This window comes from Pleurodeles waltl, chromosome 12, assembly GCF_031143425.1.
Source record: "Pleurodeles waltl isolate 20211129_DDA chromosome 12, aPleWal1.hap1.20221129, whole genome shotgun sequence".
NCBI lineage: Eukaryota > Metazoa > Chordata > Amphibia > Caudata > Salamandridae > Pleurodeles > Pleurodeles waltl.
The window spans coordinates 565,309,249-565,885,964 of NC_090451.1; positions in this window are offsets into that span (position 1 = coordinate 565,309,249).

Genomic DNA, 576,716 nt, shown 5'->3' on the forward strand with positions numbered 1-576,716 from the left:
ACTTTATCCCTCATGACAATGCTGTGATATCCTTCACCCTGAGAACTGGTCAATATCTACAATAAACTAATATTTCTGATGCAGCCCGTGAGGTCTGGTCTACCTTCCCAAATGCCGCTCTGAGTTCCAATACATTTGGGCCTCTGTTAGAACTCGTGGGGGGATGCAGCTTGGTTTCACACCTCTATTGAGTACTATGTAGGGACCTACCTGATGAGCCCCTCCAAATCCCCTATAAGTGGGCAGAAAAACTACAAGAGCCGTTGTCACACAAAGAGTGAATGCAGGTATATGAGGGGGTTCGCCCTGCAAGCTCCAACGCCAGATTTAAGTTAATTCAATATAATTGTATCCATCAGATGAACAACTCCCCAAAAATAGTGCACAAGATCTACCCTGATGGGTCAGAGGCCTGCCCATGATGCAGACACCCGATATCGGACTTTCTGCATGTAATCTGGACCTGTACAGTCCTGACTTCTTACTGGAGCTCAGTTTTGGTTAGTTTGAACACCTCCCCTGGGTGGCAAGTACAATTAGATGTACAACAGGGAATGATGGGGTTGATCCCATCCCCTTCCAACAAAAAGATAAGCAGGGAGCTGGTTGTGTTGGGTCTGATCTTGGCAAAATGTCACATTGTCATAAAATGGAGTGCAGAAGCCCCTTGGTATGCAGATTTGCTCAGAGATATATCTGAAAGGGTGACTGCGGAAGAAATACACATGAAACACGTCCGAAAGGACGATAAATTGGAGAATGACTTGAGTGCATGGGCTGCTATGGTAGCTGAGTTGTGTGGGTCTCCTGTAAGAAGTCCCACCATAGCTCCTACTGGGAGAATATGTGCCTGACTGATAAAGCATGGTGATTTACTGCTGACAATTTAACTATCTTACAAACGTTGGGCCAGATGTAGGTATATTCCAATTTGCGACTTGCAAATTGCGAGTCAGAGCGACTCGCAATTTGCGAGTCGTAAATTGGAATGTAGGATGGTGTCCCTGACACCATCTGCGACTCGCAAGGGGGTCGCAAAGGCCCACCTCATTAATATTAATGAGGTGGGTCGCAATTTCGACCCCCCTTGAGACTTGCGGCACTCACAGGGATGGTGGCCTGCTGGAGACAGCAGACCACTATGTCTGTGACTGCTTTTAAATAAAGCAGTTTTTTTTTGTAATGCAGCCCGTTTTCCTTAAAGGAAAACGAGGTGCATTACAAAACTAAAAAATGAAACGTTTTCGTTTCTCAGAGCAGGCAGTGGTCCATAGGGCCACTGCCTGCTCTGAAAAAATGTTTGCAGTTCCATTCACAAAGGGGAAGGGGTCCCATGGGGACCCCTTCCCTTTTGCGAATGGGTTACCACCCTTTTCAGACTCCGATTGCTTTTCGACCGCGTTCGCGGTCACAAATCAATCTGGCACTGCACTGCGACTCGCAATTAGGAAGGGGACTCCTCTTCCTAATTGCGACTCACAAACATGTTTTGTGATTCGGTAACCAGGTTATCGAATCGCAAAAGGGGTTTTGTGCATTGCAAAGTGCAGTTTGCACGTCGCAAACAGCAAAATTTGCTGTTTGCGACGTGCAAACTGTTTGCTACATCTGGCCCTTAATGATTCAATTATTTCTGAGGTGTCCTACACAAGAGCAGGTTAGTGGGGTTTTGGGTATGTTGTTAAGATCTTTTTGATGAAGCATTTTCAGTGTTCTTTACTATTTTGATGCCCAGTTCCTGTGTACTTTCTATGTCTGTATACTGTAACTCTGAGACATACTATGACAATACAGTACATGTGTTACATTTCTGATATAAGCGCTAAAATGTGCAATGTACCTTGTATTTGATAAATGCAATCACAAAATGTTTGAAAAAATGTAGCTCATTTGGATTGAATCCATCTCCTTTGGTGAAAGCAGAGACAAGGAAGAAAAGACTACTTGTCTCTGACAAAAGGGTAGTGTTTAAGCATGGAAGTGGCATTTCTTACCTTTACATAGGAGCTTTATATTTTTCAGTCAGTGTAGATGCTGCACCTTGGATCCTTACATAGGCTTAAGAAATGTTATTTCAAAGTTTGACCATAGAAGTCTGTTTTCTTTGTTTGTACTTTGGGCCAGACCATACCTAATTGGTAAACTGTAACTGCTGGCGCCCAAAGTTCTACTCACCCTGACCAGCTACTATCTAGTGTAATGCCAGGGCTGCGCAGTCCTGGATCTGCCTCATGCCTTTTTGAGCCAGGGCCTGGTACTCCCCGTCCCTTTCTCCTGCTCTTGCCTGTATTTTTCCCCTTGTGCTGGTTATTCTGGTTAATCTGTCTTTCTATTTCATCTATTGTTCCTGGAAGTTGTCTGATGAGAGCATGTAGGACCCGGTCCTCAGGTGCGAGTGGCAACAGCCCTCTCTGACAGCCACCAGCTCAGGTTTAGCTCTGGGGAAGTGTCCTTCACCTCAAGGTTCTTGTCTGCTGTCAGTCAGATCTTACAAAGGTATTGTAGTCTTGTCTTTATCCTCCTTTTTCTACTGCCATTCTCCTGTAAGGTAATGCACAACAATATAGCATATGAGACCTGATTCAGGTTGTTTTTTACCTCTCTTCCTATTTCTATGGCCTATGTAGGACCATCAACCTGGTAGATGGGCACCCTTCTTGCAAATTTATTGGACAGAACCCCTCTCCTTCCTCAGATTTTGTGTCTTTCAGTGTCTATAGTTAAAAGGTTGAGGACGCTTGAAAGGAGTGATTGCAGGGCTTAGCCAGCCTTGCTTTAAGGGAAGGTGTCTGTAGAGTATATGCCTCTCTATACCTAGTTAGGGACTTTCTGTCCCTCACCACCTGCTTCGAAGGGGGTATAAAAGCAGTGCCACAGACAGGCTCAGTCACTGTCAGATATTATTCACTGTTTCATCTATCCTATTCTTTGGGGGAAAGAGGTCTAGGTTGCTTCCACAAAGCTTTTTTGGTTTACAAGATCTTCAGGGACTATGAAATATTCTTAGATGTGAAAATCCTGAAGTTGGATATTTCTTCTTCCCATTTCAATATAAACACTTGGGCAGGTGTTGCCTTTGGACTGCAGATCTCTGTCAGAGTTTTTTTTTCTCCAAAATGCTTGGCTCTGGTCTTAGGCCTTTTCCATGCTGAGAGGGTAGTGGTCCACTCTTAACTGGACACTATTATATTTCATTTTCCTGAGGACTCTGCAGCACGAAAACCAGCAGGACTCACTTCCAATCCCATTTCAGCATATGGTGTATCTTTCAGAATCATGTGAATCAGTTTTAAACTACTGCTGCAGTGTCTGAGGATCACATAAACAGATTTTAACAGTTGTAGCTTAGAGTCCAGGGGGTTATGACTGCAACTCTGAGTGCTGTTCTGTGGACATGGCTCCATTTAGGTCTGGTGTTACCTTTCATTCTCAGCCATTGGGCAAATCTTCAGGATACTTACGAGGACTTAATTACAGGATCTTCCTAAATATGAGGATCTTGACTTCTGCTTTTAATAGAGATCCTCTTGATGGGAAGAGTTCAAAGGCTGTTTGGAATGCAGGTCAGTTCTTTGGTCATTTATTAAGGGAGAGGTTCTGGTAGGATGTACAGAGAATACAATAGGAATGTGGGTGCCCCAGTCAGATCAGCATAGGTTTTCCCTCTCTGATTTTAGAAATACAACATATTAGTTCCTGGGCCGAACACATTCAACTGAATCCTAAGACCATACCATTTACAAGGGGTAGGGCTTCTCTTCTCACACAGGTGGACTCTGAGCAAAATCTCTCTGAGCGATTAATACTTGTCCTTACCCCTTTGGTCTATCATGAAGCTTGCCGGAAATGGGGTGTGCCTGTCATAACCTATTCACAACCCAGCAAATTTCTAAACTTATGACTTTGCAGTTGCTATTTTGAGATAAGCAAGCTGTTGGAATAGATGTCCTGATCAACCCTTGGCTGGAGGATCTTCTTTATGGATTGCCCCCACCCCATTCATCCAGAAGGTCTTAGAAAAATCCTTACAGTAGTCAGAGGTACTAATCTGGTTATAACAGTTTTAGATAAGGAGACTATGATTATACTCCTGAGGAGATTTGCATTATAATATGAATAGGTTCTTCCCTTGCTCCCTTGTCTCCTTTTGTAGCGTCTCCTACCTCTGAGGTCAATTTAGCTGTTGCACTGGGGTCTGAGAGGGGGAGATTCTTCAATAGCGATACTTATCTTTCTGTTTTCTAGTTTGGTGTTTTTTTCCAAAAGAAAATACATTAGGACACACAGCCATTACTGGGACACTTTTGATCCTTTGTGCAGAGAAGTGTCTTTCTCTCCAATCCAGACTTCAGTTATTTTAGGAGAACTTGAATAATTTAAGATTTATGTGGCCTCCATCAGATTGCACAGCTTCACTAAAGAAACATTCAAATCTCCTTGGAATGAGCTGTCTTCTGCCGATCCTTCAGCACTACACTGTTTAGATGCTTTGCACTTGTAGGCCCCAGCAGGTGAAATCCCCTTTATATAGAATCCTTCCTGAATCTTGTTGTCTCTTCCAAGGAGACCTTTTGAAGTCTTGGAGTCATTTTCAGGAATATTTTTCTTCTCTCTGGATTTTCTTCCTAGTTGCCATCTCATCTGCTGGGCCATTAGGTGAATTTGGTGGTATAGTTTGTCAGCATCCTTACCTTAGAGTGTTTTGAACAGCCTGTGATCTAGTCGCTTGATCTCAGTAGTATTCTTCAAGTTGATTGGATTTTCCATAGGTGTTGAGAGATTATTCTCCCCTTCTTACTTTCCCATTTATCTAATGTCTTCTCATTGACTAGTCTCTTGATTATAGAATGGATTATTTATATCTATCTTCAGAGAGTGGCAGTGTATAATGTCTCATATACTCTCTTCTCAGGGTTTTCTTGTTCCTGGTCAAAAAAGAGAATAGAGAGGAGAGAAAAGAACTATCCCCTTCTTCTTCTCTGGCAAGATGGTCTTGATAAGTTATTGCCTCAGTTCACCAGGCTTGTGCTTAGAGGATCCTGAACACAATTAAAGCTCATTCCTCCTGAGCAATGGTGGGACTTCCTGGCCTAAAGAGAGAGGGGTTTCCGTTAGAGAGATTTGCAAGGTAGTAATATGGACCTTACATTTTTATATTTATCTTACGCAGTAGGTTGCAGGATTCTGAACTGACATTTGAGGTCAGAAGTTTTTTTGGATATGTCAGTTTGATTGGTTGTTCTCTTTGAGGTGTATATGACTGATAAATCAGGAACAGGGCCTGAGTAAATAACAATAAAACCATCCCTTGAGTCATTCATCAAGTAAGTACTGAGGAAGGAAGAATTGGAGTAATGAAGATTGCTGGCTAATAATCTGAGCAGAAACTAACAGAGGATGTTGGGTCTATGCTAGTTAGCTGCCACACGAATGAAGGGTTAAATCACAAACTGAAAAAGTAGCAAACATAACTGGGGGCAAGAAAAAATTTCTGCAGAAGCTGCCATCCCAACCAGCTGTCTAGTTGCTGAGTGACTGGGACAATGCTGGAAATGAAACCACTAAACCAATTCAAGTCTGTTTTCCTATGACATCAAATGTCACCTGCAAGAATAGATATTAACCCCTTTAGCTTGAGGGGTGTGATTGGCCTGAACCAAAGGGGAGGAGTATGGGTGGTGACAAAATAAAGGTGCTGCATCCCGAGGTGTTAACCCACCATTTAAAATTGGTACATCCTGGTGAGGTTTAGATTTAAAAAATGGTAATTACTTTAATTGGTTTAGTTCACAACCATGTATTAAAGGCACCCTCGCAAACTGAGATTCTACCAGCTCAAAACATTGAAACATGATCTGAAGGAAAAAGGGTTTATCTTAATCCTAGTTCTCTTCCAGAGGAATCCTCGTCAAAGCCTTAGGCACTGAAAAGTCCAGCCCAGGTCGCCAGTAGGTAGTTATAATTAGAATCTAGTTTCCTCAGAAAACATCGTTTTTTGACTTGCCTATAACTGTAGCATCGTTTGACGCTTCACAAAGTGTGCCCAAGGGTCTTGTTGTGCATGGAAAGTTTTGGGGTGGTCTGTCAAGCAGGGCCCAAGAACAAGGGGTGGGTCAATAAAAGTGTGTTTCCCATGTTAATTCCCATTGATTCTGTAGATATGCCTGCAGCATGAACCACTCAGCGGAATTACACCAAATTTGGCAGAAAGGTAGCTTTTGGACTGCAGATGAGTCTTGTTCTTATTTGGTGTAACTCAATTCAGTAGTTTAGGAGAAATTAAAGGAAACCCAAATTTGGATCTATAAGTTCACCACGACTTTGTAAATACTGACGATCTCATGCAGATGTCTGATTGGCTGCCAAAACTTCAACCAGAAAGTGTTGGCAGCCATTTTGAGACTCAGCTTCAGCTGAGTCTAAAAAAAAAAAAGAAACAAAAGGACAGGGGACAGGGTACCATTACCCTACTCCTTAGTCTTGGTGCAGGGGTCTTCCAGGAACCCCGCCACCACAGGCTAAAAAATCTGTTTGTAAAAAAATAATTGCAACAATATTTTTTACTATTTGTGAATTTTGCCACAACTTTAAAAAAAAAAAAAAAAGCAAGCGCCGTCTCCATGTTCTTTCTTTTATTTTTGCCCCCGTGTGGGCCAGGTCATGGGGGCATAGCCAAAATATAGGCGGGTGGTTGGGGGCCCCCCTCCTAGGGTGTCAGGAATAGAACCATGTGCGGTCCAGGTCCCGCCCGAAACTCCGCTGCGCGGCTCTGCAGCGCTTTCTGTGCACCACTTGCCATCTCCTCTTGCTCCAAAGGTGGCCATCAACGTCGTCTGCCCTCTGGCAAAGCGCATAGAGCTGCAGGTTCAGGTCTTTGGTGGACAAGATTCACTTATCAGTGCTATTCCATGAAGGGACTACAATTCCCATGTTTTTAGAGGCAGCAGCCATCTTGGGGTGTGGCAGGCCTTTAAAGCCCAGCCACACCCAAGCACATTGCTCACTATTTTGAAGACTTCGATGCAGCCAGACCTCGTGGGGGTTTCTCTGAAGAAGAGCAGAGTTCCTGAATGGCAGAGTGTCATCCAACCGAAGTATCCTTGTTCCATGGTGCATTCAAAAACAAGTAGGTCGTACCCATAGCGGTGAGGCCTTGCTGAATCCAAGTTTGAAGGAAGTCGTTACTTCCAAAACGTAAAGCGCCCCTTAGCATAATGAGCAAAGCGCTTCAGGCCACACTGGTAAAGCACCCCGGGCACAACATTTAAAGCGCTTCAGTTCACAGGAAGTAAAGCGGCCTTCGCACAGCAATCAAAGCAGTTCACATGAGTAAAGCGCACTTGGCATGGTATTCAAAGCGCTTCAGTTCACAGGAGTAAAGCGCACTTGGCATGGTATTTAAAGCGCTTCAGTTCACAGGATTAAAGCGCTCTTGGCATGTTATTCAAAGCGCTTCAGTTCACAGGAGTAAAGAACACTTGGCACGGCATTCAAAGCGCTTCAGTTCACATGAGTAAAGCACCCTTGGCACAGCAATCAAAGCGCTTCAGTTCACAGGAGTAAAGCGCCCTTGGCACAGCATTCAAAGCGCTTCAGTTCATAGGAGTAAAGCGCCCTTGGCACAGCATTCAAAGCGCTTCAGTTCACAGGAGTAAAGCGCGCTTGGCACAGCAATCAAATTGCTTCAGTTCACATGAGTAAAGCACCCTTGGTCCAATAATCAAGGCGCTTCAGTTTACATGAGTAAAACTTTCAGGCCTAGGAGGCAAATGTGAAAACATTTCAAAGATAAGCAAATCATAGTTTCATTGTTTTTGGAAGCATAATATATGAGATACATATTAAAGCCTTTGTCTATTCCATAAGGGTCTTAACTCTTGCAGCCATGGAGACGCCTTTGTTTATTCCATAAGAGTCTCAACACTTGCATTCACGGAGACACCTTTGTGTAAGTGTACAATTGAATGTTGATGCTGTTATGAACAAGTATATACATGCATGCTTAACCATTTTTCCTTTTCAGATCTCATTCCCTGCTGTTCCCTACCCTAATTCCCTTCCCCCCGATTGACTTCACCATAACTCCGTGCTTTAATAACTTTCTGAGTTGGTGAAGCCGGAAGGTGGGCCTTTTGTTCGGCGCCATGCAGATCCAGAGGAAAGGACACTGTGACATAGGGCTTATTAAAGCCCCGAGGACTGGACCTCCCAGGGTCAAAAGATCTTAAATGAATGCAGAGCTGGCATGGCCCACGCAGCCCCAGGGGCCACCATCTACCTTGGGCAAAAGATATTAAATAAATGCAGGGGGCCGCGCAGCTTGCCCCCTGCCGGCAGTACTGGGGACCACCGCTTCTGTAGGGATCAAATAAAACAATGTAGGGGATCCGTCGCAGCCCCCAGCCCCTGGGACCACAACCACCCTGTGCAATAGACTAGTAACTATGCAGGGCCTGTGCCCCCCCAGCCCCAGGAAACTCCACCTCCCAGGTGCAATTGGTAAATATATGTGAGGCCACTACCTCCCCGGAGCAATTTATACAATTTATGTGGGAGGCCCCAGTGCCCCCCAGTGCCCCTCAGTGCCCCAGAGACCGCCACCTCCCAGAGGCACAAATACAATAATAAAAGAGGTCTGTTGAGGACCCCGGTGACCACCACCTTCCCAGGCCTAAAATAAATATGGCTATCCCTCTCGTGGAGCCATAGATGACCTTGGGGACCGCCAGGGCCCACTCCTGCTACCTCCCAAGGTGCCCAGCCTCGGAGGTAGCTGTTTGCTTTTGCTTGGCGGGAGCTGACAGCTCCTACCAAGCAAAAGCAGACATAAATCCACTTTCAGGAAGCAGGAGTGTCATAAGGACTTTCGTACTCCGAAAAGACTCCTGGACTAGGGGCAGCAGCACCTCTGCAGTGTAGGCAAATGAGTCACTTCCACACCAGTTAGAAGCTGTCAGCCCAACCCTCCTGGCTCACTAGCAGCACCTCACCAAAACGCAACCAGTAAAAGTGATTTGTGTCAGTCTTCAATGGAACTCTGAAAACCCTTCATGGAAAATTGTGGTGAAACATGCCTTACTCTTTCCTCTCCACATATGAGCTTTGTACTCACAAATAGGCAAGAAAAGAGATGCAGGACAGTTTTCAATACCTTTATTGAAAAGACTGAAATCTATGATAAAATGCATGAGCTGCAATGATTAAGATAATGATTAATAACAAAATCAGGATTGTGAAAATGAGAGATGTAAGTATGAACAACCCCAACATATTGTCATATTGTGAATATACAGTTCCTACATAAAACCTAATCTCTAGCCCTTAAATGAAAGCATGGTGATGTAAGCTAAGCCAAATCTGTCCGTAGAGTGTCCATGAGCAACACACCCGCCCCTGTTACCTTGGTACAAGGTCAGGCAGCCAGTCTCTAGATCAGGATCCGTGGAGACACAAAGGCTGAGCTCAACCAAATACCAGCATGCAGAACAGAAGGAAATTCTGTCTGGAACCCCCTCTAATGCCACTTGTCCTACAAGTGGTTTTTATATGATACATGTTTATGTTCATGAACAGAAGCCTGACGCTGGTATGTACCTAAGCGCTGGACTGTTTACACAGTCTTGGGGATGGAAATACAAAATATTCTTCTGTGTGCCCCGCGTTCTGTTCTTGTGATTCTGAAGAAAGAACATGATGCAAAGTATGTCATCCATAGCACTGATAATGACACTTCCACAGAATAACAGCTGATATTTAAATTAAAGCAATACCGCTAAAGGTTTCAGAAAAATAAAATGAATAAAAACAACATAACATGATAACTGGGTAAAAGGGCACAGGCTGCAAGCCTAAGCTAAGCTATCACTGTGCCCAAGTGACTAACCAAAATGGACCCACAACACTCTCCCCTATTGCTGAAACAAGCGTGTGAAGTTCAAGCCCTAATGTTAAAAATGCTTTAATAAAAGTGTAAAAACTCTAAAAGCGTAGCTAAAAACATACATAAGAGACAATGTCCAAATTGATAAGCCAAGTAGGCCAACAGACATGTCAAATTAAAAGGCAATTTGGGGGCATATTTTTAATCCCCTAGTGCCACCTTGCACCACATTAACGTCATTATTTTTTACATTAATGTGGCCCAAAGAGGCTGAATCCCTGCGCCGTATTAACAGAGTGGCGCAATGCATGCAGTGCGCCATTTTGTAACCCTTCGCGATACATTATGCCTGTGCCAGGCATAATGTATGCAAAGGGGGCATTCCCCTGTTAGGGGGGCCGAAAAATTGCACCATTTTTTATGGCACTTTTAACGCCTGCTCAGAGCAGGCTTTAAAAGGGGGCTTCCATTCTTTAGAATGGGCCCCTATGTACTCTGCAGGAGTAGCGCCAACCGTTTGATGCTACTCCTGCAGAGTACATCAACAGCGTCACATTGAATGACGCTATAGCCCCCAACCCTGCGCCATGGTGCGCCGGATTTTAATGGGGCACACATGGTGCCAGTAGGGTGCCGCTAAGAGGCGCAGGGAAAGTGGAACTGCACTCAGTGCAGCGCCACTTTCCATAAATCTGCCCCATTGGTGTCATGTTTTACTTTTGAGAAAAAGCCAATGGTTGAATTTTAACAATATTCATGTTCTTGCAAAAAATCTTCGATGTCATCAAGGGAGATTGAGACCAGGAAGGACTCTACTTTGGTAGGTGGCAAGTTGATCAAGGTTTTGGCAGAAGAATCCATGAAACAGAAGTGTGCAGAAGCCTCTGGCACACATTAAACTGCGTAGGTAGCACTGTCCATTGTGCCAGATGTCGTTGGAGCCAGCAAATCCACAAGTGGTGGCTCATAGGATGCCTCGCGAATCAACCGCAGTCTCAAGGGGCATGTCTGTGAATTAACCCTCATCGAGAAAATTAACAGATCCGTGTCCACAGGAGGTGCAGACTGCACGGCAAGACACACAATTGGTGCACATTCGAAGAGGCACCACATGCAATGGAAGATTGGCTAGACACATGTCAAGACCGGTCTGAATGTCAAAGACCAGTCAAGCTCCAGCTCTTCAAGCAAGGAAGCTACGAAATACTGCATCATGCCTTCACAACACAGCTGGGCTGGTGGTACCTCCATCAGTCCATTTTGCTGAGATAGAACAGCCACTGTGTATCAAAAATAGCAGCAGCAGAATTCTTCCAATGAATGCCAAAGTTATAAGGAATCCACCATAGACATATAAAAAGATTGAGTGTATGGCTGCAGGTATTACTTCAAACACAGTCTGGAAGGTGCTAACAAATCCAGAACCGACAGACCTAAAAAAGTATGCAATCTCGCAGTATTCGATGGGTTGAATAGTCTGCTGGCTAATTCTCCAAAATACTTTGGGAAGTTGGTATTTATTAGAGATTGTATCTCTGCCGATGACCTTGATATCTGGAGATTGTACGTCTCCCTGGCTGATGTCAGGGCTACATGTTTTTGAAATAATAACGCCTTTAGTCTTCTGAACTTGTCAAGTTTGCATTAGAATTATCAATGTGGGACCACATAACTTCTATTAGAAAGTATCTGAAATACTGGATGAATCAAAGAGACAGGAGAACCCTTTAGATAGCATGCCAAATTCGCGAACTCTGCATTGCAAAGGCCGTGTAAGGACACCTGCTTACAAATCATAGAATGACTAACAGTAGTCTCACATTAGCTTCCGCTAAGAAAGACCTCTTTTTCGCCCTTCATGCATTTGTAATCGAAAGGCAGCATCCACGCCTAGTGTATGTAGCTGTCTCCTATCCACTCAAACCTGCCTATCGCAAAATGCTTTAAACATTTTGTGAAACGAAAGGTGGAAATGGGCAGATTTATTACTCCATGTATTAGCCATACTGGTGAAGGGATTTCTGCTACAGTGAAAAGTAACATTTCTAATTTCTCAGTGTTAAGCATCATGTAACTCACTTCTTTTTTAGCCATTATCTAGGCATGCAGCCACTTTTGAGAACCTGCAGTGTCCAACTTAACTGCATGACAGAACGCAGCTGACTTTGTCCATGTTGTAAAAAGGACCCGTCATTCTGAATGGTATCAATTGCAAGTGACAATATTATTTAAGGAATATATTCTGTTGGACAGAGTGTTCATGCCATTATCGACAACAGCTAAAGCCTTTTCCATGTTTTCCTTATCAACTTGCTTTAAATGTGCTTCGGCATCCATCTGGGAGATTTTCCAGATCACGTTATAAAAGGCATACAGGAAACGCTTTGAGCATGGCTTCTTGGATCCTACCAGGAAATATTGTAGATTGGCTTCCTCAGACAGGAGACTAAGGTGTTCTTTTACAGATTTTAAGGTGGAGGAATGCAGCTATTGTTGACACAGTTTACCCACAGTCTATGTAGTAATGGTACCTGAATGTTTAACAGAGACAAAGCGAGGATCTGTCCGGCTTGCTCTGAAACCACCAGAGGAATTAACTAAATGTGCCTGGCACTCATTTGTGTCCATTAGCCACAATAACCAACCGCAGGGACTCGAAAGTAAGGATTTAAAGGTACCATTCTGAACCCAATCAGCTAGTTGTTCTTCAGTGAGATTTAAAAATGTTTTCCAATTATGAAATTTAGCAGGTGAGGGGATACTGGGCACATTCAATTCTTTTATTTTTGCTAACCTCAAACAGGATGTTTGCTGGACGGTGTCATTCAAAACTATAATTTGTAAAGGAATAAGGCATGCTCTAAACAAAGCTTCCCTACCCCTTATTTGCACATTTGTTGTTCCCAGTACACTTTTTAATTCAATCGTGTTTTTTCAGTACTCTGAGAAGATTAATTTTGTGTCAGTTAGCAATAACTTCCTCATTCTGGATCGACAGTAATTTGAAATAGTAAGACAAAGCATTGCTGGTGTCATGCCCAATAAAATATGCAAACTTATCTGTATATGTTTTGGGACTCCCCACAGGTGGTGTTGAACAATGTTCCCACTGTGTGTAACTATAAATTAATCCTTGGAGCACTGATTCGCTGCAGAAAGGAATGTCAGTAACGGTGATAATAAAACATTTCCCCATAATGTGCTGCATTCATATACATGCCTTCACTTTTAAATACAGTGTAATATTCAAGCTCCGAAAGCATAGAATCAAGTATTTCAATAACCCAGTTATCAGAAACAATAATATCATCACAAATTTTAAATACATATGGAATTTGAATGACCTCAGTAGGACAGAATATGTGAAATGGTATTTTGTCCCACACAATCCGTAATTGGAACTGCTGAAATGTTCCCAAACGACAATTCTTTTCAGACTTTACGGAAAGATAGGTAAGGTATCAAAACCTCATCCACCGACTCAACAGCAGAACGTTCAGGGAGATAATGGCCATTTATCAGAAGGAAAAAGACGATAACAAAACCAATCCAAAGTAGAAAGGCAAGCAATGTCAACAGCATCTACACAGTGCAATGGATAAATGAAGTATTTGTTCTTAAGCCAAATGTACAGCTTACATGTCCTTGGTACAGTATCAGTTGCAGAAGCAGTTGAGTCAGAAGAAAAGTCATCCATGTTGATGAAATAACCAGAAGCAGTCTGTGCAAAAACATTAGACAGTGCAGAGTTGGTAGATGGAACCCTTTCTGGTGGTTCATAATAGGCCATGTCATCTGTTTGGGTCGAATTGGAATAATAGCGTTCCACATCTTGAACATTGTTTGCTAATGAAATGTTGACAGGAATCAGCACAAGCTCATTCTATGCCCTTCCCTCCCCATGCTCAAGGAGGTAATTGTAGCATTGGTGCTGGGATTAATGTTGTTTACTGCTTGCAGAGGTATATCCTGTCAGGTAGAGAGAAGGGAACGGGTACTACCCGAAGGACCTCAAGGTGCAGGATCGGCCACATGGTGCAATGTGACGCTGTCAATGGAAACAAATCTGTTCTTCCTGGAACCAGGCAGTAGTGGTATGATGACAGTTCTGGTACTGTGTATTCCCAGGACTGGAACTGGTACTTTGTAGGAAGGGCCAAATTCCTTCTTCACAGCAATCTTTTCACATTATAGATTCCTTCTGTAGGAATCCACCATGTAAGTGTTGTTGGGAAATCTCTTATTCTCAAGGAGGTGGCACAGGCAGATGAATTCTCATCACAAGGTTGCTGTAGCTCCTGTAAAACAGCAACACCTTCATTTATGTCTAACGGTGTGTCTGCCGCCACTGCGCCAGACTATTGAGATCAGGGACATATGTGGGTATCCCAAATAGGATCTCCTATGGGGTGTGACCTCCCAAGGACCTTCTAGGTAGATTATTTAATGCTGTCTGGACCTCATATAGGTGATGAAGCCAAACTATGGCGTGAACCTATAACTTTTACTGTTGAGGACTGCTTTAATTCTTGGTTCTTCCTCTCCACAGCACTGTTTCCCTGGGGATTATAGGTGGAGGAGTAATGGGGTTGAACACCCATTGCTCCCATGGTATCTCTAAATGCCCTAGAGGCAAAGGCAGGGCCCTGGTCCGAGTGGAATGCTGCAACCGCATATGTACCAATAAAGACTAGCAAAACTTTCATAACAGTCTGAGCGTCAGCCAACCATTGTGGCCATAGCCACAGGAATCTAGAAGAAGAATCAACAGAGACTAAGATGCATTTATATGCACCATCAGGTTGTTAAGGACCATAATGGTCCAGGTACATATATTGTATTGGTTTGTTAGAAATTAGGAGGGATGTCTGCGGTGGGCGTTTAATGGTGGACTTTTATTTTGTTGGCAAATGTCACAGCAAAGAACATATTGCTTGGTCCGCTTGTAAAGGCATGGCCACCAAAAGCATTTTTGTAGTTGTGATATTGTAACCGCCACACCTGCATGATGAGAAGCGGCACCCTCATGCACTGCTTTGATGAGATCTATTCTCAGGTCTTGGTTGAGGATCACACAATCTCCTACCCCTGGAATGGTTGCAAAGGAAATGTTCTGAACACTGAGATGATAGGAATATTTTGCAAGGTATGCTTTTGGTAAAGGCTCGTCGTTAGCTGAACCTTAAACAGCTGCCTGTGTCTCATTATCTAACCTCGTCTGTGAGCAAGATATTGCAGCAACAGAAGCATTAGCTCCTGCAGATTTGGCATCTTCATCAGCCATAGTGTTTACAAAAATTGTACCCCTAGACCTTGATGGTCCAATGTATGTACTACATGAGCTTTAGGTAGTCTGTCCCGTATGTCAGCCACCCTTTCCATAAGTTTCTGTGTTTGATGGTGTTCCCTTTGGAATCTCTGAAGCCATTCCGGTGCCAGTGATTTAGATAGCCATTATTGAACTCAACACAATAATGTGAATCACACCCAAAAAGTGTTGGTTGGTCAGGATCTGTTTGTTCCAGTGCCAGGACAAGAGCCTTAAGCTCTGCCAACTGAGCAGTGCAGTCCTGTAGGGTCTGTGTGTAGGTATTTTGAGTAAGGAACGTGCCATCCCTCATCACTTAGCTTACGACTGCGCAGGCGACTACGTATTGATGTTTAGTACCTACAGCTGGTTGTGCTGAACCATCAGTATAAATGACAGTTCAATATTAGTCTAATGGTAATGTGTTGGTAGGTGCAGGGTACGCCTGTTCATATTGGAGGAATTCCTGGGTCTGAAACTTGGGTCAAAGATGCAATCAACATCAGTGTCAGTCAGTGTCAGGAATCATGCTTGAACATTTTCTCAAAAGCTAATGGTGAGCAGTAGTAACTAGAATTCAGACTCGCATGACACCCCTGTTTGAACACTGTTTGACACTTGAAGCTTGTTTTCCAGGACAGAATTATGCCTGTACATGTTCTTTTCCTAGTTTCCTGATTAAAGCGCACCTGCTAGATCAGTTTCACAGCATGACTCATGAAAGAAACATGTGCAGAACCTATCAAGCCAGCACAATAAGTTCCCCCACGAGCATTCCAAAATGGGTCATCATAATAAAGTAAACACAAACCATCTGTCACCACATCCTGAATGACTCATCAGAAGGTGATAAAAACATGTGGTTCTAAATGACTCATCGCCAGATGGTAAACATATTCAGTAATCACAAAAATTCTAAATGACTCATCACAGACCAAAGACATAAGCTTAAATTTAAACCTGCTCCACCCTTCAACCAACACTTCACGTTGAGAATCCAGAGTGTTGTCAAGCCTTGTCGGACCCTCAAAAAGCCTAAGTTCATAGCATCTACTTACTGCAAGTAGTTTCTTCCGAAGACCAGAACCTTCTTCCTCTACTCCTGCAAATCAACACCTGTAGGAAACAAGAAAAGACAAGATTAAAAGGTACACATTAACCGCAGTGCTGCGCAGCAAGCATTGATAAGAAACAGAAATCAGCACAAGCACACACACCCGTTGGATTGCATTAGTATTAGAGAGGCATCGCTGCACTGAGCCTTCCAGAAAGGAACCAATTTGAAAAAGTCAACTATTTCACCAACAAAATAGCACAACCAGATGGACTCAGCGACAATTTACATATATATGTTTAATCAGGAAGCACTTCAAGCCAAATGTGAGATTCTTTTCATAGCGTACCAGTAAGTTAGTAGTGGGATAATGTCCTTGCATGCATAGTCGGTTTATTGAGACGCAATTTGAATAATACGTTTTTGTACTAAAACAGAATTCTGTATCTGTCCCTAGAAACAACTCATCCTCATGACCACCAGCACAACTCTCCATCTCATTCCCACAATACCCAGCAAGTTTCTATGAAGCCCCCTTACAAGAAAATCTTCAGCTGGATACAGGCCCAACGAAAGAACAAGGAGAGTCCCTATTGTCCCTACAACCCAAAAGGAATGCCTCCACTTCTCAGGTAAAAGCGTTCCATTGGTCCTGACAGTCAGGGAGGTTGCCCATTGAATCATTGATGTAATGATTGTGCGCTTGGAACGCTAGCTTTGGTGACCGCCTCGATGGCAGGCACGATGGTAACAACAATAATGCGTTTCCCTTCGGCTAGTGGCCTCTCCTTGATGACGGCCATCTGAACAGCAGTCCGTATTTTTTCTGTTGGTGCAAAACAACTTTTTACATTGGCATACAAATGTAATTTGTATGCTATGAGTACAGTGTCACCTTCATAGAATGTGACATAGGTGAAGCCGATGGCACCAGCATTTTTTCTGATGACCAAGGCCCTCATTATGACATGGGCGGTAAGTGCTGCTTATCGCCATGCTGACTGCCGCCAACATACTGCGACCGCAGCGGTATACCGATACACGTATTATGACCCACACATAGAAATCCCCCACTATACAGACACACACACAAGTCCGCCAGCCCAAAGGTCAGTGATAAACTGGAGATATCCAAACCCACACCGTTACGCCAACAGAACTATGCCAACAACATCATGACCCACAAATCACCACAGCAGACATTCAACCGCAGTAAATCATTGGCGGTACAGATCACCGCACTCAAAATACACACACTCTAACAAAACACCACCATATTGGACAATTCAAACTACACACACCTGACACACATACACACACCACACCCACACACCCAATCCAATATAAAACACACACCCACAATCCCTTACAACGAAAAAAAATATTGCCATCTGACAGAGAGACAAGCCAGGAGCACCCACTCAATCTGAGCCACATAACACCATCACCCATACACCATCCAGGCACCTCACAGCACACACCCTAACACATCAGCCCACACACCCTCACACACACCACTCACACTATACCCATGGCACCTCAAAAATACCCCAGGTTCTCACAGGAGGAGCTAAGGGTCATGGTGGAGGAAATCATCCGGGTAGAGCCACAGCTATTCGGATCACAGGTGCAGCAGACATCCTTTGCTAGGAAGATGGAGCTATGGCGGAGAGTTGTGGACAGGGTCAATGCCGTGGGACAGCACCCCAGAACAAGGGATGACATCAGAAAGATGTGGAACGACCTACAGGGAATGTGCATTCCGTGGTAGCAAGACACCAGATAGCTGTACAGAGGACTGGCGGTGGACTCCCACCTCCTCCCCCACAACTAACAATATGGGAGGAGCAAGTCTTGGCAATCATGCATCCTGAGGGCCTGGCAGGAGTAGCAGGAGGACTGGACTCTGGTAAGTCAAACCTTTACTACTTTATCCCCCCTACCTGCATGCCATCACAAACTCCTATCCCTACCCTCACCCCATCACTCCACCACCTCACATATACCCCACCATCACAACCCACCCATCCCAATACCAAGCCCTGCATGCTACACCAATGCATTGACCCCCATCACAGACCTGCATGGACACCCATCACCACAGCATGCACACTAGTCACAATCACTTAGCCAACCAAATCACAACTCACACAAGCCAAAGCTGCCTTTGTAATAATAACCATAGAGGGGAACATACCCATGAACAAGATGGCAACCCCACCAACACGGGATGATCAGGGACCTGGGGTCAGTGGCAGTGGGCACACAGTTCAGGGGACAGAGGCACAGGACGACAGGGAAGTTGGGAGGGCTGCTGTGCAACAGGGGGAAGACAGGCCCAGGGAACCGACTCTCCATGAGGCACTCACCAACATCCTGGGAGCATACCACCATTCCCAGGAATCTATGGGCCAGATACTGGCCAAGCTGCAGGAGACCAAGCGGCTGCAGGAGAGACCTGAGAGATATCAACACCACCCTAGTCACCATTGCAGGGATGCTGGCAGACATGGCCAACACCATGAGGGAGGCAGCGGCACACCAACGGGCCCCTGACTCTAGCCACACCAATAAACAGCCCTCCACCTCCGCTGGCGCTAGTGGACAGGAGGCCCCGCCACTGGAACAACAGGGCACCAGCACCCCACCCCCTGCAGAAGGAGAACCACCACGCAAAAGGTCTCTGTGATCCAGGCAGAAGCCAGAGAACATTGCCAAGACCCCCACCAGGAACTAAGACTCCCCTGAATGTCACCCTTGTGTCCCACTCTGTCACCCTGTCCACCTTGAACTGCCATTGCTTCACTTCCTATGCCCCCTTGGACAATGCACCTGTGATACAAACAGACTGGAACTTTACCCTGGACATTCCTCCACCATCAACCCAGCCCATTGCAATACCCCCTACACTTATTATCACAGAAATAAACACCCTTGGAACTAGTACAAGTATGAAGTCTGTCAATTGATTGAAATATGTATTAGTTTAATAAGCTGTAAACATTGCAATTCAAATGTACAGTTACATATACATAGGTATGACCTGTAGTGGGCAGCAGTAAACACACCAGGAGCCAGAGTGGGGCACTGATATCTGAAAATAGAGATGCCAAAGGGTACAGTAAGTGGCCATAGAAATCGGAAATTCAGGCTGCCATGTGCAATGTCCAACACATAACTGCGAAGTTACAGTGTCTTACCTGTGTCACTGGAAGTACTGGTGAATTATAGTAGTTCTGTTGTCCACATCCTCTTCCTCTGCCTCCTCTTCGTCACTGTCCACTGGCTCCACAGGCTCCACCGCTGCCACATGGCCATCTCCAGCCTCATCCCCCTGCAGAAAAGGCGCCTGGCGTCTCAAGGCCTGGTTGTGCAACATGCGACATGCAACAGTGATCTGGCACACCTTCTTGGGTGAGTAGTACAGGGATCCACCTGTCAGATGGAGGCTCTGGAATCTGGCCTTCAGGAGGCCAAAGGAGCGCTCAATGATCCTCCTTGTTCGCCCATGTGCCTCATTGTAATGTTCTTCTGCCCTTGTCCTGGAATTCCTCACTGGGGTCAGTAGCCATGAAACCAGAGTCACCTGCAAATCTTGAGGGATACCTGTTAGCCAGACACTCACCCTTAGGGCCAACCCCACACCCATATACCTACATCAACTGTGTGGGGAGCATGGGCTCACCTATTAGCCACATCCTGTGCCTCTGGAGTTGAGACATCACATATGGGATTCTGCTATTCCTCAAGATAAAGGCATCATGCACAGAGCCAGGATACTTTGCACTGACATGGGAGATGTACTGATCCGCCAAACACACCATCTGCACATTCAGAGAGTGAAAGTGCTTTTGATTTCTGAACACCTGTTCATTTCTCCGGGTGGGGGGGTGGGGAAGGCAATATGTGTACCATCAATAGCACCAATGATGTTGGGGATATGTCCAATTGCATAGAAGTCAGCCTTTACTGTGGCCAAATCATCCACCTGGGGGAATACGATGTAGCTGCACATGTGTTTCATCAGGGCAGACAACTTTCTGGTCAGCACATTTGAGAACATAGGCTGTGACTCCCTGATGCTATGGCCGCTGTAGCTTGGAAGGTACCACTTGCCAAGAAATGGAGCACTGACAGGACCTACACTAGAGGGGGGATACCTGTGGGGTGGCGGATAGCTGAAAGCAGGTCTGGCTCCAATTGGGCACACAGCTCTTGGATTGTGGCCCTATCAAGTCTGTAGGTTAGGATAATGTGCCTGTCCTCCATTGTCGCGAGGTCCACCAGGTGTCTGTACAGAAGGGTATGTCTCCATCTCCTATTCATCCGTAGGGGGTGGACTCTAGGGTGAAAAACGGTGACCAGATGGTCATATTCAACCGTTTTCTTTTTTTTACAGAATCAGCATGTGAACATATAGGTCTGTTGATGTGCCTATGTCTGCTGTGACGCAGTTAGGTGCCATGGCCTGTGCCCCCCTGAAATGGCGGTGCCCTGACCTGTGAGGAGGGACAAGTGAAAATGCGGTATTTCCGCTGGCGCTGTGCGCCTTTGCAGAAGGCGGTCGATGACCGCCGTGCAACACCGCATTGGTTATCATTGGGGCCTACAGGTTCCAGGAGCCAATAGTGATGTACACCGGCGGTGACTTTACGCACAGCCGCGGACGTGACCGCCATTTTGTATCTGTTCACTCACTTGCTACCTGACCTTCAACAGGAGAGGACCTTCACTGCAAGTGCTGCTGTGACCTGTGCCTGGAAGCAACCATGGCTTGAGTGTCTGGGGAAAGGGCCCCTGCCTTCACTTCAGAGGAGTTGGAGAGACTGGTGGATGGGGTCCTACCCCAGTACCGTTTACTTTATGGTCCTCCAGACCAACAGGTGAGTACACTGTGAGCACGATGCGTGGGGCATGAATGTATGAAGTGCTGTGTGTGTGTAAGCCTCGTGAAGGGAGGGGTCCTGGGCAGAGTGTTGCATGCATGGTGGTCAATGTATGTGCATAAGGGGATGGGAGGGATATGTTGGGCCATGAGTATAACAGTCTGTACGGTATGAATAATAAATTTTCTGCTGTATCTTTTTCTGCATGTCAGCGCCCATCAGAAAAAGGGTATTTGGCGTGCCATCGCCAAGGAGGTGTGGACCCTGGGGGTCTTTGACAGGCGGAGCACCCACTGCCGTAAACGGTGGGAGGACCTGCACTACTGGGCAAGGAAGACAGCGGAGGCCCAGCTGGGGCTGGCCTCCCAACAAGGAAGGGGTGCCCTTCGTACCCTGACCCCACTGATGTTCTGCATCCTGGCAGTGGCCTATCCAGGGTTGGATGGCACTTGAAGGCATCACAGCAGCCACGAGGGGGTGAGTACAGATTCCGAATCATGACTTTGCGCGCGTTAAGGTGTTACCTGGGTGGGGGATGTGGGCTGTGGGTGCACCCAGGCCAGGGCGAACATGGGAGGGTAGGTTCCATGATGGGCAAGCTCAGATGCACTCCAACCCCAATTATGTTAGTGGGCATCTACTACTGGGCAGGGTCCTGTGGGTTTCAGGTGTGCAGCTAATGGCATTAGGCATTGTACCCCATTGCCTGGTGACTGGCATTTTAACTGGTAGTGCATGGCCTAGTGCATAGGGCTGTTCCCTGTGAGTTGTGTACGCCAACGGTAGTGTTGTTGCTGGCATTGACCAAGTGTAACCTCTGTCTCTTCCCCACCCTTTTTGTTTTGTCACCCTGTCCTTGTGTGTATCAGCATCATCTGGGGGAGGAGCACAGGCACCGGCAACGGAGGGAGCTGCATCCCACATGGGCCTGGAGGCCAAATCCACCAACGGTGAGGGCACCAGTGGGACTGAGGGCGAGGGGAGCACCGCGACAGAGACAGGAGGGGTCAGTACCGACAGCGACTCCTCCTCCGCTGGAAGCTCCCTGACGGTGGCGGACACCTCTGTGCCCACCCCAACTACAGGTACAGCCGCCACCCCCCATACCAGCACCACCCTCCCAGCAGCCCCTCAGCGTGTTTCCCGTGCCCCCTCACCCAGGAGGGTGGGCATCTCCTTCGCCCCAGGCACCTCAGGCCCTGCCCCAGTCAGCCTTTCTGCCCTCAGTGAGGAGGCTATTAACCTCCTGAGGGCCCTCTTTGTTGGGTAGTCAACCATACTGAATGCCATCCAGGGTCTAGTAGGGCATTTGCAACAAACAGATGCATACCTGGAGGGCATTCACTCTGGCATGGCAGCCCAACAGAGAGCATTCCAGGCTCTGGTCAACTCACTGATGGCAGCCATTGTCCCTGTCTCCAGATTCCTCCCTCCAACTACCTCTACCCATTCCCAATCCCCTCAACTCCAGCCTATCTCAAGCACACCTTCAGACCTGCATGCACCCAAATCAACGCACAGAAGTGGCTCAGGCAAACACAAGCAACACACTTCATCCCACACGCACTCATACAAGCTCCATCCAGATGCAAACACACCAACATCCAGTGCCTCCACTGTGTTCCCCTCCTCCCCCTCGTCCACCTCCCTCCCAGTAGCGTCTCCACTCACACCTGCATGCACTACATCGTCATCCACTACCTCCTTCACCAGCACACCTATAACAACATGCCCCTCACTGGCAGTCACCACCCCCACATCCATGCACACGTCCCATGTGTCCTCTCCCACTGTGTCTGTGACCCCTCCTCCCAAAGTACACAAACGACAGCACTCAGACACCCAACAGCCCTCCACCTCACAACATCATCCAGCCCATGCATCTGCACCCAAACACAGTAGACAGACACCTCCTACAACCACCCCCTCTTCCTCCACTCCCAAACCTTCACCCTCTTGCCGCCCCGTGTCCCTAAGAAGCTTTTCCTCGCCACCATTGACCTATTCCCTGCCCCTCCCCCCGTCCTTCACTTTGGGCCAGGGTGGCCACAACCCAGCCCAGCACCTCAACCACCCAGTCCATGGCCACTGTAGTTTCTGCAGCTACTGCAGGTGTGAGAGGCTCCAAGGAGGCACCCATCAGTACAGCCAGTGTGATTGCACCACCTGCCAAGGGCAAGAAGGGGCCACCACCTAGCAAGGGCAAGAAGGGGACATCAGCCAGCAAGGGGATGGAGGCACCACCAGCCAACAAGGGGAAGGAGGCACCACCAGCCAGCAAGGGGAAGGAGGCACCACCAGCCAGCAAGGGGAAGGAGGCACCGCCAGCCAGCAAGGGGAAGGAGGCACCACCAGCCAGCAAGGGCAGGAAGGGAACACCAGCTGGCAGAAGCAAGGAGGCACCACCATCTGCCAGGGGCAGGAAGGGGCACACAACACCAGCCACGGCACTTCAGCCATCTGAGGCTGCAGGGGAAGGGCTGGAGCCTCCCCCCACCATTGACAGCATCGCAGCTTGCATCGCAGCAAGCACTGCCACCTGCACTGCCACCAGCACCACTGGCAGCAGCAGCAGCCCCAGTGGGCTGCCGTCAAAGGATGCAGGGGAAGGGCTGGAGTCTCCACCCAACACTGACAGCACCACCACCTGAACCGCGGCCAGCACCGCCACCTGCACTGCGGGGAGACCGCCACCTGCACCGCCACCAGCACCACTGGCAGCAGCAGCAGCCCCAGTAGGCAGACATCTGAGGCTGCAGGGGAAGGACTGGAGCCTCCCCCCAACACTGACAGCACCACCACCTGCACCGCGGTCAGCACCACCACCTGCACCGCCACCAGCACTACTGGCAGCAGCCCTAGTGGGCAGTCGTCCGAGGCTGCAGGGGAAGGGCTGGAGCTTCCCCCCACCACTGACAGCACCGCCACCTGCACTGCAACTGCCATCCACTGATCAGCCGTCACCGCCGGCAAGCAGTGTGTAGTCGTGGCTACATGGGCTGCAGTGCATCCTAGCCCCTGCAACACCTGTAAGTGTGACACCCAGGTGAGACACTGTGACCTTGCACCATCCAGGATGAACCGCACTGGGCACAAAGCCACCTCCAGAACCAGTGGAAGAAGGCATCCACTCACCCCTTACTTGACAGGATGAAGCACACTGGGCACAAGGTCCCCTCCAGAACCAGTGGAAGAAGGCATTGTCTCACCCCCTCCTTGCCAGGATGAAGCACACTGGGCACAAAGCCCCCTCCAGAACCAGTGGAAGAAGGAATACAGCCACCCCCTCTGCGCCAGGACGAAGCACACTGGGCACAAAGCCCCCTCCAGAACCAGTGGGCAACCCACCCACTAGAGAGACTGTGCCCTTGCACTCCCCAGAACCAAGCAGTGGGCAAACCACCCACTTGAGAGACTGTGGCTTTGCACTCCCCAGGACCAAGCAGTGGGAAAACCACACACTTGAGAGACTGTGGCTTTGCACTCCCCAGGACCAAGCAGTGGGCATGGAGCCCCCTCCAGGAGCAGTGGCTTTGTACCATCTTCCGGCTGAGGTGCCTCCCCATTCCCCATCCCCCTGAGGTGCCTGTGTGTTTTTGACCTTATGCCCCTGCAGTGTTCTCTCTGTATTGAGGCAGGAGTCAAGTGTGGCCTTGCCCTATGTGTTATGGGCCTGTGGGCCAAGGACATTTTGGAGTGGGCATTGTCCCTCCATGTATTGTACATACTGTTTATTGCTTTAAGGACATATTTATAAAATTGTACTATTACACTCATTTTAATCAATTTCTTTGGTCCTTGCGTTATTCCTGAGGGTTACGGGGTGTATATGTAATGTTGTTGTATCTGTTTGTGTGTATGGTGTTGGGGGTGGGGGTGCATGTTGCGTGTGTGTCACTCTCTTTTTCCTACCCCCCTCCCTTGTGTGCTCGGTAAGGTACTCACCGTGGTCGTCTTCGCCGCCGTTCGTGTTCCTGGTGTATGAAGAGGTAGACCAACATTGGAAAAATGTGCAGCTCGGGCTCCATGGCGTCATGGTTCTTCCTTGAGTGTCAAGAGGTGAGTCGTTTCCCTTCTGTTAACTGTTTCCGCAGTGCTTTTGATGGCTTTGGTAATGCCCTGGAAAAGCTGGTGGATTGGTGTGTCACAATAGAGTGGGTGGTACATTGTCTTCTGCCTGGCTGTTGGCGGTTACCGCCGAGGTGCTTTCTGCTACCGCCGTGGCGGTTGGAGTGTTAAAGTGGCTGTCTGTGTTGGCGGTTTTCACCATGGTCATAATTCCATTTTTTTTACTGCTCACCTGTTGGCGGTATTACCGCTGCTTTATCACCAACCGCTAGGGTTGTAATGAGGACCCAAGTTTGTTTTGTTGTCACGAGTGTGTAAATATTTTGCTTCTAGCATTTGTCCTGCTGCAGCTCTCTGAGAACGTGTGTGTGTTCTATTTCCAGTGTTTGCGTGAAAAATATGGACAAATTAAATTATAGAGTGGTTTTATATGTTGTGCATAATCAGGTATGTATGCTCTGCCAAAGTTAAAGAAAGCCAGCAATGACTGTAGTTTTTTAATGTATTTTGAGGTTGAAGTTGAGCGCATTTTTCTAGAAAGTGCGGGGCCAGGCCGTTGCCTTCATCTGATAGTTCGTATCCCAGAAATAGGACACTTAAGAAAACAATTTTAGTTTTCTTGAAATTAAATTTGTAGCCCTGGGTGGCAAATCCTAACAATCCGATCCATCCTGGCCAGATGTATGTTGAGGTCGTCATCTGTGTGATAAATATCATGAACGTAAGAGAACGCCTTAGGATCAATCTCATGTAGTATTGATGTTCCTACGGCTGAAACCAACCCAGGGCTGTTCTTATACCCCTGAGGTACTTGCCAAAAGTGATGCAACAAGCCTAATGAGCTAAAACCCTTAGATCCCGATTTCAGGCACTACATTTTGGCAGAAAAAAGTTGGAAATATCCAAGAATATTTTGTATTTTTTCCGCACTATTTTGTTAATTAGTGCTGTGCTGTGTGCGTTTTGTATTGCATAGGTGCATGTGTGACCATTTACGTGTCTGTAATCTAAGACTATTCTACTTTAATGATCTGGTTTGGCAACAGGAAATAACAGGTTATTCATTACAGAGACACAGGCTTCAACTACTCCATGGTACTCAAGTTGTGTGAGAATCTCTCTCCTTGGTGCTTTGGCCTTAAGTTCAACAGGATATTGAGGTTGAGGCTGTGGTGAAGATCTAATTGGTATTACATGGTAGGAGGATTCTTCATTCCACCCCACATGGTTGCGGTACAGTGCAAGAGCCTGCTCCGGAGCCCAATCAGAGGCATAGCCTTCCTTTACTGCATTTGGAACCAGGACTGGGAAAGAAGGCATAATGACATCTTCCCCATGTGGGAGCTTGCAGACACATTTAGGTGGCCAATCTTTTTCTGCTAGTAGAATATAACAGTTTACATTTTCTCAGAATATTACTTCAATAGTGCACTCTATGTCTTGCCCTATCTGGATATTTAATTCATAAACCCTGTCGGGTGAGAGGATGCAGCTCTCCGCTGTCTTGATGATGAGAAAGTTTTTAATTGCTGTCACATCCAGACGATCTATAAGATTCTGGTGACAAATAGCGTCCTCTATTGAGCTGTCTAGCAGAGTCACTGCACATGTCCTGTTCTTCAACAGTGTTCTCAGCATGAGTCGCATTTTTGATTAAATTGCAGCCGCCTTTTTCTTTTTTAACTTAAGCATCTGAGGAACATTGTAAGTCCTTCTTCGGCTTCGCGTATTCACTTTGCATTTCAGACCATCCCACTCTCTCACTCCAATTGTCTGGTGTGTCCTGAAAGGAATGAGAGGGGCGCATGTCAGTATATTGGTATCTATCAGAAGTTTTTAAAGTTTCTCTATTTTGAGATTATGGGGGTCATTACAACATTGGGGGTAAAAGCCGCTTACCGGCATGCATAAGACCGCCAACACACCACCGCGGCTGCGGAATTCCGCCACAGCTATTATGACCCACAGCTCGGAATCCGCCAAAATCTGGACACCCACACAAGTCCGCCACACCAAAGGTCAGTGACAAACTGGTGATTACAAAACCTCCACCGTCACGCCAACAGGAGTACGCCCACACTGTCACGACCCACGAATCCATGCGGCGGTCTTTCAACTGCGGTATTCCATTGGTGGTACACACCGCTGCGCTCAAAATACACACACATTTACAAAACACTACCACATTGGACAATTCCAAATACACACACCAGATACACATACACCCACCACTCCCAAACACCCAATACAATATAAAACACACACCCACATCACCCACAAACCCCTACGACAACAATTGCGACAGAAGGCCAGGGAGAGACACCACCAGAAACAGCACTAGCATCCACAGGCACTCAACACCATCACTCACACAACATCCACGCACCTCACACAACACACCTCTAAATATCACCCCACACATCACAACACACGCCACCCCACACATCACCCACACCACCCCATGGCACCGCAAAGACACCTCAGGTTTTCGGAGGAGGAGCTCAGGGTCATGGTGGAGGAAATCATCCGGGCTGAGCCACAGCTATTCGGATCACAGGTGCAGCACACCTCCATAGCTAGGAAGATGGAGCTATGGCGCAGAATCGTGGACAGGGTCAACGCATTGGGACAGCATCCAAGAACACAGGATGACATCAGGAAGAGGTGGAACGACCTACGGGGGAAGGTGCGTTCCGTGGTCTCAAGACACCAGATTGCACTTCAGAGGAATGGCGGCGGACCCCCACCTCCTCCCTCACAACGAACAACATGGGAGGATCAGGTCTTGGCTATACTGCATGCTGAGGGCCTCGCAGGAGTAGTTGGAGGAATGGACTCTGGTAAGTCAAACCTTTAACTACCATATCCCCCACCGTACCTGCATGCTATCACAAACCCCCACCCTCGCCCTCACCCCCATCACTCCAACTCCTCACACATGTACCACTATCACAAACCACACATCCCAAACCCAAGCCCTGCATGCAACACCAAAGCATGGACACCTATCACCAAAGCATGTCTACTGCACATACCGATACACCCCCTAAACCAGTATCACAGAAGGTCCCACACAAGAATGGAAGCACTGGGGTACAGGGTGAACCTCCCATTGCACACCATGGCACACACAGATGCAATAATCATGCATTTACACCCCTGCAGGACCCCTGCCCAACAACACCGGACAGGAGGGTCCATACATGTCCACTCCACCCACAGAAGAGGCCCACAGTGATGACAGCAGCTCTGTCCAACTCAATCTAGATGACCAGCCTGGCCCATCTGGGACCTTGGGACAGTCGGTTCCCCTGACACTGGCACAGGCCACTACAGAGCTTCCCCCCTCTGGAAACACCAGCACAGCACCCACCCAGCGGGCCCATCCCTCTATCCCCAGGACACGTCAAGCAGCAGTGTGTCCACCACTACAGGGAACCCTGGCTAACCCACCACCCCAACAACACCAGGGACCTGGGGGTAGTGGTAGTGGGCACAGGGTTCAGGGGACAGAGGCCCAGGAACACAGGGGAACTGGGAGGGCTGCTGTGCGACAGGGGGAGGACAGGCCCAGGGAACCCACTCTCCACGAGGCCCTCTCCAACATCATGGGAGCCTACCACCATTCCCAGGAGACAATGGCAACGGTACTGGCCAAGTTTCAGGAGACCCAGCGGCTGCAGGAGGAACAGTATTTGGTGTTCAGGGAGGAACTCAAATCCATCAATTCCACCCTGGGCACCATTGTAGGGGTGCTGAAGGAACTCGTCAACACCAGGAGGGACACTGTGGCACAACAAGGGGCCCCTGACACTAGCCTGGACGATGAACTGCCCACCACCTCCGCCGGTGCTAGTGGACAGGAGGTACCGCCACAGGACCACGACACCAGCACCCCACCCCCTTCAGATGGAGAACCACTCCGCAAGCAGTCCCTGAGATCCAGGACAAAGACAGAGAACAATGCCAAGACCCCTGCCAAGAAATGAGACCACCCTGATTGTCATCCTTCTGTCCCACTTTCTCACCCTGTCCATACTTAAACTGCCCTAGCTTCACTTCCTATGCCCCTTTGGACAATGCACCTGTGAGACTAATAGACTGGACTCTGCCATGGACATTCCTCCACCATCACCCCTGACCATTTTACAACCCCCTCCACTATTTAGCACTTAAATAAACACCCTTAAATCGCAAAACAATCTGGAGTCAGTCTGTGCTTTCGAAAATGTGTATTTGCAATAACTGTGGAAAAATGCTATATCCAATGTAATGTCAACATACCTACGTCACACGGCTCTAGACCATGCGGAAACAAAGCAGAGGTCACACAGTGGGACCCACATCTGTGAAATCGAAAGGGAAAGTGACAACTCAGTGTCCATACACTGGGTGAAAATGACAGACAGATGAGAGGTAGAAGAATTAAATCAGATGTAGCAGGCAGTGCTGTCTTCTTATCTGTGTCTCACTGGAAGTATTGCTGGATCACCGTGTTCCTGTTGTCTATGTCCTCTTCTTCTGCTTCCTCGTCTTCACTGTCCACAGGCTCCACAGCTGCCACAGCACCTCCATCTGGACCATCCTCCTGCAGAAAAGGCACCTGTCGTTGCAAAGCCAAGTTGTGAAGCATACAGCAGGCCACGATGATCTGGCACACCTTCTTCGGTGAGTAGAATAGGGAACCATCTGTCAAATGGAGGCACCGGAACCTGGCCTTCATAAGGCCAACGGTCCTCTCTATAATCCTCCTAGTTCGCCCATGGGCCTCATTGAAGCATTCCTCTGCCCTTATCCTGGGATTCCTCACTGGGGTCAGTAGCCATGACAGGTTGGGGTAACCAGAGTCACCTGCAAATGGCGAGGGACAACTGTTAGACACACACTGACTCTTAGGGACATCCCCAGACGCAGACACCTAGTCACACTGTATTGGGTCCATGTCCTCACCTAATAGCCACACACAGTGCCTCTGGAGTTGCCCCATCACATAAGGGTTGCTGCTATTCCGCAGAATGTAAGCGTCATGCACTGAGCCAGGAAACTTGGGATTTACATGGGAGATGTACTGGTCGGCCAAACACACCATCTGCACATTCATAGAATGGTAACTCTTCCGGTTTCTGTACACCTGTTCACTCCTGCGGGGGGGGACCAATGCCACATGTGTCCCATCAATGGCACCTATGATGTTGGGGATATGTCCCAGGGCATAGAAGTCACCTTTCACTGTAGGCAAATCCTCCACCTGAGGGAAAACGATGTAGCTGCACATGTGTTTCAGCAGGGCAGACAACACTCTGGACAACACGTTGGAGAACATAGGCTGAGACATCCCTGATGCAATGGCCACTGTTGTTTGAAAAGACCCACTTGCTAGGAAATGGAGTACTGACAGGACCTGCACTAGAGCGGGGATTCCTGTGGGATGGCGGATAGCTGACATCAGGTCTGTCTCCAACTGGGCACACATTTCCAGGACTGTGGTACGATCAAGTCTGTATGTGACAATTACATGCCGCTCCTCCATTGTCAACAGGTCCACCAGCGGTCTGTACACCGGAGGAGGCTGCCATCTCCTCACCTGCCCCAGCGGATGTGCTCTATGGAGGAGAACAGCAAGCAGAGAGTCAACCAACACTGAGGTACGTAAACACAACTTTATAGCAAAATGTTTGAAAATTGATATATGGCTGTATTAGTGTTTAAACAAGGCCTAGATATGTGTGACGCAGTCAAAATTAATGCCATGTGGCCCCCTGAAATGGCGGCTTCCTGACCTGTAATGTGGGACAAGGGGATATGAGGTAACTGCGCTGGCGTTGTACACCGTCGCGGTAGGCGGTCCAAGACGGCGGCGCAATCCTGCAAAGGTTAACATTGGACCCTATGGGTCCCCGGAGCCAAAGACAATGTACGCCGGCAGTGACGGTATGCACCGCCGCGGACGTCACCACCATTTTCTCTATGTTCAATCACTTGATACCTGATCTTCGACAGGAGAGGACCTACACTGCAAGTGCTGCTGTGACATCAGTCTGGAAGAGACAATGGCTCATGTGTCTGGGGAAAGGGCCCCTGCCGTCAGCACGGAGGAGTTGGAGAAACTAGCGGATGGGGTCCTCCGCCAGTACACGCTACTCTACGGTCCTCCAGACAAACAGGTAAGTACACTGTGAGCATGCCGAATGGGCAATGCCTGTGTGGAGTGGTGTTGATGAAAGATAGGAGGGGGGGGAATGAGGCGTGCATGATACGACGGTGAGTGCATCTGTGTCATGGCAAGGGTAGGGATGCGGGCCTATGACTGTGACAGTGCGGACGGTTATATTTTCTCCTTTTCCCCTGTACTTTTCCTGTAGGTCAGCGCCCACCAGAAGAAGGGTATTTGGCTTGCCATCGCCAAGGAAGTCCAGACCCTGGGGGTCCACCACAGACGGAGCACCCACTGCCGTAAAAGATGGGAGGGCATTCACCGCTGGAGCAAGAAGATAGCGGAGGCCCAGCTGGGGATGGCCTCCCAACGTGGGAGGGGTGCCCGTCGCACCAAGACCCCCCTGATGTTCCAGATCCTGGCAGTGGCCTATCCGGAGTTGGATGGGCACTTGAGGGCATCACAGCAGCCACAAGGGGATGAGTACACTCTCATTCTGGTGATTCAGCCCGCATTGTAGGTGTCTGGGTGGGGGAGGTGGGCTGTGGGTTCCCCTAGGCCAGGGCGAGTTTAGTAGTCAAGGTCCCTTCTGAAGGCAGGCCCTGTGGCACCCCACCCCACCTGTGTTCAGAGCAAACTACACCTAGTCAGGCTCCTGTGACTTCCATGTGTGCAGCAATCCGGCATAAGCCTTGTAACCCATGTCCCTGTGATTAATTAGGGACGGCGTAGTGCAAGGGGCTTCTGTGTCTGTAGTGTCCGCCAACGGTAGCGGTATTGCATGCACTCAACATGTCTTTCTTCTGTCTCCCCCCCCTTTTGTTGTGGTCTCCCTGTTCTTGCGTGCATTAGGATCATCAGGCGGAGGAGCAGTGCCACCAGAGCAGGAGGGAGCTGCATCCCACATGGCCCTGGAGGGCGAAACAACGGAGTCTGAATTTACCAGTGGGACGGAGGGCGAGGGGAGCTCCACGGCGGGGACAGGAGCTGAGACCAGCAACACAGACTCTGCCTCTGATGGGAGCTCCCTTGCGGTGGCGGGCCCCTCTGTGCCCACAACATCTACAGGTACAGCCCCCACTCCCCCTACTAGCACCGCCCTCCCAGCAGCCCCTCAGCGTGTCCCCCGTGGCCGCTCACCCAGGAGGGTGGCAATCTCCTTCGCCCCAGGCACCTTAGGCCCTGCCCCAGTCAGCCCTGCTGCCCTCAGTGAGGAGGCCATTGACCTCCTCAGGTCCCTCACTGTTGGGCAGTCTACCATTTTGAATGCCATCCAGGGTGTAGAGAGGCAGTTGCAACAGACCAATGCATACCTGGAGGGCATTCGTTCTGGTCAGGCAGCCCAACAGCGAGCTTTTCATACTCTGGCCTCAGCACTGATGGCAGCCATTGTCCCTGTCTCTAGCCTCCCCCCTCCAACTTCCTCCACCCAGACCCAAACCCCCGTACCTCAGCCTATCCCAAGCACACCATCAGACCAGCATGAACACACGTTAACACACAAGGGAAGCTCAGGTAAACATAAGCACCACACATCCCACAGGCACCCACGCAAGCATCATACACATGCAGACATACCAACATCCACTGCCTCCGCTGTGTCCCCCTCCTCCTCGTCTCCCTCCTCCCTCCCAGTCTCGTCTCCGCTTACGCCTGCATGCACTACATCTTCAGCCACTATCTCCATCACCAGCACACCCACCACCACACCCCGCTGACGTGCAGTCACCACCCCCACTACCATTCACACATCCCCTGTGTCCTCTCCCAGTGTGTCTGTGAGCCAACCTCCCAAGGAACACAAACGCAGCCACACACCCACCCAACAGCCATCCACCTCACGACAGCCTCCAGCCCATGCGCCTTCACCCAAAGTCAGCAAACGTACACCTCCTACAACCACTACCTCTTCTTCCACTCCCAAACCCCCTCCATCTACCCATCCCAGTGTGTCCCAAAAACTTTTCCTGTCCAACCTTGACCTCTTCCCCTCACCCCCCCCCCACCCCTTCAGGCTCCTAGGGCCCACCTTTCCAGGTCCCAACCCAGCACCTTAGCCACAACATCTGCGGGAACAGTGGTGCCAGTAGTAACCGGCTTCTGGAGTGCGCCAAACAGCAGGGCAGCCAGTGTGCCAAGGAACCAGACCACGGACAGTCCCCCACCTCAAAAGCACAAGAAGTTGGCCAGTGCCCGGTGGGAGAGAGGCAAAACATCTACCACCAAAGCCTCTCCCAGGGGTACAGTTGGGAGTGGGAAGAGCCGCCAAAAGCACCGCTGCCAAGGACACCGCCACCACAAGCACCGCTGCCAAGGACACCGCCGCCACCAGCACCGCTGCCAGGGACACCGCCGCCATAAGCACCACTGAACAGGACACTGCCGCCACCAGCACCTCTGCCAAGGACACCGCCGCCACCAGCACCGCTGAACAGGACACCGCCGCCACCAGCACCACAGGCCAATGAGCGCCAAAGCTTCCGATGCCACTGAGGCTGCCACAAGCAGGATGAATCACTCTGGGCACAAGGCCCCCTCCAGAACCAGTGGAGATTTACATCCACTACCTCTGTCTTTGGCAGGATGAATCACTCTGGGCCCAAAGCCCCCTCCAGAACCAGTGGAGTATCACATCCACTACCTCTGTCCTTGGCAGGATGAAGCACTCTGGGCACAAAGCCCCCTCCAGAACCAGTGGAGTATCACATCTACTACCTCTGTCCTTGGCAGGATGAAGCACTCTGGGCACAAAGCCCCCTCCAGAACCAGTGGAGTATCACATCCACTAGCTCTGTCCTTGGCAGGATGAAGCACTCTGGGCACAAGGCCCCCTCCAGAACCAGTGGAGTAAGGCATCCACTTGAGAGACTGTGGCTTTGCACTCCCCACGATGCAGCAGTGGGAAACTCACCCACTGGAAAGACTTGTGAGACTGTGGCTTTGCACTCCCCAAGATGCAGCAGTGGGCAACCCACCCACTGGAAAGACTTGTGAGACTGTGGCTTTGCACTCCCCAGGATGCACAGCAGTGAGCAACCCACCCACTGTAAAGACTTGTGAGACTGTGGCTTTGCACTCCCCAGGATGCAGCAGTGGGCAACCCACCCACTGGAAAGACTTGTGAGACTGTGGCTTTGCACTCCCCAGGATAAAGCAGTGAGCAACCTACCCACTGTAAAGACTTGTGAGACTGTGGCTTTGCACTCCCCAGGATACAGCAGTGGGCATGGAGCCCCCTCGTGGATCTGGCGTCGTGCACTCATCCGGCTGATGTGTCCCCCCTTCCCTTCCCCTTGAAGTGCCTGTTGTATTTCTATCTGATGCCCCAGCAGTGTTCTCTCCGTTTTGATCCGTTATTGAGTGTGGGCCTCGCCCATGCCTTTTGGGCCCAGTGGTCCACGGACTATGATGGTGGAATACCTTGGACTTTTCTTGGTGTATATATTTGTTTATAGTGTAAATATATATATATATATATATATATATATATTTATTTTTTTAATTACTGTATTTTAATAGATTACAAACATTTGACTCATTTCCTTTTGTCCTTGCATTCTCCCAGGGGGGGTTGGGGGTTGTAAATGTAATGTATCTATATGTACTTGTGTGTGTGTTGTAGTGGGTGAGGGTGGGGGTGGGAGTGTTGCGTGTTGCGTGTCAATCTTTTTTCCCTCCCCCTCCCCTGTGTCGTAGGTGCAGTACTCACCGTGGTCTTCGCCGCCGTCTTTCTTGTTCCTGGTAGAGGAGCAGGAAGATAAAGGCTGGGAGTATCTGGAGCTCGGGTTCCATGGCGTCCTGGTTCCACGTGGGGTGTGTAGAGGTGAGCGTTTTCCCTTCCAAGTCCTGTTTCCGCCGTGTTTTTGTTCGCGGTGAATCCGCCCCAGAAAAGGTGGCGGATTGGTGTTTTGTAATACAGTGGGCGGAACCTTGTCTTCCGCCTGTCTGTTGGCGGTTACCGCCGCAGCGTTTGTTTGTACCACCGTGGCGGTCGGAGTGTTAAAGTGGCTGTCTATGTTGGCGGTTTCCGCCACGGTCGTGATTCAATTTTTTTACCGCCAGACTGTTGGCGGTTTTACCACCGCTTTGACATCAACCGCCAGGGTTGTAATGACCCCCATAATCTTCTTTCAGAGGTCACCGTTTCAGAAATTCTCCTCTTTCATTTCTTCTGTCTATATTTTTTTTTTGTTTATCGCAACGCGTTTAGAACCCTCCTGTGCTTGTTTAGTACTTTCACCGGGGTGGTACTCTATATTAGTGGTTTAGTTGGTCTGGCACCCAGACTATCCCTTCCTATACTATACTAGTATAGGCGTCGAAATCATCTTTGGAAGCTCACGCTCCGGTTCTTGTTGAGGAACCTCTTGGAGCTGTTGACGAATAGCCAATACTGCTGTTTCTCCTTTAGTGTTACTTATAATAATTGAGGACACTGTGTCAAAAGTGCACATCAGTTTCATCCTCAAATCCAGGGACAGGGCACCCTATGTCTGTTTTGAATCTGGTTTAACCTTTCCGTTAAATTGCCAAGTGTTGGGGTACCATGCGTGGTAGTTTAGATTGTGGCAAAGGGTGATTCTCAAGTGTTACAGTCCTCTATTGAGGGAACCATGCCAAACTGCAAGCACATGGTGAGAATTCTATGTTTGTCTTGGTGTCCGTGTGCTTCCAGCTGGTTTGTTTTTTGTGCAATACAGAACAGAATCTTCTCCCGCTCTGTGGGCGCTTTTCCAATTATCAAGTGGACTGTTTGTAGATTAATTCCCGGGACAACCAATTGATGATCAACTGGAGCAACCCTCTTTGGGGCGGTGTTCAAAGTCTGCATCACCGATTGTATTACTCATCTATGCATTGCTCCTAACTCATTGGAAAGTGTGCGTACTTCAGCTAATGGCATAGCCTGAACATTCGGATATGGTGTGTACATTCCAAGTGTTGGCCATATTGGTCCATCATTGCTTAAAGGACCTAATCTCACAGGGTGTATTACATGTGGAAGGGCACCATTGAATAGGTTTTGATGTTACGAGAGAGGTATCGCTAAGTATTGGTAAGCTTGGTACTGTTGTGATACGTTTGCTATTCTGTATACATGAAATGTATGTGTATCTGCGTCAACTTCGGGAAAGTTGACCCAGGAATAGAATATTTCTGTCCTATATATGTTCTGGGCTTCCACCACTAATGTGACATCCCCACCATCTTCAGTTAAGCCATGGGCTAATAGAAACTACATGAGCGGATGTCTGCAGTTATCCCTGATGTTTACAGGATTAGCCATATTTGAGAAAAGGTGTTAGGGAACACCAACAGGGGAAAAAGTCCTGTTATGATTCAAGCTTGAACAACCTACTGGCTAGATAGGTACTCCCATTTAGCTGAGGAGGAACATCCCTAAGATCATGTACGTCCCCGTGTGATGGTACTTACAGTACCTTCAGTGTGTGTGTGACAGAGATACTTAGGAGACCCATAAATTTAGTGCCTACATGATTGTTAGTGGTGCCATGTCATAAGGACTCTAGTACTCCGACGAGACTGCTTGATTTGGGGTGGCAGCACCTCTGCATTATAGGTGACTGAGTCACATCCACACCACTTGGCAGCTGTTAGCCCGGCCCTCCCAGCTCACTAGCAGGACCTCACCAAAACCTAGGTGGTTTATGGCAGCCTTGCATGGAACTCTGAAAACCTCTCAGGGAAAATCATGGTGAAGTGTTTTCAATACCTTTTTGAAAAGACTGCAATCTATGATCAAATCCATGAGCTGCAATGATTAGGATAATGAGGAACAACAAAATCAGGATTGTGAAAATTAGAGCTGTAAATGTGAACAACCCTAACATATTGTCATAATATGAATATTAAATTCCTAACTAAAAGCCTAGTCTCTAGTTCCTAAGCGAGAGCATGGCAGTGTAAGACAAATCTGTCCGTAGAGTGCACATGAGAAGCACAACCCACCCCCATTACCTTGGCACAAGTTCAGGCTGCCAGTCTCCAGATCAGGATCTGTGAAGACACAAAGGCTGTGGTACACTGGAAACCGGCATGTAGCATGATGGAAATTCTGTCTGGAACCCCCTCTAATGCCCTTTGTCCTACAAGATGACAAGAATGTAAGTAGTGAAATGCTTTGGTTAATGTGAAAATCTGAAACTACCTTAGGAAGAAAACTGGGATGCTTTCTCATCACCACTCTACTGGAGTGAAAAACGGTTTATGGCTCTTCAGAACATAGGGCTGGAATTTCACTTAACCTAGAAGCTGTTGTGATAGCCGCAAGAAAAGCTGCTTGCCAGGTGCGATGCTGTAAAGAGACTTTATGTGTCACTTCAAATGGGGGACCCTTCAGAAATTACATCATTAAGGGGGTCATTATGACCCTGGTGGTCGGTGGTAATATGGCAGTGAGTACCAGGCTGGCGGTACATACCGCCATATTATAACATTGAAGCCAACCCGCCAATGTACCACTCCGACCATCATGGCAGTGACTGCCGCCGGGCTGGAGATATCTATCTCCAGCCCGGCAATAGTTATTGTTGCGCCCGTGGAATTATAACTCAGCCTACCGCCATAGATTTTGTAGCTTCCTTACAGCCACGAAAACCATGGTGGTAGGCAGTATCAGTGACAGGGAATTCCTTCAAGGGTCTCCCCCCTCCCCCTCTCTCTCCAGTTACCCCCCACCCTCCCTACATTCACACCCCCCATTCACACACACACACACACACAAACACACAAACTTTCCCACAAACATCCACGCATGCATACATTCACTCACACACGCCCGCACACACTTTCAAACATACACGCAGACACAAAACACAACATTCACGCACCCATACATTCATGGACACACACTCGCATCCACGAACACACAAACATACACATACACCCCCACACACACCAACATAACACCCCCACCCCTTTTTCCCTGTCGGAGACCCGGATTACCTGTAGTCAGGGGATCCTCTGGCGGGAGACAGGATGGGGCGCTGTCCGCCAGCAGAACACCACCAGGCCGTATTATGGGTCATAATACGGCCAGCAGCAGCGCCACCTTACCGCCATCCGCCAGCACAGCCACAGCTGGATTTCCACCATTGTTCTGACGGAAATCCGGCTGCGGTCATAATACGGTGGACAGATGGTAGCCCCGGCAATGGTCTTTTGGTGGCCGTCGCCATGGCGGTAGATGGTTTTTACCGCCAATGTCATAATGAGGGCCTAAGTTCCCACTGAGGAGAGGGTGACCCAGTTGGAAGGAATACTTTCTAAATCCTTCCAAAAAGTCTTTACTAATAGGAATTTTATAGAAAGATATCTGTGAAAGAGATTTCCTATAGGCCATAATGTTTGTTTTTCCTGTCTCTCCGCCTTTAAAGAAGCAAAATGAACTCCGGTGCTATGGCTCGTTTTTTCTCTCTTCTCTTGAAAAGTGGGAGAATCATTTGTGAAATACATTGGTGGTAAAGAGGGAGCGTCAAGTTCAGAATTAAATAAATCGTGATTAGAAGAGCTCCGAGAAGAGTCCTGAAGCCCTGTACTGGGCAAAATGTGGACCAAGGGCTTGAGGGGAATTTTCTGAGTAAGTTTATGAGTAGCCCCAATCTTTTCTTCAACCTGGACAATTTCGGTTTCATTGGCCCCAATCACAGACGATAAATAACTAGTTATAGTTCGTTGGGAATGCGGAGCATGTACACCATCTCCCCATTGAGTAATGTTTTTCCTTTTGCCCATTGTATAGTGGGGATATGTAAAACGAATCCACAAAAAGTAAAGCTCTAAAGGTATATTTGGAGCGGGGGTTACACAGAAACCAAGCTCTATATTGGTCCGGCACTACATAACCTTAAAAGAAGATTATACTAAACATAAATGTGGGGCTTAGATTTTCTCACAAGCTGCTTACCACGTTGCTCCCCACAGGGCAATTGTCAGGGGGGTGGCCCAGCCCAGCCTCTTCCAGGCGATTACGGGCGCAGGACGGGCCCGTCTTGGCCCGGGCTTTGCCTGGGCGTCGCCCGCGCGCATCCCGCATTGCGGGAGTCTAAAGCACTTTTTAAAGCGCGACACGATATGTCAGGGTGTGGCCCAACGCCCTGGAGCCGGTCAGCTGAGCCCCGGGTCGTGGGAGTCCAAAGCGATTTTTAAAGTGTGACGCAATGTGTCAGGGTGTGGCCCCGCCCCCTGAGCCGGTCAGCTGAGTCCTGCATCGCGGGAGTCCAAAGTGCTTTTTAAAGCGCGACGCAATATGTCAGGGTGTGGCCCCACCCCCAGGAGCTGGCCAGCTGAGTCCGCCATACGAGACCTAGTCTGTTGGCTGGGTGTCTCTGTGTCACAATTTGAATATATATATATATATATGTATATACATATATATATATATATATATATATATATATAAACACTTTGGATCGGTGTTTCCTTTCCCGCACCAAACCATCAAAGGTGCCTGTCTCGATACGCGCGCCAACGCGTATTATGTCAGCACTTTTCTCCCGCACTTAGGAAGAAAGACAGCACTCCACGAACTCAGTTCATTATTTTAATCGTCTACAGGGACGCGTTTCGGCGTTGCCGCCTTCTTCAACCTGTCAAACGCCATGTTGGCTCTCTTTAAATAATCACATGGTGGCATTTCTGACCAATCACCATACATCTCAAATAAAAGTCACTTATTATCAATCTGAAATGTTTCTCTAATATGGTCATACAAACTCAAGACATAATTCTTGTCTTAACAGAGAAAAAGAAATAAACAGAAACAAATATTTATATATATACATTGCTTATGTTAAATATAAATCCAATAGTACAAATCTAATAATGTTACTGAAAAGTGCCATACATTCCTATATTCAAAAAATTATTGTTAGTTCTAAAAATTAATTCAGAAAATTAGATCAATTCCAAATAACTGATTATTTAATTGTTGCCTACTCTGTACTTGTTATATCTGACCTTATGTTAACTATCTTTGCCATAAATGGCACTTCACTTATATGTTAATACAAATGAATATGCTTCTCTTCACTAATGTTTAACCCCTTCGGTTCTTTAGTATCAAGCGATAATATATTTTTGGATTCTAATTTTCACAGCTTTCTTTCTCTGTTTCCTCCTCGTATATCTTTCTTAATACCATCTATGACACTGTATGTGATTTCCTCCATCCTACCTCCATGAACATCATGTATGTGTCTGGCTACTGGGTACGAGTCATCTTTGTTTTGTATTGCCCTAAAGTGTTGTAAAATTCTTCTATGTACTTGCAATTTCGTGCTGCCCACATAAAATTTAGGACAACTACATTTAAGAATATAGACTACAAAGTCACTTTTACAACTATATCTGCCTTTAATACGATGAACAATTTTCTCATCTATTGTGACATGTTTTAAATTTTCTCCATTCCTACAGGCTTTGCATTTAAAACATTTGTAAAAACCATCTGGTGTGTGAATCCAATTTTTATTCACCTCTTTTTGTCTTATATCACTCTTAACCAGGATATTCCTCATCGAGGTTCCTTTCCTATATGTAACAAGAGGTTTATTAGATATTTGATCACCTATCACGGGATCACTTCTTAGCATGTGACAATTTGCGGATATAATGACAAAAGGATTGAAAATTTTGAGACACAAATTCACAACTCTGACCTCTAAGAATAGAAGTGATTATTTTAACATGGCGTTTGACAGGTTGAAGAAGGCGGCAACGCCGAAACGCGTCCCTGTAGACGATTAAAATAATGAACTGAGTTCGTGGAGTGCTGTCTTTCTTCCTAAGTGCGGGAGAAAAGTGCTGATATATATATATATATATATATATATATATATATATATATAAATAAATGTAAATCGCTGCGTCTTAGCCTGCGCACGGCAGACGGAGACGGGGTGACGACCCCCAATACTTCAACAGACGAACATCCAACACTCGGGAACTAAGAAATCTACGTCCTGAGCATATAAAGACGAGTCTCTGTCACTTAAGAGAGATGAATAGGGATTTTATTAAGGCGAGGTACCCAATGCGTTTTGGAAAATCGGATTTCCTTGGTCACGTGTAAAAGACTTGTTTCTTCTAAACTTTTTAAATACACCCAGTGCACAGTGTGATATACAAATCAATCAATCAATCACATTTATAAAGCGCGCTACTCACCCATAAGGGTCTCAAGGCGCTGGGGGGGAGGGGGTCAGTGCTCGAAGAGCCAGGTCTTGAGCTGCCTTCTGAAGGGGAGGTGTTCGGGTATGGCGCGAAGGTGACTGGGCAGGGAGTTCCAGGTCTTCGCTGCCAGAAAAGAGAAGGATTTTCCTCCGGCGGTGGTTTTGCGGATGCGGGGAACGGCTGCCAAGGCCTGACCGGTGGAGCGCAGTGTGCGCGGAGGGGTGTAGAAGGAGACGCGGGAGTTGATGAGTTTGGGTCCGAGGTTGTAGAGGGCTTTGTGTGCGTGGGTGAGGAGTCTGAAGGTGATCCTCTTGTTGACCGGGAGCCAGTGGAGTTTTCTCAGGTGTCCGGAGATGTGGTGGTGGCGAGGTATGTCCAGGATGAGTCGTGCTGCGGCGTTCTGGATCCGTTGAAGTTTCCTCTGCAGCTTGGTGGTGATGCCGGCGTACAGAGTGTTCCCGTAGTCCAGGCGGCTGGTGACGAGGGCGTGGGTGACGGTCTTCCTGGTGTCGATGGGGATCCAGCGGAAGATCTTGCGGAGCATGCGGAGGGTGTTGAAGCACGCTGAGGTCACCGAGTTGACCTGTCTGGTCATCGAGAGGGAGGAGTCCAGGATGAAGCCGAGGTTGCGTGCGTGGTTGGTCGGTTGGGGAGTGCTGCCTAGGGCGGGGGGCCACCAGGAGTCGTCCCATGCGGAGGGGGTAGGGCCGAGGATGAGGACCTCCGTTTTATCTGTGTTCAGTTTCAGTCGGCTGTCTGTCATCCAGGTCGCTACTTCCTTCATGCCGTCGTGCAGTCTGGTCCTTGCTGATGTGGGGTTGTTGGTGAGGGATAAGATGAGCTGGGTGTCGTCGGCATAGGATATGATGTCGAGTCCGTGTTTGCGTGCGATGTTTGCCAGGGGGGTCATGTAGACGTTGAATAGGGTGGGGCTGAGGGAGGATCCTTGGGGTACGCCGCAGATGATCTCCGTGGCTGCGGATCTGAAGGGGGGGAGGCGGACTCTCTGGGTCCTTCCGGAGAGGAAGGAGATGATCCATTCCAGGGCCTTGCCTCTGATGCCGGCGCTGCAGAGGCGGTCTATCAGGGTGCGGTGGCAGACCGTGTCGAAGGCTGCAGAGAGATCCAGGAGAATGAGGGCCACGGTTTCACCCTTGTCGGTCAGGGCTCGGATGTCGTCCGTGGCTGCGATGAGGGCGGTTTCGGTGCTGTGGTTGGCCCTGAATCCGAACTGAGTGGAGTCGAGGGAGTCGGAGGTTTCCAGGGCGGCGGTGAGTTGAGCGTTGACGATTTTCTCAATCACTTTGGCGGGGAACGGTAGGAGGGAGATAGGCCGGAAGTTTTTGAGTTCGGTGGGGTCTGCTGTAGGTTTCTTTAAGAGGGCGTTGAGTTCTGCCTGTTTCCAGCTTTCAGGGAAGGTAGCAGTGGTGAGGGAGGCGTTGATGACGTCTCGGAGGTGGGGTGCGATGATGTTGTCGGCCTTGTTGTAAATGTGGTGAGGACAGGGGTCGGAGGGTGATCCCGAGTGGATCGAGTTCATGACGCGGGTGGTTTCCTCGGTGGTGGTAGGGTTCCAGGCGAGGATGGTGGAGATGTCGTTTGCGGCTTCCGGGGGCGGGTTCATGTTGGTGGTCGTGAAGCTGTTGTAGATGTCGGCAATCTTATGGTGGAAGAAGGTCGCGAGGGAGTCGCAGAGGTCCTGTGAGGGAGGGATGGGGTTGGTTTCTGCGTCCGGGTTGGAGAGCTCTTTGACGATGCCAAATAGTTCCTTGCTGTTGTCAAGTCTGTTCTGGTAGGCTGTTTTTCGTGAGGTGCCGAGGCGTTGGTGGTGTTGGCGGATGGTGTCCTTAAGAGCTGTCAGGTTTTCCTCTGTCGGGTTGAGGCGCCATGTCTTCTCGCGGAGGCGGCATTCTTTCTTGGAGTTTTTGAGTTCGGTGGTGAACCAGGAGTTTTTCTTGTGGTTGTTGGTGTTGGTTTGGGTCTTTAGAGGGGCCAGGAGGTTGGCGCAGTCGGAGATCCAGTTGGTGAGGTTGTTGGCGGCCTCGTTGGGGTTGCTGGTGCTGGTGGGTTGGTTCAGGGAGAGCGTTGCTGCGAGTTGTTCTGTGGTGATTCGGTTCCAGTATCTTTTTGGTGGTTGCCGGGTGTGGTGATGCACGGTGGTTTTCTTGAAGCTGAAGTGGACGCAGCTGTGGTCCGACCATGTGAGTTCGGTGGTGTGGCTGAAGGTGATGTGTTTGCTTGAGGAGAAGATGGGGTCGAGCGTGTGTCCGGCGTAGTGGGTGGGGGTGTTGACCAGTTGTTTCAGTCCCAGGTTGGCGAGGTTGTCTAGAACGGCGGTGGTGTTGTTGTCGGTGTGGTTCTCCAGGTGAAAGTTGAGGTCTCCTAGGAGGATGTAGTCGGTGGATGAGAGTGCGTGGGGGTTGACGAAGTCTGCGATGTCTTCGCTGAACTTGGTGCGGGGTCCTGGTGGTCTGTACATGAGGGTGCCTCTTAGGGTTGTCTTGGGGTCGATGTGGATCGCGAAGTGGAGGTGTTCGGCGTCGGGAAGTGAGTTGTCGGTGTGGGTCGAGATGCTGATGGAGCTTTTGTGTGCGATGGCGATGCCTCCTCCGGTGCGGTTGAAGCGGTCTCTCCGGATGATTTTGTAGCCGTCGGGGATGGCTATGGCGATGTCGGGTGCCGAGGAGGGGTTCATCCAGGTCTCGGTGAGGAAGGCGATGTCTGGGTTTGTTGAGTTGATGAGGTTCCACAGTTCGATGGCGTGCCTGTGGACGGAGCGGGTGTTGACCAGGATGCATTCGAGGTTGCTTCCGGGGGCGTCGTTCTTGGTGGTGGCGGTGTGGGTCCGTAGGCAGGTGAAGCGGCAGTTCCTGCAGGTGAAGGGTCCGTGGGTACGTTTGGGGGTGGCGCGGTAGCAGCCCGGCGCGCGGCCGGGGTTGAGGTTGGCGGAGTCATAGGTCAAGCGGGGGGCGCGGGGGCCAGGGGTTCGGGCACTAGGCGCGGTCCAGGCGCGGACGGGCGCAGACGGGCTTGCCTTAGACGGGCTTGCCTTAGGCGCGCCTTCGGCACGCCAGCGGCGCGGCCGCCATTTAAGGGGTAGGTGGGGAGGCGGGGTCAGCTGGGAGGCGGGAGGTGGGCGGGCAGGGGAGCTGGAAGCGGCAAAAAAGAGCGGCAAAAAAGAGCGGCAAAAAACGGCGGGAAAAGCACGGTAGGAGCGGCGGGAAAAGCGGCAAGACGGCGAAAAGGGAACAAGAGCCTACTAAAATCTACTAAAAAGGAGGGGAGGACGGCGCACGGCACTCGGGGGCACACGCACGGGATACAAGGAGAGAAAAGGGGAATTTCAGTCACTCGGGGGCACACGCATGGGATACAAGGAGAGAAAAGGGATTTCAGTCAGCACCAGCACAAGCTCAAGCACTCGGGGTACACTGGCAAGAAGGGGGGAGCACACTCACAGGAGAGGAAGGCAGTCAGGGACTGGAGGCGCTGCGTGAGCAGGGGAGCGACCTACCCGAGGGTCAGTGGTCGCTACCTCTGCCTCGCAGCGGCCGCCATTTAAGGGGTAGGTGGGGAGGCGGGGTCAGCTGGAAGGCGGGAGGTGGGCGGGCAGGGGAGCTGGAAGCGGCAAAAAAGAGCGGCAAAAAAGAGCGGCAAAAAACGGTGGGAAAAGCGCGGTAGGAGCGGCGGGAAAAGCGGCAAGACGGCGAAAAGGGAACAAGAGCCTACTAAAATCTACTAAAAAGGAGGGGCTGAGAGGGGAGGACGGCGCACGGCACTCGGGGGCACACGCACGGGATACAAGGAGAGAAAAGGGGAATTTCAGTCACTCGGGGGCACACGCATGGGATACAAGGAGAGAAAAGGGATTTCAGTCAGCACCAGCACAAGCTCAAGCACTCGGGGTACACGGGCAAGAAGGGGGGAGCACACTCACAGGAGAGGAAGGCAGTCAGGGACTGGAGGCGCTGCGTGAGCAGGGGAGCGACCTACCCGAGGGTCAGTGGTCGCTACCTCTGCCTCGCAGCGGCCGCCATTTAAGGGGTAGGTGGGGAGGCGGGGTCAGCTGGGAGGCGGGAGGCGGGAGGTGGGCGGGCAGGGGAGCTGGAAGCGGCAAAAAAGAGCGGCAAAAAAGAGCGGCAAAAAACGGCGGGAAAAGCGCGGTAGGAGCGGCGGGAAAAGCGGCAAGACGGCGAAAAGGGAACAAGAGCCTACTAAAATCTACTAAAAAGGAGGGGCTGAGAGGGGAGGAAGGCGCACGGCACTCGGGGGCACACGCACGGGATACAAGGAGAGAAAAGGGGAATTTCATTCACTCGGGGGCACACGCATGGGATACAAGGAGAGAAAAGGGATTTCAGTCAGCACCAGCACAAGCTCAAGCACTCGGGGTACACGGGCAAGAAGGGGGGAGCACACTCACAGGAGAGGAAGGCAGTCAGGGACTGGAGGCGCTGCGTGAGCAGGGGAGCGACCTACCCGAGGGTCAGTGGTCGCTACCTCTGCCTCGCAGCGGCTGCCATTTAAGGGGTAGGTGGGGAGGCGGGGTCAGCTGGGAGGCGGGAGGTGGGCGGGCAGGGGAGCTGGAAGCGGCAAAAAAGAGCGGCAAAAAAGAGCGGCAAAAAACGGCGGGAAAAGCGCGGTAGGAGCGGCGGGAAAAGCGGCAAGACGGCGAAAAGGGAACAAGAGCCTACTAAAATCTACTAAAAAGGAGGGGCTGAGAGGGGAGGACGGCGCACGGCACTCGGGGGCACACGCACGGGATACAAGGAGAGAAAAGGGGAATTTCAGTCACTCGGGGGCACACGCATGGGATACAAGGAGAGAAAAGGGATTTCAGTCAGCACCAGCACAAGCTCAAGCACTCGGGGTACACGGGCAAGAAGGGGGGAGCACACTCACAGGAGAGGAAGGCAGTCAGGGACTGGAGGCGCTGCGTGAGCAGGGGAGCGACCTACCCGAGGGTCAGTGGTCGCTACCTCTGCCTCGCAGCGGCTGCCATTTAAGGGGTAGGTGGGGAGGCGGGGTCAGCTGGGAGGCGGGAGGTGGGCGGGCAGGGGAGCTGGAAGCGGCAAAAAAGAGCGGCAAAAAAGAGCGGCAAAAAACGGCGGGAAAAGCGCGGTAGGAGCGGCGGGAAAAGCGGCAAGACGGCGAAAAGGGAACAAGAGCCTACTAAAATCTACTAAAAAGGAGGGGCTGAGAGGGGAGGACGGCGCACGGCACTCGGGGGCACACGCACGGGATACAAGGAGAGAAAAGGGGAATTTCAGTCACTCGGGGGCACACGCATGGGATACAAGGAGAGAAAAGGGATTTCAGTCAGCACCAGCACAAGCTCAAGCACTCGGGGTACACGGGCAAGAAGGGGGGAGCACACTCACAGGAGAGGAAGGCAGTCAGGGACTGGAGGCGCTGCGTGAGCAGGGGAGCGACCTACCCGAGGGTCAGTGGTCGCTACCTCTGCCTCGCAGCGGCCGCCATTTAAGGGGTAGGTGGGGAGGCGGGGTCAGCTGGGAGGCGGGAGGCGGGAGGTGGGCGGGCAGGGGAGCTGGAAGCGGCAAAAAAGAGCGGCAAAAAAGAGCGGCAAAAAACGGCGGGAAAAGCGCGGTAGGAGCGGCGGGAAAAGCGGCAAGACGGCGAAAAGGGAACAAGAGCCTACTAAAATCTACTAAAAAGGAGGGGCTGAGAGGGGAGGAAGGCGCACGGCACTCGGGGGCACACGCACGGGATACAAGGAGAGAAAAGGGGAATTTCATTCACTCGGGGGCACACGCATGGGATACAAGGAGAGAAAAGGGATTTCAGTCAGCACCAGCACAAGCTCAAGCACTCGGGGTACACGGGCAAGAAGGGGGGAGCACACTCACAGGAGAGGAAGGCAGTCAGGGACTGGAGGCGCTGCGTGAGCAGGGGAGCGACCTACCCGAGGGACAGTGGTCGCTACCTCTGCCTCGCAGCGGCTGCCATTTAAGGGGTAGGTGGGGAGGCGGGGTCAGCTGGGAGGCGGGAGGTGGGCGGGCAGGGGAGCTGGAAGCGGCAAAAAAGAGCGGCAAAAAAGAGCGGCAAAAAACGGCGGGAAAAGCGCGGTAGGAGCGGCGGGAAAAGCGGCAAGACGGCGAAAAGGGAACAAGAGCCTACTAAAATCTACTGAAAAGGAGGGGCTGAGAGGGGAGGACGGCGCACGGCACTCGGGGGCACACGCACGGGATACAAGGAGAGAAAAGGGGAATTTCAGTCACTCGGGGGCACACGCATGGGATACAAGGAGAGAAAAGGGATTTCAGTCAGCACCAGCACAAGCTCAAGCACTCGGGGTACACGGGCAAGAAGGGGGGAGCACACTCACAGGAGAGGAAGGCAGTCAGGGACTGGAGGCGCTGCGTGAGCAGGGGAGCGACCTACCCGAGGGTCAGTGGTCGCTACCTCTGCCTCGCAGCGGCCGCCATTTAAGGGGTAGGTGGGGAGGCGGGGTCAGCTGGGAGGCGGGAGGTGGGCGGGCAGGGGAGCTGGAAGCGGCAAAAAAGAGCGGCAAAAAACGGCGGGAAAAGCGCGGTAGGAGCGGCGGGAAAAGCGGCAAGACGGCGAAAAGGGAACAAGAGCCTACTAAAATCTACTAAAAAGGAGGGGCTGAGAGGGGAGGACGGCGCACGGCACTCATATCAAAACAATATAAAAAAAGGACTAAGACACAACATCTCCTCAATTCAACCCGGAACATGTCGGCCATTTTAAAGTGGCTAAAATACTATGTAAATATATGAAGATCAAGCCTTGTACTATACATACTGTTCCGCTGATTTAAAGTTTAAAAAAATGCAGATATCTAGGGGCCCTGATCCTCCATGGAATCGACTGTCCCCATGCTGATATCTGATTGGCTGGCAAACACTTCAATGAGGAAGTTTTGGCAGCCATTTTGGGACTTGGCTTCAGCTGAGTCCCTCAAAAAAAGATTACAAAAAAGAAAAGGGGCCAGGGTAGGGTCACCAAAAGCTCCTAGTCTTGGTCTTGGGGTCCTCCAGGGCTAAAAAGATTTTGTTTTAAATCTCAGAAAAATATGTGGATTGATCCATGGATAATTCAGAGAGTAAAAAAAAGCACAGGCTCCTGCACTTTTCCTCTCCTTAACCCCCTGGTGCGCCAGGTCTCTGGGGCATTGCCAGGAAAAAGGAGGGGGGCGCATGAGGCCCCCTTCTCAGGGCTTTTCAAAGCCCTCAGGACCACCAACTTCCCGGGACAAAACATTTATTTTTAATGGGGGGCAGTATGGCATCCCCTGCAGCCCTAGGTACTGCCCCCTTCCCGAGGCTAAATATGAAATTAATGTGGGGGGAGCCTGTGCACCCCTCCATATTCCCGGAATGGCCAACTCACTGGGGCAATTCTTTCAAATTAAGTCTGGGGGTGCAGCTTGGTCATTCTATAGCCCTGGGGACCGCCACCTCCCTTAGGCTGGAATAAACTAATGAAGGGGGTCTGTTGCAGACCGCTAGCCCTGGGAATTACCACCTCTCCAGCGCTAAATCAAATGTTGGAGAGGGGGCTTGTGTCCCCCCTTGTGGAGCCCTATATGGCTCTGCGGACTGCAACCCCACAGGTCCGGCTCCTGCTATGTATTGGGGACATAGCTGTTTCTTTTTGCTTAGTGGAATCTTTGACAGCTCCCACCAAGCAAAAACAAACACTCCAGTTCCAGCAGGCAGGAGCTGTCAAAGTGCTCCCGCCCCCTGGAAGCGGAGGTATCATCTCTTTACCTGCCCACAGAGATGCGATTAAGGAAAGAGATGAAACAGTTTCTCTTGAACACAGGGTGCTGCATGTTTATCTGCTCCCCATTTGCAATAGCAATGCCGGGTCCCGCAGGAGGCAAGGAGGCTATGGAGGCCTTGATACTCCTCCAGTGGTCCTATTGCACACTATAGTCCAAATTTAAAAAGGGTTTAGCACCAACTATCGCCACATTAGTGTCATAGTTTGATGCTAATGTGGCAATAGTGTATCAAAAATGCTGCGTCATATTTACAAAGTGGTGCAATGCACATATTGCAACACTTTGTAAACCCTTGCACCAGGCATAATGTATGAAAAGGGGGTATTCCCCCCATTACGGGGCCTGCAAAAATGGTGCAGTGGAATCTATGAGATTCCACTGCACCATTGTTAGTGGCATTTTTAACACCTGAGCAGAGCAAGCGTTAAAAGGAGGCACACCATTAATTTTAATGGGCCTCTGTGTACTTTGCAGGATTAGCACCAAAGATTTGGGGCTAATCCTGCAAAGTACAACAATAGCATCAAAAAGGATCACGCTATTGTCCCTGACCTGCGCCATGGTGCGCTGTATGTTAAATATGGTGCACACATGGTGGTGTTAGGGTGGCACAATGGGCCGCAAGAAAAGTGGCACTTCATGACATGAAATGCCATTTTTCTTAAATCAGGGCCTAGGTTCCCTGGGGGCACCCAGGAGACATGGCCAGGCCCTGTGGGTTTGGGTCTCCAGGGCCAAATCGTCCCAGTGGTCGGGGGTGCCAGGGCAGAGATCAGTTGGGGAGGGGGGCCCCGGCAACTCCCCTCTTCTATCAAGTGTGCTTACTTGGTGATTCCATATTGAAAAATGATCTGAAATAATTTATGGAGGTGAATACATCACACAAGTAGGTTCTTTCTTGTCTTCTTGTCCTCTCCTGGTGAGAGCAAGGTCCATGGTTCTACCTTTAAAATGCTCTGAGTATGCAAATGTGCACATCACCTGGAAGCTCCACCCGCTTGGCCCCACACCGTCTACTTTAGTAGTATACAAATATCTTCCCGCTGTTTACCTGTATGATGGACAGCTTACAAAAAAGGCCCCCTCAGTGCGTTCGCCACCAGTTTTATTGGCGCGTTCTTGATGCAGAAGGATGTGAGGACATCTCCACAAAACAAAGAAGTACTTGTGTCATTGAGCTAAAAAGAAGGACCCTGGTTTGGTGGAAATTTATGTCTATGTAGTCTTGTTGGCCTCTCTTTAGGACGATTCATGTTATCACATATTTCTAGATAAAGATGCACCAGGAACAATCATATTGCCAAAAAGCAGACAAGGTCACTGGTGACATTTCCTTGTGCTCCATTACGCAGCTGTAGTGTAGAATACGTACTGGATGAATACCCAAGGAGGCAGAAAGAACAACCCTTGGTCAGATATTTTGTTCAAAACTGTGGACTCTTGTTGGATAAAAGGGCAGGTGAGATTCCTTTGTGGCTGAATCACTCACACAGCTGCTGATACAACCACTCAAAGACTCATCCACCCACTCACAGGTCCACTCAGACACTCATTCACTCACTCACAGACCCACTTAGTCACTCATGCACTCGCTCACATATCCTCTCAGACATTCATGCACCTACTCACAGACCCACTTAGGCTCGATCACCCATTCACAGACTCACCCAGGGAGTTATGCATTCACTCACAGACCCACTCAGAAATTCATGCACTCACTCACAAATGCACTCATAGACTCATGTACCCACTCACAGACCTACTCAGACACCCACGTACCTACTGAAATACCCACTTAGAGACTCATGCACACACTCACAAATTCACTCAGGCATTCCTACACACACTTACAGGCCCACTCAGACTATCATTCACAACTCACAGACACTCCCACTCCCACACACAGACACTCCCACTCTCACACACAGACACCCTCTCACACCTACTCTTGCACCCAGATAGACACTCTCACACCTACTTTTACACCCACATAGACCCTCTCACATCCACTCTTACACCAGGACAGACACTCTCGCACCCACTCTCAGATACAGAGACATCCTTTTACACCCACAGAAGGAAACGGTCCCTGTGGCTAATCCCTGCCATGCATGGCTGGGTGGTTATGGGGGTCTGCTGCATGGCCAGGCCCTGTATCCAACCCCGGCAACACCCAGTCAAAGGCCATGAGGGGCGGTGGTTAGATTAACTTACTTTTTTTTTAATTACTTTAAATTTAAAAAAAACATAGAAATTCACAGAAAAAAACAAAAATGACAGGAACATTATAGTTAGGAAAAAGAATTTAAAAAAACATAGAGGTTCAATTAAAAAACAAAGGTTACAGGGACGTTAGTTAGGTTCTTAATTTACTCGCACAAAACCATAGAAATTCGGCAGTTATAGTTAGATTATTTCAAGTAACTATAACTCACACCCTAAGAGAACTATAACTCGCACCCTCGCCATGCACTGCTAAATACTCCAGATGACAACTTTGGTAAGTCAATAAAAATATCAATGAAACATTACCAGTCAAATTATCGGAAAAGAAAAAACTGTGAATGGCAGGTGCTAATTGCGGTTGGCAAGGGGTAATGAACATTGTAAAATGATGGCACGTTGGGATTTTATTGGCAGTCCATTCAGGGTTTAACTATGGAGCAGGACCACAAAAATAAGTAACTTGCGTGTTGAAGGACATATAGTGACAGCTTTCGTCCATCTGTGGATCTATGGTACATCAGCCATTTGAGGCAGTATGAAATATATCTCCATAAATGCTGTCACTGCCATATAGATAAAAAATATGAATAGTAACGCAAGTATGGAAGCCGTAATTATCAGTATTTGGAATATGATGGCAAGAGTCCTCTTTCAATTGCCATGTTCGTATTCTCCAGTAAGAAGGATTTGAGTGTTTTTTAACCCCTCGGGAGCCCTGGAAGTAACGATTATCTCCTGGGCAGCACCACTCGGGTGACCACGATGTAACCGTTACATACAGCTAGGGGCCTGGCACCCCCCTCCCGTGGGCCGGGATGGAAGGGGAATCACTTCCCCTTCCAACCCGCTCCCCCCGATCACCCCCATGGCGTTTGATGACGTCAGCCCGCGATCGAACGCTGACCTCATCAGAGGCTGCCCCCACCGCACTGGAAGGAGAAATGCAAAAGCATTTCTCCTCCGTTCATGAGGAAGGGGCGACAGAGGCATGAAACGAGAGGAAAGGCCTTTCCTCTCCTTTCATGTCTCTCTCTGCTTGCGACCAGATACCAGGGAATTTTTTTGTTGTTTATATTATAAGGGGAGTGGGCCCTTGGGCAAATGACACTCCCCAGGGGGGCAATTTACTTTTAGGTCATTTATGCCTCCTCTGGGGAGGCAGAAACAGCTAGACACCAGGGATTATTTTTGTTTTTGTTTTATGTATGTGGGGAGTGACCCCTTAGGCAAGGGTCGCTGCCCTGGCGGGCAAATTGTTTTTAAGCCATTTCTGCCCCCAAAAGGCCTATATTTATTAGGGCAGAAATCACTAGACACAAGGATTTTTCTTTTGGTCAGTTTTACGTGAGGGGAGCGACCCCTTAGGCAAGGGTCGCTTCCCTGGGGGGCAAATTGTCTTTAGGTCATTTCTGGCCCCGTGGGGGCAGATCGGCCTATTTTTGTTAGGCCAATCTGCCCCCAAGGGGGGCACAACCACTACACACCAGGGATTTGTATTTTTTTGCGTCAATTTCATGCAAGGGGGGCGACCCCTTAGGCAAGGGTCGTTCCCCTGGGGGAAAATATATTTTATGCCATTTCTGCTCCCCTTAGGGGCAGATCGTCCTATTTCTATAAGGCCGATCTGCGCCCGGGGGGAAGAAGCCACTTAGGCACCAGGGATTGGTGTGTGTGTATGTATATGTTTTGTTTGGGGGGGCAGCCCCTTGGGCAAGGGTCACTCCCCATTGGGGGCACATTACTGTTGGCTATATCTGCCCCCCCCCAGGGGCAGATCGGCCTATTTTTAAAAGGCCCAAAGGGGGGCAGAAAGCCCACCAGAGACAAGGGAAGATTTTTTTTCCAAAATAGGAGGGTGGGGGTATGGTATGGCCATACCCCCCCCAAATAAATGGGACCAAAGTTGTTTTGCCCACCAGTGGGCAGATGGGTCTATTACCCCGGATCCACTCCCCAGGGAGGCAGAAAGCATACTAGATGCCAGGGAATTAAAATAATATATAAAATAGTGGGCTGTGGCTACTAACCAGTATGGGCCTGGTTATGCCTCCTCCCCAACTGAAGGGGGTAACAGTCTTTCAGCTCACCCTCCTCACACTAAAACATCTTATCCCACGACAAGCAAGAGGACATTTGATTATTTTAGGTTTTGATTTACATTTGGGCCAAGAGAGCTTGGCTAACTCTCAAAATCGTCCCACTTGGAATGGTGAGGGCTGCACTTTCTGGGCTTTGGGACGCTGCCATGTAGAAAAATCCACAAGACCTAGACACATCTGAAAAATAAGCATCTGGGTGATTCCAGGGTGGTGTGCTTCACATGCACCCGCACCATTTTCTTATGCCTCCTCCCCAACTGAAGGGGGTAACAGTCTTTCAGCTCACCCTCCTCACACTAAAACATCTTATCCCACGACAAGCAAGAGGACATTTGATTATTTTAGGTTTTGATTTACATTTGGGCCAAGAGAGCTTGGCTAACTCTCAAAATCGTCCCACTTGGAATGGTGAGGGCTGCACTTTCTGGGCTTTGGGACGCTGCCATGTAGAAAAATCCACAAGACCTAGACACATCTGAAAAATAAGCATCTGGGTGATTCCAGGGTGGTATGCTTCACATGCACCCGCACCATTTTCTTACCCACAATGTCCTGCAAACATCAACTTTGCTAGAAATCACAATTTTCCCACACATTTTTGTGATGGAACTTTCCGGATTCTGCAGGAATTCACAAAATTCCTATCACTCAGCATTGTCTCATCCATACCGATAAAAATTCTGCTGCATTTGTCAGCCTAAAAATGTTTTTTTTTCAAACTGCCCTTTAGGACCCTCTTTGGTTCCCCCTCAATTTCGACATGTTTTTGGCTCTTCCCTGTCGGGTGTCCCACCTACACAAGTGAGGTATAACTTTTACTGGGAGACTGAGGGGAAAGTTGGATGGTAGGAAATGTGTCCCAGTGCGGTGATCCCATACAGAAATGTGGGAAAAAATTGATTTTTTAGCTAAATTTGAGATTTGCTGAGGATTCCAGGTAAGAAAACTTTAGGGGAGCCATGTAAGTCTCACCTCCCTGGACTCCCTCGGGTGTCTAGTTTTCAGAAATGTCTGGGTTTGGTAGGTTTTCCTAGATGGCTGCTGAGCCCAGGACCATGAACCCAGGTGCCTCCCCACTGCAAAAACAGATAGTTTTGTATTTGATAATTTTGATGTGTCCAGATAGTGTTTTGGGGCATTTCCTTCTGCGGGCACTAGGCCTACCCACACAAGTGAGGTAACATTTTTATCGGGAGACTTGGGGGAACGCTGGGTGGAAGGAAATTTGTGGCTGCTCTCAGATTCCAGAACTTTGTGTCACCAAAATGTGAGGAAAAAGTGTTTTTTAGCCAAATTTTGAGGTTTGCAAAGGATTCTGGGTAACAGAACCTAGTCAGATCCCCAGAAGTCACCCCATCTTGGATTCCCTTAGGTGTCTAGTTTTCAAAAATGTGCAGGTTTGGTAGGGTTCCTTAGGTGCCGGTTGAGCTAGAGGTCAAAATCCATAGCTAGGCACTTTCCAAAAAACAGCTCTGTTTTGTTTGGGAAAATGTGATATGTTCATGTTGTGTTTTGGGGCATTTCCTGTTGCGGGCGCTAGGCCTACCCACACAAGTGAGGTACAATTTTTATCAGGAGACATGGGGGACCGCTGGGTGGAAGGAAATTTGTGGCTCCTCAGATTCCAGAACTTTGTGTCACCGAAATGTGAGTGAAAAGTGTTTTTTTAGCCACATTTTGAGGTTTGCATAAGATTCTGGGTGATAGAACCAGGTGAGAGCTCCACAAGTCACCCTATCTTGGATTCCCCTAGGTGTCTAGTTTCCAAACATGCACAGGTTTGGTATGTTACCCTAGGCTGAGCTAGAGGCCAAAATCTACAAGCACTTTGCATAAAACACGTCAGATTCAATATAAAAATGTGATGTGTCCATGTTGTCTTTCCTGTCGCAAGCATTAGGCCTACCCACGCAAGTGAGGTACCATTTTTATCAAGAGACTTGGGGAAACACAAAATAGAAAACAAGTGTTATTGCCCCTTGTTTTTATCCACATTTTGTCCTTGCAAATGTAAGACATTGTGTAAAAAAGAAGTCTATTTGAGAAATGCCCTGTAATTCACATGCTAATATGAGCACCCCAGAATTCAGAGATGTGCAAATAACCACTGCTTCTTAACACCTTATCTTGTGCCCATTTTGGAAATACAAAGGTTTTCTTGATACCTATTTTTCATTCTTTATATTTCAGCAAATAAATTGCTGTATACCCGGTATAGAATGAAAACCCATTGCAGGGTGCTGCTCATTTATTGGCTCTGGGTACCTAGGGTTCTTGATGAACCTCTAAGCCCTATATATCACCACAACCAGAAGAGTCCAGCTGATGTAACGGTATATTGCTTTAAGAAATCTGACATTGCAGGAAAAAGTTACAGAATAAAACGTTGAGAAAAACGGCTGTTCATTTCACCTCAATTTCAATATTGTTTTATTTCCGCTAATATTTTCTGTAGGAAAACCTTGTAGGATATACACAAATTACCCCTTGCTGAATTCAAAATGTTGTCTACTTTCAGAAATGTTTAGCTTTCTGGGATCCAGCATTGGTTTTGATAGAGCGAACCGTGGTAACAATTTACCTGTGTTCGGACGCTCTTTAGGCCGATGAATCTTTTGACTAAGTGGGAACTCTCTGTACTCTTAATCGATCAGTCGCATCAAATCAATAATCAATAACGTACATAAGCAATACCTTGATCAACATAACACTTAATGATTAATCCAGAATACATTTCGGCGAACCCTGACCTTTCAGTCAGGAATAACCACACCAGTTTATTGGAAAGTTAGTGAATTTATTTCCCTATATTAACAAAGCTAGCACGATATAGATGTGTCTCAACACCAAATGATAGACATAAATGAACATTAATAGCTGTCCATAACGTCGAAACAAGTGTAATCTATGTAGCATTTGAATCACAAGGCATTCGATAATAGCAATGCAAAGCACTAATACGGTAATCTGTAATGAACTAATTGCATACATTTAGTCAGCATAACAAGATCTCAAATTGCATCGTGCGATATATGGAATCCTCATCTACCCTCAAATTAGCATCGGCATGTGGGACTTCATGCAAAAACAATTTAGCAACATAAATTTAGAAAAACTCCTAGCTAGGGCTCTTATCAAAATCAGCAGTTGGTTACCTAAAAGAAACACAATGCAATTTTACAATTTCCTTTCATATTTACCAATTACGATCAGCATACAAGGAAGTCTTCGTCTCACAGGTACCGTTTCTCGATCAGCATGGGACGGGACAAAGGGGCAGGGGTGAACGGGGCAATCGCCTCACGGCGGCAAGTTAAGACTACTACTTCATGCAAAGGGACAAATCAAAGTTAAAGTCTCTAGGGCAAGAATCATTAAAGTCTCTTCCTCTCGACTAGAGAAAGCATCAAAGTCTCTCAAAATGGCGTCGCAGCAAAGTGGGCCATAATAGCTACGAAGTCTGCAAAATGGCGGGTATCGAGCTGGTAATGGCTCATGATAGCGCAATGGCTCAATGGCTACTTTCTTCTCGTGCACCTGGTTTTTATAGCCAACAGTTCGAATCCAGTAGGGTCTCCATTGGAGGGTTCATAGGTTAGCTTCAAATTGTCCAATCAAAAACGACAGTTCTCAAGCTTTTACTTAAGCATACATTATCCTTGGAGATGGGTACGCAAATCGCAACATTGTCTACCAATTAGCTCACTTTCAGAGCCTCCATTGTCCGCACCTGCAAGTCGACCTTGAATTAAAGAGAAAATATGCCAGGCTGGCACGAAACTTTAAGATAAGCATGTGAACAGTTTCTGTGGAAAAGTACAGCTTCAAGCAGAAATACACGTTTAATAGCACATTGGAAAAATACAAACATCTAAACCGTGAGACCAGGCCACTAGGCCAAAGCCTCCTCTAAAGTAATGCTAAGCTAACGTAGTTCAAACAAGCAAATCGAAGCACACGTTTATGATTATGTCAGATTAGTGCAATTCTAATACACCACGTTATATATAAAGCACGCGTATAATGTTGGCAAACTACTCTGAGGGCACATTTTGTCCCCGTACAATCTTTATTAGTTCGGTTAATGTCACACATGATTATTTCACACTACGTTTATGCGTTAATAAATCAAAACCTTCATTTTCTGCTTCATCAGTTTCACACCCATTTCTGTCACTAACTGGAAGGAGGCTGAAAGCACAAAAAATAGTAAAAATGGGGTATGTCCCAGTAAAATGCCAAAATTGTGTCGAAAAATTGGGTTTTCTGATTCAAGCCTGCCTCTTGCTGAATGCTGGGAAGCTGGTGATTTTAGCACGGCAAACCCTTTTTGGTGCCATTTTCAGGGAAAAAAACACAAGCCTTCTTCTGCAGCCCTTTTTCCCATTTAAAAAAAAAAACGAAATGTTCATTCTATTTTGGCTAATTTCTTGGTCTCCTTCAGGGGAACCCACAAAGTCTGGGTATCTCTAGAATCCCGAGTGCTCCGTGTCCCTTTTGTGAACATTTCCACGTGAGTCCACCCTCACAGTAATGGAAGCACCTGTCACCATGAGTTCAGCAGTTTGGGTTGGAAGGGCTATGGATATGTTGCCATGTTAGTATTCTCCAATGAGAAGGGTTTGAGTGGTTTTTGAACTCTTGAGAGAATCATCCTGTTGTCGTTTTTGAGAAGCATTGAGAAAGGCATTATAACGCATATGCTCTTAGTAAAAATATGGATTCAATACAACATGATTGTTAGGTGCCCTTTTTGTGAACATTTACACATGATTCACCCTCACAGTAATGGAAGCACCTGTCACCATGAGTTCGGCAGTTGGGGTGGAAGGGCGGTGGATACAAATATGTATATTTATTTCACTAAAAACAAAGGTTACAGGAATGCTATAGTTACATTCAGATTTCACACACACAAAACCATAGAAATTCAGCCTGTTGCCCTTGCCTCTTTCCCTATGCTCTCTGCTGTCCATGTGCATGGTCCTGTCCCATTTCTATTGCTTTCCATGCTCTGTTGAGCTGTACTGCTATCCTGCTTGCCCTGTGTGATGTAGAATGCTGCTGCAATCCCTGATGATTGCCCTGTAAGGTCAATATGGTGTTCCTGTCTATCTCTATCCTGCCCCCTGTTACCTGACTCCATGTCTCTACCCCATTTCTCCTGCCTTCCATGAGCCAATGTACCATACTTGCCAGCACTTTTGAAATAGGTAAGAGGAGATTTTGAAAAAAATAAAACCTGGGGAATTGATTTTCCACACTGTCATACATTGAAAAAGAGGATATTGTAGGCAGGCAGCAGACACAATAAAGCCCTTTGAAGCTTACAAATATCAGGAGTCTCCTGCCTGAATTAGGTCTGTTGGCATGTAGGAGTGTACTGCCACTGTATCTTCCTTCTGCCCTCAGTGGTCTATTATATTCCCACAGCCTCTCTTGCCTGTCCTGCACGGTTGGTTTGTTGCCCCTGCTCCCTTTTCCCTACCCTTCATGGTCCATTGTGCTGCCACTGCTCCTCCTGCCTGCCCAGTGCAGTCAACTTGTTGCTTATGCACCCTACTCCCTGCCCTCAAATAGCCAAGTCTGTGCCCCTGACCTCTGCCCCCCACAGTATTCTAATGAACAACTAGATTGTTAACATTCTATAATGATTCCAAAAGTGTCACATGCCTAACGTCATCCTTATGTAACCATAACTGTAGTACCCAAAGCATTTCCTTTAGAAATTATAAAATGAGAAGATCTTATTCCCATAGAAATTATGGTTGGTGCTGTAAAATACTCAAATGAGAACATAGTTTCTGAGTTCTCAAAGAGCATCAAAGCAGTTTTGAATTATTAGCTTTTTTGATCCAGTTGATCACTTGATTATTTGTTACACTTGGGGGAGAGGATGTGGGGTTACGACCAGAGCTGCAGACTTTGCAATGAGGGAACCAGGTTCAGGTTTCGAAGACAGCTCAACATACTGTGATTTTGGGCAGATCACTTAGGCCCTCATCACAACCCTGGCGGTCAGTGGTAAAGCGGTGGTAATAACGCCAACAGGCCGGCGGTAAAAAAAATGAGATCACGTCCATGGCAGAAACCGCCAGCATAGACAGCCACTTTAACACTCCAACCGCCACAGCGGTAGAAACAAACACCATGGCGGTAACCGCCAGCAGACAGGTGGAAAACGAGGTTCCGCCCACTGTATTACAACAGGCCTATCCGCCACCTTTTCCGGGGCGGTACCAACGACATCAAAAGCATGGCAGAAACAGTCTGTGGAACGGAAACCACTCACCTTTCAACACCAATGAGGACCCAGGAAGCCATGGAGCCCGAGGTACAGGTCCTGCCCATGTTGCTTTACCTCCTCTTGTATCAGGAGAAGCAAAGACGCCGGCGATGACCACGGTGAGTACTGCACCTAGCACACAGGGGGGGAGGGAAAAGAGAGTGACATAAACACACGCAACACGCAACACCTGCACCCCCACCCTCACCCACAACACCATACACACAAATACATGCAGCAACATTACATATACACCCCGTCACCCCCTGGAAGAACACAAGGACAAAAGGAAATTATTGTAACGAGTGTAATCATTGAAAAAGTCAGATAGGCCAAATTCAAATATCAGTATATACAAATATGTACACCAACTACACAAGTCCGGATATGAATGACATCATTGTCCGTGGATCAGTGTCCCAAAATGCATGGGCGAAGCCCACACAAGATACCTGACTCGAAACGGAGAGAACACTGCAGGGGCATCAGATGAAAAATAAACAGGCACCTCAGGGGGAAGGAGAGGGGGGGAACCTCAGCCGGATGAACGGACGACACCACTGCTCCATGAGGGGGCTCTATGCCCACAGTTTGGTCCTGGGGAGTGCAAAGCCACAGTCTCTCAAGTCTCTCCAGTGGGTGGTTTGCCCACTGCTTTATCTTGGGGAGTGCAAAGCCACAGTCTCTCAAGTCTCTCCAGTGGGTGGTTTGCCCACTGCTTTATCTTGGGGAGTGCAAAGCCACAGTCTCTCAAGTGGATGTGATTCTCCACTGGTTCTGGAGGGGGTATTGTGCCCGGAGTGCTTCATCCTGCCAAGGACAGAGGTAGTGGATGGGGAAACAACCTTAACAACTACGTTTGAATTACTACTTGCTTTAACAACGAATCTTGAAGAACTACTGGATTTTAACAACGAAGTTTTGAACAACTACAGGTTTAACAACGATTTTACCTTAACAACTAATGCCAGAACAACTAATTTTAAGGTAAGTGAATTATTTTTTGATGAATTTTAAGGTGAGTTTTGTGTTTTGTTTTTTATTTGTTTAGGGTTTAATTATTATATGTTTAGTTTTTTAAAGTATATTGTGTGGATTAAGTAATGGATTCTATGGGTTGTGGGTGTTATGGGTGGGGTATTGTATTAATACTCAGGTATTATTTTAAGTACTTTTGTATTTTTTATGTGTTGTAATTTATGTTGTGGGTTTAGGGGCGGGATATATGGGATGTAGGGGTTATGGGTGGGGAAGTGTATTAATACTCAGGTATTAATTTCAGTACTTGTGTTTTTTTATATTTTGTAATTTATGTTGTTGGTTTAGGGGCGGGATATATGGGATGTAGGGGTTATGGGTGGGGAAGTGTTTTAATACTCAGGTATTAATTTAAGTACTTGTGTTTTTTTTATATGTTGTAATTTAAGTTGTTGGTTTAGGGGTGGGATATATGGGATGTAGGGGTTATGGGTGGGGAAGTGTATTAATACTCGGGTATTAATTTCAGTACTTGTGTTTTTTTATATGTTGTAATTTATGTTGTTGGTTTAGGGGCGGGATATATGGGATGTAGGAGTTATGGGTGGGGAAGTGTTTTAATACTCAGGTATTAATTTAAGTACTTGTGTTTTTTTATATGTTGTAATTTAAGTTGTTGGTTTAGGGGCGGGATATATGGGATGTAGGGGTTATGGGTGGGGAAGTGTATTAATACTCAGGTATTATTTTAAGTAATTGTGTTTTTTTATATGTTGTAATTTATGTTATTGGTTTAGGGGCGGGATATATGGGATGTAGGGGTTATGGGTGGAGAAGTGTATTAATACTCAGGTATTATTTTAAGTAATTGTGTTTTTTTATATGGTGTAATTTATGTTGTAGGTTTAGGGGCGGGATATATGGGATGTAGGACTTATGGGTGGGGAAGTGTATTAATACTCAGGTATTAATTTAAGTACTTGTGTTTTTTTATATGTTGTGATTTATGTTGTGGGTTTAGGGGAGGGATATGTGGGATGTAGGGGTTATGGGTGGGGAAGTGTATTCATACACAGGTATTAATTTATGTACTTGTGTTTTTTTATATGTAGTAATTTATGTTGTGGGTTTAGGGGCGGGATATGTGGGATGTAGGGGTTATAGGTGGGGAAGTGTATTAATACTCAGGTATTAATTTCAGTACTTGTGTTTTTTTATATGTTGTAATTTATGTTGTGGGTTTAGGGGCGGGATATGTGGGATGTAGGGGTTATGGGTGGGGAAGTGTATTAATACTGAGGTATTAATTTCAGTACTTGTGTTTTTTTATATGTTGTAATTTATGTTGTGGGTTTAGGGGTGGGATATGTGGGATGTAGGGGTTATGGGTGGGCAAGTGTATTAATATTCAGGTATTAATTTAAGTACTTGTGTTTTTTTATATGTTGTAATTTATGTTGTGGGTTTAGGGGTGGGATATATGAGATGTTGGGGTTATGGGTGGGGAAGTGTATTAATACTCAGGTATTAATTTAAGTACTTGTATTTTTTTAATATTGTAGTTTATGTTGTGGTTTTAGGTGCGGGATATATGGGATGTAGGGCTTATGGGTGGTGAAGTGTATTAGTAATTCGGTGTTCATTTACATAGTTGGGTATTTTTATTTTGTTTTGTGAAATTGGTGTGGGGTAGTATATTCATATTTGAGTATTTTATTAGGACTTTAAGTATTTTTTTATCTTTTATTAAGGGTATATTGTGGATTAATTTTTGGAATGTATGGGTTGTGGTTGTTATGGGTTGGGGAAGTGTGTTAATACTTGGGTATTAATTTAAGTAATTGTATTTTATTAAATTTTGCAATTTATGTTGTGGGTTTAGGTGTGGGATATATGGGATGTAGGGGTTATGGGTGGGGAAGTGTATTAATACTTGGGTATTAATTTAAGTTATTGTATTTTATTAAAATTTGGAATTTATGTTGTGGATTTAGGGGTGGGACATATGGGATCTAGGAGTTATGGGTGGGAAGTATATTAGTAGTCTGGTATTATTTATTGTATTTGATTATTTTTTATTTATTTTTATTGAAAGTATATTTAGAATTAGGGGTGGGATATAGGGGATGTAGGGTTTATGGTTGGGGTATTGTTCTTATGATTAGGTTTTTTTTTCTATGTTTGAGTTTTTTTTTAATGTTATTTATTTTTTGGGGGATGCAGTTTGGTTTATTGGTGGATCATGATTTGGATATGTATTGATAGTTTAAATTTTTTTATTATGGGTGAATTATTTTTTTGTGTTATATTTTTAGGTTTTGTATTTTTTTGTTGTTGTTATTGAAGGTGTAAAAATAATAGTGTTTAAAAATAGTTATGTTTAAAAATGTATATTTGATTTTTTAATAGTATAGTAGTTGGTATAGTAGATTTTGGAATATAATAATGTTACATTTTTTTATTTTAAATATTTATTAGATTAAAAAAAAAAAAATTGAATTTAAAAATTTGTTAAAATGTTTTTTATTTTTTTTATTTTTTTTTGTTGATCTGATGTAATTAATATTATTCATATTTTAAAATTATTTTTATGGATGTATAATTTTATACATATATTAATTTGTCTTAATATTATTTCTAATTAAATAATTATTTGTAGATTATATATAGAATTTTTTTTTTTTGGTGTTAGAAATGTTTGCATTTGCAATAATGTTTTTTTAATGTACATTTAATTTTTTTTAAATAAAAATACCATTCATTTTATTTTAATATATTTTTTATTTTGAACATAATCAAGTTTAAAAAATGCAAAAAAATGTTTCAAATTATTGTTTGATATTTACAGATTTATAGAATTTTGTTATTTATTTTTTCGTATTTCTTTATCTATTTTCTGTGGTATTTTCTTATTTTCCCTATTATAGTCTATGAGTGAAATAGTCCGTTTTCTATTTTTAGTGCTCTTCCATGTTTACGTTGTTTGACGTCTTCTGTATTCAGTCGGTGGAGCGTCGCGGTCAAGATAGGACGGAAGCGGAGACCTCGTTCAGGTAAGTGGGATTATAATTTTTTTTACAGTATGCAGTAGGGTATTTTTAGTACAGAAATAGTTGTCGGAGGTAGTTATAAGGTAGGTAGTAGATTTTCGGTGTTTGTTATGTTTCTTATGTTTAATTATTTGTTATCATATATTTTTGAATACGATAGTGGTTTCGTAAAATTAAACAAATTTGTTTAGCAGTGTTTTATCTTAGAAATGAATATACTGCTTTTGTAGTAGTTGGAAAGAATTGTATATTTTTTTGATAAATTTAGTTTTGGGATTTTTGAGGGAGTTAGTTGTTCGGTTTATGATTTTTTTTTTTACTTCATTGTAAGAGGTTTTGTGATTAATTTTTTATTTTGTGTTAGTAGTATCCTTTATATTGTTTTCATGTCTTTTTCTTGATAGTTAATGTTTTAATTAATGATGTGGCTTTGGTTAGTAGGTGATTAATTTTTTTACTTTTTTTTGGTAAAAAAAAGTATATTTGGTATTTTACGTTTTTGAGATATTTCTCGAATTTCTGGTTTGGTAAAGTATTATATTTTATTTCTTTCATTGTTTTTATAGTATATAGAGTTGTTTTTTTTATCATCCATGCAATATGAATATTTTTTATTTGTTTTTGGATGACTAATGTTTTTTTTTTCTTTTCTAAGTATGAGATGCTTCTTTCTATATTAATGAAGAAGATTTATTCAGCATCACATGTTTGGATAAAGACATGAAAACTTGAAAGGTAAGAACAATTTTTGTTGTGTAAATTTAGTGTAAAAAAAATGTGAAAAATGCCAATTTAATTGATGGTGTTTGGTGTTTTTTAGAACTGCCAAGTAATTTTTCAGTAGGTTAGTGGTTGTTAGTAATGTAGAATATATGCTAGACTGTTGAGGTACTCTGATGGTGTTATTGTATCAAATTGTTGTATTTTTGCCAAAGTTCTTTCGGTCATTTCTTTGCTTTTTTTACTTGTGCATGGGTTCAGGCTACCTGACAGTGATTGAGCAAGTTTCATTTCTTGGAAACTTTGGGCCATATTTATACTTTTTGACGCAAAACTGCGCTAACGCAGTTTGGCGTCAAAAAAATTAGCGCCGGCTAACGCCATTCTGAAGCGCCATGCGGGCGCCGTATTTATTCAATGACGTTAGCCGGCGTTAGCCGCCGGTGCTGCCTGGTGTGCGTGAAAAAAAATGACATACACCAGGCAGCGCCGGCGTAGGGAAATATGGAGCTTGGGCGCCAAAAAACGGGGCAAGTCAGGCTGAGGAAAAATTTTCGCCTCAACCCGATTTGCGCCATTTTTTTCGACTCCCAACCCCCATTGAAATGAGTCCTGTCTTAGCAAAGACAGGAGTCATGCCCCCTTGACCAATGGCCATGCCCAGGGGACTTCTGTCCCCTGGGCATGGTCATTGGGCATAGTGGCATGTAGGGGGGCACAAATCAGGCCCCCCTATGCCACAAAAAAAATATATATACTTACCTGAACTTACCTTAATGTCCCTGGGATGGGTCCCTCCATCCTTGGGTGTCCTCCTGGGGTGGGCAAGGGTGGCAGGGGGTGTCCCTGGAGGCATGGGAGGGCACCTCTGGGCTCCTTCCGAGCCCACAGGTCCCTTAACGCCTGCCTTGTCCAGGCGCTAAAAAACGGCACAAAAGCGACTGGACGTCATTTTTTTTGACCCGCCCACTCCCGGGCATGAGTTTTGCCCGGGAGTGTAAATACGGCGCACATGCCTCGGAGTCAATTTTTTAGACAGGAACGCCTACCTTGCATCTCATTAACGCAAAGTAGGTGTCCACGCTAAAAAATGAAGCAAACTCCATGGACTTTGGCGCTAGACGCGTCTAACGCCAAAGTATAAATATGGAGTTAGTTTTGCATCGGAATTGCGTCAAAAAAAACTACGCAATTCCAGCGCAAACAGAGTATAAATATGCCCCTTTGTTCCTTTTTCAAAATTTCCATAAAATGATACAGGTTTGGGTGGGGTTTACCTATTACTTTATTGAAGGCGTTTTGCCATCCTTCAATGGCATTATTAGTCTTTGCACCACTTTCTAAACAGGTTTGGTAGCAGTTCCACCATTCTATTGGAAATCTTGGCTTTCGTCTGCGACCAGACCTGTTTAGGTGTCCAATCCAGGTTTCTTCGAAGTAATTTAGTAAGGGTTCTAATTTGTCTTCATTTTGTGTATAATAGTTAGACTCTGTTATTGCGGTGTAATACTCATCTACTTTTGTAGGTGGTACAAAGCATAATGCTGTGAGTTTTTTTAATTCAAATTGTAGTATGCAATCCGAGAAATATTCTCTACTTAGGGATGATTTTTGTATTCTACGCCAATATGCTTGTGAAAAGTGGAAAAAGCATCCTTGAATTTGGGTTTGTGGATATATTTTTAGTATTGTATTTATCATTGAAAATTCGAAATCTAGTATTACTTTTCTAGGTGTTTTATTTAATGTTTTGTTTTTGATTGTTGATAAAAATTCATTGTATGTAGAGGAATGTTTATCAGGTAGTAATGCATACACTAGGGGGATTGTAGTGTTATTTTTTGTGGCATGTATGGTGTAAATTTGAGTGAATGGATGGGGTGTAGATTTAAAAGTTCCATCCATCATCCAAATTTCACTATTTTGTAGGATTAGTAAGTTGGATGTTGTGCTGAATATTAAAATTATTTTTTGAGGGTTTTCGTTGTCATGAATGAGGAAAGTTTCTTTGGAGAAGGTAATTGTTAGTTCTGGGGGTATGTTAATGTCTTCATAGGTTTGTGGTGTTATATGTTGGGGATTACTTGCCAGTCTTTCTCGTTGAAAAATTCTCCTAAGGTTTGGTACAGAAGGCATGCTACCAGAAATCTGTACTGGAATATTTTGTACTACCTCCCTTATAACTTGTCCGCAGGAGTCATTGGAGGTGTGTGCAATGTTTTTTATTTTGTGTATGTTTTCTCTTATCTCAATTTCTATTGCAGAGGCAGAGTGGTTGTGATCTGGGCCCGTATTTATACTTTTTTTAGCGCCGCATTTGCGCCGCTTTTTGACGCAAAACGGCGCAAACCTACAAAATACAATGGCATTTAGCAAGTTTGCGCTGTTTTTGCGTCAAAAAACGACGCAAATGCGGCGCAAAAAAAGTATAAATACGGGCCCTGATGTCTTAACAACTGTGTTTTCTAGAGTTACAGCTCTGCCTCTACAATGTGAAGAGTAGAATTGTACACACCTCCAATGGCTCCTGAGGTTGACAACCTTGTCTCTGCAATAAAGATAACCTTCATACTTTAGTAGCTGGTTTCCGGTTCTTGAGGTTATGTAACTTGCTTCTCCTTGCGATGCCGTTTGTGAAATATCTGTAAATAATATAAAAGAAATAGGTTAAAAGAAGTTTGCAGTTTTTATTATTAAATTTGTGGAGGATTTAGTTTACTACTTAGTAAGTTAATTAATATATAATGTGTTCTATTTGTAAGTGTTTGGTGTAGGTGGTTTGTTATCTTTTATATTTGGTGATTGTGTGTTATTTATTGAGGTAATTAGGTTAGTGGGGGGTTTTAGGTTTTGGGGAGGGGGTGGGGGGTTAGGGGGTTTTAGGTTTTGGGGTGGGGTTGGGGGGGTGGGGCGTTTTTGGTTTTGGGGAGGGGGTTGGGGTGAGGGGGTTTTAGATTTTGGGGTGGGGTTGGGGGGGTGGGGCATTTTTGGTTTTGGGGAGGGGGTTGGGGTGAGGGGGGTTTTAGGTTTTGCGGTGGGTTTGGGGGGTGGGATGTTTTTGGTTTTGGGGAGGGGGTGGAGGGTCAGGGGGTTTTAGGTTTTGGGATGGGGTGGGGGGTGGGGCGTTTTTGGTTTTGGGGAAGTGGTGGAGGGTGAGGGGGTTTTAGGTTTTGGGGTGGGGTTGGTGGGTGGGGCATTTTTGGTTTTGGGGAAGTGGTGGAGGGTGAGGGGGTTTTAGGTTTTGGGGTGGGGTTGGGGGGTGGGGCGTTTTTGGTTTTGGGGAGTGGGTGTGGGGTCAGGGGGTTTTAGGATTTGGCGTGGGGTTGGGGGGTGGGGCGTTTTTGGTTTTGGGGAGGGGTGGGGGGCAGGGGGTTTTCAGTTTTGGGGTGGGGTTGGGGGGTAGGGCGTTTTTGGTTTTGGGGAAGTGGTGGAGGGTGAGGGGGTTTTAGGTTTTGGGGTGGGGTTTGGGGGGTGGTGTGTTTTTGGTTTTCTGGAGTGGGTGTGGGGTCAGGGGTTTTTTGGTTTTGGGGTGGGGTTGGGGGGGTGGGGTGTTTTTGGTTTTGGGGAGGGGGTGGGGGGGTTAAGGGGTTTTAGGTTTTTGGGTGGGTTGGGGGTGGGGTGTTTTTGCTTTTGGGGAGGAGGTGGGGGTTAGGGGGTTTTAGGTTTTGGGGTGGGGTTGGGGGGTGGGGCGTTTTTGGTTTTGGGGAGGGGGTGGGGGGTCAGGGGGTTTTAGGTTTTGGGGTGTGGTTGGGGGGGTGGGGTGAGGGATGTAGGGTGAATGGTGATTATTAGTAATGCTTTTATTAAGAATGCTTTTACAATGAAATATTGTTGTTAAGGCATTTGTGGTAAAATTATTAGTAGTAAGAACAAGGTTGGTGTTCTGTCCTTGTTGTTGAGGTACTAGTTGTTTTGGAAGTTGGTGTTTTGTTGTAAAATTTATTTATGTTTATAGTCCAGCAGCTGTTTAGAGGTAAGTGTTTGGTGGAGTTATAATAGTTATTTTTTTTATATAATATATGTACTGTGTTTGTGAAGTGTTTTTAATTTTATTGAATTTATGTGTTTGGTGTTAAGTTAAGGGGTATTTGAATAAGAATGTTTGTTTAGTTTTATTTAACTAGAAAATCTGGTTGTATGTTATAATGAAAATATTATACTTACTTTGAGTTTATTTTCTTATTTCAGATGTTATTTTTTTTTTAATTGATTTATTTCACTTTTTTATGTCTTCTGGTGTTTTTTTGGGTTCTTGGAGTCTGTAAGAAATAAGAAAGAGTGTATTATTTAGTTTATTCTTTTGTTTTATTAATTATTTAGTTTTTTTGATTTAGAAGTAATTTATTTAGTAGGTTTGAAATTTGGGGAATAATATTTGGTTTTTGGTTAAATTTATTAGGTGAATTAATTTTTCTTTAAACTAATTTGTAGATTTAATATTTTATATATATATTTTAATTATATTATGGTATTCGTTATTTAACAATTTTTTTAATGCAATTGTTTATGGTTTAGTGAAATTGTTTTTGAATAATGGTAATGGTTTACCTTTGATGGTGAAGGTGTGGTGTTTATCTTTTTGGTCAGATTCTTGATATTTATGCCTGTAAGAAAATAGTACGAAAGGTACATTAATTATATATTTTTTAGCTGTGGTATAGGTTAGTAAATTTATTTATATTTATTTATGGATATTTTACCTTGTTATCTCAGTAGATGGCGGTGTTGGATAAATTATATTTTAATCCTTTTCCGTAGTGAGATGTTCGTCTTCTCTGTAAGTTGTTCGGTGCAGTAATGAGTAGAAAATGGAGGTTGTTGGTATTTATATGTGTTTTTGTAAGTATTGTTTTATTTGTAAATTGAATGTGTTTTCGATGTGTTTTTTTATTATGAATTCGTTTGTGATGTTAGATATATATAATTGTGGAGTGTATTTGTTTTGTAGTTTGTATTTTTTTTAATGTTCGTTCTCGTTTGTTTAGTAGAGGAAGTACTTCATGGGTCATGTAGAAAGTGTTGTAGGACTATCGTTTTATGTAGGTTTTTTTTTAGTGTTGTGTTTGTTTTATAATTATTTAAGTATTATTTATTTTGATTTAAAACGGTGTTTATATGTTTTGGATTTTTGTGATGTTTTGTTTTTTGTATGTAGGAAATATATTGTTATTTTCGATTTCGTTTATTTTTTACGTAGTACTGTAGTGGTTTTAATATTTTATTTATTAATCGTTATTGTTTAGTTGTGATATTAATTATTAATATTTTTCGTTGTTTGGAGTTCGTTTTAAATATATTAGGTGTTTAGGCGTTTTCCGTGTTGGGTAGTATTTGTTTGGGTATTCGTTGTTTGGCTAGTCGTTTGTTTGGGTAGTAGTTATTTTAGGATTTGTTGTTTAAGTATTCGTTGTTTGGGTAGTAGTTTGTTTGGGTATTCGTTATTTGGGGAGTCGTTATTTAGGTAATATTTTTTTGGGGTAGTCGTTGTTTAGGTAGTAGTTATTTGGGGAGTCGTTGTTTAGGTAGTCGTTGTTTACATAGTAGTGGTTTAGTGGAATATTCGTGATTTAGTGGTTTTCATAGTCGTTAAATAGGTGTTCGTTGTTCAGGAATAATTTAGTTAATGTTTTTTTTCGTTGTTTAGACTTCGTTGTAAAATAATTCGTTTTATAGGTTTTTTCGGTGTTGGGAAGTCGTTGTTTAAGTAGTAGTTGTTTAGGTAATAGTGGTTTAGTGTCATATTCTAGTGGATGTGATTCTTCACTGCTTCTGGAGGGGGCATTGTGGCCATAGTGCTTCATCCTGCCAAGGACAGAGGTAGTGGATGTGATTCTCTACTGGTTCTGGAGGGGGCATTGTGCCCAGAGTGCCTGGGAACAGGTAGCATGATACACCATGGAGGCAGAGACACACTACACCCTGCTGCGACTTCGCCTGCCACATGCAGGTACAAACAGTGCTGCGTGTCGTGCCTCATGTACGCTGTGCAGGGTCCAGGACGTCTCCTGCCGCCTCGGACGGCTGCCCACTGGCAGCTGTGGTGGCACTGTCTGAGCACGTCACAGTATTGGTGGCGGTGGTAGCGGCGGTGTCTGTGGCGGAGTTGCTGGCGGTGGTGCATGTGTCAGCACCTGTGGAGGGACACAGCAGGACATCTCCTGCAGCATCGGGCGGCTGCCCACTGGGGATGATGCTGGGGACTGTTGCTGAGGCAGCAGACATGCAGGTGGCGGTGTCCACCGCTGTACAGGTTGATGTTCTGGTTGACAGAAGGGATGACTCTGGTCCCTCAGCCGGAGCCTCCGTGCCCTGTCCTGACTTGCTCTTCGCCTTATGTCCCTTCCCCACCTTTGATGTCACTGCTGGTCCCTTGGCACTGTCCCCTTTTGGCTTGGAGGAGCCCTTGCTTGGTGGATGATGCGGCTTCTCCCTCCGGCATGTGGGCACCTTCTACACCTTGGCAGGTGGTGAGATGGCCTGCTCCTTGGCCTCGCTAGGTGGCACACTGGTGGCCCTGATGAGTGCCGCCCGCAATGTGACCAGACTTGCTGAGACCACTGTGCTGGATGGTTTGGTGGCTGAGGTGCTGGGCTGGGATCTAACCAGCCTGGCCCTAGGGGAAGGACGTGGGGGGGGCGTAGGGAAGAGGTCAATGTTAGCCAGGAAGAGTTTCTTAGACACACTGGGACGGGAAGATGGAAGGGGGTTTGGGAGTGGAGTAAGAGGTAGTGGTTGTAGGAGGTATACGTCCGCTGAATTTGGGTGACGGTGCATGAGCCGGAGGCTGTTGTGAGGTGGATGGTTGTTGGGTGGGTGTGTGCCTGCGTTTGTGTACTTTGGGAGGAGGGCTCACAGACACGCTGGGAGAGGACACAGGGGATGTGTGCATGGTAGTGGGGGTGGTGATTGCATGTGAGTGGTGTGTGGTGATGGGCGTGCTGGTGATGGAGGTAGTGGTTGAAGATGTTGTGCATGCAGGTGTGAGTGGAGACGAGAAAGGGAGGGAGGAGGAGGACGTGTAGTAGGGGGACACAGTGGAGGCAGGGGATGTTGGTGTGTCTGCATGGGGATGGTACTTGTGTGAGTGTCTGTGGGATGTGTGGTGCTTATGTCTGCCATGGCCACTCTTGTGTGTTTATGAGTGTGCATGCTGGTCTGATGGTGTGCTTGGGATAGGCTGAGGTACAGGGGGTTGGGTCTGGGTGGAGGAAGTTGGGGGGGCAGGCTGGACACAGGGACAATGGCTGCCATCAGTGCTGAGGCCAGAGCCTGAAATGCTCTCCATTGGGCCACAACGCCAGAATGAATGCCCTCCAGGTATGCATTTGTTTGCTGCAAATGCCTCTCAACACCCTGGATGGCATTGAAAATGGTTGATTGCCCAACAGTGAAGGAACTCTGAGGGGCTGCTGGGAGGGCGGTGCTGGTAGGGGGGTGTGGCGGCTGTACCTGTTGATGCGGTGGGCACAGAGGTGCCCACCACCGCAAGGGAGCTCCCATCAGAGGATGAGTCGCTGTCGCTGGTGTCTCCTCCTGTCCCCGTCGTGGAGCTCCCCTCGCCCTCCGTCCCACTGGTGCCTTCGGACTCTGTTACTTCACCCTCCAGGGCCATGTGGGATGCAGCTCCCTCCTGCCCCGGTGCCACTGCTCCTCCGCCAGATGATGCTAATGCCCACAAGGACAGGGTGACAAAACAAAAAGGGGGGTAAAGACAGAGAAGACACACGGTCAATGACTGAAACACCAGTACCGTAGGCGGACACAACACACAGGGAGCAGCCCTATGCACTAAGCCATGCACTAACAGGGCAGGGGACAAGCACATGCCCATGGGGGAATCTGTCTAGTCCCATTTCATGCACAGCTGGAACCCATAGGAGCCTGACTAGGTGTAGAGGGCAAATACCACCTTTGGGGTTGGAGTGGGACAGAGCCTGCAAATCAATGGATCTACCTTTGCACATCTGCCCTGGCCTACGGGAACCCACAGACCACCTCCCCACCCAGACACCTCGTCAAGCATGCAGAGTCAGCTGAATGAGAGTGTACTCACCCCCTTGTGGCTGCTGTGATGCCCTCAAGCGCCCATCCAACTCAGGATATGCCACCACCAGGATCCGGTACATCAGGGGGGTCATGGTGCGACGGGCACCCCTTCCACGTTGGGAGGCAATCCCCAGCTGGGCCTCCGCCATCTTCTTGCTCCAGCGGCGCAGGTCCTACTATCTTTTCCCATCTTTTCCCGCAGTGGGTGCTCCGTCTATGGTAGACTCCCAGGGTCTGCACTTCCTTGGCGATGGCACGCCAAATACCGTTCTGGTGGGCGCTGATCTAGAGGAATAGTGAAGTAAAAATGGATGTTACTCCCGCGTACAGTTCTTCTCACATATTGGCCCCAAACCTCCCACCCTGGCCCAGAAAAACATACACACACCATTCTGACATGCTGGCCTGTCCTCCCCGTCTCTTCCATCCACGACACTCCATACAATCATGTGCCATCCACCATGCACACAGTTTACTCACCTGTTTGCCTGGAGGACCGTAGAGTTGCGTGTACTGGGGGAGGACCCCATCCACCAGTTTCTCCAACTCCTCTGCAGTGAAGGCAGGGGCCCTTTCCCCAGACACTGTAGCCATTGAAGCTTCCAGACGCAGGTCACAGCAGCACTTGCAGTGTAGGTCCTCTCCTGTTGAAGGTCAGGTATCAAGTGAGGGAACAGATAGAAAATGGCGGTCACGTCCGTGGCGGTGCGTACCGTCACCGCCGGCATACATCATCATTGGCTCCTGGAACCCATAGGGCCCAATGATAACCAATGCTGAATTGCGCAGCGGTCTTCGACCGCCTACCGCGACGCTGCACAACGCCAGCGCAGTTACCTCATTTCCCCTTGTCCTACCTTACAGGTCAGGCAGCCGCCATTTCAGGGGGCCACATGGCAGGCCAACTAACTGCGTCACACCTATTTAGGCCAGGAATATGGACAGACAAAGGCACATATAGAAAAATTAACTATTGTGCTAAACAGCCTTATGAAACCTATGTGGTGTCTGAACCTCTGCTCACCGTTCTCCTCCATAGGGCACGTCCGCTGGGGCAGGCGATGAGATGGCGGCACCCTCCGATGTACAGACCCCTGGTGGACCTGTCGACAATGGAAGACAGACACATCATTATCACTTACCAACTTGATCGTGCAACAATCCAGGAACTGTGTGCCCAGTTGGAGCCAGACCTGATGTCAGCTATCCGCCATCCCACAGGAATCCCCCCTCTAGTGCAGGTCCTGTCAGTGCTCCATTTCCTGGCAAGTGGGTCTTTTCAAACAACAGTAGCCATGACATCAGGGATGTCACAGCCAATGTTCTCTAACTTGTTGTCCAGAGTGTTATCTGCCCTGCTGAAACACATGCGCAGCTACATCGTTTTCCCTCAGGTGGAGGATCTGCCCACAGTGAAAGGTGACTTTTATGCCCTGGGACATATCCCCAACATAATTGGTGCCATTGATGGTACACATGTGGCATTTGTCCCCCCCGCAGGAATGAACAGGTGTACAGAAACCAGAAAAGCTACCATTCAATGAATGTGCAGATGGTGTGTTTGTCAGACCAGTGCATCTTCCATGTAAATGCCAAGTATCCAGGCTCTGTGCATGACGCTTACATTTTGAGGAATAGCAGCATCCCTTATGTGATGGGGCAACTCCAGAGGTACCGTGTGTGGCTAATAGGTGAGCCCAAGGACCCCACACAGTTTAATTTGGTGTCTGTGTATGGGAGATTTCCTAATGTTTGGAGGATGTCTAACAGTTGTCCCTCGATATTTGCAGGTGACTCTGGTTACCCCAACCTGTCATGGCTACTGACCCCAGCGAGGAATCCCAGGACAAAGGCTGAGGAAAGCTACAATGAGGCACATGGGCGAACTAGGAGGATAATAGAGCGCACCTTTGGCCTCCTGAAGGCCTGATTCCGGTGCCTACATCTGACAGGTGGACCCCTATACTACTCACCGAAGAAGGTTTGCCAGATCATCGTGGCCTGCTGTATGTTGCACAACCTGGCTTTGCGATGCCAGGTGCCTTTTCTGCAGGAGGATGGGCCTGATGGTGGTCTTGTGGCAGCTGTGGAGCCTGTGGACAGTGAAGAAGAGGAGGCAGAAGAAGAAGATGTAGACAATCGTAACAACTTCATCATGCAATATTTCCAGTGAGACACAGGTAAGAGGATGGCACTGCTTCCCACATCTCATACTATTGTAGGACCTAGCATAAATCTGCCTTTTTACCTCTGTGTATGGACCCTGACTTGTCACTTTGGCTTTCCATTTCACAGGTCTGGGTCCCACTTTGTTCCCTCTGCTATGTTTACTGCTGGTCAACAACTGTGTAACATTGATATGTGAACAAGTACATTGACATTGCTATATTTCAGAGAGGTTGCAATTACACATTTGTGAAAGCACAGACTGACTCCAGATTGATTTGTGATTCAAGGGTGTTTATTTCTGTGCTAATAAGTGGAGGGGGGTGTGCAATGGGCTAGGGTGATGGTGGAGGAATGTCCATGGTTGAGTCCAGTATCTTGGTCTCACAGTGCATTGTCCAATGGGGCATAGGAATTGGAGCAATGGCAGTTTAAGGTGGACAGGGTGACAAAGTGGGACAGAAGGGTGACATTCAGGAGGGTCTTATTTCCTGGCGGGGGACTTGGCAATGTTCTCTGTCTTTTTCCTGCATCTCAGGGACCGTTTGCAGGGTGGTTCTCCTTCTACAGGGGGTGGGGTGCTGGTGGCCTGTTGTTTATGTGGCAGTGCCTCCTGGCCACTAGCCCTGGCGGAAGTGGAAGGCTGTTCATCGTCCAGGCTAGTGTCAGGGGCCCGTTTGTGTGCCACTGTGTCCCTCATGGTGTAGACAAGGTCTGCCAGCACCCTTGCACTGGTGACCAGGGTGGTGTTAATGGACTTCAAGTCCTCCCTGATCCCAAGGTAGTGTTCCTCCTGCAGCCGCTGAGTCTCCTGAAACTTGGCCAGTACCGTGCCCATGGGCTCCTGGGAATGGTGGTATGCTCCCATGATGTTGGAGAGTCCCTCGTGGAGGGTCGGTTCCCTGGGCCTGTCCTCCCTCTGTTGCACAGCAGTCCTCCCAGCCTCCCTGTTATCCTGTGCCTCTGTCCCCTGAACCGTGTGCCCACTGCCACTGACCCCAGGTCCCTGATTGTCTTGGGTTGGTGGGTTTGCCTGGGGTCCCAGTAGTGGTGGACACACTGCTTATTGACGTTCCCTGGGGACAGAGGGATGGGCCCGCTGGGTGGGTGATGTGGTGGTGTTTCCTGAGGGGGGAGGGTCTGTGGTGGCTTGTGACAGTGGCAGGGTACCGACTGTCCAGAGGTCCCTGATGGGCAGGGCTGGTCATCTTGATCCAGGCGTGCTGAGCTGCTGCCATCACTGTGGGCCTCTTCTGTGGGGGGACTGGATATGTCTGGCATCTCCTGTCCGGTGACGTTGGGTATGGGTCCTGTTGGGGTGTAAATGCATAGTTTTAGTATCTGTGTATGCCATCTTGTGAATTTAGTGAGGTACCCTCTACTCCTGTGCTTGCATTATTGTGTTTGCCCTTTTGTGATAGTTGGTTTGGGGTCTGTGTGGGTATCTATACTGGGCATGCTTTGGTGATGGGGGTCCATGCATAGGTGTTGCATGCAGGGCCTTGGCATTGGGATGTGTGGGTTGTGATAGTGGGGCATATGTGAGGTGTTGGAGTGATGGAGATGAGGGTGAGAGTGAGGGTGAGGGTGGGGGCATGTGATGGCATGCAAGTGGGGTGGGGGGATATGGTAAATAAGATATGACTTACCAGAGTCCAGTCCTCCTGCTACTCCTGCGAGGTCCTCAGGATGCAGTATTGCCAAGACTTGCTCCTCCCATGTTGTTAGTTGTGGGGGAGGAGGTGGGGGTCCACTCTGTACAGCAATCTGGTATCTGGATACCACTGAACGCACATTCCCCCGTAGGTCGTTCCACCTCTTCCTGATGTCATCCAGTGTTCTTGGATGCTGTCCCACTGCGTTGACCCTGTCAACGATTCTCTGCCATAGTGCCATCTTCCTAGCAATGGACGTGTGCTGCACCTGTGATCCGAAAAGCTGTGGCTCTACCAGGATGATTTCCTCCACCATGACCCTGAGCTCCTCCTCTGAAAACCTGGAGTGTCTTTGAGGTGCCATGATGTTGTGTGGATGATGTGTGAGGTGCTGTTTATTGTGCTGTGTGAAGTGTTGTGTTGGTGTGTGTTCTTTGAGGTGCGTGGATGTTGTATGAGTGATGGTGTTGTGTGCCTGTGGATGCTGGTGTTGTGTTTGCTATTCTCTCTCTCTCAGCTTTTTCAAAAACATTTCGTTGTAAGAGTTTGTGGGTAATGTGGGTGTGTGTTTTATAGTGGTGTGAGTGTGTGGGTGTGGTGTGTGTATGTGTATCAGGTGGGGGTATTTAGAATTGTCCAATGTGGTTGTGTTTTGTAAATGTGAGTGTATTTTGAGCGCGGCGGTGTGTACCGCCAATGGATTACCGCGGTTGTAAGACTGCCGTGTTGATTCGTAGGTCGTGATAGTGTAGGCGTATTCTTGCTGGCGTGATGGTGTAGGTTTTGGTATTGCCAGTTTATCACTGACCTTTGGTGTGGCGGACTTGTGTGGGTGTCTGTATTGTGGCGGATTCCGAGATGTGGGTCGTAATACCTGTAGCGGAATTCTACCGCCGCCACGGTATGTTGGTGGCCTTCAGCACAGCGGAAAGCGGGATTTACCACCAGGGTTGCAATGAAGGCCTTAATCTCCCCATGTCCATAAACAAAATGAATGTGTCCTTCTATAATGTACCTGATGCTCCTGTAAAGTACTCCAATATTTTCAGGTCACGTCTGTGCTATATAAATCTACAAAAAAACAAAAAATGCATGGGGTGAATATAGGAAAAGTGGCACTGCATCCAATGCAGTGCCACTTTTCTTGCAACCCGTAACGCTCCCCTGATTCCATCATGTGTGCGCTATATTTAACATACGGTTCACCATGGCGGTAGTTAGGGAACTATCGTCAAAAGTTTTTACGCTACTTTGACGCTTTGCAATATTAGCGCCAAAAAACGTTGATGCTAATCCTGCAGTGCACATTGAGGACCATTGAAAATAATGGTGTGTCTCCTTTTAACTCCTGCACAGAGCAGGTGCTAAAAATGACATATTTTAGATTTCATTGCACCATTTTTTCAGCCCTCCCCAACTGGGGTACGCCCCCATTCCATGCATTATGCCTGGTGCAGGCATAATGGGGTGCAAGGTGACACAAAGTGGCGCAATGCATGCATTGTGCCACTTTGTAAATCTGGTGCAGCATTTTTGACATAACATCGACACATTAGCTTAAAAAAAATGATGCTAATGTTGTGATATATGGAGCTAGGCCCCCTTAAATGGGCAAATGCGTTTGCACACATCTGTCATTGGGTTATACTTTTACGCAAAGCGCTGGGAAGCCTGAGGGCAGCTATGCGCTATATAAATCCTATATAACATAACATAACTTGGCCCACGTTTGGGTAATATTTGTGCTACATTTGGGCTCTTTTTGCTTTGGTGGCCATTTTGGGAGACTTTTTTGTTATGAAGGTCCCTAACTTCCCCATTTACTGCTTTCAGTTTTCCACTTCAATTCCACCAACATGGTGTTCAGACGTGCCACACTTTTGGCACAAATTCATAATGTTAGCACTCTAGTTGCACATTAGAACTCTGTAGAGAAGCGGCTGATCACTAGTGAGCTAACTGACAGTCTGCTGCTGGTGTTGAAAGTGCATGTTAAAGTCTGCATGTCAGAATGTTTTAATAAAATAGAATAGGAAGATATTTGTGAACTCACTTAAACCATGTTCTTATTTGTCTGTCTACAGCACTAACCATAATTTCCATGACAAAATGAACCCCTTCATTTTGTTCCTTCCTAATTAAATGTTTTAAGTTTGACCAGTTTGATTCGATGAAGATGGCTTCAGGTGTGCCACACCTTTGTCATAAGTAAGACTGTTAGTGCTCTAGTTGTTCTTTAGAACACTCTGGGAGGCTGCAGTAGAACATAAGGGAATCAACTGGCAGGCTGCTCCAGTTGAACATACATGTTTTACTGAGAATGTCAAACTCCAAAGTGTGAATGTACATAAAATATGCTCTTGTTTTAGCTTCTGGAGCACCTTCCCTAACCTATATGGAACAATCATGAGAAAATAGTTTTATATCAAACATGATCCATTAAATCCGAGCAGAAGAGACTTTTTCATAGGGTAAAATCCCTATAAAACACACCACCGTTTCTAAAATTAGCAATGGTACCATCAACAAATGATTTATACTGTAATTAAAATCTGTTATCACCCTCTATCCATTCTCCTTTTTGTGACCCTCAAAGCCTGCCATTCACTACAATGCATTTCATTGGAATGCTATCATATATATTGGTCTCAAGATGGCTGCCAGCGCTTCCTGTCTTGAACTGCTGATAGCCAATCAGATCTCACCGTGGGATCTGGGCTTAGGCTCTGCCCACTTATCTATATTTTATTTTCCTTTATTAACCACTTCTGTGCCCAGGACGTAATGGTTACGTCCTGAGGCACAGTGCTCGTGTGCCCAGGACATAACCATTACGTCCTGGGCACAGAGCCCCGAGGGAGCGCTAGCGCTCCCTCTGTGGGGTTCTCCCCCACCCCCCCAAGGCAGGGATGGAAGGGGAAGCCCTTCCCCTTCTACCCCCGACCTCCCCACCCTGTGACGTCAGCACGCAATCGCGCGCTAATTGTCACAAGGCCTCCTCCCATCGGAAGAGAAATGCAAAGCATTTCTCTTCCGATCACGTGGAGGAGGCAGGAGAGGCTTCAAAGGGAAGGAAATAAATTTTCTTCCCTTTGAAGTCTCTCTCAGCGTTTTAGCAACCGGATTGTAAAGCAATCAGGCTGCTAAAACGCCCACTAGACCCAGAGATTTAAATGTTTTAAGTAATTGGCATAAGGGATCGACCCCTTGGGCAAGGGTCGCTCCCAGGAGGGGCATTTTTTTTATGGCCTTTTCTTCTGGGGGAAGATAGGCCTATTATTAGGCCAATCTGCCCCCAGGGTGGGCAAAATCCTCTAGGCACCAGGGATCTTTTTTTGTGTTTTTGTTTTTTTCTTTTTTTTTTAGGTAGGGAGCGACCCCTTAGGCAAGGGTTGCTCCCCTAGGGGGAAAACTATATTTAGGCCATTTCTGTCCCCCTTGGAGGCAGATTGGCCTATTTTTATGATGCCAATCTGCCCCCAAGGGGGACAGAAACCAGTAGACACCAGGGAGTTTTTTTTCTTCTCGTGAATTTCACACAAGGGGAGCGACCCCTTAGGCAAGGGTCGCTCCCCTGGAGGGGCAAATCGTATTTAGGCCATTTCTGCCCCCTTTGGGGGCAGATCGGCTGATTTTAGGTCAATCTGCCTCCAAGGGGGGCAGAAACCACTAGGCACCAGGGATCTTTTTTTTTTGCGCCAACGTCACGCAAGGGGAGAGACCCCGTAGGCAAGGATCGCTCCCCGGGGGGTGGGAGGTGCGAGGGCAAATTTATTTTAGGCCATTTCTGCCCCCCCTGGGGGCATATCGGCCTATTGTTATTAGGCAGAAACCTCGAGGCGCCAGGGCAAAAAAACTTTTTTTTTTGTTTTGTTTTTTAGAGATGGGGAGCGACCCATTAGGCAAGGGTCTCTCCCCTGGGGAGCAAATTGTATTTAGGCCATTTCGGCCGATTTTAGGTCAATCTGCGCCCAAGGGGGGCAGAAACAACTAGGCACCGGGGATCTTTTTTTTTGCGCCAATGTCACGCAGGGGGGTCGCTCCCCCCGGGGGGTCGGGGAAGCAAATTTATTTTAGGCCACTTCCGTCCCGTCCCCCCCCCCGGGACAGCTGAGCTAGAGGCCAAAATCCACAGTTAGGCACTTTGCAAAAAACACCTCTGTTTTCTGTGAAAAAATGTGATGTGTCCACGTTGTGTTTTGGGCCATTTCCTTTTGTGGGCGCTAGGCCTACCCACACCAGTGAGGTACCATTTTTATCGGGAGACTTGGGGGAACGCTGGGTGGAAGGAAATTTGTGGCTCCTCTTAGATTCCAGAACTTTCTGTCACCGAAATGAGAGGAAAAATTGTTTTTTTGGTCACATTTTGAGGTTTGCAAAGGATTCTGGGTAACAGAACCTGGTCAGAGCCCCACAATTCACCCCATATTGGATTCCCCTAGGTGTCTAGTTTTCAAAAATGTGCTGGTTTGCTAGGTTTCCCCAGGTGCCGGCTGAGGTAGAGGCCAAAATCCACAGGTAGGCACTTTGCAAAAAACACCTCTGTTTTCTGTGAAAAGATTTGATGTGTCCACGTTGTGGTTTGAGACATTTCCTTTCGTGGGTGCTAGGCCTACCCACACAAGTGAGGTACCGTTTTTATCAGGAGACTTGGGGGAATACAGAATAGCAAAACAACTGTTATTGCCCCTTGTCTTTCTCTACATTTTTCCTTCCAAATGTAAGGCAGTGTGTACAAAAGAAGTCTATTTGAGAAATGCCCTGTAATTCACATGCTAGTATGGGCACCCCGGAATTCAGAGATGTGCAAATAACCACTGCTTCTCAACACCTTATCTTGTGGCCATTTTGGAAATACAAAGGTTTTCTTGATACCTATTTCTCACTTTTTTTATTTCAGCAAATGAATTGCTGTGTACCCGGTAAAGAATAAAAACCCATTGCAAGGTGCAGCTCATTTATTGGCTCTGGGTACCTAGACTTCTAGATTAACCTACAAGCCCTATATATCCCCGCAACCAGAAGAGTCCAGCTGAAGCAGCGGTATATTGCTTTCAAAAATCTGACATCGCAGGAAAAAGTTACAGAGTAAAACGTGGAGAAGAATTGCTGTTTTTTTACCTCAATTTCAATATTTTTTTATTTCAGCTGTTATTTTCTGTAGGAAACACTTGTAGGATGTACACAAATGACCCCTTGCTGAATTCAGAATTTTGTCTACTTTCCAGAATTGTCTGGGATCCAGCATTGGTTTCTTACCCATTTTGGTCACTAACTGGAAGGAGGCTGAAAGCACAAAAAATAGTAAAAATGGGGTATGTCCCAGTAAAATGTAAAAATTGAATTGAACAATTGGGTTTTCCAATTCAAGTCTGCCTGTTCCTGAAAGCTGGAAAGATGGTGATCTTGCCACCGCAAACTCTTTGTTGATGCAATTTTCAGGGAAAAAAACACAAGCTGCCGTCTACAGCCCTTTTTCAATTTTTTTTAAAAAAAACACAATTTTCACTGTATTTTGGCTAATTTCTTGGTCTCCTTCAGGGGAACCCACAAAGTCCGGGTACCTCTAGAATCCCTAGGATGTTGGAAAAAAAGGACGCAGATTTGGCGTGGGTAGCTTATGTGAACAAAAAGTTATGAGGGCCTAAGCGCGAACTGCCCCAAATAGCCAAAAAAAGGCTCGGCACAGGAGGGAGAAAAGGCCTGGCAGCGAAGTGGTTAACTCCAAAACTACTGAACGGATTTATACCAAATAACAAAAAGCACAATCGGCGCATCAACATCTAGCTTCCTGCTAAATTTGGTGTAATTCCGTTCAGTGGTTGGGGGTGAAGTCATGTCTAAGAACCTTAAGGGAATATGCAAGGGGAAAATGTGTTTTGGAACCTCTCCTTTTTCTCAGCCCCTGCTTGACAATTCACCCTGAAACTGTTGACACTGCAACTGAACTGACTGTCATAGTAGTTTTCTTTTCGTGAAGATACGTCAAACTGTGTCAAAGTTATTGACGAAACAGAAAACGCTTTTCCTTTGGAAACTAGATCCTAACTATAACTACCTACTGGCGACTGCACTTTATTTGGAACGGACCCATGGATGGTACTATGCACTTTATATGATATGCTCCTTCATTATAATATTACCACCTTAGGAAATAGGGATGGCATTTTGTTTATTAAAGGATTAACTTGCATGAGTATCTCTGTTTACAAAGCACTTGGCACTATTTCCAATTAGGTATATGAGAACGCTTCATATATGTTATATTTTATAGTGCTGTGGGAGAATGGCAGAAGATACGCTTGATGTACCTTTTCGCAATGAAGTATATTTTGCACAAAGCACAGCACTTTGGAGTATGTACTAGACATGTATGTAAAGAATATATTAGACTGACTAGAGCAGGAACTTTTACTTTTTGTTTCTAAGGCATATGTCATGTTATAGACCAACAGGAAGAACAGGAACTTTTTGTTTGCGAAGCACATGTCACTTTATATACCATCAGGAAGAAAGGGTTATAATTGACTGTACCTTAGAGGAATGATCAAGGATTTGCATGAAGTGCAGTGCTTTAACTTAGTATGAATGATAAAAGCATAAACTAATTTGTGCGGAAATCTTTGTTTTAAGGCACATGTCACTTTATATCTTTCCCAGAGGGAGTTGGGAAGAATTTATAACCACCAGACCCAATTTATGATACCCTTGAGGAATGACCAAGGAATTGTTTGATGTATTTTTTAATATGACAAAGTCTATCTTCATGAAGAAAGGTGCTTTAACTTAGTATGAATGATAAGCATAAATTAATGAGTGCAGGATTTTTTATTTTAAGGCATATGTCACTTTATATCTGTCCCCAGATGGAGATGGGAAGAATCTAAATGTATTAGATCTCATTAAGCCTCAGAAAAATGAAGAGGAAAATTTTTTATGCAATTTTCTATAATGAGAAATATCGAAAGGAAACATGCATATTATATTTTTTATGGCATCCTCATGTAAATGCAACCTGGTATGTAGATATGTGCTTTTGAAGTAAACATTGCTGTTGGGAATGTTGGAGCTGTTGGGGGGTGCAGTAACTTGCTTTGAATACCTAAGTCATATGAATTATTGCAGATTTAATGAATTGATATTTGAATGCTGCAAACCTTAAAATGGATTGTTAGAGCAAAATATTTGCCTAAAATTACAATTTTGGAATGTTTGGAGGTAATTATGCAACAAACAGGACTTATTGAAGGAGGTAACTAAGGAGAAAATGGGAGATTAAATGGGTTAATCTGAGCAAAGGGATTTAATTTCAAGCAGTCTAGTTGTTGGGCTACTGAAATTAAGAAGGGCTTATGTAATAAAAAGATGTCCATCAATAACGTTTGTAAGGCCCAGTTTAAGGTGTTCTGCCGAAATGCTTTGTCTGTTATATGTGTTTTCATCTGCGAGCATGTGAATAAAAAGAAGCAATAATCTTCACCTGTTAGATTTCTGACATTGTGTGCCGAAAGAGGATCACTGTGTGCCGCCATGTCACGGGCTAATGAGAAGCCGGTGTGGAGGTGCATATATCTATATATATAGGACCTAGTTCCTACCTAAAAAGCCTTTTTTTCTTGCCTATATCTTAAGCGTCGCTTGACAAATCTTCATTACATTTCCCCAAAAAAATGATCAGTTCCGTCAGCTGCTGCTTGGAAAATTTCTGGGTAATCCATCCTGGCGGGCAGAGAAAGAAGGGGGGTCCCAATAGATGTTTTCTCCATTCATTCTTCCATAGGGATTTTGAACATCAATAGCGCAAAAACTACTGAACGGAATTATACTAAATTTAGCATAAAGGTAGGTCCTCGTACAGAAGGAGTGCTTTTTTGTTTTGGTTTAATTCCGTTCAGTAGTTTTTGAGAAATTAAGGGGAAAACAAATTTGTATATCTAGGGATGCAATAGATTTTCGACCCTCTGGATCTCATTCAAAACTTCACGCACCCTCACACAGACCCACTGACACCCTCATGCACCCACTCATAGACCCTCGCATTTACTGACGCACCCAGTAAAACACTGATGTACGCACTCTCACACCCAGACACTCTGACAGCCAATCTCACCTCCAGATACACCCTCTCACACCTATTATCACACCCAGCGAAGCTGCAGCCAACTCCCACCACACACGGCCAAAGTGATGTGCACATCATGGTTGGGGGTGGTTAGGGGGTTGGCCGCTGGGTCTCGCTGAAGGCCAGGTCTTGCGGGCAACTTCCCCTGCGAACGTGTGAAGACTGTACACAATGCAAGGTTGGGTGCTTTTAGGGGGTTGGCCTCAGGGCCCGGCCGAAGGCTGTGCGTGGCAGTAGTTGGATTAATGTATAGTAATTAAAACTATAGAAATTCACTAAAATAACCAACGGTTACAGGGACATTATAGTTAGGAAATAGAATTTAAAAAACATAGAAATTCACTTAAAAACCAAAGGTTACAGGGACGTTATAGTCAGGCTCACATTTTCCCCCTACCAAACCATAGAAAGTCACCAGTTATAGTTAGAGTTACCTCAAGTTACTATAGTTCGTGCCTTAAGGTAACTATAACTTGCGCCCTCGTCATGCACTGCCAATTACCCCACAAATTATGGCAATCATGCCATCTTTCAAAACATCATTGATAATATCAATGTAATATTAGCAGTAAATGTCTTGATGAAAAAACTGAGTGTGTGTGTTTTTTTTTTAAATTACCTATTTCCCTAGATTTCTCAGTGAATATATATATATATATATATATATATATATATATATATATATATATATATATTTTTTTTTTTCTTTTTTTTCACTGAAACAAACAAAGGTAACAGGGACATTTATAGTTAGGAAATACAAAATATAGAAATAGAAATTCACTTAAAAAACAATGTTTTTTAAATTCTATTTCGTAGAATTAAATAAAAAACATAGAAATTCAATAAAAAAACCAATGTTTTTTTAATTCTATTTCCTAACTATAACTTCCCTGTTACCTTTGTTTATTTCGGTGAATATGTATATATTCACTGATTTTTTAAATAAAAAATATATTTCCTAACTATAACTTCCCTGTTACCTTTGTTTATTTCAGTGAATATGTATATATATATATATGTTATCATGCTGGGCAGCAACTGTAAAAGCAAGTGGACTATCAAGTAATGGATACCTAATGCACATAAGAACATTTGTATGGTGAACTGAAGTGCTTGTGACGCTATTGCAGCTATATGAAAATTAAGCGCTCCAGTTCAGGAAGTTATTTTATGGAACTGTGCATTATGGGAGTTGGAGTTTGGTTATTGAAATAACATGACTATGTATTTAAAAAGCACTGGCTCACTCACACCTGCTCTTACTTACCTGTGAACAAGGCATACTGTTGCCGAAACGCGTCAGGATTTTTTGTCTTGCTGCTCAGAATTGCTATTAAATGCTTGGATTTTAACATGGACTGGTGCCTGGGCTTTTCGTGTTTGGGAGATATTTTCTGTGGGATGCTTCGCCCCAGTAACCCAGGCCACCCTGCAGGGTCTGTGGCCCCTTACGGAGCAGGAGGTGACAATGATATATATATATATATATATATATATATATATATATATATATATATATATATATATATATATATATATATATATATGTGTGTGTATATATATATATATATATATATATATATATTCATTGAAAAAACAAAGGTAACAAGGATGTTATAGTTAGGAAATAGGTATTTAAAAAATCAGAGACCTTCGCTTAAAAAACCAAAGGCTACAGGGACATTATAGTTAGGCTCACATTTTAAACATTTCAAGTCATAGAAATTCACCTGCTGGAGTTATCTCAAGTAACTATGAGTATAACTACAAGTATAACTTGTGCCCTAAGGTAACTATGACTTGTGCCCTCGCCAGGCACCTGCTAATTACCCCACAAATTACAGCACTCATGACATCTTTGACTACATCATTGATAATATCAATGTAATATTTGCAGTAAAATTGATGATGAGCAAACTGTGCATGGCGGGGCCGCGAGTTATAGTTACCTTAGGGCAAGAGTTAAACTTACTTGAGATAACTCTAACTATAACTGGTGAATTAACTGGTGAATTTCTATGAATTTGTCTGTTCAAAATGGGAGCCTAACTATAACATCCGTGTAACCTTTGTTTTTTTAACCGCTTCAGTGCCATGGACGTGATGGTTATGTCCAGTGGCAGAGCACTGCTGTTCCACGGACTTAACCAATACGTTGTGGCACTGGACCACTAGCCCTCCCCCCATAGGTCATCCATCCACACCTCCCCGGGCAGGGATGGCAGCGGAAGTGCTTCCGCTGCTACCCCAGCCCTCCCCTGGGACATCTGATGACGTCAGCATGCGATCACGAGCTGACCTCATCGGAGGTTGCCACCATTGAGCTGGATGCTATGCTTCTAGCATGTCTGAGGAGAAACTGATTTGTTTTTCCTCAGGAAGGGAGAAAGGGAAGGTCAGAGAAGTATCGGAGGAATGGAAAAGCTTTTCCTTTCCTTCAATGTCTCTTTGAGCATTGCTGCAGCAGGATCTCTTAGCGATTGTGCTGCAGAAATGGCCACTAGACACCAGGGACTTGGGCAAAGGGGCGCTCACCAAGGGGGGCATATTATATCAGACCATTTTATTAGGCGATTAAAAAAATATACATAAGTGGAGCGGCCCCTTGGGCAAGGGCCGTTCCCCAAGGGGGCATAGTATTTTAGGTAATTTCTGTCCCCCTTGGGGGCAGGTTGGCCTTGTTCTATTAGGCCCACCTGCCCCCAAGAGGGGCAGAAGCCACTGAGGTACCAGGGATTGTTGTGTGTGTGTGTCAGTGTGTTTTGTTTGGGGGGGGGCCTTGTGGGCATGGGTCGCTCCCCATGGGGGCACATTACTGATGGCCATTTCCTCGCCCCTTGGAGGCAAATAAGCCTATTTTTATTAGGCCTATCTGCTCCCAAGGGGGGAGAAACCACTTAGGCACCAGGGATCGGTGTGTGTGTGTGTTTTGTTTGGGGGGGACTGACTCTTGGGCAAGAGTCACTCCCCATGGGGGCACATTACTGATGGCCATTTCTGCCCCCCTGTTGTCAGCGCAGGCTATTTTTGTAAGGCGGATCTGACCCAAGATAGCCCACTAGACACCAGGGAATATATATATATTTTTTTAAAAGAGTGTGGGGGTATGGCCACTTCCCCACCCCAAATAGATAGGAACAAAATTGTTCTGCCCACTGTTGGGCAGATATGCAGTAATTACCCCTGCTCCACTCCCCCGGTGGGGAGGCAGAAAGCCTACTAGATGCCAGGGTATTAAAAAACAAATAGAGGGGCGGGGACTGTCAACCACTATGAGCATGTTATGCCCCTCATGCCAAATGAAGGGGGTAACAGTCTTTCAGCCCCCCTGCAAACTAAAGCATCTCACCCCAATGGCAAGCAAGAGGACATTTGATTCTTTTGGGTTTTGATTTTACATTTGGGCCAAGAGACCTCATCTTACTCCCAATATTGTCCCACTTGGAATGGTGAGGGCTGCACTTTTTGGACTTTGTGATAATGCCACCTAGAAAAATCTACCAGACCTAGACACATCTGAAAACTAAACATCTGGGTGAGTCCAGGGTGGTGTGCTTCACATGCACCCCACAGAATTTTCTGACCTACAATGCCCTGCAAACCTGCAACTTTGCTTGAAATCATGCATTTTCCGTACATTTTTGTGATGGAACCTTCTGGAATCCACAAAATTCCTACCACCCAGCATTGTCGCATTTATACAGATAAAAGTTCTGTCCCACTTGTGAGCCTAAAAACAATTTTTTTTCAAACTGCTCTTTTGGACCCGTTTTTGTTCCCCCTTAATTTTGACATGTTTTGACCCTTCCCTGTCACAGGCACTTGGCCCACCTACACAAGTGAGGTATCATTTTTATTGGAAGACCGAGGGGAACGTTAGGTGTTAGGAAATTTGTGCCGGTGCGGTGATCACACAGAAATGTGATTTTCTTTTTTAGCAAACACTGCTGGGGGATCCACGCAAGTCACACCTCTCTGGGCTCCCTCAGCTGTTTAGTTTTCAGAAATGTCTGGGTTTGATAGGTTTCCCTAGATGGCTGTCAAGCCCAGGACCAAAAACAGAGATGCCCCCTTGCAAAAACAGGTACTTTTGTAATAGAAACTTTGTTCATGTTGTGTTTTGGATCCTTCCATGTCATGGGCACTAGGCCTACCCACACAAGTAAGGTACCAGTGTTTTTAGCCAAATTTTGAGATTTGCAATGCATTCTGGGTAATAGAACCTGGTAAGAGCCCTACAAGGTGTCTAGTTAAAAAAAATGCACAGGTGTGGTAGGTTTCCCTATGTGCCGGCTGAGCTACAGCCCAAAATCCACAGCTAGGCACTTTCCAAAACACACAGGAGTTTTCAATGTAAAAATGTGATGTGTCCATGTTATGCTTTGGGGCATTTCTTGTTGCGGGCACTAGGCCTACCCACACAAGTGAGGTACCATTTTTATCTGGAGACGTGGGGCGAACACAGAATAGAAGAACAAGTGTAATTGCCCATTGTCTTTCTCTACATTTTTTCCTTCCAAATGTTAGACAGTGTGTAAGAAAGAAGTCTATTTGAGAAGTGCCCTGTAATTTACATGCTAGTATGGGGACCCAAGAGTTCACAGATGTGCAAATAACCACTGCTTCTAAACTCCTTATCTTGTGCCCATTTTGGAACTACAAAGGTTTCCCTCATTCCTATTTTTCACTCTTTATATTTTACCAAATGAATTGCTGTAAATCCGGTATACAATGAAAAACCATTGCAAGGTGCAGCTCATTTATTTTCTCTGGGTACCTTAGGTTCTTGATGAACCTACAAGCCTTATATATCCCCACAATCAGAAGAGTCAGCAGATGTAAGGGTATATTGCTTTTAAAAATCTGTCTTAGCTGGAAAACGTTACAGAAGAAAACATAGACAGAAATTGCAGTTTTTTTCAACTCAATTTCTGTATTTTTTATTTCAGCTGTTACTAAGTGGTGGAAAACCTCGAAGGATCTACACAAATGACCCCATGATTAATTCAGAATTTTGTTTACTTTTCAGAAATGTTTAGCTGTCCGAGATCCACGATTGGTTTCACACCCTTTGCTGTCACTAACTGAAAGGAGGCTGAAAGCACAAAAAATAGTAAAAATGGGGGATGCCCCAGTAAAATGCAAAAAATGTGCTGAAAAATTTGGGGGCATATTTATACTCTGTTTGCGCCGGAATTGCGTCGTTTTTTTTACGCAAATCCGACGCAAAGCTAACTCCATATTTATACTTTGGCGTTAGACCCGTCTAGCGCCAAAGATCTTGGAGTTTGCGTCATTTTTTAGCGTGGACACCTACCTTCAATCAATCAATCAATCACAATATTTATAAAGCGCGCTATGTACCGTCAGGGTTTCGAGGCGCTGAGGGGAGGGGGGGGGGGTGCGCTGCTGTTTAGCGGTCGAAGAGCCAGGTCTTGAGGAGCCTTCTGAATGCGAGGAGGTCCTGGGTCTGGCGTAGAGATGTGGGGAGAGAGTTCCAGGTCTTGGCGGCGAGGAAGGAGAAGGATCTGCCGCCGGAGGTCTTGCGCTGGATTCGGGGTACGGTGGCGAGGGCGAGGTTGGCAGATCGGAGTTGACGTGTTGGAGTGTAGAAGTTAAGTCTGGTGTTGAGGTAGGAGGGTCCGGTGTTGTGAAGCGCCTTGTGAGCGTGGGTGAGGAGTTTAAAGGTGATCCTCTTGTCTACCGGGAGCCAGTGGAGTTCCTTCAGGTGAGGGGAGATGTGACATCGGCGGGGTATGTCGAGGATCAGTCGGGCGGAGCCATTTTGGATACGTTGGAGTCGTTTGATGTCTCTGGTTGGGATGCCTGTGTAGAGTGCGTTGCCGTAGTCAAGTCTGCTGCTGACGAGGGCCTGGGTCACCGTCTTTCTGGTTTCTGTTGGAATCCACTTGAAGATTCTGCGGAGCATTCGAAGGGTGTTGAAACAGGAGGAGGAGACGGCGTTGACCTGTTTGGACATGGTGAGGGCGGAGTCCAGGATGAAGCCGAGGTTTCTTGCGTGGCTGGCAGGGGTGGGCGGGGGTCCGAGGTCGGATGTCCACCATGAGTCGTTCCAGGCCGAGGGAGTGCGCCCGAGTATGAGGACTTCCGTCTTGTCGGAGTTGAGTTTCAGGCGACTGTTGTTCATCCAATCGGCGATGGCTTTTAGTCCCTCGTGGAGGTTTGATTTGGCGGTGAGCGGGTCTTTGGTCAGGGAGAGGATGAGCTGGGTGTCGTCGGCGTAGGAGATGATGCTGAGATGATGTTGGCGGGCCAGTTTAGCGAGGGGGGCCATGTAGACGTTAATGATATGCAAGGTAGGCATTCCCGTCTAAAAAATGACTCCAAGGCATGTGCGCCTTATTTAAACTCCCGTGCAAAAATGACGAACGGGAGTGGGCGGGTCAAAAAAAATGACGTCCAGCCGCTTTTGCGTCATTTTTTAACGCCTGGTCAGGGCAGGCGTTAAGGGACCTGTGGGCTCGGAAGGAGCCCAGAGGTGCCCTCCCATGCCCCCAGGGACACCCCCTGCCACCCTTGCCCACCCCAGGAGGATGCCCAAGGATGGAGGGACCCATCCCAGGGAACTTAAGGTAAGTTCAGGTAAGTATTTTTATTTTTATTTTTTGTGGCATAGGGGGGCCTGATTTGTGCCCCCCTACATGCCACTATGCCCAATGACCATGCCCAGGGGACATAAGTCCCCTGGGCATGGCCATTGGGCAAGGGGGCATGACTCCTGTCTGTGCTAAGACAGGAGTCATTTCAATGGGGGTTGGGAGTCAAACAAAATGGCGCAAATCGGGTTGAGGCCAATATTTTGCCTCAGACCTGACTTGCCCCATTTTTTGACACCCAAGCTCCATTTTCCCCTACGCCGGCGCTGCCTGGTGTGGGTCATTTTTTTTACGCACACCAGTCAGCTGCGCCGGCTAATGTCATTCCATAAATAAGGCGCCCGCATGGTGCTTTGGAATGGCGTTAGCCGGCGTTAAAATTTTTGACGCACAACTGCGTTGGCGCAGTTGTGCGTCAAAAAGTATAAATATGCCCCTTGGTTTTCTGATTCAAGTCTCCCTGTTCCTGAAAGCTGAGAAGAAGCTGATTTTAGCACTGCAAACCCTTTGTTAATGCCATTAGCAGGGACACACCACATGCTTTCTTCTGCAGCACTTTTTCCCCATTTGTCCTGAAATTTCTGCTGTAATTTGCCTAATTTCTTGGTCTCCTCCAGGGGAACCCACAAACTCTGGGTTTAGAATCCCTAGGATGTTGGTAAAACAGGCTGCAAAACTAGCTGCTCTGTTTAAACAATGTAAAACAAAACATTTTGGACACTCCATACCCACATCCCTGAGTTTCAATGATGCAAACAAAATGCCAGCTCAAATGAACTAAGAGCAATACAGTGGAACACTTAGACAATGTACCCAAAGGAACTGGTCATAGAAGATGATAATGCTGATGAATATATCCAAATCATTTCAATAACTCAGGCACTACCACTGAATCCAAGGCCTCAACAATACACCAGTGCCTGTCAAATAACGTTACAAAAGCGTTACAAAATCTTGGAAACAATATAGGATGCTGAGTACCAGCACTACAGGAAAGCCCTCAGAGTCAGGCATGGCTGCGCAAGCAAAATAAATAGCTATGTTGCTGTGTTTTAACCATGGAGGGTACTGGTACCTACAATCACTGCAACATGGGGGGAACAAGTTTCCACTGTCCAGAGATCTTGGATGGTGCTGGTCTCTACAACGTCGAAAGTGCCCATGTTCTTAACTTTGACAGGACATCCTGTGGCACGAAAGGGCATCCCTGCATCTCAGACATTCTTTGGCTTGCATGCCCCATGACAGAAAGGCGATGGCAGCATTTGAGACTTTTGTATGAGACCAATAAAATGCCAGTTAAAGTCCCTTTGATATCACTTCCTGTATGACAGTATTATATATATTGCCATTAGGTAGTCATAGTTATGGCCATTTTTTCCATAGATGGAGCAGTTTTTATTTTGTCCATGACTTTGGCACCGCTTGACAAATCTTCACAAAATTTTCAAAACATATACTTTGGTCAGTTCAGCTGCTGCCTTCAAAGGTTCGGGGTGATCTGTGAACAGAGGGGGGGTGAAATAATCGGGGGACCCCAAAACACTTTTTCTCTATTCTGTGCCTATGGGAATTTTTAACTCTTTAGACACGCCTACAGCCCGAATCGCTGAACAGAATTACACAACATTTAGTATGAAGCTAGATTATGTTCTGCAGATCATGCTTTTTTTGGTTTGGTGTAAATCCGTTCAGTAGTTTTGGAGTAATTTAAAACCAAAAAATATAGATATTTAGCTCTGCGGGCTCTTCCCAAATTTCACAAGCTACAGGGAGGATTTAATTGGCTGGCTGCAACCTCACATGAAATCGTGGCTAAATGTAGACAATGGGGTAAGGGTAGAGGTTCCCTGATCCCATTGGTGTTATGTGCTTGTGATAAATAAGTAAAAATGGTCTTCAAGTGCCTTTACATTTTCTGAAATCAGCAGATCCATTCATGTGGCTCAGCACAGCCCCCAATGTAAACCTGCGGGTAGATCCTCAGAGTTTGCGGAACGTCAAAAAAATGAGATATAAATTGATACACCTATTCAAACACCCAGACAAACAAACTAACAACTACTTTCACACCCAGATAAACACTGTCACATCCACTTTCACACCCACCCAGACACTGCGACACCCATTCTCACACCCATGCTGACTCTTTTCCACTCAGACTCAGAGAGGGATACTCTTGCACCCAATCTCAGATTGAGACACACATTGTCACACTCCCTTTCACACCAAGACTGACTCTCACACTTATTCTCACACTGGGTCAGACATTGTCATACGCAGTCTCACACTCTGAGACACACTCTGACACTCACTCTTTTACCCACACAGACAGTCTCATGGTCACTCTCACAATCAGTAAGACACTCTTACACCTATTTTGATAACTAGGCACACACTGTCACACTCTCTCTCTCACCAAGACAGAGACTCTCACACTCAGTGTCACACCCAGTGAGACACTGTAACATGTATTCTCACACACTCTGACGCTCTGACACTCACTCTCACTCTCACACCCACACAGACACTCTCACACCCAGAGAGAGGTTCTTATGTTTTTTCCTCACACCTACAAACACACTCTAACATTCAGTCTGATACCCATACAAAGACTTTCAGATACACTCTCACAGCAAGATGGCCATTGTCACATCCACTCTCACACTTACAGTGGCAGTCTTACACTGCATACTCAGATAGACACTACCACACCCACTCTCACACCCATGCAGACACTCTCACACTCACTCTCACACTCAGAAAGAGATACTCTTACACCCACTCTCTCATTGAGGTAGACACTATCACACTCCCTCTCCCACCAAGACGGAGACTCTCACACCTGCTCTCATACCCATGCAGACACTCCCACACTCACTCTTACACTCGAAGAGACACTGTCACACCCATGCTAAAATCCAGACTCAGACTGTTACACTTACTCTCACAACCAGGCTCTCTCACACTCACACTCACTCTCACACCCATAGTGATGGTCCTACACTTTGTCTCACATCCACGGACACACTCTGTCATTCAGTCTGACACGTATACAGAGACTCTCAGATGCAATCTCACAACATGATAGCCACTGTCAGATTCACTCTCACACCCATGCAAACACTGTCATGCTTACTGTCACACTCAGAGATAGATACTCTTACACCCACTCTCACATTGAGGTAGAGACTGTCACACTCACTCTCACTCCAAGACCAAGACTGTCACACTTACTCTCATACCTAGACACTCTCACACGTAGTCTGACACCCAGAGACACACTCTAAGACTCACTGTTACACCCACACAGACACTCTCATGCTCACTCTCACACTTAGAGAGTCACTCTTGAACCTACTCTCACATCCAAGGAGACACTCTCACACTCCCTTTCACACCAAGACTCTCATATTCAGCCTCATGCAAATATAGAGATTGTGACACATAGTCTCACACCCAGAGACACACTCTGACACCCTCACATGGAGAAATACACCATCACATTCACTCTCACAGCAGGAAAGACACTGTCACAACCATCTCACAGCTCGAGAGATACTGTACAATCCAGTGTCCAGACAGACAGTCAGTCCACAAGGTCCTGGGACCAATATGTGGGCACCAATGCATTTGAATCTGTTAGGGTACAAGTTCTATTACTAAATACTTTAAATTAATATGGCACATTGAAAAAAATGTGTACAGGATGTTAGAAATATTTTTCTTTACTTTTGGGATTCGTGGGTGGACCAGCAGATCCGTATGACATTAAAAAAAAAAGTATTTAAAACATATATTTATTTGTGTATGGTTAATGTATTGGCTCTGAGAAAAGCCTTTGTGTTTATGATGTGTAGGTGAATTCTACTGATGATAGACAATGCAGTCTCTCATGTTATGCAAGAACTCCATCATTTCTGTGTATAACCTCCATGTCAAATCATAAGTTGTTGTGATATATAGAGCCCATGTATGGTCCCTGAGGAAAGCAGATACAGTTTTATTAAAACTGTTTCCTGGATGTGTCTATTTGTTGGCAAAACTGAGTTGACCAGTTCCACTTCTGTCTTTGGCAAGTGTTTGAAAATACAAAGTCCATGTATGGGAAAAGTGTCATTAATTCTCCAAAGGTATCCTTCATTAGGATTTCCAAACCAACCCCTCTAGCTGTGCCTAGGTCATTGCACCATGTTGCACAATCGTAAGGTCTGGATGTTGGCAATTCTTAATGGTTTCAACCAAAGAGAGTAATTTATGCCACTTTAACCCTCTCTGGCCAACCCAAGTAATAGCCTCATAAGGTAAGCCCGTGTCCATGTCTGTAGCATCTTGGAGGTAATCTGGAGAATCACACAGGAGATGGCTGCAGCTGAATGAGGCTGGTATAAAATAAAATTCAGTTAAAATGGAGGGTACAAGGTAGGATCTAAAGGAACAGATTTAATTGGCTCTTGAAGATATGTTTGTTGGTGGATTTGGTAGTGAGAATATGTGGATTGTAAGTAAATGTTGGATTGGCTTTACTAAAATTGGAAAACAATATTACTGCCTGTGATATGTTTGCTGTGAAAGCTTCAACCACACCTCCTAAAAACAGCTTAAAAGTAAGTTTGCTCCAATCAGAAACTGTTATGAACTTGTGCCCTGCCGCAATAGACTGTTGAGACTGTGTAACCCTGGTAACACAGCTACAGGAGCATTAGGGGGAAGGGTATACAAAAAAAGACTAGACTGTGACGTCATTGTATCAAATGTAGAAACAATAATGACTTACAGTAATTATTCGGTGTTCACATCTGCTGTGTGTAAAATAAAAAACTTTGATATGGGTGTGTGTATTAAAAAAAAAACATTTTTAGATTTCCCTCCCAGATCCACTGATACATCTATGGATTTACAGAGGGAGCCGTGCTGAGCTCTGTGGTGGCTCTGTTGAAAACTCCTACTCCCTTGGGATATCTTTTGAGGAGTGTTGGAAAGGGTTACTTAAAGAAGCCAGTCATAAGTGGTATAACATAAGTTTCAGATAGAAGGGAGATTGTGATTGGTTTTCTGATTGAGTAAGCTTGAAAGCAAAGGTGACATTTCATGCTTGCCTGCTGTGAGAGTGAGTTTCTATTCTTGTGGTTGATTTTCTGTGCATTTTTCAGGGAGAAGTGTGGAAAAAAGGTTGTACTGTGTATTAAAAAGTGAAATGTCTATGCCTTTACTGATGTAGATACTTATTGATTATATCTATTTTTTAAGAACAAGTTATTAGCACTTGTTACAGTGGATCACCATCCCCTTGAGCTCATTGCAAACTGGTGAAATAGATATATTTTGCAGAGCTGGAGTACCCAAAGAAAAAGATGGACGTGGCGCAGAAGGATCTGCAACTTTCTTTCTCATATAACAGAGATATGTTCGCTTATGGTATGTTTTAATATGTTTCACGTAGTGCAAGTACCATAACTGTACTTCTTCTCTGTGCCTCTACAAAGGTATTTTCCACATAAAGTGCACTCCACATATCTGGCTTAGGCTTTGTTTTCAAAAGTAGGGATAGTGGACATATATATATCATACATAGTAATGTTAATTTAAAATAGCATGCTATGTACTTATGTTTTTTTAAGTCAATGCGACTGTTACCTCCCCCCCACCACCACTGTTCAAGGATAAGTATCAATATGCAGTGGAGAAGGGAATATGATATGCTTAAGTAAAGTTTGTAATTTTTATACAGAAACATAAAAATCTTCTGTCTTGCAATTAATTATATTATTTATATTACAGTTTGACAATTTTTAATACATAAGTTATCAATATGAAACTTTAACTTTTATTTATGTTTTCTCTTTCTATACAGATTAAACAAGCTATTTACTATGCTAATGTAAGTAACTAGTTATTTATCACACACTGATGCATACAGTAACACATCCAGGCACACACCTATGGATATGCAAAGACATTAAAGTAGACACTGATGCATACAGTGAAACAGCCAAGTGCACACTGATGCATACACTGCTACACCCATGTACACACTGATGCATATGCTATCACACCCAGGCACACAATGATACATACACTGACATTCAGGAACACACTAATTCGTACACAAACTCTTGTGTGCATACACAAATGCATAGAGTAACATATGCAACAACACACTGATGTATACACTGACATATCCAGGCATATACTGACACATACACTGACAGACCCAGCACAAACTGATACATATCTTACACAGCCAGGCATACACTGCTGTTCAATGGCACACCAAGTAACACACTTATGGATAGAATACCACACCCAAACATATACTGATGGATACAGTGACACACCCATGCATATACTGATGCATACACAGACACACCCAGGGACACACTGATGCATACACTGACACACCCAGGGACTCACTGATGCATACACTAATGGACCTAGGGAGACACTGATGCATTCACTGACACGCCTAGGGATGTACTGATGCATTCACTGACACATCCAGGTACACACTCATCCATAAACTACAAAAATAGGAACACAAACACAGCTCTTTGTAGTAAATATGGCGGGTCTGAAAATAACCTTTTTTGAAGTTTTAACAAAGAAAACCTTTTTTTTAAAATGTTGCATACTCACGAAACTTGTTTTGCCAACTAAAAAAAAAAAGGAAAACAAAAATAATAGCGGTGGCTCTTCAGTTTTTTGAGCATGCTGATTATGTCTGCATTCTTTTTAACAACAAGGTCCTGGCACTTGCCACAATGGATTACCATCTCTTTGAGCTCAGTGCACACTGGTGGAAAATATATATTTTGCACAGCTGGAGCTACAGAAGAAGTAGGTGGTCCTGGTGCAGAAGGATCAGTACCTCTCTCCCTGATGTAACGTAGATATACACGCTCATGGTAAGTTTTTAAATGTTTCCACACAATGGAAGTACCATATCTATACTTTTTCTCAATGCCTCTGGAATGGTTTCTTTCCAAAGAGTCCACACCACATATCTTGCACAAGCTTTTGTCTCAGTAGTGGGGATAGTGAACCATCTCTGGACATCACTTTCCTTTCTATGCCCTTCATGCACATCTTCATTCTGTTCCTCCATGCTTGCAGACCTCCCAGGATCTCCACCTTCTGCCATTTCAAATCCCAAACACCAAAATGCACCTTTCATCACCAAGAGATAACAACAAAATGACTGTTGGGTGTGGTTTCTTTGAAATGCTGGGTGTGATTCTCATGAACCAATGGAAAGTAGGATTTTTTTTTTCTTCTCCAACTCCGTGGATTTAGCAAGAAATGAGTGGATTTGTCGTATTTTCAAAGTGCATTAATTCTAGATAAAGGAATAGTACAAGCTTTTCTGAGGTGTGGAATATATATATATAATGTTATATTATATTTTAATTTCTGTAGTGCAAATTTACAACATAAATCTGTGAATCTGCTGATCAGAATCCAAAGTAACATGTGGTCAGAGGAAAAACCATAGAGTCCACAGCAAATTCACGGCTCCAAATTTTTTCACAAATGAAAACGTACTTAGCTATGCAATAAATCTCTATCACATTATAAAATTTAGTAAAAATAAACTTTATTGCTTTTACATAATGTTTGCAAAATCTTTACCTACCTACTGTTTTTAAAAAGGCAAATGATACAGAAAACATTATATCAGTACATGATGATAATTTAGGGCCAAATGTAGGTACAAAAAAATTAGCGACTTGCAATTTGCGAGCATGTGCGACTCGCAAATTGCGTGTCGCTAATAGGTATGTAGGTACAATGTCTGTGTAAAAATTGCGACTCGCACCCGGAGTCGCAACGCAGATAGCGAGTCCGCTGTCTGCGAGGTCGCTGTTTGCGACCGCGCAAAAAACGGACTCGCAATTTGCGAGTGGGTGTCGCAAATTGCGAGTAGCATGTAAATTGATTGCAGGTGCTGCAGAACGCTCCAGAAACCACTCCAGAACACTCTGGAAACACTTCCCGGCACATGATGATGACATCACAGCCAGGAAGTGTACTAATACACCTGGGAGGAGGGAGGACCACACCCATTTTAAACTGCTGAACAGCCAACAGGAGGAACAGCAGCTACAATGGCAGAAACACCCAGAAAGAGAAAACTTACATTTTCTGAGAAGGAGCTGGAGGTGCTGACAGAAGAATGCTGTCAGCACTATGATGATCTTTTTGGAAAGGCAGCCCTCAATGTGCCAGACTCAACAAAAAAACAACTCTGGCTGGAAATTCAAGAAAAAGTGAACTCCCTGGGGGTCAGCCACAGTAGTGTGGATGAGATCAAGAAGAGGTGGTATGACCTATGCTCCCGGACCAAGGTGAGGGTGGCAGAAAGGCTCCGGGAGATGAGAGGCACAGGAGGGGGACCATCATTCGTACCACCAGCCACACCCCTGGAGGAAAGGATGGAGGAGACCCTGGAGCAGGAGGCAGTGACAGGATTTGGAGACCTGGACACCTCTGAGCCCACAACATCAACCGGTGAGTACCATGTGATATGCCTGTACCCCCATCAATGCCATACCCCCACCCACCATGTACACAGGGGCATGCACAACCAAGATAGCTCCATTTCAGGGTAGCAAACACCAGAATGATGCATTATGGGCAATGTAGTCAAGTAGGCAGTCAATAGGCAAATGTTTATTTGGAAGTGTGCAACAGATAGTAGACACTGACAGTCTGTTCCCCATGTCCCACAGGTCTCCCACAAGACACCACCACAAGCCACAGCAGCCAGGTGCCAACAGTCAGCCAGCCCCATGATGAAAGCACAGGAGCTGCCACCACTCCCACCTGCACCACCAACACCATCCCCTTGATGTCTACACCTGCTGCAACAGTGGTTCCGGAGGCTGCGCCAGCAACAGCCAGGAGTGCCACAGTACAGCTCACAGGGCATCCACCACTGCGCAGCCGACGCAGGTTGAGGAGAGCAGGGCTGCAGGCTGAGTCCGGGGGTCCATCCACCACCATGACAGAGGCACAACTGCTCCGTGGTCAGCGCCTGCAGAACAGAATGTCAGGGAGAATTAGTGGGGTTCTGCACCGCTTTGTGAGGAGCAATGAGACCAGAATGCAGCAGCTCCAAGCCCAATTGGACGTCATTGGCACAAACACTGGGGACCTAGCCCTGTCCATGCGGGAACTGGTGGCTGGACTACTGTCAAAGAGCGAGGGTGGGCGGCGCAGGGACCGCCAGCTGCTCCAGAGGCTGGACAGGATGGCCTCATCAATTGGCAGACTGGCAGTCAACACCACTGGCCTGTCATGAAGGACAGTCGGCCTCCAAGTGGAAATGGGCCACTTTGCAGGGGATGTGGCAAGAGGCCTGGGCCGGATCACACATGTGATCGATTTAATGGAGGAACGGCATGTGTCCAGGGGTACAGCGGACATCCCCCACGACAGCGAAGAGGACTCCACTGTGAGCAGTGTCTCTGCCAGTGACACTAGGGTGCTCCGGAGTGGGAGTACCAGGCAGAGCACTGCAGAACAACCTGAGACCAGCCAGGCTGGCAGAGGCCGCCGTAGGTCATAGACTAAACCCTGTCCCTGATGTTGGGGCACATGACGGCAATGTGCCCCATGCATGGTTGGCTTTTTGAAGTACATGGACAGTTTGTCATTGTAAATAGTTACATTTCTGCACATATTAAATAGTTTTTTTGTTCCACTTAACAAATTGAGTTTTTGGTCAATAGGTGGATATGTTTTAAGTTGACACGTACCTTCCAAAGTATTGTGTTGCGATGTGTTCCCGTCTCAGTCTGCCTTGATTTGTGATGCTCCGATCCCCATGATGGCAATGTGGTTGCTCCTGCTCTTCATCCTCAGAATCTGGGTCTGCAGGGGTGAGAGGTAGCCCACGTCGGGTGGCAATATTGTGCAGGATGGCGCATGCGACAACAATTTTGAATGCTGTAATGGGGGTATACTGGAGGGCACTTCCACTGCGGTGGAGGCATCTGAACCTTGCTTTCAGCAATCCGAAGGTGCGTTCAATCAGGTTCCTGGTCCTCTTATGTGCACTGTTGTATCGCCTCTCGGAATCATTGCTGGGTGTTAAGAACGGAGTCATTATCCATGGTCGTAGTGCATATGCACTGTCACACTGTTAGAAAGTCCTGGTTGGTGTGCACATTGATCTGTGTGTATGTCTACGAGGTGTATGCAGCTCTACCTAGGAGGTATCCGTCTCCAAACTCCCCACGTTCCAGGCGTTGGTGTATCCCACTGTGCCTAAAAATGTATGAGTCATGGGTACTGCCTGGAAATTTTGCGACAATGTCAGTGATGACATAATGAGCTTCACAAACAACCTGAATATTCAGTGAGTGGGTACACTTTCTGTTGCGGAACAGATACTCCAGGTTAGCAGGGGGGCATATTTGAATATGTGTCCCATCTACACACCCTATGACATGGGGAAAGTTGGCAATCTGGTAAAATTCCAATTTGGTGCTGTTAATTTCTGCCTCATTCCTGGGTAGGTATATGAAGTGGGACATGTGTGTGAGTATGGCATCTAGGAATGCCCTGAGGAACCTTGATAGTGCACTTTGAGATACCCCACCTGCCACAGCAATGACCCCCTGATAGCTCCCCGAGGCCAAGAGGTGCAGTGAGCATAGCACTTGCACATGCGTAGGGATGGCGCAGCCGCGCAGAGTCTGGTGTTCTAGCTGTGGTTTTAGTAATTCAATTAATTCTAGTATGGCTGCGCTGCTAAGTCGGTATTTGTCATATATCTCTTCCTCAGTTTACTGAAAAAGAGTCTGCCTTGTTCTGTAAATCTTCTCCTGTCTCTGGCTCCTCCTCCTCCTCTGCTGGGCTGCGTGGGCTCTCCTCCTCACTGCTATCAGGTATATCTCTGCCATCTTGGGTAACCCAGATGCCTTCTGGGTCTCCTTTTATACTTTGGTAATGATTACCACCTGCTTTGAGTTGGTGGTAAATGAGACATGCAAACTGGGCTTTTTGTGACTAGTCGCAATTTGCGAGTTGCACTTGCATATGGTTTGCGACTCGCAAATTGCGACTTCCTATTTGCGGGTCGCAAAATGGGGTTGCAATTTTTGCGAGTCGGTAACGGCTCGCATCGCTTTTTGCGAGTCGGAAATGGGATTTTTTTATCACATTTCCGATTTTGCGGGGTCGCAAATAGTGATTCGGGCCATTTGCAACTTGCAAAACTTTGCTGCATCTGGCCCTTAATTTCTAAAAAATAAATAGAAAAGCAGTCACCATATTTTTCATGCCCACAGCAAATACATTTAGAAAAAGAAATCAAAAGTTACAGAGTTTATAGTTAGGAATTTCCTCTGTTAAAAGCATAGAAATTCACTGAAAAACTCAAAGGTTACAGGGACATTACAGTCAGGAAATACAATTAAGACAACTATAGAAATTTACTGGAAAAAACAGAAGTTCAAGTTAAGAAATACTTGGAAAAAACAGACATTATAGTTAAGAAATACTAGTGCCTCAATCCCCCCTCTGGTGCACTTTCTAGCCCCAAGGAGGTGAGAGGTGCCCTGACTGGATCCATGCTGGTGGGTTCACCCTCAGTGACAGTTCGGCCGTCTGAATCCCTTATCAGATTCATACTGGTACCAGTGCTTAGCCCTTTGGGGTTTCCACCTTCGGAGTCGGGTCAGCCAATGACTTCAGCGCCACTGATCGATGCTGAGCCCATTACTCTTTCTAATATTGACACGACGCCGCAACTGCGCCAGACGGCGGCGAATGCAGCGCTGATGGAGCCGCCTGCTTTAGACAGCTCTCCATATGTCCCTATGCAACCTATTACTGTTTTTCCTCTGGGAACACACATTTTTGTAGGGGAAGGAGAGAATATGGGGTATCAAAACCTTTTGGACAACACTGTCCAGCCTCTTTTGGAAGACAATTGGCTTACAGTAACTAGGAGAGACTAGTGGACTTGAGACATGCTCAGTTTCAGACTTACTTTCTTCTCCTGATATAGCAACAGAGGTGAGTTCCTCTTATGCTGAAGTATTGAGGAGAGCAGTTGCAGTCTTCAACAGGGTGAAATTCGGTTGGAGCCTTTACTTCCTTATAATGAGTCTCTTTATGACCTCTTGTTAGGAGCTTGGGTTAAGCCAGTAACCTGAGTACTGGTGGACTGGGCTATAGCCCATAGGCATCGACCCACCCCTGGGGAACCAGTCTGAAAACATCTCACTATAAAAGGTGTGGTGGTGCAGGCTGCGGCGGCTTCGGCAGACCCTAGTTCCCTTCCTTTGGTTCTACCAAATAAAGAGTCCAGATGGCAGAAATATTGCGAGAGAAATATTTTCTTTTCCATTAGTTCAGCACTGAGGTCATTAAACACAGCATTTGTTCTGGGCAAAAAAATGCCGTTTGCGAGGCGCTAATGCCCGCACGCGATGCAGAAACACATTTTGCAAGTCGGAACCGACTCGCAAAATGTGTTTCCGACTCGCAAATAGGAAGGGGTGTTCCCTTCATATTTGTGACTCGCACCGCGATGTAAGTTGATTTGCGACCGCAAAAGCGGTCGCAAATCAACTCGCAGTTACCATTCACTTGAAGTGGATGGTAACTCATTCGCAAACGGGAAGGGGTCCGACCCCTTCCCCTTTGTGAATGATCACAAAATTATTTTTTCAGAGCAGGCAGTGGTCCTATGGACCACTGCCTACTCTGAAAAAACCGAAACAAAAGGTTTCGGTATTTTTTTCTATTTGCAGCTCGTTTTCCTTTAAGGAAAACGGGCTGCAGATGGAAAAAAAAAACTGCTTTATTTAAAAGCAGTCACTGACATGGTGGTCTGCTGTCTCCAGCAGGCCACCATCCCCGTGAGTGCCTAGACTCGCTACCCCATTGCGATTCGCAGAAGGTGTCTGAGACACCTTTCTGCATAGCAAATTGCGAGTTGGAAGGACTCGCAATTTGCAACTCGCAATTTGCTTTCTTCCTACATCTGGCCCTTAGTTCCAGCCTGTTACGATAAAAAAGGATATTATAGGTGCGTCTATTCTGCAGGGCTATTTTTAAGTGAAGACCTATTGTTAAAGTAAACTGTACTATCCCACATTAGGTGGCTTTCATTATTATTATTTACTACTTGGTACACAAGTGGTGGCTTTCACCTTCATGTCTGTTGATGCAGCTGTTCAGTTGTCTATTTCATTTGTGATTCTCAATTGTACCTGATATACAGGTCAGACAGTTTTCTTTACTCTGAAGAGGTTTGAGCTCAAGAGTTGATACTTTCACAGCATGTACCTTACTCTAGGTGGAGTATATTTTGTATGCCAGTTGACCATTTATATACATGTGCTGAACCAGGATTGCTCAGTTTGTGAACTCTTAGACCCTCATTTTTTTAAGGTACAGAATTCCCCCCTCTGTAAAGTGTTCTTTTCGCTGATTTATGTTATACATTTGTGAGATTTAGGGCCTTGTTTACAAGAATCTGATGCATCAGCTCCGATGCGTCACATTTCTTGCGATACCCTACGACCCCCTAATGTAGTGAGTCCTAGTTTCTTTTAATGGGAAACAGGAGTTAACTTAGCCTTTGGCTTGCAGACTCGTGCCCCTGTCACCAAGTGACTTTTACCCTACTTAGCTTGCTCTGTTTTAGCGCATTTATTTAATTAAATCTTTTAAGATTGTTGCCTTGTTTTTAGTTACGTCCATGTTTTAGTTTGCATTATCAGTGCCACCGCGCTAAGGCATCAATATCAAGCGACAAAGATAAACAAACTGTAGGTGTTCACATTAGGTACTTTCCCTCTTCACTCTTTCGACAGAATTGTTTATATAAATTACCGTCCCAAGCATTTCTTGTTACCTATTGTTTGGGAATAGACCTACATCAGGGGTCCAAACAGATCTGTATAAATAATCCTCACTTAAACAGATAGTCAGAGGGATTCCGACCAGATGCTATCGATGTTGCACGTCGCCTTGACGCTGACCCAGTCTTCGTGTCCCTACGGAGTCTGAGCTAGAGACCTCATTCCAAGGTAACAAGGGTTTGGGGCTCTTCTCATGTACATGGCATTGGCAGATTAGGTTTAACATGCCTAGCTCTCTTTTAAGTTAGAGTTTAGGCTCATTATGCTAGGGTATTAGGACATATCTCATACTTTATGTCACTTCATGTTATTGCAAAATGGTGGGGGTCTTTGTACTAATGACTCTTGTCGTTACCATTCTGCTTCTTGCACTGTTCATTATCCTAATCATTGCAGCCCATGCAACCTATCGCAGATTACAGTTTTGCTAAATAAAACCTATTGAAACTTTACTGCATCTTCTTCATTGCCTGTGTTTGATTAAAACATGCTGTTCATCTGAGAAAGGGGTAATCTCGCTTTAACCACGACACTCCCTGAGATGTTACACGCTTGAGTCCATGCGTAAAGGCTGCCACAAATCACCTCTTACTGTTTGGGTTTTTGGTGAGGTGCTGCTTCTGAGCCGGGAGGGTTGGGACGACAGTTGTGATTTGTTGTAGGATTGTCATAGTTGCCTACAAACATAAGTACTGTCATCCTTAAACTAGCAGTCTTGCCTAAAGCAAGAGTCAAACAACGACACTAACAATGCCATGGATGCGCTGTATTTACAATACAGAGCTCCGTGACACACGTTTTCACAGACACATCAGAAATTCTGATGCATCTGTGGCGCTAAACTCATGCATTGCTGGACTAGCTTACAAAACAATGCTGGGAGGCCCCCATTGAGAAAAGCCCTGCATCAGTTTTACGCATGCTCTGAGCAGACTGTAAAATATTGGCGCAGTGAAGTTGCAGAATGAGGCTTTGAAATGGTGTAAATTTCACTCCACCCGTTCTGTGTGGCTTTCCCTGTGGGAACGCCTACCTTGCATACATTATATGGTATAATGTGATGCAAGACTTTACAAACTGATGCATTGGGCCCAATGCGTCAGTTTGTAAATGTGGAGCTGTGTAGTGCACTGCTTGTGCAACCGTTGCATCTAAAACAATGAGGCAACGGTGGTGCAAAGGACTTGTAATGAGTACCTTGGTATATAATTTAAAATAATCCTCTTATTAATCATAGTTATTATGTAGAAGTGTCTCATACTTTTATATGGCATTTGTGTGACCTCATGCTTCATTTATGGTCGTTCATCAATAGAATGATGTTCCATTGATTATGTAGCACTTATGGTGTCTGCCTAATAAATCATTCTTGTATTTGAAACAAGGTAGCTTTTTGCCTACATTATTAGTTTATGTGCGTTCTACTTTTACCCCTGATACTTGCATTAGGTTTAGGTGATAGAAAACATTACTTATGATTGATAGTAAAAGTTCTCTCCTTTTGCTAGATTTAGTGCAATATGAAACAGACAGTTGTCCTCTTCTGAGCCTTAAGACACTATGGGCCTGATTCACAAAGGTAAACTTAGACTTTTGGTGTAAGTTTAGACCAATAGTCTAAGTTTACGACTTTTCGGTATTCACAAAGGTAAGTTATGAGTAGTATCTTTACGTCTACACTCAGGTGTAATCTCCGCACTTGGGGTGTAATCTCCGCAATCGGGAATGCAGAGATTCCGATCCGCACTCAGGAATTTAGAGATTCCACTCCGCAACCGAAGTGTACTCTCCGCACCCAGAGTGGAATCACCGCACTCTGGGTAGAACTCTGCCCCGAATGCGGAGATTTCTCCCAGCCCTTCCGGCCTCAACGCTCAGCAAAATGAGTCCTCTTTTGTCTCAAAGATTTTGTTGTGGAAATGCACATCCTGATTATTTGGCACAAGGGTGTTTTATATTTTAGCACACTGTTTTGATAGGTAGTTTCTATATGTAGCTCCACGTTTTGAGCGTGGAAAATAGTCATGAAAGAAACTGACGTTGCTGCGTCCAAGAGGAGGTGATATAGACTCCATCAAGGTCACATCCAGTGGACGATGTCAATATGGAGTCACGCAACACGTGCTGTAGGAAACAATTTCCGGACCTAGTCTCACACCTAGGGAGGATTCTAAAGTACGGAATCTGTGACTAAATCCTGTCTCTACCATATAATGCATTATTGAAGGTAAGTAACTTCACCGTTTCACAGATGTTACTATGGTGATGACTCTAGGCCCCCATCTCTTATAGAAAACAATATGCTCCATTGTCCTCTACTTCCTTGTTGACATCCAGAGAGAGGGTGTGCAACTAAAAAGAGAATCATTTATATAATTCTCCAGAAAACATATTTGATACATGCCCTCAAAGGATACTGCTCTGCACATTTTTCTAAAGGCTGATAACCCTATGAACATAGCTAATTCCAATGGGATCTGTCATAATATGTTTTATAACACTGGCCCGATAGTTATTAGCCCATTAGATCAGCCAGGAGTAATCCTGGATTCAAGTTCCGAACATGTAACTTTTCCAGGACCTCAATGGAATTTTTGTATTCAGCACGCTGACACTCCTATTTACTCTACCTTAATATTAGCACTGGTGGGAAGCACCCCTATGGCTTCAGTTAGTTTTCAGGCTGTTAAACTTAGGGCTGTATCTATGGTAAGCTGGAATACATTAAGCTTAAAGTTGAAAGTGGAAGATAGCAACTGGGGCCTTTTTATAGATGCTTTCAATGTTTGCCTTGTACTTGTACTGGAACTATTGGCTACTAAAAAAGTATTATAGCCTTGATACGTAAATTTCCAAATCTTAGCTGAAAAATCGGAGTGGGCAGTCGCACGTGTGGACTGTGTGTATGGGTGAAAACATCCCTTTCTTGTGATATCATACACATTTCAATCAGATGACTAGATTGGTTGGTTCACCAAATTATTTTGAAAAATCAAAAGCCAATTCCTTTAATGAATATGTAGAACAGAGGCGCCTGTTGGACAGGTCAATCAGCAACATTACATCTGCTTGCTAGCCTTTTAACTAAGTACAGCAACGATTTTCTATACCTAATTGGTGGAGATTTTAATTCAACATTTGAGCCCTCTGCGTTGTTGAGAATGTCGGGAAAAGACAAGGATGACTATTGGGGTGTCCCTGGACTAGTTGTTTCCTCTAGACCCTGCTTTACCAGGTCTGCTCAGCAATTAGTTGACATCTCACTCTCTCGCAGCCTTCTTGCATGTAATGGCCGTTTCTCCTCAGATGTAAATGCAGCACCATCTTTGAAGAGAGGCGCTATATGAGTAACAACAACTGCATATTAATAGATGTACAACTTTGGGGGGAAATGATTGATATGTAGGTTATATCAAGGCAAGAGAGTAACCAGGACCCTTTATAGATCAAGCTTTATGGTCTCCAATCTGGGCGACACTTCTAGCCTTGAGGCTAATGCAATAACAGTCACCAATACCAGGTGGACTGTTAAAGGGGCACACATTGTTAATGATATTATGACTGTGCAAAGCATATATGTTACTGTGACCCTGCATTAGATTCTTTCTGTAATAATTTAGATGGTCCTTATTTTACTGGAAACACACAAAAAGTTATTTAGTGATTTAAACAATCTTTTTACGAAAAACCACAAGGCATGCGTGAAGTTCATCAGTGTGAATGAGTGGTTCAACTCTGACTGTAGAAATAAGAAACTCGGGGGCCTATTTATACTCCGTTTGCACCGATTGTGCGTCAAAATATTTGGCTCACATTCAGCGCAAACCGGGCACCATATTTAAACTTTGACACACGAGCCAGCGAATGCCAAAATCCCGCCGTGTGCGTCATTTTCTGGATGCGGGAAACCGCCTTGCGTTTATGACATGCAAGGTAGGCGTTCCCATCCAAAAAATGATGAAAACCCCCGTGTGCCTTATTTATGCTACCGTGCAAAAATGACACACGGCCGGGAGGCTGAGGCGGAAAATGACGCACAGTCCGATTTGCGTAAAAATTAACACCTGGAGCAGGGCAGGCATTGAAATGGGGCAAACACACCTGTATTTAATGAAAACACATAGAAGCAACAGCAGAGCTCTGAAAGGAAGACATGGAGGTGCTTCTCATCCAGCGTGCACGCAGACGCAGAGCACAGGACCAGCAACAGCAGCTTCCACAACACCAGCAGGGACCCCAAAGGCAACGCAGAAGGCAGGAGAGGATATTCCGCACCAGGAAAACCCTTCATGGCCTCAGGGAACATGACATCATCCAGAGGTACAGGCTGAACTGGCAAGCCATTCAGCAGCTGCTGCGCAACATTGAGCCACACTTGGCACCCAGCTTGCAGACACCCCACACCATTCTACCAGAAACCAAGCTGCTAGCTGTACTACACATGTTGACAAAAGGCTCCTTTCAAACCACTGGCACCCTGGTTGCTGGGAACTCACAGCCATCGTTCTCCGCCTTCCTCCCCAAGGTACTGGATGCCATCATCTCACTCACACCCCCCCACATCTGCTTCCCCATCACACAGCAGAAGCAGCAGGAGACAAACCAGGGTTTTTACCTAATTAATGGCTTCCCAAACGTCCTTGGTGCCATTGACTGCACACATGTCCGCATTGTGCCACCTGCTGTAACTGAACATCTATACTGCAACAGGAAGCACACACACTCCATCAATGTGCAGGCGATTGTCGATCACCAGGAATTGATCACCAACATTGTGGCAAAGTATCCTGGGAGTGTCCATGATTCATTCATCTTCCATCACTGCACCATCAATCAACACTTCCAGGATGGACGATATGGAAATGGACTACTTGTTGGTAAGTACAGAAACCTACTTATGTACACACTGCACAGCAACGCTCTAGGACACAGAACACATACACCACGACATCGACATGTGGACAGGAACACACTGAGGTTGTGACACAGCTAGGCATGTTTGATATCTTCACCCAATGTGAGACACACCTAGGAACAAATGACTGTTCCAAATAACAGCTGATGCCACTTCACAGACACATTGCGAAAATGTAAAACAACACAATAACAAACACATGGCCCCAACTGGTAGTATATCTGCGAAGATTAAACTTCAATATCACATCAAAAACTCAATCAAACAACCTACAAATCAATACGTACTGTGTAAGGGGTGAGGAATGTTTATTGCTGCAGGTCAAACACCATGACACACATAGCATGATGATGACTACAGTAAAGGTCACATGCAATCATTGAGGCCGTTCCAATATCTCACATTACTCCTGCTCTCCCATTGCCCACTACCAAGAGGCAAGTGGACTGTACGAAGAACACATCTTGATGGGACAATAGGGAAAGTGCACATTCCTACACATACGCATTGTGACAAATTAACACACACACAACAGATGTACTGCCATACGGGCCTTCTGAAACTCAAAATGACAACCTCACAACCAAGTTAGCCAACTGAACTAGAACATGTGCAGTAGTCTAGGTACACGTTACAACCTGAGTCAACTTGGCAAGGGCAGAGAAATAGGTCTGCAGTGAACTTGTCACACATGTGAAATTAGTGTACAGTCAAATGTTAACACGTCAGTGATCACAACGTACGGAGAAGTTTGGCAAAGTGTCACCTTGCAAAATCTAAGGGTCTCACTGATGGTTAAATTAATCTATTGCATATGTCAAAATGTATGGGATGTCCAGGGTACACAGATGCAAATGTGTTACCACCAATGTCGATTTGATTCTGTGTATGGAACTATCATCTCACCCCCAGTTAAGACACAGGGACACCTGTATCACAAGTCACAGTGCAAGGGAGTACACTGTACTGCAACTCTCCAAAAATACTGCTGACATCCAGTCAGCAGCCAAACACTCGTTCAGCTAAGGAAACAACCCAATGCAGATGGTACATACTAGAAGCCTAGGAATCCACACAATAACACAAACACCAATGAGTCACAGACAACACAAGAGAACTACTGCCATGCAAGGTGATATTTATGGGGCAAGCTACATCAACATGTTCTCAATCATTTTCTCTTTCACCTGATCAGGGGTATGGGATCCAGCCATGGATTATGACCCCATTTGCCAACCCAAGCACTGCAGCAGAGCGTGCCTATAATGAGGCACAGAGGAGGAGACGCACCATAGTCGAGAGGACCTTTGGCATCCTGAAGTCAAGATTCAGGTGCCTCGACATCACTGGAGGCAGCCTCCTATACTCACCAGAAATGGTCTGCAAGAACATTTTGGCCTGTGCCGTCCTGCACAACATATGTGTATGAAGGAACATTCCCCTATTTGAACCAGAGCCACAAATGCCTGAAGAGGAGGAAGAGGAGGATGCTGGCCATCAACATGAGGGGGACATCCAAACACAGCTGTAGGATTGCGTAGTCACCAACATATTGTCCACAATTTCTTTTGACTCAACTCACCATCACCACTGTTTTAACATATGTAAATAAACACCTATAATAATCACCACATCATTTTCTGGGTGATCATTTTTGCATAACATTATCTCTAACTATCAGAATAAGAGTGTAGCCTCATGGAGCATTGCTGATATACTGATCAGGACACAGAAAATTCCAAACCTATTGTGATGCTTATGAATCTACATTCACATTCACACACACTGTAAATGACATATATCCTGTACATTTCACATATGAAGGGCAATAGCAGAGGACCACACCTATTTCACACATACATGTTGGCAACATGGTTCATTGCAGCATATGGCACACAACTAAGACACCATCAGTCAATAATGGAACAAAAAGCATCATACATGAGGCAGTGGATGTGCTATTGCATTAGTAACAGGAATGTATGACCAGACCCTTGACAGCAGTAACTGTTACATCACCTAGGGCTATGTGTGACTAGAATTCCATATAAGCAGCAAATAGATAGCACAAGTGCCACAGGTATGACAAGCATTGCGCACATGATATCCCATGTACATGTCAGCCATTGTCCTAAGTCCTGACACACCCATGTTCCCGGTCTCACCCCACCGGTCTTCAGAGGTCCCTGGAATGGTAATATGTGTACCCAGATAATCCCTCCTGTACACACTCCCAGACTCACAATGTTAATCCAGTGTGCTTCCCCCTTTAGTATGGTATGCCATAGTCATTGTACTTCTGTCTGCATGGACGTCACGTTTAATAATGCACTGGTTTGTAGTTTCTAATACCTGTTATCACCTGTACAGTGATTCCCATGTGAACAGTACTGTTGGCCCTTTGAACTTGAATCTCACATACAGGACTTGGGAGAGATGGATGCTGCACACACCTGTGAGCACCTCCATGGAGACCAGCCATTTGAACACGCACTGCCCTTGCAGATGCTTGGAACAGCATAGAAGCTGCCATTTTATCGATAACACTTTTATGCATTGCCGTGTAACTCAGCTGTGTAACACAGCCCTTGGGTTAATGTGTCACCTTCCAAAACACAGGACAAACACAGTTTTCCATTTCAACTGTCTAGTTCCTCCTCTGACCAGTCTCTGTCTGACCACTGTGTATTTACCTTGTGAAATGTCTAGATCCTGATTGACCCTGCATCCTGTTAGCCTGACTGGCTCCTGTCTGTGCGTTACCCTAAAGGTTCCTTGTGGCTACATTTGTATCATAGTTGCTTTCCCAACCCTCACATTCCTCCTGGGGTATTTTGTCAGGTGGGTCTACAATGCATACTCAAATACATTGTACAGCATAATCTGTTTATTTATCGTACCATTGTTGGGAACTTGTCTCCAAATACCCAAATCATGGCCTATCCCTTGTCTGGGTCTCATGTATGCATGAGTGACAAATTGTGACAGTGTACCATGGGCATATGCAGGGATTGGGTATGGTGCCTCCAGCAGAACCAGCAACGTCAGATAATGTGCATGAAATGTCTACACATGTTAGGACCCTGACAGTCAACACACTGATTCACATTGCTCACAACATATTGATGGGGCGTGCATGGTGAATAGCTGCGAGAATAATCAGCACAGAGGCTATGATGTTCCCAGATGCAGTGGGAATTTTGGAGGCCAACCTGTGTACAAATGTTGTGATGACACCTGCCGGTACAAGAATCCTGAGATATTAACTTACTCAGCACAAAAAGGCTGCCCTGTTGACAGTCTCATAACACGTCTGCAGTGACAGGGTTGGACCATCCCCATGTGTGTTCTCAAATCTTAATTGGCTTTACTTCTATTGATCTCCGAAGGATACTTGGTAGATACAGGAATAGCCGCCACAGACTCATGACTAGACCTGAACGTAACTGTGACAACATAGACCCTTAAAAATATACAGGCTAAACATTGGTCCACACACATGAACTAGACACCTCTGTGCATTTGACCACTGGAAATATGTGGCCACGTGCTGCTTGGTCTGCTGGTCCTCCACTGCTACAGGAGAGTCGTGGCTCAGTTATATGACCTCAACTGTGGCGTAACATTACAAATGTGGTTTATCTTTGGGTCTCCGTGTCACAAACACGGTACCCACTTAGTATGTACCTGTGCCTGACTCATGGTGGGTTCACCAACAAGTGCCTAGGAAGTATTATCCAAAATTCCAGGACATGTGATGGCCAGGTTTTGGACCATTGACATGAACAACCGTCTGCTATCTATCCAGTGCATGCTTTGTCATTTGTGGTGTTTATGTTACCCAAAAACTAGAAAGTGCTCACAGCAGTTGTTGCTACATGTATGACTAACACATGTCCTCTCTCATTTCCACACTGACTTGCATCTGAGGGTTCAACACATTGACTCCACATGCATACAAGCATATTTGCTATACTGCATCTTGTGATGGTCACACAGTGGGTCAACAACAATAGTAGTAGCTAAATCACACACATTGACCCATAGGCATTGAGTAATTGTACTTATGTGCGTCACCTTGCTATCCTCTCCTGACGCCAAACATGCCCAATTTGGGTAATACATATATGTAGGCCACACGTTTGGCCATCTATTGCGTCAGTCAAGAGTGAAAATCCTGTACATCAAGTAGCAGATCATGGTCCGCAGTAGTATGATGTGTCACATGTGCCCATACACCGTCATGCCCAAAGTGGGTGCAATCAGCCTATCTCAGTATTGTCACAACTGTCATGTACCATTAAAATGGTAAAATGACCCAAACCCGGTTAATGCCAGACATTTTGCTGCATACGTGTAAAGAAATTATGCACATGCGTCTAAAAATGGCGCTTATGCTCGAAATATGATGCACAATGCCCTAAAACATCCATTGGCCCTGAGCGGTATTTCCCACACTGTACCCCCGGAAATTGGTTAAGTTTGAAACAATTTTGAACCATATGGATGCGGGGTTAATTCTACTCCTGTGTGTAAAAAACAAATGACGCGCAGACTGTAAGTGTCATAATATTTTGACGCATGACAATAAAAACGCACCGCATTTTAGGCAGGAAGTGATGTAATAGGATATCCTGTTTACAGAATTGGTACAGTGGGTGTACTTTCATTTTCCCTTTGCAGTCTGTGATATTTCCTGACTGTGTGGCTGTGTCTAGAATTGTCTCTCTGTTCATTTAGTGATTTTGTCTTTTTGTGTATAATAACTGTCTGTGGTATCCTGTCTGAGTGTTTGAGTGGTCATTTGTGTTGTCAACATTTATCTTTGTTGTGTTGGGAGTCTGTTGTGGGTAGTGGTAGTTTGGGTATAGTTGGGCTGTGTTAGTTGTTTTTTTGCATTTTTCCTGTCCTACTTTCCCCCCTATTCTCCTTTGTTCCCTTTATCCCCTCTTTCTTTTTTGTTCCATTATGTTGGGTAGGCCTCGTCTTGGCAGGATGGGAGAGGAGGAGCTGGGTGGGTTAATTTGGCTGGTGTGCCATTTCCTACCCCTGATGATTGAGGCAGGTGGTTGTGTGATCCAAGGGTATCACACAGAGGCACGGAGGCTCCAGTGGGCAGATGTGTTGCATCATCTACAGAGGATTTACAGCACACCACAAAATGACCACCAGCTGAAGCACCGCTGGGCTGACCTTGTATCCAGGGAGCAAGATCTGCTGGACCACCTGGGGATTGTGATTGGTGGCCCTGTTGGTAAGTAGAAAATCAGGTTAATGTGCACGTTTAAATGCTCTGTAGTGACAGTAGCTGATTTTTACAATATCTGCCAGCAATGTTGTTGAACCTTTGGAATGCTAGTGAAACATACAGGGCAAAATTTCTACTTTGTTAGCACCGCAAGTGCGACCTGTTTGGAAGCAAGAGCGCAGCAAACTCACACTTAGTAAGTTTGCGCCGCCTTTGTATCAAACAGCAACACAAATCTGGTGCAAAATATGTATAGATATAGGCCACAGTTGCCTGTGAGGTATAGAATTTTCCAACACATTACCGTCATTTGTTGACGCAACAGCTAGACTAACTTTATAAACACAACAGGTGCCTAAAAATTTGTGCAGGCTTCACGTCAATTGATGATGGCAATGTGGCGCAAACATATGTTTCATGTGTGTTCGGTGAGTGTGTCAGGAAACCGATCATAGAAATCCCAAAAATAATTGGAATTATTGTGTCCCTCCATTCTTTTCGGATACATGTCTGATATGGATTTGGACACATACGTAACAAGTTCTAGCTGCACTCAGCTAACATCTTAGACTGATATTTGGAGTTTGTAGTGCCACATTTAAATTAGGGACGGCAGGCAAAATGTATGCACATGGGTTCATATCTCTATGGTTGGTGCAACTCATCATAGCTGTGCTACATCAAATGAAAAAACTGATACAAATTGAGGGCTAACAACTGTCCTTAGCCCTCCGTACATTGTACCTGTGTGTCTGAAATTGGTCATTGTCACAATGGCTGGTTGACTGGTAATGCAGTTCTCACGGAAAGTGGCTTAGGATGTCTCTTGTGGATACACATGATGAGAGAAATACACTCCATGATTTTGTCTGCTCACTAATGAAGGAGCATGTTTGCCACCACATGATAGTTAGGGCCACTGCATGTGTGCAGATATGTGTGTATCACTCACTGGAGTCCGTGGGTCTGTACATGTTTGCAGTGGTATGTAGGATGCAGTATCATCATGTTTGAGAGGCTTTGCTTTCTGATTTAATCTTACACATAGTATTTGCCTTTGGAACTGTTGTACAGTGCACAGACATTGAGCACATTTTTCCCTTCCATGCCTCACAGGTGGACCAGCACCCTACACTATTGGCGAGGTGGCTCGATTTGAGGACCCAGACATCTCCAGTAAGTGTTGATATTTCTGTTATGTGTTGTGTTTGCTGGTGATGTGTGATGGACTTCTGTGTGTTGGACACATAGCAAGGTGTGATGCACTGGGCAATCATTTGTTTTGTTCCATGAGTGGAATATCATTTTATCACCATCTTTGAGTTGGTCAATCCTTATCGTATTGTCATATTTTGGTATTCTAGGTCAGTCCTGTAGGCTCGGCAATGTGAATAGGGATGAGTCATGTGGATAAAACTTGATTCAGAAAAAGTAGCAGTGGACCATATTAGTGAATTAGTCAGCCAGTCAGACCCGGATTCTCCCAGAATAGGGATGCCAAAGTCTTACCCACAGACTTCTGCTTCCCTATTCACTAATGAACATGTTGGACTGTATGTTAATCTTCCTAGCAGCATGTAGCTCCACATGTAGTGCTACGAGTATGTGGCACTTGAGTACAATGGCCTAGGTGTGCATGCAGCTCATTGCCAGTGGTGTTCTTGCATCTATCTGTTTGTTGTAGTTCATGGCTTACTGGTAGTAAATGGTGTGGACAAAGGTCTGCATTTCCAAAGATAAGTGTTGATGGGATTGTCCAAGGGTTGTCTGTCTCCTATTTGGAGTTCCTCCTTACGTGTGGTGTGTGTGCTGGGCCACACCCATGCCCAGCTTTCCAAAGCTTTCTGGGTGTCCTTGTTGTTAGAAATTATTAGTTGATTATCCACCCCCCCCCCCCAGACATAGGCGTAGGGTTGTGAATAGTGTACCTAGGACTGATGATACAAGTTTGGTACACTGACATGTAAATCAGTAAATCACTTGTCTAAATCTAGTATACCCACTCATGATTACCACATGCTTTCCATACTGGCAAGTCCATTTACAACTCGCAGATCTCGTGGGCCTAGATTGCCATCCAGTACAAAAACATTTGTTGCCCTGGCAGTGGTGGAGGATATGCAGCATGATTTTTAGCTGACAACTGGCAAAACTATGATGCCAAAATCATGCCAGTTGTTACCCATCTTGTAGGGTTTGGTTGTGCTATGTGTGATAGGACATTTGTAGGTTGGCTTGCCATGTACTTCCTCAGGGACAATCAGTGATCTGTATCATGATATGGGCTGTTACAAGTACATTAGATGTATTGTCTGATTTACTTCTTGTGCCATTTCACACAATGCAGAACCTAATGTTTGATTTTCTATTTTCTCTTAACAGCTGCAAATATGACTCCCATCCAGGTTTGGGAGTTTTAACGCCAGGCAATACCACCACATAATTGATGTAGAGTCTGGGTACCGCAACATGGCCAGAAGATATCGCCATGAACGAGCCTCCGGAGCTTGGAGGGCATTTGCACAAGGGGGCCCTTCTGTGTCTTCCACAGCCACCACCAGCAGCGCCACCACTACCACCCAGGTGGCACCAACAGCAGCTAGGACCTTTGCGGAACCATCAACTGCAACAGCTCCAGGACCAGTCACAGCACCACCCGCACGGCAGTCTACAGCCATTGCAACAACACGGGCCCATACTTCCTCGGCTGACACCCAGACCACCCCTGCTGCAGCCATTGACCCTGCTGCTTTTGCTGAGATTCAAAGGAACTTGGACCATGTCCTACGTAAGATGACCGGACTGCAGAAGGAGGTGGCACAGGTCAACCAAAGCTACTTAGCTAAGATTCGGCCATTCATTGCAACCACCAATCATGGTTACTATGGATCCCAAAGTGTGGTTATTTCATGATGTATGTTTTCAATGTCACATACTGTGCTTCCAGATTTAGTATTGGGGCCACTGTGTTAAGTCTGACTGCAGTCTGATGTCCAAGGAAATCCTTATAAGGTGAGTGGTAGTATGCTCTCTCATAGTATAGTGTACATAACTCACATAGATCATTTGTTACACTGTTCAGCATGGTTATTTATTTGGATGTAAACTCATACACATCCATTCATGCAGTTTGGTGTGTGTTAGCTTAAATTTGTGGCAAATGTCACATACGTTAGTTTTGCCTTGAAGCAAAAATTTGAAGGCACTATTTTCTGGCTTAGACATCCCTTGAGGAAGCGTTATTCTGTCCAACGCAGCATTATGGTGTATAGTTTCTATTTTCCTCAGAAATAACCCTGAGGAAGGGCAGATGATGGTACAATCCAGGCCACGTTGCATAGTTATCAGCCCACATTATTTCAGGGCAGTTGTATTGACAATCTATAATAATTGACAGGAGGCAAACTTCACTGATCTACCGCAAAGGTTGATGTGTGACATTACACAGAGACAAAGTGTTTGTGTAAGTGCTATTTATTTTAACAGTGCTGTAGTGCTATATTTACATTGTCCATGATTGTGAGTCCATCATTGTGACATCTTCCATTGTGATCCTACATAAGTGCAAAAGGACATGTCATTGGACATGCTGGGGTGAAGTGTCAGACAGTGCAGAGGGACAGGATTTGCCAATGAGTTAGTGAGAGACAATCACAGGGCAGGCTGACAAGATAAACAGTGGGTTGCAGAACAGTGCTTGAGTACAGTTGTTGCAAGACTGGCATGTTACAAAGCACAGGACCTTGGCAATAGGTGGCCATGTGGCAGGGACTAGTGCTACCGGGTACTCTTACGTATGAAGGTGATCTGTTCCAGGTCTTCATCTTCTGATGTGTGTGTAGTCTCCTCTGCCCTTGGTGGTGGTAGTTGTGAAGGGGCAACACACACCTCAGTGTGTGAAGACGTGGAGTCACACATCCCGGTAGCTGCTAACTGTGGGGGTCTTAAGGGCAGTACTTCAGCAAGGAGGATCTGCTGGTTCTTAAGAATAGCAGCCACATCACGGTGGTAGGCAGCCAGGTCGACCCTGAGGGGTTCAATGTTGCATTCGTGCACGCGTTGACAGGATTGCTGTTGTAGGTGTTGGGTCAACTGTATTACGGCTGTGCTGATTTCCTTCAACCTTTTTTCTACTTCCTGCAAGATAGTTGTTCGCCCTTGCATAGCTGCTGCCTGTTCTTCAGTTGACATCATGCACGAACGCACCCCTTCTAGGCTGGCTGCCATAGTTTGCATCCCCACCCGTACCTCCTTGGCCAGCTCCCGCTGTACTCCAACTACAGTTCGCTCAAAGCTGGTGCCAGTGTTGTCAGAGTCCTCAACTGTGTTGGAGATGGCAGGTCGTACAATTGGTGTTGTGGGTGGGTCCTCTGTGATGGCTGCTAGTTCTGTGCTCCTCCTTGTGACTGAAGGTGGGGTCTGGAGGGTTTCAAGGACGTCTTGGAGGGTCAGCTTGCTGATGTTTGTCAGCTAGTCATCCATGTCATCAGGGTAGTCCTGAACAGGCATATCCGCAGGAGATCCATCATCCTCTGCAATGAAATACGGTACAATTACTGTGTCTGTGTTGTGGCCTTTGTAATGTGACATGCCTGCCTTCCAATTATTTTCACATTGGGATCTTGGTTCCTGTTCATTGTTCCTGTCTTTCAGATTGGCATTCTCCCAGGCCTATGCCCCACCTGCATGTCACATGTATTGTGGTCAGTTTGTGGACTTGTCAGCATCATATCCTCTAGGTGTTGGTTCTGGCCAAATTGTGAATTGCCACCTTCTTGTCCTACACAACCCTCCGTCTTCTTCCATTCTCATGGTGAGGCCTTTCACTGGCTGTGGGTGCTCTGATGACACTAGCACCACACTTAACAATCTGGACCTGCCCCAGTCTCTGATCTTTCACATCCACCTATATGTAGTTGAGATGTAGCATATACTATGTATAGCATTGTTATTGCACGATATGGACGTCATCATTGGTAATGTGTACTGCTGATGTTGGGGAATGTCTGGTACATTGGATTGCCCTGATAGTCGTAGCAGTGTCCTATTTCCTCCTCTGACAGTGAAGGTGTATTTCAGTGACCAGTTACATGTGTCCTACCCTTCAATGCTGTTGTCTGGGCAGTATGACATTTGGCATGTTGCAGTGTGACCCAGGCACAGGATGGACCTTGACATATGCAGCATGGGTATGACATTAGTGCTGTGTACCTCCTAATGTTGATGACATTGGCTGATGTTTGCGGCAACTATGGACATTCACATTTGACCGGACTGGAACATTTGTCTTGATTTCAGGGGATTGTTAACGTTGTCATCCTGAACCCTCTAATTTGGGTGTTTTAGATCCATGGGGACATTACTGCCATTAGCTACTTGACCTGCACCCACAGCGGAGGTGGTAGTGGCAACTGTTGTCAATGTTACATTCCACTTGTAGGTATGGCCAGAGGTTGTTAATTGGGCCCTAGTTAATGTAGGGAATATAGTGACTGACGTGTGACGGGCAGCCAGCTTTACGTTGTGCCCTGCCCTCCTGGCCTGGCTTTACCTTTGCAACATCCTTGGCATGGCAGCATACCCCCATGCAAAGGTTGTTGGTGTTATGCATTGTGTAGTGGGTATGTCCACCCTCCCTGTTGCAGATGACATTAGTGCATTTTAATTCCCCAAGCGTCTTCCACGGCATGTGTGTTGTCTCCTGGTCGTCTTCGCTGTCCTGCCCTTGAATCCCTGTGACAATCTCCTCAGGGATGACGGCTGCCACCATCTCCTCCATGTGGTCCAGGGTCTCCTGGTGTGCTGGACTCCCACCTCCAGCCTGCAGTGCTGCCTTCCCGTTCCTGGCCATCTTTTCCTTGGTCTTGCGCTTGCAGTCATGCCAGCGTTTCTTGCACTCGATGACTGTTCTGCTTACTTCTGCCACACTGTTGATCTTGTCAAAAATGTGTTGCCATATTGCCTCTCTCCTACTGATTGGCAACTTTGAGGTGACAAACAGTTGGTGCTGGTGTTCCGTCACCTCTTTCACCAGAATTTCCTGCTCCTCTGCACTGAAGCGACACTTTCTTTTCTTCTTCTCCCTGTCCTGGGTCTTGTGTGGGTCCTCCTAGCTGGTTCCTGGTCTGTTGTCATCTTCCTGGGGCCTGTGCAAGCATCTGGGATCCACATTGGCTCTTCTCTGCACAAATTGCTGTGTTTGCGGCGTGTTTTGACGCAATTGCGTCAAAAAACGATGCATATCCGGTTTGCAGTGTCGTAAACCGGCTCACAGTCATTTCCGCCGCGTTAACGTCGTTTTCCTTTACGACTTGACGCTGTGGTGTGTGTAAAAAAAAAAGACTCACACCTGGGGTTTGCGCCGCCGTGCATCAAAGTATAAATTTGACGTTAGCCGACGGTAATATTTTTGACGCAAAATTGCGTCGGCGCAGTTTTGCGAGAAAAAATGTAAATATGGGCCTCGATCTCATAAATGCAATTTAACTGAGTAGTAGAAACAGAATAACATTGGCAAGGGCACTTTATTGGGAAACTATTATAACAACAGGATTTTTTTGTGCAGGAAGGTACACCTTTTTTCAAAAAACATGCACCTCTCAAGTTGAAATGTAATGTAATGAAGTGCAAGCAACTGCTTTGTGTTACATTTCTTTTCAAAGCCATGCGAGGTGGTGCAAAACTCACCTTGTGTGGTTTCTTTGTAAATATTACTGAAGCCTTTGCATTGTTCTTGCATTTCCTTGCTCAACACAAGGACAATGGAACCGATATATAAAGTTGGGCCTTAAGTTCTCAAAACGTGGAATAACACACACTGAATCACTGGTCCTTGAGGTATTCGAAGCTCAGGCAGTAACCACAGCTCTTTACAGCTAAGAGCCCTGGGGTTATTGTGATACAGATAAACAGAGGCCAGCTAAAATGGTTGTATAATTTCTTTGGTGATGCTCCCCCAGATCACCACCAATATTACCTGCAATATTTGATTTGACTTTAAAACCTATAGGTGAGGGTGCAAAAGTAAGGCCAGTCTTGTACTGGGTTGGGATTTGGACAACCAGGGAATGTGAAGTGTAAAGGGAGAGTTTACAGGATATTATAGGAAGAGGCCAGGGACCTGATTCACAAAGGTAAACTTAGGTCAAAAGTCTAAGTTTAGATCAGAAGTCTAGCTTTAGACAAACAGTTCAACTTTACTCATAGTAAAGTTATAATTTTGGTCTAGGTTTAGACATTTGGTCTAAGTTTAGACCATAAATCTATCTTAGACCAAAGTCTAACTTTACTTTGAGTAAAGTCAGACTTTTGGTCTACTTTTAGACTTTTGGTCAAAGGTTCAGCCAAAAGTCTAAGCTTGGACGAGACGTCTAACTCAACTATAAGTAAAATTAGACATTAGGTCTAAACGAAGACTTTTAGTCTAAACTTAGACTTTTGGTCTGTTTACCTTTGTGAATTGGGCCCCAGATGTGTAAAATTCCCTGGTTGAGATGTGTAAATTATTCACTGATAGATTTGAGACTAATTGGATTTTGGACTAGGATTCAAACCCTTTCCGCAAGTGCTCACGAAATTGTGAAAAAGTGTTTCTGGAACTCTACTCTTGAAAAATCATCCACTACGGGCCATCCACTATGGCTAGATTGACCCGTGGATTCATAACTATGAATTGGGATTATGAATTTCAAGACGTATGATACCATATCCATGCACGTCATTTAGGGGTCGCCGGGGGTCGCATCTGTGGCCTCTGCCTTGCGACCCCTGCCACTGATTTTGCGATGCTGGCCTCAGAGGTGACAAAATCAGTGCCAGGAAGACATAGGCAGCTTGCCTTAGACTTGCAGCTGTCAGCTGGGGCTTCACTCTGTTTGCTTTTATTTTTCTATTAAACTAATAGTGAATAATATTTCACTCTTCGCCATTATTGTAATAAAAATAATGTACAATTAGCTGGGATATGACCCTCCCTGGCAGCAGTGGTAAATAAAAAATGCTTTTAAATGTATGTTGTGTGCATGCTTGCGGGTTATGTGTGTTTACATTGGAGAGAGAGTGAGTGTATGTGTGAATGGGTGTGTAAGTGTATATGTGAGTGTTTGTGTATGAGTGAAACTGAAGTTCAAAGGGTGCGTGATGTCACTTCTACTACCCCTGGCATTTTGTTGAATTGACGTTCATGACTATATCTGCCCTCCCGCAGCCAGAACAATTTTTTTAAATTTCAGGTTCTGTATTCTCCCGATCTTTTGAAACAATGGACGGCTGCTAAATCATTTAGTAAACTATGCCCAGCAACTTGATGACATTGAGGCACATTATTTGTGACATATATAAGATACCTAGATTGGAATGGCTTAACCACTGTGCTTCGTGCTGGGTGTGAGACAGAATCAGAACACTTCAAGAATCTGTATATACGACATCAGACCGCGCATCGTGTTCAGAATCTCGAAATATTTGATAGCTGCCTGGTATTTGATTGCTAAAGTATGGAAATAAAAATGTAGATTGCATTGTGAATAATTAATAATCGCGTTGTGATTAGCCAACAGATTAATTAGTTAATGCTTTAATGATTGTATTACACAACTAATTGCATTTTACTCTTTTATGGCTATTAAAATTGTTTTTTATTTACTGTATTGTTGATAGATTGCTGTGTGTTCGGTCTGACTCATTGATTCACCATGGTGTATGCCAGAGAATAGAATGTACTGATGGGCGTAAAAGATGAGATGGCAAAGTGGTTAAGCCTTTACCTTGAGGACGGACTGCACAAATGGAGACAAACTGTTGTATTGTGCGAGTGTCCTCGCGCTTATAGCGAGAGCGGCTACGCGCTTAGGAATGAAAGAATGTGTGTATTTACGAATGTTGGAACGGTTGTTTGGATGAGATGCAGGCAGAGAAGGATGGTCAGAGATGTTGGGGCTGTATTTTCCTGTAATTACCAATAAACATCGTAAGAAACTATTGAGGCTGGAGGATCATTACTACAATTTTGGCGACGAGCGGGAAACTATTCCAATCAGCCCCAATGTCATTTACGACCTTTAGCAGCAGTATTTCAACCTGCGATTCACATTTCAGGAGAAGGGATTTACCTTTAACGTGCGACCTTCTTCATTTCCAGCTGCCTGCAGGAAGCTACTGAGCATTATTTTTTATTGTTTTCTTTCCTCTACGAGGTTAAAACTTCTGTTTTTTTTTTTTATCCTGTTTCCATGGTCGACGATGCCATTTTGGAGCGCGTTACTTGGTTACCAGAGCGTTGGAGTTGTTTGGGAGCACGTACAATGGCAGCTGCTATTGTTTAATTACTAGTGTACACTGTTTAGCGCTACGGGCGTGTTTTCCACCGCACTGCTAGAGCGTTAACCTTGGTCCTATTTGGCTAATTTGGTGGCCATATTGAGAAGTCAATTCCATATTCAACGGCTCTATAAAGTGATACTGTGTGCTTTTGTGGATTATTCTGCACTCCTAATTTTTTGTTTTCCTAACATGGCTTTAAATGGTTCATTAAACCTACCTCCACCTCAGCCATTTCAACCCCTTTTAGGTGACAATACAAGCAAGTGGCAAGAATGGAAAGAATATTTCTTAAATTACCTGGCTACTTGTGATGAAGAGAATGAGTTCACACCTTCTAAGAAAAAGAAAATTCTCTTACATTGCCTGGGTCCACAAGGTTTAAAAATGTATAATCGGATTGAGAAAAAACCCCGTCCAGATGGCCAAGGTGATGAGTTTTCTAACGCTATGGAAGATTTGGACAGATATTATACGCCCACAGTATGTGTTGGTATTGACAGATATAAATTCTATCATAGAAAACAACTGAAAGAAGAATCCATCGAGGAATATGTTTCAGCTTTAAAAAATTTAGATTTGACCTGTAGATTCGGTACACTGCATGAAGAAATGATCAGAGATCAAATTGTCATGCACGCAGCCAATTCTTCTATACAGGACTGTTTATGGGCGAAGGGAGAAGCACCATTATCTGAAGTGGTGGAAATTGTAAGGAAAGCAGAACTTACTGGGAGGTGTGCTAAAGCAGTGCTTTCTGAAAAGGAAGGAGAGAAGGAAGCTATTGAACAAATTAATAAAATTCAAAGTGGAAGGAAAACATCAAATTTTGAGCGGGAAACTCCCAAGTCAAGAGATAACATGGTCAAGGGACAATTAAAGAAAACTGAGGCTAAAAGTGGCAAGTCCATGATTAAATGCTATAGATGTGGTTTTATAGGTCACTATGCTAATGACAAGAAATGTCCAGCGCGGAACCAGAAATGTGCAGAATGTGGCTTACTTGGAAATTTCGGAAGAGTATGTAGGAAGAAGAAAAATAAATTCATTAAGTTGTTGGAGAATGACTCAAATTCAGATTCATCTACGTCTGGTGATGAAAATTTAAATATGTGTGTATTTAATGTGAGAGATCAATGCGATGAGAAACAAAATCCATTGTCAAGGAAAAAAACAAAATGTAATTTACCCATAAAGGGAATTATTGTTAGTGTGGTTGCTGATTCCGGTTCTCCATACACTATCATCAACTTAGCAGTGTGGAGAGATAAATTAGAACCGAGGTTAGGGAATAAGCTAGTACCTTCGGATATTTCTCCAAGAAGTTTTACTGGAGAACGTATAGACATAGTAGGGTATAGAACTGTGTGTTGTATGTTTACAAACAGAGAGGCTGAATGTAAATTGTATGTGTCAAAGTCTGGGCCATCGGTATTAGGATGGTGGGACCTAGGCAAACTTGGTATTATTCTTAATCTGTCTAGTTCTGAACCAGTGTCTGTTGTGCAAGAGGAATGTTTGGATGCAAATACTATCAAAAATAAATATCCCTTGGTGTTTGCTGGAGGTGTCGGTAAACTCACGGATTTCCAACACAAGATTGTTTTGAAACATGATGCCTTACCAGTTACACACAAGGCTAGGAACATACCTTTGAGTATCAGAGATGAAGTGTACAAAGAGTTGGATAAATTAATGCAGACAGGTGTTATTGAACAAGTGGAATCTTCGGATTGGATTTCGCCTTTGGTTGTAGTAAGGAAAGCCAATGGTAAGTTGAGGTTATGTGTTGATCTGAGAGATTTAAATAAGAACATTATCGTAGATCAATTTCCGCTACCAAGAATTAATGAAATGATTGCACGTACGAAAGGGATGAATTGGTTCACGACGATTGATCTAACCTCAGCTTACCATCAGGTTGTGCTACATCCAGAAAGCCGGAGACTTACTGCATTTGTCACACCGTTTGGTTTCTACCAGTTTACTAGGGTACCGTTTGGATTGGCGTCTGCAGCGGCCATGTTCCAGAGACTTATGTTCAAATTATTTCAAGAATTACAAGACGTTATGTTTTTCCAGGATGACATTTTGGTCATGGGGAAAACGAGAAAGGAACATGATTCTACATTGGAGAAAGTGTTAGATATAATTGCGATTAAGGGGCTTACGGACGATATGACTAAGTGTAATGTTGCAAAAAATAAGGTTACATATTTAGGACATGAAATAAGTGTGAAGGGGGTAGAACCAAAATCTGAATTGGTAGAAGCAATAAAAAAAGCACCAATTCCTACCAACAAAGATGAGGTGAGAGCATTTTTAGGTTTGGCAGAATTTTACGCAAAGTATGTAAAAAACTTTTCCAGTAAGACGTACCCCATTAGACAATTGTTAAAAAACCAGGTGACGTTTGAATGGTCCAATGAGTGCCAAGCTGCGTTTGATATGATCAAGCAGAATATTATAAAGGCACCAGCGTTACAAGGTTTTGATCATAACTTACAGACTATTGTTACGACAGATGCAAGCAATAAGGGGCTTGGAGCTGTACTTACGCAAGTGGATGCATGTGGAAATGAAAATGTGATTGCATTTGCATCACGCTCATTAACAGAAACTGAAATGAGATATTCAGTTATTGAGCGGGAAACCTTAGCGTGCGTCTGGGGTTTGGAACACTTCAGGCAGTTTATCTGGGGTATGAAAGTCATTTTGCGTAGTAATCACAAACCGCTTATTAAGGTACTTACAACAAGTGGATTGTTTAAAGCATCCCCACGGATAGCAAGATTGTCTATAAAACTTTTAGATTATAAATATGATGTGCGATATGTTCCAGGGATAAAGAATGTAACTGCAGATTTTTTATGCCATTTTCCTTTGCAAAACCTAGAAACACTGTGCAATGCAGAAGATGTTGAGTTGATGGAGGATTGTGTCGCAGAAATTTTAGAAGGAATTCAGGGTATTTTAAATGAAGAATGGATAACTGCAACAAAGGAGGATAGTGTTTTGTCTAGAGTACTTTCAATGATTGTAGAAGGTTGGCCTAATAAAAACATTTTGGATGGTAGTTTACGTATATTTTGGGAATTAAGACAGGAATTGTCTGTGGAGGACAATGTGGTATTACGCAATGGTAGACTGGTGCCACCGGAATGTCTTAGAGACAAATTGTTAGACATTTGTCATGAAGGACATTTAGGTATTTCTAAAATGAAGAGCAGAGTAAAACAGTTATACTGGTGGCCCGGTATAGATGTGTTGCTGTTGAGAGGAAAGTGAGAGTGTGTGCTTTATGTAATGAATCGGAGAAGAATTTGTTAACCTTTAATCCTCCTTTATGTCCATTATCTTGTCCGGATATGCCATGGGACAGGATTGGTTTAGATGTTACTGGACCAATTTATGATGATGGTGAAGCAAAATTCATTTTAGTGTTGATGGATAATTTCTCAAAATGGCCAGAGATAATGATTTCAACAAAAATGGATGCTTCAGGCATTGTGGAATTTTTGGATAAGGTGTTTGGCAGAGAAGGATTGCCAAAGGTTATTTTAACTGATAATGGTCCTCAATTCCTGTCTGGCAAATTTAAGGACTATTTGAAAAGGAATGGCATTGTGCACAAAACTACTTCAGTATATCACCCTGCAGGAAATGGTGGAGTGGAACGTTTTAACAGGGTGTTAAAGAATGCTATACAATTAGCCAACAATGCAAAGTTATCATGGGAAAGAGAGGTATGGAAGACAATGTGGTCTTATAGAATAACGCCTAGTAACATCACAGGTAGTAGTCCATTTGAAATTATGAGGGGAAGGATTCCTTTAGGTAAGGATAATGTTGGCTGGATGGCAAAATCAAGAAGAAGTGATTGGTCTTTGGAAGTGGTTAAAAGAAATATAAGTGCAAAACAGGAAAATGCTAAAGCTGTGTATGACAGGAAACACAAATGCAAAACTGTAGAAATACACGTAGGTGACTGGGTTAGAGTCAAAATACCTGGGTTTAAGAGAAAGGGAGCAGGGAAATTGTATCCACCATTACGTGTAGAAAAGGTTTTGTGCAATTCAGTTCTACTTAGTGATGGAAAGGTTTGGCATATTAGCAGAATTGCGCCTTATAAGGGTGGTATTGACATGGAAAAGAGGGAAAATTTTAATATGGAAAAAAAGCAGAAGTTTTGGTTAAACGATCTAATGGAAAACCAGAGTGCACAAGATACTCAAGGGTTGAGTGAAAGGGGGATACCGCAAGAGAACAAAAATTTACAAGTGGCCACTGGCCGAGTTCAGGGCGAGGAACCAGATAGAAATGCAAAGTCTGGTAATGATGTTAGTAAATATGGTAGAGTGAGAGTAAGGTCTAAAATATTGAATGATTATCAATGTGACGTTTAGATATTTTCAGGATTATCTAAAATGTTGAATGATTATCAAATGTAACATTTAAAAAATAAATTACTGGATTATTTTGGGTTATGTCTGCATAATTAGTATGTTATATTTTAGTATGTAATATTTTTATCCCTTTTCTTCTCTTCTTTGTTTTTTGTTGAAATGGTTAAGGTATAATACAATTGCTTGTTATTGTTTCGTTTTCATTATTATAAGGGGGGAGATGTGTCCTTATAGCGAGAGCGGCCTCGCGCTTAGGAATGAAAGAATGTGTGTATTTATGAATGTTGGAACGGTTGTTTGGATGAGATGCGGGCAGAGAAGGATGGTCAGAGATGTTGGGGCTGTATTTTCCTGTAATTACCAATAAACATCGTAAGAAACTATTGCGGCTGGAGGATCATTACTACAATAACCTCATAGCAAACACTTATAAATGTCTTTCCATTAATTGGGTGAATTTTGTTCTTTCCTAAATGACCTGTCAATGGACTAAAATTACACCGATTAAATGCTTGTCTTTGTAATTTACTTGTGAGCAAGTAGAGTTTGGCCTTTTTATAAAACAATCCACCTTTGGCACCACCTTCTGGCCCTCTCCATTCATTAGATTTTAATTGAGATTGCCCATCTTTTATTTGTGCAAATAGGCCTTTGTCCATAATAGCTACAAACATACCAGAAGGAAGAATATTAGGCACTTCTTGTATTAGCTTGCTATCATGTTCTGGAAACCCAAAGCAACATAAGGCATCTGCTTTACCTTTATTTCTTGCTTGATGATGCAGGATAACAAAGTCATAATAAAAACGAGCATTTTCAATGCAACGGGTCTCGCGTTTGTTCGAGTTAGAGCTATTAGTGTTGTCAAGCAAAGAAAAACGCAGCGTGATCACGCTATGTAAAATGCAGCGCGATCGCGCTACGTGGAAAATAAACAGATAAAGTAGTCCGGACTCCAGGCTGAAAACATCGAGCCTTGTATATTTTTGGTACTTTACCAGTGCTGTGTAGGTGGGCTCAACACCGGAAAAGGCATGACGTATGCATGCCTTTCACAAATGAAAGCAAGCGGATTTTAAAAGGCAAGCCCACGAACCAATGTAAGTGACTGATGTGGCATGGGCGTGGTTTCAAGCCCAAAGAGAGATTGCAGAATGGAGGGAGCACTTCGTGCTCGCCCATAAACACTGAGTCCATCACAATTGCCTGGCAGACACAGTTCTAGCTGATTTCAAAAGCTGGAGATTTCTATGATCAGTTAGGACCACAACCACAGATCTGGCTCTCAATAAATTGGACTGTCACACCTCAAGAACTGACTGCCAATGATTCTCTTCCAGTTATAGCATACTTTATTTCCCACAGGTGAAAGTGTCCTAGACAAATATACAACCAAATGTAATTCTCTGTAAGAATATATCTAAATTGCACAAATGGCTACGTGGAATGTGTCAGTTTTCACCACAAATGTAGGGAAACATCAGGATGTTGTAAAATGGGTGCATCATCACTAGTGACAATAGGCAAGATATACTGGATGGAGCAGTGGCAGGTGTCAGTGGGATGAAGAAGAAATTCTGCCTAACAGGGAGTCAGGTAAGAAAGAGGGCCTGGTGCAAAGATTGAAGCAATGCTAAAACTGTCAGAAAGAAGTGGACAAATGCGGAAGGCCTCGATAAATCATAAAAATGTTACTAGACCTGCAGGGCGAGTAACTTGAATAATCTACTCGACCTAACTGTAATACACTTGACCTGTACAAAGGTCTCAAATTGTGTGATCCTAGGCAAATATTTAATTTTACAGTCGCCTTTTTCTTCATTCTCACATATGTGCACCTTCAAATAGGTGAGTTCAGCATTTCTGTTGAACAAAAAACCCTTTTATATTTGATTAAACAGACTAAACATTTACTCCATGTATAAGAATCTAGCCCCTATATTGCATACATGTGATCCATGACTTGACTCTGAGGACCTTATTTACGACACGCTGCGCAACCAGAGCATCATATATTGAGCCTCCAATGGCGCAGTGTTCAAGCCCATATTTACAAGGACATGCAAAGCCACCTTGCATTGCTTTTCATTCCCTTGTAAATATGGACCCCTTTCACGCAAAACACTGCGTGAAAGGGGTGTTCCATGGGTGTTGCTTGGGTTGTTCCCACACAACACCCATGGAACCTGAAGGAATCTCACGCATTCCCAGATTTATAAGTCTGAGACTCCGTCAGATTCCTACACCACCTCAGGGGTGATGTATGAGTGGTGCAACAGGAAGAAATATCTTTATATCCCAAATTTTCCTCTTTCAATGTGTGCAGCATTCTGGTGTTGTAGATTGGATTGGATTTGTGTGGGGTGGATTGGATTGGAGTGGGGAGGGCTGAATGGACTGGATTGAGTGGGGTGGACTGACCTGGGATGAGTGGGTGTATTGGGTTGGGATAGAGTAGGGTGGATTGGATTGGGGTGTGGTGGGCTGTAGTAGGGATGGATTGGATTTGAGTGTGGTGTATTGGACCGGAGTGGGGTGTGTTGGATTGGATTGCGGTGGATTGGGGTGGACTGGAGTGGGGCAGATTACATTGAGGGGTGGATTGGAGTGGGGTGGGATGGTTGGGTTGGATTCAAGTGGGTTGGACTGAAACTGGCGTGGGGTGGACTGGATTTGATTTGGGTGAACTGGATTGGAGTGAGATAGGCTGGATGAATTGGAATGCTGTGGATTGAAGTGGGATTGGGTTGATTGGATTGGGGTGGATTGAAGTGGAGTGGAGTAGATTCAAAATGTGGTGGGGTGGACTGGAGGGGGTGAATTGGATTGGAGTGGGGCGATTGGATTGGGGTGGGGTTGGATGGATTGGAGTTGGGTGGATTGGATTGGCATGGGGCAACCTGGATTGGAGTGGAGTGGGGTGGATTGGAGCAGAGTGGACTGGACTGCGGTGGATTAGATTGGATTGAGTGGGGTGGAGTAGATTGAATGGGTGGATTTGGTTGAGTGGATGGACTGGATTGAGTAGGGTGGATTGGATTGAGTGGGGTTTATTAGGGTGGGGTGTGGTGCATTAGGGCACAGTGGGGTTTATTAGGGTGAGGCGTGGTGGATTAGGGTGGAGTGGGGTTTATTAGCGTGGGGTGGGGTGGATTGGATTGAGTGTGGTGGATTGGATTGGAGTGGATTGGATAGTGGTGGGTGGCTAGCAATGGGGTGGATTGGAGTGGGGTGGAGTGGAGTGGATTGTGATGAATTGGCCGGGAGTGGGATGGATTGGGTTGGAGTGGGGTGGATTGGATTGATGTGGAGTGGGATGGATTAATTTGAGAGGGGTGCAATGGATTGGAATGGGGTAGATTAGGGTATTTGGAGTGAGGGAATTGGACTTTAGTGGGGTGAATAAAGTGGATTGTATTGGAATTAGATTAATTGGGGTGGTGTGACTGGATTGAGTGAGGTGGGTTGGATAGCAGTGGATTTATGGATTGTTCTGGAGTGTATGGATTGAGCAGGACTGGACTAGGTTGGGGTGTATTGGATTGGGGTGAGGTCTATTGGATTGGAGTGGTGTACTTTGGACTGGGCTGAATTAGAATGGAATGTATTGATGGGTGGATTGAGTTGGTGTTGGGTGGAGTGAACTGTAATGGGTGAATTGTAATGGATTGGAATGGGGTGAATTGGGATGGAGTGTGGTGGATTAGAGTGGGGCAGATTGTTTTGGGTTGAACTGGGTTGTTTGGGCTTGGAGTGGGGCAGGTTGGAGGGGGTAGACTAGAGTGGGGCAGATTGAAATGGATTGGAGTGGGGCGGTTTGGAGTGGGACAGATTGTTTTGGATTGGAGTGGGGCAGACTAGAGTTGGCCAGATTGTTTTGGATTGGATTGGGGCAGATTGGATTGGGTCAGATAGTATTGGAGATTGTGTGGTGTGGATTGAGTCACAGTGAAGTGGATTGGATGGGAGTGGGGTGAATTGGGATGGAGTGGGGCAGACTGGAGTGGGGCAGATTGTTTTGGATTGGATTGGAGTGAGGCAGATTGTTTTGAATAGAAGTGCAGTAGATTGCAATAGGGCAGATTGTTTTGGATTGAGGCAGATTGGATTGGGGCAGAGTGTTTCAGATTAGAGTCAGGCAGATTGTTTTGGATTGGAACGGGGCAGATTGGAGTGGGGTAGATGGGAGTGGGGCGTTTTGGTTCAGAGTGGAGCATATTGGTTTTCTCAGCTAAATAAATGAACTTGGGCTATGTACACACCCTTGCAAATTATGTCACCACTTTGAGAAAGCAAGAAGAAATGCAAAAGAGCTCATATATTTATTGAAGAGTTCACATGGTTGAAAAAGCAGAGGATGCAATCTTCCATTTTGAAGACAGGTTCAAGGCCCAGGGGAATGACCCTACAAAAATGGTCACAAAAACGTGAGCCCATTGCCTCATTCCTAAAAAACTAGAGCTGGGAAACTTACTAAGAAACCTTAATAAGTAAATCACATTGCACCTCACAAATTAACAATACTTAAATAATCCATAGTATTACATTATTATAACAATAAACAAAATTAAAGACTGGATAAAGCACACATATACTTAACAGGCAAGGATCAGGAATCAAAAGAGGAAGATGGCTGCTGGGTTCAAACATATAGACTGTGGTATAGTTCTAATTTTAGAATTTTAAGTACGGTTAAAGTTTGCTCTGAAGTGCTGCAATAGAGTAGCAATAAAAGATTAATCCATAAGGCTATCCTCCGGTCTTGCCATGAAACTGAAAGACAAATCTAAAATAAATGGAGTATATTGACCCATGAGGCTCCACCCAGATGAGTATAATATAAGACAAGAGAAAAGCAGACCATATGTGAAGGGAACAAAATATAATACATTCAAGGTGTGGCACCTGGAAGCTAAATGTTAGGAGGTGCATCGTGGAGGCTGAAAAGTAACTGCAGAAAAGATTACCCTGGGGCCTCCTCTCTGTTTCTACTGGGTTCCATCTCTCTAAGGTTGCCATGTTAGATTGGTTACAATAAGCAGCATTGTAAGTGTGGGAAATAAAACACAGAACACATGCGTAGGGGCCACTCAAAAGGCACGTTAAACAAAGTTAAGACACAAACGGTCTGTTTCGACTTGTGCTTGCCCAAGTGTGCATGCATTAGCAAATTCAATCTGATCTATCGTATTTAACAATACTTGTGCGTACTTACTAGTGCGATGAATGAGTCAACACACGTTATGGGCACGAAGATGCTAAGAATATTGTCAAATAAAAACAAGATTATGTGTAGGGAAGGAGGTTTCTGTTTAGACTTGCAATGGCAATAGTAGCTTGATGTATGTCACTAACAAAGGCGTGATATGAGAAACACATATACGTGAGGTGTTTGTACTAAATAACCCTTTACTACCAAACGTCTAATTTTCAATTTGACGAATTTGGGCCCATATTTATACTTTTTGACGCTAAACTGCGCTAACGCAGTTTAGCGTCAAAAAGTTTTGCGCCGGCTAACGCCATTCTGAAGCACCATGCGGGCGCCGTATTTATTGAATGGCGTTAGCCGGCGCAAGCAGACCGGCGCTGCCTGGTGTGCGCGAGAAAAACCACGTACACCAGGCAGCGCCGGCGTAGGGGGAAAATGGCGCATGGGCGTCTTAAAATGGGGCAAGTCAGGTTACGTCGAAAAAATCGTCGTAACTCGACTTGCGCCATTTTTTTTCGACGCCCATCCCCCATCAACATGACTCCTATCATTGTAAAGATAGGAGTCATGCCCCCTTGCCCAATGGCCATGCCCAGGGGACTTATGTCCCCTGGGCATGGTCATTGGGCATAGTGGCATGTAGGGGGGCACAAATAAGGCCCCCCTATGCCACAAAAAAAAATTGAAAAATAACAAAAATTATACTTACCTGAACTTACCTGTACTTCACTGGGATGGGTCCCTCCATCCTTGGGTGTCCTCCTGGGGTGGGCAGGGGTGGCAGGGGGGGTCCCTGGGGGCAGGGGAGGGCACTGTGGGCTCATTTTGAGCCCACTTGTCCCTTAACGCCATCCCAGACCCAGGCGTTAAAAAGCGGCGCAAATGCGCTGTTTTTGGCCACGCCCACTCCCGGGCGTCATTTTTGCCCGGGAGTATAAATACCACGTAAAGGCCTGGGAGTCATTTTTTTAGACGGGAACGCCTCCCTTGCATCTCATTAACGCAAGGAAGGGGTTCACGCTAAAAAATGACGCTCACTCCGGGCACTTTGGCGCCCGAAGCATCTAACGCCATAGTATAAATATGGCGTTAGTTGGCGTTAGTTTAGCGTCGAATTTGCGTCGAAAAAAACGACGCAAATTCGGCGCAACCAGAGTATAAATACGGCCCTTGGTTTTTAATGTTACAGATTGTTTTGCAGAAATGTATTTGCATAAAGGCAATATTTCCACTGTGTACAATATGACTAGGCCCTGGCTTACCTTCATTGAGTGTTGGTAACTTGTTGGAATAGCAGTTCCTGTATTTTAAATCATTACTTGTGCTTATGCTGATCTGAATGCAGTTAGATTAATATTACAATGATTTATCTTTTTACTTTGCAGTTCACATTACCATTGGCCTGGAAATACAGTGACTGCGTTGAGGCGCTGGTAAAGAAAGGATACTACAAGTCCATATCTTTTACTATTTTGGAAAAATAACTACAGTAGCAGATTTAACTATTTTGCACTATACTTTATCAATCTGCAATACATTTTAATTATTGTTGCGTTTCAGACGCTGTAAGCTTGATTTAAATATTGTCATTGTTCATCAATTTAAAAAAACAATAAAAACTAAAATGAAAGACATTTTTAAATATATATATATTTTTAACAATGTACCTCAAGAACATAAAAATGTGTTCACATTTAAGGTACGAAAAAATAAAATGCTCTTTTCCAGCAAAAAGGGAAATGTTGGAATGTGTTGTGCCAAGCTTCAAAGTTGATGTTAAATAGAAACATGTACAGTGACATCATTCTGAACAGTCGTGAGCAGAAAAGCTAAACCTTGTCAGAGAAGTTCACAAAAAATTATTTAGTCTTACAATTCTTTTCCAAGGCGCAGTAACACACACAGTCTTCAACTTTAAGAGTTTTTGGAATAGATAATCAACTTTAAAAGTTTTTGGGACAGACAATCACGGGACCTGATTTAGATCTTGCTGGTATTACCACCAAGCTGCGTCGACTCGAAAAGACCGTCACGTTAGTTGTCTCCCACCCGTCATATTTAGATGTATTGTGGCTAAGTCAAAGACGGCCATGACACCAGCTGTATCACGCAGCCGAGGCAGCGGACTCCAATGCCGACGAGTAGCCCCTCCATCGCTGTTTTGACGGCGGTATGCCTCTCAGCCTATTTAGATCACACAGGTGTGCTGGCACTGTGTCAGAGGTGGGCCCATGCCAGCGGGAGTCCGTCCCGGAACACGTTCAGCATAGTACTATGGATGTGGCCATTGGTTGGATCCTAGCAGCACACACCTGTTGCATATTGGACAACTGGGAACACCTGCAAAACACACTATAAAATACACTCCATTTTAGACCATGTTAGTTTGCCGTTCCACTGCAGCAGAGCATTCTGAAGCTGAGTCTCACAGCAAGGAAACAGGTTTTTTCCCATTCTGTGTTGCTTTCCACTTGTTTTTTTGTACCCATATTTTTAGGGTTTTCCACCCCTATCTGCTCAGTCTTCCAATTCTCACTATTTTCACAATGACAGGGAGGAGAAATCCCTATTTTTCAGAGAGAGAATTGTCTGTCATGGTGGATGAAATTATTAGAGTAGAGCCATATGTGTTTGGAGCACAAGTCCAAAATTCTACCATATCCCAGAAGAGGCAAATGTGGTCCAGAATAGAGGCAATGCTGTAGCTAATAATCTTTGCACACAGGAGAAGATTAGGAAGAGGTGGAACGACCTACAGGATAAAGTTTGTTCACTGGCCTCCAAGCATCATCTGAAGGCCCAGAGGACTTGTGGTAGTTCTCCCCTTCCCCCAGTACAACTCGTACCCTGGAAGGAGAAGGTCTTTGAAATCCTTCATCCTGAAGGCTTGACAAGAATCGCTGGTGGAGTGGAGACTGATAAGTTGCACCTGCCCTTAGTCAGACATTTAAAATGCTGCACCACCCATAGCAAAACAGATATCAGAACACCCTTAGCAGAGCAGACAGAGGGCTACTCTTACAAAATGAAAATAACACTTTTCAATTTTCTTTTTGTAATGCATCCTGTTTTTCTCTAAGGAAAATGGTCTACATTACAAACAAATAAAGTTTTCTTTGTTTAAAAGCAATCACAGACAATGTGTTTTGCTGTCTCCAGCTGGCCACCATTCCTGTGATTGTAGCCATACACAGTGGGTCGCAAATTGTGACCTGCCTCATGAATATTGATGAGGCAGGTCCCGTTGCAACCCCCTGCAAATTGCTAATAGTGTTGCAGACACTTGTACATTTGGTTGTGCGACTTGCAATTTCCAAAAATTCACAAATTTCAAGTCGCAATACCAAATGGTCATACCTCTGGTCCTAAATAACTTTGCGTTTCAAAATTTTTGTGATTCATAAAATAACAAGCTTTGACCCACAAAACTGCAAGTTGCGAAGTAGCTGTCAGCTTGTTACTCATTTCAGCCTGTTACTAATGCTGGATTGGAGGCCCACATTGGACCACAGACATCCAGGCCAGCATTCAAATTTCCTAAATGCTGTTTTTATTTTTGAATTCTGCACCTATACTCAGAATAAGGAATGCAATTAACAACAAGCATTTATAAAGCGATTAGATCTCACCATTGAGACCTATTGGCAATGGCCAGTTTGAACATAACAAATGAAAACAACAAAAAAAGTTTAAAAATAATTCCAAAATTAGGAATTCATGGTGGGGGCAACAGAGGACCAGTTGGGGGCATTAAAACAATGGGCAGTGGGTGAGGGAGGAAGAAGCAACACATGAGGGAGAGGGCAAAGGAGAGTAACACAGGGAATGCATAGAAACTGATAAGTTAGCGACTGCAGCACTAGGTGTGGGAGAAGCACACATGGATGCAAACAACACAAAGCACAGGGTGGAGAAGCAGCCAAGGGAGCCAACTAAAAAAAATGAACTCTCATAGAGTGCTCAAGCAAAAAGAAGCCCTTCCCTAAAAGTGAGCAGTGGAAGGACATATGTAAAGAGGCTATGCTCCATCGGGGACAAGCACAAGAAGAGGATTGCACACCCACAAAAGCAAGTTAATGAATATGACAATAAAGGCAATAATCTAAGCCTACCGTAAGCTACAATAGGACTTTTACAACGTCGACCTAAGAACACACTGTATAGCCAAATGGAATGCATTTTTGGCACGTTTTTAAGAGGCCTAGGTCCCAGGAGTGGAGTAAGAATTGTCGTTTTGCAAATGTGAATGTTGGGATGGAGGTCTGCTGCCCCATGCAGGCCCTCATCTCAGCATTCACAAGAGGTTGCAAGGAGTTATAACAAGCTTCTACCAAACACATGCAGGGAAGGTGCAGCTGCCATTTTGTTTCTTGCATCGGCCTGGGGATTTTAAAATAAACCATAAAAACATAAAAGGGGTCAGGATTCAGGTATCCTTACCTCATAGGACAGATGGAGAGGTCGGGCAGAAATTGCTCCAATATTTTCTTTTTGGGGGGCAATCCACTGATCCCTCACAGTGGCCATTGCGGCCCCCCATGTAAACTTGCAAAGAATCCCCAGATTCAACAACCAATGAAAAATAAACATCTACTAATACACCAAAAACCACTGCTCATTGCAAAACACCGTGCAGTGTGTGAGTTTTGGTGCATCCGGAAGTTGTACAGGTCCTCTGTCCGACTCCCTGCAGGAGGTCAATCCCATGCTTTGCCCAGCCTTTGGTTGTGTGCAGCGGTAGGATTGGCCACACAGCTTAGCCTGCCACCAGAATCTGTGGCCAAACACCCAGTGTACCGCCAACCCCATGCCATGCACAGTGCCTGGTGTGTGTGCAGCATAGGGTTGATCTTTGAGCACCAGATACCCCATACCCTGGGCCAAAGCATATATATTAATGGGAGGTGGGCATGCTGCCCCCCTCTATGAGCCTTAAAGATACTAGGGAGCCCATCCTGAGGATCAACTACAATTAAGCAAGGGCGGGGTGTGCTGCCCCCCTCCCTGAGCCTCCTTAGGTGCATGAGACCCCATCCCCGGGGCCAAAATCAAACAGGATGAAGATACAGCGCCCCTTCTTAAGCCTTAACGGGCCCCAGGAACTGCATTCTACAAGGCCAAAGAAAAAAGTAAAGCGAGGGGATCATGTGGCCCGATCACCGAATCCTAATAGGCCTTGGGGACCCATTCCCTGGGATAAAGTATAATAAAAAAGGGAAGTGGGCTGCACTGCCCTCCTTCCCAAGCCTTATTAGGCCACAGGGACTATCCCCCCTGGGTGGTAATTTTTTAAAATGGGAGGAGCGGTCCTCACTGCCTCCCACCTCAAGTCTTTTTAGGTCCTGGGACCACATCCCTGGGGCCCAGCTGTTTTTGAAAAGGGGGACCACGCTTAGTATTGCAGATATTCCTAAAGCTGAAAGGAGAAGACCAAGATATTAGAGTGGAGAAAGAGGATAGTGGGTTCCCTTTACAAATTTAATAAGGTAATTTTGCTGCAAGGAGCTTGTCATTAATATTCCTCAGCACTGCTATTAGGTTGAAGGTGGGGGCAAAGGGTGGGAGATCAGTCTCTGTTGTTTAGTGAGAAGGGTGCACAGGACAGGCCATTGGAAGAAATGATCCACACAATATTCCACAGGGAAAATGATGGTGAAGCAAGCTGCAAGAGCAAGGGCTTGTCTTGTGGGAGACATTCTTCAGAATAAAGCACGATCCATGACCCAATCCATCTTGGAACATGAGTCGCCTGTAAGGGGTCATATGTTAATAGAGTGTCTCTACAGAAGGAACAGGTTGGTGCCCCAGATCTCACACCAGTATCTGCTGACTCCCTGGCTTAATAGATCTCTTACTAGTTGAGAATACCACAGGTTACATTGTTGTTATGCTGATTCCTTCTAAAGGGGGAGGGTCATCTGACCTTTAGTTTGATAATTAAGGGGGGGTTGGCTCTGGGTACCAAGGATGGAGGTTACAGTTCATTCTCCTGCCTTTTCTCCAACAGTAGTTATGTATTCTAGATGTTGTAACTGCCTTTCCATCTACATGCACACAACGTCTGCACTTGAGAGGAGAGATGTGCAGTTTTTTTCTGATTTTAGGCCTGAATTAGATCTTGGCGGAGGGGAATACTATGTCACAAATGTGACAGAGACCCCGTCTGCCATATTATGATCTCATTATATCCTGTGGCGAACATAATACGGCAGATGTGACATCCATCACGTTTGTGACGGAGTATTCTATCTGCCACTATCTAACTCAGGTCCTTTGTTTGGGTTGGCAGGAATTGTATGTGGCTAGTAACCACTGTACAATAGCAGGGGAGCGGACATTGGGTGTGTACTTTGTACTCTTCACTAACATTTAGGTTAGACAGTCTATGTATCGCGTATTTAATATCTTTAAATATAATGTCATGGAGCTAGGCACACCATTTAAGCTCCAAAGAGTATTATTTTTCACTTCGCAGCAAGTTTCAGGTTCATTTTTGCAGGAAAGGCAGCTCTCCTGTGCAGAATTAGTCAAACTGTGCAGGAAATGGCAGGGCTAGCTGCATGACACCTCTTATTTGGTATTAACCAGGAACAATCGGATATGGATCTCACCACAAACTGAAAGGAATGTTGTTGTAACCTGGGAATTGAAGGGCAAAGCATGTGCGATTATGAGCCTGTATGCATCCAATATTAGCCAGCAATAGTGTGCAGAGGAGCAAGCCACGTTGCTGTGATGCGTCACCGGGAAAGGGCAAGGATGTGCTGTATTTAAGGCAATACGGTGTATTCCTGTCCTTTACCCTGCACTGGCACACAATGGGCTGCCTAGTGCCAATGCAGGCACCCTTCCACCGTGGTACAAGGGTGGCCATGTTGCATATGCAGGATTGATCTTGTGCAGGATGGGGTACCTTCCTGCAAAAAACAATCCTGAGAGGCTTTTTCCTCTTTCTGTGTGTGCTGCAGGGTGCAGCACACCGACAAAGAGGGAAAAATTAGACCAAATAAAGATATTTTTTGTTGTTACGCCTCACCTGGGGTGGCATTGGTTTTTGGCTCATTCCCAGGTCTACCACTTCTGGTAAATCGGGAAATGCTTAAAAATACATGGATGTTGCATGGGAGCAGACATGCAACACCCATGGAAAGACCTCTCTAGCGCAGAGTAATGCAGTGCAGTGATTTGTGCTGCATTGGATTAATGAAGTAATGCAAGGTGGCCTTGAATGCCTTCATAAATCTCACTTAAGGTTTGCACAATGCAACCTGGTATGCATGCAACGCAAACGTGGCACAAACCAGGTCATAAATATTGCCCTTGGTCCTCACATGTTTTGTCACAAAACACATGTTGCCTGCTGGGAGGGGATTACTGTATGGTCATGAACTATATAAAAAGACAGATCTACACTGATGCTGCAAGGCTCACACATTAGGTCTCTGGCATTGCACTTTGGTGAATGGACAAAACAGTGCAACATAACTCAATCCTGGAGGGCCATACATCTGGAAAACATGGAATTCTCCTATTACTCGCCAGTGCATAATATTTATATCACGCTAGACATGTTTCTTTATAGGCTGCATGGTAATTGGGAGCTGTATGGAGTATTTGGGTCACATGAATTTGGATCATAGGCCATTATTGTTACACCTTAACCCAAAAGTAGTCAGACCCAGCATCCCTATGTGACATTTAAACCTGGAGCCAGATATGATTTTCAGGAGAATGAAGATGTGATTAACAATATCTCCATGATTTTAACATGACACTCTGTGACAAAATGGACTGATGGCCCCATTGACAGACAACCTCCCTGCTGCTCACACTTATGGACTTCTTGTCAGCTCTGGGTCTGGTTGATGTATTGTGCACACTCAATCCCACATCTCAACATTTCACTTTGCTCTCAGGGGTCCATGGCAGTCTATTGCATATGGATTACATCCTAACTCTAGCTAACCAACTACCAAGATTTTGCGAAGTCTGACAATTGGCAACTAGTATCACAACCCCATCTTTGCTATGGGCCGTGTATGAGTACTATATTAGACATGAATGCTGCGGCATCACACTTAACCCATGGTATTTTAAAATCCCTAGGATTAGGATTGGCCTTTTTGAGACCTCTGATCAATATTTTACGGAGAATGAATCCGTATAAGCTGCACTGATGTTACAAGAAGCCTAAAAGGCAGTCATTGAAGGACTGGGCCTTTCATTAATAGCGGGACACAAGAAGGATACCAGGGCTAAAATTGAAGTGAATGAGTGTGAAATCCTAGACCTGGAAAATACTCTTCTAGATCAGGACTTTGGGGAAGTAAGACACATTCTGGACCCAAAGAGAGCAAGAATATAGGGATATAGCCTCCGAGGCTGCCAGGGAGAAGCACATTGGAACACAGCAAGGAGGTTGGGGATAAGGCAGGGAGACTGATTACATGGCTAGACAGGAAGGAACGGGCGCGTTGCTGGGTGGTAGAAATTCCAACAGAAGATGGTGTGAAAGAGGCAGACAGGGAATGGTGGACACATTTGCTTCCTATTACACCCATATGTACTCAGCCTCTGGGTCTACTAGGGCAGAAGACACTTAAGAACCTCTGGCCGATATACAGCTCCCAGTACTCACAAGTAACGATAAGCAACTCCTCGACACAGACGTCACTGAAGATCAGTTTATTATCGCAATACAAGACTTAAATAAGGTGAAAGCTTTGAGCCCCGATGGGGTTCCCCTAGAACTTTTCAAACTAGCAGCATCCCAGCTTGCTCCTCACTTCCTGCGGATGTACAAAAAAGGCTGAGACAGGGGCCTTCTTGCAGAAGACCGAAAGCTGGCCTCTATCATAATCATTAATTAAGAGGGCAAACCACCTGAGAACTGTGCATCATACAGGCTCATTTCTCTCCTCAATGCTGAAATTAAAATACTAGCCAATTAAAATTCTAGCTGGCCAATCATCTTATACCCATTGTTTCTACACTGGTCTGCCCAAATCAATTGGGTTTTATGCCGGGAAGCAATACTGCATGTAATCTTATGCACCTGCATGGAGTGCAGGGCCAAGCTGGCAAGTTGAGGGAGAACGCTCTGGTGCTCTCTCTTGACGCGCAAATGTCATTGAACATGATAGAATGGTGATACCTTTTCAAAGCATTATCCAGAATGCATTTTGGCCTGTGCTACATTGGGTAGATATGCCTTCTCTATGCTGAACCCTTGGCACGAGTTACAGTTAATGGGTGGGGGTCTCCCAGGAGTTTAAACACAAATGAGGTACTCGGCAGGGGTGCCCACTCTCACCTCTAATTTTAGCTCTCACTCTGGAGCCTCTTGCAGCTTGGATCAGGTGAGACCCTCTCATTAGAGGTCTCCGGTGGACTGACTGCTGGGAGGACAAAATATCACTTTATACAGATGATATCCTGCTGTATGTGGTGGATCCAGACTCCCAACCTTGATATGCTATATTGAAAATTGGGCTAAATCTCTAATCTTTATCCTGAGTGGACAGACTCCCAGATTACCACAGGGGTGTGAGGTTAGCATTGTTAGCAACAGATTTTGTTACCTCGGTGTCCACATTACCTCTAACCCTGACTTATTTTAGAACTGCCACCACTTATGCATCTAAAACAAGATGTCCAACACTGGTCGTCCCTACCTCTATCTCTGTTGGGGAGGGCAGTTATTTTTAAGATGATGGCCCTGCCTCATTTTCTCTATGCCTTATATATTACATCTTACCCGGTCCTGGCAAACTACTTCAACTCTAATGAGAGTGACATTGGGACGATTCTCTGGGATTGGGGTCTCGTGCACATAGCTCCTAACAAGTTGATAAGAAGTTGGTGTGATGGAGGGATCGCTCTCCCGGACATCCAAAAATATTATTGGGCAGCACAACTCACCACCATATGTCAGTGGGCGTTCAACAGAACTGATGTCCTGGCATTTCATTAGACAGGAACTGCATACAGCCAGGGGGTTACCTCAGAGCCTTATATACACACACTTGGCGGGGCTGTCGAGTGACCCAATGGCCCTTACGTTTCACATTTGGCATACAGCGCTACATGTCCTTGGCTAGAATGATAGGGACACTAAAGTCGCTCCTTTGTGGGACTCTGCGCTGCTGTGCTCTCTGAGAGCACAGCCTGGATTTGCAAAATGGGACCTGATATGACTGTCCAGGGTGGGGGATCTGCTAGAGCACAGATGGATTATTTTCTTTGCAGATTTGCAACGAAAATACCAATTAGCCCCCACTGAGACTTTTCGCTACCTGTAAGTAAAGACATGCACTCCAGGCTGTGCTACCCAAGAGAGAGGACATTCCTGAATCCTCCTCCCCTCTAGGGGACCATCTTTTAGACAGCCCTATGCCTTGCCAAGCCATCTCCCTCACATATGAAAAACTGAATAATAACCTGCCAGACATACTCCAGAGGTTGCGAAAACATTGGGCTGAAGTCCTGAAGGAGCTGGAAGATGATAAAAGGCTTGAGGCCTTGGTTTCCATGAGGAAGATAGCCATAAAGTCAGGCTTCCGCCTTGAAAACTAAAGATTCTCCACAGGTCTTATTTTGCATGTACCACAATAATACAAATGGGGAGAGCATGTGATGCGTGCTGCTGTCGACAGGGCGGCAACAAGGCTCATTCATTCACAACATTTAGCATTGCCCTGGACATGGTTTGGTGCATGTTGGCCGAAAAAGTGACATTTGAAAGCTGGGGATGTCCACAGAAATGGACAAAGATATGGAGGAAGTGGAAAGATCACAGAGCGGGTATTACTGGTTCTTGTAAGGAAACAGAGCAGATGGTCTCTACAGCTCATTGACCTTCTTCAGTGGTTGTGTTTTGCACAATGAAGTAACAGAAAGATGGGGGGCAGGAAAGCCTTAACATCATGTATTTGTATTACTTTAAACCATGTCTAAGTATGATTTAATGTGACCTATTTGTCTGCTTACTGCTTGCAATGTTTCTAATAAAAAGATTTGAAAAAAAACAAAAAACAATATCTCCATGGACTGGGATTCATTTAAGGTGATCACTAGACATTTTTGCCTTAAAACAGCATATGCGGTTGGGGGGCGTGGCCAAGCGCCGGAACATGGCGCACACCTAGCGATCCAGCTCCGGAGGAGCCAGCCGGAGAACTCTGATCTGGCGCGCCAGCCCGGGCCGACCGCACACCAAAACTGAGTGCTGTGCGGCTGACCGGCGGGCGGTGCGGCTGGGCCTCCGCGACGGACCCGGGGGACGCTGTGTGCTGTGTGGGGCCGCCCGGACCGAGCGGAGGCCTGCGGCCCCTCCCCCCATTTGAAGCAACGGCCTCGCGGGAAAAAGCGGGCCGCGGCAGAGGTGGAGATAGCGGCCCACGGGAAACGGCGGCGGCCGAGCCCCGCGATTGGACAGCGAGACCTGGTGAGCGCGGGGGGCACCCGTGGACCCATCAGGACCCCCACTGAAGGAGCGCCTCACCTGGAACGAGAGGAGCGGGTGCGGCCCTATCCCCATTGGAGCTGCCCCGAGCGCGCAGATTCATGCCCTAGATGGGCATCGGTGGGCCTTGATAGTGGGCGGCCGGCGGACCCCCGGTGGTGGTCAGCCAGGAGATCGCCGTGATGGGGTGCGACACCCTCTACTTCACCCCCCAGAAGAGGTGCAGGCAGCTTAGAACCACTATTTGGGGGTGAGCATGAAAGAATCATGGAGTCCCCGGGCGCCCTGGGGCGCCCCCGGCCCATGAGCGTGGGCGACGTGTGAGCGCAGGAGAACGGCCACGAGCACAGCGGAGCCACCGGAGAAGAGGTGGGTGTCTTGTGCGGGAGACCGGCTGGGCCCTAGCGGCGGAGCGCGCCTGACCCCGACTGGTGTGGCGGGCCCTGCCGGCGGGAGCGGGCAGAAGAGCCAGAACGGCCGCAGGTGACGATCAACACCGACTGACAACAGCGTTCGGCGGAGAGCCTGGGGCCCGCCCTGCGGTGCCCACGAACTGAATCAAAGCTGCGAAGACCGAAACGAGGGACCAAACTCAGTGGCGACTCCCGCGGCGGCGCACGGGTCGGCTACCGGGCCTCTCCGGGGTGCGCCCCCTGTTTGGACTGATGCCCCCCAAGGGCCGACACAAGAACAGAGCCATGGATCCCCTGACACCACCGGGGGACGACGAAGCGGACTCATTGAACCAGCCCCACACCAAAGTCCAGGACACCCTAGACAAGATATTGGGGGCAATAGAGGACACAAAGTCAACACTGCAACGAGACATCAACCAAGTCGCGATTGAGGTGGGACTCTTGAGAGCTGAACATCATAAACTGGCTGACAGAGTCAAAGAAACAGAAACCACGCTGGCGGACATCGCCCGAGGCAAAATGACTTGGCAGCGGAAGTAACCTCACTGGCTAACAGAGTAGCAAGACTTGAACAACGTGCTGAAGACGTGGAAGGGAGAAATAGGAGGAACAACTTACGCGTGTTGGGCCTCCCCGAAGGGTCCGAAGGGTCCGAAGGGTCCGAAGGGGCGAACATGGTGGAATTCCTGGAGAAATGGATGAGCACGGTGGTTGCACCGGGATGCCTGACTCCCTACTACACGCTGGAACGCGCCCACCGCGTGCCGTCGAGGCCTCTTGCTCCTGGCAGACCCCCGTGCTGTAATCGCTAAACTCTTGCACTTCAAGGACAGGGACGTTCTCCTACAGAAAGCCAGAGAGACGGGCCCGTTCAAAGTAGCAAATGGGGAAGTGACGCTATTCCCTGATTTTACTCTGGAGGTCCAGAACAGGCGAGCCTCATTCTTAGCGGTTAAAAGAGCACTACGAACCGAGGGGATCCAGTACTCACTCCTATACCCAGCGAGACTGAGAGTGATCATAGAGGGAAAGACCACATTCTTCCAATCCCCGGAGGAGGCATGGGACTGGCTAGAAAGGCGAAGATCCCAAACGGTACAACCAGGGCGGGTGGACGCTGGAGCGAGCCGGACCCGCTGTGCACCTAGGGGGAAGGAGATCAGAGTTCGTCCACGTTTGGCGCCGACGCAAACGCAGAGAGAAACAGGCAGAAGGGCGGCCCTGGAGGCAGCGGCCCGAGTGAATGACGAGGTATCCCCCCTCGGGGGCAGAGTCCGACGACACGATGGTGTCCTCCGCCGGGGACTCGGGGAGCCCATCTCGGGCACCAAAGGTGACCCCGCAGACAGCCGACGAACTCGGATAGCCTGGCTGCGTGGCTGCGCCTGAAGACATGATGAACTGCATGAACGTGTGGCCCCTCCGGACCTGGCCGCTTCCCCCCTGACCTTACCTCTCGCCTGTCTTGCTTGGCTGGCGAGTACTGCAGTTATGGGTTTGGAAAAGTTGCATTCTTGCACAGTTTTTTGGGCTACCTATAGTTCCGGAGGTGCCCTGGGGCGGGGGAGTTGGGGTTTGCAGTTTCGTGTTAAATCAACAGCATGGGCAATAGAATCTGACTACAAAACAGGAGCAGGCACAGGAGTGGGTAGATTAGAATACCGGGCACACCGGTCCCCCAATTGTCAGACTCCAAGAACAAGATGGCAGATTACAACATCATAACCTGGAATGTCAGGGGGATGGGCACCCCAGCCAAAAGACACAGAATACTATCATTCCTAAAGAGGAAGGGTGTGCAGATAGCAATGTTACAGGAGACCCACCTGGCCCCGGGAGAGGGAGAGAAACTTAGGCGGAGATGGAGGGGGCAGGTGTTTGCCACGGAGTACTCAGCCTACGCAAGAGGCGCAATGATATGGATTAGAGCGGGTGTTCCCCTGACAATTGAAGCCTCAAACATAGACAAGGTGGGCAGGTTTGTGATACTAGAAGGGAAACTACACGGGACTCCATTAGTCATGAGTAGCATCTACGCCCCTAATCAAGACCAGGTTCCATTCATGACGAGCCTATCACGACACCTCACCCGCCAACACGTAGGGGAGGTACTAATAGGAGGGGACTTTAACGCAGTGCTAGATATAAACATGGATAATTCCACCCGCCCCTACAAGGTGCAGCATCAGTTAAGATAGCACAAAGCCTGGTCAAGTGGCTCGAGGCATGGGGTTTGGTGGATGTCTGGCGGGTGCATCACCCGACCGACAGGGATTATTCATACTACTCGGGCCTCCACTGGGTACACACTAGAATTGACAGGGTGGCCTGCACCCCGGGCCTAGCTCGTGGGGTGACACATTCCGAATACTTCGCCCGCACAATTTCGGATCATAACCCATTACTGTTAACATTGAGATTATCACAGGATAGACCCCCCATTCCATCATGGTGGCTGTCCCCCACGGCGCTGGAAGATCAGGCGTACAGAGAGGCGCTGCGTAACTGCCTGTCAGAGCACATCGAAATTAATAAGGGATCCACCTCCTCCAGGGCAGTGGAGTGGGAGACACTTAAAGTGGCGGCGAGGGGTTTCTGCCTCGGGCAGTCGGCAGGGGTGAGGAAAACACTAGAAAAGGAGCTTACTGCCCTGGAGAAGGTCATACATGAGGGGGAATTAAGACAGGGCCTTACAGCACAGGGGGAAGAGGAATATATCCGTGCCCGTAGGGAACACTCCCAGGCCGAAGAAAAGCTCAGATGTCATAACATGCAGAAGTACCTGGCATCCCTACAATCAGAGGAGGGGAGATTGGGCAAGCTTCTGGCGTGGCTGGTGCGCCCGGGCGGGGACAGCGAACCCATCACAGGTGTATCAGACATAGAGGGAAACCGCAGACTTAGCCCAGGCCTCATCAATGACGCATTCAGAGATTATTACACGCACCTGTATAGGAGACCTAGCAACCTTGAACCAATGACATTTGACAATTATCTGCGGCAGACCCCGCTCCGGGTGCTGAGTCCAGAGGTCAGAGATAGCCTGGGGGGGCCGTGACCGTAGAAGAGATTAATGATGCCATAGCACAACTAGCCCCTGGGAAGACCCCCGGTACAGACGGCCTTCCTATGGACTTTTACAAAAAATATAAATCCTTGTTGGCTCCTAGCTTGGCGGAGATGTACACGGAAGCAGTACAGAGCGGCGAGTTACCAGGCACGCTACGCGAAGCACTGGTGGTGCCACTCCCTAAGACCACCAACAGGGAAGCCTCAGTGTCCGACTTCCGCCCATTATCAATGCTGAACAGTGACTTTAAGATCCTCAGTAGGATATTGGCTGACCGTCTGCTTCCCAATATGCCCATACTGATACATGCAGACCAAAACGGCTTCATTCCTGGCAGCAGCACCTCCCTAAACCTTAGGCGTATCTTCTCTATCATGCATATGCCCAGAGAATTGATTCCGCCGGCCGGGCTCCTGCTGGCGGTGGATTTCGAGAAAGCTTTTGATTCAATTAGATGGGACTACCTGAGGTCGGTGATGGTGGGAATGGGCCTGGGAGAGAACTGGGTGAGATGGGTGGACCTACTGTACTCGTCCCTGCTGGCAAGAGTGAAGACAGGTAGAACAATATCCAGAACATACCCGGTGTTTCGCGGAACCAGACAGGGGTGCCCCCTTTCCCCGCTGCTGTTTGCCCTGGCGATTGAACCTCTCGCGGCTCGTCTGCGGGAGGAGGGAATGGGGAGGGGGGTAGTATGGGGGCCAACCGAACATATTGTCTCCCTGTATGCTGACGACATACTAATATACCTCAGGGACGGTGCTAGTGGTCTCCCCTGGGCCCTTAGGGGCATATTTATACTCTGTTTGCGCCGGAATTGCGTCGTTTTTTTTTTACGCAAATCCGATGCAAAGCTAACTCCATATTTATACTTTGGCGTTAGACCCGTCTAGCGCCAAAGATCTTGGAGTTTGCGTAATTTTTTAGCGTGGACACCTACCTTGCGTTAATGATATGCAAGGTAGGCGTTCCCGTCAAAAAAATGACTCCAAGGCATGTGCGCCTTATTTAAACTCCCGTGCAAAAATGACGCACGGGAGTGGGCGGGTCAAAAAAAAGACGTCCAGCCGCTTTTGCGTCATTTTTTAACGCCTGGTCAGGGCAGGCGTTAAGCGACCTGTGGGCTCGGAAGGAGCCCAGAGGTGCCCTCCCATGCCCCCAGGGACACCCCCTGCCACCCTTGCCCACCCCAGGAGGATGCCCAAGGATGGAGGGACCCATCCCAGGGAACTTAAGGTAAGTTCAGGTAAGTATTTTTTTATTAATTTTTTTGTGGCATATGGGGGCCTGATTTGTGCCCCCCTACATGCCACTATGCCCAATGACCATGCCCAGGGGACATAAGTCCCCTGGGCATGGCCATTGGGCAAGGGGGCATGACTCCTGTCTGTGCTAAGACAGGAGTCATTTCAATGGGGGTTGGGAGTAAAAAAAAATGGCGCAAATCGGGTTGAGGCCAATATTTTGCATCAGACCTGACTTGCCCCATTTTTTGACGCCCAAGCTCCATTTTCCCCTACGCCGGCGCTGCCTGTGTGGGTAATTTTTTTGTACGCACACCAGTCAGCTGCGCCGGCTAACGTCATTCGATAAATAAGGCGCCCACATGGCGCTTTGGAATGGCGTTAGCCGGCGTTAAAATTTTTGACGCACAACTGCGTTGGCGCAGTTGTGCGTCAAAAAGTATAAATATGGCCCTTAGTGTCTTAGAAGACTTCGGTGAAGTCTCAGGGCTACACCTAAACCGCAGCAAAACGTATGTGTTCCCCCTGACCCCTGGAAGTGCGCGCCCAGCAACATGCCCGACGGACGTGAACTGGGCCCCATGGACCTTCAAGTACCTGGGTATTCAGATATTCCACGAATTGGGAGATCTCAGGGAGGGCAATTTGGGAAGGGCGCTACGATCCCTGAGGTCCTCGGTTGGGTTCTGGCGTTCCCTGAAGCTATCAGTAATGGCCAGGGTGGCATTGTCCAAAATGATTATGCTCCCCCGACTCCTCTATTACTTTGTTAACTTACCACTGCTGATCCCACCATCATGGTTCTGTGACCTGAACATACTGCTAAGAGAACTAATTTGGGACGATGGTTGCAGACGCACTGCACTTACGACCCTCTGCAGGCCGACTCTTATGGGAGGACTGAGCGCCCCCGATTTTGAGGCCTATTACCTGGCATCCCAACTGCAGTGGGTGGCTGGTTGGCTGACGGGCAGTGGACTCCTGGACCTATGCACACCCCAGGGGACAATGGAAGCAGCATGGCACGTATGATAGGTAGGAAAATAGCCCTACCTGATAACAACATAATGACGAGTGTCGCTTTGGCATGCTGGAAGAGATGTATGAAAAGAGTTGAAGTGGGTCCCCCGTATTCTCCGGCCTTACCGCTCTCGACGCTGGCTCTGGAATCTGGGGGGAAAGGCCCGGGGAACCTCGGGCTTGGCCCATGGACGGGAGCGGGGGTTGAGACGGTGGGTGGGGTGTTTGACGGGGAGTGCTGAGGGAATTCCCTGCCCTATCGGGAGTGGGTGTCCCCTGGGGCCAATTCCTACTTTTCGGGAGACTGATTCACACCCTGAAAGACCACTGGTGCACGATAAAGGCAGAGCCCGCAGTCCATGGGGTACTGCACCTCCTGCTGACGTCAGGGGGAGCCCCATCTGTTAGCCAAAATATACCGGGCTCAGGCCCGAGCTGTATTAGACCCCCTGCAATCCTTGAGGGAGCTTTGGGCAGGCACTATTGGGCGGGAACTGACTGACTCAGAATGGAACAAAGCACTTGCATACCCTCGGGTGATTTCTCGTAACACACGATTAAGATACATCCAATATAATTACCTACACAGAACGTACCTCACGCCACACAGACTATTTCGAATATACCGGGGGGGCCCCCAGAACATGCCCAAGATGCTGCGGGGACGAAGCGGACTTTGACCACATGGTGTGGGAGTGCCCGGTACTTCAAATTGGTTGGAAGGAGGCACTGGCTGTTCTCTAGCAGTTAATCGGAGCGGAGCTACGGCCCACCCCGGATCTGTGCTTGCTGGGTCTCAGGCCTACTGATTTAAAGGGGAAAGTAAGCAGACGTTTCCTGGACCTAACGCTGACCCTCAACAAAAGGTTGATCTCAAAGGGCTGGAAGTCCTCGGTCCACCCCTCGTTAGCTGACTGGAAAAGGGATGTTATGAAATGGTCCACGGCCGAACTGCAGGTCCTGAAGGCCGAGGAGGCCAAGGGCATCCGACACGTTCCTATTGCCCCGACCTGGGAAGACCTGGTGACGACCTGGGATGGGCTGTCCAAGGGAACATCAAACACCAAAGTGGCAGAGGGAGAAGAGTAGCACACCATGGGAGTTGGTCCCGAGGAGGAAGTCACTCAAGCAGTGCCTTGAGATCCCTGTACTGATACCTAGGCCCATATTTATACTTTTTGACGCAAAACTGCGCCAACGCAATTTTGCGTCAAAAAAATTAGCGCCTGCTAACGCCATTCTGAAGCGCCATGTGGGCGCTGTATTTATTGATTGACGTTAGCCGGCGTTAGCCGCCGGCGCCGTCTGGTGTGCGTTAAAAAAAACGATGTACACCAGGCAGCGCCGGCATAGGGGGATATGGGGCTTGGGCGTCAAGAAATGGGGCAAGTCAGGTTGAGGCAATTTTTTCACCTCAACCCGATTTGCGCCATTTGTTTTCACTCCCAACCCCCATAGAAATGACTCCTGTCTTAGCAAAGACAGGAGTCATGCCCCCTTGCCCAATGGCCATGCCCAGGGGACTTCTGTCCCCTGGGCATGGTCATTGGGCATAGTGGCATGTAGGGGGGCACAAATCAGGCCCCCCATGCCACAATTTCTTTTAAAAAAAAATACTTACCTGAACTTACCTTAATGTCCCTGGGATGGGTCCCTCCAGCCTTGGGTGTCCTCCTGGGATGGGCATGGGTGACAGGGGGTGTCCCTGGGGGCATGGGGGGGCACCTCTGGGCTCCTTCAGAGCCCACAGGTCCCTTAACGCTTGCCTTTTGCAGGCGCTAAAAAACGGCGCAAAAGCGGCCGTACGTAATTTTTTTTGACCCGCCCACTCCCGGGCGTGATTTTTGCCCGGGAGTATAAATCCCACGCACATGCCTCGGAGTCGATTTTTTAGACGGGAACGCCTACCTTGCATATAATTAACGCAAAGTAGGTGTCCACGCTAAAAAATTACGCTAACTCCATGGACTTTGGCGCTAGACGCGTCTAACGCCAAAGTATAAATATGGAGTTAGTTTTGCGTCTAAACGCAATTCCGGCACAAACGGAGTATAAATATGCCCCCCAGTCCCCATGGGGAATTGCGAAAAAGAGACGAACGAGTCACCACCGGCCACAACGCCTCGGGGGTCGGAGGGTGGAGTGGGTGAACTGCTGCCCCATTTACTCACTGGTGCGCCCTGGGCAAGGCCTTCTCACTTATGTCACTGTGCCTAGTTCCTTGAAGATTATCAACTATAAATCTCACCCACACAATGCTGTAAAGTTGACCCTCTGTTTAGTTACATACCCTTCCTACCCCCCCTAGTTTCCCTCCTCTTCCCTTTCTCTTCCATTTCCTCCCCTTATTCTCGTTCCTTCTCTCCTCGTGGTTTCTCCTCCAAGTTGTAGATTGGAACGGGTCTTTTCCTCTTTAACTTGTTAATCATAGGCATGGCACAGAACAATGCTGCAAATCAACGGTCTACACTGCACAGACTGTCAATTGGACTGGAGTTTTAGAGTTAGAATCTGACAAGCACATAAATGCTAATGGGGGCACCACAGGAATATACAAAGAAGCAAGAATAATGTACACCACAAGTGTGGATTGTTTTAATGATCATGTATAACGAGTGCTAATTATTACTTTGAATAGACATACAAATGTATAATAACAAAATGTTAATAAAAATGTATTTAAAAACAAAAAAAAGCATATGCGGTTGAGCTGACTATTATGCACCAGATTTTGGACAAAAAAAGGTTACTCAGGGTGCTGAAAAAAAACCATGGTGCAAAATTCTGACCTTACTTCACACAAGGCTAGGACGCCTAAAGAATATATGAGCCTAGTTGGATAAATTGAGTGGTGTTCATTAAAAGGACCTGTCAACATGTGGGTTGGTGACAAAGAGGGTCCTCATTCGTATGTTCTGCATTCATACTGGTCTCCCCTCTGTTCAATAAAAATGGTTGGCAGCCATATAATGAGCACACAGATTTTAGTACACTTAAAATAATCACTTTTTTAAGCTAAAAACGAGTGATGCATACACTTTCCAAGCACAGTTTACACCACAGAGCAGATAAGTGAGTCTCTACACATACTCTGGTTAACCTCTGAGGTGTATTTAGTTTTTTTTTTTTTAAATCTTGTTGTGGTGGGGTTGATGAGCCTTAATACAGTCTGTAAAAAATTAGGAGGGAAATTGATACAGTCAGGGTAAAACAAAAACAGCAGTTTAAAGGTACCATGATTGCAGACAGACAAAAGGTAAATTCAGACAGTCACAGGAAGAACAAAACAACAGTGTAAAAGGACCAAGTTTGCAGAAAAACCAAGCTACAAATTCATAGAAACCTGTGTAGAACAATGCAGCAGTTTATCAATACTAAGGATGCAGAAAACCAAAGGCAAAGAATTAAGAAAAGTTAGCGCTGCCTTTGCTCCATTTTTTTTTTCTGCAAAAGCGGCACTAACTCAATGGCATATTTATATTTTTAGGCTAGAGCAGTCTAGCTTCAAAACTTTTGACTAAGTGACATTTTTTGGTAGCGCATCCTCACCTTGCCTTGTTTAACAACAACGATACGCAAGGTAGGCGTTCCCTCCTAAAAAATGATGCCAGGCCGCTAGCACCAAATTTAGATCCTGATGGAAAAACAACGCCCTCAAGGGACCAGATCCAAAAAATGACTCTAAGTCTGATTAGCGTCACAAGTTTAAAGCCTTGTCAGACAGGCATTAAAATGAGGCCCACACACTACTACATAAGGGAAACACACAGAAGGGGCAGGGGAAAGTAACTGAACACCATGAACCTGTTACGCCTACAGCTTGGCACCTGGAGAAGACAACAGCGACAACGGCAAATGCCACCAGCACCACTGCAGCATCCGCAAACACCACCACAGCTGCCACAAACGCAGTGTAGAAGGTGGGAGAGGATTTTTTTTGCCAGTTTGCAACCATTCTGGCCCTCAAAGAAGAAGAGTTCATCCATTGTACGCCTGCTCCACCACATTGCACCAGACATCGCAGCAAGAGTGCAGAGTCACACAGCAATTTCACCCATGATCAAACTTCTGGCTGCCCTCCACTTGCTTGCATCAGGTTTATTCCAGACGACTGCGGCACAAGTGGGTGGGATCTCCCAACCATCCCTCTCTGCCTTCCTTATGAAGGTCTTGGACGCCATCATCAGACTTACACTCCACCACATCCGGTTACCCAACACCCAGGAACTGCAGCAGGAGACCAAGCAAGGTTTCTACCAAATTGCTGGCTTCCGGCATGTGCTGGGCAAAATGGACTGCACCCATGTCCAACTTGTCCCTCCTGCAGTAACCAAACACCTCTACAGGAACCGCAAACATACCCACTCCATCAATGTGCAGGCCATCGTGACCACTGTGGAATTATCTCAATCATCCTTGCAAAGTATCCCCGAAGCGTCCATGATGCTTACATCTTCAGGCAAACCAACAATTTTAGGATGGACAATATGGCAATGGCCTACTGGTAGGTAAGATTCCATACAAATCATAACACACACAACCCACCAAATATGTAGTACAAACAATACAAATAACACACCAAACACACATGGACAGGGAAAAACAGATGAATAGACCACAACATATATGCCACATACCACACTACACCGCGTGCAACATACATAACCCTCACATACACCCATATCTATAGGTCCCTGGCACCACCAGGCTGACACATCACTGGATGGACAGGTGAAGCAATGTCCCCCTATGAATACAAAAGCTAGACTCAAACAACTACATGTGCCCACAGGTTTACAACAAAACACAATTCCTTCACACATAATACTTACCAAGGATTCACTCTGCTACGTGAATTGCATTGGCCATTCAAACATCAAACAACTCACATATTGGCACGCCCCACATTTACCATGCTGTAGAAATCTCAGCACTGATATCTATTGCCACCGAGTGGTCCCATCTACATAACAGCAAAATATAATAGAAGTAAAAATTGTGTAAAATTTTCCCTTGTGTGGTGCTTTGTGCTGCACACATTGAAATACAACATCACCATCAATCAAAGATCATGTTCAGGAATGGACACTTCACAGCAAACCAACAAACATACCTGCAAATCCCACATCTTTATACCATGATACAAGGGTACCAACAAAGGACTGCGGCAAATTAACTACTGACAATGTACAGGGGAAGATCAGAAATGTACACGAGTGAGGATACATGGAGCTTAGCAGGGCTGGACTCCTGATACAGGGCAGTACTAAAAAACACAACATGCCCTGTCCTATTTCACAGCTGTCTGAAAAATGTTGCATACATCACATTACATCCCATATAACTGTCCCACACTGGGCATATAAACCTCATGGACATACATATGCCAGTCAGCAATTGCCAACAACAAAACTTTATGCAAGGGAGGTATTTCAAGGGCAAAGGGGTGGGATGCACACGCAACACATAGGGCCCTACACCAGTTACATGGCACAGAACACACCACAAAAAATAGGTACATATGTCCACTATATCACTCTTCTGCAAGTCTAAAGTGAAGACACTAAGGGCCACATGTCAGAAAATTTGGGCAGCATCTAATGCAGTGCTACTTTACACCTTAGCACTCCCAGACCACCAAAATGGTGTGCAGTATTCAACATATGGCTCACCATGGCGCAGAGTAGGTACTTTAGTGTCAACATGATGGATATCATAGATGGACTGTGTAGGAATATTGCCAAATGTATGGTGCAAATCCTGCACAGTACATAGGGGCACATTCAAAGCAATGGTGTACCCTATACTTACCCCTGCTCTGTGCAGGCGTCACAAATCCCAGATAAAATAACACACTGGAACCTCTTATATTCCTCTGCACCATTTGTGCTTTTGCCTTATGGGGAACACACCCCATGCATGCATGATGCTTTGCACGGGCATAATGTGTCGCAAAGGGTCACTAAGTGTTGCATTGCATGGGTAGTGGCACTTTGTAAACATAGCACTGTGATTTTTTGCCTAGTTGGCCCACCAAAGTGTCTACAAAAAATAGGTTAATGTGGTACAAGGAGGTGCTAGGGCCCTGAAAATTTGGGCCCCTGCTTCAAATATAGAGACCACCACACATATTTGGCACAGGTGAACTGTCAGACAAAAATTCCAATTCAAATCACCATGTACCTAAGGCACAACCCATGATGGGAAAGTGCACCACCACAGACCAATGCAACCATCCATCCAAACAGCAATACACAAAATACCAGATGTAAGTCGCATTCACCATTCCACTCAAAACAAATGCGGGCCAGGGCCATGGTACCTAGCAATTAACTAATGTGCATGACTGACACATGTTCTCACATTCCTTTGAAGCTGACCAAGGTTACGTCATCCAGCCACTGGTCATGACACGTTTTGGAAATCCTACAACAGATGCAGAGCAGGCCTACAATGAAGGCCACATAAGGACCAGAAATGTAGTGGAGCTGACATTTGGCTTCCTTAAATCAAGGTTCAGGTGCATACATCTTACAGGAGGAGGACAGTTATATGTACCACCCCTTAATGCAAAATTATCCTTGTGTGTGTCAATTTGCCTATGCACACATGTCCCCTAAGATGAACAAGCAGACGACCCCAAAGAGGACAATGACAACAATGGTGTACAACTGGAGGAGGGGGAACAACAAAACACTGCTTCTAGAGTACGCAGACGACAACTAACTGTGCAAAACATTTTCACATAGAACTGTTCTCCAAGAATCACCATGAAAATAATTCAATAAAATCATGTCAACTCAGAATGTTCGTGGCGTACTCAGTTGCACCATCACATACTGATTGTAATTTGCCCATATCTCAGAGAGCATAACTACACCACAACAGCTGTAAACAACTTTGGAACAAAGGCCCTAATTTAAAAGGACCTAGTGCATCCTTGTTCAACATTAGCGTCAAGCATCTTATGCAAATGTGGCCCAACAATGCCAATATCTGAGCAGAAGAAACTCAAAGTGGCGCAATTCATGCATTGTGCCACTTTATAACACCTTGTGCCACAAAAAGCCTGCAACAGGCATCAAGTGTGCAAGAGGGGTGTACGGCCAGTGAGGTGGGTGCCAAATTGGTGCAGTGAAATCTAACAGAAACAACTGTGCCATATATTGCTGCTACTTTGAAAACCTGCTCAGAGCATCTATTTAAAAGGTGCACACCATTGGTACCAATGGGACACTAAGTACTGTTCAGGGTTAGGGCCAAAATGTAGCTCTAACCCTAAACTGTACATCAATTGCATCACATACATTCATGTTATTGCTGCCTACCCTGTGCCATGGTGCGCAGTCTTTAAAATACAGCGTACACATGGTGACGGTAGGGGGATGCTAAGGGGGAAAGAAAAGTGGCCTTGCACTGGTTGCTGCTCCACTGAAATTAAAACTGAAATCTGCCTCATAGTCGGAAACAAAAAACATTTTCAAATAATGAACTACTACATAAATGTCTTTGTGGAATGTAGGCATTGTCTGAAGCTAATACATTTTACATTGTCAGACACATATCACACAAGTGTGTTGGCTTGACATATGCCTGTAGCAAATCCTGGAAATATACGATAAGACTGATAGACAAATGTATGGACTAGGTAGGAAAAGTCTAGCAAATACCTACAATGCTAGGTTTGTGCCTGCTAGGTAACCTAGCAAAGTTTGAATGACAACATCACATGTGAGTATTGGGAACATACTTCTCAGTGCCACACACATGTATTAGCAAGAGAGTTACATACAGGGATCAATAAACATAAATGTCTAGATGTATCACACTCAGGGGGTCATTCTGAGTCTGGCGGGCGGCGGAGGCCGCCCGCCAGACTTCCCCCCTCCAAAATACCGCTCCGCGGTCGAAAGACCGCTGAGGGTATTTTGGCTTTTGCACTGGGCTGGCGGGCGACCGCCAAAAGGCCGCCCGCCAGCCCAGTGCAAAAGACCCTTCCCACGAGGACGCCGGCTCAGAATTGAGCCGGCGGAGTGGGAAGGTGCGACGGGTGCAGTGGCACCCGTCGCGTATTTCAGTGTCTGCAAAGCAGACACTGAAATACAAAGTGGGGCCCTCTTACGGGGGCCCCTGCAGTGCCCATACAATTGCAGAGGCCCCCAGGGGCCCCACAACAACCCATACCGCCATCCTGTTCCTGGCGGGAGAACCGCCAGGAACAGGATGGCGGTATGGGCTGTCAGAATCCCCATGGCGGCGCAGCGAGCTGCGCCGCCATGGAGGATTCTAATGGGCAGAGGAAAACCGGCGGGAGACCGCCGGTTTTCCGCATCTGACCGCGGCCAAACCGCCGCGGTCAGAATGCCCTGCGGGGCACTGCCAGCCTGTTGGCGGTGCTCCCGCCGACCCTGGCCCCGGCGTCAGAATCACCCCCACAATCTTCTAGGAATGTAAGTCAAGCAATGTACTAACAAGTCACAGCCCCCTCGCAAATTGTATGTGTGAAGAGTGACATAGAAAGGTTGATTGTGTTATTCCCTCTACTCATAGCTGACATGAGTAATCACAGTCCCAAAATACACTCACTGGAAATGTGACATAGGTTGTGGAATGCAAATGTGAGCATGTGGCCATGTATAACAAATGATGTGAATCTACAGTAGAACAGTTGTGAGAGAATTTGGAAGACTTGGAGGACTGGTCCTTCTGAAATAATGTATGGATACTAGTGGTACCTCTAAATACTAAGGGTCCAGCCATGTACCTGGTTTTGGACGATCTCATCCTGAAACAACTGAAACGTGGACTTTTCAAAATCTTTTTGGTGGAGGGAGCTCCCACATCTCAGGTGCACCATGAAAGCCTGGAGCACAACCTTGACCCATCATAGCAAAACTGATAAATGTCCAATACCGAGATGTAATTCTCCAAGCAGCTCGCAGTGTCCCTCCATGGCATATAGGTAACTTTCAGGTTACCTTCTCCCCCCAATTTCAGTCTTTGGGTCCAGAGGCTGCGCCACAGTTTCTTCTTGTTGAAGAAGGCTCTGAGGGAACAGGACCACAAGTATTCAATGTCTTAACCGGCGCAGATTTGATTAGTTGCAGCATGAAAAACTCACTTTTTATCATTCCCAGAAGCTGGTTGTGATTATCTGGATTGAATGTCAGTTGGCAGGAGGGTCAAGACACTGCGACCGCCCTAAGAGGGACCGGGGTGGCGGCATAGCAAAGGAGAATTGTGATACACTTGAAGTGGATGTGTGGGTCAAAACAATTACGCATAGCCTGGGGCATCATCCTGATCGCCCGAACAAATTTTGGGGCCCATGGGGAGACAAGAGGTGCTTGTAGGATTGTAAATTCGGCACTGGCGATGCATCTGAAGCATCTAGTGGGTGTGCTGGGAGCAGCCCGAAATGGTCCTAAATCAGTAAATGGGGGCAAGATTGAGGATATAAGACACCAACGTGGTACTGACATTCCAGTAATGGGCTGGGTGAGGGCCGGAAAGCGATAGTGATGCCTCCTAGTTAAAGGTGTGTTCGGTTGGGGCAACAGGCGCTATGCACAGTTGGGGAGGAGGGCAGTTTGGAAACTGCAGCACAGTGTAGCAGGGAGGGGGGATTGATGATTGAAGAGGGGTTATTGGATAATCGTTGTAGTTAATGTTCAGGCAACATACATACAGCCAGTCAACATAGCTGAGATGCACAGGATATTTAGTCTCACAGTCTGAACCCCAACCAGATTTGGTCTGGCTCCCACAGGGAGTGTTCCATTGGCCATACAGTGGGATGTCCAAAGTTATTATGTCAACCCTATGGATACTTTCCTGGAATGTCAATGGCTAAGGAGAAAAAATCAAAAGGGGAGTGGTGCTCCAGTACTTCAAACCAGACTCCCCTGATATAGTTTTCCTGTGAGAGACTCACCACCTAGGTAATATGTATCATGTCCTTGACCATTGGGGAAATAAAAAGGCTGCTAATGTGGGCCATACCATCTCATCCAGAGGAGTAGTAATCCTGGTGAAGAGAACGCTTCCCCTGGTCATTTGGCAAATATGGCCTGATCCTCTGGGTCCCTATGTGGTGCTCTCTGGAACCTGGGAGGGGGACATCTTAAATAAACTTTCAGTAGATATCACTATATGAATTCACAACTCTGTACTACCAGCTCTGACAACTCCGCTACACAGTCTTCCAGATGAGGAATTGATCATGTGAGGGGACCTTAACGCAACTCTGAGTGATAGCATTCACCGACATCTCCCCAGGCCCCTGGACTCAGTTAGACGACCATTAGCAGACTTCCTCACTGCCCAGAGACTGGCAAATATATGGTGTACCCATAATCCAGCAACCCAGCACTTTATCCTTCTACTTGTGGGTGCATGATAGTCTCTCCTGAATTGATCATTTTCTCAAGCCGACTCCCCAGCTGCTAAAAGTCAGGGAGACCCCTAACTTAACCAGGAGTATTTCTGTTTATGCTCTACTGTGGCTGGTGTATGGTCGCGCGAGAGGCCAAACACTAGCTGCATCATGCTGAGCCCTTGGTACCTTCAAGAGCCAAAAATTAGAGAAGAATGTTAGCCGCAAAAGACCCTTATTTAGAAGGAAACGGCACTTCAGTCGAGTCCCCACTCAGGTTGTGGGTGGCCTATGAGACAGTCGTCAAAGGGGTCTCACCATGATGGCGCAAGGGAAAAAATGAAAAAGGGCCAACTTGAAGGCTCTTGAATGTGCGTTTTTGTCCCTTGAGGCCGGCTTACCAGATGAGGAGGGATCAGAGGGAGTCCACATCCTAGCCCTTAAGCAAAAAGAATGCTGAGAATCTTCCCAGGAAGCTGCAAATATGCACCATAGGGCAACACAGCACCACATCAATGTAATGGAGGACAAGACAGTAAAAATATTGGCATTGCTGGACAGGTAAGAGGCAGCGGATAGATGGGTTCCTGGTATCCAGATGGAGTCAGGGGAACTTGCTAGTAGTCGACAAACCATAGCCCAAACGATGGCCCACTACTATGGGAAATTCGATTTTGCAAGATTTTTCACCACAAAAATAAAGGCAGGCGCTCTACTGGTGACATCCCCCTAGCAAGCCTCACAACAAAGGATAGGGAAGCCTTAGAAGGCGTACTTTCCCTGGAGGAAATTGTACAAGCCATCAGGGATGTGAATCCCTGGAAAGCATCAGGGCCCAACAGGGTACCTATAGAACCCTATAAGTTAACAGCCACTACTGTCTCACATCTGAAGCAGATGTATGAGAAGAACCAGAAGGGGTGAGTACTCCAGTTAGGACAGCGCCAAGCTTTCATAGTGGTCATCCTCAAAGAAGGGGAGGACAGTATCTGTACCCTGGTTCTACAGACAAGACCCAGATCCACAATCTATCAATGACCTAACCAACCATCCTTGGAATACCCACACCTATTTATGGCAAATCATGTAAAACCATGGGAATTGATGAGACATGTCCTACACAAACAAACTGCCAGTCTCCAGTATATGATAGGGCAAGCCTTACATCAATAACCTCAAAGGTAACAACACATCCTTGGCCATGGGATAACAAATGTGCAAGTGTATGTCTGCAGACGACTGTGCATCTCAATAATGATGATCCATCATGAGGATGGCAGATCACCACCCAACGTCCCCTCCAAACCCATGAGGAGGCTGCAGTGACCCTTGACACAGTCAGGGGCTTGGTGATTGTGCACAGTGAACTGAGCTGAGGTGACCACAGTCAACCGGTTTTCATACATGCAACAATGGCCCTGTGTGGCCATTTAAAGTGCCACAGGAGCACTGATGACTAGGGTGCCATCACTGTATGAAATCACCCCTGCCATATAGATTGTATTCGATTTCATCAATCTGCCAATTACATTAAAGTTTGAGTCACTGAACATTGAAAATGTATGTTGTTAACACATAGGCCCTCATTTTAAGAACGGCAGTAAAAACCGCCTACTGCTGCGGCGACGGCTGCCAAAATACTGTTGCTGCGGCGTCCAGCTGTCCGCCATATTATGACCACAGCCGGATTTCTGCCACAAGAATGGCGGAAATCCAGCCGTGGCCATGCCGGTGGCAACGGTATGGTGGCGCTGCTACCACCAGCAGTGCCACGCCAGTAGACCACCGCCAGCCGTATTATGAGAAATAATACGGCCTGGCGGTGTTCTGCTGGCGAGTGCTGCTGGCGGTAGCAGCGCCCCGTCCCTTCTCCTGCAAGGACCCCCTGGATCCAGGTAAGCCGGGTCTCCGATAGGGGAGGGGAGTAGTGTGTGTTGTGTGTGTGTAGAGGTGTGTGAATGTATGTTTGTGCGTGAATGCGGGGGTGTTTGTTGAGTGTTGAATCCGTGTGTGTATGTATAGAAGTGTGAGTGCGTGTATGTTGTGAAATGTGAATGCATGTCTGCGTGTATGTTTGAAATTGTGTGCGGATGTGTGTGTGATTGGATGTATGCATGCATGTATGTATGTGTGAATGAGTGTGTGCATGCGTGTGTTTGTGTGAAGGGGGCGTGAATGGAAGGAGGGATGGGGGTTTGGAGAGGTAGGGGTTGCAGAGTAACTGGAGAGGGAGGGGGGGAGACCCCTATCAGTGACAGGGAAGGAATTCCCTGTGACTGATATGGCCTACCGCCATGGTTTTTTTTCGTGGTGTTGCGAATGCCACGAAAACCATGGCGGTAGGCGGGGTCATAATCCCTCAGGCGGAACAATGGTGCCGCCAGACTGGAGATGGATATCTCCAGCCCGGTGGCTGTTACCGCCGTGGCGGTGGGAGTGGTACATTGGCGGGTTGGCTTCGCCCAACCCTGCCAATGTCATAAAATGGCGGTAAGTACCGCCAGCCTGTTGGCGGTACTTACTGCCACATTATCGCTAACCACCGGGGTCGTAATGACCCCCATAATATCTAAATGTTTCCACACATGTCCCAGATAGGTGGATCAGGCTTGGTGCTGTCAATTTGTGGATGGACAAATAAGAACAATTTACGTGATAAAATGTGTATGACAACTAACAGCTTAACATGACCAGTACAAACGTCCCCATTGAGAAACATATTTACACAGATACACTACAGAGCTTTACACATATTTTACACAGCTTTGGAACAATGGCCTACACATGAGATAGCTGGAATAGAGATTTGGTATGTGTCCAGTCCCTAAACACACCACTGTATCATGCAGCACTTATCAGACATGATACATATATTTGCACAAAAAACATGTCACATATATACCTACGACATGTCACCACACCATCTCCAACATTTTGCATGCAACGGCAATCATACACTACATGTGTTTCTTTGTGTCATTAAGTCTGCTCCTTACAACAAACCAAAGTATGCACATACGTTCACTCACATTAGCCGTAGTCAACAGCATCCTTTGCTAACCATTTGTTAAGAGTATATTATGCCTGAACATGTATTGCACATGGCCCTTCCTATCTTATGTTGTGTATTGTAATGTACATTCAGAATCCTGACATGACAATGTGGTAGACCCACAACATGAGTAGCATCACATATGTACACTAAGTACAAAATTGTAAACATCCCTGTGGCAATGAGTTTTCATAAACGGGCACATTTGCAAACAGTATCAGTCCTTGCATGCATCACGCATACATACAAACATACGGTGACACAGTCCTATGTTACCAGTACACAGTTACCTGCACATGCACACACATGTAGCCATACCATACAAACTAAAAACTTTCATAGCCCCTGTAACAAGGAGTGTGAATGTGGGTGCACTATCAGCCTTTCCACTAAAATCCAAGCATGGTCGTTATGCGTCTAAAATAATGTACGCATATGGTACTCCTACATACATTGCAAATAAGTAAAATGGCGCCTGGCACCATGCGAGTATGAACTGTCTTGCCGTCTCAGCCTTCTCTCCAAAATCCACGCATAGACAGAATTTGTCAGAAATCTTGACACATACCATTGTCCTACAAACATTGCACATGCCTAAAATGATGGCTGGCCCCTGCGGGTCAATTGCAAGTTGACAGGCCTTGTCAGTCTTCATAGAAAAAATCCACGCATGTCCGTCATGCGTAAAAAATAAATTTGCGCATATCACAAAATAGTGACGCACACGCCCAGGAAGAGATGTAACAGGACTTCCTTGCTGTACACATGGTAAAGTGAATTTACTTTAACTTTTACTTTACAATCTTTAGTCTGTGGTTGTGAGAGGTAGTGTGGACAAGAGCTGGGTGAGGAGTGGTGTTTTTTGAGAGTTTTGTGCTTTGTCCTGTTGCTGTTAAGTCCAATGTGTTATATCTGTAAGTTTTGTGTAGTGTTTATGTTCTATTATTTTATTTGTATTGTCAAGTGTTTGTCTTGGGGTAGTGTAGTTTTTTGGGGTATTTGGTGTTAGGTGGGGTAGTGTCTTATCATTTTTGGGGTAATAATTTGCAAAATGTTGGGGAAGGGGAGAGACCAACGAAGAGGGGAGATGAACTGGGAGGGTTCATCTGGTTGGTGTGCCACCACCTCCCCAACATGGTGGCTATGGGTGGCCGGGTAATCCAGGGCTAACCAACGGAGGAAAGGAAGCTGCAGTGGTGCAAGGTGCTGTACCAGCTACGACGGATCTTTGTTGTGAAGCGGCCAGGCCACCAGCTCGAACAACAATGGGCAGACCTCAATGCCCAGAAAGGAGATCTCCTGGATCACCTGGTGATTCGCATTGGTGGACCTGTTGATAAGTAGCCCTTTGCATTGCAACATTCTCATTTGCATGTGCATGACAGTAGGACGTAAGGATGACTGCAGCATGTAATGACAAGGGTCAGGACAGGAAGTTGTGTGTCTAAACCAACGGGCCTTTATGAGTGCTCAGCAATGCATCATTTGCAGACAAATTACGCATACCTAACAATGGACCTTGTGTATTACATATACACGATAAAGTGCCAAATATCAGACAAATATCTCTGACACACATGTGCAAAGGTGTAAGAGTACATGTTTCCCAGGCACAAATGTACATGTCAATCATGGTCATTACAGCTGTGTAAATGTAAATGTACTAAGTAATGTTTAAGTTATGAGAAACATGACACAGGAGTATTGTTAGGCATGGGTGTGTGAATGTTTTTGAAGGTAATGTTGCCAGTGGTGGCAACTACAGCCTAACCACATGTTAAAGTTTGGACAGTGCAAGCATTGTGACAGTGTGAAAGCCTGATGCCATATGATGGCAGCGCTAGGCCTGAAAAATGCAAGGTGGGTATTCCTGCCGTAGGTGGCACACAAAAAAAGCCTTTAAATCAACTTGGTTCCACTGCTCCTTTTTTGGAGTCAACTTGTATTTGTGCCTAAAGGAGGTTGGTTACATGACTATTCCATTGTCATCAAAATGCCAATTTTCACTTTGCACATATGACATCTGCAATTACGGTGCTAAACATGCTAAGAGCAACCATAATGACATAGTTTCCAATGTCAGTGTCCTGCCATCTGCCATGGTGTATCATATGTTACATATGGCACACGCATGATGGAGGTATGTGGTCATGCTATGGGTTTGAAATTCGTCAAGCATCTGAATGGTTGATGCTTTTTCACATAGATTAACTACAAGATTAACAGCTTCTACCAATGGACAGTATCCTGTCCTCCAAAAATGTCAAACATATGTGCCTGAAACCTGTACATATGTCTGCCACCCAAATCTGTACATGTTATTGTGGGCTAACTGTGGGCCAGATATTAAAGAAACAGCCGCAGCGCTGTGCTGTGCCAACATCAGCAGCGCCACAGCAGTTTTCAAACACAGGGCTGCTCCATATTTTCAAGAGTACGGTGCAGCCCTGCATCTGCGCCTGCACCAGCACATAATTCAGCTGACTGCGCCAATGCAGGCATACTTGGACCATAGTGCAAGTGTGGCTGTGTTGCGGGGAGTGTTTGTTTATGTGCAGGAAGGTATCCCTTCCTGTACATAAACAATCTACAATGGCAATTTGCTAATTCTATGTGCGCTGCAGAATGCAGCACACATAGTAGTACCAAGGCATCATTTATTATAGATTGTAAATGTGCAGAAAGGGACGCCTTCCTGCACATAAGCAATCATCCATGACACTTTTTCTTCTGCGCGTGCCACCAAAGGGTGTACACATAGAAAAAGTAAGAAACAAGGAGGTATAAAAGCAATCCTCATCATTTTGCCATGCTAACGCCACCTCTGGAGTGGTGTTACTATTTTGGCTCTGCCATTAACTTACAATATCTGATAGAGACTTCTAGTTGCAGATTCCTTACCTTTGAATTCCCCCAGGCGTCATTCTGGATCTGGAGATTTTTCTTTGAGCAGTACCTCTGCGCGCCTTCTGGTGGCATTGGTCGACTCCCCGGGCATCATAGTCGTCGTGTTCACGGTGATGATGTCATGGTCATATATAGGCACCACCCCGGCGCGCTGATGACAGTTCTTTTCTTTCCACGCCAGCCTGCAAGCAGATCTGGAGAGAGCTGCCCCAGTAATTTTATGACTACGACAACACTTTTGGTGAATCCTTTTTGACGTGGTCGTGGTTTCGTTGAGGGATGTCCCGCAAAAACAGTTTTAAGCCCTGCGACTCCTGTCACTGAACAATGTCGGTGACGGATCTGCACCTCGTGTGTCTTTGGTGCCTGGAGCACAATCACGGGCTGAAGTCGTGCTCTGAGTGTTGGGCCATGAACCCGAAAGCTTTGAGGGATCGGTTCCTAAATCTCATGGCGGCCCGACACTCGACTCCACTGTTCGTCCTCAAAGTCATCGGGACATTCGGGTCATAAGAAGAAGAAGTTGAAGAAGGACAAGCGTTCTTCGACTTCACCCCGTCGCTCGGATGATGAGGCGCAGGAAGAGCATCAACGCTTTAGGCCTCTGTCCTTGGAGCCTTCATCTGGGTCGGCCCGCGCTTTCCTGACTTCCCATGAGCCGGAGCCACCCCTGCCGAGCTCAAAGAGTTTTGAGGCAATAAGCCTCATCTTTGGGCAGACCGACCTACCTTCAGTGCCCTCGGGCACAGGTGAGATGGTGGGGGCCCCCTTGGGTTCGAAGTCGTCGGCTTTGGCCACGGCTCCGGAGGGCTCCTCCGGATCCAATTATGGATCTGTCCAGATGCCGGTCGTGCCACAGCGACCCTCCCTGGTGTTGGGTCAGACGTCAACGCTTCCGACGTCGGTTGGGCCCACAATCGATGTCGATTACATTCTCATTCCTGATGTCCCAGAGCTGGAACGACGCCGCTCAACGTCGATTCCGTTCTCTATGGGTTCTCCTGGGCCAAGGGTTGATCCAGACTCTTATGGGTATGGATACGGGGAGAGTTTGGAGGGGACGCTGGACCCAAATGGACTGGGTGCAGGATTTGGGTGATGCCAGTGGTCTAGACACCTTCCCTGACACTGGTATGCTGTCTCCTCCTACCATGGCTACGGAGGAGGGTGCCTCATACTCCATGGTGGTGAGAAGGGCGGCTGAGGTCTTGGACCTAGAGCTACCTTCTGTGGAGGTTAGGCCTAACATCGGAACAGTGTACCCTTTTTTCTTAGAATTAGCATTGGGAGACTTTACACTGGACCTGTAACCTCCTGGTCCCTCCTTTTTGTATTTTTGTTTTATGTACAGCAGCCTTGCTGTGGGACCCATTAGAAGTTTCTAATTAGAAACTACCTGCTCTAATCATCAGATCCAGCTGAAACCCCTACAATGGATGATTTCCAGGGTCTCAGCTATGATGATGATATGGTGTCAGCCATTCTGCAGACACCCTCAATCCTTGGTAATGATGGACCTGCTCCATCGGGTAGTCTTTAGGAAGATTGGAATAAATTGTCAACTTTGAAACCTGAATTAATAAAAACAGTCATGCATGGGACCATCATGACAGAGTATTTACGTGCTAACATAGCGCCTAACGGCCTGTTAGTATCTAATATACCGAGAATTTTCTTACAAGACTTATCTTTTAGAAAAGATTGGGCACAGATCGCGTGGAAGTGTACCAGAGATTGGCTGGTGCTGATCATCAATACCTCCAAACGCATTGCTGACTATCACCATTCAAATCAGTACCATTGAGAACACCCTGAAGACTACTTTCACACTGACAGCCTTTAAAAGCCGCCTTGCAGAAATCACCTCTGAACTAAATGAGACAAAAGAGTTTTTAACTCAGCAAAAGATCACTAAGCTTCAGAAGGATATAGTTAAATTCAGCAGGGAGAAGGTTTACCCTTACATTAAGGATGACTATGACTTAGATACCCAGTCCCGCTCTTCTGATGAATCAACCTCCTCGTATAAAAAGCCACGAAACATTAGCAGTGGCTCATCATCAGATGGCTGGAGCACTGATGAAAATACACCACAACCTTACTATAACTACCCCACTTATCCCGTCAGTCATTCTATGCCTTGGCAACCACCTTACCCATTTTTTCAACCTCGCCCTTTGATGCCATTTGTGCCTTTTTGAGCCGGGGCAGAGGCAGAGGCAGAAGAAGAGGGAGAGGCAGACATGTTCAATGGTCGACGGAAGAACCCCAAATGTTAACCAGAAGTCAAACAAAGAACCCCATGCCGAGAACTTAGTTGTTAATTTGTCCAAGAGAGAACTCTCAGTGGACGAGTCCAATGTCCTCAATAGAGGTCTTGGCTTTGTCCCAACTCCCAATGAGGATTTCTTTCGCTTACAGATTGAATTAGCTCAGTTCTTTCGAAAGATCCGTCTCCATTTTTTCTTTAAAGATATACCAGTTGAAATACAAGCACGAGACTCAGGCTTAAAGAAACCTTCAACCTTTGTTCCGCCATCAACTATGATGCCTAGCGAAGTGTTGACTTTTGAAAAGGCTGTATTAGCCGACGGGACACGTTTATGCCCAAAACACACCTTACATCAATATTCCCAAGGGAGAGAAGCAGGCTTTACAACATCTAGCGACTGATCACAATATAGTTATTAAACAGGCTGATAAAGGTGGTGCAATTGTGATCATGGATACAGTTGATTATAGACGTGAATGTCTACGTCTTCTGAGTGACACCACCTACTATCCTAAGATTACTAATGATCCAACTAGGAGACTACAGACTCAGATTAGATGCCTCTTGGAGGAAGCTAGAAACAACTCTTGGATTTCCTCGAAGGAGGCTGAGTTTCTTGATACGGTTCATCCTAGAACCCCATATTTTTATTGCCTGCCCAAAATTCACAAGGGCGTAAGACCCCCTCCGGGACGACCGATTGTATCGGGTATAGGTTCTGTCCTCGAACCATTGTCAATTTTTTGTGATCACTTTTTGCAGCCCTTAGTGAGAAACTCTTCCACTTATCTGCAGGTTACTAAGGATGTCCTCAATTTGATCGAATCCATCAATCACACTGGGGAGATACAAGGTATTATTACCTTAGATGTAGAAGCACTATACACAAACATCCCCCAAGAAGCCACCTTACAGGTTGTGGAATCAGCACTTCAGAATGATTCTACTTCCCTTTCTTCACCTATAACCTTCATTATGCAATGTGCCGCTTTGGCCCTGACAGAGAATTATTTTGAATTTGAAGAGCAATTCTTTCACCAGATTAGGGGGACATCGATGGGCAGCACATTTGCGCCGAGCCTAGCCTGCTTATATATGTATGACTTTGAGAAAAAATATATTTTGTCACAAACCAACCCTTTTCAAAATGACATTAAATTATGGAGGCGCTATATAGACGACATTTCGGTCATATGGCAAGGACCCCTATCAATAGCAGATGAGTTTACCACCTGGATAAATACTCTTGATCCTTACCTTAGATTCACGGCCACAGTATCATCTACTCACTTACCCTTTCTAGATTTGAGGATCACTATGGCGAACTGTCAACCAGTACATACCACAAATCAACAGATCGTAATAGCCTTCTGCTGTACGAGAGTCATCATCCTAAGGCTCTAAGAGACAATTTACCTGTCGGTCAGTTCCTACGGCTCAGATGGAACTGTAGTTCCCCACGTGAATTTGATCGACAAGCAAGCACTCTCCAAGCTAAACTCTATGAAGGACATTATCCAACCAAAATCGTAAATCTAGCCCGCAAGAGAGCTAAAAACAACCATAGGGAATGTTTATTGGCAATTAAAGAATAGGCTCCACAGACACGAATAACTTGTGTTTCCACGTTCAATCCATTGTTCAATCCATTGTCCAATAACATTAAAAAATTGGTTAACAAACGTTGGTCTATATTGGAGAGTGGGGGTATTACATTGCCAAAACCATTATTTGCCTTTAAACGTACTGCTAATATTAAAGACATGGTGGTTCACACTCGTCCACGAGCCTCTTTTGACACTCCAACACAAAAACACTGTGGGACCTTCCCCCAGTTGTAGGCCATCATCCTTGTGGCAATTGAATTGTTTGCACATTAACTAGACGAACTACGTCACTTGATCTTGACCCTATTGGTAGGTGGAATCTGAGAAAGCATACTAATTGTAACTCTAAGAACTGCATCTACATGATCACATGCCCTTGTGGATTACGCTATATTGGGATGACAACACGACCAGCTAAGATACGCATTAATGAACACAGGAGCAATATTAGATGTCGCCAGGTGACCACAAAACTCTGTGCGCACTTTATAGACACCTCCCACACTCCAGATGATCTGTGGTGGGTGATCTTGGAAGCCCCTAGAGTCCGACCAAATGACCCTGATTTTCTCTTTAGAACCGAACAGCGTTGGATTTTTAAATTAGGAACCGCTACACGGGGGCTGAATGACGAAATTCCTTGGACTACACTCTCATCGTAGATCCCCTAGATCAAGTATGCTTTTTGAGGCCACTGTTATCTTGGAATGAGCCTCTTGAATACTCTCTAATAATCTTCATTTTTCATTTTTAAATATTAATCAGTTAGAGATCATAACACTTCTACTATTGGAAATAGCTTTTATTGTTCACAATTTTTCCACCTAAGTATCCCTTCTGATGAGATTTTTGTTTAAAAGCACTCATAGTTTTGAATTACGAGTCTGCTTCTCGCAATCTCGCAGTTCTGTCATTTCAAGACACTGGACCTTTAAGAAAGACCGAGTCCGTCTTCTATTTTTAGTAATTGTTGATACGCGCGCAAGCTGGTATCTGTTTCCGGGTTCTCGCAGCACGTATTTAGAACGCTGTCGAGCGTCCAGCCACTTTCAATCGTGGACGCTGTCAGGAGGGTAGGTGCATTGACCTATGGACGCGACTTAAATGTGAGTGTTCTTTCTCTTTTCCCCTTTTTACTTGTCAGGGATTAATGGGCAAATGTGACTTTACACTTTAAGATAGTTTCTTATTCCAACACTTGATACTTGCGGCTCTTTTACTGACATTACCCTTGCCCTAATGATTTAATGACACGTTTTTGTGCCAGAAATCTTGACTCGACTGGCACTTTTGCTTTGGTTCGTTAACAACTAGGCTCATTTGAGAGCATTCTCCCACTACATAACAGATTTTGACATTACAACGAGGGGCCCTCAATTATGGACAATAGAGATTCTGCTATACAGCGTTGATTTATCTTGACAGATAACCCACTGCATAGTGATAGAATTGTCACTACATGAGTATTCTACTTCTCATAAATATATGTACTGGCTAGACAGTCTGTCATTTTACTATTATTGTAACACATGATTGATCATTTTTGTTCCTCTCATGACTACCTAATAACATAGAATGTCAGTTCCAGTTCCTGACATGTGATTCTTAGGAGCTCTATCCGGAGACCGGGGATGGTAAGCCCAATTTACTCATACTGTTATGTGAAGTTTTCACATAACCACTATAATCACAAGTGCACTGTATTTGGGCAGTATTTCTATTTGTGTTTCCTTCTTTCTTTTTTTAGGGCGACCTTATTTGACACAACAAGTAGACTAAAGTAAGTGACTGTTTTGTTTTTGGTTTTGGTTTTTGAATCACTCTCCCTATTTAGGGTTCACATTAATTTATAGTTTGGAGAAGTTGTTGATTTTCTTGGTCCTGATGAAGCGTCAATGGATCCAGTTGGACCACCAGATGCGAAACATGTAGACCTTACGATTAGAGGCACCAGAATTGGTTGAATCCTCTTGTGTTTTGGTTGAGAGTATGTGAGCATTATTACTCACCCATTTACTCCCACCTTGTTTTTAATCTTGGTCTCCATCTTATGTATACTGATTAAAGTTATGACGAACACTTGTTAGATGGATAACCAATTTTACCATTTCTTTCTCTCCATTTTTTGCTCAGGTACTTAAATCTAGGTACCTCATCTAGATGATTTGATCCCATCCGCTACTCTTAGAGCAATACGGTTAAGAGCCCCCCTCGGGGAGCCCGTTAGGCATTGCAGTACCGGCCTAACGAGGAGCCTTCCCAATGATGATGCTAGTCATCCAGTGTGATGCATGAGGGTTCTCGCTCCTGTAGTACCAGGTCCCCCTATCTTGTGTTCTTTCTCATCGGAACAGTGTACCCTTTTTTCTTAGAACTAATATCCTAACCGACATGCTTCAGCTGGGGTCTTCCTCATCAGAAACCCTTCTTCCCTTTAATGAGGCACTGACGGACGATGGCTGAGAACATCTGGCTTCCCAGGAGATATCCAGCAATCCTTGATGGACATGCCATTTGATGGCACACGTCTCTTTGGAGACAAGGCAGACTCAGCGCTCTAACGCTTCAAGGATTCTCGAGCCACGGCCTGGTCCCTTGGCCTCGCGCCTGCTCCTACACCCCAGCAGTCCACCTTTCGCCCCTTACATGGCTATGGAAGGGACACCCAACCGTGTCCTACCCCCCTGGCCATCAACCTGTGCATGCAGTCCAGCCCCTGTGCAGCAGCGGGATCCCATGCCCCGGGGATCAGGGAGCCAGCGGGTCGCCCAGTCCGCCCCAACCCCCGCTTCAACCTTCAAACCTTCCTAGTGCGCCAGGAACCAGTTGGCAGCAGGATTTGCCATCACCTGCCCTAATGGCAATCCATTACCTCAGACAGGTGGGTTCTCGAGATTGTCCGAAGGGGCTCCTCTCTCCCCTTCAAGACACCTCCTCCAGCCATGCCACCTTCATACAATCGCTTATCAGAGGATCATATGGCGCTTCTCCACGAGGAAGTCCAAGCCCTTTTGGCCAAAGGAGCTATAGAGAGGGTTCTGTTGCCAAAAGTAGGTAATGGTTGCTATTACCGCTACTTTCTCGTGCCGAAAAAGGACAAGGGTCTTTGTCCTATATTAGATCTTCTTTCCCTCAACCTCTTCCTCAAGAAGGAGAAGTTCAAAATGTTGACATTGGCTCAGGTCCTATCTGCCTTAGATCTTGGGGACTGGATGGTAACGTTGGACTTACAAGACCTATACTTCCACATTTCCGTCTTGCCAGCCCACAGAGGTTACCTACGATTTGTGTTAGGTTACAAGCATTTTCAGTTTACTGTGATCCCTTTTGGCCTTATCAGTGCCCCTTGGGTGTTCACAAAAGTGATGGAAGTGGTGGGAGCTCATCTGCGCAGGTTAGAGGTCCCAGTCTTCCCCCTTCCCTCCCACCTCCAGACTATGGCGAACCTTTTGTATTCACTAGGGTTCATTATCAACGTGCCAAAGTCACACCTGACTCCTTCTCAGATGCTCACTTTCATCAGAGCTGTTCTGGATACAGTGCAGTTTCAGGTATATCCTCCCGAAAAGCGAGTCCAGGATTATCGGGCTATGATACCGATGTTTCGGCCTCTATCCTGAATTTCGGTGAGAATGACACTGAGGCTGCTGGGCCTCATTGCCTCCTGCATCGTGCTGATTCAAAAGGCCAGATGGCATATGCAGGCTCTGAAGTTCCAGTGGGCGCAGCATCAGGGGAATCTCTCCGACAAGGTCCAGATCTGGGAAGGAACTGCAAGAGACCTGCAGTGGTGGTTAACGAATCAGGATTGGGTCAAAGGCAGATCCCTCTCCTTTTCCCAACCAGATCTAACAATCATGACAGATGCATCACTCCTGGGATGGGGCGGCCACATGGGAGAGGCGGAGATCAGAGGCCTCTCGTCTCCGGCGGAAACCGGGCTCCTTATCAATCATCTGGCACTCCGAGTGATTCGACTAGCATTAAAAGCATTCCTTCCCTCCCTCAAAGGGAAAGCAGTGCAAGTGTTCACAGACAACACCACCGCCATGTGGTACTGCAACAAACAAGGCAGAGTGGGTTCGTGGGCCCTTTGTCAAGAGGCTCTTCGCCTCTGGACTTGGCTGGAACATCAGGGCATTTCCCTGGTGGTTCAACACCTGGCGGGCTCCTTGAATGCCAGAGCAGACAAACTCAGCCGACGATGCGTGGTCGATAATGAATGGCTTCTCCATCCGGAGGTGGTGCAAGGGCCTTTCCTTCAATGGGTAGAACCTTGGTTAGACTTGTTCACCTCCGTAGAGAACGCGCAATTTCAGCTATTTTGCACATTGGAGTTTCCAAGGCGGCACTCGCTCGGTGACGCTTTTCGTTGCGAGTGGAATTCAGGCCTCCTGTATGCCTTTCCACCCATACCACTTCTGTCCAGAGTTCTGAAGAAGATCAGGCAAGACCAGGCCCAAGTTATACTGGTGGCTCCAGACTGGGCATGAAGAGTCTGGTATCCGAGCTGTTGAGCATGGCCATAGCTCCTCCAATCAGATTGCCTCTTCGGGAGGATCTTCTGTCGCAGCAGCAGCAGAGGGTCCTCCATCCAAACCTGTCCACCCTCCACCTCCTTGCGTGGAGATTGAGTAGCGACAGTTGACGTCTTTTGACATGCCACCTGAAGTCTGTAACGTTATCTTGGCAGTCAGGTGTCCCTCAACCAAAACCGTATATGCCTGTCTTTGGAAGATATTTGTGGCATGGTGCATCAATAAATCTGTCGATCCTCTATCTGCTCCTCTTTCTCAAGTCCTCCTCTTTATTCTTTCCCTTGCCTACCCTGGGCACTCTTAAATGATCTCTTTCAGCTATCTCTGCTTTCTTGAGGTTACAGATCAGCCTTCTTTATTTGAATCTCCTTTTGTTGGGAGGTTTCTTAAAGGCATCACACATCTCTTTCCTCCTATCCCATTCATCGTGCCCCAATGGGATCTAAACCTGCCCCGTTCGACTCGCTTCACAACAGGCCTTTATGGCTCCTAGCCATTGAGACTGTCTTTTTAGTTGCCATTATCTCTGCCTGCAGAGTAAATGAGTTTCAGACTCTTTCATCTCAGCCACCTTTCCTAGCAATACATCCTGACAAAGTGGTACTTCGCACAAGGGCTTCTTTCCCACCTAAAGTAATGACATCCTTCCATGTTGGACAGTCCATCACCTTGCCTACCTTTTATGCTCCCCCACTTCCCTCACATGAAGAGGAGAGACTCCACCATGTGGACCCAAAGAGAGCTTTGGCGTTCTACCTTGATCGTACCAAAGACATCCGGGTGGATGATCAACTCTTTGTGGGATATGTGGGTGCAAAGAAGGGGAAGGAGGTGCAGAAGAGGGCCATTTCTTGATGGGTACTCTTTTGCATCAAAATGAGGTATGCTCTGGCTAAGAAGCAACCTCCTGAAGGTATGCGTGCTCACTCCACCAGAGCTACTGCTGCTACCACAGCGCTAGCACAGGGCGTTCCAGTCCTGGACATCTGTCAGGCAGCGTCGTTGGGCATCTCTGCATACCTTTTCCAAACACTACTGCCTGGACACTCAGGTCCTAAGGGATGGCTACTTTGGCCGCTCGGTCCTGCAGGACATCTTGGTATGATCTTGGTATGAACTATTCGCAGCCCACCACCGGGGATGGTATTGCTCGGGTATCTATTCAAAGGTTAGGAATATGCAACTAGAAGTCTCTATCAGATGTACAAGTTACTTATCTTTGGTAACGATATATCTGGGAGAGACATATTCTAGTTGCAGACTCCTTACCGACCCGCCCATCCTGCCCGCACTTCAAACTGATTTCTAGGGAAAGTAACTTCCCCTTAAGGGCCCTATTTTCGGCGCACCACTCTCAGTGTTCTTCATGGCTCCACGCTACTGGCGTGGAAAGTCATGAAAAGAAACTGACGTCAGCACACCGGGGTAACGCCTACATACGACTACAACGTCATAACGGAGAACACAATGCCAACAACGCCCTCAGAGTCGAACGACGCCCCACCTGATGGCACGCGGAGGTAATACTAGAAGAAAAATCCCTGGATCCAGACTGACACCTGGGGGAATTCAAAGGTAAGGAATCTGCTGCTAGAATATGTCTCTACCACATATATGGTTACCGAAGGTAAGTAACTTGTACATCTCATAAATCTGGGGCAGCGTCAAAAACTATGGGTGTTGCAATGGGACGCCCACTGCAACACCCATTGCAAGCCCCTCTGGCGCAGAAAAAACTGCATCATACTGGCCCGTATGTAAATGGAGGTGTTGTACATATGGTGCAGTGAAAAGTACCACCGGAGTGTCACTGAAAGGGCCTTTTAAATCTGGCCTGTTGTCTTACTGACAGACATGTAATAACTGTCCGTTGTTCATTCCTAACACTAAGCTGACTAGCTTATTCAGCTAAACAAGTGGAATGTGTAACAGTTGTCCATGCTTTTATTTGTTCAACAATCACAAAGCTATGTTTTCCTGTCAAGTCTTGCAGATGGACCTCCACCCTACACTGTTGGAGAGATTTCCCGGTTTGAAGACCCCGATGCAGCCAGTAAGTGTCACCTTGTGTGTCACATGTGTAGATCCAGAGTTGTGTGTGAGAGGGTATAATGTGTTTAATGCCATGTTAAAATGGCATGTGTGACAATTAAAATACCATCATCTAAACTTGGGTATTGACTTCATGCCTGATTCATGTTGAGGATGTGGAATAAGTTGATTGATGCACAGATTGCCAGTTTGTGCTGCAATGGTATTGTGGGTCTTAGGAATACGTAAATATGCCCACACACAGTCAAGATATGTTTCAGAGGTGCTGGCATTTAGATTTGCAAGCCTGTTGCCAACATATTTGTTGCAGCACATGTTGCTGCACTGTGTGCCACGTGTTACATTAATTCACTCTGGACATTGTACAAATTATGTACATGTGTTTAGGTCTCTAGGGGCTTATTAATGAGATACTTTCACTACTCTTCTAATATGAAATGAGGCAGGGCCGTGCACTGACCTTTTTGTGATTGGCAACAGTCAGTTGAGTAGACAATGAGATTTCAGCTCTGCTCCAAATGGATGTGGGACATGTCTACTGTTTCTAGCAGACAAGATGTGTGCAGATTAACCTACATGATCTAACCATCATGATAATTGCGTGTGAGCATGGTCATCTCACGTGTGTATGAGATGTGCATGGTGAGTGATTACCTAGTCCTTAGGAGATGTTAAAAGGCATGTGCACAGGGAGAATGATATTATTGAAAACTGACGCGGCCCTTAGCGCACCACTACCTCCACCATGTGTGCGCCGCATTGGAAATTCGGCACACCATGCCACAGGGTAGGGGGCAGTAAGGTAAACTTTGTTGACTATAGTGATGTACTGTTCAGGGTTAGCGCAAAATAAATTGGCACTAACCCTGAACTGTACATAAAGGGCACATTGTTAGCAATGGTATGCCCCTTGTAACGCCTGCTCTGATAAAGGTGTTAGTAGAATAAAAAATAAATGACGCTGTGGAATCTCTTAGAATCCCCAGCGCCATTTTTCCTGCCCCCCCCTACCAAGTGAACCCCACCTTGCATCCATGATGCCTGGCCAAGGCATAATGTAGCGCAAGTTGTGACAAAGTGGTGCAATGCCTGCATTGCGCCACTTTGTGATTATGCCACATGGATTTTGGCCTTGTTGGGCCACATCAGCCTCACAATATTGATGATGCAAGGAGGCACTAGTCCAAATTAAATATGGGCTCTAATGTGCCACATTAGATAGCAGTTATCACTGTGACATGAACATGATACCGTAGATTCCTGGTAGGCAGTTTAGCCTTGATTTGGATTTTGACATTGCTGTACTATGTCTGGTAGACAGCATGTGTCATCTGATGATGCTGTATACATTGCATGGCTGTTCTACCTCTACCCAATGCAGTTTCAGTTGTTAATGTCATGTTCTCCTCGTGTTTTAGCTGCCACAATAAACCCAGCACAAACGTGTGCTTTTGAGAAGAGGTCGGAGCGTTTCCCCCACGTTCTGGAAGTGAAATCAGTTTAGTGGAAGATGGCCAAGAGATATCGGAGGCAAAAGTCATAGGGGTCCTGGCAGGCATTCCTACATGGGGGACTACCTAAACAGGCCAAAACCACCAAAACAACATCTAGCTCCACGGCAAGATTCAGGGGTGCCTCAGCTGGTCCCACCCCCTCCACGTCCACAGCACAAACTCCAACACCAGCCCAGCAACAGCCACCACCAGCTGCCACAGTCACCAGCTTTGAGGCAGACATGAGGAGGGACATGGCTGGGATAAAGTCCAGGTTGGCCAGACTGGAGCAGGACAATGCTAGGGATTACAAACTTTTAAAGTACTGTAAGAGAAAGCTCAAGAAGCAATGAGCAACAGTTTGCACAGCCTGTCAGTTCCTTCCCTTCCCCTATTTTGTATTGTAAATAGTTTTAATGGGTTTTAGATGGGTAGTAATAGGTTAAGTAGAATAGATTAGGTTAGTTGTGGGACATAGTTAGCATAGTTGGGGGTGGGTATTATTTTTGTTTTTTGTTTTGGGAGGGTTTTGAGTGGGGGTTATGTATGGCGCTCTATGTAAAAAATATATATTTGTTTAAACTTTAGGTTAAGTTAGTCTACGTGTGGCGTTGTCCTACTCTTATATTGTCTCAGAAGTGGGGGTGCGGGGACAAAGTTTATTCTGTGGCGTTATATGTATAAGATACGTTTGGATTACGATAGATAACTGTAGGGGCAAGATAAGATAACTTATTATATGTTTACTTAGTGTATTTTAGTGTTCAGTTTAGATTTTTAATAGGTTGTTCTTAAGTACCAATAAATCTTGTTAGTTTTAGCCAATTAGGTGTCCATGATGATTAACTGTCCGGGTGTTCTCATGTCTGCATTGACCAAGTTAGTGAAATGTCTTAGGGTATGCATTCAGTAATGATTTACATGTATGACTATGTGTTTCCCCTATGACCAAGGAGCTGTGATTGGCTGCGGTATGGCATCAGCTACTCAATACTGTTTTCAGCGCAGTCCTGAACACTCCGATTGTGTATGGATAAAAATTATTTGACAGGTAATAATGCAACATCAATTGTCATGGCTAAGGTCTGTCACAATCATTCTTGAAATGTTTTGCACATTAAACTCTACCTTATTCGGGGTATGGATACTTTCAAACTAACAGCTGCCCGTCACAGTCTTCAATATGCCTCTTCTGTTCCTCACGTATTTGTTGTACTGGTACAATCATCATGGAAATTTCCAGACACCTAAGTTTTTAACCATACATGCCATATGTCAACTTGCATGGGTATCTGTTCAATACATGCTTTGAAGGCTCAGAAAGTTGGTTGTAGTCCACAATACTATTGGTCACCTTTATTATGATTGAATCATAGTGTGTGCCTTTGTGTCTGACAGTAAGCCATACTTGTCATTTGGTTCTGTTCTCATTGACATAGTTTCAAACAATGCAAACATTTCTATGAGTTGATTGAACACTGAAAAAAGAGCACGAGACATGTGAATATAATGATTTATTTACATGTGCACGTTTTTTTCCAGTGCTGTTCAATGTACTGTTCACTGACCCCATGAGACAGCCTGAGCTATTTAGTGGGTCATTCTGACCCCGGGCGGCGGCGGAAGCCGCCGGCCTGGCTGGGACCGCCAGAATACCGATGCACGGTCAAAAGACCACCGCGGGTATTCTGGGTTTCCCGCTGGGCTGGCGGGCGACCGCCAGAAGGCTGCCCGCCAGCCCAGCGGGAAACACCCTTCCATGAGGATGCCGGCTCCGAATGGAGCCGGCGGAGTGGAAGGGGTGCGACGGGTGCAGTTGCACCCGTCGCGATTTTCAGTGTCTGCATGGCAGACACTGAAAATCTTTGTGGGGCCCTGTTATGGGGGCCCCTGCAGTGCCCATGCCATTGGCATGGGCACTGCAGGGGCCCCCAGGGGCCCCATGACACCCCATACCGCCATTCTCTTCCTGGCGGCCAAAACCGCCAGGAACAGGATGGCGGTATGGGGGTCGGGATCCCCATGGCGGTGCAGCTTGGATTCCCCAGGGCAGCGGGAAACCGGCGGTACACCGCCGGTTTTCCGTTTCTGACCGCGGCTGTACCGCCGCGGTCAGAATGCCCATGGGAGCACCGCCAGCCTGTTGGCGGTGCTCCCGCGGTCGTTGGCCCTGGCGGATTTTACCGCCAGGGTCAGAATGACCCCCTTAATGTTCATTCAGAGTCCAAGAGTGAGGGACATGTCATGAGAAGTGTAGAAGTGCGCATTACAAAGGAGATGTCCAAATTGACAATAGGTAGAAATTGAGACAATGACAGTACATTATAGATAATTCAGCAGTGGTAGAGTGAAAAGGGCACATTGCCAGCTGACACAAAACTGGCATGATCATTAGCACAGAACTAAAGAGATACTGTCCATTCAGAACAGACTGGAGCTACTGGGTGATTTTTTATGGGATTGTTGTTCCGTACACATCTTCATCCTATGATGTGTGTGGTGCCTCCGGTGCCATAGGTGGTGCTGTTGTTGAAGTTGAGGGGGGCACACACACATCAGGGGATAGGGATGTGGAATCAAAGCCGCTGCTACATCATGGTGGTAGGCAGCCATGTTTTCCCTGAGAGAGGCCACTTCCCGCTGTATTGACTCCAGGGCATTTTATATAGCCACCAGCATACCATCAAGCATGCTGCTGCCACTTTGGGAAGGCAGTTAGTTAAGCCTCTGCCTCATGACAGCAGCTATGGCAGCCAGGGACTGCTGGAGTCCACATAACGGGGAGTGGGTGCCTCTTACGGCAGCTGAGTTGTCCTTATTAAGACTGAGGCACCTCTGCACTCTCTCTGGGCTGCCTGCCATGGTCTCCATCCCCACCCCCACATGTTGTGCCTGATCCCACTGGACTCCTACTTTTGTCCTCTAAAAGGTCATGTCTGGGTCCTCAGAGTCCAGGGATGTGGCAGGACTGGTTTGTGCTGTGTGTTGGGTGGTTCATGTGGACACGCCACAACACTGTGGCGGTCATTCCAACCTTGGCGGTAAAAGCCGCTTACCGCTGTCAGAAGACCGCCAACATACCGCCGCGGCCGCGGTAAACCGCCACGGTCATTCTGACCCACAACAGGCAATCCGCCAAAATACAGACATCCACAAAAGTCCGCCACACCAAAGGGCAGCGAGAAACTGGCGATGACCAAACCTACACTGTCACACCAACAGAAATACGCCCACACTATCACGACACACGAATCCACGCGGCGGTCTTTCAACCGCGGTATTCCATTGGCGGTACACACCGCCGCGCTCAATATACACACACACTTACAAAACACAGCCATATTGGACAATTACAAATACACACACCTGATACACATACACACACCACTCCCACACACCCAACACAATATAAAACACACACCCACATCACCCACAAACCCACAATGCTACAGAATCGGGACCACGCACTGATAAAAAGAGAACCGAAGTGCATTTTACTTTCACCCAGCAATATTTCCACGCACTTCACACAACACACCAATACACATCACCACACAATCCACCCCACACATCACCCACACCACCCCATGGCACCGCAAAGACACCCCAGGTTCTCCGAGGATGAACTCAGGGTCATGGTGGAGGAAATTGTACGGGTAGAGCCACAGCTCTTCGGGACACAGGTGCAGCACACCACCATTGCCAGGAAGATGGAGCTATGGAGCAGAATAGTTGATCGGGTCAACGCTGTGGGACAGCACCCAAGAAATAGGGACGACATCAGGAAGCGGTGGAACAACCTACGGGGGAAGGTGCGTTCAATGGTATCCAGGCACAACATCGCGGTGCAGCGGACTGGCGGCGGACCCCCACCTCCTCCCCCAGAATTTACAACATGGGAGGAGCAAGTCTTGGCGATCCTGCATCCTGAGGTCCTCGCAGGAGTATCTGGAGGAATGGACTCTGGTAAGGCAAATCATCACTACTTCATCCCCCCCACCCCACCAGCATACCAACTCATACCCCCACCCTCACCCCCATCACATCCTGCTCCTTGCAAATTTCTCACCATCACAGCCCACCCATCCCATCACCAATCCCTGCATGCGACCACAAAGCATGGACACCCATCACCAAAGCATGCCCACTGCACATACCCATCCCCCACCAAATCACCGTCACAAAAGCCCCCACACGGGAGTGCCAGCACTGGGGTACAAGGGCACCCGCCCATTACACGCTATGGCACACACAAATGCAATAACCATTCTTTTATACCCCTGCAGGACCCGAACGCCACGTCACCGCGCAGGAGGGTCCACAAATGTCCACTCCACCCCCAGAAGAGGCCCACAGTGAGGACAGCACCTCTGTCGACCTGGATCTAGATGACCAGCCCGGCCCATCGGGGACCTGAGGACAGTCGGTTCCCCTCAGACAGCCACAGCCCATAGCAGACCTTCCCCCCTCTGGGAACACCAGCACAGCACCCACCCAGCGGGCCCATCCCTCTGTCCCCAGGACACGTCAATCAGCGGTGTGTCCACCACTACAGGGCACCCAGGTTAACCCATCACCCCAACAACAACAGGGACCTGGGGGCAGTGGTAGTGGGCACACGGTCCAGGGGACAGAGGCCCAGGAAAACAGGGGAACTGGGAGGGCTGCTGTGCGACAGGGGGGGGACAGGCCCAGGGAACCCACTCTCCACGAGGCCCTCTCCTCCATCATGGGAGCCTACCACCACTCCCAGGAGACGATGGCAACGGTCCTGGCCAGGTTTCAGGAGATCCAGCTTCTGCAGGAGAAACAGTATTTGGGGTTCAGGGAGGAACTACGAAACATCAGTTCCGCTCTCGCCACCACTGTAGGGGCACTGAATCAGGTAGTCACCACATTGCGGGACACTGTGGCAGGACAAAGGGCCCCTGACACTAGCATGGACCAAGAACTGCCTACCACCTCTGCCGGCGCTAGTGGACAGGAGGCCCCGCCACAGGACCAACAGGCCACCAGCACCCCACCCCCTGCAGAAGGAGAACCACCCCGCAAGCGGGCCCTGAGATCCAGGGAGAAGACAGAGTAAGATGCCAAGACCCCCGCCAGGAAAGGATACCTCCCTGATTGTCATCCCACTGTCCCACATTGACACCCTGTCCATTCTTATACTGCCCATGCTCCACTTTCCACAGGCATTTGGACAATGCACCTGTGATACTAATAGTCTGGACTCTGCCATGGACAATCCTCCACCATCACCCCTCACCGATTTGCAATCACCCACCAATATAAAGCACTGAAATAAACACAGTTATTGCACAAAACAATCAGGAGTCTGGCTGTGATTTTGGACTAATGTATTAGACATTACCGTCCCAAAATGCATATTTACATTGTGATGCCAACATACCACTGTCACACAGCTGTAGTCCATGGGGAAACAAAGCAGATGTCATGCAGCGTGGCCCACATCTCTGAAATTGGAAGGGAAAGTCACAACTCAGTTACCATACACTGGGGGAAAAGGTCAGACAGTAGAGAGGTACTAGGGGTTAAGTATATGTAATATGCCTGGTTGGAATCTTACCTGTGTGTCATTGAAAATACTGCTGTATTACTGTGTTCCTGTTGTCTATGTCGTCCTCTTCGGCTTCCTCGTCTTCACTCTCCACAGGCTCCACAGCTGCTGCAACACCACCATCTGGACCATCCTCCTGCAGAAAAGGCACCTGGCGTCGCAAAGCCAGGTTGTGAAGCATACAGCAGGCCACGATGATCTGGCACACCTTCTTTGGTGAGTACAATAGGGATCCACCTGTCATATGGAGGCACCTGAACCTGGCCTTCAGGAGGCCGAAGGTCCGCTCAATAACCCTCCTAGTTCGCCCATGGGCCTCATTGTACCGTTCCTCTGCCCTTGTCCGGGGATTCCTCACTGGGGTCAGTAGCCATGACAGGTTGGGGTAACCAGAGTCACCTAATAGCCACACACGGTGCCTCTGGAATTGACCCATCACGTAAGGGATGCTGGTATTCCGCATGATGTACGCGTCATGCACTGAGCCAGGGAACTTGGCATTAACATTGGAGATGTACTGGTCTGCCAAACACACCATCTGTACATTCATCGAATGATAACTCTTTCTGTTTCTGTACACTTGTTCACTCCTGCTGGGGGGTACTAAAGCCACATGGGTCCCATCAATGGCACCTATGATGTTGGGGATATGTCCAAGGGCATAGAAATCACCTTTCACTGTAGGCAAATCCCCCATCTCAGGGAAAACAATGTAGCTCCGCATGTGTTTCAGAAGGGCAGACAACACTCTGGACAACACCTTGGAAAACATAGGCTGGGACATCCCTGATGATATGGCCACTGTTGTTTGAAATGACCCACTTGCAAAGAAATGGAGTACTGACAGCACCTGCACTAGAGGTGGGATCCCTGTGGGTTGGCGGATGGGTGACATCAGGTTTGGCTCCAGCTGGGCACACAGTTCATGAATAGTGGCTCGGTCAAGCCTGTATGTCAGTATGACATGTCTTTCCTCCATTGTCGACAGGTCTACCAGCGGTCTGTACACGGGAAGATTCCTCCATCTCCTCGCATGTCCCAGCGGACGGTGCCTATGAAGGACAACAGCGAGCACAGAGTCAATCAACCCACAGGTACGTAACCACAGTTTTCACAAAACACGATTCCCAATGCATTGAATGGTTTGTATGAGTGTTGATGCAAGGCCTAGGTATTTGTGACGCAGTTAAAAGTAAGCCATGTGGGCCCTTGAAATGGCAGCTGCCTGACCTGTGAATTGTGACAATGGGATGTGAGGTAAATGCGCTGGCGTGGCACACCGTGGCGGTAGGCGGTCGAAGACCGCGGCGCACAACAGCATTGGTTAACATTGAACCCTATGGGTCTCAGGAGACAATGACGATGTGCGCCGGCGGTCATGGTATGCACGCCGCGGTACGCACCGCTGCGGGCGTGACCGCCATTTTCTATCTGCTTAATCACTCGATACCTGATCTTCGACAGGAGAGGACCTACACTGCAAGTGCTGCTGTGACCTCAGTCTGGAAGAGACAATGGGTCATGCGACTGGGGAAAGGGCCCCTGCCTTCACTGCTCATGAATTGGAGAAACTCGTGGATGGGGTCCTCCCCCAGTATGCGCTACTCTACGGTCCTCCAGACCAGCAGGTAAGTACACTGGGACCATGCTTTGGGGGCAATGCCTGTGTTGAGTCGGGTGGATGAAAGATGGTGGGGAGGGGAGCGAATGAGGCATGCATCAAACGACGGATGACAGGATGTGCCACATGGCAAGGGTAGGGATGGGGGGCCACTCACATTGAGGGTGCAGAAGGTGATGACTCTTTTTCTCCCCCTGTACATTTCACATAGGTCAGCACCCACCAGAAGATAGACATTTGGCGTGCCATCGCCAAGGACGTCCGGGCCCTGGGGGTCCACCACAGACGGGGCACCCACTGCCGGAAGAGATGGGAGGACATCCGACGCTGGAGCAGGAAGACGGTGGAGGCTCAGCTGGGGATGGCCTCCCAACGTGGGAGGGGTGCCAGTCGGTCTTTGACCCCCCTGATGTCCCGGATCCTGGCGGTGGCCTACCCCGATTTGGATGGGCGCGTGAGGACATCACAGCAGACACAAGGGGGTGAGTACACTCTCATTCTGGTGACTTTGCGTGCAGTGGAGGTGTCTGGGTGGGGGAGGAGGGCTGTGGGTATCCCTAGACCAGGGTGATTTCTGTAGACTAGGCCCCTCCGTAAGGCATGGCCCTGTGCCCCCGCCCCCCACCTCTGTAGGGTGCCAAGTACAGCTATTCATGGCCCTGTGTCATCTATGTGTGCAGATGTCGTCCATAGGCTTGTAGGCCATGTCACACGGATTGAGTAGTGGACCCCAATTGCGCGGCGTAGTGCAGGGGGCTTCTGTGTCTGTCCTCTCCGCCAACGGTGTTGCCAATGCATGCACTCAACATGTCTTTATTTTCTCCCCCCCCCTTTTTTGTGGTCTTCCTGTTCATGTGTGCATTAGCATCATCAGGCGGAGGAGAAGTGGCATCGGAGCATGAGGGAGCTGCATCCCACATGGCCCTGGAGGGCCATGCAACGGATTCCGAACACACCAGTGGGACGGAGGACGAGGGGAGCTCCACAGCGGGGACTCAGGCAGACATAAGTGACACGGACTCGTCCTCTGAAGGGAGCTCCCTTGTGGTGGTGGCAACATCCGTGCCCCCCGCAACAACAGGTACAGCCGCCACCCAGCGTACCAGCACCGCCGTCCCAGCAGCCCCTCAGCGTTTGCCCCGTGCCCGCTCACCCAGGAAGGTGGGCATCTCCTTCGCCCCAGGCACCTCAGGCCCTGCCCCAGTTACCCCTGCTGCCCTCAGTGAGGAGATCATTGACCTCCTGAGGATGCTCACTGTTGGGCAGTCTACCATTTTGAATGCCATCCAGGGTGTCAAAAGAGAGGTGCACCAGAGTAATGCATACCTGGAGGGCATTCATTCTGGTCAGGCTGCCCTTCAGGGATTGTTCAACACTCTGGCCTCACCACTGATGGAAGCAATTGTCCCTGTCTCTAGCCTCCCCCCTCCAACTTCCTCCACCCATACCCTATCACCTGTACCTCTGCCTATCCCAGACACACCATCAGACCAGCCTGCACACACCTCAACACCCAAGGGAAGCTCATCCAGACATAAGCACCACACATCACACAAGCATTCACACAAGCAACATCCACATACAGACATACCAACACCCACTGCCTCCACTGTGTCCCCCTCCTCCTCGTCTCCCTCCTCCCTCCCTGTCACGTCTCTACTTACACCTGCATGCACAACATCTTCAGCCACTACGTCCATCACCAGCACACACACCAGAACCCCCTGCACACGTGCAGTCACCACCCCCACTACCATTTACACGTCCCCTGTGTCCTCTCCCAGTGTGTCTGTCACCCCCTCTTCCAAGATACACAAACGCAGGCAGCCACCCACCCAGCAGCCATCCACCTCACGACAGCCTCCAGCCCAAGCACCTGCACCCAAAGACACCAGACTTAAGACTCCTACAACCACAACCTCTTCTTCCACTCCCATACCCACTACACCTACCCGTCCCACTGGTCCTAAATTGCTATTCCTGTCCAAACTTAACCTCTTTCCTACAACACCCCCACCCCGTCCATCTCATAGGACTCCAGTCAGCACCTCAGCCACCACAAAACCGGGCCCTGTGATGACAGTCTGCCATGGACTGTGGAGTCCCCCACCCTCAAGGGCAGCCAGTTCAGTACGGAGCCAAGGCACGGGCAGCCCACCCCCGGAGAAACACCCGAAGATAGTCAGCGGCCGGCACAAGAGGGTGAAAACATCAGGCACTAAAATCCCTACCATGGCTCCGGCACGAAGTGTGGAGACAGGTGGCACACCGCCCAAGGTGGGGAAGGGCCACAGGTGAACAGGGAAGGCTGGGAAGGTCAGCACGCCCGAGGAGAGCGCCATCAGCCTAGCAGGCCAGGAGGGCCCCGCCAGCCCCATCCCAGGTGGGCAGGAGGACACCAACAGGCCCGGTACTGCAGACCAGGAAGGCCCCACCAGCCACCCGACAGATGGGCAGGAAGGCCCCCGCCAGCCACAGGACAGGTGGCAAATGACCTGCACGCCATGGCCTGATCCGGTGTTGCAGGGGCCATTCTACCACAACTTCCACAACTTATCATGCTGCCCCAAATTTACAAGAAATCCTAAATTTGTGGCAGCGGCAATTACTAATGCCAACCTAGGGTTGGCTTTAACATGGCAAAATTAGGAAGTATACTTTCATTTCTCCTTGTTGTTTGCTTTTTTCATGTGTGCAGCATTCTGCAGCACACATAGGAGAAACACAATGCCATGGATGCGTGTTCATGTACAGGAAGGTGTCCCGTCATGCACATAAACAATCAGACTCATCAAAGAAGACACCCTTGCACTATGGCAGCTTACTTCAGTGCCAGCACATGAGGGAACCGCAGGGGTGAGGCGTATTCCTGTAAATACGGTGCATCCTTGCATTTCAAAAGTGGCACCGCTCAGCACTGCTATTTTACGTGCAGCAGTGCGCTGCACCACTTTGTCATGACTCTGGGCCTAAGTGGCTAGGAGGATGTATATAGAAAGCCCACCCACTTCCATCACTCTGTGAACACACGTGTGGTGGGAGGCAGACTTGAAACATTTTGCGGCTTGTTAATGTGTGGCTACATCATGTTTGAATACTACATCAAGGGTAGCATTGTAGTTGTGGTACTGAGAACAAACCTTGTGATAATCCTATTGTGGACTACTTTCAATGTGTGCTGCAATCATCGTCAAGCATTGTAAATGGCAGCCAGCATTCCTGTTAGTAGATTTATCAGAATATGTTCCTTCCTGCAGATGTTCATTAGAGCAGGCAAGAGGGACACCCCTACACCATGCAGGTTGTATTGCAATGTTGGCAAGGTCCCTCATATATTTGGGCATTACCAAGGTTAGTAGAGTGATGCATTGACTATTGGTGACAAGGATACATCCCTGTACATTTAAATGTATGCTGCACAGCGGAGCTAGTTGTTGCACTGTATGTTTCTTTATTAATGGGTAAATATGTGCCCATATATCAAGATACAAACATCATAGTGCTGTACCCAACCATCTAAAATGTGTGCCTTGTACTTGAGTGGTATATAGTTATAAGTAATACATAACATCCCAAGTTGAAGCACCTTGCATACAATATCCTGGTGTATTTTCCATGTGCCCCACTTATACCTGCCATTGGATGTAACAGGCATTTCATGTGTATCTTTGTGATCTTCCAATGCAACACATGTGTGACCCACCCACCTACTGATGCCTTTGAAAAGGTCTGCACATCTGGATTAGGTTTAGTGTAGTCTAAGAACTCAGAGTGGTGTGGGAGTGACAAGTGGGTGTGTGAGAAGTTTGTAATTCTATAGATTGTTGTTGTTTATTATGTGTTGCATTCTGCTTCACACATAGCGTAATCTTTCAAGGTATTTGGTGCATTGATCCCACACCACCATTTTCCTTGCAAGCCCCTTTCCCCAGCCACTGACACTATGGAAGCATGTAATTTACATTACTGTTCACCATGGTGGACATTCCCACAGTAGTCTAATAAGTTTTGTGACTATTTTGGTGCTTTTCTGCATTGGCACTGTAGGAGGCTGACTTGGTTTGTAGTGGGTACCTAAAGTACTTACACCTTTTACCAGGTCCAGTTATCCCTTATTAGTGAATTGTAGTCTGTGTCTAGAAGCCAGGCTGTCTAGTGGTAGCTGTAGGCAGAGCTGGTTTTCGTCATTGGATTCCCCCAACAAGTCTTAGCTCACGCAAAAGACATGTTTGGTGGGAAAAGGCGTTAGCTGGACCCAGGAGGGATCTGGGGGTCTCAACTTGGATTGAGGAGACAGAGGGGGCTCCCACCACTTTAGAGAGCCCTAATCAGACCTGGCAGCACCCACGGGAGTCCCAGAACACTGGGACGAAGGAGTTGCAGATTGCGCTCATTGCAGCACTACACAAAGGGCTCCCACACTGCAGGGGAACATCTCAGTGAGCTGAGCGTTGCAGGATAGAGTGCTGGGGACCTGGGCTATGCTGTCCACAAAGGATTCCTTGGAGAAGCGCAGAGAAGCCCTAGGAACTGCAAAACATGTGGCGCACAGGGGTACTGTCTGGCTCGGGAAGTCAAACTCTTACCTCCACCAAATTTGGACAGTTGGACCTTTGGACAGTCAGGATCACTTCAGTCTACCACCTGTGAGCCAGGATCCATGCTTGTCATCAGGAGAGGGGACCTAGAGTACCGGTCTTCGCTGCAGAGAGGTGCCTGCTGAAGCAGGGAAGTGACTCCATCACTCTACGGGAGATTCCTTCGGTCCTTCTGGTGCAGGATGAAGACAGGCAGTCCTCGGAGCATGCACAACCTGAAAACTGTTGCACTTGGTTGGAAGAAGGTGAAGCAGAGGTTGCAGAGGATTCCTGCTGGAGTCTTGCAAAACCGAATCTGAGGAAACATCCAGAGGAGAGACCCTGAATAGCCCTGAGAGGGCGATTGGTCAAACAAGGTAAGCACCTATCAGGAGGGGTCTCTGACGTCACCTGCTGGCACTGGCCCCTCAGATGGTCCCAGAGTTCCCTGACCATCCTGAAAACAAGTTAGCAGAACCCAAGGACCCTCTGGATGAGCTCTGGGCACCACCCCTGGGTTGGTGATGGACATGGGAGTGGTCACTCCCCTTTCCTTTGTCCAGTTTAGCGCCAGAGCAGAGACTGGGGGTCCCTGAATGGATGTAGACTCGATTATGCAAGAAGGGCACCATTTGTGCCCTTCAGAGCATTTCCAGAGGCTCTGGGAGGATACCCCTCCCATACCTGTATCACCTATTTCCAAAGGGAGAGGGTGTAACACCCCTCTCGTATAGGAAATTAATTGTTCTGCCTTCCTTGGATTGAGCTGCTCAAGCCCCAGGGGGGCAGAGGCCTGTGAATTGGCAGCAGCTGGGGCTGCAGTGGAATCCTGAGAGCTGGTTTGGCAGTACTGGGAGTCCATGGTGGAGCCCCCAGGGTGCATGGAATTGGCTCCCCAATAACAGAATTGGATTGAGGCTACAATTTCCAGTTCCTAGACACCTCACATGGCCATATTCGGGGTTACCATTGTGAAGCTACATATACATATTGACCTATATGTAGTGCACACTTATAATGGCGTCCCCGCACTTATGAAGTATGGAGAAATGGGCCCGGACGATGTGGGGGCACCTCTGCTAGTGCTTGGGTGCCCTCACACACAGGTACTATGCACCTAGCCTTCAGGGCCTGAAGGTTAGATATATAGGTGACTTATAAGTGACCTGGTGCAGTGAAAATGGCTGTAAAATAGTGCTTACACTATTTCACTCAGGCTACAATGACAATCCTGAGGAAGTGTTTGTATTAGCTCCTTATGGGTGGCAAAATAAATGCTGCAGCTCATAAGGATCTCCTAGAAACCACTGCCCTGGGTATCTAGGTACAATATACTAGGGACTTATAAGGAGGGGTCCAGTATGCCAATCTGGAGTGAAATAAGTAGTCACTAGACTAAAGTGGCAAATTTGGGAACAGAGGGAGCATAAGCACAGGAGTTCTGATTCGCAGGACTCCAGTGACACAGTCAAGCATACTGACAAAACAGTAAAACATACCGACATGTAAGCCACAAACCATAAGCACTGGGGCCCTGACTAGCAGGATCCCAGTGACACTGTCAAAACACACTGACAATCAGGCAGAAATTGGGGGTAACACGCCAAGAAAGATGATACTACAGGCACCATGAATTAAGGCACTACTGCAGCAAAGCACAGGGGGGTCCATTGCTTACAATGCGTGCGTCACTTTGACATCTGCCTTTGACAGGCCTCACAATTAGATGGCACAGTGCAATCGTTACAGATTGTCAGCCCCATTAGTTCTTTCCTCCCTGCGTAAGGGATGTTTCCTTGCATACAGCATATCTGTCACAGGCATATGGTGGTGCAAGGCTGTACAAAGTGGATCAATGCAGCATTGTGTGACTTTGATAATGTGGCACAGGGGGAAAGGGCAGCTTGTATCCACATTGCCAACAATTTGTATAATGCTAATGTTGCATTACAGGCTTGCAAAATTGGGCCCCTAGTGCAACATTGATGCCACTTGTGGCTGTTCTTAAGCATGAAGGTGTCCCTTTGTGCATGACACCAACCATTCCCAAAACACAGGAAACCTTGTTACAAGGTGAAATGGAAGCTACTTGTACAGCAGCACAAATGATGATCACAGACATGCCCCATATTTTGTATATGTCCACTTTTGTGCCCATTCCCAAATGGTGCATGGAGGTGTCTGACAGTTGTTGTTGGGCCACCTTGTGCAACTCGCACAGTACACGTTGTCCACTGAGTATTACACATGGGCAGGTGGATCAGTAGCAACAGTGAAGTGAATGCTGGGATGGTTGAGAAATGGTTGGTGCATATGGGTGCATATGGGGGGAAGTGTTGGGCCATTATTGCCCAGGTTTCAGGGAAAATTAATAGAGCACAACATTGCGCAATATTTGGCATTGCAACACTCCGTCATTTCCAATACTCTTGTATGCACAGTTTTAAAAAGTATATGGTAGCCCTTTGTTGGTCCCTGCATCAAATCTGTATTTGCTGCCGAGCAATAATTCACACAACCTTGCGCCATGGAGCAAGGATGGCTGTGCCGCGGGGGGTATTGTTTTTAGGCAGGAAGGGACACCTTCCTGCAGCAAATACAATCTTCTCTGGGCATTTGCACTTTCTACGTGTGCTGCAGGATGCAGCACACAAAGGAAGAATGTTAGACCTGGCAGTCTTAGGGTGGTCATCCCCCTTTCTGACGTTGTTTTTGCTGGATTAAGGACTCTGCGCACTTTACCACTGCTAACCAGTGCTAAAGTACATATGCTCTCTCCCTTAAACATGGTAACACTGGTTCATTCCCTATTGGCACATTTGATTTACTTGTAAGTCCCTAGTAATGTGCACTACATGTGCCCAGGGCCTGTAAATTGAATGCTACTGGTGGCCTGCAGCACTGATTGTGTCACCCACATAAGTAGCCCCTTAACCATGTCTCAGTCCTGCCATTGCAAGACCTGTGTGTGCAGTTTCACTGCCACTTTGACTTGGCATATGAAAGTACTTATCAAGCCTTACCTCCCCTTTTGCTACATATACGTAACCCCTAAGATAGGCCCTATGTAACCTATAGGTCAGGATGCCATATAGGTAAAAGGCAGGATATGTACATATGTGTTTTATATGTCCTGGTAGTGGAAAACCCTAAATTCGTTTTCCACTACTGTGAGGCCTGCTTCTTTCATAGGATAGCATTAGGACTACTCTCATATACTCTTTTTCTGATGGATACAACTACCTGTGGATTCCTCACCTTATGAATTCTCCCAATGCGCCAGCATTCAACGGAAATTTTCTTCCCAGCTCTGCAGGTCGACGAGGACGTCACAATTGCCCGACTCCATGTGACTCCGTCTGACATCATTGTGGCACTAAGAGGTCCTCACCGGCGTGCTGATGTCAGTTCCCATTTTTCCGTGCCTTCGAAGCATAACAGTTTTCTCCTAGCTCTTGGGAAAGGCTACTGTTGTCGAAGTTGTTGATTGTTGTTACAATGTCTCACCCTAGAAAATCCGCTTTTAAACCTTGTCGGGAGTGTGGGGGTCGCATGTCTGTGACCGATCCACACAATGATTGCCTGTGGTGCTTGAGTTTTTAGCACAACGTGGAGGAGTGTGGGTCCTTCCAGAAAATGAACCCGAAGGTACCCAAGGAGAGGGAGGCCGAATCTTTTTTGGCCAAGGCGAAGAAGGACAGGAGTCATCGGAGGTCTTCTTATGGAAAATACTCAAAGTCGCACAAGAAACAGTGTCAACATCATTCCCGGCGTCGTTCGGATAGAGATCGGTCTCGGTCTCCATCCAGTCGGCGTCGTGCGACGTGGGAGGTGAGTCCGACAGTGATTCCACAGCAGAGTCCTCAGGCTTCTCCGGCGCCGTCAGTCTTCGAGGTGGTTGAGCCTCAGGGAGGTCCTCGTTTCTTACCTGGAGTGCAGTCGGATGTTCTAGATCGGCACCAACGCCGTAGGAGGAGTAGCGGTATCCTGCCTTCCCCACTCTGGGAGCGGATCTGGTGACCTTTCTGAATGCCATGTTTAATATCTTTAACACCATGGCTCCTGGTGGTGCACTGGCTGGTCTCACAGGTCCTTTGGCCTTTACATTGGGCGCTAAGCCTCCATGCAAGCCGGTGCTGTTTATGCCCTTTTATCCTGCGGAGGGTGTTGGTCTGGCACCGATGGTATCGTCTGGAAGACCTTTGATGCCGATGTCTTCACCTGCTAGATCAGTAGAGCCGATGATGTTGCCCCAGGTTCGATCGACATCGGTGAAGCGGCCCGGGAGTCCACGGCGCTGATGGATTCGGTCCCGGTGCAGGATAAATTCGGAGATCGGGGTGTGTCTGCTGGTCGTCAGTCAAGGCTTGAAGCCAATGTCGTTGATGTCGGCAAACTCTATGTCGATGCCGTGATTAGAGGCCAGATTAAGATTTAGGAGAAGAGCACTGAGGGGCATATTTATACTCTGTTTGCGCCGGAATTGCGTCGTTTTTTTTTACGCAATTCCGACGCAAAACTAACTCCATATTTATACTTTGGCGTTAGACGCGTCATGTAGTTTGCGTCATTTTTTAGCGTGGACACCTACTTTGCGTTAATGAGATGCAAGGTAGGCGTTCACGTTTAAAAAATTGACTCCGAGGCATGTGCCCCGTATTTACACTCCCGGGCAAAATTCACGCCGGGGAGTGGGCGGGTCAAAAAAAATGGCGTACGGCCGCTTTTGCGCCGTTTTTTAGCGCCTGGTCAGGGCAGGCGTTAAGGGACCTGTGGGCTCGGAAGGAGCCCAGAGGTGCCCTCCCATGCCACCAGGGACCCCCCCTGTCACCCTTGCCCACCCCAGGAGGACGCCTAAGGATGGAGGGACCCATCCCAGGGACATTAAGGTAAGTTCAGGTAAGTGTTTTTTTGTTTTTTTTTGTGGCATATGGGGGCCTGATTTGTGCCCCCCTACATGCCACTATGCCCAATGACCATGCCCAGGGGACAGAAGTCCCCTGGGCATGGCCATTGGGCTAGGGGGCATGACTTTGCTAAGACAGGAGTCATTTCTATGGGGGTTGGGAGTCGAAAGAAATTGCGCAAATCGGGTTGAGGCGAAAAATTTGCCTCAGCCTGACTTGCCCCATTTTTTGGCGCCCAAGCTCCATATCCCCCTACGCCGGCGCTGCCTGGTGTATGTCGTTTTTTTTCACGCACACCAGGCAGCGCCGGCGGCTAACGCCGGCTAACGTCATTGAATAAATACGGCGCCCGCATGGCGCTTCAGAATGGCGTTAGCCGGCGCTAACTTTTTTGACGCAAAACTGCGTTAGCGCAGTTTTGCATCAAAAAGTATAAATATGGCCCTGAGTTTCTTAGAGGAGCAGCAATATCACAGACAGCTCCTAGAGGAAGGAGAAATTGCTGAGCCCCTGGGGGACTACCGGGGCTTGGACCCGGCAAGTGGTTTAGACACTTCCTCTGAGTGGGATCTAACCTCTCCAGGAGAATACACAGAAGAGGCGGCCTCTTTTCATTTGGTGGTACGAAAGGCAGCAGAGTTCCTGGACCTCCCACTACTTGCTGCAGAAGTTAAGACCAACATCTTGAATGAGGTCCTGCATCCAGCTTCAGCTGCTGCGGAACCACTACTTCCTTTTAACGATGCTCTTATGGAGCCCATTCTGGAAGTCTGGAAAAAGCCTGTGACGTCTTCGGCTGTCAACAGATCACTGGCAAGAAGGTACATGGTGGCTCTGGGCGATCCAGGGTTCCTGTCACAACATCCGACTCCAGAGAGCTTGGTGGTCCAGGCTTCTTGCTCCTCTCGTTCGGCTCCAAGTTCCTTCCCTGCTACACCTTCAGACAGGGAGTCCAAGAGGATGGAGCAGTCGGCCAAAAAGACCTTTTCATCCTGCAGCATGGCCGTCAAATCTGCTGGTGCGACTTGTGTATTGGGCAGGTACATTCATGCTCTGATGGACGCAGCTAAAACTGTGGTACCTGATCTGACTCTAGAATTGCAGGAACTCCTGTCGGATGCGCAGGCTACAGCTAGGCAAGTCATCCAGTCGGACCTGGATACTACAGACTCTGTTGCCAGGGCAATGGGCACTTCCATTGTCACCATTGGTTGAGACCTTTAGGATTCTCTACAAATGTCCAGATTACCCTTTTTGGACCTATCTTTTGATGGGGACAAATTATTTGGAGCTAAAGCTGACTCTGCCTTAGAGCGTTTTAAGTCCTTGGGCCTACAGGCTTCCACTACATCCCCATTCAGGTCTTTCAGAAGATTTAGGGGGTTCGGGAGAGGAACTTCCTTTTGTGGGAGACCTCAGTTGGCAGCCCAGCAGCCTTCAAGTCTGCCCTATAGGTCCTTTAGAGGGCGAGGTAGGGCCAGAACAAGAGGGTCCACCCAGTAGCACACTGCCTCTTCATCTTCCTCAGGGGGGATGCAGCAAGGAAAGCAGCCTTAGTTCTCCACCCATTATGTCTCATGCTTCTCCTGTAGGGGGAAGATTACTTCATTTTCTCCGCGAGTGGGCGTTAGTTACATCAGACTCCTGGGTTCTCAACATTGTGGGGAAAGTTTATGCACTTCCTTTTCGGGAGTTTCCTCCTCCTTTCTCTCCCCGTCCATCCTTTTGCACAGAAGAGCATCTCCTGTTTTTGCAGCAGGAAGTTCTAGTCCTTTTATCGAAAGGGGCAGTGGAGTTGGTTCCAGAGCACGAAAGGGGTCAGGGTTGTTATTCAAGATATTTACTGATTTCCAATACGGATGGTCGTTTGAGGCCTATCCTAGACCTGAGGGTTTTGAATTGGTTCCTCAAACAGGAGAAATTCAAAATGCTGGTCCTAGCGCAGGTGCTTCTGGCGTTGAACAATGAGGATTGGATGGTGTCTGTCGACTTACAGGATGTTTACTTTCATATCCCTATTCTGAAGTCGCAAAGCAAGTATCTCTGGTTTTTGGTAGGGTCACAACATTACCTCTTTGCGGTCCTTCCTTTTGGTCTTACATAAGCACCTCGACTCTTCACGAAGGTGATGGTGGTGGTTGCAGCAAATCTCAGGAGGAAGGGAATATCGGTATTCCCTTACCTGGATGACTGGTTGATCAAAGACAAGTCTCCAGAGCTTGTGCTGCATCATCTGCAGATGACAATCCGGTGGTTGTTCGATCTGAGTTTTTCGGTAAACGCGCCCAAATCTCACCTGGAGCCCTCTCAGCGCCTCGTGTTCGTAGGGGCAGTACTGGACACAACGTTGGATCGGGCCTTTCCTCCGCCTCAGCGGATTCAGGTCATTCAGGCGTTGATTCCAATGTTTCAAAATGGAGCGGTTGTTCCAGTCCTCAAGGTCCTACGTCTGCTCGGTCTGTTCACTTTTTGCATTCTGTTGGTCACTCATGCACGCTAGCACATGAGGGCTCTGCAGTGGTGCCTCCGCAGGCAGTGTGGTTTCAACACAAAGGGGATCTTGAGGAGTCGATAACGATCTCCAAAAATGCTGCAGCGGATCTACGATGGTGGGCTGTGGACGGCAATCTTTCACAAGGAAGGCCGTTTTCCCTACCGCCTCCGGTGGCCACGCTCATAACGGATGCTTCCACTCTAGGGTGGGGAGCACATCTGGGGGACCTGGAGGTCAAAGGTCATCGGTCTCTAGTGGAACAGATGTTTCATATCAATCTGCTGGAATTACGAGCAATACATCTGGCTCCCAAGACCTTCCTCCCCTCCCTTCACGGTCAGTCGGTCCAAGTCCTGACGGACAATACTACTGTGATGTGGTACATCAACGAGCAGGGAGGAGTAGGGTCATACCTTCTCTGCAGAGAGGCTCTGCAGCTCTGGTCCTGGGCTCAGGACCATAGGATTTTCTTAGTAGCAAATCATCTGGCTGGAGTTCTAAAGGTGCGTGCGGACAGTCTCAGTCGGCATTTCTCGGCCGATCATGAGTGGCGTCTTCATCCAGACCTGATCCATTACATCTTCCAGATGTGGGAGTTTCCTCATGTAGACCTGTTTGGCACTCGGGAGAACACACACTGCCCGTCATTCTGCAGCCTCCCGTATCCGGTGCAAGGAGCATTGGGGGATACGTTTCAGATGTCCTGGAACGGCCAGTTGCTTTACGTGTTTCCCCCATACCCCTGATTCCTCGGGTTCTGAGGAATATTCGCCAAGACTGGGCCCAAGTTATCTTAATAGCTCCGGATTGGCTGAGAAGGGGGTGGTACACAGACCTTCTCCAACTCTCACTGTGCCCTCCGCTCTGTCTCCCTCACAGGGTAGACCTCCTCTCGCAGTCGCAGGTTCTACACCTCCACCTCCAGAGCCAGCAGTTACATGCCTGGAGATTGAACGGGGCAATCTCAATTCATTTTCTCTCCCGCCAGAAGTGGTGGATGTTATTTTATCGGCCAGGTGACACTCCACCAAGACTGTCTATGCCAGTAGATGGGAGAAATTTGTTACTTGGTGTGGAGAGAGGCAAATTGATCCCTTAAAGGCCCATTTATCTGATATTTTGCTTTTTGCACTTTCATTGGCACAGAAGGGTTGCCCAGTTGCAACGGTGAGAGGCTATTTATCAGCGCTGTCGGCTTTTCTTTGCCTTTCTGATCAACCTTCCTTATTTAAGTCCCCTATAGTTCTTAGGTTCCTTAAAGGGTTAACTAACACGTTTCCTCCCACTCCGTTTGTTTTGCCTCAGTGGGATCTGAATTTAGTTCTCACTTTTTTGATGGGTTCAACGTTTGAACCTTTGCATTCTTGCCCGTTAAGGCTATTGGTTTTAAAGACAGTTTTCCTCACAGCCATCATGTCTGCTAGGCGTGTGAGTGAGCTACAGGCTCTTAGTGTAAAACCCTCTTTCACATCCTTTCATGCAGACAAAGTGGTGCTGAGAACCAGGGCGGCTTTCCTACCAAAGGTAGTTACTCTATTTCATATGGGGCAATCCATAACACTCTCGTCCTTTTATCCTCCTCCCCATCCATCGAAAGAGGAGGAGAGAATGCATTGACTTGACCCAAGGAGGACTTTAAGCTTTTATATTGAAAGGACCAGAGAGTTTCGAGTGGACGATCAACTCGAATGGCTTTCCACAAGAGAACACTGTCCAGGTGGGTCATTCTTTGCATTAAACTCCGTTATTCTTTGGCAAAGAAGGTTCCACCTGTTGGTATTAGGGCCCATTCCACCAGGGCTAAGTCTGCCACTTCAGCCTTGGAAAGAGGTGTCCCTGTTGCTGAGATCTGTAAGGCCGCAACTTGGGCTTCCCTCCACAGTTTTGCAAAGCATTATTGCTTGGATTCGGAAGTTAGGAGGGATGGCCATTTGCATGTTCTGTGCTGCAGGATTTCTTGGTGTGACCATTCAGGCACCCGCCTCCGAGTGCAGTACTGCTTTGGGACTCTATTTATAAGGTGAGGAATCCACAGGTAGTTGTATCCATCAGAAGGACAAGTTACTTACCTTCGGTAACGCCTTTTCTGGTAGGTACATTAGCTACCTGTGGATTCCTCACAGTCCAACCCGCCTCCCCGTTGCCGGTCTCGTCATACCAAGATTTCTTTGGGTGTATATGTATATTCGTTTTTGCTCTTTTTATTTGAATAAATATTATTTATTATATTTGATTGATGTATATATAATGAGTTTGTGAAGTCGGTGATCACCTGTTTGCCTCAAAGGCACGTAAAAAATGGTGAAAACTTATGTCAGCACGTCGGCGAGGACCTCTTATTGCCACGATGACGTCAGACGGAGTCGTGTGGAGTCGGGCAATTGTGATGTCAACGTGCAGAGCTGGGAAGAAAATTTCCGTCGAATTCTGGCGCATTGGGAGAATTCATAAGGTGAGGAATCCACAGGTAGCTAGTATATCCACCAGAAAATACGTTACCGAAGGTAAGTAACTTGTTCGAGTGGTAGATTATGATCAGAATGGGCTAACCAGGTCATATTTAGTATGGCCAGAAAGGTAATAGAAAATCCTGCTTATTGGTGAGGTTAGATTTTATATTACTATTTTAGAAATGCCACTTTTAGAAAGTGAGCATTTCTCTGCACTTAAAATCCATATGTGCCTCACAGCCTGTCTCCAATCAATGTCTGGGCTGGGCTGGTTGACAACTTCCTTGTGCATTTCACCCAGACAACTACAAACACAGAACACTCAGTCACACCTGCACTCATCTGCATACAGAATGGGTCTTCCTGGCTGGAAGGGTGAGGGCCTGACAATTACATTTCAATGGCTAGTGGCCTGCCCTCACACAATGGACTGCCAAACCCCCTACTGGGAGCCCGGCAGACAGACCTGTACTGAAAGGGGAAACTGTGAACTTCAAAACCACTCTTTGAAGTCTCCCCCACTTCAAAGCCATTGTGAGGTATATAAACTGGGTCTCTGACCCCCCCAACTCAGACACATCTGGACCTGAACCTGCAACCTGTAAAGAGGAACTGCCTGGATGCCAAAATAACTCATCTGGACTGCTTTGCTGAGAAGGACTGCTGCCCTGCTGTTGCCCTTCTGACCTCTGACTTTACTGAGAAGTGCTGTCCAAGGGATTGGATTCAGCTTGCCTCCTGTTTTCTGAAGTCTCAGGCCAAAAAGGCTTCATCTTTTCAGGAATCACCTTGTGCACTGAAAATCAACGCACAGCTTGCCGGAAACAATGCACAGCCTGCCTTGCGACCGAGAAATCGCCGCACAGCCGAACCGGAACAACACAGCCCGACTTCCAGAGTGGAAATTCGATGCAGCGCCTGCCTTGCAACAGAAAATATGACGCACCACCCTACCGGATCGACACACATCCGAACCAGAATGACGCAGCAATTCCCAAAGTGGGAAATCAATGCAGCACCTGCTGTGTGACTGACGCCCTCCCAAATCTACGCAACGCCTGTGACTTCTTCAAGTGTGCCCAGGATTTCCCTGCATCGTTCTTGGACATCAAAAAGATCCCTGCATTGCAGTGAAAAACCAAGAATGTGTGCAGAAATTAGACGCAAGCCCCTTGCAGCATGGAAAGAAATGACGCAATGTCTGTGCTGCATCAGAAAATCCGATGCATACCTTATTTTTCCATGCATCTCCTCCTCTGCGGTGTGCAGGTGTGTTATTTGTGATGCAAACCACATACTTTGTGTAATCGAGAGACAACTGTTGATTTCTAAGATTTAAGACTCTTTTTAAACCTGCAAAAGAAATATTTCAACTTGTGCTTATTGAATCTTTATCATTTTGACCTTATTTTGACAAAATAAATACTATCTATTTTTCTAATCCTGAGTGGTGTATTTTTTGTGGTGTTTTCACTGTGTTACTGTATGATTTATTTCACAAATACTTGACACAGTGCGTTCTAGGTTAAGCCTGATTGCTCAGTGCCAAGCTACCAGAGGGTGGGCACAGGATAATTTGGATTGTGTGTGACGTTCCCTGACTAGGATTGTGGTCCATCCTTGGACAAGGTAGTATACCTCTGCCAGTTAGAAACCCCATTTCTAAGAAAGATCAATAAGACAAGGAGGAAGGCTGGAATTTTTCCTTGTTGTGCCATTCTAAGACCACCCCTAGGGATCCTCTGATCCTCTGATCAGTGTGAAAAATGAGGAGTGCAATTCATACAGTCACGGGTAGAACAAATGAGCAGCTTAAAGGTACCAAGTTTCCGGATAGACAAGAGGTAAATTCAGACAGTCACAGGCAGAACAAAACAACAGTGTAAAAGGACCAAGTTTACAGAAAAACCTAGATATAAATTCATACAAACACAGGTAGAAGAAAGTAGCAGTTTAAAAATATCAAGGTTGCAGAAAAACAGAGAGTTAAATGTAAACAGACAAGGGTAGAGAAAAAGCACTTTTATTAAAAAAAAATCAAGAATGCACATAAATTGTGTGATCTTACCACCTTCTTTGACTCTTGCTCACTGGGCTGTTTAGGGCCCAGAAAAGCTGGGCTCACAAGATGGAGGCAGTTGTCCTAGGGTTACCTCTACAAACTTAAAGGGTCAGTGCATGTGTGAGAGGAGGGCTCAGGTTACCCGGGAGCTAGAGAGCCAATCACCAAGCTCTCCCTGCTGGGACAGGGGACAGGAAGGTGCTCCTCTATTCGGAAACTCCTTGGATGCAGACAGGCACAATCCACAATCCCTAGCTACCAGATTCTACTTTTTAGGTAAGGGGGAATTTTGAAACCGCTAAAGTACTGTTTTTCACGCACTTAAACAAATCACTTTTTCTAGCCAAAACCATGTGCTGTATATACTTTCCAAGCACAGTTGAAACCACAGAGCAGATAAAGCAGTCTCCTAATCACACTCTGGTTAGCCAGAGGTGTATTTAGCCTTTTTGAAACTTTGTAAGGTGGTGGGGAGGTGAGGCTTAACACAGTCTTTGTGCAAAACTTGATGGGAAATTCAGAGTCACAGGTAGAACAAAAACAGCAGTTTAAAGGTATTACGTTTGCAGATAGACAAGAGGCAAATTCAGACATTCACAAGAAGAACAAAATAAAGGTGTAAAAGGGCTAAGTTTACAGAAACACCAAGATATAAATTTATACAAACACAGGTAGAACAAAGCAGCAGTTTATAAATACCAAGGTTGCAGAAAAACAAAGAGCCAAATGAAACAAGGCACAGGTAGGGAAAAAGGAGTCTTTTAAAAAACAAATACAGGAATACACAGAATGGCTGTGATATTACCACCTTCTTTGACTCTTCCTCACTTGGCTGTTTAGGGCACAGAGAACCTGGGCTCACAAGATGGAGGTGGCTGTTTTGGGATTACCTCCACAAACTTAAAGGGCCAGTACAGGTTTGAGAGGAAGGGTCAGGTTGCCTGAGAGCTACATAGCCAATCACCAAGCCTAGGCTGCAGGGAGGGGCAGGGAGGGTGTCCTCTATTCAGCATCTCCTTGGATACAAACCAGCACAATCCACAATTCCTAGCTACCAGAATCTTCTTTTCAGGTAAGGGCCAATTTTGAAACCACTGAAATACTGCTTTTCATGCACTTTAACTAATCACATTTTCAAGCCAAAACTGACTGCTACATATACTTTCCAAACACAGTTTAAACCATAGGGCAGATACCACAGTCTGCTAAACATACTCTGCTTAGCCACTGGGGTGTATTTACCCTTTTTAAACCTTGCAAGGGGTGAGAGTTGAGGCTAAATACAGTGTTTGTGAAAAGCTAGGAGGGAAATTCATACAATCATGAGTAGAACTAAAACAGCTGTTTAAAGGTACCAAGTTTGCAGATAGCCAAAGGAAAGGTCATGTGGAGCTCCCGTCATACTCCGTTACTGAGAGCCCCACAGAGCAGCAAGATGGCCGACAGAGCGCGCTGGAGATAGCGCGGCCACTCTTATGTTTAGTGGCTTCGTTCTCCCTTCGTTTTTCCCCCGCCCAAAGGAGCCACCTTGTCATTGGGTCGCTAGTCACAAAAGAATCACACGCCCCGGTGGACAGGCTGTTTAGCCGTGCACTGACATTACGGACCCAGCAACAGAGGACGTAGCGGCGAAAAAGACGCGCTGGGACGCAAGCAATGCGGTGCGGCTCCTTGCTGTGGCCGGTGCCTGAATCGGGCCTCAGTACTTGACACTTGGCTCCCCCCCACCTGCCTGGACACAACATACCCCCGGGGAGACTTGCTACAAAGGCGCTCAAAAGGAGGAGAGGAAAAATGAACGACTAAAGATAAGTAACAGTGGGAGCTTGCAATACATGGCAGTAGGGAAGCTTTTTTTTTATTGCTCCTCATTATAGGGTTTGGAGGGGACGACAGGCATCCCAGAACCAGTGCGAGGGGGAGTAAAGGAGGGAAATAACTTTCAATCAGCATTGTAGAAGGGGGGAAAAAAATTGCTAAACTACTAACTGTTGCTGAATTGTGTGAAGCTGGCAGTGTAGATGACCCTGCAAAAGTTGGAAGTTATTAAGGGCCTCTTAAGGCAAGACTCTTTTGGAAGAGAGTGAAGTACAGCAGCTGTCTAGGGGTATAAATGACTAATGGTTAATGGAGAGTGAAGAGCAGAATTAAGCGACATTGGCCCCCCAGGGAGCTGGGACTCTGCATTGTGTTAGACTCTCTGGCGATTCTGCGGGACCAATTTTAAATCCAAGGGGTCAAATTTGTCTGTTATGGCAGCACCAGGTAAATGCACGTTTGAGGGAATAGAAGTGCGATGGAAATATTTGTGCTAACATGAATGAGCTTTGTTGCCCTCTATTTTTCATGAAGACATTCTTGTCAGTAGGACTACTTGCAGTCTCCTCTCACCTCCTTTCGCCTCACCTCTCCTCATTCTATCCCACTGTACCTCCTTGGATTTTGTTTCTTTTCTACAATGAAACGCATGGCTCACGATCCAGGGTATAAGGCACGTACAACAGGGAAAATCCCAAAGGGAACCAAACCCAAGTCTTTGATTCTGACTCCTGCCACAAGAAAGCAAAGACATAGCTCTGAGCGCCAAGATCTAGGGTGCCCCCTGAGTGAATACATTTTACCTGCCTCTCTAGCCAAGTCTCCACCACTGGGGCCCAGCTTGTCAGAGGGCCAAGAGCAAGTGACTCTACGATCAACACAATTTGCAGAATTACCCTCTCAGCCCTCCACTGTCACGCTGAATAATCTGACCAGCGAGCCTCAAATGTCCTCGTTTGATCCAGCTGTATCTAGTATCCCCCCTTACTCTGTCTACAACTGCCCTCCAGTCTAAGGAGAAACCTGCCTATCCTTTGTTCTCTACTGTTAGTAGCAACTTTAAAGGTACACCAAAGGCAATGTAAGAGGGAGGGGAAAAGAAAGCAACCCCTCCTAACAAAGAAATCGCAATGGGCCGCAGGTTGCTTCCTGTCATAAATTCAAATTCCGTCCCAGGAGGTCCCTGCCCGGCTGTTTCTGACTCAATGTCATCTAATACTAACACTCTTTTGCAAACTTTCTGATCGGTTTCTAGCACTTTTGCTCCGGTCAGTTCGGCTAGTACAATATGTTAGGTAACAGCCATTCCCTCGATGGAGGAACTGATGGGTCAGATTCTTGAGGAGCTACGAGCAATAAAACTATCCCAGGAGGAGGCTTGTAGAGAGACTAAGGACCAGCTTAGTCAATTAAATACTCATCTAACTCATCTCTCTACGCGTGTTTCCCAAATGGAGCAGAGGGTATCAGATATGGAGGATGCGGAAAAGAAATTTGAGTCTGCGTCATCTCAGGTCCAGTCGTAACTCGAGGAACTTCAATTAAAGCTGGATGATATGGAAAACAGGTTTCGGAGTTCGTACCTTAGGTTCGTGGGGGTCCCCGAAGAGATTGAAGCAGAATCCTCTGTGACCAAGGTAGTCTTGGTTCACAAGTGTATCCTTCCAGACAAAGCAAGAACTGGAGAAGATCTCTCAATTATGCGGGCGCACAGGGTACCATTTACACGCTCTGTGAATTCAAAGTATCCCCGTACTATTTTGGTCAATTTTGGAGACTACAAGATCAAGGAACAAATCCTTTCTCAAGCTTTAAAAATGAGGAATTTCAATTTCGACAATAGCTTCAGCTTCCGTGTGTTTCCTGATATGTCTATTGCAGCTGTCCACCAACGCTGCAAATTTGTTGGAATGATCAACAAATTTAAGAGACTGGGGGCTCCAGCGGGCATTGTGCAACTAGCTAAACTAAAAGTGTTCCATAAAGGCCAAGCACACATCTTTCAGGGTGTTCAGAAAGCAAAGAGATTCTTAGAACTATTAAAGAAAAAACAATGATAGGACTTGGCGGGGGAACGAGGGAGGGAAGAGGGAAGGGGGACCAGGGAAGGAAAATAAAATGTTTTTCATTGTATTTCGTTATAAGGGTTCACTTATTTGGGTGAGCTATGTATTTTTTTTATTTTTTTTTGTCCCGCAGTCTTGCTGCTCTTTCTTGAGTGGCATGAGAGCACACTCTTTTTATGGGTATGTGGGGGGTGGCGCACAGTCTGGTGGGGTCATGACGGGTGGGACCCACTGTGGAAGAGGTGGGAGTCATCCTCCTTCTGGTAGGGAGGGTTTGCACCAGGGTGGGGGAAAAGAGCAGATGACAAAGCAGATTCTAAATCAAAAACAATATTTGTTCGGAGAGCTTGTTTGGGAGTTACCAATGATTTTGGTATAGGATGACTGCGTTTGGTAAAGGGGGATCAGGGAGTGAACTAAGAGTCGTCTCTTGCAATATTAACGGCGCTAACAATCATGTTTAGTTTTCTTCTACAATCAACAATCAACTGGCTCAGGACCTCACAATCACAGATTTTTCTCTTGCAGGAAATGCATTTAAAACGCCAGAATAAGCTCCCAAAACTTCCCAAATGTATTGCTCAGGCATACTATGCTTCAGCCAACGCCTCTGTTCGAGGGGTCGCTCTTTTAGTGTCCAAAGAATTCCCCGGGAAGGTAAACCGGATCCATAGAGACCCCTAGGCCTGGTGGGTTGTATCTATTTCAAATAATCACATCCATTTTGCAAGTTTTTAGGGCCCACTAGATGACGATCCAAGCCCACTTCAGAGTCTTTACAAGGTATTGAGCTTACTATTCGGCCTTTTAATCATTGATGGAGATTTTAATGTTATTCCAGATATTCAGATGGATTCTTCTCGTAAGAACAAGAAGCAGAATAAAACTAGAGTTTCTCAGTGGTTGGGTAAGATCATTTCGGATCTAGCATTAGTGGACCCTTGGAGGACCGATCACCCGCAGGACCACAAACATATTTCTCAAAAAAATACAATACAGCTTCTAGAATGGACTTCACATAAACCTAATTTATTTTTCCACGAAACAATTCTTATATAAATGCCAATCCTTTTTCGGATCACTCAGCACCTCAGGTCAATCTCAATGTGCATTGCGAGATGGGAGTTTGTCCTGATTGGAGCTTTGATAAATCTCTTTTGGTAGACGAAGGATGGGTACAGACTCATAAAACTTCTGTTACCAATTTCCTGGAGATTAAAGCACTTAAAGCGTACATAAGAGGAGAAATTATATCCTATAAAGCTATCAAAGTAAAATTAAACAAGCAAAAGGTCAAGGAGCTCCAACTAGAGCTTAATCAAGCACAAAGTGCCCTTCTGACTTCCCAAGACCCAGAGGTGTTTTCAAGATTGACTAGGGCAAACGCTAAGTTAAGGGAATATTTCTTATCTCGTGAGATAGTCAATCGACACACAACCCTGAGCTGGTACAAAGAAAGTGAACACGTAGGTACATTTCTGGCTGGGTCGGTAAAAAAAAAAAAATCCCCAAAAGACACAATCAAATCTATCTTTAAAGAGGGGCCAGGTCTGCTTGTAAGTCATCCAGTAGATATTGAAAGAGTTTTTCTTTCTCATTATTCAAAAATGTATTCTCATTCAATTCCAACTAACGTTCAGCAGATCAATCAATACCTTGATTCAGTAACTTTGCCCAGTCTAGATGCATCTTCAAGAGCAAAACTTACATCTCCTATTTCACTTCTTGAAGTTAAGGAGGCAATTACGGCGTTATCGAATGGAAAGCCTGGGGGAAGTCAGTCTTCCAGCAGAAGTCTACAAAACTTTTATAGACCAAATTGCCGGGTGCCTAGTTGTTCTTTTCAATAATATTCTTCAGGGGGCGGATATACCTGCATCCTTCACAAGAGCCACTGTGATCAGTTTTTTAAACAAAGACAGGCCACCTCAGAAACCGGATTCTTACCATCCGATCAGTTTATTAAATTTTGATTATAAGCTCTTTGCAAAGATACTGGCACAAAGATTGACTTCAGTAGCGCAAGATCTTATCCATGAAGATCAGTGTGGTTTTCTTCTGGGTAGCCTGTTTGCAACAAATACCAACTTTCTAATTCAGGCAATAGATTATTATTCTCATAACAACAAACCGGCAGCTATCGCCTTTGATTTAGTCCAATGGGAGGTGCTTTTTAAAATCCTAGCAAAGTTTAAGTTTCCTAGTCAATTCATTCAGATTTTGCGTAATTTTTATTCAAACGAAAATCCTTATAAATTGATGCATAGCAGGAACCCTTCAAGTTCAGCGAGGCACGCACCAAGGATGGCCACTTTCCCTGTGCTCCTTGCACTGTTTATCGAGCTGTTAGCTGCAGCATTGCGACAAGACACCTCTATTCTTCCTCCTGTGACCCAGGCTCCAAAACTAAAACTGTTTGCTGATTACATGATTCTCTATCTCACAGCAGAGTCCACGAATATTGATAGGGCTTTTGCTCAAAGAATGGTCTTTTCTGAGTTGGGGGTATTTAGGATCAATCACTCTAAATTAGAAGCGCTCCTGTTCAATACCACGATAATGTTCTTCCCTTGGAGATGCGGGCTTAGTATTGTCTGGCTCGCCCCATTAGATATCTGGGTATCTATGTCGCACAATAATTTTCAGATCTTTTTGCCCTAAACTATACCCCCACCTTTAAGAAGGTGCAACATCTATTACAGAAATGGCAAGCTTCTCCTTTATCAATTATTGGACGTGTGGCTCTCGTCAAAATTATGATTCTTCCTCTTCTTTTGTTCATCTTCTCTGGCGTGATTATTAAAATCCACCAAAAATTCCTTAAACAACTTGATGCACTCTTACAACAGTTTATATGGGCCAACAAAAAACCAAGAGCACAGTTGGAGATTCTATCCCTCTCAGTCGAGGATGGAGGACTAGTCCTTCCAAATTTTAGGATATACTATGATTCTGCGCTTATGGATTGGGTTTCTAGAGTAGTAGAGTAGCCTTATCACCTAATCTTAGGGCCATATTTATACTTTTTGACGCAAAACTGCGCTAACGCAGTTTTGCGTCAAAAAAATTTGCGCCGGCTAACGCCATTCTGAAGCACCATGCGGGCGCCGTATTTATTCAATGACGTTAGCCGGCGTTAGCCACCGGCGCTGCCTGGTGTGCGTGAAAAAAAACGACGTACACCAGGCAGCGCCGGCGTAGGGGGATATGGAGCTTGGGTGCCAAAAAATGGGGCAAGTCAGGCTGAGGCAAATTTTTCGCCTCAACCCGATTTGCGCCATTTTTTTCGACTCCCAACCCCCATTGAAATGACTCCTGTCTTAGCAAAGACAGGAGTCATGCCCCCTTGCCATTGGGTCATTGGGCATAGTGGCATGTAGGGGGGCACAAATCAGGCCCCCCTATGCCACAAAAAAATAAAAATAAAAAACTTACCTGAACTTACCTTAATGTCCCTGGGATGGGTCCCTCCAGCCTTGGGTGTCCTCCTGGGGTGGGCAAGGGTGGCAGGGGGTGTCCCTGGGGGTTTGGGAGGGCACCTCTGGGCTCCTTCCGAGCCCACAGGTCCCTTAACGCCTGCCCTGACCAGGCGCTAAAAAACGACGCAAAAGCAGCCGGACGTCATTTTTTTTGACCCGCCCACTCCCGGGTGTGAATTTTGCCCGGGAGTGTAAATACGACGCACATGCCTCGGAGTCAATTTTTTAGACGGGAACGCCTACCTTGCATATCATTAACGCAAAGTAGGTGTCCACGCTAAAAAATGACGCAAACTCCATGGACTTTGGCGCTAGACGCGTCTAACGCCAAAGTATAAATATGGAGTTAGTTTTGCGTCGGAATTGCGTAAAAAAAAACAACGCAATTCCGGCGCAAACAGAGTATAAATATGCCCCTTAGTTTCTACTTAAAATCTATGTTAGTGGAGAATAGATGCCAGCTAGCACCATTTCTCAAATTTCCGCTGCAACCTAAACGCACAAGATACAAAGGTGGTCATTACGACCCTGGCGGGAACCGGATGGCGGGAGGGGGAGTCGCGGGGCCCCTGGGGGCCCCTGCAGTGCCCATGCCAGTGGGGTAAGAGGGCCCCAAAATGTATTTCACTGTCTGCATAGCAGACAGTGAAATACGCGACGGGTGCAGTAGCACCCGTCGCACCTTCCCACTCCGCCGGCTCGATTACGAGCCGGCTTCATGGTGGGAAGGTCGTTTTCCCCTGGGCTGGCGGGCGGCCTTTTGGCGGCCGCCCGCCAGCCCAGGGGAAAACTTGGAATACCCTCCGCGGTCTCTGGACCGCGGAGCGGTATTCCTGACGCGCAACATTGACGGGCGGCCTCCGCCGCCCGTCAATGTTGCAAGGGGGGCCAAAGTCTCTACATTAATTTATGCTAGACTTCTATTTTGGGAGAAATATCAAATTCCCAGGTTTTCTCCTGAAATGTCATTGACCCATTCAGGGAAAATGGGTCTAAAACTGATTCCTTCACATTTAAATCAATGGTTAAGTTCGGGATTTACCAGATTTTCTGACTTTTTAGTAGGAAATTAAGTCAAGATCTGGGATCAATGTCAGGCTGGAGTGCCTATTCCAGACTCTATAAAATATTCCTACCTTCAGATTCAGCATTGTTTGCTCCCTTATACTCCTTTAGTAGATTCATCCTCTTCCCCTATCATCCACGCATTCTATGGGAACCAGAAGGGGATCGGTAATTGGTATTGGATCTTTAATCCCCAGGGAGCATCGCAAATACTTTCTTGTTTTTGTATGACGATTGAAAGTACCTTTAAGTGTAAAATTGAGTTAAAAATGTGGAGGAATCTCAATAGCATCTCTCATAAGGCAATTGGGAGGGCTAATTTTAAAAGAATGGCTTTCTTTACAAAATGAATGCTATATATTACTCCAGCTCAAATCAAAAAAGTGTTCCCGACCATGTCAGGCTCTTGTCCATGCTGCAATGGCAATCCAGGGGATTGGCTTCATATGTGTTTTACCTGTCCCATGCTTAAGGATTTTTGGGATAGAGTCTTTTCGTGGATCAGTAGGAAGACACGGTGTGTACTTATTCCAAGTGCCTTGTTCGGAATTTCGGGTCATCATGAATTAACGATGCGGGCAAAGCAGTTGCTATTTATTGCACCATTGATTGCGAAGTCTCTAATATTACAAGCTTGGAAATCACCCTTTCCCCCTGCATATAAAGCTTGGGAGGCAAAAATGAATGTGGTGCGGTTTAAGGAAAAGTTATACACACAAAGAATAGGTGCAGGTCGCACGTTTGAGGGTATTTGGGGACCAACTTTTTAAGTAGAGGATGTACTTATGATATCATAAGACATGAAATGTAGTGTTACAGTTGCAGCCTGCAGTTGAATAAGTGTCAATGAAGTTTGGGATAGCGAATTGTAATTTTATGTCTTGCTCCCTGTAAATGTCTTAGGCTTTGCATCTGCTCAATAAAAAAAAAAAAAACGTTTGCAGATAGACAAGAGGTAAATTCAGACAGCCACATGCAGAACAAAACAACAGTGTAAAAGGACCAAATTTGTAGATACACCATGATATAGATTCATACAAACAAAGGTAGAACAAAGCAGAAGTTTATAAATACCAAGGTTGCAGAAAAACAAAGAGCCAATTGTAACGAGACACAGGTAGGGAAAAAACACTTTAAAAAAAAAATTACAAGAATACTTAGAAATTCTAGGATCTTACTACCTTCTTTGACTCTTGCTCCCTGTGATGTTTAGGCTGCAGTAAAGTGGGCTCACAAGGTAGAGGTGGATGTCTTGGGGTTACCTCCACAAACTTAAAGAGCTATAGGAGGTGTGAGAGGAGGGCTCAGCTTGCATGGGTTCGAAAGAGCCAATCACCAAGCCCAGGCTGCTTGGGCAGTGAGGTGCTCTTCTATTCAGCATTTCCTTGGATACAGACTGGCACAATCCACAATTCCTAGCTACCAGATTCAACTTTTCAGGTAAGGGACAATTTTGAAACCACTGAAATACTGCATTTTACACACTTAAACTAATCACTTCTTCAAGCCAAAACCAACTACTGCACACACTTTACAATCACAGTTTAAACCATAGAGCAGACAAAACAGTATCCTAAACATACTCTGGTTAGCGACTGCGGTGTATTTAGCCTTTTAAAATCTTGTAAAGGGGGGACATTGAGGCTTAAAACAGCCCTTGTGAAAAACTAGGAGGGAAATTCATACAGTCACAGGTAGCACAAAAACAGCAGTTTAAAGTACAAAGTTTGCAGATAGACGAGAAGTAAATTTAGACAGTCACAGGCAAAACAAAACAACAGTCCATGAGACCAAATTTGCAGAAACACCAAGACATAAATTAATCCGAAAATAGGAAGAACAAAGCGGCAGTTTATAAATACAAAGGTTTGCAGGAAAGCAAACAACCAAATGTAAAGAGAAACAGGTAGGGAAAAAGCATTTCTTTTTAAATTACAAGAAAACACATAGGGGCATATTTATACTCCGTTTGCGCCGGAATTGCGTCGTTTTTTTGACGCAATTTCGACGCAAAACTAACTCCATATTTATACTTTGGCGTTAGACGCGTCTAGCGCCAAAGTCCATGGAGTTAGAGTCATTTTTTAGCGTGGACACCTACTTTGCGTTAATGAGATGCAAGGTAGGCGTTCACGTCTAAAAAATCGACTCCGAGGCATGTGCGTCGGATTTATACTCCTGGGCAAAAATCACGCCCGGGAGTGGGCGGGTAAAAAAAAATGACGTACGGCCGCTTTTGCGCCGTTTTTAGCGCCTGCAAAAGGCAGGCGTTAAGGGACCTGTGGGCTCTGAAGGAGCCCAGAGGTGCCCTCCCATGCCCCCAGGGACACCCCCTGCCACCCTTGCCCACCCCAGGAGGACACCCAAGGCTGGAGGGACCCATCCCAGGGACATTAAGGTAAGTTCAGGTAAGTATTTTTTTTTTATTTGGCCTGATTTGTGCCCCCCTACATGCCACTATGCCCAATGACCATGCCCAGGGGACAGAAGTCCCCTGGGCATGGCCATTGGGCAAGGGGGCATGACTCCTGTCTTTGCTAAGACAGGAGTCATTTCTATGGGGGTTGGGAGTCGTAAAAAATGGCGCAAATCGGGTTGAGGCGAAAAAATTGCCTCAACCTGACTTGCCCCATTTCTTGACGCCCAAGCCCCATATCCCTCTACGCCGGCGCTGCCTGGTGTACGTCGTCTTTTTTAACGCACACCAGACGGCGCCGGCGGCTAACGCCGGCTAACGTCATTCAATAAATACGGCGCCCGCATGGCGCTTCAGAATGGCATTAGCCGGCGCTAACTTTTTTGACGCAAAACTGCGTTGGCGCAGTTTTGCGTCAAAAAGTATAAATATGGGCCATAAAGTCTGGGGTCTTACCACCTTTTTTTACTCTTGCTCACTGTCCTGTTTAGGGTGCAGAGAAGCTGGCTTCACAAGATGGAGGTGGATGTCTTCGGGTCACCTCCACAAACTTAAAGGGCCAGTGCACATGTGAGAGGAGTGCTTAGGCTGCCTGGGAACTACAGAGCTAATCACCAAGCCCAGGCTGCTGATGCAGTGGACAGAGAGGTGTTAATGTATTCAGGGCCATATTTATACTCCGTTTGCGCCGAAATTGCGTCGTTTTTTTTGACGCAATTTCGACGCAAAACTAACGCCAACTAACGCCATATTTATACTATGGCGTTAGAGGCGAATAGCGCCAAAGTTCCCGGAATGTGCGTCATTTTTTAGCGTGAACCCCTTCCTTGCGTTAATGATATGCAAGGGAGGCGTTCCCGTCTAAAAAATGACTCCCAGGACTTTACGTGGTATTTATACTCCCGGGCAAAAGAGACGCCCGGGAGTTGGCGTGGCTAAAAACGGCGCATTTGCGCCACTTTTTAACGCCTGCTCAGGGCAGGCGTTAAGGGGCCTGTGGGCTCAAAATGAGCCCACAGGTGCCCTCCCATGCCCCCAGGGACCCCCCCTGCCACCCTTGCCCACCCCAGGAGGACCCCCAAGGATGGAGGGACCCACCCCAGGGACATTCAGGTAAGTTCAGGTAAGTATATATTTTTTTTATTTTAATAATTTTTTGTGGCATAGGGGGGCCTGATTTGTGCCCCCCTACATGCCACTATGCCCAATGACCATGCCCAGGGGACAGAAGTCCCCTGGGCATGGCCATTGGGCAAGGGGGCATGACTCCTATCTTTACAATGATAGGAGTCATGTTGATGGGGGATGGGCGTCGAAAATAAATGGCGCAAGTCGGGTTAAGACGATTTTTTCGACGTAACCTGACTTGCCCCATTTTAAGACGCCCATGCGCCATTTTCCCCCTACGCCGGCGCTGTCTGGTCTACGTGGTTTTTTCCCACGCAAACCAGGCAGCGCCGGTCTGATTGCGCCGTCTAACGCCATTCCATAAATACGGCGCCCGCATGGCGCTTCAGAATGGCGTTAGACGGCGCAAAACTTTTTGACGCTAAACTGCGTTAGCGCAGTTTAGCGTCAAAAAGTATAAATATGGGCCTCAGCATCTCCTTGGATACAGGCCAGCACAATCCACAATTCCTAGCTACCTGATTCTGCTTTTCAGGTAAGAGACTATTTTAAAAAAAATGGAAATACTCTAAGCACTTTTTCACACAAAACAAATGGTGCATACACATTTTAATCACAGTTTAAACCACAGAGCAGATAAAGCTGACCCTTGAACACACTCTGGTTAGCCACTGAGGTGTATTTAGGGCCATATTTATACTCCGTTTGCGCCGAAATTGCGTCGTTTTTTTTGACGCAATTTCGACGCAAAACTAACGCCAACTAACGCCATATTTATACTATGGCGTTAGAGGCGAATAGCGCCAAAGTTCCCGGAATGTGCGTCATTTTTTAGCGTGAACCCCTTCCTTGCGTTAATGATATGCAAGGGAGGCGTTCCCGTCTAAAAAATGACTCCCAGGACTTTACGTGGTATTTATACTCCCGGGCAAAAGAGACGCCCGGGAGTTGGCGTGGCTAAAAACGGCGCATTTGCGCCACTTTTTAACGCCTGCTCAGGGCAGGCGTTAAGGGGCCTGTGGGCTCAAAATGAGCCCACAGGTGCCCTCCCATGCCCCCAGGGACCCCCCCTGCCACCCTTGCCCACCCCAGGAGGACCCCCAAGGATGGAGGGACCCACCCCAGGGACATTCAGGTAAGTTCAGGTAAGTATTTTATTTTTTTTTTTTTATAATTTTTTGTGGCATAGGGGGGCCTGATTTGTGCCCCCCTACATGCCACTATGCCCAATGACCATGCCCAGGGGACAGAAGTCCCCTGGGCATGGCCATTGGGCAAGGGGGCATGACTCCTATCTTTACAATGATAGGAGTCATGTTGATGGGGGATGGGCGTCGAAAATAAATGGCGCAAGTCGGGTTAAGACGATTTTTTCGACGTAACCTGACTTGCCCCATTTTAAGACGCCCATGCGCCATTTTCCCCCTACGCCGGCGCTGTCTGGTCTACGTGGTTTTTTCCCACGCAAACCAGGCAGCGCCGGTCTGATTGCGCCGTCTAACGCCATTCCATAAATACGGCGCCCGCATGGCGCTTCAGAATGGCGTTAGACGGCGCAAAACTTTTTGACGCTAAACTGCGTTAGCGCAGTTTAGCGTCAAAAAGTATAAATATGGGCCTTAGTCTTTTTTAAACCGTGTAAAGGGACGGTGTGGTTTAATACAGTATTGGTGAAAAACTAGGAGGGAAATTCATACAGTCACGGGTAGAGCAAAAACTGTAGTTTAAAGGTACCAAGTTTGCAGATAGACATGGGGTAAATTCAGACAGTCACAGGCAGAACAAACCAACAGTGTAAAAGGACCAACTCTGCAGAAAAAACAAGGTATAAATTCTCACAAACACAGGTAGAACAAAGCAGCAGTTTATAATTTCCAAGATTGCAGAAAAACAAAGAGCGAAATGTAAACAGGCACGGGTAGGGAAAAAGCACTTTTAAAAAAAAATTACAAGAATACACAAAAAGTCTGTGATCTTACCACTTTCTCTGACTCTTGCTCACTGGGCTGTTCAGGGCGCAGACAACCTGGCCTCATAAGATAGACATGGCTGTCTTGTGGTTACCTCCACAAAAGTAAAGGGCAGGTACAGGTGTGAGACGAGGGCTACCTTTTCCTGGAAACTAGACAGCCAATCACCAAGCCCATCCTGCTGGGGCAGGGAGGTGCTCCTCTATTCAGCATATCATTGGATACAGACAGGCCCAATCCAAAATTACTAGCTACCAAATTCTACTCTTTAGGTAAGGTATAATTTTGAAACCATTGAAATACTGCTTTTCGCACACTGAAACAAATGACTTTTTCAAGCCAAACCAAGTACTGCATACACTTTCCAAGCACAGTTTAAACCCCAGAGCAGATAAAGCAGTCTCCTGAATGCACTCTGATTAGCCACTGAGGTGTATTTAGCCTTTTTAAACCTCGTAAAGTGGGTGGGGTAGGGTGATGAGGCTAAATCCTGTATCTGTGAAAAACTAGGGGGGGATTCATACAGTCTCAGGTAGAACAAACACAGCAGTTTAAAAGTACCAAGTTTGCAAATAGACAAGAGGTAAATTCAGACACTCACAGGCAGAACAAAACAACAGTGTAAAAGGACCAGGTTTGTGGAAAAAACAAGATATAAATTTGTACAAACACGGGTAGAACAAAGCAGCAGTTTATTAATACCAAGGTTACAGAAAAACAAAGAGACAAATGTAAACAGACATGGGTAGGGAAAAAGCACTCTTTGTAAAAAGAATTACAAAAATACACAGAAAGTCTGCGATCTTAACACCTTCTTTGACTATTGCTCACTTGGCTGTTTAGGGTGTAGAGAAGCTGGGTTCACAAGATGGAGGTGGCTATCTTGGGGTTACCGCCACAAACTTAAAGGGCCAGTGTAGGTCTGAGAGGTGGGCTCAGGTGGCCTGGGAGCTAGAGAGCAAATCCCCAAGGCCAGGCTGCTGGCGCAGGAGCACCTCTATTTAGAATCCCATTGGATACAGGCAAGAACAATCCACAAATCCTAGATACCAGATTCTACTTTTCAGATGTGGGACAATTTTGAAACCACTGAATTACTGGTTTTGTGCACTTAAACTCATCACTTTTCAAAGCCGAAAAGGAGTACTGCATAACTGCATATACTTTCCAAGCACAGTTTAAACCTCAGAGCAGATAAATCAGTCACCTAAAAACAACCTGGTTAGCCACTGAGGTGTATTTAGCCATTTCTAAACCTTGTAAAGGGGGGCAGTGAGGCATAATACAGTCTTTGTGAAACATTAGGAGGAAAATTCATACAGTCACAGGTAGAAAAAAACAGCAGTTTAAAGGTACCAGTTTTGCAGAAAAACCAAGCTATAAATTCATGCAAACATGGGTAGAACAAAGCAGCAGTTTATAAATACCTAAGTTGCAGAAAAACAAAGAGCCAAATATAAACAGAGACGGGTAGGGAAAAGCACTTTAAAAATGTTTTTATAAGAAAACACAGAAAGTCTGAGATCTTATCACCGTCTGTGACTCTTCCTAACTTGGCTTTTTATAGTGCAGAGAATCTGGGCCCACAAGATGGAGGTGCCTGCTTGGGGTTACCTCCATAAACTTAAGGGGCCAATGCATGTGTGAGAGGAGGGGTCAGGTTGCCTGGGAGCTAGAGAGCCAAGCACCAAGCCCAAGCTGCTGGGGTAGGGGGCAAGGAGGTGCTCTTCTATTCAGAATATCATTGGATACAGACAGGAACACCCCTACAATTCCTAGCTACCAGATTCTACTTTTCAGGTAAGGGACAAATTTGAAACTACTGAATTACTCCTTTCACACACTGAAACTCATCACTTTTTTAAGCCAAAAACAAGCAATGCATACACTTTCCAAGCACAGTTTAAACCACAGAACAGATAAAGCAATCATCTAAACACACTCTGGTTAGGCACTGATGTATATTTTGCCTTTTTTAAACCTTCAAAGGAGGCAGGTGATGAGGCTTAATACAGTCTTTGTGCAAAACTAGGAGGGAAATTTATATGCTCATGGGTAGAACAAGAACAGCAGTTTAAAGGTACCAAAGGGCATATGTAAGAAAAATTGCACTGCACAAAGTGCAGTGCCACTTTTCTTGCGCCCTTTAGTGCTCCTGTCATGCCACCATGTGTGCGCAGTATTTCAAATATGGCACACCATGGCAGTAGTTAGGGGACTAACGCCTACATTTTTTACGCTAGCCCAGCGCTTTGCAAGATTAGCAGAAAAAATTCTGACGCTAATCCTGCAAAGGACCCACCAGGGGCCCCTTGTAAGCAATGGAAGTCTCCTTTTAACACCTGCTCATTAAAAATGCAGAAGAAAAGGGAGCAAGGATATCTCTCAGATTTCCTTGTGCCATTTTTTTGGCCCCCTAACAGGGGAATGCCCCATTGCATATATTATGCACGCATAATGTAGCGCAAAGGGTTACAAAGTGGCGCAATGCATGCATTGGGCCACTTAGTAAATATGGTGCCACTTTTTTGGCCTTCTAACCCCACATTAACATAAATAATTATGTTATGTGGCATTGGAATGGCGCTAGGGGCTCTTAAATATGCCCCCAAGTTTGCAGATAGTCAAGAGGGAAGTTCAGACAGCCACAGGCAGAACAAAAACAACAGTGTATAAGGACCAGGTTTGCAGAAAAAGCATGATATTAATTTATACAAGCACGGGTGGAAAAACAAAGATCCAAATAAAAACAGACACTGGCAGGGAAAAATCACTTTTAAAAAAAGAAAAATTACAAGAATACACAGAAAGTCTGTGAATAACACCTTTTTTGGCTCTTGCTCACTTGGCTGCTTAGGACACACAGAAGCTAGACTCACAACATGGAAGTGGCTTTCTTGGAGTTGCCTTCACAAACCTGAAGGATCAGTGCAGATGTAAGAGGAGGGCTCAGGTTGCCTGAGAGCTAGAGAACCAAACACCAAGCCCAGGCTGCTGGGGCAGAGGGAAGGAAGGTGATTCTCTGTTCAGAATCTCCTTGGATAGAAACAGGCACAATCCACAATTCCTAGCTACCGGATTCTACTTTTCAGGTAAGGGACAATTTGAAACAAATTAAATACTGCTTTTCGTGCACTGAAACTAATAACTTTTTCAATCCAAAAACTAGTGCTGCATACACTTTCCAAGCACAGTTTAAACCACAGAGCAGATAAAGCAATCTCCTAAACGGACTCCGGTTAGCCACTGAGGTGTATTTAGTCTTTTTTAAACCTTGTAGAGGGGGTGAGCCTTAATACAGTCTTTGTGATAAACTAAGAGGGAAATTCATATAGTCACAGGTAGAACAAAAACAGCAATGTGTGTTAGAAGTTAAACAACTATATAAAATAAAATTATATAAAATGTTTTACCAGTTAATAAAGGCTGTCTCCCTCCCTGTAATTCAGAAACAGAGCCTTTTACAACCAGTATAGCCCTCGAAAGAAGACTATATGGTTATGTTGTTTAGTGGAAATGTACTAATAGACACACATTTAATACTACAATGCAATGGTTAAACTGTGGTTCATTACTACAGCGGAGCAAACTTGACGTTAGAAAAACAGTGTTTACTGCCTCAAAGACAGCATATTCAAATTTCTTGACACACAGAACCTCTTCAATGCGGTTTCCCTTATTGTACAATTGCAACAACTTGCATCCTGGTTTTAATTAACTATCTTTTTTAATGCAAATAAACATGAAAAAACACTGTAGCATATATTATATAAGTAGATGCCATTAATTACCACTGCTCTTGAATAAGGTGGGGATCATACACCACTCAAGACATTGCCTCTCATGAGCTATACCCCCTCCCCACACTCAATGTTAATAAACAGGATATTACACTCTGCACACCTGAACATATTCCACCTATTAACTGAAAAAACAAAGGTTAAAGTGACATTATAGTTAGTTTTGTATGTCATCTTAATACATGTTAATAAAAACCTCACAAATCCTCTGAAAAAACACATTTCACAGTTAAAAGATATTTACAGTTACAAAACCCAACAAGGATCGATAATGCAAATAGGTCTAGTTCATGAACGAAATTAGCTTTTGTGTCATTGATGGGTCTAGACACTCATTCTGTCTTAATATATGTACTCTGTCACTCCTCATTGTGCTCATGCATCCATTCACCCATTAACTGCCTCATTCTTACATTCACCTTCTGATGCAGCCACAATAAAACACAAACAAACTTAACAGCATTTGCAAGACAAATTAAAAGAATAAAAGTAGAAAACATGCTGACGTCTAAACACAGCAGGAAATGCTTGCGATAACAAAACAAAATATAGCAGCAGGACTCTTTCTTGCAGTAAGATTGTACAGTTGTAAAGTTCCAGCATTACCTCCACATTTAAAACCATGGTGTTGGCCATCTTAGAGTAGTAAAACAATGATACACTACTGGCAATGATGTTCATTTTGCCAGTGGAACCAAGTTGCACCCAACTGAAGAGGTGCGAATACGCCGAAACTGGTCTTGCTTGTGTTCTAGTTCAGAGAGGACCTGGCTTGACAGTTCAGCCTGGACTGTTTTAGTGGAGCAAGACCAAGGCTAGTTTTCAAATGGCTGGGTCTAATCTGAAGGAACATGGTGGGCAAAAATGATGTACTATGAGCCGGCCAAAGTAAATACCAGTGGCTGATGTTAATTTGACCATTCTTAATATCACTTTTTTGCATCCACACTTCAGACATCAGCATTCAAGAATGGTCACCTGGTTTAAAAGAAGTGACTGCATGAGTTGCAGCGCAATGCACATGAAATGAGTGCAGCAGGCAAGTGGCCTATTAGCAGTGCCTCCACTGTATTATCGTCTCAAGAAACATATAAAAAAGAGAAGAGAACCAAATAAATGTGAGGGGAATAATAAAGCAAGGAAAATCAAAACAAAAAGGATTAGGCAACCATCCCCAATACAATACTGAGGCACAGTCATGTTCAGGTGGATGTGCACATGTCATCAGAAAGCAACGCCATTCACAGGGAAAGAGAGTCAATGACTGGTGTTGGCTGAACCATCAGCCATGCAGTACGCTGTTACGCTGTCATGGATATAAACAGTGTGCAAATGATACTCACACAGACCAACGGCAGAAAGAAGAGGACTAACCCAAAGGCCCTGTGTGTATATTTCAAAATATATATATATATATATATATATATATATATATATATATATATATATATATATATATATATATACTGTATATATATAAAACAATCCAAAAATATAAACAATGAGATACGCTCACTCAGGACTTCCGAAAAAAGGAGAAAAAGTGGTGAGCTTTAATCACAACGCGTTTTGGCTGTCTCCGCAGCCCTTGTCACGTGTGTTACACATCCAATCATTAGCATTTAAATACAATTGCATTCAGTCACAAAGAAACAGGACCAAAAAGAAGAAGAGAAGGGAAACAAAATGAAATTGTTAAAAGCAGTGTGGCTCATCGTATCAGAATAAATACAAAAGTAGAAATAAAATCCATAAATAATTCATTGATACAAGTATTCAAACCTAAGAAAAGGGAAAATGCAAAGACACTAAAATATCTATAATCTATCTATAACAAGCAAGGCTTGCATATACATTTTGATAAATTGTCGTTCCTCCTCAAGCCAATGCATAGATACGTATAAAATAGATCACATCAACCCTTTAACCAGCTTACACTGCATTTTTTATAATTTATAAGAAATTCCAAATACCCTTCTAAAGTTATATAATCTTGGCCTGTTCATTATTATCATATCACATTGAGCTGTAATGCAATTACTCAGCATGCAGTAAAAGAAAAATAATAAAATGTGCAAAACATCCTTATCTGTATACAAGACAACCAGTGCAAAACGTGTGGTTAGACATAGAGGAGAAGGAGTGAAGACAAAGGAAATCCACATAATATACATCTGGCCTCCTTCTTCCTGTAAGAACATACAAATATATAAAATAAACTTATTAGACAAGCCTAATCAAATAAATAATCATCCAATCCCAAAAACCTCTATATATATATCAAACAATACATGACATATCAAACTTCAATAATTTACTCCACTATTTAAAATCACTTTGGCAAAGAATAATTTCATAAATCAGCAATCCATTAGCCCCCATACAGGTGAGTATTTAATTCCTCACCCGTGTTTAATCCCTTAGGTATTTTAGTTTCCAAATCCAGAACATATCTGGATTCCTTTTTACGTAGGATTAATTCTCTATTCCCGCCTCTATGATAAGATGGCACATGCTTAATGCCAAAATATGACAGCAAAGAATTTTCAGAATTATGTTTGTCCTGAAAGTGTCTAGCTACTGGATAGGGTGAGTCCTTAGATGCACTAGCTCGCATATGTTCAAAAATGCATTTTTTCACACTATGTTTGGTACTTCCCACATGCCACCGATGGAAAGGGCATTCTAGCACATAGATACACATGCCCCCCAAAGCCTTCTTGGGACCCAAATTCCCTGTGGCCTATTTTTTAAATTAAGGGGAGGGGGACCACATGACTACGCTCCCCGGCTCTCCTTGGGCTACCAGAGACCTTCCACTCTGGCCTATTCTATAAAATAAGGGGAGGAGCGCATGCCCCCCTCCCCGAGCCTTTATAGCCCCGGGGACCACATTCCCCTGAGCCAGAGGTGGGTGAGCCTGTGCCCCAGGGCCCCCAATGCCTCAGCCGGCTCAACGCGTATTGAGGGAGCCAGCTTTGATCCCACTCAGAGAAAGTAGCTGTTTTTACTTGCTCCCTCCAGAAGAGAGCAATCAGAGTTAACCTGCCCATAAGAGCACAGACAGGGAAACAGAAACCTGCTCCCACCCGGTAGATGCATTATCAAAGCCCCTGACAGGTGGGAGTAGACTTCTGTTTCCCTGCCCATGCTCTTGCGGGCGGGGAAACCATTGTGTCCCAGGGGTGGCCGCCCTGGCACACAGTGTGTAAGCCAGTTCCAAGAGATGGGGTTCCTGGGGGCTTTAAGGCTCGGAGAGGGGGAGCACACACACTATTTTGTAAAAGCATCATCTCTGGATAATAGGGTTCCTGGGTCATTAGGAGGCTTGCCGAGGGTGGCAAGTGGCTCCCTTCCCTTGAATATTCAGCCCCTGGTTGTGGGATCCCTGGGCCTCTTTGAGGCATAGGGAGTAGTCTGAATGCCCCTGTGGCGTGATATATACAACATTTTTTTGCACTAATTGCTCAAAAACTACTGAACTGATTTACACAAAATCAAATAAGTACTCTTTCAGCATCAATATCTAGCTGCCTGCCAAATTTGGTGTAAACCTGTTCAGCGGTTTGGACTTTCGCTGTGTCTAAAGTTCATATGAAAAAATGAATGGGGAAAATGTTTGTATGCACTTCCCCCTTTTATCTCAGCCCGCACCTGACGGATCATCTGAAACTTTCCAGGAATGCACTGAGGTGAAAATTTTGGAAAGTTTCATTAAACGGCAGCAAAGATATAAGCAAACCAAAAAATGCATTTCCTATTGAAATAGAATCTTAAGTATAACCACACAGCGGAGATCGACACTGGGTAATATACCATGCCAGGAACCTTGGAATTATCATAGACAGCAAGCTCAAGGTTAAATCACAGATCAACTCCATCTCTATCGCCTGCTTCCTCACTCTGCGCATACTACAAAAAGATCTTCAAGTGGCTACCCCTGCATACCAGATGCACCGTGACACAGGCCCTCATCACCAGCACTCTACATACGAATCACAGCACAACTCCTAAATGGACTTCAAACCATACAGAATGCAGCAGCCACACTCGTCCTCAACCTCCCACAACACACCCACATCACACCCCACCTCAGACAACTCCACTGGCTCCCCATATAGAAAAGATACAAATTTAAGAAGTGGACCCACGCACACAAGGCTCTACACAATCAAGGGCCCACCTACATTAACCATAGCCTACACTTCCACCAACCATCAAGAAGATTATGTTCTGCCTTTCTATCACTTGCCCACACTCCTCACATCTACTGAAGCAGAAACGGAGGATGCTCCTTCTCCTACATCACAGCAAAGACTGCAGTCCCATGCAGCTGCAGACTATCACCTCACTCAAGACCTGGCTGTTCGAATGACCCTTATCATATCAAAAAAGGTACACTGTTCCAAAAAATGTGACACCACTAGTAAGTTTAGTTCCCTTAGAAGCAAAGGCCCTCAAGTCTCATCACACAGCTTGCTCCATGCCAGACTGGTGCTGCAATGTCGGACGGGACCCACACGGGGGTCACTAGACCAGATTACTGTGCAAACCAATAACAAGAAAAGGTGGAGAGAATGAGAAATTAAAATTGACTCAGCTCCCCTTAGGTAAATCCCTTTAATTGAAGTCAAAGGGAGATGGTCAAGATTAAAAACAACAAAGCGAGTGTAGGGGAATAATGACCCCTTTTCTCGTAAACAAGTGGTTGAGAACCAATATTTCTTATGCCACTGTGACAGTCAACATGTTTCGCGCCTTACCTTGTCCATACAGATCTCATGGTGCTTCTTCAGGACTGAAACAAAATCTTTCCCAACAAAAAAAACAGATACAATGATCTATAATGAAGATAATGATGTCGTAGTCTCTACTCACTCAGTTGTCCAACAAGTGTTTTTTCAGATGGACCAACCTGGAGTGACAAGGATCAAGAGCACAAAAAAGAAAATGTAAATCAAAAAAGAATTTATTGCCCCCATTAATCTAGGTTAGCTATACAACTGTGTTGGTACAGAAACGCCCTCTAGGCCTCAAGTGCAGAACTATTCTGATAACCAAGAAACATTAAAAGTATGTTTACCAATCAATAATGTGGCTCGCGTTTTTAACTCAGGCGGGTAGACAATTAGTCCTAATTGCTATAGAAAAAAAGAACATGGAAAAAGAAACCAATATCAATCCACTCAGTACAATTATATCTTGTAGATATTCTTCCATATACTTGGAAAATGATGCTATCAATTTATTGTAAAGTGGTGTCTGCAATAAAACACAGCCACTCTGTACACAAATAGGGATTGCCTTAAACATTATGCGTAAATCACCTAAGTAGAGGTGCTAGACAGCTGTATAAGGGCCATTGATACTAAAGACCTATTGCGTCTACAATGTGTATAATTTCAAAGATCTAGGTCCTTCAAACAACTAGTGCATGATAGAGCACCAGAAAACCCATGACATGGGTCAACACTTACACTGCAAAACCACCTATCTAACCCCAACCATAAGTGGTTATAAATAACTGAAATTCACACAATCGAACTCTTGCGAAGGAAAAAGTGTCATGCTAGGAGATGGAATAATAATCATCGCATGTTGAAAATATCATAAATCACGTAAAACGTGACAGTCTATGAAAACGGAGACAGCCTCGCAACACTAAAATAATTCAAAGAAACTAGGAGTCTCATGCCAAAATTCTCATTGTGCATCTACAAGATATAATTGTACTCAGTGGATTGATATTGGTTTCTTTTCCATATTATTTTTTCTATAGCAATTAGGACTAGTTGTCTACCCGCCTGAGTTAGTAAAAGACCGAGCCACAGTATTGATTGGTAAGCATACTTTTAATGTTTCTTGGTTATCATAATACTTCTGCACTTGAGTCCTAGAGGTCGTTTATGTACCAACAAAGTTGTATAGATAGCCTAGATTAATGGGGGCTGTATATTCTTTTTTGATTTACATTTTCTTGTTTGTGCTCTTGATCCTTGTCACTCCAGGTTGGTGCATCTGAAAAAACACTCATTGGACAACTGAGTGAGTAGAGACTACAACATCATTATCTTCATTGTAGATCATTGTATCTGGTTTTTTTTGTTGGAGAAGATTTCGTTTCAGTCCTCAAGAAGCACCATGAGATCTTTATGGACAAGGTAAGGCGCAAAACTTGTTGACTGTCACAGTGGCATAAGAAATATTGTTTCTCAACAACTTGTTTACGAGAAAAGGGGTCATTATTCCCCTACACTCGCTTTGTTGTTTTTAATCTTGACCATCTCCCTTTGACTTCAATTAAAGCGATTTACTTAAGGGGAGCTGAGTCATTTTTAATTTCTCATTTCTCTCCACCTTTTCTTGTTATTGGTTTGCACAGTAATCTGATCTAGTGACCCCCGTGTGGCTCCCGTCAGACATTACAGCACCAGTCTGGCATGGAGCAAGCCCAGTGATAAGACTTGAGGGCTTTTGCTTCTAAGGGAACTAAACTTACTAGTGGTGTCACCTTTTTTGGAACAGTGTACCTATTTTTATATGACAAGAGATGATATAGGAGGCTGTACAATGGACCAGTTAACCTCCTTGTCCATATACTTTTTGTGTGTTCGAATGAACCTCCCGGGATCTGCAAGCACCTGTATAAACTTTCAGGTAATTAGCAGCGCTATATCAATCCAGACTGATTGACTGATTGATTTCAAAATAAACAGATCAAGCATATGGTAACAGGCATACATTTTACCTATAAACCGATAAGGCTTATAGCTTTTACCGTTAGCTTGACACCATACCCAACACCAGGCCTATTAAAGTGCATATAAACTAGCAACCATCATGCATAAATTTATAAAATAAATATATAGAAAAGTACTGTTTGCAAAAAAATACAACCCCTCTCAATAAAGACTACATAGAATTAGCACAGTGAAAACCTCAAGGGTTTGTCAGCGCTGATGACAAACTCTAAGGGGCAGATGTATGATTTTTTGTTTTATGACCTGTATTAGAATTGCAAATTGCAAGTCGCAAATCAAAATGTAAAACAGTGTTAAGCACACTGTTAGCAATTCCCAATGGGTTCTTAAAGACCTGCCTCATCAATATTCATGAGGTCGCAATATGCAACCCCTTTGAGAATAGCCGCACTCCCAGGGAGGATGGCCTGCTGCGGTCAGCAGACCACCATGTCTGTGACTGTTTTTTTCCTTAAAGGAAAACGGGATGCATTACAAAAATAAATGAAAAGGTTTTTTTGTTTTTTTTTAAGAGTAGGCAGTGGTCTGCAGGACCTCTATCTGCTCTGAGAAAATCTTTTTGGGATACCAATCACAAAGGGGAAGGGGTCCGAATGGGTTAACACCAATTTGAAATTGGTGTTAACTGCGATTGTTTGCAACCGTATTAACGGTCACAAAACAATCATACAGACCATTCAGATTCAGTATTAGGACGGGACGCGCCTAAAAAGCCCCATCTTAATACCGAATAGCAAAACCCGGCTTTGTACACCACAAAAGGCATTTTTCTAGTCTCAAGCGGGCCGATTCTGCAAATCGGCCCGTTTGCAACTAGAAAAATGCTTTGTACATGTGGCCCTAGAACACTTGCCTACTATGGTAATCTGTCAGATTAAATGTTACAAAATGCCTGCCTATAGCCTGTTAAATAATGCGATAAAAACCCACTGTTCAAAGCCTACCGGTTTTAACAAATGCTTTTCACAATAACTAAGCTATGTCTACTTCCTTTCTTATAAGTTTTCATCAGCAGATCAGACATATGACATAAGACATAACTTTTCTCAGTGTGCCAATTATTCATTCATTTATTCACTCATAAAATTACAAAGGCATATAAAATTGCAGTTTGTAAAGCAAAACACTATGACCCTCATTATAACCCTGGCGGTAAATTCCGCTTTCTGCCGTGCTGGAGACCACCAATATATTGTTGCGGCGGCAGAATTCCGCTACAGGTATTACGACCCACATGTCAGCATCCGCCACAAAACAGACTCCCACACAAGTCCACCACACCAAAGGTCAGTGATAAACTGATGATACCAAAACCTACACCGTCACGCCAACAAGAATACGCCCACACTATCACGACCCACGAGTCAAGGCGGCGGTCTTACAACCGCAGTAATCCATTGGCGGTACACACTGCCACGCTAAAAATACACACACATTTACAAAACACAACCACTTTGGACAATTCAAAATACACACACCTGGCACACATACATACACCACACCCAAACACTCACAACACTATAAAACACACACCCACATTACCCACAACCGCTTACAACAAACAATATTTGAAGAAGCCCAGAGAGAGAGATTAGCAAACACAACACCAGCATCCACAGGCATACAACACCATCACTCATACAACATCCACGCACCTCAAACAACACACACCAACACATCCCCCCACACATCACAACAGACAGCACCTCATGCATCACCCACACCACATCATGGCACCTCAAAGACACCCCAGGTTTTCAGAGGAGGAGCTCAGGGTCATGGTGGAGGAAATCATTGTGGTAGAGCCACAGCTTTTCGGATCACAGGTGCAGCACACCTCCATTGCTAGGAAGATGGAGCAATGGTGGAGAATCGTCGACAGGGTCAACGCAGTGGGACAGCATCCAAGAACACGGGATGACATCAGGAAGAGGTGGAATGACCTACGAAGGAAGGTGCGTTCCGTGGTATCCAGACACCAGATTACTGTACAGAGGACTAGCGGTGGACGCCTACCTCTTCCCCCACAACTAACAACATGGGAGGAGCAAGTCTTGGCAATACTAGATCCTGAGGGCCTCGCAGGAGTAGCAGGAGGACTGGACTCTTGTAAGTCATAAATTTACTACTATATCCCCCACCCCACCTGCATGCCATCACATAGCCCCACACTTACCCTCACTCCCATCACTCCATCATCTCACATATGTCCCACTATCACAACCCACACATCCAAATACCAAGGCCCTGCATGCAACACCTATGCATGGACCACCATCACCAAAGCATGTCCAGTACAGATACCCACACAGACGCCAAACCAACTATCACAAAAAGGGCAAACACAATTATGCAAGCACAGGAGTCGAGGGTACCTCACCCAATGCACAAAATGGCACACGAGATACTACAGCTATGCATTTACACTCCAACAGGACCCATGCCCAATGTCACCGGATAGGAGGCGCCACACATGTCCAGTCCTCCCACAGAAGAGGCCCACAGTGATGACAGCAGCTCTGCACGCCTGGATCAAGATGACCAGCCCGGCCCATCAGGGACCTCTGAACAGTCGGTTCCTCTGCCACTATGACAAGCCACTACAGAACCTCCCCCCTCAGGAAACACCACCACAGCACCCACCCAGCGGGCCCATCCCTCTGTCCCCAGGACACGTCAATCAGCAGTGTGTCCACCACTACAGGGAACCCAGGCAAACCCACCAACCCAAGAAAATCAGGGACCTGGGGTTAGTGGCAGTGGGCACACGGTTCAGGGGACAGAGGCACAGGATAACAGGGAAGCTGGGAGGACAGCTGTGCGACAGGGGAAGGACAGGCCCAGGGAACCGACACTCCACGAGGCACTCTCCAACATCATGGGAGCATACCACCATTCCCAGGTGACCATGGGCAAGGTACTGGCCAAGTTTCAGGAGACTCAGCGGCTGCAGGAGGAATACTACCTTGGGATCAGGGAGGACTTGAAGTGCAACAGCAACACCCTGGTCACCATTGCAGGGGTGCTGGCAGACCTTGGCAACACCATGAGGGACACAGTGGCACACAAACAGGCCCCTGACACTAGCCTGGACGATGAACAGCCCTCCACCTCCGCCGGCGCTAGTGGACAGGAGACACCACTACAGGACCAACAGCCCACCAGCACCCCACCCCCTGCAGAAGGAGAACCACCCCGCAAACGGTCCCTGAGATCCTGGAACGAGACAGAGAACATTGCCAAGACCCCCACCAGGAAATAAGACCCTCCTGAATGTCACCCTTCTGTCCCACTTTGTCACCCTGTCCACCTTAAGCTGCCATTGCTCCCCTTCCTATGCCCCATTGAACAATGCACCTGTGAGACCAAGAGACTGGACTCTGCCATGGAAATTCATCCACCATCACCCCAGCCCATTGCACACCCTCCTCCACATATTAGCACAGAAATAAACACCCTTGAATCACAAAACAATCTGGAGTCAGTCTGTGCTTTTCACAAATGTGTAATTGCAATCTGAAATGTAGCAATGTCAATGTACCTGTTCACATACCAATGTTACACAGTTGTAGGCCAGCAGTAAACATAGCAGAGGGCACAAAGTGGGACCCAGATCTGTGAAATGGAAAGCCAAAGTGACAAGTCAGGGTCCATACACCGAGGGAAAAAGGCAGATTTATGCTGAGATGTGGGAAGCAGTTTCATCCTCTTACCTGTGTCTCACTGGAAGTATTGCATGATGATATTGTTTTAGTTGTCTACATCTTCTTCTTTTGCCTCCTCTTCTTCACTGTCCACAGGCTCCACAGCTGCCACAAGACCACCATCAGGCCCATCCTCCTGCAGGAAAGGCACCTGGCGTCACAAAGCCAGGTTGTGCAACATACAGCAGGCCACGATGATCTGGCACACCTTCTTCGGTGAGTAGTATAGGGATCCACCTGTCAGATGGAGGCACCGGAATCTGGCCTTCAGGAGGCCGAAGGTGCGCTCTATTATCCTCCTGGTTCACCCATGTGCCTCATGTTAGCGTTCCTCTGTCCTTGTCCTGGGATTCCTCACTGGGGTCAGTAGCCATGACAGGTTGGGGTAACCAGAGTCACTTGCAAATATCGAGGGACAACTGTTAGACATCCTCCAAACATTAGGGAATCTCCCATACCCAGACAGCAAATGAAACTGTGTGGGGACTTTAGACTCACCTATTAGCCACAAACGGTGCCTCTGGTGTTGCCCCATCACATAAGGGATGCTCATATTCCTCAAAATGTAAGCGTCATGCACTGAGCGCTGAGCCAGGATACTTGGCATCCACATGGGAGATGTGCTGGTCTGCCAAACACACCATCTGCACATTTATAGAATGGTAGCTTTTGCGGTTTCTGTACACCTGTTCATTCCTGCAGGGGGGACAAATGCCACATGTGTCCCATCAATGGCACCATTGATGTTGAGGATATGTCCCAGGGCATAAAAGTCACCTTTCACTGTGGGCAGATCCTCCAATTGAGGGAAAATGATGTAGCTGCGCATGTGTTTCAGGAGAGTAGAAAACACTCTGGATAACACGTTAGAGAATATTGGCTGTGACATCCCTGATGCCATGGCTACTGTTGTTTGAAAAGACCTACTGGCTAGGAAATGGAGTACTGACAGGACATGCACTAGAGGGGGTATTCCTGTGAGATGGCGGTTAGCTGACATCAGGTCTGGCTCCAACTGGGCACACAGTTCCTGGATTGTTGCATGATCAAGTCTTTAAGTGATAATTATGTGTCTGTCTTCCATAGTCGACGGGTCCACCAGGGGTCTGTACACCGGAGGATGCCACCATCTCATCACCTGCCCCAGCGGACGTGCCGTATGGAGGAGAACGGTGAGCAGAGGGTCATACATCACATAGGTTTCACAAGGCTGTTTAGCACAAACGTTAACATTTCTCTATGTGCCTTTGTCTGTCCGTATTCCTGGCCTAAATAGGTGTGACGCAGTTAGTTGGCTTGCCATGTGGCCCCCTGAAATGGCAGTTGCCTGACCTGTAAGGTGGGACAAGGGAAAATGAGGTAAATGTGCTGTAAAAAAAAAATACACTAAACTTCGCACTTCTATAGCGCACTACTCACCAGTTAGGGTCTCAAGGCACTGTACACATACCACTGTGGAACCCCTCCTGGCTTTTCCCTGTGAGGCGTTCACTCCTGGACAGCCCCAGGGTGAAGCCAGGCATTCAAGCGCTGTGAGGGCCATTGTATAGATTAAGTAAGCTATTGCCAGAGTTACAGAGTGGAACCCATTAATTAGATTAGGCACTGAGGCGAAAATTATCTGGTCCAAGGGAATTGAGCCCAAGACCCACCAAGGTGGGAATTGAACCCTGGTCCTGGACCAGATCTCTGCATCAGAGTCTGCTGCTCTAACCATTGTGCCACACTTCTCCACTGGCGTTGTACACTGTTGCTGTAGGTGGTAGAAGACCTCAGCGCTATTCAGCATTGGTTATCATTGGGCCCTATGGGTTCCAGGAGCCAATGACGATGTACGCCAGCGGTGACGGTACGCACTGCGGCGGACGTGACCACCATTTTCTATCTGTTCACTCACTTGATACCTGACCTTCAACAGGAGAGGACCTACACTGCAAGTGCTGCTGTGACCGGTGTCTGGAAGCGACCATGGCTACAGTGTCTGGGGAAAGGGCCCCTGCCTTCACTTCGGAGGAGTTGGAGAGACTAGTGGATGGGGTCCTCCCCAGTACACGCAACTGTACGGTCCTCCAGACAAATAGGTGAGTAAACTGTGCATGGTGGACGGCACATCATTGTATGGAGTGTCGTGGATGGAAGAGACAGGGGTGGGTGACTGGCCAGCATGTGAGGATGGTGTTTGTATGTATTTCTGGGCAAGGGTGGGAGGTTTGTGGCCAATGTGTGAGAAATGCAATGTACGGGGAGTAACATCAATTTTTACTTCACTTTTCCTTTAGGTCAGCACCCACCAGAAGAAGGGTTTTTGGCGTGCCTTCGCCAAGGAAGTGCGGACCATGGGGGTCCACCATAGACGGAGCACCCACTTCTAGAAAAGATGGGAGGACCTGCGCCGCTGAAGCAAGAAGACGGTGGAGACCCAGCTGGGAATGGCCTCCCAACGCGGAAGGGGTGCCCGCGCACCATGACCCCCCTGATGTACTGGATTCTGGCGGTGGCATATCCAGAGTTGGATGGGCGCTTGAGGGCATCACAGAAGCTACAAGGGGGTGAGTACACTCTCATTCAGCTGACTCTGCGCGCTTGACAATTTGTCTGGGTGGGGGAGGTGGGCTGTGGGTCCCCCTCGGCCAGGACAGACGTGCAACGGTAGATCCATTGATTTGCAGCCTCATTCCCAGTCCAACCCCAAAGGTGGTATTTGCCCTCTACACCTAGTCAGGCTCCTATGGCTTCCAGCTGTGCATAAAATGGTTCTCGACAGAGTCCCCTATAGGCATGTGCTTTTCCCCTGCCCTGTCAGTGCATGGCTTAGTGTATAGGGCTGCTCACTGTGTGTTGTGTCCACCAACGTTAGTGGTGTTGCAGGCATTGACCATGTGTCTCCTGTGTCTTTCTCCCCCTTTTTGTTTTGTCACCCTGTCCTTGTGTGCATTAGCATCATCTGGCGGAGGAGCAGTGGTACCAGAGCAGGAGGGAGCTGCATCCCACATGGCCCTGGAGGGTGAAGTAACGAAGTCCGAAGGCACCAGTGGGACGGAGGGCGAGGGGAGCTCCACGACGGGGACAGGAGCAGACACCAGCGACAGCGACTCCTCCTCCGATGGGAGCTCCCTTGCGGTGGTGGGCACCTCTGTGCCCACCGCATCAACAGGTACAGCCACCACCCCCCCTACCAGCACCACCCTCCCAGCTGCCCCTCATTGAGTTTCCCGTGCCCGCTCACCCAGGAGGGTGGGCATCTCCTTCGCCCCAGACACCTCAGCCCCTGCCCCAGTCAGCCCTGCTGCCCTCAGTGAGGAAGCTATTGACCTCCTGAGATCCCTCACTGTTGGGCAATCAACCATTTTGAATGCCATCCAGGGTGTTGAGAAGCATTTGCGGCAAACTAATGCATACCTGGAGGGCATTCATTCTGGCGTGGCGGCCCAACGGAGAGCATTTCAGGCTCTGGCCTCAGCACTGGTGGCAGCCATTGTCCCTGTGTCCACCCTCCCCTCTCCAACTTCCTCTACCCAGACCCAATCCCCTGTACCTCAGCCTATCCCAAGCACACCATCAGACCAGCATGCACACTCATCAACACACAAGAGTGGACATGGCAAACATGAGCACCACACATCCCACAGGCACTCACACAAGCACCATCCCCATTCAGACACACCAACATCCACTGCCTCCACTGTGTCCCCCTTCTCCACGTCCTCCTACTCCCTCCCTGTCTTGTCTCCACTCACACCTGCATGCACTACATCTTCATCCACTACCTCCATCACCAGCACGCCCATCACCACACACTGCTCACGTGCAATCACCACCCCCACTACCATTCACACATCCCCTGTGTCCTCTCCCAGTGTGTCTGTGAGCCCTCCTCCCAAACTACACAAAGGCAGGCACACACCCACCCAACAGCCATCCACCTCACAACAGCCTCCGGCCCATGCACCTTCACCCAAATTCAGCAGACGTACACCTCCTACAACCACTACCTCTTCCTCCACTCCCAAACCCCTTCCATCTTCCTGTCCCAGTGTGTCTAAGAAACTCTTCCTCGCAAACTTTGACCTCTTCCCTCCCCCTCCCCCCGTCCTTCCCCTAGGGCCAGGCTGTCCAGGTCCCAGGCAAGCACCTCAGCCACCAAATCATCCAGCACAGTGGTCTCAGCAAGTCCGGTCACATGGTGGGCGGCACCCATCAGGGCTGCCAGTGTTCCACCTAGTGAGGCCAAGGAGCAGGCGATTCCGCGTACCTGCCAAGGTGAAGAAGGTGCCCACATGCCGGACGGAGAAGCCACACCTACCAGCGAGCAAGGGCTCCTCCAAGCCAAAAGGGGATAGTGGCAAGGCACCAGCAGTGACATCAAAGGTGAGGAAGGGACACAAGCCAAAGAGCAGATCAGGACAGGGCACGGAGGCTCTGGCTGAGGGACCAGAGTCACCCCTTCTGTCAACCAGAACATCAACCTGTACGACGGTGGACACCGCCATCTGCACATCTGCTACCTCAGCAACAGTCCCCAGCATCATCCCCAGTGGGTAGCCGTCCAAGGATGTAGGAGACATCCTGCTGTGTCCCTCAACAGGTGCAGACACATGCACCACCGCCAGCACCTCCGCCACAGACACCGCCGCAACCACCACCACCAGCCCCGCGACATGCTCAGACAGTGCCACGCAGCTGACATGGCAATCATCCCCAGTGGCCAGCCATCTGAGGTTGCAGGAGACGTCCTGGACCCTGCCCAGCGTATATGAGGCATGACTCCCAGCACTGTTTGTACCTGCAGGTGGCAGGCGAAGTCGCAGCAGGGTGGAGTGTATCTCTGCCTCCATGGAGTATAATGCTACCTGTTCCCAGGCAATCTCGTGGCACACACAACCAGGTGAGGGGATGGGACCTGCCACACTGCTTGTGAAGCACTCTGGGCTCCAAGCCCCCTCCAGAACCAGGGGAGATTCACATCCACTACCTCAGTCTTTGGCAGGATGAAGCACTCTGGGCACAAAGCCCCCCTCCAGAAATAGTGTAGATTCACATCCACTACCTCAGTCCTTGGCAGGATGAAGCACTCTGGGCACAAAGCCCCCTTCAGAACCAGTGGAGAACAGCATCCACTACCCCAGTACTTGGCAGGATGAAGAACTCTGGGCACAAAGCCCCCTCCAGAACCAGTGGAGATTCACATCCACTACCTCAGTCCTTGGCAGGATGAAGCACTCTGGGCACAAAGCCCCCTCTAGAACCAGTGGAGACTGTTATCCACTTGTGAGACTGTGGCTTAGCACTCCCCAGGATAAAGCAGTGGTCAAACCACCCACTGGAGCAACTTGAGAGACTGTGGCGTTGCACTCCCCAGGAGACAGCAGTGAGCAAACCACCCACTGGAGAGACTTGTGAGACTGTGGCTTTGCACGCCCCAGGATAAAGCAGTGGGAAAACCACCCACTGGAGAGAATTGAGAGACTGTGGCTTTGCACTCTCCAGGATAAAGCAGTGGGCAAACCACCCACTGGAGAGACTGGTGAGACTGTGGCTTTGCACTCCCCAGGATAAAGCAGTGGGAAAACCACCCACTGGAGAGACTTGAGAGACTGTGGCTTTACACTCCCCAGGACCAAGCAGTGGGCAGTGAACCCACTTGAGAGACTTGAGAGACTGTGGCTTTGCACTGCTCAGGACCAATCAGTGGGCATGGAGCCCCCTCATTGAGCAGTGGTGTCGTCCATTCATCTGGCTGAGGTGCACCTGCCTCGCCCTCCCCCTGAGGTGCCTGTTTATTTTCCATCTGATGCCCCTGCAGAGTTCTCTCCGTTTCGAGTCAGGTGTCATGTGTGGGCTTCTCCCACGCATTTTGGGGCACTGATCCACAGACAATGATTTCATTTATATCCAGACTTGTGTAGTTGGTGTACATATTTGTATATACTCATATTTGAATTTGGCCTAGCTGATATTTCAATGATTACACTCGTTACAATCATTTCATTTTGTCCTTGCGTTCTTCCACGGTCGGTGACGGGGTGTATATGTAATGTTGCTGCATGTATTTGTGTGTATGGTGTTGTGGGTGAGGGTGGGGGTGTTGCATGTTGCGTGTGTGTGTTTCACTCTCTTTTCCCTCCCCCCCACTCTGTGCTAGGTGCAATACTCACCGTGGTCGTCGCCGGCGTCTTTGCTGCTCCTGATACAAGAGAAGGTAGACCAGCATCGGCAGGACCTGTAACTCGGGCTCCATGGTGTCCTGGTTGTTCGTAAAGTGTTGAAAGGTGAGTGGCTTCCATTCCAAGTACTGTTTCCACCGTGCTTTTGATGGCGTTGGTACCACCCCGGAAAAGGTGTCGGAGAGGCGTGTTGTAATACAGTGGGCGGAACCTTGTGTTCCGCCTGTCTATTGGCAGTTACCGCTGCGGTGTTTGTTTCTACCACCGTGGCGGTCTGAGTGTTAAAGTGTCTGTCTTTGTTGGCGGTTTCCGCCATGGTCGTGATTCCATTTTTTTTCCCGTAGTCCTGTTGGCGGTATTACCGCTGCTTTAACACCGACCGCCAGGGTTGGAATGAGGGCCAATATCTCCTAAGATGGCTTAACAAGGATTCTGACATACAAGCCTACATGCACAGTTTGCCGTGGGAGTAACAACACAAAAATCCTTGCTTACTACAGTAATCTACAAGATTCCATCTAGTAAACCCTTCCCTGCTGGCTTTCATTCATAATAATAACATTCCATCACCATATATATTGATGTTAACATAAGCTTTCACAACACCTTTTGTAAGGCCTACTGCCTTTATCATAACAGTTCAATATAAAGAGATCAGGCTTTTTGCCATGATCATTTGCTTAGTACCTTGTCCACATCAGTTCTGCCGTATTAAATGTAAGCTTTGTCATAAGCCCCAAAGTGCAACAGATTCACTCTTTTCTGTGGAAGTACACAACCCTGGCCCTACCAAATCCTGTACTCTGGATAACAACATGTTGGTGGAGCCTAAACCCCTCCCTCAGTAGTACTCTGAAAGCTCATTTTCTCACAAAAGGTCTGGAGACAAGTGCACTGTCAAGTCTGACCTAAAAGTGCATGCAGATTAGTGTAGCACTAGGCATCCCAAATTACTATCAACACACAACTGCACTCCGAACTCTAGAGTTAACACTGGAAAGGGAAACAGAGGCTACTGGGACAACACTATATTTCTCATGACTGCACTTCTCTCATCTGTGATGCTGACAAAGAATAACAAACTCTGTAAATTATCTACTTAACTAAGACTTTACAAAAGCATTACAGTGCCTTGTGTGTGCCCCTAGAAGGAGGTCAAGCTCAATCTTATTTAGGCATGACACTTTATGCACATTAGCACCTCGTCTATTGGCAATCATACTACTGCTGGCTCAGGCATTAGGATTAACAAAATAATCACAGCTACATAGAGGTCATATCCTGTATACAAAGATGTACATGTACACCAATCACTCTGTAGCACTTGCGAATGCTCTTTTTTAGTCTGATCACAGAAGATCTTACTATCAAGCCAGACCTAAAAAAACAGTGAACTTTGCAGTTATGGTTTTGCGAACTAACCAGAACTTGCACCCCTGTCATCCCCTGCTTAAGACCTCACATAGTACATCAATCATAACATGATAAACGACATCACTGATGAAGTCACTGATGGCATCACAGTTGACATCATCTATGATACTGCCATTCACATTACTCCATAAACCCTTAATTTGTAAAAAAAAAAAAATAATAAAGTTAGTACTAAAGGACCTGCACTGGCATTAAGCATAGAAATAACTATGTATATGTGTGGGTTCATAGCATAGAAATAGCGTAGGCAGGAGAGCCAGTTCCGGTTGTGGATGGTGAGCATTATATGATGCACAGTTTACATATCGGTGAAGTTTTGGGCGCGAGCAATACTCCAAAAATCAGTGAAAAAAGCCAAAGGTTCTGTTCACAATTTATTATTCAACTGGGAATGACTGGGCACATGCCCTTGGTAAATAGCTATCATACAGTGCCACAGACACATTCTAGGTAAAGTGGAGGCTTATAGTCTATGGACGTGTATTTGCAGAACTCCCTTGAATATTCTGAGGCATTGCACATAGCTGAAAATAGTACAATGTATAGGTGACAAACTTAGATTGGTTTAACTTAGTGTGGTTGTAAACATGGCTGTATGCCATTCTGCTCATCTCAGGAAAGTGTGTAGTGTATTGTTTTTTACCAAACTATGTAAGGTTGTGCATAGGGCCTGGCTGAAACTGTTGTATCAGTGGCTAATGAATACCTCCCAACCTCCTGACTCAAAATTGAAGGTCATGTAAGGAGTCTAGGAGATGATCTCATTAAGGTGAATAGAGAACAAACACATTTTTGGAAAGTATTCAAAGCTTAAAAATTGGTGACCCCATTAAAGTCTATGAAGGTATTTTATTTGCTAGGCAGGTGAGCACTAGTAAAAAGTAGCATCCACCAAATGCAGATGAGTTGACAGCTTGACCTAATATGTGAGGTCAAAAGCAGTGCATGATGTGTGCGCAAGTTATAGTTAGTTCGTCGTTCTATAACTGGGGAATGTCTTTGTTTTTGTAGGTTTTGTCTAGTTTTGTAACCATAACAACACTCTGTGTTTTTCAGTAAATTGTTGTGTTGAAGATGAAATAACCAAATATAAGTATAACATCACTTTAACCTTTGTTTTTTCAAAGAATTTATGGGGGGTAGCCCTCAGCTCTGTTTACAGCAAATGTTCAGCTAGACCCTATGCCGCACTCAAAGAGGTGCCCAACCTCAGGTGCAGACAGCCTTCGGATGTGCAGAGTGGGAGTGAGACACACAGCCTAGCTCATAGTACTCAGTTTGGAGTAGCAGTCTCCTAGTAGCAACCTTACTGGCCCCAGGTTCCCCAGTCCTGTGGAACCTTCCTTTGCTGTTGTTAGGCTGCCTTCGTAGGCCTTGCACCCACCCTCAATGAGCAACCAACCTCATTGCACACACCACAGCCAGCCATGCACCCTGACCATAATCACTCACACTGTGCATAGCCTTCTGTTGTGCACAATGGTTAGGAGTTGGGTGCATGGCCTGACTTGCAGCCAGGCCATGTACCTCACCTTCTGAAAACCACTAATCTTGCTGGCCTTTGGCTGTGCCCAGCTAAAGCAGGGAGCAAGGCCTGGTGAGTCGCAAAACCGTGTGCCCACCATGATGCCCGTGGGGACGCCTTCTAAAGTCAATTGACTGCAGTGCACATGGCCTTCTGCCCCCGCGCTTCACAAATGACCAACCCCAATGCACCACCTTTGGCCAGAGTGCTCCCCTTCCCCTTTTTGGATGGCATGGTGCAACTGACAGCATCCAGTCTTATGCTTCTGATAGGAGCCAACCCTCATGACAAAGTCAGTTGCATGACTCCTCCCGCCGAGGGATTTCTAACCCATCAATGGCACAGAGGCTTTCACCATGATATCCAAGTTGGAGGCCCTTCCACCAATACACAGGGCGAGTCTAACCCTCATTTTCCACAGGCATTTAAAGGGGCACTTGGCACATTTCTTAGACAACTGGAGGTTTCTCGCCTTCAACGCCTAGGTGCTCCAAACCATTTGAGGTTACCACATACAATTCTATGGGTCTCCCTTCCAACTTGTTTCCCCTCACCCCTCCGCTTCTTGGAGCAAGAGGCCTTTCTTATCCAGGTGGAAATCCAGGAACACCTTTCCAAAGGGGCCATTCTCCCATCCACTCCTCACCCTTCTGGGTTTTTAAGCAATCTTTTTCTGGTGGAGAATCGGTACAGGGGCCTACGCCCTGTGATCAATCTCTGGGAATTCTATGAATGGCTGGTATTCCACCATTTCAAGGTGGAGGGCATCCATCTCTGTTGCAATCTCCTAAGGCCCAGTGATTGGCTGGTACACTTGGATCTCAAGGATGCTTAGCTGACGATCGTAATCTTCCAGCCACATCTGCGTTTTCTTCAATTCCAGTGGCAAGGCCAAACCTTCAAGTTCACCTCCCTTCTTTTCTGTCTCTCCTCATCCCACTGGTGTTGCGCCAAGGTCCTCAAACCTGTGGTCGAACATCTGGGGGTATCCGGGTTATACAGGATAGTATACCTGGATGATATGCTCCTCATGAACCAATGCCCTTGCACATATCTGAGGAAGATAGGATCTCCTCTAATTCTTGATGCTCATCATCAATCACAAAAAATCCGCCCTGACTCCTTCTCAATATACTACCTTCCTGGGCTTTGTGATCAACTCAGTGGAGACTACCTTCCCAGAAGATGGCAAAAATATGTCACAAGGTGCACAGGACCCTGTCCAAGTCAGCGATCTCCCTCTGACAAATCACCAGAGTGGTCAGCCTGCTTTTATCATAAATACAGGCCATCTTCCCAGACCCCCTACACTTCCGCACCCTCCAACGGTTGGAGGCAGCTCACCTGTGCCACAGCCTCATGTACTCCCATTGCATCCCTCACTCAGAGGAAGCCAAGGACAAACTCCAATGGTAGCTCACACACATGGAAGTCTGGAAGGCGCACACCAATTTTGGTTCCCAACCAGATCTTGTGATCTATTCTGATGCCAGTGGCAATGACTGCTACATGCAACACAGGAAATTTACCACAGGAGGTGGATGGTCTGCTGCACAAATGTCCCTCCAATCAATTGCTTGGAACTGATGGTGGGTTCCTTCATGGTGAAATGCTAGACCAAGGATTAGGCACAGTGTTGCATTCTCCTAAAGATGAACAATGTACAGTCTTCTACATTAATCATCTGGGGGGTACTTGGTCCAAGGCACTGTCAGATCTGGCAAATAATTTTTGGGAGTATTACCTCGAACCCCAAGGGGCATATTTATACTCTGTTTGCGCCGGAATTGCGTCGTTTTTTTTTACGCAATTCCGACGCAAACTAACTCCATATTTATACTTTGGCGTTAGACGCGTCTAGCGCCAAAGTCCATGGAGTTTGCGTCATTTTTTAGCGTGGACACCTACTTTGCGTTAATGAGATGCAAGGTAGGCGTTCCCGTCTAAAAAATTGACTCCGAGGCATGTGCGCCGTATTTACACTCCCGGGCAAAATTCACGCCCGGGAGTGGGCAAGTAAAAAAAAATGACGTACGCCCGCTTTTGCGCCGTTTTTTAGCGCCTGGACAAGGCAGGCGTTAAGGGACCTGTGGGCTCGGAAGGATCCCAGAGGTGCCCTCCCATGCCCCCAGGGACACCCCCTGTCACCCTTGCCCACCCCAGGAGGACACCCAAGGCTGGAGGGACCCATCCCAGGGACATTAAGGTAAGTTCAGGTAAGTATTTTTTTTTATTTTTTTTGTGGCATAGGGGGGCCTGATTTGTGCCCCCCTACATGCCACTATGCCCAATGACCATGCCCAGGGGACAGAAGTCCCCAGGGCATGGCCATTGGGCAAGGGGGCATGACTCCTGTCTTTGCTAAGACCGGAGTCATTTCTATGGGGGTTGGGAGTCGAAAAAAATGGCACAAATCGGGTTGAGGCAAAAAATTTGCCTCAGCCTGACTTGCCCCATTTTTTGGCGCCCAAGCTCCATATCCCCCTACGCCGGCACTGCCTGGTGTACGTCGTTTTTTTCCACGCACACCAGGCAGCGCCGGCGGCTACGCCGGCTAACGTCATTGATTAAATACGGCGCCCGCATGGCGCTTCAGAATGGCGTTAGCCGGCGCTAATTTTTTTTACGCAAAACTGCGTTAGCGCAGTTTTGCGTCAAAAAGTATAAATATGGCCCCAAGTCTCCATGATGGCGGAACACCTCCCAGGGACTGCCAACCAAGTTGCGAATTGGCAATCACAACATCTCCGGGACACAAGACTGTGGAAGTTGCTTCCAGCCATATTCTGATCCCTCATGGACCGGTGGGTTCATTTCATTATGAAGTGGTCTAGTGAGGGGACGGATCAGGTGCATAGCGAGCGCCTCCTTTGACGTAAGTGTGACTATAAGGGGACACTCCCCCTCCTGGAAACTGGGGCAAGTAGCCTTTAGACCTGGGGCCTACGTTAGGTAGTTCCTCGCCTCAGGTAGGCCGCATCCTTTCTTACTTTTCTGTACCCACTCTCTTACTGAGTGTTTGATGTCTGTCTCTGCATTGCATGACGTTTAGGGATCCTAGGCCCTGAAGAATGCCCCCAGACCTTCCTTGGCTCATTGTAGAGGGCAGAAACATGTCAGCCAATTTTTGATAGGTCACCCAGTGAGTCACACTGGTAACTGCTTAGGTGTTTTTTTATATCTTTCCCTAGCTTAGCTGGATCCCACTAATTCCAGAGAATAACAATTTACGCACTCCCTCCCGTTCTTTTAACGGTGAGGTTGAGTCCCCCCAGGAGGCATTGTCCTACCTGGGTGGGGCTAGGTGGTCAAATGATGAAGCATGGCACTATATAGTGTGTGAATCCACCTAGTCCGTAAAGGAAACCCCCCTCCATCACCACTTCACAGCACTTACACTTCATTCACACACCCATTGAGGTCAAGGAGCTCCAGGAAAATCTCCTTTGGGTACAGCTCCTCATTATAAGTGAAACCCATACCCTTTTTGTGTTTTTTGTGTTTTTTCATTTCATTATGGCCCTTTCTGCATCCTGGTATTAAAGAAGAAAAAAATATGTATTGGCATGTAGATTTGAACCATTGTTCAAACATTAGCAATAGATTCTCCATTTTGAATTGTGCATTTAGAATAGTTTTCAAATACATGCTCATGATTCTGTGAAAATGGACACGTAAAATAAGACACAATGCTTTCGTCTTTTTGAGTTAATTATAAAATGCAGGTGCAAGAGCGTAGGGACACAAGAATGTCTAATTTCAAGTCTGTGCATACTTGGTAACCTTGGAACTTTGAGAAGCCCAAGAAAATTATGAGTTATTTTGCAATAAACATCCTGTCGGAGCACTCCCTTGTGAGAATAGTATTTTTTTAGGTTAGATAAGAGTGACACATGCTTGGAATTATGGCTTCTCCAATATGTAACCTAGGCACACTCTACAGAGGAGGATATGCCATGTGCATTTGAAATGATGTTTGCTTCAAACAACAGCCATGATACTGAGGTAAAAATGCAAGCATTGCCCCTGGGGTGTCATCACTGAATATTTACTTTGCTGATAGATTTACCTTTTCTTTTGAAATATAATTTCCTTTCTTTGTTGATTGCACTCCGTAGCTGTACATCAATAATCATCATTAATGAGTTAATGAGTTAGGGATTATAGTGGAAAGCAATGCATTTTCAAACATAAAGATTTGGCATCTCAACTTGAAGATAAAACATTTGCAACAGATCACCCTCTGTCTATATTTTCGCCCCAGGGCTTAAAGCAAATAACGTTTGCTTCTGTAAGTAACCATGATTGTGTATTGACTGTTATTTCCCTTTAAGACAAATTTAGCTTTCAAACTGGCTCGACCACCAACTTCCTCAGTACTTCAGTTGGAGACCAGACCCTGGTGCAGTGGCAACAACTTCCTCCTTCAGGACTGGTCAGTGGAGAAGGGTTATGCTTTTCCTCTCTTCGCTATGATAATGAGAATGGCTGTGCAGACTCGCAGACAGGCAGTGGATCTGGTGGTAGGGACCCCGAGGTGGAAGCCACAAGTATAGTTTCCAGTTCTGATGGAACTCTCTTGATATTTACCAATCTGTCTACACCTCGATCCAGCTCTCCTCAGTGATTCCTCTTGGAATCCCCAGCATCTGGTGACGAATGGGAACATGTAGTTTATGGCCTGAAGGATAACAGGTCTTGATGGCATGTCTAGGGACTTTTGAGGAGCGACGCTGACCTCCTCTCTCAAACGTAGGTGGATAGTAAGGTCAAACTCTGGATCCCATGGGGAAAGACATTGTCCATATCCTGAAATTTTTGGCCTCTTTGGCTTCTAATGGACCATGATAGAGACGCTTGCTCCGAAGGGCCTGAAGTAGTTTAATGGACACAAATATGGGAGCTTCACTGGGTTCCGCAATATGATTTTTCTTTTTCTTTTTTAAAGTTTTCAAACACAGAGGAGGTCCCTTTTGGTACCCCTCACATGCACCTGGGAATTAGGAGGTGCTCATCCTTATAGTTAGCTCAGAAGACTAAGGGCCATATGTATGAAAACTGGAGCTTGCGAATCGCAAATAGCGATTTTTAAGAAATCACTATTTCCGAGTCGCAATTGGCCATGTAACAAAATTGCGATTCGGAAATAGCGATTTCTTAAAAATCGCTATTTGTGGTTTGCGAGGCCCATTTACCGAATTGCAATTTGCATTATCGCAAATTGCGATTTTTTTGCGATTCAGTAAAAAAAAAAAACGCAAATTGCGAGAAAGTTTGGGAATGCACACCTGGAGGAGCCTGGTGACATGACCAGCAGGAAATGAGTCATCCCAGGCAGTTTCAGGTGCCACACCCAAACCAGCATCCTGAGAGAGCAGCCTAGTCACACAGAGCAGCACTCAGAAGGAGCAAGAACACCTGAGCTAGGATGGACACCCCAGGCCAAGCACAGGAGAAGGTTGAAAGGAAGTGCAAGCTGAAATTCAGCGAACAGGAGCTTGAGGTTCTAACTGAGGAGGTGGTGAGGAGCCATGACCGCATGTTTGGAAAAAGCTCACTCCATGTGCCTGAGAGTGAAAAGAGGAGATTATGGCTGGACATACAGTCCAAAATCTGCGCCATTGGAGTGGCACAGCGCTCCAACAAAGAGATAAAAAAAAAGGTGGTATGACCTGCGTTCCCGTGCAAAGGAGAGGGTGGCAAGGAGACTTGCGGAGGCCAGGGGTACAGGTGGTGGACCACCAACAGTGGCACCATCAACACCATTGGAGGACCTAGTGGAGTCCACACTCCTCCCTGAAGCTGTGACTGGGGTCACAGACATCGACACCTCCGGCACACCGAGTACCAGCCAAGATAGGCGCAATATTGTATATGTATATGCACAAAAGCCCCTTAGGAATTAGCATGTAATGTGAAACAGTGTGTGAAGTAGTCCAGTCCACATCTTAGAAGCAGCACAACAATGCATTATGGGAGTGGCAGTCCACAAACTAGAACTGAAAGTAGCACAACAATGCATTTAAGTATAGTGACACCCAAAGTAACACAACACACACAACACCGTGTAGACCAGTACCTGTACCTTATTGCCATTGTCTGACAGATAATGTAACATGCAGAACTGACATGCTGCATATTGTTGTTGCAGGTGGGCCAGGCCCAGCAGCCACACCATCTACATGTGTAGGAGAGACAGACACCCATCAGCCCTCAGAATCCAACACCAGTGGGTCCCTCCACATGTCAACTGTCCAACGCAGGCCCAGGGCACTGCCACTGCCAGAGCTCAGCAACGACTCTGATGAGCAGTAGGAAGGGCCAAGCACACCATCAGCACCAGACAGGCGCAGCCAGATTCCGGAGGGCAGGGGTCAGCCAACCACAGCACCACGCAGGATTGCGACGGAGTCCCGGTCACAACAGCATGAGGTAGGTGAGGGTCCCTCCTTATTCGGGGGCCTTGAAGCTGCTATGTTGCAGCAGCAGTGTCTGCAAAATAAGCGGATCCTTAGTTTAGATCGAAACCTGCGCAAACACAACCGCAACACGATGGGCCTGCATCGCCAACTGGACGCACTCAATGGTAATATTGTACAGCTGCGTGAGGGACAGGTGCAGGCTTCACAGGACACCAGGGACCTTACAAGTGCTGTCCGTGACCTCTGCCAGGAGCTGCGCCATGAGAGGGTGAGCCAGCGCAGACAGGAGCGCAGATTCCGGACAATGTTTGGCAGCTACTGACGGTCCTCTAACAGGATGGCAAATTCTACTGCATTGATTGCCCATCGCGCAGTAGCTGCGCAAGTGGAGGCTGCACATAGCAGCAGGGACGTTGTCCAGGGACTTGTTCAGATCACAAATGTGATAGAACACATCATGGGACAAAGATCAGCCACTCCAAGTGAGGTAGCACTCGGGGACACTGAGGACAGTTCCAGCCTCAGCAGTGATGCCGTACCAGCAGCAGACACCAGACGGCGCAGTGCCAGGCACAGCACTGCCACTGAAGGTGACAATAGAGGTGCCAGTGACGTAACTGGGCACCCGAGTGGTGTGCGTGGGAGAAAAAAATGACACTTGCGGCCATTAGACTGCTGTTGCCACTGTGAGGAAATAGTGCATTACTCTGGTCATTAGTTGTTATGCATTTGTCACATCACCTGTTTCATTTATTACTCACTCATACATTACCTGATGTCAGGTAATACATTTATATCACTACAGGTACAGTTGTCAGTGGATTTGTGTCATTCATACTCACGTCTGAAATGGTTGTGTATGATGTCGGCACACCTCTGCCTTCCCTCTGCTGCACTGGTCCTGTCTGCTGGCTGTAGAGGTGGTATGGGATTGTCATCCTCATCTGATTCAGTGTCACTGATTTCTACAGGTATGCCCCTGGTTGTAGCTATATTGTGCAAGATTGTACAAGTAGCCACTATTCTACATGTTGTCTCTGGACTGTACTGTAGTGCCCCTCCACTTTTGTGGAGGCACCGGAAGCGACTCTTCAGCAGTCCAAATGTGCACTCCACCACGTTGCTGGTTGCCCTGTGTGCTGCATTGTATCTCCGTTCAGCTGGTGTTGTAGGATTGAGGTAGGGTGTCATCATGTAGGTGCGCACTGCGTAGGCACTTTCTCCTGGAAGGAACAGAGGGTACAATGAGTAAGTGAGCCATCTGACGTCACAACGGCATCAATGCACCAGTGTACAGAGGGACAATACCTAGTAGATATCCTTCACCAAACTCCCCAGCTAGCAGTCTTGTGTGAATGCCGCTGTGGCGAAAGATGTACGAATCATGTGTGCTCCCTGGGTACCTGGTCACGAGATCAGTTATGATATAGTAGGCATTGCTTATCACCTGAATATTCATGGAATGTTGGTATTTGCGGTTCCGGTACACATACTCTGTGGCTGATGGTGGACATATTGCCACATGTGTACCATCTATGGCACCTAGGACATGGGGGAATTGTGCTATCTGGTAAAACCCTATTTTTGTCTGCTGTATTTCCTGTGGGGTGTGGGGGAATCTGATGTACTGTTGTAGTTTGCTCAGCATGGCGTTGATGAAAGAAGTAAAAAATCTGGAGAGGGTACTCTTTGAGACCCCTCCTGCTGCTGCTATGACCCCTTGATAGCTCCCTGAGGTGAGTAGGTGTAGGGAGCATAATACCTGCACATGGGTGGGTATGCTATGACTCCTATGTGTTGCACGCTGCAGTATGGGTTGTAGCTCAGCTATCAGGTCAAGTATCATGGCTGAGTTCAACCTATACCTCTCATATATTTCCTCCTCTGTCAGGTCAGGTCAAAAAATGTAATGCGCACTCTGAAAATGCGCTCCTGTCTCCTACTCCCTCTCCTCAAACCTGACATGATCCTCATCCTCCTCGCCATTACGTATGGTGCAGCCATTGTTGGAAAGAGTCTACGGCATTCTGGGCCTCTTTATATAGGCTGCACCTGGTTACCACCTGGTTTCAGTTCATGGTATTTTGCATGTGCAAAATGCCATTCTGCGAAAAAGCGCAATTTGTGATTTTTTGATGCATCCCTTTGCAATTTGGATTTTGCGAATCGCATGTGGTGCCTCGCAATTTCCTACTGGAAATACCAATCGCAAAATGCGACTCGCAAAACCAACTCGCAATGCAAAAAAATTGCGATTTCTCATTTTTGGTCTGCGAATGCCTTTCATGCATCGCAGACCATGTTTTTGCACTCGCAAACGGCCGATTTTTGTGATTCGCACCGTTTGCGAGTGCAAAAACTTTTCAGACATCTGGCCCTAAAAGAGGTGAATTTTAATGTTCTTGTGTTTATTTTTCAAAATTAGTTTTGTGTTACTTGAACACTTCCCTAAATTGCTTTCACCTGTGTTTTTTAAATGAATATGTAAATATATATTACCTACTGACGACAGTATAGTTAGGACCAACTTTTCCCAGAGACAAAGGCCCATATTTATAGTTTATGATGAAAAACTGGAAATTTCTCTGGGGCATATGCTTGTCTCTTCCTCTGGAGCTGAGGAACTCTGTCCATTGAGATGTTACTAACGTCTTGAACCTTTTATCTCATGGCCTAGCAACGCAGTTTTTCATCAAAAACGTTACCGTTGGCTTGCGTCATTTTCAGACGCATACCGGGCGTCACATTAATAGAATGGCACAAGCTGGTGATAAGGACTGACCATCATCCTGAAAAACAACACTAACCAGGTGGGGGTGGCAGTAGGGAAGGAGGAGGTTGTGCCTCAAAAAATGACACTAGCCTGGTTAGAGGCAAAAAAATGCCTCTAACCAGACTAGCATCATTTCCTGGCGCACAACCACCAAAAACATGACTCCTATCTTAGGAAAGGCAGGAGTCATGGCCAGCACAGGGGACAAGTGTCCCATGGGCATTGTCATTGCACCCTGTGCCATGTAAGAGGCCCCAAGTTCGGGCCCCAGATGGCATAAAAAAATAATTATAAAAAATACTTACCTGGGATGGGCTCCCCTGTCCTCCTGTGTCCCTCTGGTGGGGCCGGGAGTGTTCCTGGGGTTTGGGGAGGGTCCCTGTGGACCCATTCCATGGTGTCTGACCATGCAAATGGTTCCACAAGTCCCCTAATGCATGGTCTGACCCAGGTGTCAAATAATTGTACTAAGCAAGCCTTTCACCATTATTTAGCCCCGCCTCCCACCCATGTGTCATTTTAGCATGGGGGGATAAATACGGAGCTATGGGGATAGCAAAATTTTTTGGATGGGAACGCCTACCTTGCTTCTCATTGAAGCAAGGTACGTTCACTTATCAAAAAAAATGGTGCAAATTCCTACATTTTGATGCTAGACGTGTCTAACGTCAAAATATAAATATGAAGTTGAGTTTGTGCTGAATTTGCATTAAAAAAGACGCAAATTTGGCAAATGTGGCGCAAAAAGAGTATAAATATGCCCCAACGTGTTTTTTGTGTTGCTAATACCGTTGGTGAATCTTCATGACATTCTCAAAAGTAGTGTACTAGTTACTTTAGCTGCTGTCTGTAAATGTTTGTGGTGATACGTCAAGTGGGGGCTGACAAAAAGGCGGGGGTCCCAAAACGCTTTTTCCCCAGGAAAAGTCTATTGGGATTTTGCAGTACTTAGACATGATTACTGCCCATACAGAATTACACCAAATTTTGCAGAAAGGTAGCTCTTGGTGTAGAAAGAGCCCTTTTTGTAATTTTGTGTAAATCTGTTCAGTTGTCTGGGAGTTATTAAAGAAAGGAAAATATAGCTATCTGTGGACACGATCTAAGTGAAAAGCAAGGCCCTGATTGGCTGGGCGAAAACCTGATAGAAAAGTAGTGGCCGCTATTTTGCTCCTTGGCTGAGCCCCCGGGGAGAAAACATAAATAAAAGCACACATAAGGAGTCAGGTCCCGCCGATGTTGTGGCTGAGGTGCTAGGTTGGGAACTGGAGAGTCAGGCCTTAGGAGACTGAAGGGGTGGGGTAGGTGAGGGAAAGAGGTCAAGTTTGGTCAGGAAAAGTTTCTTCGGAACACTGGGACGGGGAGCTGGAAGGGGTTTGGGAGTGGAGGAAGGAGTAGTGGCTGTAGGAGGTGTACGTTTGCTGACTTTGGGTGAAGGTGCATGGGCTGGAGGCTGTTGTGAGGTGGATGGCTGTTGGGTGGGTGTGTGGCTGCGTTTGTGTACCTTGAGAGGTGGCCTCACAGACACACTGGGAGAGGACACAGGGGACGTGTGAATGGTAGTGGGGGTGGTGACTGCACGTGAGCGGGGTGTGGTGGCGGGTGTGCTGGTGATGGACGTAGTGGCTGACGATGTAGTGCATGCAGGTTTGAGTGGAGACGAGACAGGGAGGGAGGAGGGAAACAAGGAGGAGGGGGACACAGTGGAGGCAGTGGATGTTGGTGTGTCTGCATGGGTCTGATGATTGCGTGAGTGCCTGTGGGATGTGTGGTGCTTATGTTTTCCTGAGCTTCCTTTGTGTGTTGAGGTGTGTGCATGCTGGTCTGATGGTGTGTTTGGGATAGGCTGAGGTACAGGGGTGTGGGTCTGGGTGGAGGAAGTTGGAGTGGGGAGGCTAGAGACAGGGACAATGGCTGCCATCAGTGCTGAGGCCAGAGTCTGAAATGCTCACTGAAGGGCTGCCTGACCAGAGTGAATGCCCTTCAGGAATGCATTGGTTTGTTGCAACTGCCTCTCTACACCCTGGATGGCATTCCAAATGGTAGACTGCCCAACAGTGAGGGACCTGAGGAGGTCAATGGCCTCCTCACTGAGGGCAGCAGGGGTGTCTGGGGCAGGGGCTGAGGTGCCTAGGGCGAAGGTGATGCCCACCCTCCTGGGTGAGCGGGCACAGGGAAAAAGCTGAGGGGCTGCTGGGAGGGCGGTGCCGGTAGGGTGGGTGGCGGCTGTACCTGTAGATGCGTGGGGCACAGATGGGCCCGCCACCGCAAGGGAGCTCCCATCAGAGGAGGAGTCCGTATCGCTGGTGTCAACTCCTGTCCCCGCCGTGGAGCTCCCCTCCCCCTCCGTCCCACTGGTGAATTCAGACTCCGTAGTTTCGCCCTCCAGGGCCATGTGGGATGCAGCTCCCTTCTACTCCGGTGCCACTGCTCCTCCACCTGATGATGCTAATGCACACAAGAACAGGGAGACCACAAAAAGGAGGGGGAAAACAGAAGAAAGACATGTTGAGTGCATGCAATACCACTACCGTAGGTGGACACGAGACACAGAAGGCCCCTGCACTACGCCGCGCACTTGGAGTCCACTATTCAATCCCAGGGACATGGGCTACAAGGCTATGGGCAATTTCTACACACATGACTAGGTGTAGTTGGCACTGTACACAGGTTGGGTGGGGTGCCACAGGGCCTGCCTTAAGAAGGGTCCTTGCCTACTAAACTCGCCCTGGCCTAGGGGAACCCACAGCCCACCTCCCCCACCCAGACACCTCCAATGCGCGCTGAATCAGCAGAATGAGAGTGTACTCACCCCCTTGTTGCTGCTGTGATGCCCTCAAGCAGCCATCCAACTCCATGTACGCCACCGCCAGGATCCTGAACATCAGGGGGGTCATGGTGCGACGGGAACCCCTCCCACATTGGGAGGCCATCCCCAGCATGGCCTCCGCCATCTTCTTGCTCCAGCGGCGAATGTCCTCCCATCTTTTCTGGCAGTGGGTGCTCCGTCTGTGGTAGACACCCAGGGTCCGGACTTCCTTGGCGATGGCACGCCAAATGTCCTTCTTCTGCTGGGCGCTGACCTACAGGAATAGTACAGGGGAAAAGGAGAAGATATTACCGTCCGCACAGTCACAGTCATTGGCCCGCATCCCTACCATTGCCAATGACGCACATGCACTCACTGTCTTTTCATGCACGCCTCATTCTCACCCCCCCCCATCTTTCATCCGCCCCACGCCACACAGGCATTACCCATACAGCATGCTCACAGTGTACTTACCTGTTTGTCTGGAGGACCGTAGAGTAGCGTGTACTGGGGGAGGACCCCATCCACGAGTTTCTCCAACTCCTCCGTGCTGAAGGCAGGGGCCCTTTCCCCAGGCACACAAGCCATTGTCTCTTCCAGATCGAGGTCACAGCAGCACTTGCAGTGTAGGTCCTCTCCTGTCGAAGATCAGGTATCAAGTGATTAAATAGAGAGAAAATGGCGGTCACGTCCGCGGCGGTGCGTACCGTCACCGCCGGCATACATCGTCATTGGCTCCTGGGACCCATAGGGTCCAATGTTAACGAATGCAGGATTGCACCGCGGTCTTTGACCACCTACCGCGACGGTGTACAACGCTAGCGCAGTTACCTCATATCCCCTTGTCCCACTTTACAGGTCAGGCAGCCGCCATTTCATGGGCCCACATGGCATTATTTTTGACTGCATCACACATACATAGGCCTTGCTTAAACACTTATACAGGCAAATTTCGAATTGCTAATATTTTCAGAGTAAGCTGTTTCTACGTACCTCAGAGCTGGTTGACTCTCTGCTCACTGTTCTCCTCCATAGGCACCGTCCGCTGGGGCATGTGAGGAGATGGTGGCATCCTCCGGTGTACATACCGCTGGTGGACCTGTCGACAATGGAGAAGCGACATGTGATCATCACCTACAGGCTGATCGAGCCACAATCCTGGAACTGTGTGCCCAGTTGGAGCCAGACCTGCTGCCAGCTATCCGCCATCCCACAGGAATCCCGCCTAAAGTGCAGGTGCTGTCAGTACTCCATTTCCTAGCAAGTGGGTCTTTTCAAACTACAGTGGCCATAGCATCAGGGATGTCCCAGCCTATTTTTTCCAACGTGTTGTCCAGAGTGTTGTCTGCCCTGCTGAAACACATGCAGAGCTACATCGTTTCCCCTCAGGTGGAGGATTTGCCTACAGTGAAAGGTGATTTCTATGCCCTGGGACATATCCCCAACATCATAGGTGCCATTGATGGGACACATGTGGCCTTGGTACCCCCCCCACACACAGGAGTGAACAGGTGTACAGAAGAGTTACCATTCCATGAATGTGCAGATGGTGTGTTTGGCAGACTAGTACATCTCCCATGTTAATGCCAAATTCCCTAGCTCAGTGCATGACGCTTACATCCTGCAGAATAGCAGCATCCCTTATGTGATGGGGCATCTCCAGAGGTACCGGGTGTGGCTATTAGGTGAGCACATGGACCCAATACAGTGGGAATAGTTGTCTGGGTCTTTGGATGTCCCTATGAGTTTGTGTGTGTCTAACAGTTGTCCATCGCCATTTGCAGGTGATTCTGGTTACCCCAACCTGTCATGGCTACTGACCCCAGTGAGGAATCCCAGGACAAGGGCAGGGGAACACTAAAATGAGGCCCATGGGTGGACTAGGAGGATTATAGAGCGGACCTTCGGCCTCCTGAAGGCCAGGTTCCGGTGCCTCCATATGACAGGTGGTTCCCTATTCTACTCACCAAAGAAGGTATGCCAGATCATCGTGGCCTGCTGTATGCTTCACAACTTTGCTTTGCGACAACAGGTGCCTTTTCTGCAGAAGGATGGTCCGGATGGAGGTGTTGTGGCAGCTGTGGAGCCTGTGGACAGTGAAGACGAGGAAGCAGAAGAAGAGGACATCGACAACAGGAACACGGTGATCCTGCAATACTTCCAGTGAGACACAGGTAAGAAGACAACACTGCCTGCTACATCTGATTTAAATGTACTACCTCTCTACTGTCTGTCATTTTCACCCAGTGTATGGTCATTGAGTTGTTACTTTCCCTTACGATTTCACAGATGTGGGTCCCACTGTGTGACATCTGCTTTGTTTCCTCATGGACTATAACTGTGTGACATAGGTATGTTGACAATACATTTGAATGAGCATTTTGCCACTGTAATTGCTAATACACAATTTCTAAATCACAGACAGACTCCTGATTGTTTTGTGCTTTAAGGGTGTTTATTTAAGTGCTCAATATTGGAGGGGGATGTAAAATGGTGAGGGGTGATGGTGGAGGAATGTCCATGGCAGAGTCCAGTCTATTAGTCTCACAGGTGCATTGTCCAAAGGGGCATAGGAAGTGGAGCTGGGGCAGTTTAAGAATGAACAGGGTGACAAGGTGGGACAAAAGGATGACAATCAGGGTGGTCTCATTTCTTGGCGGGGGTCTTGGCATCGTTCTCTGTCTTTGTCCTGGATCTCAGGGACCGTTTGTGGGGTGGTTCTCCCTCTGCAGGGGTTGGGGTGCTGGTGTGGTGGTCCTGTGGCGGTGCCTCCTGTCCACTAGCGCCGGCGGAGGTGGTGGGCAGTTCATCGTCCAGGCTAGTGTCAGGGGCCCCTTGTTGTGCCACAGTGTCCCTCCTGGTGTTGACAAGTTCCTTTAGCACCCCTACAATGGTGCCCAGGGTGGAATTGATGGATTTGAGTTCCTCCCTGAACCCCAAATACTGTTCCTCCTTCAGCTGCTGGGTCTCCTGAAACTTGGCCAGTACCGTTGCCATTGTCTCCTGGGAATGGTGGTAGGCTCCCATGATGTTGGAGAGGGCCTCGTGGAGAGTGGGTTCCCTGGGCCTGTCCTCCCTTGTCGCACAGCAGCCCTCCCAGTTCCCCTGTGTTCCTGGGCCTATGTCTCCTGAACCGTGTGCCCACTGCCACTGCCCCCAGGTCCCTGGTGTTGTTGGGGTGGTGAGTTAGCCTGGGTTCCCTGTAGTGGTGGACACACTGCTGCTTGACGTGTCCTTAGGACAGAGGGATGGGCCCGCTGGGTGGGTACTGTGCGGGTGTTTCCAGAGGGGGGAAGGTCTGTAGTGGCTTGTGCCAGTGTGAGGGGAACCGACTGTCCTGAGGTCCCAGATGGGCCGGGCTGCTGTCATCACTGTGGGCCTCTTCTGTGGGTGGAGTGGACATATCTGGACCCTCCTGTCCGGTGACATTGGTTAGGGGTCCCGCAGGAGTGTAAAAGCATGATTATTGCATCTGTGTGTGCCATGGTGTGCAATGGGTGGATGACCGTGTACCCCAGTGCTTGCATTCCTGTGTAGGACCTTGTGTGATAATGGTTTAGGGGGTTATATGGGTATGTGCAGTGGCCATGCTTTGGTGATGGGTGTCCATGCTTTGGTGTTGCATGCAGGGCTTGGGTTTGGGATGTGTGGTTTGTGATATTGGGACATGTGTGAGGATTTGGAGTGATGGGGGTGAGGGTATGTGATGGCATGCAGGTAGGATGGGGGATAAGGTAGTAAAGATTTGTCTTACCAGAGTCCATTCCTCCAGCTACTTCTGTGAGGCCCTCAGGATGCAGTATAGCCAAGACCTGCTCCTCCCATGTTGTTAGTTGTGGGGGAGGAGGTGGGGGTCCGCCGCCAGTCCTCTGTACCGCGATGTGGTGTCTCGAGACCACGGAACGCACCTTCCCCCGTAGGTCGTTCCACCTCTTCCTGATGTCATCCCTCATTCTTGGGTTCTGTCGTACTGCGCTGACCCTGTCCACGATACTTCACCATAGCTCCATCTTCCTAGCTATGGAGGTGTGCTGCACCTGTGCTCCGAATAGTTGTGGCTCTACCCGGATGATTTCTTCCACCATGACCCTAGCTCCTCCTCAGAGAACCTGGGTGTCTTTGCGGTGCCATGGGGTGATGTGGGTGATGTGTGGGGTGGTGTGTGTTGTGATGTGTGGGGTGATATTTAGAGGTGTGTTGTGTGAGGTGTGTGGATGTTATGTGAGTGATGGTTTTGAGTGCCTGTGGATGCTCGTTTGTAGATGGTGGTGTCTCTCTGTGTGATTCTTTCTCAATTGTTGTCGTAGGGGTTTGTGGGTGATGTGGGTGTGTGTTTTATATTGTATTGGATGTGTGGGAGTGGTGTGTGTATGTGTATCAGGTGTGTGTATTTTCGAATTGTCCAAAGTGGCTGAGTTTTGTAAATGTGTGTGTATTTTGAGCGCGGCGGTGTGTACCGCCAATGGAATACCGCAGTTGAAAGACCGCCACGTGGATTCGTGGCTCATGATAGTGTGGGCGTATTCCTGTTGGCGTTACAGTGGAGGTTTCGTTATCACCAGTTTATCACTGACCTTTGGTGTGGCGGACTTGTGTGGGTGTCTAGATTTTGATGGATTCCGGCCTTTGGGTCATAATGACCGTGGCGGAATTCCGCGGCCGCGGCGGTGTGTTGGCGGTCTTCTGCACGGCGGTAAGCGGCTTTTACCGCCAATGTTGTAATGACCCCCTAAGTAATTCCTATTAGGATTACTCCCTGCAAACCCCTTAGAGAAGCTGAGCAGGAAATATACCATATTGGGTATAATGGTTGCCAAGAGACGTATTGCAATGCACTGGCTAAGTCCTAGACCCCTGATGATGCAGGGGTGGAGAGAGGATTTAGTAGAATGGGCGGGGGCCGAGGAGGTGCATATGACACACACTAGGAGTGACAACAAGCTGTCAGATGACCTTCTTGTGTGGGAAGCAATGACACAGACCCTGACGAGGGTGCTAGATGACCCTCTCAGTTAAACAACCTTTAACCCACCAGGTGCTCAACCATACCTGGAACCATATCTACAGATTGGGGGGATGAAGACCCCTTAACTAGAAAGTGTCCCTTAGCCAAAGCCACGTAACACCCTTAACATGAAACGGTGAAATGATTCAATCACATTCGATAACTTATGGAAGCTAACGGGTGGGTTGTATTGAGACATGTTAAACCCCATGCAAATGTTCTAGTTATACTATTGTTGAATGGCACCACATTGAATGGAGATTGTATAAAGTAATGTACATGCAGGGGTGAGTTGAGGGGGTGGTTGGTTGGTAGACTGCGTAGAGATAAATATTTGCGCACAAATGTCTGTAACTTTGAAAAGCCAATACAAATATATTTTTTTAATAAAACTTTAGGCCACGCATTATACTTTCTTCACATAAGTATAACTATAAGCATGACGATAACTGCTGAATTCCTATGGTTTTATGTGGGTAAAGCATGAACCTAAATAAAGGCTCTTTTTTCACTAAATTTACACACACACACACACACATATATATATATAAATATATATTTATTTATTTATTTTTCACTGAAAAAAAACAATGGTTACAGGGACGTTATTGTTAGGCTCACATTTTAAATGTACAAAACCATAGAAGTTCACCTGTTATCGTAAGAGTTATCTCAAGTAACTATAACTCGTGCCCTAAGATATCTATCACGCGTGCCTCTGCCATGCAGTTTTTTCATCAAAATTTTACTGCAAATATTGCATTGATATTATCAATGATGCAATCAAAGATGTAAATGCCGTAATTTGTGGGGTAATTAGTACTACATGGCGAGGGTGTGAGTTATAGTTACCATAGGGCATGAGCTATAGTTACTTCAGATATCTCTAACTCTAGCAGGTGAGTTTCCATAGTTTGCACGTTTGAAACATGAGGCTAACTATAACGTCTCTGTAACCTTTGTTTTTTTCAGTGAATTTCTTTTTTTTAACATATAGTAATTCTTATTACTATATATTAATCCAACCATTAATATACATTAATCCACCCACCGTCACACAGGCCTTCGACAGTGCGTGGTGGCAGTTGCCCAAGGGTCTGGCCTATGGCCAGGCTCTGCGGCCAACCCATATAACCATCCATCTTGTGCCACGCACGGCCTTCGGCACACAGCCTTTTGTCATATGCAAGCGGGAGTTGGCTTCAGGTCTGCATGGCCTCCCTCTCCTGGCCAACTTAGGCCCTGGGGACCTCATTCTCTGGGGCCCACTACATTTCCATGGGGGCACCGCATAGCCCCCGCCCCCTGGCTGATTCTGCCCCAGGGACCCCAACCCCCATAGCCTGGCCTTCTGAATATTTTGCTTGAGGGGAGGTGGGCTGGGCGGCCCTTTCACCTGGCAGATTTCAGCCCCAGGGACCCGTCCCCTCGGGCCCAGCTTTATTATATTATTTTTTTGGGGGGAGGAGCTGCGTGGCCCCCTTCCCTAGCCAATTTTGGGACCGAGGACCCCATCGCCCGGGGCCCGGCCTTCAAATATTTTTTTTTTTGGGAGGGAGACATAGAGCCCCCCTCTCTGGGCCGATCTTGGCCCCAGGGACCGCAACTCTGGGGCCTGGCCTAAACATTTTATTTTTTGGAGGGGAGGGTGGCCGCATGGCTCCTTTCCCCAGGTCAATCTAGCTCCCTGGGACCCCATCCCCCAGGACCTGGCCTAAACTTTTACGGGCAGATTTAAAAATGTTGTCCTGTACCCAGAGCAGCATCACTTTTCTTGTGCCCCTTAGCGCCCCCTACTGCCACCAGGTGTTTGCCATATTTAAAATACGCCACACCATGGTGCAGGGTAGGGGGCAATAGCGTCATTATTTTTGTCGCTATTGATGTACTGTTCAGGGTTAGCACCTATTGTAAACAATGGTGTGCCCCCTCTTAACACCTGCTTTGAGCAGGCGTTAAAAATTATGAAAAAAAAACACTTACCTTACTGCCATGCACCACTCCACTCCTGCTTCTCCTTGCTGCAGGCACAGGCTCCCAGCCTGCCCTGCGGCCAATCCTGATGCTGCTTAAAGCAGCGCCAGGATTGGCTGGGAGTGCCCAGCCACGGTGCTCCCAAGCAGACTGGGAGCCTGTGCAGGCTCTCTCCAGCCTGTTTCTGGGCTGGAGAGAGCCTACTCCGCATGTGTGTTTGGCCAGCCCAAGACATCTGGCCAAACACACAAGTGCTCTGAGGGGGAGCACTGAACACTCCCCCTCCCTGCTCGCCACCCCCATGGCCCCACCCTTCTAACAAACAACGATAATAAACACAGTTTATTATCGTTGTTTGGTGAAAGGTTTGCATCTGCCACTGCTGGAGTGGGGGGGCCCTAATAGCATAATATGGCGCAAGGGTACAAAGGGGTGCAATGCATGGATTGCGTTACTTTGTAAATATGGCACTGTGATTTTGGGCTCGTTGGGCCACATAAACGTAAAACAAAATTACACTAATGGGGCACAAGGAGGTGCTATGCCCTCTTAAATCTGGGCCTTAATTTTTGGGAGGTTGGAGGGAAGCTGCATGGCCGAGTCCCCCGGCTGATATCGGTCCAGGGGGCCCCATCCCTGGGGCTGGCCTTCATATATTGTTTGGGGGGGAGTGGTGCCACATGGCCCCCCCTTCCCAGGCTGATCTTGGTGCCGTGGACCCCGTCCTCCGGGGCCCGGCAGTGTAATTTGGATGGCCCCCAGGTTACCCAGTCAAAATGGTTATAGACCGCAGGGGAACCTGAAGGCCCACAAGGCCCCAGCTGGCTCCCCTCCTTCTGCGGGAGCCAGCATTGCTGTCAGAGAGAGGGAGCATCTAAAGATGCAGCTCCCTCTCTGTGAGAGCAATTGTTTCCTCTGTTTCCCTGCCCTGCCCTGTTTGACAGCTCTTATTTGCTGAAACCAGAGAGATGCTCTGATTTGGTAGGAGCTATCAAAGCTCCTGCAAAGTCAGAGCAAACAGCTATGTCCCGAGGATGGGCACCCCGGGACATAGCAGGAGATAGCCCTAGGGGTGGCAGCCCCCAGGGCCATCTATGGCTACTCGAGGGGGGTCGCGTGGCACTCCTCCAACCTATACATCCCGGGGAAGGTGGTGATCCCCAGGCCTGTGGGGGGCTGGGCGGCCCCCGTACTTACTTGGATGGTAGCCTGGGGGAGGAGAGTCCATGGGGCTGTGGGGGGCTAGGCAGCCACCCTGAATTTACTTAGATGATAGCCCCTGGGAGGTGGCATGCCTCTGGGCTATGGGAGCACCAGGCGGTCCCCTGCATTCAAAATTTCAGTGCCTCCGGGACCAGGCTCACCCAGGGGCTTCATTTAAACAAGCACAGGTGCCTGCGCTTGTTTTTTTTATTTTAAATGTCAGCAGATCCGCCACAACTCCTGCCGAAAATGTAAAAAAACATTTTTTTTTGCTCTGGGAGGGGGTTCCTCTGGGACCCCAGCACCAGAGCTAAGGGGTCAGGGTGACCCTCCCTTGGCCCCTTTTCTTTTTTTAATCTTTTTTTCTGGGACTTGGCTAAAGCTGAGTCCCACTATTTATGCCAGCACTTCCTTTTTGAAGCCAATCATATCTCAGCACGAGATCGGGAGAGTTTGGGGAGCCTTCTCATCTCTATATTTATATCCAAATTTGGATTTTCTTTAATTTCCCATAAAACTGCTGAATGGATTTACACCAAATAACAAAAAGGGTGCTTTCCGGACCAAGAGCTACCTTTCTCCCAAATTTGGTGTAATTCCGCCCAGTGGTTCGGGCGCTATTCCTGAATTCCAAAATCATATGGAAAAATGCATGGAGAAAAAACGTATTGTGGCCCCCCCTTTTTTCTCAGCCCCTGCTTAACAGATCACCCTGAAACTTTCCAGATATACATTGAAGTGAGCATCATTTGTTTTGGGAAATTTTGTGAAGATTCATCAAACGGTGCCACAGTTATTAGCAAAACAAAAAAAAAAAAATTCTATAGAAACTAGGTCCAACTATAACTACTTAGTGGTGAAATCTACATTTGTACATTTAAAATGTGAGCCTAGCTATAACGTCCCTATAACTTTTGTTTTTTTCAGTGTGTATATATTACCCACAGGCAGTCGCCACTGGGTTGTTATAGTTAGGACCACATTTCCATAGGAAATTGAATGTTTGTTTTTCTAATAATTTTGGTGCCATTTGAAATACCTTCATGAAACTTTCCAAGAAAGTCTCATCCATCTCAGCTTCTTCCTATAAATTGTCTGGGAGATCCATCAAGTGGGGACTGGGAAAAAACTGGAGTTCTCAAAAAGCATCTGATTTTCCATTGGAACTTTAGAAACAGTTACAGTCAAAATGGTTGGACGGAATTATGCCAAACTTGATAGAAAGTTATATTTTGATCCAGAAATTATGCTTTGAGAAATGAAGGCTAAATAGTTATGTATATTTCATGCCGCAGAGGATCAACCATATGTTGTGATTGGCTAGCTGCAACCTGGAGGAGAAGCTGCAGCCACCCTTTGACTCAGAGGCTCAGTCCCCAAGTCGTAAAAAAATATAAGAAAGTAAGATATAAGGGGACAGGTTAGCATTACACCATGTAGGGAGGTCAGATAAAAAAAAAAAAAAATTGAGGTTCTTTGGATCCACCATGATGCTCAGAGCGACACTCCTGGAGAATTGCAGTGGATCCTCAGAACACCAAAAAAATAACAAAGGGCATTGGGTGCACCTGTGGGGGTTGAGCGACCAGAAAGCTTTGGGTGCCTGCAGGGGGGGGGGGGCGCAGGGACTGGTCAGAAGACAGCCCCTGCAATCAACCGCCCACCATTTATGGCCAAAGACCATGCACAGCAGAGGTATTGGGTGTCTACCGGGTTTGGGCACTAGGCCTGGCCACAGGCCAAGCCCAGTGCTTAATTTTTGCTTGTTGTTTCCGGTGCTAAGCACCAGCACTTATTTGTGAGGGCCGGGGCTTACTCTTATTCCTCAAGCATTTGCTGCGAGCAAAAGACACACATGGGAAGGGAGAAAGTAGAAAGCTGCAGGATGACCTGAAGGGGCAGGGGGTGGCTGTAAATGGATTGAAGAGGCCTGAGATGGCTTCAGGATTACGCCGCCTCAGTATTTAGTGCTGGTAGATTTGATTATAGCAGCTGGGTGTTTAAGAGGAGAGTTTTAAGCACCGGCACCTTTTTATTTACAAATTAAGGCCCTCATTACAACCCCAGCGGTAGGTGTTAAAGCGGCAGTAACACCGCCAACAGGCCAGCGATAAAAAAAATGGGACACCGCCAACATAGAAGGACACTTTAACACACTGACCACCATGGCGGTAGCAACAAACACCGCGGCGGTCACCGCCAACAGACAGGCGGAAGACAATGTACCGCCCACCCTATTATGAGAGGCCAATCCGCCAGCTTTTCCGAGACGGTACCAATGACATCAAAAACATGGCAGAAACAGTTAATCGAAGGGGAACCACTCACCTTTCGACACTCCACGAAGAACCAGGACGCCATAGAGCCCAAATTGCAGATCCTCCCCAGGTTGGTGTATCTTCTCCTACACCAGGAAGTAGAAAGAAGGCGGTGGCGGCGATGATGGTGAGTACTGCACCTAGCACACAGGGGACGGAGGGAGGGAAAAGAGAGTGACACGCACACACGGCATGCAACATCCCCACCCTCACCTACAACAACATACACACTAACACATCCAACAACATTACTGATACACCCCGTCACCCCCTGGAAGAACGCAAGGACAAAAGGAAATGAGTCTAACCAATGTTATATTGGATCATTCAGATATAGCAATATAAATTAAAATAATCAGTATATACAAAATTTTACATTATATACACAAGGCCGTACATTGTCCCTTGTAAATGTCCGTGGACCAGTGGTCCAAAAAAGCATGGGCGAAGCCCACACATGACACCTGCCTCAAAACAGAGAGAACACTGCAAGGGCATCAGGTCGAAAAACACAGGCACCTCAGGGGGAAGGGGGTACCTCACCTGAAAGATGGTACAGCGCCATTGCTCCTCAGGGGGGCTCCATGCCCACAGCGATGTCCTGGGGAGTGTAAGGCCACAGTCTCTCTAGTGGGTGGTTTGCTCACTGCTTGTCCCTGGGGAGTGCAAAGCCACAGTCTCTCTAGTGGGTGCTTTGCCCACTGCTTGGTCCTGGGGAATGCAAAGCCACAGTCTCTCAAGTCTCTCAAGTGGGTGCTTTTCCCACTGCTTGGTCCTGGGGAGTGCAAAGCCACAGTCTCTCTAGTGGGTGCTTTGCCCACTGCTTGGTCCTGGGGAGTGAAAAGCCACAGTCTCTCTAGTGGGTGCTTGGCCCACTGATTGGTCCTGGGGAGTGCAAAGCCACAGTCTCTCTAGTGGAAGTATTTCTCCACTGGTTCTGGAGGGAGCCTTGCGCCCAGAGTGCTTCATCCTGCCAAGGATAGGGGGAGTGGATGTATTTCTCCACTGGTTCTGGAGGGGGCCTTGCGCCCAGAGTGCTTCATCCTGCCAAGGATAGGGGGAGTGGATGTATTCCTCCACTGGTCTGGAGGGGGTGTTGCACCCAGAGCGCTTCATCCTGCCAAGGATGGGTGGAGGGGATGAATTCCTCCACTGGTTCTGGAGGGGGCCTTGCGGCCAGAGGGCTTCATCCTGCCAAGGATATGGGGAGTGGATGTATTTCTCCACTGGTTCTGGAGGGGACCTTGTGCCCAGAGTGCTTCATCTTGTCAAGGATAGGGGGAGTGGATGTATTTCTCCACTGGTTCTGGAGGGAGCCTTGTGCCCAGTGATGCTGCACCTGGGGTGTGGCAGTTAACATCCCCTCACCTGGGTGTCTGAGCCACGAGATATACATGGAGCAGGTAGCATGATACTCCTTAGAGGCAGAGCCACACTCCATCCTGCGGCGACTTAGGCTGCAAACTGCTGGTTGTGCCAGTGATGGTGGTGCCTCAAGTGGCGTGTCCAGAGTCCGGGACGTCACATGCAGCCTCGGACGGCTGCCCACTGGGGATGCTGCTGACATCCGATATAGTGGCACCGGCTGGGCAGGTGGCATTGCAGGTGGTGGTGCAGGTGGCGGTGGCTGCAGCGGTGGCTGCGGCAGAGATGCTGCCAGTGCTGCCCATGGTGCAGGTGTCCGTAGTGGTGGAGGGAGACATCAGACCTTCTCCAGCAGCCTCGGATGGCTGATCCTTGGGGAGGATGCTGCAGGCTGACATTGTGGCAGCGGCGGTGCAGGTGGCGGTGCAGGTGGCGGTGGTGACCGTTGTGCAGGTCACTGGCATCTCTGAGGAAATGGTGGTCACCAGCCCCTCACCAGGAGGCATCGTGCCCTGAGGTGACTTGCCTTTTGTCTTGTGTCCCACCCCACCTTAGCAGTCGCTGCTGGGACCTTGGCACTGTCCTCTCTGTGTTTGGATGAGGGCTTGCTGGGTGGGTGGTGCGACTTTCCCCTGCTGGATCCCGGCCCCTTCTTGACCTTGGCAGGTGGCGGAATCGGGTGGTCCTTGACATCTGGAGGTGGCACACTGGCAGCTCTGACGGGTGCCCCCTTCGATCCACCCGGACTTGCATGGATCACAGCAGACGCAGATTTGGTGGCTAAGGTGCTGGGCTGGGACCTAGACATCCTGGCCCTAGGGGAAGGATAGTGGGGGGGATGTAGGGAAGAGGTTAATGTTAGCTAGGAAACGTTTCTTTGACACACTGGGACGGGAAGATGGAGGGGATGTGGGAGTGGAGGAAGAGGTAGTGGTTGTGAGAGGTGTACGTCTGCTGAGTTTGGATGAAGGTGCATGGGCTGGAGGCTGTTGTGAGGTGGATGGCTGTTGAGTGGGTGTGTGTCTGCATTTGTGTACTTTGGGAAGAGGGCTCACAGACACACTGGGAGAGGACACAAGGGACGTGGGAATGGTAGTGGGGGTTGTGATGTGCTGGTGATGGAGGCAGTGGCTGATGATGTAGTGCATGCAGTTGTGAGTGGAGATGAGACTGGGAGGGAGGTGGAGGACGTGGAGGACGGGGACACAGTGGAGGCAGTGAATGTTGATATGTGTGCATGGGTATGGTGCTTGTGTGAGTGCCTGTGTGATGATGTGTGGTGCTTATGTTTTCCTGAGCCACTTTTGTGTGTTGATGTGTGTGCATGCTGGTCTGAAGGTGTGCTTGGGATAGGCTGAGGTAGAGGGGATTGGATCGGGTTAGTGGAAGATGGAGGGGGGAGGCTGGACACAGAGACAATGGCTGCCATCAGTGCTGAGGCCAGAGCCTGAAATGCTCTCTGTTGGGCCGCCACGCCAGAATGAATCCCCTCCAGGTATGCATTTGTTTCCTGCAAATGCCTCCCAACACCCTAGATGGCATTCAGAATGGTTGAAGGCCCAACAGTGAGGGATCTCAGGAGGTCAATAGCCTCCTCACTGAGGGCGGCAGGGCTGACTGGGGCGGTGCCTGAAGTTCCTGGGGTGAAGGAGATGCCCACCCTCCGGGGTGAGCAGGCACGGGAAACACACTGAGGGGCTTCTAGGAGGGAGGTGCTGGTAGGGGGGGGGTGGATGTACCTGTTGTTGGGGTGGGCACAGAGGTGACAGCCACCGCCAGGGAGCTTCCATCCGAGGAGGAGTCGCTGTCACTGGTGTCCACTCCTGTCCCCGTCGTGAAGCTCCCCTGGCCCTCCGTCCCACTGGTGCCTTCACCCTCCGTGGATTCACCCTCATGGGCCATGTGGGATACAGCTCCCTCGGTCGCCTGTGCCTCACCTCCTCCGCCAGATGATGCTAATGCACACAAGGACAGGGTGACAAAACAAGAAGGGGGGGGAGACAGAGGACACACATGGTCAATGCCAGCAACACCACTACCATTGGCGGACACACCACACACTGAGCTTCCCTATGCACTAGGCCATGCTCAACCACTCACTAAGGTAGTCACCACCCCATAGGGTACAATGCCTAACGCCAGCACATGCACACCTGACACTCACAGGACCCTGCACACTAGTAGCTGCCCAATTGTATCATTGGGGTAGGGGTGCTTCAGAGCTTGCAAAGAAGGGACCTACCCTGCCATGATCGCCCTGGCCTAGTAGACACCCACACCCCACACCCATCTAGTTCCTAAAGCACGCATAGTTAGCTTTCTGAAACTGTACTCACCCACTTGAGGCTGCTATGATGCCCTCAAGCGCCAATCCAACTCTGGATAGGCCACCGCCAGGATGCGGAACATCAGGGGAGTCATGATGCGACGGGCAACCTTTCCACGTTGGGTGGCCTGCCTCAGCTGGGCCTCCACTGTCTTCTTGCTCCAGCGGCGCAGGTCCTCCCATCTCTTGCGGCAGTGGGTTCTCCGGCTGTGATAGACCCCCAGGCTCCGCACCTCCATGGCGATAGCACGCCAAATACCCTTCTTCTGGTGGGCACTGACCTAAAGGGTAAACAGAGCATACAAATTTAAATACTCACCCATCCGGACTGTCATACTCATTGCCCACCAGTTCCCAGCCATGTCCTGACACACATACACTGATCACCTCACATGCAGCACTCAGGCCACACCCCAACATGTGGCATACATCCACACCAGTCCCTACATTCATGCCCCACGCATCATGCTCACAGTGTACTCACCTGTTTGTCTGGAGAACCGTAGAGTAGCATGTACTGGGGGAGGACCCCATCCACCAGTTTGTCCAACTCCTCCACAGTGAAGGCAAGGGCCCTTTCCTCAGACACTGCAGCCATTGTCGCTTCCAGACTCAGGTCACAGCAGCACTTGCAGTGTAGGTCCTCTTCTGTTGATGGTCAGGTATCAAGTGAGTGAAGAAATAGAAAGTGGTGGTCATGTCCGCAGAGGTGCGTACTGTCACTGCCGGCGTACATCGCCATTGGTTCCTAGAACCCATAGGGCCCAATGATAACCAATGCGGAGTTGCGCGGCGGTCTTCGACCGCCTACCGTGACGCTGCACAACGCCAGCGCAGTTACCTCATTTCCCCTTGTCCCTCCTCACAAGTCAGGCAGCCGCCATTTCAGGGTGCACATGGCATGGCACCTAACTGCGTCACAGCACATATTGGCACATATACGGACTCACGATTTCACACACGGGTTCTGTAACAGTAGTTCAGACACAGTTGTGCTATCTAGGGGGTAAATGACCTTCTGCTCACCGTTCTCCTCCATAGACTCCAACCACTGAGGCAGCATTTGAGATGGCGGCATCCTCCGGTGTACAGACCCCTGGTGGACCTGTCGACAATGGAAGACAGACACATCATAATCACATACAGACTTGATCGTGCCAGAATCCAAGAACTGTGTGCCCAATTGGAACCAGACCTGTTGTCAGCTATCCGCCAGCCCACAGGTATACCCCCTCTTGTGCAGGTCCTGTCAGTGCTCCATTTCCTGGCAAGTGGCTCCTTCCAAACTACAGTGGCCATGGCATCCGTGATGTCTCAGCCAATGTTCTCTAACGTGTTGACCAGAGTGCTGCCCTCCCTGCTGAAACACATGCGCAGCTACATCGTGTTCCCCCAGATGGAGGATTTGGCCACAGTGAAACCTGACTTCTATGCCCTGGGACATATCCCCGACATCATTGGTGCCATTGATGGGACACATGTGGCATTTGGCCCCTCCCGGAGAAATGAACAAGTGTACAGAAATAGAAATAGCTACCAATTGATGAATGTGCAAATGGTGTGTTTGGCAGACCAGAACATCTCCCATGTGAAAGTATCCTGGCTCGGTGCATGATGCCTATATCTTGAGGAATAGCAGCATCCCTTATGTGATGGGCCAACTCCAGAGGCACCGGGTGTGGCTAAAAGGTGCACCAAAGGTCCCCACACAGTATGAGTAGGTGTCTGGGTATGGGGTTGTCCCTAAGGGTTAGTGTGTGTCTAACAAGTATCCCTCGAAAATTTGCAGGTGACTCTGGTTACCCCAACCTCTCATGGCTACTGACCTCAGTAAGGAATGCCAGGGCAAGGGCAGAGGAACACCACAACGAGGCACATGGGCGAACTAGGCGTATTATTGAGAGGACATTCGGCCTCCTGAAGGCCAGATTCCGGTGCCTTCATCTGACAGGTGGCTCCCTATACTACTCACCCAAGAAGGTGTGCCAGATCATCGTGGCATGCTGTATGTTGCACAACCTGGCATTGAGACGCCAGGTGCCATTTCTGCTGGAGGATGAGCTGGTGGATGGTCTTGTGGCAGCAGTGGAGCCTGTGGACAGTGAGGAAGAGGAGGCAGAGGAAGAAGATATTGACAACAGAACAAACATCATCCTGCAGTACTTCCAGTGACACACAGGTAAGAGACTGTAACTCCTCTTCACATATCAGTTTACTTTGGACATTGTACATGGCAGCCTCTTCACCTCTGTCTATGTACACTGACTGTTCCCTTTGGATTTCCCTTTTTCAGATCTGTGTCCCCATTCTGCCTCTGCTATGTGTACTGCTGCCCAACAACTGTCATACATTGGTATGAATAAATGAACATAATGCTTGCAATTTTTTGCTAATGTTGTGGTAATACATTTGTGACTCATCAGACTGACTCGAGATTGGTATTTGAGTAAAGGGTGTTTATTTATGTGGTAATGGGTATAGGGGTATGTGCAAGGGGCTGGGGTGATGGTAGAGGAAGGTCCATGGTATAGAGTCCAGTCTCTTGGTATCACAGGTGCATTGTCCAATGGGGCATAGGAAGGGGAGTAATGGCAGTTCAAGGTTGTCAGGGGGACAGGGTGGGACAGAAGGGTGACAATCAGGAGAGTCCTATTTCCTGGCGGGGTCCTGGCAATGTTCTCTGGCTTCTGCCTGGATCGCAGGGACCGTTTGCGGGGTGGTTCTCCTTCTGGAGGGGGTAGGGTGCTGGTGGCCTGTTGTTCCTGTGGCAGTGCCTCCTGTCCACTAGCCCTGGCGGAGGTGGAAGGCTGTTCCTCAGTTTGGCTAGTGTCAGGGGCCCTTTGTTGAGCCACTGCCTCCCTCATGGTCTTGCCCATATCAGCCAGCACCCCTGCTATGGTGACCAGGATGGTGTAGATTTTGGTGCGGTCATCCCTGATCCCCATGTACTGTGCCTTCTGCAGCCGCTGGGTCTCCTGAAACTTGGCCAATACCATGACCATTGTTTCCTGGGAATGGTGGTATACTCCCATGATGTTTGAGAGTGCCTTGTGGATAGTGGGTTCCCTTGGCCTGTCCTCCCCCTGTCGCACAGCAGTCCTCCCAGCTTCCCTGTTGTCCTGTGTCCCCTGAACTGTGTGCCCTCTGCCACTGACCTCAGGTCCCTGATCATCCTGATTAGTGGGGTTGCCTGGGGTCCCTGTAGTGGTGGACACACTGCTGATTGACGTGTCCTGGGTACAGTGGCATGGGCCCCCTGGGTGGGTGCTGTGGTGGTGTTTCCTGAGGGGGGAGGCTCTGTGGTGGTTTGGAATTGTGGCAGGGGAACCGACTGTCCAGAGGTCCCAGATGGGCCAGGCTGGTGATCCTGATCCAGGCGTGCAGAGCTGCTGTCATCACTGTGAGCCTCTTCTGTGGGGGGACTGGATGTAGCTGGCACCTCCTGTCAGGTGACGTTGGGTAGGGGTCCTGTTGGAATGCAAAAGCATTGTATTGTATCTGTGTGTGCCATCTTGTGCAATGGGTGTTTTTCCCTAATAGAATTGTGCTTTCCCTGTCGCCTTGGCCTTGTGTGATTGATGATTGTGTGGGCTGGGTGAATCTCTTTAGTGTACATGCTGAGATGATGGGTGTCCATGCAGGTCTGTGATGGGGGTCCATGCATTGATGTAGCATGCAGGGCTTAAATTGGGATGTGAGGGTTGTGATAGCAGGGTATATGTGAGGTGGTGGAGTGATGGGGATGAGGGTAGGGGTAGGAGTTAGTGAGAGCATGCAGGTAGGGTGTGGGGGATATAGTGGTAAAGATTTGACTTACCAGAGTCCAGTCCTCCTGTTAGTCCTGTGAGGCCCTCAGGATGCATGATCGCCAAGACTTGCTCCTCCCATGTTGTGGGGGAGGAGGGGAGTCCACCGCCAGTCCTCTGTACAGCAATCTGGTGTCTGGATACCACATAACGTACCTTCCTCCCTAGATCGTTCCACCTCTTCCTGATGTCATCCCATGTTCTTGGATGCTGTCCCGCTGCATTGACCCTGTCGACAATTGTCCGCCATAGCTCTTTCTTCCTTGCAATGGACGTCTGCTGCACCTGTGATCCGAATAGGTGTGGCTCTACCCGGATGATTTCCTCTACCATGACCCTGAGCTCCTCCTCAGAGAACCTGGGGTGTCATGATGTGGTGTGGGTGATGTGTGATGTGTGAGGCGCTGTCTGTTGTGATGTGTGAGGGGATGTGTTGGTGTGTGTTGTTTGAGGTGCGTGAATGTTATTGAAGTGATGGTTTTGTCTGTCTGTGGATGCTGGTGTTGTGTTAGGTAGTCTCTCTCTCTCTCTGGCCTTCTTTCAGAATTTTGGTTTTAAGGGTTTGTGGGTGATGTGGGTGTGTGCTTTATATTGGATTGGGTGTGTGGGTGTGGTGTGTGTATGTGTGTCAGGTGTGTGTATTTAGAATTTTCCAATGTGGTTGTGTTTTGTAAATATGTGTGTATTTTGAGCACGGCGGTGTGTACCGCCAATGGATTACCGCGGTTGAAAGACCGCTGCGTTGATTTGTGGGTCGTGATACTGTGGGCATATTCCTGTTGGCGTGACGGTGTAGGTTTTGGGATCACCAGTTTATCAATGACCTTTGGTGTGGCGGACTTGTATGGGTGTCTGTATTGTGGCGGATTCGGAGCTGTGAGTCATAATACCTGTAGCGGAATTCCGCTGCTGCACCGGTATATTGGCGGTCTTCTGCATGGCGGACAGCGGGATTTACCACCAGGGTTGTAATAAGGGCCATAATGTGCTGTCAAGTGGCCAATGTGCTAATTCCTAGCCCTATCCCCACATCATCACCACACCTGCCAGGATGTATACAAGGGGGACATACATAAGGTAGGGGCTGTGAACAGATGGTGTTTAAGTAATGTCAGAACTGAACACTGTAATATCTCAGGGAGAATGCTGCTTCACCTGCACTGTGCATGTGTGACGGGGGGCATCATTGGAAACTATGGACGTTCAGTAACTGTACAGGGTTTGTAACCTATGTTAGAGGCAGAGCCTGCACTGTGTATTCATGGGATTATGTCCTGGCACTGCCATTGGGCAGGACCCTGAGACATGCTGGGCAGTACCTCACTAATGGCACACGCACATTGCCTGTGGAGTGTGCTATGGATTGCCAGACAAATGAAGCAGCAATGGGTGCTGATTCACTATCCAAACGTAGGACCCATTGTCAGGATCAAAGAATAAAATGGTACAATGCACCACACAAATATTGTCTGGGTGGAATATAGGCAGAGTGTGTTACACTCCCTATGTACATAAGATGCACACTTGTCACACAAATCTGTTGTCTTGACACATGCATACAGCAATTCCAGATATAAATGTGAAGACTGATGTACGGGTGTATGTCCTAGGTAGCAAATGATTTGCTAGTACCAACAATGGTTGACATGTGTCAGCATAGTTACCTAGTATGCTCTGTATAACAACATCACACAGCACATAGCAGTACACACCACTCTTTGTCACTCACATGCCAGACCAAGAGCAAGGTACCAACAGTTACAAATGATTCCAACCATGTGTTGGGCTCCAACTTGGCAATCAGGTGTGGGATGTGCAACTATGTCAAGCAATGTCCACAAATGTCAGACACCCATCCAAAACATGAATGGGAGTAGACGTAGCCACATATGTTGCATTTGGCCAATGAAAAAGCAGCACTGGGATGATTTCACACATCAACACCATTCAGTCATGGTAAGAGTTACACAGGTTGTGGCATGCAGGAATAAATGGATACACATGTTCAACAGAGAATGTGGCTGGACAGCTAAGAGATACCCACAGATAGTTTGAAATACATCATAGGAGGTCACTTTGAGACAACACAAGTGCTGTGGCTGGTGTGATGTCATGTGTGTGTGTGGCACTCATTACATCTCACAAATACCGGCAGTAGACCGGTAACTATCATGTAGCCAGTAGTTGAAGTGTTCATCTTTAATTTACAAAAGTCACATGTTGCATCCTGTCCATGTATGACCAGACAATGTTGCTGTAAAAGATGGGTACAAAGTGTAAGAAGCCTAAAGAATGCCAGCAATGTAGGACACAAAATATACCTTACAAGTAAGGCAGTAAAACGTGATGAAGGAACACACATAGACTAATACTGACTGTGCAACACATCAGTGCCTACATGTGAACACCCAACATATGCACAGAGAGGGTGGCTAGGTCAGTGCATAACCCTGTCATGTTTGCTACCACCATAACCTGGTAGTTGCCCATTGCATGCCAACATGACAGGAGTCAGTGACAGATAACACCATCTGTCCCCTGGCATGTTCCTAAATTAGAAATCACAACAGAGATACAACCCCTAACCAAGCTGCCCATGGAAATTACCAAGGACATCAAATGATGAGACATGTCCAGCACGTGCAAGTTGCCAGTCCTCTGTGCATGATAAAGGAAGGCTGACATCAAGTACTGCAGAGGAAAAAAGTATATCCCAGTCCATTGAATCACAATTGTGTGTGTGTCTGTCTGCAGGGGGCTGTGCATTGCTCTGCTGATTAGCAATCATGAAGAGGCTAGATCATCGCATGCAGCAGACACATAAATAAACATATAAGTTGAACATACCAATGTCACCATAAAGATATGACTGGATAGTCACACACATGTAGCCATACCATATTACAACATTGTTGTATAGCCCATTTGACATGGTATGTTAATCTGGGTGCACTCAAGGCCTACATATGCATACAATTTCCATGCATTCCTGTCATGCGTCAAAGATTTTGACGCTAACGCCTAAGCTTCATACTTTTCTCTTCAGCAAAGCAAACAGACGCCTGGTCCCTGAGCGTTGATCGCACATCCACAGGCCTTTTCACGCACAATGGGGAAAATACAACTCATGACCGTCATGTATCAAAAATGTTGATGCTAACATCTAAATTTCATACTTTTCTGCAAAAAGACGCCTGGCCCCTGAGCGTCTATCATACGTCCACAGGCCTTTTCACTCACAATGGGTAAAATATGACGCATGCCTGTCATGCGTCAAAAGAACGACGCGTGACTGAAAACGTGATGCACAGGCCCAGGAAGTGGTGAAACAGGACCTCCTGCCTGCATACATGGTACAGTGGTTCACTTTCACTTCACAGTCCATTCATCTGTGACTGTGTGGAACTGGTGTTGTTGGTGATTTGGAGTTAATGGAGTGTTTTTGTGCTCTGTCCTGTTGCATATTCTTTGTCTTCTAATCAGTCTTTTGTATTGTATTTGTTCTGTATCTGTTACTGTATTGTGGGGTGTTTTTCTAGGGGTAGGATAGTTTTATGGATAGTTGGGGTAGTGTTAGGTTTTATAATTTTTCCTGCAACAACATTTGCAGTTATTTTACACTACATGATGTCAGGGAAAGGAAGGATGGCCAAGATGTTAGCAGATGAGTTGGGAGCCTTCATTTGGCTTGGCCAGCATTACCTCCCATTGATGCGTGTCCTGTAATTGAGGGCTACCCCACAGAGGCCAGGAAGCTGCTGTGGGGCAAGGTGCTCTACCACTTGACCAGAGTTTTTGGCACCCAACGCAATAACCACCACCTATAACACCATTGGGGTGGCCTTATCACTATGGAGCAAGATCCACTGGATCACATGGGTATTGAGATTGGTGGAGCAGTTGGTAAGTATACCATTTTCATACCAACACCATTATTTGCATGTGCATGGGGTGCTGATACGGTTGAGTGCAGCATGTTTTGTCTAAGGATCTGAACATATCTTATGCTGCCTGAATGATAAGCCCCAGTGCCACCTTAAGGCTGCCATTGTAATATACATTTATGAAGCAGAGGCAGGACAGAAGTGCCATCTTCTCTGCACAACCAAAATAGGTGTTGTGATGCATACATAGCGCAACTCTGTTTTGAGCAGCACAATCTGAGGCCTGCGCCATGCATCATGTATGGGAGGGGGGCCCAACACCTGTTTGGGGGACCAATGTATAAGTCTCTGGGAAATATGAGAAATAACTTAATGATATTTTTCATGCACTTTGAATGGCTGCTGAGAGCAGGTGTTATAATGGGGCATATAAATGTATATGATAGGCCCCTATATACTCAGCAGAATTTGTGATGATCAGTTTTTTTGCTACTCCTGCTGAGTACATAATTTGCCTCCATATGAATAGATGCAGTTGAATCCTACCTGCATCATGCTGTGCCTTATTTTGCATTAGGCGCACACATGACGGGGAAAGGGGTACACTGAGGGCCACAAGGATTGTTGTGATGCACTTGGTGCAGCACCACTTTCCTTTAATCTCCCCTTTTGTGTCATTGGCCAAGGCTATGTAAGGGAGCTTGACTATGCACTGGGTCCAGACTACTACCACTTTCCTCTTCCTGTACATTGTGTATCACATACACCCCTAACTTTGGCGGTCATTATGAACCAGGTGGGAAAGATTGCACTGCCAGTGGTGGCAGTAACTACCGCCAGCAGGCCTTCGCCAAATGAAGAAGCAAAGGAGAAACAGCCAGCGCCCCATCCACTTACCGGCATTTTGGTAGCACCGCTGACGATGGCTGAGGCCATCTTCAGCCCAACCTGACCACCACATAATAAAACACCACACCACCAGCAGTTCCGGGGCAGGAACCACCGCCATGCAAAGCCTGGTGGAAATGACCCATATAAGGGGAAACACTCACCGAGGCACACAGAACACACAGACGCCGACATGGAGCGAGAGTTGGAAATAATCCCACTGCTCCTCCTTGCCATATTTCTCCAGGACTGTGACCGCCGACGAAGACGATGACAGTAAGTACCGCAGCCTTGGAGAAAAGAGCACAATTACACATCCACCCACACTGCAACGCACACCCAACCCCTCCCACCACCCCAAGCCATATATACCCTACAAAATGTACTTACCAGACACAAGCCAACAAATACCTGCACCAATGCCCCCACAGTGAAATGCTGCACAACGGGTCAACAGAGCGCCAACAAGTCTGCTGGCAACAGAATGTATTCCCAACAAAATCCAATTTGTAAAAACAAGGCCATTGGCCAGTCCATTTCAAAGTCCAAGAAGAGCAAATATAGCACACACTTGACCCATATGATGGAAAAGAAAACTCCACTGAGAAGGGACATCTATGGGTCAGACAGGCACCTCACGGTTCAGGGGCAGGGGGTAGTAACTCTGGTTTGGAAGGGGGGGGTCTTAGGTGTAGGATCTGGAGGAGGAGAGGGTTTGGGCTTGCCCTTGGGAGGAAGAGGAGTGGGCCTGGCCTGGGAGATGGCAGAGGGACCAGGGGCAATACAGGCCTTCCTCCTCACTGGGGAAGTGGCACAGGAATGGGCAGGGCAGACTGGGGAGGACTTGGATGAGGAAGGAGTGGGTTTCTGAAGGCCAAGGGAACGCTTGGGCACAAGACTGGGTGGGCCAGTGGGTTCGAACAGGTCAACAAGGGAGAGGAAAGGCTTTCGAGGAGCAGCTGGAGGGGTCTTGGAGACAGGTTTGGGAGTGGAGGTTGAGGGAGTGGTGGTATGAGGTGTTGGTTTGCTGTGCTTGGAGGAAGGTGCCTGTACAGTATGCCCATGTTTGGTGGATGTGTGTGGAGTTGATGTCTGGGAGCGTTTCTGTGTCCTGGATGGAGGTGGGTGGGCAAAGTGGATGTTGCTGTGTCTGCCTTGGAATGTTGGGTGTGTGCCTGCATGTGGTGGGACGTGTGGTGCTTGTGTTTGTCTGCCTGCTTCTTGGGTGTTGATTTGGGTGCATGGCTGTCTGCATGTGTGTTTGGGATGGGAGAAGGGAGTGGGGTGCTGGAAGGGGTAGGGGTGGTGGGAGGGGGAGACGGAAAGACCAGGAACTCTGGCTGCCATCAAAGAGGAGGCCAGAGCCTGAAAAGATCTCTGTAGGCCAGACATGGCGCCATGAATGCCTTCCACGAACACAATGTATTGCTGCATCTCTGATGCCCCTCCCTGGATGGCATTCACAGTGGTTGTCTGACCTACAGAGATGCTCCTCAGGAGGTCAATGGCCTCCTTAGTGAGGGCAGCAGGGCTAATGGGGGCAGGGGATAAGGTGCCTGGGGTTAAGGAGATGCCCACCCTCCTGGGTAAGTGGGCACGGGCTACTCGCTGGGGAGCCACTGGGAGGGTGGTGATGGTATGGGGTGGCGGAAGATGATAAAGAATGGATGTGCCCAGGATGGTCCGCAACCACCAGGGAGCTGCCATTGGAGGAGGTGTTGGAGTCACTACCTCCAGTGGTAGTTGCTTCCCCCGTGGTACTCCCCTCACCCTTCAACCCACTGGTCACCTTGGAGTAGGTGGGCTCTGCCTCCTGGGAACTGTGGGCTGCAGCATGCCCATTTGCCGGTGCCTCAGCTCCCTCTCCAGATGATGCTAAAGCTGTCACAGTTTCGGGCGGGTCTGATCAGGACTCTGGTTGGGACACCCCTTGAGGTCACCGAATATCCTAAAGAGGTAGTATACTGGGGAAGAAGAGCAGCTAAATGCATACACGGAAAGGACAGCTATGAACAGGCACAGGAAAGTAAACGCAGAGCAGCCCTTGTGTGAACAAACAGGAAACAGATTACTAATGGACAAACACGCTGGGGTTGTACACAGAGTAAGGCGCAGAACCTCCCACAGTGACAGGGAATTTCAATGCCTCTTTGCAGTTTGCTCTTACAGATAGTCACCCTGCCAGCCCCATAGAAAGGAGGCAGCAGAAGTGATTCTGTCTCTGGACCCTAGAGCACAGACAAGGAAAGTACTTACATACACAAGACACGCTCTTGTGGGTCCAGCTGGAAACACAGTGGCGATTCCTGAGAAAACAGCAATAGCACACTGTCACTGTTAGGCACGAAAGACAACGTATAACACTGGACAAGGATGGGGGCTGGAATTGCCTCCTGGAAACCAGGAGCCAACCCCAGAACACAGGAGGACACTTATACACTTGTGAAGACTGATAGAACACTTACCAGACACAAATAACCAAGAAGAAACAGAAACAGAAGGGAACAAACTAAGAGGCAGAGGCAAGAACTAGGAACAGGCTCAGGCTGAAGCAAAGGCGGGACTAGAACTTGAAAACAGTGTGCAAACTTCTGGCTGGGACAAACAGAGACAGGACTGGGAAACTGAGAGCAGGCTCTGGCTGGAACAGGCAAGGACAGGGCTGGAATGCAGGGAGTAGGAAATGAGCAGCAAACAGGACTGGGAAACAGAGAGAAGGTTCAGGCTGAAAAAAGGCAGGAGCAGGGCAGAGAAACAGGGAGCAGGCTATGGAAGAAACAAACAGGTACAAGGCTAAGAGATAGGAAGCAGACTCTGGCTGGAACAATCAGGAGCAGGGCAGAGAAACAGGAAACAGGATCAAGCTGGAACAGAACAGGAACAAAACTGGAACACCATCCGACAAAGGGTCTGTAACACAAAGGAATCGAACTCCAATGCACGACGGGGATCTTGAGGAAATGGCTGCTTATAAGCAGTTCCAAGCTGGGCTGCACAGGAGAGGTCTCAGGTGTGTGCAGTTTCAGACACTTGCAAGTCCTGGAGGAGAGTATCCGGTGAAAAGGAGTAACTGGACTTCTCCCATAGAAAACAATGGGAAACAGAATCCAGGTTTTCCTGACTACCAGGCTGTGCATTATGGGAGTTGCAGTCCCAGGAAGCAACTGTAGTACTACACAAGTTTACCATGGCCAAAAGAGAAACAAACAGGAGTCAGCAAGGGACTCTAGATAAGTGTTCAAGGTGATTCCCAAGCTTCTGACAGTCCCCTTACAGTGCCCCCTAGAAATGGGATGACAGAGTCGTAACAAAAGCACACAAGGACACAAGAGCACAGAGGGGTGGGGGGAACAAAACAAGAAAGAAGTATGTCAAACCAAGGTCAAACCTACCTGTTTGCACACATACACCCCCACCCATCTCAGGCACCAACCCCCAGCAGACACAATATTTGACATGAATGTGCACTGACTGGTAGGCACGATTCCACAGTACACTATATGACCATCCTGGCCCTCTACTCTGATACACTTTGCAATGGGATACAATGAGAGACAATGGCAAGACCGCAAATCTGCAAATCCATGGGACTACATCTAAACCAATAGCCAAAACAGGGAACCTCTCACAAGCCTACAGTCCCAGCCATATCTACTTAAGGACACAATCCCACGGACGTAGAGGGGGACAGGACTGCAGGGACACGCATTATACTGCATGCACCACGTGGCAACTAACTACACTCAGCACAGTACCATTACAATAGTGTTGGTACTCACCCCCTTATGGCTGCTGTGCTGCCTTCAAGCGCCCATCCAAATCGGGATAGGCCACTGCCAGTATGCAGGCCAATAGGAGGGTCAGGGTCCGATGGACACCTCTCCCACGTTGGGAGGCCGTCCCCAGCTGGGTCTCTCCAGGCTTCCTGGCCCAGCACCTCGGGTCCTCCCACTGTATCCTGAAGTGGGTGCTCTGCCAGTTGTAGACCCCTAGGGTCCGCACTTCCTTGGCTATGGCTTGCCACAATCCTTTCTTCTGGTGGGCGCTGACCTTCATGGGACACACAGAGTAAAGAAACAGACGTCAGTGTGGGTGCCCCATGTACAAATGCCATGCCAGTTCGACCTGACATGGCCCATGGAAACACACATATTGACAATAGCCAAGCCACCAACTGCCAGACACATTACGGGTAAGCATCCACATCACAGCCAGCAAAAACACTTACATGCATCCACCACATTCACACACATTCATGGATGTCAAATAGCAACTTACTTGAGACTCTGATCGTCCATACAGCTTTGCATACAGGGGTAGGAACCCGTCCACCAGCTTCTCCAGGTCCTCCGCGGTGAAGGTCAGGTCCCGTTCCCCTGTAGCACGTGCCAACTTGAGGACCAAAGTCAGGACACAGCAGCTCACGCAGTGGAGTTCCATCCCTCTCGAGGTGCAGGAGTCAAGTGGCAAGGGCAAATCAAAATGGCGGTATTTCCCGCGGCGGTGTGCACCGTCACCTCGGGCTGTGATCGTGATTGGCCCTGCCTCCCCATAGACACCAATGATATCCAATCAATAGGTGCACGGAGGTGATCGCCGCCTACCGCCATGACGACTAACACCAGCAGAATGAAGTCACTTCCTGACCTACACTAGCTGTAGGGCAGGGGGCTGCCATTTTGCATCCACCACACCTTCATAGTCTATCTGGGGTCCTAATCCATGGCTCCATTCCCTCTCCCATTCGTCGAGTACTGGTATGATCAGTGATCCTCCTCATAGAATCATAGTGGGAAGTGTGCCTACACTGTGATGCAATGACACATACACACCTCACCAGACATTACCCTATTCTCTGCTTCTGAGTAAGGGGCAATAGTGTTGCATGTACAAGACGAATGGTGGAACAATATTATTGAAGTGTTTGTTGCAACTCAATGTGTCTCTCTTCCACCCCCAAAGGTACAAACTCATGTGGCGTGGGAGGGCCCCATCTGTTTACAGACCCCTGGTTGATCTAGCCACCATGGAGGAATGTCACATCATCATCACTTACTGCCTGAATCGAGCCACATTCCTGGAACTCTGTGCAAAAATGTGCACAGCGTGTTCTGATGCCAGCTAATAGGAATCCCCATGCCAGACCTACAACTGTACAGGTACTATCTGTACTACATTTTCTGCCCACAGGCTCATTCCAAGTTACATTGGGCATGACAGCCGGGGTATCTAAGCCAATGTTCAGCAACATCCTGTCTACTTTTCTCGATTCCTTCGTGCAACACCTGCAAACTTATGTCCAGTTTCCCCAAAGGACTGATCTCACCTCCATCAAATCTGGATTCTATGCTTTTGCAAATATCCCCCATGTCATAGGTGCCATTGATGGTGCCACATAGCCCTCATAACCCCAAGAGTAAATGAATAGATGTTCAGAAATCATAAAAGCTTTCACTCCACAAATGTCCAATTGGTGTGTACTGCTCATCAGCCCATTACTTATGTGAATGCAAGGTTCCCAGGATCAGTCCATGACTCCTTTGTCCTGAGAAACAGCGGTGTGCCATACATGATGAGACAACTACAGGGGGACAGAGCTTGGCTCATAGGTGAATGTTTATGACACTGGATCAGTTAGCTATCTGACAGGCAGGCTGTCTGCAAGTAGATAGTGTGTGTTTCAACTCTGTTTCACCCACTTTTCCAGGGGATTCTGGCTACCTAAACATGCAATGGCTCCTGACACCTGTGAGGAATCCTAGGACAGATGCAGAAATCCAATACAATGTGGCACATGGTTGCATTAGACGGGTCACTGAGCAGACCATAGGACTCCTGAAGGCAAGACTGTGTTGCCTCCATCTCTCTGGAGGATCCCTGTGCTATGTCCCGGACAAGGTGGCATGCTGCATGCTGCACAGCTTGGCTTTGAGGAAAGCTATCTCACTACTGGATGAGGAGGATGCTGTCCATCCACCCCTGCCACCTCAGAGGATGGATGAGAGTAATGGGGAAGAAGAAGGGCAACACATCAACTCCAGGACCCAGCTAATTCGGCTATACTCCCAGTGACTCTCAGGTACTGTTCTATGATGCCAATGGTCTATTGCATTGTTTCAGGGTGGCTCGTGCAAAGTGTTGTGGTGTCCCTTACCAGTGATGTGTAATCTTCATGTATGAAGGGGGAGATCTATGTTACAGCAATGGAATGTACAGTGTGACATACTTCAAACACTGCATTCTGTTGGGCCCCCTTATGCAATGTAAACAGCATTATGATGGTAACTGGCTAACATATTCACATTTCCATTTGAGTGGTCATATTAACGAAGGACAGATATTTTGAGTGCACAAGTGTATTTATTCTCAGACAAGACATCCATGAGGGATGGGACAGTGGAAGGGAGTGAGCACATGGTGAACAATATCCCAGGTACATTTCCACAGCTGTTTGTAGCACAAGAGCATAGTCCATGGGGCCATTGGAAGATGGTGATATGGCAGTGGCATGTCAACAAGGTAGCTCAGTGGCACACAAGGGAGACAGTTCAGGGGAAAGTCATTTCCTGGAGGTGACCTTGGTCTTCGCTGATGTTTTACAGGGATGTCTGGGTCTGAGGCCACGTTTGCAAGGGGGAAGCTGGGCTGCAGGTGAAGGGGTGCAGGTGTCCTGTGAGTCCTCTGGCAGTGCCACCAGTCCACTAGCAGCTGCAGATGTGGATGGCAGGGCATTGTCCTGGCTAGTGGAAATGGCCTGCGGGTGGGTGGTGGACTCAGGCTGGCTGTGGCACTGCAGCACCCCTGCAATGGAGGCCATGGTAGCATTGAGCTGTGTCCATTGCTCCATGGCCTCCTGATGAGGTACTAAATGCAGCCTCTGATTCTCCTCCAGTGTGGGCCATCCTGTCCTGGGAATGGTGGTATGCTCCCAGGACCTCAGCAATGGCCTCCAGGGCAGCAGCATCCCTCCTTGGGCCACCCCCTGACCCACTGCTCCCCTTCCACTGGCCCTAGCCCCCTGTACCTGTGTCCCCTGCACTGATATGGCAGTCCCATTTCCACTGAGCCCTTCATCATCCTGCCTGGTGGTAGGTAGAGAATTGGGCCTCTGTACTTGTGGGCAGCCAGTCCGTGGCCTGGAGACACTGCTGTGGGGGTGTTGTGCCAGAGCTGATGGTGGTGGCTGAGTGGTGGGGGTGTCAGTGGTGTCCTAGATGGGGCTTCTGGAAGGTGACTGTCCAGGGCTGTGGGATGGCCCAGAGATTTCCTCTTTGTCCAGGCATCCCTCTGCACTATCCTGAGTGGGGCCTTTGTCTTCAGGTAGAGGACTGGCACTCCTTGATGTCTCTATCCAGGTGGCATGGGTGGTGGTGCCTGTGTGTGAGAGAATAGAGATGTGGGTGTCCTGCACTTACTTACCCTTGCAGGACTGCTAAGGAGTTATTGGTGTTTCCATTCCCATGTAGTAGCATGCTGGGTCCCTTCGTGTTCTTTTGGATGCATTTCATGAGAGGAGGTGTTGCATTCTGGGTGCTGTAGTGCTCCTGCCATTTCATGCCTGGGTTGGTGACTGTGCACAGGGGGCTGGACAGTGATCTGGGGGCGGTTGTGGGCATGCAGGGTACATGGGTATGAGTGTCTGGGTGTTGTGGGCTGGGTAGGGGATGGTGGCATGTTGGTAGTGAGAGGGATGGGGTGATACATTCGTTCCAGGTGTAGTTGACTTGCCCAAGTCCAGTCCTCCAGGGAGTCCATTGAGGCCCTACGGGTGCAGGATTGCCAAGACCCTTTCCTTCCAGTCGGTGTATTTGGGGGGGTAAGTGGGGGACCACCTCCTGTCTTCTGTTATGGCGATGTTGTGTCGTAATGACATGGACCGCACCTTCCCCCGCAGGTCGTTCCATCTCTTCCTGATGTCCTCCCTTGTGCGTGGATGGATTCCCACAGCATCGACCTTGTTGACAATCCTCTGCCATAGCTCCATCTTCTTGGCTAAGGGCGTCTGCAGCACCTGTGCCCCAAATAGCTGCGGCTCGACCCTGAGTATTGCGTCTACCATGGTCCTCAGCTCCCTGTCGGTGAAGCGGGTGTGCTTAGTGGGTGCCATGGTGTGTGTTGTGGGTGGTGTGTTGTGGGTGTGTTGGTGACGGTGTTGTTGTGTGGTTGAGTGTGTGTGGTCTGTGACGGTGTGTGTGCTGTGTTTGATTTTTGGTGGTGGTTTTGTGTGTGTGACTTGTATGCTGGTTGTTTGAGTGTATGTGTGTTGTGGTGTTGATTTCTGTGGTGCTGTTGACATTGCAAAGGGTTGTTGGTTGTGTATGTGTGGGATGGATGTGTGTCAGGTGTGTGCTATACATATTTGCCCCTGTGTGCTTCTGTTGTTGGTGGGTCCCATTTCTGAGAGAGGCGGACGTTATTGCCAATGGTCATTCGACATCCACTGTCAGCTGCACTGGTTTGTGCATCATTGTTTGGTGGGTGGGGGGTTGTAGGGATGGCGGTGGCGGGGTGCTGTGTCCTGACTTTGCGCCGTCGTTGGTCCTGGCGGTGAGTGGAGGTTGTCATTTTTTGGGCAGATTGTGTTTTTGGCAGCATTATTCGGCGGTGTGTAGTTCACCGCCACTGGCGGTCTTTTGTTCACTGTCAGCACGGTGGTTGGTGGTGATTGCCACAAAGTTCATAATGAGGGCCTTTGTCTATTACACCACACAAATGTGCTGACTTTGTACCACATGCCTGCTGCGTCTTAATGACAGTATGGGGCTGTCCTGCATCTGCACCATCACTGGCACATTACTCAGAAACTTGCACCAACACATGCATCCTTGGACCACAGAGCAAGTGGGTCTGTGTTGAGGCATGTGTCTATGCACATGTTCTAATCCCTTCCTGGACAAATACTGGAAGTCCATGCCAACAAAGGCTGGCCACACAGTATTGGCAATATATCCGTAATTTCAATCAGTCAATATGCAGGTAGATACACCTAAATGAACATAAGTAAACTTCCATGGCATTATTGCTCGTGTGTGTGCCTTGTGATGGCACACACATATTAGTAACTACAAACAAGATGTATCAAAGCATTCCTCAACACTTTGGAATACTCACAATACCCCTGGGCTGTTCATCTGTTTGCGGTGACAATGGGGTACATGTTTTCAACATCTGGGGCAGGCTCAAAAGCTATGGGTGTCACAATGGGATGACCACTGCAACAACCAGTGCATGTCCCTCAGATGCAGTATAGAGTGTAATGCAGTTCCATATGGTCATGGAAGTGTAAAACTAAAAAACACTTGCATGACAATGCCATGTGCAGTGAAAATCACCGCAGTAGTGTCTGGGAAAGTGATGTTTTGTAGGTGCCAGGGTCTCCGTTATCTGAGGCAATGTGTTATTGACTGATCATAGATGATTGCCAGTTGGTCTGATCTACCACTAGGTTGACTTGCTCACTCAGCCTGCTAAATTGATATTAAACAATGTAATCTTTTAACAGAAATGTCCAAATATCACAAAGGTATGTTTTCTTTTCATGTATTAGGGAGGACCTCCACCCTACCCTGTTGGATGGGTCTTCAGATTTGAAGACCCCAATGCAGCCAGTAAGTATCACCTTGTGCATCATGTGTGCCAATCCATAGTTTGATGTGACTCAGTTGGATGTGTGCAATGCTATGAATAAAAATGTTGCCTGAGCAATGCTATGATATCATTGGAGTTAGGATGGTGACATCATGTCTGTTGGAATGTTGAGCATTAAGAATGGCTTGATTGTAGCACAAATGACAACATGTTCTGGTATGAAATTGTGGGTTTAAAGAAATGAAATACATGGCTACATATTCATTGATTTCTATCATGATAGGTGTCAGAGGAGCTGTTAATGTAATTAGCATGCCTGTTGACAACAACTTTGTCATAGCACTATTGACAGCACTGTGTGCCACACATAGTTTACACGTATTCACAAAACTATACAGATGAAGGAAATATAGACGTCTCTGGGGGCTTATGTAGGAGACACTTACTTGCACCACAGGTGCCTCAGTACCCTTTAAATAAAAATTGAAGCCGCAGTACTGCATGGAGCCATATTGTGCTGGACAGCAGTCAGTAGTGTACACAATTAGTAGACAACTCAGCTCGAGATGGTTGTGGTAAAAGTCTATGGATTGTCACAAGCTAGATCTCAGCAGAATTACCAACATCGTCCTACCACCATGATATTTGTGAGTGATCTTGGTCACATCACATGTGCATATGATGTGAATGCTGAGTGCGTACCTGGTACTTTGATGATGTCTGACATGCATGTGCACATGATGTTCAATGTATAAGAATACTGTAGCAGCACCCAGTGCAGTGCCAAACTCACTGTGGCCCTAAGGGCACCCATACAGCCACCATGTGTGTGCCGCTTTACACATTAAGCACAACATAGCACATGGTAGGGGGCATATGTTACTGAAACTGTAGACAACGTTTATGTGCTGGTCAGGCTTTGGCCAAACTTAATGGGTACATAGCATAATTTGTACATGTCGGCACATCATGATCAATGGTGTCCCCCTTGTAACGTATGCACAGATCAGGTCTTAAACCAGGTCACATAAATGAGGCTTTACAAAACCTTACATTAGCTGGTGGAAACTTTCCGGAATCCATATCTGATGACCCCCACCTTGCATGCATGATGCCTGGGTAAGCCCTGATGTAGCACCAGGGGTTTCAAGGAGGTGGATTGCATGCAAAGCCCCCATATTGACAAGGACTGAGGAAATCTAGAGTTGTAGGGCCACGTGATCCTGACAAGTTTGTTGATACATATGTTGAGCAGCAATGCATTGGTCTACTCACCTTTGGGGCCTGATGGTCAACAATGGATAGCCTTCATCCCAATGGCATGTACATGATACCGTAGATGGCTGGTAGGAAATAGTCTTGGATTAGGAGTAAGTCATTGTTGAGGAATCTGTGGTGGACTGCATGTATCATCTGCGGATGCAGTGTACACTATACGTCTGTGCTACCTCCACCCAGTGCTTTAGCTAAAGCTTGATCTCCTCATTTTTCATTTGCCAATATGACACCTGAGGAATGTAAAGCTTTCCACAAAAGGCCAGACAGGTACTGCCACATTATGGATGTTGATGTCGGGTACAAGTGGATGGCATGGAGGTACCAGAAGGAAAAGGCCACAGGGACATGGCGTGTGTTCCCACATGGGGGACCTCCGCAGCAGCCACCACATAAGCAGCCGACATTGCCAACACCATCAGGAGTCCATGGGGCCTCTGCGGGTCCAACCCCATCCACATCTGCTGCATCTGTCACAAGCCAGGCACCTGTGCACCCACCTGCTGCAGTTTTGAGTGCACACTTTGAAGGTGACATGAGAAGGGACATGGCGGCCATGATGGCCAGATTGGACAGACAGGTCAGAGAAGGAAAGTACTCAAAATCTGAAACTTTTGAAGCAATACAAACGAAGGCTTAACCAATTGTGATGTGGCACACACACTACCTCCCAGTTCCTTCCCTCTCCCTTTCACTGTTGTAAATATTTTTAGATTGGGATTTAGATAGGTAGTGTTAGGTTAGTGTAGCAGTGTAGGGTAGGTATAGATCAGATTAAGTAGAGTTGGAGAGTGGGATTTAGTACTTATTTATTTATTGAGGGGATGGGTGGGGGCGTCATGTTGGGGTATCTGTATAAACAAATAAGAAATACCCCCAAAAAAACAAAAATATTGTTCATTTAGGCCATAGGTTAAGTTAGTACATGTGTAGTCATAGTTTATGTTGTCATACTTGTATCTTGTCTCTTAAGGGGGGTGGGGGGACAATGTTTAGAGTGTGGCATTACATGTTTAAGATTAGTTTAGATTAAGTTAGATAGGTGTAGTTGTAAGTTAAGTTAAGTTAGTTTAGGTTAGTTTAGTGAAGGGTAGTTTTTAGGATAGTTGTAGGTATGCAGTTAATAATAATGTATAATAAATCCTGTTTCTATAAGACTATTCTTTTTCCATGTTGATTGAGTGTCTGGGGTTCTCATGTGTGCACTGGCAAAGTCGGAGGAATGGCCTAGGGTATGCTTACTGTCTAGATTTCCATGGATTACCATGTGCATCCCCTATGACCAAGGAGCTGTCAGATTGTCTGCTAATTAACATCAACTTGTCCATATATTTGCCATCCACTGTTCCAGTCATTCACACTGTGTATGTATACATTATCTTGGACAGGTTGTCGCATAGGCTCTCATTATTCTAATGAGACTACTGGGTTTCGAGCAGCAGAATCACCTGCTGTGTGGGAGACTGAGTCTGACCCACTGCGGGTGACACCTGTTGCTCCAATCTGGGTTTTGCTCCGGCCAACTAGCAGTGCCACATCTCTACCCAAGGGCGGGGATGATTGGGCAGCTGAGCGCATGACATAATTGGTTTCCCAGGGAAGCCGTGGTCACTCAGGTCACATCCATTTCTCTCAGTTACATTAGTCTCATGTACATAATGACAAACAGAGGAAGTATATGTTTCAATAAGATTTTAATGAAGCAAATGCATTTTATTTAGCAAAGCATGAGCTGCAATAACCAGGACGACACAACATAACAAGATTAGAATTGTGAGGAATATTCAATATTGAATGTGGGTCATAGCATGCATTTTGTGACTTTGTAGATGTGACACTGGGGAATGTGCATCTTTGTCCAGCATGGGCTTTTATTAGAATGATGATACAGTTGCATTACAGGCTAGTGACATTGTGCCTGTAGTGCAACATTGCTGCCACTTGTGCCAGTTATCATGCATGTTGAATGTGCCATTAAGCAGTAGACCAACCTTTCACACAAGACACTCTGGCCCTCATTACAACCCTGGCGGTCGGTGTTAAAGCAGTGGTAATGCTGCCAACAGGCCGGCGGCAAAAAAAAATGGAATTACGACCACGGCGGAAACCGCCAACATAGACAGCCACTTTAACACTCCGACCGCCATGGCGGTACAAACAAACAGCGCGGCAGTAACCGCCAACAGACAGGCAGAAGACAATGTACCGCCCCCCCTATCACAACACGGCAATCCGCCACCTTTTCTGGGGCAGAGCCAACGCGAATAAAAACACGGTGGAAACAGTACACAGAAGGGAAAATCACTCACCTCTCCACACCCCACGAGGAACCATGTCGCCATGGAGCCAGAACTGCAGATCCTGCCGGCAATGGTCTTCCTGCTCCTCTGTCAGGAGCTCCAATGACGGCGGCGATGACCACGGTGAGTAATGCACCTACAACACAGAGGAGGGGGGAGGGAAAAGAGAGTGACACACACACGCAACTCCCCCACCCCCACTCTCACCCACAACACCATACACACAAATACATGCTGCAACATTACATATACACCCACCCACCCCTCCTTGAATAATGCAAGGACAAAAGGAATTGATTTGAACGATTGTAATCAATAAAAATCCGGTAGTCAAAACTCAAAATACAGTATATACAAATATGTACACCTACTACACCAGTCCAGCTAGTGCACCAATCATTGTCCGTGGACCACTGGGCCCAAAATGCATGGGCGAGGCCCACACTAGATACCTGACTGGAAACGGAGGGAACACTGCTGGGGCATCAGACTGAAAATATACAGGCACCTCGGGGGAGGGGCGGGGCACCTCAGCCTGATGAGCGCACAACACCACTGCTCCACGAGGGGGCTCCGTGCCCATTCATGTATCCTGGGGAGTGCAAAGCCACAGTCTCTCAAGTCTCTCCAGTGGGTGGTTTGCCCACTGCATTATCCTGGGGAGTACAAAGCCACAGTCTCTCAATAATAACTTTATTGCGGCTATACGCCATAAAAGTATGCGATAGAACACCATATCATAGTTATACAGTGGATCAATTGTAAAATAAGATAAACGAGAGGCACCACATTATGCATAAAAAAAAAAAACTGAATAAATCATAAAATCACATACTTATTAAAACACCTCAGGCAAAACAATGATCTTAAAATCTTAAAATTACAGAATATTAAATATTGAGATATAAAAATATAATGTGCGGTTAATCCTAACTCCAATCGATTATCAACTGCTTCATTAAATAGTTCAAGCCTAAAATCTACTTGTTAAAATTATAGAGTTATAACAATTCTCTAGTTCTTATAGCCCATTCACTTTGCAGGTATCTCGCAGCTGAGAAAACTATCTTGTCAGCTGTATCAGTGGTCAAAAGGCGTAATGATGTATTACATTCCCTTATCCCTATTGACCTGCATAACGGAACAATCCACTTCTTCCTAGGGGCCAGATATCTAGGGCAAAAAAACATAGAGTGTGCGAGTGACTCTGGTATCTCTTGGCAATGACAGGAAGTCAAATTACGATCCTCCACTCTCCATCTCGCAGTAAATGTCTTGAGCGGAAGGATCCCTAGTCTGAACTTAATGAAGAGAATTTTGGTGTAGGGAGGATTTACATTGTCCCTATAGGCCTCGAATTTAGGGCTGCATTTATGGTCCAAAAACTGTATGGTCCGGCTGCCTTGGTTTTTAGACCAAATTTGCACCAGAATATTCTCCCAATAACACCTGTTTATACGCTCTTTTACTTCCTTGGTCAAGTTATGAGGATCTATCCACACCTCCTCCATTTTAAGAATTTTACACATGTCTCTAATATATCTGAACCAAGGGATTTTTGATGCACAGTCACCTACAAGAAACTCGTCTATTGCTATTTGGAAGGTGAACAAGTGTTTAGAGGTCCAGAGACGAACCCAGTACATGAGTGGTCTTAGAGCAATTTCTTTATGAATCTCATTTAAAGCTAGGTCAAATCTGAGGGGTATGAGGGGGGTACTCATCGGTAGCCACAAGAAATTGTGTAGGAAGCGGTTTTCTACCGTCGTCAAGCACCTTGAGTTAGTGTGCCCCCAAAGCTCGGCACCATAAATTGAAGCTGCCACTGCCGCTGCTTTGTAGACGGTGATGGCGGGTGAGATCTCCCCTTCCGAAATGTTAGCAATTTCCCTCCCTATCGCTGTTGACCTCTGTCTGAGGGCTGACAGGCTCTTCCCAATCTGTGCCGACCAGTGTTGATCATCTCTGTACCTAAGCCACAAATAGTCAAATTGACTAACTCTCTCTACCGGATGGCCTGCTATAGTCATTGTCCCCCTGAGCGATTTATGTGGATTAAAACCCATGAACTTGGATTTAGTTGTATTTATTTCAAGTTCTCTGCTGGAGCATAAATTGTAAAAAGCATCCAGTTCGTTTTGTAGACCCATTGGCGTTCTCGAAATTAATAAAGTATCATCGGCAAACATTAAAATGGGGACAGAGGCTCCAGCTAGCTTTGGAGCGTCATGGTTACAATGTAACAGCTGGTCCGCCGCACCATTGATGAAGAGATTAAACAATGTTGGGGCCAGAACACACCCCTGCCTGACCCCCCTATTGACAGGTATAGCTTCTGTTAGATCACCACCATGAGACCAACGTACTTGGGCAAAAGTCCCCTCGTGTAAGTACCTAATCAATCTTAATAACTCTCCATCTAGTTGGTAGCGCTCCAGAGCATTCCACAATAAATCTCGTGGTACCATGTCAAAGGCAGCTTTTAGATCAATAAAAGCCACATACAGGTGGCTCTTGTCAAGTAACTGGTATTTCCAGCAGAGAAGATTGAACGTGAACGCCTGATCTATTGTACTCATTCCTTTCCTAAATCCTGCCTGGAGGTCGGAAAGGATATGAGAATCCTCTATCCATGCCTGTAATCTATTCAGTACCTGTTTGCAGAATATTTTTTGGCTGACATCAATTAGGCTTATAGGCCTATAATTTGTAGGTTCATCCCTTGGCCCTTTCTTGAAGATGGGGACTATAATTGCTCTTTGCCACATGGGGGGTTGTCCTCCACCCCTCAGTATCTCACTGTTGAGTGCATTTAAATATAGGGACCAAGTTGTCGGTCGGGACAGATATAGGTCACCTGGGATACCATCTAACCCAGGGGCCTTCCCTTTACGTACTGACTGGAGACCCAAAGTTGTTTCTTTTAGAGAGAAGAGATCCAGACCAAATTTAGGTAGTGTGACTGTCCCAACAGTTAGTATATTGGCAATAGGTGGTCCATTGGGATTTAATAAAGGGGCAGTAATACAGTTAGTCTGATGCTCTCTATATAAACTTTTAAAATGTGACACCCAAATTTCTGGCTGGATTACAGGATAGTTCTCCGCAGTTTGGGAGCTGCCTTTGCCTGATACTAGTTTCCAAAACAGTTTAAGATCCTTCTCATGGAGTGCATCCACCAGCCCATTCCAATATTTAGTTTCCCACTCTTTTTTTGCATTTTTTAGTGTTGCTTTGTATGCAACCCTGGATACTCTTATCTCTCGACAATTCCCTGCCTTCAGTGCTCCCAATAGTTGTATTTTGGCCTGGCGACAGGAGTTAGAAAACCACCTCAATGTTCTAGCCCCAATCTCTGCCCGCCTCCTTACTACCTGAAAGTGTGGTTTTAGCCGATTGGTCAAGATGCTATGCAAATTAATCAAATCCACCAATGCAAAATCAGTGTGTTTCAAGGGTAAAAGCATTGACATAACTATTTTGTAAATTAACAACTGGAATTTTACATCATCTTCCACCAATTCCCATTTCACATTTTTATAATTATTCGTCATGGTTAGAGCATTGCCTTTGACCCACTTTGTCAATGTTTTGCAGCTGAAAAGAGCAGTGGAAAAGGAGGTACTGAGAGCTTGATGATCGTTGCGAGGAAGAACAACCATATCAATGAGAGATTTCCAGAGGGTGTCATCTACTAAAACATAGTCTAAGCGACTTGAGTATGGACCTCTTCTATATGTGGGCAACCCGGGGTGTCTGATTTTGTGTTCCCATTTACTATTCTTAGCCCCTTTGCTTTTATTAGGTCTTCTAGTAGATCTAGTGCACCCCCTACTTTCTTAGTTGTGGCCCGGACCGGCCCCGATCTGTCTAATGGATCTGCAAATTGAATTCCTTTTTGCTGGTTGTCGTCTCTGCAGTTCAGTTGCATATTCAGATCTCCTGCAACAATTAAACCCTGTCCCCCGGTAAACAGTTCAGGAGGTCTGTTAGCATACTTATCAAAGCAGTCTGGGACCTTTGGGTGCCAGGTCTAACGTATATGTTTGCAATTACTATACGGCCTGGCCCCCTTGGGCTGCTAAGTTCGACCTCGACAACTAATATGTCTCTCGTGGGGGTTGTTAGCTCCTTCACCTTTGGGAACAAATCATGTTTTAGCCAGATTATCAAGCCCCCTGATGCCCTGCCAGATGGTGATGGAAGCGCTGTCTTCTGAAAGGTCCAATAGCCTACTCTATTAATCGCAGAAGAAGCCCATGTCTCCTGCAATAGGATAATGTGATGTTGATCTATGAGGCTACACCAATCAGGGTTGGCTATTTTCTGAAGCAAGCCTGCCACATTCCAGGATAAAAACGTAATCAATAAATCAGATCCATCCCCCATGTCTTGCGGCTTCTCTCTATTTTCACTTAGGAAAGCCGTTGCTCCACAATCCATCTCCTCTGCTTGGTCGCTACAATGTACTCTTGGCTCTGCCCCCAGGATACATAATATCTTGTTGTTTGGTATAGAGGGGACCAGAGCCATTTTACTAAGTATGCCATCTCTCCCAACCTTCACTGTGGGGGCTTCATGTCAATCTATGGTTGAGGTTGGGCTGCTCCTGTGATCCCTTCTTAGAGTGCCTATGCTCAAGGGCGTTGGGGTGCTATATCTCTCTTTAAAAAACAGATTAGCCAATGATTAACGGATTGTTTGGGCAAGCGACACTTGGGATGAAGTCCCAGGTCTCAATCATTGATCAAGTGCCAAAAGGCCCTTTACTAGGGTCTGGGTGCTCAGTTTCAGGCCTATAAGGTCTGTTGCTGAGCACTCTCTTGAATGTCTCTGGACAGTGACTATGTCATCCCTTATGATAGACCTACACTTCTTGACCCCCCTTATCCAATGGATTACTTTGTTCTTTAGGGAATCCCCTTGCTCTTTTTGACCATAGCTTAGCTTTGGGGCATTTGTCATATATATATCATACTGACTGTGCTTTATCTGGCTTAGTAGGGCACTTCGCTGAGGGCCTGTAAAGCTTTTATCTAAAGATTTGTTTCTGTGCACCTCACGGTTCGTCCTTTTATTCCGATTTGTGTCATATTTATTTGAGCCAGCCACAACAGGAAGTATACTTTTCCCCCCGTGGTGGTTCTGTGTTGCCACTTCATCCATTTTTCCCCTGTATGTTCCTGTCGTAGATGTTTCAACTTGTTGGATTTGCCTAGATGCGGAGCTAGGCTCAGGTTTGAATGAGGATTTCCTTATGTCCCCAAATGCGATGGATATACTGTCCAGCTTCTAGTGCATCATATGACTAAAGGATGTAAGGTACTCCCTAAGGCTCCAAATTTCAGCTCTTATTTGTACTAGTTGTGTCTCAACAAGATGTTCCCTCTGTGCAGCTGTGAGTGTTAATGGCTCATCTGTTACTCTTGACACACTCCTCTCTGAATCAGAGGGCGCCAAGCAGGCAAGAGGTGAAAAACGGTTGTCGCAGTTTATAAGGGGGAACACGCCACCCTGCTGGCTAGACGGGCTCGGTTTAGAGCTCTCTATTGAGTTGGTTAAAGCTTCTAGTATAACAGGTTCTAAGTTGGATCCTTGTATTGTAGGTAACAAGAGTTCTCTGTTCGCTCGGGCAAAAAAGGATTTTATATCATTAGTGACAGCAGTAATCCCTTTCTTAGGGGGTTTAGAAGCCTTGGTAGCTAACAAACTTTCTGCTTCCTCTATTAGGTCATCAATTTGGGTCAATGCACAGTTTTCGGCGGCATGTCAGGGAATTTTCTTTGCCCCTCCCAGCCCAGTGGGGTTACCGCTGGCTTTCCTTTTCCCCATCCCAGTAAGTTGTTAAAGTTCCTCAGGTTGGATGGGGGCAGAGAACAAACTTTTTATTTTTTTATTTTTTTTGGGGGGGGGGTGAATCCCACCCCCGACCACCGCAGGCAGAGTCCGACCTTTCAAGTACTCGGAAATAGAATTTGTAGGGAGTGTGGCAGCAGTGCTGGTGGCGGGGTCTGTGATGGCGGTGCTGGCATTGGGCACTGTGGCAGCGGTGCTGGTGGCGGTGCAGGTGGCGGTGCAGGTTGTGGTCTTTTCTGCCGTACAGGTTGGTGTCGACGTGGACAGAAGGTGTGACACTGGTCCCTCAGTCGGTGCCACCATGCCCTCTCCTGACCTGCCCTTCAGTTTCTGGCCCTTCCCCACCTTGGATGGTGGCGCAGCTGTCTTGCCACTATCACTTTCATTTTCCCTGACCCCTTGGTGGCAGGTGTTTTCTGCTTCTACCTCCGGGATGTGGGCAACTTTTTTAACTTGGCAGGTGGCGGAATGTCCTTGCCCTCGCTCTGTGGCACACTGGCAGGCCCTGAAGGTTGGCGCACTCCAATAGCCCGCAGTTGCTGGCACCACTGTGCCTGGGGATGTGGTGGCTGAGGTGCTGGGTTGGGACCTGGAAAGCCTGGCCCTAGGGGACGGACGGGGAGAGGTGTAGGGAAGAGGTCAATATTAGCCAGGAAAAGTTTTTTAGACACACTGGGACAGGTGGATGGAGGGGGTTTGGGAGTGGAGGAAGAGATAGTGGTTGTAGGAGGTGTACGTCTGCTGAATTTGGGTGAAGGTGCATAGGCTGGAGGCTGTTGTGAGGTGGATGGCTGTTGGGTGGGTGTGTGCCTGCGTTGGTGTACTTTGGGAGGAGGGCTTACTGACACACTGGGAGAGGACAAAGGGGATGTGTGAATGGTAGTGGGGGTGGTGAGTGCACATGAGCGGTGTGTGGTGATGGGTGTGCTGGTGATGGAGATAGTGGCTGAAGATGTAGTGCATGCAGTTGTGAGTGGAGACGAGACTTGGAAGGAGGAGGGAGACGTGGAGGAGGGGACACAGTGGAGGCAGTGGCTGTTGCTATGTTTGCATGGGTATGATGCTTGTGTGAGTACCTGTGGGATGTGTGGTGCTTATGTTTGCCTGAGCCACTTTTGTGTGTTGAGGTGTGTGCATGCTGGTCTAATGGTGTGCTTGGGATAGGCTGAGGTACTGGGGATTGGGTCTGGGTGGAGGAAGTTGGAGGGGGGAGGCTGGACACAGGGACAATGGCTGCCATCAGTGCTGAGGCCAGAACCTGAAATGCTCTCTGTTGGGCTGCCTGGCCAGAATGAATTCCTTCCTGGTATGCATTTGTTTGTTGCAAATGCCTCTCAACACCCACCCTCCTGGGTGAGCGGGCACAGGACACACGCTGAGGGACTGCTGGGAGGGTGGTGCTGGTGGGGGGGTGGCGGCTGTACCTGTTGATGCGGGGGCACAGAGGGGCCCGCCACCGCAAGGGAGCTCCCATCAGAGGAGGATTCGCTGTCACTGCTGTCACCTCCTGTCCCCGCCATGGAGCTCCCCTCGCCCTCCGTCCCACTGGTGGCTTCAGACTCCGTTGTTTCGCCCTCCAGGGCCAAGTGGGATGCAGCTCCCTCCAGCTCTGGTGCCACTGCTCCTCCGCCTGATGATGCTATGGCACACAAGAACAGGGAGACCACAAAAAGGGGGTGAAGACAGAAGAAAGACATGTTCATTGCATGCAACACCACTACCATTGGCGGACACTACAGACACAGCAACCCTCTGCACTACGCCAGGCACTTATAGTTCCTACATGTATCACATGCCCATGGGGTACAAGGCCTAAGCCTCATTGCTGCACACATGGAAGTCACAGGAGCCTGACTAGATGTAGATGGCACTAACCACTAGTGGAGTTGGGGTTCCACTGAACCTGCCTCACAAGGCATCTTGCCTTCCAAGCTCGCCCTGGCCTAGGGGAACCCACTGACCACCTCCCCCACCCAGACACCTCGTAATGTGCGCAGAGTCAGATGAATGTGACTGTGCTCACCCCCTTGTGGCTGCTGTGATGCCCTCAAGTGCCCATCCATCTCCGGATATGCCACCACCAGGATCCGGAACATCAGGGCGGTCATGGTGCGACGGGCACCCCTCTCACGTAGGGAGGCCATCCCCAGCTGGGCCTCCGCTGTCTTCTTGCTCCAGCGGCGAAGGTCCTCCCATCTTTTCCGCAGTGGGTGCTCCATCTGTGGTGGACCCCAAGGGTCCGGACGTCCTTGGTGATGGCACGCCAAACATCCTTCTTCTGGTGGGCGCTGACCTAGAGGAATAGTACAGGGGAAAAGGAAAATCTTTCCCCGTCCGGACTGCCATACTCATTGGCCCACGTTCCCACCCTTGCCCTGACACACATACACTCACCGTCCGCACAGGCAGGCCTCAGTCCCCCCCACATGTATCTTCCATCCACACCACTCAAAACAGGCATTGCCCATGCAGCATGCTCACAGTGTACTCACCTGTTTGTCTGGAGGACCGTACAGTTGTGTGTGCTGGGGGAGGACCCAATCCACTAGTTTCGCCAACTCGTCCGAAGTGAAGGCAGGGGCCCTTTCCCAAGACACATGAGCCATTGTCGCTTCCAGACTGTGGTCACAGCAGCACTTGCAGTATAGGTCCTCTCCTGTTGAAGGTCAGGTATCAAGTGAGTGAACAGACAGAAAATGGCGGTCATGTCCGTGGCGGTGTGTACCGTCACCGCCGGCTTACATCGTCATTAACTCCTCGGACCATAGGGTTCAATGTTAACCAATGCAGGATTGCGCTGCGGTCTTCGATCACCTACTGCGACGGTGTAGAACGCCAGCGCAGTTACCTCATATCCCCTTGTCCCACCTTACAGGTCAGGCAGCCGCCATTTCAGGGGGCCACATGGCATTAATACTAACTGCGTCACACCTATCTAGGCCTTGCATACACACAGTAACAGCCACATTGCGGATTAATAAATGTGTGCAAATGACATTTTGTGATACCTCAGTGTTGGCTGACTCTCTGCACGCTGTTCTCGTCCATAGGGCACGTCCGCTGGGGCAGGTGATGAGATGGCGGCATCCTCAGGTGTACAGACCCCTGGTGGACCTGTCGAGAATGGAAGAGAGACACGTAATAGTCACCTACAGACTGGATCGTGCAACAACCCATGAACTGTGTTCCCAGTTGGAGCCAGACCTGATGTCAGCTATCCGCCATCCCACAGGGATACCCCCTCTAGTGCAGGTCCTGTCGGTACTCCATTTCCTGGCAAGTGGGTCTTTTTAAACAACAGTGGCCATTGCATCAGGGATGTCCCAGCCAATGTTCTCTAACGTGCTGTCCAGAGTGTTGTCTGCCCTGCTGAAACACATGCGCAGCTACATCGTTTTCCCTCAAGTGGAGGATTTGCCCCAGTGAAAGGTGACTTCTATGCCCTGGGACATATCCCCAACATCATAGGTGCCATTGATGGGACACATGTGGCCTTGGTACCCCCCGCAGCAGTGAACAGGTGTACAGAAAGCAGAAGGGCTACCATTCGATGAATGTGCAGATGGTGTGTTTGGCCGACCAGTACATCTCCCATGTGAATGCCAAATTTCCTGGCTCAGTGCATGACGCTTACATTCTGAGGAATAGCAGCATCCTTTATGAGATGGGGCAACTCCAGAGGCACCGTGTGTGGCTAATAGGTGAGGACAAGGACCCTATACTGAGTGAATAGTTGTCTGGGTATGGGGTTGTCCCTACGGGTTAGTATGTGTCTAACAGTTGTCCCTCGAAATTTGCAGGTGACTCTGGGTACCCCAACCTGTCATGGCTACTGACCCCAGTGAGAAATCCCAGGACAAGGGCAGAGGAACGCTACAATGAGGCACATGGGTGAACTAGGAGGGTGATCGAACAGACCTTCGGCCTCCTGAAGGCCAGGTTCCGGTGCCTCCATATGACAGGTGGTTTTCTCTACTACTCACCAAAGAAGGTGTGCCAGATCATTGTGGCCTGCTGTATGCTGCACAACCTGGCTTTGCGATGCCAGGTGCCTTTTCTGCAGGAGGATGGTCCAGCTGGAGGTCTTGTGGCAGCTGTGGAGTCTGTGGACAGTGAAGAAGAGGAGGCAGAAGAAGAGGATACCGACAACAGAAACAACATTATCCAGCAATACTTTCAGTGAGACACAGGTAAGAAGATGTCACTGCCTCACACATCTCATACTATTGTTTGATCTATCATAAGTCTGTCATTTTCACTCAGTGTATGGACCCTGACTTGTCACTTTGTCTTTCCATTTAACAGACGTGGGTCCCACTTTGTGGCCTCTGCTATATTTCCTCCAGCCCTACAGCTGTGTTTCATCGGTATGTGGACAATTAAATTGACATTGCTATATTCCATAGTTATTGCAATTACACACTTGTGAAAGCACAGACTAACTCCAGATTGTTTTGTGATTGATGTGTGTTTATTTATGTGTAAATAAGTGGAGGGGGTTGTAAAAAGGGCAGGGGTAATGGTGGAGGAATGTCCATGGCAGAGTCCAGTCTATTTGTTTCACAGATGCATTGTCCAAAGGGGCATATGAAGTGGAGCAAAGGCAGTTGTAGGATGGACAGGGTGACAAAGTGGGACAGAAGGGTGACATTCAGGGGGGTCTCATTTCCTGGTGGGGGTCTTGGCAATGTTCTCCGTCTTGTTCCTGGATCTCAGGGACGGTTTGCGGGGTGGCTCTCTATCTGCAGGGGGTGGGGTGCTGGTGGCATGGTCCTGTGGCGGTGCCTCCTGTTCACTAGTGCCGGCGGAGGTGGAGGGCTGTTCATCATCCAGGCTAGTGTCAGGGGCCCCTTGTTGTGCCACAGTGTCACTCCTGGTGTTGACAAGGACCTGCAGCACCCTTGCAATGGTGACCAGGGTGGTGTTAATGGACTTGAGTTCCTCTCAGATCCCCAGATAGTGTTCCTCCTGCAGCCGCTGGGTCTCCTGAAAGTTGGGCAGTACCGTTGCCATCGTCTCCTGGGAAAGATGGTACGCTCCCATGATGTTGGAGAGGGCATCGTGGGGAGTGGGTTCCCTGGGCCTGTCCTCCCCCTGTTGCACAGCAGTCCTTCCAGTTCCCCTGTTTTCCTGTTCCTCTTTCCCCTGAACCGTGTGCCCACTGCCACTACCCCCAGGTCCCTGATTTTCTTGGGGCGGTGGGTTTGCCTGGGTTCCCTGTAGTGGTGGACACACTGCTGCTTGACGTGTCCTGGGGACAGAGGGATGGGCCCGCTGGGTGGATGCTGTGGTGGTGTTTCCTGAGGGGGGAGGCTCTGTGGTGGCTTGTGCCAGTGTCAGGGGAACCGACTGTCCTGAGGTCCCAGATGGGCCGAGCTGGTCATCTTGATCCAGTTGTGCAGAGCTACTGTCATCACTGTGGGCCTCTTCTGTGGGGGGACTGGCTATGTCTGGAACCTCCTGTCCGGTAAAGTTGGGTAGGGGTCCTGCAGGAGTGTAAAGGCATGATTATTGCATCTGAGTGTGCCATTGTGTGCAATGGGTGAGTGACCCTGTAATCCAGTGCTTGCATTCTTGTCTAGGTCCTTGTGTGATATTTGGTTTGGGGTCTGGGTGGGTATCTGTTATGGACATGCTTTGGTGATGGGTGTCCATGCTTTGGTGTTGCATGCAGGGCTTGGTGTTGGGATGGGTGGGTTGTGATAGTGGGACATATGTGAGGTGTTGGAGTGATGGGGGCGAGGGTCAGGGTGGGGGTATGTGATGCCATGCAGGGAGGGTGGGGGATATAATAGTTAAAAGTTGACTTACCAGAGTCCATTCCTCTTGCTACTCCTGCGAGGCCCTCAGGATGCAGTATTGCCAAGACTTGCTCCTCCCATGTTGTTAGTTGTGGGGAGGAGGTGGGGGTCCAACACCAGTCCTCTGTACTGCAATCTGGTGTCTGGAGACCACGGAACGCACCTTCCCCCATAGGTCGTTCCACCTCTTCCTGATGTCATCCCTAGTTCTTGGATGCTGTCCCACTGCGTTGACCCTGTCGAAGATTCTGCGCCACAGCTCCAACTTCCTAGCAATGGAGGCGTGCTGCACCTGTGATCCGAATAGCTGTGGCTCTACCCGGACGATTTCCTCCACCATGACCCTGAGCTCCTCCTCAGAGAACCTGGGGTGTCGTTGAGGTGCCATGATGTGGTGTGGGTGATGTGTGAGGTCGTGTCGGTGGTGATGTGTGAGGGGATGTGTTGTTGTGTGTTGTTTGAGGTGCGTGGATGTTGTGTGAGTGATGATGTTGTGTGTCTGTGGATTCTAGTGTTGTTTCTGGTGGTGTCTCTCTGGCCTTCTTTCAAAATTTTGGTAGTAAGGGTTTGTGGGTGATATGGGTGTGTGCTTTAAATTGGCTTGGGTGTGTGGGAGTGGTGTGTGTATGTGTATCAGGTGTGTGTATTTCGAATTGTCCAATGTGGTTGTTTTTCCTAAATGTGTGTGTATTTTGAGCGCGGCGGTGTGTACCGCCAATGGAATACCGCGGTTGAAAGACCGCCACGTGGATTCGTGGGTCATGATAGTGTGGGCGTATTCCTGTTGGCGTGACGGTGTCGGTTTTGTTATCGCCAGTTTATCACTGACCTTAGGTGTGGCGGACTTGTGTGGGTGTCTGGATTATGGAAGATTCCGAGCTGTGGGTCGTAATAGCTGTAGCGGAATTCCGCCGCCGCAGCGGTGTGTTGGCGGTCTTCTGCACGGCGGTAAGCGGGATTTACCACCAATGTTGTAATGAGGGTCTCTATCTTTTCTGATGGTGAGACTGCAGCTACTTGTACAGCTGCAAACATGATATTCCTAGACATACTCTGTGTGTTGTATGTGTTTTATTTTGTGGCCATTCCTATATGTGCATATAGTTGTGTGTTAGTTGTTGTGGGTTTTATCTTGTATGGGTTGTCTTCCACAGGTTGCATGATTTAGGGATGATGGTTTTCCCAAGTGGCATGGCTCAGTGCAGCAGCAATATGTGTTGCACAACACTGCACCAGTTTAGAAACACAGGGATGTGCCATGTTTACTAGACTACGTTACCCCCGTGCAATTCCTCCTGCACAGATTTGTCCTCCCTGCACCAACACAGCCACTGATGCAGCATGATGAAGGGGTGCCTGCCTTGAGGAGACAATGGTGGTCATTACAACCCTGGCGGACGGTGTTAAAGCGGTGGTAAGACCACAAACAGGCCGGCGGTAAAAAAATGGGAATTATGACCGTGGTGGAAACCGCCAACAAAGACAGCCACTTTAACACTCCGACCGCCATGGAGGTACAGACAAACAGCTTGGCGGTTACCGCCAACAGACAGGCGGAAGACAATGTACCACCCACAGTATCACAACCTACCAATCCGCCACCTTTTCCGGGGCGGATTCACTGTGGATAAAAACAAGGCGGAAACAGCCATTTCAAAGGGAAAACGCTCACCTCAACACACTCCACAAGGAAGGAGGACACCATGGAACCAGAACTCCAAATTCTCCCTGAGATAGTCTTCCTGCTCCTATACGACCATCATCAACGCCGGCGCCGAAGACAACAGTGAGTACTGCACCTACGACGTAGGGGAGGGGGAGGCAAAAGTCAGGGACACACACACGCAACACCCCCACCCCGACCCTCACCCACTACAACATACACACCAATGCATATCCAAACATTACAGTAACAACCCCCAACCCCCCCGGAAGAATACAAAGACAAAAGGAAATTAGTTCAACCATTTTAATATATCAAAATACAGTAACCAAATATATACAGATATATATATACACATTCAACAAAATATACATCACGATTAGTAGTGCAGGTAATGCACCGTTCATTGTCCGTGGACCACTGGGCCCAAAATGCATGGGCGAGACCCACATCAGATACCTGATCAAAACAGAGAGAACACTGCCGGGGCATCAGATAGAAATACAACAGGCACCTCAGGGGGAAGGTAGGAGGGGCACCTCAGCCGGATGAGTGCACCACGCCAGATCCACGAGGGGGCTCCATGCCCATTGATGTATCCTGGGGAGTGCAAAGCCACAGTCTCTCCAGTGGGTGGTTTGCCCACTGTACCATCCTGGGGAGTGCAAAGCCACAGTCTCTCAAGTCTCTCCAGTGGGTGGGTTGCCCACTGTACCATCCTGGGGAGTGCAAAGCCACAGTCTCTCAAGTCTCTCCAGTGGGTGGGTTGCCCACTGTACCATCCTGGTGAGTGCAAAGCCACAGTCTCTCAAGTCTCTACAGAGGGTGGGTTGCCCACTGTACCATCCTGGGGAGTGCAAAGCCACAGTCTCTCAAGTCTCTCCAGTGGGTGGGTTGCCCACTGTACCATCCTGGGGAGTGCAAAGCCACAGTCTCTCAAGTCTCTCCAGAGGGTGGGTTGCCCACTGTACCATCCTGGGGAGTGCAAAGCCACAGTCTCTCAAGTCTCTCCAGTGGGTGGTTTGCCCACTGTTCCATCCTGGGGAGTGCAAAGCCACAGTCTCTCAAGTCTCTACAGTGGGTGGTTTGCCCACTGTACCATCCTGGGGAGTGCAAAGCCACAGTCTCTCAAGTCTCTACAGTGGGTGGGTTGCCCACTGTACCATCCCGGGGAGTGCAAAGCCACAGTCTCTCAAGTCTCTACAGAGGGTGGGTTGCCCACTGTACCATCCCGGGGGTGCAAAGCCACAGTCTCTCAAGTCTCTACAGCGGGTGGTTTGCCCACTGTACCATCCTGGGGAGTCCAAAGCCACAGTCTCTCAAGTCTCTACACTGGGTGGTTTGCCCACTGTACCATCCTGGATAACAGTCTCCACTGGTACAGGAGAGGGGACTGGTGCCCAGAGTGCTTCATCCTGTTAAGGACAGATGGAGTGGATGCATGTCTCCACTGGTTCTGGAGGGGGACTGGTGCCCAGAGTGCTTCATCCTGTTAAGGACAGACGGAGTGGATGCATGTCTCCACTGGTTCTGGAGGGGGACTGGTGCCCAGAGTGCATCACTCTCCCCGTGACGGTCCCAGTTCCGTCACTGCCCCTCCCGCACATGGGCTAGCGGTGCTTGAGTTGGCGGTCCTTGCCCTGTTCAGCGGTCTTTGCCCTGTTCAGCGGTGCTTGCCATGGCGGTCTTTGCCCTGTTCAGCGGTGCTTGACTTTTCAGTTTCTGACCTGTTCAGCGGTGCTTGCCATGGCGGTCTTTGCCCTGTTCAGCGGTGCTTGACTTTGCAGTTTCTGACCTCTTCCGCGGTGCTTGCCATGGCGGTCTTTGCCCTGTTCAGCGGTGCTTGCCCTGTTCAGCGGTGCTTGCCATGGCGGTCTTTGCCCTGTTCAGCGGTGCTTGACTTTTCAGTTTCTGACCTGTTCAGCGGTCCTTGCCATGGCGGTCTTTGCCCTGTTCAGCGGTGCTTGACTTTGCAGTTTCTGACCTGTTCAGCGGTGCTTGCCCTGTTCAGCGGTGCTTGCCATGGCGGTCTTTGCCCTGTTCAGCAGTGCTCGACTTTTCAGTTTCTCACCTGTTCAGCGGTGCTTGCCATGGCGGTCTTTGCCCTGTTCAGCGGTGCTTGCCCTGTTCAGCGGTGCTTGACTTTGCAGTTTCTGACCTGTTCAGCGGTGCTTGCCATGGTGGTCTTTGCCCTGTTCAGCAGTGCTTGCCCTGTTCAGCGGTGCTTGCCATGGCGGTCCTTCATTGCCCAGCTGGGCTGGGGCTGGCGGTCCTTCATTGGGCAGCTGGGCTGTGGCTGCCGGGGCCCTCCTGGGCAGCTGGGCTGTGGCTGGCGGTGGCATCGTGGGCACTGACTCTGGCGGTAGCCTCCTGGCCAGTGACAATGGGGCTGCCCTCCTGGGCACTGACTCTGGCGGTGGCCTCCTGGCCAGTGACGATGGGGCTGGCGGTGGCCTCCTGGGCAGCGGGGATGATGGCGGTCTTCTCCGCCGTGCTGCTCTTCCCAGACTTTGGCGATATCTTCTGCCCCTTCCCCACCTTGAGAGAAGTCACAGCTGAGTGGACACTCCCCCCGGGACCCTTGTGAGTGGCTTTGCTGGCTGGAGCCTTCCCCCACTCCCGCCCAGCACTGTCCAACTTCTGGTGCTTCACAGGGGGGGGACTGGCTGTTCTGTGGCTCCGTGTCACACTGGCTGCCCTGGTGCCTGGTGTACTCCACATACCTCTAACAGGCACCACTGGTACCGGCGATTTTTTGGCTGAGGTGCTAGTACGGGACCTATGAATTGGAGGGGGGGTGAGAAAGAGGTCAAGCTTGGTCAGGAAAAGTTTCTTAGGAACACTGGGATGGGTAGCTGGAGGGGGTCTGGGAGTGGAGGAAGAGGAGGTGGTTGTAGGAGGTGTAACTTTTGTGGCTTTGGGTGCAGGTGCATGCGCTGGAGGCTGTTGTGAGGTGGATGTATGTTGGGTGGGTGTGTGCCTGCGTTTGTGTACTTTGGGAGGGGGCGTCACAGACACACTGGGAGAGGACATAGGGTTTGTGTAAATGGTAGTGGGGGTGGTGAGTGCAGGTGAGTGGGGTGTGGTGGTGGGTGTGCTGGTGCGGGACCTAGTGGCTGTAGTGGTAGTGCATGCAGGTGAGAGTGTAGACGACACTGGGAGGGAGGAGGGAGACGACGAGGAGGGGGACACAGTGGAGGCTGTGGATGTTGGTGTGTCTGTATGTGTGTGATGCTTGCTTGAGTGCCTGTGGGATGTGTGGTGCTTATGTTTGCCTGAGCTTCCCTTGTGTGTTGAGGTGTGTGCAGGCTGGTCTGATGGTGTGCTTGGGATAGGCTGGGGTACAGGTGATTGGGTCTGGGTGGAGGAAGTTGGAGGCGGGAGGCTAGAGACAGGGACAATGGCTGCCATCAGTGCTGAAGCCAGAGTTTGCAGGGTTCGATGAAGGGCAGTCTGACCATAATGAAAGCCCTCCAGGAATGCATTTGTGTGTTGTAATTCCCTTTCTACACCCTGGATGGCATTCAAAATGGTAGACTGCCAACAGAGAGGGACCTGAGGGGTTCAATGGCCTCCTCACTGAGGGCAGCAGAGGTGACAGGGGCAGGGGCTGAGGTGCCTGGGGCGAAGGTGATGCCCACCCTCATGGGTGAGCCGGCACGGGCGAAGGCTGAGGGGCTGCTGGGAGGGTGGTGCTGGTAGGGGGGGTGGCGGCTGTACCTGTAGAAGTGGGGGGCACAGATTTTGCCGCCACCACAAGGGAGCTCCCATCGGAGGACGAGTCCGTGTCGCTGGTTGCTGATCCTGTGACCGCCGTGAAGCTCCCCTGGCCCTCCGTCCCACTGGTGTATTCCGAGTCCGTGGTGTGGCCCTCCATGGCCATGTGGGATGCAGCTCCCTCGTGCTCCGGTGCCACTGTACCTCCGCCTGATGATGCTGATGCACACAAGAACAGGGAGAGCACAAAAAGGGGGGGAACAGAAGAAAGACAGGTTGAGTGCATGGCTTACCGCTACCGTTGGTGGACAATACAGACACAGCAGCCCCCTGCACTACGCCGCGCTGTTGGGCTCTACAGATGCATTTCCTGGGATACGGCCTACATGGCTATGGTGGACATCAGCACACATAGATGACACAGGGGCATGTATACCTGTACTTGCCACTCTACAGAGGTGGGGTGGAGTGCCACATGGCCTGCATTACGGAGGGGCCTAGCCTACGGAACTCGCCCTGGCCTAGGGGAACCCACAGCCCTCCTCCCCCACCCAGACACCTTCACTGCGCGCAAAGTCCGCAGAGTGATGTTGTACTCACCCCCTTGTGTCTGCTGTGATGCCCTCAAGCGCCCATCCAACTCAGGGTAGGCCAACGCCAGGATCCGGAACATCAGGGGGGTCATGGTGCGACGGGCACCCCTCCCACGTTGGGAGGCCATCCCCAGCTGAGCCTCCGCCGTGTTCTTGCTCCAGCGGAGAATGTCCTCCCATCTTTTCCGGCAGTGGGTGCTTCGTCTGTGGTGGACCCCCAGGGTCCGGACGTCCTTGGAGATGGCACGACAAATATCCTTCTTCTGGTGGGCGCTGACCTACATGACATGTAGAGGGGAAGAAGAGAAGTCATTACCAACTGCACCATCAAAGTGAGTGGCCCACATCCCTACCCTTGCCATGTGGCACATGCATTCACAGTCCTTCATGCACACAGAACTGTGGCCCCTTCCTTCTTACAACCAGCCCTCTCCACACAGGCATAGCCCATACAACTTGCTCCCTGTGTACTTACCTGTTGGTCTGGAGGACCGTAGAGTAGCGTGTACTAGGGGAGGACCCCGTCCACGAGCTTCTCCAACTCCTGTGCAGTGAAGGCAGGGGCCCTTTCCCCAGGCGCACGAGCCATTGTCTCTTCCAGACCGAGGTCACAGCAGCACTTGCAGTGTAGGTCCTCTCCTGTTGAAGATCAGGTATCGAGTGACTGAACAGGTAGAAAATGGCGGTGCGTATCCTCACCGCCGGCGCACTTCGTCATTGGCTCCCAGGACCCATAGGGTCCAATGTTACCCAATGCAGTATTGCGCCGCGGTCTTCGTCCGTCTACCGCAACGGTGTACAACGCCAGCGCAGTTACCTCACATCCCATTGTCCCAGTTTAGAGGTCAGGCAGCCGCCATTTCAGGGGCCCACATGGCTTCATTTTCAACTGCGTCACACATACCTAGGCCTAGACTCAACACACATACAGACAACTTTTTTGTTCTGTGTAGACTGTGGGTACATACCTCTGAGTTGTTTGACTCTGTGGTCGCTCTTGTCCTTCCTAGGCACCGTCCGCTGGGACAAGTGAGGAGATGGCGGAATCATCCGGTGTACCGACCGCTGGTGGACCTGTTGACAATGGAGGAGCGACATTTAATCATCACCTACAGGTTTGACTGTGCCAAAATCCAGGAACTGTGTACCCAGTTGGAGCCTGACCTCATGTCAGCAATCCGCCATTCCACAGGGATCCCCCCTCAAGTCCAGGTGCTATTAGTGCTCCATTTCCTTGCAAGTGGGTAATTTCGAACAACAGTGGCCATGGCATCAGGGATGTCCCAGCCTATGTTTTCCAACATGTTGTCCAGAGTGTTGTCTGCCCTGCTGAAATACATGCGGAGCTACATCGTTTTCCCTCAGGTGGAGGATTTGACTACAGTTAAAGGTGACTTCTATGCCCTTGGACATATCCCTCACATCATAGGTGCCACTGATGGGACCCATGTAGCTCTGGTCCGTCCCCCCACAGGAGTGAACAGGTGTACAGGAACCGGAAGAGTTATCATTCGATGAATGTACAGATGGTATGTTTGGCAGACCAGTACATCTCCCAGGTAAATGCTATGTTCCCTGGCTCTGTGCATGACGCCTACATCCTGCGGAATAGCAGCATCCCTTATGTGATGGGTCAACTCCAGAGGCACCGTGTGTGGCTATTAGGGGACTCTGGTTACCCCAACCTGTCATGGCTACTGACCCCAGTGAGGAATCCCAGGACCAGGGCAGAGGAACGCTACAATGAGGCCCATGGGCGGACTAGGGGGGTGATCGAACGCACCTTCGGCCTCCTGAAGGCCAGGTTCAGGTGCCTCCATATGACAGGTGGTTCCCTATTCTACTCACCAAGGAAGGTGTGCCAGATCATCATCGCCTGCTGTATGCTTCACAATCTGGCTTTGCGACGCCAGGTGCCTTTTCTGCAGGAGGATGGTCCAGATGACGGTGTTGTGGCAGCTGTGGAGCCTGTGGACAGTGATGAGGAGGAAGCAGAGGAAGAAGACATTGACAACAGGTACTCAGTTATCCAGTAATATTTCCAGTGACACACAGGTGAGTACACATTCCTGCCTACTACAAGTACTTTCCCACTTCTACCTCTATCCTGTCTGTCGATTTCAACCAGTATATGGTAGCTGAGTTGTACATTTCCATCACGGTTTCACAGGTGTGGTTACCAACGTGTGTCATCTGCTTACATTCCTCATGGACTTGAGATGTGTGACATAGGTATGTTGACATTACATTTGAGAACGGATTTTGTCACTGTCATTGCTAATACACATTTTCAAAATCACAGACTAACTGACAGATTGTTTTGTGCTTCAAAGGTGTTTATTGAAGTGCTAAATATTGGAGGGGGGTGGTAAAATGGTGAGGGGTGATGGTGGAGGAATGTCCATGGCAGAATCCAGTCTATTAGTCTCACAGGTGCACTGCCCATATGGGCATAGGAAGTGGAGCTGGGGCAGTTCCAATATGGACAGGGTTACAAAGTGGGACAGTGAGATGACAATCAGTGTGGTCTCATTTCTTGGCGGGGGTCTTGGCATCGTGCTCTGTCCTGTTCCTGGATCTCAGGGACCGCTTGTGGGGTGGTTCTCCGTCTGCAGGGGGTGGGGTGCTGGTGTGGTGGTCCTGTGGCGGTGCCTCCTGTCCACTAGCGCCGGCGGAGGTGGTGGGCAGTTCTTCGTCCATGCTAGCGTCAGGGGCCTCTTGGAGTGCCACGGTGTCCCTCCTGGTGTTCAGTATCTCCTTCAGCACCCCTACGATGGTGCCCAGGACGGTGCTGATGGTTCTGAGTTCCTCCCTGAAGCCCAAATACTGTTCCTCCTGCAGGTGCTGGGTCTCCTGAAACTTGGCCAGTACCGTTGCCATCGTCTCCTGGGAGTTGTAGTTGGCTCCCATGATGGAGGAGAGGGCCTCGTGGAGAGTGGGTTTCCTTGGCCTGTCCGCCCCCTGTCGCACATCTGCCCTCCAAGTTCCCCTGTGTTCCTGGGCCTCCATCCCCTGGACCGTGTGCCCACTACCACTGCCTCCACGTCGCTGTTGTTGTTGGGGTGGTGGGTTTTCCTGGGTTCCCTGTAGTGGTGGACACACAGCTGATTGACGTGCCCTGGGTAAGGAGGTATGGGCCCGCTGGGTGGGTGCTGTGCTGGTGTTACCAGAGGGTGGAAGGTCTCTGGTGGCCTGTGACTGGGTGTGGGGAACCGACTGTCCCGAGGCCCACGATGGTCCGGGCTGGTCATCTGGATCCATTTGGACAGAGCTGCTGTCATCACTGTGGGCCTCTTCTGTGGCTGGGGTAGAGATGTCTGGACCCTCCTGTCTGGTGACGTTGGGTAGTGGTCCTGCAGGGGTATAAAAGCATGATTATTGCATCTGTGAGTGTCATGGTGTGCAATGGGTGGGTGAGCGTGTACCCAAGTGCTAGCATTCCTGTGTGGGGGCTTGTGTGATGATGGTTGGGGGGGTGTTATGGGTATGTGCAGTAGGCATGCTTTAGTGAGGGATGTCCATGCTTTGTTGTGTCATGCAGGGCTTGGTGTTGGGATGGGTGGTTTGTGTTAGTAGTACATATGTGAGGAGTTGGAGTGATAGGGGACGGGGTGAGGGTGGGGGTCTGTGATAGCATGCAGGTAGGGTGGGGGATATGATAGTTAAGATTTGACTTACCAGAGTCCATTCCTCCACCGACTCCCCCGAGGCCCTCAGGATGCATAATGGTCAAGACCTGCTCCTCCCATGTTGTTAGTTGTGGGGGAGGAGGTGGGGGTCCACCGCCAGTCCGCTGTACCGCGATGTTGTGCCTGGAGACCACAGAACGCACCTTCCCCCGTAGGTCGTTCCACCTCTTCCTGATGTCGTCCCGATTTCTTGGGTGCTGTCCCACTGCGTTTACCCTGTCGACTATTCGTCGCCATAGCTCCATCTTCCTAGCTATGGAGGTGTGCTGCACCTGTGATCCAAATAGCTGTGGCTCTACCCGTACGATTTCCTCCACCATGACCCTGAGCTCCTCCTCCGAGAACCTGGGGTGTCTTTGCCGTGCCATGGGGTGGTGTAGGTGATGTGTGGGGTGGTGTATATGGTGATATGTAGTGGTGTGTGGTGTTTTGTGCGTGGATGTAGTGTGGGTGATGGTGTTGTGTGCCTCTGTGTGGTGGGGTTGTCTATGCTGTGCTGTCTCTCTGGCCTTCGTCAAAATATTTGGTGGTAGGGGTTTGTGGGTGATGTGGGTGTGTGTTTTATATAGTATTGATTGTGTGGGAGTGGTGTGTGTATGTGTATCAGGTGTGTGTATTTGGAATTGTCCAATGTGGCGGTGTTTTGGAGATGTGTGTGTATTTTGAGCGCGGCGGTGTGTACCGCCAATGGAATACCACGGTTGAAAGACCGCTGTGTGGATTCGTGGGTCGTGATAGCATGGGCGTGTTTCTGTTGGCGTGACGGTGGAGGTTTTGTTTTCGCCAGTTTATCACTGACCTTTGGTGTGGCGGACTTGTGTGGGTGTCTGAATTTTGTCGGATTCCGAGATGTGGGTCATAATAGCTGTGGCGGAATTCCACAGTCGCGGCGGTGTATTGGTGGTCTTCTGCACGGCGGTAAGCGGCTTTTACCGCCAATGTTGTAATGACCCCCAATGTGTTTATGTGCAGGGAGGTGTCCCTTCCTGCACATGTACAAGCTATTTTTTTACTAAGGTGGCATTTGTGCAAGATGCAGCACACATGAGAAGGGCAATGAGACAAGGAGGAAGGGAAGCATTTTGGTGAGTTACACCACTCTGACACCCCCCCCGGGGTGGTATTGACGTCCGTCCTAGTCTCTGAGGTCTATGTTGTGTAAGTACTGGGGCCTTGGCAATCTGCACTGGGTGTTGTTGTGGCACAGCCATAGCCAAACTATTTGCATGCCCCTTCCAGGAAGTGTACTGCATATTTACATGGTGGAGTATAGCCATAGTGAGTGGCTTATGTCCATTTTGTGTATACGTTGGAGTACATTGCACAACCAAAGCGTCAGTGCATGTGTGAGCTTGGATGGGGATGGTACGTCTTGTTTTAGGGCCTATGTGTCCTGATGCAACCCCTTGGAAGTCTGCGCTGTCCTGTCCTGCGATGTCAGTGATCAGCTCCTTCGGGATGACGACTGCAACCATCTCCTCCAGTTCATCCGGGTCCTCTTCTGGTGCAGGACTTCCACCTCCAGTCTGCAATGCTGCCTTTTGGTTCCTGCCCAGTTTCTACTTAGTCCTCCGCTTGCAATTGTGCCAGTGCTTCTTGCACACTGTGACAGTCCTCTTCACTTCTGCCACACTGTTGACTTTGTCTTCTATTGTCTGCCATATTGAGACTCTCCTACCGACTAGCCATTTGGAGGTGACGAAGAGCTGGTGTTGGTGCCCCGTCACCTCTCTGACCAGGATGTCATACTCCTCCTCACTATATCGACACTTGCGCTTCCACTTCTCCAGACCCTCCTGGCTGGTACTTGGGTGATTGGGGTCTCTCTCGGGGGGTCTCTCCTGGCCTGTTATCTCCATCTTGTCTTTCAATTTCTATTTTCCCTGCTTGTGCGTTTTATTTTGACGCTTATGTGGTAAAAATGGTGCTAACCCATTTTGCGACATATATATGTGCTACCAAACGGTATAGCGCCACTTTTGCAGCATTCGCGTAAATTTTTCTTATGGCATGTTGCAATGTGTAACGTTTTTTTTTTTTTTTATGCTAACCATTCCTTAGTGCCATTGTGCATAATTTTCTAAATATGGCCAGTGGCGGTTTCTTCATGAGGGCGTCGGGGCTTCGCCCTCGTAAATTCGTAATGAAAAAAATGTGAAAACAAACTCCCCTAACTCCCTAACAAAAATGCACACACCTCTTGCTTGGGGCTGGGGCCTGGCCAGGGGCTACTCTCACGTGACATGAGACTGGCAGGATCAGGATGATGACGACACATTCCATTTTCCTCTGGGCAGGGCGCGCCCTCCCCTGACTGGGTCTATGTTTGCCGGGCTGACAAGCTCACAGCCTGACGCCTGTGAGGTCATCAGCTCGGCAAAGACACAGCTCCGAGGACCAGTCTCCGCCCCCTAATGACGTGTGGATAAAGATAGCCCTGGGCGCTTCAGGCTGAAGCCCTGTAGCGCTAGGGGCTTCACGTCAGTCAGGATAGTGGAGGATGGTCACCCCACCCTTTCCCAATTCGTCACGGAGGGTGGGTCCAGCCCTGTGACAAGTTGGGAAATGGTGGGCGGGGTAGAGGCTTCAGGCAGCAAGCTCAAAATCGAGTCTGCGCAGTTTGTGTTAGCAAACACAAAGTGTCTGCTTCCTGCGCTGCTGTTGAGACTCGGTGGGACGGTAAACTCCCTTCTTCTAAAGAAGTGAAGAAAGAGAGGATGCAGCAGTTATCAGCTCCAGTCTGTGAGTAAAATTACCAGGGCACCTCGTTAACGCTTTATGATTCTCATGTCTCACCCTTGACCAGGGAAGAGAGCGAAGACGCAGGCCCCCAGTCTGCTAAGGAGGGAGGATTTGCCTGCTCCAATTCACGCTGGTCGCACTCTCATATTTCATGCTTTCATAAAAAACACGAGTGCAGTGTCTTGATTGGTTCTGAAAGCTGGACTGATTCGGGCTGCACAGCTGACGACACTGTGCATGAGGGAATAAAAGTGAAAGTACTGGTACAGAGAGAGCTGCCCGTTTGTCTCAAGCCGCAGTATCCAATGTGATGGATTCAGTGCTAATGGACCATTTAAGTTATTGAAATGAAACATTTTTTAAATGTTATTGTCGTTTTTCCTCAGTGGAGGAATAACCACTCGGTATACTGCCCGATTCACTGATGTACATGCGAATTAATATTTGCGTGTTTAAATAGCATACCGTTAATTAGGTTTTTAAGCACTTCAAGTAAAGGAGCAACTTGAAGCGCCAGTGAAGGCCAACATTTGATGCGTTAGGACTAGATGAGTGGGCCTGGGCATGTCGAAGAGGAACACGTATGTGCTGTGCGGCAGCCTCCAACTTCGTACAAGTGTGTTTTTGTGTGCCGGGGAGTGCACGTGTGTATTTGTGTAACTGTCTTTGTATGCGTCCCTGGGACTGTGTGTGCATGTAGGTTTGTAGACGTGATTGTGTGTTAGCACATGTATAGCAAATCGTTGGCTAAAGTTTGGCAGCAGGGCAAGCTCAGGAGTCAAGTCCCTAGGCAGTGGCCGGCTGCTAGGCCGTACATTGGAACAACAGCAACCAGAAGTATGAGTAAGCAATGTGCTCCTGACTTGTTGCACACACAGGACGCTGCACCCGCTGATTGTGTAGTACATTGGACACGAGGAATACTGCATTCTGCGCCAAGCATGCCCTGCACAAAGCACAGTGAAATAATTGAGACAACAATCACCGTGAACGTGGTGCCTTTTAAAGATTGTGCACACAGCTTATTGCACTCAGCCTGCAGATCATGGTGTATAGTTTGCTAAGCAACAATTAGCTTCTACAATGGGCACTGAAAACTGCACGCTCAAAGTAAACGTGTGGTGCCCACTACTCCTTATCTGTTTAGATCACAACGCATGGTGATCAGTACGGACATATCACACTGCATTCAGTACAGCCGGACTTTTACACAACGCAAAACCATGCTGTACACAATTGACAATTCACATAGTAGTGCATGTCTAATGAACAGCGTAAAATGGTCACGTGCGCAGTAGTTCTCGCAATGCTCACTTAAAATGCAGTGCATGTAAGGCAGATAGCACACACTAAACTTTATATAATACATGCAGCACACCTTGGCCGTGGATTTTACACTGAGGTGAGTACTCTGAGTAAGGGCCGGCTCTGATTGGGGTGGCCAGCTTAATTAGCGGCCACCCCATTTTGGCCATTCAGGTGTAATATACACAGTGCCTCAGCTCCCCTCCACTAGAAGGGGCAGTGGCAGCGCTGTCCGAGTGCTTCTGCCATTGGGTATGCGCCACGTACCATCTATGATCTCCAGTCAGCGCAGATTGTTTGTTGAGCACCCTCGTATGGTGGCGCAGTGACATTTTTAGTCCAGAGATCTAAGTATAGGCAGCAATGTACGGTCTGCTCCTTGTAGCATTGATAGCACTGTAAATAATAGTGTTTGGGGAAAAGTAACAAACTGAGCAATTTTCCTTGTTATTTATCCATGTGCCATTCTCACCCCTTTCTTGCCACCGTCTATTGTGTTCTACCTGTTACGTTTTTTGCCCTGCCACTTCTAAATTTCTCCGTGAGAAGCCCTCCTCCATAAAGCTGGAGCCCTCTCAAAAAGGGGACGGCACTTCGGTGTATGAATTTGTGCCCCACCAATTTAGAAAGTCAGCAGCCGCCACTGAATATGGTGCACGGATGGCGCTAGGGAATGACATTAGCTTGTGTTATAAAAAATGACATGGGCCTAAGAGTCCAAATTTCTATCTGTTATCACTTTCAAGCCCACTGACACATTATTAGAAAGCTGAGTTCTTGGAAACTACTGAATGAACTTACTCCAAACGAGGCAACAGCATTCTTGGAGTAAAGTGTAACTTTCATTGCAAATATTCTATAATTCCCTTCAGAGTTTCTATCTGTAGTAGAAAGCAACAATTCCTTAACCTGGGAAGTAACGCTTTTAGAGCACTCCTTTAAGTGGAAACCAGCTTCTTACGATTGCATGAAACTCACAATATCAAATGTAAACTAAACATGAGAAGTGACTCCTGCATGTTGTGCAGAGCTGTAAAACAGCATGAAGGATATTAGAAAATCAATGTTTTTTGTCCCCACCCATTTAACTTCGCCCCTTCACCTTCTTAAATATGCATGAAACATGGAATTCCTGCTTGACATGCTAAGAGTTAGACACATTTCTTGCATGTTCATTACAGAGCACCAAAGTTTTTAGCACATTAAGGGCCGTATTTATACTCTGGTTGCGCCGAATTTGCGTCGTTTTTTTCGACGCAAATTCGACGCTAAACTAACGCCAACTAACGCCATATTTATACTATGGCGTTAGACGCTTCGGGCGCCAAAGTGCCCGGAGTGTGCGTCATTTTTTAGCGTGAACCCCTTCCTTGCGTTAATGATATGCAAGGGAGGCGTTCCCGTCTTAAAAAATGACTCCCAGACCTTTACGTGGTATTTATACTCCCGGGCAAAAATGACGCCCGGGAGTGGGCGTGGCCAAAAACGGCGCATTTGCGCCGCTTTTTAACGCCTGGGTCAGGCATGGCGTTAAGGGACAAGTGGGCTCAAAATGAGCCCAGAGTGCCCTCCCCTGCCCCCAGGGACCCCCCCTGCCACCCTTGCCCACCCCAGGAGGACACCCAAGGACGGAGGGACCCATCCCATGGACATTAAGGTAAGTTCAGGTAAGTTTTTTTTTTTTTTTTTTTTTTGTGGCATGGGGGGCCTGATTTGTGCCCCCCTACATGCCACTATGCCCAATGACCATGCCCAGGGGACATAAGTCCCCTGGGCATGGCCATTGGGCAAGGGGGCATGACTCCTATCTTTACAATGATAGGAGTCATGTTGATGGGGGATGGGCGTCGAAAAAAAATGTCGCAAGTCGGGTTACGACGATTTTTTCGACGTAACCTGACTTGCCCCATTTTAAGACGCCCATACGCCATTTTCCCCCTACGCCGGCGCTGTCTGGTGTACATGGTTTTTTTCCACGCAAACCAGGCAGCGCCGGTCTGCTTGCGCCGGCTAACGCCATTCCATAAATACGGCGCCCGCATGGCGCTTCAGAATGGCGTTAGACGGCGCTAAATTTTTTGACGCTAAACTGCGTTAGCGCAGTTTAGCGTCAAAAAGTATAAATATGGGCCTAAATTGCTTTTGTCCCCGTTTTTAATATTTTCCCCCTTAATGAATCATCACAAAACCTACTTTCCCCGTAGAACAATAGACATGCTTAAGAACTGGCAAATTTTACGTAAAGCCATCAAATGATGCCATCGTTACTGGAAAATTAACACATTTCTGACACCCCCTCACAAATCCTAAAGTTACTGGGAAATTAACACATTTCTGACACCCCCTTACAAATCCCCCACTTGCTGAATTTGCACACATTTAAAAAAACAAAAAGTAAAAGAAATATTCATCTGCTAGCATTCATGAAAATCTGTCAAACAGAACTAAAGTTATAGGCAAATTAAAAGTACAGCTTTCCAACAGCAAAAATATCACTAAAAGGTTACCTCTTCGTACCCAACCTGAGGACATCGTTAAACGCTAATTTCTCAAAAACTAGTAAACATATTTACACCAAATCATCAAAAGCACAATCGGGGATGCTTCTTCCTTTTTACTCAGCACTTGATTGACCCACATGAAACTTGCCATGAAGGACCAAAAGTGGATGAACCTTTTTTTGGAAAGTTTCATGCAGGTTAACTACACTGGCACACACTCACACCACACACAAAAACACACACACTCACTGAAAAAAACCTGAAGTTATGATCACAAAACAAAATCTAAAACCACTGAAATTCTCCAATTATATTTAGGTGACCGAACTATAAATGGTGTTCCAGTTATGCACTCCTCATGACCTAACCTATCAGTCATGATATTTTCAAGTAGATTTCTAACATTTCTTAAAACATATTTTAAGGTCTTACATCCAAAGCCAAACATAACTTCCTTTTAACGTTTGTTTTTTTTTAAGTGAAATTCTTGTTTCTTTGAACCAAATGCCAAATCCAACTGTTCCTTGTACCAACCTGTTACAGCTAACTAAGAGCAGCAGAGGTTGCTCCCAAGTGGTGACAACAGCGGAAGTCAGTGGTGACCTCCACTCAACCCTCTGCATTGGTCCCAAATTGCCTTTTTAGGGTTGAGTGCGCCAGCGCTATGGTCCCTGTTGTAATCTCTTTGTGGGCTTTTAACCATGCCCCTTAGTTTTGTTGGTTCGTGTGCTTGCCTTTTGAAACTCCCTTGATCACATTAGTGAAACGCATTCCTTTTCCGGTGCATAGCCCTCCTCGAGAGCACCGGTAAACTACTGAAAACATACGAGGCTCCATGCTTTCTGCATGGCTTCTGAACTACTTTTAATTTTTATTACCTACTCAGCGTGATCTCAGTGGGCAGTAGTCAAGCCCCTTGCATAACATCGACCCTGTTATAATTGCTGTTAATACCTATGGTGACATTTGAGGTATTTTATGGGCAAATAACTTATCCGGAGTGCTATTCCACTTATTCACTTATTCCACTTATTCACCACCGTACAAGCAAAGCAAATACCCTCCCCCCCCCCCCCCAGCTCATCCTTTTTCATCACTCACTGCAGGAGTCAGCTCTCTTAGCACATCCAATCCCTGCATAAAGTACAGAAGATGCATTGCAGCATTTTCATTCACATTGCAGCATTTTTGATCACACAGGACACAATGAGGGAAACACCGTTTACCAATTTCCCATAGAAGGATCTTCATGCACCCAGGCCATTTTGTCTTTACAGTTATACCAATATTAACAGTAAAGCAGAAATTGTGTTGTTATCATTCCCTTTCTGTAACGATTAATTTGCTGTTTGGCTAGCACTTGGTCCCACTTACAAAAGGCTTCACAGAACTGTAAATTTTTATTTCTACTCTTAAATAAATGTCACTTGTGTTATCATTTGTGCATGAACAAACAGCAGGAATCAGACTTGTTGTCATAATACCAGTTAGTTGGTTGGCGTGTATTGCCCGGCAATATTGCCATTTCCACAGAAGCTGCTCTTCAAAACAATCTGTTTTCAACGCAGCAGCCTAAAACAAAACATACAGAGCTTCATATTTTCTGAGGAAACTGCAGGAGTGTCTTTTCAAACAACGTAAACCACAGTGGTTCTCTCTAAGCACTTAGGATAGTTCAGCATTTGCATGGAATGGCACAGGGAAATGTAGGAGCAGATGCATAAAGCCTGACATAAAGTCTGATTATTTTCAGGATACCTGACCCACCTCTGTTACATTACTTATCCTGTGAGGAAGGGATGACACCCCCTCTAGCCCTGAGACCCCTCCTCCCCTCTTCCCACAGAAACCTTCAGAGTTTCTGGAGAGCAGGGGATAGATAACAGGTGATGGCAGAACTATTAGGGATACCAAATATTACACAATGCTATTAGAAACATGAGCAGAAGCGCTCTGGCCCCTTGTTGTAATCTCTCTGTGGGCTTTCAACCACGGCCATCTTTTTCGTTGGTTCATCGGCTTGCCTTTTAAAAATTGCTTAATTTAATTTGGGAAGGACATGCATACGTCATGCCTTTTCTGGTGTTTAGCCCTCCTTTAAAGTACCGCTAAATTACTGAAAACACACAAGCCTCTATGCTTTCAGAATGGCTTCTGGACTACTTTTTCTTTTTATTTCCTATGCAGCATGATCTCGCTGGGCAGTAGTTGAGCGCTTTGCATGACATCGACCCTGTTACTTGGATAATTGCATAACTGCTAAACGATTGACTGCGAGCAAACTTCTGTTTCCTTTTGTGTACTCCTTCAAGCTCATGGCATGGCGCTTTAAATCGGCTCGCTTTTGTAAAACTGTATTACTTTTAATTTTCAATTTATGTGAACAAATGCGAGACCCATTGCATTGAAAATGATTGTTTAATTATGTTCTTTGGGGCCTTCCTATCTATTGCTACCCTGCCCTCTTTGGCTCTTTTTAAACTAATGTTCAAGACTGGGAGACCAAAGCAACTAATAATGTCATGGTGGCAGCAGCACATTTCTCTGGGCAACCATCCTATCAAAGAGCCTCAGGTGCATGAACCTGCCTTTGGATGTTACAGAACAGAAATAGCTATCAAAAGAGAAAACGCTTGCTAGTACAATCAGGTTTGAATATTTTTTTTTATTTAAGGCTCTCATGAGGTATGCGAACCTTAGCTCTCTGACCTTCCCATATTAATGGGCTAAAAAGCTATATAATCTAACACTTTTATGCTCAGACGGACTTTTTACTAGCTAATTTTGTGAAAATTCCTAAAGGGAATTACACTAATCCATGTAAAGGCACTTCATTGAGTACAATTCTACTTACATGTCAATTTGGTGTAATTTTGTTCTGCCGCAGTTTTCTGTGTCAAGGAGCAAAGAATCCTATTGCATTAAACGTAAAATGGTACTTTTGGATGCCCCACCCTCTTTTTTGGCCCCTGCTTGATGAATTAGATTGATACTGAAAATCTGAAAATTAGGAGACCAACGTGGAAAGTTTAGTGCAGATTTATCAAACGGTGACAAAGTTATTAAGATATCAAAAAATTATATTACAATATATATATATATATATATATATATATATATATATATATATATATATATATATATATATATATATATATATAAAGTGATTTAAGCCCAGTGGAGGGATCTTTGGTTTTACAGATCTGTTCATGGGGGCTAGGGTAAAGGGTCTGTTTACAGACAAGGTCACTTTGGGAAACCTGACTGACTGAAGGACGCACTCAAATGTGGGGCCTGGCATTTGGTCAGGTCTTGTAACCACCCTGACGCCAGTTCTCGCTGCCATACACTGGCTATACACATTACACATAAAATGTTGCATTAAGAAGAACATCACCTCCTAGCAGTCGGTTCACACGAGAAGCTTCAATTATGAGCACATTTAAACAATACAATAGAAATTCACAGTTTAACTTTCTTGGTCAGCTATTTTATTAAATGCTAAGAAATACAGCTTTTACATGAGACCTGGCAAGTAGGCCAAGACACTTGTTAAGTTAAGGCCTACAATCAATAAAACTAAAGCTTACTGCATAATCCTTACTATGAAAAATTACTGCATTAGTCAAATATATATATTCAACCTATCAAAATATTTAATCATCGATTAGTACATTTCGTTAACATTGGTGGCCATTCTTCGTAATAACATTTTCAAACATGTGCATTATTTTTCTAGGTTATTATATTTTCTACATAAACGTATTATTCAAAATACATCAACACTCATTAATAATTTTTATTGTTCAAGGATCGAAATTCACTAGGCCAATCATGAGGCCCTGGGATTATGCTCAATATCCAGCTAATGTTCAACAACACAGAATGCAAACTGTATGAGGCAGTAATGATCATCCCTTTAGAATATATACAAATGATTTGTGATCAGTTTATGTCTTAAATATACTGCCCCACACACACAAGCACCTCCATCTCAATAATAGAATAGTGCTTCACAGCCTCATGGACACAAATTCAGTGGTATATTCTCCATTTCCCTTGCCTTGAATAATCACTGTGCTTAATCCAAAAGCACTTGCATCCACATTCAGGGAACATATTGTAGTAACCAAGAAGTACACAGTAGTTTAATGTGATGATTTATTGGGCAATAGAAACTGCACATCTGAGGACCTAGACAGTGAACCTCCAACTGTCATTCCTCCGTTTAACATTTCCTTACATTCCAAACCAGAATACTATTACAGCACAAAGCATGATGACAGTAGTGTCTATGTCATGAGATGGCCAGTGCAGAGACCTAGCACTGACTATTACATTATCCTCTTCCTTCAATAATACAAAATAGCATGTTTGAACGAACAGCAACAACACAATAAGAAACGCACACAAATGCTTACGTAAAATAAGCATGTATCTTAATATAATAATGACTAGGAAAATTAAACAAAGTATAACAAAAAAATAAAGTCAGACTTATACATTTGATATATTCTCATCATAACACATTTCTCAAGTGTAAGAGTAACCACTAGTACCCAACTATACATAAACAAACTATAGTCATGAAAATGTTTGAAAAATGACCACTACACAAATATTGACATGTATAGATTTTAACAAGATCCAATGGGCACCTTCCAATGGCAATTGTTCTTCTGAGCACAGAAAGGACTCTGGACCACCTTGTTTTCATTTTTTGTGCTTTTGGTGTCAGTCTTATATCTATCCCTATGACCAACAATGGAATTGCCATCCATTTCATTTTCTATGCTAGCAAAACTCTTAGACCCTTAAGTGTTGGTAACTTTAACTACCTTCCCTGCATTACACGAGTTCTTGTTATTGAGCCTGACTGTATTTTCACACACCTTGTCAAGGTTCCTTATATTTCAAGGTTCATTTCTTTTTTATGGACAGGCACCTTGATCGGTACCTGGTCACCAACCTTTATATGAGGAGGAACAACGTTCTTCCTTGCATCAAAATAACTATTTTGCTTATTTTGTGCCTCATGTGCATTATGTCTGCATTATGTCTGAAAACCTCATCTACATCTTACATTATATTCTGTTTAACCCATCTCGACATCCAACCAGGACAAATTTTGGATGATTGTTTCCTACTCCTCACTAATTCAAATAGGGTCACTTTCGTAGAAGAGTGTGGTGTGATAGAACCAAAGCATTAAACGCACAATATTTTGAACAATACATTTCCTCACTACAGCCCATTGGATAAAGTTATACAGGACCTTTTTCATATGTTCTACTAGCTCATTCATTTGAAAGTGATACAGTGAGCTTTTCAAGTGCTTTATCCCCCCTTTCTCATTGATAAACTGCACTCCATTGTCAGATATAATGAAAGACGGGAAGCCTTCACTTAAAAAAACATCTTTCAAACAGTCTATGACATTTCTGGATGTGAGATGATTCATGGACCGGACCTCTGGCCACATTGAATAACACTCAACCAGAACCATAGAAAATATGTATGAAGACAGTAATAAATTGAACGGACCCACTCGGTCAATGCCAATTCTTTCCCACGACTTGGTTGGAAGCTCAATTGTCTGCTTTGGAGGGTTTCTGATTTTAAATCCCTTTTCTGCATTGCTACAGACTATACAGTCAACCACATATTCATCAATTACTTTTTACACAGTAGGCCACTATAAAATCTCACATACTCTATGATTTGTGAAGGTCTTACCCAAATGACCCTCATGCACCCCACACATTATTCCTCTCCTTAATCTCTCAGGAGGCTCAAGGCTCTCTTCACACATGAGTGGCCTGTTTTCTACAGTTCTACAGTTCAGAAGAAACTTTAACAAAAGTGTGAAATTGATATGGCACATTTTCCTCTTTGGAACATCCATCATTAACAAATGTCATCACTTGCAACAAAGAATCATCCTTATTCAACTCCGTTCTCTACTCCTCCTCACTCATGGCACACATGTTTTCCACATCAATAGCTGCAACAAAACACCTTTGTTGTTCTTCCTCTTCAACATTATCCAGGTCACTTTCTCTGATGGTAAACCTGGACAGATCATCTGCTCTACCATTCTTATTACCAGATAAATATGACACTTAAAAGCCATATTGCAGTAGTTTGGTGGACAACCTGGCAATACACGGAGTATGATCTTTGATCTTGTCTCCCAAAAATATGAAGACAAGTGGCCTGTGAGCAGGGTGCAACAGAAATGATTTCCTCAAATGTAAGGATGGAACTTCCTGATCGCCCATCAATGTGCCAAACGTTCCTTCTCAATCACAGACAGATTCAGTTCTATTCCTCTTAAAACCCTTAATGCATAACCCAATGTGTCTTCCTCACCATTTTTGATTTGGGTGAACTCAGAACCCAGCCCTAAGCCACTGGCATCAACTGTTATGGTGCATGTTTTGTTTGGGTCAAAAGGTTTTCAAATGTACGTACCTGCTAGTTGCGATTTAATCCACTCAAAAATGTCCTAGTAACTTTTGTCCCACACAAATGGGACACTTTTCTTCAACATTTTGGTCAAAGGCTTAACCTTTGTTGCATAATGTGGCATGAATCTTGAGTAGAACTCATAGAGACCAATGAATATTTGAGACCATTCTTGTCAACATATCACATGCCCCAAATATTCCACTTTCTCCTTCACAAATTGACATTTCTCACCTTTTAACACTGCTCCTTTTTATTGCATCACATTAAACACTCATGACAAGCTATCATTGTGTTCCTCCTTTGTGGCCCCGTAGATCAATATGTCATCCTGAAAACTGCTACCCATTTGATTCCCTTGAGCATCTAACACATGGTCCTCTGAAAGACTGCTGCAGAAGACAATAGCCCAAAAGGTATACTCCAATTCTGATAGGTACCACTAAGAGACACGAACACTGTGAAGTGTCTAGATGAGCAATCTAAGACAACCTGGTGTTAGGCTGAGGCTAGGTCCAATTTTGAGAACCACTTAGATCCATTGATCATGGTTATTAACTCGGGAATTTTAAGCAAAAGATAGGAACCGACTCAAATACATTTGTTTAAACTGCATAAATCTACACAAACATGCACATCTCCACTCTTCTTCCTTGAAACAACTAATGCTGGCAATCATAGCGATGACTCGATATACTCGATTATACCCTTTTTACATAGTTCATTCACTTCTTGCTCACATTTCCCCCTTACACTGAAAGGTACACTTCTTAGCTTATGTTTGACCAGAATGGATCCCTCTTTGACGTTTGAGTGAATCCTTTGATCATGCCTCACTGAAAACTGAACACAGAAGGATAGCATTTTAAGATTCCTTCCACATAATCAGTGGATTCAACAACTTATACTTTTTTCCTTGGTGCCTGGTGTGAGAACCATCTTAAATAGACCTTGGTGGAACCACCCTAATATTGACAACCCTTTGATAGCAATGTAAACCTTTCCCAGAATTGTCCTTCCTCTAAATTCTAAGACATCCTAAAAAATTCCAGCAAGTTCAAATTTGCGTCCCTCATAAGACACTGCTGCCGTGTCAGGTGGTTCTAACTGTCTATTTCCCTAAGTTTCTTCAAATAATTCCTGCGTAATCATGGTTCTTCTGGCCCCAGAAACTACCAGTAAATTAATCTTTTTTATCACCAACCCCAATTTCAACATAGGGATCCACACATGTAGAGACATCTCCCATCACCACATCTTCAGCAAACACCATCAACATGTCTCTGATCTCATCTTAAATTTTTTGTACCTTTTCTAACTTATCACAGTCAGCCTCAGACACATTGACTACTCCATTACTGTTCACTTTGGTACTGGTGAACTGAATTTTTCCACCACTCTGACCACTTTGGCAAAATGACCCACTTTACCACATGCTCTGCAAACAACCTTTTTCGCCAGACAAACATTGTTACCCCGAACATGAGTGGTGTTACCACACCTAAAACTAGTGTTCATCTGTTTGAAGAATGCTTTATTGTCCTCTTGTGCCATGGTTCTGGTTTTGACCTCTTTGGCTTTAACTGACCCCTAGTTTCACTGGACTTATTTTCAAGTTCTTTGACAGATGCTTTAGACAATTCTATGCTTTTCACAGTGTGAATAGTTTCTTCCAGTGATGGGTTCCCCATAGAAAGAAGCTTCTGTTGGATAGTTTTATCAGAACATTTACAAATGTACTGAACCCTGACCAGCTGATCAGTAACACTTCAAATTGGCAATCTGCACTTAACGTCCTGAGTGCAGAAATGAAAGTATCAGCATCCTCTCAAGATCTTTGTTCTCTTTTGAAAAACTTGTGTCTGATATCTACCAGGCTCGGCTGAATGTCAAGGAGTATCTCTAATCTTTTAAGCACCTCAATAAATGTGTCAGGTTCCTTTTTTTCATTACTACTTGCAAACGTGGTAAATGCTTAAATACAGACCTTCCTTCAAACCCCAATGAATGAAGTAACAATAATATTTTCCTTTCTGGCCTTTACCATGAAGCACCTATTGCCCCCAAATACTTGGTAAACGTATCATACCAGTACTTCCAGGCAATCGGTGGATTACCGGGAACCTCAAGAAAAGGTGGTGGTGGTGTGACAGCTTGCATTATGTAGTACAATCTGGTGTGTAGATCACTGTGGTCTTCTTACATCAAAAACTATTTAAAATCTGCATGTTTGTTCTCGTTTAAATCAGGTGTGCAGATCACAGTGAAAAGAACTGCTCACAACTAACAGGCGTGCATAACGATGGCACCTACGGCATTTGTTTATCATTGTTTTCTCTTGGGTACACTGGCCTGTGATGTTGAGCAAAATAAATTGTGGCCTATCCACATCCGGAAAACACTAGACTGCTAAAAGTTGATTTGGTAGATACTTAAATATGGTGGCACGCATGTGTACTGTGAGGTGCATATTTCAAATCACTAACTTGCTCACTGTTACCCGTGTGAAGCTTAGAATGGGGGCACGCACACATAAAGAGTGATATGTAGTTCATAGATAACCATTTCTAACAAAAGGGCCCCCAGCCAATGCGAGAAGACGTCACTCAGCCATATTGAATGATGCGCATCAGGCCCCTCCTGCCTCATCCACCTTTGAGTCATTAGCATGTGCACTAACTGTGTCAGGAATACTTTAAAAAAATGCTGTTGAGAACCAAGGCCCTTATTTATACTTTTTTAGTGCTGTATTTGTGCCGCTTTTTGACGTAAAAGCGGTGCAAACTTACAAAATAAGTTTGCACCGCTTTTGGATAAAAAAATGATGCAAATGCGGCACTAAAAAAGTATAAATATGGGCCTAAGTGTCTCACCACTTCCTGTGTGCATGTAATGCAGCCTGGGCTTCAATTTGCAGAGTACCGCCTCTGCCTGATGTCTCACACACTTGTCGGTGAGTGAAAATTATACTGGCATCTTTGTGTTATGGGTTCTGCAGTGTCTTCTCTTCCCCCAATCATCGATAGAATATTTGTTGTAACCACTTTGTACACATTAGTTTAATTTGATGATTTTTGGGATAGAAGAGACCGCACATCTGAGGACACTGACGGTGAACATTCAACTGTAATTCTTCAGGTTAACATTTCCTTACATTCTAAAACAGAATACAATTATATCACAGAGCATGTTGATACTAGCGCCAAAGTCATGAGATAGCCACATCTTTCTAGCGTCCTATTGCTGATCAAATTTGGATGTAGCAATTCCATTTGTGGTCAGCTTAAACATCTTGTCATGCCAGCCTCGCCTGCCCTGAGGGATCCAGTGCAATGTGTCCCAAGGACTCCATTGCAATGTGCTATACATTCTTGGACACGTGCTGATGGTGCAATAAACTGAGCTGGCAGTACTGGAAACACAGAGACCCTAATCAGTTTGCACACTCACTTATTTATGTCCTGTATTACTGGTACAGACTCTGCCTTTCCATTGAACATGGACTCTGCCTTTAATTGAGCATGCTCTGTAACCGAACACTACCTATGCAAAGGGACACTGTATGGGAGTAAGACACTAACCCCTTCTTTAAGCGGTAAGAGTACTGAGAACCTGCACAGGAAACTGCTGAGGAGAAAGCCCATCCCACAAAAACCATAGTGATACACATTTGCATCCATAAATGTTACAGTTTTCTTTTTAGTTGATGTTCTGTTGTCTTTTCGTTATTTTCAGTGCCTGGTTTTGTCTCTGCTTATAAGTAGCGAGATCTCGCGAGAGAACACTATTGCTATAGCTCAGATGACTAACAAGATCCTGGCCACCATGTTGAAAAGCCGCACTCTATGAATAGCGGCCATACCCAGAATCGGACGCTTGCAGTTGAAGTGATCCAAAGCAGCACCGGTTTGTGTTTCGTCAGAGTTCCTCTCAGTCAACTGAATCACAATAGGAGATTTCTGGCCGTGTTATTGTCTGCCGCTTTATAGACAGTCAGAATGCTTAGGCCCGTATTTATACTTTTTTTAGCGCCGCATTTGCGCCGCTTTTTGACGGCTAACGGCGCAATCCTACAAAATACAATGGTATTTTGCAAGTTTGCGCCGTTTTTGCGTCAAAAAACGACGCAAATGCGGCGCTAAAAAAAAGTATAAATACGGGCCTTAGGCCCGTATTTATACTCCGTTTGCGCCGAATTTGCGTCGTTTTTTTCGACGCAAATTCGACGCTAAACTAACGCCAACTAACGCCATATTTATACTATGGCGTTAGAGGCGTCTAGCGCCAAAGTTCCCGGAATGTGCGTCATTTTTTAGCGTGAACCCCTTCCTTGCGTTAATGATATGCAAGGGAGGCGTTCCCGTCTAAAAAATGACTCCCAGGCCTTTACGTGGTATTTATACTCCCGGGCAAAAGAGACGCCCGGGAGTGGGCGTGGCTAAAAACGGCGCATTTGCGCCGCTTTTTAACGCCTGGGTCAGGCATGGCGTTAAGGGACAAGTGGGCTCAAAATGAGCCCAGAGTGCCCTCCCCTGCCCCCAGGGACCCCCCCTGCCACCCTTGGCCACCCCAGGAGGACACCCAAGGCAGGAGGGACCCACCCCAGGGACATTCAGGTAAGTTCAGGTAAGTATTTTTTTTTTAATTTTTTGTGGCATAGGGGGGCCTGATTTGTGCCCCCCTACATGCCACTATGCCCAATGACCATGCCCAGGGGACAGAAGTCCCCTGGGCATGGCCATTGGGCAAGGGGGCATGACTCCTATCTTTACAATGATAGGAGTCATGTTGATGGGGGATGGGCGTCGGAAAAAAATGGCGCAAGTCGGGTTACGACGATTTTTTCGACGTAACCTGACTTGCCCCATTTTAAGACGCCCATACGCCATTTTCCCCCTACGCCGGCGCTGTCTGGTCTACGTGGTTTTTTCCCACGCAAACCAGGCAGCGCCGGTCTGATTGCGCCGTCTAACGCCATTCCATAAATACGGCGCCCGCATGGCGCTTCAGAATGGCGTTAGACGGCGCAACATTTTTTGACGCTAAACTGCGTTAGCGCAGTTTAGCGTCAAAAAGTATAAATATGGGCCTTAATGCGCTACACCCCCCGAACTGAAGGAGACTGCGTTACGTTGCCAGTAGTTGCTGTGCAAAATAGTAGACAAGCCTTGAATATCACAATAGACTGATAAAATACTTGAGGACTGAACTGTGTATAATATAAATATTGTTGCAGGAACTTATTGTGTCATGTAAATATTTATTACTTTTCAGGTAAACCTTGATTAGTTCAAAATGACTATTGAGTGATAATAAATGTGGTATGAGTCAGGTAACCTAAGTGTTAGAAATGGGGTTTTTGGTTGGCAGTCAGGTTGCCCTCTGTCCAAGCAAGAACCCTCACTCTAGTCAGGGTAAGTCACACACAATCCAAAATCAGCCTGTGCTCACCCTCCGGTAGCTCGGCACGAGCAGTCAGGCTTAACTTAGAAGGCAATGTGTAAAGCATTTGTGCAATAAATCATACAACACCATAGTATAACACCACAAAAATACACCACACAGTGTTTAGAAAAATATAGAATATTTATCTGGGTAATTGTAGGTCAAAACGATCAAAGTTGCAGTACGAATTTGTAAAGATATCACTGATAAGTGATATTAAGTGTCTTTAAGTCTTTAAAAAGCAATAAAGTGTCTTTCAAGCACAGAGTACCTGGTTTCTGGTGGGAAATCTCCTCAGAGGGCCACAGGAGAAGAGATGCGTGGAAACAGGGGTGTGTGCGTCGATTTCTCCTCAGCACACACAGACTTGCGTCGTTCTTTTCCACGCGGGGAAGTCGGGCGTCGTTTTCCGGCGCGCAGACAGTCTCTTTTTGTGGATCGCGGGGATTACCAGATGTCCCGGGTCTGTGCGTGGATTCTCCTGCTTATTTTCCGGCTGCGCGTCGTTCTGCGGGGCTGCGCGTCGAAGTTTTGATCTCACGGTAGGCGTCGCGTCGATTTCTCCTTGGAAGTCGGGCGGCGTTGTCCTTGCGAGGCCGTGCGTCGAAATTTTGGTCTCACGGCAGGCGTCGCGTCGATTTCTCCTTGGAAGTCGGGCGGCGTTGTCCTTGCGAGGCCGTGCGTCAAAGTTTCGCACTCACGGTAGGCGTCGCGTCGATTTCTCCTGGAAAGTCGGGCGGCTTTGTCCTTGCGAGGTTGTGCGTCGAAGTCTCGATCGTCCCGAGGGCGTCGCGTTGATCAGCGTCGGTGTGCGGCGTTTTTCTCGCCGCGAAACAAGCTGTGCGTCGAAATTTTCGGCGCACGGAGCGTCCAAGTGAAAGGAAGAAGTCTTTTTGGTCCTGAGACTTCAAGGAACAGGAGGCAAGCTCTATCCAAGCCCTTGGAGAGCACTTTCACAGCCAGACAAGAGTTCAGCAAGGCAGCAGGGCAACAGCAAGACAGCAGTCCTTTGTAGAAAGCAGACAGGTGAGTCCTTTGAGCAGCCAGGCAGTTCTTCTTGGCAGGATGTAGTTTCTGGTTCAGGTTTCTTCTCCAGCAAGTGTCTGATGAGGTAGGGCAGAGGCCCTGTTTTATACTAAGTTGTGCCTTTGAAGTGGGGGTGACTTCAAAGAGTCTCTAAGAAATGCACCAAGTTCCCTTTCAGCTCAATCCTGTCTGCCAGAGTCCCAGTAGGGGGTGTGGCAGTCCTTTGTGTGAGGGCAGGCCCTCCACCCTCCCAGCCCAGGAAGACCCATTCAAAATGCAGATGTATGCAAGTGAGGCTGAGTACCCTGTGTTTGGGGTGTGTCTGAGTGAATGCACAAGGAGCTGTCAACTAAACCTAGCCAGACGTGGATTGAAGGGCACAACAAGATTTTAGTGCAAAGAAATGCTCACTTTCTAAAAGTGGCATTTCTAGAATAGTAATATTAAATCCGACTTCACCAGTCAGCAGGATTTTGTATTACCATTCTGGCCATACTAAATATGACCTTCCTGCTCCTTTCAGATCAGCAGCTGCCACTTCAACAGTGTATGAGGGCAGCCCCAATGTTAGCCTATGAAAGGAGCAGGCCTCACAGTAGTGTAAAAACGAATTTAGGAGTTTCACACTACCAGGACATATAACTACACAGGTACATGTCCTGCCTTTTACCTACACCGCACCCTGCTCTAGGGGTTACCTAGGGCACACATTAGGGATGACTTATATGTAGTAAAAGGGGAGTTCTAGGCTTGGCAAGTACTTTTAAATGCCAAGTCGAAGTGGCAGTGAAACTGCACACACAGGCCTTGCAATGGCAGGCCCGAGACAGGGTTAAGGGGCTACTGAGGTGGGTGGCACAACCAGTGCTGCAGGCCCACTAGTAGCATTTAATCTACCAGCCCTAGGCACATGTAGTGCACTCTACCAGGGACTTACAAGTAAATTAAATAGTCAACCATGGATAAACCAATCAGTAGTACAATTTACCCAGAGAGCATATGCACTTTAGCACTGGTTAGCAGTGGTAAAGTGCCCAGAGGTCAAAAGCCAACAACAACAGGTCAGAAAAAATAGGAGGAAGGAGGCAAAAAGTTTGGGGATGTCCCTGTCAAAAAGCCAGGTCCAACATGACCCCCTACCAGCCTAAAGCCAGGGGAGAACAATCACTATCCTGATGTACTTCCCTGTTTGAGGCGACAGAACAAGGACCCAGGCCCACAACAGCAGGGGCATGCTCCAGTTCTTCGCCTTCCTGACTCCAATTGGATCACTCTGTCCATACTCTCATGGCCCACTAAACCAACCCATGGGGAACCTTTCTCCTTACCTGCGGATCCCATCTGTGCAGCACCTAACCTTACTTTGCTCACAGATGTATCCCAGGAGCAGGATAGTACCACCATGACCAACACAGTGGTGTTGCCCACTCTACCCCTGGGGTGTGACACTTGTCCTCTCCCCAGGGATAACTCTGTCCACCCGGACAGCAAGCCACAGTGATTACTGACAGCTGCCAGGGATGAGAGCCAGGCCTCTCAAAGCTCTCCAACCACTGTGGCTGTGGAGAGTGGGGGGCGGTAGCCCCAGGTGCTGGGCACCCTTTAACCACTCTCCCTTCCACCAGGTCAGGGATGACAGCCTGAACCTGGTCCTCCCCTCTGGGGCTTTGTACCCTCCCTCCTGGAGCGGTACCCCCAGAGTCCAACATGGTCAGGGTGCTTACAGAAGTCACCCCGTACCATTCCTCCACCAGTGCAGGGCTGTTAACCTGCAACTGGCCCTCCAACCTGGGGCCTGTACCTTCAGGTTGGACTAGGGCCCGGGGTGAGGCTTCCCTCCCCCTGCCCTCCCTTCTGGGGTCCAGCACCCTCCAACTAGGAGTGGCCTCCTCAGAAGGCAACATGGTAGGGGCACTGTTATCAGTAGCCCCTCCCTCCAGGTCCGGGGGGACACCCTGAACCTGGTCTTCCAGCCCAGGGTCTGTACCCTCAGACTGGATCACTGCCTGGCAAACCAGGACTTCCTGGGAGGCACACCTACCCCCCACCAGGTCAGAGTTTAACCTCTGCACCTGCCCATTCAACTCAGAGTCACCACCCTGAAGTTGAACAATTGCCTGGCACGCCAGGACTTCCTGGAGGGCACACTGATCCTCCACCAGGTCAGAGTTTAACCTCTGCACCTGACCATTCAACTCAGAGTCATCACCCTGAAGTTGAACAATTGCCTGGTACACCAGGACTTCCTGGAGGGCACACTGACCCTCCACCAGGTCAGAGTTTAACCTCTGAACTGGGCCATTAAACTCAGAGTCACCACCCTGAAGTTGAACAATTGCCTGGCGCACCAGGACTTTCTGGGAGGCACACCTACCTCCCACCAGGTCAGAGTTTAACCTCTGAGCCTGGTTCCCCAACCCAGGGTCACCACCCTGAGGTTGGGCAATTGCCTGGCACGCCAGGACTTTCTGGGGGGCACACCTACCCCCCACCAGGTCAGAGTTTAACCTCTGAACCTGGTCATCCAACCCAGAGTCAACACCCTGAGGTTGGACAATTGCCTGGCACAGCAGGGCTTCTTGGGAGGCACACCTACCTCCCACCAGGTCAGAGTTTAACCTCTGAACCTGGGTATCCAACCCAGAGTCACCACCCTGAGGTTGAACAATTGCCTGGCACGCCAGGACTTTCTGGGGGGCACACCTACCCCCCACCAGGTCAGAGTTTAACCTCTGAACCCGGTTATCCAACCCAGAGTCAGCACTCTGAGGTGGAACAATTGCCTGGCACGCCAGGACTTTCTGGAGGGCACACTGACCCTCCACCAGGTCAGAGTTTAACCTCTGAACTGGGCCATTCAACTCAGAGTCACCACCCTGAAGTTGAACAATCGCCTGGCACGCCAGGACTTCCTGGAGGGCACACTGACCCTCCACCAGGTCAGAGTTTAACCTCTGAACCTGGTTCTCCAACCTAGGGTCACCATCCTGAGGTTGGACAACTGCCTGGTACACCAGGGCTGTCTGGGGGGCACACCTACCCCCCACCAGGTCAGAGGTTAACCTCTGAACCTGGATATCCAACCCAGAGTCACCACCCTGAGGTTGAACCATTGCCTGGCAGGCCAGGACTTTCAGGGAGGCACACCTACCTCCCACCAGGTCAGAGTTTAACCTCTGAGCCTGGTTCTCCAACCCAGGGTCACCACCCTGAGGTTGAACCATTGCCTGGTATACCAGGACTTTCTGGGGGGCACACCTACACCCCACCAGGTCAGAGTTTGACCTCTGAACCTGGTTAGCCAACCCAGAGTCACCACCCTGAGGTTGGGCAATTGCCTGGCACCCCAGGACTTTCTGGGAGGCACACCTACCTCCCACCAGGTCAGAGTTTAACCTCTGGACCTGGCCATCCAACCCAGAGTCGACACCCTGAGGTTGGACAACTGCCTGGCACGCCAGGACTTTCTGGGGGGCACACCTACCCCCCACCAGGTCAGAGTTTAACCTCTGAACCTGACCATCCAACCCAGAGTCAACACCCTGAGGTTGGACAATTGCCGGGCACAGCAGGACTTCTTGGGAGGCACACCTACCTCCCACCCGGTTAGAGTTTGACCTCTTCACCTGGTAAGCCAACCCAGAGTCACCACCCTGAGGTTGAACCATTGCCTGGCATTCCAGGACTTTCTGGGGGGCACATCTACCCCCCACCAGGTTAAAGTTTAACCTCTGAACCTTGTTATCCAACCCAGAGTCACCACCCTGAGGTTGAATCTTTGCCTGGCATGCCAGGACTTCCTGGGGGGCACTCTCACCCCCCACAAGGGACACACCGTCCCCAAGGGCCACACAAGAGTCTGGTTGGCGCAGGTCTCCCGACCTCTGCCCATCCGGCAGAGTCTGGGTTTCCCCCAAACCAGAAACGGTCTCACCTGGGTCATTCCTGGGGGGCTCTGCTCTCAGAGCTGACCCCTGACTTTCAAGATCCTCCACTGGGGTCTGCCACCCCCTCTCAACCCTATGTCTGGACTTCTGCACCCCCTCACTAGGAGTGGTACTGCCAGACACCAGAACTGTTGGGATGCTGTCTACAGTCATCCCCCCAAGTTCTTCTGACACTGCGGGGCTTCCCTCAAAAGGTGGCCCTACGGTACAGGTTAGGCTCTGAGACCTACCTGGGACACTACAATCCTCTCCCACCTCACTTGGTCGGGAACCACCTAGACCACTCCCTTCAGGAGCACCCCCAAATGCCTCTTCAGACTCTCTGGTACTCACCCAAAAGTCTGCCTCCACTGTAAGTTCCCTGGGGTCAGAGAACTCACACTCCACCTGGTGTTGGCGTAGCTCTGGAAAATAAGGACCAGACATATGCTCTTACATCACTCTGCCCTTCACATGTATTAACCACAGTACCCTTCACCCAACCACCCAGTAACTCAGCCTTGAAAAAGCACTCTATGTCACCCTCTTGAGACTGGTGAGACAGTATCTGCCTGTCCCTGACACTCAACCCATACTCTTCTGGGATGTCTCTACACTCTATATCCAGGACGTCCACCAGGGGGGAACCCTTTTCTCTGTCACTCTCTGCTAGAGTCAGTAAAGTGTCCCTCCCCCCAGTCGGAATATGACTCCCTGTGCCAGTTCCCCAATCCTTCTCAGGGACCCTGTACATAACGGGAACTACCTCATACTCTTGAACCACCTGGGGTGTGTCAACTCCCTTCTTCAAGTTGGGCACCACATCTCTGGGCTTGTGCCCTTCTTCAGCAGTACTGGATGCAAGATTTTTGCTGCCACCATCTGAACTGGACTCAGCCCTTCCGGCCTCCAGTTTCAGCTCTTTACAGCTCAGCTCTTGAGCTGCAATCTTTTCTTCTTCCAGGGCTAAAAGTCTTTTTGCCTCAACCTCTGCAAGATACTCCTCTAATTGTTGCTCCTGTCGCCTTTGACTTCGGAGCCATTCATCTATTTCTGGGTCACTGTCCAACTCTGAGTAGCCTTCCTCCTCATCTGAGTAGTCTTCCTCCTCATCTGAGGGGTACTTAGTCATTTGGTTTCTTGCTGTCTCTCTCTCTGCCCATCTTTCCTCCCCCCAGACTATGTAGTGATGGAGCATCTCCGCTTTAGTAGATCTCCTTGCTACAGGAAGGCCCCATTGTCTGCAAAGCTTCCTTAGGTCAGCCTTAGTGAGGTGGTCAGTACGAACAAAGAATGAGTAGGTAAGCAATCCCATTCTGATAAGATCTTACTAGCAAAAACCAAAATCCAAAGTCCAAAATATCAATAGTATATCCAGGAGGACATCAGAGAACCAAAAGCCAAAAAAGATGAAAAATCAAGTTGACCTTCAACTGTGGGTAGGTAGTGAAATACTTAGCTACTGTATGTCACTGCACAAACACAAGTCCTATCCTCACCGCTGATCACCAATGTTAGAAATGGGGTTTTTGGTTGGCAGTCAGGTTGCCCTCTGTCCAAGCAAGAACCCTCACTCTAGTCAGGGTAAGTCACACACAATCCAAAATCAGCCTGTGCTCACCCTCCGGTAGCTCGGCACGAGCAGTCAGGCTTAACTTAGAAGGCAATGTGTAAGCATTTGTGCAATAAATCATACAACACCATAGTATAACACCACAAAAATACACCACACAGTGTTTAGAAAAATATAGAATATTTATCTGGGTAATTGTAGGTCAAAATGATCAAAGTTGCAGTACGAATTTGTAAAGATATCACTGATAAGTGATATTAAGTGTCTTTAAGTCTTTAAAAAGCAATAAAGTGTCTTTCAAGCACAGAGTACCTGGTTTCTGGTGGGAAATCTCCTCAGAGGGCCACAGGAGAAGAGATGCGTGGAAACAGGGGTGTGTGCGTCGATTTCTCCTCAGCACACACAGACTTGCGTCGTTCTTTTCCACGCGGGGAAGTCGGGCGTCGTTTTCCGGCGCGCAGACAGTCTCTTTTTGTGGATCGCGGGGATTACCAGATGTCCCGGGTCTGTGCGTGGATTCTCCTGCTTATTTTCCGGCTGCGCGTCGTTCTGCGGGGCTGCGCGTCGAAGTTTCGATCTCACGGTAGGCGTCGCGTCGATTTCTCCTTGGAAGTCGGGCGGCGTTGTCCTTGCGAGGCCGTGCGTCGAAATTTTGGTCTCACGGCAGGCGTCGCGTCGATTTCTCCTTGGAAGTCGGGCGGCGTTGTCCTTGCGAGGCCGTGCGTCAAAGTTTCGCACTCACGGTAGGCGTCGCGTCGATTTCTCCTGGAAAGTCGGGCGGCTTTGTCCTTGCGAGGTTGTGCGTCGAAGTCTCGATCGTCCCGAGGGCGTCGCGTTGATCAGCGTCGGTGTGCGGCGTTTTTCTCGCCGCGAAACAAGCTGTGCGTCGAAATTTTCGGCGCACGGAGCGTCCAAGTGAAAGGAAGAAGTCTTTTTGGTCCTGAGACTTCAAGGAACAGGAGGCAAGCTCTATCCAAGCCCTTGGAGAGCACTTTCACAGCCAGATAAGAGTTCAGCAAGGCAGCAGGGCAACAGCAAGACAGCAGTCCTTTGTAGAAAGCAGACAGGTGAGTCCTTTGAGCAGCCAGGCAGTTCTTCTTGGCAGGATGTAGTTTCTGGTTCAGGTTTCTTCTCCAGCAAGTGTCTGATGAGGTAGGGCAGAGGCCCTGTTTTATACTAAGTTGTACCTTTGAAGTGGGGGTGACTTCAAAGAGTCTCTAAGAAATGCACCAAGTTCCCTTTCAGCTCAATCCTGTCTGCCAGAGTCCCAGTAGGGGGTGTGGCAGTCCTTTGTGTGAGGGCAGGCCCTCCACCCTCCCAGCCCAGGAAGACCCATTCAAAATGCAGATGTATGCAAGTGAGGCTGAGTACCCTGTGTTTGGGGTGTGTCTGAGTGAATGCACAAGGAGCTGTCAACTAAACCTAGCCAGACGTGGATTGAAGGGCACAACAAGATTTTAGTGCAAAGAAATGCTCACTTTCTAAAAGTGGCATTTCTAGAATAGTAATATTAAATCCGACTTCACCAGTCAGCAGGATTTTGTATTACCATTCTGGCCATACTTAATATGACCTTCCTGCTCCTTTCAGATCAGCAGCTGCCACTTCAACAGTGTATGAGGGCAGCCCCAATGTTAGCCTATGAAAGGAGCAGGCCTCACAGTAGTGTAAAAACGAATTTAGGAGTTTCACACTACCAGGACATATAACTACACAGGTACATGTCCTGCCTTTTACCTACACCGCACCCTGCTCTAGGGGTTACCTAGGGCACACATTAGGGATGACTTATATGTAGTAAAAGGGGAGTTCTAGGCTTGGCAAGTACTTTTAAATGCCAAGTCGAAGTGGCAGTGAAACTGCACACACAGGCCTTGCAATGGCAGGCCCGAGACAGGGTTAAGGGGCTACTGAGGTGGGTGGCACAACCAGTGCTGCAGGCCCACTAGTAGCATTTAATCTACCAGCCCTAGGCACATGTAGTGCACTCTACCAGGGACTTACAAGTAAATTAAATAGTCAACCATGGATAAACCAATCAGTAGTACAATTTACCCAGAGAGCATATGCACTTTAGCACTGGTTAGCAGTGGTAAAGTGCCCAGAGGTCAAAAGCCAACAACAACAGGTCAGAAAAAATAGGAGGAAGGAGGCAAAAAGTTTGGGGATGTCCCTGTCAAAATGCCAGGTCCAACACTAAGCCTTCTAATTACAGGTTTAGTCTCATTCCAGATCTCCCTTCCTGCTGTATCCTGTGTAAAACCCTTCTCATCTAGCCACTCTAAACTGGACATTGGATTCCTGTTTTAAATGTTGGTGGAGAGGGAATTCGAGTTCCTGCCAACATTATCGGCCCCCCGTCCTAGTGTGATGTGGGCAAAGCATATTTTGACAACAGCAGAGACTCAGGGCCTCATTATGACTTTGGCGGTCTGACGGTAAGACCGCCGCAGTTGCTGTCGCCAAAAGACGACCATGTTGGCAGTCATCTGACCAATACACTGTGAAGAGATACACCGCTCAGACTGGCAAAAAATAGCAAATTTCCCGAAACTGGCAGATGGCAAAAAGGCAGTCAGATCCCCAATATCGCCAGCCTGACAAAAATCAACTATCTAATTACGATCCACAAATCAAAAGAGCAGTTCTCCCATAGCGGAAAACCATTAGCGGTGGGAACTGCAGTGGTCTGAACTCACATCAGTCAGAACATCACACCGCATTGGATAGTTTGAATACCCCACACCTGACACAGATTCACACACCCGACACACCAACACACTGCACTTTAAAACACACCCCTACACAACCTACAATCCTTTGCAACCAGAACACCACTCAGAGCCAGAGAGTAGCCAAAAATAAACAAACTAGCAAAACAAACAATAGGCACCTCTACTCATTACACTCAGCACACATCCCACATTTGCACAAAGATACAACACACAATTTAGAAACCCACACAATACACCACAACCATCAGCCACTCACATCACAGCACCCACACCTCATCACAAACATCATTCATCCTTCTATTCACTACCTCACCGTCTTTAGCACCACTACCATTTCCCCACTAAAACACCAATGTTTCATTGATGATGAGTTGAGGGTCATGGTGGACGAATTTGTCAGGATAGAGCCATATCTATTTAGAGTACAGGTCCAGCAAACATCAATAGCCAGGAAAATGGAGTTGTGGCAAAGGATAGTCGACAGGGTGAATGCAGTAGGCAGTTATCCACACACAAGGGAGGACATCAGGAAGAGGTAGAATGACCTCAGAGGGATAGTATGTTCCATAGCATCCAGGCACCAGCTAGCGGTCCTCAAGACTGGCGGTGGTCCCCCCACCTTCTCCCCCACAGTTCACATCATGAGAAGAAGGTCTTGGACATCCTGCACCCTGAGGGCCTGACAGGAATAGCAGGGGGAGTGGAGTTGGGTAAGTCATAACAACATCCATGTCACCAAACAGTTATGTCTTGCATGCTTCACTCAATACCTTTCCCCATCCCGATTACCAAACTACCCACCACCCCTTGTCCAAATCTTCAAATACCCCTCAATGCTATGCCACATGTCAAGTAAACTCTCCCTAGGCCATAGGGAAGGGCATGTGAAGTCCTGGGAACTGACAGCACTACAACTCCCAGAAGGCACAGTTCCAACATTAACAAAACCAGAACCATGCACTAAATTTGAAGTGTCTTGCATGTGAAACTATCAAAGTAAACCAAACTGAATGGTCCACCATGTAACAGTTCATGGCAATGACAGCTATGCAATGACCAGTACCATTTCAAGCAAATCACAGCTACAGCTGTGCCCCATACACAACCAGACTCTAACATCTCTAATAATGTCATGTACTCACCTGGAGAGGGAGCCTAAAAGCCAAACTGGATGCACTTTCAGTACATCCAGACAGAGGGTCAGGCCAAATTGTAACACCAATTTTGTGTGCCAGCTCTGACACCATTGTGCATTGTTCAGCCTCTGGTTGGCTCAATGATGCAATACACCTTACTAGGAGAGAATTGTACATTGTCATGTCTTCACTCAGACAAGATATGAGGGTATTTGCAGCCATTTGAGCACCAGCATACGCCAAGAGCATGAGCGTGCTGTATGCAATTGCAAATCTCTGTGTCTCATATTGCATCAACCCAGATTAAGTAACAGCTGTCATTGTCATTCAAGGTGTACATGAAAAGGCAGTGTGTACATCTGACACACCATGTTCACTTACACCAACTGTGCATTCCATGTCTCCTACAGGTAACCTTGTCATCCCAAACATGAAGAGGATACCAGAGACAGACACTACCCCTCTCGATGAAGGCCCCAATGAGGAAAACAGCTCTGGATGACCAGACACTGAGGACAAAGCTGGCCCATATGGGACACCAAGTCAGTAAACAACTTTCAGCCTCACCCTGCCCACAACAACTCCTCCCAACCCTGTTGCATCCACATCACAAGCAACCATTCACCCCCAAACCTGCGTCCAAAGGACAGGCTCTTCCATCATGTACAGGTACCTCAGTCTCCTAATGTCACTCCTGACAATGATGGTCCTGCCACCAGTGTGAGTGGGCACACTGTGCCCGGGGCACATGTATGTGAGGGTAGGGTATGTGGGATGGTGTGGGCCAGCAGATGGGGCTCCAAGGGACACACCTGGCCAGGAGACCACCTCCCAAGTCTTGGGACCCTACCAAAATTCCTAAGGCAGGATGGGCCAGGTACTGACCATGATGGGGGAGATCAAGCAGCTGCAGAGGGACAACCACCAAAAAGCCATGCAGCAGTGGCAGGCCCAAAATGCCATCCTAGCTTCCATTGCTGGGGTGCTGAGGGAAATCAACACTACCCTGAGTAGCTCTGACACCCAACATCAGGTGTCTTCGCTAGCCATGAGACACCAGGCCCCTCAAAAGCTGTGGCTGCTAGTGGAATTGAGGCCCTGCCAGGGGAAGGGAATGCCTCAGACACCCCACCCTTTGTAGCAGAAGAACCCCCTGAAAACGTGGACATCCACCAGACACCCAGAAGGAGCAGATGCCAAGACTAAACCCACTGCCATAAAGTGAACCTCTCCTGATTGGTTTCCCTAATATGTGACTGATAGACCCTTTTGACTGTTCTGGTAACTATCTACGTTCTCCTATGGTGCAAGAACACTGGACTTGTGTTTCCAAATGGTGTAGCTGCTACCCTGGTGATTTCATCCACCATGACTGAGCCCTTAACTGTTAACTTTATTTCCTTTCTGTTTCAAATCACTCAATTTGTTGTTCACTCCCCAATGCCACTTAATCACAGACCCCGTGCAAGTGTGGTGTTTCAACCATATACAACAGTCATGTATGACAGCTATTGTACCAAAAGGGTCCTCTCCCATGTTATACCTCTGTTATGGTCATCACACAAGTACTGGACAACCAGGATACATATTGCATTGGGATTGTAACATACACGACACAAGTCGCCTGTATTGTTCATCTCCACATATTTATTTGGAGCATGGCAATCAGCACATTGAGAAGTCATGCTGTGGATTTCAGTGTTTCAGCTTATGTATCATTCACTACCAACCCACAGAATACAGAAGTTCGGGATATGTCAGTTTATCACCACCCCAGGAGGCAGACAGATTGGTTCAATGTATCATCAGCTAAAGCCTTATCACATACTCATACACATACCTCATCCTCCCAAATCACCATACCATATGAAACAGACAGAGGTCAGTACTAATCTCCCCAGTCATGGAACCTTCCACTTACCATGGTCAGGTATTTGTAGGCTTGCCACTCATCTATGTCAGTCTTTAGACACATGCACATGTGTCTGCAGTGAGGAAACACACTGACAGCTTTGCACAAGTTAGATCACATACAACACAAACCATAATGATGGTAGAGCGTCTAGATACATGTAGGAAGCTGGCCTGGTGTGGTGGGTACCTAAGGTGCTTATCCCTTATACCAGGTCAAGTATACCCTCTTAGTGAAATGCAGGCAGTGTCTAGAAGCCAGGCTCTCTAGAGGTAGCTGTGGATGAGCAGCCAAAGCTTATGTAGGAGACATGCAAAGCTCATTCAATACCACTGTAGTCACACAGCACTTACACACATGAAAGAAAACACTCAGTTGTACCAAAATAAAGGGCAACCCTGTAATAGGAGGTCAGTAATACACTAAATATATACACTAGTTATCAGAAATAAGCATAGAAAACATAGAAAAGGTTAGAAAACAGTGCAAATAGCAATAACCAGTAGTGACTCTAGGGGGAGCCCAAACCATATACTAAAAAATGGAATGCGAACATAGGATCCCCACCTAGGTAAGTGGACTGTGTAGAGGGGAGCTGGGAGTACTAGAAAACCACAGGGGCAAGTAACACAGTACCCCCCAGCGACCAGGAAAGCAGGACTAAATCATTGGAATTTCCCCAAACCACTTCAAAGGAAGAAGAAGAAACGAAGACACCCAGACAAAACTGCTAGAAACCAGCAGTGGATTCCTGGGGAAGAAGACTTGTGGAGAGTGGGACCAAGTCCAACAGTCACAGTGGAGTCCAAGAGCTACTACCCAGCCAGCTCTACTTGCAGGACTTGGTCGATGGTGAAGAACAGGTCAGCAATGCAGCCCTGGAGCTGATGGATGCAGATGATGTCCCACATTGGAGTGAAGACTGCAGATGGGTGTCGGTGCAGTAACTCCATAAACAGGTATTGGCAAAGGCAAACTTGTGGTTAGTGGAAACGTGGTGCTGCCAGGGACCAGCAAGGCCCAGAAGGACTCAACCCAGGTGGAGGAATCACAGAAGTACCTCAGCATCACAGAGAGTCCACAGAAGCAGAGGCAGCACCCACAGGAGTCCCACAGGATGGGGACACAGAAGTTGCAGAAGGAGCCCATGCAGCACTACAGAAAGGGATCCCACACCGCAGGAGAACCACGCAGAGGGCTGTGTGTCACAGGAAGTAGTGCTGGGGACTGGAGCTACACGTCACCTGAAGACCCTTGGAGGAGATGCAAACAAGCCTCGGCAGCTGCAAGGGACTTCGTGTACAGGTGTGCTATCCTGTGTAGGAAAGGAAAGGCTTACCTCCACCAAAGTTGGACACCTGGCAGAGACGACCAAGAGGACTACTCCAGACTACCACCTGTGATGCAGAATCCATGCAGCTCAGGATGAGAGGAGATCCACACAGCCAGTCGTTGTTGCAGCAGTTGTCTGAGAATGCAGGTGAGTGACTCCTTCACTCCAAGGGAGATTCCTTCTTCTTCTTGTGCAGACTGAAGAGTTGCTGCCTTCTGAGGATACACAGCCAGGGAAATGTTGCAAAGCTGACAAGAGCCGTGGAAACAAAGTTGCAGAAGAGTCTTCTTCGTGGATTGCAGCTATGTCGGTTCCTGGTGAGTCGAGTCGCGGTTCCAGTGGCCAGAAGTCAAAGTCGAGGTTGCAGAGGAGTCCTTCTGGAATCTTGCAAGCCAAATCTGAGGACCCACCCAAGAGAGAGACCCCAGATAGCCCTGAAATGGGGAGTGGTCACCTAGCCTGGTAAGCACCTATCAGGAGGGGGCTCTGACGTCACCTGCCTGGACTGGCCACTCAGATGCTCCCTGAGTTCCTTGCCAACCTTGAAAACAAGATGGCAGAACCCAGGGACCCTCTGGAGGAGGTCTGAGCACCACCCCTAGGGTTTTGAGGGACAGGGGAGTGGTCACTCCCCTTTGCCATTGTCCAGTAACATGCCAGAGCAGGGTCTGGGGGTCCCTGAACCGGTGTGGGCTGGTCCATGCACAGAGGGCACCAAATGTGCCCTTTGAAGAATACCAGGGGTTTGGGGAGGCTACCCCTCCGAAGTCAGTCACATCTATTTCCCAAGGGAGAGGGTGTTACCGCCCTCTCCCAAAGGAAATCCTTTCTTCTGTCTGCCTGGGCTTGATCAGATCAAGCTGCAGGAGGGCAGAAACCTGTATGAGGGGTGGCAGCAGCTCGGGCTGCCCAGAAAACCCTGTAAGACTGGTGGTAGCAATGATGGGGGTCCTCTGAGGAGCTCCCAGAGAGCATGGAATCATATATCCAATACGTGCAACAGTATTGGGGTATGATTCTGACATGTTTGATACCAAACATGCCCAGGGTCAGAGTTACCATTATTTAGCTGGCCATGGGAAGAGACCTATGTCCAGTACATGCGTGAAATGGTGTCCCACACTCACAAAGTCCAGGAAAATGGATCTGGAGTTTGTGGGGGTACCTCTGCTAGCACAGGTTTGACCTCACTCACAGGTACCTGCACCCTGCCCTCTATGCTGAGAGAGCCTACCATAGAGGTGGCTTGCAGTGACCTGTAGTGAAAATGGGTGCATGCACCCATTTCACGCTGACTGCAATGGCAGGCCTGCAAAACCCTTTGCATGGGCTCCCTATGGGTGGCAGAACAACTGCTTCAGCCCATAGGGATCCCCTGGTACCCCAATGCCCTGGGTACTTAGTTACCATATACTAGGGACTTACATGAGGTGACCAGTATGCCAGTTGTGGGAAGAAAAAGGTTTGGTTACCAAGTTAGAAGGGAGAGACCATAATCACTGGGGTCCTGGTTAGCAGGATCCCAGTGAACACAGTCACACACACTTAAAACAGGCAGAAAATGGGGGTAACCATGCCAAGAAAGAAGACACTTTCCTACAATACCACATTGTGACATGTGTTAGACACAAATGGACACACACATGCCACCATTTGAGCCACCTCCAATACCAAGCAGTTCTATTTTGTGGCAAAGAACACTTCAAAACCACTGTCCTGACAGTCTTGGCATAGAATTCACAAACCAAAAATCTAATTCAAAACAGTCTCTGGTCTAATCCATGTCCACTACTCATGTCAGTCTGCACATCCCATCTGCCTGTGACACTGTCTGACTATGCCAAATGAGGATGAGCCAAACAGCCAATCTGCAAATCTGTGTTTGACACAGATTTGGTATATGCAAGTGTAGAATGCAAACATCACATTGTCTATTCATAACTACAAAAGTGACTTTGTTTGCATTTTTTGAACAATAGACTAAGCACATAACAGTTCTGTACACAAGTCAAAGGAACATCCAGCATGCATATCTGAGTCATGAGCTTTGGCAGCACTTAGAACCACACTGACGGTAGTAAGAAGAACATTACATGGCATGCATAACCTCAACAATGCCCCATGGAATCTCATTTGTAACATCACATCACATACCTTGAGTCAGTTGAAGTACTGATTGATGACATCTGCCCTGATGTCTCCAGCTTCATCCTCATCATGCTCATCCTTACTTGGCATATCTGCATTTCAACCCAGAGGATCTGCTGGCTCCCACTCATTTGGTATGAATGATATCTGACATCTGAGGGCAAGGTCATGGAGCATCCAGCAGGCAATAAATATTTGACGTACCTTGTAGGATGAGTAGAGGAGGGCTCCTCCAGATTTGTCAATGCAGCAAAATCTTGTCTTCAGGAGCCCAAACGTCTGCTACACAACAGGCATTGTCCTTCGTGGGCCTCATTGAAGCGGACTTCCCCTGGCGTGGTTGGGTACCTCACTGGTGTCAATAACCAAAGACGGTTTGGGTAGCCAGAGTCCCCTCTAAAGTATAGTTACACCAACCAAACTTTAATCTTGGACATCCACATATATGGTAGCAAGAAAAAAGGTACAGACACACGACATACATGACTAACCAACCGTCCAGGCCCCCTCTGTGTATAGTTGTGTCATCAGCAATGGGATATTGCTGCCCGCATGATGAACTGATTCTGATGAACATGATGCTTGATGAACATGATGGACTGATGCTGGATACCTTGCACTAATCTGTGAAACATAGAGGTCAGCCAAACAGACCACTTTGATGTTTTTGGAGTGGAAGTTTTTCCTGTTCCTAAATACCTGTTAATTTGGACTTGGGGGTAAGCAAGGCTACATAGGTGCTATCTATGGCTCCAACCACATGTGGGATGTGTTCCAAATCATAGAAATCTGTCTTGACATGGGCCAAATCTTAACGTTGGGGAAATATGATGTAGCTGTTCAGGTGTTTCAACAATGCAGACAGTACAGCCTTCAAAACCAGACTGAACATGGGCTGAGACATCCCTGCAGTTAGGATCATTGTATTCTGAAAGGACCCAGTGGCCAGGAAGTGCAGCACTGACATGACTTGAATGATGGGTATGCAATTGGGATTGCGAATGGCAGGCTTCAAATCTAGCTCCAACTGACGACATAGATCCATAATTGTATGCCTATCCAGGAAATATATTTGAATTACATGTCACTCCTCCATGGTCTGCAGGTCCGCTAGTGGATGGTACACTGGAGGTTGTCTTGCTCTCCTCAGGCCAGGGTAATTATGTGGGGCAACACCAGAATGTATGTAAATGAATCAATCCATACATCATAAGCATGATCACAACAATGTCCCACATATATCTGACTCATAGCAAATTAAAACATTAATAAGTGGTATACAGCACATATCAAGCCAAAATATGAAAGTGTACCATAATCTAATCCCCTAAACCCTTGCATGTGCTTTACATGTAGATACATGTAATTGACAGTGATAGTTATATCAATGCTGTCGACATGTAACACAATTTGCATCTATTTCTTCTCCATATTGTCTTTAGTATGGTGACAACACTGTTTACTGCACATAAGCCAAAACAACTATTTTTTTACTCCCTCTGCTAATGACATGCACATTAATACTTGTAAACATTAAGCCTGCACTTCACACATTGTCATAGATATGAGGTTTCAGTAAATGACACTACTTTAATTGCTATATCATACATGTATGAGCCCTGAAATGGCAGCGGCCTGACCTACTGTACTGGACATCAGAAAGTAACCTGACACTGCCGGCAGCTGTCATGGCGGTAGGCGGTTACAATTACGGTGGACACATTACTACCTTTGGCGGAGCTGGGCCACTGGTGAAGTCCGCCGGCGGTGACGGTCCTGTATGTGGCATACGTGACCACTATCTTCCGCACAATCCCTCACTTGAATCCTGACACTGCTTCCAACAAGACCATCACGATCTGAGCTGCTGTGCACTGCCTCTGGGAGCAATCATGCCATGTCCTGCAGATGACAGGACCCCTGCCTTCACTCCGGAAGAGGTGGACAAGCTGGTGGAGGAGGTCCTACCCCGGTATGAACAGCTCTATGGTGCACCAGAGGAGCAGGTGAGTACAATGCAATACCAATGGCTGAAAGGTTGAGTCTATGATAGGTACTAAATGTTCATGAATGAAAGATTGAGCTATCATGTGTGGGTAGATGGCTATGCGCCCATGTGCATAGAAAGAATGTTATCCCTGATGCATATTAGGTAGTGTGTGATGTATGTAACCATATCATTGATAAGAGAGCTCACAATATTAGTACCATGTACATGTTCCTTGGATGGTAAGTAGCTATACAGCAGTTTCCTCTTCCATTGTGTTGTAGGCATGCTAAATAGGCCACTACATCTTGTTAATTGGTACAATTTTAACTGGTATTTTGCCAAAATCATGTGTACATTGTTAGGTTCAGACATATATCAACATAGTGTTACAACTTCAACATACTTACTTTTGCTATTGTGACTATGCTTTGATGGCTTTTAATATGGAATCCTATAGTTTGTACTGACTGAATTGTGTTGCAGATGTGGTATTTCACCTTCACATGTTTTTGGAATGGTATGTGTAGTCAGTCATTTGGCTTGCCTCAAGGTGTATGTCTCTATCATGCTAAGCTCAGACGTGTGTTGTGGCATTGTAATGGTCATGTACAGATGTAAGATTGCACATGTCTGAAGTGTGGATAGTGATGTTGCCACTTGAATAATTGGCTATTGATGTTGCCAATCATCATGATTAGTTGTACTATATGTGGCCTTTGTGCACATGACAGGTTTGCATTGTATTTAAGGTGATGGTATAGCACCTGGCCTTGTATCTGGGTAAATCCTGTGGGCTAATTTCACCCATCTAAGTGTACATGATTTTGTTTACAGGTGGAGAATTAATAACATGAGTAGCTCCACAAAGTATGTATCTTAATTTCCTACCTGACTAATTGGCCATGTATTGCTGACGTGTTTAGACTCTATCATGCTCAAATTATTGAAAAGGCAGGTATAGTTGTTGCATGTTTGCAAATGTCAATAGTGAGGGTTGTAGACTCTCTGACATGACGACATGGTTTTGACTTGTATGCAACATGCTATCTTGTGTTTGGCACATGATGTGGTTCCTTTCTTGGTACATGACATCAGTGACAAATGTAGGTATGTGTGGATTTTTTGTATGTGATATGTTGAACTGAATGTTAACACTATTTCACATTGATTGGTTGTTGGTTGACTATGTTGATGTGGCTAGGGACTCTGATTCCTGTTGGGAAGTCAAGCTGTCAAGGAATGTTTATTGTGATTGCCCTCCTGATATGATGGTACAGATAGGTGGCTTAGCTGGTGTGTGACATTGTTGTAATGTAGAGGTGTAGGTAGTATCTAGTTGTGACATAATGTTGCCACTAACCTGGTTCTACCTGGGGGTGTAGTACAAGTGGTTGTAATGCGACAGATGTCTGCAGTGTGATGTTAGTGTTTGTAAAGAATATGATGACCCTACCTCTCTTTGTTTTCCAGCTTCAGCACCAGCAGACGAAGGAGATGCGGCACAGCTGAATGGGGAAGCTGCTAGCCATGGGTCCTAAAGTCATGATACCACCGACTCCGAGGGATCCAGTGGCCTGGAGGGCGTGGGGAGTGCCACGGGGGAGACAGGATCCTGTTATTCATCATCGGAATCCTCCTCCAGTGGACAATCCCTGGCAGTGGCAGACCCATCTGGGACCACCCAGGCACCATCTCTGTCCGCCACCCCCCTTTCTACCACTGCCCTCCCTGTAGCTCCCCACCCAGTTGGCTGTGCTCGCTCACCTAAGAGGGTGGGTGTCTCCTTTGCCACAGGCATCTCTGCCCCAGCCCCTGTTAGCCCTGCTGCCCTCAGTGAGGAGGCTATTGACCTCCTGAGGTCCATCTCTGTGGGACAGTCGACAATTGTGAATGCCATCCAGGGACTGGCAATTGAAATCCAACAGAGTAATGCGTTCCTAGAGGGCATTAACAGTGCACTGGGTGGCCTACAGAGATCCTTTCAGGCTCTGGCCTCCACACTGATGGCAGCCAGTCACCCTTTGACTACCGTCCCCCTCCACCTTCCTCTTCTCAATCCCAAGCTTCTCTTCCCCAGCCAAGCCAAAGCACACAGACAGACATGCATGAATCCACCTCAACATCCAAGGGTAGCTCAGACAGACATAAGTAGCACAAGACACCCCACTGGCATGTACTCAAGTACCATTCAGATGCACACACAGCAACAGTCAAAACCTGCCCTGACACCCACACCACCCCAAGCATCACATACAGCACACCTGATACACCTACAGACACCACACCAACATTCACAGATTGAGCCATTATACAGATCCTACCCACAGACATCCACCCCAGTCACCACACCTGCAGATACGACAACCACTGACACTCCTACATGCAGCACGTCCACCACACCTGCAGTCACCACCCCAACAGTCACCCACCCACTACGACATCCCGCAGCACCTCCACCTCCTCATCCCAAGACACATATACACCCACACTCACCCACCCAAAAGACACCCAGTACCCACAAGCATACCTCACACAAACATGCACCGAGGAAATCCACATTAACACCGCTTACAACCACTCCCTCTCCCTCCAGACCCAAACGCTTTTGCTATGACCGGTACTGTGTGTCTAAGAAAGCCTTCCTTTCTGAATTTGCCCTTTTCCCTACTCCTCTCCTGCCCGAGAGACCCTTAAAAATGTTACTTCCACCCCAAGTTCATCCCTTCTACTTCCAAGGCCTCCCCTGCCCGCTGGAAGTACCCATGCCCCTCCCCCTGCCAAGAAGTCGACTTCTCCCAAAAGAAGCCAACCCTCCCTTAAGCTTAAACCCCCACCCCCAAGCCATATCCAAAAGGTGCCCCTCCATACCCAAGACCACCTCCCCCTCTGCCACCACCCTCGAAAATCCCTGTGGTGCCTGCGTTCCCCCCTTGATACACCTACCTGTGGAGGTTACTTGGCAGTCAGGAGTCAAGTTTGGGGCACACATATGTGCACTGTGTGCATTGTTACTGTTGTCACAGGACTGGCCTTTGGCCTTTGTTTTTTCTAAACTTTGGCTTTTTATAATAATTTCAACCAACCTGTTGTTGGTTTACTGGTTACGTCTTTGTCATACATTTAATTTCCTAGTGTGAAGTTGTTCCTGGTTGACATTGGTTGTGTGTAAGTATTTGTGTGTGTGTGGTGCTAGTGCTACCTGTATTGTTTAGGCAGTATGTGATATTGTGTGCTGTGCCTTTGTCCCCCAGTGATAGTGTGTGTGTTGTGTGATGGGCATGTGTCTGTTTGAAACATTTTGTTGTCATGCTATTGAGTGGTATTTGTGTTGACATGTGTTTGTTAGTGTGTTATGTGGCTTGGTGTGTACTGACCGTATGCAGGTGCGTGTTTAGTGCTGGTATGTGAGATGTGATGTGCTGTGTGTGTTGATTGGTACGGTTGTGTGTCTTCATTGCCTGTTGGTTTTATGTGTGATGTATCCCTGGATTGTGTCTATAGTGAATGCTTGCCAACGTATTGATGATGGTATGGTTGTGGTGGTGGTGTGGCTGGGCCTATGCTGTGTTTCCGTGCGAAAGTGTGTGTGTGTTTGACGTATGTGTGTTGGCCATAGTGTGTGTTCTGTATATGTGCAGGTGTGTGTGTGTGTGGCTGTTTGTGAGTGTGCATATCAGTGTGTAGTAGCGTGTGGTTGTCCCCCTCGCACCTCTTCCCGATGGTAAGTTGTGTGAGAGTACAGACATTGACATTATACAAAAGTTACAGGTAAGTGTGCGTACTTACGTTTGCTGTTGTCGGCGGCGGCGAAGATTCTGTTTTCTTTGTGCAAGCAGGAGCAACGGGATGACGTGTAGTTCTGGTTCCTTGGTGGCTCCAGACGAGTATGACTTCCTGAAGATGAGTGTCTCATTTTATACTGTTCGTTTCTGCCTGGGTTTCCGTTGTGGTGCTTTCACAGCGGAAACCTTGATGGTGTGCTTCCTCGTAATCTGTCCGATGGTAACAGGGTATCCATCGGCCTGCAGGTGCCTTCCGTCATCCATTGCGGTCTGACTGTAGTGGCAGTGCCGGCAGTGCTTTGGTGGTCTTCTCTGCCAGCTTGTTGGCGGTACAACCAAGATGCATTGGCCATGCACACGAAATAAGGCTGATTAGAACTTCACAAAGTAGAGCTTCAACCTGGGCACCTTTTTTGTTTGTATGTGTGAGTCCTTGCCTCTGGGGTTTCACTTCTGTAAAGTCAGCATCATGCCAGAATGAATCCTGCTGTGCGTATTTACCCAAGAAGAGGCCACCACTTCTGGCAAAATGCCTATCCAATTGGAATACTTTCCACTCTCTATTTAGTGAGTGCTACCTCCTTGGGTAAATGTATTGTGCATCTCTCACACTACAGTTGCATAAAAAACGGCAAGAAAATGTCTCCTTTTACATTGTGTGTTTGTAACTTTATCAGTGTAATTGTTCCTCAAGTGTCTTCATGAGATAATTTTCAAATCTGCAGTTCCATCATGACATTTGTTTTATTACTTTTAAAAATTTGGAGGGGCTGCGGGGGGACTTAAGACCCTCGCGGTTCCGGCTGGCTCCCACAGACAACAAGGTGCTTAAAATAGCACCACCATGCTTGCGGAAGCAATGTTGTCATCTGTTTCCCTGCATGCAGGGAAAAAGATGAACACTTTGCTTTCTGCAAGTGGGAGTTATGTGACAAATTTGGCTGGCAGAAAGTGGAATTATGTTTGCTTTTGCTTGGTGGGAGCTATCAGCCGGGACTGGGGGTGGCGGTTGCCAGGGCCATCATGGTTCCAGGAAGGAGCTGCATGGTCCTTCTTCATTGTTTAATTTGGCCTCAGGGAAGTGGTGGTGGTCTCCAAGGTGCGAGGGTCCGTACAGCCCCCACGCATATTTTATAATCAAAGCCTCGGGGAGGTGGCAGTCCCTGGGTCTTCAGTAAGCCCTAGAAGGGGGCATGTGTGTCCCCGCCTTAAAATAATATGTCCTTGGGACCTGGCCCACCGTGGGCAAAATGAAATGCAAAATGAAAGACCGTACTTGCTTTTTAAAAAAACAATTATGGTGAAATTTACGAATAGTAGTGATTTTCAGTGCATTTAAAAAAAAAAATGCTTTTTAGTCTGGAGATTGCCTAAGGGACCTCTGCACCAAGGCTAGTGAGGTAAGGTAAAGGTACCTTGCCCCTGCCCCCTATTCTTTTTTTATGTTTCTTTTTTAGACTTGGTTGAAGCCAAGCCTCAAAATGGCTGCCAACCCTGGTTGAAGTGTTGGCAGTCAATCAGATCTATTCACAAGATTGTCAATATTCACAAATTAGTTTGGACCCTAGAGATCCAAATTTGGATTTCCTTTAATTTCTTCTAAACTACTGAACAGATTTACACCAAATAATAAAAAAAGGCAGACCAAGAGCTACCTTTCTGCCAAATTTAGTGTAATTTCATCCAGCAGTTCGGGCTGCAGGCCTTTATAAAAAGTCTATGGAAATTAACATGGGAAACGCATACTTTTTGACCCAATCCTTTTTCTCGGGCCCAACTTGACAGATCACCCCGAAACGTTCCATGCACAACAAGATTCTAGGGAACATTTTTTTGGAAACTTTTGTGAAGATTCATGAATCTGTGCCAAAGTAATAGGCAAGTCAACAAACGATTTTTCAATGGAAACTGGATGTAAAAAATATATATGTATTACCTACCAGTGTTCAACAGCAGTTAATTATAGTTGAGACCTAATTTCCATAGGAAAAGCATTTTTTTGTTTTGGCAATAATTCTAGTGCTGTTTGACGAATCTTGACGAAATTTTCAAAACTAGTATGCACTTAAGTTCAGCTGCTGTACTGAAAGTTCTGAGGTGATTCGTCAAGTGGGCGCTGAGAAAAAGTGGGGTCCCAAGACCCATTTTCCCCATGCAATTTCCCTTAGAGATTTTAGGCAGCCCGAACATCTGGATGGAATTACACCAAGTTTGGCAGGAAGTTAGATATTAATCCAGAAGGATCTCTTTTTCTAACTTGGGGTAAATCTGTTCAGTCGTTTTTGAGTTGTTAAAGAAAAAAGATTTATGTGTATCTAGGGATCCGAATCTGCTGTTCCACATGTCAACAGCAATGCTGTGATTGGCTGGCTGGCCACCATTTTCTATATCAGGACTCAGTCCCAAGGGCCGAAAATTCACATCTGAAAGTGAAGGCGTCAGGGTATATGTAACCTGACCCCATGGGAGTAATAAAGAGATCTGAAAGGAATCCCACATGGAGACGAATTTAAAAAGAACTGGGGGCCTGATTTAAGAAATGCAGCGCCACTTTTCTTGCACCTCTTAGCGCCCCCTAACACCACCATGTGTGCGCAGTATCTAAGATACAGTGCACCATGGAGGTAGTTAGGGGACTAGCATCAGCATGTTTAATGCTAGTTTGGAACTTCGCAGGATTAGCATCAAAAATGTTAACACTAATCCTGCAAAGCCCATTTAGGCCCGTTTTAAACAATGGTGTGCCTCCTTTCCTGGGACTGGATTCAAGCTAGCCTGGCTGATGAGGGGTGAAACCCCGAAACCGGTCCCAGGATGCTTGTTTCCAGTCCAGTGAAGACCTGGCCTAGCAGTTCGGGCTGGACTGTTCCCATGGGGAACAGGGTCAAGACTGATTTGCATATGGCTGGGTCCAAACTGGAATGGCATGGGCAGCAAAAAAACGATGGATTAAACCCAGATCTGTGACTGGGGGTGAATGTTTGACAATGTTCAGCATTCCGTCCATCACTTGTTGTTTTTGCATTTGTCGCCCTAAGTGGGAAGGGTATGCCCAGACGTGGGTCCCGTGCTTCCCATGCCACTGGATTCAAGCTAGCCTGGCTGATGAGGGGTGAAACCCCGAAACCGGTCCCAGGATGCTTGTTTCCAGTCCAGTGAAGACCTGGCCTAGCAGTTCGGGCTGGACTGTTCCCATGGGGAACAGGGTCAAGACTGATTTGCATATGGCTGGGTCCAAACTGGAATGGCATGGGCAGCAAAAAAACGATGGATTAAACCCAGATCTGTGACTGGGGGTGAATGTTTGACAATGTTCAGCATTCCGTCCATCACTTGTTGTTTTTGCATTTGTCGCCCTAAGTGGGAAGGGTATGCCCAGACGTGGGTCCCGTGCTTCCCATGCCACTGGATTCAAGCTAGCCTGGCTGATGAGGGGTGAAACCCCGAAACCGGTCCCAGGATGCTTGTTTCCAGTCCAGTGAAGACCTGGCCTAGCAGTTCGGGCTGGACTGTTCCCATGGGGAACAGGGGCAAGACTGATTTGCATATGGCTGGGTCCAAACTGGAATGGCATGGGCAGCAAAAAAACGATGGATTAAACCCAGATCTGTGACTGGGGGTGAATGTTTGACAATGTTCAGCATTCCGTCCATCACTTGTTGTTTTTGCATTTGTCGCCCTAAGTGGGAAGGGTATGCCCAGACGTGGGTCCCGTGCTTCCCATGCCACTGGATTCAAGCTAGCCTGGCTGATGAGGGGTGAAACCCCGAAACCGGTCCCAGGATGCTTGTTTCCAGTCCAGTGAAGACCTGGCCTAGCAGTTCGGGCTGGACTGTTCCCATGGGGAACAGGGTCAAGACTGATTTGCATATGGCTGGGTCCAAACTGGAATGGCATGGGCAGCAAAAAAACGATGGATTAAACCCAGATCTGTGACTGGGGGTGAATGTTTGACAATGTTCAGCATTCCGTCCATCACTTGTTGTTTTTGCATTTGTCGCCCTAAGTGGGAAGGGTATGCCCAGACGTGGGTCCCGTGCTTCCCATGCCACTGGATTCAAGCTAGCCTGGCTGATGAGGGGTGAAACCCCGAAACCGGTCCCAGGATGCTTGTTTCCAGTCCAGTGAAGACCTGGCCTAGCAGTTCGGGCTGGACTGTTCCCATGGGGAACAGGGTCAAGACTGATTTGCATATGGCTGGGTCCAAACTGGAATGGCATGGGCAGCAAAAAAACGATGGATTAAACCCAGATCTGTGACTGGGGGTGAATGTTTGACAATGTTCAGCATTCCGTCCATCACTTGTTGTTTTTGCATTTGCCTCCTTTTAACACCTACTCTGGGCAGGCGTTGAAAGTTGCAAAAAAAATGATGTCAAGAAATTTCTTAGATTTCTTTGCGCCATTTGTTTGGCCCCTCTAACGGGGGATCGCCCCCTTTGCAAACATTGTACTTGGCGCAGGCATAATGTAGTGCAAAGGGTTACAATGTGGCACAATGCATGCATTGCACCAATTTGTAAATTTGGCGTGGCGCTTTTGACCTCAAATAAAATGATGCTAATGTGGCACAAAGAGGCGCTAGGGGTTCTTAAATCTACCCCTGTGTTTTCTGCTTGCATGTGGATCCGCAGATCTTCCGCAAGGGTCAGCACATCCCTCGTGTAAATCAGAGCATCCAGAGTCCAATTAAAATAAACAATACATACACCCACTCACAGACCCACTAACAGACTTACTCACACCCTACACAACCACTTCTACACCAACTCACACATCCATAAACCCATTGAGACACCCACTAACAGACCCATACAGCCACTTACACACATACTTGCACACCCATACAGTCACTCACACATGCACTCAGACCCACAAAACCACTCATATGCCCACTCATAGACCCACACACTCAGACACCCACTCATGCACCTTCTCACAGACCCACAAAACTATTCACACACCCACTCACAGATGCACACACTCACACACCCATATAGCCACTCACACCACTGCTCACACACCATCTCACAGACCTATAATGCTATTCACACACCTACTCAGACACCCACAAAACTACAGATACCCACTCATGGACCCACACAGCCAGTCACACAGTCACAGACCCATACAACCACTGAAATACCTAAGCACAGACTCAGAACTAGACACAGAGCCACTCACAGACCCACATAACCGCTCACACCATCTCATAGACTCACAGAGCCACTCACACACCCAGTGACACACCTATACAGCCACTCACACACCCCGTGACACACCCTCACAACCACTGGCAGACGCACTCACCGACCCACACAGCCACTCACATAGACATTGATAATCACTCACTCCTCCTCATAGAGCCATACAGCTACTGAAACACCCACATAGCCACTGACATGTCCACTAACAAACTCACACATTTACCCACAGACCCACACAGCCAGTGATACACCCACTCACACACTTATACACCCACTCACTGACCCATACAGCCACTCACACACTGATTCAGTCACTCATACAGCTATTCAGAGACAGACTCACACCCTCACGTACATGGTCCCTGAGCCACACAGTCACTCACCCACCTACTCTCAGCTCCATACAGGCAGTGGCACACCTACTCACATACCCACTCACACACCTATCACACCCATTCACAGACTTACTAAGCCTGGGACACACCGACTCACACACCCATTTGTACACTCACTTAGTCACAGACCCACAAAACAATTCATACATCTACTCACAGACCCCTAAAGTCTCTCAAACACCCACTGTATTAAATGTTTTGTTATTTTAAAATGTTTTTTGGTTGGGAACAGATCCGCGGTCCGTGTGAGAATATAAAAAAAAAAAAAAGAATTTGAAAAGAAAATGAACTAGTGTTTAGAAAAAGGGTTGGCTCTGAAACAAGCCTTTGTGTTTATAATGTGTAGATGATTATTACACACAAAAGAGGATGCAGTCTTTCAAGTTGTTGAGGAATACTCTGTTACCTCCATCTATAAAATGGAATCCGTATTTTCAATATATTCCTTTTATATATCAAAGTGTAAGTTGCTGTGGTATATAGAGCCCATGTTGTGGCGGAGGAATGCAGAAACAGTTCTATTGGTATGTTTCCTGGCTTTCTCTATCTGTGGGCAAAATGTGGTTGACCACAGCCACTTCTGTCTTTGGCAAATGTTGAAGGACACCAAGGCAGTATGTGGGAAAAGTATCTTTCATTTACCAAAGTATCCTTCACTAGGATTTTCAGTCCTACCTCAGTAAATGTGCCTAAGTCACTGCCACCACAGTGTACAATCGTGAGGTCTTGATATTGGCAATCTGCAAAGCTTTCTACCAAAGGCAGCGATCAATGCCACTTTAACCCTCTCTGGCCATCCCAAGTAATATCTATGTTAGGTAAACTTTGGTCCCTGTCTGTGCCACTCTTTCTAACACGCTCTTTGGCACAAAACACACAATTATGGCCCACACTCTACACTCAGACCATTTTGGAGACAGGCAGGAGCACTACATAGGAAACACCTGCAGCACAGTGAGGCCATTTTGAAGATGAAAAGCAGCTACAATGGAGGACAGTACCTAAAATATAAAAGAACATATTTGATTTGCAGGGAATTAAAATTAGGTAGTGATTTTAAGAGAAAAAGTAACTAAATGTGTGACTGGCTTTGAAGAAATAAAGTTTTGTTGTTCATGATATACTTGGAATTACAGTCAACCACACATACTGTAGTTTAATTTGAAGCTAGTATGCTGCTCAGAGAAAGTCTTACAAGCTTTTGACCTAGAGCTAGAAGAGAGTTTCAAACATAGTTACTATGGATACAAAGCTAAAAGAGTATGGGGGATGGTACAAAAGAGACAGCAGTGTGAAACTGAAAAGCAGAGTGGGGCCCAAAGATTAGTTAGTAGGGAGTGTATAGTTTGTGATTGAATTTTACAAGGTAACCTATAAATGGAAAGTATTGAAAGAATATTGTTAAATGCTTGTAAGGGATTTTGTGGATCTGCAGATTGGCTGCAAATTTACATAAGGGCCCGCATTGAGCGCTGCAGTGGATCCATGGATCCACCCAAAAACACTACTAAATTGGGTTTCTTTACAGGAGTCTTAGAAAGGGTTAAAATACTGATCATTTGAAGTGACATAACAAATTTAAAAGATGAAAGGAGGCCTGTGATTTGCTAAGTGTAGTAGTATCAGTGAGGGTAAAGTGGGAAGGGTAGCCGTTACTGGTGCTTTTGTGCAGTGGAAGAGCATTGCTATATTTCTGACTTCTGATTTGCACTAAAAGATATATTAAATGATATTAACAGAATAGTTGGAGAACAGCAAAGAGATTCTACAGATATGTGAATTAGGATGTACTATACAAGAACTATATGTAAAAAAACGTATAACTGCATATAAGCTGAAAGAAAATGTGTACCTTCTAGACAGAATAGTGAAAGACAAAATAGAAGAAAGGTCAGATGAGGACACTAAGTAAAAACACAGTGGTCAGCAAAGTAGAAAGAGGAATTGGTAAGTCAGTATGAATACATGTGTTTCAAATTAGATGTGGGTGCTTGCTTATAGTATATAATTCAAAAATATTTAATGTATACCAGCTCAACCATCAGGCAAGCACTTACACACCTAGTTAAACTCCAACAAAAGCACCTATGTACCCACCACTGATATAGCCAGAGATTGACTGATATCCTCAGAAACACACCAATCAAACCAGCATTCAGATATCCATTTAGTCACCTATATATCCACTTACATAATCATTCACAAACCTATAGAGGCGCTGTCACACCCACTCGCACACCTATACAGTTATTTATGTATGCAGCACGCAGATAGTTAGGTAAACGCTCTTGCAGACGCTTACACCCACTTATACAACCAGTCCACTACACATATATCCAGTCATACACCTGTTTACAAAACCAAAAAGCCAGTTACAAGCCCAGTCAGACAGAGGCAATATTACATGCACTCACACACCCACACAGCAGTTATGTATTCACCACTACCAAAGACAGTTGTACACACAGTTAGCAACCTAAACAGTCACTAACACAGCCAGTTATCAATCCATAGCGTCACTTACATATCTATTTACACATCAATGCACTAACACAGCCACTCAGATACCAACACATCTACTTACATATCCAGTCACATACCCACACAGGCAGTGATATGCTCACTGATAAATGCACTCCACCACTTGGAGACCAGTAACACTTATAATGACATTTATGTACTTATAATGAGACACTTACACAGAATGTGACTAACTAATATAACCACTTATGTAGGTACTTACTTGCTTACAGTATCTATTCTTATAGTATGTAATGCAAAGGTAAATGTATTGTGTATTTGTTTTTTGGATACCTATTTGTCTTGAAAGAGGAGGATTTACGATGCCAAGAAAAGAAGAGAGGATTAAAAAAACAGTTTTAGCTGAGATTACAAATGGACATGATGGAGAACATGTACTGGCAGAAAATAGCTGCTGGTAAGAAAACTAAGGAGTTTCTGAAAAACAGTATTTGGAAAAATGCAAAATGTAGAAACAAATTCCAAATAAAAAGTGAGGTTTGAAATCAACTCCTCACAAAGGAGAAGGAGTATGTCACATTGAAAGTAAGAAAACATCTAGTTTGACAAGGAGACAGAAACAATTTAAAGAAATATGAATAGGAATGTTTAGAAGTAGGGTAATGCAGAATTTGGTACAAAATATGAAGCAATGTAAGAGGAGAAGGGCAGCACTGAAGCTGATAAAGCGTTTGCCCTGCAGCACATTTACCTTGATACTAAACAGAATGAGAACACTGGACACAACAGTGTTGTCTATGAAGAAAAGAAGCCAAAAAAGACTTATTAATAAAAGTAATTTTTGCAAAATGTTCAAAGGAGAATCGAAGCGTACATTTAGTACTGAGGCTTTCTTTAATGAAGAAAGCTACTTTCAACGTAACACATTAATGCATGCAGTTGAAACAACTGGCTGATACTATGAGGTAAAAGATGGTACTCTCATTGCAAAAGAGGGGATGGTTCCTAGAAATGTAGAGGAAGAGATAGCTGAAGAGGTACGAGGACGTTGTACACATGCCCCTATGTATACATTAGACTGCAGTAGTATTTGTAACATTGGCCAGAAATCGATTGATATGTTAAGAACTTTCTACGTCAATTTCCAGATAGAAGTGTGAAGTGGAAAACTGCAATGTTGAAAGCGTTAGATCTATGCAAAGTCAGGAAATTTACTAATTTGCTAGGACACTCACTGACACGTCTATCTGGAGAAAATGTGCACAAGTACTTTTCATCATTTTAAAATGTTGGCTGTTCATCATTTAAAAAGGCAAACTAGTTGGAAGACTTTACTTTGTAAAAAGTCCTGCACTGTATATGGAGAAAGCACTTTTTTATGGTACAATATCAGAGGTTGAAAAATCTTTGTGAAGATATTGATTTACTTTTCTTTTGTCCTGAAGTAGAGTTTGGGCAAAATGAGGACTTGGTGTCTTCAGGCATAGAGAAACAAAACACCGATATTTATTGTGATAACACTGCAGAAGAAATAGCAAAGTTTAATGCAGTTTCTACAGAGAAACCGAACTATGTTTGTACTAGTTGTGATTGCACTCACTGCAAAAGCCAAATTGGAAATGTTGATGTGTCCTTGGAAACTGAGCAGGAGAAAAGACAAAAAGTGGCTAGAATTTGCCATGTATTTACTTGTGGATGAATGTTTTGCTTTGTTGACACGCCATACCATGTGTAAGTATTACTATGACAAATTAGAGGACAACAAAATGCCTGCCAGAGCAATACACAATAACTTAGAGCTGGTTGAAATTCCAGAGGAACTTCAACAGGGAAATGTTTATGAAGGATTACTGATACAATCTATACACCCTTTTCTAGCAATAGTTGGAATGGAACTAAAAACTGGAAAACTGCCACCCACTGAGTTTCAGGAAGGCCTTAAGGGTAGAGTTGTGTATTTACTATTTGATTTTAAATGCAATATTGAACTGTGGGTGTAGAGAGAGATTTGGATGGTGTGCTCACAAAAACATCTGGCAGGAAATAGTGGATGTAAATAAGGTAAAGAAAGATACTTTGTAACTTAAAGATGTATATGTTGCCGCACATAAAAGTTGCATGGAGAGAGAAATGTTGCCTTGAAGTGGTCAGTTTGAAAACATGTATAGAAGTAGATCTGAAAAATATATGAGCACTAGAAGTATCCATCAACTACATTCAAAAGAGGTTCTGGGGGATGCCAATAAACTGTATCAGATGAAACAAACTTAAGCTCCAATGAATGTGCAGGAGAAAAGTTTAGAAGCTCAACGTTTTCCTTAACTATTTCTAACTGGAGTAGGTGGATGGTATATGATCACCCTCTGCAAATACCTGCAGCTGAGTATAGGTTAACACAATTATATTCAGAAGACTCTAGATGTCAACAGATTATTCCATATGTATTCCATGTGTTATTTGAAAGTGATGTTTCTGGACTATCAAATACTCTTGATCATATTTTTAAGACAAGAGTTAATGTGAAAAATATGCCTGCAAAAGATTTGAAAAAAATCATAGAAAATATGAGAAGCTCAAGTACAATTATAAATAAATTTGATGGCATGTCAATGTGGGACCAGTGAATACTGGTATGGTCGTCATGGTGAGCTCCAGTATATGTTGCAAAATTTAGGGGCAACAACTTGGTTTTTAATACTAAGTTGTGCAGAGCATGCATCGGTTGAGTTTCATGAGCTTTTGACAGAAGCAAACTCTAACATTAAAGGGATCAAATTGAAAATACCAGGAGAACCTTGCTCTTTGGACCCTGAAAATGTCTTCAGGTACTTTACCACAGATTTCAAGCTTGTTTGTCCTTCACCTGCAACAACAAACAATCCACCACTTGGAGAAGTCATTGATTTCTTTTGGTGAAAACAGTAGCAAGCAAAAGGTTCTCCTCATATTAACATGCTGTTGTGGATAAAAGATGCACCTACATTTGGAACAGACACAGATGAGTCTGTATTTTTTTCCTAGAACAGTACATTACATGTAGCATCACAAAAACACTGAGGAAAAAGGCCTAAAGCAGCAAGTCCTGAGTTTCAATCACATAGATGTGAGAATACTTTCACAGAAATACAGAGCACAAGGACAATTTTACACAGAATGTTGTTTTGGATTTCCAAGACTTGTTATTTCAAAAAGAAGAGTGAACAGTTTTATGTCTGCAGTGAGACAAACACTCGTAAATCACCCAAAACACCTTTAACTTAAGGAGAACAGGGGCTTTGAAATATATTAATGACTACAATTCTGTCATTTTGAAAATCTGGAATGCCAATATAGATATTCAATTTGTGGCAGACAACTCTATAATTTTTACTTGTTATGTAACTTCATACATAACAAAATCTGAGAAGACGGAGATGTAAGATGAGTGAGAAGAGAGTTCTGCTGAAAAGTCTCCAATAAAAAAACTGTACAGTTTCAGCTTGAAGATGCATTCATAAAGAGAAATTGGATCCTATGAATGCTGTGATCGGTTGAGTTCAGTTAGTTTATATTCTATGTTGAGAGGAATTGTTTGGTTGAGTCTAGGCCTAGCATCAAATTGAAACAGAGTTTTGAAATCTTTTCCAGACACTCAATATCTTGCAGAATTTCAGCTAGATAGTACAAACATTGTAAAAATGAACATGTTGGACACTTGCTATTCAAAATGGAGTGCACACCTTGAAAATGTTTGTCTCCATGAAATACTCAAGTACTATACATATAAAACAAAATTGACCGAAAATGTAGATGAGGGTAAATTTGCTGTAGTTCGTTGCCATGCGTGTTTGATGCAACACAACAAAGGCAGTCTAAGTGACCATAGAAAACCAAGTTGCCAGATTGCTGAAAAAAGAGACATTTTTTATTTGCCACTTTTGCAGCTGTTTGAACCTTGGTGTTCTGAATCAGAATTACTAGGAGAGTGTGACTGCTACGAAGACTCTTTAAGTGCTCCAAAGGATGGTGTTCAGTGCTCAGTATTTCCAAACTATATGAAAATGTTGAATGATGAAATTGAACAGGAAGATACAATTGCTGCTGAGGTAGCTAAGGAGAGTTCACAGACACCAAAGTTCAGGCCTTCAAACTCAGTACCAACTTGACAATAACTGAAAATACGGCTGCTTTTGCAATGACTGAGGTGGAGCCTGCAATGGAGCAAGCAAGACACGAAACAACTAATTTAGCAGAGTTGGACAACTAAGTGATGAGAAAATATATATATATATATGGAAGAGAAAGCTACAATTGAACATGGATTGCTTCATGACATGAAAGAGTACACATGCTTAACATTCAAGCCTATACTGTTGCATGTCAGTGGTCAAGCTGGTACTGGTAAACGTTTCTTAATACAAGTTCTTACTGCTTTTCTTACAGAAGACTACAGACTGTAATCTGGTGCTGAAGGCAGCAGGCTGATAGAGGACTCTGGCAGTGGAAGGTGATCGGAGGCCATGCACTATACACCCCAGGTATCCTAGCAGCAGAGGTTGCATACCACAATGCACTTTGGAGCACCCAGAGGCACATTTAATCAACTTTGCTGCCCTGCTGAGAAGGAAGGAGTTCGGGGGGCACGCACTATATGCCTCAGGCATCCTAGTGGCAGAGGCCGCACAACCCAGAACAGAGGACCTAGCACCTAGAGGCGCATTTAATCAACTTTGCTGCCTTGCTGCATAGAACACTCGCGGGACACATCTAGGCATGTGCCCAGGTGAAGACCGGGCCAAGCACAGGCCTGTCTGCGCTGTGCATAGCCCGGAAGAGGCTGGGCTGGGACGCCCCTCTAACCTCTTTGGCTTGGGGTGAGTTTGAAATTATTTGACTGTTCTGGGCGCTAGTGTGTTCAGTTGGTCCCCTAACCACTATTTAATTATGAGAGGCAGTTAGTTTTGGAAACTTTGTGCATATATTTTCCTAGATTATAGGAGCCATGGGAAAAAAGAAAAGTGCAGGCCAGCTTAGTGTTGCCACTCCACCAGTAAAACTGACATTGATAGATGAGATGCTGCAGCAGGTCATAGGGGTTGTTTCCAATTAAATTTACCTCACTGAAAGTAGGCTCTCTCTTAAATTGGGGACGGGTTGCTCTCCCCTGGGCCCGCTAGTAAATCTGTCAAACCCAACATATGTCATGGGGGCAACCACTTGGTTCGAGGTTATGCCCAGCTCTGTGGATCCGATAATCAGCCTAGGCATGATGGCCAGTATAAGCCCCTGAGAAGAAGCCACGGATGCCCCCATTAAGAAAGGCAACCAACCTAAGAAGGGGCCGAAGAAGCCCCAGAGTGTAGTGCGGAGTAATTCCAAAGCCCACAAGTTTAAGCACTGGGAACCAAGTTGTCACAGAGAAGCCAGCAAGGGCGTAACAGGCATCTGGTAACGAAAGATCTATGTAGGTTATTGATCATAGCTGGGTAGCTGGTCTGGTAGCCGAGATGGTGGCAAAGGTCGCTTCCAGGGTTGAGGAGCTATTTAAAGTGGAATTTGCAACCCTTATGAATCAGGTATTTAAAATAAAAAATGCCCTAAATTTTAAGTCCGACTTACTACATCAGGGCAGACTGCAGGGTGGGCGTGCTGCTCCAACAAAGGTTAGACCTGCCGAGGTACTTGGCTCTGTATAATGGACCAAGGAGCATCCTGAAACAAGGCAAAGGCCCTGTTTGGTTAACTTGCAGACTGCACCCTTGGCTAATATTTCCAACTCTGTGGGGGGACGCAGTGGAGGGGCATATCCAAGGAAGGAGGAGGGCGGTGGGAGGGGACTGAGGACATTACTAGTAAATTACCTGATAATCTCCCTATTATAAATTTACACCCAGCCTCGTGCCCCTTCTTGGTTCTCCTTGCAGGAGTTTCAAACCTGAAGCCGGGCCAAAATGAATCACAGGTGGAACAGACCAACAAATGTCTGCATTGGCCTGGCAAGTTTCAGAAGTATCCTTCCAAGCTGGCTCAAAAGATCTTATTAACACTTAACGTCCGGTGGATCATCCCAGGCCTGGTTGATCATCTGAGGTACTGCATGATTGTGAATTTTAAAGATCTTGAGATTGCACACAGATTGTTGTGTAATGATAGCAAAGTCAGGGAGTTGGAAACTGGAATTACTCTTCTTCCATTGGGGTATTTTTATAAACCAATTATGGGCTCTACACGTCACACTTCCCTGGCAGGAGTCAAACATCAGTACACTACCTGTCAGCCACATCTGGGTGAAAGAGGGCAACATAGACTGCATGGGATGTATAGCATACCTGTTAGTAACGGCTTTGGTGCCCGAGAGGAGGTTGACAGACTGCCCCAGTTAGAAGTAGCAGGCAAGGTGGGCGGGCTTCCTTCATTTGCCATTTCAGGCATAACTGAGGAAGAGATCGTTGAGAAAGCAGCACACTTAGCTTTTTTTACTCAGTTTGTTGAGTCAAGATAACACCACACCAGGGGAGGTACAGGGAAGATTAGTTACTCGCATTGAGAGCTATAACTATAGTTCACTTCCCTCCTGGAATGTTGCTCGCTTGACTTCGAAGTTGTTGATCCCTGAGTGGAATGATTTTATTAGCAATTTTGATAATTGCTTATTTCAGGAGGCTTGGTGCACTGAACCAGTATACAGACACGGTTATCTGACTTTTTTTTTTTAATCCAGCCAGCCCTAGTTCCAAAGGTAGGACCTCAGGTGGGCTAATGATCTGGGCAAAAATTGAACTGAACTGCTCATTTACAATGCTCCTGGCAGGTCATCCTGACATTTTGGCTATTCGGGCAAAAAATGGCTCACATCTTGAGGTTGATATCTATAAAAAAAAAATATTATTCATTTATTGAATTTGTTATGGGAACATAGAAACATGGACCACAAACTACTTCTAGGCATTTTCTACCGTACTGTTAGCATCAGTGAAGTGCATAGACACTTAGGTCCTCATTATGACTTCGGTGGTCAAAACAGTTGACCGCCGAAGTCACGCCCGCCAGGAGACTGCCAGTGATGGAGGTCTCCTGGCAGCTCTCCGCCGTCCTGGTGGTCAACGGTCGGCGGTCTGCGGTCTAGTGGAGGTTGCTCCTCTGGCACCGCCACATCATCACAACACCACCTGCCGTATTACAACTTTGTAATCGGCGTGGTGGTATTGTAGTGATAGGGCAGTGCCGGCGGAACAGACCCTTTGGACGCTGTTCCCTCCAGGACAACCACTAGGTAAGATGATCAACCAACAGGGAAGGGGGGGTGTTGAGTGTTGTATGCGTGAATGGGGGTATGTATGTGTGTGAAAGGGGGGTGTTGTGTGTGTATGCAAGTGTCTGTGTGCTTGTGTGAATGGGTGTATGCAGGGGTGGGGGAGTGTTGTGGCAGTGTGTGCATGTGTGTGTGAATGAGTCAGCAGGGATGTGGATGTGTGTGTGTGTGTCTGTGTGGTGCATGCGTGGATCAGGGGGTCAGTATGGGGATTGGGGGAGGGGAGGTCAGTACAGGGATCAGGGGATGGGTGTCAGTACGGGGATTGGGGATCAGTACGGGATTGGGGAGGAGGGTTCAGTATGGGTATCGGGGGAGGCGGGTCAGTAAGGGGGAGGCAGGGGTCAGTACAGAGATGGGGAGGGTGGCATCCACTGCTTGGGGGGTGGGGGACTCCTGATAGGGTTGGGGTGGGTCAGGTGGGCGCCTACAGGGAGGTAGGGATTGGGGAGTCCTGTAGTGGTGACAGGAATTAGTATTCCTGTCGCCAGTATCCTTACCGCCAGGGATTTCGTGCCACAGACTCCCTGGCGGTAAGGATACTCACTATACCACGGGCAGTTAGTTGGACCGCCGGGCCAAAGGGGGTCAACGTTTGGCCAGGCGGTCACACCCCCCTGGCGGTACAGGCAGTGAACTGGCTGCAATGCAACCAGTTCACTACAGTGGTAATAATTTGACGGTCCTGCGCCGCCATGCTGTCGGCGGTCTGGCCGCCTCCTCTGGCGCGACGGGGCAGGACCGCCAAGGTTATAATGACTCCCCCTTAGTTACAAAAAGCAAATCTTTATTGGACCATTGTAGCGATCATTTGCCCACATTATTTAAAGTTAAAACAGAATCAGCAATAAGAAATGAGTAGTTCATAGAAAGAAACAAAGGGGAAATACACAAAGAGAAAGGGGAGGCACTCACGTATTCAAGCAGATAAGAACAGAACTTATCTTGACCCACAACTACACACATATGTAGCAGCAGTCAAACCCTCATACTAAGGACAAGTTTCTTAAGCATGCTCCTGCACCATTGAAGGTTCTGCCTCTGTCTGCATCTGAAGCTATGTTGACAAGGATACCCACTGGTCAGAGGGACATATTTCCCAGCATAGGTTAAATTGCTCCTGACAATATGCTGCATCTCTCAACCAATCCGCCTAACGTGGAGAGCCCACTCGACCCCATCTCACGGCCACCCTGTGCTTTGCCAGTAGAAGCAACATGCCAACTAGTTTCCGCATCCTGCATGAACATTCCTCATATAGCCCAAGAGTGAGGTCATTGGAGTATGTGGAATTGTGTCACCCACCATCGCATCAGCAGCATCAAACACCTCCTGTCAGTAGCTTTGCACCCCAGGGCATCCTCAGGTAGAGTGTAAGAAATCTACCCCCTCAGCTCGGAAGGGCTGACAACAGGAGTCAGAATGTAACTCCATGCGGTGTAGCTGTACCAGAGTATAGTACACTCTGTGCAATAATTTAAAATGTATCAGACGCAGGCTATAGTTAGGGTAGAGGGCATGGATATGCGAGCAGCAATATCGCCATTTGTCATCTAATATTGAGGTGTCCAAATCACGGTCCCCAAAAGCGCGGGCGACATCTGAGGCCACAGGGGCAGTCTCCTGCATGGCACTGTATAGCCTAGTGATGAGCGGGCGAGGTTTGTGTGAGGTGTGGAGGATCTCAAGTGCCTGAAGGGCCCTCGGCGCGGATGGGAACTCTCCGATAAGCGTGCAGAACAAAGCGCGTAATTGTAGATAGGTAAGTCAAAAAAATGAAGTACGGTAGGGCACATGTAGCGCCTCTTCAGAGGCGATGATTTGCCTCTCAGGATACACCGATCTCATTGTGGTCAGGTCCTTCTTCTGAAGTAGAGTGCGCACTCCTGTATCATTGGCACCAGCAGCTGATCCAACAGCAGCATCGTCGCACAAACAACACATCCACCTTGGCTCTACTCTAAAGCCCCTGCCACAACCCCCACCATTCATGCCACTGTGTTTACTGCATTATGAGGGCGGCTAACATCCATATATGTGGCTCTTGACAGTCTGCCGGGCCACACCAAGTTGTGTTCCGGCGCTTTGTGGGGGTAAATGCTGTATGGGATTTACCCAGAAATGCGCATATTGCACCTGAGCTCAGCAGTAGTTTAATTCCATATCGGGTGCAGCAAGACTGCCCTGTTCAAAGGGCAGTGTGAGTAGTTCCCAGGACACCTGTGGTTGCCCTTCCGCAAAGACAAGGAGATCAAAAGGGAGCACAGACGTTTCCTAAAACAGCAAGTGAGTAGTACTGGGAGGTTAATAAACAAGTAGAGGAACTTGGGGAGGACTACCATTTTGGCGATGGCAATCCAGCCAATGAGTGATAACAGCAGGGACCTCCAACAAGCTACCTTCTCCTCAAACCATGATATCGCTTTCCTATAGTTCTCTCTCCATAGTTCCTCCATACCTCTGCTCAGCCAGATTCCCAAGTAGAGGAATGGCTCCTCTGCCCAACACATGGGGAACTCAGAAGCGTGTGCCATGGTCACACCAGAAATGGGTAATACAACCGATTTGGCCCAATTTATATTGATTTCAGAGACACCACCAAACCGAACAAATTCACCTATTAAGAGATCAAGATTTGCTTGTGGGTCACAAACATATAGCGTGACGTCATCTGTGTACCTCAACACTAATATCGTCCATTGTCTGAAGGCGAGCCCCCGATGAGGATGATGTTGCCTGAGGCGTGCCACCAGAGGTTCCATCGCAACCACAACCAAAAGCGCCAACAGAGGGCATACCGGCCTAGGACCCCTAGAGACCAGGAACGCATCAGTGATGGAACCCTTAATGCGCAGCCTGGTCAAGGGCTTGCTGTACAACAGTCTAATCAGTCAGATGAATATGGGGCTGAGGCCCAGGTGGGCCAAAATCACAAAAAGGAAGGACCAGTCAAAGGAATCAAATGCCTTTGTGGTGTCTAAGAACACTGCTGCTGCGCAGCTCTCAGGATCTATCAATTGTGCCACAGCAAAATAAGTGCAAAGATTATAGGAGATTGATCTACCCGGGACGAACCCGGACTGATCTGGTAGTATAATAGACGGAAGCAGTGGTAGAAATCTGGAGGCAATCAGTTTGGCCAAAATGTTATTATCAATATTTATTCACAACAAAGGTGGGTAGTAGTCACATTGTTTTGGGTTCTTACTAGGCTCTAACACTGTTACTATCATCGCTTCCCGTAGTGATAGAGGGAGGATGCTACTCTCAATTGATTCTGCTTATACCTCAAGGAGATGTGGTGCAAGCAGGTCTGCATATTCTTTATACAATGCCTCTGTAAGACTGTCCAGGCCAGGTGCTTTATCACCTGGAAGGTCCCGGATGACCTGGAATATATAATGCTCCGAGGAGGGTGAGTCCAAGAAATGCCTGTGGCCATTTTATACGCGAGAGAAGACTAAGCGTATCAAAATAATCTGTATATACTTCCTTGTTAAGGGAGTGGGCGAAGAGTACAAGGTGGAGTAACAGTTCTTCATAGTTTGTTGCACCGCCACTGTACTCACCTAGAGGCCTTCTAATTAATCCGCTACTTTTCCCCGGTCTGTGTTAACTTTTCCCGTGCGGTCGTTTGCGGGCTCTGCAGTCGATCTGGAGCCCGGCACTTCACCTTACAGCCAGGTCTGGCAGCCTTCCCCCTTCGGCACCAGCACCACAGTAGCTTCTGGGCTGCCCCAGCAGCCGCCTACGGGCTAGGATAATCCACTCGCAGATAAATTAATGTCCCTGACCGGCAGAGACTCAAAGCAGTGCAGCCATTTTGCCAAAGGGCCAAGCAATGCCACCCGATATCTATAATCTTTATGTGAGGGTGTGCGTGGCGGAGCTCAATCTCAAACACTGTTGTGTCTAAAAACCAATTTAGGTAAGCATGCGTGCAGGTCGTGTCTAAGTATTGGCAGTGATTTTATGTTATGCTTGAGCCTCTGGATAATGAAGATATTAGTCTGACTGCTGTGGAAGATGAACGGTAGTTAATTCCCTAGCTTAGTTTAGCTCCCATAAAAAAATGGTCCAGGGTGGCACTTCAACTGAAGGCCTTTACACTTGAATGTGTGCTAAGAGCTTGAGTGGCAGGACTAGGGGTGCCCGGGCTGAGCTTCAAACCTTTCATGGCCGCAGAAGTTCCCGTAGGATAGATTATGTGTTGGTGGATGTTAGGCTATGGGTCTTTGTGGTGAATATGGTGATTATTAAAACAGCTGAGAGCGATCCTAATCCTCTGTGTCTCTCTCTCAAGCAGTTATTGGGGCCATGCAAAACTGTCATGCTATCTTCAAGTTGCACAGAAGAGCTTTTTCCTACACATGATAGGCATTGTATTAAGTGGCATAGTGTTGCTATATAACCGGGGGTACTACCAGAAATGTCGATGTAAGTTAATTTGTCGCTGTGCACGCTGAATGTGCTGCCTGCTGGAGAAGAGAGTTGGGTTGAAGTAGTTAATACCCAGCTTGCTCTCTTTGAAGGTGTACGTTCATATTTTGTTGCCTCGAAGGTTAAGAAGAAGAGGAAATCCTGTATATCTACTCAGGCTAGCTAGTATGATAGATGCTGCAGACTGGCTAGGGTTTATTTGATTAAAGCTATTAAATTAGGGGACGGGGTAGCATCCCCAAGCTCAGGGCATCTCACAAGGTGGTTCAGGCATATGCTAGGAAAGTTTGGGAGGATACTAGGTGGCAGGCCCTTAAAGTTGTGTGTGAGACACGTGACCATGTCATATTCTGGGATTTAGGCCCTCATTACAACATTGGTAGTAAATGCCACTTACCGCTGTGCAGAAGACCGCCAACACACGGCCGTGGAATTCCACCACAGCTATTACAACCCACAGCTCAGAACCCGCCAAAATCTAGACACCCACACAAGTCCGCCACACCAAAGGTCAGTGATAAACTGGTGATTACAAAACCTCCACCGTCACGCCAACAGGAATACGCCCACACTATCACGAACCACGAATCCACGCGGCGGTCTTTCAACCGCGGTATTCCATTGGCGGTACACACCGCCACGCTCAAAATACACACACATTTACAAAACACTACCACATTGGACAAATTGAAATACACACACCTGATACACATACACACACCACTCCCACACACCCAATACAATATAAAACACATACCCACATTACCCACAAACCCTTACTACCCAAAAATTTGAAGAAGGCCAGAGAAAAAGCAAAGATAACACCAGCATACAGAGGCACACAACACCATCACACATACACATCCACGCACAAAACACCACACACCCCTAAACATCACCCCACACATCACAAGGCACACTACCTCACACATCACCCACACCACCCCATGGCACCGCAAAGACACCCCAGGTTTTCTGAGGAGGAGCTCAGGGTCATGGTGGAGGAAATCATCCGGGTAGAGCCACAGCTATTCAGATCACAGGTGCAGAACACTACCATAGCTAGGAAGATGGAGCTATGGCGCAGAATCGTGGACAGGGTCAACGCAGTGGGACAGCACCCAAGAACACGGGATGACATCAGGATGAGGTGGAATGACCTACGGGGGAAGGTGCGTACCATGGTCTCAAGACACCACATTGCGGTTCAGAGGACTGGCGGCGGACCCCCACCTCCTCCCCCACAACTAACAACATGGGAGGAGCAGGTCTTGGCTATACTGCATCCTGAGAGCCTCTCAGGAGTATCTGGAGGAATGGACTCTGGTAAGTTAAATCTTTAACTACTTCATCCCCCACCCTACGTGCATGCTATCACATACCCCCACCCTCGCCCTCACCCCCATCACTCCAACTCCTCACAAATGTCCCACTATCACAAACCACACATCCCAACACCAAGCCCTGCATGCAACAACAAAGCATGGGCACCCATCACCAATGCATGTCCACTACACATACCCACACAGACCCCTAAACAATTAGCACACAAGGTCCTACACAGGAATGGAAGCACTGGGGTACAGGGTCACCCACCCATTGCACACCATGGCACACACACACATGCAATAATCATGCCTTTACACCCCTGCAGGACCCCTACCCAACCTCACCGGACAGGAGGTTCCAGACATGTCTACTCCCCCCACAGAAGAGGCCCACAGTGATGACAGCAGCTCTGTACAACTGGATCTAGATGACCAGCCCGGCCCATATGGGACCTCGGGACAGTCACAGGCCACCACAGAGCCTCCCCCCTCAGGAAACACCAGCACAGCACCCACCCAGCAGGCCCATACCTCTGTCCCCAGGACACGTCAAGCAGCAGTGTGTCCACCACTACAGGGAACCCAGGCTAACCCACCACCCCAAGAACAGCAGGGACCTGGGGGCAGTGGTAGTGGGCACAAGGTTCAGGGGACAGAGGCCCAGGAAAACCGGGGAACTGGGAGGGCTGCTGTGCGACAGGGGGAGGACAGGCCCATGGAACTCACTCTCCACAAGGCCCTCTCCAACATCATGGGAGCCTACCATCATTCTCAGGAGACGATGGCAACGGTACTGGCCAAGTTTCAGGAGACCAAGCAGCTGCAGGAGGAACAGTATTTGGGGTTCAGGGAGGAACTCAAATCCATCAATACCACCCTGGGCACCATTGTAGGGATGCTGAAGGACCTCGTGAACACCAGGAGGGACACTGTGGTACAACAAGGAGCCCCCGAAACTAGCCTGGACGATGAACTGCCCACCACCTCTGCAGGCGCTAGTGGACAGGAGGCACTGCCACAGGACCACGACACCAGCACCCCACCCCCTGCAGATGGAGAACCACCCCGCAAGCGGTCCCTGAGATCCAGGGCAAAGACAGAGAACAATGCCAAAACCCCACCAAGAAATGAGACCACCCTGATTGTCATCCTTCTGCCCCACTTTGTCACCCTGTCCATCCTTAAACTGCCCTAGCTCCACTTCCTATGCCCCTTTGGACAATGCACCTCTGAGACAAATAGACTGAGCTCTGCCGTGGACATTCCTCCACCATCACCCCTGACCATTTTACAATCCCCTCCACTATTTAGCACTTAAATAAACACCCTTAAATCACAAAACAATCTGGAGTCAGTCTGTGCTTTCACAATTGTGTATTTGCAATAACTGAGGGAAATAGCAATGTCCATTGTATTGTCAACATACCTATGTCACACAGCTCTAGTCCATGAGGTAACATAGCAGAGGTCACACAGTGGGGCCCACATCTGTGACATCGAAAGGGAAAGTGACAAATCAGGGTCCATACACTTGGTGAAAGTTACAGACAGATGAGAGGTCGAACAATTTTATCAGATGTAGAAGGCAGGGAGGTCTTCTGACCTGTGTCTCACTGGAAGAATTGATGGATCACTGTGTTTCTGTTGTCTATGTCCTCTTCTTCACCCTCCTCTTCTTCACTGTCCACAGGCTCCACACCTGCCACAACACCTCCTTCAGGACCATCCTCCTGCAGAAAAGGCACCTGTTGTTGCAAAGCCAAGTTGTGCAGCATACAGCAGGCCACGATGATCTGGCACACCTTCTTTGGTGAGTAGTATAGGGAACCACCTGTCATATGGAGGCACCTGAACCTGGCCTTCAGGAGGCCGGAGGTCCTCTCTATAACCCTACTAGTTTTCCCATGTGCCACATTGTAGCGTTCCTCTGCCCGTGTCCTGGGATTCCTCACTGGGGTCAGTAGCCATGACAGGTTGGGGTAGCCAGAGTCACCTGCACATGTCGAGGGACAACTGTTAGACACACACTAACCCTTAGGGACAACCCCAGACCCAGACAACTATTCACACTGTATAGGGTCCATGTCCTCACCTAATAGCTACACACGGTGCCTCTGGAGTTGCCCCATCACATAAGGGATGCTGCTATTCCTTAGAATGTAAGCATCAGGCACTGAGCCAGGAAACTTGGTGTTCACATGGGAGATGTACTTGTCGGCCAAACACACCATCTGCACATTCATTGAATGGTAAATCTTCCGGTTTCTGTACACCTGTGCACTCCTGCGGGGGAGTACCAAGGCTACATGTGTCCCATCAATGGCATCTATGATGTTGGGGATAGGTTCCAGGGCATAGAAGTCGCCTTTCACTGTAGGCAAATCCTCCACCTGAGGGAACACGATGTAGCTGCGCATGTGTTTCAGCAGGGCAGACAACACTCTGGAGAACATGTTAGAGAACATTGGCTGGGACATGCCTGATGCAATGGCCACTGTTGTTTGAAAGGACCCACTTACCAGGAAATGGAGTACTGACAGGACCTGCACTTGAGGGGGGATTCCTGTGGGAGGGCAGATAGCTGACATCAGGTCCGGTTCCAACTGGGCACACAGTTCCTGGATTGTGGCATGATCAAGTCTCTAGGTGACTATTACATGTCGCTCTTCCGTTGTCAACAGGTCCACCAGCGGCCTGTACACTGGAGGATGCCGCCATCTTCTCACCTGCCCCAGCGGACGTGCTCTATGGATGATAACAGCGATCAGAGGGTCAGCCAACACTGAGGTACAAAATAAACAACTTTATTGCACACATTTGTCAATCCGCTATGTGCCTGTCTTAGTGTGTATGCAAGGCCTAGATATGTGTGACGCATTTAAAATTAAAGCCATGTGGCCCCCTGAAATGGCGGCTGCCTGACCTGTAATGAGGGACAAGAGGATATGAGGTAACTGCGCTGGCGTTGTACACCGTCGCGGTAGGCGGTCGAAGACCGCAGCGCAATCCTGAATTGGTTAACATTGGACCCTATGGGTCCCAGGAGCCAATGACGATGTACGCCGGCAGTGACGGTACGCACCGCCGTGGACGTGACCGCCATTTTCTCTCTGTTCACTCACTTGATACCTGATCTTCTACAGGAGAGGACCTACACTGCAAGTGCTGCTGTGACCTCAGTCTGGAAGCGACAATGGCTCAAGTGTCTGGGGAAAGGGCCCCTGCCTTCATATCGGAGGAGTTGGAGAAACTAGTGGATGGGGTCCTCCCCCAGTACACGCTACTCTACACAAACAGGTGAGTACACTGTGAGCATGCTGTATGGGCAATGCCTGTTTGGAGTGGTGTAGATGGGAGATGGGGGGGGAATGAGGCGTGCATGAAACAACAGTGAGTGGATGTGCGTCAGTGCAAGGGTGGGAACGTGGGCCAATGACTGTGACGGTCTGGACGTTTATAGTTTTTCCTTTTCCCCTGTACTCTTCCTGTAGGTCAGCACCCACCAGAAGAAGGATATTTGGCGTGCCATCGCCAAGGACGTCCGGGCCCTGGGGGTCCACCACAGAGGGAGCACCCACTGCCGTAAAAGATGGGAGGACATTCGCCGCTGGAGCAAGAAGACGGTGGAGGCCCAGCTGGGGATGGCCTCCCAAGGTGGGAGGGGTGCCATCGCACCATGACCCCACTGATGTTGCGGATCCTGGCAGTGGCTTATCCGGAGTTGGATGGGCGCTTGAGGGCACCACAGCAGCCACAAGGGGCTGAGCACATTCACATCCATCTGATTCAGCGCGCATTGGAGGTGTCTGGGTGGGGGAGGTGGGCTGTGGGTTCCCCTAGTCCAGGGCGAGTTTTGTAGGCAAGGTCCCTTCGTGAGGCAGGTTATGTGGCACCCCACCCCACCAGTGTTAAGAGCCATCTACCGCTAATCAGGCTCCTGTGACTTACATGTGTGCAGCAGTCGGGCATAGGCCTTGTACCCCATGTCCCTGTGATTAATTAGGGAACTCTTAAGTGCATGGCTTAGTGCAGAGAACTGCTGTGTCTGTAGTGTCCGCCAACGGTAGCGGTATTGCATACACTGAACATGTCTTTCTACTTTCTTCCCCCCCCTTTTTGTGGTCTCCCAGTTCTTGTGTGCATTAGCATCATCAGACGGAGGAGCTGTGCCACCGGAGCAGGAGGGAGCTGCATCCCATATGGCCCTGGAGGGCAAGACTACGGACTCAGAATTCACCAGTGGGACGGAGGGCGAGGGGATCTCCACGGCAGGGACAGGAGCTGAGACCCCCACGTCTCCCTCCTCCCTCCCTGTCACGTCTCCACTCACACCTGCATGCACTACATCTTCAGCCACTACGTCCATCACCAGCACGCCCATCACCACACACAGCTCACGTGCAATCACCACCCCCACTACCATTCACACATCCCCTGTGTCCTCTCCCAGTGTGTCTGTGAGCCCTCCTCCCAAACTACACAAACGCAGTCACACACCCACCCACCCAACAGCCATCCACCTCACGACAGCCTCCAGACCCATGTCTGCGGTGGTGCCACTGGCACAGGATGTGTCATGGCCGCTGGCGGTGCTGGCAGCGGCCACAGTAGCGGCGGTGCTTGCGGTGCTCATTGGGCAGCGGTGCTGGCGGGGGGCTCACTGAGCGTGCTGCTGGTGGCGGTGTCCAGAGCGGCGGTGCTAGTGGGGGGCTCACTAAGCGTGCTACTGGCGGGGGTGTCCTGAGCGGCGGTGCTGGTGGGGGGGCTCACTGAGCGTGCTGCTGGCAGCAGTGTCCTGAGCGGCAGTGCTGGTGGGGGGCTCACTGAGCTTGCTGCTGGCGGCAGTGTCATGAGCGGTGGTGCTGGTGGAGGGCTCAATGAGCTTGCTGCTGGCGGCGGTGCCCGTGGCGGCGGTGCATGGGGCAGTGCCGGTGGCGGTCTTGTTCGCCGTGCAGGTTGGCGGCAACTTCCCCTTTCTTTCTCTGGCCCTTCCCAACCTTGGATGGTGGTGCAGCTGTCTTGCCACTCCCAACTGTCTGGAGAGGGACTAGTGCCCAGAGTGCATCACTCACCCTGTGACGGTCCCAGTTGCGTCACTGCCCCTGCCGCCCATGGGGTAGCGGTGCTTGCCCTGTTCAGCGGTGCTTGCCATGGCGGTCTTTGCCCTGTTCACCGGTGCTTGCCCTGTTCACCGGTGCTTGCTATGGCGGTCTTTGCCCTCTTCAGCGGTGCTTGAGTTTGCAGTTTCTGACCTGTTCAACGGTGCTTGCCCTGTTCAGCGGTGCTTGAGTTTGCAGTTTCTGACCTGTTCAGCGGTGCTTGCCCTGTTCAGCGGTTGCTTGCCCTGTTCAGCGGTGCTTGCCATGGCGCTCTTAGCCCTGTTCAGCGGTGCTTGAGTTTGCAGTTTCTGACCTGTTCAGCGGTGCTTGCCCTGTTCAGCGGTGCATTCCATGGCGGTCTTTGCCCTGTTCAGCGGTGCTTGAGTTTGCAGTTTCTGACCTGTTCAGCGGTGCTTGCCCTGTTCAGCGGAGCTTGCCATGGCGGTCCTTCATTGCCCAGCTGGGCTGGGGCTGGCGGTCCTTCATTGGGCAGCTGGGCTGTGGCTGCTGGGGCCCTCCTGGGCAGCTGGGCTGTGGCTGCCGGTGGCCTCCTGGGCACTGACTCTGGCGGTGGCCTCCAGGCCAGTGACGATTGGGCAGCGGGGAGGATGGCGGTCTTCTCCGCCGTGCTGCTCCTCCCAGACTTTGGCGATTTCTTCTGCCTCTTCCCCACCTTGGGAGGAGTCACAGCTGAATTGACACTCCCCCTGGGACCCTTGTGAGCGGCTTTGCTGGCTGGAGTCTTCACCCTCTCCCGCCGGGCACTGTCCAACTTCTGGTGCTTCACATGGGGGGACTGGCTGTGCTGTGGCTCCGTGTCACACTGGCTGTCCTGGTGGCCAGTGCACTCCACATACCTGTAGCAACGGGCACCACTGGTCCCGGAGATTTTTTGGCTGAGGTGCTAGTACGGGACCTATGATTTGGAGGGGGGGGTGGGAAAGAGGTCAAGCTTGGTCAGGAAACGTTTCTTAGGAACACTGGGATGGGTAGGTGGAGGGGGTTTGGGAGTGGAGGAAGAGGTAGTGGTTGTAGGAGGTGTACGTTTGGTGACTTTGGATGAAGGTGCATGCGCTGGAGGCTGTCGTGAGGTGGATGGCTGTTGGGTGGGTGTGTGCCTGCGTTTGTGTATCTTGGGAGGGGGCGTCACAGACACACTGGGAGAGGACACAGGGGACGTGTAAATGGGAGTGAGTGCAGGTGAGCGTGGTGTGGTGGTGGGTGTGCTGGTGCGGGACGTAGTGGCAGTAGTGGTAGTGCATACAGGTGAGAGTGTAGACAACACTGGGAGGGAGGAGGGAGACGACGACGAGGGAGAACATAGTGGAGGCAGTGGATGTTGCTGTGTCTGCATGTGTGTGATGCTTGCGTGAGTGCCTGTGGGATGTGCGGTGCTTATGTTTGCCTGAGCTTCCCTTGTGTGTTGACGTGTGTGCATGCTGGTCTGATGGTGTGCTTGGGATAGGCTGGGGTACAGGGGATTGGTTCTGGGCGGAGGAAGTTGGAGGGGGAGGCTAGAGGCCAGGACAATGGCTGCCATCACTGCTGAGGCCAGAGTTTGCAGGGTTCAATGAAGGGCAGCCTGACCAGAATGAATGCCCTCCAGGAATGCATTTGTGTGTTGCAATTCCCTTTCTACAGCCTGGATGGCATTCAAAATGGTAGACTGCCCAACAGTGAGTGACCTGAGGAGGTCAATGTCCTCCTCACTGAGGGCATCAGAGGTGACAGGGGCAGGGGCTGAGGTGCCTGGGGCGAAGGTGATGCCCACCCTCCTGGGTGAGCGGGCACGGGGCGAAGGCTGAGGGTCTGCTGGGAGGGCGGTGCTGGTAGGGGGGGTGGCGGCTGTACCTGTAGAAGTGGGGGGCACAGATTTTGCCGCCACCACAAGGGAGCTCCCATCGGAGGATGAGTCCGTGTCGCTGGTTGCTGATCCTGTGACTGCCGTGAAGCTCCCCTCGCCCTCCATCCCACTGGTGTATTCCGAGTCCGTGGTGTGGCCCTCCATGGCCATGTGGGATGCAGCTCCCTCGTGCTCCGGTGCCACTGTACCTCCGCCTGATGATGCTGATGCACACAAGAACAGGGAGACCACAAAAAGGGGACGACGACAGAAGAAAGACAGGTTGAGTGCATGGTTTACCGCCACGGTTGGCGGACAATACAGACACAGAAGCCCCATACACTATGCCGCGCTGTTGGGCCGTACAGATGCAATTCCTGGGATATATCCTACAAGGCTATGGACGACATCTGCACACATAGATGACACAGGGACATGAATACCTGTACTTGGCACTCTACAGAGGTGGGGTGGGGTGCCACATGGCCTGCATTACGGAGGGGCCTAGCCTACGGAACTCGCCCTGGCCTAGGGAAACCCACACCCCTCCTCCTCCACCCAGATACCTTCACTGCGCGCAAAGTCCGCTGAGTGTTGTTGCACTCACCCCCTTGTGTCTGCTGTGATGCCCTGAAGTGCCCATCCAAATCAGGGTAGGCCACCGCCAGGATCCGGAACATCAGGGGGATCATGGTTCGACTGGCACCCCTCCAACGTTGGGAGGCCATCCCCAGCTGAGCCTCCGCCGTCTTCTTGCTCCAGCGGTGAATGTCCTCCCATCTTTTCCGGCAGTGGGTGCTCCGTCTGTGGTGGACCCCCAGGGTCCAGACGTCCTTGGCAATGGCACGCCAAATATCCTTCTTCTGGTGGGCGCTGACTTACATGAAATGTACAGGAGAAGAAGAGAAGTCATTACCAACTGCACCGTCAAGGTGAGTGGCCCACATCCCTAGCCTTGCCATGTGGCACATGCATTCACAGTCCTTCATGCACTCACAACTGTGCCCCCTTCCTTCTTACAACCAGCCCTCTCCACACAGGCATAGCCCATACAATGTGCTCCCTGTGTACTTACCTGTTGGTCTGGAGGACCGTAGAATAGCGTGTACTGGGGGAGGACCCCGTCCACGAGCTTCTCCAACTCCTCTGCAGTGAAGGCAGGGGCCCTTTCCCCAGACGCACGAACCATTGTCTCTTCCAGACCGAGGTCACAGCAGCACTAGCAGTGTAGGTCCTCTCCTGTTGAAGATCAGGTATCGAGTGATTGAGCAGCTAGAAAATGGCGGTCACGTCCGCGGCGGTGAGTACCATCACCGCCGGCGTACATCGTCGTTGGCTCCTGGGACCCATAGGGTCCAATGTTAACCAATGCAGCATTGCGCCGCGGTCTCCGACCGCCTACCGCGACGGTGTAGAACGCCAGCACAGTTACCTCACATCCCATTGTCCCACTTTAGAGGTCAGGCAGCTGCCATTTCAGGGGCCCACATGGCCTGATTCACATCTGCGTCACACAGACCTAGGCCTTGTCGCACTACACAAATACAGGCCAGATTCTGTGTATGAATGGTGTTCTATGTAGACTGTGGGTACATACCTCTGAGTTGTTTGACTCTGTGGTCGCTGTTGTCCTTCCTAGGCACCGTCCGCTGGGACATGTGAAGAGATGGCGGAATCCTCCGGTGTACCGACCAGTGGTGGACCTGTTGACAATGGAGGAGCGACATTTGATCATCACCTACAGGTTTGACTGTGCCACAATCTAGGAACTGTGTACCCAGTTGGAGCCAGACCTGATGTCAGCAATCCGCCATCCCACAGGGATCCCCCCTCAAGTGCAGGTGCTATTAGTGCTCCATTTCCTTGCAAGTGGGTCATTTCAAACTACAGTGGCCATGGCATCAGGGATGTCCCAGCCTATGTTTTCCAACGTGTTGTCCAGAGTGTTGTCTGCCCTTCTGAAACACATGCAGAGCTACATCGTTTTCCCTCAGGTGGAGGATTTGGCTACAGTTAAAGGTGACTTCTATGCCCTTGGACATATCCCCAACATCATAGGTGCCATTGATGGGACCCATGTAGCTCTGCCCCCCCCCCCACAGGAGTGAACAGGTGTTCAGGAACTGGAAGAGTTATCATTCCATGAATGTACAGATGGTATGTTTGGCAGACCAGTACATCTCCCAGGTAAATGCTATGTTCCCTGGCGCTCTGCATGACGCCTACATCCTGCGGAATAGCAGCATCCCTTATGTGATGGGTCAACTCCAGAGGCACCGGGTGTGGTTATTAGGGGACTCTGGTTACCCCAAACTGTCATGGCTACTGACCCCAGTGAGGAATCCCAGGACCAGGGCAGAGGAACGCTACAATGAGGCCCATGGGCGGACTAGGAGGGTGATCGAACGCACCTTCGGCCTCCTGAAGGCCAGGTTCATGTGCCTCCATATGACAGGTGGATCCCTATTCTACTCACCAAGGAAGGTGTGCCAGATCATCGTGGCCTGCTGTATGCTTCACAATCTGGCTTTGCAACGACAGGTGCCTTTTCTGCAGGAAGATGGTCTAGATGACGGTGTTGTGGCAGCTGTGGAGCCTGTGGACAGTGATGAGGCGGAAGCAGAGGAAGAAGACATTGACAACAGGGACTCAGTTATCCAGCAATATTTCCAGTGACACACAGGTGAGAACACATTCCTGCCTACTACAAGTACTTTCACACTTCTACTTCTATCCTGTCTGTCGATTTCAACCAGTATATGGTAACTGAGTTGTACATTTCCATTACGGTTTCACAGGTGTGGTTACCAACGTGTGTCATCTGCTTACATTCCTCATGGACTTGAGATGTGTGACATAGGTATGTTGACATTACATTTGAGAACGGATTTTGTCACTGTCATTGCTAATACACATTTTCAAAATCACAGACTGACTCCGGATTGTTTTGTGCTTCAAGGGTGTTTATTGAAGTGCTAAATATTGGAGGAGGGTGGTAAAATGGTGAGGGGTGATGGTGGAAGAATGTCCATGGCAGAGTCCAGTCTATTAGTCTCACAGGTGCACTGCCCATATGGGCATAGGAAGTGGAGCTGGGGCAGTTCCCATATGGACAGGGTTACAAAGTGGGACAGTGGGATGACAATCAGGGTGGTCTCATTTCTTGGCGGGGTCTTGGCATCGTGCTCTGTCCTGTTCCTGGATCTCAGGGACCGCTTGTGGGGTGGTTCTCCGTCTGCAGGGGGTGGGGTGCTGGTGCGGTGGTCCTGTGGCGGTGCCTCCTGTCCACTAGCGCCGGTGGAGGTGGTGGGCAGTTCTTCGTCCATGCTAGTGTCAGGGGCCCCTTGGAGTGCCACAGTGTCCCTCCTGGTGTTAAGTATCTCCTTCAGCACCCCTACGATGGTGCCCAGGGCGGTGCTGATGGTTCTGAGTTCCTCCCTGAACCCCAAATACTGTTCCTCCTGCAGGCGCTGGGTCTCCTGAAACTTGGCCAGGACCGTTGCCATCATCTCCTGGGAGTGGTGGTAGGCTCCCTTGATGGAGGAGAGGGCCTTGTGGAGAGTGGGTTCCCTAGGCCTGTCCGCCCCCTGTCGCACAGCAGCCCTCTCAGTTCCCCTGTGTTCCTGGACCTCCGTCCCCTGGACTGTGTGCCTACTGCCACTGCCCCCAGGTCCCTGTTGTTGTTGGGGTGGTGGGTTATCCTGGGTTCCCTGTAGTGGTGGACTCATCCGGCTGAGGTGCCCCCCCTTCCCTTCCCCCTGAGGTGCCTGTTTTATTTCGATCTGATGCCCCTGCAATATTCTCTCCGTTCGGGTACTGAGTGTGGGCCTCGCCCATGCATTTTGGTTCCAGTGGTCCACGGACTATGTAGGTGCAGTACATGGACTTGAATTCTTGGTGTACATATTTGTTAATAGTGTATATATATTTTTGACTAATGGATTTTTCCTGATTACAATTGTTCACCTCATTTAGTTTTGTCCTTGCCTTCTTCCAGGGGGGATTGGGGGGTGTAAATGTAATGTTTCAGCATGTATTGGGGTGTGTGTTGTTGTGTGGGAGTGGGGGTGTGGGTGTTGCGTGTGTGTCACTCTCTTTTCCCTCCCCTGTGTCGTAGGTGCAGTACTCACCGTGGTCATCGCCTCCGTCTGTCGTGCTCCTGGTAGAGGAGCAGGAAGACAATCGCAGGGAGAATTTGGAGTTCCAGCTCCATGGCGTCCTGGTTCCTCGTGGGGTGTGTAGAGGTGTGAGTTTTCCCTTCCAAGTCCTGTTTCCGCCGTGTTGTTGTTCACATTGAATCCGCTCTGGAAAAGGTGGCCGATTGGCCTGTCATAATGGTGTGGGCGGTACGTTGTCTTCTTCCCGTCTGTTGGCGGTGACCGCCATGCTGGAGTGTTAAAGTGGCTGTCTATGTTGGCGGTTTCCGCCGCAGTCACTATTCCATTTATTTTTACCACTGGCCTGTTGGCGGTCTTACCGCCACTTTAACACCGACCGCCATGGTTGTAATGAGGGCCTTAGTGAGCACAGGGGGTGTGAAGCAAGACGTTTCTCAGGTCCTGATAATGCGATTGTTCCTGAGGTGTGGGTGGAACATTTTAAATCTCTTTATTCTGTAGCCCATATGGTTGGCTCTCATGAGCTTAATTTAACAGTTGCTACAACAGGCCACACGGATATCTTTACCTTGTTAGAAATCACAAAGTCTATCGATTCTGTTGTGGCCAGTAAGACACCAGGTCGGGATGGCACCCCTGGTAGGTAGTCTGGGCTAATTACATGCTAGCACTTGCCACCGTATGGCAAAAGGGGTACCCATCCCCCCTTTCCTGGAATGCTGCGGAGCTTGTACTGATTTATTAGAAGGGGGCAAGGGATTCTCCTACTAACTGCAGGCCCACAAGCTTGATAGATGCTGCACAAAATGATTTTAGCAGGGCGCTATTGGGGAAGATTTTGGAATGGATAGAGGACTGGAATATTTTAACTACTTATCAAGCTAGCTAGGCCTAATAAAAGCACAATTGACCACATGTTTAGATTTTTGCTATTATATTGGCAGACTGTAGTAGTAGGTAAAGGTAGTCTGTATGTTGCTTTTATTGATTTAAAATCGGCTTTCTACACGGTTTCGAGAGATAAATTGTGGTCTGTTTAGCGGCTATGTGTATGCCCAGTGTTGTCCTGGCAGTTCTTGATCATTTGCATGAGAACAACCAGGCAGTCATCAGGTAAGGGGCACAGGAACAAGTTACTGAACCCATCGCCATAGATATAGGGATGATGCAGGAATGTGTTCTTGCCCATGCCCTCTTTTCTCTGTTTCAAACGTTTTGTCCATCCCCCTGGCAGACGCACCCTCAATTGGGATTTAGAAGATTGTAAACCATCTATATGCAGATGACACTCTATTGGTCTCCAAGACCCATGCAGGCATACATAGGTTAGATTTATAGAATTTCGTGGCACTCAGGCTTGATCATTAATATTAGCAAGAATACATTTATGGCTAATAACCCACAGATGACATTTAGGGGCAGGTTGACCCTGGGAAGCGAGACCCTGGAGTGAGTGGACACCTTTGACTATTTAGGTACTAAGGCCCATATTTATACTTTTTTAGCACCGCATTTGCGCCGCTTTTTAACATGAAAGCGTTGCAAACTTAGAAAATACAATTGTATTTTCTAAGTTTGCGCCAGTTTTTGCATCGAAAAATTATGCAAATTTGGCACTAAAAAAAGTATAAATATGGGCCTAAGTTGGCAGATAATGTGACCTGGCAACATCATGTTACTAAAATGGGTAATAAGCTAAGACAAGCAATAGGGTAATACTGTGCGAACATAGAGCTGCCTCTTTTAAGCCTGTGGCAGTGCCCAAACAAATCTATGAGGCCAAAGCTGTCGCTTCAGCACTGTACGGTGCTGAGCTTTGGGGATTTTCTGTTGCCTGTGAATTGACACAGACAGAAAACAAGTTTATTAGATCTTTCATTCAGGTACCTCCTAGTACTCCTTTGCTGCTACCCTTGGAACTGGATTTAAGTTGGAAATCAATTAAGGAAAAGGCACAGTTGCGCCGCTGCTGTACTGGAGAAGGCTGATGGCAACACAAGAACAGTACAGAGCTACCTTTAGGGACCTAATAAGGTGTGATGCAGTGCATAAGATACCATGACTTATGAATGTTAATAAGATATTATTGGCCTTGATTATCATGGTGACTTTGGATGTGGAACTTCAGAAGAGATCCCTTCCAAGGTTGAATTAAAGAGATTATACTGGCCCTGAGTTTTGCAGGAGAGTCTAGCGTGTGTATTTCTGGATTTTTTTTTTTGGGGGGGGGGGAATATATTTTGTTATTTTTTGCGGTATCACATCACATATAAACAGTACTAAAGATTTACAGATGGTCATTACACTTGGTTGCCGTAATGCTTGTCGCAATCATAATTTTTTTTTGTTTAACTTCAAATAAGCAAGTTTATGCAAATCCCCCAACTACCCAGTCCCCACCCACCCATACTGCTTCTGGTATTTCTCAGGTCCTAACATGTCTGTACACTTAGGCCCTCATTTCGACTTTGCCGGTCTTCCTTGAAGACCGCCAAAACCAAGGGTGCCAGAAGACAGCCAGTGCTAGCGGTCTTCTGCCCACCATATCACGGGTACTGCCGGATTTCTGCCACACTTTGGCCGGGAATCCAGCAGTAGTCGTGCTAGCAGGCGGAAGCACTCTGGCTGTTCCACCACCGGTCCACCCCTCCGGTAGGACACCACCTGCCATATTATTTGCCTTCCTGTTCCCTTCCGGGCGACCTTCTCCCGGGAACAAACAAGGTGATCGTCTGACGGGAGATGTTGGGAGAGTGGGGGGTGCTGTGTGTGCATGTATCAGTGTGTGGTGTCTGCGTGTGTGCATGAATGTGTGTATGCGTGATTGTATGCATGTCTGAATGTTGAAGTGAGTGCGTGTCTGCATGTAAGTGTGTATGCTAGTGTGAGTGCTGTGGTGAATGTATGTTTGCGTGTGAGTAGATGTGTTTGGATGGGTGTGAGTATGCATGCTTGAATGTTGTTGTGAATGCGTGTTTGTATGCATGTGAGTGAATGCGTGTATGTAAATGTAGGTGAATGGGTGTATACGTAGTGCATGTGGGTGTCTGTGTGCATGTATGCGGGGGCGGGGGATAGGGCGCTGTGGCTGAAGGTGGGGTGGGGGGCACTGTGGCTGAAGGGGGAAAGGGGGATCTAGTGAAATTCCCTGTCACCGGTAGCCTTTCCGCCATGGTTTTCATGACAGTGCTACCACTGCGAACCATGGTGGAAAGCCAGCTCCTAATACCACTGGCGGTCTTCTGTGGACCGCTTGGTTGGAGATGATCATCTCCGGCCCCGCGTTCCGACCGCCATGGCGGTATGAGTAGAAATGTGACAGATTGGCAGAGGCCAAACCGCAGTCTGCACCGCCAGCCTGTTGGCCACATTTAACCTGGCGGCCAAAAGACCGCCAGGGTCAAAATGAGGGCCTTAGTGTCTATTTTCAAAATTGTTATACATTTTTAGACCCATCAGCTACTCCACTGCATTTAGTCTGCACAGGCACCAGATACATACACATGTATCTTTCCTTCTTCCTACCACCCCATATTCTTTCAGTATGAGCCCAGTGCACTACACTGCCATACTATGTGGAAGAAGTTTGCTTAAGCCATAGTGCAGCGCGGCAACCAGGGGATCTCGCTGGGTATATACGATGAAGGATATTGGGAGCCAGGTACGCCTGATGATTATAGTTATGTTGTATGAGTTTGAACCTGCCATTAGAACTGCTGGTCCTAGTTCCCTCATATATGCCTTTCCATTCCGTAGCTGAAATTTCCTCCTCCAGCACTGCCTCCCATCTACGCTGCGCCACCAGGGTAATACACGATACATCCTTTCGCAGGGCTTTATAAATGCAAGAAATCAGCCTCCGCCCTCCCCCAGGGACAAAAATGCATCCATGGTGGCTGAGGCCGGAGGTTCATCAGGAAACCCATACCACGAACTGTCGCCACCATTTTTGCATACTGTAGGACCTGCCCTCTTCCTAACTGGAAAGCATCCATAGTATCCTATTGGGTGATACATTTCCCCCCAAGGAAAAGATCTTTTACTACCTCACATCCCCGGGCCTTCCATTTCTTCATAGGACTATCCAAGGCAACTTTCGCAAACGCCAGCATATCCCATATCGGTACTTCCCTGGAGTAAGGGTGGCAGGGCAACACAGAGGACACCACTCTGGTCCACACATTACAAACCTGTTTCATTATATAGGGGGCTCCTTCTTGCACTGTCCGGTTCCCCAGTAATAGGGCTGGCAGGGTATGTCCCCCACACACACCCTGTAGGAGTTTCAACTCGCAGTTAATGTCAGGGTCAAACCAGTGCACCACATGCTGCAGCTGGGAGGCAAAATAATAAAGTTCCATATGTGGGAGCTCAATTCCCCCACGTTCCCATGTTTGTCATGGGCAGTCCCACCCTCTTCCTCCTGTTTGCTCATAACAACTCTAGGATTAGACTATCTATTTATGCAATGTGTGATCTAGGCACCTCATACAGGGCATTCTATGGCCCGTATAAGCAGCGTAGCAGGATAACCATCTTTGTAATGGCCGCCCTGCCCATCAGGGAAAGTGGCAAGACCTTCCAAAACCTGACAGAAGACTTCAATCCCTCCAGCAGTCTGCCATGATTGAGGTCATAATATTTTTCACCAGTATGTGTCAATCGTATCCCAAGGTAGCGAAGGTCCTCAGCTTCCCATGGCAATCCAACTGACAGGAGTGTATCGATCTGGTCCCTAGCTATAGCGCCCATCGGAAACAAGTAGGACTTATGGAGACTTACCCGGAGTCCAGAGCACTCCTCAGATTTCTCCAAGGCATGTCAAAGAACAGGAATCGATTCTGGGTGCAGCACATAGACTTACACATCCGCATATAGAGATCACATGGGTAGTCTCCCCAATGCATAAGCCCCAGGGCTTCAGCAGCTCGCCAATGGCTCCATTGCCATAGCAAATAGAAGAGGGGACATCGGGCAGCCCTGTCATTTCCCCTTCCTCAATTGGACGGCTTCCGACACCACTTCGCCAGTTCGCACCCGAGCGAATGGGTGCTAATATAAGACCCAAGCAATATACTTCGGGCCAAAACCTAATTTGGCCATTACTTGCCAAAGATACCCACAATCCACGGAGTTAAAAGCCTGTTCTGTAACCATTAGTGCAAACGCTACTGGTTCCCTCCTCTGTCGATATGTGTGATATACATGGGCGAGGCAACGAATATTAAACATTGTGCTGCGGCGAGGTATAAAACCACATTGATCTTCATGAATAAGGGAGACTAAATGAGGAAGCAGGTGCCAGAACGCTACTTAGTATCTTAATATTCACATTCAGGAGCCACAGTGGTCTATATGCAGTTGGATCCGTTGGATCTCTATCCGGTTTGGAAATAAAAGCCACCCAACCTTCTCTCATAGAGTCCGGCAGGCAGCCACGGGCAGACACCTCTTGGTATACTGCCAACAGTTTCTCAGAAAGCATGTCAACATAATTTTGATAGAACTCTGCTGGGAGTCCATCAGAACCAGGCGTTTTTGATGTTTTTAACTCTTTTATGGGCCCTTGTATTTCTTCCTTATCAAGAGGGTCATCTAATAGAGCCCTGGCATTCTGCGTCAGTTGAGCAAGTGGAACCCCGTCCAGGAAGGCCTCCTCAGCCTTCAGGTGGGCATCCCTGGGCAAAGCATATAGTTCATCAAGATGATCCCGGAACACCGTATTAATTGATACCCTCGTACATACTCTCCTATCTGTAATGTGTACCAGGACAATGACAGGCATACGGTTGGCATGTTGAGGAGCTGCACCAAAAGCGCACCCGCCTTATCGCCCTCTGCATGCAGAGGCTGGCAGTATGCCCTATAAACATATCATTCCAGTCGTCTGCAGCCTGGCCTGGATCAGCGGGGATAAGGTTTCAAACACTAAGCAATAGTCCAGTCTACTGTAAGTATTTGCCGCCAGGGTGTACAGGAGTATACTCTAAGAGTGGGGCTCCTATGGCACCAGAGATCCTGCAACTGTAGCTCTCGCTTAGTATCTACCAGTTATCTAGTCAGGTGGGGTTTCGTACGCTGCCGCGGGGGATCCCAGACTAACGTACTGTCTAGACATAGGGGGTCATTCTGACCTCCGCGGGCGGCAGAAGCCGCCCGCCTGGCGGGAACCGCCAGAAGACCGTACCTCGGTCGAAAGACCGCGGCGGTCATTCTGAGTTTCCCGCTGGGCAGGCGAGCGACCGCCAGAAGGCCACCCGCCAGCCCAGCGGGAAACCCCCTTCCATGAGGATGCCGGCTCCGAATGGAGCCGGCGGAGTGGAAGGGGTGCGACGGGTGCAGTTGCACCCGTCGCGATTTTCAGTGTCTGCTTGGCAGACACTGAAAATCTTGGTGGGGCCCTGTTAGGGGGCCCCTGCAGTGCCCATGCCATTGGCCCCCAGGGGCCCCACGACACCCGTTACCGCCAGCCAGAGCCAGGCTGGCGGTAAGGGGGTCGGAATCCCCATGGCGGCGCTGCCTGCAGCGCCGCCATGGAGGATTCCCTTGGGCAGCGGGAAACCGGCGGGACACCGCCGGTTTCCCGTTTCTGACCGCGGCTGTACCGCCGCAGTCAGAATGCCTATGGGAGCACCGCCAGCCTGTTGGCGGTGCTCCCGTGGTCGTTGGCCCTGGCGGTCCATGACCGCCAGGGTCAGAATGACCCCCATAGTTACAGTTTCCTGCCAACCTGCTGTTAGATAAGGTAGGCAGCCCACACTACGTCCCCAAAGTAAGTCCCACTTTCTACATTTGGGGCATATATGTTTATCAAGCATTTTTCCCAACCATCCGGGGTTCTAAACAGCACTATATATCTTCCATCTGGATCAAGCACATGGCTTTTGTGTTGGAATGGGACACCGGGGGCTATCCAAATCAATACTCCCCTCGCATAGCCAGAATAAGAAGTCACGTAGAACTGGCCCCTCCAACATTTTTGAAGACTAGGGATACAGCTCCCCCATGTATGTGTCTCCTGTAGCATTGCTATCGAAGCACGATAGCGCAGGAGATAAGCAATGTATCTGGCACAGGTTAGTTAGCTGAGTCAAACCTTGTATATTCCATGATATTAACCAGTTGGGTGCCTTGGACGAGATCACCTCGTCCTGCACCCGGGAACCGGGGGGAGCGCTAGCGCTCCCCCCATGGGCCCTCCACCCACACCCCCCGGTCGTGGATGGAAGGGGAATCCCTTCCCCTTCCTCCCTCGACCCCCCCGTGACGTGAAGCTTAGCTTCCAGCGCGATCAGAAGAGAAATGCAAAGCATTTCTCTTCCGATCACGTGGAGGAAGCCGGAGAGGCTTCAAAAGGGAAGGAAATTAATTTCCTTCCCTTTGAAGTCTCTCTGAGCGTTTTAGCAGCCGGATTGCAAGCTGCTAAAACTCCCACTAGACACTAGGGATTTACTTTTTATTAGGAAATTGGCATAAGGGAGCGACCCCTTGGGCAAGTGTCACTCCCTGGGGGGGGCATTTTTTTTAAAGGCGAAACCTCTAGGCACCAGGGATTTTTTTTTCCTTTTTCTTTAGAGGTTGGGAGCAACCCCTTAGGCAAGGGGCGCTCCCCTAGGGGGCAAATTATATTTAGGCCATTTCTGCCCCTCTTGGGGGCAGATAGGCCTATTTTTATAAGGCCAATCTGCCCCCAAGGAGGACAGAAACCACTAGACACCAGGGAGTTTTTTTTGTTTTTCTTCGTGAATTTCACGCAAGGGGAGCGACCCCTTAGGCAAGGGGAGATCATCTCGTCCTGCACCCGGGAACCGGGGGGAGCGATAGCGCTCCCCTCATGGGCCCCACACCCCCCGGTCGTGGATGGAAGGCGAATCCCTTCCCCTTCCTCCCCCGTGACGTGAAGCTCAGCTTCCAGCGCGATCGGAAGAGAATTGCAAAGCATTTCTCTCCCGATCACGTGGAGGAGGCCGGAGAGGCTTCAAAGGGAAGGAAATTAATTTCCTTCCCTTTGAAGTCTCTCTGAGCGTGGGATTTACTTTTTATTAGGAAATTGGCATAAGGGAGCGACCCCTTGGGCAAGGGTCGCTCCCAGGGGGGGGCATTTTTTTTAAGGCCTTTTCTGCCCTTCATGGGGGCAGAAACCTCTAGGCACCAGGGATCTTTTTTTTGTTGTTTGTTTGTTTTTTGTTTTTTTTAGAGGTGGGGAGCGACCTCTTAGGCTGGGGTCGCTCCCCTAGGGGGCAAATTATATTTAGGCCATTTCTGCCCCTCTTGGGGGCAGATTGGCCTATTTTTATGAGGCCAATCTGCCCCCAAGGGGGACAGAAACCACTAGACACCAGGGAGATTTTTTTTCTTCGTGAATTTCATGCAAGGGGAGCGACCCCTTAGGCAAGGGTCGTTCCCCTGGGGGCCAAATTTATTTTAGGCCATTTCTGCCCTCCTGGGGGGCAGATCAGCCTAATTTAATTAGGCCGATCTGCCCCCAAGGGGGGGCAGAAAACACTAGGCACTAGGGATATTTTTTGTTGTTGTTGTTTTACAGATGGTAAGCGACCTCTTAGGCAAGGGTCTCTCCCCTGGAGGGGCAAATTGTATTTAGGCCATTTGGCAGATTGGTCGATTTTAGCTCAATCTGCCCCAAAGGGGGCAGAAACCATTAGGCACAGGGGATCTTTTTTTTTTGCGCCAATGTCACGCAAGGGGAGCGACCCCGTAGGCAAGGGTTGCTCCCCGGGGGGTGGGGGGGCAAATTTATTTTAGACCATTTCTGCCCCCCCGGGGGCAGATCGGCCTAATATTATTAAACCGATCTGCCCCCGGGGGGGCAGAAACCTCTAGGCACCAGAGCTAAAAAAAAATTTTGTTTTTTTTTTGTTTGTTTTTTTAGAGATGGGGAGCGACCCATTAGGCAAGGGTCGCTTCCCTGGGGGTGCAAATTGTAGTTAAAATCGGCCAATCTGCCCCCAAGGGGGCAGAAACCACTAGGCACCGGTGATTTTTGTTTTGCGCCAATGTCACGCAAGGGGAGCGACCACATAGGCAAGGGTCGCTCCCGGGGGGGGCTGGAGGGGCAAATTTATTTTAGGCCATTTCTGCCCCCCCTGGGGGCAGATCGGCCTATTGTCATTAGGCCGATCTGCCCCCAGGGGGGGCAGAAACGTCTAGGCGCCAGGACTAATTTTTAGTTTGTGTTTTTTTTTTTTTGGTAGGTTGGTTTTTTTAGAGATGGGGAGCAACCCATTAGGCAAGGGTCGCTCCCCTGGGGGGCAAATTGTATTTATACCATTTCTGCCCCCATCGGCCGATTTTAGGACAATCTGCCCCCCAAGGGGGGCAGAAACAACTAGGCACCGGGGATCTTTTTTTTTGCGGCAATGTCACGCAAGGGGAGCGACCCCGTAGGCAAGGGGGGGGGGCAGAAACCTCTAGGCGCCAGGGCTTATTTTTTTGTGTGTTTTCTTTTTTTTTTTTTTTTTTTTTTAGAGATGCGGAACGACCCATTAGGCAAGGGTCGCTCCCCTGGGGGACAAATTGTATTTAGACCATTTCTGCCCCCCTTGGGGGCAGATCGGCCGATTTTAGGTCAATCTGCCCCCAAGGGGGGCAGAAACAACTAGGCACCGGGGATATTTTTTTTTTTTGCGCCAATGTCACGCAAGGGGAGCGACCCCGTATGCAAGGGTCGCTCCCGGGGGGGTTGGGGGAGCTGGAGGGGCAAATTTATTTTAGGCCATTTCTGCCCCCCCGGGGGCAGATCGGCCTATTGTCATTAGGCCGATCTGCCCCCAGGGGGGGCAGGAACGTCTAGGCACTAGAGCTAATTTTTTTTTGTGTTTTTTTTTTTTTGTTTGTTTGTTTTTTTTAGAGATGGGGAGCGACCCATTAAGCAAGGGTCGCTCTCCTGGGGGGAAAATTGTATTTAGACCATTTCTGCCCGTCTTTGGAGCAGATCGGCCGATTTTAGGTCAATCTGCCCCCAAGGGGGCAGAAACAACTAGGCACCAGGGATTATTTTTTTTGCGCCAATGTCATGCAAGGGGAGCGATCCTGTAGGCAAGGGTCGCTCCCGGTGGGGGGGCAAATTTATTTTAGGCCATTTCCGATCGGCCTATTGTTATTAGGCGGATCTGCCCCCAGGGGGGGCAGAAACCTCTAGGCGGCAGGGCAAAAAAAAAAATTGTGTTTTTTTATTTTTATTTTTTATTTTTTTAGAGATGTGAAGCGACCCATTAGGCAAGGGTCGCTCCCCTGGGGGGCAAATTGTATTTATACCATTTCTGCCCCCATCGGTCGATTTTAGGTCAATCTGCCCCCCAAGGGGGACAGAAACAACTAGTCACCAGGGATCTTTTTTTTGCGCCAATGTCACGCAAGGGGAGCGAGCCCGTAGGCAAAGGTCGCTCCCCGGAGGGGGGGGGGCGGTGGAGCAAATTTATTTTAGGCCATTTCTTATCGGCCTATTGTTACTAGGCCAATCTGCCCCTCTAGGCGCCAGGGCAAATTATTTTTTGTGGTTTTTTTTGTTTTGTTTTTTTAGAGATGGGGAGCAAATTGTATTTAGACCATTTCTTGGTGGCAGATCGGCCAATTTTTGTTAGGCTATCTGCCCCCATGGGGGCAGAAACCACTTAGGCACCAGGGATTGGTGTGTGTGTGTGTGTGTATGCGTGTGTTTTCTTTAGGGAGGCAGCCCCTTGGGTAAGGGTCGCTCCCCATGGGGGCACATTACTGTTGGCCATATCTGCCCCCACTGTGGGCAGATGGGCCTATTTTTAGAAGCCCATCTGCCCCAAGGGGGGGCAGAAGGCCCACCAGAGGCCAGGGATTTTTTTTTTCAAAAATAAGAGGATGGGGGTATGGCCATACCCCACCCCAAATAAATGGGGCCAAAGTTGTTCTGCCCACTAGTGGGCAGATGGGGCAATTACCCCTGATCCACACCCCGGGGGGGGCAGAAAGTCTACTAGATGCCAGGGAATTAAAAAAAATATATATAATATTGGGGTGGTGGCTACCAACCAGTATGGGCCTGGTTACGCCCCCACCTCAACTGAAGGGGGTAACAGTCTTTCAGCTCTTCCCCCACACTCTAAAACATCTTATCCCACAGCAAGCAAGAAGACATTTGATTATTTTGGGTTTTAGTTTTACATTTGGGCCATGAGAACTTGGCTTACTCTCAAAATTGTCCAACTTGGAATGGTGAGGGCTGCACTTTATGGACTTTGGGACGCTGCCATGTAGAAAAATCCACAAGACCTAGACACATCTGAAAACTAAACATCTGGGTGATTCCAGGGTGGTGTGTTTCACATGCACCCCGCACCATTTTTGTACCCACAATCCCATGCAAACCTCCAACTTTTCTGGAAATCACACATTTTCCTCACGTTTTTGTGATGGAACCTTCCGGAATCTGCAGGAATCCACAAAATTCCTACCACCCAGCATTGTCTCATCTATACCGATAAAAATTCTGTTGCACTTGTCAGCCTAAAAATGTTTTTTTTGCAAACTGCCCTTTTGGACCCCCTTTCTTCCCCCTCAATATCGACATGTTTTTGGCTCTTCCCTTTCACAAGCACGTGGCCCACCTACACAAATGAGGTATCATTTTTACCGGGAGACTGAGGGGAACATTGGGTGGTATGAAATGTGTCCCAATGCGGTGATCCCACACAGAAATGTGGGGAAAATGTGTTTTTTTTTTTTAGCTAAATTTTAGGTTTGCTGAGGATTCTGGGTAAGAAAACATTGGGGGATCCACGCAAGTCACACCTCACTGGACTCCCTCGGGTGTCTAGTTTTCAGAAATGTCTGGGTTTGGTAGGTTTCCCTAGAAGGCTGCTGAGCCCAGGACCAAAAACGCAGGTGCCCCCCTGCAAAAACAGGTAGTTTTGTATTTTATAATTTTGATGTGTCCACATTGTGTTTTGGGCCATTTCCTTTCGTGGGCGCTAGGCCTACCCACACAAGTGAGGTACCATTTTTATCGGGAGACTTGGAACGCTGGGTCGAAGGAAATGTGTGGCTCCTCTCAGATTCCTGGACTTTCTGTCACCGAAATGAGAGGAAAAATTGTTTTTTTGGTAAAATTTTGAGGTTTGCAAAGGATTCTGGGTAACAGAACCTGGTCAGAGCCCCAGAAGTCGCCCCATCTGGGATTCCCCTAGGTGTCTAGTTTTCAAAAATGCGCTGGTTTGCCAGGTTTCCCCAGGTGCCGGCTGAGCTAGAGACCAAAATCCACAGGTAGGCACTTTGTAAAAAACACCTCTGTTTTCTGTGAAAAAATGTGATGTGTCCACGTTGTGTTTTGGGCCATTTCCTTTTGTGGGCGCTAGGCCTACCCACACAAGTGAGGTACCATTTTTATCGGGAGACTTGGGGGAACGCTGGGTAGAAGGAAATTTGTGGCTCCTCTCAGATTCCAGAACTTTCTGTCACCGAAATGAGAGGAAAAGGTGTTTTTTTGGTCAAATTTTGAGGTTTGCAAAGGATTCTGGGTAACAGAACCTGGTCAGAGCCCCACAAGTCGCCCCATCTTGGATTCCCCTAGGTGTCTAGTTTTAAAAAATGCACTGGTTTGCTAGGTTTACCCAAGTGTGGGCTGAGCTAGAGACCAAAATCCACAGGTAGGCACTTTGCAATAAAACACCTCTGTTTTATGTGAAAAAATGTAATGTGTCCACATTGTGGTTTGAGCCATTTCCTTTCGTGGGCGCTAGGCCTACCCACACAAGTGAGGTACCATTTTTATCGGGAGACTTGGGGGAACACATAATAGCAAAACAAGTGTTATTGCCCCTTGTCTTTCTGTACATTTTTTCCTTCCAAATGTAAGGCAGTGTGTAAAAAAGACGTCTATTTGAGAAATGCCCTGTAATTCACATGCTATTATGGGCACCCCGGAATTCAGAGATGTGCAAATAACCACTGCTTCTCAACACCTTATCTTGTGGCCATTTTGGAAATACAAAGGTTTTCTTGATACCTATTTTTCACTTTTTATATTTCAGCAAATGAATTGCTGTATACCCAGTATAAAATAAAAACCCATTGCAAGGTGCAGCTCATTTATTGGCTCTGGGTACCTAGAGTTCTTGATAAACCTACAAGCCCAATATATCCCCGTAACCAGAAGAGTTTAGCTGACGTAACAGTATATTGCTTTCAAAAATCTGACATCGCAGGAAAAAGTTACAGAGTAAAACGTGGAGAAAAATTGCTGTTTTTTTCACCTCAATTTCAATATTATTTTATTTCAGCTGTTATTTTCTGTAGGAAACACTTGTAGGATCTACACAAATGACCCCTTGCTGAATTCAGAATTTTGTCTAGCTTTCTGGGATCCAGCATTGGTTTCTCACCCATTGTGGTCACTAACTGGAAGGAGGCTGAAAGCACAAAAATTTTTAAAAATGGGGTATGTCCCAGTAAAATGTCAAAATTTTATTGAAAAATTGGGTTTTCCAATTCAAGTCTGCCTGTTCCTGAAAGCTGGGAGGATGGTGATCTTGCCACCGCAAACCCTTTGTTGATGCAGTTTCCAGGGAAAAAACCACAAGCTGCCTTCTGCAGCCCTTTTTTCCCATTTTTTTGAAAAAAACAAAAGTTTCACTGTATTTTGGCTAATTTCTTAGTCTCCTTCAGGGGAACCCACAAAGTCTGGGTACCTCTAGAATCCCTAGGATGTTGGAAACAAAAAGACGCAAATTTGACGTGGGTAGCTTATATGCACAAAATGTTATGAGGGCCTAAGCACGAACTGCCCCAAATAGCCAAAAAAAGGCTCGGCACAGGCGGGGGAAAAGGCCTGGCAGCGAAGGGGTTAATGTATAAACATCCGTCATAATTACAGCCTAGTACATATCTCAAAGACAATTATTCTGCACATCAGGACAGAGAAGTACACTTTTCCAAAAACCATCACAAGCAGTAAAGCCTATTGTTGAAAAACCAAAACAACGAACATTCCCAAACCGACCCCGTCCCATAGGCAGTGACCCGGCCCCATCCCATGTAAACCAAAAGGGGTTAGAGGCTGAAGGGCCCCACCTCATGACCGATTAGGCAATCAAAACAGATTAGATCAGTAACCTATTAACCAATTTTGTGTATCATTACGTTTCATCAGAGGTCATCACCGAGCCTAACCACGAGGCAGAGCCTCCAGTAGTCAGGACTCCACATGCACCTCTGTGGGGGTATAGGGCCAACCTCCCCTGCATATTGGTATGGGATATTTAGCATTTCTTGTTATTGTATAAATCATCGTGTAAGTCCAGAACAGGTTCAGCCAGGGAGAGTCATTTTCAGGATACGTGCCCTCATCATTCTTTCATTTATCTAGTGCAAGTCTCACCCCCCTCATTCCCTAGGACCACATCACCATAGGCAGTTCTTTCTTTCAACTCTGTCAAAGCTGACCATCCCCTGTAACATCTGTGTCTGAGTCAGGGTGTCTGTGCTATTCTTCAAGTACACTGTGACTGTACAGTTCGTCTCCCTTATCGGCAAGAGTGCCTCCCGGTTGCACAGTAATTCTGCCCATTGGAACTAATGCTGGGGCGTCACTCTGTATTGGATTCTGGATGCATTTCCTTGCACACCGGTCCCTACAAGCTTCCAGTCTGTCCATTGCTGGAACTCAATAGGATCCCACTCGTGGGGACACCATGTCCACCCATTCGCTCGCCTCTTGCGGGTCAGTAAAAACTTGAACCTTGTTATTATGAATTACTCTGAGTTTTGTCGAAAACACTAAGCTGTAGCATAGATTTAAATCTTGCATCCTTTTCTTAACATTCATAAAGGATTTTCTGAGATTCTGCACCTTCTGGGCGTAGTCTGGAAACACCAATATTTGTTGTCCATTATAGAGTGGCTGTCCATTGTTCTGCACCTGCTGGAGGATCACATCTCCATCCCTGTAGTGAAAGAAACAGGCAATAATGCCACGTGGCAGTGCCCCCGGCAGCGGAGAAGGCATTAGGGCTCCATGGGCACGCTCAACATTGAAAAAGGGGGAAAACACCTCCAGGGGGGCTATCGTGACCAGTCATGTTTCCAGAAATGTCTCAATGTTTCATGCTTCCACCCCCTCTAGTCGCACTGTAAGCCTCTGACGAGAGGAGACAGTGTCTTTCAGGGTATCCATCTCTCGGTTAAGCACTTCAGTGGAGTCCTCCGCCTCTTTCACTCTCTCTGCCACATTGCGTAGGTCTGCTCGCAGTAGTGTAACATCCACTGCCACTGTGTCGATTTTAGTGACCAGTTCAGTGGGTGTGCCCTTGATGTAGTTTAGGATGTCAGCCATGGAGGGTTCCTGGGGGTTGCGGCTTTCCACGGTGCCCAGAGTGTTGTCTGGGGTATTTATGTCTGTCCTATCTTTGCCATGGGTGACTAGCATAATTAACAATGTTATTGGCTTCGGACTGTCGCCCTCCTTTATCCTTGCCCATGTATCCAGTGCTACCCTCTGATATTCAAAGCCAGGACAGGTACAGTAGGGTTTCACTGGTCTTTCTAGTGGCCTGCCGAGCAATCTCCAGAAGCCTTCTCAGTCCCAAAACACAGCTCCGTAAGCTCCTTCAGCTGCCCACCAGTCAATCAGCCACTGAGACCTGTTGGGCCGTGCCCCCTCCTATTACATGCATGGGCTTCCACTGTACAAGTTCTACTCCCCGGCTCAGGTGACCTTGGTGCTGGTGATTCCTGTGTTCCTCCTATGCGTCCAAGTATCAATGCTACAATCACGGGGCCTTTTTGGTTGTTCATGCACTCCGTGCTTATTTAGTTCATGCACCACAGTTTATAATCTGGGAGCCTCTGTCTCCGCACATTCTGGGCCCAGCGTAGGTATTTGGGGGGGTGGGCAAAGCCTGGATCCAGTGCATTTCACAACCGACGTTTGTTACCTCCAAGGCCTCCCTCTACACGTGGCTCTTCATCCGCGGGCCAGCCATTCGCCACAGCACAGGCCCCACCATCCCCCATTCCCGCTGACTCTGCTTCCCATCTCCTTTTTTTCGGTGTGGGTGATTCGCCTCGGCTCTCTGGCGGCACCAAAGACTCCCCGGCCTACAGCCTCCACTCAACAGCATCCCACAGTCACCAGCTCCCCCAAGCCGACTGCCGTCACATCGCCTCCTTCTCCCGCCACCACGCCATCACCACTCACTTGCCTGTCTGTCCCAGTCGCTGATCTCAGGCAGCACAGTGGTTGGGTCGGGCCATATGTGTGGCTTGACCTAGAAGAGCGTTGCTTCACCGGGGCCTGCCCCAGCAAGGGAGGGCCGCAACTTCAGCCGCCAGCCGGATGTCACAGCCGGGCCGCAACTCAGAGCTCACCCGCACTAATTTAGGCCTCGCAGGGCACCAGCAGGGGATCGTCTCAGTGGTTCATGTACTGGGCTTTGTCCCCAGGTTATTTTCCATAACCGTATGCAGGATTTTGCTGTAGGATTGCTAGGATTCTTTACGGGCCGGCTGGAGCTCAACGAAACACATCTAGTCAGCCGTCTTGTTGGCACCGCCCCTGTGTATATCTGGATTTTAAAGCTACTCATTTTTTAGAACCATATTTAGGGCCTTATTTATGAAAAGTTAGCACCGCCTTAACGTCATTTTTTATGCAAAAGGGGCACAAACTTACAATCTATAATTATATTTTCTAAGTTTGCGCCGCTTTTGCATCAAAAAATTACGTTAAGGCAACGCTAACTTTTCATAAATCAGGCTCTTAGATTTTAATTTGATTCCCAGAATAGGAAGTTGTACATCAAGTTTAGAATAGGGTCTGTCCCTCTGAGGTCCCTTACAAGTTGCTGGGCATCAGATTCTGCTGTATCACCCTATGCCCCAGGTGCAAGTAATCTAAGGAAACAGTGGGTCATATTTTTTTTGCATGCTGGGTGTACAAAAAGCCCCATAGGAATTAAACCTGTTGCAAGGGCTCTGGGAAACTGAAGCAGCACATGTGCATTTAAGAATTTTGAGGTGGGACACCTGTCCTTTCTTCGCGTTCGCAATTTCAAACATTTTTGGGAGCCTGGAGTACATCAGAGCAAAGGCGATCAAGGAATGAGAAGCGAATGAATGATTGAGGTGCTGTTGCATGCTTTTTGGGTTTTCTGTGGGCAGCTATTCAAGGCCTGGATATGTTGCTAATGGACCTCTGAATTTTATTTGTGCCAAGGTTGTGCTGCTTCTGAACTCTGCATTTTATTACATATTAGACTGGATGTTTTATTTTGTATAATGTATCCTGTAGGGTTAATTTATGTACTATTCGTGTTGTATTTTTTTTGTTTGAGTGGTTTAATTACTGTTTATTTTCTTGCTATTTATTGTGCTTCAATGGTGTTTCTCACGGACATAAAGCTTCTAGGATTTGGAGTTGGACTCTGGCGCTGAAGGCAGCGGGCCAGCTGAGGACTCTGGAGACTCTGTAAGAAGACAAGCTGGAGGCGAAGAGGCACAAGGCTGACAGACTTTAACCTCTAGGAATGGTAGTGGTTCATGCACTGTAGATTCCCTATTGTTAGTAGTGAAATCTTCATAGTTCCTTGGCACATTACAACACACTGAAGCTTTTTCTTCAGGATGGCTAAGAATAGTGCTTATCTTAGAGTCTCTGATGACCAGATTTCCTTTACCGTTTGGCAGAACACATCTCTTAGTCAGAGGAAATAAGTCAAAGGTTACTTGGTCAGGGGAGATCTTTCCACTTTCTTCAGCATTACAAGATGGTTCAGATGCATCAGAGCATACAGTGCTATTGTTTCCTGACTTTTCATTCTGCAGTGTGATTGAAGGCAAGAGAGCAAACAAGGAGTCAGGATTTTGTTCCTTCTCAGTGAGGATGGTGGCTTCAGTCGCAGCAGTTAAATCAAGTGCGTGATCAGAGTCACAGGATATTGCCACATCAAGGATTATATGGGCCACTGGTCCAGGTTTTGTCTGCATGTCAATGGCCTGTACATGTGAAACCTCTGGGATTGAACTGACTTTACCACCAAGAAGAGAAGACAAAGAGATGTTTAGAGATTTGCCTGGCATTTGGGCTCCCTAAAAAGTGGAAGCACACAGCTTCAATATAGCACCTAAATATAATTTATCACTAGAAGACAAAATATCAGAGGAGTTAGAAAATTTAGAATTTCAACAAAGACTTTCAATAACAGCACTTTGAGACCAGATACCATGGCTTTTTTGGGTGAAATCTGGGTGGTGAGCCATAGTATTATTCACACAACCACGGGACCAGCTGAGTGGACCGCAATAGAAAGCTCAAGGTTTCATTCTCCATTTGTAAGGGATCTAACATAGATGCAGAAAAGCAGTTTGGTACAGGGATTTTAGATTCCCACTTGAACTCGGGGTTATAGTTTTTCAACAGGGTATGATACATTTTATTTTCTTGTTGTAATTCCCGAATCTTAGGGCCATATTTATACTTTTTGACGCAAAACTGCGCTAACGCAGTTTTGCGTCAAAAAAATTAGTGCCGGCTAACGCCATTCTGAAACGCCATGCGGGCGCCGTATTTAATCAATGACGTTAGCCGGCGTTAGCCGCCGGCGCTGCCTGGTGTGCGTGTAAAAAAACGACGTACACCAGGCAGCGCCGGCGTAGGGGGATATGGGGCTTGGGCGTCAAGAAATGGGGCAAGTCAGGTTGAGGCAATTTTTTCACCTCAACCCGATTTGCGCCATTGTTTTCGACTCCCAACCCCCATAGAAATGACTCCTGTCTTAGCAAAGACAGGAGTCATGCCCCCTTGCCCAATGGCCATGCCCAGGGGACTTCTGTCCCCTGGGCATGGTCATTAGGCATAGTGGCATGTAGGGGGGCACAAATCAGGCCCCCCTATGCCACAAAAAAGAATTAAAAAAAACACTTACCTGAACTTACCTTAATGTTCCTGGGATGGGTCCCTCCAGCCTTGGGTGTCCTCCTGGGGTGGGCAAGGGTGACAGGGGGTGTCCCTGGGGGCATGGGAGGGCACCTCTGGGCTCCTTCAGAGCCCACAGGTCCCTTAACGCCTGCCTTTTGCAGGCGCTAAAAAACGGTGCAAAAGCGGCCGTACGTCATTTTTTTTGACCCGCCCACTCCCGGGCGTGAATTTTGCCTGGGAGTATAAATCCGACGCACATGCCTCGGAGTCGATTTTTTAGACGTGAACGCCTACCTTGCATCTCATTAACGCAAAGTAGGTGTCCACGCTAAAAAATGACGCAAACTCCATGGACTTTGGCGCTAGACACGTCTAACGCCAAAGTATAAATATGGAGTTAGTTTTGCGTCGAAATTGCGTCAAAAAAACGACGCAATTCCGGCGCAAACGAAGTATAAATATGCCCCTTAGATTTAATTATATCCTGTGAAGATGTAGATCTTCCTCTACAAGGAGAGTGGTGGGTTTTGCAGTTTCACAACAAGCAACAGCACCAAACCTTGGATTTTGTTTAAACTTGCTACTGCCTGCCTGGGTTCTAGTAGGTCTTTTCTCTCTTTTGCTAAACCAATCATTGTTTAGCTTAAATATAATTTTAAACATTGTCTCTTTACTATCAGGTACTGTGATCTTTACTGAATCACAAGACTGGGCTATGTCATTCAAATGGTAAATAGAGGTTATGAAATGCATCTGCTCTTTCTTTGGTTGTTGTGTGGTTGAATATTGTATTTTAGACCACTTTCAGCAGGTATGCGAGAATCCGAACTCTGGTTCAGCAAAATGAGTATGATATCATTGTCATTTTACAATACTGACACAGTCATTGAATTGGGATCAGAAAAAAAGATTATCACTGACCCTCAGAGTTGTAAAAAGGGCCTTAAGTGGCTGTAATACCGCCAACAGGCTGGCGGTAACTACCGCCAAATTATGACCATGACGGTGAGAACTCAGATAGACAGCCACTTTACTACACCGACAACCGGGGCGGATACAACAGCCACCACGGCAGTAGCCACCTACAGCCAGGCAGAAGTCAATGTTTCGCCCACCATATAATGACACATCAATCCGTCACCTTTTCTGGGCTGGTACCAATGACATCAAAAGCCTGGCGGAAAAGGACCTCAGAAGGGAATGGACTCACCACTGGAGACACAGGGAGCAATCATGCCGCAATGGAGCCTGAACTTCAGCTCTTCCCCATGCTGTTCTACGTGCTTCTCCACCACAAACACCAACGACCACGGTGAGTACAGCCGCCTAGCACACAGGGGAGGGGGGAGGAAAAAGAGAGTGACACACACACACACACGCACCCCGCACCATACACACAATCAGATGCAGTAATAAAACATATTTACTCCGTACCCATCAGGAATAATGCAAGGACTACAGGCATTGATGAAAAGTGAGTGTTATAATATAAATACAAAAAATCAAACTAATGGTATACTCATATGTACAGTTCAAGGGGCACTGCCCAGTCCATATTGCGTGTGGGCCACAGGCCATAGTCCAATGCCCCACTTGTCACCTGCACCAACACGGAGGGAACGCTGCAGGGGCATCAGTTGGAAAATAGGTAGGCACCTCAGGGGGACAGGGAACGGGGGAGCACCTCAGCCAGCAGATGGAACAACCTCATGGTCCTGGAGGGGGAAACATGCCCTATGCTTGGTCCTGGGGAGTGCAAGGCCACAGTCTCTCAAGTGGGTGACTTGCCCCCCTCCAGAACCAGTGGAGAAGGACATCCACTACCTCAGTCCTTGGCAGGATGAAGCACTCTGGGCACAAAGGTGGTCATTACAACCCTGGCGGACGGTGTTAAAGCGTTGGTAAAACCTCCAACAGGCCGGCGTCAAAAACATTGGAATTATGACCGTGGCGGAAACCGCCAACAAAGACAGCCACTTTAACACTCCGACCGCCACGGCGGTACAGATAAACAGCTTGGCGGTCACCGCCAACAGACAGGCGGGAGGCACTGTACCGCCCACAGTATCACAACCTACCAATCCGCCACCTTTTCTGGGGCGGATTCACCGCGGATAAAAACACGGCGGAAACAGCCATTTCAAAGGGAAAACGCTCACCTCTACACACTCCACGAGGAACAACGACACCATGGAAACAGAACTCCAAATTCTCCCTGCGATAGTCTTCCTGCTCCTATATGACGATCATCAACGCCGGCGGCGAAGACAACGGTGAGTACTACATCTACGACATAGGGAAGAGGGAGGCAAAAGTCAGGGACACACACACGCAACACCCCCACCCCGACCCTCACCCACTACAACACACACACCAATGCATATCCAAACATTACAGTAACAACCCCCAACCCCACCGAAAGAATGCAGACAAAAGGAAATGAGTTCAACCATTGTAATATATCAAAATACAGTACGCAAATATATCCAGATATATATACACATTCAACAAAATATACATCACGATTAGTAGTGCAGGTAATGCACCATTCATTGTCCGTGGACCACTGGGCCCAAAATGCATGGGCGAGGGCCTCATCAGATACCTGATCAAATCGGAGAGAACACTGCCGGGGCATCAGATAGAAATACAACAGGCACCTCAGGGGGAAGGGAAGGGGGGGGCACCTCAGCCGGATGAGTGCACCACGCCAGATCCACGAGGGGGCTCCATGCCCATTGATGTATCCTGGGGAGTGCAAAGCCACAGTCTCTCAAGTCTCTACAGTGGGTGGTTTGCCCACTGTACCATCCTGGGGAGTGCAAAGCCACAGTCCCTCAAGTCTCTACAGTGGGTGGTGTGCCCACTGTACCATCCTGGGGAGTGCAAAGCCACAGTCTCTCAAGTCTCTACAGTGGGTGGGTTGGCCAGTGTACCATCCTGGGGAGTGCAAAGCCACAGTCTCTCAAGTGGATAACAGTCTCCACTGGTTCTGGAGGGGGACTGGTGCCCAGAGTGCTTCATCCTGTGAAGGACAGAGGTAGTGGATGCATGTCTCCACTGGTTCTGGAGAGGGACTAGTGCCCAGAGTGCATCACTCACCCTGTGACGGTCCCAGTTGCGTCACTGCCCCTGCCGCCCATGGGGTAGCGGTGCTTGCCCTGTTCAGCGGTGCTTGCCATGGCGGTCTTTGCCCTGTTCACCGGTGCTTGCCCTGTTCAGCGGTGCTTGCTATGGCGGTCTTTGCCCTCTTCAGCGGTGCTTGAGTTTGCAGTTTCTGACCTGTTCAACGGTGCTTGCCCTGTTCAGCGGTGCTTGAGTTTGCAGTTTCTGACCTGTTCAGCGGTGCGTGCCCTGTTCAGCGGGTGCTTGCCCTGTTCAGCGGTGCTTGCCATGGCGGTCTTAGCCCTGTTCAGCGGTGCTTGAGTTTGCAGTTTCTGACCTGTTCAGCGGTGCTTGCCCTGTTCAGCGGTGCATTCCATGGCGGTCTTTGCCCTGTTCAGCGGTGCTTGAGTTTGCAGTTTCTGACCTGTTCAGCGGTGCTTGCCCTGTTCAGCGGAGCTTGCCATGGCGGTCCTTCATTGCCCAGCTGGGCTGGGGCTGGCGGTCCTTCATTGGGCAGCTGGGCTGTGGCTGCTGGGGCCCTCCTGGGCAGCTGGGCTGTGGCTGCCGGTGGCCTCCTGGGCACTGACTCTGGCGGTGGCCTCCAGGCCAGTGACGATTGGGCAGCGGGGATGATGGCGGTCTTCTCCGCCGTGCTGCTCCTCCCAGACTTTGGCGATTTCTTCTGCCCCTTCCCCACCTTGGGAGGAGTCACAGCTGAATCGACACTCCCCCCGGGACCTTTGTGAGCGGCTTTGCTGGCTGGAGTCTTCACCCTCTCCCGCCGGGCACTGTCCAACTTCTGGTGCTTCACATGGGGGGACTAGCTGTGCTGTGGCTCCGTGTCACACTGGCTGTCCTGGTGGCCAGTGCACTCCACATACCTGTAGCAACGGGCACCACTGGTCCCGGAGATTTTTTGGCTGAGGTGCTAGTACGGGACCTATGATTTGGAGGGGGGGGTGGGAAAGAGGTCAAGCTTGGTCAGGAAACGTTTCTTAGGAACACTGGGATGGGTAGGTGGAGGGGGTTTGGAAGTGGAGGAAGAGGTAGTGGTTGTAGGAGGTGTACGTTTGGTGACTTTGGATGAAGGTGCATGCGCTGGAGGCTGTCGTGAGGTGGATGGCTGTTGGGTGGGTGTGTGCCTGCGTTTGTGTATCTTGGGAGGGGGCGTCACAGACACACTGGGAGAGGACACAGGGGACGTGTAAATGGGAGTGAGTGCAGGTGAGCGTGGTGTGGTGGTGGGTGTGCTGGTGCGGGACGTAGTGGCAGTAGTGGTAGTGCATACAGGTGAGAGTGTAGACAACACTGGGAGGGAGGAGGGAGACGACGAGGAGGGAGGACATAGTGGAGGCAGTGGATGTTGCTGTGTCTGCATGTGTGTGATGCTTGCGTGAGTGCCTGTGGGATGTGCGGTGCTTATGTTTGCCTGAGCTTCCCTTGTGTGTTGACATGTGTGCATGCTGGTCTGATGGTGTGCTTGGGATAGGCTGGGGTACAGGGGATTGGTTCTGGGCGGAGGAAGTTGGAGGGGGAGGCTAGAGGCCAGGACAATGGCTGCCATCACTGCTGAGGCCAGAGTTTGCAGGGTTCAATGAAGGGCAGCCTGACCAGAATGAATGCCCTCCAGGAATGCATTTGTGTGTTGCAATTCCCTTTCTACAGCCTGGATGGCATTCAAAATGGTAGACTGCCCAACAGTGAGTGACCTGAGGAGGTCAATGTCCTCCTCACTGAGGGCATCCGAGGTGACAGGGGCAGGGGCTGAGGTGTCTGGGGCGAAGGTGATGCCCACCCTCCTGGGTGAGCGGGCACGGGGCGAAGGCTGAGGGTCTGCTGGGAGGGCGGTGCTGGTAGGGGGGGTGGCGGCTGTACCTGTAGAAGTGGGGGGCACAGATTTTGCCGCCACCACAAGGGAGCTCCCATCGGAGGATGAGTCTGTGTCGCTGGTTGCTGATCCTGTGACTGCCGTGAAGCTCCCCTCGCCCTCCGTCCCACTGGTCTATTCCGAGTCCGTGGTGTGGCCCTCCATGGCCATGTGGGATGCAGCTCCCTCGTGCTCCGGTGCCACTGTACCTCCGCCTGATGATGCTGATGCACACAAGAACAGGGAGACCACAAAAAGGGGACGACGACAGAAGAAAGACAGGTTGAGTGCATGGTTTACCGCCACGGTTGGCGGACAATACAGACACAGAAGCCCCATACACTATGCCGCGCTGTTGGGCCGTACAGATGCAATTCCTGGGATATATCCTACAAGGCTATGGACGACATCTGCACACATAGATGACACAGGGACATGAATACCTGTACTTGGCACTCTACAGAGGTGGGGTGGGGTGCCACATGGCCTGCATTACGGAGGGGCCTAGCCTACGGAACTCGTCCTGGCCTAGGGAAACCCACACCCCTCCTCCTCCACCCAGATACCTTCACTGCGCGCAAAGTCCGCTGAGTGTTGTTGCACTCACCCCCTTGTGTCTGCTGTGATGCCCTCAAGCGCCCATCCAAATCAGGGTAGGCCACCGCCAGGATCCGGAACATCAGGGGGGTCATGGTTCGACGGGCACCCCTCCCACGTTGGGAGGCCATCCCCAGCTGAGCCTCCGCCGTCTTCTTGCTCCAGCGGTGAATGTCCTCCCATCTTTTCCGGCAGTGGGTGCTCCGTCTGTGGTGGACCCCCAGGGTCCAGACGTCCTTGGCAATGGCACGCCAAATATCCTTCTTCTGGTGGGCGCTGACTTACATGAAATGTACAGGAGAAGAAGAGAAGTCATTACCAACTGCACCGTCAAGGTGAGTGGCCCACATCCCTAGCCTTGCCATGTGGCACATGCATTCACAGTCCTTCATGCACTCACAACTGTGCCCCCTTCCTTCTTACAACCAGCCCTCTCCACACAGGCATAGCCCATACAATGTGCTCCCTGTGTACTTACCTGTTGGTCTGGAGGACCGTAGAATAGCGTGTACTGGGGGAGGACCCCGTCCACGAGCTTCTCCAACTCCTCTGCAGTGAAGGCAGGGGCCCTTTCCCCAGACGCACGAGCCATTGTCTCTTCCAGACCGAGGTCACAGCAGCACTAGCAGTGTAGGTCCTCTCCTGTTGAAGATCAGGTATCGAGTGATTGAGCAGCTAGAAAATGGCGGTCACGTCCGCGGCGGTGCGTACCATCACCGCCGGCGTACATCGTTGTTGGCTCCTGGGACCCATAGGGTCCAATGTTAACCAATGCAGCATTGCGCCGCGGTCTCCAACCGCCTACCGCGACGGTGTAGAACGCCAGCGCAGTTACCTCACATCCCATTGTCCCACTTTAGAGGTCAGGCAGCTGCCATTTCAGGGGCCCACATGGCCTGATTCACAACTGCGTCACACAGACCTAGGCCTTGTCGCACTACACAAATACAGGCCAGATTCTGTGTATGAATGGTGTTCTATGTAGACTGTGGGTACATACCTCTGAGTTGTTTGACTCTGTGGTCGCTGTTGTCCTTCCTAGGCACCGTCCGCTGGGACATGTGAAGAGATGGCGGAATCCTCCGGTGTACCGACCAGTGGTGGACCTGTTGACAATGGAGGAGCGACATTTGATCATCACCAACAGGTTTGACTGTGCCACAATCTAGGAACTGTGTACCCAGTTGGAGCCAGACCTGATGTCAGCAATCCGCCATCCCACAGGGATCCCCCCTCAAGTGCAGGTGCTATTAGTGCTCCATTTCCTTGCAAGTGGGTCATTTCAAACTACAGTGGCCATGGAATCAGGGATGTCCCAGCCTATGTTTTCCAACGTGTTGTCCAGAGTGTTGTCTGCCCTTCTGAAACACATGCAGAGCTACATCGTTTTCCCTCAGGTGGAGGATTTGGCTACAGTTAAAGGTGACTTCTATGCCCTTGGACATATCTCCAACATCATAGGTGCCATTGATGGGACCCATGTAGCTCTGCCCCCCCCCCCCACAGGAGTGAACAGGTGTTCAGGAACTGGAAGAGTTATCATTCAATGAATGTACAGATGGTATGTTTGGCAGACCAGTACATCTCCCAGGTAAATGCTATGTTCCCTGGCGCTCTGCATGACGCCTACATCCTGCGGAATAGCAGCATCCCTTATGTGATGGGTCAACTCCAGAGGCACCGGGTGTGGTTATTAGGGGACTCTGGTTACCCCAAACTGTCATGGCTACTGACCCCAGTGAGGAATCCCAGGACCAGGGCAGAGGAACGCTACAATGAGGCCCATGGGCGGACTAGGAGGGTGATCGAACGCACCTTCGGCCTCCTGAAGGCCAGGTTCATGTGCCTCCATATGACAGGTGGATCCCTATTCTACTCACCAAGGAAGGTGTGCCAGATCATCGTGGCCTGCTGTATGCTTCACAATCTGGCTTTGCAACGACAGGTGCCTTTTCTGCAGGAAGATGGTCCAGATGACGGTGTTGTGGCAGCTGTGGAGCCTGTGGACAGTGATGAGGCGGAAGCAGAGGAAGAAGACATTGACAACAGGGACTCAGTTATCCAGCAATATTTCCAGTGACACACAGGTGAGAACACATTCCTGCCTACTACAAGTACTTTCACACTTCTACTTCTATCCTGTCTGTCGATTTCAACCAGTATATGGTAACTGAGTTGTACATTTCCATTACGGTTTCACAGGTGTGGTTACCAACGTGCGTCATCTGCTTACATTCCTCATGGACTTGAGATGTGTGACATAGGTATGTTGACATTACATTTGAGAACGGATTTTGTCACTGTCATTGCTAATACACATTTTCAAAATCACAGACTGACTCCGGATTGTTTTTTGCTTCAAGGGTGTTTATTGAAGTGCTAAATATTGGAGGAGGGTGGTAAAATGGTGAGGGGTGATGGTGGAAGAATGTCCATGGCAGAGTCCAGTCTATTAGTCTCACAGGTGCACTGCCCATATGGGCATAGGAAGTGGAGCTGGGGCAGTTCCCATATGGACAGGGTTACAAAGTGGGACAGTGGGATGACAATCAGGGTGGTCTCATTTCTTGGCGGGGGTCTTGGCATCGTGCTCTGTCCTGTTCCTGGATCTCAGGGACCGCTTGTGGGGTGGTTCTCCGTCTGCAGGGGGTGGGGTGCTGGTGCAGTGGTCCTGTGGCGGTGCCTCCTGTCCACTAGCGCCGGTGGAGGTGGTGGGCAGTTCTTCGTCCATGCTAGTGTCAGGGGCCCCTTGGAGTGCCACAGTGTCCCTCCTGGTGTTAAGTATCTCCTTCAGCACCCCTACGATGGTGCCCAGGGCGGTGCTGATGGTTCTGAGTTCCTCCCTGAACCCCAAATACTGTTCCTCCTGCAGGCGCTGGGTCTCCTGAAACTTGGCCAGGACCGTTGCCATCATCTCCTGGGAGTGGTGGTAGGCTCCCTTGATGGAGGAGAGGGCCTCGTGGAGAGTGGGTTCCCTAGGCCTGTCCGCCCCCTGTCGCACAGCAGCCCTCTCAGTTCCCCTGTGTTCCTGGACCTCCGTCCCCTGGACCGTGTGCCTACTGCCACTGCCCCCAGGTCCCTGTTGTTGTTGGGGTGGTGGGTTATCCTGGGTTCCCTGTAGTGGTGGACTCATCCGGCTGAGGTGCCCCCCCTTCCCTTGCCCCTGAGGTGCCTGATTTATTTCGATCTGATGCCCCTGCAATATTCTCTCCGTTCGGGTACTGAGTGTGGGCCTCGCCCATGCATTTTGGTTCCAGTGGTCCACGGACTATGTAGGTGCAGTACATGGACTTGAATTCTTGGTGTACATATTTGTTAATAGTGTATATATATTTTTGACTAATGGATTTTTCCTGATTACAATTGTTCACCTCATTTAGTTTTGTCCTTGCCTTCTTCCAGGGGGGATTGGGGGGTGTAAATGTAATGTTTCAGCATGTATTGGGGTGTGTGTTGTTGTGTGGGAGTGGGGGTGTGGGTGTTGCATGTGTGTCACTCTCTTTTCCCTCCCCTGTGTCGTAGGTGCAGTACTCACCGTGGTCGTCGCCTCCGTCGGTTGTGCTCCTGGTAGAGGAGCAGGAAGACAATCGCAGGGAGAATTTGGAGTTCCAGCTCCATGGCGTCCTGGTTCCTCGTGGGGTGTGTAGAGGTGTGAGTTTTCCCTTCCAAGTCCTGTTTCCGCCGTGTTGTTGTTCACATTGAATCCGCTCCGGAAAAGGTGGCGATTGGCCTCTCATAATGGTGTGGGCGGTACGTTGTCTTCTTCCCGTCTGTTGGCGGTGACCGCCATGCTGGAGTGTTAAAGTGGCTGTCTATGTTGGCGGTTTCCGCCGCAGTCACTATTCCATTTATTTTTACCACTGGCCTGTTGGCGGTCTTACCGCCACTTTAACACCGACCGCCATGGTTGTAATGAGGGCCTTAGTGAGCACAGGGGGTGTGAAGCAAGACGTTTCTCAGGTCCTGATAATGCGATTGTTCCTGAGGTGTGGGTGGAACATTTTAAATCTCTTTATTCTGTAGCCCATATGGTTGGCTCTCGTGAGCTTAATTTAACAGTTGCTACAACAGGCCACACGGATATCTTTACCTTGTTAGAAATCACAAAGTCTATCGATTCTGTTGTGGCCAGTAAGACACCAGGTCGGGATGGCACCCCTGGTAGGTAGTCTGGGCTAATTACATGCTAGCACTTGCCAACCGTATGGCAAAAGGGGTACCCATCCCCCCTTTCCTGGAATGCTGCGGAGCTTGTACTGATTTATTAGAAGGGGGCAAGGGATTCTCCTACTAACTGCAGGCCCACAAGCTTGATAGATGCTGCACAAAATGATTTTAGCAGGGCGCTATTGGGGAAGATTTTGGAATGGATAGAGGACTGGAATATTTTAACTACTTATCAAGCTAGCTAGGCCTAATAAAAGCACAATTGACCAAGTGTTTAGATTTTTGCTATTATATTGGCAGACTGTAGTAGTAGGTAAAGGTAGTCTGTATGTTGCTTTTATTGATTTAAAATCGGCTTTCTACACGGTTTCGAGAGATAAATTGTGGTCTGTTTAGCGGCTATGTGTATGCCCAGTGTTGTCCTGGCAGTTCTTGATCATTTGCATGAGAACAACCAGGCAGTCATCAGGTAAGGGGCACAGGAACAAGTTACTGAACCCATCGCCATAGATATAGGGATGATGCAGGGATGTGTCCTTGCCCATGCCCTCTTTTCTCTGTTTCAAACGTTTTGTCCATCCCCCTGGCAGACGCACCCTTAATTGGGATTTAGAAGATTGTAAACCATCTATATGCAGATGACACTCTATTGGTCTCCAAGACCCATGCAGGCATACATAGGTTAGATTTATAGAATTTCGTGGCACTCAGGCTTGATCATTAATATTAGCAAGAATACATTTATGGCTAATAACCCACAGATGACATTTAGGGGCAGGTTGACCCTGGGAAGCGAGACCCTGGAGTGAGTGGACACCTTTGACTATTTAGGTACTAAGGCCCATATTTATACTTTTTTAGCACCGCATTTGCGCCGCTTTTTAACATGAAAGCGTTGCAAACTTAGAAAATACAATTGTATTTTCTAAGTTTGCGCCAGTTTTTGCATCGAAAAATTATGCAAATTTGGCACTAAAAAAAGTATAAATATGGGCCTAAGTTGGCAGATAATGTGACCTGGCAACATCATATTACTAAAATGGGTAATAAGCTAAGACAAGCAATAGGGTAATACTGTGCGAACATAGAGCTGCCTCTTTTAAGCCTGTGGCAGTGCCCAAACAAATCTATGAGGCCAAAGCTGTCGCTTCAGCACTGTATGGTGCTGAGCTTTGGGGATTTTCTGTTGCCTGTGAATTGACACAGACAGAAAACAAGTTTATTAGATCTTTCATTCAGGTACCTCCTAGTGCTCCTTTGCTGCTACCCTTGGAACTGGATTTAAGTTGGAAATCAATTAAGGAAAAGGCACAGTTGCGCCGCTGCTGTACTGGAGAAGGCTGATGGCAACACAAGAACAGTACAGAGCTACCTTTAGGGACCTAATAAGGTGTGATGCAGTGCATAAGATACCATGACTTATGAATGTTAATAAGATATTATTGGCCTTGATTATCATGGTGACTTTGGATGTGGAACTTCAGAAGAGATCCCTTCCAAGGTTGAATTAAAGAGATTATACTGGCCCTGAGTTTTGCAGGAGAGTCTAGCGTGTGTATTTCTGGATTTTTTTTGGGGGGGGGGGCGAATATATTTTGTTATTTTTTGCGGTATCACATCACATATAAACAGTACTACAGATTTACAGATGGTCATTACACTTGGTTGCCGTAATGCTTGTCGCAATCATATATTTTTTTTGTTTAACTTCAAATAAGCAAGTTTATGCAAATCCCCCAACTACCCAGTCCCCACCCACCCATACTGCTTCTGGTATTTCTCAGGTCCTAACATGTCTGTACACTTAGGCCCTCATTTCGACTTTGCCGGTCTTCCTTGAAGACCGCCAAAACCAAGGGTGCCAGAAGACAGCCAGTGCTAGCGGTCTTCAGCCCACCATATCACGGGTACTGCCGGATTTCTGCCACACTTTGGCCGGGAATCCAGCAGTAGTCGTGCTAGCAGGCGGAAGCACTCTGGCTGTTCCACCACCGGTCCACCCCTCCGGTAGGACACCACCTGCCGTATTATTTGCCTTCCTGTTCCCTTCCGGGCGACCTTCTCCCGGGAACAAACAAGGTGATCGTCTGACGGGAGCTGTTCGGAGAGTGGGGGGTGCTGTGTGTGCATGTATCAGTGTGTGGTGTCTGCGTGTGTGCATGAATGTGTGTACGCGTGATTGTATGCATGTCTGAATGTTGAAGTGAGTGCATGTCTGCATGTAAGTGTGTATGCTAGTGTGAGTGCTGTGGTGAATGTATGTTTGCGTGTGAGTAGATGTGTTTGGATGGGTGTGAGTATGCGTGCTTGAATGTTGTTGTGAATGCATGTTTGTATGCATGTGAGTGAATGCGTGTATGTAAATGTAGGTGAATGGGTGTATACGTAGTGCATGTGGATGTCTGTGTGCATGTATGCGGGGGCGGGGGATAGGGCGCTGTGGCTGAAGGTGGGGTGGGGGGCACTGTGGCTGAAGGGGGAAAGGGGGATCTAGTGAAATTCCCTGTCACCGGTAGCCTTTCCGCCATGGTTTTCATGACAGTGCTACCACTGCGAACCATGGTGGAAAGCCAGCTCCTAATACCACTGGCGGTCTTCTGTGGACCGCTTGGTTGGAGATGATCATCTCCGGCCCCGCGTTCCGACCGCCATGGCGGTATGAGTAGAAATGTGACAGATTGGCAGAGGCCAACCCGCAGTCTGCACCGCCAGCCTGTTGGCCACATTTAACCTGGCAGCCAAAAGACCGCCAGGGTCAAAATGAGGGCCTTAGTGTCTATTTTCAAAATTGTTATACATTTTTAGACCCATCAGCTACTCCGCTGCATTTAGTCTGCACAGGCACCAGATACATACACATATATCTTTCCTTCTTCCTACCACCCCATATTCTTTCAGTATGAGCCCAGTGCACTACACTGCCATACTATGTGGAAGAAGTTTGCTTAAGCCATAGTGCAGCGCGGCAACCAGGGGATCTCGCTGGGTATATACGATGAAGGATATTGGGAGCCAGGTACGCCTGATGATTATAGTTATGTTGTATGAGTTTGAACCTGCCATTAGAACTGCTGGTCCTAGTTCCCTCATATATGCCTTTCCATTCCGTAGCTGAAATTTCCTCCTCCAGCACTGCCTCCCATCTACGCTGCGCCACCAGGGTAATACACGATACATCCTTTCGCAGGGCTTTATAAATGCAAGAAATCAGCCTCCGCCCTCCCCCCAGGGACAAAAATGCATCCATGGTGGCTGAGGCCGGAGGTTCATCAGGAAACCTATACCACGAACTGTCGCCACCATTTTTGCATACTGTAGGACCTGCCCTCTTCCTAACTGGAAAGCATCCATAGTATCCTATTGGGTGATACATTTCCCCCCAAGGAAAAGATCTTTTACTACCTCACATCCCCGGGCCTTCCATTTCTTCATAGGACTATCCAAGGCAACTTTCGCAAACGCCAGCATATCCCATATGGGTACATCCCTGGAGTAAGGGTGGCAGGGCAACACAGAGGACACCACTCTGGTCCACACATTACAAACCTGTTTCATTATATAGGGGGCTCCTTCTTGCACTGTCCGGTTCCCCAGTAATAGGGCTGGCAGGGTATGTCCCCCACACACACCCTGTAGGAGTTTCAACTCGCAGTTAATGTCAGGGTCAAACCAGTGCACCACATGCTGCAGCTGGGAGGCAAAATAATAAAGTTCCATATGTGGGAGCTCAATTCCCCCACGTTCCCATGTTTGTCATGGGCAGTCCCACCCTCTTCCTCCTGTTTGCTCATAACAACTCTAGGATTAGACTATCTATTTATGCAATGTGTGATCTAGGCACCTCATACAGGGCATTCTATGGCCCGTATAAGCAGCGTAGCAGGATAACCATCTTTGTAATGGCCGCCCTGCCCATCAGGGAAAGTGGCAAGACCTTCCAAAACCTGACAGAAGTCTTCAATCCCTCCAGCAGTCTGCCATGATTGAGGTCATAATATTTTTCACCAGTATGTGTCAATCGTATCCCAAGGTAGCGAAGGTCCTCAGCTTCCCATGGCAATCCAACTGACAGGAGTGTATCGATCTGGTCCCTAGCTATAGCGCCCATCGGAAACAAGTAGGACTTATGGAGACTTACCCGGAGTCCAGAGCACTCCTCAGATTTCTCCAAGGCATGTCAAAGAACAGGAATCGATTCTGGGTGCAGCACATAGACTTACACATCATCCGCATATAGAGATCACATGGGTAGTCTCCCCAATGCATAAGCCCCAGGGCTTCAGCAGCTCGCCAATGGCTCCATTGCCATAGCAAATAGAAGAGGGGACATCGGGCAGCCCTGTCATGTCCCCCTCCTCAATTGGACGGCTTCCGACACCACTTCCCCAGTTCGCACCCGAGCGAATGGGTGCTAATATAAGACCCAAGCAATATACTTCGGGCCAAAACCTAATTTGGCCATTACTTGCCAAAGATACCCACAATCCACGGAGTTAAAAGCCTGTTCTGTAACCATTAGTGCAAACGCTACTGGTTCCCTCCTCTGTCGATATGTGTGATATACATGGGCGAGGCAACGAATATTAAACATTGTGCTGCGGCGAGGTATAAAACCACATTGATCTTCATGAATAAGGGAGACTAAATGAGGAAGCAGGTGCCAGAACGCTACTTAGTATCTTAATATTCACATTCAGGAGCCACAGTGGTCTATATGCAGTTGGATCCGTTGGATCTCTATCCGGTTTGGAAATAAAATCCACCCAAGCTTCCCTCATAGAGTCTGGCAGGCAGCCACGGGCAGACACCTCTTGGTATACTGCCAACAGTTTCTCAGAAAGCATGTCAACATATTTTTGATAGAACTCTGCTGGGAGTCCATCAGAACCAGGCGTTTTTGATGTTTTTAACTCTTTTATGGGCCCTTGTATTTCTTCCTTATCAAGAGGGTCATCTAATAGAGCCCTGGCATTCTGCGTCAGTTGAGCAAGTGGAACCCCGTCCAGAAAGGCCTCCTCAGCCTTCAGGTGGGCATCCCTGGGCAAAGCATATAGTTCATCAAGATGATCCCGGAACACCGTATTAATTGATACCCTCGTACATACTCTCCTATCTGTAATGTGTACCAGGACAGTGACAGGCATACGGTTGGCATGTTGAGGAGCTGCACCAAAAGTGCACCCGCCTTATCGCCCTCTGCATGCAGAGGCTGGCAGTATGCCCTATAAACATATCATTCCAGTCGTCTGCAGCCTGGCCTGGATCAGCGGGGATAAGGTTTCAAACACTAAGCAATAGTCCAGTCTACTGTAAGTATTTGCCGCCAGGGTGTACAGGAGTATACTCTAAGAGTGGGGCTCCTATGGACCAGAGATCCTGCAACTGTAGCTCTCGCTTAGTATCTACCAGTTATCTAGTCAGGTGGGGTTTCGTACGCTGCCGCGGGGATCCCAGACTAACGTACTGTCTAGACATAGGGGGTCATTCTGACCTCCGCGGGCGGCAGAGGCCGCCCGCCTGGCGGGAACCGCCAGAAGACCATACCTCGGTCGAAAGACCGCGGCGGTCATTCTGAGTTTCCCGCTGGGCTGGCGAGCGACCGCCAGAAGGCCACCCGCCAGCCCAGCGGGAAACCCCCTTCCATGAGGATGCCGGCTCCGAATGGAGCCGGCGGAGTGGAAGGGGTGCGACGGGTGCAGTTGCACCCATCGCGATTTTCAGTGTCTGCTTGGCAGACACTGAAAATCTTGGTGGGGCCCTGTTAGGGGGCCCCTGCAGTGCCCATGCCATTGGCCCCCAGGGGCCCCACGACACCCGTTACCGCCAGCCAGAGCCAGGCTGGCGGTAATGGGGTTGGAATCCCCATGGCGGCACTGCCTGCAGCGCCGCCATGGAGTTTTCCCTTGGGCAGCGGGAAACCGGCGGGACACCGCCGGTTTCCCGTTTCTGACCGCGGCTGTACCGCCGCAGTCAGAATGCCTATGGGAGCACCGCCAGCCTGTTGGCGGTGCTCCCACGGTCGTTGGCCCTGGCGGTCCATGACCGCCAGGGTCAGAATGACCCCCATAGTTACAGTTTCCTGCCAACCTGCTGTTAGATAAGGTAGGCAGCCCACACTACGTCCCCAAAGTAAGTCCCACTTTCTACATTTGGGGCATATACGTTTATCAAGCATTTTTCCCAACCATCCGGGGTTCTAAACAGCACTATATATCTTCCATCTGGATCAAGCACATGGCTTTTGTGTTGGAATGGGACACCGGGGGCTATCCAAATCAATACTCCCCTCGCATAGCCAGAATAAGAAGTCACGTAGAACTGGCCCCTCCAACATTTTTGAAGACTAGGGATACAGCTCCCCCATGTATGTGTCTCCTGTAGCATTGCTATCGAAGCACGATAGCGCAGGAGATAAGCAATGTATCTGGCACAGGTTAGTTAGCTGGGTCAAACCTTGTATATTCCATGATATTAACCAGTTGGGTGCCTTGGACGAGATCACCTCGTCCTGCACCCGGGAACCGGGGGGAGCGCTAGCGCTCCCCCCATGGGCCCTCCACCCACACCCCCGGTCGTGGATGGAAGGGGAATCCCTTCCCCTTCCTCCCTCGACCCCCCCGTGACGTGAAGCTTAGATTCCAGCGCGATCAGAAGAGAAATGCAAAGCATTTCTCTTCCGATCACGTGGAGGAAGCCGGAGAGGCTTCAAAAGGGAAGGAAATGAATTTCCTTCCCTTTGAAGTCTCTCTGAGCGTTTTAGCAGCCGGATTGCAAGCTGCTAAAACTCCCACTAGACACTAGGGATTTACTTTTTATTAGGAAATTGGCATAAGGGAGCGACCCCTTGGGCAAGTGTCACTCCCTGGGGGGGCATTTTTTTAAAGGCGAAACCTCTAGGCACCAGGGATTTTTTTTTCCTTTTTCTTTAGTGGTTGGGAGCAACCCCTTAGGCAAGGGGCGCTCCCCTAGGGGGCAAATTATATTTAGGCCATTTCTGCCCCTCTTGGGGGCAGATAGGCCTATTTTTATAAGGCCAATCTGCCCCCAAGGAGGACAGAAACCACTAGACACCAGGGAGTTTTTTTTGTTTTTCTTCGTGAATTTCACGCAAGGGGAGCGACCCCTTAGGCAAGGGGAGATCACCTCGTCCTGCACCCGGGAACCGGGGGGAGCGATAGCGCTCCCCTCATGGGCCCCACACCCCCCGGTCGTGGATGGAAGGCGAATCCCTTCCCCTTCCTCCCCCCGTGACGTGAAGCTCAGCTTCCAGCGCGATCGGAAGAGAATTGCAAAGCATTTCTCTCCCGATCACGTGGAGGAGGCCGGAGAGGCTTCAAAGGGAAGGAAATTAATTTCCTTCCCTTTGAAGTCTCTCTGAGCGTGGGATTTACTTTTTATTAGGAAATTGGCATAAGGGAGCGACCCCTTGGGCAAGGGTCGCTCCCAGGGGGGGCATTTTTTTAAAGGCCTTTTCTGCCCTTCATGGGGGCAGAAACCTCTAGGCACCAGGGATCTTTTTTTTGTTGTTTGTTTGTTTGTTTGTTTTTTGTTTTTTTTAGAGGTGGGGAGCGACATCTTAGGCTGGGGTCGCTCCCCTAGGGGGCAAATTATATTTAGGCCATTTCTGCCCCTCTTGGGGGCAGATTGGCCTATTTTTATGAGGCCAATCTGCCCCCAAGGGGGACAGAAACCACTAGACACCAGGGAGATTTTTTTTCTTCGTGAATTTCATGCAAGGGGAGCGACCCCTTAGGCAAGGGTCGTTCCCCTGGGGGCCAAATTTATTTTAGGCCATTTCTGCCCCCCTGGGGGGCAGATCAGCCTAATTTAATTAGGCCGATCTGCCCCCAAGGGGGGGCAGAAAACACTAGGCACTAGGGATATTTTTTGTTGTTGTTGTATTACAGATGGTAAGCGACCTCTTAGTCAAGGGTCTCTCCCCTGGAGGGGCAAATTGTATTTAGGCCATTTGGCAGATTGGTCGATTTTAGCTCAATCTGCCCCAAAGGGGGCAGAAACCATTAGGCACAGGGGATCTTTTTTTTTGCACCAATGTCACGCAAGGAGAGCGACCCCGTAGGCAAGGGTCGCTCCCCGGGGGGTGGGGGGGCAAATTTATTTTAGACCATTTCTGCCCCCCCCGGGGGCAGATCGGCCTATTATTATTAAGCCGATCTGCCCCCGGGGGGGCAGAAACCTCTAGGCGCCAGAGCTAAAAAAAAAATTTGGTTTTTTTTTTGTTTGTTTTTTTAGAGATGGGGAGCGACCCATTAGGCAAGGGTCGCTTCCCTGGGGGGGCAAATTGTAGTTAAAATCGGCCAATCTGCCCCCAAGGGGGCAGAAACCACTAGGCACCGGTGATTTTTGTTTTGCGCCAATGTCACGCAAGGGGAGCGACCCCATAGGCAAGGGTCGCTCCCGGGGGGGGGCTGGAGGGGCAAATTTATTTTAGGCCATTTCTGCCCCCCCCTGGGGGCAGATCGGCCTATTGTCATTAGGCCGATCTGCCCCCAGGGGGGGCAGAAACGTCTAGGCGCCAGGACTAATTTTTAGTTTGTGTTTTTTTTTTTTTGGTAGGTTGGTTTTTTTAGAGATGGGGAGCAACCCATTAGGCAAGGGTCGCTCCCCTGGGGGGCAAATTGTATTTATACCATTTCTGCCCCCATCGGCCGATTTTAGGACAATCTGCCCCCCAAGGGGGGCAGAAACAACTAGGCACCGGGGATCTTTTTTTTTGCGCCAATGTCACGCAAGGGGAGCGACCCCGTAGGCAAGGGTCGCTCCCCGGGGGGTTGAGGGGGCAAATTTATTTTAGGCCATTTCTGCCCCCGGGGGGGGGAGCAGAAACCTCTAGGCGCCAGGGCTTATTTTTTTGTGTGTTTTTATTTTTTTTTTTTTTTTTTTTTTAGAGATGCGGAACGACCCATTAGGCAAGGGTCGCTCCCCTGGGGGGCAAATTGTATTTAGACCATTTCTGCCCCCATTGGGGGCAGATCGGCCGATTTTAGGTCAATCTGCCCCCAAGGGGGGCAAAAACAACTAGGCACCGGGGATTTTTTTTTTTTTGCGCCAATGTCACGCAAGGGGAGCGACCCCGTATGCAAGGGTCGCTCCCGGGGGGGTTGGGGGAGCTGGAGGGGCAAATTTATTTTAGGCCATTTCTGCCCCCCCCCGGGGGCAGATCGGCCTATTGTCATTAGGCCGATCTGCCCCCAGGGGGGGCAGGAACGTCTAGGCACTAGAGCTTATTCTTTTGGGTGTTTTTTTTTTTTGTTTGTTTGTTTTTTTTAGAGATGGGGAGCGACCCATTAAGCAAGGGTCGCTCTCCTGGGGGGAAAATTGTATTTAGACCATTTCTGCCCGTCTTGGGGGCAGATCGGCCGATTTTAGGTCAATCTGCCCCCAAGGGGGCAGAAACAACTAGGCACCAGGGATTTTTTTTTTTGTGCCAATGTCACGCAAGGGGAGCGATCCTGTAGGCAAGGGTCGCTCCTGGTGGGGGGGCAAATTTATTTTAGGCCATTTCCGATCGGCCTATTGTTATTAGGCGGCTCTGCCCCCAGGGGGGGCAGAAACCTCTAGGCGTCAGGGCAAAAAAAAAAAAATTGTGTGTTTTTTTTTTTTTTTTTTTTTTTTTTTTTTAGAGATGGGGAGCGACCCATTAGGCAAGGGTCGCTCCCCTGGGGGGCAAATTGTATTTATACCATTTCTGCCCCCATCGGTCGATTTTAGGTCAATCTGCCCCCCAAGGGGGACAGAAACAACTAGGCACCAGGGATCTTTTTTTTTGCGCCAATGTCACGCAAGGGGAGCGAGCCCGTAGGCAAAGGTCGCTCCCCGGAGGGGGGGGGCGGTGGAGCAAATTTATTTTAGGCCATTTCTGATCGGCCTATTGTTACTAGGCCGATCTGCCCCTCTAGGCGCCAGGGCAAATTATTTTTTGTGGTTTTTTTGTTTTTGTTTTTTTTAGAGATGGGGAGCAAATTGTATTTAGACCATTTCTTGGTGGCAGATCGGCCAATTTTTGTTAGGCTATCTGCCCCCATGGGGGCAGAAACCACTTAGGCACCAGGGATTGGTGTGTGTGTGTGTGTGTGTATGCGTGTGTTTTCTTTAGGGAGGCAGCCCCTTGGGTAAGGGTCGCTCCCCATGGGGGCACATTACTGTTGGCCATATCTGCCCCCACTGGGGGCAGATGGGCCTATTTTTAGAAGCCCATCTGCCCCAAGGGGGGGCAGAAGGCCCACCAGAGGCCAGGGATTTTTTTTTTCAAAAATAAGAGGATGGGGGTATGGCCATACCCCACCCCAAATAAATGGGGCCAAAGTTGTTCTGCCCACTAGTGGGCAGATGGGGCAATTACCCCAGATCCACACCCCAGGGGGGGCAGAAAGTCTACTAGATGCCAGGGAATTAAAAAAAATATATATAATATTGGGGTGGTGGCTACCAACCAGTATGGGCCTGGTTACGCCCCCACCTCAACTGAAGGGGGTAACAGTCTTTCAGCTCTTCCCCCACACTCTAAAACATCTTATCCCACAGCAAGCAAGAAGACATTTGATTATTTTGGGTTTTAGTTTTACATTTGGGCCATGAGAACTTGGCTTACTCTCAAAATTGTCCAACTTGGAATGGTGAGGGCTGCACTTTATGGACTTTGGGACGCTGCCATGTAGAAAAATCCACAAGACCTAGACACATCTGAAAACTAAACATCTGGGTGATTCCAGGGTGGTGTGTTTCACATGCACCCGCACCATTTTTGTACCCACAATCCCATGCAAACCTCCAACTTTTCTGGAAATCACACATTTTCCCCACGTTTTTGTGATGGAACCTTCCGGAATCTGCAGGAATCCACAAAATTCCTACCACCCAGCATTGTCTCATCTATACCGATAAAAATTCTGTTGCACTTGTCAGCCTAAAAATGTTTTTTTTGCAAACTGCCCTTTTGGACCCCCTTTCTTCCCCCACAATATCGACATGTTTTTGGCTCTTCCCTTTCACAAGCACGTGGCCCACCTACACAAATGAGGTATCATTTTTACCGGGAGACTGAGGGGAACATTGGGTGGTATGAAATGTGTCCCAATGCGGTGATCCCACACAGAAATGTGGGGAAAATGTGATTTTTTTTTTTAGCTAAATTTTAGGTTTGCTGAGGATTCTGGGTAAGAAAACATTGGGGGATCCACGCAAGTCACACCTCACTGGACTCCCTCGGGTATCTAGTTTTCAGAAATGTCTGGGTTTGGTAGGTTTCCCTAGAAGGCTGCTGAGCCCAGGACCAAAAACGCAGGTGCCCCCCTGCAAAAACAGGTAGTTTTGTATTTTATAATTTTGATGTGTCCACATTGTGTTTTGGGCCATTTCCTTTCGTGGGCGCTAGGCCTACCCACACAAGTGAGGTACCATTTTTATCGGGAGACTTGGAACGCTGGGTCGAAGGAAATGTGTGGCTCCTCTCAGATTCCTGGACTTTCTGTCACCGAAATGAGAGGAAAATTTTTTTTGGGGTAAAATTTTGAGGTTTGCAAAGGATTCTGGGTAACAGAACCTGGTCAGAGCCCCAGAAGTCGCCCCATCTTGGATTCCCCTAGGTGTCTAGTTTTCAAAAATGCGCTGGTTTGCCAGGTTTCCCCTGGTGCCGGCTGAGCTAGAGACCAAAATCCACAGGTAGGCACTTTGTAAAAAACACCTCTGTTTTCTGTGAAAAAATGTGATGTGTCCACGTTGTGTTTTGGGCCATTTCCTTTTGTGGGCGCTAGGCCTACCCACACAAGTGAGGTACCATTTTTATCGGGAGACTTGGGGGAACGCTGGGTAGAAAGAAATTTGTGGCTCCTCTCAGATTCCAGAACTTTCTGTCACCGAAATGAGAGGAAAAGGTGTTTTTTTGGTCAAATTTTGAGGTTTGCTAAGGATTCTGGGTAACAGAACCTGGTCAGAGCCCCACAAGTCGCCCCATCTTGGATTCCCCTAGGTGTCTAGTTTTCAAAAATGCACTGGTTTGCTAGGTTTACCCAAGTGTGGGCTGAGCTAGAGACCAAAATCCACAGGTAGGCACTTTGCAATAAAACACCTCTGTTTTCTGTGAAAAAATGTAATGTGTCCACATTGTGGTTTGAGCCATTTCCTTTCGTGGGCGCTAGGCCTACCCACACAAGTGAGGTACCTTTTTTATCGGGAGACTTGGGGGAACACAGAATAGCAAAACAAGTGTTATTGCCCCTTGTCTTTCTGTACATTTTTTCCTTCCAAATGTAAGGCAGTGTGTAAAAAAGACGTCTATTTGAGAAATGCCCTGTAATTCACATGCTATTATGGGCACCCCGGAATTCAGAGATGTGCAAATAACCACTGCTTCTCAACACCTTATCTTGTGGCCATTTTGGAAATACAAAGGTTTTCTTGATACCTATTTTTCACTTTTTATATTTCAGCAAATGAATTGCTGTATACCCAGTATAAAATAAAAACCCATTGCAAGGTGCAGCTCATTTATTGGCTCTGGGTACCTAGAGTTCTTGATAAACCTACAAGCCCAATATATCCCCGTAACCAGAAGAGTTTAGCTGACGTAACAGTATATTGCTTTCAAAAATCTGACATCGCAGGAAAAAGTTACAGAGTAAAACGTGGAGAAAAATTGCTGTTTTTTTCACCTCAATTTCAATATTATTTTATTTCAGCTGTTATTTTCTGTAGGAAACACTTGTAGGATCTACACAAATGACCCCTTGCTGAATTCAGAATTTTGTCTAGCTTTCTGGGATCCAGCATTGGTTTCTCACCCATTGTGGTCACTAACTGAAAGGAGGCTGAAAGCACAAAAAATTGTACAAATGGGGTATGTCCCAGTAAAATGTCAAAATTTTATTGAAAAATTGGGTTTTCCAATTCAAGTCTGCCTGTTCCTGAAAGCTGGGAGGATGGTGATCTTGCCACCGCAAACCCTTTGTTGATGCAGTTTCCAGGGAAAAAACCACAAGCTGCCTTCTGCAGCCCTTTTTTCCCATTTTTTTGAAAAAAACAAAAGTTTCACTGTATTTTGGCTAATTTCTTAGTCTCCTTCAGGGGAACCCACAAAGTCTGGGTACCTCTAGAATCCCTAGGATGTTGGAAACAAAAAGACGCAAATTTGACGTGGGTAGCTTCTGTGCACAAAATGTTATGAGGGCCTAAGCACGAACTGCCCCAAATAGCCAAAAAAAGGCTCGGCACAGGTGGGGGAAAAGGCCTGGCAGCGAAGGGGTTAATGTATAAACGTCCGTCATAATTACAGCCTAGTACATATCTCAAAGACAATTATTCTGCACATCAGGACAGAGAAGTACACTTTTCCAAAAACCATCACAAGCAGTAAAGCCTATTGTTGAAAAACCAAAACAACGAACATTCCCAAACCGACCCCGTCCCATAGGCAGTGACCCGGCCCCATCCCATGTAAACCAAAAGGGGTTAGAGGCTGAAGGGCCCCACCTCATGACCGATTAGGCAATCAAAACAGATTAGATCAGTAACCTATTAACCAATTTTGTGTATCATTACGTTTCATCAGAGGTCATCACCGAGCCTAACCACGAGGCAGAGCCTCCAGTAGTCAGGACTCCACATGCACCTCTGTGGGGGTATAGGGCCAACCTCCCCTGCATATTGGTATGGGATATTTAGCATTTCTTGTTATTGTATAAATCATCGTGTAAGTCCAGAACAGGTTCAGCCAGGGAGAGTCATTTTCAGGATATGTGCCCTCATCATTCTTTCATTTATCTAGTGCAAGTCTCACCCCCCCTCATTCCCTAGGACCACATCACCATAGGCAGTTCTTTCTTTCAACTCTGTCAAAGCTGACCATCCCCTGTAACATCTGTGTCTGAGTCAGGGTGTCTGTGCTATTCTTCAAGTACACTGTGACTGTACAGTTCGTCTCCCTTATCGGCAAGAGTGCCTCCCGGTTGCACAGTAATTCTGCCCATTGGAACTAATGCTGGGGCGTCACTCTGTATTGGATTCTGGATGCATTTCCTTGCACACCGGTCCCTACAAGCTTCCAGTCTGTCCATTGCTGGAACTCAATAGGATCCCACTCGTGGGGACACCATGTCCACCCATTCGCTCACCTCTTGCGGGTCAGTAAAAACTTGAACCTTGTTATTATGAATTACTCTGAGTTTTGTCGAAAACACTAAGCTGTAGCATAGATTTAAATCTTGCATCCTTTTCTTAACATTCATAAAGGATTTTCTGAGATTCTGCACCTTCTGGGCGTAGTCTGGAAACACCAATATTTGTTGTCCATTATAGAGTGGCTGTCCATTGTTCTGCACCTGCTGGAGGATCACATATCCATCCCTGTAGTGAAAGAAACAGGCAATAATGCCACGTGGCAGTGCCCCCGGCAGCGGAGAAGGCATTAGGGCTCCATGGGCACGCTCAACATTGAAAAAGGGGGAAAACCCCTCCAGGGGGGCTATCGTGACCAGTCATGTTTCCAGAAATGTCTCAATGTTTCATGCTTCCACCCCCTCTAGTCGCACTGTAAGCCTCTGACGAGAGGAGACAGTGTCTTTCAGGGTATCCATCTCTCGGTTAAGCACTTCAGTGGAGTCCTCCGCCTCTTTCACTCTCTCTGCCACATTGCGTAGGTCTGCTCGCAGTAGTGTAACATCCACTGCCACTGTGTCGATTTTAGTGACCAGTTCAGTGGGTGTGCCCTTGATGTAGTTTAGGATGTCAGCCATGGAGGGTTCCTGGGGGTTGCGGCTTTCCACGGTGCCCAGAGTGTTGTCTGGGGTATTTATGTCTGTCCTATCTTTGCCATGGGTGACTAGCATAATTAACAATGTTATTGGCTTCGGACTGTCGCCCTCCTTTATCCTTGCCCATGTATCCAGTGCTACCCTCTGATATTCAAAGCCAGGACAGGTACAGTAGGGTTTCACTGGTCTTTCTAGTGGCCTGCCGAGCAATCTCCAGAAGCCTTCTCAGTCCCAAAACACAGCTCCGTAAGCTCCTTCAGCTGCCCACCAGTCAATCAGCCACTGAGACCTGTTGGGCCGTGCCCCCTCCTATTACACGCATGGGCTTCCACTGTACAAGTTCTACTCCCTGGCTCAGGTGACCTTGGTGCTGGTGATTCCTGTGTTCCTCCTATGCGTCCAAGTATCAATGCTACAATCACGGGGCCTTTTTGGTTGTTCATGCACTCCGTGCTTATTTAGTTCATGCACCACAGTTTATAATCTGGGAGCCTCTGTCTCCGCACATTCTGGGCCCAGCGTAGGTATTTGGGGGGGTGGGCAAAGCCTGGATCCAGTGCACTTCACAACCGACGTTTGTTACCTCCAAGGCCTCCCTCTACACGTGGCTCTTCATCCGCGGGCCAGCCATTCGCCACAGCACAGGCCCCACCATCCCCCATTCCCGCTGACTCTGATTCCCATCTCCTTTTTTTCGGTGTGGGTGATTCGCCTCGGCTCTCTGGCGGCACCAAAGACTCCCCGGCCTACAGCCTCCACTCAACAGCATCCCACAGTCACCAGCTCCCCCAAGCCGACTGCCGTCACATCGCCTCCTTCTCCCGCCATCACCACTCACTTGCCTTATTTATGAAAAGTTAGCACCGCCTTAACGTCATTTTTTATGCAAAAGGGGCACAAACTTACAATCTATAATTATATTTTCTAAGTTTGCGCCGCTTTTGCATCAAAAAATTACGTTAAGGCAACGCTAACTTTTCATAAATCAGGCTCTTAGATTTTAATTTGATTCCCAGAATAGGAAGTTGTACATCAAGTTTAGAATAGGGTCTGTCCCTCTGAGGTCCCTTACAAGTTGCTGGGCATCAGATTCTGCTGTATCACCCTATGCCCCAGGTGCAAGTAATCTAAGGAAACAGTGGGTCATATTTTTTTTGCATGCTGGGTGTACAAAAAGCCCCATAGGAATTAAACCTGTTGCAAGGGCTCTGGGAAACTGAAGCAGCACATGTGCATTTAAGAATTTTGAGGTGGGACACCTGTCCTTTCTTCGCGTTCGCAATTTCAAACATTTTTGGGAGCCTGGAGTACATCAGAGCAAAGGCGATCAAGGAATGAGAAGCGAATGAATGATTGAGGTGCTGTTGCATGCTTTTTGGGTTTTCTGTGGGCAGCTATTCAAGGCCTGGATATGTTGCTAATGGACCTCTGAATTTTATTTGTGCCAAGGTTGTGCTGCTTCTGAACTCTGCATTTTATTACATATTAGACTGGATGTTTTATTTTGTATAATGTATCCTGTAGGGTTAATTTATGTACTATTCGTGTTGTATTTTTTTTGTTTGAGTGGTTTAATTACTGTTTATTTTCTTGCTATTTATTGTGCTTCAATGGTGTTTCTCACGGACATAAAGCTTCTAGGATTTGGAGTTGGACTCTGGCGCTGAAGGCAGCGGGCCAGCTGAGGACTCTGGAGACTCTGTAAGAAGACAAGCTGGAGGCGAAGAGGCACAAGGCTGACAGACTTTAACCTCTAGGAATGGTAGTGGTTCATGCACTGTAGATTCCCTATTGTTAGTAGTGAAATCTTCATAGTTCCTTGGCACATTACAACACACTGAAGCTTTTTCTTCAGGATGGCTAAGAATAGTGCTTATCTTAGAGTCTCTGATGACCAGATTTCCTTTACCGTTTGGCAGAACACATCTCTTAGTCAGAGGAAATAAGTCAAAGGTTACTTGGTCAGGGGAGATCTTTCCACTTTCTTCAGCATTACAAGATGGTACAGATGCATCAGAGCATACAGTGCTATTGTTTCCTGACTTTTCATTCTGCAGTGTGATTGAAGGCAAGAGAGCAAACAAGGAGTCAGGATTTTGTTCCTTCTCAGTGAGGATGGTGGCTTCAGTCGCAGCAGTTAAATCAAGTGCGTGATCAGAGTCACAGGATATTGCCACATCAAGGATTATAGGCGGCACTGGTCCAGGTTTTGTCTGCATGTCAATGACCTGTACATGTGAAACCTCCGGGATTGAAATGACTTTACCATCAAGAAGAGAAGACAAAGAGATGTTTAGAGATTTGCCTGGCATTTGGGCTCCCTAAAAAGTGGAAGCACACAGCTTCAATATAGCACCTAAATATAATTTATCACTAGAAGACAAAATATCAGAGGAGTTAGAAAATTTAGAATTTCAACAAAGACTTTCAATAACAGCACTTTGAGACCAGATACCATGGCTTTTTTGGGTGAAATCTGGGTGGTGAGCCATAGTATTATTCACACAACCACGGGACCAGCTGAGTGGACCGCAATAGAAAGCTCAAGGTTTCATTCTCCATTTGTAAGGGATCTAACATAGATGCAGAAAAGCAGTTTGGTACAGGGATTTTAGATTCCCACTTGAACTCGGGGTTATAGTTTTTCAACAGGGTATGATACATTTTATTTTCTTGTTGTAATTCCAGAATCTTAGGGCCATATTTATACTTTTTGACGCAAAACTGCGCTAACGCAGTTTTGCGTCAAAATAATTAGTGCCGGCTAACGCCATTCTGAAGCGCCATGCGGGCGCCGTATTTAATCAATGACGTTAGCCGGCGTTAGCCGCCGGCGCTGCCTGGTGTGCGTGTAAAAAAATGACGTACACCAGGCAGCGCCGGCGTAGGGGGATATGGGGCTTGGGCGTCAAGAAATGGGGCAAGTCAGGTTGAGGCAATTTTTTCGCCTCAACCCGATTTGCGCCATTGTTTTCGACTCCCAACCCCCATAGAAATGACTCCTGTCTTAGCAAAGACAGGAGTCATGCCCCCTTGCCCAATGGCCATGCCCAGGGGACTTCTGTCCCCTGGGCATGGTCATTGGGCATAGTGGCATGTAGGGGGGCACAAATCAGGCCCCCCTATGCCACAAAAAAGAATTAAAAAAAACACTTACCTGAACTTACCTTAATGTTCCTGGGATGGGTCCCTCCAGCCTTGGGTGTCCTCCTGGGGTGGGCAAGGGTGACAGGGGGTGTCCCTGGGGGCATGGGAGGGCACCTCTGGGCTCCTTCAGAGCCCACAGGTCCCTTAACGCCTGCCTTTTGCAGGCGCTAAAAAACGGCGCAAAAGCGGCCGTACGTCATTTTTTTTGACCCGCCCACTCCCGGGCGTGAATTTTGCCCGGGAGTATAAATCCGACGCACATGCCTCGGAGTCGATTTTTTAGACGTGAACGCCTACCTTGCATCTCATTAACGCAAAGTAGGTGTCCACGCTAAAAAATGACGCAAACTCCATGGACTTTGGCGCTAGACGCGTCTAACGCCAAAGTATAAATATGGAGTTAGTTTTGCGTCGAAATTGCGTCAAAAAAACGACGCAATTCCGGCGCAAACGAAGTATAAATATGCCCCTTAGATTTAATTATATCCTGTGAAGATGTAGATCTTCCTCTACAAGGAGAGTGGTGGGTTTTGCAGTTTCACAACAAGCAACAGCACCAAACCTTGGATTTTGTTTAAACTTGCTACTGCCTGCCTGGGTTCTAGTAGGTCTTTTCTCTCTTTTGCTAAACCAATCATTGTTTAGCTTAAATATAATTTTAAACATTGTCTCTTTACTATCAGGTACTGTGATCTTTACTGAATCACAAGACTGGGCTATGTCATTCAAATGGTAAACAGAGGTTATGAAATGCATCTGCTCTTTCTTTGGTTGTTGTGTGGTTGAATATTGTATTTTAGACCACTTTCAGCAGGTATGTGAGAATCCAAACTCTGGTTCAGCAAAATGAGTATGATATCATTGTCATTTTACAATACTGACACAGTCATTGAATTGGGATCAGAAGAGAAGATTATCACTGACCACCAGAGTTGTAAAAAGGGCCTTAAGTGGCTGTAATACCGCCAACAGGCTGGCGGTAACTACCGCCAAATTATGACCATGACGGTGAGAACTCAGATAGACAGCCACTTTACTACACCGACAACCAGGGCGGATACAACAGCCACCACGGCAGTAGCCACCTACAGCCAGGCAGAAGTCAATGTTTCGCCCACCATATAATGACACATCAATCCGTCACCTTTTCTGGGCTGGTACCAACGACATCAAAAGCCTGGCGGAAAAGGACCTCAGAAGGGAATGGACTCACCACTGGAGACACAGGGAACAATCATGCCGCAATGGAGCCTGAACTTCAGCTCTTCCCCATGCTGTTCTACGTGCTTCTCCACCACAAACACCAACGACCACGGTGAGTACAGCCGCCTAGCACACAGGGGAGGGGGGAGGAAAAAGAGAGTGACACACACACACACGCACCCCCGCACCATACACACAATCAGATGCAGTAATAAAACATATTTACTCCGTACCCATCAGGAATAATGCAAGGACTACAGGCATTGATGAAAAGTGAGTGTTATAATATAAATACAAAAAATCAAACTAATGGTATACTCATATGTACAGTTCAAGGGGCACTGCCCAGTCCATATTGCGTGTGGGCCACAGGCCATAGTCCAATGCCCCACTTGTCACCTGCACCAACACGGAGGGAACGCTGCAGGGGCATCAGTTAGAAAATAGGTAGGCACCTCAGGGGGACAGGGAACGGGGGAGCACCTCAGCCAGCAGATGGAACAACCTCATGGTCCTGGAGGGGGAAACATGCCCTATGCTTGGTCCTGGGGAGTGCAAGGCCACAGTCTCTCAAGTGGGTGACTTGCCCACTGGCTCTGGAGGGGCAACATGCCCTATCCTTGGTCCTGGGGAGTGCAAGGCCACAGTCTCTCAAGTGGGTGACATGCCCACATGCTCTGGAGGGGGCAACATGCCCTGTGCTTGGTCCTGGGGAGTGCAAGGCCACAGTCTCTCAAGTGGGTGACTTGCCCACTGGTTCTGGAGGGGGCATTGTGCTTCTGATCCTGGGGAGGATGGGGTGAGTGGGTGGCTTACCCACTGGTTCTGGAGGGGACATAGTGCCCTGTGCTTCTGATCCTGGGGAGGATGGTGTGAGTGGGTGGCTTACCCACTGGTTCTGGAGGGGGCATTGTGCCCTGTGCTTCTGATCCTGGAGAGTGCAAGGTCACAGTCTCTCAGCTGGGTGTCATTCCCACAGGATTTGCAGGGGGCAGGGCACACAGCAGCCCATGGAGGCAGGACTACAGGCAGTCTGCCGGCGGTGACGGCTGCTCAGTGGTGGTAGTGTGGTGCTGCAGCCGCTGGGAGGAGAGGCTCCAGCCCATCCCCTGCAGCCTCGGATGGCTGCTCACTGGTGGTGGTGGTGGATGGAAGCTCTAGCCCATCCCCTGCAGCCTCGGAAGCTGGCCACTGCTGGTGGTGGCGGTGCTGCTGCTGGTGGTGGTGGTGAGGGGAAGCTCCAGCCCATCCCCCACAGCCTCAGCGTCTGCCCACTGCTATTGGTGGTGATGCTGCTGCTGCTGGTGGTAGCAGTGGTGGTGGTGGAGGGAAGCTCCAGCCCATCCCCCGCAGCATCAGGCGGCTGCCCACTGCTGGTGGTAGCAGTGCTGCTGGTGGTGGTGGTGCTGGTGCTGCTGCTGGTGGTGGGGGGAAGCTCAAGCCCATCCCCTGCAGCCTCAGATGGCTGCACAGCCATGGTTGGTGGTGGGATCTCCGACTGAGTCCCTGCACCAGGGCCCTTGTCCTTCCTGCCTGCTGGTGCAGGCCCATTGCCCTTCCTGGCAGCACTTGGGGCAGGCTCCTTGCCCTTCCTGGCAGCAGCTGGGGATGGCACCTTGCCCTTCCTGGCAGCACTTGGGACGGGGCTCTTGCCCTTTCTGGCAGCACTTGGGGCAGGTTCCTTGCCCTTCCGGGCAGCACTTGGGACAGGCACACTTTCTCTGAGGCTGGCTGGTACCCGGGATCCTTTCCCACCACAAGTGGGTGTGGAGACTACTGGTCCGGTAGGTTGGGTGGCTGAGGTGCTTGTCTGGGTTTTTGGCACCCTGGCCAGACGTGAAGGACAGGGAGAGGGGTAGGGAACAGGTCAATGGTGGAGAAGAAAAGCTTCGTAGGGACACTGGGGCAGGAAGAGGGAGAAGGTTTGGGAGTGGAGGAAGAGGGAGTGGTTGCAGGAGGTGTCTGTCTGCTATGTTTGGGTGCAGGTGCATGGGCTGGATGCTGTTGTGAGGTGGATGGCTGTTGGGTGTCTGAGTGCTTGTGTTTGTGTACCTTGAGAGGGGGGACAGACGCAGTGGGAGAGGACACAGGGGACGTGTGCATGGCTGTTGTAGTGGTGTCTGCAAGTGAGGTGTGTGTTCTGCTTGGTGTGGTGGTGATGCTTGCAGTGGATGATGGTGTAGTGCATGCAGGTGTGAGTGTAGACGCAACTGGGAGGGAGGTGGAGGAGGAGGAGGAGGGGGACAGAGTGGAGGCAGTGCATGTTGGTATGTCTGCATCTGGATGGTGTTTGTGTGAGTGCCTGTGGGATGATGTGTAGTGCTTGTGTTTGCCTGTGACGCTCTTGTGTGCTGTCTTGTGTGCATGCTCATCTGCCTGTGTGCTTGGTATATGTTGGGGTTGAACGGAATGGGATTGGGAAGTGGAAGTTGGAGGGGGGACGGTTGAAACGGGGACAATGGCTGCCATCAGGCAGGGAGCTTCCATCGGAGGAGGTATCTGTGTCCAAACTGTCCCTCCTGTCTCTGCCGTGGTGCTCCCCTCACCCTCCGTCCCTCTGGTGCCCTCAGCGTCGGTGAACTCTGCCTTCTGGGTTTTGTGGGATGCAGCTCCCTCTGTCACCAGTGCCTCTGTTCCTCCACCAGATGATGCTAATGCACATAAGGACAAGGTGACAAAACAAAAAGGGGGGGGAAGAGACAAAGGATACACTTGGTCATTGGCTGCTCCAATACCACCGTTGGCGTACACACCACCGTCACACACAGGGAACAGTCCTACGCACAAAGCAATGCACTACCATTAATAATGCTAGCCACTAGGTCATGGGGAGGGGCACATACCGCCAACTGCAGCATACCTGGGACCCACACAGCCCTGACCAGTAGTGGATGCCTACAAGCTAGGTAGCAGGATTATCACTTCAGAACCCTGCCCAACATGGGAATCACTCTGCAAAGTCAGGCCTGGCCTAGGGGCACCCACTGACACACACCCCACACCCGGGTAACTCCCTACCAGGCGTAAGTTGTAATGATGAGCATTGTACTCACCCCCTTGTGGCTGCTGTGATGCCCTCAAGTGCCCATCCACCGCCGGATAGGACACCGCCAGTATGTGGGCCATCAGGGGGGTCAGGGTTCGACAGGCACCCCTTCCTCGTTGGGGGGCCATCCCCAGCTGGACCTCTGCCGTCTTCTGCGCCCAGCGTCTCAGGTCCTCCCACTGTTTCTGACAGTGGGTGCTCCGCCTGCAGTAGACACCCAAGGTCCTCACGTCCTTGGCGATGGCATGCCATATACCCTTCTTTTGATGGGAGCTGACCTGCAGAGAAATACACACAAGAGTAAGTATCAGTTAGACCGTCCTGCCTGTTACACTTATGGCCCACCATACCCCTTCACTTCGCTATTTGCACACACATGGCCCAGCACACAAGCTGTACGCTGCCCATGGGACATCCACCCACCCCCCCACATGAGGTCTTCACACACACCACTCCATGCATTCATGCCACATGCATCGTGCTCACAGTATACTGACCTGTTGGTCTGGAAGCCCATACAGCAGTCCGTACTAGGGTAAGACCCCATCCACCAGTTGCTCCAACTCCGTTGAGGTGAAGGCAGGGGCCCTTACCCCAGTCACACGAGCCATGGTAGGTTCCAGACACAGGTCACAGCAGCACATGCAGTGTAGGCCTAGTCTGTTGAAGGTCAGGTAGCAAGTGAGTGTTCAGATATAAAATGGCGGTCACGCCCGCGGTGGTGCATACCGTCACCGCCAGCGTACATGACATTGACCACTGTACCCCATAGGGCCCAATAATAACCAATGAGGAGCTGCATAGCGGTTTCTGACCACCTACTGCAACGCCGCACAACGTTAGCGGAATTACCTTACTTCCACCTGTACCTCCACACAGTACAGGCGGGCGCCATTTCAAGGGGGAGGGGGCAGACCCTGGATAATAACTGTATAACAGTTTAAAATTGGACATACAGGACAAATGCCACTTATACATTGAAATTTAACATCATGCATTGTACTGTTGTGGCTACGATGTACAGTTTGTGACCGGCTCCTCACTCTTTTGCGCCATAGATTGCTACCGCTGCGGATGAATAGGAGATGGAGACATACCGTCGTGTATAGACCCCTGGTGGACTTGGCAACAATGGAGGACAGCCACATTATCCTCACCTATAGACTTGACAGGGCCACAATCACAGAGCTGTGTGCCCAACTGGAGCCTGGCCTGATATCTGCTATTCGTCATCCTACTGGGATACCCCCTGTTGTGCAAGTCCTATCTGTGCTCCATTTCTTGGCAACTGGTTCTTTCCAAGTGACAGGGGGCTTGACAGCAGGAATGTCACAGCCAGTGTTCTCCATAGTGCTGACAAGAGTGTTCTCTGCCCTGATAAAACACATGTGCAGTTACAGTGCGGAGGATTTGGCCACAGTGAAAGCTGACTTCTAGGCAATGGGACATATCCCTAACATAATTGGGGCAATTGATGGTACACGTATTGCATTTGTCCCCATGTCAAAATGAACAGGTGTTCACAAATCGAAAGAGTTTTCACTCCATGAATGTCCAGATGGTGTGCCTGGTGGACCAGTACACCTCCCATGTCAATGCTGAGTATCCTGGGTTGGTGCATGATGCCTATATCCTGAGGAATAGCAGCATCCCAAATGTGATGGCCCAACTACAGAGGCACAGGGTGTGGCTAATAAGTGAGCCCTGGTTCCCACCCAGTAGATGTTGGGGTATGGTGTGGGCCATATGAGATAGTGTGTGGCTAAACCTCCCTCAATATTTGCAGGTGACTCTGGTTACCCAAACCTATCATGGCTAATGGCCCCTGTAAGGAATCCCAGTACAAGGGTAGAAGAACGTTATAATGAGGCACATGGGCGAACAAGATTATCAAACGTATCTTTGGCCTCCTGAAGGCCAGGTTTCAGTGCCTCCATCTGACAGGTGGATCCGTGTGCTACTCACTCAAGAAGGTCTGCCAGATAATCGTGGCATGTTGCATGTTGCGCAACCTGGCCCTCAGACGCCATTTGCCTTTTCTGCAGGAGGAGGAGGCTAGAGATCACCATGTGGCAGTAGTGGACCCTGAGGACAGTGAGGATGAAGAGGCAGAGGATGAAGATGAGGACAACAGAGCTGCAGTGATTCGACAATACTCCCAATGACACACAGGTAAGACAGTGTTACTTCACATTAGATTTTCATTTTATAGTTAATCTTTGTCACTGGCATGCTGTTATTTCCCACTTCCATGCCCACTCACTGTACCCTTTGGCAACTCATTTTGCAGATGTTGGTACCCCACTATCGCTCGTGGTATAATCACTGCAGCCAACTACAGGTCTTTCCTATTTGAACTTTACTGTACAGTTAAATTGCAATGTTTGAACCTTGTTAAACGACTCCATACTAAAATAAGTTTGACATACTCCATACTTGTATTTTTTTAAAGTGTGTTTATTTAAGTGCTAAGAAGTAGAGGGGCAAGTGCAATGGGCTCAGGTGATGATGGAGAAAAGTCCAGTCTATTGGTAGCACAGGTGCACTGTCCAAGGGGCCATAGAAAGGGGAGCAATGGCAGTTCAAGGTGGACAGGGTGACAGAGTGGGACACAAGGGTGACAATCAGGAGAGTCTAATTTTCTGGTGGGTGTCTTGGCAATAGTCTCTGGCTTCTGCTTGGATCGCAGGGAACGTTTGCGGGGTGGTTCTCCTTCTGCAGGGGGAGGGGTGCCGATGGCCTGTTGGTCCTGGGGCGGGGCCTTTTGTCCACTAGCAGCAGCAGAGGTGGAAGGCGCTTCAGATGTCTGGCTAGTGGCAGAGGCCTGCTGTTGTAAGACTGCCTTGCTCATGATCTTGGCCATGTCTTCCCGCACCCCTGCAATAGAGACCAGGGTTGTGTTAGTGGCCTGCCTGATCCCCTGGTACTGTCCCTCCTGCAGCTGCCTGTTCTCCTGCACGTTGGCCAGGATCTGGCCCAGCGTATCCTGAGAATGTTAGTATGCTCCCAGGATCTCAGTGAGTGCCTCCTGGAGAGTCGGTTCCCTGGGCCTGTCCTCCCCCTGGCGCACAGCACTCCTCCCATTTTCCCTGTAGTCCTGTGCCTCTGACCCTTGAACCATGTGCCTACTGCCACTGACTCCAGGTCTCTGATTGTCTTGGGTGCGAGGTGTGCCCTGGGGTCCCTGTAGTGGTGGACACACTGCTGATTGACGTGTCCTGGGGACAGAGGTACGGGTACGCTGGGTGGGTGCTGTGGTGGTGTTTCTTGATGGGAGAGGCTCTGTGGTGGTGTGTGACTGTGCCTGGATAATCGACTGTCCAGAGATCCCTGATGGGCCAGGTTGGTCTTCCAGATCCAGGCAATCAGAGTTGCTGTCATCACTGTGGGCCTCTTCTGTGGGGGGGGAACTGGATAGTGCTGGCACCTCTCCGCCGCTGACATTGGCTGGGATACCTGTGGGGATGGAAAGGATGTGTTACGGTTTCTGTGTGTGACATATGGTGCATCGGTGGGTTGCCCTGTTTGGTTGTATTTGCCCTGGCAGCTTTCACTTGTGTACGTTGGTATGTGGTGGGCTAACTGATTCTCTCTAGTGTGCATGCTTTAGTGATATGTGTCCATGCAGGTCTGTGAGTGGTGTCTATGCATTGGTATGGTATGCAGGGCTTGGCATTGGGATAAGTGAGATGTGATGCTGTGGTGTGTGGGAGGTGGTGGAGAGATGGGAGTGAGGGTGAGGGTGGGGGTGTGAGATGGCATGTAGGTAGGGGTGATAGTAGTATAGAGTTGACTTACCAGAGTCCAGTCCACCTGCTACTCCGGCCAGGCCCTCAGGATGCATGATTGCCAAGACTTGCTCCTCCCATGTTGTTAGTTGTGGGGGAGGAGGTGGGAGTCCACCACCAGTCCTCTGTACAGCTAGTTGGTGTCTTGCTGCAATGGAATGCACCTTCCCCGTAGGTCATTCCACCTTTTCCTGATGTCGTCCCTTGTTCTTGGGTGCAATGGATATCTGCTGTACCTGTGCTCCCCTACCCAGATGATTTCCTCCACCATTACCCTTAGCTCCTTCTCTGAGAATCTGGGGTATTTTTGTGGTGCCATGGGTGTTGTGTGAGTTATGTGGGTGAGGGTGTGTAAGGTGATGTTTTGGGGTGTGTGATGTGGGGTGTGTGGGTATTTTGAGCGCAGCGGGTTGTACCGCCAATGGTTTAACATCATTGAATGTCCACCGTGGTGATTCGTGGGTCCTAATGTGATGGGTATAGTTCTGTTGGCGTAACGGTGTGGGTTTTGATACTGCCAGTTTATCACTGACCTTTGGTGTGGCGGACTTGTGTCTGTGGCTGAATAGTGACGGATTGGTGTGTGTCATAATATGGCGAACGGATATCCGCCGCAGCGGCGGTATGTTGGCGGCAGTCAGCATGGTGGTAAGTGGGATTTACCGCCAATGTCATAATGAGGGCCTAAGTCAGGATCTGGCAAAGAGGTGTTTGAAAGCCAAATGAGTAAAATATTCAGATTGTAAATGTCCATTTCTCATAAGAAAATTCTGTGTTTCAGGACTAGGGTTAACATCCTCAAATACAATAGTAGACATTAAGACCCTCATTATCACTTCGGCAGTCTTCTAAGAAGACCGCCGAAGTCCCGCCAGTCTGAGGACCGCCATATTATGACTTCTGGCGGCTCTCTGCCATACCTTGGGCGGAGAGCCGCCAGAAGCCATACTGGCGGTGGGTGGTGCAGTGGAGGTTGCTCCTCCGGCACCGCCACATCACCACAAACACCGCCCGCCAAATTACAATACAGTATTCGGTGTTGTGGTGACGGGGTGCTGCTGGCAGAGCAGGCCCCATGGAACCCGTTCCCTCCTGGACGACCACAGAGACATGTAAGGTGAATGTCCGACGGGGAGCGGGGTGGGGGGTGCTGTGTGGCGTGTGCGGGAATGGGGGTGTGAGTGTGTGTGTATGGAGGGGGTGAGTGAGTGCGTGCATGAATGCGGGGGTTGTGGTGTGTGTTGGGGTGTATCGTGTGTATGTGCGTGCAAGTGTGTGTGCCCGTGTATATGTGTGCGTGGTGTGTGGATGAGTGGGTGGGGGTATGTATGGGGGGACCCATGGTGTTTGGGGGGTGGGGGAGGGGAGGGAGCTCTATCGGCTTTGGGGAGGTGGTAGGGGGGTAGGTAGGGGTACCGTGGCTGTTGGGGGAGGACTCTGGGAAGGGGGAGGTGGGCGGTCGAGACCCCTACCACTGTCAGGGAAGGAATTCTCTGGCACTGATAGTGCCTCCCGCCGTGGTTTTCGTGGCGGTACAGAAGCCACAAAAACCATGGCAGTATGCGGGGTCATTATCCCACAGGCAGGCTAGTGCAGGCCGGCGGGCTGGAGACTGATGTTTCCAGCCTGGCGGTTGTTACCGCTGTGGCAGGCGGTGCGGTACATTGGCGGTTTGGCTTGAGCCAAACCGCCAATGTCATAATTTGTCAGTAGTTACCGCCAGTCTGTTGGCCGTGCTATCGCCAATGTTACACCGTCCGGTGGGGTCGTAATAACCCCCTAAATGCCTTTTATTGTCATGCACTGGGAAACTACCTTGCACTAACTTAAATGAAACGCTGGTGGACCTACTTACACAGTCAGACATCCACTTACACTCCCATATATCCACTTATAAAACCCCTCATACAACTATGCAAAGACCGGCTGGCACACACATACAGCCACTCACACACCCACTCACATATTCACAAAACCACTTTCGTACCAATTCACAAACCCACACAACCACTCACATAGCTAGTCATATAGGCACTCACACACCCACTCACAGACCCACAAACCCACACACACACACTCACATACCCATTCACACACTCATACAACCACAGAATGGCACAACCACTCAAACATACACACACAGACCCACGTAACCACTGACATACTCCCAAAAGCACTCACATTCTCATTCACAGACCAACACAACCACTCACACAGACACTCAGACTCACACACCAACTCACCCACTGACATACCCACACAACCACTCACATACCCATACAACCACTCAGACATATACTCACAGACCCACAAAACCACTCACACACCCTCTCACAGACACGTGCAACCACTCACACAGCCGCTGACAGATTCACACAAGCACTCACACACCCAGTCACACATCCACGCAACTACTGACAAACCCAATGACAGACCCATTCAGCCACTCACACACCCTCTCACAGACCCACAAAACAACTCACAGAGCCTCTCACAGACACTTACACACCCAGTCACTTACCCATACAGCTACTCCCATACCCACTGACAAACCCATATAGCCACTGACACGCACTCACAGACCCATTCACACACTCACACACCCACACATAAACCCATTCACACACCCACTCAAGACCCTTTCAGAGCACATTCACTGACACACCCATTCCCACACTCACACATTCACTCACACGCCCAGGAAACCACTACTGCATCTGCTCACACACCACCCAGACACCCACACACACACACATCCATTCAGACACTCATTCACCCACTCACAAACCCACAAAACCAGTACTGCAGTCACTAACAGATTGACAGAGCCACTGTCAACCACTGAGACACCCATGAAAACACTCCATACATGTAGACATATGGCAACAAATATTGATAGATTCACAAACAAACATATAACATATAGGCTCTTTCTTTAAACCAAAATCAACAGCTCTAAAATTACCTTTTTGCTGTGTTTTTTTTTTTTTTTTTGTTTTTTTAGAACTTTTTTGGTGCCTTTTCCATTTTGTTAAAGAAATTGAAACTATTACAAAATAACTGGAGAAATGCACAAAATGTATGCTAACAGTCTATAGCACTTGTAGTTTACCACAGCCTGCACAAATGATGGCATAGAATGCTCACAAACCATAATAATTGTGTTGCACACTGTGCTAAAGGTTCCAACTTTGAGCATCTGAGGGATGGCAGCAGGAATGTTCAATGTGACAGCTGCAGGGACCGGGTCTCCAGAAGCAATTCTTTTTTTTTTTTTAAAGATATTTTTATTTGCCTTTAATTTGAAACATAACATTTCCAAGACATTGCATGTACGGGTTACAGTATAATGTCTCTGGGAAAAAATATATATGTGTTCAACAATGAAAATAACTGTCCCTGCCCCCCTCCCTATCCCCCAATTCCCTTTGTGGCACCCTATATCTCTTTGATCAGCCCCACCAGCCTGTTTGTTACTTTTCATCCCCATATCCCAAGTTACGATCCCTCCATTGACAGCCCCTGGTCCTATTTCTCTCATGACTCTCCTGAGGCCATTTTCAGACTGATCTATATCTCCAAGGAGTAATATGCAACCCAGTTTCCCCATATCTTTTGAAATTTTTGCGGGCATCCTCTATTAATATACGTTGTCTTTTCCCCCATCATGAACCCATCCATGCCCTTTCTCCATATACTTATTGTCGGGCAGCTTTCAGCCCCCCATTGACGCACTATGGGGGTGATTCTAACCCTGGCGGTCGGTGATAAAGCGGCGGCCAAACCGCCAACAGGCCGGCGTTCCAAAAAATGGAATTCTGACCCTGGCGGGAACCGCCAACACAGCCCGCCACTTTAACACTCCGACCGCCACGGCGGGACCGACAAACAGCGCAGCGGTCACCGCCAACAGCCAGGCGGCAGACAATGTACCGCCCACACTATCATGACCCACCAATCCGCCACCTTTTCCGGGGCGGGATAAAAACACGGCGGAAACAGACTACGAATGTGAAAACGCTCACCTCTACGCACTCCACGAGTACGGAGGACAGCATGGAACCCGAATTGAACATCATACCTGTTCTCGTCTACCTGCTCATCTACCACGAGTACGAACTCCGGCGCAGACGTCAACGGTGAGTACAGCACCTACGACACACGGGAGGGGGAGGACGAAAGGTTACGGGCACACACATATGCAACCCCCCCCCCCCAATATGTACACACCAATGCAGAGCAACAAGTCACAGTGACACCAACCAAACCCCCGTAAAAAATGCAATGACATTTCAAAATTGTCAATAAATATTTATGTCCAAAATAGCCTCCGATAAGTATTGGTCAACTAGCCAGAATATTTACATTTATAAAGTCAATATACACAGCAGTGGACAACTGCAGAAATCAGTCCTGCACATTTTACGTAGTAACGATTTGTCCGTGGGCCAAAGTGTAGCAACACAAGGGCAAAGCCCACACACGAGACCTGAGTCCTTTGGAGAGAACACTGCAGGGGCATCTGATGACAAAACTACAGGCACCTCAGGGGGAAGGGAAGGGGGGGCACCTCAGCCACATGAGTCCACGACGCAAGACCCACGAAGGGGCCACCATGCCCACTGCCATATCCTGGGGAGTGCTTGACAGGAAGGGCCCAGCGGAGCGGTGCCTGAGACGGCGGGGCCCAGCGGAGCAGTGCTTGAGACGGCGGGGCCCAGCGGAGCGGTGCTTGACAGGAAGGGCCCAGCGGAGCGGTGCTTGACAGGAAGGGCCCAGCGGAGCGGTGCCTGAGACGGCGGGGCCCAGCGGAGCGGTGCTTGAGACGGCGGGGCCCAGCGGAGCTGTGCTTGACAGGAAGGGCCCAGCGGAGCGGTGCTTGACAGGAGGGGCCCAGCGGAGCGGTGCTTGAGACGGCGGGGCCCAGCGGAGCGGTGCTTGAGACGGCGGGGCCCAGCGGTGCGGTGCTTGAGACGGCGGGGCCCAGCGGAGCGGTGCTTGACAGGAGGGGCCCAGCGGAGCGGTGCTTGAGACGGCGGGGCCCAGCGGAGCGGTGCTTGACAGGAAGGGGCCAGCGGAGCGGTGCTTGACAGGAGGGGCCCAGCGGAGCGGTGCTTGAGACGGCGGGGCCCAGCGGAGCGGTGCTTGACAGGAGGGGCCCAGCGGAGCGGTGCTTGACAGGAGGGGCCCAGCGGAGCGGTGCTTGACAGGAGGGGCCCAGCGGAGCGGTGCTTGAGACGGCAGGGCCCAGCGGAGCGGTGCTTGACAGGAAGGGCCCTGTTCAACGGTGCTCTTCTGCACGGCGGGGCCCTCTTCAGCGGTGCCTGTCTTCACGACGGGGCCCTCTTCAGCGGTGCCTGTCTTCACGGCGGGGCCCTGTTCAGCGGTGCTCTTCTGCACGGCGGGCCCTCTTCTGCGGTGCCTGTCTTCACGGCGGGGCCCTCTTCAGCAGTGCCTGTCTTCACGGCGGGGCCCTGTTCAGCGGTGCTCTTCTGCACGGCGGGGCCCTGTTCAGCGGTGCTCTTCTGCACGGCGGGGCCCTCTTCAGCGGTGCTCTTCTGCACTGCGGGGCCCTGTTCAGCGGTGCTCTTCTGCACGGCGGGGCCCTCTTCAGCGGTGCCTGTCTTCACGGCGGGGCCCTGTTCAGCGGTGCTCTTCTGCACGGCGGTGCCCTCTTCAGCGGTCCTCTTCCAGGAAGTCTAGGGAGCCAGACCTGGGCTGGACACCCTGATCACTCGCCCTCCGAATGTGCAGTGGCAGGCCCCTTCGGGGACGGAGTCCTGGGCCCTTTGCTGTCGTCCCTTGCAGGGGGGATGGGGCTTGCGGGGCCCTCCAGCTCCGCGCTCCTGATGGATGACCTCTCCGCCCTGCTGCCCTTTCGCTCCTTAGATGGGGCTCTCGAGCCCTTGCCTCCCCTGGCTGTTGTGGCAGGTGAAGTGGCCGTTGGTGGCTCCTTGGGGGCAGCCGTCTCAGTCCTCTCACGGCGGCCCTTCACTTTACGTGTCCTCTTGCCTGGGGGTGGGCTGGATGTCCCCTTGCTGCTCAGTGAAGTGTCACTGCCGCCAAAGGGTGGACTCCAGAAGCCATGCACCACTTGGACCCTCAATGCTGGGCTGGTGGTGGCTGAGGTGCTCTTGGGACTCTTAACCGATGGAGGGGGTGGGTCAGGGGAGGGAAAGAGGTTAAGATTAGAGAGGTAACATTTCTTAGGACCAAGGTAAAGGGTAGGAGTAGTGGTGATGGAAGTGGAGGAAGAGGATGTGGTTGTAGGAGAGTCAGGTGTGCTGTCTTTGGGTGCAGGTGACTGAGGCGTAGGCTGTCGTGCGGTGGTTGGCTGTTGTTTGGGTGTCTGCCTGCGTTTATGTGTCTTGGAAGAGGGGGTGACAGACACAGTGGGAGAGGACACAGGGGACCTGTAGATGGCAGTGGGGGTGGTGACTGCACGTGTGAGGACTGTAGTGGAGGGTGTGCTGGTGATGGAAGCACTGGCTGATGGTGGTGTGCATGCAGGTGTGAGTGTAGACGTCACAGGGAGGGAGGAGGGAGACGAGGAGGAGGGGGACACAGAGGTGGTAGTGACTGTTGGAATGTCTGCATCTGGGTGTTGCTGGGGTGAATGCTTGTGTGTCCTGTGGTGCTTGTGTCTGGATGATCGGGCCTTGGGTGTTGAGGTGTGTGCAGGCTGGTCTGATGGTGTGGATGGGATAGGCTGAGGGACAGGAGACAGAGAAAGGGTGGAGGCAGTTAGAAGAGGGAGGCTGGAGACAGGGACAATGGCTGCCGTCAGTGCTGAGGCCAGAGCAGTGAACGATCGTTGATGGGCAGCCTGACCCGAATGAATGCCCTCCAGGTAGGCATTGCTCCGATGCACCTCCCTTTCCACCCCCTGGATGGCATTCAAAAGGGTAGTCTGCCCAACAACGAGCGTCCTCACGAGGTCAATGAGCTCCGCACTGAGGGCAGCAGGGGTAACTGGGGCAGGGGCTGAGGTGCCTGGGGCGAAGGAGACGCCTGCCTTCCTGGGCGAGCGGGCACGGAGCGAAGGCTGAGGGGCTGCTGGGAGGGCGGAGCTGGAGCGCTGGGTGGCGGCTGTACCTGTGGAGGCGGGGGGCCCGGATGTTGCCGCCCCCGCTAGGGAGCTCCCAAACGAGGACGTGTCCGTGTCGCTGGTGTCTTCACCGGTCCCCGTTGTGGTGCTCCCCTCGCCCTCCGGATCACTGGTGCCCTCGGTGTCTGTTCCAGTGCCCACCGGGGCATTGTGACTTGCAGCTCCCTCGTGCTCCGACGCCAATTCTCCTCCGCCTGATGATGCTGATGCACAAGAAGACAAAGAATTAGGGTGGGGGGAGAAATAATACAAAGTTGAGTGTATGCCTTGTCAATACCGTTGGCGGAGAGGACAGACACAGGTGCCTCATGCACTAAGCCGCGAAATTGGGGTACACTACTCAGTACTTCTGACTAGGCCAACAGGTCTAGGGACAACAGACGCGCACATGGGTGATGCAGGACCATGGATAGCTGTACTTGGCACCCTACAGAGGTGGGGGGCGGGGGCACAGGGCCATGTCTAAGGGAGGGGACTACACTACAGAAAGCGCCCTGGCCTAGTGTCACCCACGGCCCTCCTCCCCCACCCAGACGCCTCAGCTGCGCTTAAGGATAGCAGAATGTGCAGGTACTCACCCCCTTGTGTCTGCTGTGATGTCCTCAAGCGCCCATCCAAATCAGGGTAGGCCACCGCCAGGATCCGGGACATCAGGGGGGTCAGGGTACGACTGGCACCCCTCCTAGGTCGGGAGGCCATCCCCAGCAGTGACTCAGCGGTCTTTCGGGTTCCGCGGCGGATGTCCTCCCACCTCTTGCGGCAGTGGGTGCCCCGTCTGGTGTAGACCCCCAGGGCCCGGACTTCCTTGGCGATGGCACGCCAAATGTCGATTTTCTGATGGGTGCTCACCTGTTAGACATGTACAGTGTGGGAAAGAGAAAACGTGAATTTTCGGCATGTTTGGAGTACATGCCCCCCCCTCCCCAACCTTGCCATGTGGCCCATTCTCTCATCTGTCGTGCGTTGCAGTCCTCATTTTCTCCCCACCCCAACAACTTACATCCACCCCACTCCACACAGCCATAACCCATTCAATGTGCCCTCAGTGTACTCACCTGTTGGTCTGGAGGACCGTAGAGTAGCGCATACTGGGGGAGGACCCCATCCACTAGTTTCTCCAACTCTTCAGACGTGAAGGCAGGGGCCCTTTCCCCAGTCGCAGCAGCCATTGTCACTTCCAGACCGAGGTCACAGCAGCACTTGCAGTATAGGTCCTCTCCTGTGGATGATCAGGTATCGAGTGATTAGGCAGATAGAAAATGGCGGTCACGGCCGCGGCGGTGCGTACCGCGGCGGTGCGTACCGCGACCGCCGGCGCACATCGTCATTGGCTCCTGAATCCCATAGGGTTCAATGTTAACCAATGCGGGTTCGTATAGCGGTCTTCGACCGCCTACCGCCACGGTGTGCCACGCCAGCGCATTGACCTCACATCCCATTGTCCCACTTCACCGGTCAGGCAGCCGCCATTTCAAGGGCCCACATGGCTTAATTTCAACTGCGTCACACAGGCCTAGGCCTTGCATTGCCACACATCCAAACATAGCCATCCATACCTTTTCGTGTACTGTGCATGCAGTGGTGAACGTACCTGTGACTTGCTTGACTCTGTGCTCCATGTTGTCCTTCCTAGGCACCGTCCGCTGGGACTTGCGAGGAGAAGGATGAATCCTCGCGTGTACCGCCCGCTGGTGGACCTGTCGACAATGGAAGAACGCCACATCATACTACGATACCGGCTTGACCGAGCCACTATACATGAACTGTGTGCCCAGCTGGAGCCAGACCTGATGTCCCCCATCCGCCAACCCACAGGAATTCCCCCTCTAGTGCAGGTTCTGTCAGTCCTCCATTTTTTGGCAAGTGGCTCATTCCAGACAACAGTGGCCATGTCATCTGGAATGTCTCAGCCTATGTTTTCAAAAATCTTGTCTAGAGTGTTGTCTGCCCTGACGAAACACATGCGGCGCTACATTGTATTCCCTGAGGAGGTTGATTTGGCCAGTGTGAAGGGTGATTTTTATGCCCTTGGACATATCCCCAACATAATTGGTGCCATTGATGGGACCCATGTGGCTTTAGTACCCCCAAAAGACGATGAGCAGGTGTACAGAAACAGGAAAAGTTACCATTCGATGAACGTCCAGGTGGTCTGTTTGGCTGACCAGTACATCTCCCATGTGAATGCCATGTTCCCTGGGTCAGTGCATGACGCGTATGTGATGCGAAATAGCAGCATCCCTTATGTGATGGAACAGCTATAGAGACAACGTGTGTGGCTAATTGGTGACTCTGGTTACCCCAACCTGCCTTGGCTATTGACCCCAGTGAGGAATCCCCGGACCAGGGCAGAGGAACGGTACAATGAGGCCCATGGGCGAACTAGGAGGGTCATTGAAAGAACCTTTGGCCTCCTGAAGGCCAGGTTTAGGTGCCTACATATGACAGGGGGATCCCTGATGTACTCACCAAAGAAGGTGTGCCAGATCATCGTGGCCTGCTGTATGCTTCACAATCTGGCATTGCGACGTCAGGTGCCCTTCCTGCAGGAGGATGGTCCAGATGGTGGTGTTGAAGCAGCTGTGGAGCCTGCGGAGAGTGAAGAGGAGGAAGACGAAGAGGACGACCCAGACAACAGGGACAGAGTTATCCTACAGTATTTTCAGTAGCACACAGGTAGGAATCTCCCACGCCATTTACCATTTAGTGAATGCCCCCTGCATCTTTACTTTGTGCATTGCCCCCCAGTTCTTTTAACCTGAAGTTTACTTTTCCCTTCCCTTTTCAGTGCTGTATGACCCACTGCGTGACTTCTGCCTGGTTAGCCCATGGACTAATGCTTATTGACATCGGTATGTTGTCCACACATATATAACAGAACATTATTGATAAGTAATGTGTTATACATTTGTAAATAATACAGGCTGACTCCAGAATGATTTATGTGCAATGAGTGATTTATTTTTAGTGCTATATTTTGGTACATGATATTAAACGGTAAAGGGTGAGCGTGGAGTTATGTCCATGGCAGAGTCCAGTTCTCGGTCGCACAGGTGCATTGTTCATATGGCAGTGGAAGGATGGAGCAGGGGCAGTTCAAGGTTGGACAGGGTGACACTGTGGGACAGTGGAATGACATCCGGGGGGATATTAGACTGGCGGGGGTCCTGGCATCCTACTCTGTCTTCCTTTGAGATCTCAGGTTCCTCTTGCGGGTGGTTGTTCTTCAGCAGGAGGTGGGGTTCTGGTGGCCCGTCGTTCTGTGGGGGCCTCCTGACCACTAGCGCCGGCGGAGGTGGTAGGCTGTTCCTGGCTAGTGACAGGGGCCCTTTGCGGTGCCACATGGTCCCGCAATGTGGTTTCAATGCGGTTTAGGGCCTGGACTATGGTCCCCATTGCGGTAGCGATGGCCCGGAGTTCATTGCTGAACCCCTTGTTCCGTTCCTCCCACTGTGCCTGGATCTCGGTGAACCTGGCCAGTACCGTCGCCATCGTCTCCTGGGAGTGATAATACGCTCCCATGATGGTGGTGAGGGCCTCTTGGAGAGTCGGTTCCCTGGGCCTGTCCTCCCCCCCCTGTCGCACAGCAGCCCTCCCAGTTGCCCTGTTTCCCCGGGCCTCTGTCCCCTGGACGGTGTGCCCACTACCACTGCCCCCAGGTCCCTGTTGTTGTTGGGGTGTTGGGTCAGCCTGGGTGCCCTGTAGTGGCGGACACACCGCTGATTGACGCGTCCGCGGGACAGAGGCATGGGCCCGCTGGGTGGGAGCTGTGCTGGTGTTCCCAGGGGGGTTTGGGTCTGCTGTGGCCTGTGTGTGGGGAACCGACTGTCCAGAGGTCCCCGATGGTCCGGGCTGGTCGTCAGGTTCTAGGTCCACAGAGCTGCTGTCCTCGCTGGGGGCCTGTTCTGGGGGTGGGATGGACATCTCTGGACCCTCCGTGGCGGTGTGTTGTCGTTCGGGCCCTGCAGGGGTAAAGGAGTATGGTTATTGTTTCTGTGTGTGCCATGGCGTGCATTTTGGGTGCCCTTGTCCCCCAGTGCTGGCATTCCCTTGTGGGAGGTGTTGTGAAGGTTTGGGGGGGGTGTATGGGTATGTGCAATGGTCATGCTTTGGTGGTGGCTGTCTATGGTTTGTGTTGGCATTCAGGGGTTGGTGTTGTTTAGGGTGGGTTGTGCTGGTGAGACATTGGCAGGGAGGTTATGTGCTGGGGGGTGAGATTGGGGGTGAGAGGGGGGGTTGGCATGCTGGTGTTTGGGGGGGGTGAAGTGGTTGAGATTCTACTTACCAGAGTCCATTCCTCCTTTTACTCCAGCGAGGCCATCAGGATGCAGGATGTTTACCACCTCTTGCTCCCATGCTGTGAATTGGGGTGGGGTGGGTGGGGGTCCGCCGCCAGTCTTCTGCACAGTGATGTTGTGCCTGGAGATCATCGAGCGCACCTTCCCCCGTAGGTCGTTCCATCGCTTTCTTATATCTTCCCGATTTCTGGGATGCTGTCCCACAGCGTTGACCCTGTCTACGATCCTTTGCCATAGTTCAGCCTTCCTTGCTATGGTGGTGTGCTGCACCTGTGTGCCGAAGAGCTGGGGCTCAACCCTCATGATTTCCTCAACCATGACCCGGAGTTCTTGGTCCGAAAACCTTGGGTGTCTTTGGGGTGCCATGGGGTGGTGTGGATGAGGTGTGGGGTGGTGTTTGTGGTGATGTGCGTGGTGATATGTGGTGATGTGTGCGTAGATGTGGTGTGGGTGATGAAGTTGTGTTCCTGTGTGTGTTGGGGTTTTTTCCAATGCTGTGCTCGCTATCGCTATCTCTCGCTCTCGCCTTCGCTCCGATTTCCAACTAGTGGGGGTTTGTGGGTGATGTGGGTGTGTGTTTTATAGTTGATTGGATGTGTGGGAGCGTTGTTTGTATGTGTGTCAGGTGTGCGTATTTCAAATTGTCCAATGTGGCAGTGTTTAGGAGCTGTGTGTGTATTTTGAGCGGTGTGTACCGCCAATGGAATACCGCGGTTGAAAGACCGCCGCGTGGATTCGTGGGTCAGAATGGCATGGGCGTGTTTGTGTTGGCGTGACGGTGGAGGTTTGGTCATCTCCAGTTTTCCGCGGCCCGCTGATGTGGCGGCCTTCCTTGGATGTCGGATTTTTGGCGGTTTCACAGTTGGTGGTCAGAATGAGCGTGGCGGTCGACCACGGCCGCGGCGGTAGTATGGCTGACTTCTGACCGGCGGTAAGGGCCTTTTACCGCCGAGGTCAGAATGACCCCCTATATCTCTTTCGGCCACCATCAGCCCTAGCCCACAGAACAGGAGCTTCCTTCTGGGCATGTCTGTATCATTTGATATGCCTAATATTATGTATTTAGGGTCCAGGGGGATCTGCTCCGCTAGGACTCCGGCAAGTATTCCTATCACCTTGTTCCAGTATGCCTTAATCTTGGGACATTCCCATAGGACATGAAAAAGGGATCCAATCCCACCACATCCTCTTCTGCAGTCTGGATGCATAGCCCTCCCCATTCAGTGTAGTCTTTGCGGGTCGTAGTATATTCTGTGTAGAATCTTAAATTGTATTAGTCTGAGTCGTGTCCTAATTGCGACCTCCCTGGGAAACATCAAAGCGGTTTCCCAATCTATATCCTCTAAGGGGCCTATTTCTGTCTCCCACCTGGTGCGTAGGTCGGTCAATGTATTTGGGATGTTGTTATTTATGGTCTTGTATACTGCCAAGGTCCCTTTCTCTATTATTTTGGTCGACAGCAACCGACCCTCTAGGGGGAGCTATCTGGGATTTCCATTCCCTGAAGAGCTTCCGCTACCCAGGCATGTCTTAGTTGTAGATAGTGAAAGTATTGAGTTTTATTTAGGTCATATTCTGCCTGTAGAGATTCGAAGGGCATAAGTTCGCCATTTTGCGTCAAGTCCCCCAGCGTAGAGATTCCGATCCTGTCCCATCCCTCACAGTCCTTAAGTTTCTTAATTTCTTTTAACCAGCCACTTTCCCAGAGAGAGGTCTTACTCGTGGGTCTTCTATACCATCCCATAATTTTGTTAGTTCTTTTCCAGGCCGTTATAGTCACTATCGTGGCTGGGGTGGGGTGTCGGTCTCCCACTTTCTCATAGAGGAATTGTCTACTTGTCTTGCCCTCCCACTGTAGCCGTTCTAGGCGGAATGTGGGGTGTTCGTCTGTGGTGAACACCCAGTCATTCACGTTGATGAGATGTGCCGCCCAATAGTATGCCTCTATATCCGGAAGGGACAGACCTCCAGCATGTTGGTTACGTTGCAGCGTTTTAAGGGCAATTCGTGGGTGTTTCCCTCCCCATAGAAAACGTCGTATACCCCTTTCTATGGGGGTCATTCCAACCCTGGCGGTCGGTGTTAAAGATGCGGCTAAACCGCCAACAGGCAGGTGGTAAAAAAAATGGAATTCCGACCCTGGCGGAAACCGCCAACAGAGACCGCCACATCAACACACCGCCCGCCACGGCGGAACAAACAAATAGCGCGGTGGTCACCGCCAACAGACAGGCGGGAGACAATGTACCGCCCACCCTATCACAACACACCAATCCGCCACCTTTTCCGGGGCGGTAGCCCCGCCGATAAAAACACAGCGGAAACAGCCATTCCAAACGGAAAACGCTCACCTCCATACACCCCACAAGGAATCAGGACAGCATGGAACCCGAACTCCACATCCTCCCAGCGATTGTCTTCCTGCTCCTCTACCAGGAACACGAATGCCGGCGCAGAAGACAACGGTGAGTACTGCACCTATGACACAGGGGAGGGGGGAGGAGAAAATATTACGGGCACACACATACGCGACACACCCACCCCCACCCTCACCCACTACAACACACACATCAATGCATAGAAATACATCACAGTCCCCCCCTCCCAAACCCCCCGGAAGAAAGCAAAGACAAAAGGAAATGATTTTAAACATTGGAATATATTGTAATACTGGCTGAATTATATATATATATATTTCTACAGATCAAAAAAACTTATATACATATATGTACAAGTCCGAGCATTGTAGCAGGCATTGTCCGTGGACCACTGGGCCCAAATCACATGGGCAAAGCCCACACAGGATACCTGACTCCAACGGAGAGAACACTGCAGGGGCATCAGATAGGAAAACTACAGGCACCTCAGGGTGAAGGGAAGGGGGGGTACCTCAGCCAGATGAGTGCACGACGCCAGATCCACGAGGGGCCTCCATGGCCACTGTTCAATCCTGGGGAGTGCAAAGCCACAGTCTCTCAAGTCTCTACAGTGGGTGGGTTGGCCACTGCTCAATCCTGGGGAGGGCAAAGCCACAGTCTCTCAAGTCTCTACAGTGGGTGGATTGCCCACTGTTACATCCTGGGGAGTGCAAAGCCACAGTCTCTCAAGTTTCTCCAGTGGGTGGGTTGCCCACTGCTCAATCCTGGGGAGTGCAAAGCCACAGTCTCTCAAGTCTCTACAGTGGGTGGATTGCCCACTGTTACATCCTGGGGAGTGCAAAGCCACAGTCTCTCAAGTCTCTACAGTGGGTGGCTTGCCCACTGTAACATCCTGGGGAGTGCAAAGCCACAGTCTCTCAAGTGGATGACAGTCTCCACTGGTGCTGGAGGGGGACTGGTGCCCAGAGTGCTTCGCGCAGCCCTGCCAGACACAGATGCTTGAGACGGCGGTGCCCTGTTCAGCGGTGCTTGAGACGGCGGTGCCCAGTTTTGCGGTGCTTGAGACGGCGGTGCCCTGTTCAGCGGTGCTTGAGACGGCGGTGCCATGTTCAGCGGTGCTTGAGACGGCAGTGCCCTGTTCAGCGGTGCTTGAGACGGCAGTGCCCAGTTCAGCGGTGCTTGAGACGGCGGTGCCCTGTTCAGCGGTGCTTGAGATGAAGGGCCCAGTTCAGCGGTGCTTGAGACGGCGATGCCCAGTTCAGCGGTGCTTGAGACGGCGGTGCCCAGTTCAGCGGTGCTTGAGATGAAGGGCCCAGTTCAGCGGTGCTTGAGACGGCGGTGCCCTGTTCAGCGGTGCTTGAGACGGCGGTGCCCAGTTCAGCGGTGCTTGAGTGAAAGGGCCCAGTTCAGCGGTGCTTGAGATGAAAGGCCCAGTTCAGAGGTGCTTGAGACGGTGGTGCCCAGTTCAGCGGTGCTTGAGTGAAAGGGCCCAGTTCAGCGGTGCTTGAGATGAAGGGCCCAGTTCAGCGGTGCTTGAGACGGCGGTGCCCAGTTCAGCGGTGCTTGAGACGGCGGTGCCCAGTTCAGCGGTGCTTGAGACGGCGGTGCCCAGTTCAGCGGTGCTTGAGACGGCGGTGCCCAGTTCAGCGGTGCTTGAGACGGCGGTGCCCTGTTCAGCGGTGCTTGAGATGAAGGGCCCTGTTCAGTGGTGCTTGAGACGGCGGTGCCCAGTTCAGCGGTGCTTGAGACGGCGGTGCCCTGTTCAGCGGTGCTTGAGACGGCGGTGCCCAGTTCAGCGGTGCTTGAGTGAAAGGGCCCAGTTCAGCAGTGCTTGAGATGAAGGGCCCAGTTCAGCGGTGCTTGAGACGGCGGTGCCCTGTTCAGCGGTGCTTGAGACGGCGGTGCCCAGTTCAGCGGTGCTTGAGTGAAAGGGCCCAGTTCAGTGGTGCTTGAGATGAAGGGCCCAGTTCAGCGGTGCTTGAGATGAAGGGCCCAGTTCAGCGGTGCTTGAGACGGCGGTGCCCTGTTCAGCGGTGCTTGAGATGAAGGGCCCAGTTCAGCGGTGCTTGAGACGGCGGTGCCCAGTTCAGCGGTGCTTGAGACGGCGGTGCCCAGTTCAGCGGTGCTTGAGATGAAGGGCCCAGTTCAGCGGTGCTTGAGACGGCGGTGCCCTGTTCAGCGGTGCTTGAGATGAAGGGCCCAGTTCAGCGGTGCTTGAGTGAAAGGGCCCAGTTCAACGGATCCGGCCATAGCGTGCAGGTCATTTGCCACCTGTCCTGTGGCTGGTGGGGCCTTCCTGCCCATCTGTCGGGTGGCTGGCGGGGCCTTCCTGGTCTGCAGTACCGGGCCTGTTGGTGTCCTCCTGCCCCCCTGCAATGGGGCGGGCGGGGCCCTCCTGGCCAGCTGGGCTGATGGCGGTCTCCTCGGGCGTTGCTGCCCTTCCCAGCCTTCCCTGTTCGCCTGTGGCCCTTCCCCACCTTGGGCGGTGTGCCACCTGCCTCCACACTTCGTGCCGGAGCCACGGTAGGGATTTTAGTGCCTGGGGTTTTCACCCTCTCGCGTCGGCCGCTGACTATCTTCGGGTGTTTCTCCGGGGGTGGGCTGCCCGTGCCTTGGCTCCGTACTGAACTGGCTGCCCTTGAGGGTGGGGGACTCCACAGTCCATGGCAGACTATCATCCCAGGGCCCGGTTTTGTGGTGGCTGAGGTGCTGACTGGAGTCCTATGAGATGGACGGGGTGGGGGAGTTGTAGGAAAGAGGTTAAGTTTGGACAGGAATAGCAATTTAGGACCAGTGGGACGGGTACGTGTAGTGGGTATGGGAGTGGAGGAAGAGGTTGTGGTTGTAGGAGTCTTAAGTCTGGTGTCTTTGGGTGCAGGTGCTTGGGCTGGAGGCTGTCGTGAGGTGGATGGCTGTTGGGTGGGTGGCTGCCTGCGTTTGTGTATCTTGGAAGAGGGGGAGACAGACACACTGGGGGAGGACACAGGGGACGTGTAAATAGTAGTGGGGGTGGTGACTGCACGTGTGCGGGGGGTTCTGGTGTGTGTGCTGGTGATGGACGTAGTGGCTGAAGATGTTGTGCATGCAAGTGTGAGTGGAGACGTGACAGGGAGGGAGGAGGGAGACGAGGAGGAGGGGGACGCAGTGGAAGCAGTGGGTGTTGGTATGTCTGTATGTGGATGTTGCTTGTGTGAATGCTTGTGTGATGTGTGGTGCTTATGTCTGGATGAGCGTCCCTTGGGTGTTGAGGTGTGTGCAGGCTGGTCTGATGGTGTATCTGGGATAGGCAGAGGTACAGGTGATAGGGTATGGGTGGAGGAAGTTGGAGGGGGGAGGCTAGAGACAGGGACAATGGCTGCCATCAGTGCTGAGGCCAGAGTCTGGAACGATCGCTGATGGGCAGCCTGACCAGAATGAATGCCCTCCAGGTATGCATTACTCTGGTGCACCTCCCTTTCTACACCCTGGATGGCATTCAAAAGGGTAGACTGCCCAACAATGAGCGTCCTCAGGAGGTCAATGATCTCCTCACTGAGGGCAGCAGGGGTGACAGGGGCAGGGCCTGAGGTGCCTGGGGCGAAGGAGATGCCCACCTTCCTGGGTGAGCGGGTACGGGCCAAACGCTGAGGGGCTGCTGGGAGGGCGGTGCTGGTGCGCTGGGTGGCGGCTGTACCTGTTGTTGCGGGGGGCACGGATGTTGCCGCCACCACAAGGGAGCTCCCTTCAGAGGACGAGTCCGTGTCACTAATGTCTGCACGAGTCCCCGCTGTGGAGGTCCCCTCGCCCTCCGTCCCACTGGTGTATTCGGAATCCGTTGCATGGCCCTCCATGGCCATGTGGGATGCAGCTCCCTCGTGCTCCGATGCCACTTCTCCTCTGCCTGATGATGCTAATGCACACATGAACAGGAAGACCACAAAAAAAGGGGGGAGGGGTAATAAAGACATGTTGAGTGCATGCATTGGCGACACCGTTGGCGGAGAGGACAGACACAGAAGCCCCCTGCACTACGCCGCGCACTTGGGGTCCACTACTCAATCCGTGGGACATGGCCTACAAGCCTATGGACGACAACTGCACACATAGATGACACAGGGCCATGGATAACTGTACTTGGCACCCTACAGCGGTGGGAGCCGGGGGCACAGGGCCATGCCTTACGGAGGGGCCTAGCCTACAGAAATCGCCCTGACCTAGGGAGACCCACAGCCCTCCTACCCCACCCAGACACCTCCACTGCGCGCAAAGTCAGCAGAATGAGGTTGTACTCGCCCCCTTGTGTCTGCTGTGATGTCCTCACGCGCCCATCCAAATCGGGTTAGGCCACCGCTAGGATCCGGGACATCAGGGGGGGGTCAAAGTCCGACTGGCACCCCTCCCACATTGGGAGGCCATCCCCAGCTGAGCCTCCGCCGTCTTCCTGCTCCAGCGTCCTCCCATCTCTTCCGGCAGTGGGTGCCCCGTCTGTGGTGGTCCCCCAGGGCCCTGACGTCCTTGGCGATGGCACGCCAAATGTCTATCTTCTGGTGGGCGCTGACCTATGTGAAATGTACAGGGGGAGAAAAAGAGTGATCACCTTCTGCACCCTCAATGTGAGTGGCTCCCCATCCCTACCCTTGCCATGTGGCACATCCTGTCATCCGTCGTTTGATGCATGTCTCATTCGCTCCCCCCCCCACCATCTTTCATCCACCCGACTCAACACAGGCATTGACCCCAAAGCATGGTCCCAGTGTACTTACCTGTTGGTCTGGAGGACAGTAGAGTAGCGCATACTGGGGGAGGACCCCATCCACGAGTTTCTCCAATTCCTGAGCAGTGAAGGCAGGGGCCCTTTCCCTAGTCGTATGAGCCATTGTCTCTTCCAGACCGAGGTCACAGCAGCACTTGCAGTGTAGGTCCTCTCCTGTCGAAGATCAGGTATTGAGTGATTAAGCAGATAGAAAATGGCGGTCACGCCCGCGGCAGTGCGTACGGCGGCGGTGCGTACCGCGACCGCCGGCGCACATCGTCATTGCCTCCTGAGACCCATAGGGTTCAATGTTAACCAATGCTGCTTTGCGCCGCGGTCTTCGACCGCCTACCGCCACGGTGTGCCACGCCAGCGCATTGACCTCACATCCCATTGTCACACTTCACAGGTCAGGCAGCCGCCATTTCAAGGGCCCACATGGCTTACTTTTAACTGCGTCACACATACCTAGGCCTTGCATCAACACTCATACAATCCATTCCATGCATTGGGAATCGTGTTTTGTGATAACTGTGGTTACGTACCTGTGGGCTGATTGACTCTGTGCTCGCTGTTGTCCTTCATAGGCACCGTCCGCTGCGACATGTGAGGAGATGGAGGAATCTTCCCGTGTACAGACCTCTGGTAGACCTGTCGACAATGGAGGAAAGACATGTCATACTGACATACAGGCTTGACCGAGCCACTATTCAGGAACTGTGTGCCCAGCTGGAGCCAGACCTGATGTCACCCATCCGCCAACCCACAGGGATCCCACCTCTAGGGCAGGTGCTGTCAGTACTCCATTTCTTTGCAAGTGGGTCATTTCAAACAACAGTGGCCATATCATCAGGGATGTCCCAGCCTATGTTTTCCAAGGTGTTGTCCAGAGTGTTGTCTGCCCTTCTGAAATACATGCAGAGCTACATTGTTTTCCCTGAGGTGGATGATTTGCCTACAGTGAAAGGTGATTTCTATGCCCTTGGACATATCCCCAACATCATAGGTGCCATTGATGGGACCCATGTGGCTTTGGTACCACCCAGCAGGAGTGAACAAGTGTACAGAAACAGAAAGAGTTATCATTCGATGAATGTACAGATGGTGTGTTTGGCAGACCAGTACATCTCCCATGTTAATGCCAAGTTCCCTGGCTCTGTGCATGACGCCTAGATCCTGCGGAATAGCAGCATCCCTTACGTGATGGGTCAACTCCAGAGGCACCGTGTGTGGCTATTAGGTGACTCTGGTTACCCCAACCTGTCATGGCTACTGACCCCAGTGAGGAATCCCCAGACAAGGGCAGAGGAACGGTACAATGAGGCCTATGGGAGAACTAGGAGGGTAATCGAGCGGACCTTCGGCCTTCTGAAGGCCAGGTTCCGCTGCCTCCATATGACAGGTGGATCCCTATTGTACTCACCAAAGAAGGTGTGCCAGATCATCGTGGCCTGCTGTATGCTTCACAACCTGGCTTTGCGACGCCAGGTGCCTTTTCTGCAGGAGGATTGTCTAGATGGTGGTGTTGTAGCAGCTGTGGAGCCTGTGGAGAGTGAAGAAGAGGAAGCCGAAGAGGACGACATAGACAACAGGAACACAGTAATACAGCAGTATTTTCAATGACACACAGGTAAGAATACACACCGGCATATTACATATACTTAACCCCTACTACCTCTCTACTGTCTGACCATTTCCCCCTGTGTATGATAACTGAGTTGTGACTTTCCCTTCCAATTTCAGAGATGTGGGACATACTGCATGACATCTGCTTTGTTTCCCCATGGACTACAGCTGTGTGACAGTGGTATGTTGGCATCACAATGTAAATATGCATTTTGGGACAGTAATGTCTAATACATTAGTACAAAAACACAGCCAGACTCCTGATTGTTTTGTCGTATAACTGTTTATTTCAGTGATCTATATTGGTGGGTGGTTGCAAGTCGGTGAGGGGTGATGGTGGAGGATTGTCCATGGCAGAGTCCAGACTATTAGTTTCACAGGTGCAATGTCCAAAAGCCTGTGGAAAGTGGAGCATGGGCAGTATAAGAATGGACAATGGGTGTCAATGTGGGACAGTGGGATGACAATCAGGGAGGTATCCTTTCCTGGCGGGGGTCTTGGCATCTCACTCTGTCTTCTTCCTGGATCTCAGGGCCCGCTTGCGGGGTGGTTCTCCTTCTGCAGGGGGTGGGGTGCTGGTGGCCTGTTGGTCCTGTGGCGGGCCTCCTGTCCACTAGTGCCGGCGGAGGTGGTAGGCAGTTCTTGGTCCATGCTAGTGTCAGGGGCCCTTTGTGGTGCCACAGTGTCCCGCAATGTGGTGACTACCTGATTCAGAGCCCCTACAATGGTGGTCAGGGCGGAACTGATGTTTCGTAGTTCCTCCCTGAACCCCAAATACTGTTCCTCCTGCAGTAGCTGGATCTCCTGAAACCTGGCCAGGACCGTCGCCATCGTCTCCCGGGAGTGCTGGTAGGCTCCCATGATGGAGGATAGGGCCTCGTGGAGAGTGGATTCCCTGGGCCTGTCCCCCCCCTGTCGCACAGCAGCCCTCCCAGTTCCCCTGTTTCGATGGGCCTCTGTCCCCTGGACCGTGTGCCCACTACCACTGCCCCCAGGTCCCTGTTGTTGTTAGGGTGGGGGGTTAACCTGGGTTCCCTGTAGTGGTGGACACACCGCTGATTGACGTGTCCTGGGGACTGAGGGATGGGCCCGCTGGGTGGGTGCTGTGCTGGTGTTCCCAGAGGGGGGAAGGTCTGCTATGGGCTGTGGCTGTGTGAGGGGAACCGACTGTCCCGAGGTCCCCGATGGGCCTGGCTGGTCATCTAGATCCAGGTCGACAGAGGTGCTGTCCTCACTGAGGGCCTCTTCTGGGGGTGGAGTGGACATTTGTGGACCCTCCTGCGTGGTGACGTGGCGTTCGGGTCCTGCAGGGGTATAAAAGTATGGTTATTGCATTTGTGTGTGCCATAGCGTGTAATGGGTGGGTGCCCTTGTACCCCAGTGCTAGCATTCCCGTATGGGGGCTTTTGTGACGGTGATTTGGTGGGGGAAGGGTATGTGCAGTGGGCATGCTTTGTTGATGGGTGTCCATGCTTTGTGGTCGCATGCAGGGATTGGTGTTGGGATGGGTGGGCTGTGATGGTGAGACATTTGCAAGGAGCAGGATGTGATGGGGGTGAGGGTGAGGGTGGGGGTATGAGTTGGTATGCTGGTGGGGTAGGGGGGATGAAGTAGTGATGATTTGACTTACCAGAGTCCATTCCTCCAGATACTCCTGCGAGGCCCTCAGGATGCAGGATTGCCAAGACCTGCTCCTCCCATGTTGTAAATTCTGGGGGAGGAGGTGGGGGTCCGCCGCCAGTCCACTGCACCGCAATGTTGTGCCTGGATACCATTGAACGCACCTTCCCCCGTAGGTCGTTCCACCGCTTCCTGATGTCATCCCTATTTCTTGGGTGCTGTCCCACAGCGTTGACCCTATCAACTATTCTGCTCCATAGCTCCATCTTCCTGGCAATGGTGGTGTGCTGCACCTGTGTCCCGAAGAGCTGTGGCTCTACCCGTACAATTTCCTCCACCATGACCCTGAGTTCATCCTCGGAGAACCTGGGGTGTCTTTGCGGTGCCATGGGGTGGTGTGGGTGATATGTGGGGTGGTTTGTGTGGTGATGTGTATTGGTGTGTTGTGTGAAGTGCGTGGAAATATTGCTGGGTGAAAGTAAAATGCGCGTCTGGGTGCTCAGTTCTCTTTTTCTCAGTGCGTGGTCTCGATTCTGTAGTAGTGGGGGTTTGTGGGTGATGTGGGTGTGTGTTTTATATTGTGTTGGGTGTGTGGGAGTGGAGTTTGTATGTGTATCAGGTGTGTGTATTTCGAATTGTCCAATGTGGATGTGTTTTGTAGGAGTGTGTGTATTTTGAGCGTGGCGGTGTGTACCGCCAATGGAATACCGCGGTTGAAAGACCGCCGCGTGGATTCGTGTGTTGTGATAGTGTGGGCGTATTTCTGTTGGCGTGACGGTGGAGGTTTGGTCCTCGCCAGTTTCTCGCTGGCCTTTGGTGTGGCGGACTTTTGTGGATGTCTGTATTTTGGCGGTTTGCCTTGTGTGGGTCAGAATGACCGTGGCGGATTACCGCGGCCGCGGCGGTATGTTGGCGGTCTTCTGACAGCGGTAAGCGGCTTTTACCGCCAAGGTTGGAATGACCACCTATATCTCTAAAGTGGCCCGAGGGAAGTTGGTAATACGTGTTCTGCAGAACGTATAGGAACTTTGGTAGAGAAATAATTTTGACCATAGATACCCTTCCCATCAAAGTCAGATGTAAGGTTGTCCATCTGTTAAAATCAGAACTGCATTCCTTCATCACCTTCCCCAGATTATTGGTATGGCTTCTGTCCGCCTCGTGTGTCACATAAATGCCCAGGTATGAAAATCCCTCTCCCGTGCACTGTAGCCTCATCGGCAATGGGGGCATATGAGCACCTCCCTGCGGTGTATAGAGGATCGACTTCTGCCAGTTAATGCAATAACCAGACTAACTCCCATATTCCTCAATTAGCAGAAACAATCGCGGGAGGGTCCGCTCTGGGCGGGTGATGCAAAGGAGGACGTCATCCGCATACAGGGAGATACGTTCCTCTTCACTTTCATCTGTCTTAAGTCTAAAGCCATATAGGCTTGTTGAGTTCCTGATATTACACGCCAGAGACTCAAGCATAAGGGCAAAGAGCAGGGGGGACAACGGGCATCCCTGTCTCGTACCTCTTTCTATGGAAAATTCTGATGAGAGGACTCCATTAACCCTCACCCTTGCCACCGGTTTTGTGTACAACAGTCTCACCCACGCTGCATATTTTGGGCCAAAGCCAAATCTCTTTAGCGTGGCCTCCAGGAAGGGCCAGTGGACGGCATCAAAGGCCTTCTCTGCGTCCAGGGCCAGGAATAAGGGCGGTTCCAAGCGTTTCATGATTATGGCTAGCCATACATGTGCTCTTCTTAAGTTGTGCCTTGTGGACCTTCCCTGCATGAAGCCGGTCTGGTCCAGATGAACCAATGAGGAGATGACCCCTATCATGCGAGTGGCCAACACTGTGGCGAGGACCTTTACCTCAACGTTCAGTAGGGATATCGGCCTATATGAGGCACAACTGTATTTGGGCCTTCCCTCTTTATGTATAACCGCTATCTCCGCCCTTCGTAAGTCTGGGGGGAGGACTCCTTGTTTCCGCGCCTCTAAATACATGTTCAGTAAGTGGGGAGCCAGTATTTCACGGAGGTTTTTAAAGACCTCTGCCGGGAAGCCATTTGGTCCTGGTGCCTTGCCAGGTCTGAGCCGTGCCATGGCAGTCAAGACTTCCTCTATCGTGATTTCGCTCTCAAGTCCTTTCCGTCCCTCTTCATCTATAGTGGGGACCTCTATTTCATTAAGGTATTTCTTAATGTGCTCCGCGCCTGCCAACGGTCTAGCTTTATAGAAATCTTCATAATACCTAGCAAATGTCTCCGCAATGTCCTCGTCTGCGGTCACCCTAGTCCCGTCTTGTGTCTCAATCTCTGGAACCCATCTAGCTTCTCTTTCTTTTTTCCCGAGCCAGGCCAGAAGCTTCCCGGCCTTGTCTCCAGTTTCATATAATCTATTTTGTGTCACCTGGAGGCGGGAGCGTGCCTCTCTATCTGCTGTCTCTCTATATCCAATCTTCACTAGCTCTGTCTGTCTGATAAGTGCGGGGGTGGGCGTCTGTATCACCTTCGCCTCTAACTCGAGGAGCTTTCCTTCGATGTCACTCAGCTGTTTATTATCTCTTCGTCTTTTTTGAGCCACTAAGTTTTGAGAGCTGTCTCTAAGGACAGTCTTATATGCTTCCCATAATGTCACTGCAGAGTCCACTGTCCCTACATTTTCTTGGTAATACAATTCTGTGTCTATTCTCAGTCCTCTAGTCACTTCATGATCTTGGAGGTCCCAAGAGTTCAGTCTCCAGGCTCCGCGACCCCCCCTTTCCCACCTATTGTCACGAGTAGGGGACAGTCCCCTTGGTAGATAGTCAGCCCCGGTCACCTTTCCCACCTCCCCAGCCGGTGCAGCGTGAAAAAACTCTGTGTGCCCCTGAGAAGTATGAATATTTCCTTTCCATGGGGTGTACCCTTCTCCATAGATCTGTCAATCCCAATGAGGCCGCGGACCCCTGTAGTTGAGTGGCCTGTCCTGTTATCGGTCGTACTCCTGATCTGTCCAGTTCTGTGTCCATCACGTCATTGAAGTCACCTCCCAATATGTGTAGGGATGCTGAAGATGCTAGTAGGAGCCCAGCGATCTTGTCTAGTAAGGGGCCCTGCAGTCTCGGGGGAGCATATGCACTCACCAGTAGGATTTTCCTCCGTCCCCATGACCCTTCCACTCCCACAAAGCGACCTCTGTGTCTTCCCATTTTCGGGAAATCCGAAAGGGGGGGGATTTACGGATTAGAATTGCTACTCCTCTAGAGCCGGCTGTGTATCCTGCATGTGCGAGAACTGTATAAGGGCCTCTACTCAAAAAACCACATCTTGTACCTTTGAGGTGGGTCTCCTGTAGGAACACTATGGGGGTGATTCTAACCTCGGCGGGCGGCGGAGGCCGCCCGCCAAAGTTCCCCCACCAAAATACCGCTCCGCGGTCGAAAGACCGCTGAGGGTATTTTGGGATTTGCCCTGGGCTGGCGGGCGGCCGCCAAAAGGCCACCCACCAGCCCAGGGCAAATCAACCTTCCCACGAGGACGCCGGCTCAGAATTGAGCCGGCGTAGTGGGAAGGTGCGACGGGTGCAGTGGCACCCGTCGCGTATTTCAGTGTCTGCATAGCAGACACTGAAATACTTTGTGGGGCCCTGGGGGCCCCTGCAGTGCCCATGCCATGGGCATGGGCACTGCAGGGGCCCCCAGGGGCCCCGCGGCACCCCCTACCGCCATCTTGTTCCTGGCGGGAGACCCGCCAGGAACAGGATGGCGGTAGGGGGTGTCAGAATCCCCATGGCGGCGGAGCGTGCTCCGCCGCCATGGAGGATTCTGCAGGGCAGCGGGAAACTGGCGGGAGACCGCCGGTTTCCCGCATCTGACCGCGGCCGAACCGCCGTGGTCAGAATGCCCTGCGGGGCACCGCCGGTCTGTCGGCGGTGCTCCCGCCGACCCTGGCCCCGGCGGTCTCGGACTGCCGGGGTCAGAATGACCCCCTATATCTGGCTTTTGTCTTTTAATGTATTGGGAGACTAGACCTCTTTTCACTCTATCTCCAAGACCGTTAAAATTCCAAGAGAGCACACTAAAACCTTTTTCATTTCCGGGGGGTATCACCCTATCCGCACTGCCAGGGGCCATCACGTTCTATAGAGGTCACAATATCGACTTTTACGGCCCAAAAAGGGGACCCTCGGGTGTCATCATGTCGTTTGGGGATATTCTCTGGTGTCTCGTGGTTCTCGTCTACTCGTCTCAGTGCCTGTGAGCTTGCCATATAACTTAGAAATAACATTTTAGTGTATAACTGACTGTAACTAAACTCCCCTCCCAACCCCCCTCCCTACCTCCCATTGACCCCTGTGAGCATGTGACTGCATAGTTGTAGTCCACAGGAGATTGGAGGTCTGTATTTCCTTCTCCCCTCCCCACCCTTTCAACCAAGTAAACTAGTTATAATATTCAAGCCACCCTGCTAGAAGGGGTTTATAACCTTTTAACAAGTTTGGGTTGAGATTAAGACGCCTCACTACCTTTTCCTGACACTATTTTGTGTCTATCCATCTGGACTCGGCTGAGTCCGTGCCTCTTGTTCCACCTCCATTCTGTCAATCGCCTCTAACAATGGGTTCGGGGACCCTCCACCCCGGCCCCCCCCCCGTTCTCAGACATCTGCGGGCTTTTCCCTTCTTGACCCCTTCGTGGCTGGTCTCGTACACTACGGCCACCCTCCGAGTCTGTTGTGTCCACTCTCATATCTGTATGTCTGGGGATCCGCCAAGGCGTGCTTCTTCCAGTTCTCAGTCTCCGCCTGCCTCTACGCAGTTGCAGGGACCATTCTTTGGGTCTCGCACCCGCTGCTGTCCTGGGCGACTTTTCAAGTTCTTTAGATTTCCCACTGCCGAGCCGGGGTCTCTCCTCAATCCACTCCCAGGCCTCCTCCGGAGACTGAAAAAAAAGGATTTTCCCTTGAAACAGGATTTTCAATTTGGCCGGGAAGAGGAGCATATATCCAAGCTGGAGGCCCCCGGAGCCGTGCTTTTACTGCATCAAAGGCTCTTTGCAGTTTCTGGACCTCCCTTGTGTAGTCCGGGAAGACAAGGATGTTTGTATTCTCGTGCCTGACTTCTCCCATCTTGCGGACTTCTGACAATATCATGTCTCTATCCTGATAGTTAAAATAGCGGGCAATTACTGGTCTTGGAGGCGCGCACGGTGGGGGCCTTCCCCCCAATGCGCTGTGAGCATGCTGAGAACTTTTCGGGAAAGATAACATATTTGAGCCATTTATTTAGGAAGTGGTTCATATCGGTCCCTTCCGCTCCTTCCGCAAAGCCCACAAATCGGAGGTTTTTGCGTCTTGCTCTATTTTCTGAATCTTCCAGCCTCCATACTACCTCTTTGTTGATGACTTTGATTTCTGCTACCTCTTTTCGTAGGTCCCTTACCGTATCTTCCATTTCTGAGATGCGAGTCTCCGCAGCCGTGACCCTCTCCACTACCTTGCGAAGGTCTTGCCGGAGTAGGGACACTTCCGAGTGTACCTCGCCCATCCGTTCCTCAAGGGTGCCCCAGGAGGCCTGTATGGCCGAGAGGAGCTCGCTTTTGTCCGGGGCAGGCACAGTATCCCCCGCCGGGACCGGGGGAGTCACCACTTTTGTATATCTGTCCATTTTGCCCTGTCGGGGCAGCTTAGGGTCTTTGTCTCGTGCCATCTGGGGTCCCCTGTGCCCAGGTTTCAGAAAGGCCCAATAAACCCACCGCAGAAGTACTTGTCTTTTACCACAGTGGGCAAACCTTGACGGTCTCAACCCCGAGCCACCTCCGCAGCCTCAGGATTCTCCTCTCGATCTTATGGGGTCAGTTTTCAACTAGCGCGTGCCCAGTCTCATGTCGCCCTTGTGCACTTTCTGGGTCTTCTCACCTCTGGTCTGCATTGTGTATGGCCTTATTTTAAATCCCTCGCGTTCCCCGTCGCCACTTGTGAGTCTTACATCCGCAGCAAGAGGAGGGGGGTGGCATATGGGCCTCCGGCCCCGGCGCGCGGCTCCCCCGGGACAGCCGATCTCCCCTCATCCCGGCCCCACCATTCACCGGGCCTCCCGTTCGACCGGGGGGCTTCCGATCGGGCCCCAGCTCCAGCCCAGGCCAGCCAGTCGCTCCCGGGACAGCCGATCTTCTGGGGGCCCAGGGCGCGCCCCAACACCTGCAGGCCGCTCCAACGGGCGCCCGGGCCCCGCCCGCCCCAGCGCGAGGGGACCTCCAGTCACCGGGACTCCCAACGCCCGGGGGAGGGGCGGGCAGGGACAGGCAGGCCCCGAGGACCGCCAGTCTCCTCCTCCCCCGGCTCTTCCCTCACCGGGTCCTCCTCTCATCCGCGGGGACCCAGAGCGAGGTTCCGCTCCAGCCAGTCATTCCGATGGGCACGGGGGGAACTCTCCCCAGGTGCTTCTTTCAATCCCATACCGGGGGCCCTCCTCGCACCGGCTATAGCCTCGTCGGGGGGGGGACAGCCCCACAAGCACCGATTGTCTCCATCACTCACGGCCCATTCGCGGCTGTTCTCTCTTGGGCCTGCGGAGTCACTGCGTCTTTTCCTTAACGGGCCCTTCCTTCACCAGGCCGTGTATTCTCTTCGCAGCGCGGAGGCGTGGCCGCGACCCCCAGGCCGTCAGTCCCGGCTGCACAATCTTTCAGGGGGGGGGCCTAAGGGCAGGGGGGGTCCCCGATCTCCAGCAATGGATCTGGGAGGGGTGAGGTGTGCATTCAGGATCTTAATTTACGGAGGTCGTCTCAGAGCTCTTTGAGGCACGTCTGCTCACGACGCCATCTTGGCTCCTCCGTCTCCAGAAGCAATTCTATGTGCAACAGATGATATTGATACCTACGCTGCATCCCTCTCTATTTCCAGCTCTTGCGAGGTGAAGTGGATAGAAAGTTCTTAAGTGCTTCAGCATGCTGCTAGTACCTTGTGAGTGCTTTCTACTTGACCCTCTGCTTAGTTCTTTGCTGCAAAGGTTGCATTTTACAACCTTTGCAAATACCTTCTTTTCTGCAGATGGTATAGAGCAGAAACTTCAATAAAAAAATATATATATATATATATATATATATATATATATATATATATATATATATATATATATATATATATATATATAATAGAGAGAGAGAAACCATGTTGTGGTCCCTGAGGAGTGCAGAAACAATTTTATCGGCATGTTTCCTAGATCTCTCTATCTGTGGACAGAATTCACTAGACTACTTCCACTTCTGCCTTTGGTAAATGTTGTAAAAAACCAAGGCAGTGTTTAGGAAAAGTGCTATTTATTTACCAAAGGTATCTTCCATTAGGATCTCCAATCCTATCCCAGTAACTTTGACTAGGTCTTTGCCACCATAGTGCACAATCATAAGGTCTGGATGTTGGCAATCATAAGCTTTCAACTAAAGTAAGCAATTGATGTCACTTTAACCCTCTCTGGCCAATCCAGGTAATGTCCACATTGAGTAAACCCAGGTCCATCTCAACACAACTCTTTCTAGCACTCTCTCTGGCCCAGAACACACATCTTTGACCCACAATCCACACACTGAGCATTTTAGAAGGAAGCTGGAGTAGCACAAAGGAGAAGGCTGCAGCTGAATGAAAGGCAGCTAAAATGGAGCCTAGCACCTACACTTTAAAAGATCAATTTTGATTGGATAGTGCATATGCTAGTGACTAACAAGTAGGTAGTCTTAGTAATATAAAAGTAAGAACATATGTGAATGCCTTTCGATAAATAAAAGAAAGTAAAGGTTTTTGGCATATGGTTATAGTTCCAAACACTCAACCACACCTGCTACATTTGGTTTAGAAGTTACCATGCTGCTCTCAGAAAGTGTTGTGAACTTGTGACCTACTACTAGCTGGGAATGTTTCAAATTTGGTCACCATGGTAACAGAGCTACAGGAGCATCGGGGAAAGGGAACAAAAAGACTAGACTTTGAATGGGAAAGAAGAGTGTTAATAGAAGTAATGGTGATTATGGAGTGTTCAAGTGCAAATGTATTAGGTGACAGAAAAAGGAGTGTAAATGGGAATGATTAGCAACAGATTATTAAAACCGGCTTTCGGGCTCCCATGTGGAGCGCCACAAAGGATATGCAAATCTGCCTACAAGCCCCCTACTAAATTGGGCTTATTCAAAGGGGTGTTACAAAGAGTTAACAATATTGACCTTTCAGAAGTAGGCCAACAATGAAGGGAAGCTTATGATTTCCTTTCTGCCTGAGTAACCTTGAAAGCAAAGTTGAAAAGGTAGCTATTAATGATTGCCTTGTATGAGAGTGGTGTACACTTCGTCAGCTTTGTTTTTTTTGCATTTTCTAGAAGAGATTCTAAATGATACTGTGCAACAAAAATACAGAGAAACCAGCATATTTCACAGGTATGTGAACTAGACTGTAGTATAAGAAAAATTGTGTTTTAAAAAGCTGTTGTGTGGAGGATGAAAGTGTGTAGTATGTACAGAAGATTGAAAAGGTAGATAAAAGGGAGAGAACATAATAATAATGCGGTATAGAACAGCGAGTAGCAAAAGAAGAATATAAATTTGTAAAAAGAAATATGGAAGTTTATGTAGATTAAAAATATCAGTAAATAGGTGAGTAGAGCATAGTTTCTAGCAAGTAAGAAACTCAAATAGCTATTTAAAGAGCAAACTTCAGTTTTGGAGAAGTGACTTTGATCAGCAAACTACTATTGCCAGAGAGTAAGTTACACACTGCATTGAATTAGTGTGCATTACAAGCATACGTCAAAATAAATTAACACAGCAGATAAGCTATACTGAGTGTTTTATATAGCAAATAAGAGAGCCATAGAGTCATTAAAACAGGCAGTCATTCAGTGACAGTTACATGGAACTCCACTAAGACAGTCACAAAGGCATTTGTTGAATCACTTAAAAATGCGTTTAGGTACTAATATACCTCCTTAGCTAGCCATACAGTAACTCATCAATACATTTATAAATACAAACTGACCAACTGATGCATACAGTGACACCTCCACATAAACACTGATGTATAATATAACAGACCCAGGCATTCACTGATGCATACAACCACACACCCAGGCACACTCATGCATGAACTAACACACCCAGGAATACACTTATTCATAAAACTGACACAACCAGGCACACACTCATACATATGAACACACATCCCAGAAACACATTGACACATACACTAATACACCCAGGCACACACTGATGCATATGCTAACACACCCAGGGAGACACTTATGCATACCATGACATCCAGAAACACAATGATGCATACAGTAACACACCCAGACATATTGCTGTATACACTAAAATACCCACGGAGACACTGATAGGTGCACTAAGACACGAGGTGCCAACTGATACATATGCTAACACACTCAGGCAGACACTCATGTGTACACTGATAAACCCAGGCACACACTAGTGCATGCACTAACACAGCCATGCACAGACTATTGCATACACTGACACACCCAGGTATACAATAATGCATGGAATCGCATGCCCAAGCATGCACTGATGCATACACTAACACAACCATGTATTCACTGATGCTTACACTGACACACCCAGGCCTGTATTGATGTGTGCACTGAGACATCTAGGCACCCACTCATGTATGCAATAACACACCCTGGCAAACAGTCATGCACAAACTGACACAAACAGTCACACACTGAAGCATACGCAGAGACATCCAGAAACACACTGATGTATACAACAACACACCCAGACTGACTGATGTATACACTAACACATCCAGGCAGACACTGCTGCATACACTAACACAGCCAGGCACAGACTGATACATACACTGACTCACCCAGGTATACAATGATGCATACAATCACACACCCAGCCAGACACTGATGCATACACCAACACACCCAGGTTCACACTGAAGCATACACTGACCCACCCTGTCCTATATTCATGTGTACACTGAGACACCCAGACACACACTCATGTATGCACTAACACACCCTGCACACAGTCATGGATACACTTACATAACCAGGCAGACACTCATGCGTATGTAGAGACATCCAAAAACACATTGATGTATCAAGTAACACACCCAGGCTTACTGATGTATATACTAATAGACCCAGGCAGACACTGAAACATACACTAAGACACCGAGGCACACACTGATGCTTATGCCAACACACCCAGGCAGATACTCATGCATACACTGATACACCTAGGCACACACTGGTTCATACACTGACACACCCTGGCACAAACTATTACATACTCTGACACACCCAGGTGTACAATGATGTACACACCAGGGCAGACACTGATGCATACACTAACACACCCTGGCACACAGTCATGCATACACTGACACAACCAGTAACACACTCAACTATATGCAGAGACATCCAGTAACACAATGATGCATACAGTAACACACCCCTATATACTGAAGTATACACTAAGATACCCAGGCAAACACTGATGCACACACTAAGACACCCAGGCACACACTAATGCATATGCTAACACACACAGGTAGACACTCAGGCACACACTGATGCATACACTAACACAGACAGACACAGACAGATGCATACACTGACACACTCAGGTATGCAATGATGCATACAATCACATGCCCAGGCCTACACTGATTCATACACTAACACACCCAGGTAAATAACTGATACTTACACTGACAGACCCAGGCCTCTATTCATGCGTACACTGAGACACTCAGGCACATACTCATGCATGCACTAACACACCTTGGCAAACAGTCATGCACAAACTGACACAACCAGTCACACACTGAAGCACACACAGAGACATCCAGAAACACACTGATGTATACAACAACACACCAAGTTAGACTGTTGTCTACACTAAGACACGCAGGCAGACACTGATGCATACACTAAGACACCCAGGCGCACACTGATACATATGCTAACACACTCAGACAGACACTCGTGAACACTAATAAACCCAGGCACACACTGGTGCATACACTAACACAGCCATGTACAGACTATTGCATACACTGACCCAGGTAAACAATGATGCATGGAATCACACGCCCAGGCATACACTGATGCATATACTAACACACCCAGGCATACACTGATGCTTACACTGACACACCTAGGCCTCTATTCATGCGTACACTGAGACACTCAGGCACATACTCATGCATGCACTAATACACCTTGGCAAATAGTCATGCATAAACTGACGCAACCAGTCACACACTGAAACACACACACAGACATCCAGAAACACACTGATGTATACACTAAGGCACTGAGGCAGACACTGATGCATATGCTAACACACCCAGGCAGACACTCATGTGTACACTGATACACCCAGGCACATACTGATGCATACACTTACACAGCCATGCACAGACTGATGCATACACTGACACACCCAGGAAGACACTGATGCATACACTAACACACCAAGGTATACACTTATGCATACACTGACTCACTTAGGCCAATATTCATGCATACACATCCAGACACACACTTACGCATGCACTAACAAACCCTGGCACACAACCATGGATACATTGACACAACCAGGCACATATCTGTGCATATGAAGACATCCAGAAACCCACTGATACATACACTACACTCCAAGACATACTGATGTATACACTAACACACCCAGGTAGGCACTGATGTATACACTAAGCCAACCAGACACATACTGATGCATAGGCTAGCACAACCAGGCAGACTCTCATGCGTACACTGATATACTCAGACACACACTGACGCATATTCTAACACAACCAGGCACAGACTGCTACATACACTGACGTACGCAGATATACACTGATGCATACACAATTACATACCCAGACAGACACAGATGCATACACTAACACAGCCATGTATACACAGATATATACACTGACATGCCCAGGCCCACATTTATGCATACACTGAAACACCCAGTCATACACTCATGCATGCACTAACACACCCAGGCACACACTCATACATATACACACACATACTGATGCATACACTCACACACTCAGGCACACTCATGCATACACTAAGAAACCCAGGCAGACACTCATGGATACACTAAGACACCCAAGCACACAGTGATGCATGCACTAACACATACAAGGACCGCCATCTCGGATCTCAACTACATTGGTTCTAAGGACATTGTGTCCATTGAATTCTTGCACTCTAGGGGGCCCAAGAGACTCTACTTTGGTCACACTAATTTCTGCCACAATAGCTGAGTCTATTCTTGCTAGGAGAGATTTATTTGGTTTGTGGGGTATTACAATAACTCCCTTTAAAGAGTCTGGCTATCCTGTGTTATTAGCAGAACCTCAATGTTTGATGGCTTCCACAGCTCCAAAACCATTTTCAATCTTGAAAGGTGCCCTGGGTGGCTCCTCCACTTTTAATGGTACCTCCCACACTGGTTTTGGTTCTAAGGGGTTTCCAACCGGGACTGGTTGCCGCCCACTCTTCTGCACGGTCGCCCCCATTGATTATTACGGGTGGGTGGTTCTGCTCTAACACCTGGATATTTGTCCCTATGTTCATGGAACATCAATGGGGTTGTGCATAAATTTGCCTCAGCCAACCTCTTAACATTTTTCAATAGTTATAATATAATTGCACTTCTGGAAACCTGGGCTGAGCACAGCTGTCCACTACCAGGGTACTCAGAAATATGGAAACCTGCCTATAGAACGAGCAAGAATGGCTGTGCCAAGGGCGGTTTAGCCATTTATGTGACTGTTAAATTAGATCGGAGTATACTACCTCTGGTTTGAGAGGATAACTGGATCCAGGGGATTGTCATAAGGAATGGGACTGCGCAGGATACCCTCATAATAATTAATGTTTACATTGCCCCCGGATCTAAGGAAAAGAGGGGCAGATTGTCTTGACTGATGCAGATTGTAGCCAATCTAGTGGGGGACTACCCGCACGATAGTTACCTTATAACTGGTGATTTCAACATGAACCTGTTCCAGGATACAATGGAGGCTCTTGAGGGTCCAGATTGTGGTAACTGCCAGCTAATTCCCAAACAATCAAGGCCCCAGGGCTGTCTGCACTGCCCGTTGGGAGAATACTTAGTAATGCATTTCAACAATATCGGCTTTAAAGTTTTGAATGCTGGTTTATGTGATGATGTCCCCTCACAGTGGACATGGTCCGATGGTTGATCTCACTCCTATTTAGATTATACCATCTGTAACATTGAATTGTTTCCCTGCATTGAAAGGTTTCTGATTTCCCCTCGGAGTGAGAGTGACCATCGTCCACAAATTGTATCTATTAAATCAAGATTTCCTGTTTATGATGTCATGAGGACAGTGGGTGGTGGTGCTTGTTTCGAATCAATAAAGCGTATAAAATGGAATGCTTCCATTAGTGGCACACTACTGGTTGAATGTATTAACTTTTTTAATTCTGAGGGATTGGGTTGTGCGTCCCCAATTAAGTCATGGGTGAAACTTTCTTGCCTTTTAGGGTTAAAATTTCACCAACCCGTGCGTAATTGTGCCCCATCTCGGTCTTCTGTTGTTTCCAGGGAAACCAAGAATCTAAAGAAAGTACGGAATAGGCTAGCAAGGGCAATCAGGAAAAGCCCCGATTCTGAGTGTCTATTTATTGAATATAAACAACTGAGGAAAGATTATAGGAAGGCTGTTTATGACGATTATCAGACATATCCGGGTCAGGTTTGGGTTAAACTTTTAAGCGCAAGCAAAAATCCAAACTCCACGAAATTTGGTCCCTTATCAATAACCTAAACAGTAATCAAAGGGGAATGGTCGTTGTTGACATTGCAGAAGGAGCATGGGACCACCTATTTCTCCGATAGCAAGCAGGATGTGGAATCATTGGATGAGGGGGTCCATAGATTTATTCCAGCCTTACTTAAAATGTGTCCCTTGTCTACAGGGTCTCTAATCTCCTCGCAGGGAGTAAGGAAGTCCTTTCAATTACGCCTCCCCCATATCATCTTGAGGGCTAAGCAATTTGGAGCCCCCGGGCCCCAGTGGTCTTTCACAGGTGTTTTTCAAACAGGATCCTCTCCTTTGGGCCAACCATTATGCAAATTTGTTCGAACACTGCCTCTTAACTTCAACAATTCCTGAGTCCTGGCGTGGTGCCATCCTTCATCCTTTATACAGAAATGGCTCAAGGTCAGATCCTGTCAATTTCAGGATAATAGCCCTGCTGGACAATGAGGCTAAGTTCTATTCCAGCCTTTTGCTACAGGATCTCTGTGTCTGGGCTGAATCGAAGGGTGTAATCCCTATAGTCCAAACGGGGTTCTCTGCTGGCTCAGGCACTTCAACCAACTTATTAGCACTTTCTATCTTGATTGACAGGGTGATCTCGTCAGGCCTGATGCTGAATTGCTGTTTTGTGGACTTCAAGGCAGCATTCAATCGGATCCCTAGGAGTGCCCTATGGGCCAAATTGCAAAGTTGGGGCATCCCTTCAGTACTCCTGGGGGCCATTATTGAACTCCATACTAACGCCTGGGTCCGCATTAAGCTTGGCGATGGGTGCTCCCTATCTAGGAAAATTCCTACCACCCGTGATGAGAAACAGGGCTGTGTAATTGCTCCTCTTCTTTTTAATTTGTTTATTGCAGATATGTCAACATCTCTTGACGCCATCAATTCTCATCCCCCTAAGATTGGTGGCTTCAGGCTTAGTCACCTGCTTTATGCAGATCATCTAGCCTTGTTTAGTTGCACTAAGATCGGTCTTCAACGGTTGCTTAACCAATTTGCAATGTATACTTCCACAAACCGATTAGAAGTTAACTTGTTGAAAACAAAAGTGGTCCCCTTTGGGAGGAAAAAACACTCAGGCTTCAGCTGGTACTATAAAAACCATAAAATTGTTTCAGACCAGTCTTACAAATACCTAGGGGTGCATTTTGACTCCAGGGGCAGTTTTGTTAAACATAAGAAGGAGATCGAACTTAAAGCATTTTTGGTCAAATGTAAACGGCGATTGGATGCAAGGGATCTTTGGGAAAGCAATCACCCCTATTCCTTGTTTAAATCAGAGCTTAAAAGGCTTATTCAACTGTACTCTTCTCACTCAGACCGTTCTCTTCTTGTCCTTCGGAAGCATGCCTGGGCAATAATTGGTTCTTTTAAGCCAGGTATGTCCTCCAGTTTTTTCTCTTGCACATACGGGTTTTGGTTGAAAAAGGCCTTTTTTTCCCTAAGGATGGGTGATTGGGGTTTTTTAAAACACCTACCCCAATGGCAGCTACCCATTGGGGACAGTGTGACATGTAGAGGCTGCAGTAATGCGGATGAAACCATTGATCATGTGGTTTGCCTGTGTCCAGCTTTATTAAAGGAGCGTAGACTTTTGCTCCGGAGTAAATGGAATGAATTGGGAATCCGCTCCTGTCGACAGGCAATTATCCAGTCTCTGGACCCAGGCAATCCAATGTTAAATGTGCTAAATTTAATGGCACTGCGAGCAGTGAACAAGTTTAGTTGGAATTTTTCCACTCTCTTGCCATTTTGTCCGTTATTGGTTAGGATGAGGTACTCTAACAGTATATGTTGATGTTTAGTGCAATTATTATTTTATGCACCATGCACTTTAGGGCTGTGCCTATGTATATTGCCTTGTGTTTTATGTGGGGCTCTGGGTTGGGTGGTTTGTCTTTTAATATGTTGCATGCGCAATTTATGGTGTGCTTTTAGCTTGAACTCAGTTTTTGAGGGTACTTATTTTCGATTGTCATTAACTGTTTTTTGCTTTGCTTATTTGTATTGGATTTTATTATCTGTATAATAAATTATTATACTGCATACAACAATTTACAAGGACACAAAAATGCATACACTGACACAACCAGAGACACACGCATACACTCACACAACTAGGGAGACACTCATGCACACAGTAACATATCCAGGCACACACTGGTGCATACAATGACGCTGAAGCATACATTAATACACCCAGACACTCTCATGTATACATTAACACACCCAGGCAGACACTCGTATATAATCGTGCATACACTAACACACCAAGGCACACACTGATGCAGATGATAACACACCCAGCCAAACACTCATGCATACACTGATACACCCAGGGACACACTGATGCATGCACTAACACAGTTAGGCACACACTAATACATACACTGCTACACCCAGGTATACACTGATGCATAAAATGACATACCCAGGCAGACACTGATGAATATAGTAACACACCCAGGTATACACTGATGCATACACTGACACACCAGACAGACATCGATGCATACACTAGTACACCCAGGCAGACACTGATGTCTCTGCTAAGACACCCAGACACACATTGATACACACACTACTACACCTAGGCACACAGTGATGTATACATTGACAAACCCAGGTACACATTCATACATACACTGACACACCTGGGCACACACAAATGCAAACACTGACATACCGGGACATACTGATGTATAAATTGACACACTGAGACACAGTGTGTAATTTATAAGGGCATTCACTGGCACACACTGATGCATATCATGATACACCCAGACACACACTGATGCATACAATTATACACCCAAGCACAGACTGATACATACTCTGACACACCCAAGTGCACACTCATTTAAACATGAAAAGTAACACAGTTAGAGTGGGTCTAATATAATCACATAACTGTTTTAGGTACTTAAATACCTAAATGATGTAATGTAACGATATATAATGAGAAGCTAAATGTATTGTATTATTTTTTCTTTCCAGACATCTACTTGTACTTAAAAACAGACCGTTATAATGCCGAAAAAACAGAAAGATGAAAGAAACAGAAGCAAGGATACTATCTCTTCATAACTGACAGCTGAAAGGAACATAGGGTCTCATTACGACCCTGGCGGCAGATGGTAAGCTGGTGGTAACACCGCCAACAGGCTGGCAGTGTTCCACCAACTATTATGACCATGGCGCAATGGACACGGCCATACTGCCGGCCCCTCCACTATACCCCCAGGCTTCCACCTGGCAGTCATAATCCCCAGGGCAGCGGTGTAAGCACTGCTGCCCTTGGGATTATGGCTCTCATTACAACATTGTATTTCTGGCTCCCTATTTCGACTTTTCTGCTGGGCCAGTGGACGGTAACAGTGTTACCGTCTGCTGGCCCAGCGGAAAAGTCACATCAACATTGCTGCCGGCTCGTAATAGAGCCGGCGGCAATGCTGATGTGCAGTGGGTTCAGTAGCACCCTTCGTGCATTTTGGGCAGTGAAATGTGCGATGGGGCTATGCCTGGGGACCCCTGCACTGCCCATGCCAAGTGCAGGGGCCACCAGGGGCACCCCAAGTCCTCCTTAGCGCCAGCCTTTCCATGGCAGTGTTCACCACCGTGGCCAGGCTGGCGGTCGGGGGCTCATAATCCCCAGGGCAGCGGTGTTACCGCCAGCTTACCGCCACCCGCCAGGGTCATAATGAGGCCCTATGAGTCCCCGACCGCGAGCCTGGCCACGGCGGTAAACACCGCCATGGAAAGGCTGGCAGTAAGGGGGACTTGGAAGCCTGGGTGCATTGGCACTCGGCAGCAAAAATAGTGCCGACGCAGCGGGCAACACAGGGGTGGACCCTATGCAACTTAAAATGGTGCATACCTGTGTATTGAAAATGATGGACATTGGCACTGCCAAATGTTGCTCTGCGTTGCAATCCATCATTTTCTTCGAAACCTGGGCCATAATGGCCAAACACTTCAAATGCTCCTACACCTTCCCCCCTATATGCACTGACCATTTCTCAATCCTCACAGCAATCGCTTCTTTGTTGTCACTGATCCACCAGCCCATGTGCCCATCATTTTCTTTTACGCTAATGTGGCCCAACAAGGCCAAAATAGTCACACCAGATTTACAAAGTAGTGCAATGCATGCATTGCGCCACTTTGTAACCACTTGTGCCACATTATTTCTGCACCAGACATAGGCCCTCATTACAACCCTGGCTGTCGGTGTTAAAGCAGCGGCAATACCGCCAACAGGCCGGTGGAAAAAAAAATTGAATCACGACCATTGCGGAAACCGCCAACATAGACAGCCGCTTTAAAACTCCGACCGCCACGGCTGTAGAAACAAACACTGCAGCGGTAACCTCCAACAGACAGGCGGAAGACAGTGTTCTGCCCACTGTATTACAACACGCCTATCTGCCCCGTTTTCTGGGGTGGAACAAACAACATCAAAAGCATGGCGGAAACAGGACTTGGAATGGAAACCACTCACCTTTCGACACATTACGAACAACCAGGACGCCATGGAGCCCGAGTTACAGGTCCTGCCGATGCTGGTCTACCTTCTCTTGTATCAGGAGCAGCAAAGACGCCGGCGACGACCACGGTGAGTACTGCACCTAGCACACAGGGGAGGGGGGAGGGAAAAGAGAGTGACACACACACGCAACACCCTCACCCCCAACCTCACCCACAACACCATACACACAAATACATGCAGCAACATTACATATACACCCCGTCACCCCCTGGGAGAACGCAAGGACAAAATTAAATGATTGTAACAAGTGTAATCATTGAAATATCAGATAGTCCAAATTCAAATATCAGTATATACAAATATGTACACCAACTACACAAGTCCGGATATTAATGAAATCATTGTCCGTGGATCAGTGTCCCAAAATGCATGGGCGAAGCCCACACAAGATACCTGACTCAAAACGGAGAGAACACTGCAGGGGAATCAGATAGAAAATAAACAGGCACCTCGGGGGGGCACCTGAGCCGTATGAACGGATGACGCCACTGCTCCACGAGGGGGCTCTATGCCCACTGATTGGTCCTGGGGAGTGCAAAGCCACAGTCTATCAAGTCTCTCTAGTGAGTGGTTTGCCCACTGCTTTATCCTGGGGAGTGCAAAGCCACAGTCTCACAAGTGGATGTCAGTCTCCACTGGTTCTGGAGGGGGCTTTGTGCCCAGAGTGCTTCATCCTGCCAAGGACTGATGTAGTGGATGTATCTCTCCACTGGTTCTGGAGGGGGCTTTGTGCCCAGAGTGCTTCATCCTGCCAAGGACTGAGGTAGTGGATGTATTTCTCCACTGGTTCTGGAGGGGGCTTTGTGCCCAGAGTGCTTCATCCTGTCAAGGACTGAGGTAGTGGATGTGAATCGCCACTGGTTATGGAGGGGGCTTTGTGCCCAGAGTGCTTCATCCTGCCAAGGACTGAGGTAGTGGATGTATCTCTCCACTGGTTCTGGAAGCGGCTTTGTGCCCAGAGTGCTTCATCCTGCCAAGGACTGGGGTAGTGGATACTGTTCTCCACTGGTTCTGGAGGGGGCTTTGTGCCCAGAGTGCTTCATCCTGCCAAGGACTGAGGTAGTGGATGTGAATCTCCACTGGTTCTGGAGGGAGCTTTGTGCCCAGAGTGCTTCATCCTGCCAAGGACTGAGGTAGTGGATGTGAATCTCCACTGGTTCTGGAGGGGGTTTTGTGCCAGAGTACTTCACATGCAGTGTGGCAGGTCCCATTCCCTCACCTGGGTGTGTGTGCCACAAGATTGCCTGGGAACAGGTAGCATGATACTCCATGGAGGCAGAGACACACTCCACCCTGCTGCGACTTCGCCTGCCACATGCAGGTACAAACACTGCTGGGAGTCATGCCTCATGTACGCTGGGCAGGGTCCAAGACGTCTCCTGCAGCCTCGGACGGCTGGCCACTGGGGATGATTGCCATGTCAGCTGTGGTAGCACTGTCTGAGCACGTCGCCGGCCGGTGGCGGTGGTTGCGGCGGTGTCTGTTGCGGAGGTGCTTGCGGTGGTGCATGTGCCTGGACCTGTTGAGGAACGCAGCAGGACGTCTCCTGCAGCCTCGGACGGCTGCCCACTGGGGATGATGCTGGGGATTGTTGCTGAGGCAGCAGGCGTGCAGGTGGTGGTACGGTGCAGGTCCGGGTGCAGGTGGCGGTGTCCACCGTCGTACAGGTTGATGTTCTGGTTGACAGAAGGGGTGACTTTGGTCCCTCACCCGGAGCCTCCGTGCCCTGTCCTGACCTGCTCTTCGGCTTGTGTCCCTTCCCCACCTTTGATGTCGCTGCTGGTGCCTTGCCACTGTCCCCTTTTGGCTTGGAGGAGCCCTTGCTTGCTAGTAGGTGCGGCTTCTCGGTCCGGCATGTGGGCACCTTCTTCACATTGGCAGGTGGCGGAATGGCCTGCTCCTTGGCCTCGCTAGGTGGCACACTGGAAGCCCTGATGTGTGCCGCCCGTGATGTGACTGGACTTGCTGAGACCACTGTGCTGGATGATTTGGTGGGTGAGGTGCTGGGCTGGGACCTGGACAGCCTGGCCCTAGGGGAAGGACGGGGGGAGGTGTAGGGAAGATGTCAAAGTTTGCGAGGAAGAGCTTCTTAGACACACTTGGACGGGAAGATGGAGGGGGTTTGGGAGTGGAGGAAGAGGTAGTGGTGGTAGGAGGTGTACGCCTGCTGAATTTGGGTGAAGGTGCATGGGCCGGAGGCTGTTGTGAGGTGGATGGCTATTGGGTGGGTGTGTGACTGCATTTGTTTGCGTTTGGGAGGAGGGTTCACAGACACACTGGGAAAGGACACAGGGGACGTGTGAATGGTAGTGAGGTGGTGATTGCACGTGAGCGTGTGTGGTAATGGCCGTACTGGTGATGGAGGTAGTGGATGAAGATGTAGTGCATGCAGGTGTGAGTGGAGACGAGACAGGAAGGGAGGAGGAGGACGTAAAGGAGGGGGACACATTGGAGGCAGTCGATGTAGGTGTGTCTGCATGGGGATTGTGCTTGTCTGAGTGCCTGTGGGATGTGTGGTGCTTATGTTTGCCATGTCCACTCTTGTGTGTTGATGAGTGTGCATGCTGGTCTGATGGTGTGCTTGGAATAGGCTAAGGGTACAGAGGATTGGGTCTGGTTAGAGGAAGTTTGGGGGGGAGGCTGGACACAGGGACAATGGCTGCCATCAGTGCTGAGGCCAGAGCCTGAAATGCTCTCTGTTGGGCCGCCACGCCAGAATGAATGCCCTCCAGGTATGCATTTGTTTGCTGCAAATGCTTCTCAACACCCTGGATGGCCTTTGAAATGGTTGATAGCCTCGTCACTGAGGGCAGCAGGGCTGACGGGGTCAGGGCCTGAGGTGCCTGGGGCGAAGGAGATGCTCACCCTCCTGGGTGAACGGGCACAGGAAACTCAATGAGGGGCTGCTGGGAGGGCGGAGCTGGTGGGGGGGTGGCGGCTGTACCTGTTGATGCGGTGGGCACAGAGGTGCCCACCGCTGTAAGGGAGCTCCCATCAGAGGAGGAGTCCCTGGCGCTTGTGTCTCCTTCTGTCCCCGTCGTGGAGCTCCCCTCGCCCTCCGTCCCACTGGTGCCTTCGGACTCCGTTACTTCACCCTCCAGGGCCATGTGGGATGCAGCTCCCTCCTGCTCCGGTGCCACTGCTCCTCCGCCAGATGATGCTAATGCACACAAGGACAGGGTGACAAAACAAAAAGGGGGGGAAGACAGAAGAGACACATGGTCAGTGCCTGCAACACCACTACTGTTGGCCGACACAACACACAGGGAGCAGCCCTATGTACTAAGCTATGCACTGACAGGGCAGGGGAAAAGCACATGCCCATAGGGGACTCTGTTGAGAACTATTTTATGCACAGCTGGAATCCATAGGAGCCTGACTAGGTGTAGAGGGCAAATACCACCTTTGGGGTAGGACTGGGAATGAGGCTGCAAATCAATGGATCTACCTTTGTGCATCTGCCCTGTCCTAGGGGAACCCACAGCCCACCTCCCCCACCCAGACACCTCGTCACTCTGCCCCCTTGCGGCTGCTGTGATGCCCTCAAGCGCCCATCCAACTCCGGATATGCCACCGCCAGGATCTGGTACATCAGGGGGATCATTGTGCGACGGGCAACCTTTCCGCGTTGGGAGGCCATCCCCAGCTGGACCGCCACCATCTTGTTGGTCCAGCGGCGCAGGTCCTCCCATCTTTTTGGGCAGTGGACGCTCCGTCTGTGGTAGACCCCCAGGGTCCGCACTAACTTCCTTGGAGATGGCACACCAAATACCCTTCTGGTGGGCGCTGACCTAGAGGAAAAGTGAAGTAAAAATGGATGTTACTTCCCCATACATTACATTTCTCACACATTGGCCACAAACCTCCCACCCTGGCCCAGAAATACATACACACACAATCCTCACATGCTCGCCTGTCACCCACCCCTGTCTCTTCCATCCACGACACTCCATACAATCATGTGCCATCCACCATGTACACAGTTTACTCACCTGTTTGTCCGTGCAGTTGCGTGTACTGGGGGAGGACCCCATCCACTAGTCTCTCCAACTCCTCCGAAATGAAGGGAGGGGCCCTTTCCCCAGACACTGTAGCCATTGTCGCTTCCAGACACAGGTCACAGCAGCACTTGCAGTGTAGGTCCTCTCCTGTTGAAGGTCAGATATCAAGTGAGTGAACAGATAGAAAATGGCGGTCACGTCCACGGCGGTGCGTACCATCACCGCTGGCATACATCATCATTGGCTCCTGGAACCCATAGGGCCCAATGATAACCAATGCTGAATTGCGCCACGGTCTTCGACCGTCTACCACGACGGTGTACAACGCCAGCGCAGTTAACTCATTTCCCCTTGTCCCACCTTACAGGTCAGGCAGCCGCCATTTCAGGGGGCCACATGGCAGGCCAACTAATTGCGTCACACCTATTTAGGCCAGGAATACAGACAGACAAACGCACATAGAGAAAATTTTACATCTGTGCTAAACAGCCTTGTGAAACCTATGTGGTGTATGACCCTCTGCTCACCGTTCTCCTCCATAGGGCACGTTCGTTGGGCAGGTGATGAGATGGCAGCATCCTCCGGTGTACAGACTCCTGGTGGACCTGTCGACAATGGAAGACAGACACATCATTATCACTTACAGACTTGATCGTGCAACAATCAAGGAACTGTCTGCCCTGTTGGAGCCAGACCTGATGTCATCTATCCACCATCCCACAGGAGTACCCCCCTCTTGTGCAGGTCCTGTCAGTACTCCATTTCCTGGCCAGTGGGTCTTTTCAAACAACAGTAGCCATGGCATCAGGGATGTCACATCCAATGTTCTCTAACGTGTTGTCCAGAGTGTTATCTGCCCTGCCGAAACACATGCGCAGCTACATCGTTTTCCCTCAGGTGGAGGATCTGTCCACAGTGAAAGGTGACTTTTATGCCCTAGGACATATCCCCAACATCATTGGTGCCATTGATGGGACACATATGGCATTTGTCCCCCCGCAGGAATGAACAGGTTTACAGAAACCACAAAAGCTACCATTCTATGAATGTGCAGATGGTGTGTTTGGCAGACCAGTACATCTCCCATGTGAATGCCAAGTATCCTGGCTCAGTGCATGACGCTTACATTTTGAGAAATAGCAGCATCCCCTATGTGATGGGGCAACTCCAGAGGGACTGTGTGTGGCTAATAGGGAAGCCTAAAGTCCCCACACAGTTTTTATTTGCTGTCTGGGTATGGGAGATTCCCTAGTGTTTGGAGGATGCCTAACAGCTGTCCCTCAATATTTGCAGGTGGCTCTGGTTACCCCAACTAGTCATGGCTACTGATCCCAGTGAGGAATCCCAGGACAAGGGCAGAGGAACGCTACAATGAGGCACATGGGCGAACTAGGAGGATAATAGAGCGCACCTTCGGCCTCCTGAAGGCCAGATTCCGGTGCCTCCATCTGACAGGTGGATGCCTATACTACTCACCGAAGAAGGTGTGCCAGATCATCGTGGCCTGCTGTATGTTGCACAGCCTGGCTTTGCAACGCCAGGTGCCTTTTCTGCAGGAGGATGGGCCTGATGGTGGTCTTGTGGCAGCTGTGGAGCCTGTGGACAGTGAAGAAGAGGAGGCAGAAGATGTAGACAACCGAAACAACATCATCATGCAATACTTCCAGTGAGACACAGGTAAGAGGATGGAACTCCTTCCCACATCTCATACTACTGTAGGACCTAGCATAAATCTGCCTTTTTACCTCTGTGTATGGACCCTGACTTGCCACTTTGGCTTTCCATTTCACAGATCTGGGTCCCACTTTGTCCCCTCTGCTATGTTTACTGCTGGCCTACAACTGTGTAACATTGGTATGTGAACAAGTACATTTACATTGCTATATTTCAGAGATGTTGCAATTACACATTTGTGAAAGCACAGGCTGACTCCAGATTGTTTTGTGATTCAAGGGTGTTTATTTCTGTTCTAATAAGTTGAGCGGGATGTGCAATGGGTTAGGGTGATGGTGGAGGAATGTCCATGGCAGAGTCCAGTCTCTTGGTCTCACAGGTGCATTGTCCAATAGGGCATAGGAAGGGGAGCAATGGCAGTTTAAGGGGGACAGGGTGACAGAAGGGTGACATTCAGGAGGGTCTTATTTCCTGGCGGGGGTCTTGGCAATGTTCTCTGTCTTGTTCGTGGATCTCAGGGGCCGTTTGCAGGGTGGTTCTCCTTCTGCAGGGGGTGGGGTGCTGGTGGCCTGTTGTTCCTGTGGCGGTCCCTCTTATCCACTAGCACCGGCGGAAGTGGAGGGCTGTTCATCTTCCAGGCTAGTGTCAGTGGCCCGTTTGTGGGCCACTGTGTCCCTCATGGTGTTGGCCATGTCTGCCAGCACCCCTGCAATGGTGACCAGGGTGTGGTTGATGGACTTCAAGTCCTCCCTGCTCCTCAAGTAGTGTTCCTCCTGCAGCCGCTGAGTCTCCTGAAACTTGGCCAGTACCGTGCCCATGGTCTCCTGGGAATAGTGGTATGCTCCCATGATGTTGGAGAGTGCCCCGTGGAGTGTCAGTTCCCAAGGCCTGTCCTCCCCCTGTCGCACAGCAGTCCTCCCAGCTTCCCTGTTATCCTGTGCCTCTGTCCCCTGAACCGTGTGCCCACTGCCACTGACCCCAGGTCCCTGATTTTATTGGGTTGGTGGGTTTGCCTGGGTTCCCTGTAGTGGTGGACACACTGCTGATTGACGTGTCCTGGGGACAGAAGGATGGGCCCGCTGGGTGGGTACTGTGCTGGTGTTTCCTGAGGGGGTAGGTTCTGTGGTGGCTTGTGACAGTGGCAAGGGAACCGACTGTCCAGAGGTCGCTGATGGGCCGGGCTGGTCATCTTGATCCAGGCATGCAGAGCTGCTGTCATCACTGTGGGCCTCTTCTGTGAGGAGACTGGATATGTCTGGCACCTCCTGTCCAGTGACGTTGGGTATGGGTCCTGTTGGGGTGTAAATGCATAGTTTTACTATCTGTGTGTGCCATCTTGTGCATTGGGTGAGGTACCCTCTACTCCTGTGCTTGCATCATTGTGTTTGCCCTTTTGTGATAGTTGGTTTGGGGTCTGTGTGGGTATCTGTACTGGACATTCTTTGGTGCTACTCCTGTGAGGCCCTCAGGATGCAGTATTGCCAAGACTGGCTCCTCCCATGTTGTTAGTTGTGGGGGGGGGGGTTGGGGGTCCACCGCCAGTCCTCTGTACAGCAATCTGGTGTCTGAATACCACTGAACGCACCTTCCCCCGTAGGTCGTTCCACCTCTTCCTGATGTCATCCTGTGTTCTTGGATGCTGTCCCACTGCGTTGACCCTGTCGACGATTCTCTGCCATAGCTCCATCTTCCTAGCAATGGATGTGTGCTGCACCTGTGACCCGAAAAGCTGTGGCTCTACCCGGATGAATTCCTCCACCATGACCTTGAGCTCCTCCTCTGAAAACCTGGGGTGTCTTTGAGGTTGTGTGGGTGATGTGTGAGGTGCTGGTTATTGTGCTGTGTTGTGTTGGTGTGTGTTGTTTGAGGTGTGTGGATGTTGTATGAGTGATGGTGTTTTGTGCCTGTGGATGCTGGTGTTGTGTTTGCTATTCTCTCTTTCTCTGCTTTTTGAAAAAATGTCGTTGTAAGGGTTTGTGGGTAATGTGGGTGTGTGTTTTATAGTGTTGTGAGTGTGTGGGTGTGGTGTGTGTATGTGTATCAGGTGTGTGTATTTTGAATTGTCCAATGTGGTTGTGTTTTGCAAATGTGTGTGTATTTTGAGCGCAGCAGTGTGTACCGCCAAAGGATTACCATGGTTGTAAGACCGCCGCGTTGATTCATGGGTCATGATAGTGTGGGCGTATTCTTGTTGGGGTGACGGTGTAGGTTTTGGTATCGCCAATTTATCACTGACCTTTGGTGTGGCGCACTTGTGTGGGTGTCATAATGGATGCAAGAGGGATGGTCCTCCATTAGGGGGGGTCGAAAAAATGGCACAAAGAAATCAAAAAGATTTCTTTGCGCCATTTTATTCACCATTTTGAACGCCTGCTCAGAGGAGGCATCTAAAGGAGGCATGCCATCATGCCATTGTTTTCAGTGGGCCCCTATGTACTGTTTAGGGTTAGTGCCAAAATTTTGGAGCTAACCCTGAACAGTACATCAATAGCGTCTGAAATTCTGATGCTATTGCCCCCACCCTGCGCCATGGTCCACAGTATTTTAAATAAGGCACAAACATGGTGACGGTAAGGGAGCACAAGGGGCCATAAAAAAGGTCTGTAGCGACACATTTCTTAAATCTGACCCTCAGTGGGCAACATGTACCACACTTGTTGCACAGGGAGGCCCAACAAAAAATGGCACACACATCCATGCACCACTGGGAATGAACACAAAAGTGAACATATACAACATATGGGGCATGTCTGTTAACATCATCTGTGCTGCTGTACAGTAGCTTTCATTTCACTATGTAGCAAGGTTGCCTGTCTAGTTGGAATAGTTGGTGTTATGTACAAATGGACACCTTCATGTATAACAACAGCTACAAGTGTTCTTATTGTCACACTAGAGGCCCAATTTTACAAGACTGTAATGCTACATTAGCATTATACCAATTGTTGCAAACGTGGACACAAGCTGCCCATTCCCTTTGTGCTACATTAACAAAGTGACACAATGTATGCATAGATCCACATTGTACATCCTTCAAACACTATGGCCCTCATTTTAACATTGGTCAGTAAAACCCGTCTACCGCAGCGGCGACTGAAGCCAAAAGACCGCCACTGCGGCTACCAGCCATCCACCATATTATGACCACAGTGGTATGGCGGTAAGGTGGTGGAAATGCGGCTGTGGCCATGCCGGCGGATGGTGGTAAGGTGGCACTGCTGCCACCAGCAGTGCCACACCAGTAAACCGCCACCAGCCTTATTATGACCAATAATACGGCCTGGCGGTGTTCTGCTGGCAGGGTCTGCTGGCGGAAGCAGTGCCCTGTCCCGTCTCCTGCCATAGGACCCCCTGGATCCAGGTAAGTCGGGTCTCTGACAGGAGAGGAGGTGGGGGTGTTGTGTGGGGGTGTCTGAATGTTTGTGTGTGCTTGGATGCGGGTGTGTGTTGCATGTTGAATGTGTGTGTGCATGTATGGAGGTGTGAGTGCATGTATGTTGTGTTATGTGAATCCGTGTCTGCATGTATGTTTGAAAGTGTGTGCGGATGTGTGTGTGAATGCATGTATGCATGCCTGTAAGCATGTGGGAATGGGTGTGTCTATGCGTGTGTGTGTGTGTGTGAAGGGAGGGCGTGAATGTAGGGGGGGTCTGGAGTGGTCGGGAGGTGTGGTAGGAGTAACTGGAGAGGAAGGGGGGAGACCCCTATCCGTGACAGGGAAGGAATTATGAATGCCACAGAAACCAGGGCAGTAGGCGGGGTCATAATCCCGCAGGCGGAATATTGGCGGGCGCTGGGCTGGAGATGGATATCTCCAGCCCGGCGGCTGTTACCGCAGTGGCGGTCGGAGTGGTACACTGGCGGGTTGGCTTCAGCCAACCTGCCAATGTCATAATATGGCAGTAAGTATCGCCAGCCTGTTGGTGGTAATTACTGCCACATTAGCACCGACCGCCTGGGTCGTAATGACCCCCTATATGTCTGAGCCAGTTATGATGTATGTAAGGAAAGATCCCTTCTGCAGGGAGGGAAAAACTAATGTTGCGGACAATCCATAAAGGTTGCACTGTGCTATCTGATAACCTCATGTGTGAGTCCTGCTAAATGCAAATGGCAAAGTGACACGAGCATTGGAAGCAATGGACCACCCTGTGCTTTGCTGAACTTGTGCCATTTATGGTGCCTCTGCAGTAAAGCACACAACTCATTAGACTACTGTGGGAATGTCCACCATAGTGACAAGTAATGTAAAAACCTGCTTTCTTGGTGTCAGTGGCTGAGGCAAGGCGCCTGCAAGGAAAATGGTGGTGTGGGATCAATGCACCAAATACATTGAAAGGTTGTCCTATGTGTGATGCAAGCTGTAAAATTACAAGCTTGTCATACACCCACTGGTCACTCCCACATCACCCTGAGTTCTTGGATTACACTTAACCAAATACAGATGCGCAGATCTTTTCAAAGGCATCAGAAACTAGGTGTATGTTATGCATGTAACGCCACACAATAAAGATTGTCCGCTCACTCCCTCAAGAGACAATAGACGAGTAGGACAACATGAACTAAAGCTACACATAGACTAACTAAACCTATTGCCCAAACAAGTATATTTTTTTTATTTATTTATATAAATATATATATATTTTTATACATAGAGCCCCATAAATTGCACCCAACACCCCCAAAACAAAAATAATACCAAAAACATCCCTGTAACTATAGTAGCTAGGTCCTACAACTAACCTAATCTATGCTAACTAACCTATTCATACCCTCCTAAAACCCACTAAAACTATTTACAATGAGAGCTAGGGGAAGGGAAGAAACTGGGAGGCCGATCACTGTCCACATAGTTTTTTGAGTTTCCTTTTGATGAACTTCAAGAGTTTGTAATTACGGGCATTGTCTGCCTCTTGTTCTAGTTTTGCTGACCTTGCCTTGAGGTCTGTCATGTCCCTCTGCATATCTGCCTCAAAGGAGGAGCCTGTGGCAGCTGGTGGTGACTGTTGCTGGGCTGCTGTTGTAGCAGGTGCTGTGGATACGGAGGGGGTGGGACCTGCTGAGGCACTCCTGACCCTTGCTGTTGAGGTGATACCTTACTTGCTGCTGGCTGCAGGCTGTTTAGCAGGTCCCACATGTGGAAACGCCCGCCGCAACCCCAATGCCTTCTCCCTACTGTACCTCTTCACAATCTTGCTGTAACCTGTCTGCACTTTGCAGATGAGGTGAAAATGCTCGGCCCTATTCACAAATGCATGCTTCTGTGCTGGGGTTATGGTGGCTGCTAAAACATGAGGAGAACAAGTCATCAACAATTGCGTTGGGTAGGGGAAGAACAACCATGCAATGTATACAGCATCTTGAGATGACACATGTTGTCCACCAGACATACTACAACAATGTCAAAACCCTAGTCCATACAAATATGCCTACCAGGCATCTACGGTGTCATGATCATGTCACAGGGATAAAGGTTATCCACTGTTGCACACTAGGGCCCAGATTTAAGAGGGACTAGCGCCTCCTTGCGCGACATTAGCTTAATCATTATTGTGACGTTGATGTGGCCCAACAAGGTGAAATTCCCTGTGCCATAATAACAAAGTCACCCCTTGCACCACATTATGCCTTGGCTAGGCATAATGTATGCAAGGAGGGGGTTACCCTTGTAGGAGGGCTGCAAAACAGGGCACAGGATACTCTAAGATTTTTTTCTGCTACCTTTAACACCTTCTCAGAGCAGGTATAACAGGGAGGGCACACCATTGGTATCAATGGACTCCTATGTACAGTTCAGGGTAAGTCCAATATTATTTTGCGCAAACCCTGGGCAGTACCTCAATAGCGACAAAAAATGTCTCTATTGGCCCCTACCCTGCACCATGGTGTGCCCAAGTTCCAATATGGTGCACACATGGTGGAAGTAGGGATGCACTAAGGGTTGCAGGAAAAGTGGTGCTGCACTGGGTGTTGTTTAATCTTACCCTACCTGTACACAAACCTGTTACATCTCCTAAGTACCAGGTAAGTACTCTACCTACACATCTCATACACATGTGGTGTGACCTTGCTCACTCACAATTGTCATGATGGGTAGATCATGTGGGTTAATCTGCACACATCTTGTTTGCTACAATCCATAGACATGTCCCACATCCATCTGGAGAAGAGCTGAAATCTCTATGTGTACTTAGCTGACTGTTGCCCTTCCCAAAAAGCTCTTTCCACGGTCAGTGATTGTTGAACAAATAAAAGTATGGACAACTGTTACACATTCCACTTGTTTAGCGGAATGAGCTAGTCAACTTCATGTTAGGAATTAACATCTGCTATCTATTACATGTCAGTCAGAAATACATAGTTAGCCCACAAAAACATGTACAGATATGGGATGCATACATACATACATGTCTCAGACATATACATTAATAATGTATTGGGGATAGGATACTGTCTATTAGCAGAAGCTTAGAACTTTGTAGTCAATCTATGTGAAAATGGAGCAACCACTCAGATGCTTGACTCTTTTCAACACCATACTACCATACTACCATACTACCACCACATAACTCCATCATGTGTGTGTTCCATATGTAACATATGGCACCCCATGGTGCATGTCATGACACTGATGGTGTTTACTATGACATTATGGTGCCACTCAGCATGCTTTGCACCATACATGAAGGTGCTAAACCTGCTAAGAGAAACTAGGTATTTTGATAACAATGCAATTGGCATTTTACCAACCTGCCTTAGACACTAATACAAGTTAACTCCAAAAATTGGCACAGTGGAACCAAGTTGATTTAAAGACTCTTTTTTCGTGTGCCACCTACAGCAGGAATATACACACCTTGCATTCATCAGGCCTGGCGCTGCCATCATGTGGCACCAGCCTTTAGAACTGCAACACTGCTTGCATTGTGCAAATTTTGACATATGGTTAGGTAATACTTGCCTCCATCAGCCACATTACTTTAAAAAACTGACACTGATGTTGCATTAGGAGCCGATTAGTCCTTACATTTGTGTTCCTATCGTATCAGTCTGCACATACATGACTCAAGGAACATACACACCCATGACCACCAATAATCCAGCGTCATGTTTGTCATCACTTAAGCATTACTTAGCACATTTCCATAGTTTTAAAGCCCATGAAGGACATCTACATTTGTGCCTGGGAAGTGTGAACCATTGCACACATGTGTACCATATTCAGCACTTCAATCTGTATATGTGATACACAAGGTACATAGAGAGGAAATGTGCAAATTGTCTGCAACCAGTGCATTGCTGACCTCTCATAAACGCAGGTTGGTTGAGACACAAAACTTGCTACCCTCAACCTTGTTGTGACATGCTGCAGTTATCTTTATGTCCTACTGTCATGTACATGCAAATGAGGATGTTGCAATATAAAAGGCATGCTTACCAACAGGTCCAACTACTTGAATTACCAGATGATCCAAGAGATCTCCTTCACGGGCAATGAGGTCTTCCCACCGGTGTTTAAGCTGGTGGTCCGTCGCTCCACAGAGAAGATCCTACATAGCTGGTAAAGCACCTTGCCCCACCACAGATTCCTGGCCTCCATTGGGTAGCCCATGATGACCTGGCCACCCATAACCACCATGTTGCAGAGATAGTGGCACAATAATCAGATGAACCCTCCCAGTTCATCACCACTCATACGTTGGGTCTCCCCTTCCCCGACATCTTGCAGTTTCCCTCCACTGCAAAAATAATAACACCAACAATAATAAATTATACTCCTCCTAACCCCAACAAACTAAACTACCCCAAAACAGACAACAAACAATACTTAGACATTTTCAGTACAAAAATGTACAAAAACTTACACATTTTATAAAAACGATTGGACACAGACAGGACACAGCACAAAACAGTCAAGATCCACCACTTCTCACACCAGCACAAGCACCACACAACCTCTCTCAACCATAGACTCCAAGACTGTAAAGTAAAAGTTAAAGTAAATTCACGTTTCCATGTGTTCAGCAAGGAAGTCAGGTTACATCACTTCCTGGGCAAATGTGTCATGTTTTCTGATATGCGCCATTTTTTTTTTTACGTATGACGGCCATGCATCGAATTTTTCTATGAAGGCTGACAGGCCTGTTTACTTAGATGTGACTCGCAGATGCCAGGCGTAATTTTTGGCAAAAGGGATGTTTGTAGGACTACTGTATGTATCATTTTTTGACACATGCCGGGCATGCATGGATTTTGGAGGGAAAGCTGTGAAGGCAAGAGGATTTAGAGTAGATGCACATGGTGCCAGGTGTCATTTTTGTGATTTGCGATGTATTGAGAAGTACCGTATGCGTAATGTTTTTTTAACGCATGACGGCCATGCGTGGATTTTGGAGGAAAGGCTAACAGTGCACCCAGATTCACATACCTTGTTACAGGGGCTGTGCATATATGTAGTTTGTATTGTATGGCAATATGTTTATGTGTACCTGTAGCATAGGCATGTGTTACCATATGTTCGTAGGTGTGTGTGATGCATGGGAGGACTGATACTGTTTACATATGTGCATGTGTATGCAGAATGTTTTCCACATACATGTTTACAAATGTGTATTGAGTGTACATTTCTGATGCTACTTATATTGTGGGTCTACCACATTGTCATGTCAGAATTCAGACTGTACCTTTCATAACACATCATAAGATCGCATGGGCCATGTACAATGCATGTTGATTCATATGATACAATTGGCAAATCTTTAGCAAAGGATGCTTTTGACTGAGTCTGGCATAAGATCCGGTAAACCATGACACTGTGAGTGCATGTATGTCCACACTCTGGTGTGTTGTGAGGGTCAGACTTCATGATGCAAAGCAACACATGTAATGTATAGTTTCCCATGCAGGCAAAATGTTGCAGCCGGTGTGCTGACGTGTCATTGCAGGTATGTATGTGACATGTTTGTGTGTAAAAAGATATGTTTTATGTATAATAAGTGATTCATGATACAGTGGTGTGTTTAGGTATTTGACACATAACAATTGTCGATTCTACCAGTGATACATGTAGGTCATGGCTCAAGGGTGTGTACTCATAACTTTGTTAACTATGTTTCCCAATGTGGTAACATTTGTACTGGTCATCGAATGTTGTAAGTAATCATGTGCCAAATACACATTTTCTCATATAAATTGCAGCCTTTTGTCCATACCAATTAGACGGCACCAAGCCGAGTCCACCTAAGTGGGACATCTGGTGAAAAATCTAGGTCTTATGTGTTAACAATATACACTTGGATTCTACGATGGCTCAAACTTTGTTTTTATTGCCAGATTTACAAAACTGCATACAATCTGTATGGCAGGGCACTCTAATATGATGTGCAAATAAGTGCCCTCAAGACCGCACCCCCTCAGACAACGAGCGTTGTTTGTTTTATCTATGTTGGCCTTAACTATGCCTGCCAGGTTGGACCTATGCAGGATCCGTAGCTACACGAGGTGAAACCAGGTTCAAATTCAGGCCTTTCATGGGGAAGCCAGCACTGTATACCATTCATCCTCATCAAAACTTCCCACTCCCATCTTCCCTTAAGGTGTGTAAGTGGGTGTGGTGTATTATTGACGAGCTTTTGATAAGTTAGAAAAATGGCTTTTGTATGCAGGTGTTCTTCCAGCAGTTTACTTTCCAGGGGGGAGGTCTCAGACAGGTCTACTCTCCCTGGAAGCACTGACCAAAGAGCGTGATGCACCTGAAGATATTGGTAGTATTCGGTTGGAGCTAAGGCGTACTCGGCATGTAGATCTAGAAAGGGAACAACCTGGGCCTTTTGATCATAGGTCTGCAACTTTTGATATGCCTATTAGATCCCACTCACCAAACCCAAATCTCTCAGATTACCAAGTGCCCCAGAATCCCAAATGGGGGATGGGGAGTGAGGGGTTTGGGAGGGGGGGGACCTTGTGTATTTTTTCCATCCCAGTCTAGGGCCAGAAGTGTGGTGTGCCAGTGTGTGAGTGTTGTCGCCGTTGGTCCACTAGTGTGCATCGTCTTGGGGGTCACATATAGGGCTCTCAATTACACCCCGGTTGCATCAGCCACCTATCCATACGGTAGGCCAGGTCTACCGTATGGGGAAGCGTGCATCCAATAATTTATGGTTGTGGGTTGCGTTGCCCAGTGATATTTTCGGATATCAGGAAGGGAAATCTCACCATCATACCACCTCCTAGTCAGCTTGGCCAGAGCTATTCTTGCTGTGCCTCCATCCCATGATAGATTTCTGAGTTTGCTATTATAATGTTATGGTATGATGAGGGTACTGGGAAGAGGGTATTATGCAATATGTTTGAAAAGCATGGGAGGGACATCATCTTGTAAAGGTCGGCCCTGCCCATCAGTGACAAGGGGAGAGCCCTCCATTGCTGAACATCTCGTCTAAGGCAGGTCAGGAGTGGAAGGTGATTACGGGAGTAGATTCCTGTCGGGTCTTTAGTTGAATGAATGCCCAGGTATTTGAAGCCCTCAGTCACTCCCTCTGCTTCACAGTCTGGGGTTGAGATCCTTTGAGGATATAGATAGTAGATTTGGTGGAGTTAATCATATAGCCTGGCTACTGGCCAAATTGAGTAACTATGATCACTATGCAGTCTAGGATCCTGGTAGGGTCTGCCACATACAGCAGAATATCATCAGCATACAGTGATAATCTGCATTCCCATTGGTCTGCTCAGCTGAGACCACAGATTAAGGGGTCATGACACACCCAAGCTGCCAGCGCTTCTAGGACCAAGGCGAACAAGAGGGGGGAGAGTGGGCATGCATGTCTTGTGGTCCAGTGAAGTGCAAATAATTCAGACCAAGTGCTGGTCACTGCTAGGTGGGTCTGGAGGGCTGTATATAGGAGTTGTATCCAGCTAGTAAAGTGGGGGCCAAAGCCCCGCCTCTCCAGCACTGCAAACAGGTACATCCATTCCACAGTGTCAAATGCCATGCAAGTGTGAAGGGACGAGATCACAGCGCCTTCCTGAATGGTGTCTGTGTGGCCTAGCATCCCGTGTAATCTATAGAGCTTAAGAGCCATATTGCGTTGTGGCATGAAGCCTGACTGATCCAGACTGATCAAGTTGTGGACTACAGGGTCAACTGCAAGGCCAGCACTTTGGCTAATATTTTCACCTCAGTGTTCAGCAACTAAATAGGCTTGTCGCACCCACTGTTCTTCCTGGGCTTCCCTTCTTTGTGGATGACCACTACGGAAGGCTGGTGCTGGTCTAACGGGAGTACTCCCCCCTTCTGGCTTGCATCATAAATCTTCTTCAAATGCAGGGCAAGCTTAGTGGCTGTCAACTTAGAGTTCTATTGGTACCCCATTGGGCCCTGATGCTTTGCCTGGCTTCAAATCCCTGATGACTCATACTATTGCCTCCTGGGAATTTTCTTCTTCTAAGGCTTCCACATATCCACTGTAGGGAGGGCTGGCAGGGGTATATCGCCCAGGAGCTCGGCTGCTTCGCTTCTTGTAGAAAAACACCTTGCTGAATAGATTTTAGCATAGTAATGGGCAAACGTTTCAGCTATGGCTTCTTGACTACAAGCAAGTTTCCATGACTCCTTCTGGATCCCAGCAACCCACCTATCCGCTGTCTCCTTCCTGTCCAGCCAGCCCAATAATTTTCCAGTCTTGTCCCCATTTCATAAATGTGGTGCTGTGTTGCCCTATGGTGCATTTTAGCAGCTTCCTGGGCCACGTCTTGGTATTCCTTTTGCTCAAAGGTTAGGATCTGGGCTCCCTCTCATCCCTCCTCCTCTGGTAAGCCTGCCTCAAGGGACAGTGAATCATGTTTAGGAGCCTCCAATTTGGCCTTTTTAACTTTTTTCCCTCCCGCCATCATGGAGAAACCCACCCTCTTGACTAGTGTTCTTATAGGCCTCCCACAACATGAGTGCAGACTTGACTTAAGTGTTGTTTTCCTTAAAGTAATGGTCTGTTGCGGCTAAAATCCCTTCTCTAATTTTTGGCACTTTAAGGTACCAAGTGCTCAAAATAATGCGGATAGTTTTCGGCCACTCATCCCAACCATACACCAGCCACAGGGGAGAATGGTCAGAAATACCCCTGGCTAAGTATCTGCCAGTCCCTGGAGAGGGAGGAAGTTTGCAAATAGACGTCTAACTGAGTCCAGGGGCCTGGGGGGATGTTGGTCCATGCTAACACTCAGCATTATGTTAAAGTCCCCTCCCATGATCAACTTCCCATCTGGAAGACTGTGTAGCAGAGGGGTCAGGGCCAGTAGTACCAAGTTGTGAAGTCATGGTGGTGGAATGTATACTGAAAGTATGTTTAAGAGGGCCCCTCCCAGGTCCCAGAGAGAGCCACATAGAGACCCTGTTGATCTGGCCATATTTGCCAAATGACCAGGGGCAGTGTTCTCCTCACCAAGATTCCCACTCCTCTAGAGGAGGCGGTATGGCCACATGAGCAGCCATTTTATGTCCCCTACGGTCCATGGCATGACACCTATTACCCAGTAGGTGAGTCTTTTGTAGGTTAACTATATCTGGGAAGTATCATTTGAGGTTCTGGAGCACACTCCCCGTTTGACTTTGTCACCTAGGCCATTGACCTTCCATGATGGTATCCTAGGGTTGACATACTAACTTTGGCCATCCCACTGTTTGGGTAATGTACCACACCCGGGGGGTGCCGGGCCAACGCTGGGTGGGGGGTCAGACTGTGAGAGTGAATGTCCTGTGTGCCTCAACTAAGTTGACTGGAGGTATGTATCTTGCCAGAACATCATCGACAACAAGAATCCAATAACCCCTCTTCAAACATGAATCCCCCCTCCCTGCTACACTGCGATGTGGAATCTAAACTGCCTGCCTCCCCAACTGCGCAGAGCGCCTGTTGCCCCAGCTAAGCATACTGCCCACTAGGAAGCCTGACTACTGCCTTCTGGCCCCGAACCTTCCCCTCACTGGTATGTCTTAACTAGTTGGTTTCCCATATCCTCCGTCTCTAGCTTGCCCCAATCACCGGTGTAGGTCCATTGAGGACTGCTCCCAGCCGACTCACAAGATGCTCTGGGCACATCTCCAGTGCCACATTCTGAATCCCCCAGGCCCTTTTTGTCTCCCCATGGGTCCCACGCTTTGTCCTGGGGATCAGGCCAATGGCCTGGGCTAGAGGAATTGTTTTTACCCCACATTTCCACTTCAAGTGTATCACAATTCTCTGTTGCGGTGCCACCACCCTGGCACCTCTTAGTGTGGTCGCAGTGACCCTCCTGCCGCCTGCCATCCACCCAGCCAATCCCGCCCAGCTTCTGGGGTTGAAAAAAAGTGACTTTTTCCCACTGCAACTACTCAAAGCTGTGCCAGGTAAATTATTGAATACTTGAGTTCCCGTTCCCTCAGAGCCTTCTTCACCTTTAGGAAACTGCAGCGGAGCCTCTGGACCCGAAGAGTGAAATCGGGGGAAAAGGGAACCCGAGCTTTAGCTATATGCAATGGAAGGGCACTGCAAGCTGCTTAGAGAATCATATCACGGTCTCTGAAGTTGAGGAGTATTGCTATTATGGGATGAATGAGTGCGCCAGGCTTCAGTGGTGAGCCTGGGATGCTGTGACCTTGCTCCACATAAATGAATTTGGAAAGTCCATATGGTTGCAGCTGTTTCAGGAAGGGATCCTCCACGAATAGATCCATGGCTGGCCCATCGGTATTTTCATGTACCCCTATTATCCGCATGTTATTTTGCAGGACCAGCCCTCCAAGTCTTCCAAGATCCCTCTCGCCTGTCATGCTGTAACTTTACATCATTTTCTAAACATGGGCACACACTCACATCTGTATTCCACAACCTAAGTCACATTCACCATGAGTGCATTTTGGTACTGTGATTGCTCATGTCAGCACGAGTAGAGTAAATACCACATTCAACCTTTCTGTGTCGTTCTTCACACATACAATTTGGCAAGGATCTGTAACTTGTTTGGACATTGCTTGACTTACATGCACATACCTAACTGTATTTGGTGTGATACACTTGGACATTTGTGCACATTGGTCCCTGGATGTCACTCTCTCTTGGTCAAACATGTGAGTGGCACTGAGATGTATGTTCTCAGTAATCACATGTGATATTGTCATTCAGACTTTGCTTGGTTATCTAGCAGACACAAACCTGCCATTGTATGTTGTTAGCCAGTTCCTGCCTAGCCCATACATCTGTACAGCAGTCTTCACATGTATTTCCAGGATTGCTACAGGCATATGACAAGACAACAAATTTGTATGATATGTTTGTGATAATGTAAAATGTAGTTGCTACAGACTATGGGGGTCATTACAACATTGGCGGTAAAAGGCGCTTACCGCCGTGCAGAAGACCGCCAACACACCGCCGCGGCTATTATGACACACATCACGGAATCTGCCGAAATTCAGACACCCACACAATACCACCACACCAAAGGTCAGCGATAAACATGCGGAAACAATTCCTCCATGCCAACAGAAACACGCCCATGCCATTATGACCCACGAATCCACGTGGCGGTCTTTCAACCGCGGTATTCCATTGACGGTACACACCTCCGCGCTCAAAATACACACACATCTCCAAAACACCGCCACATTGGACAATTCCAAATACACACACCTGATACACATACAAACACCACTCCCACACACCAAATACAATATAAAACACACACCCACATCACACACAAACCCCTATGACCACAATTCACGGGCGAAGGCCAGAGAGAGACAGCACAGAATAGAGAACCCCATCACACAGAGGCACACTACACCATCACCCACACAACACCCATGCACAAAACACCACATACCACTACACTCACCACACTCATCAACACATGCACCACCCAACACCTCACACACACCACCCCATGTCACGCCAAAGACACCCCGCTTCTCCGAGGAGGAGCTCAGGGTCATGGTGGAGGAAATCGTCCGGGTAGTGCCACAGCTATTCGGATCACAGGTACAGCACACATCCATAGCCAGGAAGATGGAGGTATGGCAAAGAATAGTCGACAGGGTCAACGCTGTGGGACAGCACCCAAGAAATAGGGAGGACATCAGGAAGAGGTGGAACGACCTACGGGGGAAGGTGCGTTCAACGGTATCCAGGCACCACATCGCGGTACAGCGGACTGGCGGCGGACCCCCACCTCCTCCCCCACAACTAACAACATGGGAGGAGCAAGTCTTGTCCATCTTGCATCCTGAGGGCCTCGCAGTAGTCAGTGGAGGAACGGACACTGGTAAGTCAAATCTTAACTATCATATCCCCCACCCTACCCTACCTGCATGCTATCACGCACCCCCACCCTCACACCCTCCCCTATCACCCCAAATCCTCACTAATCTACCCATTACACCAACCACCCATCCCAAACCCAAGACCTGCATGACATAACTAAGCATGGATACCCATCACTAAAGCATGCCCACTGCACAGACCCACAACACCCCCCAACCATCATCACACAAGCCCCCACACAGGAATGCCTGCACTGGTGTACACGCACACCCAACCATTGCACACCATGAAACACACACACGCAATAATCATGTACTCATACCCCCGCAGGAACCTGAAGGAACGTCACCACACCAGAGGGTCCAGACAACACTACTCCACCCCCAGGAGAGGCCCACAGTGACGACAGCAGCTCTGCCCTACTGGATCCTGATGACCAGCCCGGACCATCGTGGGCCTCAGGACAGTCGGTTCGCCTTGCCCAACCACAGCCCAACACCGAAATTCCACCCTCTGGTAACACCAGCACAGCACCCACCCAGCGGGCCCAAACCTCCCTACCCAGGACAGGTCAATCAGCGGTGTGTCCACCACTACAGGGCACCCAGGCTAACCCAACACCCCAACAACAACAGGGACCTGGGGGCAGTGGTAGTGGGCACACGGTCCAGGGGACGGAGGCACAGGAACACAGGGGAACTGGGAGGGCTGCTGTGCGACAGAGGGAGGACAGGCCAAGGGAACCCACTCTCCACGAGGCCCTCTCCTCCATCATGGGAGCATACCACCACTCCCAGGAGACGATGGCAACGGTACTGGGCAAGTTGCAGGAGACCCTGCGTCTGCAGGAGGAGCAGTGTTTGGGGTTCAGGGAGGAGCTCAGGACCATCGGCTCCGCCCTGGGCACCATTGTAGGGGTGCTGACGGACATTCAAAAGACCTTGAGGGACACCGTGGCACTCCAAGGGGCCCCTGACACTAGCCAGGATGATGAAAAGCCCACCACCTCCGCCGGCTCTAGTGGACAGGACGCCCCGCCACAGGACCAACACACCAGCACCCTACCCCCTGCAGACGGACAACCACCACGAAAGCGGTCCCTGAGATCCAGGAACAAGACAGAGCAAAATGGCAAGACCCCCGCCAGGAAATAAGACCACCCTGATTGTCCCCCCACTGTACACTTTGTTACCCTGTCCAAATCGGAAACTGCCCCAGCTACACTTCCAATGGCCAGATGTGCAATGTACCTGTGAGACTAATAGACTGGACTCTGCCATGAACATTCTTCCACCATAACCCATCCCCATTTCACAACCCCCCTTCATTGTTATGCACTTAAATAAACACCCTGGAAACACTAATAAAACTGGAGTCAGTCTGTGATTTTGAACTTTATATTGTCAATTACAGTGTCAAAAATGGTTACCCTTTGGAAGGCCAACATACCAATGTCACACATTACAAGCCTTTCAAGGGTGCAAGCTGTTGACACGTAGGTTACCACATTAGTGAAACTGAAATGGAAGGGGACAACTCAGTAAACAAATAATGAGTGAAATGTAGGTACAGGATAGAGGTAGACGTGTGAAAGTTAATATTATGTTAAACATGAAAATGTACTCACCTGTGTCTCACTGAAAATATTGCTGTATGACTGACTCCCTGTTCTCGTTTTCTTCTTTATCAGCTTCATCCTCATCACTGTCCACAGGCTCCACAGGCTCCACCGCTGCTACAACACCGTCATCTGGATCATCCTCCTGCAGAAAAGGAACCTGGCGTCGCAATGCCAAATTATGGAGCATCGAGCAGGCGATGATGATGTCGCACACCTTCTTCGGTGAGTAGAATAGGGACCCACCTGTCATATGGAGGCACTTGAACCTGGCCTTCAGGAGGCCGAAGGTGCTTTCGATCACCCTCCTAGTCCGCCCATGGGCATCATTGTACCGTTCCTCTGCCCTGGTCCTGGGATTCCTCACTGGGGTCAATAGCCAGGAAAGGTTGGGGTAACCAGAGTCCCCCAATAGCCATACACGGTGCCTCTGGAGTTCACCCATCATATCAGGGATGCTGCTATTCCGCAGGATGTAGGCGTCATGCACTGAGCCAGGGAACATAGCATTTACCTGCGAGATGTACTGGTCTGCCAAACAGACCATCTGGACATTCATAGAATGATACCTCTTCCTGTTCCTGTACACCTGTTCACTCCTGTGGGGGGGGCGACCAGAGCTACATGAGTCCCATCAATGGCACCTATGACGTTGGGGATATGTCCAAGGGCATAGAAGTCACCTTTCACTGTAGGCAAATCCTTCACCTGAGGGAAAACGATGTATCTCCTTACGTGTTTCAGCAGGGCAGACAACACTCTGGACAACACGTTGGAAAACATAGGCTGGGACATCCCTGATGCCATGGCCACAGTTGTCTGAAAAGACCCACTTGCAAGGAAATGGAGCACTGACAGCACCTGCACGTCAGGGGGGATTCCAGTCGGATGGCAGATTGGTGACATCAGGTCTGGCTCCAACTGGGTACATAGTTCCTGGATTGTGGCACGGTCGAACCGGTAGGTCACAATCAAATGTCTCTCTTCCATTGTCATCATGTCCACCAGCGGTCGGTACACTGGCGGATTCCGCCATCTTCCAATATGTCCCAACTGACGGTGCCTAAGAAGGACAACAGCGAAGAAACTGTCAGCATTCCTTCAGGTATGTACCCACAGTCACACACAAGACTACAACAGACAATTAACCCATCCGGGAAATGTTTTGAGTGTAGGCCTCGGGATGTGTGACGCAGTAGTAAATGAAACCATGTGGGCCCCTGAAATGGCGGCTGTCTGACCTCTAAACTGGGGCAATGGAATTGTGGGGTAACTGCGCTGGCGTTGGACACCGTCGCGGTAGGCGGTCGTAGAGCGTGGCGCAATGCTGCATTGGTTAACATTGGACCCTATGGGTCCCAGGAGCCAATGAACAGGTGCGCTGGTGCCGATGATGCGCCCCGCCGCGGACGTCACCGCCGCGGACGTCACCACCATTTTCTATCTGTTGAATCACTAGATACCTGACCTTCGACAGGAGAGGACCTACACTGCTAGTGCTGCTGTGACCTCGGTCTGGAAGCGACGATGGCTGCTGCGTCTGGGGAAAGGGCCCCTGCCTTCACTGCACAGGAGTTGGAGAAACTTGTGGATGGAGTCCTCCCCCAGTACACGCTACTCTACGGTCCTCCAGACCAACAGGTTAGTACACAGGGAGCACATTGTATGGGTTAGGCATGGGTGGAGAGGGCTGGGTGGAAGAGGGAAGGGGGCAGAGTACATAGAACAGTTATGCATGGGTATGAATGGGCCACATGGACAGAGTTGGGAGGGGGCCAATCACATTGACGGTGCAGTAGGTAATGACTGTTCCTCTTTCCTTGTGCATGTCATGTAGGTCAGCGCCCACCAGAAGAGGGACATTTAGCGTGCCATCGCCAAGGAAGTCTGGACCCTGGGGGCCCACAAGAGACGGGGCACCCACTGCCGTAAGAGATGGGAGGACATTCGCCGCTGCAGCAAGAAGACGGCGGAGGCTCAGCTGGGGATGGCCTCCCAACGTGGGAGGGGCGCCCGTCGCACCATGACCCCCCTGATGTTCCGGATCCTGGCGGTGGCCTACCCGGTGTTGGATGGCGCTTAAGGACATCACAGCAGACACAAGGGGGTGAGTACAACCTCATTCTGTGGACTTTGCGTGCAGTGGAGGTGTCTGGGTGGGGGAGGTGGGCTGTGGGTGTCCCTAAGCCAGGGCGAGTTAGGTAGGCAAGGCCCCTCCGTAATGTAGGCCATGTGGGACTCTACCCCAGCTCAGAACAGAGGCAAGTTGATGTATAGTTGCCCCTTTGCCATCCATGTGCGCAGATTTCTACCATTGCCATGTAGGCCATATCCCAGAAATTGCATGTGCAGAGGGCAGGTGCACGGCGTAATGCATGGGGCTGCTGCGTCTGTCTTGTCCGCCAACGATAGCGGTATGCCATGCACTAAAACTCTCTTTCTTCTGTCTTCCCCCCCCTTTTTCTGCTCTCCCTGTCGTTTTGTACATCAGCATCATCAGGCGGAGGTACAGTGGCACAGGAGCACGAGGGAGCTGCATCCCACATGGCCATGGAGGGCCACACCACAGACTCTGAATGCACCAGTGGGACAGAGGGCGAGGGGAGCTTCACGTCGGCCACAGGATCACCAACCAGCGACACTGACTCGTCCGCCGATGTGAGCTCCCCTGTGGTGGCGGCACATCTGTGCGCCGCACTTCTACAGGTACAGCTGCCACCTCCCCTACCAGCACCGCCCTCCCAGCAGCCCCTCATCGTGTGGCCCGTGTCCGCTCACCCAGGAGGGTGGGCATCACCTTCGCCCCAGGCACCTCAGGCCCTGCCCCAGTCACCCCTGCTGCCCTCATTGAGGAGGCCATTGACCTCCTCAGGTCACTCACTGTTGGGCAGTGTACCATTGTGAATGCCATCCAGGGTGTAGAACGAGAGTTGAAACACAGTAATGCATTCCTGGAAGGCATTCATTCTGGTCAGGCTGTCCTTCAGCGAACCCTGCAATCTCTGGCCTCAGCACTGATGGCAGCCATTGTCCCTGTGTCCAGCCTCCCCCCTCCGACTTCCTCCACCCAGACCCAATCCCCTGTACCCCAGCCCAGCCCAAGCACACCTACAGACCAGCAGGCACACACCTCAACACCCAAAAGTAGCTCAAGCAAACATAGGCACCACACACACCACAGGCACTCACACAAGCATCACACCCATACAGACACAGCAACATCCACTGTCTCCACTGTGTCCCCCTCCTCCTCTTCTCCCTCCTCCCTCCCAGTGTTGTCTACACACACACCTGCATGCACCACATCTACAGGCACTAGGACTTGCACCAGGACACCCAGCACCACAAGCCGCTCACCTGCACTCACCACCTCCACTGCCATTTACACGTCCCCTGTGTCCTCTCCCAGTGCGTCTGTGACGCCCTCTCCCAAAGTACCCAAACGCCGGCAATCACTCACCCAACATCCATCCACCTCACGACAGCCTCCAGTACCTGCACCCAAAACAGCTAAAGTGACACCTCCTACAACCACCTCCTCTACCTCCACTCCCAGACCCCCTCCAGCTACCCATCCCAGTGTCCGTCAGAAACTGTCCCTCTGTCAAATTGACCAGTTTGCCCCCACCCCCCCCCTCCAGTTCATCAGTCCCGTCGTAGCGCCTCAGCCAAAAAGCCTCCAGTGCCAGTGGTGCGTGTTCTAGGTTTTTGGAGTGCACCGTCCACCAGGGCAGGCAGTAGGACCCAGAGCCAAGGCACTGGCAGCCCACCCCCTGTAAAGGCTGCAAAATTGGAGAGTGGACGACGGGACCGTGTCAAGACTGCTGGTGGGACAACAAGTGAAATGGGATCGAAGGCGATTGGTGAGTCAGCTGTAACTCCAAAGAAGGTGGGGAAGGTCCCGAAGAAGTCTGCCCAGCCTGTTGTGAGTGTCACGGCGGAGGAGTGCGGCATCATTTCCGGCGGTCCAGACACAACCGCCAGCACCGTCGTTACTGGTCAGGAGACCACTGCCAGAATCAGTACCCAGGAGGGCCCAAATATCGTTACTGGTCAGGAGACCACCGCCGGAGTCAGTGCCCAGGAGGGCCCAAGTATCGTTACTGGTCAGGAGACCACCGCCGGAGTCAGTGCCCAGGAGGGCCCAAGTATCGTTACTGGTCAGGAGACCACCGCCAGAGTCAGTGCCCAGGAGGGCCCAAGTATCGTTACTGGTCAGGAGACCACCACCAGAGTCAGTCCACAAGAGGGCCCAAGTATCGTTACTGGTCAGGAGACCACCGCCGGAATCAGTGCCCAGGAGGGACCAGGATCCCACAGCCCCGCTGGGCGATGATGGAGAATCAAGCCACACACCAATGTCCATTGTGGAGTTCGTCATGCCACACACCAATGTCCAGTGTGGAGTTCGTCATGCCAAACACCAATGTCCAGTGTGGAGTTCGTCATGCCACACACCAATGTCCAGTGTGGAGTTCGTCATGCCACACACCAAAGTCAGTATCCGAACCGCCATGTCAAAGCACCGCTGAACAAGGCCAAGACCGCCATGTCAAAGCACCGCTGAACAAGGCCAAGACTGCCATGGCTAAGCACCGCTGAACAGGCAAAGACCGCCATGGTGAAGACCGCTGAACAGGGCAAAGAATGCCATGGTAAAGACCGTTGAACAGGGCAAAGACTGCCATAGCTAAGCACCGCTGAACAAGGCCAAGACCGCCATGGTGAAGACCGCTGAACAGGGCAAAGAATGCCATGGTGAAGACCGCTGAACAAGGCCAGGACCGCCATGTCAAAGCACCGCTGAACAAGGCCAAGACTGCCATGGCTAAGCACCGCTGAACAGGGCAAAGACCGCCATGGTGAAGACCGCTGAACAGGGCAAAGACTGCCATGGCTAAGCACCGCTGAACAAGGCCAAGACCGCCATGGTGAAGACCGCTGAACAGGGCAAAGACTGCCATGGCTAAGCACCGCTGAACAAGGCCAAGACCGCCATGTCAAAGCACCGCTGAACAAGGCCAAGACTGCCATGGCTAAGCACTGCTGAACAGGGCAAAGACTGCCATGGCTAAGCACCGCTGAACAAGGCCAAGACCGCCATGGTGAAGACCGCTGAACAGGGCAAACACTGTGTGGGTATGAATGTACCGCCACATCAGGCATCCTTATCCCATGTGCAGCTGGGACAGTGACAGGACAGGAACTTTCACAGGGAGACTCATCCAGTCTAGGCACCAGTCCCACCCAGTACCAGTTGAGAACTGCATCTACTTGCGATAATGTGGCTTTGCACTCCCCAGGATGGTACAGTGGTACAGTGGGCAAACCACCCACTGTAGTGACTTGAGAGACTGTGGCTTTGCACTCCCCAGGATGGCACAGTGGGCAAACCACCCACTGTAAAGACTTGTGAGACTGTGGCTTTGCACTCCCCAGGATGGTACAGTGGGCAAACCACCCACTGTAAAGACTTGAGAGACTGTGGCTTTGCACTCTCCAGGATGGCACAGTGGGCAAACCACCCACTGTAAAGTCTTGTGAGACTGTGGCTTTGCACTCCCCAGGATGGTATAGTGGGCAAACCACCCACTGTAAAGACTTGTGAGACTGTGGCTTTGCACTCCCCAGGATGGTACAGTGGGCAAACCACCCAGTGTAAAGACTTGTGAGACTGTGGCTTTGCACTCCCCAGGATGGTACAGTGGGCAAACCACCCACTGTAAAGACTTGTGAGACTGTGGCTTTGCACTCCCCAGGATACATCAATGGGCATGGAGCCCCGTTGTGGATCTGGCTTTGCATTCATCCGGCTGAGGTGCCCCCCCCCCTTCCCCCTGAGGTGCCTGTAGTGTTTCTATCTGATGCCCCGGCAGTGTTCTCTCGGATTTTGGTCAGGTATCTATTGTGGGTCTCGCCCATGCATTTTTGGACTGTTGGTGCACGGACATTGTTGTGTACATATCTGCACTACTTCTTGTATTGTATATATAATTATGACAGATTTCGAGATATAATTCAGTATATTTTTATATGACATGTATATTGGCACATTACAATGTTTGCCCGCAATTCGCTTTGTCTTTGCATTCTTCCGGGGGAATTGTGGGTTGTTCATGTGATATTTTTGACTGCATTGGTGTGTATGTTGTGATATGCGAGGGTGGGGGTGGGGGTGTTTAGTGGGTGTCCCCCTAACTTTTGCCTCCCCCCTCCCTGTGTCGTAGATGCAGTACTCACCGGTATGTTCTGCGCCTACGTCGCTGTTGTTCGTAGAGGAGCAGAAATACAAGGGCTCCATGGAGTCCTCGTTCCTCGTGGGATGTGTTCAGGTGAGCGTTTTCCCATTTTAAAAGCTGTTTCCGCCGTGTTTTTATCCACGGAGAATCCGCCCTGGAAAAGGTGGCGGATTGGTAGGTTGTGATACTGTGGGCGGTACATTGTCTCCCGCCTGTCTGTTGGCGGTGACCGCCGCGCTGTTTGTCTGTACCGCCGTGGCGGGCGAAGTGTTAAAGTGGCTGTCTTTGTTGGCGGTTTCCGCCAGGGTCATAATTCCCTTTTTTTGTCCGCCGGCCTGTTTGCGGTATTTCCGCAGCTTTACCACCGTCCGCCAGGGTTGTAATGACCCCCTATGTCTACATTCCTCCTACACATTAATATGGTGGTGCATTCTTTTCAATTGTTTTTTGGTCCTGGATATGGGGCAGATTAAAGAATAGTGGCGCTGCACCTAGTACAGTGACACTTTCCTTTCATCCATTATCGGCCCATTGCCACCGCCTTGTCTTCACCATATTTAAAAGACTGCACACCATGGAGCTCGGTAGCGGGCTATAGCCTCAAAGTATTTGACCTTATTGTTATACTTTTCAGTGACTCCTACCCGTCTGTGCGAACGGACTCTCTCCAGTTCTTGGCGATTCTCCCGTAAAGGCGCGTCCCGGGGAGCTGCACGCACGACCGGCTGCTCTTCTCGCTGTGCGCCAGGGCTGCAGGTGCTGGAGGATGGCCGGGGCTGTCCGGCTCTGCTGGAGTGCCACAGCAGCTGAGAACAGCTGAGGGCAGACTGAGCCTGCTCCGGGTGAGGAGGGGGCGGACGCAGCGCAAACTTGGGGTCCCGATAGAGCTGCCTGGACGGTAGACTTGTATTTGCTTGCTGGAATCTACGCTTGTGAGCGAACCCGTTTCCTTAAGTCCTGCCGACCGCACCTCTCCCTGAGGTATCTCGGTCTACTCCGATGTTCATGAAAAAGCTCCCAGTTGTCTGAAACAGGAACAGGCATTTTTTAAAACCAGTTTCTCTGCGAACAGCCCCCAGTTGTGTCAAACATCCATGTAAGGGGTGAGATTTCCTCTGGGAAAAGAAGCTGTGAGACAAAAACGACTTACAAGGAGGGACTACACGTCCCAGGATTCCCTCTTGCTGTCTGCTGGTGGGGGGCCGCCTTTGTATCGTGGGCGCTATAAAGAGCACCGCGCACCGCTGCTCATTGTTGCCCTGACTTCGAGGAGGGACTACACGTCCCAGGATTCAATCTTGCTGCCTGCTGGTGGGGGGGCCGCTTTCGTATCGCGGACGCTACAAAGCGCACAACGCACCGCTGTTGTGCCAAGGGCGGGTCCGTCTGCACCCATCAGCGATCGTAAGAGGTTGGGCCAGGCCACCCCTCTTTAATTCATGCCCAGAAGCCCTAGTGACTCGGGCCAACTAGCGAAGCTGTGCAGCGCAAAGACTTAAGATCATTGAAGGTGAGAAAAGTGGCAAGAGCCAAAAGTGCCTCTGTGAGCCCCTTGCATACACCCTAGAGGAGGCAGTGGAAGAGGGGAAGTGCAACCAGTGAGGAAAGTACACAGAAGGGAGAAGAGAAAAGTGAGAGATGGGCAGACGGAAGGGGGTGGCAGCACAAGATAACCCTAGAATTAATAAAACTTTAGATGGTTTCCTACAAAAGGCAGTTGGTGCCTTGGACAAAGAGATAGAGCTGGTTGTGCGCCATCTATCCATCTCAACATCCTCAGTCTCCCAGTCTCCACCCCCCAACCTCCACTTTTCTCACAAACTTGTTCACAGCCCCCGCACCTCCAGCAGTCCTAAGACATGCATCCAGTTATGGGAATCCCCTCCAGCTGCTCATATAAAAAATGTTCGGGAGACTACCTCAGTGACCTTGGATAAGGCCATTACAGCAGAATCTGCCCAGTTGACTCCGGCTCTTTTAGCTGGAGCATTAGTATTCGATTCAGAGCCTAACCCAAAAGGGAAAAGAAAGCATGGTGAGGTCAATCTGAGGAACAAACGAGCCTGTGCTTTGAGTACCAACAATCGGGGTTCTGAAGCTGAGAATTACAGGTTTACAATATTACAAGAAATTACCGCCGGTCAATTGGCGCTTGAACGTATAATGAAGCACATAAGGTAGGAACTCATCAAGAGATAGCTTGGAGACGGATTTCAATAGGATGCAATCGAGGAGAAATAAGGAGAGCTTACTAAGCCCTATATGCCTGATATCTCTCTGCAAGGTGACACACAATCCTACTGTCATCCCCTTACTTTGGGTCACTCCTAACGACAGGACCTCCGTAAATTCAGGTGAGGGTTTTCTGTCACTCAAGGACCGTGGTGACTACCCTCACCGATTTAAAGATAGGTCGGATTGCCAGGTCGCATACCAACTCAGATGATAACTGTATTAAGGCAACAGCTACCATTTCTAGGGGAAATGCAGGAGTAGCTCCAACTATTAATACAGTGACTAATTCCAGCAAAGTTTGTAATGCCTGCGAGCATCATCAATACGGCGCCACAGAGATGGACTTGGAGCCCAGCAGAATCAGTTTAGACAATCATGGGGGTCAGTCTAGAATCTTACATCTGCCCCCGGAATCCTGTCCATATGTCCTTGCAATCACTAACATTCCCAGATCTCGATCAAATAGCCTGGAAACTTATATTGAATTGAAAAACAAGGTTACACACTGGTTGCATGTTCATGCTAATTTTGCCTTTTGTATGGTAGTCTGTATAATAATGGCGAGGAGGGTGGGATGGGTGGGACCGTTGAATAAGATTAGAACGGGGGATTGCATTATTGTTAACTTTGACTCACCCGCCTTGGTCCAACCACATTTTACAAATTCATGTAGGACTGGCCCTTCAGCAGGAGGTGCCTCTTTGTGTAGACTTACATCTTTCTATCCCCCAGTAGCCAAATGTGCCCTAAGTGGGTCAATACCAGTTCCTAGAGGCCCCCCTCACCCCCCTTGCCCCCAAATGCAACATGCTCACCAGTTTCAACGTAGGCGCCCGCCATCTATTCTTTCGGATGTGTACTGACATAAAGATAATGTTACACAGGACACTTTAGAGATCCCGAGGTTAGGACCAACCATTAGGGAATGCACCATCTCCAGTGTCATTGAGCAAGAAAGAACCAGAGTAGGAAACCTAGATGGAACTTTGACCTTAAATGCGAATTCTAGGGGCCCCACCCAAACCATAATGCTAACCCAGAGTGACACAAGTTCTTTAGTAACTAAATGGAATACAACAGACCCTGAACTTACAGGGGCGAGAGATACTACTGGAGACAAAGATGCAGGGGGACTTATTGAGAGTTGTTCTTCGCCAGTCGCAACATGTATCACGAACCCTATGAGCAACCCATCTAACACTTCTCAAACTTCGACTGACACATTACAAGTCCGAGATGATATTTCAGCAAAAATTATTTGCTGGAATATAGCCGGGCTTGAGTATAAAATGCGAATCCCTGACTGGGGTCATTTCATAGATGAGCACAAAATATGCTTATTCCAAGAGACAAAATGGCCTTGGAGGCCAAGTATAGATGTGGTTTAAAAAGTTATTGGGTCCCAGCCTGTAAGGTGACTTCTGTGAGACCTTTGGGTGGCTTACTTATATGGGTTAATTGTTCACTTAAATGCTGGGTCGAAGAAATAGATATGGGTAGGGTAGATCTGCAAGGCTTAATATTATCGACCCATACGGAAAAACCCCTATTATTAGTAAACATATATAGCAGGAATATGGGTAGCAAGTGTGAGTCTGATGTCTTGACTGCAGTAGACAATATTTTAGCCAGCAAATCAACCACTCACCATATCATAATTGCAGGGGATTTCAATGCGACTTTCGAGCCTTACCCAGTGGCCCAAGAACTTTACGTAGAAGAGGATATTTATTGGGGTATTCCGCAATTAACATCGAATAAAAGTATTCGAATGAGCAGAACAGCCTACCAAATTGTTGACATCACACTTGCATACGGTCTTCGTGCCTGTAATGGCCGCTCTCGCTCAGATGTTAAACCCTGCCCCACTTTTAGGCGAGGAGCTAATAGGATCCATATCGACTATTTTTTTTATTGGATATCTGTTTGTGGGGACATATGGCCAATATGATGGTAATGGAACAGTGACCATGAACCACTAGTTTTATGTACTAGGGGTTTGCTGCCTATATTAGAAGCCTCTGACCATAAGGATGATGTACAGCAGCTTGCCATGACCAATAACAAACGCAACATTAAGTGGAATGCTGTTAATTCTTCATTGGGCTCCCTTACATCGATATACAGCCTTTTAGCAGAACGAATGGGGCATATGCTCCTGTTACATGAGGATGGGGATAGGCTTTTGGCAGCACATTTAGATTTATTTAACTCTGTCCAAAATCATTTCAGCAAAGAGACGGCTGCCAATACAAGGAATAAGCGCAGTGAGAGATGGATTAACCATTCATGTAGGTAAGCTAAGCTTAAGCTATTGAGGGATCTGAGAAGGGGGGTTAGAGAGCCTATAAGGCAATCAAGAGAGAGTTATAAACAGGAACTCATCAAGGCCCCTAGGAGCTGGGAGGAAGCGAGGTGGGCTGCTCTTCTGGATTCCGCAAGAGCTAATGACACCTCCAAGTTCTGGAAACTGATTTCATGCGATTGTGGTGACTCCGGTTCTCCGCCTGGTACCTCAATCCTCCCTATAACTAGGGTAAAACACTCTGGGTCTCTTTATACAGAGGCAGATGCATCAAATTCCAGGGAATTGGTTGAAACCAGGAAATCTGTTGTACCACCAATTAGATTCACCTTGGCAGAAACCAAGGCAGCAATAACCTTTCAGAAATGGGTGAAGGCCCTGGGTCTCGACAAAGTCCCTGGTGATCTTTATAAATCGAACCCCGAAATATGGGCCCATTATCTGAACTTGGTCTGCAATGCAGTTGCTGCAGGAGCAACCACTCCCCGGACATGGAAGGGAGCCGAGATAGTTCCTCTCTTTAAAAAAGGTAACCCTAGTGATCCTTCTAATTCTCGCCCAATATGCCTACTCGATAACCTCCAAAAACTCTTGTTCCACTTAGAAGAGTGGATAATAGGGAATGGAGCCATCTCCGACTTACAGGCAGGGTTTAGAACTGCAACTATTACAATAGACCAAGGGGGTCATTCTGACCTCGGCGGTAAAAGGCGCTTACCGCCGGCCAGAAGACCGCCATAACACCGCCGGGCCGCGGTAAACCGCCACGGTCATTCTGACCCGCAACTGGCAAACCGCCAAAAACCCGACATCCACAAAAGTCCGCCACACCAAAGGTCAGCGAAAAAATGGCGATGACCAAACCTCCACCGTCACGCCAACAGAAATACGTCCATACCATTCCGACCCACAAATCGACGCGGCGCTCTTTCAAACGCGGTATTCCATTGGCGGTACACACCGCCGCGGTCAAAATACACACACACATAGAAAACTCAGCCACATTGGTCAGTTTGAAATACACACACCTGATACACATACTAACACCACTCCCACACACCCAACACAATATAAAACACACACCCACATCACCCACAAGCCCCTACGACCCGAAATCATTAACGAAGGCTAGAGAGAGAGCACAGAATAGACAATCCCACAACACAGAGGCACACAACACCATCACCCACACAGAATCCACGCACCAAACACCACACACCACCACACGCACCACACTCATCACCACAAACGCCACCCCACACCTCAACCACACCACCCCTTGGCACCCCAAAGACACCCCAGGTCAGTGACGCCGAACTCAGGGTCATGGTGGAGGAAATAGTCCGTGTAGAGCCCCAGCTCTTCGGGGCACAGGTGCAGCACACCACAATTGCCAGGAAGATGGAGCTATGGCAAAGGATAGTGGACAGGGTTAACGCGGTGGGACAGCATCCACGCAATCGGGAGGACATCAGGAAGAGATGGAACGACCTACGGGGGAAGGTGCGTTCCATGGTATCAAGGCACAACATTGCGGTGCAGAAGACTGGCGGCGGACCCCCACCTACTCCCCCCGAATTTACCGCATGGGAGGAGGAAGTCTTGCACATCCTGCATCCTGAGGGCCTCGCAGGAGTAGGCGGAGGAATGGACTCTGGTAAGTCAAATCTTCACTACTGCTTCCCACCCCCACCCCACCTGCATGCCAAATCATACCCCCACCCTCACCCCCACCCCCATCACACCAACTCCTTGCAAATGGCTCACCATCACAACCCACCCATCCCAACACCAAGCCCTGCATGCGACCACAAAGCATGGACACCCATCACCAAAGCATGCCCACTGCACACACACATCACCCCCACAAGCCACCCTCACAAAAGCCCCCACAAGGGAATGCCTACACTTGGGTACACGGACACCCACCCATCACACGAAATGCCACACACAGAAGCAATAACCATACCTTTATACCCCTGCAGGACCCGAACGCCACCACACCGCCACGGAGGGTCCAGAGATGTCCATCCCACCCCCAGAAGAGGCCCCCAGCGATGACAGCAGCTCTGTCTCCCTGGAGCCAGATGACCAGCCCGGCCCATCGGGGACCTCTGGACAGTCGGTTCCCCACAGACAGCCACAGGCTACACCAGACCCAACCCCCTCTGGGAACACCAGCACAGCTCCCACCCAGCAGGCCCATGCCTCTGTCTCCAGGACACATAAATCAGCGGTGTGTCCACCACTACAGGGCAGCCAGGTTGACCCACCACCCCAACAACAACAGGGACCTGGGGGCAGTGGTAGTGGGCTCACCGTCCAGGGGACAGAGGCCCAGGAACACAGGGGAACTGGGAGGGCTGCTGTGCGACAGGGGGGGACAGGCCCGGGGAACTGACTCTCCAAGAGGCCCTCTCCTCCATCATGGGAGCATACCACCTCTCCCAGGAGACGATGGCGACGGTACTGGCCCGGTTCCAGGAGATCCAGGAACTGCAGGAGGAACGGTACATGGGGTTCAGGGAGGAACTGAGGAACATCGGTTCCGCAATGGGGACCATCGTCGTGGACCTTACCCAGATCGTCACCACATTGCGGGACCATGTGGCACCCCAAAGGGCCCCTGTCACTAGCCCAGGCCAGGAACAGCCTACCACCTCCGCCGGCGCTAGTGGACAGGAGGCCCCCACACAACGACAGGCCACAAGAACCCCACCTCCTGCAGAAGAAGAACCACCCCGCAAGCGGAACCTGAGATCTCACAAGAAGACAGAGTAGGATTGCAAGACCCCCGCCAGCCTAAGATACCCCCTGATGTCATCCCACTTTCCCACATTGTCACCCTGTCCAACCTTGAACTGCCCCTGCTCCATCCTTCCCCAGGCATATGGACAATGCACCTGTGCGACTGAGAACTGGACTCTGCCATGGACATTACTCCACCCCCACCCATCACCGTTTCCCAATCATGAACCTATATGTAGCACTTAAAATAAATCACTTATTGCACTTAAAATAACAGGAGTCTGCTTGTATTCTTAACAAATGTATTACACATAACGGTGCAATAATGTCCAGTTACTTTGTGATGACAACATACCAATTTCAATAAGCTTTAGTCCATGGGCAAACAAAGCTGAAGTCAGGCAGTGGGTCATACAACTCTGAAAAGGGAAGGGAAAGTCACAAATCAGTTAACAGGAACTGGGGGGAAACACAGACAGTGGAGACGCATGAGGCCTTAAGTAAATGTAAAATGGCGTGGCTGATTCTTACCTGTGTGCTACTGAAAATATTGTTGTATGACTGTATCCCTGTTGTCCGTGTCGTCCCCGTCGTCTTCCTCCTCTTCACTCTCCACAGGCTCCACAGCTGCTAAAACACCACCATCTGGACCATCCTCCTACAGAAAAGGCACCTGGCGTCGCAAAGCAAGATTGTGAAGCATACAGTAGGCCACGATGATCTGGCACACCTTCTTTGGTGAGTACATTAGGGATCCCCCTGTCATATGCAGGCACCTAAACCTGGCCTTCAGGACCCCGAAGGTCCTTTCTATGATCCTCCTAGTGCGCCCATGGGCCTCATTGTACCGTTCCTCTGCCCTGGTCCGGGGATTCCTCACTGGGGTCAGTAGCCACGACAGGTTGGGGTAACCAGAGTCACCAATTAGCCACACACGGCGTCTCTGTAGCTGTTCCATCACATAAGGGATGCTGCTATTTCGCATGACATACGCGTCATGCACTGACCCAGGGAACTTGGCATTTACATGGGAGATGTACTGGTCAGCCAAACAGACCACCTGGACATTCATTGAATGATAACTTTTTCTGTTTCTGTACACCTGCTCACTTTCTTTGGGGGGAACCAAAGCCACATGGGTCCCATCAATGGCACCAATGATGTTGGGGATATGTCCAAGGGCATAGAAATCACCCTTCACTGTAGCCAATTCGCCCACCTCAGGGAAAATAATGTAGCTCTGCATGTATTTCATCAGGGCAGACAACACTCTGGACAAAACCTTCGAAAACGTAGGCTGAGACATCCCAGATGATATGGCCACTGTTATCTGAAAAGACCCACTTGCCAAAAAATGGAGTACTGACAGAACCTGCACCAGAGGGGTAATCCCTGTGGGTTGGCGGATGGGGGACATCAGGTCTGGCTCCAGCTGGGCACATAGTTCATGTATAGTTGCTCTGTCAAGCCTGTATGTAAGTATGATATGTCGTTCTTCCATTGTCAACAGGTCCACCAGCGGTCGGTACACGGGAGGATTCATCCTTCTCCTCGCAAGTCACAGCGGACGGTGCCTAGGAAGGACAACATGGAGCACAGAGTCAAGCAACCCACAGGTTCGTTCACACAGCTTGCACAGTACACGAATCGCTATGCATTGAAAGGCTTGTATGAGTGGCAATGCAAGGCCTAGGCCTGTGTGACACAGTAGAAATCATGCCATGTGGGCCCTTGAAATGGCGGCTGCCTGACCTGTGAAGTGTGACAGTGGGATGTGAGGTCACTGCGCTGGCGTGGCACACCGTGGCGGTAGGCTGTCGAAGACCGCGGCGCAAAGCAGCATTGGTTAACATTGAACCCTATGGGTCTCAGGAGCCAATGACGATGTGCGCCGGCGGTCGCGGCACGCACTGCCGCGGTACGCACCGCCGCGGGCGTGCCCGCCATTTTCTATCTGATTAATCACTCGAGACCTGATCATCCACAGGAGAGGACCTATACTGCAAGTGCTGCTGTGACCTCGGTCTGGGAGATACAATGGCTGCTGCGACTGGGGAAAGGGCCCCTGCCTTCTCTTCCAAAGAATTGGAGAAACTTGTTGATGGGGTCCTCCCCCAGTATGCGCTACTCTACGGTCCTCCAGACCAACAGGTTAGTACACAGGGTGCACGTTGAATGGGCTATGCCTGTGTTGAGTGGGGTGTATGTAAGATGGTGGGGAGGGGAGCGAATGAGGAGTGCAACGCACGAAAGATGAGAGCATGTGCCACATGGCAAGGTTGGGGAGGGGGGGGCACTCACATTGACCAGGTAGAAAACTGATGCGATTTCCTTTACCACCCTGTACATGTCACATAGGTCAGCGCCCATCAGAAGATCGACATTTGGCGTGCCATCGCCAAGGACGTCCGGGCCCTGGGGGTCCACAACAGACGGGGCACCCACTGCCGAAAGAGGTGGGAGGACATCCGCTGCGGGACCAGAAAGACCGCTGAGTGTCTGCTGGGGATGGCCTTCCAACGTAGGAGGGGTGCCAGCCACCAATTGACCCCCCTGATGTCCCGGATCCTGGTGGTGGCCTACCCCGATTTGGATGGGCGCGTGAGGACATCACAGCAGACACAAGGGGGTGAGTATCAGCACATTCTGCTATCTTTGCACGCAGTGAAGGTGTCTGGGTGGGGGAGGAGGGCTGTGGCTATCTCCAGGCCAGGGCGCATTCTGTAGGCTAGGCCCCTCCGTTAGACACGGCCCTGTGCCCCCACCCCCCACCTCTGTAGGGTGCCAAGTACAGCTATCCATGGTCCGGCCTCACCCATGTGTGCATTTGTCGTCCATAGACCTGTAGGCCTAGTCACAATAACTGAGTAGTGTACCCCGATTGCGCGGCCTAGTTCTGGGGGCTTCTGTGTCTGTCCTCTCCGACAACGGTGTTGCCAATGCATGCACTCAACCTGTCTTCATTTCTCCCTCCCCCCATTTTCTTTGTCTTCCTGTTCATGTGTGCATTAGCATCATCAGGCGGAGGAGAAGTGGCATCGGCGCACGAGGGAGCTGCATCTCACATGGCCCCGGAGGGCCATACAACAGACTCCGAGTACACCAGTGAGACGGAGGACAAGTGGAGCTCCACAACGGGGACCCGTGGAGACGTCAGCGACACCGACAGGTCCTCGGAAGGGAGCTCCCTAGCGGTGGCGGCAACATCCGTGCCCACCGCCACACAGGTACAGCCGCCACCCAGCGCACCAGCCCCGCCCTCCCAGCAGCCCCTCAGCCTTCGCTCCGTGCCCGCTCGCCCAGGAAGGCGGGCATCTCCTCCGCCCCAGGCACCTCAGGCCCTGCCCCAGTTACCCCTGCTGCCCTCAGTGAGGAGGTCATTGACCTCCTCAGGACACTCATTGTTGGGCAGTCTACCCTTTTGAATGCCATCCAGGGTGTAGAAAGGGAGGTGCATCGGAGCAATGCATACCTGGAGGGCATTCATTCGGGTCAGGCTGCCCATCAGCGATCGTTCAACGCTCTGGCCTCAGCACTGACGGCAGCCATTGTCCCTGTCTCCAGCCTCCCTCTTCTGACTCCCTCCACCCAGTCCCAGTCTCCTGTTCCTCTGCCTATCCCATCCACACCATCAGACCAGCCTGCACACACCTCTACACCCAAGGGCAGCTCATCCAGACATAAGCACCACAGATCCCACAAGCATTCACCCAAGCAACATCCAGATGCAGACATGCCAACAGTCACTACCACCTCTGTGTCCTCCACCTCCTCATCTCCCTCCTCCCTCCCTGTGACGTCTCCACTCACACCTGCATGCACACCACCATCAGCCAGTACTTCCATCACCAGCACACCCTCCATTACATTCCGCACACGTGCAGTCACCACCCCCACTGCCATTTACACGTCCCCTGTGTCCTCTCCCAGTGTGTCTGTCATCCCCTCTTCCAAACCACACAAACGCAGGCAGCCACCCACCCAACAGCCATCCACCTCACGACAGCCTCCGTCACAAGCACCTGCACCCAAAGACAGCACACTTGACTCTCCTACAACCACATCCTCTTCCTCCACTCCCATACCCACTCCAGCTAACCGTCCCTGTCCTTCCCAAGTCGTTTTCCTTTCCAACCTTGAGCTCGTTCCAATCACTGACCCACCCCCTCCATCTGGTAAGAGTAAAAAAAGCACCTCAGCCACCACCAGCCCTGCATCTACTGTGACCATAGTGCAGGGCTATTGGAGTCCACCAGCTCCTAGGGCAGGAACATCGGCCAGCAGAAAGGGGACAGCCAGCCCACCCTGGGAAGAGGACAAAAAAAAAAAAGGCCCGGCGCGACAAGACTGAGACGGCTGCCACCAAGGACAGTAGCCTTGCCCCGTCACCTGCCACATCATCCAAGGGAGGCAAGGGCCACAGAGCTTCAGCGAAGGAGGGCAAGGGCAGCAGGGCAGAGAAGTCAGGCAGCAGGCGAGCTGCCCAGGAGGGCCCCACCAGCCCCATTCCAGTTGTGACGGACGACACCCATGGGCCCAGGACTCCATCACAGGAGGGCCTCGCGACCGCAAGGTTGGATGGCGAATGAGCGGGAAGTCTTGCCCAGGTCTGGCTCCCTAGACACACAGGACAAGCACCGCCGAACAGGGGCCCGCCGGGACAACAACCGCTGTACAGGGGCCCGCCGGGACAACAACCGCTGAACAGGGGCCCGCCGGGACAAGCACTGCTGAACAGGGGCCCGCCAGGACAACAACCGCTGCACAGGGCCCCGCCGGGAGGAGCACCGCTGAACAGGGGCCCGCCGGGACAACAAAACCCGCTGAACAGGGGCCTGCCGGGACAAGAACCGCTGAACAGGGGCCCGCCGGGACAAGAACCGCTGAACAGGGGCCCGCCGGGATGAGCACCGCCGAACAGGGGCCCGCCGGGAGGAGCACCGCTGAACAGGGCCCCGCCGGGACAACAACCGCTGAACAGGGCCCCGCCAGGACAAGAACCGCTGAACAGGGGCCCGCCGGGACAAGCACCGCTGAACAGGGGGCCGCCGGGAGGAGCACCGCTGAACAGGGGCCCGCCAGGACAACAACCGCTGAACAGGGACCCGCCGGGAGGAGCACCGCTGAACAGGGGCCCGCCGGGACAACATCCGCTGAACAGGGGCCCGCCGGGACAAGAACCGCTGAACAGGGCCCCACGGGACAAGAACCGCTGAACAGGGCCCCGCTGGGAGGAGCACCGCTGAACAGGGGCCCGCCGGGACAAGAACCGCTGAACAGGGGCCCGCCGGGACAAGAACCGCTGAACAGGGGCCCGCCGGGACAAGAACCGCTCCGCTGGGCCCTTCATCTCAAGCACCGCTCTGCTGGGCCCTTCCTGTCAAGCCCCGTTCCGCTGGGCCCCGCCGTCTCTGCACCGCTCCGCTGGGCCCTTCATCTCAAGCCCCGCTCCGCCCTTCATCTCAAGCACCGCTCCGCTGGGCCCTTCATCTCAAGCACCGCTCCGCTGGGCCCTTCATCTCAAGCTCCGCTCCGCTGGGGCCTTCATCTCAAGCACCGCTCCGCTGGGCCCTTCATCTCAAGCACCGCTCCGCTGGGCCCTTCATCTCAAGCACCGCTCCGCTGGGGCCTTCATCTCAAGCCCCGCTCCGCTGGGCCCTTCATCTCAAGCACCGCTCCGCTGGGGCCTTCATCTCAAGCACCGCTCCGCTGGGGCCTTCATCTCAAGCACCGCTCCGCTGGGGCCTTCATCTCAAGCACCGCTCCGCTGGGGCCTTCATCTCAAGCACTGCTCCGCTGGGGCCTTCATCTCAAGCACCACTCCGCTGGGCCCTTCATCTCAAGCACCGCTCCGCTGGGCCCTTCCTGTCAAGCACCGCTCCGCTAGGCCCCGCCGTCTCTGCACCGCTCCGCTGGGCCCTGCCGTCTCTGCACCGCTCCGCTGGGCCCTTCCTGTCAAGCACCGCTCCGCTGGGCCCCGCCGTCTCTGCACCGCTCCGCTGGGCCCTTCCTGTCAAGCACCGCTCCGCTGGGCCCCGCCGTCTCTGCACCGCTCCGCTTGGGCCTTCATCTCAAGCACCGCTGGCCCATTGACAGTGCCGGTTCTGTGTCGAGCAGGGCTTCAGGAAGCACTCTGGGCACCATGCCTCCTCCATTAACAGTGGAGTCGGTAATCCATCTGATGGACTGTGGCTTGGCACTTCCCAGTGGCACCCGTCGCGTATTTCAGTGTCTGCAAAGCAGACACTGAAATACAAAGTGGGGCCCTCTTACGGGGGCCCCACAACACCCCATACCGCCATCCTGTCGCCAGGAACAGGATGGCGGTATGGGGTGTCAGAATCCCCATGGCGGCGCAGCAAGCTGCGCCGCCATGGAGGATTCTGCAGGACAGCGGAAAACCGGTGGGAGACCGCCGGTTTTCCTGTTCTGACCGCGGCTGAACCGCCGCGGTCAGAATTTCCTGAGGAGCACCGCCAGCCTGTTGGCGGTGCTCCCGCATCCCCGGCCGCCGGGGATGCGGGATGACCCCCTATATGTGGCTTTTGTTGATCTCAGAGCGGCTTTTGACCTGGTACCTAGGAACAAACTTTGGTTGACACTATCTAATATGGGTGTCCCTAAATGTCTTCTAAACCTTATAGTTCGACTTCATGACAGTATCTTTGCCCAAATCAGGAGCGGTAAGGATGGTGAATTATCTGATCCAGTTGCTATCGAAAGAGGAGTTAGGCAAGGCTGCGTCTTAGCACCCACCCTCTTCCTTTTATATATAAACAACTGTATTAAATATTTAACCAACTGTAATAATGATTCGCCCAAGTTGGCAGGCAAGAAAATCCCAGGTCTGCTCTATGCGGATGACACCATCCTACTAGCCAACACTCCTATGGGTCTGCAAAATCTTGCTAACCAATTCTGCTTGTTCTGCAAAGATTTCAGTTTGGAAGTTAATGTTAACAAAACCAAGCTTATGATATGTAGCTCCAGGAGAACAAAAGCTAAAGCGACCATTATAAAGAATTCCAAACCTTTGGAAAGGGTCACTGAGTATGATTACATGGGGATCAGATTAATGGATTTGGGCAGTTGGGTCGCAGCTATTAGAAAAGGGGCTCATATAATATGCCAAAGAGGGGGGGACCCTAGGACGTAGCCAGTCCTCCCTTGAATCCTATCCTTGAAATATATAAAGTTCAAATTCAAGGTGCTGCACTGTATGGGGCAGAGCTATGGGGTTCCCAAAGGCAGTTGGATGTTCTCCAATTTAAAGAGAACTATTTTCTCAGGTATATAACCAGATTGGGGAAAGGTATACCGGTGATCCCTCTCAGACTTGATCTCGGAACAAATAGCATTAAAGATGTAGCAGGTCTGAGACCTCTCTTATATTGGATCCGCATATGGAAAATTGAAAAACTGGAATCTTTTCGAGAGGCAATAAAAGATCTTATAAAGACCCAGAATAGCTGTAAAAAGGTCAGCTGGCTGAGGGAGATATAATTGGCCTGGGACGAATTGGCCTTCCCCCATTTTTGGGAGAAACCTGAGTCGATCCCCAAGAATGCTATTTCATTAGTTAAACAGAGATACTGGGAGAGGGCCAATGCGTAGATTCTTCATAATAATGGGGTGGGCCGATTAACTTCTGAGTTCCTGCTTGTAAAACAAGAACCTTGACCTGAGCAATTTCTTGACCTTCCAATACCTGCTTATGCTTGTGCTCTATTCCTCCAGTTTAGATATGGAACTTTACCAGTTAACAGTTTTACTGCTTGATGGTCGAAAAACAGTTCTGAGGCAAATAAATGCTCAAAATGTAATACATTGGAGGAATCAATCGAACATGTCCTGTTTTTTTGCCTCCTATATAAGAGTCCTAGGGGGAAATGGATTATTCCATTGTGTTAAGCTTTGCTATTATATGACTGACCTAACGCCTATAGAATTTGTAAATATGACTCGTCTACATTGGTTGTAAGCACGGTCACTAATTTTTTGACCGCAGCTTGGTGTATTCGTTGTAGGGCCACTCTTAGTATTTGACTTCCAACGTTGAGCTTTATAGCAGGTATAGCAGTGAACAACAGATGGTTATGATTTTTGGATGGTTTGTCTTTTCTTGTTTCTATTTAATGGCTTTAGAGATGACATTTTCTTATTAAATCTTACTATAACTTATAGTGACAATATTATGATAACAACAGCATTTGTCTTTTCTATCTTTAGTTTTCAGGGTCAATGGCTGAGATAAAGTACGTATCTGTCAATCTATTTATTGTATTATAGCACACTGCCCTTTAGACTGTTACGATCAAAACAGTTTTTATGACTAACGGCTGAGATATCGCATCTATTCATTAATCTATTTACCGTATGATAGTACATTGCATTTTAGACTGTTAGTATCTGAATTATTTTAATAAGAATAGTTTTGGCTACCAAATGTGTTTTTCCTTTTTAGGCTAATAGTATACTGAACCTTATATTAGTAGTCCCGAAATTATTTTTATGCTGAAGTCTTGATTCTATGTATTTATATATGTATTAATGGTAAAAGCACATCTCATTTCAAATAGCTGTGAATGGGAATCCAATATCTTCTAGCAGGAGCTTGCTGAAATGTGCTGACTATCGTTTTTTAAGTAGGCAAGGAGGTTTCCTACAATTTATTTCTCTTAGACTATGAAGAAACCAAAGGTTGTTCCTGTTTTTAGTATTTATTAAGAGCTTTTTTTATTATTCCTTTCTCGTTTCTCTTTTTTTTTTATGTACTGATGTATGGTTGATTGTACCCTAATGGTCTAAACTTTGACCGAATAAAGAGAATTGAATATACTGTTCAGAGTTAGCACCAAAATCTTGGGCCTAACGCTGAGCAGTACATAGGGGCTCACTGATAACAATGTTGTGCCCCCTTTCAACAGCTGCTCTGAGCATGTTTTAAAAGCTGCAGCAAAATATGACACAGTTGATTTTCTTAGATTCCACTGTGCCATTTTGCCCTCCCCCCACCAGTTGTACGCCCCCTTCCATACTTAATGCCTGTCGCAGGCATATTGTAGCACAAGGCGTTACAAAATTGCCCAATGCATGCATGTATTTCTTGTACATAGATTTAGGCACAGTTGGGCCACATTAGAGAAAGATGTATGACGCTAATGACGCTAGTGTTGTGCAAGGATACGCTAGGCCCTCTTAGGTCTGGCCCTATGTTCCAAAGTTGTTTACAATTGTTGTGGTGTAGTCATGTCCTCTGAGATATGGGCAAGTTACTAATGGTATGTGATGTTGAAAATGAGTACACCATGATAATTCTGTGTTTCCGTGATTTTATTGAATTATTTACATGGTAAATCTTGGGATACAGTGCCTATGTGAAAACGTTTTGCACAATTTGTTCTTGTGACGGGCTGGAACCTGTTCGCCCGCACTCGGACTTCACTTGTGCTGACACTGCCACTGGTGGACCCCGGCAGCCCAGTTTTCCTACACGTGATTGGCTAGACGCTTTAGAGCGGCGGGATGTCAGGAAGTTAAAATCGCCGCTACCGAAGGTTTCGGCGTCCGGGTTTTGTAAGGAAGGAGTTGGAGGCGATCGAGGAACCGTGACCTATGATCCAAAAGAGGAGTCGGAAGGAAACAGTGCGGACCCCAAGAGCAGAGGACGGAGCCAAAGGACTGCACGGAGGCCGTTGAAGCACTCGTATCCTGGAGGAGACGGCTGGAGACAAGCATCGGACGCCCCGAAGTCCAGGGACCGGGAGAACGAGCTGCTGCATCCCGCCACGCTTCCGGAGAAGCGTGGCAGTATAGGTGCGTGGGACCACGACCCTGAATCTGAGTGAAAGAGGAGAGAGAGAGAGAGCGAGAGAATCAAATAAGGGCACAAGCACAGCACAGACAAGGGAGGGAAAGGATGGGAGGGGGAGGGCTGGAAACACTTACCACTGAATACTGTAGAAGACAACAATAGCCTGGATCACTGAAACCATCGCGCACAGGATAACGAGCACTGTAAAGGGGGGGGGAGCATAGAAAGCATAGACATTAAGCATACAAAGCACTTATAGGACTAGTATCTTGACAAGAATAGTGAGGATAAGACGAAACAAAAGAAATACTTATCGTACGGCATGAGAGCCTAGTCCACTTACCGCTACTGTTCTCTTCTTTCTGCATGTACCTCCCGGGGAACCCTATGGAAGAGGAACAGAAAAGAGGCGGGTGAAGACCAGAACACGGACCACACCCTACCACCTTGTACCCAGCAGTTAAAGACAATAAACACGTACCTGCACTGGTTCATCTATCTTATTCCAATAAAACTTATTTATTGTCACACTTGGAACTCTGTCAGAGTAGTTCATTCCTACCATCCGGTCACAAGTGGTGTCAGAAGTGGGATTTGAAGGAAACCGCCACCATGGAAGAGAAGGCGACAATGGCCGATGTTATCGCCCAGCTGGCTGAAGGGCAACGGCACCTCCAATTGATATGGGAGCAACAAATGAAAGAAGCCAAAGAAGAAAGAGAGGCGTTGCAGACTGCACTTAAAAGCCAGGCAACAATCATGGCTAATAATCAGCTGGTACATGAAACAGCATTATATAAGCTCACTGATACCATTGCCCATACCAAAGTACATCCTACGGTACTAAGCAGTGTGTTACAAAAGTATCAGGAGCAGGAAGATCCGGACTCTTTTTTCACAAACTTTGAAAGAGTAGCCAGCACCGCTAACTGGCCCGAGGACAAATGGGGGCAGTATATCGCCCCCCTGCTCACTGGACACTTACAAACCACATACCAAGCCATTAATCCAAGTGGTACATTGCCGTACAAGGATATTAAAAAGACTATTTTAGAACGAGTGGGATTAGATACTAAAAGTTATCGCGCCAGGTTTAGACAGACGAAATGGCAGCATCAGGAGAACCCCCGCACCTTATATTACAGAGTTCAACATGCTGCCAGGAGGTGGTTACAACCCACAGAAAACACAAGAGAAGATATATTCAATGTCATAGTACTAGAGCAGTATTTGGATGCTTTACCTCCCACCACCCGGAACTAGGTAAGACAACATCCTGGGCTAACTAATGAAACTGCTGTAGATCTTGCCTGTGCCTATCATAGAGGTTCAGATTTCCGTGCTACCACCAGTCGGGCTCCACCCCCTCCTAGCCGACCGACCATATCGAGAACTACTCTCCAGCGACCCGTATTGAATCACGGTACAGACAGAACACTAGCAGCAGGCCCAGGGCCATCCGGATATGCAGGCCCTGGACCCCAATGCTACAATTGCTCGGAGTGGGGTCATATAGCCCGAAATTGTCCGCACAAGAAAGAAAGCGAGGATCCCATGGAGATAGGGCTGACCAAGGGAAGGGTGTTCTGGTCTGGAGGAGGAAAACCCAAATATATCCTTCCTATTGTCATCAATAATGTGGAAAGAACAGCCCTCATTGATTCCGGGTGTAGTCAAAGCGTGATAAGGGGAAATCTGGTATTGCCAGGACAAATAGATAAAGACCAACAAGTCCTAATCACATGCGTACATGGATATCAGCGGTACTATCCCATTGCTAAAATAAGGTTGCAGTGGAGAGAGCAGAATGAGGATCTCAGAGTCTGGGTACTCTCCAACCTTGATGAGGACATAATTCTTGGTACAGACTATGAGGATTTCCCCTTATTATTGGAGCGGGCAGGGCAAGAACACATTCTGAGGTCTTGGTGGGCAGAAGCATCCGAAGGAGCAACTACAGAGGAACCAGGGAGGATACGAGTTACCCTCAATAAGAAACAAAAAAGAAAGCAAAGACACTCATATTCGCAACACTTCCAGTCCAATGAGGGTTCTACTCTGTCTGGGAGAATTTGCACAATTACTGGAGATTTCCGGCGGAATCAAAATGAGGATCCCTCCTTAAAACATGCATGGCAGCAGGCTCAGTCTGGGGCAATACAAGGGGTAGGTCCCAGGTTAATAATTCGTAACCAGTTACTATATCGCAATCCCAACCCCACTCGGGGAAATGACCTTCAGTTAGTTGTACCCAGAAGTCATCGTCAACAAGTGTTACAACTAGCACATGGGAATAATGGGGAAGGACACTTGGAAGGGAGAAAACTGAAGAGGCAGTACTTAGATGGTTTTATTGGCCGGGGGTTTATGGTGAAATACGTAGACATTGCGCTGAATGTCCCAAATGTCATTTGTATAACCCTTCTTCACAAAACCCTGCTCCACTTCAACCCCTCCCAATCATTGATATTCCCTTTACCCGAGTTGGGATGGATCTCATTGGTCCCCTTTCGCCCTCTACTCAGGGTAGACAATATGTCCTTGTGTTAGTGGACTATGCTACACGGTATCCGGAGGCCATAGCTCTTCCCAGTATACACACCAAAACTATTTCCCAAGCAATGATTGAGTTTTTTTCGAGGGTGGGTTTCCCAAAAGAAATATTGACTGACCAAGGGACCCCGTTTATGTCCCGACTGATGGCTGAAGTATGCCGCTTATTAGGGGTCAAACAAATTCGTACCTCCGTATACCATCCGCAAACCGATGGGTTGGTCGAAAGATATAATAAAACCATTAAATCCCTCCTAAGAAAAAGCATATCAGACGCTGGCAAGGATTGGGAGAAGAAGTTACCGTTAGTCTTATATGCCATCCGTACACATGTACAGGCATCCCTAGGTCACAGCCCATTCTAATTACTGTTCGGCCAGCAACCTCGTACATTGTTGGATATGTTAGCCGAACAATGGGAGGATACGGAGGAAGAAGTGAAAGATTTGTTAACCTATACCCGGGAGTTAAGAGAGAATTTACATACAGTATGGGAAGAAGCCCATACTGCTTTACATGAAGCTCAGCATAAACAGAAGCGGTTATATGATACCCGAAGCACAGTGCGGACTTTGACAGTAGGATATAAAGCACTGGTGTTACTCCCTAGCACAGATAATAAGTTGTTGGCCCGATGGCAAGGACCATTTGAAGTGACAGCACAGATTAACCCCACCACCTACAGATTAGCCATACCCCAAGGAAGTGCCAGGGAACAGATTTATCACATCAACCTGCTTAAAAAATGGTTAGACCCTACAGAGGACCATAATATTCGGTATATCAATACTGAGGTTAATGAAGACATCCCATATCCTACACTAACCAAGCCTGAACAGTCTAACCGGGCATTACCATGGATCAATCCTGAACTTACTGGTTCCTATCATAACCAACTAACTTACCTGGTACATCACAATATATTCTCCAAATATCCAGGGAGAACCCCCCTAGTCCAACATCCCATTCGCCTTAAAACAAATACTGTTCACCGCCAGAGACCATACCGCATCCCTGAAGCCAAACAGACGAGTATCGAAAAATAAGTTCAAGCCATGTTAACCGCAGGAATTATAGAACCTTCCACCAGTCCTTGGTGCTCGCCTGTCGTATTGGTACCTAAGCCAGATGGCAGTACCAGGTTTTGTGTAGACTATAGGGGGTCAATAATGTAACCTATTTTGATGCCTATCCTATGCCGAGAATTGATGAGCTCATTGAGAGATTAGGCCAGGCCAAATACTTATCCACCTTAGATCTCACGAAGGGGTATTGGCAGATACCCTTAAGAAAAGATGATAAAGAGAAAACCGCGTTTGCTACCCCTTCAGGGTTGTATCACTTTACTGTCCTTCCTTTTGGGCTCCACGGGGCTCCCGCCACCTTCCAAAGGCTCATGGACGAAATCTTACGACCCTACAGACAATATGCCGCTGCCTATCTGGATGACATTGTTATCTATAGCAATACCTAGGAAGACCACATGACCCATCTAAATACCGTTTTACAAGCTTTACGAAACGCCCAATTAACTGCCAATCCTGAGAAGTGTCGACTAGGTCAGACTAGCATCAGTTACCTCTGTTACGTTGTAGGGGGTGGTAAGATTTATCCCCAAGTTGAAAAGGTAGAAGCTATCTCCAATATGACGTTCCCTAAAAGGATGAAGGACGTTAGGGCTTTTCTAGGATTAGTGGGTTATTATAGACGCTTCATTCCCCACTTCTCCACAGTGGCAGAACCCCTTACTGAATTGCTAAAAAAATCCTATTCCAACACCCTAGGTTCCCCTTCAGTGACAGCGCTACGTAGCTTTAACCGTCTCAAAACTTCTCTCATTTCTGAGCCTGTGTTATGTTGTCCAGATTTCAAAAAGCCCTTTGTGTTATTAACTGATGCCTCCGACGTGGGTCTTGGGGCTGTGTTGTCCCAACCTCAGGATGATGGGACACCCCATCCCATTCTTTACATCAGCAGGAAATTACTGCCACGTGAAACACATTATCCGATTATTGAGAAAGAGTGTCTGGCGATTAAGTGGGCTATTGAATCGCTTCGATACTATCTATCTGGCAGAACCTTTACCCTCATCACTGATCACGCTCCTCTTACTTGGCTCGCCCATAATAAGGACACTAACTCCCGCATTCTCCGATGGTTTCTTTCCCTACAGCCTTTCTCGTTTCAAATTCAACGTCTTCCTGGAAAACAAATGGTGACTGCTGATTTTCTTTCTCGCTATCCGGTATCTGAGCGTCTCGACAGGCCGCTCTCTAGGGGGAGTGTATGTGACGGGCTGGAACCTGTTCACCTGCACTCGGACTTCACTTGTGCTGACACTGCCACTGGTGGACCCCGGCAGCCCAGTTTTCCTACACATGATTGGCTGGACGCTTTAGAGCGGCGGGATGTCAGGAAGTTAAAATCGCCGCTACCGAAGGTTTCAGCGTCCGGGTTTTGTAAGGAAGGAGTTGGAGGCGATCGAGGAACCGTGACCTATGATCCAAAAGAGGATTCGGAAGGAAACAGTGCGGACCCCAAGAGCAGAGGATGGAGCCAAAGGACTGCACGGAGGCCGTTGAAGCATTCGTATCCTGGAGGAGACGGCTGGAGACAAGCATCGGACGCCCCGAAGTCCAGGGACCGGGAGGACGAGCTGCTGCATCCCGCCACGCTTCCGGAGAAGCGTGGCAGTACAGGTGCGTGGGACCACGACCCTGAATCTGAGTGAAAGAGGAGAGAGAGAGAGAGAGCGAGAGAATCAAATAAGGGCACAAGCACAGCACAAACAAGGGAGGGAAAGGAAGGGAGGGGGAGGGCTGGAAACACTTACCACTGAATACTGTAGAAGACAACAATAGCCTGGATCACTGAAACCATCGCGCACAGGATAACGAGCACTGTAAAGGGGGGGGAGCATAGAAAGCATAGACGTTAAGCATACAAAGCACTTATAGGACTAGTATCTGGACAAGAATAGTGAGGATAAGACGAAACAAAAGAAATACTTATCGTACGGCATGAGAGCCTAGTCCACTTACCGCTACTGTTCTCTTCTTTCTGCATGTACATCCCGGGGAACCCTATGGAAGAGGAACAGAAAAGAGGCGGGTGAAGACCAGACCACGGACCACACCCTACCACCTTGTACCCAGCAGTTAAAGACAATAAACACGTACCTGCACTGGTTCATCTATCTTATTCCAATAAAACTTCTTTATTGTCACACTTGGAACTCTGTCAGAGTAGTTCATTCCTACCATCCGGTCACAGTTCTCTTCTGTGTACTACAGCAGCAGAGTTTTTTTGTTCTCCCTCCTCCTGTTGAGCACCATGGTAGTCATCCTCCTCATTGGGGACAACAACTTGTTCATCCCAGGAGACGTTGGTGCACAGACAAATGTTATGTAAAATAGGACAAAAAAGATATCATTTTGCAGACAAAGGGTGTTGCATATACCTGTCCTCCTGTTAGATGTAGGCACCTGAACCTTGATTTAAGAAGGCCAAATGTCCTTTCCACCACATTTCTGGTCCTTCTGCGGCATTCATTGTAAGCCCGCTCTGCATCAGTTGTAGGGTTTCCAAAAGATGTCATGACCCATGGCTGGATGCTGTAACCTTGGTCTGCTGCAAAGGAATGTGAGAACATGTGTCAATCATGCATATTTGTTATTTGCTAGGTGCCATGGCACATATTTGTTTGCAGTGGAGTGTTGATTCAAGCTTGCATCTGGTATTGTGTGTGTTCCGTTTGGATTGATGGTTGCATTGGTGTCATGTGGTACACTTTTGTATCATGGGTTGTGTCTCAGGTACCTGGTGATTGTAATTTAAATTCTGGTCTTACAGTCCAGCCATGCCGAATATGTGTGGTGTTATCTATATTTTAGCCTGAGGCCCAAATTTAGGAGGACCTAGCACCTGCTTGCACCACATTAGCCTCATTTTGATTGACACTATTGTGGCCCAACAAGCACTAAATCACAGTGCATGTTTACAAAGTGACACTACCCATGCAGTGATACACTTAGGCCTCATTATAAACATGGCGGTCCGTTCCGCATCGCTGACGGCAGAAACCGCCAACAGAGGAGCGGTCCGGACCGCCAAATAATAAACCAAACAAAACTCATGCATCCTACGCACCACCCACCTCCAGGAAAGGATTTCCGCTGATGACGGCAGAGGCCGCCCCCAGGCCGTCGAAAAGGCCGAACCCGCCCATCAAATTATGAACCACCATTCCGCCGCCAGTTCCGGGGCGGGAACCACCGCCACACAAAGCCAGGCGGAAATGAAACAAATAGAAGGAAACACTCACCGGAGCTCAACGAAACGTGCAGCGGCAGCCATGGACCGAGAGCTGCAGATCATGCCAGCCTTGCTCCTTGCCATATATCTACATGACCGAGACCGCCGAAGAAGACGACGACGGGAAGTAGTGTAACCTACAAAACAAGGGAGGAAAGGGCAAAGTTACATACCCACCTACTCCACCCACCCCGCAAAGTCCCCCCAACCCTACCCAGCAGCAGTAGTCAGACACCCCACACCAAGAGGGACATACCCGACCGAAGGCCACTGCAACCTGGCCATAGGACATACAATAGCACCACAGCCATAAATTATATAAACAAACACCAGGGTGGAACTGCATGCAGCCCAAACACAGGCCACACCGAAACTTTATTATGAAGCTCACTGAGCGCAATGAAGAAAACAGGGCCAATGGCCAGTCCATAAAAGGTCAATTTTCCTTGGCCACAACTGGCCACACCTGACTCCAACAAGTGCTGGGTACTCCACTCAACAGGGCACCATAGGGTCATTGTGTGTTGAAGTGCCTGACTGCGTGTCTGAATGTGTGCCTTGGAAGGGTGAAGGGAGTGGGGTGCTGGAAGGGGAAGAGGAGGTTGGAGGGGGGACGGAATGGCCAGGGAAACTGGCTGTCGTCCAAGAGGAGGCCAGAGCCTGAAAAGATCTCTGTAGGGCAGACACGGCACCGTGAATGCCATCCAGATAGGCATTACTCTGCTGCACCTCTGATGCTAGCCCCTGGATGGCATTGACGATGGTTGTCTGCCCTACAGAGATGGTTCTCAGGAGGTCAATAGCCTCCTCTGTGAGGGCAGCAGGGCTGACTGGGGCAGGGGAGGAGGTGCCTGGGGCAAAGGAGACGCCCACCTTTCTGGGCGGACGGGCACGGCCAACTCGGTGGGGAGCAGAAGGGAGGGCACTGATGGTATGGGTGGTGGCGGAAGATGTCACGGTCTTGATTTGTCCACTAGTGTCCACCATCCCCGGATGACCCCCATCAGAGGAGGTATCAGAGTCGCTACCACCGGTGGTAGTAGCCTCCCCCGTGGAAGTCCCCTCGCCCTCCCACCCACTGGTCCCCTGGGCGTCCATTGTCTCTGCCTCTTAGGATCCGTGGGCCACTGTCTCCCCACTAGCCGGAGCCTCAGCTCCCTCGCCTGATGTTGATGCTGTACCAGACACACAAAAGAGAACAGGGATGGGGAGACAAAAAAGGAGAGACACTTGTAAGTAGATGAATGCTGATACACAATGGCCAGACATACACCTACCCAGCAGACACACCCAACAGGCAGCACCGTGCACTAGGCCCATGACCATGGCCCTGACTACTGAGCAGTATACAGACCTACACCCATATCCTGTCATTGCATTGAAGCTGAGCTAGGTGAAACCTGACAGGGACACCCGTACACCCTTTGGGGAGCAGACAGTAGCTGGACACTAGTCAAAACCCTGCTCTAAGCCCCATGAGCCCGATCACACACACACTCATCCTTCCAGGCTGAAGTATGGGCTGTGAGTACTCACCCCCTTGTGACTGCTGTGCAGCCTTCAAGAGCCCATCCAGGTCTGGGTACACCACTGCCAGGATCCTTCGCATTAAGGGGGTCAGTGCCCAACGGGCACTCCTACCACGTTGGGAGGACTTCCCCAGCTGGGCCTCACTGATCTTCCGCGCCCAGCGCCGCAGGTCCTCCTACCTCTTCCGACAGTGGGTGCTCTGCCGGTTGTAGACCCCCAGGGTCCGTACCTCCTTGGCGATGGCATGCCAATGTGCCCTCTTCTGGTGGGTGCTGACCTAGTAGGGAGACACAGAATAGAAACACAGAGGTCAGGCACCTGCACAATGGCAATAGCTGGCTGATTGTTAGACATAGGACAGACAATACTCCCAGACATGCAGGACAGTGGCACGCAGCATTCCATGCACCATGCCCCATCCTGGCTCACAGGAACGCACATCAGAGCAATCCACTCCATCCATTACACACACAGTGCCACCCAAACCCGGACTCACCTGTACCTCTGGCCGGCCGTAGACTCTGCCGTACAGGGGCAGGACCCCTTCCACCAGTTTCTCCAGTTCTTCCTGGGTGAAGGCCGGGGCCCTTTCCGCTGCACCACGTGGAACATCCAGAGTCAGAGGCAGGCCACAGCAGTACACGGAGCGGAGTACTTGTCCGCACAAGATCAGGGAGCCAAGTGAGCACACTATGACGAACGCGCGTATGTTCCGCGGCGGAATGTACCGTCACCGCCGGCGGCGATCATGATACACCAAGATTCCCCATTGGCATCCATGTTATCCAATGAGGGTGCGAATAGCGGTAAACACCACCGAACGCTGTGACGTCAACCGCTAGCGGTCTTAGGTCACTTCCACAACGAAGAGGCAGAACTACAGTGGGCAGATATTTTGCCATCACCTACGCATCTTGAAATTCAATTTAGTCACAATGTTGGGCCTACTAGCCATATGATTCACATATGTCTCTATCCATAGAGTATATTATCACACATGATTTACTCAGTTCCCTCTCAGTGATGACAATGCACATCTGTCAGGGTGTAGTTATTGTACAGACACTACTATGAAGAATGCAGTGAATGTGTTTAGCAAATATGCCTGTGTGCACATGACTCCTTGTTCTAACCCCTCAAAGGCACAGACCCTTGTGGCGAAGAAGGGCACCTTTTGTGTACAGACCACTTGTGGATATGGGGACCATGGTGGAGCGTCAGATCATTATCACTTACAGACTCACACATGCAACTATTCAGGACCTATGTGCATTACTGGATCCTGCACTGACTCCTGGAAATCGTAATCAGCATGCCATTCCAACTGAGGTGCAGGTGCTCTCCGCACTCCATTTCCTGGCCACAGGCTCCTTTCAAGTGACAGTGGGTGTGGGTGCTGGTTTCTCACAGCCAATGTTCAGCCAGGTACTTACAAGATTCCTAAATGCATTTGTACAACATCTGCAATCCTATGTGCGATTCCCCCAAAGTGCTGAGCTCCCTGCCATCAAGTCAGACTTCTATGCCTTTGCAAACATTCCCCATGTTACTGGTGCCATCGATGGAACCCACATACTCATCATCCCCCCAAGAGTGAGTGAACAGGTGTACAGAAACAGGAAGAACTTTTACTCCAGGAACATCCAATTGGTATGTACAGCAGACCAGTACAAATCCCATGTGAATGCCATGTTTCCTGGTTCAGTCCATGATTAATTTGCTTTCAGGAACAGTAGTGTGCCACAAAAGATGGAACAACTCCAAGAGGGCAGAGGGTGGATCATAGGTAAGTGTGCCTGTCACTACCTGACACATTGCTGAAAAACAGCCTGTCAGACTAAGGACATTCCAATGACGACTCTGTATTGACCATTTCTCTAGGTGATTCTGGCTATCCAAACTTGCGTTGGCTCCTGACACCAGTGAGGAATCCCAGGACAGATGCAGAGAGGAAATACAATGAGGCCCATGGAGGGTGATAGAGTGTACTATAGGTCTCCTGAAGGCTAGATTTCAGTGCCTACATTTCTCTGGGGGTTCCCTGGCCTATGGGCCTGATAAGGTGTGTAGGATAGTGGTGGCCTGCTGCATGCTGCACAACGTGGCAGTGAGACATTCAATCCCCCTTTTGGAGGTGGAGGGTGCTATAGGTCCTGATCTGTTACCTCAGAGAGGTGAGGAGAGTGATGGTGAGGATGAGGAAGGGGAAGATGGAAATTCCAGAAAACCAACTGATACAACTCTACTTCCAATAACTGTCTGGGACTTCAGCCTGTATATGTGGTTAGTGACTGATACTGTAAGTGTTCCATGTCAACTCGGGGGAATTGGTCTTGATATGCGAGTCATGGACCTCTTCAGCATGGTACAGACAGACAACATAAGCATTCCCTTCTTAACTTTTTAGAAACACACTGTACCAGCAGCATGCACAGTTTGACAATAAACTTTATCCCTGCCTGTTGCATCATTACTCCACTTTGTTCAACATTGAAGACGGGACAGTGTTACAGGTGAGATATGTTGTTTATTGGTGGAATACAGTGAAATGTGCTATGTACAGTGATGGAAGTCGTTATTGTATTGTATTGTAATTGTATTTATATAGCGCTTACTACCCCTCACGAGGTGTTGAAGCGCTTTTCGGTGAGTAGCAAGCTACTCTGGAACCCAACAAGAATTAGTGATGGATTAGTATTGGGAAATAATGAGTACAGTTTTAGTATTAATATGAGTTAATTTGAGTCACGGATATGAGAGTTTGTTAGTTAGATTGACTGGAGTAATGGAGGTGTGGAGGAGGAAAGAAATCCAGAAGTGTTAATTGGGAGTATATCCTTAATTTACTCAACACAAAGGCTTGGGATGAGTAAAGGGGGATGGAGGAGGGAAGAGTATGTGGAAGGGTTAGGGAGAGCATAGTAGCAGGGTGAGATAAATGCGGGAGAATTTAGTAGGGTTGTGTGGGAGGTCACAGTAGTAGAGTGAGGTTTGGTGAGTTAGATGTGGAAGTGGAGGGAAGAGCTTAGGCAGAGTTATTTAGGAGATGAAAGTAGTAGAAATGATTTGGGATGAGTCAGAGTGAGAATGGAGGATAGTTTGATAGAGACATGACATATGATGATGGGTAGATAAGTGTGATAAGATGAGAGCAGGAATTCATAGATATCTAGTATAACAACCCACCCAGGAGCCATGGAATGACCCACGGACACGCCAAGCACAGAAACAACATATACACATACATACATATATATATATATATATATATATATACATACATACACACATGAATACACACACATATGCACATACAATACATAATTAGAACCATGGGTAAAATATACTTAGTCAAACAGGTTTAAAGAGTGTGTGTGTACTTTATTGTTATGACATAGTAGCGATACATATTTTCTACAGAAACTATACATAACTAGAAATATACACATAATCTGAAAAAAGTATTTATCAACATAGACATATGCAGTTCATAGTTGTTTGAATATGGTGGTTATGAAGGAAAGAGCCAACTCTTGAGTAGTTTTCTCAAGACAAGAAAGTTATATGTGGCTCTTGTAGCTGGGGGTAATGAATTCCATAGTTTGGCTGCTTGAACGGAGAAGGATGTACCACCTATAGTCTTTTTCTTGTATGGTGGTGTTCTAAGGCGGGGTGCCAATCTTGAGCTGAGGTTTCTTTGTTGGATGTATTTGGTTATTTTGTTTCTGATAAAAAGTGGTCCTGTTCCATGTATAGCTTTGTGGGTGATACGAAGCAGCTTGAAAGTGCATCTTCTGGCAACTGGTAACCAGTGTAGTGCTCTCAAGGCAGGGGAGATGTGGGCTTGCGGCTTTACATGTAATAGTAGCCTGGCTGTGGAATTCTGGATACGTTGTTGTTTTTTTATAACAGATTGAGAAGATTCATGGTAGAGGCCATTGGCATAATCCAGTTTGGATAGTGCAAGCGAGACTGTAGCGTGCACCTTGTGTGGAAATCCGAGGTGGGGGAAGATGCGTCGTAAAGTCTTCAAGGTGATGAAGCTTGTTCGTGCTAATTTGTCCACTTGGGCATTCATAGTTAACTTGGAATCCATGGTGATTCCTAGGTTTTTAACTTCCTTGGATAATTGAGGAGGTGGTCCGAGATCGTCAGGCCAGACGCACAGAGGGTCATAACTTTTCCAGTCACCACATATGAGTATTTCTGTTTTGGAGGTATTTAGTTTGAGATGGCTCCAGGTCATCCACTGATCAATGGCTCTGAAGCAACTGAAGATATGTGTGGTTGTCCTCAAATCCGACTTAGTGGCAGGCCTGTTTGATTTCATAGGTGGGTCCTATTTGTAGTTCTGTTCATCATTTAGCCCTCAGCTAAGTGCAGTTTGTGAATGGGTGTGTTGGTTGCTTGGCAGTAGCAGCAGTGTCAATTGTTGGTAGGAGGTTTGTTCTTTGCTTGGTTTCCAGTGCCATATCTTGGCCTGAGGCTACATTTGGGCGCCTGCTGTGAACCTACTTGTGGTCACATGGTCGGCCCTTGTGATTCCTGGGAGGGTATTTCCTGTGCTGTTTCAACTGCTTGGGACAACTGTTGTTGTTTGTCCAGGGCTGTTGTGGGGGCCTCTTGTCCAGCGTGGGTGTCTGAGGGTTTGTTGGCCAACTGCAGCAGTGCTCCAGCAATGGTGGCCATTGTGGCATTGTGTTCTTTCCACTGCTCCATGGCCTGTTGGTGGTGTACCAGCTGCATCCTCTGACTTTGCTCCAGGGTGGTTACAATCTGTGCCAACCTGTCTTGGGTATGTTGGTATGCCCCCAATACCTCTGCAATGACGTCCTGGGCTGCTGCATCTATCCGGTGCCCTACCCCCTGACCCACTGGGGCACTTGACCTTGCCCTGGCCCCCTGTGCCTGTGTCCCCTGCGCAGGTCTGGACGTGCCACTAGTACTGGGGCCCTCGTCTTTCTGCATGTTGGTGGTGGGAGACTGTGGCCTCTGTTGCTGTGTTCCACCTGTTTGTGCCCTGGGTCCACTGGTGTGGGAACGCCTCCCATGGCCTGCTGGTCTTGACTGGGTGTTAGGGGTGACAGTGTTTTCCTGGGTGGGGATGCTGCATGGTGAGCATCCAGGGCTGTGTGAAGGGCCTGCCTGCTCATCAGTGTCCTGGGATCCTTCACCAGTGTCCTGTGATGTGCCTCTGTCTCCCTGGACTGCTGTGGCACTCCTTGTTCCCTCCATTAGTGTTGCATGGGTGGTGGTGCCTGTTGGGGGACATAGAAGTGTTTGTTACATATGCAGGAGGGTCTGAGGTGGGCAGTACTGTACAATTTAGTGCTGGTGTGCCTTTCAGTGGCCTTCAGGGGTGCCTTTGTGAGGTGGACATAGCATCTAGTGGCAGTGGTGGCATTACATTGTGGTGGGGGTTATTATTCCATTGTGGGAACGTGAAGGGTTGGGTGGCTGTGCACAGCGGGAGTGATGTGGGCCTGGTAGTGAGATGTGGGTGATGCAGGGTGGTGGATGTGGTGGGTAATGGCTGGGAAGGCTGTGGGTCTAGGTGGGTGTGGGTGGGGTGGGGCATGCATTACAGGTATGGTGTATATGGGGTAAATGTAGACGACTTACCCGTGTCCATTCCTCCAGTGAGTCCCTCTGGATGCAGGATGGTGAGTACCTTCTCCTCCCAGTCGGTGTAGTCGGGTGGTGTTGGTGGCGGCTCTCCCCCTGTCTTCTGCACTGCGATGTGGTGCCTGGATGCCATGGCCCGGACCTTCCCCCGCAGGTCTTCCATCTCTTACGGATGTCGTCCCTGGTGCCTGGATGGTGTCCCACTGCATTCACCCTCTTGACCATGGTCTGCCACAGCTCCATTTTCCGGGCGATGGGTGTGTGCTGCACCTCGGAGCCGAATATTTGTGGCTCCACTTTTAGGATCTCATCCACCATGGTCCTTAGCTCCCTTTCGGTGAAGCGTGGATTATAGGGGGGGACATGGTGAGGGTGGTGGATGGCGTCGGGACTAGGGACAGTGTTTGGGTGCTCCTGTGTGGGTCGCTATGCGTGTCCTGTCTGCTGGCGTTCTCTGTCTGGCTCTGGTGCTCTCCATCTTCTGGTCCTGGTTTCCGTGCAAGGGATTGTGGGGTGTGTCTGGGGGTGTTTTATGGTGTTCTGGATGTGTGTCAGGTGTGTGGGTGCTAAGTCTAGCCAATGTGTGCAGTGTTTGCTGTTGGGCCCACTTGCCGCCCGTGGCGGTCGCAGCTGCCAATGGTCCTCCGGCCTCCACTGTCCGGAGGAGGTGATTTGTGCATCTTTATTTGGAGGGCAGGATGTGGGTATGCTTGGCAGTGGTGGGGTGAGGTGGGCCGTACTTCCTGCCGACAGGGTCCTGGCGGGAAGTGGTGGTGTGGGAATGTTTTTCGGTGTTGGGTTTTTTGTTCATTATATGGCGGGTTTCCATTTGCCGCCGCCGGCAGGATTCTGTTCACCAGCGCCGCTGCGGTCGGAGGTCAGCGGTCTTTACCGCCATGTTCATAATGACCGCCATAGTGACCCTTTGCGCCACATTATGCCTGTGCCAGGCATCATGTATGAAAGAAGGGGTGTGTTCCGCTGTTAGGGAAATGCAAAAATGGTGCAGAGGAATATAAGAGGTTACAGTGCATCATTTTTAGCAGATACTTTTAACGCCTGCACAGAGCAGGCATTAGTAGGGGGCACACCATTGTTTTGAATGGGCCCCTATGTACTGTGCAGGATTTGCACCATACATTTGGCAATAATCCTACACAGTCCATCTATGGCATCCATTATCTTGACACTAGTCACCTATTCTGCGCCATGGTGCACCTTATATTGAATACAGCAGACACATTTTGGCAGTAGGGGGTGCTGGCGTGGCTTTAAATGCTGCACGATTTTTCTGACATGTGGCCCTTAGTGCCTTCACTTTAGACCTGCAGAGGGTGATGTTATGGAAATGTGCACCTATTTTGTGTGTTGTGTGCCCTGTAACAGGTGTAGTGCTCTGTGTGCTGCATGTGAATCCCACCCCTTTGTCCTTGAAATACTTCCCTTGCACAAAGTGTTGTTGTTGCCAATTGCTGGCTGACATACGTATGTGTATGAGGTTCATATGCCCAGTGTGGCACAGTTGTATGGGATGAATTATGATGTATGCAAGAGTTTTCTGACAGCTGCGGGACAGGACAGGGCATGATGTTGTTTTCTGCACTGCCATGCATCAGGAGTCCAGCCCTGCTAAGTCCCATGTCTCCTCATTCATATACATTTCTGGCCTCTCTGTACATTGTCAGTAGTTCAGCTGACACAGCCCACTGATGGTACCCTTGTATCATGGTAAGGAGAAGTGGGATTTATGGGTATGATTGTTGGTGTGCTGCGAGGTGTCCAATTCTGCACATGATCTTTCATTGATGGCGATGTTTTATTTCAATGTGTTCTGTACTATGCACCACGCAAGGAAAAGTTGAACACAATGAGCATATCTCTAATGTTTTGGTGATATGTAGATGATGATGGCACCACTCGGATGGCAATTGATATCAGTGCTGCCTGAGGTTTCTACAGCATGGTAAATGAGGGGCAATGCCAATATGTGAGTTGTTTGACGGTGGGATGGCCAATGCAATTCACATATCCGAGCTATTCCTTGTTAAGTGTTGTGTGTAGGATCTGTATGTAGTTGTCAACCTGTGGTCACATGTAGTGTTTTGAGCCCAGCTTTTGTATTCAAAGGGGACATTTCACCACCTGTCTGTCATGTAATGTGGCAGTCAGGTGGTGGCAGGGACTTGTAGATATGGGCGTATGTGAGGATGATGTGCATTGAATGAGGTACAGTGTGGCATGTGACATATTTGGTGTGTTTCCCTGTCCATGTGTGTATAGTGTTGTGTATATATTGTTTGTACTACAAGTTTGGTATGTGTTCTGTGTTGTGATTTGAATGTTGCCTTACCTACAAGTAGGTCATTCTCATATTGTCCATCCTTGAATTGTTGGTTCATAGCTGAGTGCCTGAAGATGAAAGCATCATGGACGCTGCTGGGGTATTTTGCAAGGATGTTGGAGATTATTCCACAGTGGTCCACAATGGCCTGCACACTGATAGAGTGTATATTTTTGCAGTTCCTGTAGAGGTGTTCGCTTGCAGCAGGAGGGACAAGTTGGTAATGGGTGCAGTCCATTGCACCCAGCACATGCGGGAAGCCAGCTATTTGACAGAAACCTTGCTTGATCTCCTGCTGTAGTCGCTGGGTGGTGGGGAACCGGATGTGGTGAGCTGTGAGGCTGATGATGGCATCCAGGACCTTCGGAAGGAAGATAGAAAGGGATGGTTGGGAGATCCTGCCCACTTGTGCAGCAGTGGCTGGAATGATCCTGAGGCCAGCATGTGGAGGACAGCCAGGAGTTTGGTCATGGATAAAATTGTTCAGTGACTTTCCACTCTTGCTGTGATGTCGGGCGTAATATGGTGGAGCAGGTGTACAATGGACTCCTGCTTCAGACAGTAGAGTGTGATCACCTCTTCTTCCCTGAGGGCAAGGATGGTTGCGTGCTGGTGAAATATCCTCTTCCGCCTTCTGCGCTGCCTTTATGGCTGCTGTGGTGGTGTTTGAGGCTGATGCGATGGTGCTGGTGGCACTTGGTGTAGTCGTTGTCATCTTCTCCAGGTGCCAAGCTGTAGCAGTAACAGGTCTATGCTGTCCAGTTTCTTAACAATGTTCCTTCTCTGTGTTTCCCTTATGTAGTAGTGTGTGGCCCTCACTTTAACACCTGGTCTGACCAGGTGTTAACATTTTGACACTAACTGGACTTTGTGTCATTTTTTGGACCTGGATCTTTGCGTGCGCTGTTTTTCCGTCAGGTTGTAAATATAGCACTAGCGGCCTTGCGTCACTTTTTGGGAGTGAACGCCTACCTTGCATATCATTGTTGGAAAATGATGCAAGGTGAGTTAGCGCTCACAAAGAATGACGCAAAGTTTGGAATTTTGTCACTGGACTGCTCTAGTGACAAAATCTGAACATGGCGCTGGGTTAGCACTGCTTTTGCCTAAAAAAAAATAGTGCAAAGGTGGCGCTAACTTTTCTTAAATCTAGGGATAAATGTTTATGAATCCATTCTGATACATTATATACACCCTTTTCAAGCAGTAGTTCATATGGGACCAAAAACTTGAAAACTATCACCAACAGAACTGTAGAAAGGCCTTAAAGTTAGAGTTGTCTATTTACCTTTAGATTTTAAATGGAATATTGAAACTGTGGGTGTACAGGAAGATATTGATGCACCACTTATTATTCTTGTAAATGGTGTGCCTTCTAAAACAAAATCTGGCGAGAGTTAGTGGATGTAAATACAGTAAAAAAACTACGATACCTGAAACAAAATAATATTTATTACAAAATGTTAATGTTTTGGGAGATGTAGGTTGTATGGATGCTGAAAGTTCTTCATCAAGTGGATAGATTGAAAAAGTCGATAGATCGAAGTCAGAAGAAATATATGAACATTATAGTACCCATCCACTCCATTCCAAAAAAAATATTGGTGATGCTATTGATCTCTAACAAATGAAACAAGCAAAAGGAGCTCCAATAAGTTTGTGGGAGAATAGTTTAGAAACTTGCTGTTTTCCACAACTATACCCAACAGAAGTAGGTGGTTGGTAGGATGTCCACCCCGAACAAATAGCAGCAGCTAAATATAGGTCAACTAGATTATATTTAGAAGATCCTAGATTTTGTCAGTGTAATCCATACACATTTCATTTATTATTTGAGAGTGACTTTGAGAGTAAACCACATATTGAAGACAGTTAATCTACAATATCTTTCTGTAACGGAATGTGTTGACAAACTTCAAGGTAAGGATGAAAAGTTAGAATATAATTTGATTAATTTAATGGCATGTCAACAAGGGACCAACAAGTATTGGTATTGTCGTTATGGAGAACTGGACTGCATGTTGCGAAATTTCTGTGCACCTACCTGGTTTGTCACACTCAGTTGTGCAGAGTACACATGGAATGACTTACTCAAATTTTTAGGAGAAGCAAACTTAAACATTAAGGACATCAACATGAAGGCAGCAGCAAAACTTTGCTGTTTGGATACTGCTGTGTGCAGATACTTTAACCATAGGTTTCAAGCCATGCTGTGTTCCATATGCAATAAAGCAAATCCTCCTCTTTGTCAAGTTACATATTTCTTTTGGCGTAAAAAATACCAATCAAGAGGTGCTCTTCATATTCACATGCTCTATGGATACAACATCATAAAATCAAAGAAGACAGAGATGAAGGAGATGTTGGAGGAGATTTCTGCTGAAAAGGAAATTGTACAGCTTCAGCTTGAAAATGCTTTCACATAGAGAGATCTGCTCCTATCAATATATTGTGATCAGTTGAGCTCAGCCAGTTTGTACTTGAAGTCAAGGGGCATTGTTTGGGTAAGTCTAGGCCTTGTAAGCATGTGAAATAGAGTTTTTAAGTCTTTCCCAGAAATTCACTACCTAGCAGAGTTTGACCCGGAACATACAGATATTGTTAAAACGAACATGTTAGATACTTACTATCCAAGAAGGAGTCCACATCTGAAAAATGTATGTCTTTACGAAATAATTCAACACTATAGATATAGGAGCAATGTTACAGGAAACGTAGATTAAGGGAATAATGCAGTAGTTGATTGCGACTTTTGTTTGGTTTGACACACAAAAGGAAGTTTATTAACCACAGGAAACTTAGTTGCCAAACTCCTGATAAAAGAGAGTTTTCTATTTGGCATTTCTACAGCTGTGTTAACCTTGGCGTTCCGTATCGGAGTTACTTGGACAATCTGACTATTACAAAGATTCTTTCAGTGCTGTGAAAGACAGTATTCGGTGTTCAGTGTTTCCCAACTACATGAAAATGTTAAATGATGAGACTGAACAGGAGGATACTATTACTGCAGAGATAGCTAAGGAGTTCACAAAGCAGCCACAGTTCAGGGTCTGTACGTCAGAATCCTCTTGGACAACCAGTTATTGAAAATGAAGCTGCTATTGCCATCAATGAAATGGAGATTGCAATGCAGCAAGCAAGACAAAACATTGTTCATTTGGAGCAATTAGTTGGAAAACTAAATGAAGAGCAGAAAGAAATATTTAGGGAGCTAAAATAGAAAATAGAACATGGATTCTTCCAAGAGAAGAATTAATATAAATGCTCATCGTTTAAGCCAATACTATTATACGTCAGTGGTCAAGCTGGCACTGGAAAAAGCTTTTTAATTGAAGTTCTTGTTGCTTACCTGCACAGGACTACAGATTTGATTTGCTGTGTGTAGCAACAGCAACAACTGGATTGGCTGCATACAACATTAAAGCAATACCTTCATATCAACTACTTATGCTACCTGTAGAACATGACAAACTGTAGCACCAAAAGGTATCTGGTGACGCTTGTCATGAAGTCTCAAGAGTACTGAAGAAATTGAAGCTTTTAATCATTGATGAAGTAAGCATGATCTCACACTTAATGCTTGCCTTTGTACATTTGAGAAGGTAACAGATTATAAAGACAGACTATGACATACTGGCCCGTATTTATACTTTTTGACGCTAAACTGCGCTAACGCAGTTTAGCGTCAAAAAGTTTAGCGCCGGCTAACGCCATTCTGAAGCGCCATGCGGGCGCCGTATTTATTGAATGGCGTTAGCCGGCGCTAGCAGACTGGCGCTGCCTGGTGTGCGTGGAAAAAAACCACGTACACCAGGCAGCGCCGGCATTGGGAAAAATGGCGTTAGGGCGTCTTAAAATGGGGCAAGTCAGGTTGAGGCAAAAAAATCGCCTCCACCCGATTTGCGCCATTTTTAACGACGCCCAGACGCCATTTACATGACTCCTGTCTTAGTAAAGACAGGAGTCATGCCCCCTTGCCCAATGGCCATGCCCAGGGGACTTATGTCCCCTGGGCATGGTCATTGGGCATTGTGGCATGTAGGGGGGCACAAATCAGGCCCCCCTATGCCCAAAAAAAATATATAAAAAAAATTATACTTACCTGAACTTACCTGAATGTCCCTGGGATGGGTCCCTCCATCCTTGGGTGTCCTCCTGGGGTGGGCAAGGGTGGCAGGGGGGGTCCCTGGGGGCATGGGAGGGCAGCTGGGGGCTCATTTTGAGCCCACAGGTCCTTTAACGCCTGCCCTGACCCAGGCGTTAAAAAGAGGCGCAAATGCGGGGTTTTTTGCCCCGCCCACTCCCGGGCGTGATTTTTGCCCGGGAGTATAAATACGACGCATTTGCGTCGCAGTCATTTTTTTAGACGGGAACGCCTACCTTGCATCTCATTAACGCAAGGAAGGCGTTCACGCAAAAAAATGACGCTCATTCCTCATACTTTGGCGCTAGACGCGTCTAACGCCAAAGTATAAATATGGCGTTAGTTTTGCGCCGAATTTGCGTCGAAAAAAACGACGCTAATTCGGCGCAAACGGAGTATAAATATGCCCCACTGTTTGGAGGAAACCACTTAATTGTGTTTGGCAATCTACCACAACTTACCCCCCTGAAAGCACACCCTGTCTTCAAGACACTTCTCCATGAACAAACTCAGAATTCTTTGGGAAGTATTGGAAACGTAAACATTTAGCTACACTTTCAATACAAGGAACTACTTAGGAATATGTGTTGAGCATCTGACGTGGAGTACAGAAATATTCTAAAGGATATTAGAGTAGGAGTTCTTACAAAAGAGGGAAGACATTGCTTAAAACAGCAAATTATAAAGCAAATATTTCCTACAAAGACAGCAGCGCAGCTAATGTTCAATATCACTGAAGAAGGGAAATTCATTGTCTGCCTAGTGCCTACACTTCAGTGGTGCACTTTTTGCAAAGAACAATTACTAAAACTGGAGAAAGAAGAGTTAAACTTATAGCAATTGACAAAATGGAATACCACAGGGTGACAGTATTACTAAATGAAAAACTACATGCAAAATTGTATTCATCTGATAAGCCTGTTTCCAGGGTTGCAGGATTAGAAAAGTGTTTTTGTGTTTGCAAAAACTGTAAGGTAATTTTGTGGCATTATTTACATTTTGAGGAATGATTAGTTAATGGTCCTATGGGTAAAGTAAGTGATTTCATTTTGTTTCTTAACAGGAATGAGATTGAATATCTAGTAATTAAATTTGATCAGGGTGATGATGTAAAACAGATTGGAAGGTCTGTTGCACGTTTCTTGCTTGTAAAAGACTTGACTGTTTGGAGGAAGCAGGTCCCAGTGTCTCTAGCATATGCTATAACTATTTATAAAGCTCATGGTTTAAGTGTAGATGCAGCATGTGTTAATATTGGTACCACTGTCTTAAGGAAGGTATGTAATGTGTAGCCTTATCACGAGTTAGAACAATGTCCTGTTTGTATCTTGTAGACTTTGACAACAGTTAAATAAATGACAATTAAAATTGTGTCAAAGAGTACAATAGATTGGGAAGTGTTTATGCTCCTCATTTAGGACAGTATCCGGTTTATGAAAAACCTACCACCTGTCTGAAGCGAAAGCTTTTGAAGGATCATAGCGATGTTGTTGAGAAAAATTATAAGAAAAATAATAAGGCACTTCTTAAGAAACAAAATGTTGACAATGCTGGTCATATTGTTGGTTACCAATTGTCAACCCCTCTGGTGTCACCTGCTACGCCAATGTGGTTGTTAGTGCACTCTTCTCTTTAACTCATGTTCATGAAATTGAACGGAGAAAAGACAAAAGGTTGTGGTCTGCACTGTTTGGCTTATTAGAATGATGTCTGTCCAATGATAGAACTAAAACATATTGTGCATCTCATATTCAAAACCTTGTAGAAGTGTGCACTGGATCTGTACACTTTGCTCAAAACACTCAAGAAGGTACACACAAATCTTTAATGGTAATCTTTGGCATCTTAGAAGACGGGACGGTACCTATTCACAACTTATTTGGACTTAGTAACTCATGGGACCACAAGTGTGAAAACTGTATTTTTAAATCAAAATTGAAATTGATCCAGATTGCAAAACTGTGAGTTTTGACAGGTTGTTCACAGAACACTACCTGTAGAAATTGCCAATCAGATCTTCTTTCAACTTTGCATATACAAACAAGTGGCAAATACCTTATCCTGATGCTACAGAGATGCACAGCAGATGGAAGTAAATTGGACACACAAATTACAACTTTTCAAATAGGAAAAATATATATATCTGGAAAACGTACAACACTATGGGGGTCATTACAACCCTGGCGGACGGTGTTAAAGGTGTGGTAATACCGCAAACAGGCCGGTGGACAAAAAAAGGGAATTATGACCGTGGCGGAAAACGGCAACATAGACAGCCACTTTAACACACCGCCCGCCACGGCGGTACAGACAAGCAGCGCAGCGGTCACCGCCAACAGACAGGCGGAAGACAATGTACCGCCCACAGTATCACAACCCCCCAATCCGCCACCTTTTCCGGGGCGGATTCACCGTGGATAAAAACACGGCGGAAACAGCTTTTGCAATGGAGAAAACGCTCACCTCAACACACTCCACGAGGTAGGAGGACACAATGGAGCCGGAATTACAAATACTCCCTGCCCTTGTCTTCCTGCTCATCTATGAACACCAGCAACGGAGGCGCCAAAGACAACGGTGAGTACTGCACCTACGACATAGGGGAGGGAGGAGGCAAAAGTCAGGGGGACACACATGCGACACCCCCACCCCACCCCCACCCTCGCACATTACAACACACACACCAATGCATTTCCAAACATCACAGTAACAACCCACAACCCCCCTGCAAGAATGCAAAGACAAAAGGAAATCAGTCCAAACATTGTAATGTATCAAAATACAGTTCCAAATATATACAGATATATATACACAATCAAAATTATATACATTACGAGAAGTAGTGCAGGTATGCACATATCAATGTCCGTTCACCACTGGTCCAAAAATGAGTGGGCGAGGCCCACACTAGATACCTGTCCACAAACGGAGAGAACACTGCAGGGGCATCAGATAGAAATACAACAGGCACCTCAGGGGGAAGGGAAGGGGGGGGGCACCTCAGCCGGATTACAGCACCACACCAGATCCACGACGGGGCTCCATGCCCATTGATGTATCCTGGGGAGTGCAAAGCCACAGTCTCTCAAGTCTCTACAGTGGGTGGTTTGCCCACTGTTACATCCTGGGGAGAGCAAAGCCACAGTCTCTCAAGTATCTACAGTGGGTGGGTTGCCCACTGTTACATCCTGGGGAGTGCAAAGCCACAGTCTCTCAAGTCTCTACAGTGGGTGGGTTGCCCACTGTTACATCCTGGGGAGTGCAAAGCCACAGTTTCTCAAGTGGATAACAGTCTCCACTGGTTCTGGAGGGGGACTGGTGCCCAGAGTGCTTCATCCTGTTAAGGGCAGAGGGAGCGGATGCATGTCTCCACTGGTTCTGGAGGGGGAATGGTGCCCAGACTGCATCAGGCTCCCTGTGACGGTTCCTGTTCCGTCACTGTCCCAGCTGCACATGAGATAACGATGCTTGATGTGGCGGTGCTTTTCCTTGTGCAGCGGTGCTTTGTCATGGCGGTCTCTGACCTGTTCAGCGGTGCTTTGCCATGGCGGTCTCTTACCTGTTCAGCGGTGCTTTGCCCTGTTCAGCGGTGCTTTGCCATGGCGGTCTCTGACCTATTCAGCGGTGCTTTGCCCTGTTCAGCGGTCTTCACCATGGCGGTCTTTTCCTTGTGCAGCGGTGCTTTGCCATGGCGGTCTCTGACCTGTGCATTGGTGTGTGGCATGACGGTCCCTCATTGCCCTGCAGGGCTGTGGCTGCTAGGGCCCTCCTGGGCACTGACTCCGGCGGTGGTCTCCTGACCAGTGATGATACTGCTGCCCTCCTGGGCACAGACTCCGGCGGTAGTCTCCTGACCAGTGACGATACTGCTGCCGATACTGCTACCCTCCTGGGCACTGACTCCGGTGGTGGTCTCCTGACCAGTGATGATACTGCTGCCCTCCTGGACACTGACTCTGGCGGTGGTCTCCTGACCAGTGACGACGGTGCTGGCGGTGGCATCCCGGCCGCCGGGGAGGATGGCGCCCTTCTCCGTCGTGCTGCTCTTACCAGACTTCTTCTGGCCCCTCACCACCTTTGGAGGAGTCACAGCTGACTCTGCAATCCCCCTGGCACCCTTGTGTGCAGTTTTGCCGCCTGGAGTCTTCACCCTGTCCCATCGGCCACTTTCCAATTTGATGTGCTTCACAGGGGGTGGACTGGCAGTGCTTTGGCTCCGTGTCACACTGGCTGCCCTGGTGGCCGGTGCACTTCACACACCTTGAACACGCACCACAGGTCCTGGTGTTTTTTTGGCTGAGGTGCTACTACGGGATTTATGAATTGGAGGGGTGGGGGTGGTGGCAAAGAGGTCAACGTTGCTGAGGAAGACTTTCTGACGAAGACTGGGATGGGTAGCTGGAGGGGGTCTGGGAGTGGAGGAAGAGGGGGTGGTTGTAGGAGGTGTAACTTTAGGTGTTTTGGGTGCAGGTGCAGGTACTGGAGGCTGTCGTGAGGTGGATGGATGTTGGGTGTGTGGTTGGCCGCGTTTGTGTACTTTGGGCGGGGGCATCACAGACACACTGGGAGTGGACACAGGGGACATGTAAATGGTAGTGGGGGTAGTGAGTGCAGGTGAGCGGGGTGTGGTGCTGGGTGTTCTGGTGCGAGTCCTAGTGCCTGTAGATGTAGTGCATGCAGGTGAGAGTGTAGACGACACTGGGAGGGAGGAGGGAGACGACGAGGAGGGGACACAGTGGAGGCAGTGGATGTTGCTGTGTCTGTATATGGGTGATGCTTGCGTGAGTGCCTGTGGGTTGTGTGGTGCCTATGTTTGCCTGAGCTACTTGTGTGTGTTGAGGTGTATGCATCCTTGTTTGATGGTGTGCTTGGGATAGGCTGGGGTACAGGGGATTGGGTCTGGGTGGAGGAAGTTGGAAGGGGAGGCTAGACACAGGGACAATGGCTGCCATCAGTGCTGAGGCCAGAGATTGCAGGGTTCGATGATGGGCAGCCTGACCAGAATGAATGCCCTCCAGGAATGCATTAGTGTGTTGCAACTCCCTTTCTACACCCTGGATGGCATTCACAATGGTAGACTGCCCAACAGTGAGTGACCTGTGGAGGTCAATGGCCTCCTCACTGAGGGCAGCAGGGGTGACAGGGGCAGGGGCTGAGGTGCCTGGGGCGAAGGTGATGCCCACCCTCCTGGGTGAGCGGGCATGGGGCGAACACTGAGGGGCTGCTGGGAGGGCGGTGCTGGTAGGGGAGGTGGCGGCTGTACCTGTAGAAGTGGGGGTACAGATGGTGCCGCCACCACAAGGGAGCTCCCATCGGCGGACGAGTCCGTGTCACTGGTTGGTGATCCTGTGCCCGACGTGAAGCTCCCCTCGCCCTCCGTCCCACTGGTGTATTCAGAGTCTGTGGTGTGGCCCTCCATGGCCATGTGGGATGCAGCTCCCTCGTGTTCCGGTGCCACTGTACCTCCGCCTGATGATGCAGATGCAAAAAAGAACAGGGAGAGCAGAAAAAGGGGGGGGGGGGGCGACAGAAGAAAGACAGGTTGAGTGCATGGCTTACCGCTACCGTTGGCGGACAATACAGACACAACAGCCCCCTGCACTACGCCCTGCTCTTGGCCACTACAGATGCAATTCCTGGGATCTGGCCTACATGGCTATGGTGGACATCTGCACACATGGATGCCACAGGGGCATGTATACCTGTACTTGGCCCTCTACTGAGGTGGGGTGGAGTGGCACATGGCCTGCATTACAGAGGGGCCTAGCCTACGTAAGTCACCCTGGCCTAGGGAAACCCACAGACCTCCTCGCCCACCCAGACCCCTCCACTGTGCGCAAAGTCCCCAGAATGAGAGTGTACTCACCCCCTTGTGTCTGCTGTGATGCCCTCAAGCGCCCATCCAACTCCGGGTAGGCCACCACCTGGATCCTGAACATCAGGGGGGTCATGGGGCGACGGGCACCCCTCCCACATTGGGAGGCCATCCCCAGCTGAGCCTCCGCCGTCTTCTTGCTCCAGCGGCGAATGTCCTCCCATCTTTTCCGGCAGTGGGTGCCCCGTCTCTGGTGGACCCCCAGGGTCCGGACGTCCTTGGCGATGGCATGCCAAATGTCCTTCTTCTGGTGGGCGCAGGCCTACATGACATTCACAGGGGAAGAAGAGAAGTCATTACCAACTGCCCCGTCGATGTGAGTAGCCCCCATCCCTACCCTTGCCATGTGGCACATGCATTCACAGTCCTTCATGTTCCCTGAACTGTGCCCCCTTCCTTCTCACAACCAGCCCTCTCCACCCAGGCATAGCCCATACAACGTGCTCCCTGTGTACTTACCTGTTGGTCTGGAGGACCATAGAGTAGCGTGTACTGGGGGAGGACCCCGTCCACGAGCTTCTCCAACTCCTGAGCAGTGAAGGCAGGGGCCCTTTCCCCAGACGCAGCAGCCATTGTCTCTTCCAGACCGAGGTCACAGCAGCACTTGCAGTGTAGGTCCTCTCCTGTCGAAGATCAGGTATCGAGTGATTGAACAGATAGAAAATGGCGGTCACGTCCGCGGCGGTGTGTATCATCACCGCCGGCGCACTTCATCATTAGCTCCTGGGACCCATAGGGTCCAATGTTAACCAATGCAGCATTGCGCCGCGGTCTACGACCGCCTACCGCGACGGTGTACAACACCAGCACAGATACCTCACATCCCATTGTCCCAGTTTAGAGGTCAGGCAGCCGCCATTTCAGGGGCCCACATGGCTTCATTTACTACTGCGTCACACATACCTAGGCCTACACTCAGCACACATACAGGAAGAGTTTTGTGTTTGGTGTCGTGTTCTGTGTATCTGAGGGTACATACCTGGAAATTTGTTGACTCTGTGGTCGTTGTTGTCCTTCCTAGGCACCGTCAGCTTGGACATGTGAGAAGATGGCGGAATCCTCCGGTGTACCGACCGCTGGTGGACCTGTTGACAATGGAGGAGCGACATTTAATCATCACCTACAGGTTTGACCGTGCCACTATCCAGGAACTATGTACCCAGTTGGAGCCAGACCTGATGTCACCAATCCGCCATCCCACTGGAATCCCCCATGACGTGCAGGTGCTGTCAGTGCTCCATTTCCTTGCAAGTGGGTCTTTTCAGACAACAGTGGCCATGGCATCAGGGATGTCCCAGCCTATGTTTTTCAACGTGTTGTCCAGCGTGTTGTCTGGCCTGCTGAAACACGTAAGGAGCTACATCATTTTCCCTCAGGTGGAGGATTTGGCTACAGTTAAAGGTGACTTCTGTGCCCTTGGACATATCCCCAACGTCATAGGTGCTATTGATGTATTCATGTAGCTCTGGTCCCCCCCCCACAGGAGTGAACAGGTGCACAGGAACCGGAAGAGTTATCTTTCTATGAATGTACAGATGGTATGTTTGGCAGACCAGTAAATCTCCCAGGTAAATGCTATGTTCCCTGGCTCTGTGCATGACGCCTACATCCTGCGGAATAGCAGTATCCCATATGTGATGGGTCAACTCCAGAGGGACCGTGTGTGGCTATTAGGGGACTCTGGTTATCCCAACCTGTCTTGGCTATTGACCCAAGTGAAGAATCCCAGGACCAGGGCAGAGGAACGGTACAATGAGGCCAATGGGCGGACTAGAAGGGTGATCGAACGCACCTTCGGCCTACTGAAGGCCAGGTTCAGGTGCCTCCATATGACAGGTGGTTCCCTATTCTACTCACCAAGGATGGTGTGCCAGATCATCATCGCCTGCTCGATGCTTCACAATCTTGCATTGCGACGTCAAGTGCCTTTTCTGCAGGAGGATTGTCCAGATGGCGGTGTTGTGGCAGCTGTGGAGCCTGTGGACAGTGATGAGAAAGAAGCTGAGGAAGAGGAAGCTGAGGAAGAAGACATAGACAACAGGGAGTCAGTCATACAGCAATATTTCCAGTGACACACAGGTGAGAACATTTCTTTCTTACCATTACATTCACTTTCACACTTCTACCTCTATCATGTCTGTCATTCCATAGCACTATTTGGTCACTGAGTTGTACCTTTCCATTACGGTTTCACAGGTGTGGTTACCAACGTGTGTCATCTGCTTGCATCCTTCAAGGACTTGTGATGTGTGACATAGATATGTTGGCTTTACAATAGAAAACGCATTTTGACACTGTCATTGATAATACAAATTTACCAAATCACAGACTGACTCCAGATTGTTTTGTGGTTCAAGGGTGTTTATTTAAGTGCTCAAAAATGGAGGGGGGTTGTAAAATGGTGATGGGGGACGGTGGAGGAATGTCCATGGCAGAGTCCAGTCTATTGGTCACACAGGTGCACTGCCCATATGGGCATAGGAAGTGGAGGTGGGGCAGTTAAAATATGGACAGGGTAACAAAGTGAGACAGTGGGATGACAATCAGGGTGGTCTAATTTCCTGGCGGGGGTCTTGCCATCTTGCTCTGTCCTGTTCCTGGATCTCAGGGACAGCTTGCGTGGTGGTTGTACGTCTGCAGGGGGTGGGGTGCTGGTGTGGTGGTCCTGTGGCGGGGCGTCCTGTCCACTAGCCCCTGCAGAGGTGGTGGGCAGTACATCGTCCATGCTAGTGTCAGGGGCCCCTTGGAGTGCCACGGTGATGGTTCTGAGTTCCTCCCTGAACCGCAAATACTGTTCCTCCTGCAGGCGTCCTGAAACTTGGCCAGGACCGTCGCCATTGTCTCCTGGGAGTGGTGGTATGCTCCCATGATGGAGTAGAGGGCCTCGTGGAGAGTGGGTTCCCTTGGCCTGTCCGCCCCCTGTCGCACAGCAGCCCTCCCAGTTCCCCTGTGTTCCTGTGCCTCCGTCCCCTGGACCGTGTGCCCACTACCACTGCCCCCAGGTCCCTGTTGTTGTTGGGGTGGTGGGTTATACTGGGTTCCCTGTAGTAGTGGACACACTGCTGATTGACGTGTCCTGGGTACGGAGGTATGGGCCCGCTGGGTGGGTGCTGTGCTGGTGTTACCAGAGGGTGGAAGGTCAGTGTTGGGCTGTGCCTGTGCAAGGGGAACCGACTGTCCCGAGGCCCACGATGGTCCGCGTTGGTCATCAGGATCCAGTAGGGCAGAGCTGCTGTCGTCACTGTGGGCCTCTTCTGTGGGTGGAGTGGAGATGTCTGGACCCTCCGGCGTGGTGACATTCCTTAGTGGTCCTGCAGGGATATGAGAGCATGATTATTGCATGTGTGTGTGTAATGGTGTGCAATGGGTGGGTGTGCGTGTACCCCAGTGCAATTCCTGTGTGTGGGTTTGTGTGATGATGGTTAGGGGGTTGTTCTGGGTATGTGCAGTGAGCATGCTTTGGTGAGGGGTGACCATGCTTAGTTGTGTCATGCAGGGCTCGGTGTTGGGATGAGTGGTTTGTGTTATTAGTACATTAGTGAGGATTTGTGGTGATAGGGGAGGGTGTGAGGGTGGGGGTGTGTGATAGCATGCAGGTAGGGTGGGGGATATGATAGTTAAGATTTGACTTACCAGTGTACATTCATCCACGACTCCTCCGAGGCCCTCTGGATGCATGATGGTCAAGACTTGCTCCTCCCATGTTGTTAGTTGTGGGGGAGGAGGTGGGGGTCCGCCGCCAGTCCGCTGTACCGCGATGTTGTGCCTGGAGACCACAGAACGCACCTTCCCCAGTAGGTCGTTCCACCTCTTCCTGATGTCCTCCCGATTTCTTGGATGCTGCCCCACAGCGTTGACCCTGTCCACGATTCTGCGCCATAGCTCCATCTTCCTGGCTATGGAGGTGTGCTGCACCTGTGAGTCAAATAGCTGTGGCTCTACCCGTAGGATTTCCTCCACCATGACCCTGAGCTCCTCCTCGGAAAACCGGGGGTGTCTTTGGCGTGACATGGGGTGGTGTGGGAGATGTGTGAGGTGGTGTAAGTGTTGATGTGTGTGGTGATGTGTAGTGGTGTGTGGTGTTTTGTGCGTGGAATGTTGTATGGGTGATGGTGTTGTGTGCCTCTGTGTGGTGGGGTTATCAATTGCTGTGCTCTCTGTCTCTCTGGCCTTCGTTCGTGAATTATGGTCGTAGGGGTTTGTGGGTGATGTGGGTGTGTGTTTTATATTGTGTTGGGTGTGTGGGAGTGGTGTTTGTATGTGTCTCAGGTGTGTGTATTTGGAATTGTCCAATGTGGCGGTGTTTTGGAGAAGTGTGTGTATTTTGATTTTGGATTCATGTGTCGTGATAGCATGGGCGTGTTTCTGTTGGCGTGACGGTGGAGGAATTGTTTTCGCCAGTTTATCACTGACCTTTGGTGTGGCGGAGTTGTGTGGGTGTCTGGATTTTGGCGGATTCCGAGATGTGTGTCATAATAGCTGTGGCGGTGTTTTGGCGGTCTTCTGCACGGCGGTAAGCGCCTTTTACCACCAATGTTGTAATGACCCCCTAAGGCTCTTATTTTTCATGAAGGAATAACTATTCCATCTAGACACTACACCCCATATTTAAAAAGTGCAAATGGAAGAACAGATTGTAACAACAGCAACCTCACGGTCAGGAAAAAAACTGCCTTTTAAACTACCAAATTCCTATCTCCTGTTTCTTGCACATAGGTTTTAAGACTACAACTGAAAAAATAAAATAATATACCTGTCGCATTTTATATACAACTATTTATGACATTATACGGCCTACAAGGGGTGCTATCTGTATAAGGGATTTTAAATGCTGATATGCAGTTAATGGAACAACACTACAGATGCCAGTAAATTGGAAACAGTCATTACGAACTAAAAACCAGAACAAAAACCTATTTTGAGGAGAAAGGAATATTAGTAAGTTTATTATATTTTATAAAGGAGTTACTATTTCCTCTGGATACTGCATTTTCTATTTAAAAACTGAAACCGAATGAACACAACATAATGAGAACATCACAATCAAATAGATATTGCAACATGACCTACTGAGTTACAAGAATGATTACAATTGAAAAAGTCAGATACTGTACTTCTACTTTATATATTACCAGTTTTTGTAACATCATACAGCCTACCATGTCTATATAGAGCTCCCCATATGCTACGGTCTTTTATATAAATTAATTCCATTGTAACAATCTTAATTAAAAAAGTTTATCTTTAGCATATGTTTCTTTATATTATTTCAGTAAGTATGGCTAAAAAAACTGGTTAATTATTTGTAGTGGGTGCAATGCATAGTGTTGCCAATTTACAGTGACATACTGTGCAGTTCAGGGAAGGGGGTTCTACAATCTATGCAATTGTATTTTTTCCCACAGTTCAATGATGATTCATTATACAACACATTATTTATGGTGTAAAGGTATGGAACCTGAGAACAGTGGAAAGGGAAAAATCAAATGCTTAAATTAAATGTATGATTGCGTTAGTGTTTTACAAATGTGTGGTGTATTATTAACATGAACTTTTGCATTGCAGAAACTTAAAATGTAGTGTGCAAATTTAAAACATGTAACATTACCTTATATGTATATGTTCTCTATTTTTACACAGATTAATGGAACCATTTATTGTAGTAATGTAGGTGACTAATTACATCTTTCATCATTCATAATGCATCCAGTAAGACACCTAGGCTGACATTGGTGCATACACTGACACACCCAGCACACACTGATGCATACACTGAAACATTCAGGCACACTCTGACGCATTCACTGATACCCCCAGGCACATACTGATACAGACACTGACACACCTAGGCACACACCAATACATGCACTGACATACCCAGACTCACACTGACAGATACACTGACACGCCCAGGCACAAACTGATAGATACTCTGACACTCCCAGACACACATTCATATATACACTAACAGACACAGCACACACTCATGCATACACTGGCATACCCTGGCACACACTGATACAGAGACTGACACACCCAGGCTCACACTGATGCATACACTGACACACCCAGGCACCCATTCATATATATACTAACAGACCCAGGCACACAATCCTGCATACACTAACATACCCAGTCATATACTGATGCATACACAGACATACCCAGGCACACACTGATAAAGATACTGACACTCCAAGGCACACAGTGGCACATGTACTGACACACCAAGGCACACATTAATATATACACTAACAGACCCAGCCAAGCACTAACACATACACAGACACACCCAGGCATACACTGATACAGACACTGACACATCCAGGCACAAACTGATGCCTACACAGTCATACCCAGGCACACATTGATGGATACACTGACACACCCAGGCATACACTGATGGATATACTGACACACCCAGGCACACACTGATACAGACACTGACACAACCAGACTCACACTGGCATATACACTGACATACCCAGCCACACACTGATGGATACACTGACACACCCACCCAGGCACACACTGATACAGACACTGACATACCCAGGAACACACTAAGACATACACTGACATACCCAGGCACAAAGTGGTGGATACACTGACACACCCAGGGCACACACTGATACACACACTAACATACCCAGGCACACACTGATGCATACACTGACACACCCAGGCATACACTGATGCATACACTAACACACCCAGGCATATTCTGACGGATACACTAACACACCCAGGCACACACTGATACAGACACTGACATACCAAGGCGCACACTGACAGATTCACTGACACACCCAGGTGCACATTCATAAATACACTAACATATCCAGGCACACACTGATACATACACTGACAGATGGAGGCGCACATGAATAGACACTGACACACCCAGACACACAATGACACATACACTGACACACTCAGGCACAAATGACACTCCCAGGCACACACTGATACAGACACTGACATACCCAGGCACACACTGATAGTTACACTGACACACCCCGGCACACACTAACACATACACTGACACACCCAGTCACACACTCACGCATACACTGACCTACCCAGACACGCACTGATGCAGACTATGACACACCCATGCACTGATGCATACACTGAAATACCTAGGCAAACACTGATGGATAAACTGACACGCACAGGCACACACGGATGTGGGCATTGAGACGCCCAGGCATACACTGACACTCCCAGCCACACACTCATTCATACACCTACGTACCCGGGCACACACCAATGCAGACACTGGCACACCCAGACACACACTGACACATACACTGACACACCCAGACATACATTTGTACATACACTGAGATACCCAGACACACACTCATATATATATATATACAGTATATATATATATATATATATATATATATATATATATATATATATATACATACACACTAACATACCCAGGCACGCACTCATGCATACTCTGACACACACAGACGCACTGACACATACATTCACACACTGAAACACACACATGCATATAGTTAGACACCCACTCATGCACTGATATATACACTGACACACCCAGGCGCACAGTTACGCACCTATGCAATCAGTCATACTGGCACTTACTCACTTATGTATTCACCAACACACACATAAACATATCAACATGTATTTGGACTTTTACAAACATACACATAACATATAATTGTTCTCTCTTAGATGAAATGAGGTGGTTCTAACAAGTACTATTTTTTAAAAGTTATTTGTTTTTTGGGGCTTTTTCAGAAAAAAAGGAAACAATGTTTGACAACAAAACTCACAAAAGTTGTGCAAGAACTGCATTGAAAAATGATTAAAAAAATAAAATGTATGCTTGTTGCAAATGTCAATGAGAGCAGGGATGGACTGCTCCCCCATACTAAGAGCCTTTTTGCATTTCAAGTAGAATCGACCAAGCATGCCAAATTCAGGAACACTTTGTGGAAGAAAAGATGGCAATTCAGTATTTGCTGATGGGCCAGCTTGACATTCAATCGCTGCAGATATTGTTGCACTGCTCTACTCTTGATCTCTCTCCGCACATGCAAGGTGCCTTAGGTGTATTGTTCTGAGGTGCTTCAACATGCTTGATGTGCTACATGAATAATTATTTAGAATGCCTCTAGATAATATATTCTTGCACAGCATACACTGCACCTCCTGGACCACACTTTTCTTCTCGTCTCACCAGAGGGTATAAAAAAAAAAACTTCCAGGCAATGATTTCATTTTTTGGGGTTCATTCCTACTCCAATGAAGAACTGCCATGATCAACAGGAACATTTCCAGCAGAAATGCAATTTTTCACAACAAAAAACAAAGCAAATAACAACAATAAAACAAAACTGTTGCTGTAGCTGCAGAAGTGTCAATCAACACAACCATACTTAAAGCATTCGTCAAAGGGGTGGAGACTTCTTGTGCAAATGATTGAGAAGTAGTCTAACCAGTGATATCCTTTACTTTTGCGTCACATGTGACTTGTGGCGTTGTTACGACGTCATTGCGACAAAACTATTTAAACCACTTTTAAGACTTTTTTTCACTTAAATTCTTTAAGTTTTACAGGTTTTCTAGTAAACCACTAAAGTCAAACAATAACAGGGTGTATATATGTTTTAGGTACTTCTAAAAAAACATGCAGGATTTGCACACCTTCAGTGGGCCCTTAAAATATGTGACGGGAGGTTTCGCGATGGATTCCCAAAGCCTACATTGTTTTTTTAACTTACTTCTTTGTATTCACTTTTTATTACATTTATTAGTATAAATCTCTAATGAGACCTCTGCACAAACCCACATATTTAAACAAGGAACTGTTGCAAAGGACAGATTTTTGTATACTATCCAGAAATGATATCCCCTGGTAAAACAAAGGGCCCCTCTTTTTTAACATGTATAACAACTAAATACACCATAAATGGTGACACTCCAGAAAATGAGGAAGCAAATGCGTACTATAGGATGCTGCTTATTAATATATATTAGGAAAAAACACTTAGCATGAGTTTTTATTATATTCAAATAGCACAAAGTGTACTTCGAAATAAAAATGGCTTCCGCCCTGTAAGATGTGGTATCCCACAAACCAATAGAACAAAAATAACATACGGTAAATATACAAGTTATACATGTATAATTCTCCATGGGACTACATAATATGTTCCACATGCTCACTATACAATTCACTATTATACCTACATTAAAATTTACAATGTTTATTACATTCACTAAAAAAAGAAGCATCTCATTGATGTTATACTTAGAAGCTATATTTAAAAAGAACCCTTGGAAATTCAGTTGAAAAATCAAAGACTTCAGGGACCTTATAGGTGCGAAACTGAATTAGAAAAACCTTAGAAATTCACTAAAATATAAAGGTTTCAGGGTTGTTATAGTTAGAAAATAGACATTATAGTTAGGAAATAGAATTTAAAAAACCTAAGAAATTCACTTAAAAAAACAAAGGGTTCAGAGACTCTATAGTTAGGCTGACATTTCAGATGTACCAAACCATAGCAATCCAGCAGTTATAGTTATCTCAGCTAACTATAACTTAAGCCCATGCACTGCACTTCTGATACCTCAAATATTACATCACTCATGACATGGTCAGTGACATCACTCATGACATACAGGGGTTGGCTGCAGGCCAGGCCCTACTGGCAACCCCCGCTGCGCATGGCGAAAGGCCATGAACTGTGCAGGGTTGGGTGGTTATAGGACTTGGCCGCAGGGCCTGGCCACAGGCTAGTCCCTGTGGCAAACTCCTACTTCACACAGCCATAGGCCATGCACAGGTGGGGTTTGGTGGTTAGAGGGGTTGGCTGCAGAACCTGGATGCAGGCCCTACTGCCAACCCTCACAGCGCACGGCCAAAGGCTGCGCGCAGCGTGTGGTTGGGTTGTTATTGGGGTTGCTCAAGGGCCTGAGGCCAACCCCTGCTGTGCATCGACTTCAGAAGTGTGCAGCGCAGGGTTGGGTGTAGGGCCTGGCCTCTGTCCTATAGCCAACCCCCGCTGCACACAGCCAAAGGCCACGCGCGGTGGTGGTTGGATTAATGCATAGCAATGATAATTACATTTAAAAAAGTATAAATTAATTGAAAAAAGCAAAGGTTAGAGGGACATTGTAGTTAGGAAACAGAATAAAAAAAATAGAAATTCACTTAAAAAACAAAGGTTGCAGGGACATTATAGTTAGACTTACATTTTAAACGTACAAAACCATAGAAATAGAACTAATTACGGTTATTTCAAGTAACTATAACCCACGCCCTAAGGTAATTATAGCTCATGCTCTTGCCATGCACTACTAATTACTTTTTAACATGTATAACAACTAAATACACCATAAATGGTGACACTCCAGAAAATGAGGAAGCAAATGTGTACTATAGGATGCTGCTTATTAATATATATTAGGAAAAAACACTTAGCATGAGTTTTTATTATATTCAAATAGCACAAAGTGTACTTCGAAATAAAAATGGCTTCCGCCCTGTAAGATGTGGTATCCCACAAACCAATAGAACAAAAATAACATACGGTAAATATACAAGTTATACATGTATAATTCTCCATAGTTTTATATGCTTAAAATGTAAACCTAACTATAAAGTTGGTGCAACCTTTAGTTTACATTTATTTATATATATATATATATATAGTGGCATACACGTCAGCACTTGCTTAACATTCCCTGGCTGGCACTTGCTTAGGCTTGGCTCACAAAAGAACATATCAGGTCTTCTCAAGCCAAGCACTACTTCACTGTCATACTGACAGGCCACAAGATTTGCAGCATGGAGTGTGATGTATGCAGGCTGAAAGCACAAGTATCAGCACATTGTACATAAACAACATTTTACACTGGCTCCACTTCCTTCATGATCACTGTGACAGTTTAGGAAAAATACTACTCGGGCCACAACCCCGAAATGACCAAAACCAGCTGTGAACTACAAGCTTGCTAATTCTAGAAAATGCACATCCACATTACGGCCACTCACAAACCAAAACAGGAAGTGCAGTCTAACCACCCAATTGATCTGTCTTCTCACTAGACTGTACAATATTTTTCTTCAGTTATCAGCAAAGGTTCAATGCATGCAATGGCCATATTAGTAGTACTTTTCATTCAAAAAGACTATTACACAAATATTGAAATGATTCTTTTTAAATGTATTTATTAGGTTTTGAAAGGAAAGTATCAGCCAACATTAACAAGCATTTGCAATGCAATAGGTCTAGCATTTGCTTGAGTTAGAGCTACTGGTGTTGTAAATTAGTAACTGGACATTTCTTGCCACATAAATTGGTCAACCCTGTTCCAAATGTGTCCTTTTCCTGCCACATAATTACAGTGGCCCTGCACATAACAAAAGCACTTCCATTTACCTTTTTCCTCTATCTGCAGCAAAAAATGAAAATGTTGCCATTTTGCATCCTAATTTAAATCTGCCACTTTCACCACCCCACCATCAGAGTTGCTGGCTGGCTAACACAATTCTCCCCAAAAAAAGACACAAACACCCACTGAGGAATAACAAGAGAAATTAACTAAAAGGGTCGCCCAAACATTTCAAGAGTGTTCACACAGTCAGAATGTAATAAGAATGTTAAGTTGGCCTGAATCATGGTCATAATTGCAAAAGCAGAGATTAATAAAATATATAAAATTATCATATAAACCCAATAAAAACCTTTATCAGAAACAAGCTTTTGGCATCAGTCTGCAAACTATAAACTAAGCACTGCAAGCTAAAGGGGTTAAAAGTCATTGTACATATATTAAAAATGCCTGAGATGGTTTTAGAAAAATGATGCCTCAGTATTCACTTTGAACTGCAACAGCTGCATGTGGAAAAAGAAAGCTTGAGGCACCTGCATTGATTATTTACAAATTGTATTGTATTGTAATCGTATTTATATAGCGCTTACTACCCCTGGCGAGGCGTCGAAGCGCTTTTCGGTGAGTAGCACACTACTCTGGAACCCAACAAGAATTAGTGATGGATTGGTATTGGGAAATAATGAGTACAGTTTTAGTATCATTATGAGTTAATTTGAGCCGCGGATATGAGAGTTTGTTAGTTAGATTGACTGGAGTAATGGAAGGGTGGAGGAGGAAAGAAATCCAGAAGTGTTAATTGGGAGTATATCCTTCATTTACTCAACCCAAAGGCTTGGGATGAGTCAAGGGGGATGGAGGAGGGAAGAGTATGTGGAAGGGTTAGGGAGAGCATAGTAGCAGGGTGAGATAAATGCAGGAACATTTAGTAGGGTTGTGTGGGAGGTCACGGTAGTAGAGTGAGGTTTGGTTAGTTAGATGTGGAAGCGGAGGGAAGAGCTTAGGCAGAGTTATTTAGGAGATGAAAGTAGTAGAAAGGATTAGGGATGAGTCAGAGTGAGAATGGAGGATAGTTTGATAGAGACATGACATATGATGATGGGTAGGTAAGTGTGATAAGATGAGAGCAGGAATTCATAGATATCTAGTATAACAACCCACCCAGGAGCCATGCAATGACCCACGAAAATGCCAAGCACAGAAACAACATATACACATACATACATACATATATATATACATACACACATACACACACACATACAAACACACATTAATACACACACATATGCATATACAATACATAATTAGAACCATGGGTAAAATATACTTAGTCAAACAGGTTTAAAGAGTGTGTGTGTATTTTATTGTTATGACATAGTAACAATACATATTTTCTAAAGAACTATACATAACTAGAAATATACACATAATCTGAAGGAAATATTTATCAACATAGGCATATGCAGTCCATAGTTGTTTGAATATGGTGGTTATGAAGGAAAGAGCCAACTCTTGAGTAGTTTTCTGAAGACAAGAAAGTTATCTGTGGCTCTTATAGTTGGGGGTAATGAATTCCATAGTTTGGCTGCTTGAACGGAGAAGGATGTACCACCTATAGTATTTTTCTTGTATGGTGGTGTTCTAAGGCGGGGTGCCAATCTTGAGCGGAGGTTTCTTTGCTGGATGTATTTGGTTATTTTATTTCTGATAAAAAGCGGTCCTGTTCCATGTATAGCTTTGTGGGTGATACAAAGTAGCTTGAAAGTGCATCTTCTGGCAACGGGTAACCAGTGTAGTGCTCTCAAGGCAGGGGAGATGTGGGCTTGCAGCTTTACATGTAATAGTAGCCTGGCTGCGGAATTCTGGATACGTTGTAGTTTTTTCAGAATAGATAGAGATGATCCATGGTAGAGGCCATTGGCATAATCCAGTTTGGATAGTACTGAAGTACTGGGTTTTTCAGAACCCAGTGGTGCCAGGGAACACACCCTAAGACTTCGAGTCCTTCCTGTTTCAGACTACAGAAACACAGAGTCTTCTTGGTGAAGTCAAAGATCTTGTTTATTGGCTGCAGCCAGTAACAGGTATCCTAGAAGTACAACACAGTGTATATTCTCAGGAGACTGCTGCTCTTGCAAAGCTAACCTTCTCTTTTATACAAAATATTATGCTTTGGGCAAACATTCCTTATTTTACAGTTGACCATTCACATATTTTCACTACAAAGAAATAGCAGGGTTATGATGACAAGCCCATATTTCAGTTTGTCCAGCCCTCAATCAATTACCCGGCAAGGCTCAGTACTTTCATCAGATATCAACGGACCCCCAATATAAACAGGCACCTCCTCCTTGTAAAGCAAGTCATAAAGAAAGAAACAGGGACAGGTGCGTGTAAGATTAGGCATGGTTTGTGTGTGATGAAAGGTTTTATGATGTGTTGTGCCTTGATACTAATCTCATTCGGCCACTGGGAAAGAAACTGGCCGAACAGGTTTGGCTTCAGGCAGTGGAGTCAGCTTGCCCAGGTCACAGAGGAGTCAGCAAAGATGTACGTTTCCTTCAGACTCGTTTTCGGCATTAGTCATTGGCCTATGTGAGGGCAATCACAAAATGGCTGTCGTTTAAATGGAACCCGAGGGTTCAGGACGGAAACTCTGATATTCGGGTGATTTCGTTACCCGAATATGAATACAATGCTTGTGCATACTATTCTAATCATTCTCGGTCTGCTGATACCAAAATCGTTGTGATACGACGATGTTTATAACACGGGTCCAGAATTTTCAGTACCACAGACCCTCCTTTTGCCCTTACATAGGCAATAACCTATACTCACGCTAATCTGAGTCCAGGTCTATATTCATAAAGTCGTTGAGATGTTGCTGTAGCATCATCCTATTACCTAGCTCGTCCCCTGATACAGGTTTCCTTACACACGATGTAGCACAGAGGCCACATATTGCAGGAGCACACTGTACACACAGACAGGACAGGAAAAGAATGGCTAGGATCATCCCAATGACTACCAAAGTCTTCCATCCCCAGGCGGATATCAGCTCCCAGAACCACCCCATCAATGACCAATCTCCTTTATCCATGTGAATAGACTCGGAGATCTTATGCAGTTTGGAAATGGCCTGGTAGACTGTCGGAGCGTTATCTGGGATGAAAACACAGCAACTTGATTGGATCACTTTACATACCCCACCTCGGTCTGCAAGTATGACGTCTAATGCGACCCTGTTCTGAAGAGTCATAAGGCGATCCGACTGGAGCTCAGCAGTCAAATTACCAAGGGCACCAGCGGTTTCAACTACCGTGGATTCAACCACCTTTGTCAATTGCCTTATGTTCCTGCTGTTAACCATAGGACCCCAAAACGGCAGAATACCCTTTACGAAATCTCCAAATTCTTGTCCTGTAGTGTCTTCTTTACTTATGACACCTCTAACTATCCTTGTCTTATGGTAATCTGCCGTGGCCGTGTAGGTGGGAGGTAACAGGAACAAAACAAAACATGTGCCTGAGAAGTCAGGGGGCAACCATGTATAGGCTCTATTATGGCAGATGAAATAGGTACCCTTAGCTGCTAAGAACGAAGGAGAAGTCTGAGACGCAAAAACATATGTTTCAGTACAGATACTTTTCCCTAACTGAGCTCTGGGATTCTTGCCATTACCTTGCAGACATAGGTGACCCTGATGGGGTACAATCCAAATCGGGGAGGATCTCTTTGCTCGCTGGTTCCCACTCAGAGTAACTCCATATCCTGTTATGTTCCATCCAATATATGCTAGTGTCTCATCTCTCGGGATAGTCTCATAGGAAATATCTTCCCTAATCATATCTACTATACCCTTAGCTAGAGCACTATTCTTAGGATTATCTTTCACAGAACGTAGGGGGTTGGCTTCATACGCGTATATGAACACCGTTCTATATGCCCATACAGAACCATTATGGCTGAAAGGCAGGACCAGATAAGGGATACCTTTATCAGTAGTATGAGGCATAAGACCACACACCCAACAGTTAGTTGTGTTCACTACTAATTGGTGTTGGTGTAGAAGCTGAATGAATGAATTGTTGACAAATTCTAATCTTCTGGCAGACTTGTGTTCAGGCAGGGGGTGAAAAGAATGCGAGGAAACAGTAGAAGGAGGTATGGGCTGTATAATGAGTGCAAATGTCACTTGAAAAGAGAATAAAACATATCCTATTAAAAACGTCATTACACTAAGCAACATGAAAATACATAATATCAAAAATCGTTTCTTTGTCATTATTATACACATTCTGGCTTTAAAGTCCATCTGTCTGGCAGGTCTCTCATTCTTGAAAAACTCCATCCTCTCTAATTGCTGCTCGTGGTGGTAGGGTGTTCTATGCTAGGGAATGCTTCTGTCAGTCCAGGGCAACTCCCTTAGACCGACCAGAACTGTCGACCTAACGTCTTCAGCTGCACTCCAAAGACTTGGGCGACCACGACCCTACAGCTGAACCCGGATGGCGGTTCGAAAAGAAAAAAACAAAAATAAGAAAGTTTCTCAGATGAGAGAGCCGCACCTTTAAAAAAAAATAGCAAAGGAACGGGAAAAAATTATTTGTCCTTAGTTCTTGGTCTCAAATTATAACGGCTTTTTCCAGGTACTGTCTGGTTCTGGAACAAGAGTTCAGGCTCTGTAGTGTTCAATCGAATTGACGGTGGCACAGCTTCTTGCAAATTATTGTCACTTTCTCATTCAGAAATTGTTCCTTTTACACGTGCATCGCTAAATGGCAAAAAACGAGCCACAGTCTCAGTCTCTGAGTCAGCGATCCCCTCCTGGACCCATCGGTCGTACGGTAGAGGAAAAGGGACCCTCTTGCAGTGTACGCCGTGGATCCAGTTCTTTTTCCCTTCCACTCGAACAGCTGATCTTGTTGAGAGAAGGACGAGGTGGGGGCCGGTCCAACGGGGCTGGTCATTCTTTGTCTGCTGGAAGTTCTTGACCAGCACCCATGATCCAGGATCGATAAGATGTCCTGGAGCTTCAGAGACCTGAGGCAGAGTATCGTGAACCTGTTGGTGTAGAACACGCAATTTAGCCGTCAATTCATACAAATAATCAAGCAGTACAGGGTGTTCGATCTCACTGAATTTTGTTGGTCTTGGCACTCCCCATATGTTGGCCGGGCGGCCGAACACAATTTCATAGGGACTAAGTCCCACTCGCGAATGCACAGTCATTCTTGTTGATAGGAGTGCTAGAGGCAGAGCGTCAGGCCATTTAAGACCAGAACTCGCTTGTATCTTTGCCAACTTCAGTTTTAGCGTGCCATTATAGCACTCTACTAGTCCAGCTGATTGGGGGTGATTTGCAGCGTGGAATTTTTGCTGGATACCTAGCCCCTCACATACTTTTTTCATCACTCGACCCACAAATTCACTCCCATTATCACTCCAGACCATTCCCGGCATTCCAAACCTAGGGAAGAATTCTTTGGCAAGGGCTTTAGCTGTGGATAAGGCAGTGTTGTCTTTTAAGGGATATGCTTCTACCCATCTTGAAAAAGCACAAACAACAACGAGTACGTATTTCAGATTGTTGCACCTTTCCATGTGGATGAAATCTAGCTGCAAAACCTCGAACGGATACGTTGGAGGCGCAAAATGACCAGCTGGAGTTGGGGTTCCCCTACCAGGATTGTATTTCAGACACACCATGCAATTCTTGACCACATTCTCTGCACATTTAGGAATTCCAGCTTTTTGCCATACTGGAGCCAACAACTTACAAATCCCTTTCACCCTGATATGGGCCATTCCATGAGCCATTGTCACCACTGCAAGCACATACGCATCGGGTAACAACCATCGCTGATGTTCTGACAAGTCAACCCAACAACCATTTTCATCCAATTTACCCGTACTTTCTTTCCACACACTCAACTCTTTCTCTGAAGCTTCAGCTTGAAGAGACTTCACACCCTCTATCGTATCTTCACATATTCCAACGTCACCAACCCATCTTGCGGGGCCTGCAACATACATTCGATTCATCACATCTTTTGCTGTTTCTTTTGCGATTTCGTCAGCAAATGCATTGCCACGACCGACATCATCAGTAACCTTCTTGTGTGCACTGCATTTCACAATTGCAACTTGTAATGGCAAGGTCAGTGACTCAAGAAGCTCATTCACCAACTGACCATGCTGAATTTTAGCTCCATGCGAAGTCAGGAACCCACGTTCTTTCCACAATCGTCCAAAACTATGGGCCACACCAAACGCATACTGGCTGTCGGTATATATGATCACTTTCATTCCTTTCGATAACATACACGCTCTCGTAAGTGCAATCAGCTCTGCTGCTTGAGCTGAATTATGTGGTATACGTGCAGCTTCAACAATCGTATGCAAAGTTGTGACAGCATATGCTGCAGTCGTATCACCATTCGGAAGCTTGAAGCATGAACCATCCACCCATAAGGTACCATCACATTTTACAAGAGGAGTATCTTTAAGATCTACTCTCCCTTTCGTTTCTTCTTCTGTCCTAAGAAAACAATCATGTTGTTCAGCATCATCTGTCTCTACTGAAATCGGCAATAACGTGGCTGGATTCAACGTATTGCACCTCTTTATGTGCACATGACTCGCTAACAGTGTCAACTCGTAACCTGACAATAGAGCACTAGTTAAATGCTGTGTCTTGGTCCTGTTTAACAACGTGTCCACTGCATGTGGAACCATCACAATCAACATATTATTCATCACTAACCCAGCAGACTGTCGAATAGAAACAGCTGCTGACGCTGTGGCTCTCAAGCAACTCGGCAATGCTTTAGCTACCGGATCCAAAGTTGACGAAAAATATGCGCATGGGCGCTGCTTGTCTCCAAAAGACTGTGTCAGCACTGACAATGCACAACCCTCTTTCTCATGGACATACAGTGTAAAGGGCTTACTGTAGTCGGGGGTACCCAACACAGGAGCCGAACACAATGCATTAAGCAATTCGGAAAAACTTTTCTGACAATCTTCAGACCACGGAACGGGGTTTGGTGTATCTTTATAGGTCAATGCTACCAAAGGTTTGGCCAGCAAAGAAAAATTCGGTATCCATTGTCTGCAGTATGATGTAATGCCCAAGAAAGCACGTACTTCTCTCTGTGTCCTTGGCACACTCAATTTTGCAATTGCCTGAATTCTTTCTGAGGTCAGTTTCCTTCCCTCCTTCGATAAGAGATGACCTAAGTAGGTCACTTCTTGTCGACAATATTGCAGTTTTGAAAGGGACACTTTGTGATGTAAATCAGATAAATGACGCAACAACGACAAGGTGGCTTCTGTACAAATCTCTTCAGTATCTGTAGCGACTAGCAAATCATCGACGTACTGAATAAGGGTAGCGCCGTCAGGTAAAACAATTGCATCAAGCTGTGTTTTTAAAGCCTGACTATATATTGATGGACTTTCACAGTAGCCTTGTGGAGCGCGTTTGAAGCGGAAACTTCGGCCTCCTAAACTGAAGCCAAAAACACCCCTGCTCTCCTTTGCAATCGGGATGCTGAAGAAAGCATTCTTTAAGTCAATCCCTGAAAACCAGGTGGCGGAAGCTGGAATCATAGTCAATAGGGCAGTGATATTAGGAACAACTGGAAACTGTGGCACAACTATTTTATTTACCTCTCTAAGATCAATCACGAGCCTGTGGTGGCCTAGAGGGGTCAGTACGTTTCAAAACAGGCAGAACAGGACTATTACAAACGTTGCCTCTTGTCTCTTCAATTACATCTTTTTCAATTAAATCATAAATGATCGCTAGCAACGCCTTTTCACCTTCACTAGAGATCTTGTATTGTTGAATGCGTGGTAATTTAACATTGGCTTTCAATGTCACAACATAAGGCGGTATTTCCAACAGACCCACGTCATTAGGACCAGTAGCCCAAATGGTATCAGGAAGAAACGACAATTCGGTCGGAAGTTTATTCTTCGACAAATACATCGGAGAGACCATTTTCCTACCCAGTGTAAGTTGTACTCCCGAAGGAGAACAATATAATGTTGCATACAATCTTTTCAACAAATCCAATCCTAACAAGTTTTCACCACAACCTGTCGTCAGAATAAGGGGTGCTTCCAATTCACAAGGTCTAACAGAAAGGGACATAGGACTAGAAATGGGGTTCCTAACCGGGGCGCCAGAAAAACCTACTGAAACATTCATCTCGCCAGACAAAGGTGCGCCAGGGAGTTTTGAGTGCATAAAAGAACTCTTTGTAGCACCAGTATCCAACAGAAAAGGCTCCGACACACCTGAGGTAATCACCTTAACATAAGGTCTATTCTGATCTACTGGAACTAAAAAAACTCCCTCTCTTCGTCTATGGCTGTCCTAGCAATTATTACCTTCCAAGTTCTCATCTTCTGCATAGTAGTCGTCAGCATAGTACTGAGCCGTCCTACCAGACGCGTTATGTTGCTGGTCAAAACTATTCATTGAGTTTTGAGACGGAAAGGAACGCGTGGTCTGGGGAAAACTTCCACGTCCTCTACCTCTAGGAGCTTGTTGAACACCTCGACCTCTTGCGCCAGAAGCACCATTCGGACGCTGTAACAAAATAGGACAACTATACTTGAAATGACCCTCTTCTTTACAATATGAACACTGATTGGGACCTACAGGAACACGTGGTTGAGAAAACTCGAACCTTTGCGAGTTTCTCTGGAACTGTTGAGGTTGCTGATAGTTACTCTGACCACCACGTGGCGGATACGCCTGTTGTAAAAGAACCTTCGTCTTTAATTCTTTAGTTTTCTTGTCTGCTCTATCCTTCTCATCTTTATCCCTATTTTCGTAGTACTGTGCAGTAGCCAATATTTGTGCTGAAGAGGAAACGGCCCAAGAACTCTCTGAATCCTTCAATTTCTTACACAGCTCGGCAAGCAAATTGTGCACAAACTTGTCGACGAACAACCGTTGACCACCTTCTGTACTCATATCTTGACCACTGTGGTCGATAAATGTTTCCTCAAACCTGGTGAAGAAGTCAGACACTGTTTCATCTTTCTTCTGCTTACACGCAGACAATTTATCCCAATTCACATGCATTGCAGGCATTAAAGTCTTCATGTAAGTAATGATCCTAGCAGGCAGTTCTGCTACCAAAGGCTCAGGCTTGGCACCACCAACTTGTCTATCATTTGCAGCACTAATATTAGCCCATGAGTCACCTAACTCTTGTGCATGATCTGTATGGCGAATCAATCCACAGAAAGGCTGTGGAACAACATTCCCAAATAACATGTCTATGTCGGCTAAATTCATAATGCATGAGTCTGCAGTCTGTGATAATTCCTTATAATACCCTGCAGGGTTTTTACGGGGATCAGGCAAAGTCTGCTTAAGGGCTAAAACTTCAGCTCGCTTCCACGGAACATGTACCCAAACACGCTGAAAATGAGCTGGGACAGCATCAATTTGATTAGCAACATCAGCCGCAACGGCGTCCTTCCATACCAGAGGGACTTCTCTCATTGGGTACTGTCGCACCTTTTTTTTAACAGAGGAGTCATGTTGGAACAATGACTGAGAAGGATCCTTATTCCTAAAGGACAACAACGTCGCATCTGCTTTCTCAACATCGGGACCCACAATCGTGCCTTTTTCAAACTCAAACCGTACACGGCACAAATCAGGCGGATTTGTTTCCAAATCATTATCCTCCAATTCCTCACAAAGGAATGCACACATTTTCTCAAAAACGTATCTTTGTTTCGGTGCTTCCCATTGACGGAAGACATCCATAACAGACTCTACATCGTATCTTAAAGGGTAAACAACCCATTTACGCGACATACGGTCAAACATTTCTCTCTCTTGAGAATTAGGCAGTTGACTAAGCGACTGCTTACGCTCCGAATCTGGGGTCACACCAGACGACCCAAAGAGAGGAAATATAAGGCTGGCAACAGTATCTGTCATTCTCTGTCGGACAGAAGGAGAAGTTGATGAAAGAACAGGAGAAAAAACAGAGGGAGGCAAGGCAGACGCAGAAGCAGACGCAGAGGCAGTATCAGGAAGAACACCAGAAGAGGCAGTCGATGTAGTACATAAAGTCGTAGTAGGTACAGATGGAGCATGTAGCGAAGTCGGCGGCCCTTGAAGAGGCTGCGCCATAGTAGTAGGAGCCAACTGAGGAGGAGCTGGCGGCTGTGGAAGAACCTGAGGCACAATAACCGGAGGTTGCACAGCTAAAGGTTGAGGGGGTGCTGTAGCATTCTGCGCATAAGGGGGTGGCGAACTCAACAAGTGTGACATTAAAGGATCTTTCTCCATTTCTTTTGCTGCATCTTGCTGAAGAAGCGGAAAAACTGGATAACATTTATCAGTCACCAATTTATGTTGCCTGTGCAACTGCTCATTCATCTGTTCTTCTTCATCATCTTTAAACTGCATGGCAGCTTGCATTATCGAGATACCCTCTTCCCTCTTATTTCTCTTTGCTAATTTAATTTCCTTCTGTTTGGCTTCCTTACGCCATAGGCGGGAAGAGTCAAACATCGCCGGCCCGGCTTTCTTCTTAAAAAGTTTAACCTCCAGATTATCCAGAATCTCTGTGTCAAAACTACCATGTTGGGGCCATTTTAAAACACCATCTTTCCTGGTGTATCGGATCCATACTTCATTATATGTGAGGGGGCCTATGCCATGTTTCACATATAGTTCATAGGTTGGAGTTCCAATCGGAGGAACCGGACACGAGTCCTCCAATCGGGAATCCCTATTAAAACCAAGACAAAACAAATTTCCATGTCTGCTAAGACCAGGCCTCTTCGCTCTCCAGTCTAGCTTCAAACTTCAAAGGATTATCGAATATGATAGCCTCGTGAATACACAAATCCCTCGGCTTTGGTACTTGCAAGTTCCAAATCAAAGATCCCAAGGGGATACCAAACTAAGAACCAAACTAAGGACTGGGAGACGCTCCACTTATACTTAACTGAGGTATCGATGACGTCACCAGAAGACTCGTTTATCGTTTCGCTCTACCAAATCATCAAGGGTCCAAAACAGGGCGATAGTCAGGGCAGCAGTCCTTTGTAGCCGTCGGGAAGCGGGGAACCTCGCAGCAAAGACTTTCGGACCACGTCGACATACAGGGGTCGATGAAGTGGCGGCCTCCCTCCAGAATTTTCACACAAAGCTCCTCACGAACCTCTGGTTTGGACTGGTACCGCTGAAATCGTCAACTGAAGTACTGGGTTTTTCAGAACCCAGTGGTGCCAGGGAACACACCCTAAGACTTCGAGTCCTTCCTGTTTCAGACTACAGAAACACAGAGTCTTCTTGGTGAAGTCAAAGATCTTGTTTATTGGCTGCAGCCAGTAACAGGTATCCTAGAAGTACAACACAGTGTATATTCTCAGGAGACTGCTGCTCTTGCAAAGCTAACCTTCTCTTTTATACAAAATATTATGCTTTGGGCAAACATTCCTTATTTTACAGTTGACCATTCACATATTTTCACTACAAAGAAATAGCAGGGTTATGATGACAAGCCCATATTTCAGTTTGTCCAGCCCTCAATCAATTACCCGGCAAGGCTCAGTACTTTCATCAGATATCAACGGACCCCCAATATAAACAGGCACCTCCTCCTTGTAAAGCAAGTCATAAAGAAAGAAACAGGGACAGGTGCGTGTAAGATTAGGCATGGCTTGTGTGTGATGAAAGGTTTTATGATGTGTTGTGCCTTGATACTAATCTCATTCGGCCACTGGGAAAGAAACTGGCCGAACAGGTTTGGCTTCAGGCAGTGGAGTCAGCTTGCCCAGGTCACAGAGGAGTCAGCAAAGATGTATGTGTCCTTCAGACTCGTTTTCGGCATTAGTCATTGGCCTATGTGAGGGCAATCACAAAATGGCTGTCGTTTAAATGGAACCCGAGGGTTCAGGACGGAAACTCTGATATTCGGGTGATTTTGTTACCCGAATATGAATACAATGCTTGTGCATACTATTCTAATCATTCTCGGTCTGCTGATACCAAAATCGTTGTGATACGACGATGTTTATAACACGGGTCCAGAATTTTCAGTGCCACAGTACAAGCGAGATAGTAGCTTGCACCTTGTGTGGAAATCCGAGGTGGGGGAAGAGCGTCGTAAAGTCTTCAAGGTGATGAAGCTTGTTCGTGCTAAGTTGTCCACTTGGGCATTCATAGTTAACTTGGAATCCATGGTGATTCCTGGGTTTTTAACTTCCTTGGATAATTGAAGGGGTGGTCTGAGATCGTCAGGCCAGACGCACAGAGGGTCATAACTTTTCCAGTCACCACATATGAGTATTTCTGTTTTGGAGGTATTTAGTTTGAGATGGCTCGAGATCATCCACTGATCACCGGCTCTGATGCAACTGAAGATTTGTGAATTTTCAATGTTTTTGGGGCATTCTAATTTAAGTAGTATTTGTGTGTCATCTGCATAGTTGTAGCATGTGAGATGGAAATCATTGATCAGTTCTGGTAAAGATATCATGTAGATGTTGAAAAGCAAAGGTGAGATGATTGATCCTTGGGGGACCCCTGCTTTTGTGAGGTAGGGTTCGGACGAGAAGGGGGGCGAGTGGATGATATTAGATCTTTTTTTAACATAGGAAGTAATCCAGTCGAGAGTAATCCCTTGTATGCCGGCTTTGTGGAGTCTTTGCAATAGGGTGTCATGGTCAACCGTATCAATGGCAGCTGAGAGGTCCAAGAGAAGTGGTGCAGCAACTCCATTTCGGTCGACTGTGTTTTTAAGATCATCCCAGATTGCTATGACTGCCGATTCAGTGCTTCTTCCTGGGCGTAATCCAGTTTGGAAGTCTGAAAGTATAGAATTGTCTTCAATGAATTATGACATTTAGGCGAATGCTGCTCTTTCTTTCAATTTGCCCAGGAAAGGTCCATTTGTGATTGGTCTGTAGTTGTTGGGGGCTTGCAGGTGTAGGTTTGTTTTCTCTAATATAGGTTGTATGTATGCCTTTTTCAGGTCTACAGGAAAGTTCCTGAAGTTAAAGAGTTGTTGATGACTCTTCTTACAGGTGTGGCAGCAGAAGTAGATAGAAGAATGTTCTTGAAGATTTGTGGTGGGCAAGGGTCAGAAGGGCAAACGGAAGGTTTGCTTGCTTTGACCAAATCCATAAATTCACCCTGGGATATTTGTTTGAAGGACTGTAGAGGTTGGGTTGGTTTATTCTTAGAGGGTATTTTAGGAAAGGGGTTGGTGCTGCTGCTTGTCTTCTGTTTTAAATAGGAGTCCAATGTGTCTGCCTTGGTTGTGTAGTGAGTTGCCAATTTGTTTGTGAAATCTTGAGTAGTGAGATGACTTCCTTCCATGCATGTAGGTTTTCAAAATTCATTGAGAATTTTATAAAATTCCTTGGTTGTAGATTGAGCATTTTGAATTCTGTCTGAGTAGTACCATTTTTTAGCTTTTTCGATTGATGATTTGTATATCCTGTTAATTTTGTGTAGCTGCAGTTTGTCTTGACTGTTGTTTGTTTTGAGCCAGGTCCGCTGCAACTTTCTGATTTGTTGCTTTATCTTTTTAAGTTCTGTGTTTCTCCAAGGTGTTGGTTTTCTTTTGTCGTGTTTAGTTTTTCTGAGTGGTATTAGGATATCAAAAGCTTCCTGTAGCCACTCAGAAAGTTTTGGCACAGAATTAATTGTATCTAGATCTGTGTTGGCTGTTAGTTGTGTTTCTAAGTCATCCAAATTGAGTTTGCTCCATGGTCGATAGGTGTATGTATGTATGTAGTTGTGGGGTGTGTTGATTTGTGGAGTTGGATGTTGGAAAGTTATCAAATGGTGGTCTGACCAAGTGATTGACGTGATGCTATGAATAGTAACTAGTTCAGGCTTAGCAAAAATGACATCTAGGATGTGTCCAGCGAAGTGTGTGGGATTGTGTACAATCTGAGGTAGGTTGAATGCGACTAGGCCAGTAGTGATAGCTTTTGGATTGGGCATATTGGGTTTGTCAAACCAAATGTTTAGATCCCCAAGATTGCATAGGTTGGAGTATAGTATAATAAGGTTTGAGACTGTGTCTAGAAAAGCATCTGGGAATGTGGAGTTGTTAGGTGGAGGTCTGTAAAGGAGGAGAAAGTTACAGGAGGAAGCTGGAGTAGGGTGACATCTGGTAAAGAGGGCTTCACAACCTTGTATGGAAATGTCTGTTTTACTGAGGTTCAATGCCTGTTTGAATATAATAGCTAGTCCACCTCCTCTCTTGCCTATACAGTTTTGTGCGATGATTTGATAGCATGGAGGAACAGCTTCGTGCAACACTGGGGCCATGTCATCTCCCAAACAGGATTCAGTTATGAATAGTAAGTCAGGTTGTGTGTCAGTGAGCAGGTCGTAGATGTGGTGCTTGGTTTTTGAGAGTGATCGGGCATGTATGAGCTGGCAGTTTAAAAAAGGTGTGTTAGTGGTAGTGTTGTTTTGTTTAGGAGAAGGGTAAGTAGTATAATGTGAACTTGAAGCAGGAGTGTTGCTAGTTGTGATAACTGTTTGAGGCTCACAATAGTCTTGCTTTTCAATATAGTGTTCCTCTTCCAGCAAGTTAAGGAGGCATTTTGTTGGGTCTGTGTGTGTGGGTGGTGGACATGGTGGCTGAGAGAGCTAAAGGCATTAAAAGTGGCTGTCCATATATAAAAAATATGCCTCAGATAGCTTTAAAATAATGGTGCTTTAGTATCCACATTGAACAGCAACAGACGTGCATTGCAAAGAAAAGCTTTAGCCACCAGCATGTGAATATTTACAAAAAAAGCACTACAAGAGTGAGCGAAAGGGGTTAAACGTGGCTGTACATATATTAAAAATGGCTGAGATAGCTTTAGAATCATGGTGCCTCACTATTCACATTGAACTGCAACAGCCACACATTGGAAAGGAAAGCTTTAGGTACAGCCACTTCATTATTTACAAATTAAGAACTGTTTTCAAGGGATTAAAAGTGGTTGTACGTATATAAAAAATGCCCAAGATGGCTTTAGAATAATGTTTCCTCAGAATTCACGTTGAACTGCAGCAGCTGCACGTTGCAAAGGAAGGCTTTATGTACCGGCACATGACTGTTTACAAATTAAGCACTGCGAACTAAAGGGGTGAAAAGTGTGGCTGAGAGAGCTAAAGGCATTAAAAGTGGCTGTCCATATATAAAAGAAATGCCTCAGATAGCTTTAGAATAATGGTGCTTTAGTATCCACATTGAACAGCAACAGATGTGCATTGCAAAGAAAAGCTTTAGCCACCTGCATGTGAATATTTACAAAAAAAGCACTACAAGAGTGAGCTAAAGGGGTTAAACGTGGCTGTACATATATTAAAAATGGCTGGGATGGCTTTAGAATCATGGTGCCTCACTATTCACATTGCATTGAACTGCAACAGCTGCGCATTGGAAATGAAAGCTTTAGGCACCGCCACTTGATTATTTACAAATTAAGCACTGCGCTAAAGGGGTTAGATGTGGCTGTACATATATTTTAAAAACCTGAGATGGCTTTAGATAATGTTGCTTCAATATTCACATTGAACTGCAGCAGCAGTGCGTTGCACAGGAAAGCTTTAGGCACCTAAATATGATTATTTTCAAACTAGGCACTGCAAGGTTGAGCTAAAGGGGTTAAAAGTGGCTCTATATATATTAAAAATGGCTGAGATGGCTTTGGAATAACACTGCCTCAGTATTCACGTTGAACTGTAGCAACAGCGAGTTGCAAAGGAAAGATTTCGCCACCAGCACTTGGTTGTTTACATAATAAACACTGCGAGCTGAAGGTGTTAAAAGTGGCTGTACATATACTAACCTCTTTAATGAGGGGATTTTTGTTTTCTAAAAAATACCCCAGGAAACACGGAAGATCTTCCGTGTCTCCCCCCGCATCCTCCCTTTATTACGTCAGCATGTTGCAAGGCACGCTGATGTCACTGTTTTATTTTCTCCATCGGAGCAGGAAGCACCTGCATTCCTTTCTCTGA